Raw genomic sequence first — 483,329 nt, forward strand, 5'->3', positions numbered from 1 at the left:
CTTTCTGATGTGTTGTTCAGGAGCTTCAAAAACCAGCAACGCAATACTTCACTCAACCAATTTATTCAGACAGGTTCCTGAATAAATAAGCGGTAGAGTTATCACTAGAGACCTTTCATTAGGCGTTAACAAGTGTGCCAAGTGCTTAACAGACTGAGAACTTTGCAATGTCTGAGAGAAATGGAAATAGTAAAAAAGATAGGAGAGGTAGAAATTCCTGCAAATAATATTTGGGTGGACTCAGGAACAAACCCTTGTTCTGGGAACGTAGACTTGATGCCCAGTTCTTTACATAACTTCATACATTCAGAGGGTGAAAAATATTACTTTTTTTTTTTTAGTTATTTTTTTTTAATAAATTTATTTATTTTAGTTGGGGGCTAATTACTTTACAATATTGTAGTGGTTTTTGCCATACACTGACATGAATCAGCCATGGGTTTACTTGTGTTCCCCATCCTGAACCCCCCTCCCACCTCCCTCCCCATCCCATCCCTCTGGGTCATCCCATTGCCCCAGCCCTGAGCATTCATCTCATGCATTGAATCTGGAATGGTGTTCTGTTTCACATATGATAATATACATGTTTCAATGCTATTCTCCCAGGACGTCCCAGGCTTGCCTTCTCCCTCAGAGTCCATAAGCCTGTTCTATGCATCTGTGTCTCTTATTCTGTCTCGCATATAGGGTTATCGATGCCATCTTTCAAATTCCATATATATGCATTAGTATACTGTATTGGTGTTTTTCTTTCTGGCTTACTTCACTCTGTATAATGGGCTCCAGTTTCATCCATCTCAATAGAACTGATTCAAATGTATTCTTTTTAATGGCTGAGTAACATTCCATTGTGTATATGTACCACAGCTTCCTTATCCATTCGTCTGCTGATGGACATCTAGGTTGCTTCCACGTCCTGGCTATTGTAAACAGTGCTGCGATGAACATTGGGGTGCACATGTCTCTTTCAATTCTGGTTTCCTAAGTGTGTATGCCCAGCAGTGGGATTGCTGGGTCATATGGCAGTTCTATTCCCAGTTTTTTAAGGAATCTCCACACTGTTTTCCAAAATATTACTTTTTCTTTCATGTTGCTGTTTAGACACAGGCTGTCTCTTCTATGCAAGAAGCATTACTGCTTCTCTACCCATCTGTCCCCCAGAGGGGAACACAATGTTCTTAACCAAACAGTGCATACTTGTGTTCCAATTGTCTATGACAAAAGATCATATATTGACTAAGTCAAATTCATTGACAATTATTTATTTCATTATATTTTCCAATGAAAATACCCTGACTTTTGTAATAAGACAAATGTCTCTGGCATCACTATTACCTAAACAGAAAAGAAATAGTAACTACTAAAATCATCTTCCTAATATGTTATCTTTTATAAAATCCATTTAGAGATCAAAATGATACTGTATCCCCTCTATGTAAATATCTTAGGGAAGAGAATGGAAATTTGAAGCAATATGTTATGTGATGTAATGTCTTCAATGTTACTTTCGTAAAAGGAAGTAAAAACCAAGTTGTATTTAAAAAAAGAAACTACTTAACTGCCTACTTTGTAGTTGCTGTTGAGTAATTTCCCCTAATTGGTATTAGGCATATTAGAAATAGCATCCTCTTCCAACTGTGGACTTGAAGTTTTTTAATTGAAGTATAGTTCCTATACAATATTATATAAGTTTTTGCTGTTGTTCCATCACTAGGTCTATTTGTAACCTCATGGACTGTAGCACATCAGACTCCTCTGTCCTCCACAATCTGCTAAAGTTTGCTCAAACTTACGTCCATTGAGTCAGTGATGCTATCTAACCATCTCATCCTCTGTTGCCCCCTTCACCTTTCACCTTCAGTCTTTCCTAGCATCAGGGTCTTTTCAACGGGTCTGCCCTTCGCAGCAGGTGGCCAAAATATTGGAGCTTCAGTTTCGCATCAGTCCTTCCAGTGAATATCCAGGTTTGATGTCCTTTAGGATTGACTGGTTTGATCTCCTTGCAGTCCAAGGAACTGTCGAGTCTTCTCCAATGCCACAATTCAAAAGCATCAGTCCTTCGGCACTCAGCCTTCTTTATGGCGGTTCACAAGTTTTAAATGTTATACCCCATTTGCAGTTATTATAAAATATTGGCTGTATTCCCCATGTTTGACTTTTGTGATGCTAATGGAGAAGAACTAGGAAGTGTCTCCTCAGAATGATAATGAGCTACAACTCTTAAAAACAGCTGGGGATTGTTTTTGCCAGCTTTTCAGCATCATGATGATGTCGTGTGCCATGTCCATTTCTTTCTGTCCTCATCATGAGAAAATAGCAGGATAATTTTCAACACTGATTACATTCCTCACTAAGAAGTCAGTTAGGAAAAAAATGATCTCAAATAAATGTCCACCTCAGTAAAATGCTCCTGATAATTTTCCTTTGTATTAGTTTTTATGCTAAATATAGAGTCAGTAATTTAGAAATTTTGATTTCACCTTATTTTCCCAAATTTAAGGTTTCATTCATTCATGTTTGATCATTAAGCAAAAAAGTAGATCTACCACTCTTTAGACTTTGGCTGAGTACTTAGGCCACAAAATTGAGTCATATATAGTTTCTGCCTTTGAGGAGTTTTGTTTAGGTTTTTCTTGCAACAGTAATTGTTAGTATGCTGCAATATCAAATAATAATTAATGACTATAATGAATATAAGCTTTTCAGCTTTTTATTGTAATATGTTATATATATAATGAAAAGGAAAAATATGAAAGAATTATATAGGTTATTTAGAATAAGTTTCACAAAGTCTTAACATGGTCTTATTTCTTGAAAATTGCTCTAATAAAACCATAAGAGTTTTATGCAAAGATGTATGTAAAATAGTGACAATTGGTTAAAATGTTGATGAAATATCCTTACAGTGGACATAATTCAGCCTTAATGCTATAACACAGAAGTGCATTTGGCAACTTATAGATATACTTAGAAAATACATTAAGCAAATGAAAGGTGATTATACCACAATCCACTTTTTAAAATACATCAAAGTGATAACTATAGCTATCTCTGATGATGGTATTATAAGTAATTTTTTTCATTTTATTTTTTAATTTTTTTGTAATGAATACACGCAACATTTTAAAATTATATAAAAATAAGTGTCTTACACCAGCACCAGATATTCCAGGAATAAGAGCAAGAAGTAAAGACATCACAATGTTTCAACTGATAAATTACAAAAAAATTGCACCTCAGTCTGATGAGCCAGATACCAAAGATTCCCATGCTTTCAAAGCCACAAAACCATGTCTGAATCCTAAGTAAAGCAAAAATAATAGGGACATTAATGTGAGCTATCCTTTCAAACCAACTACCATATAATCCTGCAATCCCACTCCTGCACATATATCCAGAGAAAACCGTAATCTGAAAAGACACGTGCCTCAATGTTCATTGCAGCACTATTTACAATAGCCAACACACGGAAGTAACCTAAATGTCCATTGACAGAGAATGGATAAGGAAGAGTTAAGACACACACACACACACACACACACACACACACACTCACACACACACACACACACACACAATGGAATATTACTAAGCCATAAAAAAAGAATGAAATAATGCCATTTGTAGTAACATGGATGGACCTGAACATTATCATACTATCAAGTGAAGTAAGTCAGACACAGAAAGACAAATATTGTATAATATCGCTTATATGCAGAATCTAAAAATATGATACAAATGAACTTATTTACAAAATAGAAACAGTCTTACAGATATGGAAAACAAATTTTCTGAAGAGGAAAGATGGGGGAAGGGATAAATGAGGAATTTGGAAGTAATGTATTTACACTACTATATATAAAATAGATAAACAAGGACCTACTGTATAGCACAGGGGACTATACTCAATATTTTGTGATAACCTATATGGGAAAAGAATCTGAAAAAGAATATATATATACATGTAAAACTGAATCACTTTGTTTTACACCTGAAACTGACACAACATTGTAGATCAACTATACTTCAATAATATATAAAAAATAAAATAAATATCCATCAAAACCACAATACAAACTTTTTTACTATGAGTTTGATGAGAACTAGCCAACATGGAAGCTATTGGTCAGCATAAATCATGCACAGAAGTCAAGATGGGGTTGTATGAGTACAGATGTATTTGTAAAGACACTTTCCTATCTTACCTAATAGAAATAAAATTTATGAATGGTCATCCAGTTGAACATCAGAATTGCATTTCTATTGGTGATTTGTCTTAAGAAGTACTCCATAAGAACTCTTGCTACAAAACACCTTCATTATTGCATTTGAGAATGACATAGATCTCCACTCCAAGACCAGGATTTTCTGCCTTTAAGTCTTCTGTTCTTGCTTATCATTTTGCCAGAAATAATCCTGCTCCAAATTTTGCCTAGGGATAATCTTTCTGTTCTTCAAACTCAAGTCCATTTTGTTCATTTCTGTTATTCTCTGGTGTATGACCAAGCCTGGTACATAGTAAGAGCTAGATAAATATTTGATGAATGAATGAGTAATTGAAATGTTAAGTCTCTGTGGTTTTCACTTCACTGAAGTGGGCTTGGAATAAAATAAAGTATAAATAAAATATTTATCAAGTATGTTGATGAAGAGAAATGGCAGAAGTGTGAATCAGTTGAAGAAAATAATTTATATTAAAAAAGAAGTTTTCAAGGCTGTAATAATTGACAAATGTCTAACATGCTTGAATTTAATTGGTGTAACTGTATAGGACTATATTCATATCCAAATAGAACAACTATTTAAATTCTAGTTTTGAACTCTTTTGACTTAGCAGTAGTTTACATGAAACCAATACAGTTTTTTTCCTACATTAAAATGAATATGTGCCAAAAATATGATGAGAATAATAAAAAATCAAATATAATCCTATAATAAATGCATAATTTCCAGACATGAAGAAGATATCATATTTACTATGAACTGATGAGACTAACCTGAATAACTCTATTTCATCTTTAGAGCACAGTTACAAAAGCTACAGCAACCTGGAGAGCAAATGGATGGGTGATGGGCCTGGAAACCAAGTCACACAGAATTCTTAGATGAGTTCAGAGTATTCATGCTGGAGAGAAGAGTCAAGAGGACCTGATGGCTTCAATTATTACAGGAATTATCATGAAAGAGAGAAGGTCACAGAAATAGAAGTTAGGATCCAAGTTTAAGTGGGAACGTAAATGGTCAGAGTTGGCAGGTGGTAGACTAGGCACATCCTCCAGTGATTAGGGTTTCCTGAGGCTGAATGTATCCACATCTGTGATGAAAGACCATGTGGTATACATCGCAGTAATAAGAGCATGATATAAAAGATTTAAATAGATATTCTTAAAGTGATTTTCCTTACAAAGCTGAAATTCTAATTTAAGGTCTTAACGGTGAAATTTGCAGTGAGCTGCCAGAAAGACACTATCTTGTTTTGTTGCTGTTTAGTTGCTCAGTCATGTCCAACTCTTTGCGACCCCATGGACTGTAGCCCACCAGGCTCCTCTGTCCATGGGATTGCCCAGGCAAGAATATTGGAGTGGGTTGCCATTTCCTTCTCCAATTATATGGATTAGATCTCTCCAAGATCCGTGATCTTTCTTCTTCAAGCTCGCTTTCCGCAACAAGAAGACTTGCTGTGTGTGCTCAGTCACTTTGGTCATGTTCGACTCTGAGACCCAATGAACTGTAGCTGACCAGGCTCCTCTGTCTATGGGATTCCAGGCAAGAATACTCCTCCAAGGGATCCTCCCAACCCAGGGACTGAACCCGTGTCTCTTACCTCTCCTGCATTGGCAGGTGGGTTCTTTACCACTAGCGTCACCTGGGAGGCCCACTCGGAGGAGCTAATATATTAGAAATACTGTGAAGATTTTCTTAGCAGTTTATCTTTGTGCTATAATGTGGTAGCAAATGAAAAAGCATCCAACAATTCTTAGTTGACTGAAAGCCTCAAACAGTTAGTTAGGCTGCCAGAAACAGACTTAAGAATTAGATATGTCATATGAAGAATGAAAAAAGAGAGCAGTATAGGACATCAAAATTTGATCATTAAATCATGAAGAACAATAAGCTCAGCAAAGCTGTGTACTAAAAACCAGAGACAAGTGAAAACTGAGTTGATGTTTATCAAATAAATGGGCAAGAAAAGATGAAATTCTGAATGAATAGTTCCCTTCTAGCTACTGGTACATGACATGACAATCTCATTCTTTCTAAACCTGGGATTCCTAGTAAATATTATTTCCTATCTCTCAAGAACATACTAGACAACTCATTGGCACCAGTTTTTCTGAAGCTGATTAGCTAATTCCTCAACACGACTTTTAGCTGGAGCCTTCAGGTGGATGGGAACAAACAGTGATAACATAGAAGATATGAAACTTCAAGTTTTAATGTTTTTTAATAAACTCTTGAACACTAAGTTATCCCTGAATTTGAATCTCTTCTATCTCTTATTTATCATTCTATTATAAAAAAAAAACTTAAGTTTTGAGTTCAGATAAACTGAGACTGAGTCCTAGAAATTCTGTTAGCTAGACAGATGAATGACATTTCTCAAGTTATGTGCTTATTTATGAGAGTAGGTTTGAAATGATCTTATAAGGGAACATTTTGATTTTATTTTTTTAAGCTTATGTGTTTACACTCTAAGAGGGCAACTTGGAAGCAGACCAGTAAGCTCAAGTTTATAATACTTAACCTTAACTACTACTTTAAAAAATTGCAAGATATATAATTAGCAAAATTTGGTTACCATAAATCCTTAAATTGCATTTTAAAGCACTCTTTTAAACATTCTCTTAATGTGCCTAAAGAAATAACACATTTTAAAGCACCTTAATTAGCTGCCTATACCTATTGACATGGCTGGATTCCATAGTATTTTCTATTTTCATCTGTTCATGAAAATTTTTGCCTTTTATTGATTCTTGAATAACCTTTCTCCACAGACACCTAAGCAATAAAGTATACACCTCTAGCTTGAGATTAGTCCTTGAGAATCAATATTATTTTCAATAGTGTTTGGGGTACTATTTTTTTTTACCCTTCTATTTCATATATATTATGCACACTGGAGAAGTCTTTCCATATTTTGTCAGTGTATTGCAATTTATCATTTTTAATTTCTACTTAATAACATGTATCAAACATTCATCATGTACCTGGAACCAGGTTTAGCAATTTTGCTCTGAAGAAGCCACTTTAATATTGGTATTATGCACAGAGTTATCAGATTTAGCAAATCAAAACATAGGAGGCTTCATCAAACTTGAATTTCAGATGAACAACAAATAATTTCTTCATATATATGTATTCCATGCAATATTTGGCATCCTGTATTTTATCTGACAGCCCCTAATTATATTTCACATTGTATTATACAGCATTCCTCATGACTACATTGCTGGGTCAGGCCTAAAAGATATTCAGATCAATATAATATTCAGATTAATATTATAATGTTAATACTAACATAATATTGCCTTTCTTAGGTAAACTAGAAAATACAGCCATACCATCAATTCATGATGGTTTCTGAATTTGTTCAAAGCCACTGTATATGTACAATTAAACCTAAAGCATTATTAATTTTAACTATAGAACTTTATTATTGTACATGCTGCATTATGTTCTAAAAACAATAAGTCAAATATAGAATAAACTAGATTATGGGTGGAAAGAAAGAATGCAAACCAACTCAAGAAAGTAAACTCTTTGAAAGCACTTAAACTTATATTAGCAAGATTCATGTGGCTAGAAATATTGAATTAGTTTTTCTTTGCTTATTCCTTTTTTTTTTCATTTTTGTATTTATTTAACTTTATCTCTGAGAGATCATTACCCAGCAAAAATAAATTCTGATACTATATATAAAAAAACTAGATAAAAGTATACTTGTTTTTATGATCATGTGATTCAAAGTTCTATAATTTCCAAATTTTATTTACCTTTAAAGAAGTTATTTCCTTGAGTACTAGATGCTTTATATTTATATCAGGTAATTTCACCACTGTATTATCTGATGTTTTGCTGGTGTAAAGTGCTTATGGATTACCATTTTCCTAAACAAGAATGAATTATTCCTCAAATAAAGGTTGGCAAATGAGTCAAAATAATCATATCCTGTAGATTCACATAAAAATACTTGCTTGTCTGTCTTTAGAAATTGTCATATTACATGAAGGAGGACTCAAAGAGGAAGTCAAGAGAGCTTTAAAAATAATTCACAATGAAGTAATAATAACAATTGGCAACTGAAGAATGAACAGCAGGGTTTGTCTTATTCTTTATCATCTAATAAGTATGCACTCCAAATGGTTCATCACTCATTTAGATAGATTGATACTAGAGAGCAAGGTAGATGATTAATAGATAGTTAGCTGGAGCAAGCTATTTTAAAGCTCTAATTTAATCCGTAAAATGAACAAGAGCAATGATTGAAAACTGCTAGAAATATTTCCTTGATCACGAATTTGTATTCATTTTGAAGCTGGTTAACACTAAAAGAAACTGTGAACCCATGGATTCTTAGGAAATGCGACTCCTTTTCTTATGAGACTTTGTTGTTCAGTCTCTCAGTCATGTCTGACTCTTTGTGACCCCATGAACTGTAGCACGCCAGGCTTCCCTGTCCTTCACTCCTTGTCCTTGTCTCCCAGAGCTTGCTCAAACTCATGTCCATTGAGTCTGTGACGCCATCTAACCATCTCATCCTCTGTCATCCCCTTCTTCTCCTGCCTTCAATCTTTCCAAGCATCGTCGTCTTTTCTCATGAGTCAGTTTTCTTCGCATCAGGTGACCAAAGTATTGGAGCTTCAGTTTCAGCATCAGTCCTTCCAATGAATATTCAATGAATGCTCATGAGACTTGGCTTTCCTTAAATGGAAACTTCATTTCACTGTAAATCCTGAAGTGGTGTGAGTTTTCCTACTTTGGTAATTGGTTCATAAAATAAATCTCTTACATTCCCATGAAATTTAATTTTCTGTGTGTCAACTTTTGTCATAATCATGCAGAAACCTCTGATGTCACTTGTTCTGTGTGCTCATTAGCTTCAGTGACCCTTCAACTCTTTGTGGCCCCATGGACTGTAGCATACCAGGTTCATCTGTCCATGGGATTTTTCAGGCAAGAATACTGAAGTGGGTTGCCATTTCCTTCTCCAGCGGATCTTTCCGACCCAGCGATTGAACCCATGTCTCCTATGGTTCCTACACTGCAGGCAGAATCATTACCACTGATGTCACTTAGCATTGTGTAAAACAATCCCATACAGTTATCTTTGGCAATTGGAAATCTTGATGTCCAAACTTGGAAACAATTTTGGGCAAATACTTGATGAATGCTTTGCTATTCAAAATCACCTTATTCATTCAGGAGCCATGTCCGATTCTTTGTGACCCGATGGACTATAGACTGTCAGACTTCTCTGTCCGTGGGATTTTCCAGGCAAGAATACTGGACTGGGTTGCCATGCCCTCCTCCAGGGGATCTTCCTGACCCAGGGCTCGATCCATCGTCTCTTAGTTCTCCTGCATTGGCAGGTGGGTTCTTTAACACTAGCGCCACCTGGGAAGCCCCTCATTCAAGAAATCCAGGGCCCAGATGGAATTGGATATCAACATGTCCTCTTTATGCTTGAGATTTTTATTGAGTGTTTCATCAATCAAACTCAGGAAATAGATTTCAATAGTAGGCTATATATATCCAAAAACAAACAAATATAAATATATCTATGTTGAAAGAAATAACAAGATACCCTAATGATGCATTAAGGCTACCTGTTGAGAAATTTCCAAACCTCCACCATAAAAAAGATCCAACTAGACATCTAGACTGAAGGATAATTATTTTATAGCAATACAATTCTAATCATAATTACCTGGTTTCCATAGCACGTAATAATACATTAAACTAGTAATTTTAATAATTAAACATTAGAATTGATTATTATATTTTTAAAAAACAATGGGTGCCTTTTATTTTTAATTATTTTTGTTAATATACAAAAAGCTTTCAGGCTAAAAAGATACACATTCATGTATAATCTAGCACAAACACTCCCCAGGCTGGTTGTTCTTTCCCAACCTAACTGAAATGACAGATAAAGACTCACTTTTTATAGCCCACTGCTAATGTAGAAACATTTGAAAACTGGACAATATAAATGAGTATTATTAATATTTCTTCCAAAGAACTGAAAATTATGAATCTTACCTTACAAAAAAAGATGTTGTTTTACCAATGCAAAGGTTACTTTTATTTTAAAGGGTTACTTTTAAATAATAACCCAAGTAGGTAATGCTCTCTGTAAAGCAACAATCACATAAAAAAACTAATGCATTATTTAGAAGTAATTTTATTAGGTTTCAAACTATTGGGATTTCTTATGCTAAACTGATGTGATCGATTCCTAAATTTATCACAATGCAACAGAAAAACTTTACATATGATGTAAATTCTTTAGAATATACTAAGGCTTCCTTTGGGTTCCCCCAATGACTGAAGCAGTAAAGACTGCACCTGCCAATGCAGGAGACTCAAGAGACGTGGGTTCGATCCCTGGGTCGGAAGATCCCTTGTAGAAGGTAATGGCAACCTATTCCAGGATTCTTTCTTGCCTGGAAATCCCATGGACAGAGGAGCCTGGTAGGCTCCAGTCCATGGGGTCTTAAAGAGTCAGACATGACTTAGCAACTAAACAACAACAAATCTTTAAAAGGAAGAAGGCAGATGTAGTAGAATTATGTTTATGTTCTTATCTTTCAAAATAAGACATTAGTAGAGGCACTCACAGTGGTTATACAACGAGATAAAGGGTAAAGTGTTATAAAGATTCTCACTGGAAGAAGTAAAAATAAATTAGAAACCCTAAAAACAGCCATGTTCACCCTATTCTACATAAAACAAAACAGAAAAGAAAAAAAAAGTTCTGCGAGGAAATATAGAGTCTAGGAAACATCCTAAACAGAAAACAAGATTTTAAAATATTTACTGGTTATTTCAGTTTTATCAGAAATTTTAAGTGGAAGGTGAGGTAACCTATTAAAGATCCACCCCTGGTTGAATAAACCAAAGCAAGCTATTTATTCTATACAAGTAACACAACTAAAATTGTGTCTCAGAAAAATTAAAAGTAAAAGAATGAAAATATTAAATCAAGAAAGTGATAACAAAGTATTGAAATTGAAAAAACAGAATCAACCAATGTTGAATTCAAAACAGATAACCTGAAGTGAATCAAAGAAGGGCACTAAATCTATAAATTAATATAGATGGATTTTCCTCCTCTCTAAAATAGGGACTTTTCAGTTGAAAAGCAAGATATTACAAAATGTACTTAATTTTTAAAATATTCTTAAAAGGGTGTTTACCTTTTTTGTACTAATAAAAAGAAAAGAAGCTTTTTAATTATACAAATTTTTTGATACAGCATTTCTACATCCAGGACTCTGTCTTACAGAAATAAAAACTCCATTACTCAAGGATTTGTATGAAGCATTGTTTGCTGCAGCTGAGTTAGAAGGTTGAAAGTACAATGCATGTACGTCTAAAAGTGAATGGCTGCATAAATTATGGTGTATTCAAACTGTAAGCTACTAAGAATTGCTGAAAGCAATGGGCTATGTAAACTCTATCTGCAACTGTCCAAGTTGCAGATTGCTATATAATGTATGATTCTTACACATATACACAACACAGTACCCATACTCCATGAATGCTTGTTTCTGTTTGATTAATCATACAGCAATTTGTGAGCATATACATCAAACTGTTACAATTTTTTATTTCTGGTAGAGAGATTTTGCAGGTTTGGTTAAAAGATTTTATTTTTTTCCTAAAAGAATCTCAATCCTTTGATTTGTTATTAAAGGCAAGTATTACTCCAGCAGTTTAAAGTATAAAATCTTAAGACTTCAGAAAGAAAATTTAAAAATAATGTTTCCTGAATGACTTATTATTTAGTGTGAACATAGAGGCACTTCATGTTATTCTGAGAGCTTCCCCAGTGCCACTAACTGTAAAGAACCCACCTGCCAATACAGGAGATGAAAGAAATGTGGATTCGATCCCTGAGTTGGGCTGATCTGCTGGAGTAGGAAATGGCAAGTCACTCCAGCATTCTTGCTTGAAAAATTCCATGGACAGAGGAGCCTGGTGGGTTACAGTCCATGGGTTCACAAAGCGTCGGACACGACTGAGCACACTCACACAGACAATGTTATTCTAGATCAGGAAGTAGTGATCCGGTTCCACAGTACCATGTGAGTGTTTTTCTGTCTTCTAGGTTAAGGTTGGCGAACATTGTCTGTAAAAGGCCACTTGCAAGTATGTTAGGCTTACAATAATATTACTAATTAAGAAAAATATTATTTATTTAGCAAAATATTGACTCTGTTCCAACTCTTATGAAAGCAACCACAGGCAACAGGTAGACAAGTGACAGTGGCTGTGTCCCAGTACACTTTATTTGTGGACACTAAAATCTAAGCTTCATTACATTTTTATATACCACAGAATATTATTCTTTTTTGGTATCTTTTCAACTATGTAAAAGGGCAGAAACCATCCTTGACTTCCAAGTTTGTCCAAAACAAGTTTTGGACCATAATCTCCAACCCTTGTACTAGGCAGTGCCACTGGAAATGGAAATATACCTGCTGGAATTGGGTCCCACTGTCCAAACCAAAGCCTTTGGGACCCAGAAGAGTCCAGTGCAGAATGCACACAAGATGGGAGGTCATCACTCCCACATGGCATGATATGTGGGTCTAGAAAAATATTATCTCCCTACGTTCTTTCCTAGTAAAGTGAAAGTGAAGTTGCTCAGTCGTGTCTGACTCTTTGTGACCCCATGGACTGTAGCCTACCAGGCTTCTCCATCCATGGAATTTTCCAGGCAAGAGTACTGGAGTGGGTTGCCATTGCCTTCTCCAGGGGATCTTCCCGACCTAGCGATTGAATCTGGGTCTCCTGCATTGCAGCCAGACACTTTACCGTCTGAGCCACCAAGGAAGCCCTGTCGTGTCCTAGTAAAAGACATGATTACTTTTCCAGCTCTCCTTCTAGACTTAGAAGTCTCATTGTTCCCCCCCCCCAAAAAAAAAACAACTAGGATTTTAAAGGAGGGAAATGCATCAGGCTGTGCTCTCTCTTACTGTGTGGAATTGTGAAAATGATTTTCTCCTAACAGCTGTACCCAGAAAATGGAAATTGTAATGGGGTAGAAGAAAGGAGGAAAGCCACCTCTTAGATAATAGACCACTATTGAGAAAGGTTACGTGGACTCTGAGAGTACAGTGTTCACCAGGCAAGGAGAGACAGCACATGGGAGATGACGTGGACTCTGGAAATGTGAGAACAAATGAGATAGTGCAAATATATTAATAGTTGGCCCCTCTCCATCCCCAACTGTGACCAAAAGTCTGTTCTTTATGTCTGCATCTCTTTTGCTGCTCTGCAAATGGAATCATCAGTACAATCTTTCTAGATTCCATATATATGCGTTAATATACAGTATTTGTCTTTCCTTGTCTGACTTACTTCATTCTGTATAATAGGCTCTAGGTTCATCCACATCATTACAACTGACTCAAATGCATTCCTTCCTATAGCTGAATAAAACATATTTCATTGAATAAAACATATTACATATTTCATATTGTATTTCATATATACACCACAACTTCTTTATCCATTCATGTTAATGAATATCTAGGTTGTTTCCAAAGAATAGCAAGGAGACATAAGAAAGCCTTCCTCAGCAATCAGTGCAAAGAAATAGAGGAAAACAACAGATTGGGAAAGACTAGAGATCGCTTCAAGAAAATTAGAGATATCAAAGGAACATTTCATACAAAGATAGGCTCGATAAAGGACAGAAATGGTATGGACCTAACAGAAGCAGAAGATATTAAGAAGAGGTGGCAAGAATACACAGAAGAACTGTACAAGAAAGATCTTCACGACCCAGATAATCACGATGGTGTGATCACTCACCTAGAGCCAGACATCCTAGAATGTGAAGTCAAGTGTACCTTAGCAAGCATCACTATGAACAAAGCTAGTGGAGGTGATGGGATTCAAGTTGAGCTATTTCAAATCCTCAAAGGTGATGCTGTGAAAGTGCTGCACTCGATATGCCAGCAAATATGGAAAACTCAGCAGTGGCCACAGGACTGGAAAAGGTCAGTTTTCATTCCAATCCCAAAGAAAGGCAATGCAAAAGAATGCTCAAACTACTGCACAATTGCACTCATCTCACACCCTAGTAAAGCAATGCTCAAAATTCTCCAAGCCAGGCTTCAGCAATACGTGAACCATGAACTTCCAGATATTCAAGCTGGTTTTAGAAAAGGCAGAGGAACCAGAGATCAAATTGCCAACATCTGCTGGATCATCGAAAAAGCAAGAGAGTTCCAGAAAAACATCTATTTCTGCTTTATTGACTATACCAAAGCCTTTGACTGTGTGGATCACAATAAACTGTGGAAAATTCTGAAAGAGATGGGAATACCAGACCATCTGACCTGTCTCTTGAGAAACCTGTATGCAGGTCAGGAAGCAACAGTTAGAACTGGACATGGAACAACAGACTGGTTCCAAATAGGAAAAGGAGGACGTCAAGGCTGTATATTGTCACCCTGCTTATTTAACTTATATGCAGAGTACATCATGAGAAACGCTGGTCTGGAAGAAACACAAGCTGGAATCAAGATTGCTGGGAGAAATATCAATAACCTCAGATATGTAGATGACACCACCCTTATGGCAGAAAGTGAAGAAGAACTCAAGAGCCTCTTGATGAAAGTGAAAGAGGAGAGTGAAAAAGTTGGCTTAAACTCAACATTCAGAAAACTAAGATCATGGCATCTGGTCTCATCACTTCGTGGCACATGGATAGGGAAACAGTGGAAACAGTGGCTGACTTTATTTTGGGGGACTCCAAAATCACTGCAGATGGTGAGTGCAGCCATGAAATTAAAAGACGCTTAGTCCTTGAAAGGAAAGTTATGACCAACCCAGACAGCATATTAAAAAGCAGAGACATTACTTTGCCAAGAAAAGTCCGTCTAGTCAAGCCTATGGTTTTTCCAGTGGTCGCATATGGATGTGATAGTTGGACTATAAAGAAAGCTGAGCGCCAAAGAATTGATGCTTTTGAACTGTGGTGTTGGAGAAGACTCTTGAGAGTTCCTTGGATTGCAAGGAGGTCCAACCAGTTCATCTTAAAGGAGATTAGTACTGGGTGTTCATTGGGAAGACTGATGTTGAAGCTGAAACTCCAATACTTTGGCCACCTCATGCGAAGAGCTGACTCATTTGAAAAGACCCTGATGCTGGGAAAGATTGAGGGCAGGAGGAGAAGGGGACAACAGAGGATGAGATGGTTGGATGGCATCACTGACTCAATGGACATGAGTTTGGGTAAACTCCGGGAGCTGGTGATGGACAGGGAGGCCTGGCGTGCTGCAGTTCATGGTGTTGCAAAGGGTCAGACACGACTGAGCGACTGAACTGAACTGAAGCAACTGAGCACACACTTTCCTTTACACTGTCCCTCAAGATTACAAAGTGTCCAGTGTTCCACCACTTGGAATGCTGTTAGTTGCCAAGGCAAGGAAAAAGAAATATCCTGAAAATCTCACACCAGAAGTGATATGTATTATTTCTGCTCATGTGACATTAATCAGTACTAGTCAACTGTTCCTACCTAAGCATGATGAGATGGGAGATGCAGTCTCCCAAATGTCCAGGAATTCAAGGAGCATGCAATATTGGTTAGAATTAATAATCTATCATGCCTGGGTATTTCCCTTCTTAATAATATAAATCTACTTTCATGTTTCTAGTATTTGCTGTATATTTCATCTTACATTTACACTTTAATTAATTACTTTCCCAAATTATTTGCACAATGGCAGAATAAAAATAATATTTCTGTAACAAAATCAGGTAAATACTGGGGTATTGGGTCATGTCAGTCACATTTATATGGTGTTTGGTGAAACAAATGTATTATTTTCCTCATATTATTTATTAGAGAAACAAAGTGTTCAGTTATACTAAGAATGATCAGTTTCTATAAAACTTTCAAATGGTAGGTTTTCAGAAACATAAATGAAAATTTTAAACTTGTTTCTAAAACACACATTTTTAATATCAGATTTTGCTATAAGAGGCAGTTCCTGATCAAGGCTTTTACATGATAATAGTCCAAGTGCTTGATGCAATCATCAATAAAACTTTGTCCACAACAAGTTTATGTGAAAAATTAAATTACCACGGTAGAAATTATATTTTAAGATTTCAACAGCAGTTCTGTTTCTTTCTTGACAAATTAATGCTGAAATTGCTTATGAAAATATGAATGGAGTTTGAAAACCAATTCAACATTTTCAACTCAACTATTCCAAAAGTCTGATGAAGGTCTAATTTGCAAAATACTCATGCATTGTTAGAGCAATATTCTATAGCTAGCATAAACATCGTAAAAGAAACACGTCAGCCACAAAGTGATAAAAGTGGCCAATATATGTAAAAACATAAATTCAGAGATTAGGCCAAGTGAGAGTCGGTCCATAAAGAAGGCTGAGCACTGAAGAATTGATGTTTTTGAATTGTGGTGCTGGAGAAGACTCTTGAGAGTCCCTTGGACTGCAAGGAGATCCAATCAGTTAATCCTAAAGGAAATGGACCCTGAATATTCGTTGGAAGGACCGATGCTGAAGCGGAAGCTCTAATCCTTTGGCCACCTGATGCATAGAGCTGACTCATTAGAAAAGACCCTGATACTGAGAAAAATCGAAGACAGGAGGAGAAGGGGACAACAGAGAACAAGATGGTTGGATGGCATCACTGACTCAATGGACTTGAGTTTGAGCAAACTCCAGGAGATGGTTAAGGACAGAGAAGCCTGGCATGCTGCAGTCCATGGGGTCTCAAAAAGTTGGACACAGCTTAATAACTACAAAACAGCAAGAGCTCACAACCCACCAAGAGCCCCTGTCTAGCTCGATACAGCACACTGACAGCATGCATTAACACCTGGACTCCCAAGGCAACACTCCTACTAGCAGTTCACAGACCCCTGGATCCTGATGGGCAGCAACATACTCTGCAGCTGGCCACTAATGAGCCTGTCAAGGTGGTGGATGCTGACAGTGTGTGGTGGTGAAGTCATTAGTGCCAGAGGTTGCTCATCAGCGGCAGAGAACTTGAGTGTCTCACCTGTCTGCTCCAAGGAGCTCTGCAGGAGCTTCATGCAATGGCAGAGGCCACTGGCAATAAGATATGTTTGGCTATGCTCCATATGGTTGGACTCTTTTCAGCATGTCTTGGGCACCAATTAACTAGACTGAAACAGGAGGTCACAATGACATTCACTCAGTTTAACATACAAGAAATCTGAGGCACAGAAAGATCAAATGACTCATGTACAGTGACACAGATTGCTAAGTGAGGAGTTAGGATTTGAAACCAGGGCATCTGGCTCCATAATTGGCACTCCACATTCTAGAGATGTTCATTGATTTTTCTCAAGGCAAAACAAAAATGGCACAAATGAAAAGAATGGATATATTGTGTTGATAATAATGATCCTGCAGTTGATCTGCAGATTGTAAACATCTGCACTAAAAAAATTTAAAATGTCCTTTGGTAACACATCATTATTCTGGATCTTCCTTGATGAACAAAATGAACTGAGGAGACTAGATGCCTACTAGTTTAATATCTCAGAACAACACCATGAAACTGGTGATGGTTAAAGTTGTAGTTTGGAGAAAACTTAAATTTTTCAGTGTTTGAACATGGCATTAATTATAACAATAAAACTGTGTTGGATAGCTTTTATTTTTCAGGGTGAGGCAAGTAGAATTTAATTTATTTTTTTAAAATTTTAATTGGAGGCTAATTACTTTACCATATTGTGGTGGATTTTGCCATACATTCACATGAATCAGCCATGGGTGTACATGTGTTCCCCATCCTGACCCACCCTCCCACCTCCCTCCCTATCCCATCCCTCAAGGTCATCCCAGTGCACCAGCCCTGAGCACCCTGTCTCATGCATTGAACCTGAACTGGCAATCCATTTCATATATGATAATATACATGTTTCAATGCTATTGTCTCAAATCATCTCACCCTCACCTTCTCCCACATAGTCCAAAAGTCTTTTCTTTACATATGTGTCTCTTTTGCTGTCTCACATATAGGGTCATTGTTACCATCTTTCTAAATTCCATATATATGCGTTAATATATTGTATAGGTGTTTTTCTTTCTGACTTACTTCACTCTGTATAATAGGCTCCTGTTTCATCCACCTCATTAGAACTGATTCAAATGCATTCTTTTTAATAGCTGAGTAATATTCCGTTGTATATATGTACCACAGCTTTTTTATCCATTCGTCTGCTGATGGACATCTAGGTTGCTTCCATGTCCTGGCTATTGTAAACAGTGCTGCGATGAACATTGGGGTACATGTGTCTCTTGCAATTCTGGTTTCCTCGATGTGTATGCCCAGCAGTGAGATTGCTATGTCATATGGCAGTTCTGTGTCTAGTTTTTTAAGGAATCTCCACACTGTTCTCCAGAGTGATTATGCTAGTTTGCATTCCCGCCAACAGTGTAAGAAAGTTCCCTTTTTCTCTGCACCCTCTCCAGCATTTATTGTTTTTGTAGACTTTTTGGTAGCAGCCATTCTGACTGACGTGAGATGGTACCTCACTGTGATTTTGATTTGCACTTCTCTGATAATGAGTGATGTTGAGCATCTTTTCATATGTTTGTTAGCCATCTGTATGTCTTCTTTGGAGACATGTCTGTTTAGTTCTTTGGCTCATTTTTTGATTGGGTCGCTTATTTTTCTGGAATTGAGCTGCAGGAGTTACTTATATATTTTTGAGATTAATTCTTTGTCAGTTGCTTCATTTGCTATTATTTTCTCCCATTCTGAAGGCTGTCTTTTCACCTTGCTTATAGCTTCCTTCATTGAGCAAAAGCTTTTAAGTTTAATTAGGTCCCATTTGTTTATTTTTGCTTGTATTTCCACTAGCAAGTAGAATTTTAGTTGCCAGAATTGGTCATTCATTAAATTAGAACTTGACTAGGTACATTATTTTAGCAATACAATTTCCCTATTCTCTTGTTACAAAAAAAAAAAAAAGCCACATCTATACTAAGGAAATCACAGATCACTTGAAACCATGCCTTTCTGAGAACTATTATTCAAGCATATTCTCAACTGTCTTATCTAGATTTGGCTAGTTAATATGATTACTTAAACTCTATTGAAAGAGGTATTACTGTTGTTGTTCAGTCACAAAATCATGTCTGACTCCTTGCAATCCCATGGACTGCAGCATATCAGGCCTCTCTGTCCCTCACCATCACGTGGAGTTTGCCTGAGTTCATGTCCATTGCATCGGTGATGCTGTCCAGCCATCTCATCCTCTGACACCCTCTTCTACTTCTGCCCTCAGTCTTTCCCAGCATCAGGGACTTTTCCTGTTCGCACCAGATGACCAAAATACTGGAACTTCAGCTTCAGCATCAGTACTTCCAACGAATATTCAGGGTTGATTTCCATTAAGATTGACTGATTTGATCTCCTTGCTGTCCAAGGGACTCTCGCAAGTCTTCGCCAGCACAGTTAAAAGGCATCAGTTCTTCAGTGCTATGCCTTCTTTGTGGTTCAGCTCTCACAACTGTATGTGACCGCTGGAAAGATCATAGCCTTGACTATACAGACCTTTGTCAGCAGAGTAGTCTCTGCTTTCCAACACACTGTCTAGGTTTGTCATAGCTTTCCTGCCAAAAAGCAAACATCTGACTTCATGGGTAACTGTAGATTTCCTTAAAATCCATGATTACTTTATTGGAACTATACTAGCAGACTTAGATTAGTAAAAATAAATCTAGTAAACTTTTCTGACACCTACTGTTGTTGTTCAGTCACTAAGTAATGTTTGACACTTTGTGACCCCATGGACTGCAGCACGCCAGGCTTCCCCGTCTTTCACCATCTCCTGGAGTTTGCTCAAACGCATGTCCATCAAGTCAATGATGGCATCCAACCATCTCATCCTCTGTCCCTCCCTTCTCCTCCTGCCCTCAATCTTTCCCAGCATCAAGATCTTTCCTAATGAGTCGCCTCTTCTCAGGTGCCCACCAGCTTCAGCGTCGGTCCTTCTGATGAATATTCGTTTCCTTTAGGTACTTTAGAAATCAGAGAATCCACATGGCATTATCTTTCTAACGAAAGCAGATGTAACAACATTTTAATTTCAGTCCACTACCCCAAAAGTAAGAAAATATTACATAAGTTAAGCATAGATAGAGCTTCAACAAGATCCTGCAGGAAAATGTGTTACAAGCAATATTATTCTGATACAATGCTTGCTTTGTCCAGCTTGTTCATTTTTGTTATGATTTAGCTGCATAAATTGCAACTTACAGGAAAGAGGAAATGGCTTGTTATTTCGTTGTGTTTTCTGGGAGGTTATTTTATTCTTTTGGACTTCAAGTGCATAGAGTGTGGGCAATCAGCTATGGTTTATGGAACACTATCATACTTGCTTTTTTTAAATTTTTATATTTATTTGCATCTGCCTTAATTTTCCTTCCCATTATCTCCTTGTATCATCTCTAATAGCACCTCATCTTCATCCCAACCCACCTTATCACCATAAATTATGTAAATACAATTTACCAAATGGCTTAGGATTATTCAGCAATTTTTTCAACTTTTTATTTTTTGGCTGTGCCACATGGCATGTGGGATCTTAGTTCCCTGACCAGGAACTGAACCCCTGCCCCCTTCAGTGAAAGTGTAGACTCTTAACCACTGGGCCACCAAGGAAGTCCCTATTCAACTCTTTGTTACTTCAAAATTTTCATTCAAAATACTCTTGTGAGTCTCCGTCCTGTACCCTGCAGACACAGTAGTTTCCTTTTCCCTGTAGCTTAGTACTCCATCATTGGCGATATCACAGTTTACCTATCCAATCCCTGTGAGTGGACATTTAGATTGTTTCCCACTCTTTGATTTCACCAGCAATGATGCAAATTTCTTTGTGTATGTGTAGAATAATTTTTCTCAAGATCACATCTCAAGAAATAAAGTTGATGAGTTGTGACATATGTACAATCACAAATGCACTGAATGCAAATTGCCCTGGTGAATAGTTGACCTATTTCTATTTCAGAAGTGGAGAGAGATTCAGTTCTCCAAGATGACATCCCACCTTAATTTTGATGGTAAAGGTTGGCATTTCACTGTTTTGTTTTGTTTTTTAACTTTGCAATTTTTCCTCACTAGTGAGATCAAACAATCTTCACCATCTTTTAGGTTTTCATGTTTCTTTCTCCGAATGTAATTTATCTAGTAACTCCCTGCTTGGCTAATTAGAAGTTTTCCTGTTTTATTTTTTCTAAATAGAAATAATTTCTTGTATACTTAAGATTTTAATCCTTTTTAGTGGTATATTGTGCCAAGATCATCTCCAAGTCTATGCATATCTGTTAGGTTTGTCCCTGATGCTATGTATAACAGAAACCTTTGTGTTGTATTCAAAGACTGCAAATTTCCCCTTTACATTTATACTTTTTCACATTTTGTTTTTAAAGGTTTTATTGAGATCAACTTCCCTGGTGGCTCAGACGGTAAAGAATCTGCCTGCGATGCAGGAGACCCAGGATAGATCCCTGGGTCAGGAAGATCCGCTGGAGAAGGAAATGGCAACCCCCTCCAGTATTCTTGCCTGGAGAATTTCATGGACAGTTGGGATACAGTCCGTGGGGTTGCAGAGATGGACGTGACTAAGCACGTAACACATACAAACATTCAAAGACCCTGAACTTTGCCTTTATACTTATTCATTTTGCACATTTTGTTTTTTAAGGTTTTGTTGAGATCAAATATACATAGAGAACACAAATTTTGAGTGTGCAGTTTGATGATATTCATGAGCGCTTATACACGTGCAAACCCATTTTTTCTTTTCCCAGGCGAAACCTACTCCTCTACCTCATATTCCATATAGCAACCATTCCGTAGCCAGGTATTAGTTTTGTTTGCTTTTCAACTTCATACAAATAGAACCATACATTTCATACTCTTTTTGTCTAGTTTTGTTCACTCATCATTATGACAGTGAGATTCATCCATGTTGTTGTGGGTGGTAAGAGTTATATTTAGTATCTATGTGGTTATATGTAAATATATCTTAATGTATTTATCCATTCTACTGCTAATAAGCATTTAGGCTGTTTCCAGTTTGGGACTATTATCAATAAGCTATTACATATTATGCAAAGAATTTTGTACACGTCTTCAAGTGGGTATATAAACTTATTTTTCTTGAATATCTTTATGCAACCTATATTGTGTGTGTGCTTAGTTGCCTATATCACCTACATCCATAAGTATATATAAAATTCATGGCTCAAGGGTTGTGTATATATTTAGTATTAGCAGATATTGCAAAACCAATTTCCAAAGTGGTTGTCCCAATTTACACTCCAAAAAGCAGTATTCTTGTTGTTTAGTCACTAAGTCATGTCCAACTCTTTTGTGACCCCATGGACTGTAGCCCACCAGGCTCCTCTGTCCATGGGATTTCCCAGGCAAGAATACTGGAGTAGGTTGCCATTTCCTTCTCCAAGGAATCTTCCCAACTGGAGGTTAAATCTATGTCTCTTACATTGCAGATGAACTGTTTTACCACTGAGCTACCAGGAAAGCTCACAGAGCAATATATGAGAGTTCTAATTCCACCGCATGTCTACCCAGATTTTATACTGTTGGTCTGTTTAATTATAGCCATTTTTATGAATGTGAGGTACAATCACATTGTATTCATTCTTTTTTTTTTTTTTTTTTGCAATTTTTGACTTAATTTCTCTGACTTCTATATCAGTTCTTTTAAGGAGAACATTGCCTTGAGTATCACAACTAAGGTTATTGCATATGGACTATTATTACATCAGTTCAGTTTAGTTCAGTCGCTCAGTTGTAACCGACTCTTTGCGACCCCATGGATCGCAGCACACCAGGCCTCACTGTCCATCACCAACTCCCGGAGTCCACCCAAACCCATGTCCATCGAGTTGGTGATGCCATCCAATTATTACATACAGCATGGATAAATCAATTTCCTCATTGTTTAACAAATAACATGTCCAAACAAAGATAATAATTATTACCTATATTACTTTCAGCATTTCTGGATATGTAAAATTACTAATTCATGTATTCATTGGTGAATTATATCACTAGATTTCCTAGTGCTGAACCTTTGTTATATAACTAGAATAAAAGGCAGTTTATTGCACCATTAACTTGTTGTTCAATTCTGTTTGCTTAGAATCTGTTAAGACTATTTCTATCAGTCTACATATGTGAGCTTGAGTTACTTTTTTGTGCTATATTTTGTGGGCATTAAGATCAAGGTTGGGCTTCCCAGGTGGTTAAGTGGTAAAGAAACTGCCTACCAATGGAGGAAACACAGGAGACCTGGGTTCGATCCCTTGGCTCAGAAGATACCCCGGAGAAGGAAATGATAACCTTCTTCTGTATTCTTGCTTGGGAAATCCCATGGACAGAGGAACCTGATGGGCTACAGTCCAAGGTGTCGCAAACAGTCAGACAGGACTGAGCACACACACACAAGATCAAAGTTATGTTTGTTTCATACAATCAATTGGAAATACTTTGTTTCTCTTCTTTAGAACTGGTCAAATAATACTCATTAGATCATTCAAAGCAAAATAGAATTCTCTTTGCGTCTCTTTAGCCTGACGCTCTTTTCTGTAAGCAGTATTTTGACAGCAATTTCTATTTCCTCTGTGGCATTTGGCTTGCTTATGTTTTCTTAGAAGAGATGTAGTAAATGCTGAAATCATGAACTCTGATGCCAGAAGCCTGCAGTTAGAATACTGATTTCATTACTTCCTACCTGTGTACCCTTCAGTTCAGTTCAGTTCAGTCACTCAGTCGTGTCCAAATCTTTGTGACCCTGTGAACCACAGCACACCAGGCCTCCCTGTCCATCACCAACTCCCGAAGTCCACCCAAACCCATGTCCATCGAGTCGGTGATGCCATCCAACCATCTCATCCTCTGTCGTCCCCTTCTCCTCCTGCCCTCAATCTTTCCCAGCATCAGGGTCTTTTCTAATGAGTCAGTTCTTCACAACAGGTCGCCAAAGTATTGGAGTTTCAGCTTCAACATCAGTACTTCCATTGAACACCCAGGACTGATCTCCTTTAGGATGAACTTGTTGGACCTCCTTTCAGTCCAAGGGACTCTCAAGAGTCTTCTCCAACACCACAGTTCAAAAACATCAATTCTTTGGTGCTCAGCTTTCTTTATAATCCAACTCTCACATCCATACATGACCACTGGAAAAACCATAGTCCTTAGGCAAAGCATTTATCCTTCTGTGCCTCTATTTCTTCATTGAAGAATAGGAATGATAAAAAAAATAATAATGATGGTAATTCTACCCTCATATGGTTATTGTGAAGATTAAAAGAATTAATGTATGTAAAGCTCTCAGAATAGTGCTTGGCACAGGATAAACAGCACTTAGTACTATCATTTCCTCTCTTTTGGGGGCATTTGGTCAGTATACATTCTCGTAGAAAACGTATTTCATCAAATTAAAACACATCATATTGGCATCTCTTTTGCATCTGTAAATTTCCTCTGCAGTTTTTGTTGTTTCCTCATCATTTTTTAAATTCTTTGCTGTCAAATTCTCCTCTCTTATCCTTTATTGGTTTTGCTAACAATTATAGCAATCTTATGGTCTTGTTTCATTCCCTAAAATCCAACAACAAAATCTATTCATTATTTTCATTTTCAATTCATTATTTTTTGCTTTTACTCATATTTGATTCTTGCTTATTTTCTTTGGGTTTTTTTTATTTTTTCCACATTTTTAGGTTGCATTCTTAATTTTTTTCTTTTCACCTTTCTTGATTATTTACTTAAAGCTATTTTATTCCATCTATATAACAGATATGTAGTCTTTTCATTATTTTTAGGTGTGTAGATTCAGGTATGTATTCTTTTCACTGTTTTTAATTTGCAAATAGACTTCCTCTTTCACCAAACAATTCTTTGAGAGGTTTTATTTGTTGATTCTGTTTATCTATTGTCTCAATTTTCTTTTAATGGATATTTTCATATTCTTTAATTCTCAATGAGTAAATTAATTTCTATTGAATTTTGATTAGAAAATGTTCAAATGTCTTCTCTGTCTCTATAACTTGTTTTTCACTTTTTCTAGTGTCTTTTATGAACAAAGTGCTTAAACTTAATTTGGGGAAATTTTTCAAATGTTTTGTTTATTAATATTATGTTTTTTAAATTTTTGCCCAAAAGTTATACAGGCTCAGCCTTCATTTTCTCTATTTTTATTTTGCTTTTTACACTTAATGTTTTAATCTACCTGAAATCAATTCTTACGTGTGATATGAGGTCCAATTTCAATTTTTCCCATTTCTAACCTATTTTTACAACATAGTCAATTAAATTTTTCCTATTCTACAATTCTACTTCTCATATCTCTGTTTATATGTTTATCAATTTGTCTTTCCTTAGTCCAATACTACGCAAATATAACTATCATATCTACATAAAGGTTTTATGGTTGGTAGGGCAATTTTCTACCTATTATCTTTTTTTTTTTTTTTTTTACATAGGATCTTACTTTATTATTCTGAACACTTGGCCAATTTCACCACAAAAATTGAGTGGATTTTGAATTCTACAAGTTTCCATGTTTTTCCAATAAACTTTATGAGCAATTTGAATCTATCAATGAATGATGCAGTATTTGTTGTGTCCTCCTTATGTGTACAACATTATACTTGTTTCTTTTTATTTTTTTAACTGGAGGCTAATTACTTTATAATATTGTGGTGGTTTCTGCCATACATTCACATGAATCCCTATCATCTTAAATATCTTGCTAAATTTCACACACACTCACACACAGACAGACACACATATACACATTTAATCCCTATTGAAATTTTTGTTTTAATTATATTAATTGATCAATTTGGGGAGAATCAACATCTTATAGACTAATAGTATAATATTTTTCTCCATTTATTTTCTTGACAGTGTGCCAGAAAATGTTTACTTTTTTAGTATAAGATTTGTATATCCTTGTTAGACATAAATCTAGGTAACTTTTATGTTAGTTTTAAATGGTATATTAATTTACTTTCAAATTTATCTGCTGATGCTAGAAAAGCAGTGATATTTTATGTATTCATATTACATTCAGCTATACTAATGAATTCCTATTTCTTCTAATGGTTTCTGAGTATAACCTTTAAGTTTTACATGAAAAGAATAGAATATCTACAAATAAGTACATTTTTATTTCTTCCTTTTAAATCCTCATACCTTAATTCTATAATATTCTCTTACCTTACAGTAGTAACAGTAATTTTGTCTTATTATTGAAATAAAATAAGTTTTAAAAATGTTAAGTCATTCAGAATGCTTGCTTTTGGTTTATGTTACATATCATTTACCAAGTAAAGGAAGTCCTATTTTCTATTTTGATAATTATAAGTAGATGTTGAATTTCATCAAATGCTTTCCTTATGTGTATCAGTATGACCATACATCATTTTCTTTTTAATATGTTAATATCATTTCAGTTCAGTTCAGTCACTCAGCCATGTCCAACTATTTGTGACCCCATGTACTACAGCACACCAGGCCTCCCTGTCCATCACCAACTCCCGGAGTCCACCCAAACCTATGTCCATCGAGTCAGTGATGTCATCCAGCCATCTCATCCTCTGTTGTCCCCTTCTCCTCCCACCTTCAATCCTTTCCAGCATCAGGGTCTTTTCCAGTGAGTCAGTTCTTTACATCAGGTGGCCAAAGTATTGGAGTTTCAGCTTCAACATCAGTCCTTCCAATGAATATTCGGGACTGATTTCCTTTAGGATGGACTGGTTGGATTTCCTTGCAGTCCAAGGGATTCTCAAGAGTCTTCTCCAACACTGCAGTTCAAAAGCATCAATTCTTTGGTTCTCAGCTCTCTTTATAGTCCATCTCTAACATCCATACATGACTACTGGAAAAACCATAGCCTAGACTAGATGGACTTTGTTAGCAAAGTAATGTCTCCACTGTTTAATATGCTGTCTAAGTTGGTCATAACTTTTCTTCCAAGGAGTAAATGTCTTCTAATTTCATGACTGCAGTCACCATCTGCAGTGATTTTTGAGCCCCCCAAAATAAATTCTGTCACTGTTTCCACTGTTTCCCCATCTATATGCCATGGTATGGCATAAGCCCTCTCAGAGGAGGTTGCTATTAACCCCATCATAGAGCTGCCAGAACTGACAAAGGACTGGGAAATATACTCTTGGAGGGCACAAAAGAACCTTGTGAGCACCAGGACCCAGGAGAAAGGAGCAGTGACCCCACAAGAGACTGACCCAGACTTGCCTGGGAGTGTCAAGGAGTCTCCAGCGGAGGCATGGGGTCTGTGGTGGCCTGCTGCAGGGTCGGGGGCACTGAATGTAGCATTACATGCATGGGACCTTTTGAAGGAGGTCGCCATTATCTTCATCACCTCCACCATAGTTTGGCCCCAGGTAAATAGCAGGGAAGGAACACAGCTCCGCCCTTTAACAGAAAATCGTATTAAAGATTCACTGAGCATGGCCCCGCCCATCAGAACAAGACACAGTTTCCCCGTCAGTCAGTCTCTCCCATGAGGAAGCTTCCATAAGGCTCTTATCCTTCAGGGAAGACAGACTGAAAACCACAATCACAGAAAACTAACCAATCCGATCATATGGACCACAGCCTTGTCTAACTCAATGAAACTATGAGCCATACTGTGTAGGGCCAGCCAAGACAGATGGGTCATGGTGGAGAGTTCTGACAAAAAGTGGTCCACTGGAGAAGGGAATAACAAATCAATTCATTATTCTTGCCTTGAGGACCCCATGAACAGTAGGAAAAGGCAAAAAGATAGAACACTGATATGCTACTGGAGATCAGTGGAGAAATAACTTCAGAAAGAATGAAGGGATGGAGCCAAAGCAAAAACAACACCCAGTTGTGGATGTGACTGGTGATAGAAGCAAAGTCCGGTGCTGTAAAGAGCAATATTGCATAGGAACCTGGAATGTTAGGTTCATAAATCAAGGTAAATTGGAGGTGGTCAAAGAGGACATGGCAAGAGCAAATGTTGACATTCTAGGAATCAGCGAACTAAAATGGACTGGAATGGGTGAATTTAACTCAGATAACCATTATATCTACTACTGTGGGCAGGAATCCCTTAGAAGAAATGGAGTAGCCATCATAGTCAACAAAAGAGTCTGAAATGCAGTACTTGGATGCAATCTCAAAACGACAGAATGATCTCTGTTGGTTTCCAAGGCAAACCATTCAATATCACGGTAACCCAAGTCTATGCCCCAACCAGCAATGCTGAAGAAGCTGAAGTTGAACGGTTCTATGAACACCTACAAGACCTTCTAGAATTAACACCCAACAAAGATGTCCTTTTCATTATAGGGGACTGGAATGCAAAAGTAGGAAGTCAAGAAACACCTGGAGTAACAGGTAAATTTGGCCTGGGATAACAGAATGAAGCAGGGCAACGGCTAATAGAGTTTTGCCAAGAGAATGCACTAGTCATAGCAAACACCCTCTTCCAACAACGCAAGAGAAGACCCCACACATGGACATCACCGAAATCAGATTGATTATATTCTTTGCAGCCAAAGATGGAGAAGCTCTATACAGTCAGCAAAAACAAGACTGGGAGCAGACTGTGGCTCAGATCATGAACTCCTTATTGCCAAATTCAGACTTAAATTGAAGAAAGTAGGGAAACCCACTAGACCATTCAGGTGTGACCTAAATCAAATCCCTTACAATTATGTTAATATAGTAAAAGATATTTCTATAGACTTATGTCTTCCTAGGATAAATTCAATATGTTTGTGATTTTATTTGCAAACATCTTGCTAAGGAATTTGTATCTTGTTGAGTTAGTTAGGTCTGTAATTTTGTCTGATGTGAAAATCAAGTTTCTATTGGATTCAGATAATAAGTTAGGAGATACTTTCTCTTATTCTGTTCTTTAAAATAGTTTTTATAAGATTATAATACTCTGTTCCTCAAGAATTTATTAGAGTCAGACTGTAAGGCCATCTAGTGCAGTGCTCACCTTGGGAGAAAATTTTTAACTATAACGTGATTTTTATGAAGGTTGTAGAAGTAGTCATGCTATTTCTTTTTAATAAATTACAGTAAATTACATTTATGCCCATTTTATCTCCCTTATCTGATTCTATTTTGCCTAACAGTTTTCTTGCTGGAACTCTACAAAGATTTTCCTTTTTTCCAAAACAGCCAACTTTAGGTTTTGTTGAGACTATATCATCTTTGGTTTCTATTTTTATTAAGTTCCTACCATTACCTTTTTATATCCTTCTTTCACTTTTTAAAATTTTTGTTCTGTTTTTTGTTTTGTGTGTGTGTGTGTATGCATGAAGTTCTACTCTGTTAACACATTTCATTTGTATAATACAGTGTCATCAACTATAGTCACTGTGTTATACATTATTAGATCTTCAGACCTTATTCATCACACAGCTGAGAGTAGTTCTGTTCTTTTTCTAATTTCTTAGGTTGACTGCTTAGTTCATTCATTTTCAATCTTTCTTTTCTTCTAATACAAAATCTTTAACACTATCAATTTCCCTTTAAGTAGTACTTTTCTTACTTTTCACTAATTTGCTAGGTAGAATTTTGATTCTTTTTAAATTTCTGCTTTATTTTCCTTTTGCTCTTTCACTCTTAAGTTTATGTGTATATATAGAACATACATTGATAGCTGTTCTGTTGCTATTTAGTCGCTAAGTCTTGTCAATTCTTTGCAACCACGTGGACTGTAGCCCACCAGGCTCCTCTGTCCATGGGATTTCCCAGGCAAGAATACTGGAGTGGGTTGCTATTTCCTTCTCCAGAGGATCTTCCCAACCCAGGGATTTAACCCATGTTTCTGGTGTCTCCTGCATTGGCAGGCAGATTCTTTACCACTAAGCTGCAGAGAAAGACCCATAACATAACGTGTGTGTGTGTGTGTGTGTACATTTGACTGTGACTGTGTTTTGTTGTTATTGTTCTTATTCTGTTTTAATATAATTACACTGTAGTCGAGGAGCATTTTTTTGTATGTTTCAAAGTCATTTACTGAGACAGACTTTCAGGTCTGTACAGGATCAATTTCTGTAAGGCCTCATGCATATTTAGAAGATTGTGCATTCGCTAATAGCTAGGTCTAGCTTTATAACTGTGCTTTTCAAATCTTAGACCTGTTTTCCAAATGTTTCGTTTTCTTAGCTTCTCAATAATTGAGAAAACTTCCAAAATCCAGTATAATAATAAATTTGTCAGTATCTCCCAACAGGTCTCCAAATTTTTGCTTTAAATATTTCAAGACTATTGTATTTGACACATTATGTATTAGAATTACTCTGTCATTTTAGTGTACTGAGCTTTTTATCCTTAATTACTATCCCCTTTGTCTTTAATAATATGTTTTTTCTTAATGTCTATTCTCTGATAGCAGCATAGCTATCTTAGCTTTCTTTCAGATAGTGCTTGTACAAATTTTCTATATCTTTAAACTCCACCCATGTCCTTCCTGGAGAAGAGAGTGGCAACCCACTCCAGTATTCTTGCCTGGAGAATCCCATGGACAGAGGAGCCTGGTGGGCTACAGTCCATGGGGTCACAAAGAGTTGGACACAGCTGAAGCAGCTTAGCACACACATATCCTTAAGTTTTAGAGTGTCTCTTGTAAACCATATATAGCTAATTTTTTTTAACTTATTGTGTTTCATTTTATTTGAATTCACATGATTTTTTAATCAACAAGCTAATTCATAGATTATTAATATAATTACTAACTTACTTTAACTCACTACTACCATAATACGTTTAGCTATTTCTGCTATTTCTTCCTCTTCTTTTTTCTATTTTATTGCATTTTCTTCTTTGTTTCTTATATACAATTTTACTCACTCTTATATAATGAGAATATATACAACTGATTGTTGTACCTACTAAGCTTAACATCATCCAAATTGTATTTATTAGCCCTCAAAAACACTACAGGAACTTGGACTTCTTAAGTGTAGATCAATCTCCCCCACCTTACATGTGACTGTTGTTCTACATTCTAGTGCTCTCATATTGGTCCTAATAAGTTAGATATCATTATTGCTACTATTTTTTCAATGTATTTCTTTGCACACCATTCTTTCTTGCATCAGAAATTCCTTCCGAAATTATTTCTCTACTTCTGCAGATTAATCCTTTCTAATTTAATTAGACTCTCTTGCTGGTAGATGTTACTAATATTCATCAATGTCATTCCTTTCTCTGATACCACATGGTCCTTTTGCAATTAGGAGAGTCCTTTAACACTTCTTTGCTAAGGAAATGAAAAGCTCTTTCTCCCCCTCACACGTGCAAGTTCTGTGCCAACATGGAGTCAGAAGATGTAGTATATAAATTCCTAAGTAAAACATTTGGAAAGAACTACCCTGGAAAACCCTTGAAGCACCCTTGAACCCTTGTGGTTAAGAAATAAATTTTTAATGTTTTCGGCCACAGAGATTTAAGATGAATTTGAACCGGATCCTAACCTAGAGTTACTCTATCTAATGACACGTACTTTGTGGTGAACCAAATTTTTTGTTTATTTGAAAAAGTCTTTATTTCTTCTTTGTTATTTAAAATCAATTTTGTTGGGTTCATAAAGCAAAATTGTCAGATATTGTTTCTCTGAACTTCAATATACTGCTGATCTCTAGCTTACTTTTGTTTTCCTGTTGAGAAATCTACTAACTGTCCAAACTTTATTACTTGTGGGTGACTTGCTTTTTCTCTGATGGCTTTTAAGATTTCTCTCTTTATCTTTTATTTTCTGCAGTTTCATCAAAAATTTATATAAGTGTAAATTTCATTGTGTTTTTCCATACTGATGGGAGTTTTGCTTTCTTGGAAATCTGTGGATTTGTTTCTTTAATCTATCAAATACTCAGAGATTATTTCATCAAGCAGTTCTTTTTACATACTTTTTTCTATGCTCTTTTTCTGGAAGTCCACTTAAATGGCTAAATTTTCTCATTTCTTTTAAATCCCTATATCTTAAACTTTCTCACATTTTCCATCTACTTATCTCCCTAGGATGCATTCTAGTTAATTACCTCAGTAATACTTTTGAGTCAATGGGCATTAATTTGAGCAAACTCCAGGAGATAATGAAGGACAGGGAAGCCTGGCGATCTGCAGGCCATGGGGTGGCCAAGAGTCAATCACAACTGAGCAACTGAATAGCAACAACAAAAGCAATACCTTTGAGGACATTTATTCTGCGTGAACATCTTTGAATTATTTCAGCATTTTCTATTTCCAGATATTTTATTTGGTTCTTTTTTTCACATCTTTCTCTTTATTTTTCTGGTGTTTTTTGCTTGTTCATTTTTATGTCACTATTTATTTCTTTAAACATTCCACCCACAATTATATTGTTTTTTCTCTTTCAAGGATTTTTACTCTAAGAGGATTTGTCTGAATTCTTCTATACTGACAGTTCTATAATTTCTGGAGTCACAATTCTTTTCTCTCAGGAGATGGTTTAAAACTGACTTAGTCCCTAGTGTTACAAATGAATAGTCAACTGTCAAAACTATTTTTTTCCTTTGCAGAAAACGTTTTCTCTTTTGACTTTTATAAGAATTTTCTGTATCCTTAGAGTTAATAAATATCAGAATATGTTTGGAACAGTTCATTTTTCACCTTCCTACCAGGAATTTGATAAACTCTTTCCAGTTTACAAATGCAACTTCATCTTCAGCTAAGTTTTTTTTTTAAGTAACACATATTTTCATCTGTCTTTGTCTTTCCTTTCACAGTTATTCCCATAATAGTTTTTGGATCTATCAAGCAAATGTTTCATCTTTTCCCGCATAATTATTATTTCCATTTCTTTATGTTGCCTTTGAGATAATTTATGCTCTCTGACCTCAAAGGCTTTTAATTCTTGTCTCAACAGTGACAATATATTCTGTTAGTTCATCTACTGCATGGATTTATTTAGATAAGTGTAGTTTCTAACTCCAGAAAAATCTTTTAAATGCTAGGGCGGAGGGAGTGGGGGTGGTGGCTCCTAAAAATTTTTGTTGTTCAGTCACTATGTCGAACTCTTTGCGACCCATGTACTGCAGCACACTAGGCTTCCTTGTCCTTCACTATCCCAGAGCTTGCTCAAACTCGTGTCCATTGAGTCAGTGATGCCATCCAATCATCCCAACCTCCGTAGCCCCCTTCTCCACCTGCCCTCAATCTTCCCCAGCATCAGGGTCTTTTCCAATATACTCTCATATGCCAATGTCCCATTTGTTTTTTCATTGATAGCCATTTTTCCAGTTGTTGGGTCCCTTAGATGAGATGTATTATCTTTGCCCAATCATCACAGAAGCTGAGCCGCAATGTGCCTGTAATACAGAATGAGGCATGCTTCCTGACAATGCAGCTGGAAGAGGCCTTCCTTCTCTGCAGGATCTTGAACTCTACGGCCTCAAGGATGGGAATGACTGAGTACTCTTGCTGTTCTTCTGACCCTGTTAGTCACAGAGAGACCAAGCTCTACAGTGGGAAGTTATGTCCGTTCTGCTGCCTTCCAGGACTCATCTCAGAACTCCAGGCAAAGCATCAAAAACTATGTACAATTCTCTCTACAGAGACCCCCCAAAAGAGCCCTATTGTTTGTATCTAATTGTCCATAGGCCCACTGTTTCTGTATTTTTGCTTTGTTTTCTACTATTTGTCCCTCATTTAGCTGTTTTGGGGAGAGAGAGGAATATTTTAAGAGCCAGACTTATTCAGCCATCTAAAAATGGTATTTTTTTTTCTAGAAGCAGGTTTGTTATTGCTGTTTGTTTTCCCTATAAAGATTTTTTTTCCCCACGGCCCCCCAGATTGAAATTCTTTTAGTGTCCGTGTCCTCAGATATCGCTTCTCCAAGCACCTCAAGTGAGATTTTTTACAATTGCCAGGGTCACCATTTAGTACTTATGGCCCTTATAAAGTGTTAGTCACTCAGTCATGTCAGACTCTTTGCAACCCCCATGGACTGTACCCTGCCAGGCTCCTCTGTCCATGGAATTCTCTAGGCAAGAATACTGGAGTGGGTTGCCGTTTTCTACTCCAGGGGATCTTCCCACAGGGATCAAACCTGGGTCTCTTGCATTGCAGACAGATTCTTTACCATCTGAACCACCAGGGAAGCCCCTTATGGTTTTATGTGTATTAGACTGCTTTACTTTTGGAAATCTTAGGAAATCTTTGTTTATGTCCTGTGGCAGACAAAATGGAATTAGAGCCAGATGCTTCATGTCTTCTGAATAGAAAGAGAAAGAGAAGAAATACTTTCTCCTTCTGACAAATACTGCCTTGACTCTGTATGAGGTTGTTCATCCTGAGTAGCTTCTTCCTCTGTCTCCTGATCTCTAAACACCCTGGAAGAACTCTCCTCACAGTGAGAAGTTTACTCTTACTGTTATATGGTACCCGAGGTCCTCATCCGTGTGAAACATCAATAGATCAGAAAAATCCCCCAAAGTCCACCAGTCGTATATTTCAGGAGAAAGGTGAAACATTCTAAGAAAATTGAAGGGCAAGTTGATATCATGTAGTTTTGTTTCACAGACAAGGAAATGCAAAGTAGGAGTCTTTACCATTGTTTAATTCAGCTATAGTTATAATTCCAATCCCCAGTATTTATATTGAGAACCCAGGATATTCCTCTCCTATTCTATTCCATCTTAACAAAGATAGGCATCCTCAGACACCCACTCAGGGCTTCCCTCTAGGGTAAGAACATGTTCTTTCAGCTATCCTCCCAATAACTGGTGCCTGGCCAGGACCAGCCACACCAATTTATTACATACCTGAATAACTTCTGGTCTGAGTTTAACCCCAGCTTGTGAACATTCACCAGTCCTGTTTCCAAAAGTTCAATTAGTTGGACTAAGTAGTTTCTCTAGAAACACAGGGCTGAGAATATTCTGGGTGTTCTCACTGTTATATCAAATGCTTCATCCACAGAATGAAATATTTATCCCCCAGGGGAACCCGAGAAGGAAAGAACATGTCGAAATCGTCTGCCCATTATCACTTCTGAATGCTTTGGTTGCTCATTCCATTAGACGAACCAGTAACTCAAAGCCAGATGTTTTTTTTATCCCCAAGTGATAAGTCCTACATTTGATCTAAAATTACAAATACATGGCAGTGCAGAAAACGACAATTGGAAATAGGACAGAGGGTTTTATTTAACATCAGAGCACTTAGAGCATTTCTGAACTAGCCCCAGAAATCTATCTTCTATAAATATATTCTTTGTATCAGTATGTATTTCATGACGTATCAATGCTTACTGTTCTGACTAAAAAGACCACTTTCATACAGCTTTGGTATGACATAAAGGAAGTCATGGCTCAAAAATAAATTGTGACAATTTTTTTTTTTTGGCTCTGGGGGAGACAAATCACATTACCCTGTTACTTCTCCATGGCTTTCATCACCAGGTATTTTCTCTTTCTCCATTGGGTCTCAGGGTTTGTCCTTGTTGAGGCCCAGAGAAGGCCGCCCCAAAATGTGCCACCATGGCATATTGATTATTCTGAGCTATAGTTTTTTAAGAAATGGCCAACACAAGAGGGATACTCTGACCATCCTTTCTGCCTCCTTGAAAGCAGGAAATAAGTATTCTGTACCTAGAAGTAGAAGGACACCCTAAGCCAAAGATAGGAAATTCAGGCTAAGAAACCTGTATAAACGAACCTTGTTTCTTCTTTATTTTACTACCCCAAGCCAAACTCTGTTTAGATTCTTCATTAATTGGGCACCTAAAACCTAAGTTTTATTGTCCTCTCAATTCTTCAGAAAAATCTTCCTTCTTTGCCTGAAGAGTATAAAAACTGCCTTCTTTGGCCACTTCCTAGGTTTTATTTCTATGGGGCATCCATGTGCATGAATTAAAATCTGTTTATCTCTTATTCATCTGGCTGGTGTCAATGTTATTATTAGTCTAGCCACAAAAACTCAAGAGGGGTGGAGAGGGAAATTTCTCCCTGCCCAACATCTTCTCGATGGGATCTCTTCAGTCTGGTAACCAAGCTAATTACATGGTAAGGAAAGCTCCCAAAGTAAGTGACAGCCCTCTTAAAACTAGACCTGGAACTGTACGGCTTCACTTCTGTACACTTTATTGGTCATCATAAGTCAAAGGCCGGGCCATATTCATGATGGTGGGAGAGGACTACACAGAGTGGAAATTCTGAGAAACGTGGCCCATTTTGAGCCATCTTTGGAGACTACCTTCCACTTTCTCCAAAGTGATCCTTTTAAAAGATAAATCATATCCTGTATCTCTGCTCTCAATGCTGCAAAAATTTTCCGTGACTCTCAAAATAGATTTCAAAGTCCTTCACGTGGTCTACCTGATTCTCCCTAACCTTGCTCCTGGGTACCTCTCTAATGTTGTTTACTGCCACTTTCTGGAAATGCCAGACACAAGTGTACCGGTGTTCTAAATTATCTGCACAATTGTTTCCATGTTTTAATTCATCTTATATTTTTAGTCTCTAAAATACACATCCAGACAAAGTCACAGGTGAAAGACGAAGTGGAGAAGAACTTAGCATTGTTCCTACAGAACCAAGATTCTCAAAGAACATCATTTCTATTACCTTCTAGGGTTTTATTGTTTCTAAAGGCCATCACATTTGGCACATTTCCTGTACACTGCACTACCAGGCAAAGTGAGAATTTTTTTCCTCATTTTCAATTTAAGAACCTGTAGTGACTCGTCTAATGTTAAAGACATAGTAAGTGGTAGGGCCAGAACACAAACTCAACTACTCTAATTACTTGCTCAGGATTCTGATGACTTTCTCATAATAAAATTCAGTTAGGAGAAACTCTGAGATATCAGACTATCAGAAAAGAACAGATAAACTTCATTAATTTATACTTGCAGTGCTATCGTATCTCCTCAATTCAGTTAGTGGATAAAAATTGTATTGCAAGGTTCTCCTTGGCATTTTATGTTCTTTATTACAGACGATAACCAGAGACACATGGGCACAATTATAGTCTTCACTGTACTACTCTTTTTACCATGTGCTAGAGTGAGTTGAGGGCTTCCCTGGTGGCTCAGATGGTAAAGAATCTCTCTACAATGCAGGAGACCCAGATTCGATCCCTGGATGAGTTGGAGTTCTCCTGATTTTGGTGTTCATTAATTTATCCATACATTCACACCAGCTTTCTTTCTTTTGCACATTCAGCAATATCCTTAAGTGCTAGGCAACCCCTGTTTTACAATGTTTTTGTAACTGGTGCCACCATTGTCAAATAAGCAAAAGACGAAAAGTGGAGGGAGAGGGTTAGTCGCTCAGTCCTGTCTGACTCTTTGCAACCCTATGGACTGTAGCCCACCAGGTTCCTCTATCCATGAGATTCTCCAGGCAAGAATCCTGGAGTGGGTTACCATTTCCTACTCCAGGGAATCTTTTCCCAGGATCGAACCTGTGTCTGCTGCATTGCAAGCAGATTTTTTACCATCTGAACTGCCAGGGAAGCCTCAAATTAAAGATGGACTCTCCAAAAGAATTTGAAGTCCAGCTTAAAGAATGAGAAAAAAATTTATAGTAATGTAAGAACAAAGCAACAAATTTAGCCATAATGCAAAATACGAAAAATAAAAGTGGGTGTGTGAAAGACTTTAAAAGTTCGTTACCTCCTATAGGAAGATGTCAAATTATTACCGGTCCCAGGCATAGGCTGCTTCTCACACTATACCCAGGAACTGATGCTTCTCAACTGTTATTGGGAAAGCTGTTCCCTATGAAGATTAGAGGAACTTTGAATGTACATACCTTGAAGTACATATTTCAGAATATATACCTTTTGGATAATTTCTCAACAACTTACTTTATCTAAATATTTGCAATATGTTATCAATCTGGCTCACACTGGTGAAGTCTAGTTACAGAATAAACTTCAAATCTTGCCTCATTCTGCAAGCCAACATCATGCTCATGGTGTTCAACATTAAAGGTGAGAGAGAACAGTCCATGTATTTTTATCATTAGCTTCAGAAATCTAACAAGCCAGGCTGATTCACAGACAACCAGAGCAACCTCTCCTCAAAGCAGGTGGGGATGTGTCTATATATAAATGGAAGTTACAAGAAGAGAGTGGAGCATATTTCCAAAGGAGTACACTTATAGATGTCTCGGTCCATGGAGAGTCATGGAAATTGTCTATCCATTTTATGAGAAACAGCAGGGAAAAGTACCCCTGGTCTAAATAGCAGGAAGAATTGTGCTTCTACAGAAGAGCTAGTTACTGAACTTTGTGAAACACGTAGCAGCTTATGGTCCTTTTTTAGCAAGTATATAACATTTCATGGTTGTAATGATTAACTTTGTGTCATCTGGGCTGGGATACCATGCACAGTTTTGTGGTCAAACTCTATTCTGATTTCTGATTATTCTGTGACGGTTATGAATCAAAGGACTCTGAGTAAAGCAGATTGTCCTCTATAATGTGGGTGGGCCTCATTCAATCAGTTGAAGGACTGAATAGAAGGAAAATTTGACCTCCCCTGATCAAGAACGAATTCTGCCTACACATGGTCTTCAAACTTGAGAAACAGTATTGCTACTTCCTGGGTCTCCAGCTTGCCAACACCCCCCTACAGATTTTGGATTCACCAGCCTCCATAAGTATCTTGACCAATCCTTAAAATCAATATTAATTATTTATTATAAATATTTATTATATTTATTTATTCAGTACATACAACATGTCAGGCTCTGTATAAAGCAGTGAACAAAATAGACAAGGTCCCTTCCTTCACAAAATAATAGTTTAGACCTGGTTACACATGTGGCTAGGGACCACTTAAAACGTAGCTATTCCAAACTGAAATGTGATGTAAGTACAAAATACTTCAGTTCAGTCACTCAGTCATGTCTGACTCTTTGCAACCATGGACTGCAGCATGCCAGGCCTCCTTGTCCATCACCAACTGCCAGAGTTTACCCAAACTCATGTCCATTGAGTCGGTGATGCCATCCAACCATCTCATCCTCTGTAGTCCCCTTCTCCTCCCAGCTTCAATCTTTCCCAGAGTAAAGGTCTTTTCAAATGAATCAGCTTTTCACATCAGGTGTCCAATTTCAGCTTCAACATCAGTCCTTCAAATGGATATTCAAGACTGATTCCCTATAGGATGGACAAGTTGGATCTCCTTGCAGTCCAAGAGACTCTCAAGAGTCTTCTCCAACACCACAGTTCAAAAGCATCAATTCTTCTGCGTTCAGCTTTCTTTATAGTCCAACTCTCACATCCATACATGACCACTGGAAAAACCATAGCCTTGACAAGACAAACTTTATTGTCGAAGCAATGTCTCTGCTCTTTAATATGCTATCTAGGTTGGTCATAACTTTCCTTCCAAGGAGTAAATGTCTTTTAATTTTGTGGCTGCAGTCACCATCTGCAGTGATTTTGGAGCCCCCCCAAAATAAAGTCTCTCACTGTTTCCACTCTTTCTCCATCTGCTTCTCATGAACTGATGGGACCAGAAGCCATGATCTTAGTTTTCTGAATGTTGAGCTTTAGGCCAACTTTTCCACTTTCCTCTTTCACTTTCACCATGAGGCTCCTTAGTTCTTCTTCACTTTCTGCCATAAGGGTGGTGTCATCTGCATATCTGCAGTTATTGATATTTCTCCCAGCAATCTTGATTCCAGCTTCTGCTTTATCCAGCCCAGAATTTCTCAAAATGTACTCTGCATATAAGTTAAATAAGCAGGGTGACAATATACAGCCTTGACATACTCCTTTTCCTGTTTGGAAACAGTCTGTTGTTCCATGTCCAGTACTAACTGTTGCTTCCTGACCTACATACAGAGGTATGGTATCTGAGGCAGGTCAAGAGGCAGGTCAGGTGGTCTGGTATGCCCATCTCTTTCAGAATTTTCCACAGTTTATTGTGATCCACACAGTCAAAGGCTTTGGCATAGTTAATGAAGCAGAAATAGATGTTTTTCTGGAACTCTCCTGCTTTTTCGATGATCCACCGGATGTTGGCAATTTAATTTCTGGTTCCTCTGCCTTTTCTAAAACAAGCTTGAACATCTGGAATTTCATGGTTCATGTACTGTTGAAGCCTGTCTTGGAGAATTTTGAGCATTACTTTGCTAACGTGTGAGATGAGTGCAATTGTGCAGTAGTTTGAGCATTCTTTGGCATTGCCTTTCTTTGGTATTGGAATGAAAACTGACCTTTTCCAGTCCTGTGGCCACTGTTGAGTTTTCCAAATTTGCTGGCATACTGAGTACAGCACTTTCATAGCATCATCTTTTAGGATTTGAAATAGCTCAACCAGAATTCCATCACCTCCACTAGTTTTGTTCATAGTGATGCTTCCTAAGGCACACTTGACTTCACATTCCAAGATGTGTGATCACACTATTGTGATTATGTGGGTCATGAAGATCTTTTTTGTATAGTTCTTCTGTGTGCTCTTGCCACCTCTTCTTAATATCTTCTGCTACTGTTAGGTCCATACAATTTCTGTCCTTTATTGTGCCCATCTTTGCATGAAATATTCCCCTGGTATCTCTAATTTTCTTGAAGAGATCTATAGTCTTTCCCATTCTATTGTTTTCCTCTATTTCTTTGCACTAATCACTGAGGAAGGCTTTCTTATCTCTCCTTGCTATTCTTTGGAACTCTGTATTCAAATGGGTATATCTTTCCTTTTCTCCTTTGCTTTTCACTTCTCTTCTTTTCACAGCTATTTGTGAGGCCTCCTCAGACAACCATTTTGCTTTTTTGCATTTCTTTTTCTTGGGGATGATCTTGATCCCTGTCTCCTATACAATATCATGAACCTCTGTTCATAGTTCATCAGGCACTCTGTCTATCAGATCTAGTCCCTTAAATCTATTTCTCACTTCCACTGTATATTTGTAAGGGATTTGATTGAGGTCATACCTGAGTGGTCTAGTGGTTTTCCCTACTTTCTTCAATTTAAGTCTGAATTTGGCAATAAGCAGTTCATGATCTGAGCCACAGTCTGCTCCCGGTCTTGTTTTTGCTGACTGTATAGAGCTTCTCCATCTTTGGCTGCAAAGAATATAATCAATCTGATTTCGGTGATGTCCATGTGTGGGGTCTTCTCTTGTGTTGTTGGAAGAGGGTGTTTGCTATGACCAGTGCATTCTCTTGGCAAAACTCTATTAGCTTTTGCCCTGCTTCATTCTGTACTCTAAGGCCAAATTTTCCTGTTACTCCAGATGTTTCTTGACTTCCTACTTCTGCATTCCAGTCCCCTATCATGAAAAGGACATCTGTTTTGGGTGTTAGTTCTAGAAGATCTTGTAGATCTTCATAGAACCGTTCAAATTCAGCTTCTTCAGCATTACTGGTCAGGGCATAGACTTGGATTACTGTGATATTGAATGGTTTGCCTTGGAAACAGACATCATTCTGTCGTTTTTGAGATTACATCCAAGTACTGCATTTCAGACTCCTGTTGACCATGATGGCTACTTAATTTCTTCTAAGGGATTCTTGACCACTGTAATAGATATAATGGTCATCTGAGTTAAATTCACCCATTCCAGTCTATTTTAGTTCACTGATTCCTAAAATGTCGACGTTCACTCTTGCCATGTCTTGTTTGACCACTTCCAATTTGCCTTGATTCATGGACCTAACATTCCAGGTTCTTATGCCATATTGCTCTTTACAGCATTGGACCTTGCTTCCATCACCAGTCACATCCACAGCTGGGTGATGTTTTTGCTTTGGCTCCGTCCTTTCATTTTTCATTATTTCTCCACTGATCTCCAGTAGCATATTGGGCACCTATTGACCTGGGGAGTTCATCTTTCAGTGTCCTAACTTATTGCCTTTTCCTACTGTTCATGGGGTTCTCAAGACAAGAATACTGAAGTGGTTTGACATTCCCTTCTCCAGTGGACCACATTTTGTCAGAACTCTCCACCATGACCCAACTCAATGAAACTATGAGCCATGCCATGTAGGGCCACCCAAGATGGACGGGTCACGGTGGAGAGTTCTGACAAAATACTTACTGAATTTCAAATAATTAGTATGAAAACAAAGTTAAATATCTCAAAATGTTACACTGATTTTATGTTGAAAGATAATAGTTTGGAGATATTGGAGGAACAAAACATAGTTAAAATTTTAAATGAACTACCTGGTATAATCATTTATACACAGCTACACAGAGAAGGGCAACCCTGGCAGAAAGAGAGCAAGCAAAGGATGACACAAATTATCCTGAGATGTGGTCTCCACAAGTGAGATAGTACAGAAAAAAGAATCCTGGTACCAATGCATGCTGGGAATTTTAGCTTTATGTTCTATAATAATTCATAGTATAAAAAAATTAAGAACCCAAGAACAAGAATATTATGATGAGCATTTAAACCAGCTAAAACAGAAGAACTTCTAAATAAAATGAAATGCAAATATTGACTTTTTTCTCTTAAAGAGAATCTATATTTGGGAAATACATACATATATATATATATATATATAAATGCATACATATATATATACCCTTCTATACATATCGTATTTGTTCTGTTTCTCTGGAGACCCCTAATACAATGGTGCGCCTTTTGCATACTGTGCATTCTTTCCACTTTCACAGGCTTTCCTATCATTTTATGTTTCTTTAACTGATTTCTCATACCAAGTCTCATTTTAGTTTAACTAGAGACAAAGAAACACAGCCCCTGATAGCCAGGGGCCCATCTGGCATTCATAGCTAGGCCTTGGTGCTCTCTTTTTTGTTGTTGTTCAGTCACTAAGTCTTGTCCAACTCTACGACCCCACGACCTGCAGCATACCTGACTTCCCTGTCCTTAACCCTCCTGGAGTTTGTTCAAACTCGTGTCCATTGAGTCAGTGATGCTATCCAACCATCTCATCCTCTGTCGCCCCCTTCTCCTCTTGCCTTTAATCTTTCCCAGCATCAGAGTGTTTCCTAATGAGTTGGCTCTTTGCATCAGGTGGCCAAACTATTGGAACCTTAGCTTCAGCATCAGTCCCTTTAAAGAACATTCAGGGTTGATTTTCTTTAGGTTTGACTGGTTTGATCTCCTTGCAGTCCAAAGGACTCTCAAGAGTCTTCTCCAGCACCATAATTCAAAAAGATCAATTCTTCCGAGCTCAGCCTTCTTTATGGTCAAACTCTCACGTCTATACATGACTATTGGAAAAACCATAGCTTTGACTATATGGACCTTTGTCAGCAAAGTGATGCCTCCACTTTTCAATACACTGTCTAGGTTTGTTTGGTGCTCTCTTATGAAATGTCACTTTCAGAGAATGTCAATGTCACCCAAGGCCAATTGTGACTCTAATGGATCAAAACAAGGACAAGACCATAATCACGTCTGAATACAACAAAGATATTAACATTATCCAAACCACAAAAATCTAAATATCCCCCTATCTTGGCTGATAGGAATGACTACAATTTAGCCTCAGTGTGGTCTTTCCTCTTTTTAGATAAGATTTATTAGGACAGAATTACTCCCACACTCTAATAGCATCCAATTCAGAACAAAGTCGGCTTCCTCAATCCTACTAAAACTGACATACCCAAACCCTTTAAAAAATTATTTCTAAAACTCTTCTCCTGAGATGACTCAGATTTCTCAATGGTATACATTCTCTTTGCAGAAACAAATAATAAACCCAAATTGTTCAACCGTATGTCCAGTGGTCTTTGAATAGACAGCACTGACAACTTATTATAGATAATTTGTTGCCTTAAATTATTTCTGTATCAAATTAAGTTGGCTGCAATATTTAAGCAACAGCAAATACAAATTGTGAAAATTTAAAAGACCAATAAGAAAAACACCAATACAGTATACTAACACATAGATATGGAATTTAGAAAGATGGTAACAATAACTCAAAACGATAACAGCAAAAGAGACACAGATATATAGAACAGTCTTTTGGACTCCATGGGAGAGGGCGAGGATGGGATGATATGAGAGAATAGCAGTGAAGAATGTAAATTATCATATGTGAAACAAATCGCCATTCAAGATTGTGAACGAATTAAGAATTCATTTTTCCAGTTTCCAGTGGTTTTTCCAGTAGTCATGTATGGATGGGAGAGTTGGACTATAAAGAAAGCTGAGTGCTGATGGATTGATGCTTTTGAACTGTGGTGTTGGAGAAGACTCTTGAGAGTCCCTTGGACTGCAAGGAGATCCAACCAGTCCATCCTAAAGGAAATCAGTCCTGGGTGTTCATTGGAAGGACTAATGCTGAAGCTGAAACTTCAATATTTTGGCCACCTGATGCGAAGAACTGATTCATTGGAAAAGACCCTAATGCTGAGAAAGATTGAAAGCAGGAGGATAAGAGGATGACAGAGGATGAGATGATTGGATGGCATCACAGACTCAATGGACATGAGTTTGAGTAAGCTCCAGGAGTTGGTGATGGACAGGGAAGCCTGGCATGCTGCAGTTCATTGGGTCACAAAGAGTCAGACATGACTGAGGACTGAACTGAACTGAACTGAAGTTTAGAATGTCCAGGTTTCTAAAAATAGAGACATTAAGTAGACAGTTGAAAAACTAATTCTGGGAAGGAGATTGAAATGAAGATATAATCTTGGTAGCTGTTAGAATTAGGTCATATGTAAAGGCATGAGATGGGATAAATTAGTTAAGGAGAAAATGTAATCAGGGAAATTAAGATTTATCTTCAGGTGTGATAGCTCATATTATAGGCCAACGTGGGTGACTGAATCATGGGATGCTCAGATATCTGGTTAAACATTATTTCTGGGTGTGATTGTGAGGCAGTTTCCAGAAGAGATTAGTATTTGAATTGGTAGACTAAGTATATTGTCCTTCCCCGTCCACTGAGGACCTGAACAGAACCAAAAAGAGGAAGAAGAGTGTATTTGCCTTCCCCCTCTGTCTGACTATTTAGCTGGAGCATCTCCTGCCATTAACTCTTCTGAGGCCTTCTGACTCAGACTGGAATGTACACCACTGACTCTGTGGTTCTCAGGCCTTCAAACTATACCACTGGTCTTTCTGGGTCTCCAGATTGTAGATGATGGACCATGGGACTTTTCAATCTCCATAATCACTTGAACCAATAAGGTTGTCTGTTTGTTTAATGTGAAAAATGTTTTATCTCACTAGTAATGAAAGGTAATTTTACAAAATTTTGCTAGATTTGTAAATAATTTTAAAAATTGCAATAAAACAATAATTACAAAGGTTCTTAACAAAGGGTCAGAGAATGCACACTATAATGACCTGATCTGCACACCTGGTCTGATGTTACTGTTACAACTTCCAATAACTTTTTGATAAATATATGATAGATGATAGATAGATACAGAGATAGATTCAGAGATAGGTTCTGTTTCTCTGGAGAAGGCTAATTCACCAATGGACTCTAACATCATGATTTCAGACAGAAGAAGATAATCATACATGGGGAAGAAAAGAGAATGGAATGATATCATAAAAACCAAGAGAGGAAAATGTTTTAAGGATGATAATGGGAGTAGATTGAGGAAAGGCGTGTGTCAATTAGACCTAATTGTCAATGGCAACTTTGTGAAGAACACTTCTTTATGAAACATTAGAAATGACAGTGAGATGAAGTAGGTTGAAAAGAGAAAGTGTCACAAATAACTTGAAAAAAGTATTGCTGAAGGAAATCAATGAAGTGGGTGGTAAATAGAGGGAGATATGGTGTTAAGGAAGGAGTTTATAAACATATAGATGATAGATAGATATCCTTTCTCACTTTGCTTACTGAAGTAGATCCTGAATATTTGCCCTGATACAAATTTGAAGCACACAAATAATTTAGGGAAAGAAATCAAAGTTACCTACTATTATCAAAAGTGGTAGGGTTCATGGCAGTTCAGGTATGTGGAAAGCCACTCTATCAATATTTGTGCAAGCCAGCATATTTCAAAAACTTATGAGTATCAACACAGTTTTACAACACAACTATCCAACCAAAAATATATTTTCTGTCTAACAAGAAGAAATGGTTTTGACACAGATTCTTGTAAAATTGCAGCAATTTATATTATACATGTAGGTATGGAAAGCTTTCTTTCTCTGACTGTATAAAGCTAAATACTACAAGAGGTGGCAAGAATACCCAGAAGAACTGTACCAAAAAAAGATATTCACGACCCAGATAATCATGATGGTGTGATCACTCACCTAGAGCCAGACATCCTGGAATGTGAAGTCAAGTGGGCCTTAGAAAGCATCACTACGAACAAAGCTAGTGGAGGTGATGGAATTCCAGTTGAGCTATTTCAAATCCTCAAAGGTGATGCTGTGAAAGTGCTGCATTCGATATGCCAGCAAATCTGGAAAACTCAGCAGTGGCCACAGGACTGGAAAAGGTCAGTTTTCATTCCAATCCCAAAGAAAGGCAATGCCAAAGAATGCTCAAACTACCACACAGTTGCACTCATCTCACACGCTAGTAAAGTAATGCTCAAAATTCTCCAAGCCAGGCTTCATCAATACGTGAACCGTGAACTTCCAGATGTTCAAGCTGGTTTTAGAAAAGGCAGAGGAACCAGAGATCAAATTGCCAACACCCACTGGATCATCGCAAAAGCAAGAGAGTTCCAGAAAAACATCTATTTCTGCTTTATTGACTATGCCAAAGCCTTTGACTGTGTAGATCACAAACTGTGGAAAATTCTGAAAGAGATGGGCATACCAGACCACCTGACGTGCCTCTTCAGAAACCTGTATGCAGGTCAGGAAGCAACAGTTAGAACTGGACATGGAACAACAGACTGTTTCCAAATAGGAAAAGGAGTATGTCAAGGCTGTATATTGTCACCCTGCTTATTTAACTTATATGCAGAGTACATCATGAGAAATTCTGGGCTGGAAGAAACAAAAGCTGGAATCAAGATTGCTGGGAGAAATATCAATAACCTCAGATATGCGGCTGACACCACCCGTATGGCAGAAAGTGAAGAAGAACTCAAGAGCCTCTTGATGAAAGTGAAAGAGGAGAGTGAAAAAGTTGGCTTAAAGCTCAACATTCAGAAAACTAAGATCATGGCATCTGGTCCCATCACTTCATGGAAATAGATGGGGGAACAGTGGAAACTGTGTCAGACTTTATTTTGGGGGGCTCCAAAATCACTGCTGATGGTGATTGCAGCCATGAAATTAAAAGATGCTTCCTCCTTGGAAGGAAGGTTATGACCAACCTAGACAGCATATTTAAAAGCAGAGACATTACTTTGCCAACAAAGGTCCGTCTAGCCAAGGCTATGGTTTTTCCAGTGGTCATGTATGAATGTGAGAGTTGGACGGTGAAGAAAGCTGAGTGCTGAGGAATTGATACTTTTGAACTGTGGTGTTGGAGAAGACTCTTGAGAGTCCCTTGGACTGTAAGAAGATCCAACCAGTCCATCCTAAAGGAGGTCAGTCCTGAATATTCATTGGAAAGACTGATGCTGAAGCTGAAACTCCAATACTTTGGCCACCCGATGCGAAGAACTGACTCATTGGCAAAGACCCTAATGCTGGGAAGGATCGGGGGCAGGAGGAGAAGGGGACGTCAGAGGATGAGATGGTTAGATGGCATCACCGACTAGATGGACATGGGTTTGGGTAGACTCCGGGAGTTGGTGATGGACAGGGAGGCCTGGTGTGCTGCGATTCATGGGGTCGCAAAGAGTCGGACATGACTGAGCGACTGAACTGAACCAGACCTAAATCAGAGCTTTTGACCTTCAATGTAACTTCAAGATTTTCTGTTCCTGCAATTTTACTGCTGAATAGAGCCAAACTCACAGAATATTTCCAGCAAATATGAGAAAACTTCAGGTCTTTTCCCACAAATGGATGAGTTATGGATAGGTGAAGAGTGGGTAAATAGGCATAGATGATGAAATGAACAAAGCCCTGAGTTCCAAGAGAAATTTAGAGACAAGTCTATTTAATGTAAACATATGTACAGTTTAGGGGAAGAGACTATTTTTTAATTTAGCAGTTTCTGTCCAGCAATGTCAGGCATATTATATTCATTCTTACTGAACACAATGAGTTTGACCTTATAATTTAAATTTACAGATGAAGAAATTATATTTTATGGAAGTTAAACATCTTACCCAAACACATACACTCAGTATCAGAGCTAGGGTTTAGGTCCAGCTTTTCCAAGTCCAAAGCCAATGTTTCCAAAGACACAGCATAATGATCAGCAGTAGAAGGACATGGTTAGGAATGTAGGAGAGGAATCAGACAGCCTGAGCCCAACACCTTGTTCCACTCCATATTAATCTGTGAACTTGGGCAAGTTATTTCTCCTGCTCTATCTCAGTTTTCTCATTGTTAAAATGGGAACAATGGCAATATTTACCTCATAGGATTGTTATGAGAATTAAATGAATTTAAACAGTGTTTGGACCATATACCTCAGTAAGCAACAACCATTAGTACACTAATTTTAACAAGACCAGTTCTTCTCTATTTGGTAAGGTTACACTTTTATTGGACTTCCCTTGTAGCTCAGATGGTAAAGAAGCTGCCTGGCAGTGCAGGAGATCTGGGTTCGATCCCTGGGTTGAGAAGATCCCCTGGAGAAGGGAATGGCTACCCACTCCAGTATTCTTGCCTAGAGAATTCCATGGACATGGACAAAGGAGACTGATGGGCTATAGTCCATGGGATCATAAGGAGTCAAACACAACTGAGTAACTAGCACACAAGCCCTTTTGTCCAAAGTGTTCTTAGTAACTAGTGAGCAAAGATGCTACATAACCAAATCACCCTAAATCACTTTATCTGAACATAGACAATCAGAATTTTTATTTCAAAATTCTGACAAAATCATCTTTAGTGCATCATTTCTTTACTTATTTGCTCTTTGTTCAAGCTTTCCCTACCCCATCATCCAATAAGTCTTTGTTTACCCTTTTGTATGTAAAAAGAAAGACCGTGACTAAATCCAGTAGCACCAAAACTGGGAAAGCTTCCAGGTTCATTTGGAGAGTACTCCACAGAGCTTGGAGAAGTGTAATCTTTCACGATGTTGTTAAGCCTGCACAAAGTCTGCATTCTAAAAACTCTCTGGGAGAAGGGAACGCCAACAGGAGGAAGCGGCTGGGTCAGCACACTTCTCCATTCATCGCACAGTAATGACTTTGCCCACACTAATTGCCCCTTCCTCCTACAAATAAGAGAATTCAGATGAGTAGATGCAGCAGAACTAGTTGCTCTAAGATGATAGAAAAGGACTCCTTTTCTTTATATAATCATAGCCCTTTGTCCTTGGGATCGTGACCTGCAATAAATGTCATTCTAGGAGAAGGACTAGCCCTTACCTCCCATCAAAACCTTTCCCGGAAAGTTGGAGCACAGAACTCTTGTATTCTTTCATATTGTTGCAGAATAGCAGCAGAACAAGGCACATTACTGAAAAAGCGTGGTCCTACGGAGGTAAAGCTGATCTGTTTTGTTGTGAAAAGCTTTTCCCCTGAATTTACTGGAAAGGCAGGAGGAAGGGCTACTTAACACTGATCTTTTGACTATTATGCATTCTGCCTTGCTCCTGTAATGGAAGAGTGAGGACTGCAAACACAAAAATGTAATCAACAATATGAGGATAAAATGATGCTGGCATGTATGTGTGCATGTCCACATTTTCCTGGAGTGGCTATGGAAAATAAATGAGATCTATGCCAAAGTTATGACTTTATAGAAATTATTTCAGAGTTCTTATAAATCTTGTGGTTGTGGTTAAATTTTATTCTATATTTGGAAGTTTGATAAATGGAAGGAAATCCAAAGCTCCTAGCTATGGGAATTAAATATTTAGAAAAATGAAATTAAAGCAAAAGAGAAGAGAGAAAAACTTAACAGATGAAAAGTTTCACGAAGTGTTGTTTCCAATATAATTATAAATTACCTCATAACGATCTCTGTGTTTACCCACATGCATGTGTGTGTACATTCACGCATGGTCACATGCTGGGAGCCAGCTCACAAGATCCCACCCATGACAAAGTCATGAGGAGAAGACCTGACAAGCAAAGCAACTCAGGCCTCAGGGATTTCGAAAAGCTGCCTTGGCGCTCACCTTAAAGATGATATCTATCTTTCTGATGCTTGCTATAATAAACCTCTCCCTAATTTCTGTGATTCAGACAGAAGGCCTTCCCTGATCTTTTCCCAAACAGATCAATTTAAAACTTTAATCGACATGCCCCCCAAACGGTGGCACCCTATAAGATTATCCATGATAAAAAAAGAGTATTTTAATCTAAACTCCTCTTGCTAGCATATTAGTTTGTTTGATAAATATACCTGTGCCTTTGGAGCTAATGTGCATGACTGCTCCTCAACAATAAAGAGCATTGAAAGCCTGAACGCACAAAAAGCCCCAATGGGCACAGAATCCTTCGTGGGGGAAAACGCCTATTGGAAAACATAAGAAATTATTTTATGAAACTGTTATTCAGTCTACATTTACTTGCTATGTTTTTGCTCTTAACGTGTTTAGCCTGTATAATGAAAGTATAATAATTAAAGACTTATGTGAATAAAAGTCTAGCCTTAATACAAATAATAAGACAATTGTTAATTTAGCTGGTGATTCTTGCTAAGAACTGACCTTTGTGCTACATTGTTTCAGCTTGCTGTACCATGACTTTATGGGACCACATTCTTTTCTGTTAGGCTCAAGGCGTAAGATAGATTACAGAAAACAGGTTTTACTTTGAAACTTTGAGTTGATGAATTCTTTCGTTGTCATAATCTACTGTGCCTATATTCTTTAAAAAATGTAACTCTGGTATGTTCCATGCCTGATACAAGAATATGTTTAAAAGTGTTCTGGCTGATCAACCCTTATTAATAAAGAGTTACAAGATGTTAACAGGCCTCCAGGCCAGAATATGATGTAAACAAAATGAAACTTTGTTAAGGTATACAAATGGTATCCTGGTTTCAATAAGGGTCAAAAACTGCTGACCCATTGAGCTGATTTGGTATGACTCTACATTTTACATTTTCCTCTATGTACAACTGAAGATATAAAAGCTGCCTTGGAAAAAATAAAGTCAGGAGACACTAGGAGACACTGAGACTTGCTGTGTCTTCTCTTCCTTTCGCCGACGCCGTCCATCCTGAGGGAACCCCTGGACCAGCTGGAGCAGGACTCCGGCAGTCACACACACACAAAAATTAAGGCAAAGCAATTTGAATTAAAATAATATCCATGTTTCAATTCTCTGCATGCTACAAGAAAAAGTAAAAATGATTGTGACCACAATAACTTTTACAATTGTTTTAGTTTCCATTTCAATCACGTGTAGACTATTTTAGAACCAGTTTTCTTTTTAAGAAAAACCATTGGCAACCATTGGAATGAAGAACAAAATAAGCCCATTTATTTATTTTTTTTCGCAGATGGACTACTATTACAGATGGTGCTATTAAAATTATGTCAAAACAATGTTCACAGGGAAGTGGGATTTAACTTCAAATATTTTTAAAAGTTCATCAAGAAAGAAAAATAGTGCTACTTTGAGAATCAAGATAAGACAAACTCCAAATAATTTATGCAATATTTCAACTACCGACAAAATAATTTAACTTATTGAACTTGTTCTTCAAAATGGAAAAACTTAAATATCTCCTTCAACTCTTTTCATTATACCATGGAGTCTTCATCTCAGGAACACTGGTAAATGAGAGGAAAATTCTATCTTTAGCACCTATGGAATGGGAACTACTCAAAGATACCAACGGAACTAACTATTTAAAATTATTGCCTCAGTAAATGGTTTAATATGGCCTAAATAATAAAAATATAAGAGGTTAAGGTTTTTAAAGATGAGCTTGAGTATTTGGCAAACTTCTGAAATAATGTCAAGGAAGTAAAAGTCAATAGAAATAAACCTTTGTCTTCTAATTGCCGTCATGATAAGAATTTTCCATAACTTATAAATTATCGAATTATACTGCTCAAGTGGAAGCAGTAGGTAGATAACCAACCTTTGGTATAGTCCAGCAGTCGCAAACCTTTTTGGCATGCATTTTATTTCTATTACTAACTTTATTACGTCAGCTCCACCTCAGATCATCAGGTATTAAATCCTGGAGGTTGAAGATCCTTGGTTTAGACATCACAGGCTACATTGCTTTCCTTCCTCTGAGTTGTTGGGTAGATTAAGACTGAAATACAAATTTACAGAGCTTCTGTAAAGAGCTACTGTTGGCAGAATGGCATATATGATGACATCTGTTTTCAGAGCCCTTCTTGGATATCGTACTTCCAAACAGTTAAAGTGGCAAATAACGGCACATTCTAGCACCTACGAGCCAAGCTGAGAACTTATTAATATACTCAAAATCAGATTTTTAGTCAAAGTTGGTCTATGTTTTCAATTTCATTTCAATCAACTAAATTTTTTTCCTTAAACTTACTCATCCTCAGCAATGTTTGAAAATAAAAATAGGCTCTTTGAAATATTTTCCAGAAATACCTGAAATGTGAGTAAATTTGTTTAGCAATATTTATTGCTCAATATCTTCAATCATTTAGATCTTCAAAAGAGGGGAGGAGAGTTTCCAAGTGGGCATTATCCTTGTACTCTAAACATTTTGATTCCTGCTGTTTAAAGGCAGTCAAAAGTCCAGAGAAGATAAGAATAATGAAGAAAGTTATGTAACAAGTAACAACCAGTTGCAGTCAGAATACTTTCAAAGAATAGTGTATGAAATTCTAAGAACTGAGAGACAGCTATGTACATTTAATTTAAATCACCAGTACAAGTGTGTGAGAGAAAATAACTAGCTTGAAAAATTCTATTAGCAATGCCATTCAAGTGCCTAAAACAATGAATGCATGTTGGCAAAACATGAAAATAAATTTGCAAATTTATTCATATAACAAATGTTTATGTAGAACTTACTTTATGCCAGAAAAATTCATTTATGCCTTCATGAAATTAATATTAAATAGTGAAGGACATGGAAGCCTGGCATGCTACAGTCCATGGGGTTGCAAAGAGTCAGACATGACTTAGTGACTGAACAGCAACAAAGTCAAAAACACTACTTGCCCAAGTAAAATACATGTATTAGTGTGGATGGTGAGAAGTGCTAAATAAAGCTTAGCATTGAGTAGTAAAAATAAAGTTGCAATGCTGTGTCCGTTAGTTAACTATTACCACAATACTGCCACATTCAACAATAGGTGTTAGTTGCACGTGTGTCAACTATGCTGATGTCTGCTGGGGTTGGCTGGCTGCAGGATGATCAAGGTTGACCTCAGATGAGATTTGAGCCAACTCAGTTCTAATCCATGTGTTTCTCAGCCTATGGCAGACCAGTCCTAGCATGTTCTCAAGGCACTGGAAGGCATGTAAGGAACGAGTGCAGATAGCCAAGGCTTCCTGAGACCTAGACTCAAAACTGGCATATTGTCACCTCAAATTCTACTGGCTAAAGAGAGTCATATTACAGCACCTAGACTCAAAGAACAGTGTAGGTGACCCCATCCACTGAGAGAGAGAGCTGGAGAGTCAAGAGTAATAGATACAGAGAGGGGTAAAAATGGGGCCAATGGTGCATCAACAGTATGGAGGCTACTTGAAAAGAGTGGTCAAGAACGGGGTTGTACCCAGAGGGATGGGATGGGGAGGGAGGTGGAAGGGGGGTTCTGGAAGGGGAAAACATGTACATCCATGGTGGATTCATGTCAATGTATGGCAAAACAAATACAATATTGTAAAGTTAAAAAATAGAAAATAAATTAATTTAAAGAAAAAAAAAGAACGAGGTTGTTGACCTCTTTGATATAATTGATCAGATACCTTAAGGAGGTGAAGGGATGAGCCATTGGGACATTTATTAATAGAAGAAATAATTCAAGTGAAATGTCCATGAGGCAGGATGGAGAAAATGAGAGAAAGTGGTAGAATATGGGGTTACAGAGGTGGTGGAGGAAGGTGATTGGGACACAGATCCTTTAGGGCTTTGTAGGCCCTTGAAAGAACTTTGATTTTGCTCTAAGTAAGATGAGAAGCCATTTAAAGATTATGAGAAAAGGCAAAACATAATTTAATATTTAAGGTGTTCATTACAACTAACAAAATGTTGGGCAGGCTAGTGAATGTCATGAAAATTGAAAGATTAATTGAGACCCATATAAAAATATGTACTTATAGAAAATATGAGGATTTAATAAATGCTACATGTGGGATCCTATATACAAAACTGTGTGCATAATACCGTAAAGGAAATTTAATGGTTATTCAAGGTAAAGTGATTTACAACCTGCTTACACTGAATTTAGAAAATAGCCTAGCTAAGCAGAGACTTCACTGTAAGCTATGACCTTGGATGTATTACTGCTAGGCTCATTGAGCATAAAGGTCCTTTATGTACTGTGCACTTCTGAAAAGTTTTCTGGAGTTTTGAATTTTGAAAGTGAAGTAATTTTCCTATTACTATAATTTAAAATATGTAACCACATGCAAAAATGAGTTGAAATTCTCCCCCTGCCAAAAAAATTGTCATGAACAAGAAGGGAGTTTAACAGGTGAAAAAGTTAACATACAAATAGCAATATCATATGTATATATAAATATAATCAAATAGAAGATTTAATGGAAAAAGATCACACTTATAGCACCTAAAATAATAATAACAATAATATCTAGCCTAAACTTTAAGAAGACTATCCACACCTCTCTGAGGAAATCTATAAAATACCCTTAAATGTTGCCAAATAAATGCAAACAAATGAAAAGAAATTACTTGTAATTAATAGGAAAAATCAACATCATAAGTAGATCAGTTTTCCCTGAGGTAATTTAAAAATTTAATACCATACCACCAATAAAAACCATCATGTTTTTCTTTTCTAGAACTTGACAAGTTAAGCTGTAAAGCTCATTTGAAAAGACAAACAAATATAGACACTGGAAAAAAATGGGGGACTGACCAGTTTTATCATTTATTAAAATACACTGTGAATTCCCATAACAGTGCTGCATAAAAAGACAGACAAATGGAATAGAGTAAAACATTCAGGAAAAAACACAATTAAAATATAGAAAACAATAAAGGTGACATCTCAAGTCTGAGAAGAAGAACAAATTGTTAGTAAGTGGAATTATAATAACAGGATAGATACATGGAAAAAAAAGATTAAAATTATATCCGTTCCTTATACTATAAATGAGAATAAATTTAAGAGGTAAATTATATAAATAAAACATGTTATACTAGAAATAAATATGGTTAAATCCCTCTGTATTCTGGGAATCAGAAAATTTGACTACCTACTAGTCAAAGTCCAGAAGTAATATAGGAAAATATGAATAAACTTGAATATGGAAGATAAAAGGTACATTTTGCATAGCAAAAGATACCATGAGCAAAAAATAAAAAAGACAAATGACAAACAAGGGAAAATATTAACTAACGTGTTAATATTCTTAATATGTAAAGAGCTCCTAAAACAAACAAGGAAAAAAACTAATGGTCCCATTTTTTTTGTGAATAGAAAGCTGAACAGAGAACCCAAAGAAAACTAAAGGCAAATGTTCCAACTCTAAGGAAAGATGTTCAATCTCATTAAGAAGAGATATAAAAATTCAAACTACACTGGTATACTATTTCTCCTCTACTAGACTGACAAAAATCACAAAAGTTAAAACCATGTTCTGTTGTTAAATCAATGAAGAATCAGGCACCCTTATATATTTCTATTGTAGTTTAAAAATGTAAAATTCCCAAGGAGAGAAGTTTAATAATATCTGGCAAAATAGCATGCACTTACTTTTTGAACCAGCAATAACTCCAGGAATCTAAGACACACTGGGAAACAATGTGAAAACCTCAGGAATATTTATTGCACCAATATTTGTGATAGCAGAAGTCTTAAAACACAATGGACTTAATGGACTCAAATGTTCAGCTTTATATGTAAAACTGTTTGTAATTTTTAAAATGTAAGGAAAAGAAAATGTTTTTAAAAAATTATGGAGAAAACATTTTTTAAATGATTGTCTCTAAGTCAAGGAGAAAGAGAAAGGGGTGGTGGGTAGAAAATAGTTAAACTTCTGTAGAATGCACACGATTTTGTATACTTCACTTTAAGAATTTAAACTGTTGATAATACACATTTTAACGTTTTTAGAACTGAACTGAAAGAATTTATACAGAAAGTCATTTTCAAGTCTGTAGATTTGAACTCAACTTTTGTAACAGAACATTAGATTCTATTCTGCAGTCAATCATACCTGTCAGATAATCAGGCATGTGTGAAAGCAAACTACAGGTGGACTGTCCTGTCCCTGTGAGAGGTTCTCCATTATACAGCAAAGAAAACTGAGTCTGGTGGAGAGATTCTCGCAGTTGGAAACCAGGTTATCAGATAAAATTTTAAAAATACCTAATAAATAAAAGCCTCAATAGTTAATAACTGTATGAGAAAATAAAATTATTGCTAGAGTCTGTTCTCTTAATGACCATGATCTCAAGATTCAAATAGGACTGAAATTCCTTCATATTTTAGGCTTATGAATCACCTAAACTAGATGCATGGATGAATTGAAAGAGTCCATTGAGTTGGACTCACAGACACCCATCTTCAGTCTCTTAAAAGAATCAGACTTTTTATGGTTAATTCTATGATAGTAAATATTACATAATAATTTCAATAACTCTTCTTGCTAATCTCCAAGCCACATATAACAAAATCTAAAAAGCCAAATGGCAAAGGACAAATTCATATACAAGCAGTTCTGCAAAAATCCCTTTGGAGTTGATTCTTATATGTATATGGGATTCCCTGCTGGCTCAGACAGTAAAGAATCTGCCTGCAGTGCAGGAGACCTGAGTTCAATCCCTGGGTCAGGAAGGTCCCATGGAGAAGGGAATGGTTACCCACTACAGTATTCTTGCCTGGAGAATTTCGTGCACAGAGGAGACTGACAGACTATAGTCCATGGGGTTGCAAAGAGTCGGACACAACTGAGCAACTTGTGTGTGTGTGTGTGTGTGTGTGTGTGTGTGTATGTATATATACATAATTTACCAGAGGAGGAAATCCAGTATCAGGAAGCATGAGTAACTTTACTAAGTTTCTAAGTAACAAAGTCACTTCCTTAACTAAGGAAGTAAATAGCAGGCCCTAGATTTTGAGCTGTTTTCTGATTTATCCCAGATGTCTCTGTCTCAGAGGTCTTTCTCAGGTTATCAAGTTAAGGTAGCTGTGAAATTTTTATTTGTTTTATTTTTGACATGCAAATAAGGATATCTGTTTCATTTCTCTGGATGTTTATACATCAATACAGAGATCAAGAATAATATAGTAATAAAATGCATTTAGAATCTCATTAGTTTCGATACTAAATAACAAAAAAATCTGTAAACAAATACATAAAAAGTTCTTCTAATGTAACCTTGAATGTCCTTTTTCACTTCAACTTCAAGCCACTGTAATAGCTTCATGTGTAGTATTTACATTTGTATTTTTCATTAATAGTTGTTAATCATGTGTTTCATTAACAACCATGCTTCAAAAAAAATCAGGATCAAGATATTAAAATAAGTGTGGGATGATGGCAATTATATTAATAACTAACATGAAAGTCGCTCAGTCATGTCCAACTCTTTGTGATCCCATGGATTATACAGCCCATGGAATTCTCCAGGCCAGAATACTGGAGGGGATAGCCTTTCCCTTCTCTAAGGCATCTTCCTGACCCAGGGATCGAACCCAGTTCTCTCACATTGCAGATGGATTCTTTACCAGATGAGCCATAAGAGAAGCCTAAGAATACAGGAGTAGGTAGCCTATCCCTTCTCCAAGAGATCTTCCAGACCCAGAAATAGAACCAGAGTCTCCTGCATTGCAGGTGGATTCTTTACAAACTGAGCTGTCAGGGAAGCCAATGAATAACTAAAACTAATATATATTTGAAATTCAAGGAAGAGGGGAAACATTTAATATTTGCCTATGATCTAGCCTAGCTATTACTGAATGTGTTGCTTTGAAGTAAATATTTTTATGAAAGAATGTATGATATGGATTTTATAGCAATGGTAAATCTTGACTGATATGATAAATTTTTCTTTCTTTAAATAGAAAATGTAGGCTAAGAAGAAATATCAAAAAATGATAAACATTCCTCTTATACAAAAAACATGTGTGTGTACATATACATATGTATGTATGTATGTCTTTTGTTTTTTTTTTTTTCTTATTCATTTATTTATTTATTTAAGTTGGGGGCTAATTACTTTACAATATTGTAGTGGTTTTTGCCATACATTGACATGAATCAGCCATGGGTTTACATGTGTTCCCCATCCTGAACCCCCCTCCCACCTCCCTCCCCATCCCATCCCTCTGGGTTACTCCGTTGCCCCAGCCCTGAGCATTTGTCTCATGCATCGAACCTGGAATGGTGTTCTGTTTCACATATGATAATATACATGTTTCAATGCTATTCTCTCAGATCGTCCCACCCTCACCTTCTACCACAGAGTCCATAAGACTATTCTATGCATCTGTGTCTCTTATTCTGTCTCGCATATAGGGTTATTGTTACCATCTTTCAAATTCCACATATATGCATTAGTATACTGTATTGGCGTTTTTCTTTCTGGCTTACTTCAGTCTGTATAATGGGCTCCAGTTTCATCCATCTCAATAAAACTAATTCAAATGTATTCTTTTTAATGGCTGAGTAATATTCCATTGTGTATATGTACCACAGCTTCCTTATCCATTTGTCTGATGATGGACATCTAGGTTGCTTCCATGTCCTGGCTATTATAAACAGTGCTGCGATGAACATTGGGGTACACGCGTCTCTTTCAATTCTGGTTTCCTCAGTGTGTATACCCAGCAGTGGGATTGCTGGGTCATATGGCAGTTCTATTCCCAGTTTTTTAAGGAATCTCCACACTGTTCTCCATAGTGGCTGTACTAGTTTGCATTCCCACCAACAATGTAAGAGGGTTCCCTTTTCTCCACACCCTCTCCAGCATTTATTGCTTGTAGACTTTTGGATAGCAGCCATTCTGATGGGCGTGAAATGGTACCTCATTGTGGTTTTGATTTGCATTTCTCTAATAATGAGTGATGTTGAGCATCTTTTCATGTGTTTGTCAGCTATGTGTATGTCTTCTTTGGAGAAGTGTCTGTTTAGTTCTTTGGCCCGTTTTTTGATTGGGTCATTTACTTTTCTGGAATTGAGCTGGAGGAATTGCTTGCATATTTTTGAGATTAATTGTTTGTCTGTTGCTTCATTCGCTATTATTTTCTCCCATTCTGAAGGCTGTCTTTTCACCTTGTTTATAGTTTCCTTTGTTGTGCAAAAGCTTTTAAGTTTAATTAGGTTCCATTTGTTTATTTTTGCTTTTATTTCCAATATTCTGGGAGGTGGGTCATAGAGGATCCTGCTGTGATTTATATTGGAGAGTGTTCTGCCTATGTTTTCCTCTAGGAGCTTTATAGTTTCTGGTCTTATGTATGTCTTTTGCACACAGACAAAGCAAAAGGGAGACATTCCACTATGCAGTGATTGAGCGTGTCTTGAAGAATCTATATAAAGCTGGGAGAGTAAATAAAGTATACAAAATAGGAAGCACGCATAAAATGATGACAGAATCATCACTTTAAAGGATCTTGCTGGATTTGAATTATGAACTGTCTCTAATTAAATATAATTTTAAAATAAAAGAATTTATAGTGTTGCACTTTGATCCTTCTAAAAGTTATTAATTTATACAACAGGAAAAATATGACTCACCAAGGTAAGAGGTAAGCTTCTGTGGTCAAAAATAATCATATCTATCTTTTTAAATTCCAACACCTGGTCCAAAGTAGATCATTAAATATTTGTTGAACTAACTTGGATCATGTTCAAGAAATTTTGCCTATATTAGACCTAGAAGGAGATGAGAGTAATGTAACTTCAAAAATAAAAAGCAAATGGAGCTTCCAAAACCTGTGATGGTAGAAAAAGGGTTTATAATATTGTTCAGTGTTTATTGGTGAGGCTATCCTTAGAACACTGTTCTAAGAGCAGATTTACAAGCCATAATGTGACTAGAAAAGAGACTAATTTCCTGAAAGAACTCAAAGCTACATCTTTTTAAGACCCAGTCTAAGGAAGTTAATGGTTAATTTGCAGAAGAGACTACTCAGTTATTTTCAAATATATGATGTATAATCACAATGACTTATTTACTGAATCACTCAACTGGATTATGTATTTCATTTAATCCTGGTAAAAGTCATATGAGGTATTATCCATTTTTTTCCACTGATAAGAAAACTTTCACTCAGTCAGGTAAAGTAATGTATCCAAATTCCTACAGCTAAAAAGTTTAAGTTACAAATCTAAGTTTCACAAAATGATCTGACTTTAAGGCAAGGACTTATTATACTGTGCTTATTTGTCTTTCACATAAGTAAGTTTAGACTGATTCTGTGTGTCCTCAAAAGACTGAATAATGGCAGACAGATTTCAGCTGAATATGAGTGAATTAATATATTAGTTCATAGGAGAATATGTGGTGAAGTATTTTTATTAGTCTGTAGGAGGTCTCTGTAACATTTTATTGCTGAGATTATATCCTTCAACATAAAAAGGATAAAAATAATACTGAGCATTGGCAAAACCATCTGTGATTAGTGGAGTTTACCAGTGTTATGTTTTCAAGACAAGTGATAAAAATAATATTGAAATTAAATGTTCTTTCCAAGCTCCCTACCTCACCCTGATACCTGTTCACCAAAGATACAGCTTTCTACAACCAACTGGGGATCTTTAATGATAGTGTTAGTTGTTAAAAGATACATACACAAATATGCTCATGCACAGAAATGAGAATTACTTCAGAATTTGTGTTAACTTTACCAAAACAAAGACAAACAAAACAAAATCTATTTATAAAGTAGAAGCATTTGTGTATTTAAAAGTGAATTATCAAATTTTAAAGCATATCAATAACACCCAACCTTGTATGAGCCATTCCAGTTCCAGATGTCAATGTAGTTTTTCCTGGAATGTCTGCACTAGAATACACTGAAATAATGCAAATAGTTGGTTTTCACAGTCTTCTACTGAGAAGCACATGTAGGAAGGCTGGAGAAAAAAACAATAATTAATAACTCCAAACCTATGAGATTTATATATGGAATGTCACCCTTGTCTTCCCTTGACTTTTCTGGACGCCACAGCTCCCTGTGCCTCTTTGTCAGCAAGCTAGAAATTAGATGCACATAAAGCTTCTACTCCAGGAGAAATAAGGGAATATGAAGTAAAGGGAATAGATATCCTCTCTAAAAGTTTGTTTCTTATCTCTTTTTCAGAGAAGGAATCACTCTTGTTTCAGGCAGGGTTGAAGGGTTGGAAATTCTCCTTTAGTAATGAGACACATGGTGACTTTTTTCTGCAGACAGAAAAAGTCTGAGGCAAGGAGGGCTACAGAAGAGGATTCTGTGTACCCTGCCCCAGATGATTGCTTAGGCAGTAGGGATGGAAGAGCGTTAGGGTCTGAGATGTCAGGGTGGCGTCAGACCAGTGTCTTCTGTCATGTTACACCGAGAAAACGGTGCTGGAAAATGTGAGGTCGGTCCCCTTCCTTAAGCTTTGCATCCGCCAAAAACTCTCCGTTTGTCTCACTCTCAACCCCTTCCCTCCAACTCCCTTCCTTGTTCTGCCTGTCCTTAGAGGTGTTTGCACAGAAGAGTGCCGAGTGGGGAAACCAAGTCGTTGGATCGCTTTGCGCAAAATCCACTTCTCTCTCCTCCCTCGGCTCCAGCCTCCGGATCCCGCACAGCCCTCCCTCCTTCCGCCCGGCGGTGTGGGGCTGGAGCCCTGTCTGTGTACTTCTAAGGTGGGAGGGGGCTACAAACAGAGGATGTCAGATGCTTAGCTCTCTCCTTCTGCCTGACGCTCCTCTCTGGCTCCGCCGGGGTTGGTCGCTGTAAGAAATAACAGGAGCTGTGGCAGCGGCGAGACGAAGCTGTTCGCGCGTGGAACCCGAAAAGTCAGTGTGCTCGCGGTTACTCCCAACGTGGTCCCAGCCGGCGGTCAGCACCATGGACAGCGGCGCCGTCCCGATGAACGCCAGCAACTGCACTGACCCCTTCACACACCCTTCAGGTTGCTCCCCAGCACCTAGTCCTAGCTCCTGGGTCAACTTCTCCCACTTAGAAGGCAACCTGTCCGACCCATGCGGTCCGAACCGCACCGAGCTGGGCGGGAGCGACAGCCTGTGCCCTTCTGCCGGCAGCCCTTCCATGATCACGGCCATCATCATCATGGCCCTCTACTCCATCGTGTGTGTGGTGGGGCTCTTCGGAAACTTCCTGGTCATGTATGTGATTGTCAGGTAAGGAAGGCCACAGGGCTCTGGATATCGGTGGCTAATAGAGGCATAAAGGGTGTTGGGGGGGGAGGATGGAAAAAAAGGAGGCAAAACAGGGGAAAATGTAGAGGTGAAAGTAGACAGAGTGGTTGCTGCTTGAGTACAAAAGCCTACTTTTCTATTCTTCCCTCCATTAATAAAGAAAGAATCCAAAATTTCAGAAACAGAGAAGTTGCTTTGGTAAAGCTATAAAACTCTGGCAAAAAAAAAAAAAAAAAACCCACCCTCTATCTTACAGCTTGCTTATACTGAGCCAAAAGGGCTCTGGGGTCTTAAGCACAGTGTCCCATAGGCCCTTCCAAAGGAGCTGTGGAAACAATAATTTATGGAAAATAGAAGAGAAATTCTAGTTATTTTATCCTTATTGGAGGAGGGAGGAGAAGGGGCAGATTTCCTTCTCTGTTCTTTTCAGAGATGAACCTTGGCAACTTTCCTGCTCCTGCTGATTCCAGTGTATTTGCTGCACCATTGCTGCACCCTCCTCTTCCTCACTCATGGAGGAAGTTTTTCTGGTGTCTTTCCACAGCAAATGGTGCTGTTTTGCTGTAATGTAGCAGCTGTGTTGCCTAGACCGGTTTGCAGTTGGCAGCTACAGATTTGCTAGGGGAGTCACAAACTGAATCAGGAATAGGTCAGGTGGTTCGGAACTGTAGGACATGACTGTTTTTCAATGCCCGCAAAAGTTGAAAACAGTTAGAAGTGACCAAAAGCAGCATAATTCTGGATGATATACTATTACACAGGAAGTTGTAATGGTTGCTCTAGAAAAATTAAAAGGTGTCTTCATCCAATGAAATTATTTCAGAAGAGTTTGTGGCCCAGTTTCTATTTGTCCAGATGTTCCAGATTTATTTGGCAAAAAGTGTACAAGTTCAATATTAGCTGAGATTGATGTAGATTGTCTTAGTGTTGATGTGCCTATTCAAATCCTACATGTTAATATGGAGTGCTATATTTTAACTTTTGAGAAGTAGATACTTATTTTAACACTTTAAAATGGCTCCTGATTTAGGATTTTCTTCCTACTAGGGGTTCTATGGCACTTCCATGTTTAGCTGCAATATTGGCTTCATCTATTCATCAAGTATTGCAGGTTTCACTGGAGCTCTTAAATCATTTAACAATCATTTTCTCCATCATGCTTTCTTTATCAAGGTGGTGCAAGTTATTTATAATTGATTTTTTCTGCTTTTTATGACTGACTTCTTTAATTAATGATTGTTAGAGAGTAAAACTAATTTTCTTGATCTTTTGATGAAGAATCATATAAGTAGTTTCTCTGAGTAAAGAGCACCATCTATTGCAAAGAAAGCTAACAACAGAAGGAAAAATGCAGGAAGAGAATCAATGGAAGAATTTATTTTTAAACTATTTACTTTATGTAATTCAATACAAAGCTTCCTATCAAATATAAAAATTGTCATATTTTGCATTTATGATAATAAAAATAACAATTAAATCCCTGCCCCATGAAGGGAAAATTTCTCATTTCTCCTAAGAAAATTCATGGAATCAAAGTTTATAGGGCCAGAAGGGAACCTAGAGGTTTTCTAGGCTAGCAAAATGTGGCAAAAGAAATATAAATGATTTCTCCAAGGACAGGTAAGTTCATTGGTTCAATACCATGGAATTGCTCTTAGCCAATGTAATTTTCTGTTTATTAGAGTGGCTCATGATTTGAGTTAATTCAACTACAAGATTGACAGAGTAGGTTAGATAATAACATGGAAATAATAAATTAATCCAAATTTATGTCTGTAATCCTGGAGAATGAAGAATTAAAAGAAATTATAAAACCATCTTGAAATTCTGTCATCTAAAACATAATCATTTATGCTTTTATTACTTCTCTGGGTATTTTCCTTCCTTATTTTTCTCCTGTCTGGTTTATGCTTTTCTATAAAGCAGAGAGCCAATAGAGCAACAACTGGCTGTGGAATAAACAGATTAGCTTTATTCTAGTGCTAAAGATATGACTAGTTGGGTGATTTTGTTTTAAAGGTATTACCTCTGAACTTTTGATGACTTGGAAAAGGATGGTGACCTTGTCTCTTACTGAGAACATGATATTATGCTTTATTTTTCTGTGCTTTAAGTTCCAACCAGAATACAGTACTGTTTGAAAAGGCACCTCAAACACCCACCTGTGCAAGTCAGGTGTTTAATTCCAAGGTCAGGTAATCCTCTGGGAATATGACTGTAAAACAAAAAAATAGTTCAGTGACCAATGAAGTAATGAGATAAGCCTCTGCGGAGTGAAGGAACTATATCTATTTAGCTGAGAATATTTAACTAGACTATCTCCAAGCTATGATTATTTCACTATCTGTGATCAGCTCACAGATATTATTGCCTCTGTTAAAAAGATGAATATAATGCTGTATCTATTAAAGTTCTGAGATAAAATGCTTACTTCCTGCTATTATTCAGAATTCCACAAATACTTCTGAATTATTAAGTAGTTAGGGTTTTCTAACCAGATCAACATAACATTTATTAGAGTGTCTTATTACATTGACTAAACCGTGAGGCTCCAATGACAATGGCAGCAAAGTAACAACAAATATAACAGCAAAAATAACAACAAAGATACTGTGGATGCCTTGATTAGTTATTTTCTATCCTGTGTCTTCACTCTATTGTCATCATACCTTCATCAACAACATTATTAAATAATATAACTTAAGGATCATTCTTACAGTGTTGTTCTAAGAGGCATAAGGGAGAAAAAGAGATACTGTCATATGTCTAAAGTTTTAAAATCCAGATGTTAGATGATAGCATGTTATAACTATTCATTATCTGAAAGGCTTTTTGGTATTAAAGAAAAAAATTACTTGTGGGATAACTATATTATGAAAATTACCACAAATATTCTGGAAATGTTTGGTTATAAAATATTACAAAATATGGCTATCGCTTTTTTTTTTGAAGTAGAAAAGCATGGTTTTACTGTTTTGCCAGGCAAAGGGGGACAGAGAGGGCTTCTGCCCCACAAACTGTGTGGCGCCACATAGGAGGATTTGATGAGAGTTTTATAGCAACAGTTCAAAGGTCGGATTGCTGATAAGATTAGGACGTGTACAGGGCGTGTACTCCTTGAATTTGGGCTCCGGTGGTCTCCTGGTGTGAAGAATGCTGACATCTTCCACTTGTTGGGGTTTTTTCAATTTTTGTTTTTAATTTAAACTGTTTATTTTCTATTGGGATATAGCTGATTAACCGTATTGTGATAGGTGAACAGTGAAGGGATTCAGCCATACGTAGACGTGTATCCTTTCTTCCCCAGATTCCTCTCCCATCTAGGCTGACTGTGGCCATCATTTAAAATGGGATAGTAGTATATTATTGTCAAGAATGTTTTAAAGAAAAAAATCAATCAAAATAATGCACAGTTCCACACAGATCACAAGGCACATTGGAAGGTCTGGTCCACATCGTGACCATTTTAAGCCATATGCTGGTTTTTCCTCCTATTTTGTTTCATTTTTCTTCTTTTCCTCCTTTGTTGTTCTTTGTTCAGTCGCTAAGTCATGTCTGATTCTCTGCGATCCCATGGACCGCAGCACGCCAGGCTTTCCTGTCTTTCACTATCTCCTGGAGTTCATTTGAAGTCACGTCCATTGAACTGGTGATGCTATCCAGCATCCTCTGTCACCCTCTTCCTCTCCTGCCCTCAATCTTTCCCAGCATCAGGGTCTTTTCCAATGAGTTGGCTCTCTGCATCAGGTGGCCAAAGTATTGGAGCTTCAGCATCAGTCCTTCCAATGAATATTCAGGGTTGATTTCCTTTAGGATTGACTATTTTGATCTCCTTGCAGTCCAAGGGACTCTCAAGGGTCTCCTCCAGTACCACAGTTTGAAAGCATCAGTTATTCAGTGCTCAGCCTTCCTCCCCCCTTGGTTCCCTGAAATCCCTTTCCAAAATGATTTACCTTCACCCAAAATCTTGTCTCAGGCACTGCAAAGCTCATCATTTCTGTTATTGTATAACTGGCTGCTATGTAAATATTGATTAATAAATAGAGCTTTACAGACTCATTGAGCATAGGTTGTTTTTAACAATTAGAAATTCTAAAGAAAAATTCTACATAGCCCCAGTCAGGACTACCAAGGCAGTTTATAAACCAAGCTTTTCCTTTCAATTTTTTTCTGCCTCAGGATTCAGGAAATGTTTTAGTACATTTTGCTTAATTGATAGGGAGTAGGCAACAGCCATGGATAGTATTCGGTATACTTCTTGAGGTCAGGGTGTTGGTAGCAGTAGGATCTCTGATATGTAAAGAAAGTGAAGGCTCTCTGAAGAGACAACTACCATCTCTTTCTCCACTGATCCCTTGTTGTGTGATAACTGTAAGACTACTCATAACAGGTAAGCTCAAGCAAATGTCACGGTCCTTGAAAGTGAAGTGAAACAGCAGACACAAGAAGCATCATATATAAGAAACATCATTTAATGAGCTCGTCATAGCAACTCCTTTCTTTACCCATCCATTCTTGCTTCAGGCCACCTTATTTCCTTCCCTACCACTACCTCAGTCTAAGAGTCCTTGAACCAAGAAATAAATCCAAAGTCAAAGAGTTGCATGGAAGAAAAGTGCCAATAATGGTTCAACTTCAAACTCTTCAGTGCATAATAGTCCTCCTTCTGTAAAATGGGTTACTTAGGCTAACATCTAGTCTAATTGGTAACTTGTAGTACTAACATTTTCTATGGTAACTGCAAGGACTGTTTCTCCATAGTTTTTCCACCTCTACTATCTGGAGAAAAAAAGCTAGTCATCTACAGCATTAAATAATTTCGCATTCCATCTCACTTCCTTGGATTCTAAATGAGCTCAAATGGATTCTGTCAGAGAGAGAAAATGCTGAGCTGCCAGATGTTGTAGTGGTCGATTAAGACAACGAACAACACTGAAAGTCACCTTCAAGTCTTTCTTCACTTCCTGGGAGGGAATAAGCAAAAGGTTAAACAGGAAAGGTGCCACCTCCTCAGTGTTCCCTTTTCCCCACAGAGAGGCACCAGGTCGCAGGTATGAGCACAATGTGGAGAAGGGGAAAAGATGAGGTCATCATCTCACTGCACAAGGAGCCCCAAACCACAGGATACTCCCGTTTTATGGACCTAGGGGCCAGGATTCACAAGAAAGGATGGGGTAAAAGTGGGAAAGCTCAGAGTCAGAGTAAGAAGAATTTCTTCAAGGACCCCTGATAAAAAGGTCTCCAGAGAGACACCTGGGAAGAGTCTCACCAAAAGCACCAAGAGCTCCCTGGCCTCAAGAATTATGCTGAATACTATCCATGGCTGTTGCCCACTCCCTATCCATTAAGCAAAATGTCTTAAAGCCTTTCCTGAAGGTCTCCAAATGGAGGTGGTTGGGCTAAGGATGCAAATACACCCAAGAGCGTGGTTGGAAAGGGTGGGGGAGGGGCACAAGTCCTTGCCCGCAACTCCCTGGAGACTGTGTACTAAGTAGTGGTAGGAGGGATGCCTTCCCTCATGAAGCCTGCCAGGTAGAGCCTTTCTGATTGCCTGTGGTTGAGTCTCAAAGATCACACAGAAGATCCTGACCTGGACCCAGACTTCTCAGATTCAGCTTAAATTCTGATCTCTCTCTATCTCTTTTTCATTTTCTCTTTAATTTGTTCAGAAGTTATTTTAATATTTGCCTTCAGGAATTAATCACCCTCTGGATGTTGCATTGTAAAACATATCAGAGAGATTCTACAAAGTCTAACCAAGTAAACCTTTGTAAGCCTATGAGGAGGTCAGCTAAGGCTTTTACACAAGATGAAACATGCAACGGCATCTATAAAATGAGAAAGAGATCATTCTATTCTGGACATCAGTTTCTGTCCAGGCAAGAATATTTTCAAGTACGGTTTGCTTTTTCAATTCAACCGTGTATTAGTTTATCAGTTGGATATAAGTATGTGTCCTGAAGCGATTCAAATAGTAATCATTAAGATGTACTAATAAGTATTAGTATAATTTAATGTTGAATAAATTAAACCAAGCTGATCCACTCACTGTTTTCAAAAATGCTACATATCAATTTCTTTTATACTTTTTATTTGCTTTTTCTATTTTCCCTCATGACCTCAATACTTCTTTTTTCTATCAAAATTCTGCTTATTCTTCAAGTCCCAACAACTTAAAGCCATTCTACTTTGAAGCCTCTCAAAGTACTCTTACCACCAACTTCCCTGAAGTGTAATCCACAATAAATGCTACTATTGTGAAAAATCTGTACATTTTCTCATAAGTTTATCAAAATATCAGATGCTAATCCTTGAAAACTTGATCTACAGTTGTCGATCTCTCTGTCTTAGCCAAAAAGTTCAACATTTCAGACTTGAATAACAGGACTGCATGTCTTTAAAATACCGTGTAATTCAAAGTTTTCAGCACAGCAGATATGCCTCAGATTCTTCAAATATAAAGCCTAATTCAGACAATTCCTTCGATTTATTGCTTTGCTCATGCATATATAGCCTTTATGACTTGAGCTATGAAAACTGATCTGTGCCAATAGATTGATATCAGCAAATAATAAATTCAAATAAAACACATGTATCTACACATGAGCCCACAAACTTTGAATGGGAAATAGATTGTTAGCCTTATAATTTAACTACAGAAAGTAAAATTTTAAAGAGTGAAAAAATTAAAAGTTACTCTAGTCAATTCTCATCATTCATGGTAGTTTTTTTCCCCCCTGTGGATTCACTCTATCTACTGAATTAGAGGAGACTGAAGCTTTGCTTCTAGGGGAAATATAGGGGGAGGATCTTGTGAGCATACAGCTACATTTTCATCAACTAATCAATGCATAAGGTTCTGTTATGTGTGTTCCTGTTTAAAGGCATCTTATTTAATATATATTGTTGACTCATGGACTCTGAACTCATGACCAACACCTCTATAACATCTGCATGAAGCTTATCTAAGATGTCTACTTTCTCTGTTAGGCACCTCACAGTCATTTTGTATTTAGGACACTACATAGCACTTCAACACTACATCTGGGGCCATTTTTTACATTTTTATTTTATATTGGACTATAGCTGATTAACAATGATGTGTTAGTTTCATGTGTACAGCCAAGTGATTTAGCTATATGTATACCTATATCTGGGCTTCCCTGGTGCCTCAGTGGTATAGAATCCACCTGCAACATGGGAGACCTGGGTTCAATCCCCAGGTTGGGAAGATCCCCTGGAAGAAGGCATGGCAACCCACTCCAGTATTCTTGCCTGGAGAATCCCCATGGACAGAGGATCCTGGCAAGCTACAGTCCATAGGATTTCAAAGAGTTGGACATGACTGAGCAACTAAGTACAGCAAACACATACCTATATCTGGGGCTTCCCAGGTGGCGCTAGCAGTAAAGAGCTAGTCTGCCAATGCAGGAGACATAAGAGATGCGAGTTCTATCTTTGGATTGGGAAGATCCCCTAGAGGAGGGCATGACAATCCACTCAAGTATTCTTGCCTGGAGAATCCCATAGACAGAGGAGTCTGGTGGGCTACAGTCCATGGGGTCGTAAAGAGTCAGACACAACTGAAGCGACCTAGCACACAGCACACATACCTATATCTATTCTTTTTCCATTTCTTTTCCATATAGGTATTACAGAATATTGAGTTGAGCTCCCTATGTTATACAGTAAGTCCTTGTTCATTGTTTTCTATATAGTGTACTTGATATTTATATTCAACAAATTTTGGAGTAATTTTTAAGCCACAAAATTCTTACCCTAGTTTTCAATAGAAAGCTGAACTGCCTATGATTTAATGGCTCCAGATATGTGAATTAGCCTGGTCCCTGCACTCTGAGAACGGGGAGAATGCACCAGTGAAGTAGGGAGGCAATTCTGGAACCTAAAAAATCTACTTTATTCCAGGATGTTTTCATAAGCCAATGTTAAGTTTGGATTTAAATGATTCCAAGGTAAGAATTCACCTTATTTTACTATGTTTAGGTGTACACACAACTAACACCCATCAGATGAAGAGTGATGACCTTGCAGTCTAGACCAGGGGTGAAAAATGTTTACTGTAAAGGGCCAGAAAGTAAATGTATTGGCCTTTGTAGCCACATGGTCTCTGTCACAATTATTCTACTCTGCCACAGTAGCCCAAAAGTAGCCATAGACAAAATAAAAATACATGGTCATGACTGTGTTCCAATAAAACTTTATGTAGACACAGAAATGTAAATTTCCATATAATTTTTACATGCCTCAAAATATTACTTTTCTCAACCACTTAAAAATATAAAACTACCTATAAACTTATTTTTGTTTTTTGTTATTCTAACTAAAACAGATGTAAAAGGCAGACATGGAAAAATTTAGCTTCTAAAATGTTTTCTCATTATTAATAAAAAAAGAATTGATTTTCTAATAACATTTTTAGTAATTTTACCTAATATTTTAGTTGAATTTTGTGAAAATCCATACATTTGATTATCAGAAAATAATCGTGCCATATGTTCTTTTGTTGACTCATTTTGCAAGAATGAAATGATTCTTCTTTCAGTACAAAATAATGCAAACCTTTCTTTTGGGTTGCTTGAATCTCTAATGCAAATTATTCTAATAAGTGTTACCAAACTACTTCCTTATAGCAGCCTCAGATTAAAAACAACCAAGCCAATTATTAGACATATAAAAAATTAAAATACAAATTACAAATTTAAACCATTCTGGCAGAAAACCATTCTTAGCTGACAAATTTGCCCCACAAGCTGTCATTTGCCACACTCTGGTACAGATGTACTGAGTAGGATTTATAGTCTTGCAGTGGTCATAAAAAAGAGCATATCTTCTTCTTTGGAAAATTTGATTCCATTTTGTTATTTACTAAATGCAAACCAAGCATTTTGTTAAAATATCTAGTACCAACTTGCAGTGTTTTTCAAGAAAAGAAATATCAGTACAAAATGAAGTTTCATACAAATCAGCTGAGCCACAAGGGAAGCCCAAGAATACTGGAGTCGGTAACCTATCCCTTCTCTAGCAGATCTGCCCAGCCCAGGAATCAAACCGGGATCTCCTGCACTGCAGGCAGATTCTTTACCAACTGAGCTATCAGGGAAGCCCCATACAAATCAGAAAAGCGCTCATAGATTTTTTGGAAAGAGAATATCACTTTTTTATGACAGAGGATACTGCTTTTCTGAAATGGATGTTGAAGTTGGGTCAAAAAAGTAATCACACAGGACCATCTCCATTCACCCCAGTGGCCATCTTCAACTCCTAGTCTTCATCTGACCCAGACAATCTACAATATTCATTACCACTCTTGGCCAGGGATTAGGGAGTAAGTGCTTAGAAAATAGTGATTCGGAAAAATTTCCATCTATTTGATATGCTTTGTGGTTATCTTAAATCGGTGTGATTTTCTAGACCTTCTCAGCATTTTCATCTTCAGTCATTTGAAGCTTCCAGGAAAAACTGGAACTGTCACCTGTAAATTCACATTAGCTTCTTAGCAAATATGAAATCTGTCCTCAAAGACACCTGTACCTGCACACACATCCACCCCCATGCACACAGGTGGTGACTGGCAGCTTCAACTCCCTCCACCTCTTTAGGCATTTTGAGGCACAAAAAAGCTCATCACTTGGAATTTTTTCCTCTTCTTTCTGACTTACATAACTTAATCATTTTTTTAAAAATTTGTTTTTAGCAGTTTTCAAAAGTCTCTTTGAAAACGGTTATTGACTGTGTTTTAAAACTTAGACTGTCCAGCCAGATAAAGAGGACTAGGAGCTGCCTAGGTGTTCTGCAGCATCTGCAATCTTCTGGCTTCATGCCCTTGGTTTTGCTCAATTATTTCCTAAAATTCCCTGGAATCTCTTCCTTGTCTGATTTCACATCTTTAATTCAGCCCTCATTTGTACTCAAATGACTGCTTCTTTGATCACTTGTGCTCAGAGAAAACTTTCTGGAATGTACATGAATTCTTTAGATCAGCCGGGTGGCCACCAGGTACAAGTTGGCAAGGTGAGCCAAGTTAGGGAGCGTTCCAACTGGATGAGTAAGACAGTCTAGCTGAAGAATGCTACAGCTCCCAGAATTTCTTACATGAGATTTTTGGAGCTACATTCTAGCATGAAACCCAGGCAGGATAAAATGAATAATCAAATTTGAGTCTCCTTCGAGTTAACTCTTGGATCATCCGAGGTATTGCAGAAACCCTTGCAGCACACTTAGACACGAAGATCTCTCAGATCTTCTATTCCAGTGGTTCTCAATATTGATCTCACGTTAGAATCACCTATGAAGGATTATTTTTTTAAAAAATGATTTTACTTATTTATTTATGTATTCATTTTGGCTGCACTGGGTCTTTGTTGCAGCATGCAGACTTTCTCTAGTTATGGAGAGTCTTTGTTGCAGCATGCAGACTTTCTCTAGTTATGGAGAGCTGGGGTTACTCTTCCTTGCTGTGCATGGGCTTCTCACTGTGGTGATTTCTCTCATCACAGAGCACTGGTTTTAGGGTGCACAGGCTTCAGGAGTTGTGGCTCACAGACTTAGTTGCCCCGTGGCATGTGGGATCTTCATTCTCTGACTGAAAATTGAACCATGTTCCCTGCTTTGGCAGGTGGATTCTCAACCACTGGACCAGCAGGGAAATCTAGAATCACCTGGGAAGGCTTTTAAAAAAGAAAGAAAACCCGTTTCCACCTAAGACTAATTAAATTAGACACTCTGGGCATAGCTCCTGGGCATAGATAGGTCTAAAAGCTTTCCTGGTGAGTCTAATGAGTCTAGTGTACAGTCAAGATTGAGACACACAGATCTAGATCTCTATTTCATGGAAGAGAAAACAGTCCTGCTAGGCAAAGAGGTTTAAGAGATCTATCCATATGTTTGATTTCTCTGAATGTTAAGAAGCTGTTTATAGAATAAATAGTAAATTAAACTACCTCCCTGAAAAGCAAAAGCCCAGGACGTCTTAAAAAGCTCCCTGAAATTGACCAATCGGCTCCATTAATAGTAGGCGTTCTAGTGTGGACACAGTGCTAACTCTAAAACAAGGAGACTCGTGTTTGAATCTCTGCCTCTCACTAGTTATCAGAGCCACAGAGCTTCCCTGAGTCTCACTAGTTAACTTTACTAAAGGAATGGTAATCACATTCAACCTCACTTGGAGTTTATGTCCAAATTAGATAAGATATACGGAAATGTGCGGTAAATTCTAAAAGTGCTGTTTAAGAGTAAGGAGCTTAGCTATTTGCTTCCCTGGTGACTCAGGTGGTAAAAGAATATGCCTGCAACGTGGAAGACCTGGGTTTGATCCCTGGGCTGGGAAGATCCCCTGGAGGAGAGCATGGCAACCCACTCCAGTATTCTGGCCAGGAGAATTTCATGGACTGTATAGTCCACGGGGTCGCAAAGAGTCAGACAGGACTGAGCGACTTTCACTTTCACTTTCCCTCCCTCTGGGAATTTCTTCTCTTCCATCCCACTGGGTTCACAGCATCACCATGCAAGATCTCAACATTCACTCAGTATTCTTGCCTTCTCATAAATCAATCATATTATTACACTTTGAAATACAGCTTAGCCTTTTGGAATCACGATTTCTGCAGAGGCAAGGCAAGGCATTGCATGGGGTCCCTGTTGTCATTCTTTGATTCATTCCAATGCCCTGGATCACTTCAATATCATTTTGTTGGCATTAAGATGATGTGAACAGAATTCTAAGGACATTTAATCACAGTTTACTTGGCTCCCTATTGATTAGTCTCTCTATATTATATAAAAAGTTTGATAGAGAAAAAAGACACAAACCAATTATTTTTTGGAAAAAAATAGCTATTTTTAACTTAGATGTTTCACATTTAAACTGGTATTATAGTCAAAGTGTCTAAGGCAGAATCTAAGTCTAAATCTAAGTCTAAGTCATATGATGAAACTCTTTTTTACTCAGCAGAATAGTTTACTTGAATTAGAAAAAATAACTTATAATAGTGGTGTCCTCTGAATACAAGCTTTGAAAATTTAGAAATTCAAAATAACATCTTTATGAAAAGTCCTGGCTTCTGTTAGAGTCTGACTCACTAATCACAGTAAAATAAGTGAAAAAAATGGAACTCTTCATGGAGGATGCATTAATGATGGTACAGTGAGTCTGTGTGAATGTCTATTCCTAACACCTTCATAATGGATTTTTCCAGGACTTGCAAGTCAATGCCTGTCAACTTTTAAAATCAGAGCAGTAAATGCTGCAAATAAAGCAAGCACAAAGTAGAAAATAACATCTTTGAGATCTACAGTGTCCCTGAAAGCGGAGAGTATTCCAAGTATAGAAACTGTAGGGGAACAAGGAGATCAATGAAAGAAAAGGCCTTTGCTTCTGAGCAATTTTTCATTGAAACACTGGGTTTAGTGCCAGCGAAAGGTTGAGCATTTTGTGGGGGAGTATTAAATGCTAATTGAAAAACGCTGCTGGCAGTATAACCTGAATATCAGACCCTGATTGTGCCTGCCAAAAAGAACAAAGGAAATTATTGTCAACATTATAATTTCATACTTACTCAGTCCCCATCAGTTCTAAAGAGGAAATCACATGGGTTGAATGAAATTGAATATGAGCATGCTTCTGGTGATTTTGGTGATCCAAGGCCACTAAGAGGTGCTATTAAAAACAGGCAGTATTGAGATCCTTCCAACAGTCTTTCCTTCTGATGACAAAAGAAAGCTTATTTAACTACACTGCAAAATAAACAAAACATATAAAGCATATGCGTTTAGACAGGGAAAACATTGTAAACCAAACTAATACTAAAGAAGATGAATTTGAACACTACTGTTGAACACTACTTCATGTCTGTTGAACACTACTTCCAAAGCACCCTCTTAGAGGCTCCAAAATATACCATTGAGAAAAATAGACTGAGTTCCCATGCTCAGTCGCTCAGTCATGTCTGACTCTTTATAACCTCGTGGACTGTAGCCTGCCAGGCTCCTCTGTCCATGGGATTTTTCAGGCAAAAATACTGGAATGGTTGCCTCCTCCTGGGTATGGTTCCAACCCAGGGATTGAACCTATGTCTCCTGAATTGTCAGGGGAATACTTTAGTACTAAGCCACCTGGGAAGCCCAGTTCAGGTTCTACCTATCTCTAAAAGTACAGTGTAGTGAAGAAGAAAATTAAACCATTTCACCAGCTGATAAATGTCAAAGGTAGGACTATGGTAACTAATCCAGGGTTCTTCAATCATACTATCTGACAAACACTCTTCCCAAGGTTTATTGCAATTACTGTACTTTACCTTCCTCCATTACCAAGCCAGGCAAAGGGATAATTTTTAAGTCTTTATTTAATTTTCCAAATTTCATTAAACATATTATTTATATTTCAGAGATAACATAAAGAAAAGTGAGTGGAGCGGGCCTTGGTTAATTGTCATAGAACAGTGAAAGAGAATCCCATTGACTAGGATTTATAAGTATTTCTCAAAACAGATATTACAGACATTCCACAAGCATGAAGGATAATGCAATGGCAGAGTGGAGTCTGGAATGAATGGGATTTACAGGAAGAAAATCTCAAGAACCATTGCTGTAAGACATTCATCAGTGTGGCCCTGCATTGAAACAATGTCTGTTTTATTTCTGAACACCCTGTCATTCAGAAACACAGGCAACAGAGAGCTCAAGTTAGAAGTCAAGCTCAAATCTTTTGTTCTTTAAAATTGCTGTCCATTTTGTGGAATTTAGGGTACAAGTATCAAAGGAGAAATTGATGTCATCTTTTGAAAAAGGATCATTATTCTGAAAGTAAATAGAAGTTTTCAGTCTTTAAATAAATGTGTCACATTTCCATGAAAGACACTGGTACGTGAGTCAATGCCACAAAGCATATATTAAGACATATAGCCAAACCGATGATAATTTCCACGAGTGCTATTTTTTCAACACTTTAGAAACTCAAAATTAAGAGCATATGAATGAATGAATTAGCACGCCCTTCCTCACACCCTTACTTTAATTGCTTTTTAAAACACATTTTACAAAAAGGTATATGTCCTTTATCAGAAAATTTAGTCTCCTGGAACAATAATAGAATTCATGCTTTGATGTAGCTGAGATATTCTGCCCACACAGTTGCTTGAAGTTAAGTTGATATTTGAAAATAATATATTCTAGTCAACATTCTGGTCAAGATAGATGAAGATATGAAGTTAAACATATCAAAACATTGAGGGGAGGTCAAGGAAAATAGCTGTGATTTTAGAAAAATCTAGGCTATGATGCATCAGTTACCTTTAGCACACATGAGAAAACGCTCTAAAAAATTAATACAAGCAGAGCAAAATTAACACTTTTATAGCTATAAACATTTAACATCTGTCTTATCAGAGCACATAGTATCTGCTTCATTAAATTTGAAACTCATAAGAGGTATCATCATCATCATCACTTTAGCTAACATTTATTGAAAGTTACACTATACATTAGCTTTCATATCAATAATCTTTAAACATACTACTGAAATTTTTTTCATCTTTACATCAACTATTTAAGGAAGATACTGATATCTTTCAAGTTTTACAAATGAAGAGAGGAGATCTCAGAAAATTTAAGTAATAAGCCCAAATTTGCCAGTTAATAAATGATAGTACTAAGATCTGAAACAAGACCTATATGGCCCTGAAAAACTTAAGGTCTTTCAAAACTGTTATGTTTAGTTTCATCAAGCTAGTTTTTGAGGCCTCACTAGGATGACTGACTAGCCTATTATCTTACCTTACCTATCATACTTCCCAGAATGTTCCCTAATTGATAACCTCTTCATGACTTTTTCTTTATTGATATGCTGTGCCCCTGTTGAAATGAGAATAAAGAAAATAGGCAACTTGGCTTTTGAGAGGTCAAAATCTGGAGTTTTTCCTTTGTATTAAGCTGTGACATTTTGGATGGAACATATGTCTCTGGGATAACTGGATTCAGGTCTCTGAGTCTGCCCTTCAACCTGAAAAATAAAATAAAATCCATTAATTATTTGTGGAACTTCTAACTATAAAAACTCAATTGTGATATAAAGATACTCTTTTCCTTTATCCCCAGAAGCATCATTTTATGCTGTGAGCAGCATATGTTAACAATTCACATCAACAAACTGATCAGGAGACAGCCAGGGTGCCAATCTCAGTACTGTGAGCGACAGATCAAACTAGGCTTTTTGGATCTATTATTCAGCCAAACACCAGGCCATTTTCATATTTCCCTTTATTTCAGTGATCCCTTTTTACATTAAAAAAGAAAATACTGACATTTACAAAATTGCGAAATTGTAAGCTCCTTGAGGATGAGACTATCTTTTTTTTAACATTCTCCTATCCCTGAATTTAACAGAGTAACAAAGGGTAATAGGACATAATGGAGCTGAAATGTTTCAGTACATTGAATTATACTGATTATACTGTTATGTTAATGCCATGGTTATTTCAGCCCTCCGTGTTTCAGTATCCCATTTCTGGTTTGCCAAAATAAGAACTTTTAGAACATTGTTTCTCTGAGTGTTAATAGCTGAAAGAAACTTGGGATTTTTCAAAGTGAAATTCTTATAACGTGGGTAGTTTTTGTTTAACTGGGAAGCAAAAATATTTTCCATATTCAAGTTGAGACGAGAACCTGGGTCTGTGGACTCCTGGCCTTTTCCTTCTCCAACTTCACTGTCCCCAGGAATCCAAATGGGAGAGGGGCTATTGAGAGAAAAGAGAGACTGAGAAAAATTGGATCTGGAAGAATTTGAGAAGAATCAAGTGGTAAGAAAAGATATACTTTGACTGAAAGATTCTGCTAGATCATCTGTCTAATTAAATTCAAAGAAAAGCATCTTAGTCCATTCCTCTGTCTCTCTACTGAGCAAAACACCAGACGGACAAGCTAGGGGCTAGTCGACTGGAATTACTGCCAAATGAAAGTAACCAGGCATGTCAGTATTAACTGCAGAGAGCCTAAATAAGGTAAACAGATGTCTGAAGTACTGACAATTCTCCCTTCTCACACATGGCTCTTGCCTTTAATTCTTTCTTGGCTGCTCAGGTCCTTATGAAAAGATGTAGAAACCTATTTTATTCTACTTCTACAACCAAAGTTTTCCCATAGACTCCACTCTACTTCATTTCACCTTCCATGCTTTAGAAGCAGATTGAAGAACATGAATTATCCAAGGAGAGGACTAGGGCATGGAATTTTGCTTCTTGTATCAATAGGATAGACTGAACACTGACAAACGTTGTGAGAGGGATCGTCAATGGACAGATTTTTTTCTCCCTGAAAAACCAATGGATGTACGACTCCCCAGGAGAAGAAAGGAGATGACAGTAGCTATGATATTAGAACAACAGTAGTGAGGCTCTTCCCAGGACATGGAAGAAGAGAAATCATTAGATAATGTGAGAGTAAGAAATTCAGATCTATCTTAGTGTGGTGTCATGTGAGAGGTCACCCTAGGTGACTAAAGGGACTTTTCTGGCCTCTGCTATGGACAGATATTTAAAAGCACAAAATTTAGGCCAAGAAACGGGAGTCCTACTTCATAGAGCAGAAAATAAACTGGTAAAAAGGATAATTATCCACTATCAGTAAAATGAAATATGCCAGTAAGTTTAGAAAACTCAGCAGTGGCCAAAGGACTGGAATCCTGTCCTTCCAATCCCAAAGAAGGACACTGCCAAAGACTGTAAAAACTACTGCACAATTGTGCTCATCTCACACACTAGCAAAGTAATGCTCAAAATTCTCCAAGTTAGGCTTCAACAGTACATGAACTGAGAACTTCCAGATGTTCAAGCTGGATTTGGAAAAGGCAGAGGAAGCAGCAAATTGCCAACATTCGTTGGATGATAGAAAAAGCAAGAGAATTCAAGAAGGACATCTAGCTCTGCTTCACTGGCTATGCTAAAGCCTTTGACTGTGTTGACCATAACAAACCGTGGAAAATTCTTAGAAAGATGGGAATACCAGACCACCTTATGCACATCCTGAGAAACCTATATGCAGGACAAGAAGCAACAGTTAGAACTGGACATGGAAAAATGTTCTGGTTCCAAATTGGGAAAAGAGTGCGTCAAGGCTATATATTGTCACCCTGCTTATTTAACTTCTATGCAGAATACATCATGTGGAATGCCAGGCTGGATGAAGCACAAGCTGGAATCAAGATTGCTGGGAGAAATATCAATAACCTCAGATATGCAGATGACACCACCTTTATGGCAAAAAGTGAAGAGGAACTAAAGAGCCTCTTGATAAAGGTGAAAAGGAGAGTAAAAAAAACTGGCTTAAAACTCAACATTCAAAAAACAAAGATCATGGCATCCGGTCCCATTACTTCATGGGGAGACAATGGAAACAATGACAGACTATTTTCTTGAACTCCAAACTCACTGTAGATGGTGACTAAAGCCATGACATTAAAATATGCTTGCTCCTTGGGAAAAAAACTATGACAAACCTACTCAGCACATTAAAAAGCAGAGACTACTTTGCCAACAAGGTCCATCTATTCAAAGCTATGGTTTTTCCAGTAGTCATTTATGGATGTGAGAGTTAGACTATAAAGAAGGCTGAGCATCAAAGAATTGATGCTTTTGAACTGTGGTGTTGGAGAAGACTCTTGAGAGTCCCTTGGACTGAAAGGAGATCCAACCAGTCCATCCTAAAGGAGATCAGTCCTAGGTGTTCTTTGGAAGGACTGATGTTGAAGCTGAAACTCCAATACTTTGGCACCTGATGAGAAAGCTGACTCATTTGAAAAGACCCTGATGCTGAGAAAGATTGAGGGCAGGAGGAGAAGGGGACAACAAAGGATGAGATGGTTGGATAGCATCACCGACTCAGTGGACATGGGTTTGGGTGATCTCCGGGAGTTGGTGATGGACAGGGAGGCCTGGCATGCTGTGGTTCATGGGGTCGCAAAGAGTCGGACATGACTGAGAGACTGAACTGAACTATAATTGTTTCTGGGAAACAGACTAATTGGAAAATAACTAGATATACATTTATTTCTGGAAAATAAACAATAGACAGACTTACTTACAGTCAGTCTTCTACTAACTCCTTCCTGCCACAATCAGAGACAAAATCCTTGGCAACCTGAGCCAGGCATGTGACTCGAGAAGCAAATCGAATACTTCCCTGGGCACTCTACATGTGATGAAACAAATTGTTGAATAATTATAACTTTCCTGAAGCCTGAATACAGGTGAGATACTTCTTTCAACATTGCCACATCACCAGCTACTGTGCCATAATACCTCACATACTGCTTGGAAAACACTTGTTTCTGGTCTCTCACCATACTGAATGCCCCTCCAAGACATGTTTCAGTTGAGAACCACTGCCCAGCACAGTACTTGGCAAAAATAAAAAGGTGTTAAATAAGTGCATGTTTGACTCAATGCTGACACTTAGAGGGCTTTATGATGAAAACAGTTATTATGAAAATATGAATGTAGTTATGAAAATTAAAAACATGCTATAATGCTTGATATTCTATTTCATACATAAAGTCCAGTATAAGTATTAAGCCAGAAGAAATGTGAAATATATAACTTTGATCATAGAGTTAGAGTGTTAAACACGAAATGTTATCAAAGTTTGTCTCTACCTATTAAACTTATGGTGATTTGTATTTTACTTTTTATATTCCTCAGATTCTTTAAAAAAATGGATGTACAACGGTATAAGGAAAAACACAAAAAGTAAAAATAAAAGAGGAGAGATTTTCAAAAGTAATAGATAATCCTGAAAAGTGATAAAATATTCATTAAAGAGCTTTCTCACCAAAAGATAATTCAAGATCATGTTTGCAGTTTCCCTATTTAAAATACTGTTACATACATTAATCTGTGACTAAAAATGTTGTTAGTGCCAAGTGATTTTATTCCAAGTTGAAAGATAATTCTATATTGATTTAATAGCCCTTGTTGCACCACAAGCCTAAAATTTCAAATTTTAAAAATTAATGGGACTTATTTGCTTTGCCAAATAGCTAGTCTATTCATGAATCATATTTTCTCCTAACAAGTGCTGTTGAATTCTCCACAGGGGAAGGAAAAATACCAAAAATCTCTCTGCCTGAAGATACTTTTTAAATGATCTCAACACATTGTTTTTTGTTTCCTATAAAAATCCCAGGTCAACATGATAGTTAAATTATAAAGGATTATATACTTCTTGAGTGGAAAACAATTATTATAAATACATGATTTTACATAAGCCAAGATCTCCAGGCACTGATTACATTACCTTCATATTTCCTTCAATTGGTCCTAAAAGATTTTGGACAGCTACTGTTGCAGAAATTAATTGAATGCCAAAATATTTAGATATCAGCAGGTGCTATGACACATTAAAGAGGATAAATAGGGAATGCTCATCAACAGTTCTGACAAATGGAATTTTAAATTGAGTCTTCACGGATCTTAATTAAATCTCTGTGCAAAACTCAGGAGCAACGAGAACATTCTTATTTCAACTTCCTACACAGTATCCTAATGTATAATTCTCTCCAACATGTTGTGCTAATATTAAATGCAGTGAGTGGGTCTATCTACAGGAGACATACACACACTCCCAGTAAAAAATTCAAACGATCCAGGCATTTTACTTGTGTAGCAACAAGCACCCAAATATTTCAATTGTACGATGTTAAGCTTTTTTTTGTCCTTGACAACTGTTCTAAAGCTCAATTTCCTTTAAAATAAGGATAAGGGCTTCCCTGGTGGTCCAATGGTTAGGACTCCACACTTCCAATGCAGGGGCCCTGGGTTTGATCCCTGGTCAGGGAACTAGGATTCCACATGCCACATGGTGTGGCCAAAATTTTTTTAAAAGGTACAATTAAATTAACATTCTTTAAAAAGAAATTTCATTTAAAAAGTAAAGATAATGATCATAGTTGCTTTAGATACTAGTAAGATTTTTGTGAGCATCAGTTTACACAAAGGTATATATAAGTGTTTGTAAGCCTTACTGTATGTTATAAAAGTTATTATTTCTCACATAGAAAACATATCACATGGTACATACTGTGCAGTGTAATGTAACAAAGAGCATAAACTATAACAGATACATATTTAAATTCTGCCTCTGCCACAGTTATTCTTGAGAGTTATTTAAGCTTCATAAAAGTTGGCTTATTCATCGACAAAAGAAGAGATAATGTGCAACTTATAAGTCTGTTACAAAGATTAAGAAAATTCAAGTTTACTGCTTACAGCAATACCTAACCCAGACTAACCATTCAGTAAATACCGGCTATAATTATAATACTCAAAAAATAACATGTCACCCTCATAAGTTAATTTGTTTTAATGGTAATTTTTAGCGGTAATATAATCACCTCTTTACAGTCGTGAGAACTGAAGCTCAGCCACTTCCCCCAGGTCACAAGACATGGCACTCAGACCTGTTTGCTGTGCTTTGCTTAGTCACTCGGTCGTGTCTGACTCTGCCATCCCATGGACTGCAGCCCTCCAGGCTTCTCTACCCAGGGGATCCTCCAGGCAAGAATACTGGAGTGGGTTGCCTATCCTTTCTCCAGCAGACCTTCCCGACCCAGGAGTTGAACCAGGGTCTCCTGCATTGCAGGTGAATTCTTTACCAGCTGAGCTACCAGGGAAGACCCTCACACCTGTGTATCCTATTTCCAAATCCAATATTCTTTCTACTATGCTATGCTGAAGTTTCTTACTCCTAACGTGATTAAGAAGTCAAATTTGGAGAAAATGAACAAAATCAAGGTAGTTTTAGTTACTCACTCTTATGTAGATGCACAGTATTTAAATAGGGTTGGTCTTGCTCTTAAGATTAAGTAAACAATTGGTATGACTGGAGAATTGCCACAGATGTATAGTCTTACCTTTAAAGGTAAGACTTTTGTTTCTTAAGCTCCTGACACTTAAGATTTTAATTAAAAGAACATCAGATAGTCATTTTAGATTTTTTTTTCCTAAGTGGACCATTTTTAAAGTCTTCATTGAATTTCTTATGTATTGCTTCTTCTGCCGTCTATGGGGTCGCACAGCGTTGGACACGACTGAAGTGACTTAGCAGCAGCAGCAGCTTCTGTTTTACGTTTTCATTTTTTGGCCTCAAGGTATGTGGGAACTTAGGTCCCCAGTCAGGGATCATGCATTGCAAGGTGAAGTCTTAACCACTGGTCCTCCAGGGGAGCCCCAGATAATCATTTTCAAGTTCAAAATATCTCTGAAAAATATTGAAAAAAAACCTGAAAAATATAAACTAGATGACTACAGTTGGGCAAGTAGGTCTTTGCTTTGGGGACATCTAGACCTAAAGACGCGCACTGAACAGTCCTTGTAGGGATGGACTGCATCACAGGTGAGAGGAGTTAACCTGGGGCACACTGAGGATGCAGCTCACGGAGCAGTGCATGATCATAGCCTGAGAGAGGGGAGGAGCCCTGAAAAAAGGTGAGATAGTCTCCAATGTGAGCTCTCAAAGCCCCCAGGTCCACAAGAATGGATTCTGCCTGCTACAGATAGACACTGGGTAAATGTATTTGCCAAGAGTGCAAGGGTGCAGACAGCTGTTGTAGCTACCATGCCCTCCAAGTAGCCTGTAGCCCATCCAAGGACATCACTGGAAGATTCCCCCAATTGCTGATTGCTGTTGGCCTGCTGCTGCTCATCCCTCCTGATGCGAGCACACTCTACTATCAATGCTTACCAGCCAAAAGCCACTGGGAATATACCTAGAGGCAAATGAAGTGAGACTTATTAATTTTGCTGCGGCGAAATCACAGAGATTTTCATTTTTGTTTGGTTATTTAGAAGAGGATTCAAGAAAGCAGAGCTCTGCCTGGATAGGATGCTGTCCCAGAGCGAGAGGAGTTTGACACATGGGCATCAAAGGTTTGATTAATATAGGAGGCAGAATTAACAGAGTAGGGCTAGAGTTACCACTGACTAATAAGCAACTGTCACTTAATGTTAACCAGGAAAGGGAGATGCCTGCCTTTTTTATGGTTCTGAGTGATTTTGGTTTTATCTCTAACCAGGCATGATTATAGAATCCACCTGTTTTTGTCTTATTGCATCACAATCAATCATGAAGAGTTCTTCTCTGAGGTTGATATTCTGTAGAACTGTGTTCCACAAAGAAATATCACAACCCAGCTGTCAGCAACAACTAGACTTGCTTCCTGAAAGCTGTCAGGGGCTTCTTTTCTTTCTATCATTCAGCCTCACTACTTTCACATGTCATCTGCTCTTTTCCTTTGGCAATAGGGAAGGCGAAAAAAAAATGATGATCAATGAGGGAATGATAAAATGACACGGGATGAGAAGGTATAATTTATTTTTGATTTGTTCTTATGAAGTGGGGAATACTTTAAAAATATGAAATGAACAGGAATTTCAAATTTAAAGAAATTATATAGACGTGGGCTTTGGGGTCAGGAGAATTGATCCTGTCGTTCAGACAGACACGTTGCAGAGTACAGATTGAGTCTGTTCGCTATACTCCACGAGCTACAGAAAAACAACAAAACAGGTAATCCTAATACAATCCACACATACATTACCTAGCACGAAGATTTCATGTGCAAGCATTGCAAAAGGTTGAAATTTCTTCTCAAGTTCATAAATAGCATAGGATTTGCCTTTATTAAATACTCACAGTGAATACAAAGTAATCTTTCATTTTTAAGATGCCTGAGCACAGGCACAAGATTATACTTCTGGCCCCTGGACTCCAGAACACCTTTCAGAGATCTTTTTTTTTTTTTTTTTTAAGAACACAAGTTAAAAATCAATAAATCAGTGAAATAAATTTTTGAAAATTATAGATAAGTTCCCGGTAGGCAATATGAATGTTTAAACAGTCTTATTAGTGTCACTTCTACTTTCTCTGCTGTTTGAACCAGCTGAGAGATAGCACAAAATGCATCAGCAAGGAGAAAAGTCAGCTTTATTACTGAAAAATACTTAGCTGATGTGACATAGGTATGCAATAATAATGGCTTCTTAATTATAAACCCAGAATGAAATACACTATCCCACAGGCCTGACCCACTGGCAACCCTCCCATGTGGGGACCAGTCCCTTTACCATTTGGAACCTGGATCACTGGAATGTAACATGTGTTCCCTTTTAGCAGCTGAATCTCAGAAAGAGATAGGAAAAGTGCCAGAGCTGTACATAACCAACTCTTTATCCTAAACACATAAACTGGATAAGTTACTCCTTTTGAAAAGAGTAAATGATGAAACAGAGAGATCAGTAGTGTTAAGGGTTACTGATGATTTACTCTCAAATTACACATTCAGAGGAAAGTCACAAATGCTGAAAATGACCACATGAACAATAGAAATGTGATGGGAGAAGAGGAATTGTCATTTTTCATCCCAAGGATAAAGTTATGTTGAGCTGTTTTTTTTTGATACAGATCAAATACATTTTTTAGATAATCAAATAAAATAAGTATTTTTCAGCGTCTCCTACGTGCTGGGTTTGGAAGAGCTGCAAGACTCAAATTCTCCCGGAGGGATTCTCTGTGTGTTAGAGGGAGGCACATGGATGAGTGAACAGACCCGGGGAAACTCCAGTTCTATCACTTACGGGCTTTATAACTTTGAGTAAAGCATCTGATCTCCGAGGCTTAGTTTGCTCATCTGTAAAATGGGGATGATAAAGCGCCTCTCCCCTCAATGTTATAAATTTGCTTAGTGCAACGCCAGGCCAGTAGCCAGTATAAATGAATGTTACTCTTCTCATGTATAAGAAAAAGTTTAGAAGGATGTTAGCTCAAATGCTATCTCCGGATTATAGCATTCCATTTGTTTTCCTTTGTGCTTTCCTGTATTATTTATTTTTACAATAAGCAAGCACCACATTTTTTAAAAAATCAAAAATACATTCTGAAGAAAATCTATATTTTTAAATTATTAAAAGGAAATTTCAAAAATGTTTCAACAACCACATAATAAGAAAAGTCTTTATGAAAAATAGATGCAAAACACCTACATACACACACCATAAAGGAATTAAATTTGACAGTTTTAAGAAACAGAAAACCACGATGAATAAAATTAAACACTAGCAGCCTGAGAAAAAATATTTGCAGTATCCATTTTAATCTCTAACAAGTCAATAAGAAAAACATGACCCAAAAATTGGCAAAAAGTAAAAACAAATTAATACAGAAGGCAATAAAACTCATCAAGGAGTACATTAAATTATTTTCAACCTATAGAGTAATCATTAAAATTTTAATTAAAATGATAATGACACATTATATATCATTCATAAATTGGTAGATATTTTAAAGTTTTTTGACAACAATTTTGCCTTATCATTGTCTATAGGAAAGTAGAAAAATAATTTAATTTTTCTCTAGCTTCACTGATCAAACTTTATTTTTATTAAGACTATTAGAAAAACGTCTTCCCATGCTACAAGTTTATGTTGAAATTGTAATGTAAATTTTTAATATTGTTAAATTTGGGGAAATTTCTATCAAATTTCTTTCTTATATGAGCTATAAGATTTATAAGGTAATTAGGTATAAATGTGATTTAATATATTAGAATATATAAAATACATGAGTTCACATATAGACATACTCATACCTGTGGTACTGCTACAAACTTGTTCTTTCAGAAGCAAGAATTCTGATAAATTTTATTCAAACAGTTGACATCAATATTATAGTCTATGAATAAAAGCATTTTATGTTGTATAATCAAATATAATAATAACAGAAAAGAGCCATTTTATTGGATATTGATAAAAATCAAATCCCTCATTTACAAAAATGTGTCCTGTGATTGGAAGACTTTTCCATAGACTAGCTTCTGGCTCTGATATTTAAAATTCATTTCTTCCTCATTCACATCCTGAAGTATTGTATCATTACATAACACCTTCATACCCTCTTTCCTTCTTTCACTTCTTCTCTCCCTCTCTTCTTTTCTGTCCCTTTATGAAACTTTGTTCTCTGCCTTCAACATTCTTCACATTTTTTGTCATACGGAAAGGCAGTTTCATCCACTTGCATGATTGGAAACACCATCTAGAGCTTGATGACTTATACATAAATTGCCCAGCTGAACTGCAAACATATATTCAGGTATAATAATCATGTTTCTTTTGTTACACAACATAATACACTCAAAACTGAACTCTCTATCAAAACCAAATCTCCTTTTCTTCTTCTCCTTCTCTGTTAAATAATGATATTACTACCTATCCACTCTTGAATGCTGGAATTTGGGAGTTCTATTTCACCCTTCCTCCTTTAGTCCCTATTTCTAAAAATATAATTAGCTTTTGCCTTTCTAATTATCTCAACTCTCCATTCGTTACATCTTCTTCAATGACGTTATTGGTTATTTTGCTATTACCGAGTGTGATGATGGCGATGGTCGTGGTGTTTGTGGTGCGTAAGAAAGAATAAGCACACTTGGAGAATCATTGCACTTGAGAGCCTAGAGCAGATTACAAACGTCCCAAAAAAAGGCTGGAAATGTAGTGATGGAACTTGAGAGAGAGGTTGTAAGTCAACTACATGGAATTGATAGGTTTAAATCATGGATTGTAAGAGAGTAAAACAAAGGAAAAGGAGCAAACTTGGTTCTCCTTAAAAAAAAATATGGTTCTGTTACCACATTCAATATAATGAGAAAATATCTCAAAATTCCCAGTATACTCCCAGCATGGGCACCTTTGAAAAGAAGATTAAAAACCTTTGCATGCCTACCTTGCTTTAGTACATGGTGGCTGAGTATATCAGCAATGCACATCCAGAAATACACATGGCACACAATGCAGTTACTGGACAGAAGGTAATTTCAGTTTTAAATGGAGCCGAGGGAAGGACAGAGAAAAGGGCTCAAACATTTGTACATCTCTCTATGCTTCGTTCTTCCACCATAAAAGAAGGTGATCAAATGATGTGGTCCTCAAAGCCCCTCTCAGATCTCACATCTCATCATTCCATGACTTTCTATGACCAAAGTTCCTTTCAATTTGACAACCGAATGACAAGGTGAACAGAAATATTCCATGTTCACTTTTACTTCAAAAGCCATTGGTTCCTGTAAAAAATTTGTTTCATCTTACCGTAAAAAAATAAAAACCCAAGCTCTTTTTCCTGTATTCAATTTCATTTACTGGTGCCCATCTTGTTCTGGATTCTATGCTGAATGGATAATCTATTATGGTTTTAAATTTTTCTGTTCATGCTGTCTTTCATATTATACTTGCATTGAGTGGTTATATGCACAATATCATCACCAAAAATTTTATGTTTGTTGCACTCAGTGCAGTAGACAATAATTCTACTGATGGTCTACACTCTCTAAAAATGTATAATCTACAGCACATGCTTGAGCTTCTTCAAAAAGCAATTTTCTAATATTGACATTGATAGAATTGTTTTATTATATTTTGAAGTTTTCTTTGTTGTTCCTTCAATATTAAAGAAATGCCTAGGGATATATCATAATTTGATATTAGTGGTAACACATTTGATAATTTTTTATGTCCAAAACTTTCAGATTCTAAAATAAGAGAATTTCCTTTTCTCTTAGCCCTCTCAAATTTGAAAGCTAAAGTGTTTCTAAATTTTAAAAACCAGTCCTTTAGAATAAAAATAAAACATTATTATCTATGAAGCAAAGGCTGAGGTAGATGTTCTAATACTGTTTTTCAAGTAGTTTGGTCTAAAGAGATAAAAATCAATATTTCAGGAAATAAAAATCTAAAGTCACAGATAAGAATATTTCATTCAATGACGATGGTTTACACACATCAGAGGATTTAGCATCATAATATTTTTCTATAATACATCAATGTTATCTATCACAGAATATGGGAATCAAGAAAAACATGTTTTTTTCATATAAACTTTTGATGAGGTAAATGTGCTGGAGTAAAGTTTTCATAAATCAAAAACACAAAAAGCAGGAAATAAGCAGTTTCAAAAGGCATAATGCAAAAAATTATTAAACAGAGCCTCTTGGCCATAACGGAAGACTCTCCTTCCATTTTCTTTCCTCTGCACTGATGTGCCTCCCTGTTCTCTCCCAATCCTCCACCTCAGTTTCCCATTCCAACAAGAGGATTTGAAGAGCCTTTTAAAATGCATGCAATAAAATAAGAGAAATGAGAAAGAAAACAGGCAAATCGGAAGCCAAAAGAGAATGAAATGATGAGATTAGCCGAAGACTCAGTACAAAGGAAATATATTGGATTCTAGTGCCTTTAGAATTCTATGCAATTATTAAAAGGAGCCACACATTTTACTCTGATTTTTTCTAGCACCAAATGCAAAAATAAAGACAGGATCAGTTATTCATTTCACATTTTCAATTTATATAGTACATCCACTGCCTGAAGAAAGCAGATTTTTGTCGCTGTTCCATCTGAAGGCTATTTTTTCCTTGAATTGTCATTAATGGGACATAGAGTAGGAAGAAAGTAGGAATACAGAGAATAACAGTGAAAAAAAAGGTGTAGATAAAGAGAGAGCACCACTCAATCAAAAAGACCCATGGTTGTTACCCTCTGGTGATACAGGGGCAGAAAGAGGCAGTGTGTCTTTGTTTAATTTCCTGTAAACCTAGCTTGGTCTTCTCTTCTGAGGCAAATTAGCAAACAATAGTTACTTTCCTGCCTGCAGGGCTCAGAGATCTGAGAATACTCTTGCCTCCTTTTGCTAATATAAACTCATTGGAAATCTGGTCACTGAATTGGACATGGAAAAACAGACTGGTTCCAAATAGGAAAAGGAGTATGTCAGACTGTATATTGTCACCCTGCTTATTTAACTCATAAGCAGAGTACATCATGAGAAACGCTGGGTTGGAGGAAGCACAAGCTGGAATCAAGATTGCCGGGAGAAATATCAATAACCTCAGATATGCAGATGACACTACCCTTATGGCAGAAAGCAAAGAAGAACTAAAGGGCCTCTTGAAGAAAGTGAGAGAGGAGAGTGAAAAAGCTGGCTTAAAACTCAACGTTCAGAAAACTGAGATCATGGCATCAGGTCCCATTACTTCATGGGAAATAGATGGGGAAACAGTGGAAACAGTGGCTGACTTTATTTTTCTGGGCTCCAAAATCACTGCAGATGGTGACTGCAGCCATGAAATCAAAAGATGCTTGCTCCTTGGAAGAAAAGCTATGACCAACCTAGACAGCATGTTAAAAAGCAGAGACATTACTTTGCCAACAAAGGTCCGTCTAGTTAAGGCTATGGTTTTTCCAGTAGTCATGTATGGATGTGAGAGTTGGACTATAAAGAAAGCTGAGCGCAGAAGAATTGATGCTTTTGAACTGTGGTGTTGGAGAGGACTCTTGAGAGTCCCTTGGACTGCAAGGAGATCCAACCAGTCCATCCTAAAGGAGATCAGTCCTGGGTGTTCATTGGAAGGACTGATGTTAAAGCTGAAACTCCAATACTTTGGCCACCTCATGCGAAGAGCTGACTCATTGGAAAAGACCCTGATGCTGGGAAAGATTGAGGGCAGGAGGAGAAGAGGACAACAGAGGATGAGATGGTTGGATAACATCACCAACTCAATGGACATGGGTTTGGGTGGACTCAGGGAGCTGGTGATGGACAAGGAGGCCTGGCATGCTGCAGTTCACGGGGTCGCAAAGAGTCAGACATGACTGAGTGACTGAACTGAACTGAACTGAACGTAAGATCACTTGAAATAAATGTAAATGAAATGTTTTAGAATATTTTATAGTAAAGTGAGAAATCTCCTGTTTGCTCCACTAAGCTAGTGGAGAACTTAACAGAAAATAATAAACTAATATATGGTCTCTTTCTGTGTTAATGCCTGATGAAAGTGTATCATAGGTTTTGGTTGTTTTCAAACTTTCTCTCTCTCTCTCTCTCTCTCTCACACACACACACACACATACACACACACATTTGCCTGAGACAACAGAACAGTCTAGATAATAAAAGAGAGATTCAGGTGGATACTCGTGTGTCTACTTTCTTCTTCTAAATAATAATCTGAAATGTAGGACAAGTGACTTTATGTCATTGGATTTATGCAATTAATCATGAGTATCAAAAGATGACACTCTGAGGTTTTTTCTTCCATTAAAACTGTGAATTTTTCTATGTGAGAGTAAGTGGATATAAAAGTCATGACAGATGTGAAAAAGTATCCAAGCACAATGCTGAACATAGAAAAGGGGCTAATTGAATCCTTGCAGAGTTAGATAGCTTTCCTCTTCACAGATAAACAGCAAAAGAAAAAAAAAAGAAAAACTCCATTAGTCAAAAACATCAAAGGGCAGAAAATGAGCCCCCCAAAAGGTAAAAACATCCTATACATCCCAGTTGGTTCTATTGTGAACTCCTAAAATAGGTAGAGAGCAGTGTGAAGCACCTGATGGTACACAAAACTGACAAGATGGATTCTGGAATATGGGTGGGGTAGGTGTATGCTAAGAGTGTCTGATTCTTTGCGACCCCTTATGACCCCATGAACTGTAGCCCACCAGGCTCTTCTGTCCATGAGATTATATAGGCAAGTATACTGGAATGGGTTGCCATTTCCTCCTTCAGGGGATTTTCCAAACCCAGAAGTCAAACCTGCATCTCTTCTGTCTCCTGCATTGGCAGATGGATTCTTGACCACTGAGCCACCAGAAAAGTTCATCCTCTTTTCATGCATCCTTGATCTTTTTTGTTTCTGGACAAAGACAGGGTCATCACAACTCAAGAATTAAATCAAAAACACAATAGCATAACAAAAGGTTTACAAAGCCTGTCTCACTGCAAAAGTAATTAATTCAGGGTGCCTTCATTTCCCACATGTGGGTCAAAATTCCATGAGGTTTTGGTAAGTGGTAATCATTGGGGAAATAGCTTGAAGAATGGGATTGAAGATAAATAAGAATTATAGGCACAAACAAGGAAGGACATTTATAAACAAAAGATATGTATGGAGCACAGGAGAATAGGTGAGCTGCCCATGAAATGGGCTTCCTGATGCCCTTTCCCTAACATATCACCTGAAAGCTCCATAAAAATCACTCTGCTGGATCAATCATTGAAGGTTCTGAGAATTTTTTTAGATAGTTGTATGGCAATTCATTTGGATTCATATTGCGAATAAGCTACTAGGTCACTTAGAACAAAATTTCAAAAATACATACTAGGAAAATTTCTGTAGGATAACTAGGAAGGAGAAAAAAAGCTTGGCCCACTACCTAGAGGCAAAAGACCCAAATCAGTGACTATAGCAGGAATGATCAACATGAGCAAGGCCCTATAGTCCAGGGGAGACACTCTGGGAATATGTCACCTATCCCTCCCAGTTTGTTTTGTCCACTTAGCCACCAAATTCATCTGTGACCCAGTAAGAAGCAAAAGGCCCAAAGGATGGGTGAAGGATTGTGTGTTGACATCTAGGAGTTCGACTCAGACCCACCCAGGTAAACCAAACAGCAAAGGTGACCCTTCCTTTGGCTCCCTTCTTTGGCATGCTTGGTAACTCTGGTGTGTATACTCCTATAGCTTGTAGTGTGAGTCGAATCATTCATGTCACTTTCCAGGGGCAGTGTTCATACCACCACATAGAACAGAACAAAATGAAAAGCTCATGTTTGCTGGATAGCATGACCCCTTTTCTGATCAGATTCTCTCTTTAGATTGAAGCCTCTGAAGCTATACTGGAGGCAATTGGAATTCTCAGACCTTTAGTCTTGTATTATTCTTTCACATATTTTGGAAACTGCTGAACTCCTTTTTATATGTTGCTGTGATTCAAAGTGTGAGTAACTGAGATAAGAATACTGCCTATCTTTAGAGGAAGGATCTTTTGAATAAATGGAGAAAGTTAAACATCATTGTTCCCATAAGATGCCAACTGAAATAACTTTTATAGATAAATACTCACTTTTCCTTTTATGATGTGAGACCCTAATTTTGTTTCACAAAACATCTCATTCTAAAGGAGGAAAGGCTTTTTTAATGGAAATAATCATACATTAATAAGCATGTAGGGCTAAGATGAGCCTGAAGAAAAGGTTAGAAGTAGGATGAGTCATAAACTGACAGTAAAGAAACTGATTATTTAACATAAAACATTGTACTAAAGATAAGCTGTGGAATGTACGTCTACTGACTGAGACGGTGACTAATGCAGTCGAGCGTGCTATGGTATAGCTAGCAAGGTTTTGAGAGGTTGGTTTTTTTTTTTTCCTTTCTGCTTTGAAGGAGAAATTTCTTCTAATAAACAACATCAAAAAGTTTAAAACTTCTTGAGCATCAAGGTCAATTACTCAAACGTCTTAAAAGTCATATTTTTTTTCATTTTTGTTTCTTTACTTCAGAAGATTTGGATTGGGAAGATCCCCTGAAGAAGGGAATGGCAATTCCCTCCATTAATCTTGCCTGGAGAATCCATAGACAGAGGAGCCTGGCGGGCTACAGTCCATGGGGTCACAAAGAGTCAGACATGACTGAAGCGACTTAGCACACAATCAAATTGGTTTACCTCCTCGAGTTCAATGACTTTCTCCATCTTCTCCCTTTTACATCTTTTGAAACTTCTAAAGCAAGTCAAAAGGCCCCAAATCTGAAAATGGGTAGTGTTTCTGGCAGTAATGACACTTCTACAGTTATTTTGTTGTTGTTCAGTCACTAAGGCATGTCCGACTCCATGGACTGTAGCCCCGCAGGCTCCTCTGTCCATGGAATTCTGCAAGCAAGAGCACTGGATTGGTGGTCAGTTCCTTCTTCAGGGGATCTCCCCAACCCAGAGATCAAACCCATGTCTCCTGCATTGGCAGGCAGATTCTTTACTACTGAGCCACCTGGCAAGCCCACATATATATATACACTCTTGCACAATTACATTGCTCCATAGTTTTAGCTATATATCTGAAAATTTCTCTTCCTTACTTAGAATTAAATGTATTATTACCCTCTTTGTGGATACTTGACTGAGTGCTCCCTGAGTCTATTACACTTATCACAGTGCCTGGCACATTTTTTTTAAAAAGACCAATAAATCAGTATGGCAGCTATTATTATAACCATTTTACAGATAGCAAAACGGATAAGTAGAGAAATGATATACTTAGCCCATAGGCACATGATTATAAATGGCCAACCTAACACTCTGAAAGAGTTCCTTTATATCTAATCTCAGATGCATTCCACTAATCCTTGCGATTGTTTTTGCTTTGGTTTTAGGAGGGCTGTTTGGTTTTTGTCTTTTAGTTTTGAACTTTTTTACTACAAACTTCATTGCCTTTCACATTGATGGGGTTTTTTTCTGACTCTGCCACTGCTTTTCCCTCATCTGCTAGGTACACCAAAATGAAGACTGCCACCAACATCTATATTTTTAACCTTGCTCTGGCAGATGCCCTAGCAACCAGTACCCTGCCTTTCCAGAGTGTCAATTACCTGATGGGAACATGGCCGTTTGGAACCATCCTGTGCAAGATTGTGATCTCCATAGACTATTACAATATGTTCACCAGCATATTCACCCTCTGCACCATGAGCGTGGATCGCTACATCGCAGTCTGCCATCCTGTCAAGGCCCTGGATTTCCGCACCCCCCGTAATGCCAAGATTGTCAACATCTGCAACTGGATCCTCTCTTCAGCCATTGGTCTGCCTGTGATGTTCATGGCAACGACAAAGTACCGGCAAGGTGAGTGATGCTCTGGGCCTGGGGGACGGAAAGTGTACAGATAGATATGTTGGTGCCGTCATGAGCCAAGCAGAATTTACAGAGTGGCCCAGTGCTGTGAAAATAGGAATTTTCCCCTAAAATTTTAAGTCCAGTGAACATTTTAGAGAGAATATAAACCAAAATCTATTCATTCCTGATTCCTCTGCACTTGCTTCATCAAAACAATGGCAGCATAAGAACACAGATCTTTAAAGAGTAATTAGAGCTTAGACCCAAAGAACATTAGGTGGAGGCTTGTTTGAAAATGTCAAGTGACTGCCTACATGACAAGTGTATCTTTTTAGACCTCATTTCAGAATGATAAACCACCCATCAAAAAGAGGAGTTAAGGGCATTTCCTAGTGGTCCATTGCTTAGGACTTGGCACTTTCACTGTGGTACCATGGGTAGGGAAACTAAGATCCCACAAGCGCCTCAGGCAGCCAAAAAAAGAAAGAAAAAAAAGTGGGGAAGGTACCCAGTAGCTGGAAACTCCTATAGAGTCTGGACAGTGATTATATTTTCATGTCAACTTAGACTCCATAGAGAATCGAGCTCATGGTGAGAGATACACAGTGACATCAAAGTGGACAACCAAATGACATATTTGGAAAAAATCAACAGAGATCTGAGTTTTTTCCCATGAATTCTTTAAATCTTCCTTCCCCGATTTGTGTATCAATAGCCACAAGTTAACTCAGGTCAAGGCTATAAATTAGAAAGCAAAATGGCAATATTAATACCTGATGATAGCATTAAATGTTGCTGCTAATTCTTCCTTATAATTCTTTTTCTCTAGGTTCCATAGATTGTACACTAACATTCTCTCACCCAACGTGGTACTGGGAAAACCTGCTGAAAATCTGTGTTTTCATCTTTGCCTTCATCATGCCTATCCTCATCATTACAGTGTGTTATGGGCTGATGATTTTACGCCTCAAGAGCGTCCGCATGCTCTCTGGCTCAAAAGAAAAGGACAGGAACCTTCGAAGAATCACCAGGATGGTGCTGGTGGTTGTGGCTGTGTTCATTGTCTGCTGGACGCCCATTCACATCTACGTCATCATTAAAGCCTTGATCACAATCCCGGAAACTACTTTCCAGACCGTTTCCTGGCACTTCTGCATTGCTCTAGGTTATACCAACAGCTGTCTGAACCCCGTCCTTTATGCATTTCTGGATGAAAACTTCAAACGATGTTTCAGAGAGTTCTGTATCCCAACTTCCTCCACCATTGAGCAGCAAAACTCCACTCGAATTCGTCAGAACACCAGAGACCACCCCTCCACAGCCAATACGGTGGATAGGACTAACCATCAGGTATGCAGCTTTTAGGACTGGGTGTACCTCCTGAGGATGACATAAAAATTACAGGGCTTTTTTTAAAGTCCAAGATTAGAATACATTAGAAGTGGGCGAGTAACTCGGGGGTTGAGGTCAGTACGAGGAGGGAGGGAGGAGAGGAGGAAATTATGATCACTGTGGCCAAGGGACACTTCATTATATAAACTGCGCTCTGTGTATTTTGCACATAATCATTTAGATATAGAGACATTCCAATTAGAAATCCATAAATCTGCTAGAAATCTGTGTCTCTGCAGCCTTTTCATCTATGCAAGATTAATGATTTCAGCACATTGAAGAAGAGATCCTAATCTAGAATTCTGATTTCCCCTAATGTTAGGTGTTTCATGCATATCATTCCAACATCCTTGTCACTTCTGTTTTTAGCTTAATATAATGGTTTTATTTCTTGTTCACCAGAATACAGAGCCCAGCATAGGACACACTGCCTTCCTTCAGCTCACGGGTATTCCACCAGGAATAGATGGCCTTTATAATTGGTGGGCTTCCCTGATGGCTCAGATAGTAAAGAGTCTGTCTGCAATGCAGGAGACCCGGGTTTGACCCCTGGGTTGGAAAGATCCCCTGGAGAAGGAAATGGCAACCCCTCCAGTATGCTTGCCTGTAAAATCCAGACAGGAGAGTCTGGCGGGCTATAGTCCATGGGGTCACAAAGAGTCAGACAGGACTGAAGCGACTAACATGATGATGACGAAGATCAGCGTGGGGATGAGGAGAGAGAGAGAGAGAGACAGGGGAAGGAGCACAGCCTCTTACCTGCCTTAACCTTGACATAGCACATCTGATTTTCAACTACAATCCTTTGGCCCAAACTGGTCACAAAGCCCTAACCAAGGGCAAGGGAGGCAGGGAAATTTAGCAGGGGGTGTAGAATTAAGTGACCATTCACTCTGCCACAGAGCTTCCGTGGCATCTACCTCTCTCCCCAAGCAAAGTCCCTGTCACTTCTCTAAAGCCAGTCCTGCTCTGGTTCTGTGGTGGCAGAGAAAGCAGCAGCATTTTGCCCACTGTGGTAATGGGGGCGATGTTCCCAGTGTCACAGAAAAGGAGAAAAGAAAGTCAAATGGCCACCTTTACTTTGTTAAGTCATTGGCTTGTAAATTTCCATACCTGAACTCAAATCTATTGCTTCTTAGGACTAAATTAGTTTTTTATTTAATAAATAAATAATTAGTATTTATTAATACTAATTAATATTAGTATTAGTTATAAAAAATAGTTATAAACTAATATAAAATATTAGTTATAAACTAAATTAGTTTTATAACAGACTGTAGCCCACCAAGCTCCTCTGTCCCTAGGATTTCCCAGGCAAGAATATTGGAGTGGGTTTTCCATTTCCTCCTCCAGGGGATCCCTCTGAGCCAGGGATCAAACCCACGTCTCCTGCGTTGGCAGGTGGATTCTTTACCGCCAACCCACCTGGGAAGCCCAGTCAACATGCCCCTTGAGGTTAATATCATAAGGAGTGACTATTTCCTGGAAGATGTATCCCTACACATAAAAGAGTACAGATGGGTGCCTGCATGGAAGAGGCCAGATTTACACACAGCAGTATAATCACACAAGAAATCAAAAAAGAGAAAAGAGAAAAACATCTGTCTCTAAGCTACTATTGTCTGTTCAGCCTCCAGTTTCGAAAATTTGGCCTCTGACTTGTTAGGTAAATCAGTCACTTACTTATCAATGTAAGCAAGTAAATTTCCAAATAATGGTGCTGGCATCCCCCAAAGCATGGCTTATGTAATTTTATAACACAGAGCTCAAATTCAAACTCCCTATGAAAGTAAATCCTTATGTCAGAAGCTTAGGTAAAGTTTCTAGGATCAGGGAGCAGCCGTGGGAACAGATGGCTTCATAAAAATCACCCGGAAGCCAAATCAAGAGGTGAAAAGGAGAGCCTGACTTCCTTAAGATGCAGCTGCTTGTCTCTGCTTCCTCTTCTCCCACTACCGCCACCCAACCCACCCAATCCAGGCTCACCCTTCTAATTGACCGCAGGACTAATGCAATATGGCCCAGATGGATCTGCCATGGGGGCATTAATCCTCATACCCTCAATATTAAATCACGCTCAGATGATCCCAGGAACTGGCAAGCCCTAGGGAGCATGAGGTAATGATGGCAGACCCACTTCCAACCAAAGGGAAATGATTAACTTATTATGTCTCATGTCTAATTCCATTTCCGAAAGGAAAGCCAGAAAGAAATGTTTTCCTACTCTGCTCTTTTCTTTTTTTTTTCCTTCATCATCAGACCTCTAAGCCTGTTCCTTTTGCTAAGCAGTGCTCCTTCTCAGTAGCTATGGAAATCTTATGAATAACTTCAAGAGGGTAGGCATTTAAATAGACTTTTCTCTAAGGTGAAGATAATACATTAAAGAATACAACTTCAAACTCTCGGTCCTAAACTATGATTCAAATATTTCACATTGGAGAAATATATTTCCATTGAAGCAAGATGATGGCCGTTACAAAGGATTAGTTCTTTCTCCTTAAGCACCGGTTCATATCTTCCCTCTCCTTTGGAGTGTGGGTATTGGTCTTATACCCTGGACCACTGCCGGGGCTTCTTGTCATATCTGATCCTCTCAGCATCCTTCACTTGCTTTGCTCTCCTGGCAATACAGCTCCTGGCCTGTCTGCTGGAGCGTCTTTCCTGAGCTCACTATGAATGTCCCCCAGCTGTCCTGCCACTGCCCTTGAGTCCCCTCCAAATCCTGCATTTCCACATCAGTGTTGTCCTTGCACAGCCAGAGAGAGGAGAAAAGAAACTAATTAGGGAAGCTCTGTTCTGAGTAACTAAAAGGTTTGCCTTAAAAATACATCCAATTAGGGCTTATCTTCATTGCTGCCTCTATGAAGCAGCATCAGTGTCAGGTAACAGCAGAAGCACATTAGCCCCGGAGCTGCCTGCTTTCCCAAAATGCCCAGCTGGGAGAGCTGGACACAGAAGAGCCGCTGCTGGGGAAAGAGGAAAAGACACACTGACATATCTGAAAGTTAAGATAAATCAAAGATCCCTTTCACTAATCTCCACTGTAGTGTCATCATTAGAATCAAGACAGTTACACACATACATCTAGAACAATATATGAGCCTTTGATGATCACTTCAATAATATATCAAAAAGGTAAAATTATTTGAGGAAAAAACTGGAGACTTTATGGCTGTGTCTATGTGGGGTTAGTGGTTCAGAATCTGCTTGCCAACGAAGGAGGCACAGGCGACATGGGTTTGATCCCTTGGTCGGGAAGATCCCCTGGAGGAGGAAATGGCAATCCACTCCGGTATTCTTGCCTGGAAAATCCCATGGACAGAGGAGCCTGTCAGGCTACAGTCCATGAGGCCACAAAGAATCCGCCACAACTGAGCAATTGAACACAGAATACATGGGACATAGTTCATTAGTTTACAAATTCAGCATCTGACAGACAGAATTTGTTCTTTCTTTTTTTGTTCTTTTTTTAACTCATGAGCCATCACGTTATGAGACAAAGCTAATTGGATTCGTATTAACTTTTTAACTGTTTGTTTTAAATCTATACCATTGCAGATATTTATGTCCTGACTCTGTCTTGTGTTATTCTATCTATGTCACATCTCAAGCACATTAGTCAACTTCATATTCTGCAGATCAGAGATCCAATATCAAACCTTCCCAGGGTGTCTGTATTCTGACAACTGTATACTGAGACCATGTCCATACAACGCAAAGTCAAGTGGAGAGGTGGCAGTTATCAAGGTAATTCAAAAAGCCTTATAAGAAAGTTTTGTGCCCTGAATAAACTTTGAGTCATACTTATACTGATAGGTAAGGGCTACTTGGTCAGTTCTGGCTGCATAACAAATCATTCCAAAATTTATTGGCTGAAAGAAGCCATTTACTTAGTTTACAATTGTATTGATGAGTGATTTGGGCTGGGCTAAGATAGACAATTCTCCCCAGTCTTAGCTGGGCTGTCAGCCCGCTGATCTAGTGGCCATAGTGAGAATGGCTGGCTCTTCATGGATCCGCATCTTCTGTCATTCATGTTAGCCCAGGCGTGTTCCCACGGTGATCACAGGTTCCAGATTCAAACGATGGGAAAACAGACTCCACCTATTGATGTTCAGAGCTGCAGTCACATTGCAAAGGGATGTGGATGTAGGGAGGGAAGTCATTGTGGCCACATTTGATCACTATCCACAGTAGCACATGCTGCCTGGGACAGGCAAGTCATAGCTTCCTGACAGGACAAACCACATCTGCCTCACTCTTCCTTGTACCTCCAATATCTGAATATATGAAAGATCTCAGAGGGCTCTTGGTATTTTAAGAGATATGGAAGGGTCCAGAATGATTCTTTCCTTGGAACTGATTGCAAGCTAAAGGATCGTGTGACACCCTGACTTATTTCATACTTACCCTTCAATAAGAGGAAAATATTCCCAGGAGGGATTCTTCATTTTTTTCTCTCCAGCCTTTAGTCCTCTAATCCAGTTACACCTTTCAAAAATTTTCTTACACTTATGCTTGTCTTCTAATTTTAAATAAATGCTAGTGATGAGGAAATCAAGACCCAGACTCAGTGCCCTAAAGAGATCATGCCCTGGCTCATTGTGGGGGAAAAAAAAAAAGATACGCTCATATTCTTTTGTGCATTCCAGGGTCCAGCCTACTGCTCCACCGTAATGCATGATTTATGTTCAGCTTGTTGTCTTTATGTCTTCTAGATCTTTGTTAGGTAGACTTAGGCAAAGGTATTCATTTTCCATTTGCTGTCAGTGCAGTTTAATTTCTTTGTACATGTACCATCCTGTTGTTGTCCTCATTGGATTCTACTTGGTTTCAAAACACTTCCATCGTTTGCTCAAATCGGTCCAGGCCCAGCTCAGACCTGAGACATCGGCCACTACTGACCTGCCTTCCTGTGTGGTTTCCACTCCAATCACATTTTCAAATGAATTTTTGTTTTGACAAAAGATTAATTTTTAATGTATAACAATATATTGGAAAAGATAATTCTAATATACTACTGGATTATTATTAATATTCAGAGTTTGTATTAACTATAACTATAATATTAATAATAATGGTATCTTACTAATATGATAGCATGCAGATTAAAAAGTACTTTTATCATATCAGCTTCTAATAATAACCCTAATGGGTAAACATGAAAAAAATAAATGTTCAGGGAGAAATTATACAATATCAAACCATCAGTAAGAGGTAAAACTCAGACAGACATGTAGAATTATAATATTTCTTAACTTTTTATTTTGTGCTGGAGTATCAACAATGTTGTAATAGTCTCAGGTGGATAACAAAGGGACTCAGCCATACATATGCATTTATCCATTATCCCCCAAACTCCCCTCCCATCCAGCCTGCTACACAGCACTAAGCAGAGTTCCCTGTGCTATACCGCAGGTCCTTGCTGGTTATCCATTTTAAATACAGCAGTGTGTACATGTCCATCCCAAACTCCCTGACTATCCCTTCCCTTCCACCTTCCCCTCAGCGACCATAAGTTCATTCTCTGGGAGTCTTTTCCTGTTTTGTAAATGAGTCTGTTTGTATCATTTCTTTTTAGATAGAATTCTAATAGGAATCCAAAGCTTTCCTCTGTTATCCCACAAAACATCATTGTGCACTCAAATATTAGGGTATGGCCTCAAACAGAAGATTTAAAGCTTTACTATGAGCTCCAGAATAATTTGGGGGGAACTCTAAGAAAGATTGGTTCACTGAGTCAGGGTAGGGTCCAAAAATCTGAATGTTGAATAAAGCACTAAACTGAAAACTCCGAATTAAAATATGACTTTATCCAAACATTATCACAGTTACTGGTGTGTCTAACTTGAGTAACCCATTCAGTCAAGATGACTGGCACAGTGTTTTTCACCAAATGAATCTTGTGTTTAGCAAAATGATATAGATATCCTTTGACAAAGCCTTATCAATCAGTGAGTCCTATAGGAGAAAGTAATACAACAGTGATAAAGCTAATATTATGTTACTTCCTGCTAACTCCTCATTGATATGGCAAGCCCATTCCTAAACCCTTGGGTTACTATTTTTAAAATAGTTTCTTTACATTTTAATCAAAGCAGCAGGTTAAGAAATGACCTACTTTGCATTTGTATTAACTATAAAATTATATTATCCCTAGCTAAACTAAAAGTGGAAGCCTAATTTGTCAAATCAACTACATCATTCTCAAAAGTCGGCTCTCAATTTTTTTTACAAGATGTCTGTGGAGAGCCAATTTAAGATGGGAAAGTATTTCAATTCCATGACAAAAGCCCCCAAATGAGAATAGCTCACAAAATTACCACACTTGACTACATTAATGCATATTTTATGAATGGGGTTAAAGTGGCTATACTTGCAATTCTTTGATTTAAAAGGAAAACAGTTGCAGTTATGAGTGTATGTGTGTGAGAGAGAGAGCATACATGTGCATGATATAGTTGTACCTCTATGCATGTGTAGTACTAAAGTATATCTAAGTTTAAAATGAATACCACCTTTCATAAGTAGCAGAAGAAATAGTTATGTTTCTGTAAATTGCCCACAGTCTGGGAAAAGAAAATATTGTATACTTGGAAATATATTTATTCCCACAAAATATTTGGCTATTAGTAATAACTGACCTGAATAGACATTTCTCCAAAGAAGATATACGGATGGCCAACAGGCACATGGAAAGATGCTCAACACCACTAAGTATTAGAAAACTGCAAAGTAAAACTACAATGAGATATTATTTCACATAAATCAGAATGATCATCAAAGTCTGCAAACAATAAATGCTGGGGAAGACATGGAGAAAAAGGAACCCTCCTCCTACACTGCTGGTGAGAATGTAAATTGGTACAGCCACTATGGAGAACAGTACGAGGTTCCTTTAAAAAACTAAAACTAGAGTTCTCATATGATCCTGCAATCCCACTCCTGGGCACATATCCAGACAAACTCTAATTCAAAATATACATGCACTCCAATGTTTATTGCAGCACTATCTATAGTAACATAAAACATGGAAGTAATCTAAATGTACATTAAGAGATGAATGGATAAAGATGTGGTATATATATACAGTGGAATATCATTCAGCCACAAAATGGAAGAATTAAATTAACACCATTTGCAACAACATGGATGGACCTAGAGATGATCATACTAAGTAAAATAAGTCAGTAAGAGAAAGACAAATAGCATATATATCACTTACCTAAAAATGATACAAATGAAAGTGACAGTCGCTCAGTCGTGTCCAACTCTTTGCGACCCCATGGACTATATAGTCCATGGAATTCTTCAGGCAAGAATACTGGGTGGATAGCTTTTTCCTTCTCCAGAGGATCTTCCCAACCCAGGGATCGAACCCAGGTATCCTGCATTGCAGGCAGATTCTTCACCAGCTGAGCCACAGGGAATGTATTTACAAAACTGGAACAGATTCACAGACAGAGAAAACAAATGTATGGTTATCAAAGTGGATAACAGGAGACAGGAGACAAATTAGGAGTTTGGGAGTAACATATACCCACTACTATATGTAAAGTAGATAAATAACAAGATCTACTGTACAACACAGGGAACCATATTCAATATCCTGTAATAAGCTATAATGGAAAAGAATCTGGAAAAGAAATATGTGTGTATGCATATATAACTGAAACACTTTGCTGTACACTTGAAACTAACACAAAATTGTAAATTAACTATACTTCAGTTAAAAATGGCTAAAAAAAAAAGAAGAAGAAAACAGAATTACAATATTTGCTTTTGGATAAATTTAAATTTATCTAAAATAAGACCATTAGAAATAACATTTATTAACCAGTTTGTATCCAGTGTATGTTATTTAATCATATAAGGTGTGAATTATCTCTACAGTTGAGGAAATCAATGTTTAAGGAATTAACACACTCAAGGTCATAGGTAAAAAGTAGTGGCTGAGGAATGAATCCAGTTGAAGTTGATATTATAAACCTTTTAATTAACATACCCTACTCTCCTCCCAGTCTATTTTCCCCTTCACTCAGTGGTGGCTTTGAGAACTAGATTATAGCATTTATATACTGACAGTTTGAATGCCATAAGACTTTTATACAGGTTTGTTTAGATGTACTCATAGTGCATTTTTGTATATGTGTGTAAAAGTAAGCAGTCAAATGATGTTTAATGACTAGCATAGAGAATTAGAATTCAGTAGTGGGAATTTCATTTGACTCATTTGAAAAGACCCTGATGCCAGGAAAGATTGAAGGCAAGAGGAGAAGGGAACGACAGAGGATGAGATGGTTGAAAGGCATCACAGACTCAACGGACATGAGTTTGACTAAACTCCGGGAGTTGGTGATGGACTGCAGTTTGCTGCAGTCCATGGGGCTGCAAAGAGTCGGACACAACTGAGCAACTGAACTGAACTGAATGGGAATCTCTAATTTTCTAAGCCTAGAGACATAAGGATTCCCTTGCCACTGGCAGTCTTAAAAGTCCAAACATTTTGCCTGCATGAAAGGGGATGTTATAAAAATTCAAGTGTTAAGATTTGATATTTAGGGAATCAGAACAAATGACTCTTTCATAAGCTTTTTAGTTTTTACAAGTTCCACTGAGTTCTTACAGAACACTATTACAGTGAAATGTTAATATGTGGTCCATGAAAAAATAGGTTTTAGGCAAATATTCAGAAATGTTGCATATCTTATATCGGTCATGGGGACTGATACTGTGAATTAGCATTTTAAAGGCTCTGAAAAGCCCTATTGTGTGTTTATGTGTATGTGTGTGTGTTGCATTTAGTTATATATAGGTACTCACATCTTGTTTTTAAGCTAAACTTTTCAAACGTATCTGAATACAGTCTCAGTTTTTTTGTTTTTTTTTTTTTAATTGAGCTTCCCTGGTAGGTCAGCTGGTAAAGAATCCTGCAATGCGGGACTCCCCGGTTCAATTCCTGGGTCAGGAAGATCTGCTAGAGAAGGAATAGGCTACCCACTCCAGTATTCTTGAGCTTCCCTAGTGCCTCAGCTGGTAAAGAATCTGCCTACAGTGCGGGAGACCTGGGTTCGATCCCTGGGTTGGGAAGGTCCCCTGGAGAATGGAAAGGCTACCCACTCTAGTATTCTGGCCTGGAGAATCACATGGACTCTATAGTCCATGGGGTACTTAAGTTCTTGGACTTCCCTGAAGGTCAAACAGTAAAGAATCTGCCAGCAATGCAGGAGACCAGGGTTCAACCCCTGGGTCAGGAAGGTCCTCTGGAGAAGGGAATGGCAATCCACCGCAGTATTCTTGCCTGGAGAATCCCATGGACAGAGAAGCCTGGTGGGCTGCAGTCTATGGAGTCGCAAAGAGTTGGGCATGACAGAGAGAAAAACACAGGCATAATTGCATTACAATGTTGTGCTACTTTCTGCTGTACAACAAAATGAATTAGTTATATATATATATACACAGATCCCTTCCCTCTTGGACCTCTCTCTCCCACCCACTCCCCATACCACCCATCTAGATTGTCACAGATCACTGAGCTGAGCGCCTGTGCTACACAGAAGATTCCCACTCAGTTCAGTTCAGTTCAGTGCAGTCGCTCAGTCATGTCTGACTCTTTGCAACCCCATGGACTGCAGCACATCAGGCTTCCTTGTCCATCACCAACTCCCGGAGTTTATCCAAACTCATGTCCATTCAGTCGGTGATGCCATCCAACCATCTCATCCTCTGTCATCCGTTTCTCCTCCCACCTTCAATCTTTCCCAGCATCAGGGTCTCTTCCAATGAGTCAGTTCTTCGAATCAAGTGGCCAAAGGATTGGAGTTTCAGCTTCAACATCAGTCCTTCCAATGAATATTCAGGACTGATTTCCTTTAGGATGAACTGGTTGGATCTCCTTGCAGTCCAAGGGACTCTCAAGAGTCTTCTCCAACAACACAGTTCAAAAGCAACAATTCTTCAGTGCTCAGCTTTCTTTATAGTCCAACTCTCACATCCATATGTGACTACTGGAAAAACCATAGCTTTGACTAGACGGACCTTGGTTGGCAAAGTAATGCCTCTGCTTTTTAATATGCTGTCTAGGTTGGTCATAACTTTCCTTCCAAGGAGCAAGCATCTTTTAATTTCTTGGCTGCAGTCACCATCTGCAGTGATTTTGGAGCCCAAAAAAGTAAAGTCTGTCACTGTTTCCATTGTTTCCCTATCTATTTGCCATGAAGTGATGGGACAAGATGCCATGATCTTAGTTTTCCGAATACCGAGTTGTAAGCCAACTTTTTCACTCTCCTCTTTCACTTTCATCAAGAGGCTCTTTAGGTCTTCTTCACTTTCTGCCATAAGGGTGGTGTCATCTGTATATCCAAGGTTATTGATATTTCTCCTGGCAATCTTGATTCCAGCTTGTGCTTCATCCAGCTCAGCATTTCTCATGATGTCCTCTGCATATAAGTTAAATAAGCAGGGTGACAATATACAGCCTTGACGTACTCCTTTTCCTATTTGGAACCAGTCCAGTTCTAACTGTTGCTTCTTGACCTGCATTCAGATTTCTCAAGAGGCAGGTCAGGTGGTCTGATTTTCCCATCTCTTTAAGAATTTTGCACAGTTTGCTGTGATCCACACAGTCAAAGGCTTTGACATAGTCAATAAAGAAGAAGTAGATGCTTTTCTGAAATTCTCTTGCTTTTTTGATGATCCAGCAGATGTTGGAAATTTGATCTCTGGTTCCTCTGCCTTTTCTAAATCCAGCTTGAACATCTGGAAGTTCATAATTCATGTACTATTGAAGCCTGGCTTGGTGAATTTTGAGCATAACTTTGTTAGCGTGTAGCTATCTATTTCACACACAGAGTGTGTATATCTCGGTCCTAAACTCCCAATCGGTCCCGTCCTCCCCTTTCTTCCCTGTGTCCACATGTCTGTTTTCTGTGTCTGCATGTCTGTTGCTGCCCAGCAAACAGGTTCATATGTACCACGATTCTAGATTTCACATGTATGCATTAAGATATGATACTTGTTTTTCTCTTAAACATCTCATAGAATGGTTTCCCTAAGCACTTCAAAACGCCCACCATAGATGATTAGTTCCAGTTAGACACAAATCTGTTCCAAATTCAAAATTTTACTAGAATGAAAGGCAAGCTCTCATAATTCTAGGCATTAACCAGGATTCTAAAATTGATTATCAATCTCTTATTCTCTCTCATTCAAAACATATGGTCTAAATGCAAACAAGATAATGAAACTTTATACCTCTGAAAATAGAACAGGTTGCATTTTGTTTGGGTTCTCACTTTTGTTTTGTTTCATTTTGAAGTTTGTCACTTTCTGGTTACCATCCTAAAGGGGGAAGAAATCTACATAGCTTTGGGATATGTTTTCAGTGCTTTAAACTACACACTGCTAGTAAGAAGCCTTATAATTGACAAATTCTTTTGTTTTGAATGAAACATCTTTGAAGAAAATATTTTTCTTTTTTATTGGAGTATAATTGCTTTACAATGTTGTATTAGTTTCTGCTGACCAATGAACAGAATCGGCTATACCTATGCCTATATACTCTCCTTGGACTTCCCTCTCACCCCCATCCCTTCCCACCAATCTAGGTCTTCACAGAGAATCGAGCAGAGCTCCCTGTGCTATGCAGCAAGGTCCCACTAGAGAATAGGTTTCTTTTAAAAGTGATTTATATTTAACTGTGAAAACCATACCAAAGGTTAAATAATTACAATCCTCCTTGTGAAACAATACAAGATCAGAAACCAAAAAACCTGAGTTCCTGTCCAGCTGTGTGGGTCTAGCATCTCATGCTACTGGCTGCCTAGGGGACATCTTCTCAGACAGGACTTTCCTACCTTCTTTTGCTAGCCAATGAATCAGGCTCATTTCTGGTCTTGATTAGTTACCCTTGTTCAGGCTCTTGGGACTAGCTACTCCTAGTGAACAGCAAAAGAGGTAACCACCAAAGCTTCCTTTTACAAAAGAATTTATTATATTGAACAAAAATTCATATTAAAAGCAGAAAGAAGCATATGGCATATTTGAGTCTGGATTAGTAGTTCAGTGGTAAAGAATCAGCCTGCCAATGCAAGAGACATGGGTTTGATCCCAGGTCAGGAAGAGCCCCTGGAGAAGGAAATGGCAACCCACTCCAGTATTCTTGCCTAGGAAAGCCCATGGACAGAGGAACCTGTTGGGCTACAGTCCAAGGGGTCGCAAAGAGTTGGACATGACTTAGCAGTTAAACAGCAAGCTTTGAAATATCAGATTATTCCACCTCTCCTTGAATTCCCCCTTACTAAAGTATGACCCCTCGTTACACTCTACATTCCAAAGTGTCTGTTCCAGCAATGAAACTTGGAAGAGGGGATGAGTTCTCTACCACTTACATAAATGGAAATCTTTGCCGATGAGTCATCCACTCCCAAAGTTTCCTTGTGGACGGGTGGCTCTGTTTTTATGGATTCTGTAATGAATGAGATTTTGAAGTCTATGACTGACTGAAACATTGACCAGCTTCAGAAATACCCCAAGCCTGGTACTGGCTTCAACTGCAACTTTGGGTGCCATCAAGGATGGGAAGGAGAAAATAAAAGTGGAAGAGAGCGCTACAAAGAGTAAAATTAAAATATTAAAGGGGCTTTCCTCCACCAATACTCTTGGGCCTATCACTTCACCTCTCAAGACCTCTATTTCCTCCCAGAGATTAATAAAATGAGAAAAGGCAGTCTCTTAAAATCCTTCCAGGGATAGGAAGCACGTACCAATCTTTGTACCACTAGAGATTAAAAGTACCTCAAATAAGCTTCAGTTTGAACCTAAAAGCTTTTGGAAACTTTATTTTTCAAAGTAGGCTAAAAAATAGCTCAAGGGGATTTGCTAGTTGACTTTCTGGAGAACATAACAGTTTAAGAAGTTCTTTTAAAAACTGAAAAGCTGATGGTGGATTAAAATATTGTATCTATGTCAAATGTTAAATTTACTGAATTTATAACAGCACTGTGATTACGGTCAGGAAAGAAGCCTAGTCTTAGAAAATGTCAGGGAGTTGCAAGTTTTCAAAAGAGATATCTTAGCAACTAAGAAGGTCAGCTAGTTATGACTCTACGGCTGCATCTATCTGTGTGTGTTTGTACATGTACTAGATTTTCACACTTAAGAGCTGCCTTTAATAACACTAGGCATCATCAAGTAACTCAAGTCCAGCCAAACCCACACAAGTTCCTCTGATGTCACAGCACACAGACTAGGGTGATAAACCCTGCAGGAGGTCAGTTTAGCTATCAGAGCTGCTTCCTGTTCAATGGACCATGTGATTGCTTTGCCAGGCTGCAGCCTGGAATTTGGAGACAAAGAGAGCATAAACATTTTCCCCTCCCAGTAGCTCCAAAGCCTGAGCTATTCCTTCCCCAGTTGAAGTGGATAATGACAGTCCCAGGAAGGTTCCGAGGGACACTCCTCACGGAGGCTGCCTCCTCTTACAGAAATCTGTAGTTCAGAAAAGCCCCAGGGTGTCACTTGCTGCTTAGGTCTTCAGCCAAATTTGACAGGTTATCTGATTAACTTGCAGACAACAAAATGCATGCATAGATAAGGCACATATTGTCTCCAATAGCTGGATAGTGCTGTTAAGTGCTGGGCTACATTTGTGATAACAGAGAGTCATTCTGCAAAGAATATTTTCTTTACTGCCTCCAGAATTCACTTCTGAGTCATAGTCCATTCAAGATTTTGACAGCCTAGGTGCTTCATTCACCCTCTAAGAGCATAACCTTCCTCATTCCTTTGTCATCCATGGGTCTACAAGTTGCTCAGTCTGTTGATCAAAATGCTCCTGAGCTTGCTCCCTTTCCCTCTCATTAAGGATCTATATGTTGGTGCTCAATATAGGGACTTACTGTCCTCTAGATATTTCTACTTGTGACTTAAGACTGGATGTAGCTGTACTTTCCTCCCTAGTGGGGCTCAGAGCGCTCTCCTAGTCCCCTGGTCCATAGGAGACCAAGCGGCAACCATGGCACCACTTGGGCAGTTGGTTAGAGTTCACCACCGCTCAGCCTCCATCCATCCACTCAACTCCTGTTTATCAACAGATGGGACAGGGTGGCTCTGGTGGTTCAGTGGTACAGAATCTGCCTGCCCTTACAGGAGACTCAAGTTTGATCTCTGCATTGGGAAGACCTCCTGGAGAAAGGAATAGCACCCCACTCCAGTATTCTTGCCTGGAAAATCCCATGGACAGAGGAGCCTGGAGGACTACAGTCCACGGGGTCACAAAAGAGTCAGATATGACTCAGTGACTAAACAGCAGCAACAACAAAGGACAGGGTGGAGCGTTGACATCCTCTCTCTTCACCACATGGGCCAGAACATTTGCCACCTGCTCCCGAAGAGTTTCTTCACATCCTGAGATCTCTTCCATGAGCCCTTGTCTTTTCTCTTTTAAAACCTCATCATCCATCTTGACATACTGCTTGTTGCACCAGTTGGGGAAGAACCTCAGCCTCTTAGGAGAGGACAAGAAGTAACAAGACCCCAAAGGAGGAGATGACAGAGCGAGCAAGCAAGCAATCTGCCAAAAGTAGATAAAAATACTTAGGTAGTCATAGCACAATGAACAGTAGAAACTTTAGCTGTTGCGAAGGGTGATGTGATGGGACCAGATGGTGCCTGCACACACAGTGATTGTGTCACAGTTGAGGAACCAGAGCTAACGTCTCAGTCCCTTTGGTAACAAGCAATAAACCAGCCTCTTAGGAGCAAGCAGTCACACAGTGATCAACCCTGTGGTCAGCTCGACCTACTTAATCACCTATGCTACCACTGCAGAAACGGTTCCAGGTCAGTTAAGTCCTACCATCAGCAAGCATGAACAGGAGCACCCAGGGGTCATGGCAGACTCTGCCTCTCCCACAGCGATCCCATAGTGAGCTCTCTGTTCCTTACTCCTAGGAGATGCATCGTGAAATATTTAGGGATCAAATTTTAGCATCAAACGGTTCAGTAAGACAAAGTGTGTGTGTCTGTGTATGTGTGTGCCTGTATGTCTATGCATCTGTTGAAGGAGGAAAAAAACGAAGAGGAAGCAAGTGGTAAAGCAAATGGGTACAATGTTAACAGTAGGTGAATCTGGATAAAATGTGCACAAGTGTTCTTTGTATTAATACCAGTCTAATTCTTGTACTTTTCCTGAAGTGTGAAAGTTACCAAAATAAAGTTAAAGGGAAAAAAACTCATCTTTTTCCACTTACTATACAAACAACTCTTTTTTTTCTCAACGAAAGTAACCGGTATGACAGCAACAGCTATTTGTTCATCATAAAACTCGCTTCATGTCTGTGATCCTCCTCCCTTACTAGAAAATATCAAGCCACATTTTTGTGTGTGAACAAATGTCCTGTTAGTGCTCAGCAGATATGCTGGGTTTATGGTGGGGGTGGGGGTGGGGGTGAGAAAACCTCTGAACTGCAAATCAGTGGCTATTCGGAAAAAAAATCCACCGATTTAGCGAGTTTGGTGAAAAATAAAAGTTCTTCATCTAGAAAGAAAGAAGGTAAAAGGTACTACAAAGAGAGGTGTTGCTTTTCTTTTGAAATTCTGATCAAATCATGAATAATTTGAAGATAAGGAGGGAAGAGGATCAAGGACAGAGGGAAACAGAGTTTGGGTTAAACTATTTTTTTTTTCATGAAGCCATCATATCATATCTATTTTAGGACTAGTGTATAATTCTTATTCATCAGTGTATACAAGTGCAATAGCATATTCATAAAGACTCAAGAGATTAAATAATGTCTTGATATTTAGGAAAAACTCTGAGAGTTGCAGATGAAAGTATACATGAAAATTCTCAATGTATTTTCAGACACAGATGTCCAATAACTGTGTACTGCAACTCAACCTGAAATATTCACTGTCTTTCCACTTTCTCTTCTTTCAGCTAGAAAATCTGGAAGCAGAAACTGCTCCGTTACCCTAACTGGGTCTCATACCATTCAGACCCTCACTGAGCTTTGATGCCACCATCTATGTGGAAGCAGGTCACTGTAAGAACGCGTGGAAAGCTCTGGTTTCCTGGGAAAGTGCCTGTTCCTGCCCGAAGTAATCAAAACTCTTTCCTCTGTGGAAAGAGTTCCTCCACTCTGCACATGAGAGGGACATCCAAACTAAATCAAGCATTAGGGAGGAAAGAACTGAACTGCCCTGAGTCTGTGTGTACATAATCAGAGGAAGACGCCCCACGGGACTGAAACCAGCTGTGGTATGTGCATTAAGGCCATCATGGAAGATGGCCCTACTGTATGTAATATTCTGATTTCAAGCAAATATTTACAGCCTCATCAAAGGAAAACCATCACTTGTTAAATTCATCATAGTAATGTAATTTAAATGCTACCTCTGATCAAAGCACCTTATGTGAACATCCAAGACTTTCCCTGTCTGTAAGAGAATTAATTGTCCCATTTTTATCCTCTAATGTTAACCTCAAAATTATCTTTGGAGTTAAAATATAGCTTCCACCTTCATTTCATCACTTTATCCCCACAGGAAGTAAAGCCCTAAAATGGACTCTTTATTTCTCATAATTTCTTCTTACTAAATGTTCTCTTTACATCATACTTTCTCTCTCTTTTTTCTTTTTTAACTCTTCCCAGAATACTTACACCTTTTGAATCAACACGACAAAATGACAGCTGTTTTTTGATGATTTTCAGAACAGTTTAAACTCTTTAAGAAAATATGGATCCGGTAGGCTTAATCTCAAACTTGAAAGACTCAAAGGACAGTGGAGAAAAATGGGTGATCTACTTTTCACTTCTGTGTAGTTCCTTGGACATGATATATTAACAATGACCCCAGAATATTTTCCTGAAGATTATGTTTCTATAATGTCATCACCAATATGTTGGTCTTTTTGATCTTTGCTAAATGTCAAGATTTCCTTTGTAAAATGTCAATCTTCTAAGTAGCTTCTCTAAGACAATTCTCTTTGACAGGTTTTCTTTGGCATGAAATGCAGTTAGAGGTTTGGCAGTCCACCCATTTTATTTGATCTATACAGGCAATAGAGTTAGATGGTCCCTGCCAAAAAGCTCTCCACTTTGAACTGTTGTCTGCATTGATTAAATGAATCAAATACATCATAAGTTTTCTGAGAAGACATAGTAGAAAACAGGGTGCCAGCTTCCCTTGTAAGAATATTCCTGAGTCCACAGTCTGCCAATAGTCTCAACCTTACAATCTGTCTTCATCCTTCAATCTAACAAGGCACAAATACGCACCAGCTATCCAAGGGCAATGTTTAAGAAAGACAGCAGTCACAGATCGGGCTAAATGAATTTACTGTTTCGGATCCTATTGGCTATAGTTATGTGGCCATATGTGGATATGGCCTGTGAATCTGTTGGATGAGAAAAAAAAAAGATACAAGATGAGTATTTTAGTGTTTCCTTCTATGAAGTCTTCTATTTGCCTCTAATAATCTCCATTTCTCAAATATAATGTCCCAGTATGGATATGCAGAATTTTTTATTTTTTAGATTTTCAGATCAAAATAACCAAAATCGGGGCCTTAAAAAGTTTCAGAGTGGTGAATAAATGCATTTGTTGTATGTACATTATATACATATACACACTTGTAGAGCTTCCACAAGTAAAAGTGATAATTCAAATGAAACACCACAAATAAAGGAGAATGAAATATTGGTGAATTGGGGAGGAAAGTTCTTATTGTTAATGGGCCATAATAACAGGGGTTTTCTCAAGAGATGACATGACACTACTTTTTGCTCATGACTGTTTCTCAGTATTCATTATTTCTATCTAATGACCAGCTCTTAGTTAAGACACTCTAAAGTAAACAGCACATTAGTGGGTTTTTATATGTTTCATTCAAAACCATTTTTTTATTTTAAAGGAAACATTTCTTCTGTTCATTTTTTAAAAAAATTCATTGGACTTACGGTTGGTTTACAGTGTTAGTTTCAGGTGTACAGCAAAGTGAATCAGTTATACACATACATATATCTGCTCTTTTTTATCATAAATTTGCTAGAACTACCTTTGCAAATAGCGAAATAACAGCCCAGATCCAGCTGGATGAGCTAAAGCTTCTTATAAAATTTGAAGATAAAGAAAATGCAATGTTCTGCTTCGTTCCTTCTTTTATTCTTGTATTTCACTCTGTCCTTATGGACGGAATGTCTCCCTAGTTTGGCATTCTAGTAACGCAGACTCTAGATGTGAAGTGGAAGTTTGGCTTCTTCATCTGATTTCTTGCTGTGGAATTTCTCATCACCAGTAGGTAGTGGTCTTTCCTCTATGGTCTCTGCCTTCACTGTTATTTTGCTCCTGCATTCTCTCCCTGCCTATCAATAGAGAGGAAAGAAGAGGCAGATGAGACTCGGCTGGAGCAAAAGTGAGTCATTAGGACTTTACTGCCAATCTCCCTGCTGGATGCATGGGGTCCTCAGAAGGGGATTTGATCACACTTTTGTTTTAAACTTTTGCTGTAATATTCTAGACCCACCCTAACAATCGAATGATGTCAAACTTTTATTGAGTCTAGGGGAGAGGCTAAAAGTCTGGGCTTCTAGTTCATCTAGAGCCATGTCTGAAAACACACTGTGACATTTTTTGGCTTTGTGGCTTTGAGCAATATATTTCAGGTCTTTGACTTTAGCCTTCTCTTAAAATGTAGGGCCTATAGTAGTACCCTTATTGAGTTGTGTTCAGAATCAAGTGAGATAATGTATATAAAAAACTTGACCTATCATATAGCAAATGCTTCCTATGTGTAGTGAACACTATACATGAAATCATCTATCAATGTCAAAAAAGAAAAAGAGAGAGAGAGCTAGAGTTACTTGGTGAATTCGTTGGAAATCACCTCTAATCACCCTTGGCACAAAACCCTGAGAGGGACTTCTTTTGAGAAGGCAGGAAGTACCTCAAACAGAATTTATTGTGATGGAATGGTATCCCAACTGTGCCATGAGAAGAACGGGACTCTTAATTTGACCACGTGAAATACTTCTCAACATTGAAATAGACAGCTGACAGTTTTAAAGTAAATCCATCTAAAAAAAACAGCTTTGGTGAGAGTATATTCATTTTCTTAAATAATAAGACAGGTCTTGCTAAAACTGATACCCATTCACTTGCAAATTTCATTATTGAAAAAGCACACTTAGCTTATTTAATATTACCCCCTCCCCCAAAATGATGCTAACAGAGCTCAATTTCCAGCGTTATCATAGCCAACTCTTTATGTCCCAGGACCCAGGCAAAGGCTGAAATTCAGAAGCACAGATTCAAAATCTATTAGGGAAATGTAAGATACAAAGAAAGTACCTCTGAAAAGATTCTCTCTGATCATAGTTATCACAAAGATCCCCCAAAGCACTCAAAGTCCTTAAGTCAAATATATTTATATGTTCAAAAGTTAAAAGAAAATCTTCTTGATAAACGTTGGACTGTTTCATTCAAGATGCTTGGACATGATAAGATATGTGCTACATCTCTCATGTAATAGAGGGATTCCATTTATACAGACTTATGCTCTGTCTACTGGTAATTACCAAGGTGAGAATGGCTCACAAGTGACTCTTCCAGCTTCAGACACGAATACTGCAGAAGCTGATGCTATCCCTTGGGGTTTTCCAAACTTTAGAGCATTCTAACCAGAGCAAACTGAGAATAGGACATGGCAGCCTCAGCATCTTGACCTCTTTACATGTCACACATGCCCCTGTTCTGTGCAATTCCAGAGGTTGGTCATAATTAAAAACACTATCCTCTTCATAGAATATTCACCAACAGGAAAGGAGTGTCTTGGAGAATACTTATTGCCATTATAGAAGCAACAAAATTCTTCTCTAGGTTCTCAACATAATTCTTTTCTCATGAACCATATTGCTTGGGTTAGGGAAAGGGTGAGAACAAACATGAACCTTCATCAAAGCATAACAACTATTTTCTCCCTGGTGTGAGATGTTTTAGGATTCATAGTCACGGAACACAGCACCCAGATTATATTTAAGACCATTGTCATTAGGACCTTGGGCCTGAAGTGACAAGTTAATTAAAAGGCTTAACTTTGGGACATTCAGCCAGGAGCCAGTAGAATTTAATTAAAAATAATTCCAACCTGCAGTCATTGTTTTCCACTAAGATCAAAATATCAAGAATTTTAGGAAGTATATACATTACTCACTGTTCAAAATTAAGCAAAACCAAATGGACAAAGTTTAGCGTGCTACAGTGTGTGGCAAAAATCCAAGCTTTTATTATATAACAACATGCTGATTCTGAAAGGAGTCAAGTTCAGCTTAATTCAACCAATATTATTGTGTCATGGGTGCTTGGGTTATAAACAGAAGGACCATCAACACTAAAATTTTAAGATTACAAAAAATAGCTTGCAGGTGGATTGAAAATGAATCCTGTAACAACAAGGTACTTTTCAAGTAACATTGGATAGCTACATATGCATTTCAAAGGAATTTTAGGAGTTCAGAAATCTTTGAATTAAATCTATCAATCTTCAAAAGCATCTCTTGACTTATATGAAAAGATGATTCTAGACCCTGGGCACGTATTCAGAGAAAAGAACAGTTTTATGGGGTTTTCCCCATCATACATTTAACAGAAATTTGATAAGGTACTTTTCATCTCACTTTGCATTATCTGTCAGCTTGTAGCAAATGAGAACTCCATTAAAGTCACCTCTTGGAATTTCACTTAAACTTTACAAAATTAGAGAGAAATTGGAAGAGTTACTGTTTCTTCTGAACTTTGAGGGAAATTCAAGCTTGCATTTCATAGAAAAGTCATCTAGATGCTAATGCTTAGAGTTCTAAGATCTGCCATGTTTCAGACTCCAAGCCTAGAAAAAAATATTTCTACAGTCTTATGTGGTACAAGGCATTATCTCCTTTCTTCTCTCCCAAACTCCAGAAACTTAGCAAGTCTCTTTCCATTCATATCCAAGAGCTTCTCAGATACTTAAAGACAAAATAATACTCTATAGCAGTAGATTAAGACATTCCTAAAATGTACTACTAAGTGTGAGACAATGGGAAAGCTTTATTATTTATTTGGAATAAGTGAGTTAAGAATCAAGAAGAATCAATATGGGATAAAGCAGGAAGGAGAGAGTTTATTCATTTTTACCATAATCACTAGAATGAATTAGCATAACACCTCACTGCCACTCAGAGAAAGTAGTTGGCATTATTATCCTTTTTTTCTTTTTTTTTAGTTAATTTTTATTGGAGTATAGTTGCTTTAAAATGCTTTAGTTTCTACTATACAGCAAAATGAATCAGCTATATGTATACAGATACCCTCTCTTTTTCAGATAAAGAAGATGTGATACATACTTACAATGGGGTATTACTCAGCCATAAAAAGGAATGCAATGCATGTGAGTCAGTTCTAATGAGGTAGATGAACCTAGAACTTATACAGAGTGAAGTAAGTCAGAAAGAGAAAATTAAATATCATATATTAATGCTTATATATGGAATCTAGAAAGATGGTACTGATGAATCTATTTGCAGGGCAGCAGTGGAGACACAGACATAGAAAACAGACTTGTGGACATGGAGGGGAGGAGGAGAGGGTGGGATGAATGGGGAAATCAGCATGAAAACATGTATATTACCATATGTGAAATAGACAGCCAGTGGGAATTTGTTGTATCACTCAGAGAGCCCAAACCAGTGCTTTGTGACAACCTAGATGTGGGTTGGGTGAGAGCTAGGTGGGAGGTTCATGAGGGAGGGGACATATGTATACCTATGGTTGGTCCATGATGTATGGCAGAAACCAACACAATATTGTAAAGCAATTTTCTTCAATTAAAAATTTTATAAAGAAGTTGTGGTACATATACACAGTGGAATACTACTCAACTATAAAAAGGAAGGAAATTGGCTCATTTGTAGAGACGTGGATGGACCTAGGGACTGTCATACAGAGTGAAGTAAGCCAGAAAGAGAAAAGCAAATATCATATATTAACGCGTATATATGGAATCTAGAAAAATGATATTTTTTTTCTTTTGGCCATGCTGCACAGCCTGCAGGATCTTAATTCCCCAACCAGAGATCAAACCCAAGACCTTGGGGGTTAAAGCACTGAGTTTTAACCACTGGACCACCAGCGAAATCCCACAGTAGTACCCTTATGGAAACAAATTATCCCCAAAAAGTAGTCAGATATTTTATAGAGCTGGTAGCAATCTATTCAGAATTGCAAAGGGTCTATAGGATCCATCAGACCAGAAGCAAGACCTATTAAAAACACATTTGAGTGCAAGTAGTGTTTCAGGAAAAACTCTGTACTTGTGGCAATCGCACAAACAACCCTATGTTAATGTAAAAATTGCCAAATATGTATCAAAGCAGCCTCCAATTTTTCAATGGAAGTATAAATATGTTTATATTTTTCAGATGGTGTGTCCTCTTCAGTTTTGGTTTTGAAACAATGGTTCTTGACACTTTGGTTACATGTATATAAGCACATCTCATAAAAGGGGATAGTTTTCTCAGTAACTAAATTTGGCTCTTATCTGTACATCTCAATGATCACGCTTTTTAATGATTTGCTGTCACTCAAAGCTATGTTATGAATCAATATACTTTGCTCTTCACCCTACAATCATGTGCAGGAATCCTAACATGTGTCTTTTGTTCTGATGCCTTGGCCACGTGCATATTATTGTCTAAGCTTTCTGATAGCTAAAGACTTCCAAAAGAGAAGAGTTCCCATTCATAACGTGAATTTGAAACAAAAAGGTCAGTTAGGTGTTTCAGAATGCCTATTCCTCATTTGTTGACCCTTGGAGATGTTTTTGTTGGCTGGCTGGTTGGCTAGATGATGTGTGGGTTTTTGTTGCTGCTGTTCAAGATTTTTCAGGTCTCTTTGGAATGTTCGTCACCACGCAAATTCATGTGCCTTTATTATCCCTACTGAATGGATTTCCCTGTGTAATGACCAGTGTAGGAAGTTAGCATCACTGGAATAAAGTGGAAAACTGAGGCACACCTTTGCGGGTAGTTCGACATCCTGGTGGGGCCGCCTACATTCTTTTGCCAAACAACGGCTCCCTCTTCCTACATCATTTTGATTTTGGAACTGATCAGAATTCAATCTCCTATATCCTGTCTAGCACAAGAAACACATCAGCTGATTCTCCAGCTGCATCTCTGCAAGTGGTAAGCCTGATTTCTGCTCCAGCTTCCACAGGGGTCCATTCAGAAAAATAACAAAGTCTTCCTGCTACTCTCTCTGGCTGAGACAATTTGTTCCCATCTGCTCCCAGGCTCACCTGGCACTCTGACTCAGTGGGAAGCTGCTACTGATCACTGCTGCATTAATTCAAAACTCATTTGCTTTATGGAAATTCATGGCCCTTATTTCTCAAGGGAATGGAGAAAACCAATAGACCTCCTACCAGCCGGGTACTTTCCATGCGAGTGACTGCATCTATACAAATTAGGTTCAAATGACTTTATTTTCAAGATTTATAAACTCAATATTGCAAATAGTAGAACCTGGCGTATGGATCCACTTGCTTGTCTGTGAATCAATCATATAACTTCTGCGTAGACCAGGGCAAAATAACAGCAGTGAAAAAACGGGTTGATGTGAAAAACTGACCAATGATTTTGTTTGTTTGTTTGAATAAACTCAATCCATTTACTAGGCGGGGTGGGGAGTGTTCATCCTGATTACATGACTCCTTTTTCCCTTTTATCATGAAATCCTTCTTTGTCCAGGAATACACTAAATCTGATCATAATCAAGTACATATCAATCAGTAGGAAATTGGGAGATCAACTTAGTTACTTTTCATATTGATCCTAAAGATAGCTGAAGCAATCTTGCTAGTTGCTTTCTAACTAGCTGGTTTCTCATTTAGAAACAAGTGAAAAACTGAGCAATTAAAGACACCATGAGAAAAAAATAATCAAGTTGCCTTACACTTCCTACAGGGCTGAGGGACAGGAGAGGGGAAAGAATGCCTCATAACAGCCACGCTATCTCTGACATAAACTGAAAAACCAGGACTTCCTCTAGCTCTGTTTTTGCACAGGACACAGATATCTTTGTAAATAATAGGAAATTAATGTTTGGTTGGATCTATAACCTAAGTCAATTTGACTCTATTGTGTTAAAAGAGCATTGTCTGGCCTTTGTCTGTACTTTAAAACATTTGAAATCTAAGAAGTTTCATCTCAACATGAGAGAATGCTGGAGACTCCCACATACAAATATCATTTTGAGTTTGAGTGCCCTCTGTTTGAGAAAATTCATAATGGAAAAACTAAAACATCAATCATACTCTTAGATTGGATTTTCCTTCTCTCAAGAGCATCTACATTTATTTGAAAGATAGTTCTATGCCTATTCTCAAACATATTTATTTAGGTGATGGCCTGATAAACATATGACTTCCAGACTGTTAGGAATAGCTCTGCAGCCTCTTGAGGATCAGAGAACCCTGTGATTTTCAAAAATAGCTAGTTTGGATGAAATTTCTATTATCAATCAGGTCTGCTATATTATATAGTATCCTTCAAAATAACTTTCTCTGGCACACACATACACCAACACACACATACACTAACACACACACACATACCACACCATAGCAAAAAGAAGTCTTGGAAATTATATGGTAATTGTAATCAAAATAGAAAACTATCAATAAAATCAAATTTATCATAAATGTAGCTCCTTATTTGACACTCCAGAATCAAAAAATTACTTGTAAACTCAAAATGAATTTAGAAAATGCTTTCAACTACATATTCTCTATTTAAATCTTAATTTGAACTTTAAATGATGCTATGATCTCCATTCAGACCATCAATTTCAGTGAAAAGTGTGAATGGTCATAAATCCCGAATCCATAAAATTCAATGCTACTGTTTATAATTTAATACTCCCACCATAAAATCCTGGTCTATGAATATCAGAATATAAATTCCCATTAATTTAATGAGAAACAAACTAGGAATATAGGTATATGAATATGTATTTCCATTATATATCCCATTATAAATTTGAGTATATAAAGGGAATACATATATTGATATGCATGTGTCCTGTTGTATCCAACTCTTTGCAACCCCATGGACTGTAGCCCACCAGGCTCCTCTGTCCATGGGATTTCCCAGGCAAGAATATTGGAGTGGGTTAACATTTCCTCCTCCAGGGGATCTTCCTGATTCAGGAACCAAAACTGCATCTCTTATGTCTCCTGCATTGCAGGTGGATTCTTTGCCACTGAATCAACTGGGAAACCCATATATTGATATAAACATACCTATATATTTATATTGCCATATAAGTTCCCATTAACTTAATGGGAATTAAAGAAGAAATGCCAGCTTCTACTAACTCATCTTTCCCTCAGTAAAACATTTGCTGAACTTTTCATCTATTGACATAATTCTGAAAACTCAAAATGACAAGTTTTAATTTTGTTCTGTTATGGAAAAAAGAAACCATTTTGCAAGTGGAGCTCTAAAAGAAAAAAGAAATAGAAAAAGATGTTTTTATAAAAGTGTAAATCTAAACAGTAGGTGCTCTGACACTTGCTGAGAAATTTTTTGAAGCATTATTGACACATTTTTGCTTTTTAAACATAATTTCCATTAGACAAGAGAAGATGTACTGCATGCTTTCAATTATGTTGGAAATTCAGGTAACTAAAAAACACTCAGTTTATAAAGATGACCATCATGTTTCTGTGGAAAGAAAAATATTATAAGGGAATCTGTTTCATTAAATGAGATTCTCTATGGTTGATGCTTTACTCCCCAGCAACAGAAATGGTAGCAGAATTGTTACTTCCTATTTCTATAGCTTCAAGTCAAATTCCATCCATCAGTCTCACTCAAGTGGCTCCCACTCAGGGTCTGAGAGAAGAGCAGAATTGATCATTTTCCTTGAAAGTATTGGAGGTGAAAGAAAAGAAACTGATCTGCTGCTCTGCCTATGGATTAAGCCTCCCTGTAACATTAACTATTCAAAGAGCAAGTAGAGATGCCAACCAGTAACTAGAATAGTTCATGTTTTACAGATTTTGTATCCAAGTAAATGGAAGTTTAACCATGTCTTTCAAAATATAATATAAATCCATGGATTTAACAATGAATACAACAAGCTTCCTGTATTTATTTTTCAGATCTCCTGCTCCCCACACATACACACATCTGTCTTCACCACAATAAGACAAATGTATTGCCGGGTATCTGTACTTTACCTATGTGCCCCTGCCAGGGAAATAGAGACAAATGAATGCATTGTTGGTTATGGTAACACACAAAGAGGAACATTTAAAAAATATACGGCATTCTTTTCCTTTTGATCTAGAATACATATCTGTTTTGGTCTATATTGTGATTTTCTTGCATGTAAAATATGATTATATATGTGACCAATAAAGAAAATCTGATAATAAGAGAAAGATAGACTTTCCTCTTGTCTTTGTCATTCACACAGCATCACTGACCTGTTTAAAAAGAATATTCTCCAGGTAAATATTCCAACATATATAAGGAGCTTAAGAATCATACTGACAGATGACTTTGATACTGAATAAGCACTTCAAAATCAATGAAAGAAGTGGGCTTTTTCCTCTTTATGAATTATTTCTGTTTTTAGAACCAAAATGTACCTAATTCTAACTTCACGACTCCTTTAGCTAGAATCAATCAGTGCAAAGAGGGAAAAAAATCCTCTGTTGCAAAGTCCGTAGTTGAAAATAAGCATAACTATATTCATTGCTAGTCTATTTTTTAATGAAGTCAATATCTTAAGCAACTAAATCCTTTACAAGAACTAGACAGTTCAACGGGGTGAATTTAGAGGGTACTTTAATTTATTAAGTATAATTTTTTAATGTGGAAGCAATCTTGACATGAAAACACTTCATGATGAGGAAAAAGCTATTTCAAAATAACATTGGATCACTCTAGATTACATATTAAAATTAGTTTTAAACCTAGACCTTTTGAAAAAAAAAACCTTTGTCCAAATCCCAATATGTGCAAATACCTTCTCTGCATCATAGCAACTTCTCCATTCACAGCTCTGTTTTCTGCTCAACACCTCTGAATGGTGTTGCATTACCTAACAATTAAAGTCCAGGCCCTTTGACCCACTGTATAGCACATGGAACTCTGTTCAATGTTATGTGGCAACCCGAATGGGGGCAGGGGGTGGGTGTGGAATTTGGGGAGTATGGATACACGTACATGTATGGCTGAGTCCCTTTGCTGTTCACTTGAAACTATCACAACACTGTTAATCGGCTATACTCCAAAACAAAATTAAAAATTTATTTTAAAAATAAATTAACAAAGTCCAACCTCTTTGCATGATATCCAAGGGTCTTCATACTTTGTGTGAATATACCACAATGTATTCACTCATTCAGCTATTGATGGACAGTCAGGTTGTTTTCAGTCTGAGATGCTCATAAAGTTAGTATATACCTATCTTCTGGTGCACACATATATGCGTTTCTCCTGGGTAGGTAGTGGATGTTATTTAAGAAGAATATGCTTTTCTCAGTAGCCAGTGGCTGCTGCTGCTGCTGCTGCTGCTAAGTCGCTTCAGTCGTGTCCGACTCTGTGCGACCCCATAGATGGCAGCTCACCAGGCTCCTCCGTCCCTGGGATTCTCCAGGCAAGAACACTGGAGTGGGTTGCCATTTCCTTCTCCAATGCATGAAAGGGAAAAGCGAAAGGGAAGTCGCTCAGTCGTGTCCGACTCTTAGCGACCCCATGGACCGCAGCCTACCAGGCTCCTCCATCCATGGGATTTTCCAGGCAAGAGTACTGGAGTGGGGTGCCATTGCCTTCTCCGTAGCCAGTGGCAGTCATCAGAAATCTTTAAGTAAGGAAGTCAGATGATTAGATTTGTATTTTTTACATGACCAGGAAGCAGCATCCATACCCAACTCAAAATCCATTTAATTCTCAGACACCTATGTTAAAAGAAGGGTTATGTTCATACTCAGGTGCTGAGAAATGAGCTATTCATTCAGGCACCTAAAAGCAGAGAGGTTGTTTCCTGTGTAGGAGTAATGGATGAAAGTCCTCCCTATGTATTAAAGCAAACACAGCCAGCAACATGCTCCTTTCTGATGCACCAAAATTCAGTCCAAGTCTTGATCCAAGAGGTAGGAGAGATAGGCTATCCTCTCTGAACCACCACTTTATATCTGTAGGGGAGATGCAGAATTCTCTGGGATGTTGAGATAATAAGACCAGAAACAACAGCTCCAAGGCTTCAGTTGTGCCCGAATTACCCATCCTTGACTGCACATCATCCCTTCTCCTTTCTTAAAATTCCAGACTGAGGAGGGAAAAATACTCAGTGCTGAAAGTGCTAGAGAAATAATACATTCAAAAGCCACATTCTGTACAAGAAAATGTTCACAAAACAGCAGCTCGTTAAAAGATATTCAACCATGACTCGGGCTCCTTGCCCTCCAACTTCTCACCCAGATAGCAGGACCAGTCAGGCGATCTTGCAAAAGTACAGACAGCTCTCCCCCAGAAACTGACTGGCTGAGTAGCTTGTTTAAAAATCCATATGCACTGTCAGGTCAAGAGTCAAAGGAAAACACTCTCTGAGAAGAGGAAATGGGAATAGCAGTTAACTCACTTATCAAAAATCGATGGCAGAAACTACCTATCTAAATTAGATTTTAGGGACTTTCTGGTGGTCTGATGGCTATGACTCCACATTCCTCATGCCGGGGACCCAGGTTTGATCTCTGGTCAGGGAACTAAATCCCACATGACCCAACTGAAAAAACAACCTACATGCTGCAATGAGGACCCAGAGCAGCCAAATAAATAATATTTCTTAAATAAATAAATTAGATTTCATATTCAGAAGATCTTTTTACTTCTCACCCACCCACTCTAGGGTTATGGGACTTTTGGAGACAGTCTGGTGACCCAGTGAACCCTACCTAGATCACTTCTTTACATCAAATCTACTTTTCAGCTCTTGATAAACCTTTGTTCATTGCGTGTATCATGGAATTGATTGTAGATGTCTTTTGCAAAACCAAAATAGACCAGACTGACTAGAAGTCTATGAGAACAGATATTTTTCCTTATTAACTCTGTGTATCCATTCCTGGAGTTGCAAAGAGTCAACACAACTTAGCGGCTAAACAACAACAATCCATCCTAAGGAATATTGATAGAGTGGATCATTGTCCAAATTCAAGGTGAACTTTAGTTTACTTTTAAATTCTGTCTCCACCCTAGTGACAGGGTCCATGTCCAGTATATGAAAGGCTTGGACCAGTCACACTGTCCAACATTTCTGAGGCACCTGGGCCTCATATCCAGGCCTCTGGCACCTTTTGGCCCTGGCAGAGAGACATGGATGCTCTCAGACAATGAAACCAGGAGTTGGAGCTCCATTCAAACTTTTCTTAGTGCAGCCTGATACTGGAGCAGTGCCCAAGCCTCTCCACTGAAACTAGACTTGCCCTTTCTTAGAGGAAAATCAAAGCAGGCTTAGTAAAAACACCAAGAGAGAGAAATCGAAAGAGTCTGCAAGGAGATTCCCTAAGGAAGCATTAATACCATCATAATAAAAAGATTCAAGCTCACTGGACTTTCTGTAGTGTTGAGTATTTTCACTATTTTAGTTTACATATGGGAAGTGGAAAACCATTCTCTTTTGCCTCCTTAGGACCTGTAAAGACATAATTCAGCTGCACCCATTCAGAAAGCCTGAGTCATTATGGGTCCAGTTGGTCACATGGAAATCACCGAATGAATCTGTTGGGACCTGGCTATCCTCAAAGAGTGAGAAGCCATGTCAAAGGGACCACGTGCACAGTCTCACCTGTGTCACAGTCTGTGCTGTTTTCCTGAGATGCTGCTGCTCCTTCTCTCTATCACCACTCCTCCCACCTCCTCCATTCTCGTCTGCACCAAAGTTCCATTCTGAGGCTCATATTTCACATGAAAAGTACTCTGCCCAAGGCAGCAGGACAGAAGTAGAAATGAGAGAAAGCTTTATGGGAATTTGTGATATCCAGCTATCCTTGACTCTTCTAGTAAAACAATGGCATCAACGTTCAGCTGAATAATGCAGAAAGAGATACGAGATGCAGCCAAATGATTCTGCAGACTAAGCTCTGCTAAATCTCTCATGCTAACTTTATGCTCCCTCTATAGAATGGCTAGGGGACCTCATGTCCCACCCAAACCTTCAGCCCCTCAGCCCCTTCCCTGAGCCCTCTTGCCCCACTGGCCCAGAGTCCCTAGAGACAGTGGCCAAGCAGCATGTGGAATGGTGTCACAGGTAATTAAAATTTTGAGCTTTTGACCCACACTGACCAGGTTTAATCCCTCACCCCTTCTACTCACTTCAGTTCAGTTCATTCAGTCACTCGGTCGTGTCTGACTCTTTGTAGCCCCATGGACTGCAGCAGCCAGGCCTCTCTGTCCATCACCAACTCCCAGAACTAACTCAAACTCATGTCCATTGAGTCGGTGATGCCATCCAACCATCTCATCCTCTGTTGTCCCCTTCTCCTCCCTCCTTCAATCTTTCCCAACATCAAGACCTTTTCTAACGAGTCAGCTCTTTGCATCAGGTGGCCAAAGTGTTGGAGCTTCAGCTTCAGCATCAGTCATTCCAATGAATATTCAGGACTGATTTTCTTTAGGATGGACTGGTTGGATCTCCTTGCAGTCCAAGGGACTCTCAAGAGTCTTCTCCAACACCACAGTTCAAAAGCATCAATTCATCAATTCTACTCACTAGCATATTCTTAACCTCTTTCTGAGCCTGTTTCTGCCACTGCAAAATCATTAAGAATTGACATTAGGATTAAATTAGACAATATACAGAAAGCTTTCAGTAAAATAATAAAAAGGCACCATTATGTGGCTTTAGGTAGTGTTAATATTTTAAAGTGTCTTCGTATGGAAGTAATTCTCTTCTCAATTATTCATTTAAGTCGTCTATTTTCAAATAAAAAATACCAATGCCTGGGCCCTGCTCCAGATGAATTACATCAGTTAAGTGTCTGGGAGTGGGGCCTGACCATCAAGATGTTTTAAAAGTTCCCCAGGTAATTGTTTATAGTCCAACTCTAAAGAAAGCTGAGCACTTAAGAAATGATACTTTCGGACTGTGGTGTTGGACAAGACTCTCGAGAGTCCCTTGGACTGCAAGGAGATCCAACCAGTCCATCCTAAAGGAGATCAGTCCTGAATATTCATTGGAATGACTGATGCTGAAGCGGAAACTCCAATCCTTTGGCCACCTGATGCGAAGAACTGACTCATTCAAAAGACCCTGATGCTGGGAAAGATTAAAGGTGGGAGGAGAAGGGGACGACAGAGGATGAGATGGTTGGATGGCATCACCGACACAGTGGACATGAGTTTGAGCAAGCTCCAGGAGTTGGTGATGGACAAGGAAGCCTGACGTGCTGCAGTCCATGGGGTCGCAAAAGAGTCGGACACGACTGAGCAACTGAACTGAACTGAACAACTAAGTCTTACACACGTGCCTTCCAGGTTGAACACACAGAAAGGATGAGGAGCTCTGCCAGTGTGCTTGGAGGGCAGGAAGACAGCCAAGGTGGGCATCCTGGAATTGATGAGTCCTGCCTTATTTAGCAGTTATCAGAATCCTGCTGTATATTGTCACCCTGCTTATTTAACTTATATGCAGAGTATATCATGAGAAATGCTGGGCTGGAGGAAGCACAAGCTAGAATCAAGACTGCCGGGAGAAATATCAATAACCTCAGATATGCAGATGACATCAACCTTATGGCAGAAAGTGAAGAAGAACTAAAGAGCCTCTTGATGAAAATGAAAGAGGAGAGTGAAAAAGTTGGCTTAAAGCTCAACATTCAGAAAACTGAGATCATGGCATCTGGACCCATCACTTCATGGCAAATAGATGGGAAAACAGTGGCTGACTTTATTTTTTGGGGCTCCAAAATCACTGCAGATGGTGATTGCAGCCATGAAATTAAAAGACGCTTACTCCTTGGAAGGAAAGTTATGACCAACCTAGATAGCATATTAAAAAGCAGAGGCATTACTTTGCCAAGAAAAGTCCGTCTAGTCAAGGCTATGGTTTTCCCAGTAGTCACGTATCGATGTGAGAGTTGGACTATAAAGAAAGCTGAGCACCAAAGAATTGATGCTTTTGAACTGTGGTGTTGGAGAAGACTCTTGAGAGTTCCTTGGACTGCAAGAAGATCCAACCAGTCCATCCTAAAGGAGATCAGTCCTGGATGTTCATTGAAAGGACTGATGTTGAAGCAGAAACTCCAATCCTTTGGCCACCTCATGTGAAGAGTTGACTCATTGGAAGAGACCCTGATGCTGGGAAAGATTGAGGGCAGGAGGAGAAGGGGACGACAGAGGATGAGATGGTTGGATGGCATCACCAACTCAGTGGACATGGGTTTGGGTAGACTCCGGCAGCTGGTGATGGACAGGGAGGCCTGGCATGCTGCAGTTCATGAGGTCGCAAAGAGTTGGACACGACTGAGCAACTGAACTGAACTGAGAGTCATACAGAAAAGATGGGAAGAAGATCAGATGCATAACAGACACTGAAGAGGTTGGGAGCCAGGTTATGTTTCTCCCTTAAAGGATATAAAGAAAGAGTCCCCTTTATGATGCATCTCAAACTCACTGAGTTTTCCACTCTTACTTTAACTTACTTTCTCTTGCCTTTTACTTTTCTTTCAACCAGGAGCAAGCTACAAACCAGAAAATTCACAAAGAGTTGGACAGATGTAACGGGAAAGGACAGCAATCAAGACCAGTGGCCCCTTGAGTGGTCTCCTATCCCTTGTCAACTAAAAAAATGTAGTGACAATCTGAAAGTAGAGAGTTATGTTATTTGGTGGGAATGTTTAGGACTGTGAGTCCTGGAGACTGCACCTCAGAAGCTCTAAGAAAACTGCTCCAAGGTGGCAGGAGGAGAAATTAGGCTCTATACAAATTTGCGACGAAGAGAGTTGACAGTCTGAACATCACAGATCAGGTATTAAGTCAAGGAATTTAGCATTCTATGTATGGGAAGATGCAAGCCTCTGGGCTCACTGAATTCATCCCTCTCACATACACCTCAGCTATTTGGGGCCAGACCTGTTTTCTCGTTCACCTTGCTTCTTGCATTCCTCCAGCTCTTCAGCAATCACCGTGGTGGGTGGTAACATCCACTGGATCAGTTTGGGGAGCGCTTATTCACATTTGGAGGCCAGAAATCACTGATGGCTGTGATATTTTTTTGTTTATTGATACGGCAGGAGATTGCTTCCCAGGTGGCTCAGACAGTAAAGAATCTGCCTGCAATGCAGGAGATCTGGGTTCAATCCCTGGGTCGGGAAGATCTCCTGGAAAAAAAAAATGACAACCCCCTCCAGTACTGTTGCTTGGAGAATTTCACAGACAGAGGAGCCTGGTGGGCTACAGTCCATGGTGTGGCAAAGAGTTGGACACGGCTGAGGGTCTAACACATATAGAAGGAGATATTTTCATTTCACACCACCTTTACTCTGATCCTGTCCCCTCACTCTGATCTGGTCACTGTTAGAAAAAATCCCTACCATGGAGGGCAGGGTGTGCCCTGGGAACACCCTTTTTAAGTTTAGAGTTGTCCTGAAGGAAAGACAAGATGTTACCGTGGCTGTACGCATGCGTGCTTAGCTGCTTCATTCGTGTCCAACTCTGCGATCCTATGAACTGTAGCCCACCAGGCTCTTCTGTCCATGGGATTCTCCATGCAAGAATACTGGAGTGGGTGGCCATGCCCTCCTCCAGGCAGCTGGGTCTAATACAGCCATCAAACTGTTGTAGGCTAATACAGTTTCAGAGAAGTCAGACGTAAAGACACTGAAAGACCCAGTGGGTAGCCACTTAGATCAGCCCCTAATGCCTAGCTCACTGGAGATTTAATCAAAAGCTTTTCATTTTCTCCACTATTTGTGGAATGAAAAAACGTGATCTGCAGACTGAAATGGCCAGAAACAATGAACATTAACTCCACTGCCTACATGTTAAATGTCCTGGTAATGATATCCCCGCAAAAGTCACACTTGAACCCATCCTAACCCACAGGAAGTTGAAGAAATCAGTGTGCAGACTCTGGTAACAAGACTTCAGCTCTCAAAGGAAAACCAGCACAAGGGGCCTGCAACATTGATATGCAAGTCACTCGCAGGCTATGAGTCAGTTTCTTAAAGTAATTAGCAATTACCAGCATTTATTCAGTGAGCGGACTCCGGCAGACAGACAGTGACAGTCTGTCATTATCACAACAAAAGAACCACAGCATTTAGCCTCCCCAGAGGAAGTAGGATTTTTAAGAACTCCAACTTTCAAACTCACACTCTTCCCAGACCTATGATTTATTTCACCAACAACCTTAAAAATCATATAAAGTTCAGCTATTTATTTATGAGGAGCTGCCCACAGATGGGTCTCCCAAGAATCACATGCAGCCTCAGAAAGCTCTAAAAAACTACGGAACAGAGATTTAATAGGTCAGCTGCCAGGGGGGTGCCTCTCTGCACTACCCCCCAGTGACTACATTCCAGGAAAGGATGCCCTTTCTTCAAACTTCCTGCAGACCGCTTCCCCTGTGTCACACCCTCATAACTCAGTTCCTGCCCTGATGTGGGCAGGGAACTTATTATTTGTTACATTCTGATTGAGTTCAGTCGCTCAGTCGTGTCCAACTCTTTGCAACCCCATGGACTGCAGCACGCCAGGCCTCCCTGTTCATCTCCAGCTCTCCTCCTGCCTTCAGTCTTTTCCAGCATCAGGGTCTTTTCAAATGAGTCAGTTCTTCGAATCAGATGGCCAAAGGATTGGAGTTTCCGCTTCAACATCAGTCCTTCCAATGAACACCCAGGACTGATCTCCTTTAGGATGGACTGGTTGGATCTCCTTGCAGTCCAAGGGACTCTCAAGAGTCTTCTCCAACACCACAGTTCAAAAGCATCCATTTTTCAGTGCTCAGCTTTCTTTATAGCCCAACTCTCACATCCACACATGACTACTGGAAAAACCATGGCTTTGACTAGACGGATCCTTGTTGGCAAAGTAACGTCTCCGCTTTTTAAAATGCTGTCTAAGTTGGTCATAAGTTTTCTTTCAAGGAGCAAACGTCTTAAGAAAATCAAAAAGCATCCAAACTGGAGAGAAAAAGGTAAAATTGTCTCTGTTGGCAGTGACTCAATTTTATAGACAAAAAAATCCTAAAGAAGAAAATTCTGCCATTAGTGACAGCACAGACGAACTTGAAGGACATTAAACTAAGTGAAAGTAGCCAGGCACAGAAAGACAAATACTGCATGATCTCAATTATATTTGGAATCTGAAAAAGTCAAACTCATAGATGCAGAGATTAGGATGGCAGTTGCCAGGGGATAGGGAGTGGGGCAAATAGGGAAATGTCAGTCAAAGAACTCTAAAGCTCAGAATTTCTGGGCATCTAATATACACCTTTGAGATTGTAGTCAATATAATACTGTATTATATAATTGAAATTTTCTATGAGAGACCTTAAATGTTCTCACCACACAACACACAAAAAATTATAACTTTATGAGATGATGGATACATTCATTAGCTTGATCATGGTAATCATTTCACAACAAATGCATATATCAAAACTTCACATTGTATACCATAAATATATACCATTTTTATTTGTTAATTACATCTCAATAAAACTGGCAAAAAATTCCAGCAAGTTTTTCCATAGGTATAGTCAAGATTATTCTAAAATTTAGATGAAAAGACAAAAAGCTAGAATAGCTAATTTATTTTGAAAAAGAAAAGAAAGTAGGAGGAAGCAGTCTGCTAGAATTCAATTTTTATTTATATAGCTGCAGTAATCAAGACTGTGGGATACTGGCAGAGGGAGATGTACAGAGAGCAAATGAACAGAACTGAGAACTTAGAAATAGATCCACACAAACACAGCAAACTGATTTTTGACAAAGGTGCAAAAACTCAATGGAAGAAAGATAGCATTTTAAACAAGCGGTTCTGGAGCCGCTGGACATCCATAAGCAAAAATTAACCTCAATTTAAAAGGTTCATAAGCATCACACCTTGTATAACACGTATCATACTATTCTTGATAAAAAAAAAAAAAGGCTAATGATAAGGTCATATTAGGATCAGGCATTCTGCAAGGCAGATGTTTTTTTTTAACTTTTTACTTTATATATTGGAGTATTGCTCAGTCGCTCAGTCATATCCAATTCTTTGTGACCCCATGGACTGTAGCCCACTAGGCTCCTTTGTCCATGGAAATTCTCCAGGCAAGAATACTAGAGTGGGTTTCCATTTCCTTCTCTAGGGGATTTTTCCTACGCAGGGATGGAACCCATGTCTCTTGCATCTCCTATCGTGGCAGGCAGATTCTTTATCACTGAGTATAGGTGATTAACAATGTTGCATTAGTTTCACGTGTACAGCAAAGTGATTCAGTTATACATATACAAGTAACTCTTCATTTTCAAATCCTTTTCCCATTTAGGTTGTTACATAATATTGAGTTCCCTGTGCTATACAGTAGGCCCTTGTTGGTTATCCATTTAAAATACAGCAACGTGTACATGTCAATCTCAAATTCCCTAATTATCCCTCTCCCCTACCCTTCCCCCAGTAACCATTTTTAGAGAGATATTGGCTTAATTTGGATGTCTAGGTAAAGTGAGAAAGAAAATCTCACAGTCTAACCCTGATCAATAATTTGTAAAGACAGGTGATGACAAGAATAAATACTTAAGTTCCAATCAACGTTTGAAAGGTATGAAATGGAGCATTTTGTGCATAATGTAGAAAATCAAGATGTGTTGTGAGGTTGCTAATGAATGATTCTGACTTTCACTCGTGAATTAGATGATACTTAAAGTATACTAAGGTGGTGGGTTAGGCGTGTGAAGTAAAGAGCAGTTGCATTCTGGACTCATTCTCAGGGCTGATAAACTATTGAGCAAGAAGAAAAACAATATAGTCCTCACTATGCCATGCTTCCCAGGGTACCCTTACACAGCACAGAACAAAAAGGGCCCTACCATGTGAAAAAGTCAGGCAGAAAGGTGGACAGCTGTCTTAGATCAGGTTCCATAGAAGCATGACCAGAGACAGAGATTATTGTTGAAGTGATATAGAGAGGAGTGTCCTCAGAAGCGACTTGGGCAAACAGGGTAGGGAAGGAGAAGAAAGCTAATGAACAAAAAGAGGTCTGGATGTAAACCAGCTTTAATCTGCTCACAAGGGCTACTCTGAAGCACACATTGCACCATGGAGTTGGTCTCATCTTAATACAAGGGAAACAAATTTGCCCCCTTGTCAGTTCAGTTCAGTTGCTCAGTCGTGTCCAGCTCTTTGCGATCCCATGGACTGCAGCACGCCAGGCCTCCCTGTCCATCACCAGCTCCCGGAGTTTACTCAAACCCATGTTCATTGAGTCGGTGATGCCATCCAACCATCTCATCCTCTGTCGTCCCCTTCTCCTGCCTTCGATCCTTCCAGCATCAGGGTCTTTTCCAAGGAGTCAGTTCTTTGCATCAGGTGGCCAAAGGATTGGAATTTCAGCTTCAGCACCAGTCCTTCCAATGAATATCCAGGACTGATCTCCTTTAGGATGGACTGGTTGGATCTCTTTGCAGTCCAAGGGACTCTCAAGAATCTTCTCCGCCACCACAGTTCAAAAGCATCAATTCTTTGGTTCTCAGCTTTCTTTATAGTCCATCTCTCACATCCATACATGACTACTGGAAAAACCATAGTCTTGACTAGACGGACCTTTGTCGGGAAAGTAATGTCTCTGCTTTCTAATACGGTGTCTAGCTTGGTCATAACTTTTCCTCCAAGAAGCAAGCGTCTTCACAAGGGCTACTCTGAAGCACACATTGCACCATGGAGTTGGTCTTATCTTAGTACAAGGGAAACAAATATGTCCCCTTATAGATTAGTTGTTATTGGTCACTGGCTTCTGGGGGGGGAGTGGGGAAAAGGAAGCAAGAGAACAAGCTTCGGGAAGGCAGCTGCTATTCAGCCAAAGGCCCGTCTCTGGTGAAAGAGGCACTTGTGAGCTGTTAGCAGCTAATATTCACTGGGGTTTGACTCTGTCTGGATAAGGATCTGAAGAGTGTACCATCTACATTCAAAGGAGCCCTCCTTCTGAGCTCTTGGTTTTCATTGTCATATTAAGCTTGCTACATATCTGCACAGTCACAATTCTGAACAAACTCCCAAGAGGCAAGTTAGAGTGCTGAACTATAGCCCAGCTGTGTCATGCGTCCCAAGGCCTCCCATGACACTTCATCTCCCTCCTCCAGCACACATCCTAGACTCCCTTTCTTTGCATATCTACTACCTGATGCTCCAAACTTCATCTCTGAGTTCCTGGTCATCATACACTCCTCAGGCCAGTGACTGGTCTTGCCGTTTTATTGGGCAAGTTATAACCAGCCATGGAGTACCAAGAGATGCCCCTGTGGATTGTCTGAGTGCCAAACGTATTTTTCCCTCTTCCACTATGTACCCACAATCTTATCTCCTTGAAGTTTTCATAGTCAATAATCCCTGCCAGTATGGTAGAGCCTTTCAGGGCCTGCTGGTCTCCCAGCCTGAGGAGTTCTAAGTAACTAGGTTGTAGTGTTTGGTTTCTGGGGACTCTCATTGCCCCCTCCCCACCCCCTTGCAGAAGTAGGACCTGTAGATCCAGAGTCTGACCTTAGAAGAATGGAAAACAAATTCCCCAGCTGAATCTCTTGGAGTAACATTGAGTCAGCCAGTTCTATTTCCTGCCCCTTGTTTCCTGACCTATGTAATTTAGGGTACCATACAATGGCCACTGGCTCTTAAAAGTACACTATATTCTGAAGGGTGGTACTCCCTCTCATAATATATCTCCTACCAGTAGGTCTCTCAGCTGCCCCTTGAGGAGACTTTTCCAAAGCTCTTTCAAGCCAGCAGCCTCCTGAACATATAGAACATGATAGAAACACCAGGTCTCACAGTGCCCACTGCCTCAGTTCCTTGGCCATCCAGCGGGCTGCTCATTAAGGTCATGGTCTCAGTCTACTCAGATTGCTATGACAAAATACCATAAGCTAGGTGACTTGTCAGCAATAGAAATTCATTTCTCACAGTTCTGGAAGTTGGAGTCTGAGATCAGGGGGCCAGCAGGACAGGGTTCTGGCCACAGCCCTCTTCTGGGGTGCAGACTCCTGATTGCACCCTGTATCATCACATGGTGGAAAGAGAGTAAACTTATAAGGTCACAATTCCATTCATGAGGGTGCCATCCTCTTGACCTATGGCCTCCCAAACGCCTCACTTCTAAATACTATCACATTAGGGATGTGATTTCAACATATGAATTTTGGAGGGACACCAACATTCAGTCCATAACAGGGATGATATGCGGGATCATCCATCAGACATTCTGTGAGCCTTGGATGAATCCATATGTGGATCCTTGTCAGTCCCAGTCAGGGTGAAGTACCGCTTTTTCCCAGATGGAAGGGGTCCAACCTAATCAACTTGCCAACACATAGCTGCTCGGTCTCCTCAGAGCATGGCACCTTCTTGGGACCCAGCATTGGTTTTGTTTCTAGTGGGCAAGATGTTCAGCGGGAGCAATAGCTTTCACCCCTGGGGAGGAAGCACGTGGTTCGGGCCCGTGGTTAGTTTCCATCTTTGCCGCTGTGGTTTCTCTCCCCATGAGCCCATGTGCAAGCCCTGGGGCGGTTCATGACAGAGGCTAGCACACACCAGTTGGCTGACTCATCCTGTCCACTCGGTTGCTCAGTGCTTCTTCTGAAATGGGTGCTCTCTGATGGGATTAACTCAATACAAAGATCAGATCCTCACATCTTTTGCCAAAACCCACTCCCTAACCCAGGCCTCTTTGTCCTCAGTGTTACTGGGGCCATCTCTCTCTCGACAAAAAGTCGACGACCAGTGGCCTGGCCTGAAGCTCGGACTCCTGGGTGGTTTTCTACTCACCACTGGCTTTCAGCATGAGACTGTAGGACAGTTGAGAAGTTCATTTTTGACTCAAATTCACATATAAAGTCAACCCAATGATGATCTAGGTTTGGGCGGTTTCCTCTTTGGTCTGACAATGAGAACTCCCCAGGAGGACAATGTGTGAATCCAGGGAGCGCTGACTCTGTAACAGTGGTAAGTGGTGTAGTGTCTGATTCACTTGTTTATGCCATTTCTGGAGCCCTCTAAAGCTGTGGAAGCCCAATCTTGGCCATGCCACTTCCATTTTACAATGAATTACTTCTGGACCACTTGAAAGATACGTCTAATAGTACTCACCACTTGGTGATTAGTTCTGGCTGCAAAGCCAGCTGATATGTCATGGTTAGACACGCTACCATAGTTAGTATCCACCAGGGCTAAATAGCTTGCCAGAAAGTATTTTTTAATGGTGACTCATTCTATGTTGTAGATGGCATGGCCTTGGTCCAGAATCCCAGGGATCTGTGCCGTGACTCTAATGTTGGAGGCTGTCATAGACTGCCCGTTGTTTCCTTCTGTGTTGTCTCTATCTCTACCACCTACTGTGGGATCTGCCAAGTCATATAGTCCAAGCATGAAAAGGACTACTTACACTATAGGCTATTCTTACTGTAGCGCCCATTCTTGTTCTGGGCTCTAGAAGATTCCCATGTCAATGAATGAAGTCAGAACAATCTTCCCAAGTACAGGACATGCTGCCTTTAAAACTTGAACAGACCAAGCATAATGCTTCTTTCTTATAGTAGACATCTAAGCTTCCCAAGTGGCTCAGTGGTAAAGAATCCGCCTGCAATACAGGAGGCACAGGAGACAAGGGTTCAATCTCTGGGTCAGGAAGATCCCCTGAAGAAGGAAATGACAACCCACTCTAGTATTCATGCCTGGAATATCCTATGGACAAAGGAGCCTGATAGGCTACAGTCATTGGGTCGCAAAGAGTCGGACATGAGTGAGCACATACATACCCAAGGTACAATAACTTGTCCTTTGCATGAGATGTCCTAGCTTTTCCCAAGCAATTGGACCCCTAGATATTTCACATATTTAGCAAGACTTTGAGTCTTTGCTGGATCTCTCTCTCACTATCTGGAGTTCCTGTATCAAACCATAGTCTCTGAAGCACTTGCCCCTTCTTGCTCATCAAATTCTTACTGCTTGTTACATGATGTTGTCAATATGGTGAACCAATATGATTTTCTGTGGACTTAAATGGTCCAGGTCCCTTTTAACATGACATATAGCAAGAAAATTCATATAGTCCCGGGTCAAGACCATAAATGCATTTAGTCATCCATTCCATATAGATGTGAACTGAAGGATATTGAAGAGAATCCACTTCCCAGCCAAGGTCTATGTGCTTGTGGATGTAATCTGCTCTAGTAAAGAGACCACAGCAAACACTGCAGGTACAGAGGGTTATAATTTGGTTCAGTTAACAAGAATCCATCATAATTTGCCATGATCCTTCTTGGTTTATTAGGAGACAAACTTGTAAATCGAATAGGTATGAGTGGGCACCACCACTACCCCTGTACCTTAAAGTCCTTTAGGGGGGCACTCACCTCTGCTGTTTCCCTTGGATGCAATGTTGGTTTTCATTTACTGTCTATTCTGAAAGAGGTAGCTTCAAGGACTTCTGTTGTCCTTTCTTACTACAATACCTATTACTGGTCAAAAAACTGACATGAGAATAATTCCAGCTGCCAAATATAGCACTTCCAATTGTACATTTAGAAATTAGCAGGACTTCTCTGGAGGTCCAATGGTTAAGACTCCACACATTCACCGCAAAGGGTGCGGGTTCAATCCCTGTTCAGGAAACTAAGATCCCACATGTCACATGGTGCAGCCAAAAATTTTAAAGAAGAAATTAGAGGACATGGGCCATTTATCACTTGGCCTGTATATTTCCCTTCCTTCCCCTAACCCAGTGGCCATATTATTTGGAAGGGGTTCCTGGGAATCAGCAACAATTTGGACCCTATCAAATTTCCCTTGAAGGTATCTCTGCATACCGCTGTCTTCCCATGTATTTTGTGTCTGGAGACTCATTTTCTATTAGCAGTCTCCAAAGATCCATATGGTCAGCACCCGCCCCAGGCTGTCACTGTTGCCCATTGCACTAATTCTGACTACCTTGCTTGTGATTGCTAAGTGCTGCCATCTGGCCTTGGTATTTATTGGCCACAGCCACCCTGGTCAAGAATGAGGGGCATATATAATGTCCTGGCCTAAGTCCTCATTTGGCTGAGGACCATTTTCTGGAAAAGGGGGATGCTATTATCTGCAAATCCTGAGGCTTGAAAACTCTGGACAAGTGAAGGGGTCTGGGCCGGCTTCCACAGTGTCCACAACAATAATCTTTGGCACCAGGACAATAACTAGTGAAGCATCCAGGCACCCTGCTGGCCTGGGAGTTCTGTCCCTTCCCACACCACCTGCACCGGACAAAACTGCCAACACACACTCATCAGAGACTTCAGGGCAGGCAGAGTGCTTATGACTTCCTAAAGCACGAGGCTGGAAAAACAAGCAGACCAGCATCAAGGAATTACCTGTAAAGACAGGCTTGTTTGAGTTGTTCAAAGAGAAAAGACAAATATAGTACTCAGATGGTGATTTACCAGGGCTGAAATCAGTGGAAATTCTATGCCTCTTGGTACATTTGAACATCATCATGGACTCACTAGACTCTCTGGGACTCTTTCCTGTGAGAGCAAGCTGGGCCCTGGCACGGAGCAGTTCATAAACCTAAGATTTTGAGGCCTAAGTCACCTTCTGCTAAACGATATTCAATTCTCAAAAGCGACTTTCTAATATTTTGTCTCTAAATGCAGGTATTGTTAAAACTTGATCTAATGGTAAAACTCCTGTACCTGTCACACCTGAGTATGTGTCAGTTTAAAAGCTAGAAAATTTCCCCCCTTTCTCATAAAGATGGAATTATTAATACTTTTCCTAAAGTGAATATATTTTGATGAAACCAAATTCGTCACATGGTATGACAAAGGATTTCGTGCTTGTCATTAAAACTTAGACATTCTGAAATGTCTGGAAGATATCGATGGTTCAGGGGGAGTGAACAGGATATTTGAAATGGAGGTTTACAGTCAGCAGATTTACATGGTAGAATGATGGCCATGAATCTCTGGACCTGCAGATATGGTACAAAGAGGAGTTAAGCTTGGAAGTTGTATTCAGGTTGTTACAACAGAGAAGGTCGCTTGTATTAACCCAGGCGGGCTGAATGTGATCACAAGGGTCCTTAAAAGAGCCAGTCTGGAGAAGGTCTCTCACTAGAGAGACTAGGAGCAGAGAGATACAACATTGCCACCTTTGAAGATGGAGGAAGACATCCAAGAAGCAAAGAATGTGGGTGACCCGGAGAGAGCAAGGAAATATATTCTTCCTTGGAGGCTCCAGAAGGAACACAGTTCTTTTTTTTTTTTAATTTATTTTTGGCTGTGCAAGGGCTTTCTCTAGTTGCAGCACGCGGGCTTCTAATTGAGGTGCCTTCTCTTGTTGTGGCACATAGGCTTAGTTGCCCCTTGGCAAGTAGGATCCTCCCCGACCAGGGATAGAGCCTGTGTTCCCTGCATTGGCAGGTGGGTCCTTAACCACTAAACCGTCAGGGCAATCCGAGGAACACAATTCTGACAATACCTTGATTTTAGCTTACGGAAAAATGGGTATCAAATTTCTGAATCCACAAGTGGAGGAAAACACATTTTTAAGCTGCTAACACATTTTTAAGCTGCTACATTTGCAGCGGTACAGCAGCAACAGAAAACTAATGCAAGATTGTTCTGGAAATCAAGAACATGCTATATCGATGCCTTTGGATAATCCCTTTGGTCTAGAATAACTTTTACTGCTTCCGTGTGGGAGCCTAGACAGACTTGCTGGTGGCAGATGGAGGAAAAAGAGGATGAGACTCGGCATGGAAAGTGAAAATCTGGAGGGAGAGAGGAAAAAAAATAACACTTTGTGTATACAGCAGTCAAGGAGGTGTTAAGTTCAATGCAAACTAACCTCCTCTCATCAGTGGATCAGAATAAGGGCAATTTATGATGCTACTTCAATATTTTCATTGTCCCTTTTCCACGGAGATATCTTATGTGTTTTAAGGAGCTTATATGCTACTGGTTGTAATTTTTATAATCCGCAGATTTTTAAGATTCTCTAAACAAAACGTGGGTACATAATAATGATGAGGTAAATTGTGTGCATCAACAATTTTGAAAAGTATAAGTATCTCTGTATCGAGAAACCTGTCAGCTGAGGACCGCTGGAGAAGGCCACCTGAGTTACTGTTGAAATAGATTTTTCAATAAAATTCTTTCAGTGAAAAATAAAAAAAAAAAATCGTCTAGAAGCAATTATTTTGAAGATGCCACCAGAGGGCGCCCTAATCTTTGTAGACGATAAAAGCCCAGCCGCTCAATACTTCCCAGGGAACTTTTATTTTGACCAAGCAACATTGCAGGGCAGGAAACGAACACAAGCAGAACATTTCCACTGTTTCCCATGTCGTTTTACTAGACATATTTTCTCCTGTTTTTATTTTTATCTGACAAGTCATCCTCAAACACAGAAAGCAGGAGAAATGAGTCATGCCTCTTTTTTTCAGTTCGTTCCAAGAGGGGAGATGACCGAGTACAAGATTGAAGGTATCGTTTCGACAGTAGCATCTTGCCCGCAAACATCATGCAGTGCAACAAGTCACATCCCCATCATGCAAGGACGTTAAAATACACGGTGGAATAAAATCCTGGGCTTTATGATGAGATGTTAATCGTCTCCCTGGGGCATGCGTCCCCTTTTGGATTCAAGGTAAAGAAATATCAAAACAGGGCAGCGAAGTCTTCTCACAGCACGAGAAACAGAAGTATTATTCAAAACGTAGAATCCATTTCTTCGTTTTCTCTGTGGTCTGTGGTGATGTGTGCAAGGGTGAAAATGTGCAGAGAAGGCTTCCTGTCTCACAACACACAGAAAGGAGTTCGTTATCTTGTTCACTGAGACAGCAGCTCTGGGTGCTGGCGGAATGACTGATCCACCTCAGTCCATTTCCTATGAGTTGTGAAAATCTAGTTTCGGGGGCTTCCATTTTTGTAACATATTACAAAACCCTAGGTAGGCAGTCAGTCCACGTTTCTCTATTTCTCCTATATAAAAGTATACACTCCCCCCCAAAATTCGGATGCTGAAGCCAATTGGAAACCCCAATCAAATATCAAATATTAGACCAAAGATGAGATCCATCCTAAACCTTCATTTAGATGTGGCAGCTTTGCAACACAGAGTGACTATTGGGTGGCCCCCTTCTGCACCTAAATTACTCACTTGATCTTCTGTGGACTTCATCAAAATATTATGTTTCAACTGGAATATCATACAAAGAGGTATATGTCCATAAATTTATATTTGGCTGGAACTGGTACAGCGCCTCTCCTCAAAAGACTTGAAAGTGTCTGGTTCACCTCTGTGATGCTGCTTGTGATTTAGAGGCTGTCTGAGGAAATTAGCATAATTACATTAAAAAAAACTGAGAGGAACTTAAGGTACTAACCCTTAATCACTAAGCTCAGTGTCTGGCATCTCCTGACACATTTAAAAAGGAAAAATGAACAGATCTCTTTCATCCAAGAATCTCACATCTCCTACCAAGCAGTGTAATTTACAGAAGGAAGGAAAGGAAGCAGGATGGTAAGTTACACTCCAATCCGCAGCCAGCCCAGCTGCAGATCAGTATGGGAGGAACATGGAAAACTTTCAGGCCACGAGGAAGAGACTGTACTCAGGAACAGGGGCCCTCATGTTTCTGGTGGATGACCTCAGAAATGCCACCATGGCCCTGTGCCCACGGCAGTGCAAGGGCACGTACAGTCACGTTCACCTGCTGGGTCCCCACAGTCACTGCACAAGGCAGAGATGGAGGGAGACTCAAGCTCACGTCCTGGCCGCACCACGTGGGGGTCTCCCCAAGGCACCTCACTCCTTGGCCAGAAGGAGGAATGATAATCCACAGCCATCGCCAACATTACAGAGACCCCTCTGGAGGGAGAGGGAGAACCTGAAACACATCCATTTGCAAACTACTGCAAAGTGCTACTTAAACCTAAGGCACCACCGTTTCACCTGGACCTCTGACTCCAGCACAACCACTTTCCCAGGCTCACTTCCTGGAGTCTTCACAATAGTGTGCTTTGGAGTCTGTGTCCCAGGCTGTAGGCCTGGGAGGTGATACAGAGACTCTGACACAACTAAGGATTGCTCAAAGCAACAGACTTGTGCCATGTGAGAGACACGACTCAGCAGATCCTGCAGTGGGCCGATCAGTGAGAGCATGACATCACGCACCAGGCCAGCAGTAGGGGGGAGCAGCCCCCCGACCCACAACAACCCCAGAGAGGAGTCCGAGCCAGATCCTAGCCCGTGGCAGGTGCTGCGGGTTCAGACCCGGTTATGCTCAGAGCTTCTCCACTTCCTGAGTGGTCATGGTGGTGTGTGGCTCCGTAGCCCTTGACAACAGATCTCTTTTATCCAAGGATCTCACAGCTCCTAACAAGCAGTGTACTTTACAGAAGGAAGGAAAGGAAGCAGAATGATAAGTTACACTCTAATCCACAGCCAGCCCAGCAGCAGATCAGTATGGGAGGAACAGTAAACTTTGACAACAGCAATGGGTATAGGAATCTCCCCTTAGACCCACATGAAATGGCCCCAAATCCATTTCAGAGATGGTCCAGTCCTCAGGAATAAATCAGAAGTAATCCAATTTTCTCAGGATCCCTCAGATCAGAAAAAAAAAATGGCTTCATGCCCAGAGAGACTTTCCGGCATTACTTCTGAAGAACGTCACCCCCCTCTTCTCACTGCTCTCGCCCTCCTCTTCAACCACAGCTGAAGGTGGGAACTCAGAGCTGCTGCCCCCCCTACTTCCTAGCACAACAGAGCTCAGAGTGAACACATCCCCAGAAGGGAGTCACAAGTGAGCAGGTGAGTCTGGTCTAGAAGAGCTGGGCGCAAACTCCTGCAACTCAATTTTAACTTTCATGGGAGGTTCTGCACAGCAACTGTTTCAACTGACAGAGCAAAAACGTGTTGACTGACTTCACCTTGAAAAGTAATTGAAAGACTGGATTAAGTCATCTTAATCTATTTTGCCTTTAAATTGGAGTGGTACCAGTGGACTTGAAAAGGTCAGTTACATGTATATTAACGAAAAGTCACAGTAAAGCATTAGAATATATCTGCAAGCTGTTGAAGCACCTCCACCAGGGAAAACTGGTTTGACATTTACAGGGTGGTGCTGGAAACCAAAGAGAAATAAGGCAGAAGAACATATATCATAATATCCTTCCCTCCATGATTCTTTCAGCTTTTCTTTTTTTTTTTTCTTCTTTCAGCTTTTCTTACCACTTTGTTTCCACTGTGAACCCTAAACAATCCACCTTCTGATTACAGGAAGAATTTGACCTGTATGCAGGTCAAGAAGCAACAGCTAGAACCAGACGTGAAACAATGGACTGGTTCCAAATTGGGAAAGAAGTACATCAAGGGTGTATATTGTCACCCTGTTTATTTAACTTATATGCAGAGTACATCATGCGAAATGCCAAGCTGGATGAAGCACAAGCTGAAATCAAGATTGCCGGGAGAAATATCAATAACCTCAGATACGCAGATGACACCACCCTTACGGCAGAAAGTGAAGAAAAACTAAAGAGCCTCTTAATGAAAGTGAGAGAGGAGAGTGAAAAAGTTGGCTTAAAGCTCAACATTCAGAAAACTAAGATCATGGCATCTGGTCCCATCACTTCATGGCAAATAGATGGGGAAATGGGGAAACAATGGAAACAGGAAGAATTAGATGTGGCTAATTACAGGCAGAATCAATGATAATTTCTAGAGTAAAGAGGATGAAACACCAGCCTTCAAACCGGAAGCTGCAGGGTCCAGCCTGCAGACCTGAATGGCTCCTTCTCTCGGGGTCAACAGCTCCCTCCACCTGGGGCAACAGCACCTTAATGTTTACTGGGTCAAACTGACATGGCCTTTATCTCTCAGAAGTTTCTAGTATGACAATGTGCTTCTCGATTTTTGTTTTCCCCTTCTTAATGCTAAAGTTGTTTTTTGTTTACAAAGTATTAAGACTTCTTAGTAAAGCTTAGGGAAATTTTCAACAACTATTTCCATTTAGTTTGCAGATAAAATTCGGGGGGGGGGGAGGGGGGTTATTTCCATTTGAATGTCAAGCCACACACTCTGACACTACAAAGCCAAAGAGGCTGTGTTGACAATTTGCTCGAGGTCAGGCTGAACCAGGTCTCTGATGTGTTGTGGTTCTTCTTATGGAGAGAAGTGTTCATGGTGATTAGTGAGTGGAGACTTGCCTCTTGTTCCTCTAATATTATGAGTTTTCTTTAAGGGTATTAGTTTAATAGTCTTCAGAAGACTGCATTAGTTGTGCTTCATTTGGTTTAGGATGTGTGGGCATAAATGGCATAAACCTTAAAGCATATTTACTAGAAGGGATGATGTAAGAGGAAAGTCCTTTTCTGGTTAGGAGAATGGTTTACAACAGATAGAAACCTAAGCATTCTGGGGACAGAGACAGGAAGAGAGAGACAGAAGCAGAGAGAAAAGCCAGAAAAGAAAGATTATTATTAGCAATGCATGCCCTATATTTATCCCACAAGATTTCCTGAGCATTCCTCAGACATTATAGTGCAATATCATAACTCCAATGAATCCACAGTATTTCTATTTTTCTCAAGCAAAAAGTATATACTTTGAAATATATATTGAACAGAACATACCATAGTATGTAGCCTCTTTTAAGACACTAGTAATCTGAACTTCTATAAATATCCTTAAATAACAAACATATTATAGATAGCTATTCACATAGGACACAGAGACACATAAACATACAAAAATAAAACAATCATGTTTTAAGTCTTTTTTTTTTTGGAGTAAAGATACTAAAAATTTCAGACACCAGAATCACCTTGTCAATATTGATCCTGGGGAACATGGATATACATTTATTTATTTAATGGCTGTGTTGTGCTTTTTGTGGGATCTTAATTCCCCAACCAGAGATTGAACCTGGGCCCTCGCAATGAGAGCATGCAGTCCTAACCGCTGAACCACCAGGGAACTCCCTGGATGTACATTTATACCATGCATAGCTGCCACACCCAAGGGCTGTATTACTATGTCCTGGTTCAGAAAAGCTTAGGTCGGAATAGAGGTGTCCAAGTGTGATGAGAGAGTTGTCTTTAGCTGTTCTGTGGAAAGGAAACATGAATCAGATCCCCTACTCCAACCCGGATAAAGTGTGAAAATATTAAGCTGTCCTTTGAATGAGTGGAATATAGAACACGTCTCCTTCTTGAGCGTTCCGATACACCATTTGCTATGAAGCATTTCTCAACACGTGGGAAAGGCACCACCATTCTGGACCAAAGGCAAGGAATTGGGGTACCGCAATACCACATCTGTCCTGCTCCGGGTACTCTGTAGAAAGCATTCCTGCACTCAAAAGGTGATTTGGGGAACTCAGCTACCCAACCAGATGGAATATGTACATTCTTCTTTTGGAAAACGGAATATTTCTATGAAGAAGTATCCCTGGTCAAAAGTGATCTTTTGTCCATGGAATGCCTTCCTTCTCTTGAGAACGAGAAACAAGAAGATGTGGTTCTCATATCCCACCTAGAACCCAGCGTGGCCGGGGCTCCCAGAAGGAACACAGACACTGTTTTCTCAGCTGAACTCCATCCCTCCAGTCCAGATGGGAGCACTGGAATTGGTGAGGCAGTATCATCGTTTGTTTTCATCCCAACCGCATCCCTCCAGGAGGAGCTGGTGTTTCCAGGAACTGGGTTTCAGTTTTCCTTTACAAGGAAAAATGTTAAGCTATTGCACCGTCTTGAAGAGTTGCCTGAGGGGTAAGACAGGAGGGGAGAGAATCCTGGCTTGTTCTCAGATAGAATTTTCAAGGCGGGCAGAAGACGGTGGTTTCTGGGGGGAGCCTTCGGAGGCAGACGTGGGGGTTCGCCACTGCTGATGTTGTTGATAGATGTCCTGGATCAGCAGGGTGTTCATGACCTTCCACTCCCTATATTTTCTGGCTGTCAACTTCGGATCATCCAGCAGCTGGTTAATCATGGCCAGGTCGTGTTCTTTACACTGTCCAAGTAGGGAAATAAAAAGAGAGACAGAGAGAGGGGAGGGTGAGATATGGTAACTATCTTAACTTCAATAAACCATCTTCAGCCTTTTGCAAATAAATGCACATATACCTTGACCGTAAAATAGTCCAAGTGTTTTTACACACTAATATTCAGATCCCCACAACAATCCTAAGAGACATGGCAGGACTCCCGCCCACTCACATAGGCTAACCACAAAGAGGCAAACAGCCCACGCATGGCTTGGGGGGACAACTGGGCACAGAACCAAGGTCTCCCGTGTCACTGTTTCCTGATTAATCCAGCATTCCACACCACAGTCATATTTCTATCTCAGGGTGCGCTTTATTACTCCGGGAATGGATAACTGTAGAACCATGTTGTTGACCACCCAAACTTTACTAAGTAAAGTTGGGACACGGTACTTTTCCTAAGACATAAGACAGTACAAAATATCTCTTTTTTATTTTCTATTAAATTGTATTAATTTTAAATAGATTTCATACATTTATTTAATATATACAGACTAAATAGATAGGCTATCTTTTTATTCAACAAAGATATCATTAAACTTCCATCCAAACAATGTGTATTTCAAAGATGCCAATAGTCTATCCATATCATTTCACCCTGCCTCCTCTGCAACCAGTGACACACACTTCTGAAATGTCAGTCTCAGGTTAGGGGACTTTTCTGTAGACAAGGAATGGAATGAAACATAAGACGTATCAGTCTCCACATTCAAAAAAAAAAAAGATTTCTCAGCCTAACACCTTTATCGCAAATCTATTCCTGCTTCCTCCATCTCTGTGACCATAATCCCAATTTTGGATATAAAGTCTCACCTATCACCCTTAATCTGCTGCTAGAGCCTCCCAAGTGAGGTTCCTGCGTCCAGTCCCCACTTTGTATCCACCCTCTGTCCAACAGTCCAGGGGGTCCCCCTGAAATCCTGAGTCCTCTAATGGTTCCCCTTCTCGCCCACGTTTCCACGGACAAGAGCCCATTTGTTGATTCTCCACTTGCTTCTTCCTTGCCTCTCTAGGAGCACTGACGTAGGTTTTCTCCCCCACCCAATGCTGATTCACCACCCCAGGGCATGTCACACAGAGGACCTGCTTCACCCTTCTTTACCTAGTGGTCGCTAATTCCTAGAGTGATTTTCACATGGAACATTTCCCAATCTCTCTCTTTTTTTTTTAATGGATTTTACTACAGCTCCTAAATGTCCATTCACTTCAGGCATCATGCTCTCCAAAAAACTGAACCCCCAGATTGAACTGAGAAGCTTTTTTTTATGCTTGCATGCCTTCCAATGCTTGGAACCCTCTTAGAACTTACCACGTCACACTTAGATGCTCATGGGTCTGTCACGTCGTTTATTCTAAAGCTGCTTAAGGAAGGCGACAAGGAACATATTTTACTCATTCTTGTATTCCCTGTACCTCACTCAGGGCTGAGTGTCGGGTAGACATTCAGTTAAGAACTATCTCTGCTAGATCCGGGCAGGATGTGCCTAGGTAAACATTCACTACTGTGCTCACTGGTCAAAGTTCAAATTCATGACCACTGCCATTAAGCAGACTTTCACTACTATTCAGTAATTGCGTTTTCTCATCCCTTTTTTCTCCCACTCCCCTAAATGACTATCTCAGAGTTTCTCATTTCTGCTCAGATCTCCTCCCCAATCCTCCCCTGTAGCTGATGACCCTGCTCTTTATTTTTTTGAGGAAATGGAAACAATCAGAAGAGTATTTCTCCCAAGCTCCTATCGCCTTCTACTTACATCAGCACAAATACGTGGTGCCTCCCTTCCTGTTGGTTCGGGGGCGATATCTGTGCTTCCAGCAAAGACCCATCTCTCTACTTGTGAAAGCACGTCCTTTCGTGCGTTCAAGAAATTTGCTCCAGCAATTCTCACCCCTTTCCTGTGACTCATCAGTCTCCCATCTCCAGGTGATCATTCTCACTGGCGTTCTCATATGGTCTTATTTTGTCCATCATAAAAGCCCTTCCTTGACCCCCTTCCCCGTTCCCTTCTTCTCTGTTTGCAATGTCCTTGTGGCTGCTCTTTTAGACCCACTGGCACATGAATGTATTGCTTGTGCTTTACATTCAGCTTTAACTTATGCTTTATTTGGAGTGTTTTAATATATTTTCTTGTCTTCTTTTCCTATTTCTAAATTGACCAGAATAATATGGATTTCAAGGGAAAAGGTCCACACACATAGTAATCTGAGCAGTGAGATTTATCATTTTCAATCACAAAAGCAAGGGTGTGGTGATAGATGGAGGTTAAAATATACATTTGGGTTTCAGGAAGGAGAGAAGAACTGTGCAGAAGGAAAGTAACCAAAGAGGAATAACAAGGAGGTTGGCCAAGACCAAGAAACAGAGGAAAGAAAGGTTAGTAAGTTAAGTGGGTAACTAGGAAGGATTGCTAGAAAGTCAAGCAGAGCCAAGACAGTTTTCTCTCTGAGTCCAACATCAACACTTCAAAAAACAATCTTTCCCACCCTCAAAAATATGCTTCTATTCTCTAGTCTTACCATAGTACTATCATAAGTAGTCACTTAAGGAGCTTTATTTCGTTCTTAAGAAATCTTGACATCTGTTCAGAGAGTGATCCTAATAGGCTATTGAAGAAATTATTAATTAAGACCTTGGCAAATCAACAAAATTTGGAAAACTGATTTTTTCAAGGCAAAAATGAGTTCACCACCCCTCTAAAGGGGATAAAAGGTTTTCGGAAAGAATCTCTTCAACTTTGGGCTAACACTTCTCATATGGTTTCTAGCTCTAAATAATTCAAATTTCTTCCCATTCAGCTCAAGTCTGTGTTAGTTCCTTTATGGATAAAAGAAAACACTGTAGATAAGAATAGAGAGGAAGGAAATTAGCAAAACAACAAAACTCTGAGCTCCTTCCTAGGCTTGGCGACCCTGGTCAAGAGCATCAGGCAAAAGCCCTGCTTCTCCCCTGTAGAGCAAGAGGCTCACTGAATGCTTTGAACTACTTTTATGACATCCTCTGGTTTTCTGGCAGGCAGGCAGGGTCTGATAGGAGTTCTGAAAAATACCATCCTTTCGTTTTTTTACTCCAAATATTTAGTGCATGGCTTGTATCAAGACCTAAGCATTGGAAATGGATTCTACCAGAGCAGTTGGGCAAAGAAGGGTCTGTTCCTCTTCAGATACAAGTGAGGGTAGTTTTTGGAGAAAGTTTCAGTTGGACTCATTAATCGTCCCATTAATCATTCATTTAAAAATAAAGTCAGGCTTAGCCAAAAGTCAGGGGAGGTGGAGCTCTCAGAGACTCTTAAAGATCTAAAGATCTCTAGTGTGTGACACGATAGTTTGCTCAACTTCCTAAAAGAATTTCCATAAAGAGTAATCATTCCAATACAATCCCAGTGCAAGGATTTTTCTTTATTTCTGGAATGTGCCTACCACTACTATAAACATTATTATTAAAAGTTTCCTTGCTTCTGCATGAAACTCTGTTGTTTTTTTTTTTTTTACTTGTCCACACTCCAGCTTTGAAGTATTTTTTTAAATAAACATTTATATTGCAATGTAATATACACAGAGCAAAACATACACATAAAGTCTGTGCTTAATGAAATTATCACAAAAAGAACACATCGCTGTAACCACCGTCACAGTCAAGGAAAGACTCTTACCTGGCACTTCAAAAGCTTTACCATGCTCCTGCCTAGTTTATCGGAGAAGGCAATGGCACTCCACTCCAGTACTCTTGCCTGGAAAATCCCATGGACAGAGGAGCCTGGTGGGCTGCAGTCCATGGGGTCGCGAAGAGTCGGACACGACTGAGCAACTTCACTTTCACTTTTCACTTTCATGCATTGGAGAAGGAAATGGCAACTCACTCCAGTATTCTTGCCTGGAGAATCCCAGGGACAGGGGAGCCTGGTGGGCTGCCTTCTATGGGGTCGCACAGAGTCGGACACGACTGAAGTGACTTAGCAGCAGCAGCAGCAGCAGCCTAGTTTATATCCTCACCTTTTCCTCAAAGGTGACCACTATCCTGACAGCTTGAGTTTTAAAGACAGAACTCCCCTGGTAGTGGAGTGGTCAAGAATCCCCCTGACAATGCATGTACCAAATGATCATTCTCTAATGAAGGTTGATATGTTTTTTTCTTTTTTTCAACAAGGTCAATTGCCACGTCACCCTGCCCTCCGACCTCGTAGGAGGTTCACAGGAATATACAACGTGGAATATATCTCATCAGCCCCAGCCTAAGGGATTTGTGGAATGGCCTTCTTTCCAGTGATGTTCAGAGAGTGCAGCTGGGTGGGGCAGAGAGCCCCTGAAATGATCCAATGTTCCTTGCTCCCTGCTATTCATGCCCTTCTGTAAGTCTCCTTCTTGACTGTAGAGAGGCTGACCCAGCCACTTGCTTTTAATGAATAGAACACTGCAAATGCAATGTGATGTCTCTCCTGAGGCTGGGGTATGACCCACCCTGCTTGCTCACTCTCTGCACCTTACTCCCTCTGCAGGAAGTCAGCTTCTACTTTGGGAACTGCTCTATGAAAAGACCCACGTGGGAAGGAACTGGGGGTGGCCTCCAGCCCATAGACAGTGAACAAATGAACAACTGAGACCGTCAGTCCCACAGCCTGTAAGGAACTGAACTCGGCCGTGAAAGAGCTTGGAAGCACAGCTTCCCCCAGTGGAGGAATGTGGAGGGCCCCAGCTGGAGCCTGGATTCCAGCCTCATGAGCGACAGGGAAGCAGAAACACTGAACCAGGCCACACCCGAATTCCTGACTCCCAGAACTGTGAGACAATAAATGTCTAGTGCCTGGAGCTGGATGTTTGGGGGTATTTTGTTGCCTAATTAGTAAATAACTAACACTTGGGAAGAAAAGAAAAATCTGTTGGACTCATCAATTCTGTGGCCATACTGCGTGAAGAAGAAGAGGTCACAGAAAACCACAACTCGGTAAATATCGGGTTGGCCAAAAAAGTTTGTTCAGGTTTTTCAGTAACATATGAAAAACCCAATGAACTTTTTGGCCAACCCAGTACTACAGAATACAACATATCTGACTTTGAAATGAGTGCTAGTGATGTTTTTCCATCATTAAATGCTAGGGAAATTTCTCTACATTTGGGTTTTCTTCCTATAAATAAAATGCACCTTTGCCTTTTATTTTTCAGCCTCACTTTAGCAAGGCTTTTAGGGTGCTTAGGTTTTCTATGGATGAACAGAGACATCTGACTAAGAGTCACTCAGCCATCTTTTGTAGCTTTGTCTTTTTGCTTGCTGATATTTCTTCCCAGAAAGGGATTCACATTCATAAGATACAAAAGGATATGTACAAAACAGAATTAAATTTCAGGTCTGTCAAGGCTTTTCAGAATCTATAAATCTTCTGCTAATTCAGAACTATGTTACAAAGTCTCTGGCCTCCCCTTATTTGTGCTGTCGCCTAAATGTGAAAGCAGGATGCTCTTGCTACAAAGAACCCTTTCAGTTACACGAGGCCCTAGAAATAGCTCCAGTACATCCTGTACACTGCCCCTCATTCTCATGATGAAATCCGCTGCTACCAGGAAGTATCTCTTTCCCACTGCCCAGTTCTCGTGGTGTTTTCGGTAGCTCCAACAGCTTGAAGTTACCTAAATCTTTGCTGTCTCTAAAATATAGACATTTTCTCCTGGACATACTTAGAAGAATGGCATCCTTTAATGAATCAGGTGAAATCCCAAGATCTTATTAAATATTACTGTGTACTCCCACCAGCTGACTATCTCAGACTCTCTCTAACATTTATTATTCCAGGTAGAAGGGTACAAAAACAAATTACACATGATCCTTGCCATCTAGAAGCTTAATATTTGAAATTTTACACCAGAGTGAATGCAAAAATCAAGGCCTATTGTAAAAAACACATTCCCTAGGGCTTTAGGAATGTCAAGAGTCAACTCACCCTATAGTGACTGTATTGGCTTTACTGCCTTTCCCCACCCTCTGGCCACATGAACACACGGTGGTTAGCATGGATCGTTCCACAAAACTAGCATTTTCTCACCCCGCATCCACTGAGTTCATCCACAGTCTGGAATTTCTTACCTTTAACGTGCTATTCAAAGTTCGTATTTTGTGGAGTTTCTCATTTATGGATGGATTCTTGCACCGCTTGACAAAGGACTTTCTCAGCTCCTTTTTGGTTGAAGGTCGTCTGTCCCCAAGAGGAGACAGACTAGCTTGCTCTAATGATTTGTAGAGCTTCTCCATTTCATCGTCTTCAGATGCTTTTGTCTCTTCTATTAAAAAAAATAACAATACGCCCAGTTAATCAAGGACAGAACATTTGACACTGTGCTCCTAAAACAAGATCCTCCTGACACCTTCATCTTAGACTTCCAGTCTCCACAATGGTGAGACGTACATTTTTATTGTCTAAGCCACTCAGCCGGTGGCACTTTGTTGTGACCACCCACATTCCCTTCGAAGGCTCTAGGGCAGGATCTGTTCCAGGCCTCTCTGCCGGCTTTTGATGGCTCCTTGGCTTGTGGCAGCAGGACTGTTTTTCACTTGGTGTCTTACGGTATGCGTGCCTCTGTGTCCCAATCTCCCCTTTTATAGACACCAGTCATATTGATTAGGGGGACATCAATCTCTGATTTAGATGATACTTGGATGAGACTCAGAGGTGACTTAGAGTTTGAGACTTAGAGTTGATATTGAAATGCGTTCAGACTTTTGGAGATGTTGAGATGAATTCAGTTAGGACTTCAACACAGGGATTTTGGAAGGACAAAACTGAACCCATAATAGTACACCCTCTGTGCTGTGTGCTCAGCTGCATCCGACTCTTAGTGGTCCCGTGAACTGTAGCTCACCAGGATCCTCTGTCCATGGAATTTTACAGGCAAGAATACTGGATTGGGTTGCTACTTTCTTCTCTAGGGGATCTTCCCCACACAGGGCTCGAACCTGCATCTCTTGCATCTCCTGCATTGGCAGGCAAGTTCTTTACCACTTGCACTGCCTGGGAAGCACATACCCTGCAGCCTCCCAGAATTCATGTCCCTCTCCCAGGCAAAATACATTCATTCATCCTAACATCACCAAAAGTCTGAACCCATTCCAACATCAACTTTAACTCTCAAACTCTAAGTCAACTCTAAGTCTCGTCCAAATATCATCTAAATCAGAGATTGGTGGGACTCAGGGGAAGATTCATCCTAGGAAAAAAACTCCTCTCCATTTGTGAACGTGTGAAACCAAACAAGTTCTCTGCTTCTCAAATACAATGGTGGGAGAGGAAAACCTCTGCAAATCAATATACACCCTAAAGCATGAGAACCATTGTCCCGGGTCCCTTTTTAATGTCCTTCCTAGAACTGCCCTTTGAAAGAAGGCATCTGCCTGTGGTCTGTGGCTTTGAGCAGATAATAATCATTTCTCATGCCACACGCCCCCATTCTCTTCCTTAACCACGCCTCAGCAGACTCAGCTCAAATGCTTCCAGTGAAGTGACTCCACCCGGTCTCCAGGGGGACCCTATATATTTAGGCAGTCCCATTGTGCTGGCCACAGTCACTGATCTAGGATGCATGTGGGTCTCAGATCAGGCCCACGGGGCCAAAGAAACTCAATTCTGAGACTTTGGTTTGGAGTATTAGGGAATCAATCTCCCTGTATTCCTAAACTGCGTGATGTGATGATGTGACGTGGAAGATTCCAAGAATCATGCCAAGAGTCATGAAAATGGAGCCAATCCATAGGATACAACTGAGATATGGATCTTGGTGATACCGTTAGTGTCCTCTGAGCTCCTGGGAGCCAATCCATTGCCTTTGTTAAGATATTCTGGATGTTGTTTTCAGTCATGTGCAACTGAAAGAGTTTAAAAGATATAGAAATTTACTCAGAGAAAATCATCTCCTGCGCTTTAACTTCTTACTAAGAACTTCAGTCCTTTATTCACTTTGGTCTCTGAAAACAGTCTTGGGAATAAGACTTTTTTCTACCATGCAGTCCTTAGTTTTTTCTATGCATGCAGGAACCTATGCGATTTGGTTCCTGTCCTGAGAACAAGATTGATAGAGAATCATATAGAAAGCATGGCCTTAGGAGAACTAAAAAACAGTCTCTCCAAAGGGGATAAAAAATGATACAATAGTAGTCTAGGAGCATCAAAATTAAGCACACTCATTTCCTTCACAGTTTACTCTCGTAAGATTAAGTGTCTTTAGGCAATATTTTTTCCCACTTCTACTACCAGGAAGTCCATAAGCATGTACGGTACTCTTTCATAAAATGGAGAGCAAAGATGTTGGGCTAACTCTGCAATTAAACTATAACAATGGTTAATAAACTTCTTTGTTTTCTATCAAAACATTATCAAAAACAAGGGGGAATATTCAAAACTACATTTGAACACAGACTTTTTGGCTTAGTCCGGGAAGAAATCAAAAGTAGGCTTTTGTCAATAAGCACATGAAAAGATGCTCAATATAATTAGTCATTAGAGAAATGCAAATCAAAACCACAGTGAGATACTATTTCACACTCACCAGGATGGCTAAATTAAAAAAGACATAAGTGTGGAGAAACTGGAGCATTAAAATCTTTGGTGGGAATGTAAAATGGACCCACCACTTCAGGAAACTGGTAGTTTCTCAAAATTCTAACTGTAGAATTACCATGCGTGTGTGTGCTAAATCACTTCAGTCATGTCTGACTCTTTGCAACCCTATGGACTGTAGCCCACCAGGCTCTTCTGTCCACAGGATGTTCCAAGCAAGAATATTGGAATGGGTTGCCATGACTTCCTCCAGGGGATCTTCCCCACCCAGGGATCAAACCCATGACTCCTGTGTCTCCTGCATTGCAAACAGATTCTTTACTATGAGCCACCATATGACCCATCAATTCCATTTCTAGCTATGTAGTCAAGAAAATTAAAAACATATGCTAATACAAAACTTGTGCATGAATGTCATGAAAGATACAAACAAAAGGTGCAACAGCAGAAATAAATGTTCATCAATTGCTGCAATACAGTACATGCATGGAGTGGAGTTCAGTTCAGTTCACTCAGTCGTGTCCAACTCTTTGTGACCCCATGAACTGCAGCACGCCAGGCTTCCCTGTCCATCACCAACTCCTGTAGATTACTCAAACTCATGTCCATTGAGTCAGTGATGCCATCCAGCCATCTCATCCTCTGTCATCCCCTTCTCCTCCCACCTTCAATCTTTCCCAGCATCAGGGTCTTTTCAAATGAGTCAGTTCTTCGCAGCAGGTGGCCAAAGTATTGGAGTTTCAGCTTCAACATCAGTCCTTCCAATGAACACTCAGGCCTGATCTACTTTAGGACGGACTAATTGGATCTCCTTGCAGTCCAAGGGACTCTCAAGAGTCTTCTCCAACACCACAGCTCAAAAGCATCCATTCTTCGGTGCTCAGCTTTCTTTATAGTCCAACTCTCACATCCATACCCGACTACTGGAAAAACCATAGCCTTGACTAGATGGACCTCTGTTGGCAAAGTAATGTCTCTACTTTTTAATATGCTGTCTAAGTTGGTCATAACTTTTCGCCCAAGGAGCAAGCGCCTTTTAATTTCATGGCTGCAGTCACCATCTGCAGTGATTTTTGGAGCCCCAAAAAATAAAGTCTCTCACTGTTTCCACTGTTTCTCCATCTATTTGCCATGAAGTGATGGGACAAGATGCCAAGATCTTCATTTTCTGAATGTTGAGCTTTAAGCCAACTTTTTCACTCTCCTCTTTCACTTTCATCAAGGGGCTCTTTAGTTCTTCTTCACTTTCTGTCATAGGGTGGTGTCATCTGCATATCTGAGGTTATTGATACTTCTCCCGGCAATCTTGATTCCAGCTTGTGCTTCTTCCAGCCCAGCGTCTCTCATGATGTACTCTGCATATAAGTTAAATAAGCAGGGTGACAATATACAGCCTTGATGTACTCCTTTTCCTATTTGGAACCAGTCTGTTGTTCCATGTCCAGTTCTAACTGCTGCTTCCTGACCTGCATACAGGTTTCTCAAGAGGCAGGTCAGGTGATCATATATTCCCATCTCTTTCAGAATTTTCCAAAGTTTATTATGATCCACACAGTCAAAGGCTTTGGCATAATCAATAAAGCAGAAATAGATGTTTTTCTGGAACCCTCTGGCTTTTTCGATGATCTAACGGATGTTGGCAATTTGATTTCTGGTTCCTCTGCCTTTTCTAAAACCAGCTTGAACAACTGGAAGTTCACGGTTCACATATTGCTGAAGTTTGGTTTGGAGAATTTTGAGCATTACTTTACTAGGGTGTGAGATGAGTGCAATTGTGCGGTAGTTTGAGCATTCTTTGGCACTGCCTTTCTTTGGGATTGGAATGAAAACTGACCTTTTCCAGCCCTGTGGCCACTTCTGAGTTTTCCAAATTTGCTGGCATATTGAATGCAGCACTTTCACAACATCATCTTTTAGGATTTGAAATAGCTCAACTGGAATTCCATCACCTCCACTAGCTTTGTTCGTAGTGATGTTTCCTAAGGCCCACTTGACTTCACATTCCAGGATGTCTGGCTCTAGGTGAGTGATCACACCATTGTGATTATCTCGGATGTGAAAATCTTTTTTGTACAGTTCTTCTGTGTATTCTTGCCACCTCTTCTTAATATCTTCTGCTTCTGTTAGGTCCATACCATTTCTGTCCTTTATTGTGCCCATCTTTGCATGAAATGTTCCCTTGGTATCTCTAATTTTCTTGAAGAGTTCTCTAGTCTTTCCCATTCTATTGTTTTCCTCTATTTCTTTGCACTGGTCACTGAGGAAGGCTTTCTTATCTTTCCTTTCTATTCTTTGGAACTCTGCATTCAAGTGGGTATATCTTTCCTTTTCTCCTTTGCTTTTTGCTTTTCTTCTTTTCAGTTATTTGTAAGGCCTCCTCAGACAGTCATTTTGCTTTTTTGCATAGGAACCTGGAATATTAGGTCCATGAATCAAGGCATGGAATGGAGTATTAGTCATTAAAAGAAATGAAGTCCTGACACACACTAAAACACGGATGAACTGCGAAAAAATCTTTGAAGTAAAAGGAGCCAGTAACAAAAGGCACATATCGTATTGTACATTTATAATAAAATTTCCAGAATAAACAAATCTATAGAGACAGAAAGTAGATAAGTGGTTGCCCGGGGCTGAGGAGGGGACAAGCAGGAATGACAGCTAATGTGTATGGGGTTTTCCTTGTGTGGTGTGATCCACACCTCACATTGGATTGTGAAAGTGAAAGTGAAAGTTGGCTTCCTTGATAGCTCAGTTGGTAAAGAATCTGCCTACAATGCAGGAGAACCCAGTTCAATTCCTGGGTCAGGAAGATTCGCTGGAGAAGGGATAGGCTACCCACTCAGTATTCTTGGGCTTTCCTTGTGGCTTAGCTGGTAAAGAATCTGCCTACAATATGGGAGACCTGGGTTCGATCCCTGGGTTGGGAAGATCCCCTGGAGAAGGAAAAAGGTACCACTCCAGTATTCTGGCCTGGAGAATTCCACGGACTGTATAGTCCATGGGGTCAGAAAGAGTTGGACACGACTGAGCGACTTTCACTTTCAAGAATCCACCTGCCAATAAGGAGATGCAAGAGACACAGTTTCAGTCCCAGGGTCAGGAAGATCCCCGGGAAAAGGAAATGGCAGCCCACTCCAGTATTCTTGCCTGAAAAATTTCATGGACAGAGGAGTCTGGTGGGCTACAGTGCATGTGGTCGCAAAGAGTCAGACCAAGCCGAGAAACTGGACAGGCGTGCATACGTGAAATATATCTCATAAAGCTGTTAAAAAGTAGGCTTTAATAATATTATCATGATAATTGATGACACGTGCATAGGAAAAATACTAAACTTGGTACACTCCTGGAGTTAAGCTGGAGACATTAGAAAGTGTTAAGAAATTGAAAGTAAAAGACATCTGACTCTTAGAGGGTAACATTAGCATTGAGGACTCCATGAGTTTTCAGTCCCACAAGATCACTGTAATTTTATACGTCTTTTTTTTTACAGATAGGCAGGCAGGACTCTACTTCAAATAAAGTCTGGATATATAGCTTTTAGGGCTTCCCTGGTGGCTCAGACAGTAAAGAATCTGCCTGCAATGAAGGAGACCCGGGTTCAATCTCTGGATTGGGAAGATCCCCTGAAGAAGGGAATGGCCACCCACTCCAGTATTCTTGCCTGGAGAATTCCATGGATAGAGGAGCCTGGTGGGCTACATCCATGGAGTTGTGAAGAGTCGGACAGGACTGAGTGACTAGCACTTTCACTTACTTTTTTCACATAGCTTTTAATACTACAGTATTTTTAAAGTAATACATATTTAACAAACTTTAAGAAATTAGCAAAATAAGTATACAACAAAAATAAACAGAATAATTACTTTCTCTGTGTGCACAAAGATGCTCAGTTGTGCTACTAAAGATTGTGATAGAAAATAAAATTATTTTTGACTAGCACATTAATTTGTAATTATGTCAGAGTAAAATGATTATAAGATCTTATATCTAATTTGACCGACAGTAAATCAGCAAGGATGAAAACAAGCTTTAGTATCTTGGAATAACATGGCATAAAATACATTCCCTAAATGAAAAAGAAGATGGTTTATTTGGATAATCTTATATTATTTAATATATTTTTATGAATATATATTACCTTTAAATTAAAAAAAAATCACAGATTATCTCCCTCTCCCCCACACATTTCCTTCTCTAAATTAAACTTCAGGGCACTAGCCATAAGGATGTATGTGTGAGTGTCTGTGTGTGTGTGTAACTTGCTCCTCCTAGAAATAGTGGAACTTTCAAATTAATATGCAGGTAAAGTAGACCTTTTGTAATTACAAAAAGTTAATACAGTTTACCTAAAATATGACCAAACAGTGTTCAAAAAACAAACACTTTCTCATTGGGATTCACTTAGAAATTGGAGATAGTAGTAAAGAGTGAGTATATTCATAGAAAGTTTTCAGCTGCTGGAAAAATGGAGAAAAATGAATTGAAATTACCATTATGTTCTACCTCTCATCTCTTCGTCCCTCCTCAAAAGAAACCTGAGACTAGAAGACTGCATGTCTGACCTCTAATTACCTGATTCCAGAATCACTCACAAAGGGAAAGATGAGAAAATAATAAATGATGATGTTAAGAGTCAAGAAAATACCTTGATTGCTTTTTTTGCATAATAATCTGTGGGATACACAACATTTTACTAGATATTCAGAGGTAAGACCTGTGACCCAACCTTGTCCATGACCTAGATGGGGATTTTACACTATTTTACTATTGCTAATGGCTGGTGCCTAGGTCTTCACAGGACCATGAACAGAAGATCCAATAAAAATGGAGGCAGATGATAAGTAGGGGCATAGGACAAAAAAAGAGCCAAAGAGTACAAGCATATCAAACACAGCTTGCACCTAACCTCAAAGCAGAAATGAAAGTCTTTACTAGTCATTACATGAAGACTAGCAATGGTTGGCTAATCTTACAGGGCTACCCCCACACCTTTCAAAGGCTTTTCAATAAAGTTGCATTTGTTTAAATCTCCTTTTCATCTTTTCTTATGTAAATATTTTTCTAAATTCTAATTTCATATTAGAAAACACCAGATTAGTCCCTTATTTTACCAGATTATAAAAAGAGCAAACTAGCAAAAAATGATTGGCAGGAAAGGCATTTGGTCTCTCTCCCACTGTAAACAGAAGCCAAGTTCATTATCTTCACCTCCTTTGTCTTCTGTGGCAAAATAAAATGAATTTTGTCTGACAATCAAGTGTTTCCCATGCAATTGCTAGCCTTCCTCTCAAGCGCATATTTTAGTCTTCTTACATAAAATAACAGGACTTTAATTTCCTTCTTCCCATAAGGCACACTGTAGTCTATCTCATCAAGCCTCACAAGTTCCTTGCCGAGGAAGATGAAAACTATTTTTATGTTACAGATGAGAAAAAATGTGGAGATTCTTGAAAAACAGCACGCAATCTTTCCAAAATGTAAATCGGTATAAAATTAGGAACAAGAGTTCAGTTCCACGCTGTGCAGGCCTGTGCACTTCTGGATGAGTTTCCTCCAACTTTAATAAGCAATCACCTAGGGATCTTGTTAAAATGCAGCTTCTGATTCAGTCCAGGACAGCAGGCACTGAGATTTAAATTTTTAACGAGCTCCTCAGTGATGTCAGAATGGCTGGCCCCTGGACATGCTTTGAGTAGCAAGGCTGGGTTGCTTCCCAACAGCTAGTCACACAGAACCTGTCTCAGTCCATTGGAAGAGAAAGGGGCTGAAATTACAACCAGAAAGTTGGGACTCATCCAGAAAGCAGCATCTCTTTCTCTGCGCCATAGCTTAATTAAAAAAAAAAAAAATATCTGGCTTGCTCAAAGAAGGATCCCTGAATCCTTGCTCTAAAGCATCAGTATCTCATACATTGAATTGGTAGGAATTTGAGGTTAATGTTACAGACCCTTTACTTCAGTTAGACTCACTCAGAATGTCTGAAGGGGTCAGACATAAAACATTTTCCAAATTTAGGTTAATAATCTAATGATTTAGACTCAAGAAAGGGATGGTATTTTTTTTTTAACAAGATCTTTCTTATTGACATGAGCAAAAGATAAAACAACACTTTTAACTAATGGTTACTAGTTCCTTCCTTTCCAAGATGATGCCAAATGCAGGCACTCCTCTCTTGCCACCTCCCCCGTACTCAGCCTATTGTGTGCTTCTGACGGTACACACACGCTCCAGTAAGTCTGGAATTCGGTTGTTGAGAACACTGTATGAAGATTATCTCTTTAAATGCTGTACTGTCAACTTGGCCTCCCCCACCATCTTATTTTTGGTGCTTCCTTGTGCTTTCTAGACTGTGGGTTTTTTACTTTCTGTTCAGAACATAAAAGCCGACTTCAGGAGACAAGAGGGGAATTCACATGCCATCTGATATTTCATATAAGAATTTGAAAGGAAAACTTTTTGAGGTTGGAAAAATCTAAATGATCTCCCAAGGAAGATAGTCATTCCTAAATATGAAACACTTAAAAAGGTTTACATAGAAAACCATACTTCCTGTTTCATATGCAGTGTTCTAAGTACTTGACAAAAGAAAGACTATGAAAGTTACTTGTTACAAAGAGAAGATAAAACTACACAGTCATTTGGACATTCATACTTTAAGACTTTACAAATGTGATTCACTTTAGCACCTGACAAGCTTCCCTAGTGGCTCAGTGGTAAAGAATCTTGCTCCAAATGTAGATGTGGGTTCGAACCCTGGGTCAGGAAGATCCCCTGGAGAAGGAAATGGCAACCCACTCCAGTATTCTTGCCTGGAGAATCCCATGGACAGAGGAGCCTGGAAGGCTATAGTCCATGGGATTTCAAAGAGTTGGATGCAACTTAGTGACTAAACAATAGCAAGTGATGCAAAGAGATTAAAAGCATTTTACAGGCTTCCTCTAATTAATGACTCAACTCTGCATAATGACAGACAAATTTAATTTATGCAACTAAGATAAATCCGGACAACTTATCTTACTCATAAGGATACTACTAACCAAGAATATTAGCATAGTATAATTTTAGAGACAGATGGACTATTTATCTCTGCTGCTGTTGATGCTGGTGGAAACAGCTTTCATGTACTGAACTTTTAACCACGTAACAGGCACTGTTTTAACTACTATACCAACATTATCTTAATACCTTTGTAACAACTCTACAAGGAAGTATTATTACTCCTGATATAAAGGAGAGAATGTCAAGACACAGAAAGATTAAAAACTTTGACCAAATTCACAAAGAAACAAATCTAAGTTCTGACCCAAAGCTCATTGCCTTAAACAATATGCTTTATGCTATAAATATATCTGATACACTGTCTTTGAATGAAGTTCAAGGAAGAGGATTTCAAATCAGATAATGCATAGTCATCAAGATGGTAGCTGGAGAGACCAAGGCTCAGATCTCTGGCCCCTCTACTCTGTCTTCCGAGGGAAAAGTCCCCACCCAGAGCCTCTGCTTCTGAGGTGCCCAAGTTTTATACCTTAAATTCTGTTCTCACAGGGCACTTAATACTAGGAGAGGAAATTCATAAGCTGCTCAGCAACTTAAGATACAGGCTGGAGAATCAGATTCTCTGCTTGGGTGTTTGAACCGGGCACCTGGTGATAATGAACCAGTTCACATCAGGAGCTATCAGGGTAGGCTGGACCCCAAAGACAACAAAGGTATAAGGGCACAGAAATGGAGAATGCAAAGTTGGGGTCTAAAAAAATGATGGCAGGTAAAGGAAATTCTATAAGAAAAAAATCAAACAGATTGAGAAAAAGTCAGAGACAGCATCTGAGTATAAACCAAGTATAATCTTGTGTTCCTGTAACTCTGAGACTAATTTTACTTTGGTTTCTCATATTTCCTATATTTGATTTACCTTCTCTACCAGTCAGATATCTATTAATATTTTCTCATGGATATTTGATGTTTCTATTAAGCAAGATAACTCAGTACCCCTGTACTGTGTCATTGCTTTTATTGATAAGAATAAACCTAGTCCATTGGGCGATCTTTAGTGTTTGATGTTCTCTTGTTGTCTTACTATTGCCTGTGTGGCAGTGATTTCCAGAAATAACCTGACGTTGAGCTCATTACCCAAGATTCTAATAAGTAGCTTTACATTTTTAAAACAAATATTCCATTTGTGTTTTTGTTTTTTTTTTTTGTTTTTTTTTTGTTTTATAAATTTATTTATTTTAGTTGGGGGCTAATTACTTTACAATATTGTAATAGTTTTTGCCATACATTGACATGAATCAGCCATGGGTTTACATGTGTTCCCCTTCCTGGACCCCCCACCCACCTCCCTCCCCATCCCATCCCTCTGGGTCATCCCATTGCCCCGGCCCTGAGCCCTTGTCTCATGCATCGAACATGGAATGGTGTTCTGTTTCACATATGATAATATACATGTTTCAATGCTATTCTCCCAGAACGTCCCACCCTCACCTTCTCCCTCAGAGTCCATTTGTTTTTAAAACATATTCTTCCAATCATAAGAGCACCCTGGATTAGGTGAAATAGTTAATGCAGACAAAAAATTTCTACATCTGCTCATACTCTAAGCAGACAAAAAAACATCAGCATGCACATAAAACTGGTATTTGGTCAGGTTTTTGGTAATTGCTAAATTCTAAAATCTGGCTCATTTATGTCACTTTCCTGGGATGTCATGCATCCTCTAGTTATGTGTATATCTTCATTAAAAATGCATCCTATTCAAAATGATTCCCACGTCCAACCTTGTTGTACTTCTATTTGACAATTTATTTGCATAAATTGGATATTAGTCTTATTTCTGACTGAGGAGGACATGGCAACCCATTCAGTATTCTTGCCTGGAGAATCCCACGGACAGAGGAGCCTGGCAGGCTGCAGTTCATGGAGCCACAAAGAGTCAGACACAACTTAGCACACACACTTATTACTGATTATTCAGCTTGTCAGCATCCAGCGTATGGCCACTTCATTCATGGGGTAAGTATAACCGTCTCACACTGTCAACATAATATAAGTAGAAAAATGCAATGTGAGTCATCATCACACAGGCATGAGTCATGGGCCAAATAACCTTTCATAAAAGAAAGAAACAGGATAGAGTAAAACTGAACATAGATGAACATTCCATTAACCTCATCATCTCTTTCCCTGCTGCGCTTTGTGGAAAGACTCAGTGAAGATTATGAAGACCTCTGGATCTATCAGTGTGGAAAGGCAATAGGATGCAATTAACACCATGTATTGTTTAAATAGCTTACTCTGTGGAGGAAGATGTCTAAAAGGGTTTAACTGCAGTATAAAATTCTAGCAACTACAGTTTTAATTGCATACCAACTGTAAAATATTTCTCTCATTGTCTAAATAAAAAGAAGGCTATAATACATGCTGTTTGCTTATTTCTGGGCTCAGTTATTAACCTTTAAGAATCTTTTCTAGGATAAAAGCCTCTTTCTCCAGCAAACACATCTTGAGACTGGGACTTAATCTAAAATCCTAACTCCTATCATAGACTTTGTTCAGGGATTGAAACTTCAATCCTTGTCATATTAATAAAAGCATCCTGAACCATATTTCAGACACAGGAATTTTAGCACTTCTTTAACCTGCAGATAAAAAATAATAATTTTTAGAAGTCACAAAAATGAAAAGCTACCTTCTTTTCCAACACACAAACATATATGTAAAACACACACACAAATTCGCAACCTGATTACTCAACATGTCATCGCAAACGCAAGCAAAAACTGGGTTGCTGTTTCCATAGCAATGACTTTCTGTGGTTTAACTCTGCTGGGAATTTGACCAAATCCCCAGCAGAGGGGAAAAGCAACAGCAAACATTCTGTACCATATGGCAAATGCCAGCAAATCAATGAAGGGAAAAATAGTTTTATTTTCTCTTCCTTTCTACCCAAAGGAATACCTTTGTGTGGAGTTGTCTGAAGAAGCACACAGATTTCATTGGTCACTCTGCACCTAACTGAAAATGTTAAAATATCTGGTTTCTTCCTTTGGAAATTAAAAGATCTGTTGGTACTCAGCCAGGCTCTGCAGCATACGCATGCCCAGAATGACATTAGACACGGACAAGAACTGCAGGCATTGTCCTGTGACTATCAGATCTTTCGTCCTAAAGGAAAACTCAATCTGCAGAGTTACCTCTTGAGAATGAACGAGAATGGAATTTTACTCTCATTTGCTTCTGAAGCCATCCTCATCCTAGATGCTGGGTGTGTGTACATGTGTGCAAGTTTATTTGTGCACACATGAAACTGTTTAGTCCTACCAATGGTCCAATGATTAAAGTAAGAGTTGGTAACAGGAAAGAGTAAATAAGGTCCTTTTCATTATTTTCTTTAGTTCTGCCCATCCTGTATCTGAAAGGATCTTCTAAACATCAAGTTAGAGGCAATCTAGTTCAAGATGCTTAAATTCCCTCTTTAGTATATCTTCATAAGACCAAAAATTGTAATCAACACAAAATATGCAATTAATACACAATGAAAATGGTTGTCTCAGAAAGAGCAAACACCTTCATCAATGAGGAATGCATTACTTTCCAAGGAGCCTGTTCAATTTTGAACAATTCTCAATGTTAAAAATAAGTTTCTAATGTTGAATCAAAAATTATTTCCTTTTTACGTGAACCATTGGCCTCAAAATTTACATCAATTTCGAACCTCTACAGAGGTGCAAATGAAGCCCAGTATCTTCATATGACAGCACCTCCCCAAGCTGAAGCCAGCCTGAGTCTCCTGCCTTCTATCCTGTACAGTCCAATATTAACCCATCTCCCCTTACTCATCAGTGGTGCTGTTTCCATTCTCCCTCCTACCCGACCTCGTTCACCTCTAGAAGCAGGTTATTTTGGCAATAACTTTATTTACTAACATAAAGTAGATCATTAGCATTAATTAAGGGTACCCAACAAAATGCCATCAGATGGGAACTTCCCAGTGATTAAGACCCCAAACTTCCAGTGCAGGGAGTATGGGTTCGATCCCTAAAAGTGAAAGTGTTAGTTGCTCAGTCGTGTCTGACTCTTTGCAACCCCATGGACTGTAGCCCACCAGGCTCCTCTATCCATGGAATTTTCCAGGCAAGAATACTGAAGTGGGTTGTCATTCCCTTCTCCAGGGGATCTTCCCAACTCAGGGGTCAAATGCTGGTTTCCTGCATTGCAGGCAGATTCTTTAATGTCTGTGTCACAAGGGAAGTCAGGGAACTAAGATCCCACATGCCTCAGGAGCATGGCCAGAAAACTAAATAAATTAACAAAATAAAAGAGCCTGTCCTCAAGCTCTCCTGAAGATATCATGCCATCAGGGGCCCAGCAGGTAGTTCAACTGTGTGAAGCATCTTCAGATAAGGCCATAGGGAGTGGTGACAACTGTGGTGACTTGGAGAATGAGTTCCCAGTCTGAGAATTCAAATAAATGCTGTACACACACACACACACACACACACACACACACACCAAGGTCTGTAGAGTTCTAATCCTTGGCCTAACTTACTCTGATATTCTATGCTGTGCTAAGTCACTTCAGTCATGTCCAACTCTTTGTGATCCCATGGACTGTATGTAGCCCACCAGTCTCCTCTGTCCATGGAATTCTCCAGGGAAGAATACTGGAGTAGGGTACCTTTTCCTTTTCCAAAATTATTCTGATACCAAATATCAAATTAATAGGGTACATAGGAAAATTTGAGAACTTAAAGAACTGTCTGTGATAAAGCTGGGGGAGGGGGCGGAAGCAGTCATTTACACCATCAGATCACCATGGCTGGCGATCCTGGAAATTTAGCCAGTCAACTCATCATTCTCTCATTTTTAAGTATCTCCTATCAGGTAAGCTTGTTTGACAGTGGAATGAATAAGGCACAGACCATCAGGAACAATCCATCATGATTGAAAACTAATCATTGTTTTAAAGTTAGTCTGGATAAAAGATAAAGACCTATTACCATGGAGTATTAAGAAGTATTAGATAGCATCACCAACTCAATGGACATGAACTTGAGGAAACTCCGGGAGACAGCGGAGGACAGGGGAGCCTGGCGTGCTGTGGTCCAAGGGGTCGCAAAGAACCGGACACGACTTGGGAGACTGAACAACAACAACATTAAGAAGGCTCACGCTCTTCATTTCTATACTCCAGTAACTCTTTCTTTTGCTAAGACTTAAAACGATTTTTTTTTTCGTTTTTTTAATACATAAGCTGTACTCTCCTTTGGTTTTAAAGTTGTAGTGATGCCCTCCGAAGTACACGCAGATTGCCTCTTCCCGTTACCTACATGGGCAGGCTCCTCAGCAGCTGACTAGCTTAGGACCCAGCCCTTATCTGCGGTGATAGCTTAGGGAAGGTGGCTGCTCCACACATGTTTCAAACCAAGGAGGTAATGTCATCTACAAAATGCTGATCTAGTCACCACAAGCTCCAGAGCAGAGGACATGGGACCAAACCAAACAAAAAACAACCTATGGCTGATTCATGCTGAGGTTTGACAGAAAACAACAAAAATCTGTAAAGGAATTATCTTTCAAAAAAAATAATTAATTAAAACAAAAAACAAAGAAAATTCAAACTTTATCCCGGATTGGTGAAAAGATATCATTATTTGGTGAACATGTCTCATAGTTGCAAGCATTTGGTTAGTGACACCTACAGTGGGCTGCAGAAGGGAATGGCAACCCACTCCAGTATCCCTGCCTGGAGAATCCCATGGACAGAGGAGCTTGGCAGGCTACAGTCTACGGGGTTGCAAGAGTCAGACACAACTGAGTGACTAAGCACACACACAGTGGGCAATGAATGGCCTTGAAGCTGAAGATTTCCGCATGCAACGTCCTCTACAGAAGTAACCTCCGGACTTAGCCTCACTTGACTGTTTAATTATCGAATCATTCACGACTTTCAACATTCTTTCTACAATCCACATTAGCGTTCTACATCCACATACAAATACTCGTGCTCTGAAAAGAGTAAATAATTTTTTAGGGCTTCCCTGGTGGCTCAGTGGCAAAGAATCTGCCCACCAATGCAGGAGACACAGGTTCAATCCTTGGTCCAGAAGGATCCCACATGCCACGGAGTAACTCAGCTCATGTGCCACAGCTATTGAGTCTGTGCTCTGGAGCCCAGGAGCCACAACTGCTGAGCCCACATGACCCAGAGCCCATGCTCTGCAACAAGAAAAGCCACCGTATGGAGAAGCCCGCACACCGCAACTGGAGAGTAGCCTCAGCTCGCTGCAACTAGAGAAAGCAGCGCGCGTAGCAACAAAGACCCAGAATAGCCAAAAATAAAATAAATAAATAAATAAAATTATGTTAAAACAAATAATAATTTCTTGCTTTTACCTCTGTCTGTCATCTTTGATCCAGGAGGTTTGTCTGGGACAGTAAGATGGTCGAGGTTGCTACACAAGGAAGAAGTGTCATCACTCGACAGAGAGTTCAAAAATCCACTTTCTGATGCATCAGCGTTGTTCTCCAGGGCCCCAGGACCGTTTGCCTCTGAGGGGGCAGGTGGGAGCAACTGCACAGCACATGTCACAGACTGTCCCATATCTTCAGTGGCAGATGAGCCGCTAACCACGTCAATCCAGGACTGTCTTTCTCTTGATATGGAGGAAGACAAACTGCTGGGAGTCTTTTTTATGTTTTCCATGGAAGAGAAGGAACGTGATGTTTCACTCAATTTGGGTGAAGATGAAGATGCCTGCTGTGCAGCCTGTTTTTCACAAACAAAACCAAAAGAGAGTGAAATAAATCATGATTAAGTCAACATTCTCTACTTTTCAGTTTCAATGAAGGTATGCTATGCCAGTGTTTCAAAAAGGGACCAATAATAAAAGAGTTGAAAGAAAATTAGATGGTGTTTATACCTGTGTGATAGGCATGATGATGCCATTTTCCCAAATCAATTTGTATAATTTTGAATTTATGACTAGGATCTGAAAAGAACCTCCGCATCATGATTTACTCTGTTCTTCAACGCTCTCCAGATACTTTAAGATCCCTTTGGGGAATTCTTTGGAACACTGAAGGACACTTTGAGCAAAAAGTAGATTACAATCTATCACTGAATTTTCACTGCTTGGGCAAAAATTCCTAAGGAAGGTGATTAAAAGAAAGCAAAAGCTGGAGCCAAACAGGAAGCATAATAATATGAACTGAATGGAAGACCAGTGATGTAGACAAAACACATATATTTACACCCTCAAATATTTTTCAGATCTTCTTTAGCACATGACCAGTATCAGCTCATAACTACATAATCAGGTGAACTAATGTTAACTCATCCACTCTTCAATAATTTTAAAATGTCAATAAACTTTCTCCAAAAAAGACAAGAATACATATGCAGGGTCCTAATTCATTAAAGGAAACCAACAACTATGAGAAATGGGTTGATGATGTAGGATCTTCTGGAAGCAGCTGCTGACATACAATCCAAGGGTGAATGACAACCTTGGTAAAATTTTCACCAGTCTATCAATGCAACATCACCAATGTCCTCTCTTGGGAAGGACCTCATTTATTCTGACATTTTATCCTTATTAAATATTGGTGTTAAAATATATGCTTTCTTTTGGAAAATTGTAATGGTAGCTATTACCTTGTCTTTTGGGAGTTTTTTTAATGTTCTGCATAGTAAAATAAAGATTTGGCAACTAGATGCTGGTCCTCCATTTTTAGTTTTACTGGTCAACAAAAATCCAAAAGTCTAAACACCAGTGCTCTAGGGGTTACCCTATATCTCCAATGGCAGAGAAGATAGAGAAGTCTGCACTCTGGTTCCATTTCATTATGTCATCCAATAAGGTACTCCTGTCAATTTCAAGCATCCAGAACTCCAAGGAAGTGGAGGAAATGGTAGGGAGGAGACTGTTAGAGGGAAGAAGCCAAACAGCAAAGTAGGATCCTCTCCCAAAAGACTCAGAATGATTGCAACTAATTTAAGATAGTTGACTTTGTTCTAAATTAATATGTTCCCAAGAATTTTTCAGGTCCTAAGCTCTATGCTCTGATGGAAAAAGTCAGTAAATATCCAATGAATGCCTAGCTATCTGCAAGCCAGACATGGATCGTCAAATAAGCAATAAATCCACTTTTTAGCAGCATGTATTCGTCACTCAGTCATGTCTGACTCTTTGTAACCCTTTGGACTATGGTCTGCCAGGCTCCTCTGTACATGGGATTTTCCAAGCAAGAATAGTGTAATGAATTGTCATTTCTTCCTCCAGGAGATCTTCCTGACCTAGGGACGTTCAGAACCTGTGTCTCCGGTGTCTCCTGCATTGCAGGCAGATTCTTTAACCACTGAGCCATGGCACTAAAGCATCTAGCTAAGATACTAAGTAGTGAAAAAGGTGGCTTAAAATTCAACATTCAAAAAACTAAGATCATGGCATCTGGTCCCATCAGTTCATGGCAAATAGATGGGAAAACAATGGAAACAGTAACAGACTTTATTTTCTTGGGCTCCAAAATCACTGCAGATGGTGACTCTAGCCATGAAATTCAAAGATGCTTGCTCCTTGGAAGAAAAGCTATGACTAACCTAGACAGCAAGCAGAGACATTACTCTGGTAACAAAGATCCATCTAGTCAAAGCAATGGCTTTTCCAATAGTCATGTATGGATGTGAGAATTGGACCATAAAGAAAGCTGAGCACTGAAGAACTGATGCTTTTGAACTGTGGTGTTGGAGAAGACTCTTGAGATCCCCTTGGACTGCAAGGAGATCCAACCAGTCAATTCTGAAGGAAATCAATCCTGAATATTCATTGGAAGGACTGATGCTGAAGCTGAAGCTTCAATACTTTGGCCACCTGATGCAAACAACTGACTCATTGGAAAAGACCCTGATGCTGGGGAAGATTGACAGCAGAAGGAGAAGGGGACGACAGAGGATGAGATGGTTGGATGGCATCACCAACTTGATGGATGTGAGTTTGAGCAAGCTCCAGAAGTGGTGATGGACAGGGAAGCCTGGCATGCTTCAGTCCATGGGGCTGCAAAGAGTCAGACATGACTGAGTGACTGAACTGAACTACCTGAAGATACTAACTCATCACACATATCTTCCTAATAACAATATATTTGGCATGACTTGAAAATTTTCCTTTCGGGAATGTCAATGAGCTTTCAAACTGGCTGCCTTCAACCACTTAGACCACTTAGCTGGGAGATCCAAGATCTCTATTTCACTAAAAAAAACCCAACTCCCCCCCCACTAGTTATCTGAAGGAGCTAATACACCCCCTACCAAACTGTCCAAATAAACGCCAAGACTTGTTTACTCTTTAACAAGATCTACAGAATAAATATTAACAAAACTACCCATTCAGGCCCAGTCCTGACAAGGTCCCCTATTGTGAGCTATTTTAGTCAAACTTGGCTTCAGGGTGATCAGTTTCCTTTTCTGAAAAGAGACCAAGTATAAGCTTTTCCTGTTGCTCCCACTGATACTATTGTAATTTGATTATAGCAAAATGAGTTATTTGTGCAAAAAGCTGTTGCTGCAGCACTCTTCATAAGCCTTTTTGAACCTGAAAACTCTGCTTAAAGACTGAAGAAAGATATTTAATGAGCATCAGAAATTTCTAGGAAATGTACTCTCTTGTGGTACTCCTCAAACACACAGCAAATGCTTCCAATCCACTTTTTCCAGCACCATGTAGCATTTATAAAGTCGATTTTTGAACAGAGAAAAGAAGGGTGAGGGGCAAAAGGGAATAAGAAAAGAACTAGATGGAATGGTATTGTTTCCTTAACTTCTCTTTCTGTTTTCTCATTATTGGTGCATTCATATACACCAATAATGAGAAAACAGAAAGAGAAGTTAAGGAAACAATACCATTCACCATTGCAACAAAAAGAATAAAATACTTAGGAATATGTTTACCTAAAGAAACAAAAGACTTATATATAGAAAACTATAAAACACTGATGAAAGAAATCAAAGAGGATACAAACAGATGGAGAAATATACCATGTTCATGGATTGGAAGAATTAATATAGTGAAAATGAGTATACTACCCAAAGCAATCTATAGATTCGATGCAATCCCTATCAAGCTACCAACGGTATTTTTCACAGAACTAGAATAAATCATTTAACAATTTGTATGGAAATATAAGAAACCTCGAATAGCCAAAGCAATCTTGAGGAAGAAGAATGGAACTGGAGGAATCAACCTGCCTGACCTCAGGCTCTACTACAAAGCCACAGTCATCAAGACAGTATGGTACTGGCACAAAGATAGAAATATAGATCAATGGAACAAAATAGAAAGCCCAGAGATAAACCCACGCACCTACGGACACCTTATCTTTGACAAAGGAGGCAAGAATATACAATGGAGAAAAGACAATCTCTTTAACAAGTGGTGCTGGGAAAACTGGTCAACCACTTGTAAAAGAATGAAACTAGAACACTTTCTAACACCATACACAAAAATAAACTCAAAATGGATTAAAGATCTAAACGTAAGACCAGAAACTATAAAACTCCTAGAGGAAAACATAGGCAAAACACTCTCCGACATAAATCACAGCAGGATCCTCCATGACCCACCTCCCAGAATATTGGAAATAAAAGCAAAAATAAACAAATGGGACCTAATTAAACTTAAAAGCTTTTGCACAACAAAGGAAACTATAAGCAAGGTGAAAAGACAGCCTTCAGAATGGGAGAAAATAACAGCAAATGATGCAACAGACAAACAGTTAATCTCAAAAATATACAAGCAACTCCTGCAGCTGAATTCCAGAAAAATAAACGACCCAATCAAAAAATGGGCCAAAGAACTAAACAGACATTTCTCCAAAGAAGACATACAGATGGCTAACAAACACATGAAAAGATGCTCAACATCACTCATTATTAGAGAAATGCAAATCAAAACCACAATGAGGTACCCTTTCACGCCCGTCAGAATGGCTGCTATCCAAAAGTCTACAAGCAATAAATGCTGGAGAGGGTGTGGAGAAAAGGGAACCCTCTTACACTGTTGGTGGGAATGCAAACCAGTACAGCCACTATGGAGAACAGTGTGGAGATTCCTTGAAAAACTGGGAATAGAACTGCCATATGACCCAGCAATCCCACTGCTGGGCATACACACTGAGGAAACCAGAATTGAAAGAGACACGTGTACCCCAATGTTCATCGCAGCACTGTTTACAATAGCCAGGACATGGAAGCAACCTAGATGTCCATCAGCAGACGAACGGATAAGGAAGCTGTGGTACATATACACAATGGAATATTACTCAGCCATTAAAAAGAATACATTTGAATCAGTTCTGTTGAGATGGATGAAACTGGAGCCCATTATACAGAGTGAAGTAAGCCAGAAAGAAAAACACCAATACAGTATACCAATGCATATATGTGGAATTTGAAAGATGGTAACGATAACCCTATATGCGAGACAGAATAAGAGACACAGATGCATAGAACAGTCTTATGGACTCTGAGGGAGAAGGTGAGGGTGGGACGTTCTGAGAGAATAGCATTGAAACATGTATATTATCATATGTGAAACAGAACACCATTCCATGTTCGATGCATGAGACAAATGCTCAGGGCTGGGGCAACGGGATGACCCAGAGGGATGGGATGGGGAGGGAGGTGGGAGGGGGGTTCAGGATGGGGAACACATGTAAACCCATGGCTGATTCATGTCAGTGTATGACAAAAACCACCATAATATTGTAAAGCAATTAGCCCCCAACTAAAATAAATAAATTTATTAAAAAAATAAAAAGAAAAGAAAAGAACTAGAAAGAAGGACAAACAAATGAAAAAAAGATGATATGTACCAGGTCAGAGGGAGTTTTCATTCGAAAAAAGATTGACACAACTCTAAGGTTACCTGGAGTGCTGCCACAGAGAATCAATATAGGAATAAGCTTTGTAAACTCTGCGGTGCTACACTCTGTTCATTATTTCTACGACTCTCTAGCTACCCATAACTACAAGTCAAACAGAGAACTTTTAGCTCAGTGCCTTCCATGAACCATTCAAGTGTCCATCCAAGGGCTAGCTCCCCCAGGAAGCCTTCTCTGGTTGCCTCAGGGAGAGGCAGGAGTCTTTGCCTGGTTCTCCCATGCTTACTTCTATCATATCAGGTGGAATATAATTTTATTTGTCAACTATTACTGTAATTGCTGATCAATTTGTTCTCTTTTTTGGTGAGTTACTTGAAAGAAGGCTGTTTTTAATCATTTTTGAATCTCCATGTTTTGCATTTGTGCCTGACATTAATAAATTAGTAGTTGGTAATAAACTAAAAGGGCTTCCTAGCTGGCTCAACAGTAAAAAATTCGCCTGTCAATGCAGGAGACTCAAGAGATGCAGTTCAATCCCTGGGTCAGGAAGATCCCCTGGAGAAGGAAATGGCAACCACTCCAGTATTCTTTTCTGGGAAATCTCATGGACAGAAGAGCCTGGCAGGCCATAATCCATGCAGTCACAAAAGAGTCAGACATGACTTAGCGACCAAACAACAACATATAAACCAATGCTACAAACGCTGGTCTAGACAGCCAGCTATGTGTAAGAAAACTGCCCAGAGAAGTTCAGTCTCTTACTCAGGCTGCTGCTGCTGCTGCTGCTAAGTCGCTTCAGTCGTGTCCGACTCTGTGCGACCCCATAGACGGCAGCCCACCAGGCTCCTCTGTCCCTGGGATTCTCCAGGCAAGAATACTGGAGTGGGTTGCCATTTCCTTCTCCAGTGCATGAATGGGAAAAGTAAAAGTGAAGTCTCTCAGTCGTGTCCGACTCTTAGCGACCCCATGGACTGCAGCCTACCAGGCTCCTCCGTCCATGGGATCTTCCAGGCAAGAGCACTGGAGTGGGGTGTCATTGCCTTCTCCTCTTACTCAGGAGTGCCACGAAATTCTCTGTAAAGTTGCTATGGATGATTTATCCTAATCCCTGGATCCAGGGGTGACCATTACTGGTTGCAATGCAAATATTCCCACAAAATGTCTTCATAATCTCAAACAAAATTATTTTATTTATTATTGATTAATAATTGTATGCCATTTCACTTATTTGAGAACATTTGGGTTTTAAAATGTTATTTTTTAATGAGAAAATAAAGGACATTTTTAAAATCTTAGTTTTCATGAGGAAACTATGTACGTTATTAACTAAAATCATCAATACTGTTTTTCCTCATTTTCTGTATAAAACATTTTTAATCACTGAATAAGCTTAGTTAAAAAGCTGATTAGCTCTAAAATTCTTTTCTTTGAATTGCTTTTAAAGCACAAGCGTGACATGGCAAAAAAAGAGTTTAAAATGGCCACCAAAAGCCTGTAATTAGAAAGGAGTGAGTCAGCATACAAATCTTACGCAACATTAGTCAAAGTACATGAAAATACAAAAGCAATGCATGAATAATTTTAAATCCACTTATTTTTCAGCCAAAATTTTTTCATCCAATTTTTCATCCATACTATCTCCCTTGCAAACATTTCTATTATTATATATAGTACATGTAATGAAAGATCGTGTCCTTTAGTAAACAACTGTGCAAGAACTATCCTACTAAGATTAAATTTGAATTTCTACACCTGTTTTTACCCCTTTCTGTGTTTAATCTCTGACCTTTTCCTCTGCCACTGGCCAGTGAGCCACAATGTGCAGAGTTTGTTTCTACTTATTGTTTCTTTGATTTGTTTTAGTTGATTTTTCCCCCCTTTTGGATATAAAGGAACTGTACTTCTGAAAAGCATTAAAATATAAGAACTATGATGTTAAAATAATTTCCATGAGCTGCTTAAATCTGGGATGATAATATCTTCTCAGTTTCTTTCATATCTGATCCACCAACTGGTCTTGGAACTATGCTCAAAATCCAACCATTCCATCTCTCAACTACACCCAGACCCCAATCCTCACTTCTCACACTAGATGATTGCACACTTTTCCTTAGATTTCTTTGCTTCTGGACTTTCTCCCTATGTCACAGGTCTCTCGTACATGGTAGCCTGAGTGGTCCTTTTAAAATGAACATTGATCACATCACTCCTCTGCTCAAAACTCCCAAAGGCTGAGGAACTCAAAACATCTAAGTCCTTAATGGTCAGCAAAGTAATGTCTGTGCTTTTTAATGTGCTGTCTAGATTTGTCATAGTTTTCCTTCCAAGGAGCAAGCACCTTTTAATTTCATGGCTGCAGTCACCGTCTGCAGTGGTTTTGGAGCCCAAGAAAATAAAATCTGTCACTCCTTCCACTTTTTCCCCTTCTATCTGCCATGAAGTGATGGGATAGGACACCATGATCTTAGTTTTCTTAATGCTGAGTTTATATGATGATAGTCTTACCTAATGTTACAGTAGGAGCCCAGGGAATGCTTGTTTCAGTACAATTAGATGAAAGGATGGATGTGAGACCACTAAGTGAGGTCACTGAAATGCGAGCAGTGTTGAGAATGTTATTCCAAATGTCAATCAAATGTTATTCCTTAAAGTTCTAAGTTAAGCATTGTCTGGAAGACCACTAAGGCTAACATTATTTTTCTGAAGGAATGTATTAGAAATAGATAAATGTTGAACAGCTAGATTTTATGTTCCTTAGAAACAGAATGTGTTGCTGCTGCTCACATATATCCCAGGCAGATTTTGTTTTTGTTTTCTCTTGTTTCTGAAAAGCAGACATGTTAGACACTTGGTTAAAATAACACTTAAGCTTTTTATTTAAACAGATGAAATTTTTAAAATTATGGTAACGTTTGTACAGAGCAGGAGCAAACATTGTTTTGGCTGAATCTGGCATAGGCTAGCCATGACGAGCTATATAAGCTTAGGCCAGAAAACAAGACAAAATAAAAGCAAACCCCCAAACACCCAAACTTTTCCCAAGTTCTTATTTTCTTTTAAATTTAGGGGTAATGAACTTTCATTTTGGAATAATGAATTCATGAGTATAAAATAATTACTATTCTGGAAAATTATCTCAAAAATGATAAAATCTTGAATTAAAATTTTAATTCTATGTCCAATCATTTTGATTTCTATAAACAATAAGATTTCAGCACCAGACCAGTTTGGACTTGTGCTTCTAAGGGGTGAAACCATGTTTCACAAAGAGCATAAGGAATATTACAGGGTCTTTGAGTAAATAAGAGATTTATCTGTTCACGTTTATTCTTCCTGAGAAGGCACCACGGGATGGATTATGGAAAGGACATCCATTTATTTACAGAGAAATTAAAAATGGAGAGCTTTTTGGCAGGCTTAAGATAGATGGGACTCTCTAGGTTTCACTTTGGAAGATCCTTTGTGAAAATCACCACCATGATTTCTTGAAACCCACAAAAGAGCAAAAAAGGAACTGACCTCATTATATTTCAAACTCATTAATTTTATATGATACAAAGTGATTTAAAAGCTCAAAGATCATTAAAAATTTATTACAAATATTTTCTAGGTTTAATTTTTAAAAAGTGTTGTCTGGTAACTCGATCCTGTTTATATGCTTATTCAGGCTTCCCAGGCGGCTCAGTGGTAAAGAACCCACCTGCCAATGTAGGAGTTGTCAGAGACTAGAGTTCGGTCCCTGGGTTGGGAAGATTCCCTGGAGGAGGGTGTGGCAGTATTTTTGCCTGGAGAATTGCGTGAACAAAGGAGCCTGGTGGGCTACAGTCCATAGGGTTGCAAACAGTCAGACATGACTGAAGTGACTTTATCATGCATGTGCTTATTCATTCATTTAATATTTATTGAGACCCACTATCCTAAATAGCACTTGGACAGCAAAGAGGTTAAATCAGTCAATCTTAAAGGAAATCAACCCTGAATATTCATTGGAAGGACTGATGCTGAAGGTGAAGCTCCAATACTTCATCCACCTGATGAAAAGAGCCAACTCATTGGAAAAGATCCTGATGCTGGGAAACATTGAGGGCAAAAAGAGAAGGGGGCAGCAGAGGATGAGACAGTTAGATAGCATCACTGACTGAATGGACATGAATCTGAGCAAACTCTGGGAGATAATGAAGGACAGGGAAGCCTGCGTGCTGCAGTCCATGGGGTCACAAAGAGTCAAACACAACTTAGTGACTGAACAACAACAACAAATCATCATATAATGCAACTGAGCCATGATCCTTCATCTAAGATGACAATATGGTTGCTTTTACATTCACCAAGTAGAGTTCTAGACCCCTGAAAAAGCTCTTTGTAAATTCTAATACTTTGGCCACCTGATGCAAAGAGCTGACTCATTTGAAAAGACCTTGATGCTGGGAAAGATTGAGGGCAGGAGGAGAAGGGGATGACAGAGGATGAGATGGTTGGATAGCATCATCGACTCAATGGACATGAGTTTGAGTAAACTCTGGGAGTTGGTGAAGGACAGGGAGGCCTGGAGTGCTGCAGTCCATGGGGTTGCAAAGAGTCAGACAAGACTGAGCATCTGAACTGAACTGAACTGAACTGAACTGAGTTTGTGATATAGTTTGCCATTTATAAAACTGAAAATCACAATATTTTAGAACTAAAGTAATTCATATAAGATAGAGAAGGAGAAACATAGAAAGAGACATAGACAAAAAGAAACTAAACAAAAATATAGGCTTCTCCATTAAGCCAACAAGGCACATCTATTTCACTTTTACTAAATGCAAAAACTGACTTTAGAAGAGGATTCAGACTACACCAAGGGAAAGCTATGAATGTGTTAAGAAAGGCTATATTGTACGTCTAGTTCAAAATTGGTCTACATTTTACCATAGTCAATATTTAATTTTATTTATATCTTGCTTAACTTTGGCTAATCCTATTTAATAGAAATTTTAAATAAACATTCATTTAACAAATATTTATTTCTGGTCTTCGCTGCTGCTGCTGCTGCTAAGTTGCTTCGGTCATGTCCGACTCTATGCAACCCCATCAACGGCAGCCCACCAGGCTCCTCTGTCCCTGGGATTCTCCAGGCAAGAATACTGGAGTGGGTTGCCATTTCCTTCTCCAGTGGTCTTGACTGCTAGCCAAATAAACTAGAAATGTGACCATAACTCTCCACTGACAGCATATAAAAGCAGTAGAGCTCATTATTTAAATGATATTAACACTTTAACCCAGGAACTGGCAAAATGCAAATAAAGATTAAAAATCTTATCACACAAAACAGAAAATTCTGGCAGAAGAGTTCTGGTCGGCAAAGGAGATGCTGTAACCTATGAGAACTTATAGTTACTGGGATCTGTGGATGGATGACTGTCATGGTACAGTGGAAAAGGCATATACTATAAAGCTAAAGGGGGCTTCCCAGGTGGCGCTAGTGGTAAAAAATTCCCCTGCGAATGCTGGAGACGTAAGATACATGGTTTCCATCCCTGGGTCGGAAGATCCCCTGGAGAAGGAAATGGCAACCCACTCCAGTATCCTTGCCTGGAGAATTCTATGGACAGAGGAGCCTGGTGGGCTACAGTCCATGGTGTCACAAAGAGTCAGGCACGACTGAGTGACTAACACTTTCACTTTCACAGTCTTAATGTCCATCAATAACCTGGACTTACACTGGATGCTTCCAAAGCTTTGAATCAAACTTGGACTGCTCTCTAGTGAACATACCTCATCATTCTATAGGCAGATTTAATGCGCTAACCTCACTCCTGGCTTCCTGCTCTCTTTCTGATTCTAAATCTCTCTTCATGGTCTTGCCTTCATCCCCTTTACATTCATTTTACACCATTTCAGGCCTGCACCTAGGAAAGGCATTTTCAATTCTTTCTGAGAACAAGTAGGGTATAAAATGTTATAAAATAAATGTTATAAAATAAATCTTTGCAAGCATCAGCCTATTACCTAGAAGCCCTCTACATTAGCATGAATCCTCTGGGCACAATACATTTGTGGGTCACAAACAAATGCACCAAATTTGTCATACCAATGGGTTGCTATGGCACCCTGGGAATTGTACTTGCTCTTTGGCAATACCTTTACTTAGCCTGCTCTAAAAATGTATCAGTCAAGGTAATTTCTACCCAGTTGGAAGGAACGACAGCCACACGTTTGATCGATGAGCAACAGGCTAATTTGGTACCTACCGAAGGAGAGAGACTCTCCGCAGAGTGATGAAGGGGTGGTGACTGGACAGCTATTTCAGGATCTTCCTGTTCACTCTCACTGTAGCATTCTAGAACAAAAAGGAAAATGCTGAATGTTTCAACGCTGTCATCACTTATTCCATAATGCATGAGCAGAGGTTCTTCTCCATCTGGCTATTGTAATTCCAATCCAAATCAGAAAGCACTCATCTAGTGGGCTACCTGATACATAAGAGTTTCTCTCTGTTAGGGTTTCTGTCCTCAAACAGTGTCCACTAGGCAGAAAGAGGACTAATATAGCTCAGGGAAAATAAAACTAATTCCTCAAAAGAGGTGTGAGTCAAACACTAAGGGAGTTTAAAATCAGCAGTGATTAACTTTGAGCATAGAAATCTTAATGAGCTGAAAATAGCAGGATGCACACAGAGTAATGCGAGTCCCAGGCGCCAAGTATTCAGAGTTCCCTAAGGGACAGGGCGGAAAACAAAGCTGAAAGGTTGCTTGATGCCGTATCACAGAAGGCCTTACATAACAGGATAAGGAGGAGGGTTTTATGTAGTTATTTTTGTGCTCACAATCTATAAAATACTTCAAATACACCATGAGAATTTATTTTATGGAAAAGAGGACCAAGGAGATGGTTAGGACACTGATTTCACAGTATCATATTATACTTATTTATTCCAAAACAAGTTGCCATTTTTCCATTTCTAAATTTAAGATTTTATGATTTTGCTCTCCAAAGAAATAACTCCCTGCTTCTAACTCCTGCGTTTTATACGGTCTGAGAATTCCAGAAATAGTGTCAACTCTGTGACCCAGACACATAAAGACATTTTTCTTCTCAATATTAAGGAGCAACTGCATCATTAAGAAGAATTAGACTCCTGTAGCTTTTGAACACTGAAAGCTATAGGCTGAGCTAAAAAGATGGCCTTTGTCCCAGTCTGACATTCAGGCTCCTGGTGCAAACTTAGGCTAATTAGTCTTGGCACACACCTGGTGGAAATACTAAAATATCAGAGAGGAAACAATGGGCTGAAAGTCATCTGTCTAGATCATGACAAGATCACCCCGATGAGTAAGAATTCAGTAAGTGGGGCAATAAAACATTTGCATTGGCAATTGACTGCGATCTCCATGAAGCCTGCAGCGGCTAACGTGTGGGTGAAGTGTGAAAAGCATTCTTATAGCCAGCCTGGGAGGCTCTATTCCATGTTGGTGAGCCAGTGTGACTATGTCTGTCTCTACATATTTTCAGATAATCTTAAATAACAAAGTATGTTTCATTAGAACAAGGCTCTACATAGAGCTTGACATTGTATTTTCACCCTATTATAAGATGCTTGCTAAAGTTTCAGAAATTGAAAATACAACATACCTGCATCCTTCGAAGTGGATTCAGGATGGATTTCAGCTAATCCCAATTTGTTTAACCACCTAAAATTCAAACAGAAAATAGATGTTTGACCAGGGAGATTGGTCCCTCACCTATTCACCCTTACCCTAGACCCTAGAGGAAGGTCTTGAAATTAAGCCATAGTGCTATATCAGTGTAAATGTTTTCAGAAACAGCCTAAATATGTGTTATGGAAACCTAAGACCACTGGTTTCACACTACAGTCTGTATCGTAAGTAATATGGTAAGATATGAGGTGGCCCATTATACAGCTAGTTAAAGTGGGTAACTACGTTAGATATTCTAAATATACAAACAAATATATGCTTTGTAATTGCATATTTGAAATTCTTTTGCAACCATCAAGATGAATTTCATAACTTGATCTTTAAAGTTCTATATCTTTAATTCTTAAAATGAAAGCTTACTTCACAAAAAGTGAAGATGATCTATTTTTAAACCATGATCTTTATATCAATAAGGAAAAAGATCTGGCCAGAGTCTCACAGTTATTCCTAAGCTGGAGAAATTTTCAATTCCTTGAAAAATTTTATATAAGGTAAAATTGACAATGTCTCATCTTCCACTGACTTACCATGTTATTGGCAATGAATTTCAACTACACAACCATAACAAAAAAAGAACTAGACAAACCTGAGGGAATGCAAATGTGGCTTATGACTTTGGGCCAAGGGTTCAATTAGAAATTTATTTTAATACACAAATTTTTAAAAGACATAAAATGTATCTATTTCATATGTTCCTAGCTATATAACCTATTTAAAGGAAAAATATTATTTTGGGACAGTGATAATCTAAATGATCTATTTCCCATTTCTTTCTACTTTTCTTTATTTAAAAAAAAAATTCCATAATACATATTCATCTTTTTTTGAAATATAAGTAGCCTAAGTCAACTATCAACAAAATGACAATAATAATGCTATGCACTTATTGACTCACTTATGTTTTATTTTTGCTAGTCCAATAAAGCCTCATAAACTATCCAGCTACACCCCCACCAAAGCATAAACACTGCATATTCCCAAGTTTGCAACTGTCAACAAATTAGGAATCTTTACCCAGCACTCAACCTGCCATGGTCTAGATAATTTTTTAATAGGAAATACAAAGTAAATTTTATTTTAAAAATAAAACAGAACTTTCTATAAGAAGGAAGATGAGTTTCAGCCTCATTTAGGAAGTCCCCTTTTGTATCATGATAAACACATGTCTCTAATGGCCACTTAAAACTAGACCAACACCCAAGCCCAGATCATGCCAGAGGAACTGAAAAATGTTCATCAAGACTCGACCGCAAAATAAACAAAACAAAGAAATGGAAAATGACAAAAAAAAACTACAAATGGCTAATAAATATAGGGGAAATTTCTCAGCCTCAATAATATTTTAGAAAATGCATATTCAAGCATAAGCAAGTATTGTTCACCATGAGACTGGCAAAATTTTTAAATATTGCTAATTTCTAGATTTTAAGAGAAACAGTCTCATCCTTTGTTGAATTGACCCTGAAAAACTGGTACAGTCAATATTAAGCAGTTAATTTGATGATACTATTCAAAATATAAATATTCACTCCCCTTCACCAAATAATTCTAATTCTAAATATCTATCCTGCAAAACACATCTTCATGTATATAAGAAATGGGGAAGAATATTAATTCGACAGGCTTGCAATGACAAAAAAAAAAAATTGATACAATAGAATTGTCCATTAACAGAAAAATGGATGAACTGTGGTACCAATTCCATCAGTACCATGTTATAAAGAAACTAATAAAAAGACTGAGGTTGGGTGAGGGAGCCTTGTCATGACCTGGAAAAATCCTAACATACTGTTAAGTAAAACAAGCAAATACAAAACAAAGTGTTTATCCTGATTCAATGTGCTTTTTAAATTAATTTTTATTGTAATTGCTTTACAATGTTGTGTTGGTTTCTGCTGTATAGCAAAGTGAATCAGCTATACATAGACACATATCCCCTCTTTTTTTGTACTTCCTTCCCATTTAGGTCACCAGAGATCACTGAATAGAGTTCCCTGTACTATACAGTAGGTTCTCAATAGTTACCTACTTTATACATAGCAGTGTATACACGTCATTAATGTGTTTCTAAAACTATGTGTATGACTTGATTTGCAAAGAAAAGCATCAGAGAGGATATAGTCATATTGTGAAAAGTGGCTTAATCTTAGGGAGAGAAGTTAAATTGGGAAGTAAAGTTGGGGGAATGGGAGGTTTTTCATTTTACATACTTCTTGTAATATACAAGATTTTTTTACAAGAATATGTTTTACACATTACTCAAGTAAAACTCTTAAAAACACATTTTTAAAAACTGATCGGGCAAAGCACAATGAATTTAATGGCTAACTAATTCCTAGTTTATTCCTGATTTCATAATTTTACAATTGCATTTGACTCTCCCCCCAAAAAAAGCATCTCAAAGTGAAATAGACAAAATTCTTTTTTTTAACATATCAAGACAAAAAAATTGATGAATTGAGAATGCCTGAATCAAGAAAAGACATTCCTAAGTTCCTTTCCAGAAGTGAGCAGAACAAAAGAATACTGACAGTAAAGCAAAGATCCCTTTCAGCCCTCACTCAAAACTCTTCTCCCTTTAACTGACACCATCAGTTACTTGCTGGGAAAGATTGTTCAGAATCTTGTTTGTTTTCTTTCTAGAATCCACAGGTTTAGAGTACCTTCTTTGCTAAGAACTTTTTTTTTTTTAAACATCTAGGGAGTAGAAAACTTTCTATTTGTAGCTAAATAGATAGATGCAAAAAGACTTATATTTATATAAAAGAAGACGACAGATGTTTCCTGGGAGTTTGTTGTATGTTAACTTGCTGTGAATGTGCGCGTTGAAGAAGCACAAGTGTTAAGAAATTGATGTACAAAATGAGAACATTCTTCCCACAAATACTGCCTGAGAAAGGCAGCTACCACCAGCCTTTGTTCAGAAACCAACTTTTACATTACCCTTAATTATTCACCCCTGCACGTGTAAATTGAGGGTCCCTGCAGAACACACAGTGTTTCTTAAACTTAATTATCTTTTCCTTCATGAGAAACGTCACCACCCAAAAAGGCAGTTTCTCAAGGAGGGGAGCTTCTAAAACAGGCCCCGTCTCTCCAAATACCACCCTCTTGTTCCCCAGCACCTCTGCGTCTCACTAATATCCAGAGGCATTATGTCCTGGCTCCAGCAGGCCTCATCAGTAAGAAAGGAAGTTCTTCAGTGGCTACTGCAGAGCGAATCTTTAAACATCCTCTGCCTAGTCTTGTGAGAGAAGGAGGTTAACTAGCAATCCCAAAGGGATTCTGCATTGTTAGATATTAGAAAAAATCACCTTCAGAATAATAAAGCTTAATAATGATATTATAAATGAAAAATCATGATACATTCAGGCATAGACAAAATGAGCCATTTACTTACGAGTGGCCAGATAGACAATTTTTGTGTATATAAAGGTCACTGAGAGATTCAAAAATATGGGGCCAGGACACCTCACACTCAAATTTCAATTTATAATCTTATTTGTAAGCTGGAAAGATAAATGCTAAAATAATCTCAAGTAACACATATCTTCATAGTATAGAAAGGCCCTAAGACCTTGGCTTTGATAACCATGAAAGGCTTAGAAAGGCTTAGACTCACTAGTCAAATAGGCAGACTGTGTAGCTAATGCTCATATAACTGTATTCACCATTAGCGAGATCACTGCAAAGGGAAAATGTGAAAGTGAAGAATGGACCAGATATGTAATCAAAACTGGAGTAGTGGGTGAGCAAGAGCTAAATAACTCTGATGTGTGATTGAGAGAGCAAATTTGCCTGAAATAGAAGCGTTTCAGATAATCTTGTAAGGGTCTCACATTTTTACTGGTTTAAAATGTGTTTCACCACGTAAGTAGAGAAATTCTCTAGGTAACAAAAGACTCTGCAGTCATTATTTGCCTGGTCAAGTCAGTCTTACTCTCCCCTTGTTGGAGTGAACAGAACTACTTTGAAAGAACCAGCCCCGGGATGAACAGAAAGGATACAGACCGAAAGAAAGCTGGAGATTCAGTAAGTTCATGGGAGAAGCTAAGTACCGGCAGGAGCCTACAGGGGTAGGGAGAGGTGGCTGACGGGCAGCTCTATTTCACCCCCAGAAAGCTTAAAAAGGGCTTCCCGCATGGCTCCGACGGTAAGGAGTCCAACTGCAATGCCAGAGACCTGGGTTTAATCCCTGAGTCAGGAAGATTCACTGGAGAAGGGAATGGCTACCCACTTCAGTATTCTTGACTGGAGAATTCTGTGGACAGAGGAGCCTGGCAACAGTCCATGGGGTCACAAAGAGTCAGACAAGACTGAGCAACTAACACACACACACACACACACACAGCTTAGAAAGGACCACTTGGGACTGATGTATGGTTCGGCTCCAGACTGACACTCTCTGGGTAAGGCAGTTTTCCACACATCTTGACCTTGCTACTCTCCCATCAGGAAACTTCCATAAACCTCTTATCCTTTGCCATCAGAGGGCAGACAGACTGAAAACCACAATCGCAGAAAACTAACCAATCTGATCACATAGACCACAGCCTTGTCTAACTCAGTGAAACTATGAGCCATACCATTGTAGGGCCACCCAAGATGGACAGGTCATGGTGGAGAGTTCTGACAAAACATGGTCCACTGGAGAAGGGAATGGCAAACCACTTCAGTATTCTTGCCTTGAGAAACCCATGAACAGTATGAAAAGGCAAAAAGATAGGACACTGAAAGATGAACTCCCCAGGTCAGTAGGTGCCCAATATGCTACTGGAGATCAGTGGAGAAATAACTCCAGAAAGAATGCAGTCCATTCTAAAGGAAATCAGTCCTGAATATTCATTGGAAGGACTGATGCTGAAGCTGAAACTCCAATACTTTGCCACCTGATGGGAAGAATTGACTCATTTGAAAAGACCCTGATGCTGGGAAAGATTGAAGGCAGGAGGAGAAGGGGATGACAGAGGATGAGATGGTTGGATGGCATTACCGACTCAATGGACATGAGTTTGAGTAAGCTCTGGGAGTTGGTGATGGACAGGGAGGCCTGGCGTGCTGCAGTCCATGGGGTCGCAAAGAGTCAGACACGACTGCGCGACTGAACTGAACTGAACTGAACTGAACCTTGCTAATCAACAGGACTTAGAGTTACCAACGCAAATCAAAAAAGAAATAAAGAACTTTGACTGTCAAGTTTTTTATCTTCTCCTTTTGTATCGTTGTTCAGTCTTCTAAGTCATATCTGACTTTGTGTGACCCCGGGCTATAGCACACTAGGCTTCCTTGTTCTGCACGATCTCTCGGAGTTTGTTCAAACTTATGTCCATTGAGTCAGTGATGCTATCTAACCATCTCATCCTCCTTTTGTGTATCTGCTCCTATTTCTTTCAGATGCTTGAGAAAGCCAGAGGGAAAAGCTAAAATCAAAAGAGGATAGAAAAACTATTTCTCCCTTTGTCCAAATGAATAAAAGACTTGTTTGGAAGACTCCATTGTCAATATCTTGCTTTGTTATTTCTAACACAGGGTTTCCTAACTTTGTGCTAAAAAGCCATTCTGCCCTCATTTGAAGGTTTGTAATGGGAAGGTAAATGTAGGGAACAGGTGAGAATGATTCTAGTGACAAAGGGCTTCTGTGGGGATACAGAGTAAGGTGCTGTGTGTGTGTGTGTGTGTGTGTGTGTGTGTGTGTACTCTTGCACATGCATGCATGTTTAGTGAAAAGTAGTTTTTTTTCTTTAAGCCACTAGAGCAACAGGCCAAAGAGAAATTACACAGAGCTAATAGATAAAGTCATTATGTCTAAATAAATTAATAATATAATTAGATACAAAAACATAAATAGATTAAAAAATAGATTAAACCATAAGCTCTATGAATGGAGATATTAAAACTGTATTCTTCATTTTTAATGCCCAGGATCTATTACAAGGGAGTACATCATAGATAATCCATACACATATTTTTAATTAATTAACTGAAATCGATAAAACATTGACAATCCTGAGAATAGGACTTAATTAAACAGAATGCCTTCCAATGCCACAAGCACCTCAAATATATATAGTTTCATTCAAAGAAGACCCATTGGGATCACACTGTAATCTACACCAGCAGGAGATGTTGCAAGGCAGGCAATGCTCTACCAGGATATTTCACTTACTTAAGCCGAGCAAACAGGAAATGGAGTTAAGTGATATACATTTTTATATTAGAGGTACTCTGAACAAAGACGTTCTACAAAATGTTCAGGATAGAACATGGAGAGATGATAAACATGAGTCACCATGACAGTCACACGGCACATACGAAGTCCTGCAGAGATAGTTTCCATGTAGAATTGTGAAAGCTGTGGGACCTGTAACACAATTCTTTCAGGCTTTTCTCCCTGTGATGCTAATTCTCATCTTCACATTTTCTTACAATGTCTTCTGTCTATTCCTTTCTCAGTTTAGTGTCTGAGTGTTTCCCTTAGAAGAATCTTACTACTTCTTCCTAAATCAGCCATTTTGATCTGTGTAGTGCTCCAAAATGCTTCCAAATACTAGCAAAGAAAGCAGAAAGACTTTATAACCGCCAAGGAGATTAGGCCGTAAAGCAGCAGAAACAAATAAAACAATAACTGATATGCACATATGCTTAAAATTCAGACACTTAACCAAAATAATCTATTTCTATAAAGATTATATCGAGTGATTTTTCTCTACTTACAGGTTCATTTCCTGCACATTCTCAGCAGCGAAATAAAAGGTCTTGATCTGTGGATGACTGATCTTAAAAGCACTTGGAAGGGGAAAAGCACAGACACATGAGAAGTTAGAAATTAGTACAGTCAACAATGCAGTCAAAAGTAAAACAGTCAAATATACATATGGCAAGTTCATCTGCTTTCTTTGTTAATTTACAAAAGCAGAAATTTTAATTACATTAAATATCTATTGTCTAATCTCTATTACATGTAGGGAGCAGAGGGTGAATTCATCACGTCAGGACATTCAGACCAGGACTTAGTCTTGATTAATCAATAGTCTCTACTTAAAACATATGGACATATTCTTTTATTTTCAATTGCTGTTTGTTATAGAGACAATAAACTAAAATATAAAGTGGTAGATGTGCAACTTCAAAGTATCCAGATCAAGCAAAGTATTTAAATTCAGATACAATAACTGCATTTATAGAAAAATAATTAAGTATAAAATTTCTACACTGTGACAACACATCAAAAACATTAACCAAGCTATCCTCTATTGGTAAAGAAAAAAATACAAGGCAGATTTTTGAGTTTAAAAGAAAAGTATAAAACATTGAAGATAACAAAGTATTTCCTCTTTACCATTTAGACAGGAAGTCCTGCAGTGTGGACCAGAGTTTTCGTATATGACCAGTTTGGTCAAAACCACAAGAATCGACGCAACGTTGAGCATCACTAGGTACTTTTTGATGCAGCTACATCACAATGGCACAGACTTAAAGCTAACAACAGGTTAATTTTTTTTAAAAAAATAATCAGTTGCTGCCTCTAGAAACACAGGCGCATAGGGAACTGCCCTTTTCTAACAAAACAGGAAATGATGCCAAAGCAGAACAAAGAATAAGTAAAAGATGAAAAAGACACATAGGCAAAATGAAGATGGATCCTGTTATGGGAAGAGCACTGGACTGGGGGTCTGGAGAGTTGGTCTAGGCTGGGGACTCTGGCTCCTGTTGGTTATCAAATCTCTTAGACTTTAAGTATATCAGGGTGCAATTCCCAAGTCTAAGACAACTCAGAGAATTCAATTTCAGAATGCTACTGACAATTTCAGGAACTAAGAAAAAGAAACTGGTGTCATATCATATCCGCTGCTCTTGTGAGTCCTATTTAAGCAGCCATTCTCTTTACCAGGACACATCCTTGACATCTGATCACCCTGCCAGTCCTGGATGGCGGCTCTTTTCTCACTGGATCATGGACATGGTCATTAGCAGCAGGCCCTGCCAGGGCTCCGTGGGGTTTTAAAATCCATCTGCTTCACAAAGTGAAATTCCAGAAAACAAGCGGTTAAAAGCTTCTATTACTGTTTGGTGTACCAAACCATAAAGTCAAAATTTTTAGACATTTAAATATAATCATCATTAACTTCCAAATCACCATATCACCTGAGGAACTTATAAAAAAGCTGTTATCCTGGCCCCATTATTTTGTGGAAAATGGTAGACAACTTACTGCTTTTTCTTGCATTCAGACGCTTTCTCTACAGTGAAATCAGGCAGGTTAACAAATCCATCAGCTTTTTCTGCCTGAAATAAACACACACCACAAATAGGAATAAATGCATCGATCCCAGCAGTTCGTTTATTGAGATCATATGTTGAACAGAGACAGAATAAGTGAAATGGAGGAGGATCAAAAGATACTTCTCTGAATCAGCACTGGACTTCTCCCAGACGTACATTTTATAAGAGAAATTAATATTCTTCTGACAAAGCATCCAGAATCTTCTCTGAGAAGTAACATGACACAGTTTAGGGACAGCCAACGAGTGGCACAAATAGGACCTGCCCAACGCCTTCTTGTCTATCTTCCTAGAAAACATCAGAGCTAACTGATCAGAGCTCCACTTCCTCTTGAGCCCATAGCCATCTTTAGCATCTTTCTCATCCTGCTTCTCTAGTGAGCCACAAGTATCTAAGAAGGAACCTAATTAGCATCACAGACACAGTCATTAACAGCATGCTGTATTACATGTGAACAGAGGCCTGACTTTGGAATTAATTAAAATTGAGGTTCACATCATGGATCCACCACTTACTGGGTTGTTATAGGATTTAAATAAGCTCGGAAAAATAAAACACTTAACAGATACTCAACAAACATTTTCTCTCTCAAGTTCAGTAAGTTCCCAGAGGGTTAAATCACAGAGCCATTTCTTAGAAAATCTCAGTTCCATAATCAATTCCTCGAGTTCTTTCTATAAAGGAAAGAGTGCATAGGAAAATGATACTTTTAAGGACATAAAATGAATGCCACTTTTAAACACCATGTATATGCATGGCTGAGTTGCTCTGCTGTGCACCTGAAACTATCACAACATTGTTAATCGGTTATACCCCAATACAAAATAAAATGTTTTTTAAAAAACTGCGTGTCAGCTTTTCAAATATAAATATTAAAAATTTTCTCAACAAATAATAAAAGATGTTGGGCAGCTCAGCAACTTAACCTAATTTATTCCAACCATTATTTAAAATCTAGTGAGTTTTGCAGTGTACCTGATTCACTATGAAAGCTTTATATAAAAACTATGAGACTTCAAGATAAAAGATTAAAAAATACCAAAAATTTTACAGAGAATGTAATCATTGCTGTGCCTCTAAGAAATTTCTTAGTCTTTATGAATAAAATTTAACTGGACCACAGGAGGCTAGATTGCTTGTCACAGATAGAACTCAAATCTTCCATCTACACTAGTGTCTCTGAACGGAGAACTACAATCTACAACATTAAACATAAATGAGTCTGGGACTTCCCTGGCAGTCCAGTGGGTAAGACTCCAAGTTCCCAACGCAGGGGGCATGGGTCGGAGAACTGAGATTCCACATGCTGCACAGCATGGCCAGAGAAACAAGGCAAAACATGAATGAGTCAGTGGTTATTGGAGGATAAGTAAAAATTGGTTTCAAAAACACAATCTTAATTAAAGTCAGCTAGTTGTTAGGACAGCACCTTGGGTGTTCATAGCTCATGTTTTCATCTGTGCTTCTTTCCCTTATCACCAACTAGGGTATAACTTGCACTCTTTCTTCAGAAAAATTAAACTGTGACACTTCCAATCTTAGGTCTGTTCTCTCTGCTCTCTCCCACGTGCACCAACTTAAACAGACTCTTCACTCGAAGATCTTTCTTCTTATAAAACTCAAAACTCAATTCAAAGGGCACTTCCTTCTTTAAAAATTATATGTTTTTCCAATTCAACTTATTTATTTTGGGGTGGGCTATTTAATCACAGCCCATGGTGTTGCAAAGAGTTGGACACGACTGAGCGACTTCACTATCGCTATTTAATCACTGGATGATGGTTTCACCAATCCTATCTAAACAGAATGTAAAGCATTTGAAGAGATTCAATTTTCCCTACAATGCACAATGCTTTCGTGGACTCTAGTTAGCATTATATAAAAGTACAGTTTTTCATTTATTTAATTGAAGTGTGGTTGATTTATTTACAATATTGTGCTCATTTCTGCTGTATAGCTAAGTGATTCAGTTATATATATATATACATACATGTATTTTTTCTTTTTCACTATGGTTTATCACAGAATATTGAATATAGTTCCCTGTGCTATACAGTAGGATCTCGTTGTTTATCCATCCTATATAATAAAAGTTCGCATCTGCCATCCCAAACTCCCAATCCATCCCTCCTTCACGCATACTAAAAATTAGAGTTTTAAAAAAATTACATCAGGCTCCAGAAATTCCACTCTTATATACCCCAAAAGAAGTGAAAGCAGGTACTCAGATAAATACCTGCATGCTCACAGCAGCATTATGTCACAATAGCCAAAAAGTGGAAACAGTCTTAAGTGTCCATCAACAGAGAAACAGTGGCCTATCCATACAATGGAATATTATTCTGTCATAAAAAACAAAGAAAGTACTGATAAATACTCTAATGTGGATGAACTTTGAGAACACTATACAAAGGAAAAGAAGTGACACAAGAGACTATATACTGCATTATTTCATTTATATGAAATAGCCCAAACAGGTAAATCCATAGAAACAGAACACAGATTAGTGGTTGTCAGGGGCCATGGGGAGGAGGGGATAGGGAGCAACTGCTTAATGGGTATGAGTTTTCCTTTGGGTTGATGAAAATGTTTTAGAACTAGATAGAGGAAGTGGCTGCACATTGTGAGGATACTAAATACCACTGAATTACTCATTAAAGAATGGATAATCTCAAGTGAAGACTTCCTTGGTGGCTCAGAGATAAAGAATCCACCTGCCAATGCAGCAGATGTGGTTCAGTCCCTGGGTTGGGAAGATCCCCTGGAGAAGGAAATGGCAACCCACTCCAGTACTCTTGCCTGAAAAATTCCACAGACAGAGGAGCCTGGCAGGCAAAGAGTTGGACCTGACTTAGCAACTAAACAACAGTCTCATGTGGATTTTACCTCAATGAAAAAAATGCTATGTTGGGCTAGGGTATTTTAATGTAAATTCCTGCAATTACTTTGGAAAGAATAAAACAATTTATACTCACCATTTGTTTCTATTTCCTACCTTCATTGATTTCTACACCCACTAGTCCACAGAAAGGGTTGTTACCGAGAACCACAATGATTTTCATGTTGCTAAATTCCGTGTACCCTTTTTAGCCCTCACTTAATTGAACTCTGGAAACTGACACTGAAGCCCACTCCCTCCCTCTTGAAATGTCTCTTTTCTGACAATGCATTTCTGCAGCCTCCTCCTCTTCCCCACTTAACTGCTCCTTGCTTTCTTTCATAGGGTCTTCTTTCCCCGTCTGTTTCTTAAATGTCAGTATGCCCCAGATTTCTAAGTACAAACTCACTCTCTTCTCATTCCAATACCCTCCACAGGGGATCATACACACTCCCATGGCAGCATGTATAACCACATTTGTACACATGTATCCAAAACCTATATCCGCAAACTCCTTTCAATCCTAGTGCACCCATCCCAAGATCCAACTGCCTAATGTACCTATTCAATGAGTATTTCACAGGCTCCCTGTCACGGACCCAACATTTGTGTTCCCTCACATCCCAAATTCATATTTTGAAGCTCTAAACCCTAACATGATGGTATTCAAAGTGGGGTCTTGGTGAAGTAGTTTGGTTGAGATGAAGTAATAAGGGTGAAACCCCTATGATGGAATTAGTGCCCTTTTAAAAAGATGAAGACACCAGTGCTTTCCTGCTCCTCCCCATGCCTCCTCCACCTAAATATCTGGCAGGAAAGCAGCTGTCTTCCAATCAGAAAGAAACCTCTCATCTGATATGGAATCCACCAGAACTTGATCTTGGAATTCCCAGGCTCCAGAACTCTGACGAACAAGTGTTTGTTGTTTAAGCCATGCAGACTATGGTATTTTGCTATGTGGCAGCACAAACTGACTAAGATTCTCCCCGAGAGTGACAAATCCAAGACCAGTCTCATCATCTCACTCCTGAAAGCCTGCTCTCTGTCTCCTGTGTTCTCCTCTGAAGTGAATGATGTCACTTTCTATCCAGTTGTCCAAAAACAGGAAATACGGGAGACATTTTTGACACTTCAATCTCCTTTCAGCATCTGTGCGAGTAACCGCTAAGTTGTATCATTGCTGCATCTGCCACAGCTCTTCAAAGCATCTGTTACCCACACCTCCTTCAGACCACCGTTAACGTTCACCTGAATTACTGCAGAAGTCCTCTAAACCATTAGCCATTATCCCTCTCCATAGTGTCCAAATCACAATCACAGCAAATCTTCATTCCACAAACCTCTTCTTTCATTAAAATCCTGCATGGTTCCCAATTGCTCTTGGAGAAAGTCTAAGTGTTTAAAGTGAAGTTGCTCAGTCATGTCTGGCTCTTTGCAACCCCATGGACTGTAACCTACCAGGCTCCTCCGTCCATGGGATTTTCCAGGCAAGATTACTGGAGTGGGTTGCCATTTCCTTAAGTGTTTAAGCAGAGTATAAAAGGCCTTTGATGATTACGCCACGATTAATTATACAGTTTCATCTTCTCTGGAGAAGGGAATGGCTGGCTACCCACTTCAGTATTCTTGCCTGGAGAATCCCATGGACAGAGAAGCCTGGAGAGATACAGTCCATGGTATCACAGAGTCAGACTTGACTGAACAACTAACACTTTCACTTTTTCACTTTCACAATTATATAGTTTCATCTTCTCTAGTGTCCCTACCCCTTACTTAACCAAAAGTAAATGAAAAAATTAAAACACAGAAAAAATACTTCTATTGAGCTGAATCAGAATTGATACCCAATTTATAGCATTATTACTCTCTAGATAACTGCTATAAGTACAAGAAGCCCATCTTAAATGACAACAACACAAAAACCAATCAACAAAAAACTAAATATAGATACATGGAAGAGAAAAACTGTAAATCTTCATTTTGGTGGATTCCTTTCTGGCAAAACTGAAATGGCTGATATTCCTTCAAATAAGAGCCTAAATAAAAATGAGTAAAAGATACCTTAATATTTCCCCAGTAAATTTTTCTTCTATGAGCAAAGGCATTTCTCACTTTATGTTCAAACTGTATTCAAAATCACAAATAACTGTGTCAAAAATTGTCTTTGCTTATTTGACTTGCAAAAAATGCCTCAAAAATGACAATCACAGCGGGAAAACCCTGAGGAAATGACAGTTTTCTCCTCCTTTCCCTCCTCCCACCCCCTCAGATCCCTTGTTCCTTATTGCATTAACTGAAATAACTTTCTCAAATAGCATCCTTCCTCTTCAATCATTTCTAACTTTCTGAAAAGTTACTTGAAAGTTCTTCATTGGTACCTGCATTTTTCTCCCTGGATTCTAATGTAATAAAAATCTTGTTCTCTTACCAGAAGTATCACACCATTCTCTGGTCACTGTGCAAACTTGTCTTACCAGATCCAGACTTACATTCTGAAACAAGACACTGCTTTTCAGTTTGTGATATGATGGTCTACAATCTTAAATCTCACATATTCATCCTCCCACTTTTCTAGCAACTCTGATTTTGTTCAACTTAGTGACATTTCATCTGCAGTTGGTGTATTAGCAGCATGAAATACACGTGTATCAAAACTGTTCATGCTATACATTCATTTATTCAATGAACATTTACTGAGTACCTTTTCTTGTGTCAGGCACCGTGTCAGATATTTGGGCTTTATCAGTGAACAAAACAGACAGAGACATCTACTTTAAAGGAGAAAAGAGACAATAGCTCAACATATGAACACACAAATTACATAGCACACTCTAAGGAATAATTACTATAGAGAAAAGTAAAACTGATCTGGGTAAAGGGGTTCTGACTGCAAGCAGGGCGGGATGCCTTCTGTTCCTAGGCTTAAAAAGCCCTTCTTTCACTTCCCTAGATATGTCTCCACAAATCAACTTAGGTGTGACCTTCTCCAAAACTTTCCCTTGCTCCTCCAAGCCTAGAATTGGTGCCCTCTGCTTTGTGTCCCAACCCCCACAGTGGGCTTTGCTTGCCATACTTCTCTTTCTGTATTTAGTTGCTAAGGTATTCCTCTGTTTCTCCAGCAGAATGAGCACCTTGAGGGAAATAATTTTGTTGCTTACAGTTATATCATCAATTATTGAAATATGCTAAGGTGTTCAACACAAGTGAAATAAAGAAATGAGCTTTATGAATGAATGACATTTATGAACGAATGACAGATAGAAACATGGTCTTTTTCCTCAGTCAATAAAGTGCTAAAATGAGATGCAGAAGTCACTTTGGAAAAACATTTGGCAGTTTCTAAAAAATATAAACATATATTAACAATTACCATACAACTTAGCAATTTCATTCCTAGGTATCTACCCAAGAGAAATGGAAGCATATGCCCATGCAAAGATCTGCATGCAAACAGTTATAGCAGCACTATTCATAGCAGCCAAAAACTGGAAACAATCTAAATATTCATCAACTGGTAAAGAAATAGTGTGGTATATTCATACAACAGAATACTGTTTAGTGAACAACTGACATGAGCTCAAACATAGAAGAATCTTGAAAACATAATGCGAAGTAAAAGACAGACACAAGAAATCATGTAATACTGTATTATTCTTTTATATAAAATGTAGAGAAAAAGCAAATCTATCTATAAAGACAGAAAGTAGAATAGTGGTTGCCTGGAAGGGGAATGAAGATTGACTGTAAATAGGCATAAAAGATTTTATTGATGTGATGAAAATTATTTAAAGCTGATTTATTATGATGGCTTATCACTCAGTAAATTTACCAAAAATCATTGAGTTGTAAAGCTGAATAGTGTAATTTTATGATATGTAAAATATATCTCAATAAAGCTGTTTTTAAAAATATGAGATGCAGGAACAGTTTGGGGAGTAAAAAATAATGAATGAAATTTTTCCTGTTTGTCTATCAGTAAGACTTAAAAGAAGGTAAAATATGAGGTCTTTGACGACTCCGCTGATGACTCAATATGACTTGTTCAAACTTTAGACACAAAATTAGGTTAATATTTCTTATTTGCTTCAACTGTGGACTACAGGAATTTTAGAGTGAAAAATATTTTACATAGAATTTGCCACACTCAGACATATTTTTAAAATTAATTAAAATAGGATGTTAAGTTTTAATATCTAAATGCAAAATAAGTGTTCATTGCCATCAATAAAGTTTGACTTTTTCATACTACAAAACCTTACAAAATAGACAAAATCAGTTCTTAAGGACCTACTTATGTCAGAAAGGTAGAAGGGTAGACCTAGAAAAATAAGAGTGTTATAAATATATCCCAGAGACTAAGTAGGTCAAACAAGACTAAGCCAGAAACAAATGAAGTATAATATAGGAAACTATTATGTATTTCACGGTTAAAAATAAAGAGTATAATTATCTGTCTATTCTCAGTGGAACCCTATTTTCTTGATTCTAAGAAGCCTGATTTTACATTTCAATAATTCTGAAATGAAGAGGCACCTTAGAATCTATGTGTATTTTCCTTGTACCATTTCCCTCAAAATCCTGTTATTCAATAAAGTATAGGTCTTTAAGTAAATAGAATCTTAAATTCAAGGGAAAAATGGTTTAAAAAACAAAATATAGACTTCTTTGTAATATGATTTTGCAGTTATGCATGAACATGAATTTGACACTCTCGAAATCAGTTTAAATAAACTTCAGTGAAGTTACCCAATGAATATCAAAATCAGGAAATCTGCAAACCTTCAGTACTCCACATGAATCCGTGGTTTGCTCAGTTCTACCCCGAAACTCCCAGTATGTTGGAAACAAGCAAAGTCTAAACTCTAAGCAGAGCAGCTCACTCTCATGTCACTTTGGAACAGTTGTCACTAAATTTTAACGGCCTTCAATTTTCTTGTCTTGCAGTGTCTTTGTCTGATTTTGGTATCAGGGTAATGTTGACCTTGTAGAATGAGCTAGAAAGCATCCCTTCCTCTTTAATTTTTTGAAATACTTCGAGAAGGATTAAATCTTTTTTTAATGTTTGGCAGAATTCCCCTCTGAAGCCATCTGGTCCTGAAGTTTTATTTGTTGGGAGATTTTTGATTACTGATTCAATTTCAGTATCAAGAATTGGTCTATTTCAATTTTCTATTTCTTCCTAATTCAATCTTGTAAGACTGTACATTTCTAGGAATTAATCATTTCTTTTAGATTGTCCAATTTTTTGGCATAAAACTGTTTGTGGTATTCACTTGTGACTATATTTCTGTGACATTGGTTATAACTTCTCCTCTTTCATTTCTAATTTTGTTTAGTTGGTCTCACTCTCTTTTTTTCTTAATGAGTCTGGCTAAAGGTTTACCAGTTTTAAAAATATCTTTCTAAAAAACAACTCTTAGTTTCTTTCATTGATCTTTTTAACTATTTTTTTTTAGTCTCTATTTCCTCTCTAATCTTATTATTTCCTTCCTTTTGCTGACTTTGGGCTTTGTTCTTTTTCTAATTCCTTTAGATGGAAAGTTTAGATTGTTTACTTGAGATTTTTCTTATTTCCTAAGGTAGGCCTACATCACTAAAAACATCTCTTAGAACTGCTTTTGCTGCATCCCATAGATTTTGAAAAGTTGTATTTCTATTTGTCTCAAGGTATTTTCTGATTTCCTCTTTGATTTTCTCATTAACTCATTAGGCTTTTTGTAGCAAGTTTTTTAGTTTCCATGTGTTTGTGGTTTTTCCATTTTTGTTCCTGAAATTGACTTCTAGTTGCATACTACTATGGTTAAGAAAAAATATTTGAAATAATTTCAGTCTTTTGAAATTTACTGAAACTTATTTTGTAGCTTAGCATGTAATATATCCTGGACAGAGTTTCATGTGCACTTGAAAAGAATATGTGTTCTGCTGATCTTGATGGAATGTTCTGTGAATATCTATTAAGTCTATCTGACCTAATGTGTCTTTTGAGGCCACAATTTCCTTATTGATTTTCTGACTGGGTAATCTGTCCTTGATATAAGTAGGCTACTAACGTCCTCTTGCATCATTATATTACTATCAATGTCTTCCTCTATGTCTGTTAATATTTGCTTTATATATTTATATGTTTCTATAGTAGATACATTTATGTTTACAAATGATATATCCTCTTCTTGGATTGAATTGTTTATCATTATATAATGCCCTTCTTTGTCTTTTGTTTTAGAGTTTTAAGTCTACTTTGCCTCATATGAGTATTACTGCCTAGTTTTCTTGCCCACCAACATGACTGGATAAAGAGGATGTGGTATACATATACATAATGGAATGGAGTATCACTTAGCCATAAAAAAGAATTAAATTTTGACATTAGCAACAACATGAACAGACCTAGAGGATATTATGCTTAGTGGATTAAGTCAGATGGGAAGAGACAAATGCTGTATGTTTTCACTTATATGTGAAATCTAAAAACTAAAATGAATGAACAAATATAGCAAGGCAAAAACAGACTCACATACACAGAGAATAGACTGGTGGCTGCCAGTGGAGAGAGGGGTGGGGGAAAGAGAAAAATGGGTGAGGGGATTAAGAAGTACAAACTACCTGGTATAAAATAGATAAATTACAGGGATATATTGTACAGCCATGAAATTAAAAGATGCTTACTCCTTGGAAGGAAGGTTATGGCCAACCTAGATAGCATATTTAAAAGCAGAGACATTACTTTGCCAACAAAAGTCCGTCTAGTCAAGGCTATGGTTTTTCCAGTGGTCATGTATGGATGTGAGAGTTGGACGGTGAAGAAAGCTGAGCACCGAAGAATTGATGCTTTTGAACTGTGGTGTTGGAGACGACTCTTGAGAGTCCCTTGGACTGCAAGGAGATCCAATCAATCCATCCTAAAAGAGATCAATCCTGGGTGTTCATTGGAATGTCTGATGTTGAAGCTGAAATTCCAATACTTTGGGCACCTCATGCGAAGGGTTGACTCATTGGAAAAGACCCTAATGCTGGGTAGGATTGGGGGCAGGAGGAGAAGGGGACGACAGAGGATGAGATGGTTGGATGGCATCACCGACTCGATGGACATGGGTTTGGGTAGACTCCGGGAGTTGGTGATGGACAGAGAGGCCTGGCGTGCTGCAATTCATGGGGTCGCAAAGAGTCGGACACGACTGAGCGACTGAACTGAACTGATTGTACAGCACAGGGAATATAGCCAATATTTTATAACAACTTTATATGAACTCACACACTGTTGGTGGTAATGCAAAAATGGAAGCCATAGAAGGAAACTGAGCAGTAACTAGCAAAAACGTATTTATTTACTCTTTGACCCAGAAACCCTACTCCTGGGATCTGTCCTAAATATAAATACATTGAATGGCATATGAATTGCATCATTATTTGCAAGAACAAAAGACTGGAAAGAATCCAAATGTCTATCATCAGGGAACAGTTGAATAAAGTATGTACAGCATCCACATACAATGAATAACTAAGAAAAATGACATATATACATACAGAGCAATCTCCAGGACAAGTTAAGAGAAAAAGTAAGGTATAGCACAACAGATAAAGTATGCTAATTTTATGTAAGAAAAAAGAGATAGTATATGCTCGTGCCTACATACTTGTCTTTATTTGTAAAAAGAAATAGTAGAGAAAAAATTTAAAAACAAATGTAAAAGGAGGGAGGCAAAAGGGTAGAGGAACAGGGACAAAAGTAAGACTTGCTGCTGCTGCTGCTAAGTCGCTTTAGTCGTGTCCGACTCTGTGCGACCCCATAGACGGCAGCCCACCAGGCTCCCCCATCCCTGGGATTCTCCAGGCCTGGTTATAATTAGTTATATAGTTTTGACTTTGCAATTGGATAAATGATTTATATTTTTTAAAAAATGCAAACAAAAAAGAAGCAGTTCCCAAAATTAAAAACAAATAGAAACAAATGAACTTAATTGAATATAATGAACATGGTGACAGAACCCCACACAAATAATAACAGAGCACAGAATTTTGACTACAACATAGTGGAACACAGTATAAAAACTTTTAGTAGTGACATTATCCTTATTTTTAGGTGGTTTTAGAAGTTTTTCTTCCCCTCAAAAAATTCCTTGAAATATAAAGGAAGAGGGAGTGCAGTCAGCTTTTCTCTCTAGATGACAGACTATGTGATGCTGCTTTGTTCTGAAAAGTCAACTCAACTCCCTCTTCCTTTCAGGAAAGGAACTAGAAAGATTATACACCACAGCCGTCTCCAGTCTGCTAGTGTTATGTGGGCCTACAGGAAGACAGCTGACATTATTAGCACTGGGGTTTGATAAGCACTGCAAAAGAAGAAAGCAGTGAGAACCCTTGAAATCCTTTTGAGAAGTATCAGTCAGTTCAGTTCAGTCGCTCAGTCATGTCTGACTCTTTGCGACCCCATGGACTGCAGCACGCCAGGCCTCCCTGTCCATCACCAACTCCTGGAGTTTACCCAAACTCATGTCCATTGAGTCGGTGATGCCATCCAACCATCTCATCCTCTGTCATCCCCTTCTTCTCCCACCTTCAATCTTTCCCAGCATCAGAGTCTTTTCCAACAAGTCAGTTCTTCGCATCGGGTGGCCAAAGTATTGGAGTTTCAGCTTCAGTATCAGTCCTTCCAATGAATATTTAGGACTGATTTCCTTTAGGATGGACTGGTTGATCTCCTTGCAGTCCAAGGGACTCTCAAGAGTCTTCTCCAACACCACAGTTTAAAAGCATCAATTCTTCAGCGCTCAGCTTTCTTTATAGTCCAACTCTCACATCCATACATGACTACTGGAAAAACTAAAGCTTTGACTAGATGGACCTTTGTTGAGAAGTATAGTAATTATAATATTCTTGTGTAAAATCTAACTTTTGTTGAGTACTAAGCACATGACATCTAGGTAGTATTATCTTAGTCTTTAAAGAAAAATTCATCATATTCAAATGCCAGAATTTTAACCTAGACATGAAACTAGACTGGCATTCAGGACTTCCTTGGTGCTCTAGTGGCTAAGATCTGCACTCCTAATGCAGGGGATCTCAGTTCAATCCCTGACCAAGGAACTAGAGCCCATATGCCTGAACTAAGCATTCGAATGCCACAACTAAGACCCAGCGCAACCAAATAAATAGATAGGCATTGTACAACAGAAAAGTTATATGGTTCATTAAAGTGACAAAACTCAGACCAGAACCCAGAAGTCAGTTAAATAATTCTAGACAACAATTTCTTCGGTCTCAACCATAGATGAGATATCATAGAAGAGAATCTGCAGTTGACAAATGTCATAGAAGAAAGAATCCTGGACTTGAATCAGGCTATCTTGAAGCAAGCCACTTACTGTGTAATCCTAGGCAGAGCATTTAACCTCTTGGGTCAGCGAGGCTAATTAGAATTAATATGAATCTACATAATACTGTAAAGTTATCAGAGCTGTATAATTTTATACAGTTAAAATAAAATTTAAGATTTTATTATTAATGAGAAGAATTTGGAAAGAAAATAAGAGAAGGAATGACCCAAAAAAGACAAAGGTGAAGTAAAATAAGTTTTCCACTTTGCTCACTGTCAGCCGAGGCTTCCGAATAGCTCCTTCTAAGTCTAAACTGTCCTTATTTCCTCTGTCTCAGATTAATGGCTGTAGAAAAATATTTTAAATTCTTTGGAGAGCAATAATGCTAGCAAGCTCTCTGCATCCTTCATACAGTATCTGGGGTATGCTTTTATTTAAATGCTATTGCACTTGGGTTTATCTAGCACTGTACTTTGCATATAATGAGATTTTCATCCAAAGAGATTTTTTTTCTTATAAATGCTTAGAAATAGATGTCCTACATAGAAAACATTTGGCAAGTGTTCTTGACTAATCAACACAAACGCCTGATTTCCTACCGAACCCACAGATTGCGGCCATTCATTATAAAAATGGACTGAAGGTGGTGGTGATGATAATCAGGATGGTTCTGAAGAGGCTGGGGCTCCAACAAGGGGGAGAGAAAAGGGCTCAGAAGGAAGCTGACCACTTGCAGAGAATGCTGCTGGTGACCCAGCCACGTGACCACGTCCTGCTCACCCGGGGCATGCTGGCCAGACTGCACTGCCGGCCCTTGCATCTCTTTGTGGGAGGCTTCTCTGGCTGCCAGATTCCAGCTCCCCACCTGTACAGGGGTGCACTGCCCCCCAGGACAAGCCCTCAACCAAAGACTGATGCGACTTGGTGTATAAATATACCCGGGTCCCTGTCCCTTGGGAGGAAAACTCAGAGGTGTGTCTTTTTCACAGGCTCTCAGAGTTCCCCAGCAGAATTAAGCTTTAGTTGCCTACAGTCACGATCTGCATGCTCAAGAGAGCTTTATCAGCTAACTTTCCACCTTTTCTCACTTCCTCATTTCCTTTCCAAATATTCCCGGTATCACTTCCCAAATAAAGTACTTGCACCTAAATTCTCTCTCAGGGTCTGCTTCCAAGAAATCTACACCAAGATGCTATTCCTTTCACAGAAAGCGCTCCTACTAGTGGCTCCTGCTCACGAACAGCCCATCGGCTCTGCGCCTGAAGCCCTCTTCATGATTTCCTTTAAAAATCGCCCAAGGATATGACTCTTTCATTATCATATTAGGTCATATTTAAGTGGTGACCACGGGCTTCCTGGGTGGTGCAGTGGGAAAGAATCTGCCTGCACTGCAGGAGACGTAAGAGATGTGATTTGTTCCCTGCGTTGGGAAGATCCCCAGAGAAGGAAATGGCAACCCACTCCAGTATTCTTGCCTGGGAAATTCCATGGACAGAGGGGCTGGGGGGCTACAGTCTATGGGGTCTCAAAGAGTCAGATACAGTTTAGTGACCGAGCACACACACACACAAGTGACCGGCATCTCACTCTATGATCTGTAAATCAGCTCTCCTGGCTAGCCATGCTTACTTACATTCTTCCATTCTCTCCCTATGAAATCATAGTTTTAATGAAATTAAGTTACCAGTGAATTTTCTGGCAGTCTGACATACAAAGGTAGTCATTATCTTCTGAAATATCATTATCAGAGCAAGGTGGAAATTTTAACATAAAAGAATCTCCTATTATTGTTCTCTATAATATAAAATCCTCCCTACAGGGCACAAACGTTAGCACAGAAGGCCATTCGTGATCTTCCACATTCAGCTTCAACTCCCACCAGTCTTTTCAGTTCAGTTCAGGTCAGTTCAGTTCAGTCACTCAGTCGTGTCCGACTCTTTGCAACCCCATGAACCACAGCACGCCAGGCCTCTCTGTCCATCACCAACTCCTGGAGTTCACTCAAACCTATGTCCATCAAGTCGATGATGCCATCCAACCATCTCATCCTCTGTCGTCCCCTTCTCCTCCTGCCCTCAATCTTTCCCAACATCAGGGTCTTTTCCAGTGAGTCAGCTCTTCGCATCAGGTGGCCAAAGTATTGGAGTTTCAGCATCAGTCCTTCCAATGAACACCCAGGACTGATCTCCTTTACTAGTCTTTTAGAAGCCTTAAAACCCTAGAGACACTATTACCTCCACCTACTTAGAGTTGGTCTATTCAGCAGCATGATCAGGAAAAAAAGGGAAGAAAAAGCACTAAACAGGAAGGAAAATTTTTAAATGAACAGGAAGACAGTCGACTAAATGTCACTATTACAGAATAAGCTACGTGTCTTGTTTCCTAATAAAGTTCGTCTTCCATCCATGGCTAGAGCAGGAGTGAGGGAAGAATAAATAAAGGAACATCATTTAAGAAAATGAAGTCTGGTGTGTTTGCTTTCAATATTAGAAATTTTGGAGAAATAAGAAAAATAAGGTAGGTTGTTTCAAAATCACAGTTATTATGGCACATAATTGTGCCTTCATGCCATGCATATTAAATCTTCCAATACTCCAGAAACTTTAAAATCTCTTCAAACTGCTTTCAGGAGTTTCTTGAGTGCCATTAAGTTACTGCTCAGCCACAGCTTAAACAGACTCCACTGGGAAAAGACAGTTGTCCAAAGAAGATATATAAATGCCCAAAAGGCATACAAAAAGATACTCAAGGTAACAAACCATTGGGGAAATGCAAATCAAAAACCACAGTGAGACACTACCTCATACCTGCTAGTATGGCTGCTATCCAAAAACCAGAACAAACAAAAACCAGAAAATAGCAAACGGTGGTGAAGATGCGGAGAAAAGGGAATGCCTGTGCATCCCTGGTGGGAATGTAAAATGGCCACCATAAAAAAAAAAAAACAGTATGGCAGTTCCTCAAAGAATTAAAAATAGAATTATCATATGATCCAGCAATTTCACTTCTGGGTATGTAGCCCAAAGAATTGAAAGAAGGGTCTCAAAAAGACTTTTGTATACCCATATTCACAGCAGCATTATTTACTATCTCCAAAAGGTGTGTACAATCCAAGTGGCCATCAATAGATACGAACGGGTAAGTAAAATGTGGCCTACACACACAATGAGTTATTATTCAGTCTTAAAAAGGAAGAAAATTCTAACACATGCCACAGTGTGATGCAATGAACCTTGACGACACTATCTTTAGTGAAATAAGCCAGTCACAAAAGGACAAATACTGCATGATTCCAGTTGAATGGGGCACCAAGAATAGTCAAATTCATGAAGAAAGAAAGTAGAATGGTAGTTGCCAGAGGTGAAGGTAAGAAGGAATAGGAGTTATTGTTCAGTGAATATAGTACTGTGGTTTTATAAGATGGTAAGAGTTCTGGATACGGTTGTGCAATAATGTGAATGTACTTAATGCCACTGAACTGTACCCTTAAAAATGATTAAGATGGAAGATTGCATGTTATGTTTGAAGTACCACAATTTTCTAAAAATAAATTCCAGAAAATGTGGTCATACGCCTCTGAAAATCATTATTTGTCAGTGAAGGATGAGAATGCATTTGCCACAGTTAAGTTTCCTAAGATTCCAATAGGAAAATATCAGTGGTCAACATGCTGTTCATGAGACTGCCTTTTTCCCAGGGAATAGCCAGAGATTCACGTTCCAGTCTAACAGATAAAAAAGAAGGCCCAGAAAGGGTGGGGGGTTGGCCTAAGTTGATGAGTGGCTACGGCATCAGAGGAGCGCCCATCCTCCCGATTTTGAATCTAGGGACAACGTCAACTCTAAGATGTCATTTCCCTGTGTCCTTTTCATTTATTTGGGGGGGCGGGGAGAATGCTGTGCAGTATGTGGGATCTTAGTTCCCCTATCAGGGATCGAACCACACCCCTCACCCCCTGTATTGGAAGCACAGAGTCTTAACTTCTGAAACACCGCTGAAGTCCCTTTTGTCCTTTTTGAAGACATCGTTTCAAACATGTTCTAAATTCTGTCCCCTTTAAAAAATATTCTATATATATTTTTTTCACTTCCACTGCATAGCTTCCTTTCAAAATGTGCTTGAAACACGCTTTATGGAAAACCAAACACAGCAGCATGATGACAGATGAGTTTATCAGCTAGCTTGTCAGTAGAAGCATCTGGTCCCTTGGACCTTAAAAAGCTTGCTCCGCGGGGGACGATAAATCTTCAAATAATGACTTCTCAGGAAAATCCTCAAATCTAACCAAAAGTTCAGCTCATCCCATGGGTCACTTCTCATTCTATTGTTTGGAAAATGTGCACACAGCCCTCATCACTAAATCACATATTACCTAAGCTCTTACTCCAGGTTAGGAACTACTATGCTGAACAGTCCCCCCAGGGCCTCCTAGTTCACTTTCCTGTTTTATGGCTTAAAAATCACCCTTTACACTGGGTCAGTAGGAGTATTTTTAGAATCTCTAGCACAAGAGGCCATTGCCACCAAAACAAAAGCAAACATTTCTAATGTTTGAAAATCCTTAGCACAACTCTTCTGCATCCTAAAATCACAATGCTATACACATACATTTCATCTAAAGTGTACACAAATTTGCCATTATATGTATTCCTTTGATCTTTTATATATTGCCTTAAAATGCATTTAATCTTCTCACAACCACTCTGAATTACGTAGGGACGGTATTTTTGGTCAAAAGGTACTTACAAGAAAATGAATGCATACTGAGTTATATCACTGACCTAGGATGAGACAGCTTAGTATAAAAGGGCAGGACTATGGACCCTGTGACATTTGTCCTTCATGCCCATCCTGGCAAAACTCACCTTCCTGCCTGCTTGTTTAAAAGAATAACTGAGATACACACTCACATTCACCTATCAATATATTTATACGCATATCAATAACTATACAAATGCACATATATTAAACAAACTTGTGTGCTAAATTGCTTCAGTCATGTCTGACTCTTTGTGAGACCTCCAGGCTCCTCTAGCCATGGAATTATCTAGGCAAGAATACTGGAGTGGGCTGCTATTCCCTTCTCCAAGGGAAGTCTTCCTGACCCAGGGATCGAACCCACATCTTGTACATCTCCTGCATTGGCAGGTGGGTTCTTTACCACTAGCGCCACCCAAGAAGCCCATATTAAACATGCACTATAAATTAAACACATGTTGCTTTACATTCAACTTAGTATATGTGTGTTTGTAAATTCTATTTCCTGTTAGCTGTTTTAAAGAATTTTAAAAACCAAGATTTCTGATTTCAAATTCTATGCATTAATGAACTATAATATATCCATATGTAATACAGCCATTAGAAATGATGCTGTGGATATATATACACACATATAGTATATAGACATGAAAATATTTTTGCAATAATTTCTTAGTGACAAAATCAAGTTATGATCTCATGCATAGTGTAACTATTTTTGGAAAACACAGAAAAATGTTTGCAAACACATACACCAAAGTATTTGGAGTGATTGCATCAAGGTTATAGGATCATAATTCATTTAAATAAATAAATGATCTTAATTCACTTATTTCTTTCTGTTTCTCTTCATACCTGGCTGACATTTTAAACCATCATCTTAATTATTTAAGGCATTTTAAAAATTATTTAAATTTCCAAGAAGCAAGAAGCTGGATTCCACCCAAAAAAGATGAAGTAAAACAGAGAAAGGTTGTGGAAACACCAGCAGAAGCACTAGACACTGCCCACTAGAGGAGACAAGACAAGATAACCCTGATCTCCCGAGGGCATTCCACTCCCTGCTGTGAGCTGAGGGGACCATCCTCTGACAGCCCAACCTTGTCATGAACCCTGGGGTCCTCCGTCAAAGCAGCAGTGCCCAAACATAGTGGACCTGCCCTAAAAACAAGACAACACATAAAATATTTCACAGCCTTGGTGTTTCACAACTTCTTCGGCCAAGTTTGGAAAGAATTGAAAAGAAAATAATATTGGCAACATCAGCAACGGTTCCCACACTGTGTGAATTTAGCAACAAGAAGTCATAAAGGACAGCCTGCCTCAGTTGCAGACTGCCCTGGTCATAAAGCTATGGGTGTACACGTATCTGCTCTTTTTTTGGATTTCCTTCCCATTTAGGTCACCACAGAGCGTCAAGTAGAGTTTGCTGTGCTAAACAGCAGGTTCCCAGTAGTTATCAGTTTTATCCTAGTATCAATACTGTATATATGTCAATCCCAACTATACCTTCTAGCTGCTTCACTTTGCTATACAGTAGAAACTAGCACATTATAAAGCAACTACACTCCAGTAAAATTTTTAATAAATAAATAAATAAAGCCATGGGTGGGGAACCATTATTTTAGCAGTGCATCTGGGGGCCTATCAAGGAAAATAAATGTTAGGACACGGTGATAGTATCACAGACAAAAAATACATTAAACCAAAATCAAGCATCCATTTTAAAGATCTTTTCCACATACCTGAATTATCATGAGGAAAGGAAAAGAATTCAAAAAATCCTCAGTCATTCCTAAATTCAGGCTTTCAAGTGGTACCTAAACTGTCACGTTTTTCTCCTTTCACTCAAGTCATCCTCTTGAGGGTAACCACTCACTTCCAGCTGCTAAAAAATCTTTTGCCCTGTGTGGACCTGTCCACACATTTCACCTTCTCATTCTCCTTTCCCATATACACTCCAGGAACACGGGTTGGCAACAAGTGTATCCGTTTTACTTAAGTGGTTTGAACTGCCTTCACTGAAGAAGCATTGTTAAATATTGGAATTTTGTTTGGGATACTCTCAGAAGCTGGTTGTTGGCTAAAACAATGAATACAGAGATCAAACAAATTAGAAGCCCATAAAAGGGATCTTGTTTGGTAGAACTCCAGGAATAATCAGGTGTTCAATGTGCTTTGATTAATTGATTTATATAAATAATTGACAATTATGTATTGCGATAATTAAGTAATTGTATTTAAAAAAAATGATTGGTGCCTCTTCTGTGCCTACTGGTTCTAGGCTCCAGGGACACAATTTTGTGTTTTTTGGCATTTTTTTTTCACTTTCTGGGTGAGTCATTTACTCTATACAGTGATATCCCAAGACCAAGGTGGTTACCAGTATTCACAGAGGATAACTCTGAATGCTGAACACTGACTTCTTTTTTTTTTTCGGTTGCTCCATGCAGCATTGTTGTTCAGTCATGTCTGATTCTTTGTGACCCCATGGACTGCAGCACACTGGACAGCATATGGGATCATAGTTGCCTGACCAGGGATTGAACCCATGCCCTCTGCAGTGGAAGCCCGTAGTCTTAACCACTGGACTGCCAGGGAAGTCTATAGAGACACAGTTTAAACCAGAGAGATAAAAAATATGCCCTCAGGTGTTTCCATTATACTAGAGAAAAGGAAAAAAAAGAATATAATAAGCTCTGATTGCAGTATAAATTCTTACAGATTTTTTTTCAACCTACGCTAAACTTGTTCAGACATTTTCCCCAAAGTCTATGCTAATAAGTGATTACTAATAAAAGTTAAGAAAACGTCAACAACTCCTTCAAAGGAAGAAGTAACCCATTTCTTATTTTCTTATGGTGGAAAAAAAAAGTGCTCTATCTTTAGCGAAACTTTCAGAACAGTTTTCTCACAAAAAGAGAAATTCAGGCTTTCAAGTTACATTTTCTGCAAAGGTATATTCAGTTTAATCTAAAAACCATATTAGTCTTTTCTGTAGAGATTCTCATAAAACCGATTCCAAGAAAAATCCCTTCCAAACCTAAGATCTTCCAAAATTCACATGACCTGAATATACCGCTGAATACTGAAAACATCTGATATAGTCACGGTTACTTGAACCCGCAGACACGTGGAATCATTCAGGCAGTGAGGGGAAAGTCAGTCACATCTGAGCTGGCAGGTTGAATTCTCAAAGAACTGCAAGGTCTGTATAATAGGTTTACTGGAGTGGAGTGTGACTCCCCTGGTGGCTCAGACAGTAAAGCGTCTAACTACAATGCGGGAGACCCGGGTTCAATCCCTGGGTTGGGAAGATCCTCTGGAGAAGGAAAAGGCAATCCACTCCAGTATTCTTGCCTGAGAAATCCCATGGATGAAGGAGCCTTGTAGGCTACAGTCCACTGGGTCATAAAGAGTGAGACACGACTGAGCGACTTCACTTGAGTGGGTAGCCTCTCCCTTCTCTAGCAGCTCTTCCCAAACTGAGCTATCAGGGAAGCCCATTAAACCATATATTAATACACAAACCTCACCCATTTACCAAAAGTGTTTATGAAGTGAAGAGTTGGTGATTCACCTTTTTCTGTATGAGGCCCATAGGTCCCAGGGCTCCCCTGAATCACTGATGCAACAGCACAAAAGGCATCAATAAATGGTTACTCTACTACTAAAGAACATAGGTTTCCTAGTAATTTAATACAAAGAGTGTACAAAACTAAAATAAGCCAGAAAAGTCACTGACAATGAGCCTAAGTGAAACTTCACATTTTTACCGACAAACTTGTCCTTCCTTAATTTTCATATTATTTTCCTAGTCTCCCCAGGCTCTAAAACTTGGAGTCGTTTTAGCTTCAAATATTTTGTGTCCTACATCAAGCGCTTCACATACCTTCCCCTTGCTTACTGTGTGAGTGCACGCTAAGTTGCTTCAGTTGTGTCCGACTTTTTGTGACGCTATGGACTATATCCCTCCAGACTCCTCTGTCCATGGGGATCTCCAGGCAAGGATACTGGAGTGGGTTGCCATGCCCTCCTCCAAGAGATCTTTCCAACCCAGGGATCGAGCCCGCATCCCTTACATCTCCTACATTGGCAGGCTGGTTCTCTATGACTTCCGTTGGCTTCCCTTCTTTACGACTTCTGAGCTTCCCTTGTGGCTCATCTGGTAAAGGATCCGCCTGCAATGCAGGAGACCTGGGTTTGATTCCTGGGTTGGGAAGATCCCCTGGAGAAGGGAAAGGCTACCCACTCGAGTGATTCTGGCCTGGAGAATTCCATGGACTGTATAGCCCATGGGGTCTCAAAGAGCTGAACACGACTGAGCAACTTTCACTCACTTCTCGATGACTCGCGCCACCTGGGAAGCCCCACTTATTGTGTAGCGTGTCCTAAATTTTTAGTCTCCCCTCCAGTCTAGGAGTTCATGTTTCAACAACTGCATTTTGTCACCATCTCCTAACTGATCCTCTTAAAGCTCCTTTATTCTCCAATATAGCCCCTATATTGCCCCTATATCATCCTGTAGGACATATATATCATCCTATATTGTCCCTATATCATCAGGGCCCCTATATTGCTCCAATATAGGCCCTATATCATTTTCCCCAGACTGAAGATGAAGCCCAGTCTGGGGAAGATTAAAAGTGATGATGGTTTGGGGAGAGATTTTATTTTTAAAAGAGGGAAAAAAAAGAAAAGCTACTTGAAATAGAATATGGTTTTGGCTATGGCTTGACTCATGGGCTTTCAATGCTTTTTTCCCCTTTTGTTGAAAATAACATTTTCTTCTTCTTCTTCTTAATTTTTTTTTAAAGAAAACCATTGTATGTTTAATTTACCTTTTTTGTCTATTGGTCTCCTCTTCGTCATAACCCCCTCTTCCCCCTCCCCCCTTTTCCCAATGAAAGCCATGTTAAATTAATCACTGGATTGACTGCTTCACCTTTTTATTTTTAATAAAAAGCAATGTAAAGCAATGAGATTTGAGGTAAACACCATGAAAATTTTGCTTTTTGCTAAATTTGCAAAATTTTGCAAGTTGAACAGTAATCAAAAAATGTACAAGGTGTTAGTTAAAAGTTATGGCTTCTTTCTCTACCTGAATTTAAAAGAAAATCAGCTATCTAATACAAGTTTATATTCTGTACAAAAATTTGGAAGTCTAAGAAAATCATAACTTTCAACTTCCACTGATGGGGCAGGTAGGAGACAAAGATGAATTCTGAACTGCTATACTCATGTTCTTTACTGCGGGGCAGGGCAGGGAATTGAGGTGACCTTGTTTGGGGAGGTAGGTTTGTTTGTTAGTTTTTAGTTTCATCACTTGTTATCTCTAGGAGACTCAGAGCCAGTGATCCTTTTATTCTGCTACAGTCTTTAAAGAACTTTAAAAAAAAGCGAGGGCCACCAAAACTTAAATCTTTCTTGATTTCCTATTTCGTTCTCTAATGGTTCATGTTTATATATATATATATATATATATATATATATATATATAAAATGTTTCTTAAAAAAAATTTACCAAGGAGCCAAAGAAGAAACCCTAGAATTAAAATGGGGAGATCTATATATCACAGTGGATTTCTTCTCAAACTGACAATGCTTAGGTTTTAAGCAAAATAAAGTGCCAGTTAATGTGAAACTCAATCACAAAGACTTGAGATTTTTGCTTTATGAAAACAGAGAATTGAAATTCTTTTCTGCCATAACTGTGCATTCAGAGTTCATGAACCATGCTCTGTTTTTACTTAGGGACAGAATGTTTTCCTGTCAGACCCCATTCTTCCCATTTCTTGGTTGAACATGGTATGGAATGCATCTCTTGGCTTCCTGCTAGTGCAGAGGACACTCCTGCACAGCCCACTCACAGTGCCTACCAGCCCTGCTCTGACATGATTTCTCCTGGTTCTGTTCTTCACTTCATATCCTGTACTTGATGGGAGTATGTGACATGCTGCTCCGATTAGTGTTTGTCTTTATACTGGTGCCCTTGCTCACTGCCTATGTCGTTTACAGCAGCAGTTTAAGAGGCTCTGCAGGGCTGGAGAAGCCATGCATTCAGGAGGCCTGTGTGCAGCTGCTAACAGACCATGCCTTAGGAAGGTAGTCAGGAGACCGATCTGTAGGTTTGCTTCTCCACCTTCTGATACCATAAGCTAATGGGAAACAAGGTTAGGGAGTCTTGGTGTGCTAATGGGCTTACCAAGTAGCTAAGTGGGTAAAGAAACGGCCTACAATGCAAGAGATGCCAGGGAGATGCCAGAGAAATGGGCTTGATTCCTGGGCTGGGAAGATCCCCTGGAGGAGGACATGACAACCCACTCCAGTATTCTTGCCTGGAGAATCCCATGGACAGAGGAGCCTGGCAGGGTACAGTCCATAGGTCGCAAAGAGTCAGACACAACTGAAGCGACTGAGCACGGCACAGCATGTAGCCCCTATATTACTGTTTGGTTGGTATTTTCACAAGCCAATTTCATGACATCATCTGCAGACTCAAGAATCTGCAGTGGCTCCCTACTGCCTACTGACCAAATCCACATTCCTACCATGTGCATTTGGGGCCCCACATATTGATTCTGGCTCACCTCTAAACGGGGAGGTCATGTAGCCTGACTTCAGTATTGGTAGATCTTGTTCTGAATTCCAGTCCTGCCACTTACTCCTTAAGCAGGTTTGACCAAATTACTTAAATTCCCTGAGCTGTATTAAACGCCTTGAAAAATGGGAATAATAAACTCTATCTTGCCAGGGTTTATGAGAATTCAGTATAATGCCTAACACAATGGGTTGGCACAGCTCATTTATATTTTCATTCCTTTGTTCACATGAGCCTTCAGACTGGAATGCCCACCCTCCTACCCTCTGTCTTTAAAAAAACAAAAATAATAAAAACTGTCTTCCAAGGCTGATCTTAAGAAAGTCTTCTCCATGAAGACTTTCTAAATTCACTGCAATCCACAGGAATAATGTTTTTTTTGTTGGTGAAAATTATGTTTATCCAGTAAAGAAGGCTGGCCTCTTTGACCAAGGAGATCACACAGCTTTGGAAAATGATGAGATAAGGAAAAACACACCTTCCTAGATAGAAAGGGAGAAGAATCTTCCAGGAATAAAAGTTGCTTGGCAGAACTCTCCCACATTCAACCCAAAATATTTCCCTTTACCCCAAATTTTATAGAATTCATCTGTCTTGCTCACTCTCAGAGGCATTTTCTTCACCAATTTTTCCTCGATCATGTCATTTACACAGGTCTTTTTGCATCCACCAGTCTGTAAGCTCTTAATAGAGAGAAGAATTGCAGTCCCTCATTTGTTTGAAATTCTACATTTATAACATCTACATTTACTAGTTAGTCCAAATTATTTTTAAGTCCTCAATAAATATTGATGGGAGGATATGTAAATGGGTGGGTAGGTGGATGAACGGAAGGATAGATGATAAACTTTTCGTGTTTGGCTCATTTAGAAAGAGAATTTTAATATCCATTATCTGTAATTAATATTAAACTGTGCTTTGTAATTAAAGCCTAAATTGTTTAGGCAATGCCTCCAAGTTTTATACTAGCCTAATTCGTATGTTCCCTTGACAAATTCTGATAGCTCACATATGCTCTTAGATAAAGAAGATACGCCACCAAGATGATTAAATGCTCTGTGAGTAGAAATGTTTAAGAACCTCACTGATTTTAAGTGGGTTATACAACAAAATAATATATATAATATTTACCATATGATCAGTCTTGGGTATAAATAAAATCCACAACATATTTCTCAAGGAACTATGCAAACTTTTAATGAAGAATTCTCAGAAAAGAAAAATAAGTTATAGCAAAAGCTGAAAAAATATAAAATATATAAATATCTTATAAAAATATCTTATAAAATATAAGATACTTTTCACCAATGAGTAATCACATCTTAAGGACCTATCCTGTCACTATTTCGTAGCAAAATGCCTGAAAGAAAACAATAATTCAAAACTTTGTCTCTCCTCCTCCAGAGAGAAGATACTGATCCCAAACACCAGTCTTCAGATGTGCCTGGAATCCAGGTGAAATGCTAGAGTGGAGGGGCCTCCCTGGGAAGCCTTCCTTCTCTCTTTCAACATTTCTGCCCCAACCTGGTGATCTGGATCAATATAAACCCTTGTTTTCAGCCAGAGGCCATGGTTAGCAAGAATCTAATAAAATAAACTCTAGGAAGATGTTAGCAAAATGGGAGCAAGCAGCTGTGTGGGACCTATTTGGGACCATGGAACCCTTCTAGCAAATCTCATATTGGATCTTGCCCTGTATTTTTAAGAACGGACTTGACTAGGTGTGACTATTTTATTTTTAATAGAGGTAATTTTACTGGAAAATTATTTTCCATCAAAAGCCACTTTTACTCACCAGCCCATTTCTCAAAACCCCCACGGGTAAGGTAAATGGCGGTGATTCCTAAAACTTATTTATAAAATCAACAAATAAAACATGAATGCCTAGCAAGTGTCAGACACTGCCTAAGGTGCTCAAGATATACTCAGTCTTGCTCTACAGAGATTATTATCAGTTATGGAAAACAGCAAGACTAACAAGATGTGTGGGCTTCCCTGGTGGCTCAGACTGTAAAGAATCTGCCTGCAATATGGGAGACCGGGCTTCAATCCCTGGGTCAGGGAGATCCCCTGGAGGAGGGCATGGCAACCCACTCCAGTATTCTTGCCTGGAGAACCCCATGGACAGAGGAGCCTGGCGGGCTACAGTCCACAGGGTCACACGGAGTCAGACATGACTGAGCGACTAAACACACACAACAAGATGTACAAAAGAGGAAGATAAGTGTAATAAGTATTAAGTATAGGCTGCGGTGGGCACAGAAGAGGTGGCCTAATCTGGGTCAGAGGAAAGGTAAGGACAGTAAGGGGATCAGCTATTCAACCTAAAATTTGACTTAGAAGGAGGAGTAAGCTTGATGGGATTGAGTGGGAGCAAGACTTTAGGGGATCAGGACAAAGAGTTATCTGAGCCAATAAACAGCATATGCAAAGGCTTAAAGAGAGAGCTGGCATATATGCCATTAATAAAGAATTAAAATTAGTTCTGCAGTTGCAGCTTGGGTGGTAGTGTAGAGGGTAGGAGAATAAGATAGATTTAGGCCAGGAGATTATCAGGAGCCAGGAAATGAACTGGTACTTTAGGGACAAGGAGAGCACTTGTGTGGATTTCAATCCAGGATTTTAAACAGCCTGGATTTTTAAGGCTGTTCAACTTGAATATGGTTTTGTAAAACATGGCATAAATTCTTGTGTGCAGCATGAGAATCTATGCACATAAGATGGGGTGTGAAAAGCGATAGATGAATGTCTGGACTTGACCTTTCTCAAGAAAATCTGCGTAGCATTTTTTAAAGCAGCAAAGAGTGATGGAAGAAGGAAGTATACCATGTGTCGGTTACTAGGTAACGACAATAACAAAACCCTGAGAGAGGTGAGAGGGCTGTCTCCTCAGGCAGCCAGGGAACAAGAGCGACAAGCAGAGGGGTGCCCCGGCATCAGCTGGATTGCACATAAGCCCAGCCTCACATTTCACTTCTAGAGGTGCTCTTTCTGGGCCCCACTGAAGGCAGATAGTAGCAGAGTGGAACCACGTGGGACCAAGCTTATCCTTCCCCGCATGGAGTCAGGTCGGCCTAGGACAACAACCTGGGGCTGAGAAGTCTAAGGGGCTTAGGGGATCTGTTTTACCTCCTTTAGGACTTGGATCACCTGGAGAATTAGGGTGAGTTCCCTGAGTCTCAGCCTTCTCCTAACATTCAAAACCTGGTGACAACTGGTACTTCAGAGGGTATTTTGGAGGAGTTTTAAAAAAAGCACGTAGGAAAGGTACCTCGACTCTCCCCTGGCATTTGGCAGGCCTTTGATAAGAGGAGGCTCTGGCTATGAAACTATCAGCTTTGTTACCGTATGAAAAAGAATGGGGAACAGGGAAAGTAGAAGAAAAAGAAGTTTCTTCATAAGGCATAGATGCCTTGGGAGCTACTTTATTGAGTCTGAATTCCTTGAGTGGCCTAAAGTAAATAAATGTTCTCAGCCTGAGGGTATGTGTTTGGCTCTTACTTCACAGTTGATATTCACAGGGATGGCAGGACTATGACTCTTAATTAAGTATTCACTGAGTAGCCTTTTTTCCCCAAAACAAACATATAATTAAGATGTCAGGGTGTATGTGTGTGTGTGTGTGTGTGTATGTGTGTGTGTAGAGATGACTCCTCTATAATACAGAAGCATAGAATTAGGGAGCTGAAAGGGTTATTCTGTATATACCACTAGCTGAATAGGATAATTCTCTGGCCAGATAACAGTAAGTTTACCTCCATTCAATGTTGCTAATCTATTTCCACTCAAATTCATGATTTGCTCCCTGAGTATTGCTTTGTGGGTTTGTATGACAGCAGTTGAGGACAGCAGTGCTCAAGGGGGACTGATGGTCCCTCCTTTTCCTCTTTCTCATCAAGTCTCCATCAACAGTGTTGTTCCCTACGGAAGCATGAGATTCCTAATGCCTAAAATAGGTAATTCATTGCTCCCTTAAGAGAAACAAGCCAAATGAACTGATGAGGCCAAATAAGCCAACTCTGTAACTATGTGTGGTTCAGAGGGGACTTAATTCTATGAACACAAGAACAGCACCCAGTATATATTGGAGGAAAAATGCGATTGAATGAGGAAATTAATGCCAGGCTTATATCTGAGCTTTTTTACTTCCCACAGATGTGCCATGCTCCATCAGCACCCAATCCTCCCAACAGTCTCAGAAAATTCCTAAAGAGCTATTAAAAGGTAAATTAGTAAACCGTCTCATTTCATAAAAGATGCAGACTATAACTTGCCACAACTAGCCAAAAGCAAAAGCCTAAAATATTACAAATGAGAAGGAGAAAGTTACATTAACCCTAATTAACTAACCTTCTTTAAGAAGGAAGCTGTATTATTTACAATAGCCAAGATATGGAAACAAGCCAAATGTTCATTGATGGATGAGTAGATTAAAAGGATGTGAGGGTCGCAAAGAGTCGGACACAACTAAGTGACTGAACTGAACTGAGATATGTAAATAATAGAATATTATTCAGCTATAACAGGCTTCCCTGGTGGCTCAGATGATAAAGAATCTGCCTGTAATGCAAGAGACTTAGGCTCAATCTCTGGGTCAGGAAGATCCCCTGGAGGAGGGAATGGCTACCCACTCCAGTATTCTTACCTGGAGAATCCCATGGACAGAGGAGCCTGGCGGACTACAGTCCACAGGGTGGCAAAGAGTAGGACACGACTGAGCCACTAACACACAAACACACACACTTGTGACAACATGGATGGACCTTGAAGGCACTATGCTAAGTGAAATAAATAAGATAAAGATGAATACTGCATGCTCTCACCTTTATGTAGAATCTTTAAAAAAAGAAAGAAACAAACCCAAGCTCAGAGATACAGATAACAGGTTGGTGGCTGTCGAGGCGGAGATTGAGGGGTGATCAAAAGGGGTGAAGATACTAAAAGTACAAACTTTTAGTTATAAAGTAAATAAATCATAGGGATGTAATGTACAATACTGTGACTATAGTAAATAATACTGTATTGCATATTTGAAAGTTTAAAGTAAACAAATCTTAAACTTTCTCATCAAAAAAAAGAAAAGAAGGAAGCTGTATTTGTTTAGGAAAAACCCCGTAGGATAGAAGGCGAGAGCCCAGCCCAAGGGTGCCTTAATTTGGATAAAACCATTCCGTGCTAGGTGAGATGATGAATGTATCCAGGAGAGGAGAACAAAAGAGAGACAAAGGAGACAGTGGAGGACTACATATTCTGCAAGGTGGTTCTTACTTCTGAACCTCCCAAATCTTTGATAAAATTGCTAAAACTCAAAAATATATACTTTTATAAAACTCAGTGAAGAATTTTGTACCAGGTTTTGGGTGAAACCAAAGCAATAAACTTGGGAGCAGGAGACAGAGGAGGGGACATACAGAGAGAAGTACAAGAGGGGAGCTGATTCCAGGGGACTGGAATTGGATTTGAGTCCAGTTTAACCAAATCCTTACAGGACAGGTGCCTTGGGTTACATGGATACACAAGTTTTCGATTAGTGGCCAGTGAATGTAAATTTCTCAGCTGAAAATTTCACCTTCAAACTACACAAGGCACTTATTTTCCATTTATAAAGTTATTTGCTCTAAAGCTCTGTTGCTTGAGAGATGGGCATACACAAGACGTTTTAAAAGAATGGTGTCACATAAAAAGAACTGTTCTGGCTTGTGGTCAATTTTTAAATGATTTCCCCTTAAGAGATTAAAGGACATCCATTGCTGACCTTCACTCGACCAAAATGGGAAACTCAGGCTCTCCTGTGATCAGCATTTGGCTACTCGGGGTTATTGGACAGAGTTCTTTTGTGAAAGGTCTCTGCTCAATATTCAACAACATCATTGTTTTCAGAATGTCTCAAGCCAGGAAGGATCAGCACACTTTTTTTTTTTTAAATTTTGATCATCACACATTTTAACAATAACTTTATTTTCAGCCCTTTCCAACAGAAAACTCCCCTGCAAAACAGATCTCAAAGGTACACTGCCTATTACAGGATAAATTAGGCAACTTTCTTATCAAGACTTGTCCAAGGATCATTAGTTTAAAGCCATCAGTGTACATGCCAAAGAACAAGAGATGACAGTCACCAACACAACGTTGGCACACAGGTTAGAGGTTTCAAAACCAACCTCTGCCACTCCCTTTGAGAAGGTCAGAGGAAAAGAAGATAATGAAAGAGGAGAAATTAAAACAGCTTCTGTGGACAGAATCAGTTTATACCCTCAACTTTTCTTAAAGTTGAGACCCTTTTTTTAGTAGAGATCTTAGCAATGTCAAGTGTACATAGCAAGTGTCGTCCATGGAAATCCTGAAATGATTAGCATCTCTTATGGCAGAGTAACATTAACAGGCCCCGAAATCCTCCTCCAAGACGGGTATACATTGGGATGCTCCTCTCCAACCAAAGATTAGTCAAGCCAGATGGTTTTCTCCTCCAAAAACAACAGAAAAACCTACATATCCACAGAAACAGTTTCTAGAGCTTATTGGTTGATTTGCTCTATTCCAAGTCCCAGAAATTGAAATGATCTTTCCCATAGGGACCACCTGCTCCATCATGATCTCCGACCCACCCTTTGTTGAAGAGGGAAGAGGAGGAAGAGAGTGGACTCACCAGCTGATTGCTGTACCAGTACAGCGATGACCCCTTCAGGACCACCCAGAACTTTTTCCATTTGTTGCCTAGGAAAGTTCCTTTCTCCTTTTTCTTATAGAGCCACCCTTGGCAGTCAGCATGCCCCAGGTCTTTACACGATATCCTCCTTCGACTCATGCTGAAAAAACCTGCAAACGATTACATGAGAAAGTAGGTAATGTTGTATCCTGATTTATAAGACAGAGTAAAAGGGAACTGTACACTGTTTACCTTCAGGAAGTTGGATTTTTGTACCAAGATTTTTGCAAAGTGAATGTGAAAAATAAAGTAATTTATCGACTTTATTTTTAAACATTCATTTGGTGCTTAGAAGGGACAAGATCAAAGAAACAGTGAGACATATGCAGGTGTAAGTCTAAGAACATTCTTCAATGGAGTAAGTTGAAAACATGAAAATCATGATCTGGCAGGCACATCACTGCACTAACCAGCTTGTTTCAACAATAATAGCAGTAGTTATGCAAGAGATGGAAAAGGGTTAATGCCCACCTAGAAACACAGCCACTTGCCGACTCAGTGCCAGTCTTTGTAAGCTCTGTTGACATACCACGGGGGATTAATCCAAATGAACAGCAAGCCATCATTTCTTAAAATCGATCCAAAAACAGGAACCCCACATTAATCTGCCATCCACGTCCTGATATTAGCATTAAGACAGACAAAAATCGGATCCCAAAGAAGACATCCAGGGGAACACGACACTCACACACACAAACAGGGGATAAAGAAACAAAAGATCTAATTACCTTGAGTTTTCTTTCTCTGCTTCTGACGCAAGGGAACCTGCTGGAAACGCAGGAAGGAGAGAAAAGAGGAAATTTCTGATTGTGTTGTAACATTTGTAAAGAGAAAAGGAGGGAGGAGGTGGCAGTGTTTATGAGCAGGATGGAAGCTAAAAAAAAAAAAAACTCTCCAGGCAGAGCTAAAGGGGCGCTTACTAGCTGAGGCACAAAATGTGCTAATTAGAATCAATAGACATCGAGCTGCACCTGAAAAAAATACGTAACACAGCATTTATCACTAATGTTTCCTGTTTCCACCCACAGCCACCTTTCTCACTATCACTTTAGTTATGACAGGATAGCCCTCACTCAAGTTCTTAAAAATAATAAAAATATCTCCCCTTTTATTTTTTGTGAGAGAAGAAAAACTTATAGCATGCTTCATTTTGTGCCATTTCTAAAGAGCAGCAATTATTTAAATAAACCTGGAAGACAACCATTACAATCTCACAGGACTACAGGTTTACATCAGACTACTAAATTCATGGTCTTGCTACCTCCACGGGGTTGCATGTAAACCACATGAATTAAACACCCCAGAAAAAGAAGTTCCACAACCTCTTTTGGTGAGGTGTTAAGTACCTACCAACCCTCCTTATTGGGAAATTCTTATTTGCAGCCAGGTTTAATTTACATATTGTCTTATGGAAGATAAATTAATTACCAATTTCTATCTTATACTAGCTCTTCTAAGATTCAAATTAGAAAAAAAGATGCTATATCTGAAATACACATTTTTCACAGTACATTTTAAACAATTCATGTAAAATCATCAGACTATAAACAAAAATAGAAAAAAAAATGCTTTCAACTGGCTCTGTGTGTGTGTGATTTTTTTTCCTCCACGATATCTAAGCTGAATTCAGTCAGGGTTAAATGAGATAATCTTTTAAGTGGAGAATTTGAAAAAGAAAAATGTACATAATCGAAGAGGAGTTCTAAAAATTGGTATGCAATCCTATTACAAGATCTTACAAAGTTATTCTAGATGCACCTGGCTAATATCCTCTGTATCTAACTATTTCTCTAATAATTACAATGGTTCTATTACATGTTTGAAGAGGGAATATGACAGAGTGGAAGTAAGATGGGATTTTTAATACAGAGACCTGAAATCAACTTACAGTTGTTGTAACTAGTAGCTGTGTTACCCAAGGAAAAGTCAGTTTAGCACTCAAAACCAACTTCCTTCATTTGTAAAATCAAGATATTTGTAATTCCAATCCCATAAGTCTTATAAGTATTTAATATGATTGTATGCAAAAATGCACTAAAAACTAAAAACTCTTCATGTATGCACTGTAATATTATATGATTATAGATATAAACAAATACTTCATATCTAATAAACAAAATTTTCCTAATAAGTTTTAGGATAGGTAGGATTTATATTTCTCTCAGATATATTTCTCTCAATATTTAACTTCAATGATGAAGTTAAAGTGCTTAAACTATATTTCCTGAGAAACCTCATACTGACTTTTTATTTTCCAAATATTAGAATAAAATTTTATCCCTAAAGTAATAAATCATCCTTTTGAAAAATGAACATGACAAAGGCAATAATTGCCTAAATTTTAGGCAAGAAAACACATATTAGAGTCAAGACAGGCAACTAAAATTTAGGCATTTTTGACCAAGTTCTGGTCATTTCCACTTAATATCTCCCACACTGACCTGCATCCTGGTCTAAAATTTCCACTATTCTCTCAAACGTTCTTTCTCCTGGGGTTTTTTCTATATGCAATTATCTGAGTTCAGCGAAGCCCATTAACAAAATATTTTAGCCCAAATATATTGTTCAGATAATGTATCTTATTTGGATAGCTAGAACTTAGCTGAAAGCCAGGACTAAAAAAGAAGATACTAAGTCAATTTAGACAGTGGGAACAATTTAAGAGAATCTGGGGTCCAGGAGACCCCAGGAAGCTCTCAAGACAAATTAAGAGCCACAGAGGAGTAGGAAGAAAAGGGAATTGTAGACAGAGGCAGTCCTTGACCATTCTGGCCCATCTGAACAAGGTCAATCACATTAGCTTATACAAAAAGAACAGCTTAGAAAAGAAGAGAAAGTAGGAGAGGACGCTGTAGGATCCGTGAAGGGAGGCAGCCCACGCTCCGTCCCTCCTGACTGGGAGCCGGTGAATCTCCTCCATCCATCAGTTATGGGCTCCTAGGCTTCCCAGGTGACGCTGGTGGTAAAGGTATCTCCTGTTACCAACGCAGGAGACGAGACGTAAGAGACATCGGTTCAATCCCTGGGTTGGGAAGATTCACTGGAGGAGAAAATGGCAACTCGCTCCAGTATTCTTGCCTAGAAAATCGCATGGACAGAGGAGCCTAGTGGGCTACAGTCCATGGGGTCGCAAAGAGTCTAACACAACTCAAGAGACTCAGCACAGCACAGTTTGACAAGGTCTTTCCAGTTCTACCACACAAGCTGATGGCTGGTTCTAGAGAAAACCCTCTATCAAATTGCACACTCTGTCTCAACTTGGCCCCAAAACAGGCCTCGGTCTATGCTAGATTCTTGCACCTGGACTAATGAGAAATGGGGCTCTAGGCTGGACAATACCTCAAGCAGGGGGAGCACCCAAAACTGAGAGGACTTTATTCAGACTTAAAAAAAAAAAAAACGAGGGCAAGAAGTTTACTCATTGAGTCAGCCCTACGCCTCAGACAGAACTTTTCCTAGGGCAAATGATCATAAAATCTGTATAAGTGTTAAAACTGTTTCCCCCGACCAGAAGCAGAGCTGCATATTACAGGAACGATAAATTGGCGGGAATTGTATTTTCACTTGGTCGACATGAACTTGAAACCTAAATTGGTTTACATGAAAGAATGAAAACAATCTTGAGAAGTTTAGTAAGTTTGAGATATGTCTAACTCCTCACAACAGGAAGTGGAACCCACGAACTCGTCAGTTTCAAAAAGATTTCACATGTGGTTTATTCCACTAGATGAGCAAGAAAAAGCCAAGCAAACAGTGAGCATTTTATGAAACCATTTCTTTTTGATAGGGAATTATAATCATTATAACAAATGTGTGTGTAAGTATGCTCAGCCATGTCCGATTCTTTGTGACCCTGTAGACTGCAGCCCACCAGGCTCCTCAGCCCATGTGCTTTCCCCAGACAAGAAGACTGGAATGGGTTGCCATTTCCTGCTCCAGGTGATCTTTCTGACCCAGGAATTGAAACTGTGTCTCTTCATAACAAATATCTGAAGCCTAATAATGTATTTTTCTCACAAGATTTTCTTCCTTTTGGAATATTGTAGGTAAAACTTAAAATTCTGAATTTGCCCTAACTCAGCTCTAAAATTTGAGGAAATTTTTCTTTTAAATAAATATTTCCTTTTTATTGAAAAAGAGTATTTTTCTTTCACTTTTTAAGGGGGGTTAAAAAAATTCAGTTGGTCATTAATCACTCAAAAACACCATGCTGTATAAATATACAAAGGAACCAGTGTAAAATATACAAATGGACCTCCTCTGATATTGAATGATGATGTTCACATCCAAGTTAAGAGAATTATTATACTGATTTCTAATTTCTACAGCAATTAAATCTTAAAGGTACAATTTACCCGTGACATATTAAAATTCACCACAAAATAGTTTGTTATTACATCAAACTTCACAATGATCTCGTCTTAAAGTTATACGGTGATATGCTATGATGGGTCCTGATTTGTGGCATTTTCCCAAGTTCCATGGTATGAAACCTCACAGCACTGTCAATTTTAAGCTACCAATACTTTAAGTGGCCAGCAGCCTGAGCCGAAGGACACAAACAGCCTCAAAGCTCTAGCGTAGTATTAGTCACTCAGTCAGTCCGACTCTTTGTGACCCCATGTACAATAGCCCGCCAGTCTGCTCCATCCATGGGATCTTCCAGGCAAGAATACTGGAGTGGGTTGCCATTTCCTTCTCCATTAAACAAGCCACAAAAATTCCTAAATTTTTTAGGGTCATGCCACCTCCAGCTGATAAAGCCACTAGGGAGTTTCTCTACAGAACACCTTTGCCCCACCCCTCCAAAAAATCTCTCCTTTTTCCTGGCAAATTAAACTCAATTTTGTAAAGAGAATTTTAAAGCTTTAAATATTAAAATTTCACCTGTAAAAATACATGAAAAACTTGCTACTCTTTTTCAGAAGACTAGCTACCTTAAATATTACTAAGTTAATATGAAAATAAACCCTCTGGTAGTGAAAAATGAAGATAGATAAGAGACTTTATAACAACAATAGACAATAATTGAAAACAATGATAACCAAGAAGCATAAAGCTTATAGTTAGATAGTGTTTGCCATAGCCATGGTGAGTCTTTTCATAAATACTTGGACTGAATTGTCACAACATTTACAGCTTAGATGTTATTATAATGCACATGTTACTGAGAAGAAAATTTTTTAATTAATTTTTATTGGAGTATAATCGCTTTACAGTATCGCATTAGTCTCTTGCCATACAGCAAAGTGAATCAGTCACACATATACATACATCCCCTCTTTTTCAGATTTCCTTCCCACCATTTAGGTCAGAGGAGAAAACTGAAGTAAATTAAGGTTCAGTGTTTTGCCCAAAGTCACAAAAGGAAATGGTAAAATACATATATTTATTTCAAGAATAAAATTCACAAAGTAGTAACCTTTAAGGTATTTGCATTGGTTGTTGATGTTATATAAAGTAAGAGGACAGAAAAGCAAGGATTGGAGTTTGAGGGGAAGCTGGATGCAATGGCACTTTCTAGACTGAAGAGAAATTGGAGAAATAAAAGAACTAGGGAGAAGAGAAAGAAGAAAGAGAAGAAAAAGAAGGAGAGACAAGGAGAGGAGGGTGAGGAGGAGGAAGATAGAAGGTAGAAAGTGAGGGAGAGAAACGTGTCAAGGAAAGAGTGTCTAGCTTAATCAGTGGAATAGATGACAACAATATAGAGAACTCTGGTGTTGGAGAAGACTCTTGAGAGTTCCTTGGACTGCAAGGAGATCCAACCAGTCCATCCTAAAGGAAATCAGTCCTGAATGTTCACTGGAAGGACTGATGCTGAAGCTGAAACTCCAATACTTTGGCCACCTGATGCGAAGAGCTGACTCACTTGAAAAGATTCTGATGCTGGGAAAGATTGAGGGCAGGAGGAGAAGGGAACGACAGAGGATGAGATGGTTGGATGGCATCACCGACTCAATGCACATGAGTTTGAATAATCTCCGGGAGTCGATGATGGACAGGGAAGCCTAGTGTGCTGCAGTCCATGGGGTCGCAAAGAGTCGGACACGACTGAGCAACTGAACTGAACTGATAGAGAACGTGGCTTAAATAGAGAAATGGCAACCCACTCCAGTATTCTTGCCTGGAGAATCCTAACAGAGGAGCCTGGTGGGCTACAGTCCATAGGATCACACAGAGTCAAACACAACTGAAGTGACTTAACACAGCAGCATTTATAAACATATACATATATATCCATAGTAAACATATTGAGTTTGATGTACCTAAGACACATGGGAAAATAGCATATATAGTATTTAAGAGTCTAGAGACGTGGGAGAAGTCTGGAATAAAGACATAAAATTAGGAACCATCAGTGTACAAATAGTGGAAATCTTGAGTTTGGGTAAGATCACTCAGATGTGTAGGATGTCAAAGGATTGAAGTCAAAATCCAAAGGAAGACCAATACGTTTACACAGAACTAACAGGAATGCAGACTGTCAGGAGACAGAGCAGACCAGCAAAGGAAAACAAGAAAATCAGGAGAGAGGTTGTCGTGGAAGTCAGGGAGAGACTGAAGGGAGAGGTGAGCCAAAACCATCAAACACTCACCAGTGTAAAGGAGGGAGAAAAAATTAATAGAGACCTTGGCAAAACAGTTTCATCGTCATGTTGGCTAGAAAACAGATTTCAGTGGGTTGGAGAGGAATGGGAACTGAAGAAGTTAACACAGCACTAAGGACTAGTCTCTCCAGAATCTTGACTGAAAAAAGGAGACACGATAGTAAGAGGAGTCCTAGGGCCAAAAGACAGAGATTGATGCACATGGTTTCAAAACCATGCTCCTGTGCTTATAATCTCTCCTTCAGTAAACTACAGATAAACACTTGTTCACTGATAGTGAGATGTTGAAATTGAAAAGCCATTTAACTACACGATATCAAAAGTCTCAGCTGTTCATATTCTAACTCATTGAGTACTCATTTCTTACTTCCTCCTTTTCCTTCTTAGTTTTTACTTTATTTTTAAGGGAATGAAATATGAATACATGATATACAATTTCCCTTTTCCATTTCCCTCTCATTCACCCCAGGTTACACTAAACCAAATGTGATATTTATCGTTCCCATGCATTTTAGTATTTATAAGGAGCACTTAACAATACCATAAGCAATAGCATTAATGGAGGTGTTTAATTTTCAGTATTGTATTTTTGAGATTTTTTTCCATGTTGAGATAAGTCATTGTAGTACTAAGACAGCACGGCAGTCAATGAAAATGCCACAATTTATTTATCCACTCACATATTAACCCACATTCAATATATAATTGCGCACTGCCACAACGTCGTTGCAATTATCAATTTTGTATAACTTCCATTGTACAATATAATACACGTGGGCACATGTGTCCGTGGGCTAGCGTATTCACCTAGAGTAGATTGCACAGTCACAGGATATATGCATCCTTAATTTTTTGGATATCCCCCGATTGCTCTCAAAGTGTCCTACTTATAATCCTTCCTGCAATTAAGAAAGGGCTTCTCAGGTAGCACTAGCTGTAAAAAACCCACCTGCCAATGCAGAAGACGCAAGAGATGTGAGTTCGATTTCTGGGTTGAGAAAATTCCCTTGGAGAAGGGCATGGCAACTCACTCCAGTATTCTTGTCTGGAGACCCCATGAACAGAGGAGTCTGGGAGGCTATGGTCCATAGCGCTGCAGAGTCAGGTATGACTGAAGCGACTTAGTACGCATGCATGCGATATATAAAACTTTTTAATTCTCTACAACCTGCAATATGTTTTGGTCTTTTCTTTCAAAATTTCAGCCATCTTTCTACCTGTTTCTTTTTTTTTTTTTTTCAATTCTATCCCACTGTGTTTTGCTCTTAATTTTCTTTGTCTTAATTTTTCATCTATCTCTCTGTGCCATGCGTGTCCTATACAGGTTTTTCAATTTACAAATACTCATTTAGAAAGTATCCAATGTTGAATGTAAGTCATATACTAAGCTTTCTGTTTCAAAAATTATGTTTTCTTTTCTAATCCCTCTTAATATTTTCAAAACCCACTTGTGTTTTATACTTTTCCATTTGTGCCTGCTTTCTTTCAAAATGGTATAAAAGATTTGAGTTTCATACTTAAAAATTTTTGTCAGGCTTTGGAATTTTGCTTTTATGTAAAATAAAGTTAGACTTACAATTTTTATTTCATAGTCTACCTTTCTTAGCATTTTTCAAATCTGTTTTGGAGTTTAAGTTGGCAGAATTGTGAGTGGACGGGTTTTCACTCACAATGTTCTCTTTCTCTCTCAGTTTCCCTCTCTCCCCATCTCTCCCTGCTCTCCTTTCCCCCATTATGCCCACGGCTCCCTCTCTATCAGTTGGAGGTTGCTGCCACTTGATGTGGAATGAGGTTTACAATCACGTCCTGAAGCAGTCACGGAAAATCTTGCATATCCAGTTGCTGAGCTCGTTGGTGACCAGGTTTATTTCCTGATTTTGAGACGTGTCCCTGTTCCTCCCTTTCTAGACCCTCAGGTAGCTTGTGGAATTGTGTAACCTCCCAGGCAGTGGTGTGACGACTGTTTTTCTTTAGCCCCTTCTACAGTGAGGGAGCCGCCGTCAACCACAGTCATCAAGACATGAATGGAGCTCTCTCATACTTGGTGGAGCAATTTTCTACCCCTTCACTTGGACCAGAGGAAAACTACTTTCTGCCTCCAGATGAGGCGCCCATCAAGCCGTAGCTTCAGTCTTGCTGCCGCTTTTCACTTCTGATCCATAGAGATGAGCACTGTGTTTTTGAGCCTAACTGTGCTTTTCTTGTGTTCTACAGCTTTCTCTTCGTTTATCATTGAACTCTGTATTGACACTGCAGAGTGGAGTGTCTACATGTGAACCTGCAGGACATTGCTGAATGGAAACCAATCATTTCAAGTATAAGACTCCACCTTGAAATCACAATTTAAGTGACAAACAAGTCACTTCCCACAGTAGTTTCAATATACCACCAAGACTTCTGTCCAGTTCCTCTCCTGACACCCTAAACTTTTCTTTATCCTGCAGAAATTCCAGGCACTTTAACAACTACATACATTTGAATGCTTTATTCTCTTCCCCTATTTTTCATCTGCTTAACACTTACCCTTCCTTTCAGACCCAGGTCAAATGCCACCTTCACCGTGAAGCCCTCTCTGACTTTAGAAGGCAGTGAAGTCTTATAATAATCTTATATTCACTCAGGGTTATTTATCTGGAGTCACTGTAAGAATCGATTTCTGTCATTTCCCAAAGATCTTCATGGTAGGTACTATTTTTACCTTCCTTTTCACAAAGCAGGAACTTCATCTTGGCGTAGTAAGTAACCTCCCCTCAGATCACACCGAGCTGGCAATAGAGCCAACACTAGACCTAGCCATTCAGATTCCTAAGTCTGTTGTTTAACTCAGGGCTACTCTACTTCTTCTGTCTTTTTTATTCCACAATGGTTTGCTGATGCCTCTCCTCTCAAATGGGTATGATAACTTATCTGTTTACAAATCTGAGTGGCAACCCCATAGTGGTGACACAATCCATCCAGTGGTCCAAACCAGCAACTATGGTTAATCTCATATAGGCTTTCCTTCCATCCCACATAATTACTTAATCACTTCCTCTGTTAATGTCGCTTCTTAAAGTTTATCAAATTCCTTTATCAGCTCTATAGTTAAATGACAGCTCTGCTTAGATTGAATGATCGGCCATGACTTCAAGATAGAATTGGCATTCTTGAACACGCCATGACTTCAAAATCTAGCACCTAGCCCAATGCCTAATGCACAGGGAACACTGGATAAATATTTAGCAAAGGGTTAACTGTGTCTTATGTCAGCTTTTATTTCCTATAATGCCTTAATGATAGTGCCTGGTACAAGTGGAGATTTAACAAATATCTGGAAAGCCATCTAGTGTTTGATTACTCAGAGCTGAAAATACCTCCACGAACATCAGCAGAGAAAAGCAACATCAAAGTTGCTCTGCATTTTTCTCCCCACAGAGAGCCACATACATAAAGAAAAGCTCCTGGGATCAACTGACCTTAAGTTTGAACCCACCTGGAGAGATGACCCTGGATGTTTCTTTAAAGGTAAAATGGACTTGTGCTGGACAAACCTCTTGTTGCTGTTTAGTCGCTAAATCATGTCCTACTCTTGCAACCCCATGGACTGTAGCCCACCATGCTCCTCTGTCCGTGGGAGTTCCTAGGCAAGAATACTGGAGTGGGTTGCTATTTCTTTCTCCAGGGGATCTTCCTGACCCAGGGATCGAACCCATATCTCCTGCATTGGCAGGCAGGTTCTTTACCACTGAGGCACCAGGGAAGCTCAGAACAACAGGAGACTGAAGCAGACAAATCTCTACTTCAAGCTAAAATACTACTGCCTGAAAAACCACAGTAGCTTTCTTCGGCATCCTGTTTTAACCATATCCTCCAAAGACTAAGAATCTGGAGCCCAATAAACAGGAACGCATGGGGTGAAGAGGTGCTGGGAGGAGGGACACAAGTCTTCCAGAGGCAGCCCACAAGCCCCCACCTTGTCATCTGTTCCCCAGGCAGCTGTCATGTGCTTCTCCACTCCAAGTCCTACTTGGGACAGAAAATATGCACAGCAGCTTCCTGCCTTCAAAGCTGCACTGGCACTGCCAATTCAACATGGCATTCCATTGATGGAGCCTAAAAAGCAAGCCGCCAACATTTCAGCTCTTTCCCGTTGATCAAAAAGGTGGGAAAGAGATTCCTCAGTTCATCCCTGAATATTCCCACATCCCTGAGACACACACCACGGGCACAGAGATGGAGTGGGCGGGAGGGGCAGGGCAGGTTCCCGTGGGGACTGGAATCACGTGGGCGGCTGTTCCCACCACACAGTGCGCAGAAGGACTGGGCAATACACGTTCTGTGAACGATGTATGCAGAGCTTTTTTTGTAAAGCACACACATCAAGGACCAGTGTCTTGTTAGATTGCTGCACAGATGCAGTCCCAGCAACAGCAGAAAACCCAATGACCACAGTGCCAGAAGTGTCCATTCACATTCGGTGAGCTTGTCCTCATCAGCAGAAAGATTGAGCCAAGCAACTATGATTTCTATGCAGAGCCTTTCATTTCAAGAAAAAGTTTTCACTTGGCATTTTTTTTTCCAGGAAACATTTAGGGAAGGAAATTTATTTTAAACAATTTTTGAGAAAACACTGTCATAAAGTTTTGATCTAAGAGAACTGTGACATTTCTTCCCCACTAGAGCAATCCCCGAAAACAATTCTTGAAAGCTTTAGGTAAAAGAATTGTGTACAACGGTAAACGAGATATTGTGTCACATTCTCTCTGAGCCTTGTCATCCTTAAATTAAGGCTGCTTTCCTTCCTTAGCTAAAATGCTGTTACGAAAATCTGAGACTGGAGAACTTTCTTAATCAAGTCTTTAAGATTCATATGTTAGTCGTTATTATTTATTTATTTATTTTGATGAGAAACAAATCATAAAAGAAAACTAAGCATACTGATTTAGTGTATAATTCTGAATCACCACCGTATCATGCTGCTTGCTGTTGTTTAGTTGCTAAGTTGTGTCTGACCCTTTTGCAACCCCAAGGACTGTAGTCCACCAGGCCCCCTTGCCTATGGGATTTTCCGGGCAGGAATACTAAAGTGGGTTGCCATTTCCTTCTCCAGGTGATCTTCCTGACCCGGGGATCAAACTCGAGTCTCCTATGTCTACTGCATTGGCAGATGGATTCTTTTCCACCGAGCCACATGAAGAAGCACAGTATAATGTACGGAAAGCCGTATAAGAACTACACAATGGATGTTTAACGATTGTACCAAATATAATCATAATGGTGGAAATTTCCCCCAAATCTCTGACCCAGATCCTAAAGGTGATTATGCCAGTGCTTTCTTTCAGGTCACAATTTGGTAAATTATGGTTTTTGTTTATTCAATCATCCCTTACTGCACAGTCACTCAGTGCTGAGGACCAGCAATTCAGTGGCAAGAAAGTTTTAACATAGCTTCCAGGGAAACATAGAAGAAGAGAACCTAGCAAGGATAACAAGGTCTGCACCCCATCACAGTGCTTACCTAAAAGTGAGGAGTCAGGGCAGGCCCTCCAGATAAACACCTATGCATAAGAGGATGTGGTACAGTAATGCAGGTACAAGTCAGGGGGCATGGACCACAGAGGACGGCAGGGTTTGGGGTGGAGAAACCATGTTCAGAGGGGCCGAGTCACATCACGAAGGGCCTTGTAAATTATGCTGGAAAGTACAAAGTTCATCTGAAAGCCAATGGAAGCCATTGAACAGATGGAAAAAGATGAGTAGAAAAATCACATCTACGTGTAGGCAAATCCACCCTGGCTGTTGTTGGGCAGGTAGAGGTTAGTTGAGAGGTGGCGAGGAGACAAGTGCAGAGAGAGGCAAAGAGCCCAGTGAGCAGGGGGAGGGCAAGTGCTGTGAAGATGGGGAAATACTGGGCTGTTGTTACATCTTCTGGAAAAAAACCTGAATGGACTTTTTGGTCAACCCAATATTTAGGTGTTAAAACAGACGGAACTTAATGAGCTACTCCTTTTGATTCTGTATGAAGCTTTAGCTTTGAAAATCCTGCGACTTCCCTTCAGAGGAGAGAAAATCAGAGGCAAGAAAAGGATACTATCAGATAACAATTCAACAAAAAAAGAGCAGTGCTTTTTTACTGTGCACATAATAAAATCTCAAATGCGTAGAGTCTAGTTCTTGAACAGTTTTGTTAGCACTATTTACCATACCACTTCAATGATACCTATCATGTCGGGATCAATAAAAGTCCCTTAGAAGTATCGCCCTGCCCCACCAGGTGGTCGGCTCCCCCTCTAAGTACCCCAGCACCAAGCAGAGAGCTCAGTACACGCAGCTCAATACATGTTGGTTTAGTGGAAGTGAAGGGTAATTTGGGATGTCATTAGGTCAAATGTGTCAGGCCTACCAAAACTACCTAGCATAAAAATAGGTCTCTGGTGCTACATTTTATTTAGAGAACAAATGACAGCAGAAAATGGAACTAATTTTCTGAGTGGAAAGATAAAGTAGGGTAACCACTGAAAAGCAGCTGGAAGAAATGCTTGAGAGAGATGTTAAGCGTTCCCAGCCAGACACTGATGGCTGTGAGATAAAAATAACAGGTAAACTGACACACAAGGCGAGCTGAGCTGATTCAGTCTAGGAGTGGAGGATGATGGCTCATGAAATGAGAAAGACGCAAAAATAGTTCCCACCAAGAAGAACAGAATCCACTTGTGCCCAGAACCAAAGGGGAAGCAGGTAACAGCGGTAACAGCCCTAGATTGAGAGTTCCAGGATGATACATTAGTCCTTGGGTAATCATATCTGCCATCTTTGTTCAAAAATCCAAGGCTATACTTTTTTTTTTAAAGACATGGAGATTTTGACTTGTATCAACTCACCATTAAATCTCCAATTCCTAGGTAGTACAGTGGCTGATACATAATAAACTCAGGAGAAGTAATCAGTGAACATTAAATGAATGTTTCAATGAATCAATTGATTCATTTGAAGTCCTTAGGTGCTCTCATTATCTTAATTTCCATTTCCTCTTAAACATATAAGATGAACTTCTTCCAGCTGGAAGATTACATTTTTTTTTCATCAGAATTAAACCCTGTATTACCTTTATCAAGGATTCAACAGTTCTAATTCTTTTTTTCCATGCCATTTTCCCAAATAACACATACACATGCTTATAATCACATGCATTTTTTCTTTCTAAATTTCTCATAAACTTTGGACACTCTAAACCTGAGTCTCCCTGATTTTGTCTTTACAGATCTGTGACCTCTGTGTGCTTTTGCCCTTGACCATAAGACCCTCCTTTAATATCCTGTACACACAGCTTTATACCTAATCCTAGCAAAAATTTTCCATTGCAGTCCCATTTATTCTCTTAATTGTTCTTCCCTATCTTCACTGTGATTATTCACATTTTTATTATCAAACACACACCCATTCATGTGCAAAAAATCAGACTTCCCTCTTTCTGCAAGTTTTAGATAGTGAATTTCCTAGGTTGCATAAGCGACTATAATTTTCATTTTCATTTTTAGTTTTCTGCACCCTTGTCTCCCAAACTATCCACCATTTTCATCATTAGCAAGGATTCCCTCAATTAGAAGGAGCTTGCTCTCATTGCCTTCTCTCTCTCTGGAATATGAAATTGTTATCAAGCAGAGAATTAATATGCTGTCCTGCTTTTTAGTAAGGTGGCTCTTCCAGGAGCTGTCTAGTTCACTCAATTTCTCTATCGTTAGAATACAACCTGCCTTGACATCCATTTCTTAATGTGCATCAGGAAACCACTGTCCACGTTCCCTATTTGGCAGGAAGTCTATACTATATTTTCTCAACACCCCACTTCTGCTTCTGCTTTTGGCTCTACTCCAAAAACTGTCCTATGCATTCATCATGAAGTCATTAGATTTGCCAAAAGATGCAGGTTATCCAATCCCACACTGCACTGCATCCTCTTCTATTTGAAGCATCATGTTACTTATACCAACTTCTCTATTTTCCCTGCATAAACAACCAATAAAGGGGCTTCCCAGGTGGCACTAGTGGTAAAGAATCTGCCTGCCAATGCAGCAGACACAAGAGATGCAGGTTTGATCCCTGGGTCAGGAAGATCCCCTGGAGGAGGAAAAGGCAACCCACTCCAGTATTCTTGTCTGAAAAATTCCATGGGCAGAGGAGCCTGCTGGGCTACAGTCTGTGCATCCCCTTCCATCTGAAGTATCATGTTACATCAACATCTCTATTTTCCCTGCATGAGTTTCCTCATCTAACAGAGGGAACTTGCTCAACTGACTTACCTAATTTAGGCAAATTTATGGCTATAAAATTATTTTAAAAGGAACCTATAATTTTGGCATAATAATTAGCAGAATTATTCCCATAGAAGTTGCATGAGAGGTTACACTATACCAGAGTTAATTGAAAATAGAGACAAATTTATATACAGTGTGTCAAAATTGTGGTTATGTTTCTTGATATTTAAACAGCTAGGGGTCTTAAGCAAATGCTTGGTGATCATAAGAAACTGTCGAACTCTAACAAAGGGATCATTGAATTCTATTGTGTGTGTTAGTTGCTTAGTTGTGTCTGACTCTTTGTACAGACCCATGGACTGTAGCACGCCAGTCCTCTCTGTCCATGGAATACTCCAGGCAAGAATACTGGAGTGGTTTGCCATTTCCTTCTCCAGGGGATCTTCCCAACTCTTGGATCGAACCTAGGTCTCTTGCATTGCAGGCAAATGCTTTACCATCTAAGCTACTAGGGAAGCTCTTTCATTCCATTATGACTAATGAAATGGACACTAAGTAGCTAGTCAAACTTAAAATCAACCTAATTTTTTACTCATTCATCAAACTGACGATTAATACTTAAAGTCTGAGTATTCCAAAGAATACTTACAAGCTCATTGCCATCAGTAGCCATGTATGACGTCAGATTGGTAGAAACAAAAGCTAGAAGAGAAAAAGCATTTTCAGTTAAATGTTGGATTAAATCACTCTTGAAAGTGTATATCTTCTTGACAGGGAGAAAAGCATTTGTATTTTGATTGATGAATTTCACAATAAAAGCAATTCATTACAAGGCCTTTTAATTCAGAATAAGCCAATTGTTAAAAACTGAGTTCATAAAATAAGCCAGAATTTTAATTGTACATGTGTCAGTATTTCAAGTCTACAGCAAGATGTATTATATATATATTTTATCTACTTAGTATTGTACTATGGGCTTCCCTGGTGACTCAGCAATAAAGAATCCACCTACAATGCAGGAGACACAAGTTCCATTCCTGGGTCAGGAAGACCCCCGGGAGAAGAAAATGACAACCTATTTCAGTCTCTTGCCTGGGAAACCCCAAGGACAGAGGAGCCTGGCTACAGTCCATGGGGTGGCAAAGAGTCAGACATGACTGAGAGACTCAACAACAGCAATATTGTATCATACATAAGCGTACATTTTTGAAAAGTGAAAATATTTTCATCTTCATGATGAACAACATAATGTAAGATGTGGACATATCTGATCCATTACTATTGTTCTGATGGTATTAACTGAACAATTTCAAAAATGTAACCAATCCCTCAGCCTCAGAAATCTCAACTTTAATATGAAGATGAGCCCCCTTTGATGTATTGCACTTTGTAGTGGATTACCTGAAAAACAAGACACTCTGGTTTCAAGAAAAGAAGATGAAAACTAAAAGAAGAAAATCTCATATCCTCAGACTAAGAAAAAAAATCTCACATCTTCAGACATTGATAAGCGACAAACTTGTTAAACATCCTCAAGCCGCTGAAACTCTCTGCAAAGCAAAGAGCCTTTCACCTCTTCCTAGTGACAGATCCATACCCCATGTAACTTTATTTCTTATACCAATGGTTCCCAAATTCTGAAAAACGCATAACCCTTCTTTATATCAAAAATGCCATATTTATATTACATTGATATGAATAAAACATTTATTTGTAAAATGCCAAAGAGAAAAACCACAATAAAAAAAGACTGACCAATTTCCTTAATTTTTAACTCACTTGTTTAAAAAATACAGTAAAACATAAATGGAAAATCAAATCACAGGCTGGTGAAAACATTTGTAGTATTTATTTAATACATAAAAATCATAGCATAAAGAATTATCTTATTCACCAATAAGAAAATAATAAGTAGACTGGGAGATCAAGATGGTGTAATAGAAGGACGTGGAGCTCACGTCCTCCCACAAATACATCAAAAATACATCTACATGTGGAACAGTTCTCACAGAATACCCACTGAATGCTGGTTGAAGATCTCATAGAACCAACGCTGCAAGAAAGACCACCACATAACTGGGTAGGATGAAAGGACAAAAGAATGAAGCTTGAGATGGACCTGAGTTATGAAAGCTTCTCTCACTCTGGGACCCCTCAACCAGATACGGAGTTTCAGGGGCTCAGAGGGGACGCAGCGGCCAGCCTGCAGAAGCAGGACAGAGAGAAATGCGCACAGAAGGTCCTGGCCACCTCACTGCGTGCCCCAGCCTGAGAGGCATACCTGGTGGAGGGCATGGCAGAAGCTGGTTGCTGGTACAAGGGACTTCAGCAGACAGACCCAAGGAGAAGAGTTGGTTTGGAGGCAGAAACAATCCCAAGGGCCTCAAGAACGGTCCAGGCCACTGGAGGTGTGTTTAAGATAAATGGGAAGCCTATGTGTCAATGCATGTGCAAAGGGAGTGGCACTGCCCCACCAGAGCAGCTTCCTCAGCTTGCTCACAGAGGGTGCAGCTCCACTCTACAAGCTCTGGGCACACACAAGCACGTGTGGGTGGCCCACACGCAGTGTGGGGCTGAAATCTGAACTGATTCCTGGTGGGTGCGTGACTTTCACAGAAGATTCACGCCACTGGCAGCTTCCTGAGCACAGCACCGGAAGGACTTCTGAGCTGACTGCCGGCTTTTCCTTTGCTGAGGTGGGGCAGAGGGCAGTTTCAGCAGCAGTGCGCTTTCTGAGCACACCAGGGTGACAGGGAATATCACAGAAAGCATGTCCCAGTGCTAGCTCTGGCGGAAGAATACTCACGGGCTCCTTTACCAGCAGAAGGTCGCCAGCCCTGCCTACCTCACACCGCAGCTTAGAACCAGATCTGAGAGCTTCTGCTCCAACAGCTGCAGAACAGGCCCCACCCTTGACAGAGCTATGACAACCACAGAGCAAAGAGGAGACCCTTCCAACAACCAGTGCAGCCTCTGGTCACCACAACATAACCTTCGCCCCCTAAAAAGGGGTACTGGCTAGCACACCCCCAGAGAACGATGTGGCAGGTATCCATATCAAAAGCAGCCCTGGCATCAAGTAGACTCATATAGAATGTTCCCACATAAAAACAGCCCTTCGGGACCACAACAGATAACTGTTTCTCCTAAACTGAGTCACAGAAATATAACTAAAATGAAGGAGCAGAGAAACTATTCAGCAATAAAAGAACAAGAGAAGTCACCTGAAAGACCAAATAATGAAACAGGCTTTTTCAGTTTACTAGATCCTGAGTTCAAAAAGGAAGTAATACAAATCCTGAAGAAATTAAGAAAAATTATTGCTACAGACAGGAGTCACCGTAACAAGGAACTAGAAACTATAAACAGGAGCCAATTAAAATTAGACAACTCAAATTGCCAAGATGAAAACTGAGCTAAAGGCAATAAATAGCAAACTAAACAATACCAAACAAAAAAGTAACCCAGAAACTACCCAATCAGAAGAGAAAACAGATAGAAAAATGAAAAAACAGAAGGCAACATATGAGACCTATGAGATAATATAAAGCATGCCAATCTACACATAATAAGGCTACCAGAAGGAAAAAAAAGAGAAAAGGGGATCAAAAATGTATTTGAAGAAATTACAGCTGAAAACTTCCCAGACCTAAAGAAGAAAACATCCAAATACAGGGAGAAAAGAAAAGAAAAGTCAGAAAGAGGAAGTAAAAAAGCAATCTCTTTGAAAATCATGTCAAAAAAATAAAATACCTTGAAATAAACCTGATCAAGGAGATGAAAGACTTATACACTAAGAACTATAAAGCATTGATAAAGGAAACTGAAGCTGATTCAAAGAAATGGAAAGATACCCCATGCTCTTGAATTGGAAGTATTAATATTATTAAAATGACCATACCACCCAAAGCAATCTACAGATTCAATGCAATCCCTATAAATAACCCACGACATTTTTCACAGAATTAAAACAAACAATCCTAAAATTTATATGGAACCACAAAATACACAGAATTGCCAAAGCAATCCTGAAGAAAAATTACAAGAAGCAAGACTCTCCCAGACTTCAGACAATACTACAAAACTACAGTAATCAAAATAGCATGGTAATGACATGAAAACAGACATATGGGTCAATGAAACAGAATAGAGAGTCTAGAAACAGACCCACAGACCTATGGTTGATTAATCTTTGAGAAGAGAAGCAAGAGTATACAATGGAGAAAAGACAGTCTCTTCAGTAGGTGTTGTTGGGGAAATCTTGACAGCTGCATGTAAATCAATGAAGTCAGAACACTCCCTCACACCCTACACAAAACTGAACTCAAAATGAATTAAAGACTTAAATATAAGGCTAGAAACTATAAAGCTCTTAGAGGAAAACATAGGCAATACACAGTTTGCCATAAATCACAGCAAGATCCTCTTTGACCCACCTTCTAGAGTAATAGAAATAAAAACAAAAATAAAAAAAATGGGACCTAATTAAACATGAAAGCTTCTGCAAAGGAAACAATAAACAGGATTAAAAGACAACCCTCAGAATGGGAGGATATAATTGAGAATGAAACAACTGACAAAAGATTAACCTCCAGAATATATAAATAGCCCATACAGTTCAATGTCAGGAAAACAAAAAGCCCAATTAAAAAATGTACAGAAGACCTAAACAGACATTTCTCCAAAGAAGACATACAATAAACACATGAAAAGATGCTCAACACTGCTAATTATTAGAGAAATGCAAATCAAAATTACAATGAGGTATCACTTCACACCAGTCAAAATAGCCATCATCAAAAAATCTACAAACAATAAATGCTGGAGAGGCTATGGATAAAAGGGAACCCTCCTACACTGTTGGTGGGAATGTAAACTGATATAGCCATTATGGAGAACAGTACAGAGAGTCCCTAAAAAACTAGGAAAACAATCGACCAGCAACCCCTCTACTGGGCTCTGAAAAAAAACTGAAAAAAACAGAGTTCTGAAAGACACATGTAGCCCAGTGTTCACTGCAGCACTATGTACAACAGCTAGGACATGGAAGCAATCTAGACATCCACAGACAGATAAATGGGTAGAGAATATGTGGTACATATTTACAACGGAATATTACACAGCCATTAAAAAACAAATTTGAATCAGTTCTAGTGAGGTGGATGAACCTAGAGCCTGTTATACAGAATGAAGTAAGCCAGAATGAGAAAAACAAATATCATATATTAATGCATGTATATGGAATCTAGAAAAATGGTGTTGATGAACCTATTTGCAGGGAAGGAATGAAGATGCAAATGTAGAGAATGGACTTGTGGGCACAGTTGGGGAGGGAGAGAGTGGGATGCATGGAGAAAGTAGCATCAACAAATACGCTATCATGTGTAAAATGGATAGTTGGTGAGAAGTTGCTAACACAGGGATCCCAGTCTGGTGCTCTGTGATGACTTAGGGGTGGGATGGGGTAGGGGAGGGAAGCTCAAGAGGGAAGGGATATATGTATAACTATGGCTGATTTTCATTGTCATATGGCAGAAATCAACAAAACACTGTAAAAATTAAAAAATAAAAAAGACTTAAATACAAAACATGACATCATAAAACTCCTAGAAGAGAACATAGGAAGAACGTTCTCTGTCATAAATTGTAGCAATGTCTTCTCAGGTCAGTCTCCCAAGACAAAAGAAATAAAAATAAAAATAAACAAATGGGCCTAATCAAACTTAAAAGTTTTTGCACAGCAAAGGAAATCATAAACAAAACAAAAAGACAGCCTACGGAATGGGAGAAAATATTTGCGAATGATGCAACTGACAAGGGATTAATTTCCAAAATATGCAAACAGCTCATACAGCTCAATATCAAAGAAAACAAAAAAGGAAGAAGAACCAACCCAACCAAAAAATGGGCAGAAGACCTAGTCATAAATAGACATCTCTCCAAAGAAGACATACAAATGGCCAGAAGGCACATGAAAAGACACTTAACATTGCTAATTATTAGAGAAATGCAAATCAAAACTACAACACAGTATCACCTCACACCAGTCAGAGTAACTGTCATCAAAAATTCTACAAATTGTAAATGCTGGAGAGGATGTGGAGAAAAGGGAACCCTCCTACACTGTTGGTGGGAATGTAAATTGGTGCAGCCACTACAGAGAATAGTATGGAGATTTCTTTAAAAACTAAAAACAGTTACCATATGATACAGCAATCCCACTCCTGGGTCTATATCCAGAAAAGATGAAAACTCTAACTCAAAAAGATACACGCACCAGACAAGAAAGCAAGCTAAGTGCCCATGGACATGTGAGTGAATAATGATATGTATGCAGTGGAATATTATTCAGCAATAAAAAAGAATGAAACAATGCCATTTGCAGTAACATGTGTGAACCTAGAGATTATCATACTAAGTGAAATAAGTCAGAGAAAGACAAATATCATATCATTTCAGTTACACACAAAATCTTTAACAATGATACAAATGAACTTATTTACAAAATAGAAACAGACTCACAGATAGACAGAAAACAAAACTATGATTACCAAAGGGGGAAGGGGAGGGATAATTAGGAGTTTCATATTAATAGATACACACTACAGTATCCAAAATGCCAGGATGGATGAAGCACAAATGAAATGCCGGGCTGGATGAAGCACAAGCTGGAATCAAGATTGCCAAGAGAAATATCAATAACTTCAGATATGCAGATGACACCACCCTTATGGCAGAAAGTGAAGAAGAACTAAAGAGCCTCTTGATGAAAGGAAAGAGGAGAGTGAAAAAGTTGGCTTAAAACTCAACATTCAAAAAACGAAGATCATGGCATCCGGTCCCATCACTTCATGGCAAATAGATGAGGAAACAATGGAAACAGTGACAGACGACAGATTTTATTTTCTGGGGCTCCAAAATCACTGCAGATGGTGATTGCAGCCATGAAATTCAAAGACATTTGCTCCTTGGAAGAAAAGCTATGACCAACCTAGACAGCATATTAAAAAGCAGAGACATTACTTTGTCAACAAAGGTCTGTCTAGTCAAAGCTATGGTTTTTCCAGTAGTCATGTATAGATGTGAGAGTTGGACTATAAAGAAAACTGAGCACTGAAGAATTGATGCTTTTGAACTGTAGTGTTGGAGAAGATTCTTGAGAGTTCCTTGGACTGCAAGGAGATTCAACCAGTCAATCCTAAAGGAAATCAGTTCTGAATATTCATTGGAAGGACTAATGTTGAGGCTGAAATTCCAATCCTTTGGCCACCTGATGCAAAGAACTGACTCATTGGAAAAGACCCTCATGCCGGGAAAGATTAAAGGCAGGAGGAGAAGGGGACAACAGAGGATGAGACAGTTGGATAGCATCACTGACTCGATGGACATGAGTTTGAGCAATCTCCAACAGCTAGTTATGGACAGGGAGTCCTGGTGTGCTGCAGTCCATGGGGTCGCAAAGAGTCAGACACGACCAAGCAACTGAACTGAACAGTATACAAGACAGATAAATAACAAAGTTCTACTGTAGAGCACAGGGCACTATATTCAATACCTTATAATAACCTATAATGGAAAAGAATCTGAAAAACTATGTAAAATGTATATATACATATACATACATATTATGTAAAACTGAATCACTTTGCTGTACACCAAAAACTACCACAGCAGTCACCTATACTTCAATAAAAATATTAACAATTTTATAAAACAAAATAATCAGCAAACAAGTAAGATACCAAGTGAAGGAAAATTCAAAACATAAAAATACAAATGACTAACACTGGCCACCTAATGCAAAGAGCCAACTCATTGGAAAAGACTTTGAGGCTGGGAAAGATTGAGAAGGAGAGGGAAGCGGCAGAGGGTGAGATGGTCAGATAGCATCGCTGACTCAGTGGGCATGAATTTCAACAAATTCAAGGAGATGGTGAAGGACAGAGGAGCCTGGTGTGCTGCAGTCCATGAGGTTGCAAACAGTCAAACACGACTTAGCAACTAAACAACCACAATATTCAGTCTCACTAGTAATGAAATAAGCTCAAAGTAAAACAACAGCCTAACTCCATTTTTAATCTTTGAGACCGGCATACACACAAAAAATTGTTAGAGGTTAAGTTTGGTGGGGGGTGTTGAAAAGAAAAATTTGTTGTTGGGATGTCCAATTATACCTTTGCTTGTCAAGATGATGTTGATGACAATGGTGACATTCACAATGACTGCTGACATTTGCTGAATCTTTATCATCTGCCATCAACTATGGGCTTCCCAGGTGGCATGAGTGGTAAAGAACCCACCTGCCAATGCAGGAGACACAGGAGACTCAGGTTTGATCCCTGGTGTGAGAAGATCCCCTGGAGGGCATGGCAACCCACTCCAGTATTCTTGCCTGAAGAATCCCATGGACAGAGGAGCCTGGTGGGCTCCTCCTCCAGTCCATGGGGTCGCAGGGGTCAGACACGACTGAAGCAACTGAGCACCATACCAAACAAGCGAAGAGTTTGACAATATATTCTTAATGAAAAAGTAGGGAAAATATGTGCAGTGGAACTTCACTCACTTTTTATTGTAAAAATATAGGTTTATATGATACAACTCACACATCAGTGCCTTGGAGGGAAAAGTCTGAAGAAATCTACAGCAAAATATGTATACTGGGACTTTCCTGGTAGCCCAGTGGTTAAGAATCAATTCCTTAAACATGTTTCTATCCATTTCAGAACCTTTGTACATGCTCTTCAACATTCAGGTCAATTCTCATTTAGTCAAGAAAGCTTTCCACTACATTTATTAGAGATCAGTATCTTTTCATATATTCTCATAGCTCCTTATCTTTTATTCATAGAAGGTCTCACAACTGTACAGAATTATTAATTTTGCAATTACTTTGCTAACATCTGACTCCCACTATAGTAACTTACCTGAGGGCAACAGGCACTCTCTTACCTTGTCTATCTGTTTACTGCTCTGTACCCAGTCTTTGTATACTGGTTGACTGAATAGACTTTTGTTGAGTAAGTGAATTTAAAATACAAAAAATAAAAGCTCTAAACTACAGATGAGTTTCCATAAAGAAAACCTATGAAGTTCAATTTTTTCTCATTTAGTGGAATAGTACTGTCATGAATAGCCCATGAGAAATCTCCCTCCCAATCTGCAGAAGGTGGAAGTGAGACTGTGTGATGTCAAACCTCCCTGAGTCAAAGAGCAAATGGGTAGAAATAATATGCAATCACTGGTGCAAGGAGCATAGATGAGGGGATGTGCCTTTATGGAGGCTACATGAGTGTTGACTTATGTAGTTCACTTAGTGGTTTTGGAATTTTGGTGCTATATTTCCTGAGGTTGTTGACATATGTGAAATCTAAAATGTCACCAAAATGATTCAAAGTGGGGCAGAAGAATTGCCAAAACAACCTAAGCTTAATCTAGTTTCTCCTCTTCCATACAAAGCACACAGCCATACTTTAGAAGAATTAGAAAGTGGAATGATATTTATGAAGACTCATGGAAATACACTTGCTTACTGTCTGGACAAAAAGAACCAGCTCAGCTAATGATGTTATAGTGTACATGGTATCTCTAAAAAATAGGTAGCACCAAGATTCGATAAAAATATTTATAAAGCACACAATAAAATTAGCTTGTGGAAAATACTAATAATGCTGGCAAAAGTGATTTGGAAGTAATAATTTTTCCATAGTCCCAACCTTTCTGAGAATATTAGCTTGAGGAAGGTGCCTATGAGTGAAAGAGTTAAAGGAAGAAGTAGAAAAATCTATTTTAAGTCTCTTAATCATTAAAAGTGGTTGTTTATATAAAACTCCTAGAGGAAAACATAGGCAAAACACTCTCCAACATAAATCACAGCAGGATCCTCTATGACCCACCTCCCAGAATATTGGAAATAAAAGCAAAAATAAACAAATGGGACCTAATTAAACTTAAAAGCTTTTGCACAACAAAGGAAACTATAAGCAAGGTGAAAAAGATAGCCCTTGGAATGGGAGAAAATAGTAGCAAATGAAGCAACGGACAAACAATTAATCTCAAAAATATACAAGCAACTCCTGCAGCTCAATTCCAGAAAAATAAACGACCCAATCAAAAAGTGGGCCAAAGAACTAAACAGACACTTCTCCAAAGAAGACCTACAGATGGCTAACAAACACATGAAAAGATGCTCAACATCACTCATTATCAGAGAAATGCAAATCAAAACCACAATGAGGTACCATTGCACGCCCGTCAGAATGGCTGCTATCCAAAAGACTACAAGCAATAAATGCTGGAGAGGGTGTGGAGAAAAGGGAACCCTCTTACACTGTTGGTGGGAATGCAAACTAGTACAGCCACTATGGAGAACAGTGTGGAGATTCCTCAAAAAACTGGAAATAGAACTGCCATATGACCCAGCAATACCACTGCTGGGCATACACACTGAGGAAACCAGAATTGAAAGAGACACGTGTACCCCAGTGTTCATCGCAGCACTGTTTACAATAGCCAGGACACGGAAGCAGCCTAGATGCCCATCAGCAGATGAATGGATAAGGAAGCTGTGGTACATATACACAATGGAATATTACCCAGCCATTAAAAAGAGTACATTCAAATCAGTTCTAATGAGGTGGATGAAACTGGAGCCTATTATACAGAATGAAGTAAGCCAGAAAGAAAAACACCAATACAGTATATTAACACATATATATGGTATTTAGTCAATCGGTAAAGATAACCCTGTATGCGAGACATCAAAAGAGACACAGATAAATAGAACAGTATTATGGACTCTATGGGAGAGGGCGAGGGTGGGATGATATGGGAGAATGGCATGGAAGCATGTAAATTATCATATGTGAAACAAATCACCAGTCCAGGTTCAATGCATGATACAGGGTGCTTGGGGCTGGTGCACTGGGATGACCCGGAGGGTTGGGATGGGGAGGGAGGTGGAAGGGGGGCTCTGGAAGGGGAAAACATGTACACCCATGGTGGATTCATGTCAATGTATGGCAAAACAAATACAATATTGTAAAGTTAAAAAATTTAAAAAAAAAAGTGGTTGTTTGATAGATTACCATGCAATATTTGGCATATTCTTGGAAGAAGTTCAAAAAGTACTCAATTCCCACCTATTTATTTATATGAGAACTAGTTTTAAGTGCTCACATACATAAAAAACAATAATAGGACTAAAACTGGTTCTGAACTCAAATACTAGAAATAAATAATACTCATGGGTATTGTTACATACCCAACAGTTTGGCCTCCTGATGCAAAGAGTCGACTCATTAGAAAAGACCCTAATGCTGGGAAAGATTGAAGGCAGGAGGAGAAGGGGACAACAGAGGACGAGATGGTTGGATGACATCACTGACTCAATGGACGTGAGTTTAAGCAAGCTGTGGGAGATGGTGATGGATGGCAAAAGCCTGGAGTGCTGCAGTCCATGGTGTTGCAAATAGTCGGACATGACTGAGCAACTGAACAACAAAATTGTTACATAATTAGAAAGAAAGTTTCATCTGTGTCATTAAACACTGCATCTTCAATAAAAACATTTACCTCTTGTATTAATCATTATTTGTCAAGATGTGTAACATATTCATATTTTTGTTAAGTTACAAACCAATAATAATTATAATGACTCACTCCAAATGAAATAATTTATGGTTTAAAGAATTATGCACTTCAAAATTTTTTAATAAATTTCATTTTAAATATATGCAATATATTGTTGAAATGTATTACAGGATTATTAATAAGTTTTAAGATAAAAATGTTTTATAATTGTACAAAAATCCATGGAGCATTGGAATAAAAATATGAGTTCTAGGGGGAAAAATGTGCTATGTAAAATCTAAAACTCCAAAGATTCCTTTAAAAAAATAATTAAACATATCAAATTTCTGTTTATATTGAATAAGTTATATTTAAAGAGAATATAACAGTTTTCGGGCTTTCCCAGTGGCAGAAGCCATAGGAGACGTGGGTTTGATTCCAGGTCAGGGAGATCTCCTGGAGAAGGGCACGGCAATCCACTCCCATATGCCTGCTTGGAAAATCCCATGGACAGGGGAGTCTGGCAGTCTATAGTCCATAGGGTTTCAAAGGGTCAGACGTGATTGACGTGACTTAGCATGCACGTATAACCTTTTTTCACTATCAAGATTTATAATATGCCACAAATTACATCTTTTGCAACTATTTAAACGTATGATAAAAACTCTAGGTGACAACTTAAAATGTGAGGGAGTACGTAGGGTTTCCATATTATTTTATAGATATACAACCAAAAAAAATGTTTTAAAATCACTGCACGCACATGGTTTAGGGCCAAACAGATCTCACTCCACCACTTAAATGTGGAAACTTAAAAAAAATCACCTAATTTCTCTAAATAGTAAGAGCTTCATCCATTAAACAGAAATGACAATAACCAGCTGATAGGATTTTGTTAGAATTAAGTGAAATATCATATGGGAGACACGTGGATGCTCAACAAGAGACAGCAATTACCTAGAATGGGTGCAATTACCCAGAAATAGCTTTGTTATAGAAAACTATTCTTCCTAATGGAGTTAGCACACAACTAAAGGGTTTGAACAAGTTAGATAACAGGTTTCATCAAATAAAATAGCTTTCCCACTTCAAGGTTGAATAAACTCCCTAACCTACTCTCCTAGACACATTTTTGGTACCTTATTTCAGAGTTTAAGGAAATAGTTTTCTCAGTCATATCTGAGACAATTACCTTCTTTAAAGAACAATTCCTTAACACAATACCACATGCTGCTGCTCCTGCTGCTAAGTCGCTTCAGTCGTGCCCGACTCTGTGCGACCCCATAGACGGCAGCCCACCAGGCTCCCCCGTCCCTGGGATTCTCCAGGCAAGAACACTGGAGTGGGCTGCCATTTCCTTCTCCAAGGCATGAAAGTGAAAAGTGAAAGTGAAGTCGCTCAGTCATGTCCGACCCTTAGCGACCCCATGGACTGCAGCCTACCAGGCTCCTCCGTCCATGGGAGTTTCCAGGCAAGAGTACTGGAGTGGGGTGCCATTGCCTTCTCCCAGTACCACATGAGAATTAGCAAAAGCACTAAAGTCATTACTGTTTTTTAAGTCAGTGAGATGAAATCAAATAAAATATTTTTATTTCTGATAAGTCCTGTAATTGAAAAGTGGAAATATATTTCAGTACAATTCCAAAGATGAGATTGTTCCTAAATTTATTACTGGTTTTCTGGACTGAATGTTTGTGTCCCTGCAAAATCCATATGTTGACATCTAATTCCAAGCGTGATAGTATTTGGAGGTGGGGACTTTGGGAGGTAATTAGGTCATGATGCAGTATGGGGGAGCCCTCATAAGTGAAATTGCCCTCATTAGAAGGGACCAGACTCACTCTCTCCCGTTATGTAGCTACAAAAAGAATCAGCAGTCTGCAACCCAGAAGAGAGCTCGTACCTGAACCTGACCAAGCTGACACCATGTTCTTGGACTTCCAGCCTCCAGAACTGTGAGAAGTGAATTTCTATTGTTGATAAGCCCCCTTGTTTACAATATTTTGTTACAGCAGCCCAGGCTAACTAAGACGCTGATGAAGAATCATTCCTTTTTGTTTTATCCTAACAAAATAAAACTTCATTCTAGCAATTTATTTAGAAACTTTTTGGTACGCTAGTTAAGTAGAAATATGTATTCTGGTCCCATATCATTTTAAAACCAGAAAATAAATTAAGAATATCAATACACAACAAATGCACTATTCATAAAGCAGCCAGTTGATAATTAGCATTTTTTTAACTTAAAAAAAATTCACTAAAGGCAGTTATAGTTTCCATTGATCCAAAAGTAACTGTCTTAATTATAATCTTTGGGATGATGAAGTAAAACAAGTACCATGCCTACCCTTTTAAAGAAGACAATTTATTATGATCTCAAGATAATTTTCCGTTTGAAAGAAACTATGGGCTAGGCTTATTCTCTTTTTCATGGAGCCTTAAGTGAAAAACAACATAATGAACAAAAAGTTTAAAAGCCAACAGATTCATTCACAACAGGCTTATCCTTTAAAATTACAGTGTTAGCATTCAACAAGACACTCTCAGAACAGTAAATGGATTTACAGACAATCCGAGAGCATAGGCAAACAATGTGCATTATTCTTAATCCAAAAACTAGAGCTCTTCGGAAACAGAAAATGCTGGTCACCCTAAAGGCAGAACTCTCAATCATCAAAAAGCATGGAAAATGTGTGACAACAAAGTACACACTTAACTAGCAACGAAACCAGCCTGTAAGCATCTTCTGTTAAGTGACTGTCCATCATAGCAACACCATGGGAGCAGGAGAGAAAATGCATCTTTGCTCAGATAAAAAAGTGAAGGACATGAATCAGTCCATTAGCTTTACTCCTTAGCAGGACATCTCTTATTAAGGCAGAGTAGGAGAGAAGGGAGCAAAATTCAAGATGCCCCCCTCACACCCCCCCAACAGGAGCATGCATGCAGGGATGTATTGGGTGAGTTCATCTGTGGTTATTACTTTGTCCAGGAAATTTACCAAAGGGAAAAATTTATTCAAATTATTTCAAACTTTTTCCTGTTAGTTTTATTGTCATTCTGTCCAATCCATCTCTCCTATAAGTTTTAGAAGTCTTATTCTTCTTCTTTCATTTATTTTCTCTTTTTTTGTCTTTAACTCTGCCACTCATTTCACTGCATTTCTTTTCTGCGGTCTCTCCACTTTGAGGATAATCTGACAGATGGTTTTAAGAGTCGCAGCTTTTTTTAAAGAAACTATAATTAAAATTATTTTATTTTCAACACCACTGAAATGCTGTGATCCATCGTCTGGGGAGATTGGCAGCCCTCATCTTTTCTTCTCCATCCTGCCTTCCCACATAAGCTTTCAGCCCTGACAATCACGATTTAGACATAAAAATACACAAATCTAAGAGGGAAAAGCCCTTCTTTCAGCCAATAATGTCAATCTCTATCCCCAAATGATCATTTTTACCATCGTAACAAGGAGGTGGCAAACTCTAAGCGACGAAGAACAATCCCTCTTCTACCTCTTGGAGGAACCTACACCAACCCAGAAGGCTGCTGGCCGTCCCCCTCCCCGCCCCCGCTTTGTGAGGCACAAAGCTCTCTTACATCTTTGACCTCAGATGTATAGGTCCTTTTGCAGCTTCCAGAACCCGAAAGACTCACAGATTATGATCTGCAACCCAGCATGCCCTAGGGCTCTGGCAAGTGACTGGAGCCCTGCCAATCCCCCTCCAGGTGTAGCCAGTGCTGCCCACGTATGCCCTGTGCCCATTGCTCTCAACAAGGCACTTCCCCTTTAGCAGCTAGTGGGGTCAACCAGATGCCCAGAGACCAGTGGGACTCATCCCTATGGAATCGATTCTGTTCTTGTGACTGTCTTAAATTCTATGATGCTAGCCCAGATTAACCCCACCAGCCCTCCAGAATTGGGCTAGCACACTGATTTTTGGCTCTTCAAATTATGTATAAAGGCAGGGGCCCTGCAAAATATACTTTCACCCACCCCCTCAACATACACACACACAAATATACACACCGTAGTAGCAACTTCATGCACCAATGCAGATAAAGTCTGCAAAGTACCTGCCTCCTCTCCTATACCAGTGACAGAAGGAAGGACCTTGTAGGAGTCAGTCATTCTAGCATTCAAACTAGCTGTGTGCTTAGGCTGGATTTACAAGATCTGTGATGGAAACCCAAGGAACCTCCTCAATGGTCTGACTAGCCCCAGTATGCTCCATCAATTAAGAACAGGGCTTCCAGGCCTATGACAAGGCCACAGGAACCACTGGTACCCCTTCTCACAAAGTATCAGTTATTAGGTCCACTACAGGGTGTTCCGAAATACACCCTGTTTGTCCACAATGGCAGCTCCTAGTAATAACACCTGATCCCTAAATTCACTTCACTCCAGCCTGTACGGGGTGAGAGTAGATGCTGTATGCTAAGATGGGCCAGACAAGAATGGCAAATGATCACCCTTCCCTTTCTACAATCTGCAGCCCTAAATTTATCCACATGACTTACAGGCATATTTTCTCTCTCTGGAAGAGAGTACATGTTTCTGACTGTAACATTCAGGCTGTGTTTACACTGCTCTGAGGCAACCTGTCAGCTTAATCAAGCTTTACCCAACAACCTTCCATTCAACCCTCTTTCCACAAAAGTAAGCATAACTCCATGCAGCAGTGCCCTCTGCTGTGGGACCATTGCAGGCTAGAAAGAAGCTAGAAAAATTATTACAAAAGCTGCCTGCTGTTTGTACCCATTGCTCTGGAGTTGGACAAAAATTCCTCTTTTGTTTGGCTGATTCTTTCTTGGGAAATATTGTTTCGATGGGACTTAGGATTTTGCAAAATAGTGCATGAGGCCCAATCCAAAAGCAGAGGTCATGATCATAAGGAGCTAACCTGCTGTGCATCAAAATAGGAAAGGCTGCCTTAACCAAGGGGCTTCCAGGGTGGCACTAGTGGTAAAGAACCCACCTGCCAATGCAGGAGGAGGTGGTAAGAGATGCAGGTTCGATCCCTGGGTCAGAAAGATGTCCTGGATGAGGAAATGGCACCTTACTCCAGTAATCTTGCCTGGGAAACCCCATGCACAGAGGATCCTGGTGGGTTACAGTTCATGGGGTCGCAAAGAGTCGGACACAACTGAGCATCTGAGCACAGGTACAGCCTTTATCAAAAGAAAAAAGGCGACTTCTCTTAGATACAGTGACACTCGGCAGGATTCTCAACAATTGTTTGCAGTCTTCACATCAACTCAGTAAAGTAACATTACCTACACTTTTACAAATAAAGAAACTGATATACAGGGCACGTAGAGTGGCTACTTCACATAGCTAGTAAGTCATAAAGTCAAAATTAGAATTCAAGTCTTCAGACTCCCAGCTTGGGGTCCTTTGGATATTAGCAATGCTGCCTCTTATAATAAACTTTGCTTTTTCAACTTCTCCTTCACAGCATGCTTAATTTTTCTGCAAACAGTAAATCTCATCACATTCTTAGAGAATAAATTGAGTGCCATAATTCTTGTAGACACTCCAGGCCAGGCATACAGTAGGCACCTAATAAATATCTGTTGACTTATTCTGACCCTCCCTCTACTTTAGGACAAGTTAGAGTAAACTTAAACAATTTACCAAATTTGAACAATTCAGAGAAGCTTTATGTGACTCACCACAATTGACATCTTTTACTCAAAGGGCTGACCTTTCCAGGTGGCTCAGCGGTAAAGAATTCACCTGCTAATGCAGGAGACATAAGAGACATGGGTTCAATCCCGGGGTCGGGAAGATCCTCTGAAGGAGGAAATGGCAACCCACTCCAGTATTCTTGCCTGGAGAATCCCATGGAGAGAGGAGCCTGGTGGGCTACAGTCCATGGGGTTGCAAAGAGTCAGATATGAGTGAGCGATTAAGCATGCACTCAAAGGGCTACAGATCAGCTGCCACGGGGTGATTTTGAAGGATCTGATCAGCAAGGAATATAGTACCTAGAAAGAGACATCAGAGACTCAAATGCAGTTTGTTTTCAAATTAAGCACCCTTGCTAAGACTTCATTCATAAATAATGTAGGGCTCACTTCCTGGTTGCAGTCCTAAATATCTGTATCAGTCTCTCAACAACTTTGATGCAAGTACCTGAATTTTGTGTCTGCTGACAAATTCTTGGTTAATGTCTCCAAAATTTTTAAACAAGTATTAGAGTTCTTGCCAAGATGCATTTCTATTTATTATCTAAGAAGAGCTGTTAAATTATTAAACCCATTCTTGTGTGTGTGTGTGTGTGTGTGTGTGTGTGTGTGTGTGTGTGCGCGCGCGCATGCTCAGTCACTCAGCCATGTCTCTTTGTGACCCCATGGACTTTTGCCCAACAGGCTCCTCTGTCCATGGGATTTCCGAGGCAAGAATACTGGAGTGGGTGGCCATTTCCTCCTCCAGAGGATTTTCCCAACCAGGATTGAACCCGAATCTCCTGTGTCTCCTGCATTGCAGGCAGATTCTTTGCCTGCTGAGCCAAAAGCCATTCTTAAATACCCCCAAGTTCAGACGTTTGTTGACACAATCCATGTACTGTTGCCTTCAGAACTAGATTAGCTGTCTCTGGAATCATAATACATATGCAAAGAGACACCTAGTGGACAAACAGATACGTACACTATTGAGCTTGAGACCAGAGACAGAGTGAAAGATCATTCTGACTCCCTAATTTAACATGCTTTAGACTTCAGTTTAGCAGTTTTTAAAACTACTGGAATCATAAAGCTGGATATCTAAGTTTTACAAAATATTACTTTATGTTCATTTCTACAGGAAATTTTTGCTCTTCTATTGTTTTTTTTTTACTTAGACTATCATCGACATAAAGTCCTGAGAAATAACACAAAAATGAGAGGAGAATGAAATTGACCATCCATTTGTGTTTCTCCGAACACGTGTGCTTATTTTTGGTTTCCACCTCTTCACAGACCTTATGTATGAGATTTTCCATTGCCTTTGGGTTGTTTTATTCTTGCTTTTAATTAAGTAAAGCTTTCTTTTTTTTTTTTCCAGCCAGTTTCCTGTGGTCTGCCCGCTCTCTTCATTTCGTACTCCCTTCTCACCCACACCTCACCTACACACAGTTTTATACCCGTCTTCTCACATTCAACTTATATATGCACCTGCAACCCTCCCACTGCCCTAGATAATTTTAACCTCAAAAGTAAAAGTCTTGTCATCACAAGAAAGCAAGGAATTATTTATCTATTCCTGACCCCATTTTACTGAAATTTGGTTATGTCCAATGTTTAGAAGAGAAATGTTTTATTAATTAAATAGATAAGTTAAATTTCAATGTGTATGAATGCCTGGACTCCAACTTATAGAATTTTAGCTCTGAAAGAGAAACGCTTGTTCTTGAGGAAACCAGACAACATTGAAACCAGACAACATTTACAAAGTCCACTCACTCTGAGACTGCCGTACCAGGAAAAGCCAAGTCATGTGGAGTCCCAGGAGAACAAAGTGCCAGGAGATGCCAAGAACACAGATGTGTGGTTGAAAAAGTGGTCTTGGAAGTGGGTCCTCCGGTCCCAACCACCCCAGCTGAAACCACATGAAACATATGAACAGCCAAGCCAAGCAAGTTCAGTTCAGTTCAGTCATTCAGTCGTGTCTGACTCTTTGCAACCCTATAGACTGTATCATGGGGTCCCGGCGGCAGCCAGGAGGAGCTACCCCGTGCCCGAGGTTGGGGTGGCGGCTGAGAGGAGCTACCGTGCATCTGAGGTAAGGGGCAGCGGCTGCGCTTTGTTGGAAACAGTGGAAACAGTGTCAGACTTTATTTTTTTGGGCTCCAAAATCACGGCAGATGGTGATTGCAGCCATGAAATTAAAAGATGCTTACTCCTTGGAAGGAAAGTTATGACCAACCTAGATAGCATATTAAAAAGCAGAGACATTACTTTGCCAACAAAGGTCCGTCTAGTCAAGGCTATGGTTTTTCCAGTAGTCATGTATGGATGTGAGAGTTGGACTGTGAAGAAAGCTGAGTGCCAAGGAATTGATGCTTTTGAACTGTGGTGTTGGAGAAGACTCTAGAGAGTCCCTTGGACTGCAAGGAGATCCAACCAGTCCATCCTAAAGGAGATCAGTCCTGGGTGTTCATTGGAAGGACTGATGTTGAAGCTGAAACTCCAATACTTTGGCCACCTCATGTGAAGAACTGACTCACTGGAAAAGACCCTAACGCTGGGAAGGATTGGGGGCAGGAGGAGAAGGGGACGACAGAGGATGAGATGGCTGGATGGCATCACCGACTCGATGGACATGGGTTTGGGTGGACTCAGGGAGTTGGTGATGGACAAGGAGGCCTAGTGTGCTGCGATTCATGGGGTCGCAAAGAGTCGGACATGACTGAGCGACTGAACTGAACTGAAGACTGCAGCATGCCAGGCTTCCCAAGCCAAGCCAAGCCAAGCCAAGCCCTTCCCAAATTCTGTCATGGGCAAACCAATGAGGTCCTCTACCATTTTCAATAAGCTCTTTCCTCCACAGTGTATTTGATGGCAAAATCTTGAACCTTTTCTTGGATATTAGGACTATACCAAAGATTCTCAACATTTTATCAGAAGTGCTCATTAAAAATAGTAAGAATTACAATAATTAAAAAATAAGAAATTAAGATCGCCTATTTTCAGAAAATATGATTTTACACATTGTTGTTGAACAACAACAATGATTTTACACATGGGAAAGAATCAACACAAATTATTTAAACTAAAAGTGGACAGAGAAGGCTTGCTAGATACCAGCCCAGTATGTAAAAACCAATAACTTTTCTACATTCCAGCAACAAATAGCATGAAAATAAAATTTGTAAGAAGATATGCATATAGCAACATCATTAAATCCCAAATCTCTTGGAATGAATCTGACAAAAGACATGGAATACTTCTATAAGGAAATCTATAAAACACTAATGGAAGAAATTTAAGAAGATCTAAAGAAATGGAAGGCTAGGTTATGTTCATTAATTAGAGAACTCAATTGTAAAGATGACTATGGTTAGTGCTTTTTCTTTCCTGTTAGTTTTATTATCTTACAGCCATAGGATATTATTTCACCTTTTATTTTAAAATTTTTGTTGTTTTGTCTTTCATTTTGGATCTATAATCTACTTGCAACTGATTTTTGATTCTGGTTAGTTTCATTTTTCAAATTAATAACTAATTGTCTCAGCATCATTTATTGAAAATACTGTCATTTTCTCGCTGGGTCTAATCATAAAGGAGAAACTTCGTAAGTTGGAACCCTAAAACTAAGAATTTTCATTTTCCAAAAGACAACATTATGGACTGTAAAAGCAAGAAAATGAATGAGAAAAGATATGTGCAGTATATATAACCTATACAAGGCTATATTCCAGAATGCATAAAGAACTCTTATAGGAGTCAGAAACACACAGAAAACGCCAAAAGAAAAATGAAAAAAGTCTAAAGAGGCATTTATTTCACAAAGGAGGATATCAATTAATAAATATGTGTATGAGAAGTTGCTAAGCCTCATTAACAATCAGTGACATAAAAGGCAAACCTGTAAAGAAATATCATTAAACATCCATCAAAATCATGAAATTTTAGAAGACCGACAATAGCAAGTAGGTTGTAGAGCCAATGAAAACAATCAAACAACTGCTGCTGGAAGTGTAAACGATTGTTTTGGAAAACTGCTTGCAAAAATCTGCTAAAGCTAACCAGTATAGCCTATGACCCATAAATTTTATTCTTAAGTATACCTGCATCAGATATGCATGCACACATACACTGAAAACATATATAAGAATGTTTCTAGCAGCTTTATTGATAATAACAAAATGTTTTTAAAAATCCAAATGTCTATCAACAGGGAAGTGGATAAATAAATTGTGGATTAGTCACACAATGGAATACTACTTAGCAATAAAAAGGGGGAACTCATCTCACAATCTTGTAATGAGAGAAAAGAAATCATGTATCAAAGAAAATAAATGGTATGATTCTGTTTATACAAAATAATAAAACTGGCAAAACTAGACCTCAGTGTTTAGCAAAGTACACTTGGGTCATAAAATTATACAAAAATGCAAGGAAGTATGGATCACAAATGACAGGAAAGTGGTTGCCTTTAAGGGAAGGCAGGGATTATTTATTAGAAGGGGCACAAAAGGTGTCCTGGGGTCCCAAGAGTATCCTTTCTTGATTCAAGTAGTAGTTACAAGAATTTTTTCTGTGTGATAAATCGTCAAGCTATTCAAATTAGTTTTGTGTACTCTTCTCTATTAATATTATTTTAGTATGTTTTACTTCAAAATAAAATTTAAGAAGTAAGATTTAGCAATATGTTATCTAAAAAGGATATGAAATGTTAAATTAAAAGAAACAGATATCTAAGCAAACATAAACTAAAAGAAAGCTGTGATGACAATTTTAATATCTGAAAATATAAAATTCATGATAAATATATACATCTATAACAAAAAATAAGATTAGAAAATATAACCTGTATAAAGAGATAAATACATTGTCTTCAGTTCAGTTCAGTTCAGTTCAGTTGCTCAGTCGTGTCCAACTCTTTGCGACCCCACGAATCGCAGCACGCCAGGCCTCCCTGTCCATCACCAACTCCCGGAGTCTACCCAAACCCATGTCCATCGAGTCAGTGATGCCATCCAACCATCTCATCCTCTGTCGTCCCCTTCTCCTCCTGCCCCCAATCCTTCCCAGCGTTAGGGTCTTTTCCAATGAGTCAGTTCTTTGCATGAGGTGGCCAAAGTATTGGAGTTTCAGCTTCAACATCAGTCCTTCCAATGAACACCCAGGACTGATCTCCTTTAGGATGGACTGGTTGTTATTTCCTTGCTGTGTTCATTTCCAAGGCAAACTATTCAATATCACGGTAATCCAAGTCTATGCCCTGACCAGTAATGCTGAAGAAGCTGAACTTGAACGGTTCTATGAAGACTTACAAGACCTTTTAGAACTAACACCCAAAAAAGATGTCCTTTTCATTATAGGAGACTGGAATGCAAAAGTAGGAAGTCAGGAAACACCTGGCATAACAGGCAAATTTGGCCTTGGAGTACCGAATGAAGCAGGGCAAAGGCTAATATAGAGTTTTGCCAAGAGAACACACTGGTCATAGCAAACATCCTCTTCCAACAACACAAGAGAAGACTCTACACATGGACATCACCAGATAGTCAACACCGAAATCAGACTGATTATATTTTTTGCAGCCAAAGATGGAGAAGCTCTATACAGTCAGCAAAAACAAGATCGGGAGCAGACTGAGGCTCAGATCATGAACTGCTTATTGCCAAATTCAGACTTAAATTGAAGAAAGTAGGGAAAACCACTAGACCATTCAGGTATGACCTAAATCAAATCCCTCTAGATTATACATTGTCTTAAGAAACCACAACTCAGAACTGGGAAGAGAAATATATAACTTAACAATTATATATATAAGTTATAGATAACTTAACAAAAATAAAATGTCGTAGTTTATTGACATTAAACTATGTCAGTAGTTTAAGCAGACAATAAATAAACAGAAATGTAGATGACACAAATTAGTAAATTTATATACACAAAACTCTATACTCGAGAAACAAAGGATAAATTCTCATTTTCAGAATACACAGTATTTGTCAATAATTGGCAAAAGTACTACATTACAAAGAAGTTTTGATAAACTTCACAAAGTCACTTTAACACAGACTATGTTCTCTGGTTCTCTGGTTCCAAATAGGAAAAGGAGTATGTCAAGGCCGTATATTGTCACCCTGCTTATTTAACTTATATGCAGAGTACATCATGAGAAACGCTGGGCTGGAAGAAACACAAGCTGGAATCAAGATTGCCGGGAGAAATTTCAATAACCTCAGATATGGAGATGACACCACTTATGGCAGAAAGTGAAGAAGAACTAAAGAGCCTCTTGATGAAAGTGAAAGAGGAGAGTGAAAAAGTTGACTTAAAGCTCAACGTTCAGAAAACTAAGATCATGGCATCTGGTCCCATTACTTCATAAGAAATAGATGGGGAAACAGTGGAAACAGTGTCAGACTTTATTTTTGGGGGCTTCAAAATCACTGCTGATGGTGATTGCAGCCATGAAATTAAAAGACGCTTACTCTGTGGAAGGAAGGTTATGGCCAACCTAGATAGCATATTTAAAAGCAGAGACACTACTTTGCCAACAAAGGTCCATCTAGTCAAGGCTATGGTTTTTCCAGTGGTCATGTATGGATGTGAGAGTTGGACGGTGAAGAAAGCTGAGTGCCGAGGAATTGATGCTTTTAAACTGTGGTGTTGGAGAAGACTCTTGAGAGTCCCTTGGACTGCAAGGAGATCCAATCAATCCATCCTAAAGGAGATCAGTCCTGGGTGTTCACTGGAAGGACTGATGTTGAAGCTGAATCTCCAATCCTTTGGCCACCTCATGCGAAGAGTTGACTCACTGGAAAAGACCCTAATGCTGGGAAGGATTGGGGACAGGAGGAGAAGGGGATGACAGAGGATGAGATGGTTGGATGGCATCACTGACTCGATGGACATGGGTTTGGGTAGACTCCAGGAGTTGGTGATGGACAGGGAGGCCTGGCGTGCTGCAATTCATGGGGTAGCAAAGAGTCAGACACGACTGAGCAACTGAACTGAACTGAACTGATGTTCTCTGACTGTAATGCATTAATTATAGAAATTAAGAATGAAAACTTTAGCCCCTGGTGGTAGCTCAGATGGTAAAGAATCTGCCTGTAATGTGGAGACCTGGGTTCGATCCCTGGGATGAGAAGATTCCCTGGAGTAGGAAATGGTAACCCACTCCAGTATTCTTGCCTGGAGAATTTTCTGGACTGAGGAGCCTGGCAGGCTATAGTCCATGGGGTTGCAAAGAGTCGGACATGACTGAGAGACTAATGCCACTAACTAATAATGAAAACATAGCTTTAAAAAGTCTGTATATCTGGAAACTAAATCTTGCATTACTAAAAAAAAAACTGGATAATCAACAAGGACTTGTGTATAGCACAGGGAACTCCACTCAATATTCTAGGATACAATAACTTATACAGGAAAAGAATCTGAAAAAGAATGGATATGTGTAAATGTATACAACTGAACTACTTTGCTGTACTCCTGAAACTAACACAACACTGTAAATTAACTATACCCCAATATAAATATAAAAATTAAATTTTAAAAATATTCTAAAATTTTAATGGATTAAAAAGAAAATGGGAAATAATTAGAATTTATCACCATTGAAAACACTACATACCAAAAGTCTTAGGAAACACAGCTAAAGCATTTTTCAAAGGAAAATTTATACCTTAAATTCATTTATCAAAACACAAGAGGAATAAAAATAGATTAAGAGCTTAACAAAGAAACTACAAAAATAGCAAAATAACAAACCCAAGGAGGAAGTAGTAAAAATAAAGGCAGAAATCAATAAAATAGAAAAATATAGAGAAGATTAATAAAACACAAAGCTAAGCTAATTCTTTAAACAAAAATTAGTAAAGTAGAAATTCAACAAGACTGACAAGGGGGAAAAATTAGATGCAAATAAAAACTTCTGAGTTATAGCTCTTAACCTACCAACTATTCAGCCTGAAATTGTCAACATCAAAAAATTTCACTCAAATGCAGATAAATAATTAAGAAAAAACCTAATATAGAGATATTACTCAGCTATCCATCTTTGAATCTGCTTTCATGAAAGAAATAAAATATTCTTTGCCAAAGTCTAGCATTTTTTCACACATTGATCAATGGGAGTAAAAATATAATTGAAAATGAAATAAATTATTCATAAAATCAAAGAAAATTATTTTCCCTATAATTTTTTCCAGGAAAAATTCCCTAACATTTAAAAACTAATTATATCATGTAAAATTCAAAATCAAGCAAATTGGAAAATTACCATCTAGTTTCAGATCTGCTGCTTTCTTCTACCTATTAATCTCAGGCCCTTTAAATACAGGCCCCCATTTCTCAAATTCTTCACTAGAAGGATCGTTTAGTGACTACTTATTAATTTTTGCCTGGCCAGCTCCTTTTACTTCAAGAAATTGCCTCTCCCCCTTCGTTGTGGCTCTGTTAATCTTATGGCTCCACATTCCCACACAGGAGCAAGTATATGGCTTAGGTTTGCCAACCATTCATTCATTCAGCAGATAGGTAATGGCTGATCACATGCCAGGCAGTTTAACAGACTGAAGATACAATATTGAACACAACAGATAAAACCTCCTGCCCTCATGGAATCTACAAACATGGAAGTAGACAAACAACAAGATAAGTAAGTAAAACAAATGGTATATTAGGTGGAGATAAATGGGGAAAAATAAAATAGGGAGTATTATAGAGGGTTGTGATTTTTAAATAGATGGATAGAAATGAACTCACTAAATAGCTAACATTTGGGTAAAGACCTGAAAGACGTAAAGAAACAGCCAACGGCTACTCTAGGGTGAAGCAGCCCAGGTTTAGGGAATGGTCAATGCAGTGGCCCCAGGTTGGGACTGGGTGTGTGTCTGGCCTGTTGAGGCATAACAAGGAGTCCAGCAGTGTCGGCTGAGTAAGCAATGGAAGGAGAACGCAGCAGATGAAGTCAGAGGGGTCGTGGAAGGTCAGAGCATGCAGATCTTGGTGGTCATTTTTTTTATTTGCATTAGGAATGATCATTTTTATTGTAAAGTCAAAGAGAAATTTGAATTGAGAATTATGTAAATTATGTAAATTACATAAATCTAGTAGGTGTGAGAACTGGGTCTGAACTAAGGCCATACATAGTGACAAAGACCAACTGATTCTCCTTTGTTAGCATCACTGATAGAAATTGATCTCTTCCATTCTCACTACTTCAAAGTGTAGTTCAGCCCATCATCACCTGGCCTGGACCACTTTAGTTGATTCCTCTTATCTTGGTTCCTATGTTTCCATTTCATCTTCAATCCTGCTAACAGATAAACCTTTCTAAGATCTGATCATGTTACTTGTCAATTACAAACCCTTCCAAGGCTTCTTATCAACTCTATGACATGGTACAAATCTGTCAGTGTGGCCCTGTGTAAGCTGCATCCTGCATCTCTCTTGTATCATCTTTTAGATCTTGGTGGTCTTTCAAGTGATGGTTGAAGACTCTAGCTTTCTAGTTGAAGAGAAGCAGGCAAGTATTGCAGGGTTTTGATCTGACAAACACATTAGCAGCTCTGGCTGTAACATTGAAGGAGGCTGAAGGGAGCGAGAATATAAACTGAGGAACTAGTTAAGAGTTCCCTGAGGTCATCCCTGGAAGATGCAAGAATGTCTTGAGCCCAAACAGGAGCAGTAGAGGTGGTAAGAAGTAGATGGACCCAAATACTTAACCTCTTTGACACAATGACCAATTCAGAAAGGAGTACATGAACCAACTCAAGATAATCAGGAAATTCTTCCAGGAGTATTAGGATAAGATTTGTCCTTTTTTTCTTGGGATTTTAGTCATAATGCAACACTAACCTGGAGTTAACTGTGGCCATCTTGGTTACCTGGTAGAGAGACTAGAGAACGAAACCAAAATGGCGTGAAGCGGAGCACAAAGAGGGGAAAAAACTCTTCCTCTGCCACAAAATGCTGAATCACACACACTTCCAAAGGTGTGCCCTTGAATCTTGTAGTTTAGCTGCTAAGTTGTGCCTGACTCTTTGCGACCCTATGGACTGCAGACCGACAGGCTCCTCTGTCCACGGGTTTTCCCAGGCAGGAATACTGGAGTGGGCTGCATTTCCTTCTCCAGGGGTCTTCCCAACCCAGGGATCAAACCTGCATCTCCTGCACTAGAAGGTGGATTCTTTACCATTGAGCCACCAGGGACATGTCATGAAATTTCAGAATTCTGAAGAGATACAGAAAATTCTTAAAGTTTATAGACAAGATAAAAAGGTATTATCTACACAGAAACAAAATAAGAATGACAACAGTTTTCCCATATGCAACATGGGATGTCAAAGATATTGGAGCTTTGCCTTGAAAATTCTAAACGAAAATACATTTTCTCCATAAAATTCAATATCTAGTCAAACACACAGTCAATCATGAGGTCAAAATACCTTCTCAGACATGTTTATTCTCCATGTACCCTATATAAAAGTATTGCTTGGTAAAATACTCTAATAAAAGGAGAAAACCATGATATTAAGATATAGGGAAAGTTGAATAATGGGAAAAAATTATGAAAGCCAATCCATTAAAACTGTTCTTAGTTTCATATTACTAGCTTGATATCCCATGAATTGATTTTGCAACAAACCTCTGTGTTTAGAGTTACATTTAATTTCAAGTAATGGTTTTACTTAGAAGAAATAATAGATATTATTAACAATACAAATAGAGTCTATAGACATCTAAACATTTGAGGGCCATTTTTTTCCATTGTTGATTACATCTATACCCTAATTCCTTGCCAGCAATACTTGCTTTATTTTCCCCAACCTGAAGTCAGCAAGTAAAAAAACATGAAATTAATTTTAAAAGATTAAAATCGCTCACCAAAGGAAAGCATATTAAAATATAAAGAATTAGAGAGGTGACGGAGTTAGAAAGTTGTTTCATATAGGTGTCGAATACAAGGATTTCCAGCAAAATTCATCAAAGAAGAAATGACTGGTGCTCGCTGTAACTGGTTTTTCTCTCCCCGCTGGCCCCCAAGAAGACTTCCAGCCTCATGTGGTGAGGAGTGGCCATGTGCCTAGTTCTGGGCAACAGTGGAGGTGATGTGCAACACCTCCCATCTGGAGACGAGTGTGAATCCGCCACGTGCTCTCTTCTGCTGTCACGGCAAACCCTGCAGCCACCCACTGCCATGCTGATGCCACAAGGGGTGGGGCTTCACCAGCTTGCATCCTTGAGTGACTGTGTGGAGTAGAGGGGCCCTCCCCTTCTCATGTCATCTAGTACTGAATATATAGTGTAAATAAGAAATCAAAGTTTCTTGTGTAAAGCGGCTGAGCCTTCAGAGTTAATCTGCTACCACGGCACAGCCTAGCGTGGCCTGATAAGGGTTATTTTGCCTTTCTAATCATTAACAAAAGACTTTTCTAATTTACTTACGTTAGGTGTAAATTTTTCTCTTGGAAAGTAAACTGACATATACCCAAGGTAGTTAATCCCTTTTTTGAACACATTAGTGGAAGGTGTTTGATTAAGAAAGACATTGACATTTCTACTGAGGACCATAAACTCAGAGGAAAATGTCTGAAATAAGAACTGTTTTGCTTCCTGAGTAAGCTTATTTCTCTCCTCCCCCCTTTTCCTCACTCTCTACAAACAATAAATGCAGAACATTTTCTGGGAAAATGCCCCCTTAACTTGTGCAAGTAACCTCAAAAGATTTCAAAATATTCAGCTAATACCTACCAGTTTTAGAATCAGATTCTGTCCCTTAGAAAGCTATGGTCATATCCTGAACCAAAATTTAAGAAAGCACAAATATCATTAGCCAGTTAAAATAACAGCCCCATGTTAACCTGCCGTCTCAATAATTTGAAGAGGCTGCAGATTCTGTTTCAAAGAACAACATCTATGTAAGTAATTTCTCAGCAAGCCACTCCTCTCTTTGTAATTTAGCCCCTATCCCTGTTCACACTGGAACGCATGCATGCATGCGACGTCGCTTCAGTTGTCCCCAACTCTCTGTGACCATATGGACTGTAGCCCTCCAGGTTCCTCTGTCCATGGGATTCTTCAAGCAAGAATACTTTGGATTGCCATGCCCTCCTCCAGGGTCAAAATGGTATATTTTGTGTAAAAGAATTACAAGTCTTCAAGAAGAAAGAAACATATGTGGTAACTACTCCTTCACTGCCAGAACAGATTTTTAACATAGAGTCTATTTTAAAATAAGTCAAGAAATCCTTGGAGTCTAAGTTGTTTTTCCATTAGAAGTCTGAGACTTGGCCCTACATATTTCTGTTCTGAAAAAACTCTATTGACATTCTGAATCACCTGGAAACGTAAATTAACATTGAGTAGGTCTTAGAACATAATATTCATAGACAAGAGCAAAAAAAAAAAAAAAGAACAGGAGAAAATACATTTGTGTTCAAAATATAGTCACACAAAACTTCACAATATTCACTGCCCAGCAAGAATATGTCAAAATGATTAGAAAAGCATTCTGTACTTAAAAACTCTGTGAAGACTACTGGTAGGAAAGTCAAATGGTACAGTTGTTGTGGAAAACAATACAGTGGTGCCTTAAAAAATTAAAAATAGAATGACCATACTATTCATCAATTTGACTTCCGGGTATGTTGTCACAAGAATTGAAAGCAGAATCTCAAAGAAATATTTGTACATCCACGTTTGTAAGAGCATTATCCACAATAGCTCAAAACATGGATGCAACCAAAAAGCAGATGAATGGATAAGCAAAATACACACAATGGAATATTATTCAGTGTTAAAAAGGAAGGAAATTCTGCAAAATGCTACAACATAAATGAACCCTGAGGACGTTATGTTATGAGGAATAAGCCAGTCACAAAAAGGCAAACACTGTATGATTCCATTTATATGAAATATTTAGAGTAATCGAAACCATGAGACAGGAAGTATAATGTTTGTTGCCAGGGGCTGGTGGGAGGGAAAAGGGGAGAGTTATTATTTAATGGGCATAAAGTTTCAGCTCTACAAGATGAAAAGGGCTATGGGAAATGGTGGTAATTTATATGTGGGCATCTAGTTGCTAATAAAATAGATTCTTCACATAATTATAGTTTTATGGTATTTGATAGTTAGGGTACGTTCCTGCCCACTAAAGGGATCAAACAAGATAATTCCGTAAATAAACTGCTTTACTAAACAGCTCTCTTACTGAAAAGTAATCACTATCAAGAATCCATTTTCAGGTCCTCAGGAAAATCCAGAGGACCAAATACAACTGGTTACTTATTAATTCTATTAGCTTCTCTCTGCATTAATTCTACCATAGGGATAAATATACCTAGGCTATTACAATTTGGTTCACAAATTAGAATAACAAAGTGGAGTCCAGGCTGTTCAAGTCACAAATATCACTAAGAGAAAGAATTAGCTCTGAAGAGTTCTCAATTACATACCAAAAAGCTATGAGGGTCCTTGTTCCAGTTCTGTTGCTTCAGATCTGTTCAAGAAAAAGTCAAGAAAGTGGTCATCAGATTTCTGTCAGGACAACTGCATGGGAGGAGGTCAAAGTCCTACCACATCAATCCCAAGAAAAGGCAACAAAATAGCAACTTTCTAATCATAACAACAACCACCATAACTTTGTTTTCTATGTCTGTGAGATTATTTCTGGTTTGTAAGTAAGTTTATTTGTATCATATTTTATATTCCACATATAAGTAATATCATACGATATTTGCCTTTCTCTGTCTTCCCTTAATATGATAATATCTAGTCCATCACTACAGTAAAAAGTCCTCTATTTTCAAGTCAAACACAACCAGACATCTTCTTTTCCTCTTCTACAGCCTGCACTGCACATGGTTCACACTTTGTGGCTTAAATTTCTAGTTTTGTTATTTTAAACTGCAAGGTAATGTGATGTTATGTTTTACCTAAATATTTTCCAAGTACAATGATTTGAAATTATAACAGCTCACCAGAAACAATGTAGAAGTAGATGAATGTGAGCTGTATTGAATGCCAAGTCACTGGCTTCTGTTCATGTTTGTATTTAACGCACCTAGCAGTAAGCCAGCCATCTTTCTCCCCACAAGACTTGATGTCACTTCTTTCCGCTTTTCAAAGCAGTGAAAACAGCATTGTTTCACGCTGTGGTAATCAGCATTTGTACAAGAACTTCTTAGTGTTGATATATTAAATTCGTTGTAAAATTTTTCTTTTTACTCTTGGACCTCACAATCCTGGTATTGTTTGGTTGAAGGCCAACTCAAGAAAAGTTGGGGTATCAGTGCATGTAACTTGCTCAGAGCCAGAAGAATGAATCTGTAAGTAGACATTCCAGCCAGAAAGAGCACAAACAGGTTTTCCCATCAAGAGCACTCATGGGCTTAAAAGCCAGACAAGTTTTGTAGTAATACTGAAATTTATAAAGTAATACCACCCATGTCTAGGTAAATGTGACTGCAGATGCTTATCTGGGTGGTATTTGGACTCAGATGTACTTTGAGTTTAGGAAGATCTTAAAGAAATTGGGTGCTATTTTCCACTGGTTAAAACCACTTCACCACCTCCAGAAAGCCTCACACTGAGAGGACAGATTAAGATCCATTTACTCTTCCACCCAGGCACAATTTCTCTGACACTCAATGCTTTGAATATCTCATTTCAAAAGAAAAGAGTAATTTCAAATGCCTGAATAATGAGTACAATATTTCACCCTTATCCAGTGCTCAGTGTCATAAGGAAGCAGAGACAGAATCCTGAAAATACCCAAAGAAGGAACAAAATTCTCCTTTCAACTTCCACAGAATGCTGCAATTGTAACATCATTTTCTTTTTGAGTTGGCATATCATGCACCCCCTCAAAGAAAAATCTATATCTTAGCCTTAGGAAAAGCATTATTCTTATCCTTCATTTGAATTCATTATGTAGGTCAAATACAGTAAAGAAAGCTGCATTTGAAGACCATGCCTTGAATATATAAATTGCAGCCAGACAGAAAGAGTGGATGAAAAATGTTTCAGCAGTGAAGTCTTTAATAGAACATGTACCATTCATTTTCCCCCCACCAATTCTCAACAGACTCCCATTGTCTTCAAACAACAATAAGAGAGGCTGTCTGCAGTTAATTTAATCATTGTCATTTCCTAAGAAATAAGGACTGATGTCTATTGAAAATTATTCCAATTATGTCTTTGAAAATGAGTTCAAAACTGTTAAAATGACTGCTTTCAATACTATATTAACCTCTACCAAATGTTATTAGTTATTCTCAAAATCTTCTTAGAGAAAAAGAAAATGACATTAATGCCTAACTTTTTTATTCAGTAAAAATTCAAACTGGAGATGCCACAATCATTTTAAAAATTTTGCTCAAATCTGATCTACTTAAGGATTAATCTAACCCTTTTCTATGACATCCCAAGAAGCAATTTCTCTGATTAAAAACAAAAACATGGCCAAAATCCATTTTATTGTACCAAATAAAATCAATGCTCTGCAATCACTTGAAAATAAGTAGAAGATAAGCAGAGAGAAGGCATCTCACAAAAAGAACAATGAAGCAATGATGAAAATCACAGTGTCTATGTGTGCTGAGTCGCTTCAGTCGTGTCCAACTCTTTGCAACCCTATAGGCTGTAGCCACTCAGGCTCCTCTGTCCATGGATTCTCCAGGTAAGAATACTGGAATGGGTTGCCATGCCCTCCTCCAGGGGATCTTCCCGACCCAGGGATCAAACCCACATCTCTTACATCTCCTGCATTGGCAGGCAGGTTCTTTACCACTAGCGCCACCTGGGAAGCCCGAAAATCATAATAGCCAACATTTATTAAGCCCTGATTATTATTTCATTTGTGTTTATGCGAGATGCTGTACATGCATTCATCATGTAGTTTGCACAACAACTCTGCAAAGTTGATCCTGTTTTTATTCCCATTTTACAGATGAAGACAAATGTCCTGAAATGTGCAGCTCTGGCCAGGCTGGCGTCCACTACTCTGTGGACAGCTGCCACCCCAATACTCATAGGTGGCTCCCTGTGCTACCCTGAACCCCTAACAACCCCACCCACATATCTGTTTTTAATCAGTACTTTGATGAGGGCTCTCCATACAGACACACGCTTTCTATTGACCATACTTCTCTCTCTCCAGAACCCAGATACCCTGGAAGAGGGATTGTGTGGGGAGGTGTAGAGAACAGGGAGAATCCAGGTCAGTGACCTCTGCACCCACACTCCTGTCTCCTCTCATGAGGCCAAACTTCCCTCATCTCAGCTTTTTCCAGGCACCCAGGGCTCTCTCTCCCCATTACGTTCCTTAGAAACACCCATGAGTACAGATTCATTTGTGTCCACTTCCTGCGCCTAGAAAAACTCACCTTCTATACCTCTCCCTGACCAAAGTATGTATTCCATATAAAATGCTGGCTCATGAATATCAGCATCAGTGTTTTAGAGTGAAGACAAAGGAACATTAAAGCAGGAGAGGCTGTGGGCTCCCTCTAGTCCAGCTGCTTTTGGAAGCTTTCTGTCCATCACTCAAGTCTGCCGGGTCTAAACCAAAACTGCAGATAAGTTCAGCCCCTCTTTCCCAGGGCTCTTGGACCCCATGCATTGCCCCTGGACATGCCTCTGAGTCCTTTCTGAAGCTGCTCAGCTGTTCATCAGACGCTCTGTGCCAGCCAGGAGTGACCCTGCTGTGACATGCCCACGTGCATGAGCGGTTGGTTGGCTGCAGCCGAACTTCACCACTTGTGTTGGCCAGTTCTCATCCTGACGTGGTTCAAGAGACTGTGTTCCATGAAGGAAATAAAGTTCATGACTTTCGGACTTTTCTGGGCTTGGATATGCTGTGAACTCTGGGTACACTTGATGAGAATGAAAGGAAGCACAAGGAGAAAGAAAAGAAAGGGGAAGAGAGCGATTTGGACCGTGAGTTACTGCAGGTCTTGGACCAGCCAGAGAGCAGCAGGGGGCCAGGCATGGGAGGTCAGGGAAACAAGCTGCCACAGAAGAGGATCTAAAGAACACAGACAGACACGAACACAAGAGTCACTTCTCAGCTTTGCCATTCCCTATTCTGCTCCTCCCAGAGGCTGAAATCACACCTTTTACCTGTGTCCGCCCTCCCTTAAGTTCCAACATGCAAGCGTGCGTGCTAAGTCGCTTCAGTCACGTCCGATTCTGTACGACCCTATGGACGGTAGCCCACCAGGCTCCTCTGTCCATGGGATTCTCCAGGCAAGAGTACTAGAGTAGATGGCCATGCCCTTCACCAGGGGATCTTCCCAACCCAGGGATTGAACTGCGTCTCTTACGTCTCCTGCAGGCGGGTTCTTTACCACTAGCACCAAAGTTCCAACACACACCCTAGAAACTCGTATGAGCACAGCTTCACTTACGTCAACTTCCTGAACTAGGAAGATTCCCCTTCTGTACTTCTCCCTGAACACAACGGGTATTCTGCATAAAATTCTGGTTCATGAATAACAGCATCAGTGGTTTACAGTGAAGATGAAGGAACATTAAAGTAGGAGAGGCTATCAGGACCTTCCCACCTACACCCTTCCCCACTCACCTGCTGATGGTGGGTAGGAGGGTGGATGAATGAGATGCAAAAGCCAAATGCAGATTACACAAGAAGCTTTCCCCTCCTCTTTCCTGCTGGTCTAAAGTCACTACATTTCTAGTTGCTTGGCCCTTCTTGCAAGAGCAGGCTCCAGATTCACCACCCCTACCAACAGCATGGACTTCCCCAGTGGCTCAGCCCTAAAGAATCCACCTGCAGTGGTGGGTGGGGAAGATCCCCTGGAGGAGGGCATGGCAACACACTCCAGTATTCTTGCCTGGAGAATCCCACAGACAGAGAAACCTGGTGGGCTACAGTCCATAGGGTCACACAGAGTCAGACGCGACTGAAATGACTGAGCGTGCATGCCCACACCAAGAGCATGGGCTTCCCTGGTGGCTCAGTGGTAAAGAATCCACCTGCCAATGCAGTAGATGAGGGTTCCATCCCTAGTCAGGAAGATGCCCTGCAGAAAGAAATGGCAACCCACTCCAGTACTTCTGCCTGGGAAATCCCATGGACAGAGAAGCCTGGTGGGCTATAGTCCGTGAGGTCACAAAAGAGTCAGACCACAACTTAGCAACGAAACAACAACCACGAGCATATTTTTAAACCTGAAGTTGGTAGGCACGTCTGACATGGTGCCTGTTATTGAGTGTTCGAAGGAACAAAGTATCTTCAGGACCTTTGTCCACCATGTCCTTGTTCCAAGATGGCTCTGCCAATAACCACAGCATCAATTCCACTTTTTATGTTTTTGATAGTAAAATACATATATTTGCATTGTTTTAAGTTTAAAATGCAAAAGAAAAACATTAACAAAAGAAAACAAAAATCATCCATGAGCCCAACTCCAGAGATACCCTATTCTTAACTTGTTGTGTGTTCCTGCTCCGTTTTCTTCTATTCATTTGGAAAATTTGGAATGTAACAAGGGATGTTCTATACATACAGCTTTGTGTCTACAAAGCCTCAACTCAGAGCTCAGTACAAATGGGGATTAGAGCTAACATTTGCGCTACTTGACAAGTCACATTTAGATCCTTTAATCACAGCAGAGGCCCTGGCATTCCACTAACTTTATCAGGCATGTATGAGATTTTGGACAGCACCCTAATGAGCCGTAATGCTCTGAAGAGCATTCTTTTCTTATCTTGGTTGTTGAGCAGGAGGTCCTAGGGTGCAGAACAATGTAAAAGTCCACGGACATTTTCAGCGTTTGAAACCAGCACATAAAGCACTGAAGTGCTTTTGAGAACAAGACCAATAACTTATAAGGTTCAATGATTGGTGCCATATCAAGTATTCATTGTTTAACATTTCTGTGTTCTTTGGGGGGGAAAAGCTACATTATGATGGAAAGCAAAGATTGTTTCACTCAAAATTCACTGAAAAACGTCAGATTCAGGATCAACTGGTTCTGTGTTAGACAACTATGGAAACTATAGAAAAATTGTCTTAGAAAAACTGTTGAGGACATATTAGAAATCATACTATGATGATATTTCACATACATATCACTTTGATTTAACAATTTCTTAAACTGTCCCCAAAATGCCTTTTTAGAGTTGGTTTGTAAAGAACATCTTAATAACAAACTAAATTTAGGCCAACAGCCTAACTCTAACTTCCCAAACATTTCATGAGTTATTATAGTCAATTATATCATCTCCAATCAAGAGGACATTTTAATTTGTTCATACAAGAAACTGATTGTACCCAGTTAACTCAACTGAAGAAAAAAAAAAAAAAGTGATGCAAGCCCAAAGAAAGCAAAGGAAATGGAGAGCAACCTTTCTGTAAAGAGTGAAGAACATCTTTTCTCCTTTCAATAGAAAATGAGTAATTCCTACTAAGGTTACCAGCATCGTCAGGAGGAGAAAAGTTTTCCTCGTCTTTCTGTCTTGGCTGTCTTAAGCTTGAACTCTAAGGACACTTACTAGAAGGTTCTATGGAGGTGTTACAAAAATGGCCACAGCAATATATTGACAGCCCTTGGAGTAGGCGGAGAGTTGTTCACTGTTCATTTCAGAATTGTGTCTGACTCTTTGTGACCCTATGGATTGTAGCCTGCCAGGTCCATGGGATTTCTTAGGCAAGAATACTGGAGCACGTTGCCATTTCCTTCTCCAGGGGATCTTCCTGACCCAGAGATTGAACCTGGGTTTCATGCATTGCAGGAGAATTCTTTACCACTGAGCCGCCTGGGAGAGAGGAGAGCAAAAAACTCTCATGAGACTGAGCTGTGACTTACGAGTTCAGAGAGCAGGCAAACAGAGAGGGATATACTTGTTTTGTTGTTACTGGAATATATATGTTGCTTGCACTCTCTTCTTTGTACAATTAGGTTACTGCCAGCTGTTCAGTGTGGTAATAACTTCCAGTAACAGTCTGTTTTCCACTGGCCAACTCACCTGGCACAGTCACAGGATGGCTCAGGACCAGAGATCATATCATAGTGTAAATAGGTCTCTCTGTGTCTCTCTGTGTCTATGGCGAGTGAAGGGAAACGGGGTTTCAAATAAACCTGAAGCAAGTTTGGGGAAACTCTTTCTAAATTTTAAAGCTCACGGTCGAACAAAACAGGAGAGAGAAGCCCTAAAATTTTACATTATCAGCAATAAGCTGTGAAGCCCAAAGAATTTTTTTTTGAACAATCAGTAAAAATGAAAAACAATTCCAATCAGCTTATGCCAGACAGACTGGATTATCTTTCTATGCTATCTAGAGAAAAATGACTCTAAAATCACTATCGTGTGAAGAGGCCACCAAAGAACACGCAGCTAAACATGTAGGGGCAAAGTATTTCAGAGATCTGTCAGGCAGTTAGTTTTTAAATGACCTTAATTTTCTGACTAATGTGCTGTTTCTGGTATTTTGTCTGTTTTTTAAAATGTGAAATTTACTGTCATTTCTGACATGTCTTTTCAATACCGAGTTTCTTAGAACTTTTTCTTTGTAAGTCTGTATTATATCTGCACCTTGTTTAGCTCCAATTTCTCACATTACAGCCTGGTCTCAGTTGGGCTATGGTAATGATGGGGGGAAGGGGTTAAAGACGGAGTTGAGGATTATGTCCGTATTTGGGTCGTCCTCTCCTGGGACCATGAAATGGTGGTAGCCAGAGATTTGTGATGTTCTCCAAGGAACATGAGAATCTTGGGCACAAAACTTGAGGCTGTGGGAGCCAGACATCCCTCCAACCTTGAAATATTAGCATTGTATTTTGTTAAATGTGCCTGCAGCTTTCCTGTTCTCCAAGTTACTGAAGCATTTGTTTAATCTGCAGCATGGAATAGCTGCATTCCCATGCTTGCCAAGAGCATTTAATCCAACTGGCTGTTTCTCAATCCATGTCAAATGCTCAGTTACAGTAAACAATATTTATATAATATGTCTAAAGGCCTATCTATTACTCTATATTGCAGAGTTATTTCTTAGAGTGCTGAGACTTCAGGAGGTCTGTGATTCCCTAAAATTGTATACAGAATTTAATGTGTGTCTGCATTTATAGCTTTCATCAGAGTCTCAAATTGGTCTATGACACATGAAAGTTAGTAATCATTAATCTACATTTCAAGTGCCACCAAGGAGGTGATACCAAAAATAAATAAATAACAATACTTCATACCTTCAAAATGTTAAAAAAAATTTTACACTAGAAAGTTTAAAATCCATTACTAAAGTAAGCTGGGCCAGCAGAAACATGTCATTGGCTTACATGAGAAATTATAAGAGCCCAATAAAACAAAGGAAGTTTTCAAATGTACTGTTAATTTCATCCCTCAGTGTATCATTGCTATGAACTGAATCGCGTCCCCCCACCTCCACATTCAAATGTTGACGTCTAACCTCCAGTGTGAAGGTTATTTGGAGATGGGCCTTTCAGAGCTCATAAGGATGGAAACCTCATGATGGGATTAGTGCCCTTAGGAAAGAATGTAAAAGAGAGCAATCACTCTCTCTCCACCCTGCAAGGACACAGCAAGAAGGTGGCCGTCTGCAAGCCGGGAAGAGAGTCTGCACCAGAGCCCAGCCAAGCTGTCACCTTGACATGGAACTTGCCAGCCTTCAGAACTGTGAGGAATACGTCTGTCATTTAAGCCACCCAGTCTAGGGTATTTTGCTACAGCAGCTCAAGCTAAGACAGTGAGTATGAGGCAAAGCTGACAGAAGAATTGTTCTTTCGTTTTAGTAGAGAGAGAGCTGGGCATCTCAGGAGATGTGATCATGAATCTATAGCTAATTGCTTCTTACCCTTTATATTAAAGATTAAACTTAGAATCAAATTTGCCATTGTACATTGCCATTGTAGTAAAGGTCCAGAACCTTCCCACACACACTTTGTGTATTAACTTTACGTCAAGACACCATTTACATTTCATACCATTCTTTTCCTTTTTCTCATCCACTAACTTGCCGTTTTATTATAGTTTGCTGTATGAATCTCTGCAAGGTGCCTCAAATGGTTTCAAAAACAAGTCAGGTTATAAGTAAGAATATAAATGAGGGCTTCTCTGGTGGTCCAGTGGTTAAGAATTCACCTGCCAAAGCAGAGGACACAGGTTGGATCAGGGAAGAATCTTTCCAGGTCAGGGAAGATTTCACATGCTGTGGGGTAACGGAGGCCGCATGCCACAACTACTGAGCCTGTGCTCTAGAGCCCAGAAGCCACAACTGCTGAAGCCTGTCCACTCTAGGGCCCGTGCTCCGCAACAAGAGAAACCCCGACAATGAGGAGCCCATGTAACACAATTAGAGAGTAGCCCCCACTCGCTGCAACTAGAGAAAGCCCTCACGCACCAACAAACACCCAGCACAGCCAAAAATAAATAAGATTAAAAACAAAATGAACCAAAAAAAGAATATAAATGAATAAATGAATGACATTTCCATTTTAAAATTAAAAATATAAATGTTCATAACTGCTTTGGAAATTATATGCAAATATTTCTTTGAAGAAACTATCTCAGCCATGCTCATAATTCCATGAGAATGATTTTCCTCTTCTAAGGGCCCTTAGTTTGAGGCTCATGGACCTTCTAAGGGTTCTGTGAACAGAACTCTGGGATTCTATACACTTAAATGGGGAAAACATACCTTCTGTTTCACTGAATTCTAACTGAAATTTAACAGTTCCTTCAAATATAAACACTGACAACAAACCACAGAAGTATTAACAGTGTCTGTGATTTTGTTTCCCATAGAAACCACAGGTGTTCTTGTCTCCAGCTTGCTTATTGCAGCTCTCTCCAAATATCACTTATGCTCCTCACCACCATTCAAATGTCACCAGACTTGCTGCTGGATTGTTATTTCATGCATTAATATAGAGGCACACATATTACTATATCACATATTTTTATTATTATATTTTTACATAACTGGTTTCTTTGTAATCCTTGTATTTTGTCTTATGCATTTAAAACCATTATTCTGAATAAGGGTCCATGTGTGTGAAGTGTGAAAGTCGCTCAGCAGTGTCTGACTCTTTGCAACTCCATGGACTGTAGCCTGCCAGGCTCCTCTGTCCATGGAATCTTCCAGGCCAGAATACTGGAGTGGGTAGCCCTTCCCTTCTCCAGGGGATCTTCCCAACCCAGGGATAGAACCCAGGTCTCCCACACTGCAGGTGGATTCTTTACCATCTGAGCCACCAGGGAAGCCCAAAATACTTTACCACTGTGCCACCCGGAATATCCCAGGTGAAGGGTCCATAGGTGTCTTCCAATTGCCATGGGTGTCCAGGGCATAGAAGAAATCAAAACTCTGATACACACAAATTGTTTAGGCAGCATTTTACAAAGTGTTTGCAAATATTTTACTGAGAGCTATACTATGCCTAGGAAATAGTGGTTTCTCTTAATTGGAGAACTAAGGCATCTTCTTTTAAATAAAAGGGAATATTAGAAGCTTCACGAGTCTCACAGACATCTTGACATTAAAGGTCACCATCAGCCCCGACATAATAAATCCATTTCTTAAGTCTGTACTTATAACTTCTGAAAAGACATTTAACAGCTTTGTGAAACTTTGGGTCAGCATTTCTCTGACAGAAAGAGAAAAAAACTGACATTTAAAACATCTCTTAAGAATCAGTACTGTGTGAAGACTCATTATACACTTGGCAAATTATCTAAGCCCCTCCCTTTTTTTTTCCCTTGTGAGTCAGCCTTCTTTTGAATTTTTATCAGATACTTTGGCACTTTTAGCACAACTAGAGTAGGACAAGAATAAGGAACTAAAACAAAAGGTTGTCAGTATGATTGCTCAACACACACTTGAAAATTAGTTACTGCTGTGACATTGTGTGAGTGTGTATACATGTGGTGACACCACTCCACAAAGGCCATGGGCAAGGGGCTTTGTTCCTACTTTCCAATTTCATTGGTGGAAGATCAGGAGAGGGACAAGGACTGACTGGGGATATTTACTCTCATCCCCCATGGACAGAGGAGCCTAGTGGACTGCTGTCCATGGGATTGCACAGAGTCAGACACAACTGAAGCCACTTAGCATGCATGCATGCATTGGAGGAGGAAATGGCAACCCACTCCAGTATTCTTGCCTGGAGAATCCCGGGGACAGAGGGGCCTGGTGGGTTGCCATCTATGGGGTCGCACAGAGTCGGACACGACTGAAGCGACTTAGCAGCAGCAGCAGCAGCCACTACTCCATGTGGTAACTACAGCGATAAGTGGGAAGTGAGGCAGCATGGTGGGTCCCTGCCAAGGTGGAGTTTATCCTCTCAGTCTCTCTTTCTTTCAGGCCAACAGGAGGTTATTAACGTTGGGCCACCTGCCCCTATGCCAGTGAAAGCTGTAGCTGGAAATCAAAGTTCATAGTTAAATGATAAGGTACTAGCTCCTCTCAGTATACATCACTTTGCATAGCTAGTAAGTTTTCAGATGGCTGATTTCTTACCTTTTAAGCAATGACACTTTTTTTCATGTTAGTTATTTTACACAACTGAATGTATTATGAATGCACTATATACCTCTTATGCACTTAGAAAAGTAGCCTGTAGTTTAATCTTCTATTAATGACTCTGGGTCAACATTAAAAATATCTGCTTTCTTCAGTCTTGAGAAAGAAGAATGGAGTTGGAGGAATCAACCTTCCTGACTTCAGACTATACTACAAAGCTACAGTCATCAAGACAGTATGGTACTGGCACAAAAACAGAAATATAGACCAATGGAACAAGACAGAGAGCCCAGAGATAAACCCATGCACCTGCGGGTACCTTACTTTTGACAAAGGAGGCAAGAATATATGATGGGGCAAAAACAGCTCTTCAATAAGTGGTGCTGGGGAAACTGGACAGCTACATGTAAACTAATGAAATTATAACACTTCCTTAATGCCATACACTCATTATCAATTAAAGACCTAAATGTAAGACCAGAAACTATAAAACTCCTAGAGGAAAACATAGGCAGAACACTCAAAGATATAAATCAAAGGAAGATCCTCTATGACCCAGTTCCTAGAGTAATAGAAATAAAAATGAAAATAAACAAGTGGAACTAATTAAACTTAAAAGCTTTTGCACAGCAAAGGAAACTACAAAGAAGGTGAAAAGACAACACTCAGAATGGGAGAAAATCATAGCAAAGGAAACAACTGACAAAGAATTAAATTCCAAAATATACTAGCCACTCATACAACTCAATATCAGAAAAACAAACAACCCAATCAAAAAGTGGGAGAAAGACTTAAACAAGCATTTCTCCAAAGAAGATGTACAGATGTCTAACAAACATGAAAAGATGCTCAACATCGCTCATTATTAGAGAAATGCAAATCAAAACTACAGTGAGATACCACATCACACCAGTCACAATGGCCATCATCAAAAAGTCTACAAACAATAAATGCTGGAGAAGGTGTGGAGAAAAGGGAACCCTCTTGCATTGTTGGTGGGAATGCAAATTGATACAGCTATTATAGAAGATGGTATGGAGATTCATTAAAAAACTAGGAATAAAACCACCATATGACCCAACAATCCCACTCCTAGGCATATACCCTGAGGAAGCCAAAATTGAAAAAGACACATGTACCCCAATGTTCACTGCAGCACTATTTACAATAGCTAGGACATGGAAACAACCCAAATGTCCATCACCAGAGGAATGGATAAAGAAGTTGTGGTACATATACACAATGGAATGCTATTCAGCCAGTGGTCAGTTCTAATGAGGTAGATGAACCTAAAGCCTATTACACAGAGTGCAGTAAGTCAGAAAGAGAAAGATAAATATCATATACTAATGCATATATATGGAATCTAGAAAGATGGCACTGATGAATTTATTTGCAGGGCAGCAATGGAGAAACAGACATAGAGAACAGACTTATGAACATGGGGAGAGGGGAGGAGAGGGTGAGGTGTATGGAGAGAGTAACATGGAAACGTACATTACCATATGTAAAATAGCCAAAGGGAATTTGCCCTATGACTCAGGAACTCAAACAGCGGCTCTGTAACAATCCAGAGGGGTGGGGTGGGGAGGGAGATGGGAAGGAAGTTCAAGAGGGAGGGGACATATATACACCTATGGCTGATTAGGGTCAATATTTAACAGAAAATAACAAAATTCTGTAAAACAATATCCTTCAATTAAAAAATAAATTAAAATTTTAAAAAAAAATCTGCTTTCTTGCATGGGCATATTAAAAGGTGTGACTTAACAATGCCACCTGCCCTGTCAGTAAACAAAGGATGCTGCAGCCATCAAGCCATCACATTGCTGCCTCCGCTACAGGGCGCTCTGAGGGAACTCAGCATGGAAACAGCAACTGCTACAGCTGCCCCCAGTGGTGTGGGAGATGAAACGCTGGATGAAAAAGCACAGGATACTGGCCCTAGATAGCTGAGGTGCACATCAAAGGAATATTTCAGTGAGCCCAGACTCCTGCATCTCCCCATACATAGAAAAGCACTAAATTCATTAACTTGAGATACCTGGTTTTCTTTAACTCTCAGTAGTCTTTTGATGGTCCAATTACCTAGTCTTTGTTGTAAAAAACTCCTATATATCCTGGCTCCCCCTTTGTCTCTTAGGAGCAGTCCCTCAGAGTGATCTGAGAGTCCTGTCCCCTGGGCTTGAAGTCCTCAGAATGTCCACTGAATGAAACATAATTCTCAATTTTTAGGGGGTTAATTTTTTTTCAGTCAACAAAGGGGAATTCCTAGGATCCATTGAGGGTCTTTGACCATAATTTGAATTGATGCTGAGATCTCTGAATTCTTATAGCTGCTTTTTATATTGTTTTTATATTTTTGTCTAATTCTTTCACGTCAGACATTATTTCTCCCTGTTTCCAATAGTACCAATGAAAAATTTCTTGTATGTTCCAATAGATTTGGAAAGCAGATATGCAATAAGAAAGAGATTGAGGGCTTCAGGTCATTTTGAATGGAATAAAAACTATAGTGCATGGGCTTTATTATTTGTTGTTTATGATATCTATTTGAGTATTCACAGTTCTACTGATTTGCTGATTTCTGCTGAATGCTGAATGTATGAGGTTTTGGTATAGATAATTTCCAAATAAATGAGATTCATCTACACTTGGTTTTCAGTGTCAAACATTCAGAGAGGCCACCTTGCTCTCATAGGCATATCTATATACCAGCTCAAAGAAATGCTTATCACAGGTTTTGGCTGATAGCAAGCCTCTGTCATTGAGTTAAACATCTCCTGCATCTAGTTACTGAAATATTTCCAGACCTTGACTGCACAAACTGTGGGTCCTGCTGTCAGAAATCTCTGAGTCACACATGTATTTTCACAGAGGCAGCAAAACTCAGTCTTCCCACTTCCTCTTTCACCCATGCTTAATTTGTCTCATTTAGTTGTAACCACCCCACATGGTAGAAGGACTGTGGACACACACTGAAATCCTGCTTCTGCTTCCAACTAGCTGTGTGGGACTTTGCGGAAACTAATGTTCTGATCATGTCTCAATTTCTTCATCTATTAAGTGATTATAATTTAGGACCTGGGGCATTTGAGAAGACAAAGTGACACAATTCCCATGAATTTGCCCAGTTGGTCTCAGGCACTTAGTTGATGATTAATGATGGTTTCCCCTCTTTTCCCACATTCCTTTATGTTTCTATTTGTTGACTCTGCAATACCCAACTATATAGATCGCCTTCAAAACATACAGTTATCATCTGGAGTCAGCGCTGACCAACAGCCCAACAGCTTTAGTCATTCTGCATAAGTCCCCACAGGGTTTAGATGCAGCTGTGTGGCAGCACTGTCACATTGCCTTAGGAGCATATTCAAGTCCATATCCAAGTCTGTCAGCCCTCAGCCCAGGTTTTTACTGATGAAAAGGTCTGCACTGTATTTATCTTTTCCTTCCCCCCTCTCAGCCCATCACCTAGGAATTTGTGCATGCTAAGTCGCTTCAGACGTGTCTGACTCTTTGCGACCCTGTGAACCACAGCCCACCAGGCTTCTCGGTCCATGGGATTCTCTGGGCAAGAATACTGGAGTGGGTTTCTGTGCCCTCCTCCAGGGGACCTTCCAAACACAGGAATCAAACCTACAGCTCTTACGTCTGTCTCCACTGGCAGGCAGGTTTACCAGTAACACCACTGGGAGCAAACACTGAACAAATTAAAAAAAAAAAAAGAACCATTTTGATACTTGAATGAGGTACTTCTTACATTAGGGCTTCCTGGCAGAGTAAGTCATTGGAACAGAAGCCAGAGATCCTGAAAAACAAGAGGCCAGGATGATCAGATCCATACACAGCCACCTACCGATGGCTCTCTGCTGACCTCCCAGTACCACCAATGGCTATAATATTAACCTGCGAACTCTCCCACCTATCTTCAAACTGGAAAAGGAAAAAAAATCCTCATTTGCATTTCTAGACAGAGGCAGTCTGTCTATGCCTAAAATAGTCTTTTGTTTTAAGTCATGAGAAAATTAACGAGAAGGCTGGTACTTCCGGGCTGTCTACTCAGCCCTTTCCATCTCGACACTGACCTAGACAGATGTCTTTCTTGGGAGAAAAAACCAGTTGCCCCTCAAGAGCTTGGTTCACCACCCTTGCTTCTCATTTTCTTGGGCTGCCTTGTCCTTCACCTACTACACCCACTCCTTAGTAATTCCTACCATACACGCTTCACCAAGCATTTTTCCATCTCCACAATCATCACCAGGCCCGTCTATCTTATTCTTCTCCCTGTATTTCTACCTTCTTCCTCTTTCTGCATCTATCCATCTTACACATAGGTATTAGAACGAGCTTTCACAAAAATTACATCTCACTAATTTTAAAAGAAATGAATAATAGTTCTCTATCACTAGCTTTTCCTTTCAACCAGTGAAACTACCTTCAACTTCCTTCTTCTCTGGTTCTACCCACTCGGGTATCTGATTCTAGGAAGCTCTCCATGACAGTCAAATTAACCTCATCAGTGCTTGTTTTCTCATTATTTAATAATGCTTCAGTATACATGGTGACTTTTGTCTAGAATCCCCTCCCATGCCTTCTCATCCAAACTCATTTCCTTAAATTCCTTAAAAATGTAACATTTTAGAGTTTAAAGAAATGACCTTGGGCTAGAGCCCAACAGTGCAATGCAATCCCCTTATTTCTTTGCAGTCAAGAAACCAAGACCAGAGACGATCTGTGACATCCTTCTGCAGAAAGATCTCAGCATCCACACCCTTACCCTACAGCTGCTCTCAGGAAAGCAGGTACATGGCAACGAAGAGGCAGAGGGATGAACACTCAGGAACACCTCCCAGTTCCAATTCTCAGCCCTGACTCTCACAATGAAAACATTTTATGAAGGACAAATCTGAAACTCAGGAAGGGCAAACACTGGGTTGGCTAAAGAGTTTATCTGAGTTTTCCAAAAAATGTTATAGGAACCCCCAAACTAACTTTTTGGCCAACCCAATAACTTATTTGCTCAAAGTCATGTAGATAGTCAATGCCAGACTCAGTTCTCAGACCTCAGTATGTGTACCCCCAAATCTCACTTTATTTCTCTCTCTCCCTGCTCCCTCCACCTGTACACACTATATACAACCCACATTTGTGATTCTTCCCTTCTGTGTATGATCCATCATATAGGTGGTTCTATTAGTTTACTAGGGATGTCACAATAGAATACCACAGACTGGGAGGCTTAAACTACAGAAGTTTATTTTCTCAGGGTTGTTGAGGCTGAAGTGTAAGATCAAGATGTCACAGTTAGTTTAGGATTCACATTAACATTCCCACTTCAACTTAATTACCTCTTGAATGGCCCTATCTCTAAATACGGTCACACTCTGAGGCTCTAGGGGCTAGGTCTATAACATATGAATTCGGAGAGAACACCATTCTGTCCATAACAGGAGTCCAGAACTGTACCTTCTACTTCTGTTATCCTTAATCTCACTCCCCCACCAAGTAATCTCTTTCACCAAATTATGATAAGAGTAACACAAATTAGTATTTAGCAAGGTTTAGACTCTTTCGCAGATCTAAATTTAAAGTGAGAAAAACCTAGAAAAGTATTCACCATGTCTTTATTGCTATCTACATTCTGCCTTTTGCTTCAAACATTCATTAAAAACAGTGAGTAATAATTAATGTCTTCTAACAGCATTAAGCCCATCTATGCGCTAAGTACTACACTCATAGTGCATATACACTCATCACATACTGAGTTACTCTTCCCAAATTGCCCCTCTCACATGCACCCACTGACAAATATTACAACCAGCAAATAAAGAATTCTTGTAAGAATCCTACTGTTGAAAAGAAGAAAGGCACAGAGTTTCTTTGAAAACTGCCACTTAAGTGTAAATAGTTCTATAGAAGCTTCAGCAATTCTTAGGGGGAGAGGGAGAAAAATAAAAGACAGTGAATTGCAGAAAGAAATAAGAAAAAGATGAGAAGGGGCCAAAATCTATGAGGCACATGCTTATATTCCTGTCTGAAATATTTTAATGAGGACTTCAAATTTTTAATTTTACCACTTAATTCATCTTTTTTACCAAACTTATTCAGAAGTCAGCATTCCTTTCCAAAGCAGTTTTTATATACAACAAAGAATAAAGTATACTTCATATTAACTTCAGACTCCCTCAGAAAAGACATTAGTAAAAGAACTATAAATATACCAGCCCCTACTGCAATACAATGGAACGGTAATAGGCACTTATAATTTCCATAAAGCAGTAATACTTCTGAAGGTTCTAATTTGTTGCTAGTTTTACAGGAGAAGAATATTTTTCAACTTAAGATCAGTTACAATATTTGTAACTTAGGAACACGGGGCAGTCCATTAAAAATGAGTCACACACACCCAGTTCCTAACGGTGCCACCTACGGCAAGCCTGTCCACCACGGTGTCAACCAGCTCAAGTTTGCACGAAGCCTGCAGTCGGTTGCGGAGGAGCGTGCTGGCCGCCACTGTGGGGCCCTGAGAGTCCTGAATTCCTACTGGGTTGGTGAAGATTCTACATACAAATTCTTTGAGGTTATCCTCATTGATCCATCCCATAAAGCTACCAGAAGAAACCCTGACACCCAGTGGATCACCAAACCAGTCCACAAGCACAGAGAGATGCGGGGGCTGACGTCCGCAGGCAGAAAGAGCTGCGGCCTGGGCAAGGGCCGCAAGTTCCACCACACTATCGGTGGCTGTCGCTGTGCAGCTTGGAAAAGGCGCAATACTCTCCAGCTCCACCGCTATCGCTAATATAAGTAACGTTTGTAAAGTTCTTACCTGATAAAAAATTTAGGACGTTAAAAAAAAAAAATGAGTTACACAGTCTTCATAGTTCCCATTTCTCAAGTGTAAACAAGTACAATTATTTTTTTAAAAAAACAAGGAACTCCTTTACAAGTATGACAAGTCATCTTAGATGAGGAAAGTTCTGCAATAGGACATATGGGGAAGAAGGTTAATGCATGCTAAAACATTACTGTCTCTTCCAAATAATACGATTTACCAAAAAAAGAAAACTTAACCTTTATTAAACATTATGTATCTAGTGCTAGCTCCTTTCCATTTCCCCAAAATGTCTCTCAGATAGAGCTCTTCTCTGAGCTCTCTGCGTTAAACTACCCAGGACTCCAAATACCTCACAAATTTGTATTTATTTTGTGTGATCAACATTAATGTCTGCTCTACAGATATCAGTACGGAGGTCCCTCAGAAAACTAGAAATAGAACTACCGTATGAACCAGCAATTCCCCTTCTGGGTATTTATCCAAAAGAAATGAAAACATTAACTTGATAAAATACCTGCACCTCCATGTTCACTGCAGTATTCTTTACAATAGCCAAGACATGGAAACAACCTTCATGTCTACTGATGGATGAACGGATAAAGAAAACATGGTATACAGCTGTCCATCAGTATCCGAGGGGAACTGGTTCCAGGACCAGCCGAGGGAGGATATCAAAATCCCCAGATGTTCAAGTCTCCTAGTTAACTCTCTGTATACACCTCTCAGGTTCAACCAACCTTGGATCATGTAGTATTACATGTACTTATGGGAAAAAATCTGCACATTAAGTGGACTTGTGCAGCTAAACCCATGTTGTTTAAGGATCAACTGTGTGTGCATATGTGTGTGTGTGTGTATACACCCACACAACAGAATACTACTCAGCCATAAAAAAGAAAATTCTGCCATTTATGACAGCATGGATGGACTTAAACAGCATTTTGCCAAGTGAAATAAGTGAGAGAAAGAAAAATATTACGTGTTCTCACTCACACGTGGACTATTAAAAGAAACTCATTAAAAAAAACCCTCACAGATACAGAGAACATATTGGTGGTTGCCAGAGGTGAGGGAAGGAAGGGGAAGAGGGCAGCGAAGGCAGCACCAGTGGGAAGAGGGGGGAATGGGTGAAGGTGACCAAAAGGTACAAACCTCCATTTGTAACAAATTGTGATGTACTCATATGATAGAATAGGCAGCAACAAATGGAAATGAACTATTACCGATACATAAAACAGCAAAAATTAATCCCACACATAATAATACTGTGATGAACAAAAGAAGCCAGATTCCTAAGAGAACATGTCATTCGATGCCATTGACAAGAAGTTCTGGAACAGACAATACTAATCTACTGAGAAAGAAATCAGAGCCATGGTTGTCTCTGGGGAGAGAAGAAGATGCGGGATTGACTGTCTTGGAGCACAAGGGAAATACTCCGCATCTTGGTAACAGTGTGGGTTACATGAAAACATGCATCTGTTAAAACTCACAGAACTCTAACCCTTCTGAGCTGCACATTTCACTACATGGGGATGATACTTCCATCAAATAACCTAAAGCTCAGGAGATAATTAGACAATATTATTTTGATGAAATGAAAATTAAACCTGAAAACAAATAAAGTAATAAATTGGGGCAAATTCAGGGACTGCCCTGGCGGTCCAGTGGTTAAGACTTTTCTTTTCACTGTAGCGGGTTTGGGTTCAATCCCTGGTCAGGGAGCTAATAATATCCCACAAGCCTCACAGCCAAGAAACCAAAACATAAAACAGAAACAAGATAGTAACAACTGCAATAAAGACTTTAACATGGTCCACATTCAAAAAAAAAAAAAAATCCTTAGGGCTTCCCTGGTGGCTCAGTGATAAAGAATCCACCTGCCAATGCAAGAAACATGGGTTCAACCACTGATCCGTGAGGATCCCACATGCCACAGAGCGACTGAGCTCATGTGCCACAACTACTGAAGCCCGTGTGCTCGACAACCTGAGCTCCACCACGAGAGGTCACTGCAGTGAGAAGCCCAAGCACCACGACGAGAGAAGTAGCCCCTGCCCACGGCAACAAGAGAAGGCCGGAGCAGCAACGAAGCCCCAGCACAGCCAAAAATAAAAATAAATAAAATTATATTTTTTCATCTTAAAAAAATAAACAAAATTGGGCAAATTCATTTCACTCTTCCACTCCAAGGAGTGTAAACTCACCCACTCATTATGGGTGCAATGGAAGCCGCAATTCTGTTTTCATTTCTACTTTTCTATACAACATGCTTCTGAAATCAGTAATTACCTACCCCTGCCCCATTCTGGCCCATAAACCAAAGCCAACTTCATCATCCAGAACCTACAGAAATATGGAGATCTGTTCCAACAGATCCACTAGCTGTGTTAGCAGAACTCTCTGTCTCCAACAGAGTGCCTTCCAGGTAGACTGTCAGGGAAAAGGCTGAATCTATGATTTCTGCCTTATACACTGACTTTAGAAACTAACAGAGGATAAGCTATAAGTCCATAGTAATTTTTCCCATGTGAGTTAGTAAGTAATATACTCTAGATTCAAATACATAACTGAATTCCAATCATATGATTCTTAGCACTCTGGTTATAATTAAATGTACTGCCTGTAGTTGAAGTATTTTAAAATTCTCCCTAATCCTTTCTCTTCCCTCCCCCTCCCAAAACAACATGAACTATTTATAAAACTTTCTGTCTCTTCATTTGGTTTTACTTATCTGGACTCCTAAGCCATGCATGGTAAATTTCAGACCTATAATTTGTGGCTTCCTGCTTCCAAGATTTCTCCAGAGTCATTCTCATGTGACTGTTTTTCTAGTTAAATATTTACACATATACACGGGGTACACAGGCAGTTCCTATTTGACATGATTTAACAGCATCTACATCTGTTTCTCATCATAACATGACTGGAAAATGTGCCTGCTAAACATTTTTTAATATATTTGTGCAAAACATTGTTTCTAATCTCATCTTGAGACATTTCTGCATAAAGAAAACAGAAAAAAGATGTCCTGTCTCTGATTTCTTAATTCCCTTCCTCTGGCTTCAGGGTCCTCTCTTGCTACCAGTCATTACGTCCCAAGCTTAATCAAAGTCTGCATCATATCTTTTTTTATCAGTGAGTGAGAAGCACAAAATTAAGTTGAGATATGAAGGCAAAAATATCTTATTTAAGTTAAAAAGCCTCCCAAACAACAACTGGCTTCAGTGCTAACCCCAAGATTAGCAAGACTTCATCTGAATAAAGCCACTGATGATTCAAACGTGTCTGAAGCCTGTTTCATGTTCCTAGTCCACAACTTCAAGCATGAGTTTTCCAAATTAAAAAAAAAAAAAAAAGGCGAGAGAAAATTCTTGGCTTTCAAGAGGTAATCATTCCTAGGTCCCCCAAATTTCAAATCACAACACAAACATGTCTTCTAATTCTTCCCTGCTTTATTTTGAAAAGTCAAACATATTTTAAGTTCATACACTTTTCCAGAAATATAAGACACAGTTAAATCATGAGCGTATACTCTTTAGAACACTAAGTTAGAATAAATTGATCCTATCTGAGTATCATTCTATTGTTTTGGGTTTTAACCCAGAAATATTTCTCACTTTTATTCATGTATTATCATAAGCAATAACAAAGCAAAATAAAAAAGAATGAAAACAAAAACTCTTGAGTGCATTATAAATCCTGGAAGCAAACCTCAGTTCATATGTAGTCAAGAAGCAAAAATAAAAAGAATAACTGTTTTCGACGATTTGGGACTTATATTTCCGAATTGTGTCTAACTAAAGATCTTGATTTTTTTTTCTTTTCTTTTCCCTGATTGCCTTTTGGCCATTTCATAGCTCCTTTCACTCTGGAAAGAAAGTGACTGAATAAAAAAAAAGGAGATTTAAAAAAAAGAGAGAGATGAGACTAAAATGAGTATAATTGATCTCAACAGGCCTGAGGAAAAGCTTTATTTTCAAAAAGCCTGGAACATCCAGCTTAATAAAGCTTTTGGTGCATCTGAGAATTTAAATAATCCTTAATATTCTTAATTCCTGTCACACTGATTAAAAAGCCTAACAGTAGACATACTATTTTTAGACATTCTGTTAAGAAATAATATGAAAAGTTGCTCAAATCCAGAAATCACACTGTATACTCAGAGAAGCACCTCTTTAGGATATATTTCCTCAAACAAACAAATATATATATTTACATAGTATATGTTAATAAAATAATACATGTAAAACACATATATATAAGTGTTAGCTTTGGTTTGCCATTCTGACACTTTAAATAGCTATGCTAGCTTTAGAACAAGGTAAATAATTACTATATGTGAATAAATAAAACCTACAGATGATCCAACATTTTTATCCATGAACTTTCATTACATACTAGATAAATATTTTAGGAAAAAAGATACTACATACATTTAACTTTTTTTAACTTTTGGAGAATTAAAACATAATGAGGATCAAAACGACCCAAGAAGCCTTTTAAAACCTTCCAGGAAGTAGAGAAGGGAATATTTCCCAACTCTTTTAAAGAAGCCAGAAGAACTCGGATATGAGAAACTAACAGAGACATTATAAGAAAACAAAATTGTAGACCAATACTCCTCATGAACATAGATGTAAAAATTATTAATAAAATACTGACAAGTTGAATTCAGTTACATATAGAAAGTATATTATATTATGACTATGAGAAGTTTATCCCAGGCTTAACAATTGAAAAGCAATCAATATATATCACCATATAAACAGAATAATGGGAGAAAATCTCATGATCATCTCAATAGATGCAGAAAGTGTATGTACCAAAAACTCAGGCTCACATTGTGAAAAGATCAAGAACAAGGTGAGGGCAGAAACACTCTCATCACTTCTATTCACCATTGTACTCAAGAAGCTACCCAGCGCAATGGGGCAAGAAAAAATTTTAAACAAATTCTACAGAATGGAAGGGAAGAAGAAAAACTCTTCATTTGCGGATGGCATGAACATTTTGAAAGGAAATCCTATGGAAATTAAAACAAACAAAAAAGCTCTTAGAACTAACTGAATTAGCAACAGGTGGGATAGAAGGTAAATATAAAGTATAAATTTCTTATCTATGTTCTAACGATAAAAACTGGAAATGGGAATAAATTATAAACTAATACCATTTATAATAGCATCAAAAAATACAAAATGGGGGGGAGATTGGTTCAAGTCAGCAGAGTAGAAGGACGTGCACTCAAAATAGGGATAAATCTAACAAAAGATGTGAAAGCCTTAACAATAAAATGCAAAAAATATTGCGAGGAGAGTTAAAGATCTAAAGAAATGGAAAGATATTCTTTATCCAAGAGTCAGAAGACTCAATATTGTTAAGACATTAATTCTCCTTGAACTGATCTATCAATTCAAATCAAACCCAATCAAAATTCCAGCAGAATTTTTTTAACTCATAAACTGACTCTATTATTTTTATTAAACACAAAGGAGCTAAAATAGACAAAACAACTTTATAACAATAACAACAACGAGTTACACACCTAATTCTGGATTCGTCATAAAGCTAAAGTAATCAGAACAGTATAGTCTGACATGAAGAGAGGCAAATAGATCAATGGAAAAAAAGCAAAAAGTCCAAAAATAAATCTACAAATATATGGTCAATTGATTTTTGATAAAACTGCATAAGCAGCTCAGCAGAGAAAGCATAATCTTTTCAACAAATGGTGATGGAACAATTGAATATCTAGGTGCATAAAAGAAAAAAAACCCATATTTGATTCATATCTTTCTCTGTATACAAAATTGACTCAAAGTGAATCACAGACATAAATCTAAAACCTGAAAGTATAAAATTTGTAGAGGAAAAGATAGGAGATTTTATTAAAATAACTTCTATTTCTTGAAAGACATTTTTAAGAGAATAAAATGACAAACTATATGTGATGAAATGTTCACATCCAGACTATTTAAAGATCTCTCAAAACTCAAGAAAACAATCGAATTTAAAAAATGGGCAAAAGATGTGAACAGAAACTTCACAAAAGAAGACAGATGTCAACTAAGCATTTGAAAAGATGTTCAGTGCTGTTACTCATTAGGGAAATGAAAATTAGAAACACAGTGTTGCCCCTACATACCTAATAGAATGGCTAAAATTAAAAATATTGATCTCACTAGGCCTCGATATAGAAATGGAGCAAACAAAATGGTCATACATTACTGGTGAGAATATAAAATGGTCCAATCACTTTGGAAAACCAGTAGTTTCTTAAAAAGTTAAACATACACCAACTACAACTCAGCCATTCTACTCCTGGATATTTATCCAAGAGAAATGAAAGCATATGTATGTTCAAAGATATGTACACAAATGTATATAGCAGCTTTATTTGAAATAGCCAAACACCGGAAACAACCTAAATATACATCAATAAGTAAATAGATAAACAAAATTGTGGTATACCCATTCAATGAAATATTGAAAGTAAACAGTGAAAGTGTTGGTTGCCCAGTCGTGTCTGACTCTTTGCAGCTCCATGGACTGTAGCCCACCAGCCTCCTCTGTCCATGGGGATTCTCCAGGCAGGAATACTGAAGTGGGTAGCCATTCCCTTCTCCAGGGGATCTTCCTGACCCAGGGTTTGAACCCAGGTCTCCTGACTTGCAGGCAGATTCTTTACCGTCTGAGGCATCAGGGAAGACCACAATGGAATATTGTACCATTGTAAAAATAAATAAAATTGAATATCAATATATAGTAATAAGAGCAATGTCTCAAAATAAGTCAAACATAAAAGATACATAAAATTCTAGAAAATACAAAATAATCTATAATACAAAGCAGATCAGTGGTTACCTGAGGAAGTGGAAAATAAGGAAGGGCTGGTGAGAGGGATTATATTTCCTTGATTGTGATGATAGCTTCATTGGTGTCGATATATGTTAAAACTTATCAAACTGCACACTTTAAATTGTGTCATTTATTAAACATCAATCACACCTCAATAAAGGGCTTCCCAGGTAAAACAGTGGTAAGAATCTGCCTGCCAACACAGGAGACACAAGAGATGCAAGTTCAATCCCTGCAACAGGAAGATCCCCTGGAGAAGGAAATGGCAACCCACTCCGGTATTCTTGCCTGGAGAGTCCCGTGGACAGAGGAGCCTGGTGGGCTACAGTCCAGAGGGCCTCCAAGAGTCAGATGCAACTGAGCGACTGAGCACAGCACAGCACACGTACCTCAATAAAGCTGTTTTTTTTTCTAACATCAGCAGCAGCAGCAGCAGTATGAAATGAGTGTCCATAAATTTAAGAAATGGAAAGAAGTCCAGTGTAGCTAGGAACAGAATGAGTGAGAGGGAATTAAAAGGTAAAATCAGAGGTAAGCGGGGCCAGACCACATGTGTCTTTATAGGCTCAGTCTGTGTGAAATACATTCAAATGGAGGATTATAAACAGAGCAGTAACATGATCTCACTTATGTGAAATGCTCCTTGAGCCTTTTCCAGGGTATAATATAGTTGGAATCATATAGCATGTAATCTCAGATTGGCTTCTTTCACTTAGTAAAATTCACTTTAAGAATCCTCAATGTCTTTTCATGGCTTGATAGCTCATTTCTTTTCAGCACCAAATAATATTCCATTATCTGGATGAGCCACAGTTTATGCATCCATTCCTCTGTTAAAGATATCTTAGTTGATTCCAAGTTTTGGCAATTGTGAATAAGGTTGCTATAAACATGTATTCAGGTTTTTATATGGATATAAGTTTTCAACTCCTTCGGGTAAAATCCAAGGAGTGCAACTGAGGGATAATATAGTAAGAATATTTTAGTTTAGTAAAAAACTGACAAGCTGACTTCCAAAAATGGCTGTACATATTTTGCATTCTCATTGGCAATGTATGAGAATTCCTATTGCTCCACATCCTCACAGGCATTTGGTGGTGGCAGTGTTTTTGGATTTTGACCATTCAGACGGATGTGTAGACATATCTCGTTTTAATTTGCATTTCCCTAACAAGATACGATGTTGAGTATCTTCATACACATTTGTCATCTGTATCTTTGGTAAGGTATATGTTCAGATATTTTGTTCATTTTTTAATCACACTGTTTTCTACTTGTTGAATTTTAAGAATTCCTTGTATATTTTGGGTTGCAGTACTTTATCAGATATGCCTTTTGCAAATATTTTCCCCAAGTCTGTAGCTTGTCTTATTCTCTGACAATGATTATATTTTAATGTAACTCATTTGATACTGATTATGCCTTCGGTCCACTAAATCTAGCTAGGTGTATATAGAAAAATGAAAAAGATAAAAATCAAAATATTACCAGAAACACAAAATAACAAAATATGCTAAGATGTACTGTTTTCTAAGAAATAGCTTCTATTCATATATATAGTGAAGAAAGATCAGAAACCCAGTTAGACTCTTAGAAAACCAGTGCAATTTGTTAGTAAGTCAGACTTTTCAAGTAATTGTAGGCATCCTCAGAATCATGAAGCACAAAGTAACAGAAAGATAGAAAGCATGGAAACGGAATTATAAAATACTGTTTGATATTTTCTTCCCTGAAATCATCCTTTTGGCATTTAAAAATTATGAAAAATTTTCCCAATTTCTTCCTAATGAACATGATTGTTTTGTTTTATTTTCTTGGGGAAAATGCAGGAAATCAGTTTAAATAAACATCTTTGTTAATTCTTATTTATGTAGCTGAAATTGTTAGAGAAAAGAAATAAACATTTCCAGTCTTAGATATGGTCTGTCCGACTCTTTGCGACCCCATGGACTATAGCCTACCAGGTTCCCCCGTCCATGGGATTTTCCAGGCAAGAATACTGGAGGGGGCTGCCATTTCCTTCTCCAGGGGATCTTCCTGACCCAGGAATCGAACCTGGGTCTCCCACATTGTAGGCAGACGCTTTACTGTCTGAGCCACCAGGGAAGTCTAGATATGGTCAGTAATGTCAAAATCCTGCTTATCAGGTCATCTTCCTCACTGTTCACCATATACTTTTATATGTTGGGCATTTTCCATAATAGTAATGTTAATTTTTAAAAAATAAATGTTTGGGACTTCTCTGGTGGCTCAGATAGTAAAGAATATACCTACAGTGCAGGAGACCTGGGTTTGATCCCTGGGTCATGAAGATCCCTGGAGAAAGGAATGGCTACCCGGTCCAGTATTCTTGCCTGGAGAATCCCATGGACAGGGGAGCCTGGAGGGTTCAAGTCCATGGGGTCACAAAGTCCACATGCTAAAATTTAGCAATATGGCTTAGTCAACTGACTAGCTGTGTGGAAACATCTTAAAAAGCTGTTTCACCAATGTAACTTGCAGGTAAATAAAAATTTTGAATGCATACAATAAAATAACATAAGGATTAAAAGTAGGGATAGGAGAATTTATTTCCTTCTGGAGATGAGAAAGCTTTTCTAAACAATACACAAAACCCAGATTCCAAACAGATTAGTGAATGTAATGACATAAAAGTTTTTTTCTGCACAGAAAAAAATACCATGCAAAGTCAAAAGACAAATGATCAACTGGGAAAAATATTTCAAAACATATGACAATGAGCTCATTTTCTTAATGTAAAAAGACTTCTTACAAATCAGTTATAAAAGACCACTAAACCAGGAGAAAAATTATAAAAGAACTTAGAGGCGGTTCATAGAAAACAAACACGAAAGGTTTGCAACAAATGAAAAGACAGTCAACCTCAATCATAAAGAAATGAAAATCAAAAGGGAAATGTTCTATGAATGCTCATTTATCGGAAAGCAATTCTTAAAATATACGTCATTAAGAGTATTTAAGTGAAAAAAATTTAAGATGTAGCACGATCTATATAGTACACCTCTACCTGTGTTAAATAACTAAACACATTATCTACATGCATATCTATATATACACATATATGCATTATGCTTAAATATATTCCATATGTATTGAAATACATCTGTATGTTCTATATGCATAGAATATTCTAGAAGAACATTGTATAAAGTGGTAACAGTGGTTGCTTTTATAATGGAAGCCTGGAAATCTTGTGTGAATAGTAAATATGATTTTCCATCCTGTGTGCTTTATATAAAGACTAAATTTTTAAATGGATGTCTGTATTACCTTTTCAATGAAAAATAACTAGTTGATTAAAAAAAAGCTAAATTAATACATTCAACAGATATTTCTTTGTGTCAATCACTGTTGAAATGCTAAGAATATAGGTGATGAAAAACCAACATAAATCTCTGTCCCCAGCTCTAACATGCTCCCAAGGGGAAAACCATAGAAGTCTCTAATGCATTCTGTTCAGGCTAGTTATTTTTTGACAGCAACTTCACAAATGTTTTCTTTGGATATGTGCCCTTCTCAATGTAAGGGAATAGATTGAGTCTTACATACAATAGTAACTGTAGAAACGCATTCTGTGGAACTGACACAATTGTCATCATAATTTGGATAGGCTTTGTCAAGTTAGAAGAAGTGATACATGATTCATACCTCCATGTGTATTTATACCATTTTATAACTTCACTGTCCTTGCAGCAAAACATTTCTAACCTCTATGCCTTTGTTTTACAATTTATCTATTGAGAGTTTAGAAGCCTCTCACTCCCTTATTGCTTATTGTTCATTATTTTAGAATTCAAACCTAAATTATGTCCTGAAGGTTCAGGACATAAACCACCCCAAAGACTTTACCTGTCTTTCATACACAGAAAATTTTCACCAGTGGCCTAAGTTTTCATGCCCATTGCATCTCTATGTCTTTTTCTCTAGATATAGAACAACTATGCCAACAAAATATAAAATTATAGCTGTTAAGGATTTGCTTCACTTATTAAAAATGTATATTTTAGTTAAAGGATGGAGTGAGCTAAAGACCAATATTCTAAAATACAGTGGATGAGCACAAGGCCTGCTCAGTGTTTGGTCATAAAGGGATTTCTTGGCCAATAAACTGGAAAAAGCTGCTTATTAAGTTTCCCCACAATTAAAAATTTTCCCCATGTTGGAGATTAACAGCACCTGTTAGCATATTAGTCCCCTAAAAAAATTCTTCAAGGAAGAAGTGTGCTTAACTGTGAGCCCCTGTTTCTTTCTTCCTTCGCTATGCTAATTAATAGATTTCCTGCCATCATAGGAAATGATCATCTGTGCTCAAAGCAGGGCAAGTTTCCATTTTTAGTCTCTCGGCAAACTCTAGGGTACTTCCTGGCCCTACTCTGAAAGTCATGTTGTCATATTTCTTATTAGCTCACAGCTAACTTCCAGCTTCCATTGGTAAGAATTACAGCATAACATACCTCTGTCACAAGGAGCTCACTCTTGGTCCCCTGGCAAGAAGAAAGTGAAGACTGAACATGTGTGTGTTTAAAACAACTGAAATTCAATACTACCTACCAGATTATTTCCTCATAAGGATAATCCTCTCTGAGAGAACACAGCAATAACCAATAACAACAAATGCAATATCCATTTTTTTTAAGCATGGAACAAAAGAGATGCAGTTCAAACCACTTCCTCAAAACAAAATAGGATGGGAAACAACCTTCCTGTTAACAGAATACCAATGGGACTTTTAAAATTACAGCCTCTCTTTTAGCTAACACTTTGCCAAAGAAAGTTTCATTGCATGAAATGTTAAAACGAATCCAAGAATTTTCTCTTACAAGTATGTTCAGACATGGATCCAAGCCTTCCAAAGTTCTGATAGTTCTTGACTTTTATTGCTACGCCTTGCTTTCAAAGCTTCCTGGACCAAAACAGTCTACTAGCTAAAGGTGAACCTTAATAAAAGAATTCTTTGTTTCCATTTTTTTTCAAAGGTGATGTTGTCACCAAGAAAATCCTGCTGCTGCTGCTGCTGCTAAGTCACTTCAGTCGTGTCCGACTCTATGCGACCCCATAGACGGCAGCCCACCAGGCTCCGCCATCCCTGGGATTCTCCAGGCAAGAACACTGGAGTGGGTTGCCATTTCCTTCTCCAGTGCATGAAAGGGAAAAGTGAAAGTGAAGTCACTCAGTCGTATCCTACTCTTAGCGACCCCATGGACTGTAGCCTACCAGGCTCCTCCATCCATGGGATTTTCCAGGCAAGAGTACTGGAGTGGGATGCCATTGCCTTCTCCTACAATTTCCTTAATTCACATGCGAGACAAACATGGGCTTCCCAGGTGGTGCTAGTGGTAAAGAACCTGCCTGCCAGTGCAGGAGACATAAGAGAAGCTGGTTTGATCCTTGGGTCGGGAAGATCCCCTGGAGGAGAAAATGGCAACCCACTCCACTTGGAGAATCCCATGGAGGGCTACAGTCCCTAGGGTGGCAAAGAGTCGGACATGACTGAAGCAACCTAGCAAGCACGAAGGACATACATGACTGAAAAATCAGGGACCATGACATTTTCATACTTTATGAGACAGACATTCGACCTAACATTTGATAACTTTTTACGAGGCAAATTCACCTTCTGGTGAAAGCCTGTGAGTGACAAATATTTATCTGAGAATCTAAGGTTATCAAGAAGCTAAAACTGGTCATTTTGTTCAAGAGTGTACTTAAGAACTTTTCTATTTAAAAAAATACCTTGAAAACTTTGGAAAGATTTCTCTCCTTTGGCAAATAGAACTGGAGACTCAAGTATTTTGTCTCCAGTTCTGCTTGAATTCCCACGTCTTCTCTGCCAGCTGGGTGCCCTCCCCCAGCCCCATCTGCGCAGCTTTCTAAATCACTGGGGAAATGACCAGGCACAAAGTCAGCACAAATACCCTCCAAGCCCAACAGAAGGTGCCACTTAATGAGAGAGCCTGAAGAGAGAAGGGGAGATTGGGTAGGGGCTCTGTTTAAAAAAAAAAACAAAACAAAGCACATTACAAGGTAAAGAAAAATTATCAGTAAAGATCTGTGTAATCAGGAGGTTTCCCCAAAACCTTACAACATCTCCATGTTCAGCTGATCTTGAAGCAGGTCTGGGGGGGGGGGGTGCCCTGGAGGGGATCGTGGTTGGAGAGACTTGAAATAAATTTCTTCTAGTGAAAAAGCGAGCATTAGCTGCTGCCTTGTGGAAATACAGGCTTGTCTCTTATCCAAAGTGCCCAAACCCAGACCGACTTCCTTTTCTGACGGCCTTTGGAGTGTTACTGAAACTCAAGTCGTGGGTTAGCTCCTCAAATAAGCCAGTTGGTTTAGATGTCTTATCAGTCACAGACTCAATCTTAGGGCCTTGTACAGGCAAAGCCTTGACAGAGATGAGTATTAGGAGAGAGGAAGGATGAAATGAAGGAAATCTACCATCTTCACACACACAAGACAATACCGCATTATACTGAAAGACAATTTAAATCAGAAAAAAAGCTGAACAAATCTTCAAGAATAAATGCTGCAGTCTTTGTTGCCGGGCAGTTGACATTTAGAGGGTCTAGACTAAGTGTTTATCAGCTTGAAGCTATGGAAGAGATGAGCCAAGTTTGGCAACCAAAACTAGCTCCCAGTTGGAACCGGCTAATTCACACAATGGCATTGTAACTCATAACAATTGAAAGACTTTTCCTTTCCAAGAATGTGTTCATGTTAACCCAGATTTAACAGTGGAGAGTCTGGGAGTCAGGAAATCCAGGCAGTGAACTGAGCATTACCTCTAACGAGCTGCTCACACTTGAGAAATCACAAAAGCTCTTTGGACCTCCGTTCCCTATCCATAAAGTGATAATGGAGACCAAATGGAGTCCACAGTCCCTCTGAGCTAAAATAGGTTTGGTGTCTGATTCTGTGCAGTAGGCCCTAACATCAGGCCTCCAACACAGGTAGGTAGAGGCCTTCTGAAACATCCAATATGAGCTAAGAATACTTGCTCAATGGGATGACCCAGGCTAGGACACAGTGAGGAGCAGAAGATAATTAGGCTTGAATTCAAACTTTACCTAGATGATAAATCAGTAGAGACAGCTGACTGATAAAAGGCAATAGGATGCTCCAGAGGCCGAAACCTCCTGTAAGAAGCAGCAGACTAGACTAGAGCCTCAGTTCAGTTACCACTGGTAAAATGACCTTGGACAAGTCACTGCACCATTCTGAGCCTCAGTTTCCTCCATGGGTCCATTACTATCTGCCCTGCACACAGACAGCACAAAGTTGATCCAAGAAAATGTGCACAAGCATCCTTGGGTGATTGTAAAGACATCATAGCTCAGAGGTTCCACATGAATAGGCATTTAGGATTTAAAAGGAGGTCTCCTTCTCCAAAAATAAAATAAAACCAAACAAAAAGGTAGAAGAACATCTTTTGAGTAAACAGCTTCCAACCTGCCCACTTATAAAATATGGACACTGAAATGTCAATAGGTAAAACTTCAGTGACTCAGACGGTAAAGAATCTGCCTGCAATGCAGGAGACTGGGGTTTGATCTCTGGGTCAGGAAGATCCCCTGGGGATGGGAATGCAGCTAACCACTCCAGCAGTCTTGCCTGGAGAATTCCATGGACAGAGGAGGCTGGTGGGCTACAGTCCATGGGGTCACAAAGAAGTCAGACACGACTGAGTGACTATCTCACTTTCACTTCACTTCACTTTCTTTAGGCTCTCCAAGAGAACAGGGAGCAGACTTTTCATTGGAAATGACGGCATGATAAAAAGATTGCTAAATCCAAGTCTTTGTCATACTGACTCAAAGCCCCAGACCACGCAAGACATTCAAGGAAGCAAAAAAGTCAGAGAATCTCTGCTTTACACCAGGAAGCAGGACACATGCTGAGAGGCAAGGCAACCTATAGGGTTCAGCAGAGGGATTAGGCCAATATGCCCGGCTAATCATGAAAAAGAGGCACAGAAACCTGGGAGTAAGGGTAAAGAAAAAAGATCGGGGCACAGCCTAGGTTTCCTGGGGGCTACTGACTGGGTGAACAGGTAGGGGAAAAGAAGACAGTTTTTCTTGCCGGAATAACTAGGAAGAGAAGTATTAGACAACGAAGCTAACTTGACCTAGGAAATATCAATACAAGTGCGATTCGACAAAGCAAAACTAACCTCTAAATGAGGGGGAAAGAGAGCTTAATGATATTTTAAAAACTATACCCAATCAAGTTTATTTGTTTTGATCAACTCTCCATGAGTTCTCAAAAGACTATAAGGAGAATAGCCAGAGAATATTGAGCATTCAATTCTAAACACATATAATGTAATAGGAATATGATTTTAATATGTCAGAGTACAGTTGTATCTCTTTTTTTTCAAATACACACACATATAAAGAAAAAGGACAAAGTATTGAAATTTTTGCACCAAAGTGTTAACTATGTTTAGTTCAATATGGTAGGAAAATGGGAAATATTTATCTTTTCCTCATTTATGTGCATTCTGGCAATCAACATGCATTATATGTGTGCTAAAAAAAAAAATATTTTTAAAAACAAGCAGTAAATAGCATGACAGCTGATAATATAAATTTAGTATGAAGTTAAATGCAAAGTATTTGCCTAAAGAGATCTTTTTATACTCTCCTGTTATCTAATTTGGTATTTACAAATATTTTTTCTCAAGAACTTCTTCTGGCCTTATAAAAAATCGAAACCATGAAAGAAGACTATTCAAACACACCTCAAAATCCTCCCTGCCTAACTTTTAATGTCTATTTTTTTCCCCTTTTCAATCTGAATGCTTAGACGCAAAGAGCTTATCTCTTTGTCCCAAGCCTCCTCGGCTGTAATCTGGAAATGTCTTTAGAAATGAGATATTCCTCAGCATTCGGGCAAACCGGTAACAAGCACTCCTGACATTATATTCTTCACCCAAATAAGCATCCTCTGGCCTAAATGGAGTTAGATTACATAAACTCCCAGCCCGGGGATGAGAGAAGAGGGCAAGAAGCACAAATCAGCGTTATCTAAAAATAAGAAATCTTGTGGCATCCTTTTCCCTCTTCCCCCAAGGCAGCCATATGTTAAATTCTGGTGCCAGAATCAAAGGTTGGGCTTTGTTGGGGTTGGGCTCCTGACTATATCATTTTCTGCGTGACCTTAAGCCAAGTTCTTAAACTGTCTGAGCCTGTTTCTTCATCAGGTGAAGGGGAGGTAGCACTTTCTAGAGTGATTTGATTGAGAAAATTAGACAATGAATATACAGCCTTTAACACCTTCCGTGGGAGGCAGCAAGTAGACAGTACACGTTAACTCAGTGATAACAGTAGTGCCAACTACACATGACACACAGCGGAGGATGTGGAAACTAATGCAGCCAGCGTGAGAAACTACAGTTGGAAACAAGGAGCCCTCACGAACCCTATTTCCTGGCTTCACTCGAAAGCTCACCTCAGTGGTGCTCACTGTCCAGGAAGTTCTAAACACTGTAGAGGAGACCCTCACTGGCCAGGGGCTTCCATCCATCGGCAAGAGGCCCAGGTCCATGGTAAGAAACATGAGGCAGTGCTCAGTATCTGAACTCCATCCGGGATTGAGAGGAGAATCTTGCTAACCTGCACCCAACGTAGAGCACAGAGGAGTGAGCGTTTAATGCAAAGTGGAAACGAGCCCATGTCTAGGACTCAGCTGCTCCCAGGAACACCAAACTGAAAAGCAAGTCCCTTCCGAAGGAATAGCCCAGCCTTGCTTGCTCTGCTCACTTACTCCGCTAAGTGGTCTGGGGTCTCTCTCCTCTTGCTGGCGATAGCTGGGGGTCTGATGCTCTTTTCAAGGCAACTGATCTGTACATCACTCTGGAATGCTGGTGAGCGCCCACAAAATAAATTGTGCTCTAGTGCCTACCTCCAACCCTGCTCAACAGTTCCCTCTAAGTCCCTGTTGCCTACGCAAAACGGCTCCAGTTGGTTAATCAAGTTGAAAATTCAAATCCAGGGAGCTCGGTGGCTTGTGTTCCAGGGTGAAATGTAGCTCGAGCTGGAAAATCTTGGCCAAGTTTCACCAAGAGAGGTCAAGTTCAGAGCCTTCTCTTTGACAGAATAGCTGTAGCTGAATCTAACCGAGGAAAGGTAATGTTAATTCACATGATAATAAGGGAACTTAAAAGCTGATCGTGTCTGTTCTCTTACAATAAAACCCCTGGCAAACATGAGATATCCAAAAGGTTCTTGGTGAATGTTAAATATTCAAACATGGCCTTTTCATCATATTATATGATTAATATTTACATTCACGAGTGAGAACAATACTTTGCCTATTTTATCAGGATCATAAGAGAGGCATGGATTCACGGTTCAACAAGGAATCAGCAAATAAGGCCTTTGGCATAATTTGCCTTAGGCTTTTAATAGGTAGAAAGAACAAAGTTGTTAAAACTGACCTGTACTTCAAGTGAATTAATAAAATGTTCCTGCCACAACCATTAGTTTGCTAAACTCGCAGAAGTTTCAAGAAACTGATGAAGTAACGTATAGTCATCAGACCAGAAAAACTAGTGCAAACATCCCCCATATGGTTTTATACTCTGACTTATCCAAACAGAATGATCATAAACAAGTAGCTTTGTAACCATAAAAAGCATGGTTTTCATGTTCCCAGCCATTTTCTCAGATTTTTAAAAGAATTAAAGGTTTCCTCCTTAAAACGTCACTTAATACAAGTATAGACAAGTGTCTTCTGGGTGAGAAGTGACACCTTACACCGAATTATATTCTGTGGGAGTGGATAATGTTAAATTGAGACTCCTGGGAAGAATTTTGAGTCAGCTCCATTTCTTTCCTTTTTACTGAGAGGTCTTGTATTTTCCTATTTTAGATATGTTTGGTATCGATATAAAAATTTGTCTATAAATGGTTAAATGTTCTATTCCTATGTAATATTAGAGATTAGTACACCAGACTCCTAAGGAAGTATTTCCCTTCATGAAAGTCAGGGAAAAAAAGGAAATTCTAATTTGTTCACTGTGAAAGAATCTAACCAGTCACAAATTTCCATTGAGCATTTTGAAAGAAATTACCTAAAATTAATAACAAGTCTAAAGAAAGTTGATTATTAATAAATTAAGAGGAGAAACAAAAAGATATTTTTAGTTGTGAATAAATTAAATGAACTAGCCAACCTACAGTAATGTTTTCCTGCTATAAGAATGTTGTGCTGCTAGGGATAATTATGGTAATAGGGATTAGGGTAATTTAAACTGGACTGACTGAAAAGAGGAAGTAAGAGATTCTTAAGTTGCAGAAAAACCCAAGAATATACTTGAAATCCTGGCTATTTATGCTGCCATTAAAACAGCTATACAGATACCAAACTAACTTTATGTATCAAAGGGATCAACAATCATAGGTGAAACAACTAAAATAGCCCAACATCGATGACTTGGGAGGTCTCTGTTAGCTATATGTTTAGATTGAAGCCTTGAGTTTTTATGTTTGGACCAAAGCACTATCACATTGCATGATTTTCCAGTTCAGAATATTTGAACTTTTCTTTCACTGTACAGCTTGAGGAAGTAAACATCCTCCCAAACAGACACTCATGTTCCATATCTATTAGATGACCGCATCAGTATACTAATCTGGAATTCCCAACTAGACTCAACTTGTGAAAGGAGGGTCTTTTACAGATTTCACATTAGCCTAATTTCCATTTTGTTAATGTGTCCCATTGTTCACTGTCTGTATTCATTCCCATTGAATGATGAAGTGGATCTACTGTTTGAGGCCCAGTGCCACCAGTTAAAGTCAGAGAAATGAATCATGCTGGATTTGGTCCCTAGAAGCACTTGCCAGCAATTAGATGAGTTTATGACTCTCTTTACTCCCTTTAGTTTCCTAGGGCTATAGTAACAAAAGACCACAAGCTGAGTGGCTTAAAACAACAGAAACTTACTCTCTAGTAACCCTGGAGACCAGATGTCTGAAATCAAGGTGTCATCAAGGCCATGCTCACCATAAAACCCACAGGGGAGAATTCCTCCACACCTTCCCCTAGGCATCTGGAGGGCTGGCCATTCCTTGGTGACCACTGGCTTGCAGCTACATCACTTGGCTCTCTGTCTCCCTCATCACATGGCTTTCTCCCTGGCTACCTCCGGCTTCACAAGGCTTTCTTCTTACAGGGACATCAGTCTGCTTGGATCAGGGCTCCTTTCATTATGACTTTAAATTAATCACATCCATAACTCCTCCATTTCCAAATATGACCACACTCTGAAGTACTGGAGGTTAGAACTTTAGCAGATTTTTTTCTTGGGGGAGGAGGCACAGTTTAACTCATAACACCCCCTACTACCTTTCATCCAATCCTCTTTTGCCTGTAAAGCTATTGTATACCAACTGAGTCTCTACATGGTAAGAAAATAAAATCTGAGCCAAGACAGAAGGCCCCATTGGTTTATGATGTTTTCACTTTCTTCAAAGCATTTCCATTTAATTGCATTTGGTCCACACAACAAAACAGACTGGATAGGTATTTTTATCTCAGGTTTTATGGATGAGAAAACTGAAGTGGAGAGATGTTAAAGGCCTTGCTTGGCAGCACACAACCTTTATACTGCCACAGGCAGAATACTCAGGCCTCCTAACCTCTTCATCTGTGCTCTTCCCACTTATAAGCAGGGTCTAACATGTAGCATCATCACTATGTGTGCACTGACACTCAAAAAAGAAACTGGATGTTTTCAAATTAAATAGGACATTGTTACAAAAGGGCAACAGGAGGGACCCTTACGATGGTCAAGTGTTATGTCTCTTGACGAAGGTCACAGACTATCCAAGGATGGTTCTGAAAGTCATGAACCCCGCTGGCTCTCCAGACCCCTTTGGTTCCAGTTGGTTGAGAAGTACTCCCTACATAATCCTTTAGGTCAGTCACATTAAACTGTGGAAAATTCTGAAAGAGATGGGAATACCAGACCACCTGATCTGCCTCTTGAGAAACCTGTATGCAGGTCAGGAAGCAATAGTTAGAACTGGACATGGAACGACAGACTGGTTCCAAGTAGGAAAAGGAGTACGTCAAGGCTATATATTGTCACCCTGCTTATTTAACTTATATTCAGAGTACATCATAAGAAACGCTGGGCTGGAGGAAGCACAAGCTGGAATCAAGACTGCTGGGAGAAATATCAATAACCTCAGATATGCAGATGACACCACCCTTATGACAGAAAGTGAAGATGAACTAAAAAGCCTCTTGATGAAAGTGAGAGAAGAGAGTGGAAAAAGTTGGCTTAAAGCTCAACATTCAGAAAACTAAGATCATGGCATCTGGTCCCATCATTTCATGGGAAATGGATGGGGAAACAGTGGAAACAGTGTCAGACTTTATTTTTTGGGGCTCCAAAATCACGGCAGATGGTGACTGCAGCCATGAAATTAAAAGACGCTTACTCCTTGGAAGGAAAGTTTTGAGCAACCTAGACAGCATATTAAAAAGCAGAGACGTTACTTTGCCAACAAAGGTCCATCTAGTCAAGGCTATGGTTTTTCCAGTAGTCATGTATGGATGTTAGAGTTGGACTGTGAAGAAAGCTGAGCACCAAGGAATTGATGCTTTTGAACTGTGGTGTTGGAGAGACTCTTGAGAGTCCCTTGGACTGCAAGGAGATCCAACCAGTCCATCCTAAAGGAGATCAGTCCTGGGTGTTCATTGGAAGGACTGATGTTGAAGCTGAAACTCCAATACTTTGGCCACCTCATGCAAAGGTTTGACTCATTGGAAAAGATCCTGATGCTGGGAAGGATTGGGGGCAGGAGGAGAAGGGGACAAGAGAGGATGAGATGGCTGGATGGCATCACCAACTTGATGGACATGAGTTTGGGTAAACTCCGGGAGTTGGTGATGGACAGGGAGGCCTGGCGTGCTGCGATTCATGGGGTCGCAAAGAGCCTGACACGACTGAGCAACTGAACTGAACTGAGCTGAACTGAATGGCAACCCACTCCAGTATTCTTGCCTGGAGAATCCCATGGACATAAGACCCTCGAGGGCTACTGTCCATGGGGTCACAAGAGTCGGACACGACTTAGCAACTAAACACCACCACCAAGAAGTAGCTACATTGACAACCACATACGTGCAGTCAGGTCAGGACACAGGGAGTCCCCCCACCAAAAAGAAAAATTCCTTTCTATTAATTCTTCAACCAAGAAATAGAAAGGAATGTCACTTAAGGAGATTTCAAAGTAGGAAGTGAATCTGCTCATACTTCCCCTTGGTCTCCCAATTCTTGGCCTCAGTTCACTATCTTATATAAGAAAATATTGAATGCAAATGAAATCAATGCAATGTCATGTACATTGGTAACTAGGCCACAGGCTCAGAAATGCGCAAAGATCTGGGCTTGAATCCTGTCTCTGTCCCTGCCTAGCAGAGTGCTTTTAGGGTATTTTAACTCTTGAAGCTTCAACTTCGTGGACATAACAGCAGTGCTATTAGCATTTCCCAGGACTGATTTGAAAAGAGATTGCTTTGACAATTGTTCATGTGAAAATAAATGTGTTGATTACAGTGTCTTGTTCAATAATATCTTTGGTTTGTATTCAATGCTCCACACATGAACATTCAGTAAATCCATCTGTTCCAAAGTCTACCATGTTGCTACTTCTAGTTCAATTTGCATTGCATACTGACTGGGTTACCTGGTTTTTACAACTGGGCAGAAGGTTCTCTGCCTGTTTGGTTTAATTCTCTCATCCCTAATCTAAATTTCCGTTTTCACTGAAGAACTGGCCATTTTTCATTCAGAATTTTTTTAAGAGTTCTTTCATACTCTAGCAATTTGGAGATGAGTTTAAACTGGTTAACTTTTCACCTTTCAATGCCTTCTATTTCAACTCCCGTATCAGTTTAAGAAACCTATTTTTTGCTCACATTTGTTCATTTTTTTGCCTCTTTGTATGCCAATAATCTCTCACTTGATCATTTCTAATACAAGGACAGGAGATTTGTTCCAGTGCCTATAAGCCAAAGTAAATGATTTTGGTTAAGTCTCTGATAAGGGCCTCCTCCACAGTGACTGGCCAGTACTGAGTGGGATGGCCAAGATCCTAACAAGAAATATTTGTTACTCTACAAAAATATTTTTCTGATCTCTCCCCAGGTATACCAAGATGAAAAAGACAAGTCAATATTCTCTTAAAAACTAGTTACTCTTACGACAGCAGATGTAAACTTAATTTAGAACTATCCAACTGACTGTTGAACTTGCTAGAATGTCACCCAATACAGTTTCAGAGGCAGTTATAAATCATCTAGAGAAAATAGCCTTTTTTCATGTGATTCTAGGAACCAAGTAGACCAGCCAGCCCCAGAGGGGATCTGGTTCACTATTCTCACTTTAGAGCTGTCACACAATTTTGCACTAGACTTAATCTCAAAGGGGATTCCCCATGAAGATTAAATAATATAAATCATGTCATTTCAACTGCAGTGAACCACAAACTTTAGCACGCTATAACTAAAAACTACTTAGTGGAAGATTAAGAGAGTTAAAATTTTGTTGATTTTTTTAACTCCACATTTATTTTGTTTTCAGATTATTAAGGTAGTCTCAATATGCTTCACTAATGAAAAATTTGAAAAAAAAATAGGAAAGCTTGAAGACAAATAAAACTATCAGAGCTATAAACCAAATTGATGGTGGAGGTGTAGTCGCTAAGTCGTGTCCGACTCTTGCAACCCTGTGGACTGTAGCCCCGCCAGGCTTCTCTGATCATGGGATTCTCCAGGCAAGAATACTGGAGTGGGTTGGCATTTCCTTCTCCAGGGGATCTTCCTGACCCAGGAATTGAACCCGGGTCTCCTGCATTGCAGGCAGGTTCTTTATCGACTAAGCTATGAGGGAAGCCCATAAACCAAATTAATTATATGTTAATGTATTAACATATTTACCTCAGTCTTGCTTCTCTGCAGTGTTTTACTTAGCTTAATGTTGTTTCTTCTTTTTATTAACTTATCGTTAGTATATCACAATATTTCATAAACATCATTTTATTGATGGTCTTTTTAATACACTATCATGTACTTAACAATCTTGAAAACTAGGCATATAACATTTATTTTTAATCCATAATTTGAATCATGCTTATTCTATGGAATTTAGAAAACAGCAAAAAATTAAGAAAAGATAAATTGGTGATTAAATTTGTAAGTGTGATCACAGGGTTTTAAAAACTGAAGAAAATATGTTGTCAACTGCCACTTGGTAAAGATCTATGAGACGGCAGGCACTGTGCAACTGTATTCTAATCCTTACATGACAGCACAAAAAGGTCATTTTATTATAATCATCACTTTGAAGGTTCAGAGGTCATAGAGCTGGTAAGTGGCGGATACAGACTTTGAACAGATGTATCTAATCCCCAAACTGCTTCCCAACTACATCACACTACCCCTCATCATCACCTCCACTTCACTACTTCTCCCACCACCACCTCCATCACCACCACTATCATCTCTACCATCACATCTATGGATCTTTCCCATCACCTTCACCAACACCTCTCTTCATTATCACCACTTTCAACACCATTTCCATCACCAGCTCTACCATATCCTCCACCATTCCCTCCACCACCACCTCTAGTATCCACCACCACTCCCACCATCTCCACCACCACCTCCACCATCTCCACCATCACCTCCACCATCTCCACCACCACCCCCACCATCTCCGCCACCGCCCCCACCATCTCCGCCACCGCCCCCACCATCTCCGCCACCGCCCCCACCATCTCCGCCACCGCCCCCACCATCTCCGCCACCGCCTCCAGGATCTCCGCCACCGCCCCCACCATCTCCGCCACCGCCTCCAGGATCTCCGCCACCGCCTCCACCATCTCCGCCACCGCCTCCAGGATCTCCGCCACCACCTCCACCATCTCCACCACCACCTCCACCATCTCCACCACCACCTCCACCACCTCCACCATCTCCACCATCTCCGCCACCACCTCCAGGATCTCCACCACCACCTCCACCATCTCCACCATCACCTCCAGGATCTCCGCCACCACCTCCACCATCTCCGCCACCACCCCCACCATCTCCGCCATCACCTCCACCATCTCCACCACCGCCTCCAGGATCCCCGCCACCACCTCCACCATCTCCACCATCACCTGCACCATCTCCACCATCACCTCCAGGATCTCTGCCACCACCCCCACCATCTCCGCCACCACCCCCACCATCTCCGCCATCACCTCCACCATCTCCACCACCGCCTCCAGGATCCCCGCCACCACCTCCACCATCTCCACCATCACCTCCACCATCTCCACCATCACCTCCAGGATCTCCACCACCACCTCCAGGATCTCCACCACCACCTCCACCATCTCCACCACCACCTCCACCATCTCCACCATCACCCCCACCATCTCCGCCACCACCTCCACCATCTCCACCATCACCTCCACCATCTCCGCCACCACCTCCACCATCTCCACCATCACCTCCACCATCTCCACCATCACCTCCAGGATCTCCGCCACCACCTCCACCATCTCCACCATCACCTCCAGGATCTCCGCCACCACCTCCACCATCTCCACCACCACCTCCAGGATCTCCGCCACCACCTCCACCATCTCCACCACCACCTCCAGGATCTCCGCCACCACCTCCACCATCTCCACCACCACCTCCACCATCTCCACCACCACCTCCACCACCGCCTCCAGGATCTCTGCCACCACCTCCACCATCTCCGCCACGTCCACCATCACCACTTTCAGCACACATTTCCATCATCAGCTCTACCACCTCCTTCATCATCACCACGTCTACCACCACCTCCACCATCACCTCGCAGAACAGCTCAAACTCTACATCACCACCACCTTTACCACCACCACTTCCACCCCTCCTCCACTTCCACCCACACCATCATAATGCCACTCTTAAGGTTTCTTATCATCTCTTTTCTATATACCCTTTCTTCTCTTCCCACCTTCATATTCTCCTCTCCTGCTTCACTCTGACCTTTTCCAACCTGGACTTCCTTATGTGCCTGAGTCATAGAGATAAGGCAGACACTGCCGGACCACACTCGTTTTATGAACAATCCCAATCATTCATTCATTCATCCCACAAACACTGACTGAGAGTATGACAGGCACTGCTCTGAGCACTGAAGAGTCCAGTAATTCTTCCATTTGTAGCATTTTCTTCAATACCAAAGAGCTTATAGGATTTTCTTCACTTTCACACACCATTTACCCCATTAAACTTGCTTGGGTTCCCAACTCATTCTGCCTGGCCTCCACAGCAGATGGAAAGCAGAAGTGAAGCACTCAAAAAGCATACACAAGTAAAAAGGAAAGTCTCAGGCAATAGTCATGAAGTAACTTCTTATCACTCATTGCCACAGCAAGCCACCACAGGAAAGAACTTCCTATTTCCATACGGCTTAATGCCGCTTGCCTGTAAGAGTTCACACATGGACTCTCTTCATAAAAGACACTTGATATATAAAGAGAGGAGAGAGATATTTAAAAATAAAGAATGAGTACACCAATAAATATACAAGCTGAAGTCCTTTTTCTTCTCACTTGCACGATGTGAGCAGAAGGAAACCTATGTTCTTTCTGTTTCTATTTCCAAGTCAGATTTTAATTAGCCATAGAGGAATCCGAGTCTGTGTATGACTATACAATGCCTAAGACAGTACTAAGAACACACAGGCCCCTACACACTAATAAATTCCAGTACTACAGTCAGCAATGCCTGGGTGGCTTATAATCCTGTCTCTTACGATTAAATTTCTTTCATACATTCACAAGCAAAGAAAACCAAACGTTCCAGACATCCTGGGTAAAAACCTCTGAACCAGCATTACCTAAGTTCCCATTTTCAGAGATATCTTATCAAGCCTGTGACTTTTTATCTAAAAGTAAAATCCCCTCCAGCGGTGTGCATACAAAGGAGGATTCTCTACAAAGAACACACCTTCTTAAAAGAGGGTGGCCACAGTGTTTTTCCCAGATGAATTCCTCAGGACCCACACACAGGCTGAACTGTGTTTTTCTAAATCAAACCCGTGGTCTGCAGTCCCAGCAGTTATCAATACAGCATCCACTACAGAAATAGAGGAAAGGAGAGTTCACAGTTCTCTCCTTCAAAACTCTAACAGAGTTAGTGTCTGTAGCACTGGACTTCCCAACAGCAAGTTTATGAAGAGCTGAGCAAACATGACATCCCAAGAGTCACATCTTACTCACAGCTCACTATTTTAAAGAGAGTGCCAGAGTATCCATTGCTTCACCACCTTGAGATGCCAAGAAATTACTTTATACGTCAGCCAAGGAGTGGTTTTACTTACATGCAATAAAAGGAGAGTAAATCCAAGCACCAGCTCTTTATCCCTGAATTCAGAAAATTCATAATACTCTGACGTCAAGGTTGAGGATTCCACCATATGCGGCCACAGCTCAGGCGGCTCCACAGGGCGACCATTAGAAGCTGGCCAGAGAATAAAGCTCTTTCGAAAGAAGAGGAAGTGTCATCTCTACTTCCCCAATCTCGTTGTTCTTCCTTCTTATTGTTAATAAGCCTTCCTTGATTCCAAAACCCAGGACACAATTCATGTAAATTAGTTACGTCCCCTCTGGCAGACTCCATTGATCACTAAACACTATGTTCATTTCCAGGACACACGGTGGGAAACAGTACATGGTTTTGCATTCTCATTTTGGAGGCAAAGATGTTTATTTGCAGGTGAGGGTGGGGTGGGGTGGGGTGAGGTCATCTGCAGAGCTGTTCCCGGTGTGTTTAGTTAAAATGCCGCTTTTTTTATCATCAACCTCTTTTAGCTCAATGTTCTTTTGCATTTCCCTTCTTTCTCATCTCCTAGTGTTCATATTACTCCTAAATAGATGACACAGATAAATGTGCAAAAAGTATCTTATGTTAAAAATAAGTCAGCCTGCCTTTCTCTTGTAGCATAATTAATAGATTCTCTAACTTTAAAACTTTTCTTTCACATGCTCGAAAAGGAAAATGACAGGGGAAAATTACAGAGACCTGAACTCACCACCAGTAAATGCCTGCCCTCCAACTTCTCTTTTTCAATACCAGCATCTTGTCTCCTTATACCTTCTTGAGGAAAGAACATAATCTCATTGTACTTATGGTCCACTTTCAACGAAAAGGAATCAAATCATTAGAAACAGGCTCATGACCGTGCAGTTTCCCAAAATGTGGTCACTAGATCATTAGCACATGTATTAGTCATCTATCGCTGTAGAGGCTGAAAACAACAGACACCTATTACTTCTTAGTTTCTGAGTGCCAGGAATCGGAACCCAGCTCAGCTGGAGTCTCCACAAGGTTACAGCCAAGGAGTCAGTAACCATCTCAAGGAAAGGAAACGCCTTCAATCTCACCCACATGGCTGTTGGTAGGATTCAGTTTCTCAAGGGCAGTAGGATTGATGACCTCCATTCAGTGCCAGCTGTTACCCCGTGGGTCTCCCTTCAGTCAGTTCAGGACATGGCAGCTGGCCTCATCAGAGCAAATAAGTGAGAGTGAAAGAGAATGAGAGTGAGGAGTCCGGCTCCTGTTAAATCCGCATGTGTCCTCTTTGAGACCGGATCACAGGTAATTATGAAGGCTCTCCCTGGAAGGCTTCACAGAGATCCTGCCCGCCCCCCACCGGACTTGGTGACTGCAGGACACCCCAGCATCTGAGGGGAGTTGCGGTCAAGGCCCCAGGCCCCCGTCAGTCCTGCTCTGTGGCCTGTTTACATTCCAGAGGCATTTTACCTGAGGCCTCACTCAGGGCAGGGTCCTCTTCTGGGGCCTCTGCTAGAGGCCTCCTTATGAAGGGAGGTAGGGAAATCCCCATTATTCAGTTAGGATCCGTCTATTCCTGGCCCTCCTCCCACATACCTACAGGCACCTCAGGGGCCATAAAACTGCCGAGTCTTTTCTTTGGGGATGGCAAACGGCTGGGGAAACAATGGAAACAGTGACAGAGTTTATTTTCTTGGGCTCCAAGATCACGGTGGACAGTGACTGCAGCCCTCAAATTAAAAGACCCTTGCTTCTTGGAAGAAAAGTTATGACAAACCAAGATGGCATATTAAAAAGCAGACACATTACTTTGCCAACAAAAGTCCATCTAGTCAAAGCCATGGTTTTTCCAGTGGTCATGTATGGATGTGAGAGTTGGACCATAAAGAAGGCTGAGCACCGAAGAATTGATGCTTCTGAACTGTGGTGTTGGAGAAGACTCTTGAGAGTCCCTTGGACTGCAAGGAAATCAAACTAGGCAATCCTAAAGGAGATCAGTCCTGAATATTCACTGGAAGGACTGATGCTGAAGCTGAAGTTCCTATACTTTGGCCACCTGATGCAAAGAACTGACTCAATGGAAAAGACTCTGATGCTGGCAAAGATTGAAGGCAGGAGGAGAAGGGGACGATAGAAGATGAGATGGTTGGATGGCATCACTGACTCAGTAGACATGAGTCTGAGCAAACTCCTGGAAATGGTGAAGGACAGGGAAGCCTGGCATGCTGCAGTCCATGGGGTTGCAAAGAGTCTGACACACCTGAGCAAGTGAACCACAGCAACAGTGAGACAATTCCCACACCAGTCCCAACCCTCCACTGTGCCCCTTCCTAAACCTTCCTCCAGTTGTAGACTCGCCTGTGCCTTCACAGTGAGTGACCTTTCCTTTGTGGCTTGTTACTCCAACCCCTGACAACTCAGCTCTCCCTTGCCCAGCTCAGTGGACCTCCTGACAGAAAGCGAGTGTGAGCAAGACAGAAGTCACAATCTTCAGTAACTTTATCTCAGAAGTGATATCCTAATACTTTTCTCACATTCTGCTTGTTAGAAGCTAAATTCTTGATCCAATCTACACTCTAGGAGGCAGAACTCTATAAAGCATGCATTCCAGGAGGTGGGGCTCACACAGGTTTATTTAGATAAAGTATACAAAATTGTATCCAAACTGAAGTTGTTCCTGTCCATCCAAATATTAACAAAAGGGAAGACTCACCTAAAGATATAATCCTCAGTATAGTCATACCAGTAAGAGAAAATCTGAGACTTTCATCCAGGCAGTAAATCAGCCTGTAGCCCACTCCAGTCATTACCAAGATTACACTGCTCAGACCTGGACACCTAATGATCTCCATCATTCCATCTCCAAGAAACAAAGTACCACATAAGAAAATCCTAAATGACACTATAAAACTAGTTTAGAATCTGGAAGGTGGCTGAAGCAATTTCATTAAAAAAAAAAAGTATAACTTTTTACCTAATCACAGGCATGAGAAAACCTCAACACAAGCCCAGAGTTGGACCTTTCTGTAAGTTTATATAGGTTTATATAGTCACCTTAATCATTTGTCCTATTAGGATCAGAACTCCCTGACACCTGGCCCTTCTCCTCTTAAGGGTCAATGAATCTGCTCCTTCCAAGGATGACAAGGCAGAGTTTAATTGCATGGAGCCCACACCAACCCCGCCAGACACAAAAGCAGGTCACTCCCTCCATCTTCCTTTGTGAACATGAACTACTTAGACCAGGTCAAACAGAGGGACTGTTTCCTGGTGCACAACCACTTGGGATGAGGAAAGAAGGGTCATTCTGGGTGGAGAAGTAAATAAGTCTAAGACCTAAATTGACTTTGGATCTTCCTAATGTAAAGAGGTGCTGATAACAGCTGACAGAGACCAGCGTCACTGGATTTGCAGCTTAACTGTCAGTAGATTAAGGGCAACATTCTCAAAAGCAAAGTGGAAATCCTCTGTAGGCATGGTTTGTGTCTCTGTTTTTTCAGAAGTTATTTAATTTATAGATTAAACATAGTCTGCATTCCAACACCCCCCATTCCTCACCATCCAATGTCAATAAAAACTACATGTAAGTGTTGAGGGAACAAAGAAAGAGAATATATAACCAAGTTACTACCTCATTCAAAGCTTTGCCTTTGAGGAATAAATAATCGTTTGAAAACTAGTTCAGTTTCTGGTCTCAGACATCCTTTCATTTCTTTATATTAATTTCATGGGATGATAAAAATTAAATCAAATCTGTGAGGAGTGACAGAATTATAAGAAGATGCTGTACATTTTGACCAGGGATACAGTGAAAGTTCTGCCAGTGGCTTCTTGCTTTAGCAACATCTGTTTCTAGGCAGTTCTGCCTCGTCTTTTCCCTGTGCTGAGTTGTCCTCTAGTGCTCTGCATTCGCTCGTCTTTTCCCTGTGCTGAGTTGTCCTCTAGTGCTCTGCATTCGGCAATAGCAATGCAAAAGTAATAGATGGCATGAAAAGTATTCAGTGGCATCAGTAGCAGGGCCTTGTTTCTCATCAGGCTTTAAATGCCATCTTCAAAGACATCCTCAAAGGGCATGTAATTTACAACTGTGGGGCCAGGATTGGAGCCACTGAAATCCTCCAAGCATAATCACCTGATTTATAGAAGTGGAATCCTCCTCTAGTCCTTCCAGTTCAAGATGGGCTTACCACAGATTTCCTTTTTTTTTTTTTTACCCTTTTCCCTCCTTCCCAAGACTCCATTAAAATGATAGGAAAAGTAGAAAAAACATATAAGCCCACAATGCTACTTCTGCAGAAGCAAAAATGGGGGAAGAGCATTACAACTTGAGAGATCTCAATAAATTTCTGGAAGATGGGATGACGGAGGAGGGGGAAGAGATGAAGGAGGGCTGGGGAGTCACAGAATTCCATCGGTGAGTAGGACGCCATGGTGGGGACAAGGGCCATCTGTGATGCAGAATGCCTGAGAGGACCGAAACTCAAAAAGCCAAGAGGAGGCGGAACATCTAAGTAAGCAAGGAGGAAGAAAATCGGAAGATTCATTGAAAGTCTCTAAGAACCCAGCCTTCTCCCATACCTCTATGCCAAACACCTCTATAGGCCCAGCCTTTACACAGCAAGCACACACAATCCTGCAGGCAGCATTTCACTCTTCCCTGAGCAATATCATGAGGGATTATTCTTTAAAAAAATGTAAAATTATACAGAGAATACAGACAATTATGTGCATATGGGTGCTTCAGAGGGAAACCACCACATTCTGGAATGACAGTGTCACTCAAGACAGCTAGGGCATAACATATCTCCTTTTTGGGTAAACAAGAAATGTAAAAAAGAAGGGAAAATGACCTTCTAATCGGTATCCTTACAGATATTTATGAAGATGGTGTATCCATAAAAAAATAACAGGCTGTTAAGAAAGATAAATAATCTGAGGACAAGATAGAACCCTTAGATATTATAAATATGACTGCAAAATAAAGATTTTAATGGAAGGCTTGGATGATAAATTCAAGTAAATCTTTCAGGAAATGTTACTCAATGACTTCATCAAAGAAATAGCATGAAAGATTTCCCTTAAGTGAGGTTCAAGAGTATTTGTATTAAAAAGTCTCATCGAGGGCCCAGGAGAAAGAGTTTCAACTTACAGTCAAATTCCCAAACACCAAAGACAAAGAAAAAAATCCTAAAATCTCCCAAATAGAAAAAAACAAGTCACTTCCACAGAAACTAGAAACAGAAGGGTTCCAGACTTCTTTGGAAGTAGAACTCAGGGTTAGAAGGCAAGTGAGTAAAACCTCTGCAGGATCTTAATCTTATACTATTTTCATTCAATCACACAATCAGCAAACATCTTGGCACACCATTCCAAGGGTTACAGCAGGGATTGAATGATAGGAGAACCCTGCCCTCAGGATCCTTCCAATCAGGATGGTGTGCTCTCTACACAAAATCAGCCACATCCACCCTGGATGCAAGGGGAGTGTAGGGGAGAATGGAGACATGTATATGTATGGCTGAGTCCCTTTGCTGTCCACCTAAAATGATCACAACATTGTTAACTGGCTATACTCCAACACAAAATAAAAAGTTAAAGTTAAAAAAATAAGCCACATCTAATGTGTTAGGTAGTAATAAATGCTAAGAAGGGAAAAAAAAAATAAAGCAGGGTAAGAAATTTAAAAAAAAAGCAGAGACATTACTTTGCTGACAAAGGTCCATCTAGTCAAAGCTATAGTTCTTCCAGTAGTCATGTATGGATGTGAGAGCTGGACCATAAAGAAAGCTGAGAACCAAAGAACTGATGTTTTTGAACTGTGGTGTTGGAGAAGACTCATGAGAGTCCCTTGGATTGCAAGGAGATCCAACCAGTCCATCCTAAAAGAAATTGTCCTGAATATTCATTGGAAGGACTGATGCTGAAGCTAGCTGAAGCTCCAATACTTTGGCCACCTGATGCAAAGAACTGACTCATTGGAAGAGACCCTGATGCTGGCAAAGATTGAAGGCAGGAGGAAAAAGGGACAACAGAGGATGAGATGGTTGGATGGCATCACTGACTCAGTGGACATGAGTTTGAGCGAACTCCAGGAGTTGGTGATGGACAGGGAAGCCTGGCGTGCTGCAGTCCATGGGGTCGCAAAGAGTCAGACACGACTGAGAGACTGAACTGAACTGAAAAAATACATGGAGTACAAGGAGAGAATCAGGCTAAAAATTAGATGAGGTGTCCAGGGAAGGACTCACAAAGAAGGTGACCTCTGGGTAAAGATCTGAAAGAAGTGGAGTGAGCCAGCAGACATCTGAAGAAAGAGAGCGACTGGAAGAGGGAAGAGCAGATGCAGAAGTCCAGAGACCCCGAAGCCTGAGTGATGACGGGCAAGAGGAATAGCAGGGAGATGAGTCTGACCAGAGTAGAGGAAAAGCATTCAGGAAAATGAAGTAAGGCCATACAGAGTTACGGTTTGGTTACATGGTGTCACAGTGAGAACCTGGGTTTTGACTCTGACCACCTAAACTAGCAGTCAGTCAGTAAGCTTTGTCTGTAAAGGGTTAATTAGTAAATATTTAAGTAGTAAATGGCTGCAGATCACTATTCACCTCTGCTGCAGCCTGAAGGCAGCCATAGACCACATGTCAATGAATAAACAAGACTGTGTTAGAATAAAACTTTATTTATCGTCACCAGAATTTGAATCGCATATCATTTTCATATGCCACAAAATATTCTTCTTCCTTTGGGTTTTTTTTCCATTCATTTAAGAATGTCAAATACTATCCTAACTTCTGAGCTGTACAAAAACCAGACAGCAGCTATGTTTGGCCCATGGACAGAAGCTTGTTGATCCTGAACTAAGCTATCAATTAAGTGTGAAGGCAGAACGTGCTTATTTTCAGACCCAGAAAAGGTGACTCAGAAAGATGACCTCCTACAACCCTTTCCTAGGAAGTTCTTTGGTGATGTAGCCTGGCAAATGGGGGGAATAAACCAGACAACGAAGAAGCAGAATCCAGGGAAGAGAAGACCAAGCTTAGGAATGGAGTGAAAAGAAGCAATGAAGTACCTGACGTAGAGACTGAAGCATGGGGGAAATGTCTTCAAAAGCAAACTTTCTGGGAGAAAAAAATGGAATCACAGATTGTGGTACTATCCTTGAAAATATGGAGTAAGCTAAGGGTCAGTAGAGAATTGAAAATACAAATTGAAAAAGTAATTAGAATACATCAAAAATAAAAAACAGTGAAAGAACTGAATGTTGATTACTCTATATAATTTGGCTGTAAAGTAAGCAATACTTATATAGTCATGACAATGCTATACTCACAGCAGATTTCCAACATTGAGAATAAAGGTATGGAGAAAATATAAAATTAGGAAAGAGAGTAAATAAGCCTTGATAATATAAAAGTTAAAACATGCTAGGCTATACAAAACAACAGCCACTAACTATTGAAATATAATTTTGGTTAACTAAGATGAAATAAATTTAAAACTCCAGTTCCTCGGTCACACTAGCTGCATTTCAAGTGCTCAAGATGACTTGTGGCCAGTGGCTACCACACTGGACAGCATAAGTATGGAACATCTCCACTAATGCAGAAAATTCCACTGGAGAATTTGGAAAGTGGAAAGAGAGCTTTGAAGTGCTAACTATGTGAGGAGTCAGGAGATGCTATACAGGCATCATTACAAAGTGTAAGCATATTGTTCAAAAAGGTCACCCAAGTTACAGCAGAAACTAACACAATATTAATTTTATTCCGTGAAAAAAAGTGGATGAACCTAGAGCCTATTATACAGAGTGAAGTAAGTCAGAAAGAGAAAAACAAATATCGTATTATTAACGCATATATATGGAATCTAGAAACATGGTACTGATGAATCTATTTGCAGGACAGCAATGGAGACGCAGACAGCGAGAACAGACTTATGGACAAGGGTGGGGGAGGAAAAAGAGGGTGAGATGAATGGAGAGGGTATCATGGAAGCTTATACACCACCATATGTAAAACAGATAGCCAGTGGAAATTTGCTGTATGACTCAGGGAACTCAAACTGGGGCTCTGTAACAACCTACAGGAGTGGGAAAGCGTAGGAGGTGGGAGGGAGGTTCAAGAAGGAGGGGACACACATCTATGACTAATTCATGTTGATGTATGGCAGAAATCAAGCCAACATTGTAAAACAATTAAGCTTCAATTAAAAATAAACAATTTTTTTTTTAAATGTATCTAAAATGCACACACCAAAAAAAGGAGCGGGGGGAAGTCACCCAAGTAACCAACACTAAAGCACTGAAAATGGAGATTGTATTATCATGGAATGAGGAAGGTGCTGAGGATGGTGTTCTCAAGTGAGCCAAACCCTCACCTCTTGTCCTCTGAGGTCAAAAGGTAACATCTGAAATGACATCAACAACAACAAAAAGACCGTGCACACTGGTGTAAAGAAATCACAAGAAGAATTAAAAACAAAAGAGCTAAGTGGGAAGCCTGTCATCGGGTTGGAGTGGAGAGGGCTGAAACAGAGGGAAAGTGCTTGTCCCTTAGCTCCCCTTGACTGATCACTCAGCCAGACCTAGCTACCATCCTTCAAGGTTTAGCCCCGGAGTCATTTGCTCAGGGAAGCATTCCCCATCCTTCAGACTGAGCTTTTCCCTCCTCGTTGCTCTCACAGCATTCTGTACAAAATCTCGAATTATGCTTGATTATCATTATATTTATAAGCACATGTGACATGTGTCTTCTCAAGTCCTGGTCCTTAGAAAGGCCCAAGTTCTTGGTTTAATGCTTTAACATCCCCCTTTCACAATTCTCAATAATCCATGGACAAGGGTTCCCATGTTCTTGCTTTGAACTGGGACCTGCTAACTATGCAGCTGCCCTGTTTGGAAGTTTCCCTCCTAACTGGACTGTCAGCTCTTTGAAAGCAGGGGTGGATTGTTTTTTAAATTTGTATCCCCATAAACTAGCATAAGGCCCTCAGTAAATCACCATTCTCATAACTGATATTTATGCATATTTTACTTGTGAGGGCTATAATTTTATACTCTAAGATCCAAGAACATAATCTATCTTTCAGGAAAGCTGTGATTTCTAGTATGCCAGGGGTCACCCTAACACCATCCATAAAGCATCTCTGACTCTTTCTCGGGTGGCTGAAATGCCATAATTACAGCTTTATTCCTTTCTTTTTAAGACGTTTCCTTCACTTTACTGTCGATCCCTCTGGGAGGGCAGCCTTTAAGCTCCACTAGTGAGCCTAAAACCAATATGAATTTGTTAGATCCTTTCAGTTCAGACAGAAACAACCCTATTCCAAAAGCAGGCAAATCATTTCAAGATCACACTTTGAACACAACCCTCAGCTGTGTTACTGATTTAGGACCATGTTGGTAAAACATATATATACAAATAACTCAGCTTCCTGAACCTCTGCATATCAGTGCATATCAGTGAAGTGAAAATGTTAGTGTGATACATGAAAATAGATCAATATTCAAGATTCCAAAAAAAAACCCCATCCATCCAAAACATATGACATCATCTCTAATTTCTGCCTGACCTGAAATATTTTTTCAACCTTTTCCACTAATAACCCTTACTTTATTTATTATTTATTACTATTACATACTATTCAAGATTGAAGGCAGAAGGAGAATGGGGCAGCAGAGGATGACATGGTTAGATAGCATCTCTGACTCAATGGAGATGAATTTGAGAAAACTCCAGGAGACAGTGAAGGACAGGGGAGCCTGGCATGCTGCAGTCCATGGGGTTGCAAAGAGTCGGACACAGCTTAGAGACTGAACAACAGCAGCAAACGGTATCTGACTCTTTGTGACCCTAGCCCACAAGGCTCCTCTGCCCATGGAATTCTCCAGGCAGGAATACTGGAGCGTGTTGCCATTTCCTTCTCCAAGGGATCTTCCCAACCCAGGGATGGAACCCAAGTCTGCAGTGTCTCCTGCATTGCTAGGCGGATTCTTTACCACTGGGCCACCTGGGAAGCCCAGTTTATGAACAGATATTCATAGAGATGAATAGTATATTTTTACCTGAGTCTAGAAACAAAGTATTTTTGGCATGGCTTTAATATACATTAAAGTATCATTACTTCCGAATGTATCCTATAAATCTCTTTTGTTTAAAAGTTTATAAAGAACAAGTTACCATTTCAGAAAATCACAATAGCACTGGAAGGCCTGCTTATGGAATCAGTCTTGTGTACACTTGTATTAGTAGCCATTAGGTTACACTGATTTGACATAAGGATGAGGATACGGTGAGTTAGGTGTTCTTCAAAAGCCAAATATCCTTTCAAATATCAACGATACTCAGTTGAATATCTTACTTAAATAAAAAATTACTCCTTATAAATCAGGCTAAGGGTCTGACTATTTCATTTGTTTTCCTAATGTGATTAAGTCTGAGCATTTATATATTAAAATATAAATTATTTTATTATAAACTACTTTTACTTCCTCCTTATATCTCACTGAGGACATTATGAGTTAACAGAGAGCTTATTGTGTGCCATACGATATTAAGAGCTGAACATATGACTCACTTGTGATCCTCACAATAACCCCTTGAGATGGGTATTCTTACCCCCATCTCAGAGAGGAGAAACTAAGGCACAGAGAGGTCAGGTAACTTCCCCACAGTCCCATGGCAGAGGTGGGATTTGAACCTGGGCAAGCTGGCTCTAGGCCTCCTGCCCTTAGTCAAATTACTGTACTGCATTGTATCGTATTGTTTGTTTGTTTAAGTTTAAAGGTAAGTAGGGGTTTCCTGGTGGCTCAGATGGTAAAGAATCTGCTTGCAATGCAGGTGACCTGGGTTTGATCCCTGGGTGGGGAAGATACCCTGGAGAAGGGAATGGCAACCCACTCCAGTATTTTTGCCTAGAGAATTCCAAGGACAGAGGAGCCTGGCAGGCCACAGTCCATGGGGTCACAAAGAGTCGAACACTACTGAGAGACTAACACAGACACAGGATATTTTTTTAAGCTTATAAGTAGGCTATATCATTTATGAATCTCATTCCAAGCTAGTAAAGGGGACATTTCCACATATTTTATCAAGAAAAGGAAAAAATTGAGCTGGATAAGGAGGAGAACCAGTGGCATAGTTGAGAACTGAAGCTGATGAGAAAGAAAAGTAACACGAAATATAAGTGGAAGTACAGCTGGGACTGGGCACGGCTCACCTGCCAAGCCAAGGGGTGTGGGATGAGTTGTGTAGAAGGATCCCAATCCCCTTGAATATAAAGCACCCTGTATATAATCTAATTTCCTAATATTCTATTATTTTTCTCTGAAGAAATCTTCTCCTTATTAAAATAAGGAAGATTTTGAAAGGCATGGATGTTTTTAACTATAAACCCCAATGTACAATGCCTGGTATCTGATGATCAAGTAATGTTGGTTGAATTATTTATATGTTCCAGTATTAAGGACTGAATGTAAAAGCTTGGTGCTTGGCCTCTCTCTTTCTCTCCCTTCCAGTCCTCAGTCACTTGTTTAGTAGGAAAATCAACAGCTCCAACCTGATTCCTTTGGAATCTTCCTCTTAACCAGCAAAGATCCCCATATCAGTCTCACCTAATGGGTTGTTTTATCAGCTTTCAGAAACCCCTATGCTTATGAATTAAAAGCTTAAAATAACCATTCCCTGTTTCAGTGAATGAGTTGATAAATGGGGCAACTTTAGCCTTTTAGCAAGCTGCTGACAAATCCCATAGAGTCTGCAATGCTGTTGGTTGAGAACCTTGTAAACCATCTTTGAATCAAGCAGTAATCAATAGGAAGAAGGCCATGCCCAGGTGGGACACAACATCTCAGCCACACTTACCTTACTCAGCCTTGAGGACAGGACAAAGTCAATATTCTGTAGGTGAGGCCAGGGCCCACCTCAGGCACACAGGCCTGGTTAGCGAATCAGGCCTTTGACAAGTGAGGGTCGCATCTCTCAGCCACAAATGCTTCTCCCAAACGACTTCTTCTAACACTCCTGAGCACTCTTTACCCATCTCCTACGTTTCCAGCCATTATTGTGGCTCAGAGGCTCAGCTCCACTGGATCTTCCATGCCATGTATGAGTGCCAACCAGCAGCAGACAGTTTGGAGCCTGCAAGGATGGATAGTGGTGGAGGCAGGGTAAGAGACTCTAAAAAAGATGATCAAAGAATTGGACATACAAACAATGGGGTAGGTGCTGGAAATATTTTTAAATATATATCTGCAGCAAGATTTCTAGTATACATTGTTTGTTGAATTTTCAAGATGTTACCAGCAACTAGAGACAGTATAGAATGAAGACAGAAGTGTTAAAGAACAAAGATCCGTCTAGACATAGGACTTACTGATAGTTTCTTCAAAACCTACAAGTCCAAAAATTCATGGCACAGTAAACTGAAGTACTTCTATGATAATAATTCACTATACACTATAAATTCCTAGAAACCAAGGCCAGTATCTTCTTCACTGATATATCTCACAATGCTCAGCATGCAGCAGACCCTCCATGAATATTTGTTGAAAAAATGAAGGAAAGATGGACAAAGTAAAGAAACAATGTAAGTGGATGTGTCAGTTTCCCATTGCTCTTTTTTTAATTTTTTCATGTGTTCTATTTTTAAAGTCTTCATTGAATTTATTACACTATTGCTTCTCTTTTATGTTCTGGTTTTCTGACCTGGAGACATGTTGCGGACCCATGAACTGTAGCCCACCAGGCTCCTCTGCCCATGGAATTTTCCAGGCAAGAATACTGGAGTGGGTTGCCATTTCCTACTCCAGGGGATCTTCCAGACTCAGGGATTGAACCCTAGTCTCTTGCATCTCCTGCACTGGCAGGAGGATTCTTGACCACTAATGCCACCTGGGAAGCCCCTTTTAAAGTCTTATTGAATTTATTACAATACTGCTTCTGTTTTATGTTCTGATTTTTTGGCCCCGAGGCATGTGGGATCTTACTTCCCTAACCAGGGATCGACCCCACACCCCCTGCATTAGAAAGCAAAGTCTTAATCACTGGACCACCAGGGAAGTCCCTCCCATTGCTTTTGTAACAAATCACCGGAAACTCAGGGACTTAAAGCATCATAGCCCTATTACTGTCCTACAGTTGTGAAAGCCACAGGTTCCGGATGGTCTGTCAGGGCTGGACTCCTTCTGGAAGCTCTAAGGAGAGCCGCTTCTTTGCTTTTTCCACCTCTAAAGGCTGCCTTCACTTTTGGCCCACTGTCCCCATATCACTCCAACCTCCGCTTCTGATGTCAAATCACCTCTTGCTCTGACCTTCCAACCTCTCTCTTGTAAGGACCCTGTGACTGCACCAGGCCCACTAGGATAATCCAAAATAATCTCGCCATCTCAAGATCCTTAACTTAATCATGTCTGCAATGTCCCTTTGCCAGGTGAAATAACATATTCATAGACTGCTTCCCAGGTATGCTAGTGGTAAAGAACCTGCCTGCCAATGCAGGAGACATAAAATGATATGTGCATTTGACCCCTGGGTCAGGGAGATCTCCTCCCTGGAGCAGGGAATGGCAACCCACTCCAGTATTCTTGCCTGGAGAATCCCACGGACCTCTAGAGAAGCCTGGCGGACTACAGTTCATAGTGTCTCAAAGAGTTGGACATGACTGAAGCAACTTAGCACACACTAGGATTAGAACGTGGACTTCCCTGGGTGACTCAGACGGTAAAGAATCCTCGGGTTCGATTCCTGAGTCAGGAAGGAAATGACAACTCCAGTATTTTCCAGCCTGGGAAATCCCATGGACAGAGGAGCCTGGTGGGCTATAGTCCATGGGGTCGCAAAGAGTCGGACATCACTTAGCAACTTAACAACAACAACAACAAGCCAAAGCGAGAGAGGCATTAGACTTTTTTTTTCCAGATCCCTATCTATCCTCAGGAGTAAATCACCAAATTTTATCATTTTAATCTTCTTCCAACTCTGCCAGCCACCTCATTCCACCTGCAGGTCTTGTCCTCGGCAGATCTTCGATACCTTTTCGACCAACCCCCTCACCTCTAACGGATCTCGCCAAGTTATCCTCCCTGATTCGAGTAACCCCTTAAAGACACACATCTGTCCCTCCCCACGAGTTGCATATAACACCAAAAAAATATTTGCTGGAATAGTTGTTGAACATAACTGGTGCTAATAGGTACTGATTTGAAAAAAAAAAAAAAATTCTTCAAAAACCAGATCCTATCATCTAGAATCTGCCGCTGCTTTATTATTTTGATTGTTTTAATTGGATTTCACATGTTTCGTTCTGTAAGGAAGCCTGTTACTGACCCATTAGTTCATATGTAATTCATGAGTGGATACTGCATATTTATAACATTAGATTTCCACGATCCAGATGAATCACAGGAGTCTGTGATCCACTCCTCAGGCAGGTCTGATCACTGCCACCATGTGGCAAATGCTGTCATTGAATCAGCGAGCCAGACACAAGAGCCTCTCCTTCTTCCCATTAAGCCTTTGAAGCATAAGCAAGGTCGTGAAATATGTCTCAGACCTTCACTGGTCCAGTGATGAGCTGAGACTTAGAACAGCAATTTGTGGGATTTTTATATCATAGCAGGAAAAAAGAAGTAAAAATTCTTGTGAGTGTCACCATAGAAATCAGTTCTTGCCTTCTATTTTCCACATTCAGCCTTGCAAAACACAGTAATACCTCGTTTTCTTGATATTAAAGGGAATATGACAATCTAGAAGGTTATTTTCAAGGTAACTCAAGTTTGTGTCTTCAAGAATTATTTTGACAATTTAACCGCCTATAATGTTCTAACTTCCCTGTGACAGAAGTTAGAATAACATGCTGTGTCTGTTTCCCTGGGTGTAGCCATGAAAGGCCAGTCACTGCCTTGAGGGCTGGCTCCTGCTATTGTTATTGTTCAGTTGCCCAGTTGTGTCCGACTCTTTGTGATCCCATGGACTTCAGCACGTCAGGCTCCTCTCCCAGAGTTTGCTTCACCATCTCCCAGAGTTTGCTCAGATTCATGACCAGTGAGTCAGTGATGCCATTCAACCATCTCATCCTCTGTCACCCTCTTCTCCTCCTGCCCTCAATTTTTCCCAGCATCAGGATCTTTTCCAGTGAGTCAGCTCTTTGAATCAAGTGGCCAAATATTGCAGGTTCAGCTTCAGCAACAGTCCTTCCGATGAATATTCAGGGTTGACTTCCTTTAGGATTGACTGGTTGGATCTCCTTACAGACCAAGGGACTCTCAAGAGTCTTCTCCAGCACCACAGTTCAAAAGTGTCAGCTCTTTGGGGTTCAGCCTTCTTTATGATCCAACTCTCACATCCATACATGACTACTGGAAAAACCATAGCTTTGACTATATGGACCTTTGTTGGCCAAGTGATGTCTCTGCTTTTTAATATACTGTCTAGGTTTGTTGTAGCTTTCCTTCCAAGAGGCAAGCGTCTTTTATTTTCATGCCTGTAACACTGTAAATTCACCAACGTCCAGGATCAGGCCCATCATTACAACAAAGAAACTCCACTTTGTGCTTGCCTTGGGGTTTTCCTGGACACAAGGATGCTGATTCATCTTAACCAAGTCACACACAAAAACCTGAAAGCACATTTATGTATTTGTTTGAGAAAAGAAATGCAACACATGACTTTAACCTAATTATTCTTTTCTGTACCTATAACAGGGGTTGGGATTCAGGGCAGGAGGAAAGAAGAGGGGGACCCATGAATGCCCCCTAACAGAGAGAAGCAGGGAGCTGGGTTCCAAAGGCATTTTTCCTCCTATTCTAGTTCCCGTAGCTTAGCAATCTGTTCCCCTTTTCCTGAGATAAATTACAAGAATCTCTGATCCTTGAAAACAAAAGAATAAGCTAAAAATAGTATCAATATTAAACTCAAAAGTCATTAGTGGTGATGTCTTGGTTTGCTTTTTTATGTTTGTTTTTAAGTTTGGAGCACTGATCATTTTTTATCATTGTTTTGCTATTTATCTCTAGAACTACCACAAATTAATAACTAGATTGTAAGATGTACAGTTTACGCTATGTAAAATAGATTTGTATTATCCACGTTTATTATTACCATATATGTCCCATGAATGCTTTTAAAAAGGTCAATTCTTTAAACTGTAAATAATTTACATCTATTAATTCAACTTTCAAATTATGTCATGCTTTTTAAACCCATATTTACTTTGTCTGCTTGATCTGTCAAAGACTGAGGGACATTTGTTAACATTGATAACATTGGGCATTTGTCAATTTCTTCTTATATATCCAGTAGATGTTGTATATGTTTCAGGCTCATGTACTTGGGCTGACATAGGTTTTTGAGTATTATGTCTTCCTTGTAGACTGTATCTTTCATCTAAAATGACATTCTGTCTTACCTAATCGTTTGCCTTGAAATTTATCTTATCTGAAATTAATATTGTCATTTCCCATTTTCTTGGGTCTTTCTGTTTTCTAATCTTTGCCCACCTTTTTTTTTTTCCCCTTGCACCTCTAAGTAATTTCATTTTTGGTGTTTTTTGTTGTTCATAGGATATTGTCTGATACTTTGTAGAAACATACTTTAAGACTTTGTGTCCGCTTGTGTTTCTCAAAACTGCTGTATCTACTCTTCTGTCAGCTTGTTTTATGCTTTCTGCTCCTTTGTGTTTCATTAATGGTCCAGGGCCCAGGGCTAGAGCGCATGACTAGGCCTAAGCCAATCTGAGACTTCCTCGTGACCTGAGCAGGTCCAATCAGCCAGCTTCCAGCATTTGTACAGGAGTTCTTGGAAAGAGAATCTCTTTCATGCTGAACTTAAGTTTGTCAAGATGTGAGATTACAGTCACTATGGCCACCTTGCTGGACTGAGAATGGAGCCAACACAATAGAAAAACAGTTGAAAGGTAGAAAGAAATGAGTGCCAGAGGTTTCGTTCAAACACCCAAATTCAGTTATACTTGAGGAAAGCTCTACCTCTAGGTTCTTCCTTCAACAGAATTTTTCTGCAAAGACAGAAATGTTTCATGATTTATACTGTCCAGGATGAAAACCACTAGCCCCACCTTGACTATTCCACACCAGGAACTGAGATCCTACAGGCTGCAAGACCAGAAGAAACGAAGAAGAAGCATCTTGACCACATTCACAGAATTGGTGGCAATGCCCGGTGTCCTAGAATCTCTTACTGTGGTCTGAATATATGAGCTGAGAGAGAAAGTCAAAGTGTTAGTCACTCAGTCGTGTCCGACTCTTTGTGACCCCATGGACTACATGTAGCCCACCAGGCTCCTCTGTCCGTGGAATTCTCCAGGAAAGAATACTGGAGTGGGTGGCCACTCCCTTCTCCAGGGGATCTTCCCAACCCAGGGATAGAACTCTGGTCTCCTGCACTGGAGATTCTTTACCCATCTGAGTCACCAAGAATTTTGCAAGCTGAGCTATGCAGTCATTAATTAACAAGGCGGCACTGAGGAACTAAAAATTAAGATTCTGTATTTGATGTATGGACTTCTGACCTTTCTCTTCTGTTTTTTCCTTGGTTGTGGCCACTGGCATCAATCTAAACAACAGTCTTTAGAGGGAAATTATCTCTAATTATGACAAATATAAACAAATTGGTCTTATTATGTTTTCCTCTATAAAGCTGATGTGCCAACTGTTTTTTAAGATATGGTTAGGAATCCTGTTCAGAAAACCTTAAATGACTCTGATTCCTACTTTATATCAAATACTTCTTCTGACATTTAAAATTACAGGATGGAAAATATGATTCTTAAAAAGAAGAGTTCTGGAATAGCCCCTCTAAGCTACTTAGAAGTATCTGATACAAAGAACTGCTAATACATACAGATGGGCCTAGTATCAGAATCACAACATGGTTCATTTTCTTTTTTATACAGGCACTGTTCATTATTTTTTGCCTTTGCCTTTCTCTTGTTTGGGTCTATTTAGAGATTTTTTAAAAATATCTACAATAATATTGTGGTATATTTAAATTATAATTCTTGGTAAAATGCCATCCCTCAATTATGTTTGAAACACAGCTATTAACTCAGGGAATTTCAGGAAATTTCTGAAGCCCAAAATATTCACTTACAACTTCTCAATCATTATGCTGTTACTGCCTTTCCCTCTCTCTTTCTCTCTCTGCTCAGTCGTGTCCGACTCTCTGTGACCCTTTGGATTGCAGTCCACCAGGCCCCTCTGTCCATGGGATTCTCCAAGCAAGAATACTGGAGTGAGTTGCCATGCCCTCTTCCAGGGAATCTTCCCGACCCATGGATTGAACCGGTGTCTTCTGCGTCTCCTGCGCTGCAGGCAGATTCCTTACCGCAATATGTTCTGAACACATTGTTAACAGCCAGGAAATCTAGGTAGCCACAAACATTGAAACAAGCTAAAATATAGCTGAGTCTTTTTTTTTTTTTGACGTGGCATTTCTGATTTAAATTTCTGCAGACCCAAGTAAAGTAGAGAAGATTTTCACATGTTGATTATAATTGGGGGAAAAAATTGAACATCAGAGCCAAACCAGTAACATTTAGGACTCACGCTACGACAGCCAGAGAACAGAGAAGCATGAGAAACCCCAGAGACTGGATGTTGAAAAGACTATTCTCCCCTATAAGTTGGGCAAAAAAACACCCAGGGCTTAACATCATTCAACTCTCAAGTCAGCGATTTCTACAATGAAAATTTTCATAGCAAAGTTCCACCATTTATCATCAGCATCCTAGCTATGGGGCAGATCTAACCCTGTTTCCTACAGAGCTGACTGTGGCTCTAAGCTCTGCTGGAGACAGAGGTGGCAGCTCACTCCAGTATTCTTGCCTGGAGAATCCCAGGGACAGACGAGCCCGGCAGGCTGTAGTCCATAAGGTCGCAAAGAGTTGGACATGGCTGAAATGACTTAGCTCGCATGCACGCTAAGCTCTGCATTTCAAGGAGAAAAGAATTTCAGGGCATCTTCCTGCAGGCTCACTGTTCTTAGCCTTGCATGACTCCCCGGGCTGTGCTGCTCTGATATCCTTCCAGACAGCAAGCAGGGACAGAGAAGGAACCAAACGCGTGACTAAGCTCACAAAACACATCCCAAGCACCACTACTGAGCCAAAGACAGAACTCCAGTTCCCATCAAAGGCTGCGCAAGCCCCCCGGATCTGAGCGGCCAACAGCAGACAGCCCTCCTGCAGGGTGGTCCAAGCATCTCTCTCTGGCATCTGCACATTTTGCTCCTGGCGGGAATTTACAGAGAAACCCTTGCAGGCACTGGGGGAAGGAAAACCAAGCCAGAAAATTCTGGCTCTGTTTGAAAAACTGAGTCCAAACTAAGATTATAACTATAAGAGCTGTGACTGGCAGCAAAGTGCATCTAAGAGTAAGTTAACATGTTGACTGTGGAATTCAAGGTCACATCTGTAAGTGACACATCAGTTTTTAAAATTACGAGCATGGGAAAAAATGCTGCTGGGATCATTTTTGACCCAGAGAAAGAAGCTTGAGGAGAAATGGGTCTACGGCCATACCACCGTGAACGTGCCGGATCTCATCTGATCTCAGAAGCTAAGCAGGGTAGGTCCTGGTTAGTATTTGGATGGAAGAAGAAATGGTGTCAGAGATTAACTTATCAGCCGTGATAGCGTTTTGTAAATAAACTTAAAATTTTATATTAAGATGATAACATGTGCTTGCGTGCTAAGTGGCTTCTGTTGTGTCCACTCTTTGCGACCATGTGGACTGTAGCCCGCCAGGCTCCTCTGTCCATGGGGGTTCTCCAGGCAAGAATACTGGAGTGGGTTGCCATGCCCTCCTCCAGGGGATCTTCCCGATCCAGGAGATCGAACCTGTGTCTCCTGGGGCTCCTGCACTGCGGGGGGATTCTTTACAGCTGAGCCACCAGGGAAGCCCCAAGGTGATAATACAGGTGGTTTTATTATATTAATATGATTGTCCTTACCAAAAATTAAGAAATAAAACACATCCAGATAGAGCAATCTTATATATACACGAAACTATATAATGCAACAGTTCCAGTATGTCTAAACTTCTGTTACTATGTTTTAATTAGATGACACCAGACGTGCAATAACATGGCGCAAATGACAGTTACCAAAGTGCAATTGCATAAACTTCACTGCTAAGCCTTCAGCCCCCTAATCACTATGTAACTAGCAGGCGCACACCAAGACCAGTGACCTCAATTCTACCACAGTCTATCAGTGAGGGTCACTGTGCATCTGTTATTCAGGTCACATAGAGCCAGCAAAGTGTGTACCAAAATGGACAGTGAAATGTGCAAACGTTAAACTGCAGCAAAGAAATAAGAAGGAATAAGGCTGGAAGTCAATTTCCAACCAAATGCAGAGTTAGAGAAGAGCTGATCGTAGGAACATGGATGCAGCCTTGGCTACTGAGACTCCAGACATGCAACAGAGGATTAAGGAAGATGAAGTTAGTCACATGAGTGAGGGACGTGGTTGAGACACAAAACAGGGAAGCAAAGTGATGTGGGCAAACAAACAATGTCACTTTAAAGAACTCTGAGAGATATTCCTCATTAAAACTCAAAGGATAAAATGTTGAGAGCTGATTCATATTTTAAAAGGAGTATGACTATTCTTTAAGATGGAGAAAAGATCCAAAGAAGGCAAGCCATACAAACTATTCTTGACATAGCTTTTACAAAGAAATAAAATATTTTCATTCTCAATCTTTCTAACATTTGAAATTACTGGGTACTAAATATATATATATATACACACATATATACATATATGTATATATACATCAATTTTACTATTTTTTTCATTTCCCTATAGTCCCAGGGAAGCCACAGGACTTCCCTGGTGCTCAGATGGTAAAGAATCTGCCTACAATGCAGGAGACCCAGGTTCAGTCTCTGGGTTGGGAAGATCCCCTGGAGAAGGGAATGGCAACCCACTCCAGTATTCTTGCCTGGAGAATCCCAGGACAGAGGAGTCAGGCGGGCTACAGTCCACGAGGTCGCAAAGAGTCGGACATGATTGAGTAATCAAACAACAACAACAATATGTTCATAACTGACAGAAAGGGAGCATTTGATGTTCTAACAAGAAAATTTGAGAGTTCACAGAAGAATTATAACTTTGCCCCTTGATTATTAAAATCACTTTGCAAGGTGTCGGTTTGCAAGATCGTACCTATGGTCCTGCACAAAGCAAGAACTGGCTACACTATTTTAAATGGGAAAGTAAATTGCTCTTTTTGCCCAAGGCATTGATATGCATGCTCTCGATGAGAAGTCCGAAGGCAACGTCACCTCCTGCCTACCTTGCGTTGCCACATGTTCTCCCCAAAAAGAAAAAAATAAATGCTCAGCAGCATCATCCTTCCTCCAGATCAACACACTGTTAGAGTGAAAACTCAATGTTCTTTTTCGGGGATCATCATCTTTACTTCACATATAAAGAAAACTATTTCAGTAACCACCCCTGGGTGATCATCTGCTATTCAAAGACAGATTGCTAAAACTTGGGGTGCCCCCCACCTCAAGCATCTTTCCCCATAACAATCTGAATATACCTGGAACGTAGTTGCCATCTTCATGCCTGTTCTCAGCCTCAAAATAAAGGATGTGCACGAATTTCTCCCTTCAGTCTAGTCTCACATATTGCATTTTCACATATTCTGTTTCTATGCTGAATGCCAGCTACTCACTCAAATACCTCGCTCTTTGATGGCCCAGAGAGTCACAGAGTCATTTCCCCTCTAGAATGGCTGCCCTACCCGCACTGTCCGACTGCCTAACTCAGAGACCTGTCTGTTTATCTTTACAGCCTTAGTCTCTGCCACAGCCTAGCCAATAGTACGTGCCCAGTAAAATCCATTTTGAATAAATGAATGGATGACTGAGTCCTCGAGTCTCACCTCAGAAAACATCTCCTCTGAGAAGGCTTCTCACTTCCTCCACCAAGTGGACCATGGCCCAGCCCCTTCGTTGCCTCTGCAGCTCGTACTTCTGTATCTTTATTCTCATCAACACTTTGTCATCAAAAGTGAGTTAAAATCATTGCCCTTAAAAAAAAAAAAAAAAAAAAAAAACCACCTCTCCTGCGTCCTCAATATCTCAGATAAAGTTCAAACTCCTTAGTTGACATTCTTTGTTTATTTCATTCTTTCACTCAACAAGGATGTTATCAGTCATTGGATGTGTCGAGAACAGGTTAAGAGTGCTCTTCTCAGATTCAACTGTTTGAACTAGCTGACAGATACACAAACAAATAATTATGGCCCATTTCAGGGAGTGCAGTGTCAGAGATATGCCCAGTGTATTTTGAAAACAGAGGGAGGGACATCTAATCCATCTTGAGAATGAATGGGAAGGACATGTTTTTCCCTGAGAAGCAAATGCTTCTTCAGTTCAGTTCAATTCAGTCACTCAGTCGTGTCTCTTTGCGACCCCATGGACTGCAGCATGCCAGGCTTCCCTGTCCATCACCAACTTTCAGAGCTTGCTCAGACTGATGCCATCCAACCGTCACATCCTCTGTCACCCCCTTCTCCTCCTGCCTTCAATCTTGCCCAGCATCAGGGTCTTTTCCAATGAGTCAGTTCTTTGTATCAGTGACCAAAGTACTGGAGCTTCAGCTCCAGTGAATATTCACTGGACTGATTTCCTTTAGGATTGACTGGTTTGATCTCCTTGCAGTCCAAGGGACTCTCTAGAGTCTTCTCCAACACCACAGATCAAAAGCATCAATTCTTCGGTGCTCAACTTTCTTGATAGTCCAACTCTCACATCCATACATGACTACTGGTAAAACCATAGCTTTGACTAGATGGACCTTTGTCAGCAGAGTAATGTCTATGCTTTTTAATATGCTGTCTAGGTTGGTCATAGCTTTTCTTCCAAGGAGCAAGCATCTTTTAATTTCAAGGCTTCATTCACCATCTGCAGTGATTTTGGAGCCCAAAAAAATAAAGTCTGTCACTGTTTCCACTGTTTCTCCATCTATTTGCCATGAAGTCATGGGACCAGATGCCATGATCTTAGTTTTCTGAATGTTGAGTTTTAAGCCAACTTTTTCACTCTCCTCTTTCACTTTCATCAAGAGGCTCTTTGGTTCTTCTTCACTTTCTGCCATAAGGGTGGTGTCATCTGCATATCTGAGGTTTTTGATGTTTCTCCTGGCAATCTTGATTCCTGCCTGTGCTTCATCCAATCCAGCATTTCATATAATGTACTCTGCATATAAGTTAAATAAGCAGGATGACAGTAGACAGCCTTGACATACTCCTTTTCCAATCTGGAACCAGTCTGTTGTTCCATGTCCAGTTCTAACTGTTGCTTCTTGGCCTACAAACAGGTTTCTCAGGAGGCAGGTAAGTTGGTCTGGTACTCCCATCTCTTTAAGAATTTTCCACAATCTGTTGTGATCCACACAGTCAAAGGCTTTGGTATAGTCAATAAAGCAAAAGTAGATGTTTTTCTGGAACTCTCTTGCTTTTTCAATGATCCAACAGATGTTGGCAATTTGATCTCAGGTTCCTCTGCCTTTTCTAAATCTGGCTTGAACATCTGGAAGTTCTCGGTTCACGTACTTTTGAAGCCTGGCTTGGAGAATTTTGAGCATTACTTTACTAGCATGTGAGATGAGTGCAATTGTGTGTTAGTTTGAGCATTCTTTGGCATTGCCTTTCTTTGGGATTGGAATGAATACTGACCTTTTCCAGTCCTGCGGTTCTTGTTTGTGGGGACAGGTAAGGGAGGCATTTTATTTTGTTTAAATAAAAATGCTACACATATATATGTGCAAACTCTAGGTAACTAATGATGTAAATGCAAACATAATCCATGCTGCAATTTAAAACCTAGACTATCACAATATCCTTGAAGCTACCTGTGTGCTCTTGCTTGATCCTCTCTCCTTTCTTTCCTTCAGGCCTCTGCCAAAGAGGGTGTATGCTTGCACTTGCTAAGAGCTGAGTGATGACTTGGGGCCACTTTTGCCTCCTCAGAGTCCTACTGGGTGTGACTCTGTGTTATACAGACAAGGCTTAAGCTCCACATGTCAGGACTGATGTAAGAGTTTGCCCTCAGGAACACTTCCCTGTCCATTCTCCTCATTCTGAGTGCACACATTCTTACAAATATTCCAGCACCTTATAAAATATCTTCATGGTGATGAATGCAAGATTTATTTGTAGTGAAGCAAGAAGTTTCTTCGTAGTAGCTAGGAGCCCAAACTGTTATGAGTGGAAGTCTGTGGTTTCATAATTCTAGCCTCTGATCTTGCAATGGAATCTCCCTTCCTGGCTATATTCTAAGGACAGATTACAACAAATGCTATTTCAAATGCTACTACCTCTTAAGAGCATTATTATCGATGACAGTTTCGAATAGTTGGTAGTAGTTACCGGAAATTCTGTCTTGAAGGAGTTTGGATTGTTTTTTCTAAACCCCTCAGGAATGCATGTTCAATTTCTACTGTGAGTAGGCATGCAATGATTGATAGACATCCCAGCAAGAATTTAGCCTTGACAGCCTCAGTTCCGACCTCTGCATTTTTCAGATGAATGTATGTTGGTTGGTATTTCACTTTTCGAGGATTAGTCTTTGATTACCTAAATCTACCTTCAGAGCCCAAGTTACTAATGAGATTGTAAGAATTTAAAAACCAAATGTCTTCTCTCCCTGTGCTGTGCTTAGTTGCTCAGTCACGTCCAACTCTGTGTGACCCCACGGACTGTAGCCCGCCAGGCTCCTCTGTCCATGGGGATTCTCCAGGCAAGAATATTGGAGTGGGTTTGCTGTGCCCTCCTCTAGAGGATTCCAACCCAGGGATCGAACCTAGGTTTTCCACAATGCAGGTGGATTGTTTACCATCTGAGCCAGCAAGGAAGCCCAAGAATACTAGAGTGTACTGGGGTGGGTAGGCTATCCCTTCTCTGGGGGATCTTCCAGACCCAAGAATTCCAGACCCAGGAGACCCAGGGTCTCCTGCATTGCAGGTGGAGTCTTTACTAGCTGAGCTACCAGGGAAGCCCCTTCTCTCCCTACCCCATTTCTTATCTCATCCTTCACTCACTCAAGCCCTGCTGTAACTCATGCACTGCTTACAAAGCAGGCTTCTCAAACTCAAGAGCCTTGCATTCCCTTGATTTTTAAAATCCTAGTAAAAATTATGCAGTGAAGAAACACTTTTTATCTGAACTTGTGCCTCATCTCAGGTCCTATTCTCATTATTCTTAATGACTAATTCTAATTTCTAGCTAATAATCATCACTTGGTATCTGTTATCCATTGCTGTAGAACAAATCCTCTAAAATTTAAGAGTTTGGAAAAAGCAATAAACATTTATTTTCTCATCCCGTTTATATTAGTCAGAAATTTGGGGATGAGCAGTTGAGGGACTCCAGATCTCGTTTGGGGTTACTGTCACAGTGTCAGCTGGGGCTGCGGTCATCTGAAGACTTGACTGGTCAGAGGATCCACCTCCTAACTGGCCCGCTCACATGGCTGGTGAGTCAGTGCTGAGTGCTGCTGGGAATCTCGGTTTCTCAGCACGTGGTCCTCTCTGTAACAGGACTGCTTGAGTATCCTCACAACATGGCAGCTGGCTTCCCCCAGGTTGAGTGGTCCAAGAGAGAAGAAGGTGGAAGCCTCCGCATCTCCAGTGACCTACCTCAAAAACCACATGCTGTCCTTTCCACAGTATCACTATTGCTATCACAGGTCCTCTCTTTTCAGGGTGGGAGGAAATTACACATGGGGTTCAACACTTGGTGATGGAGATCACTGGAGGTCTCCCTTAGGCTGCCTACCAAGCCTGGCAGCCTATTTTTCCTATGAAAGGGATTTAAAGCCAAAGACCCCCAAAACCTGAAGCTTGCTAATTTGTAAACTACTCCAGTATGCTGAATAAAGAGCAGAAAGTAAGCTGTTACATTCTCTGAGCAAAAGATGATGACTTCACATTTTTGCAAGAAACCTCATAGCTTTGGGGCTTATCTTATCCCCTACATCTTTCTGAGATTCCAGAAATGAAATTACATTTCATGAGTAAAGACTGAGGAGCAGCCAAGTTGATAAGAAACAATAGGATCATGGCAGAAAGTTGTTATTGGAAGGTTCCTAAGTATGTCTCTTGAGAGTTTTGGGGGTTTAGTTATTTTTCCACAGAATAATAAGCTCCATTCAATGAAAAAAAACCAGTCTTGCCCTTCTACTTCTGACAGTAACCGTAATTGTGGAATCATGGCCGACTCCACTTCTTTGTCTTGTTTTGCTTTCAGGAATGCTTGATAGGCTAGCACCTGCAGGGCTTTTGGAATTTCCTTGGCATCTTCTAAGGAGGTGGGAAGTCCTAAACCTAATTATAAAACAATGTTAGCCTTGTCACTGCTCCATTAGCAAGCCAGAAATCTGACAAAGTTCAACAAAGCAGTGGTTATAAAATATTTACATAAAACTTCAATTGCCAAACCCATCAAGAAGCGGTGGATCTTTCCACAAGGCACATCAACATCACTAATATCTTCTGAGCCCCTCCTCCTCCTGAATAATCAGATTCAAGAGATGTGTATGAAGCTACCACCAGAATGTGCCAGACAATTTTCTAGAATTCCAGGAGATAATAAGAAAGCTAAGACTTGCCTGCCCTTCAGGAGCCAACACATCATAGCTCAGTGTGGGAAACCCCTTTGACCTCGTGATGTGTTTTCATGATGTCCCCTCCCTTATCAACTTGTAAGAAGACATAAAATCTGGCGATATGGGAATTCAAGGGCTCCTCTGCCTTGCTCTTGTATTCTATGCGCCGCACCCCCCCCATGCCCCTCACTTTTCCTGGGAACAGCACACTTGGAGAGGGCTGGCTCTAGGAATATTTTTCCCTCCAAATTTTAGATGTTTGGAATTTGATTTTGTTTAAATCTTCCCCAAATCTGCTCAACATCTATTTTGAGCCTGTTCGGGCATTACTTTCAGATTTTAGACTTTTCATCCTGCCAGTGTTGTGGTTTTATGATATAACAGCATCCAGAAGCAAGTCTCAGCCCCCAGTGATTTACACAGGAAGGTGGGTCCAGGGCTCCACCCCAGTCTTGTCTGCAAGGAACACTGTCCAAGTGACAGAGAATGACAATCTTCCAGGGAAAGGAGAGTATGAGTGGCAGGAACAATGTCTTTCCAAATAGACTCTTTAGGTGGCACAGTGGAAAAGAATCTGCCTGCCAATGCAGGAGATGCAGGAGACACAGGTTCAATCCCTGGGTTGGGAAGACCCCTTGGAGGATGAAACATCAAATAAACTCTTCAGGGTACATACACCCTAGGAACTTTCTTCTTTTCTTGAGGAAGGAAAATAATCCTACCCCATCCAAACTAAAGATTCACTCAAACGCTTAATCTTGTTTATATGCATCTACTTCCTTCCATTTATCTAGCTCTCAGAATTCTTTGAAAAGAAAAATGCACAATGCAAAAGCAGCTAGGTTTATGGAACAGAGCTCTGCGTCTTTTCCATCTTGCAATATCTAAATTTCTTAAAGACAACATCTTCCTTCTTTGAAATATAATTGACATTTACCTTTATATTAGTTTCAGGTGTACAACATGAGTCAGTATTTGTATGTATTTTGAAATCATCACCACAGTAAGTCTAATTAACACTCATCACCAACATAATTACATTTTTTTCTCGAGAACTTTTTTGGGGTGCTCAAGAACTTCCCTGGTGGCTCAGATGGTAAAGCATCTGCCTGCAATGCGGGAGACCCAGGTTTGATCGCTGGGTCAGAAAGATTCCCTGGAGAAGAAAATGGCGACCCACTTCAGTATTCTTGCTTGGAAAATTCCATGGATGGAGGAGCCTGGTAGGCTACAGTCCATGGGGTCACAAAGAGTCAGACATGACTTCACTCTCTCTCTCAAGAACTTTTAAGCTGTACATTCTTAGCAACTTTTAAATATGCAGTATAAGATTACTAACTATAGCTGTCATTAAATTCCAAGACTTATGTATTTTATAACTGGAAACTTGTGCCTTTTGATTCCCTTCACCCATTTTGCTCACCCTCAACCCTCCACCTCTGGGAACCACTGAATCTGTTCTCTGCATTTATGAGCTTGAGTATTTGCCAAATACATCTTGCTGCATTGCAGACTAGCAATCCCCAAACCTTCCAATTTAAAAGTACATACCGTCATGATTGTTAAGTCGCTCAGTTGTGTCCAACTCTTTGTGGCCCCATGGACTGCAGCAAGCCAGGCTTCCCTGTTCATCACCATCTCCTGGAGTTTGCTCAAACTCATGTCCATTGAGTTGATGATGCCATCCAAACATCTCATCCTCGGCCGCTTCCATCTTTTGCCTTCAATCTTTCCCAGTACCAGGGTCACAAAGATTCATACGAAATTATTAGCATTCCGCCCTCCTGTGTCTCTCCTCCCTAACAAAGAGCACATGTTTCAGATATCATCCTTCCACCTGTTTGTCCCCAGGATCAAACATGGTAACAGCCGTCCCCCGAGGTCCAAAGTCAAGTTTCCCCTGGGGAGCGCTTCACTTTTGAAATTGGACTAAGTCACTAAAACCTAAAATTTAAAAAGGGGAAAAAAAAAGTCTCCTAACAAATAGGGCAATTATCAAAACATGGGGAGTAAGGTACTTTTTGAATGACTAAAAATGTGTTTAGCCCTGTAGAACTGCCCTGTGACTTGTTGGATGCTTTCTGCTTGTCCCTTCAGATCTACCCTGCACTCCCTCGAACCTCCCACCAATGCCAAGTGCCAAGGAAGCTGCTCTCCACGGGCCACTCCATCACTGGGGCTCTTCAGCCCTTTGGCTTCTGTTTGGGTCCTGCCAATCAGGGGGGAACTGACAGAAGGAGGAAATGGTCAGGATTCATATTCTCCCCTCCCTCTCTCTCCCCGCCCACCTCCTCTGCACTGGCAGTGACCTTCTACCAAAGATCATGGCTCCTGATGAGTAACCCCCACTCCAGCTGCCACATTCTCCCTGGGTTCCGGGGACCTCCTCCTCCCCTAACCCTCCATCCTCTTGCTGATTCTGGGATGCTTCACCACCCCTTCTGGAATCTCTGCATCTACTGGCACTTCTGCAAATAACCTGTTCATGAGACTCTTGCCTGTGACCCTTTCGAGGGTGCCATCTGTTTCCTGCAATGACCATGACCAGCACTGGGCATGAATGACTTTTTTAGCCTTCATATCAATACATCAAGCAGTCCACTCTCTTCCAAAGGAGAGTAAGTTAGAAAATAATAAGCCAACCACAGGGTGCACAACTTTACATAACTCACGAAATAACGAAGGCATTGCTGCAAAGAAAATTAAAGAAAGCTGTTTCACTGTGTACATTACTAATCGAGGCAGTAGGAAAGGAATGTTAAGAAAAGTAGGAATGTTTGCCATGTTCAGGGTCCGTGATAACCATGGATTGTTGCCTGTTGAAGGCACGTGAGTAATTCACAACAGACTTGAACATGCAACAATTCTTCCATTTTTAATGAAACATAAGAACCTGGCAAGCAGTGGAAATTAGAAACATATGTATTCAATTACTTTATTAGGCCTTATTTAATGAGAAATATTTTCTATAATCAAATGTATTGTACATTCTTTTTTTAACATTGACTGGATGGGGGGTTTAGGAGAGAATCGATGCACGTATATGTATGGCTGAGTCCCTTTGCTGTTCACCAGAAACTACCACAACATTGTCAACTGGCTACATCCCAATAATAAAAATTTAAACTTTGGGAAAAAATAAAATAATAAAATTAAATGAAAAAAAGAAATAATAGCTCATGAATAAAACTGGTCAGAGACGTAATAGTTGAGTTTTTACTGGATATTTGACACTTTTTGTCCCCTAAATAGGTTTAAATTAGCTTTTTAAAATAAACAACTAATATCCTGGATGTAAGGAAAAATAAGGGATTCTCAGAATTGAAAAGCAGCTGCTATTCTCTTTTGAACAGAAAAACACACATACTCAGAAACACAGGATTGAATTAAGCATCATTTAGCCTTCGATTCTTTGTACATCATCATTACCATCATTAGTACATGCCTGTCCTTTTACACGGAGAGGGCAATGGCACCCCACTCTGGTACTCTTGCCTGGAAAATCCCATGGACGGAGGAGCCTGGTAGGCTACAGTCCATGGAGTCACTGAGAGTCAGACGACTGAGCACCTTCACTTTCACTTTTCCCTTTCACACACTGGAGAAGGCAATGGCAACCCACTCCAGTATTCTTGCCTGGAGAATCCCAGGGACGGCGGAGCCTGGTGGGCTGCTGTCTATGGGGTCGCACAGAGTCGGACACGACTGAAGCGACTTAGCAGCAGCAGCAGCAGCAGCAGTCCTTTTACATTTTAAATTTTATTTTAAAAATAATAAAATGAATACCTACAGACCCACTCCTAACCAAGGACTAGAATATGACTGATGAGTCACAAATCCAACCCAGCTGGGCTTCTGGAGTGCCCTGTCCAGGGCCAGTCAGGCCAGGGGGTCTCCTTAACCATCGACCATGGTCAACCGGGCCAACCTCCTGCATATCCAGCTATTCTTGCCCTTTGTGGACTCAGGTGAAAGGCTATGTTGCATGGCATGGGTGCTGGCATTTTGAGCAGTCACTAAAGAGAAGTAGGTGACACAACAAAAAAGTACACAGGCTTCCCACAGGCTGCCCTGACCCAGAAGATAAGTCCCCCCTTCATCCTCCCCCCTTGGAGATTCCAGATGAGCCTCACTGAGTGGAACACCGTTGCCTGGAGACCTGCTGTGTGTCTTCTGGGCTAATCTGAGAAGTGACTGTGGGTATCTCTTTGTGTTTCAGTCTGCTCAGGATGCCTTAACAAAGTCCCACAGACTGGGCAACTTACGCAGCAGGAATTTACTGTCTCACAGTTCTGGAGCCCAGGAGTCTGAGATCAGGGTGTCAGCAGGTTTGTTTTTTACTGAGGTCTCACCCCTTGGCTTGTAGACGGCCGTCTCCTCCCCGTGTCTTCACGTGGTCCTTTCTCTGTGCATGTACATGTCTGTGTCCAAATTCCCTCTTATAAGGACACAACACTGATGGACCCAAGTAGGGTCCATCCTACTTGGACCCTAACAGAGTAAGACCTTATTGCTTCTTTGAAGATCTGACCCCCAAATCTAGTTCTGTTCTAACATACTGGGGTTAGGACTTCAATACATGAATTTGTGGGGGACACAATTCAGCCCATAACACTGTGTTGCTTCACATCTTCTGCCTCCCTTACTTTTCTTCTCACTCCAGTTGCCCTGAGCTTTAACTCCCAAATAAAGCATCAAGACTTTCATCCTTGACTCCAGTGAGAGACGAGTTAATATGAGAATTCATTACATACGTCCTCCTGTGGGTTCCTTCCTTTCCTATGCTCTTGCCACCCCACAAGAGATAACCAACAACCCGATCTGAGTGTTTTCATCCCGTCTTTTCTCTCTTCCCTTATATGTTATTTCTAAATAATATTTTCTTTGGTGTTGCCTGACTTAGAAGGTGATAAAGAGTGTTACACTATATGCTGCATTCTGGTACTTACTTTTCCCATTCAACATTCAGTTCAGTTCAGTTGCTCAGTTTTGTCCGACTCTTTGCGACCCCATGAATCGCAGCACGCCAGGCCTCCCTGTCCATCACCAACTTCCAGAGTTTACCCAAACCCATGTCCATTGAGTCAGTGATGCCATCCAAACATCTCATCCTCTGTCGTCCCCTTCTCCTCCTGCCCCCAATCCTTCCCAGCATTACATTGATAAAATTCATCTCTTTGATGTTAACAGCTACCATTCATTCATTTTCACTGGCTGCAGACTGTCCCATTTTAAGAATAAGCCATAGTATAAACATTTTCTGCTAATGTACATCAGCTCATGATTGTGCAAAGGCAGAAGGCCAAGCAAGCACAAACAGGCCTTTTAGAGACCACGTGCTGAGGACCCTCAGAAAAAGCAGCAGAAGGAATGCGGGTCCTGCTGTCAGTTTCATAGAGAGCAGCAGTCAGAGGTCCGACAGAGCCCAGCTTCGGTCTCTGGAAGAGAGTTCTTAGGCCTGTGAGGCTTTCAAGCTGCAACTTTAAGGAAGCAGCAGGCCCTCCCCTGGCGTGATCAGGGTGCAGGATTGCAGCTGAGCCACAGAGTTACTCCCTTACCATCAATGGTCAGGAAACAACCAGCCCTTCATTCCCCTGGTAGACCCAGGTAAGTAGGTTCTAAACCTTGCACATGATCAGATTTTACTGCCCTAAATGACAGGTCATAGTTAGCTTCTATGGAGCTCTGCAGGAGCTCACCTCCTTTACTGGGATAAGAGCTTATAAGGAATCAATCTTTGACCTGTTAGTATTTATGTCTTCTGCATGCACGTTTAGTCGCTCAGTCATGTCTCTTTTGCAACCCAACTCCATGGACTGTAGGCTCTCTGTCCGCCAGGCTCTCTGTTCCTGAGATTCTCCAGATAAGAACACTGGAGTAGGTTGCCACTCCCTCCTCCAAGGGATCTTCCCAACCCAGGGATCGAACCCAGGTCTCTGGAGTCTCTTGCACTGGCAAGTAGATTCTTTACCACTGAGCCACCTGGGAAGCCTATTTACATCTCAGGTAGTTACCATTTTATTCTCTAGCACATATTCGCAGGAGTGAAACTGCTAGATCAGACGGTATGAACACTCACTGCTAATTCAACCTCGTACCAGCAATGATCCTCTGAGTACATCCACAGATCCCCTAGTATTTCTCAGTTACTTCATTTGTGATAATCAGTTAGATATGGAAGACTATCTCCCTGCGGTTTCGATTTAGACTTCCCTGATGACTAATGAGCAGCTTTTCATGTGCATATGGATGATTTGTGGGTTTTTGTGTGAAATGTTTTTTGCTCATGTTTGTACTGATTTGTCTTTCTGTAATCAATTTGTAAGGATTATTTATATACTCTAGACTAATATTTAAGCTTTGTTATCTTCCCTCAATTTTTTATTTATTTTTGGCCAAGTTGTGTGGCATGTGGAATCTTAGTCCCCTGACCAGGGATCAAATCTGCAGCCCCTGCATTGGAAGGACAGGGCCTTAACCACTGGACCTCCGGGGAAGTCTCAATGTTGTCTTTTATAGTTGGCCTTTTTATTGTCTTGTATAAGAAACTCTTCCCTATGTCAATGTCATAAAAATATATAAACCTAAAAATGATGTGTGGGCCAAAGAATAAATAACAGAAATTTTAAATTAGTTAGAATTCAATGATAATGAAAACACTACATACCAAACCTTGTAAAATATAGCAAAAGTAATGCTTCAAAGGAAATTTATAGCCTTGAGTGTTAACATTAGACAAGAAAAATCATATATTAATGAACTAAGTATCCAACTTAGGGAACATGGCAGAGAGCATTAGTTTTCACCAATATCCCTTTCCAAACCTCCCTTATAGTAAGGTGGCCATTACTGTCGTTTCTAGGCCAAGATGGTTAACTACTCAATTTCACTTTCTCATGTCTCATACCCCAGTCTACCAGATGGATGATGCCAGGGAAAGCTTGAAGCCTCAAGTTGGAAAAACCAGAGACAGAAGTGTGGCCTGAGTCCCTGAGTCACTGGTTGGAGCAGGGTCATAGTAGAGTGTTTTCCATCCTGGAACACCCACTGTGGACTTTGCATGTGAGAAAATGTAAACCCTTGGTGTGTTAAGTCACTAAGATATTGGGGGTTATAGAATGAATCTAAAACAAGAAGTTAAAAAAGAAACACACACACATAGAAAAAACCCAAAGGAAATGGAAGGAGAAAATAAAAAAGCAAAGAGCAATGAAATGGGAAACAAAGAATCAGCAGACTCAGCAGAGGTACAACTGTTCTTTCCTGAGCCTTAGAAAAACCATCAGGTAATTAACTGCCCAACCCTGGCCCTGGACCCCTTGTCAAACGTGTTTTTATCTCTCCACCCTATTTGAAAGAACACGCTGAGAGCCAACATATATGAAACTGAATGGGTTGGAGTATTTGTTTCTTGTTCTTCCAACTGGCAAATAAATGTGCTATATTTTCTCAATGTGCAAAGAAAAAGTTGAGGTGGACTGAGCATACACAGCAAATCCAAGGAACAGGGGTGGCCAGGGTTTGAACTGCACCAAGAAAACACAAAGGAAAAATAGCAGAAAAAGAGGCCAAAAGTAGAGAGTGAAGGTACGAAAAAGGGCAAGAGGAAGAAAGGCAAGCAGAGCAGGGAGCAGGGTTTCCTGGGGTGCTCAGGGCAAGGGCTCCCCACCTAACAAGAGACACAAGCAGAGTAGGTACTGTCATTTGAGCGCACAAACTATTTTCCACTGCCAAGAAGAGGATGCAATCCCACTTCTCACATAATAAGCATAGCCCACATTTTCAGCTAATTCAATAAGAGCACTTTTGATCAAAGGGAAGAAAAGAAAAGTGAAAGTGAAAGTCGCTCACTTGTGTCTGACTCTTTGCAACCCCACAGACAGTCCATGGAATTCTCCAGGCCAGAATACTGGAGTGGGTAGCCTTTCCCTTCTCCAGGGGATCTTCCCAACTGAAAGTCCATAGCCGTATTCCTCAGCATAAGCAGCCCTCCAGAGGCCCAGGAATCAGCACCATCACTAATTTTGATCTGGAAAGGAGTTTATTTTATCATCTGATACTTCTTCCTTTTTAACTTTATTGTTGGTCTTTGAGCTACATCCTAGTGGAATGTTGGAGAAGGCAATGGCAACCCACTCCAGTACTCTTGCCTGGAAAATCCCATGGACGGAAGAGGCTGGTAGGCTACAGTCCATGGGGTCGCGAAGAATCAGACACGACTGAGAGACTTCACTTTCACTTTTCACTTTCCTGCATTGGAGAAGGAAATGGCAACCCACTCCAGTGTTCTTGCCTGGAGAATCCCAGGGACGGGGGAGCCCGGTGGGCTGCCGTCTATGGGGTCGCACAGAGTCGGACACGACTGAAGCGACTTAGCAGCAGCAGCAGCTAGTGGAATGTCTCCTGCTACCTGTCATCTGTTTGGAGAGTCAGATTCCGGAGGGGAGCAGATTTTCTGCTTGTCTTCATATGTCAACAAAATAGAATTCCACAGGCTCAGGTGAGTCCTGCGTAGCCTCAAGCAGAGGACATCATTTTAAAGCTAGACTTTCAGGTCTCAGACGGTATAGGCAGCATTGCTGGTTGTCTCTAAAACACAGCAACAATATCAGTAATTCTATCACTGAATCTCTTAGGATGAAATTCTAAACAGAATTTCACTGTCTTGTCAACAGCTTTAGTATTTATACACTTGATTTTCTCAGGTCTAAACTAGTCTCCTTCGACCAAACCTCACACAACTGAATTTGTCCTCCATCTTGCCTAAATTTCTAGGAAGGTCCTTTTGCCCCAAATCTCCACTACTAATTTTCCTATAGTTAATTTGAAACTGCCTGTACAATTCTTAAATGAGTCCTCTGTAGACTTCTGCAAGTGCTTACATTCTCAGTAGTTACTGTAATCCTGTAAGCAAAGGAGCTATTGTTGACAGCCTAGGTTTATTCTTCCTATAAATATGATGAAGTTCTGACACCTGATATAATGTTTTCCTTTGGAATGAGAGCTTATATCATGAAATTCTATATGTAGTAGTATGCAAAAAAATCTTAATATAAAATCTTTTTTCTCACTTAAAACTTTAATATTTTTTTAAATTTCTTCCCAACTGTACAGTCATTAATTTTACCATCTAGTTACTTCACTAATATTGACTCTACCTACCACGTGAGTTAAAGAGACCCTGCTTTAGAAAGGTTCATAATCCAAGCTGGAGAGCCAAACATTTAACAGGAGGAGTCAGTGCTACAGAAAAACAGCAGACACCAGTGAATTCTGTCCAGAGCAAGTTCAAGGAGGGCCTCATAGCAATGACCTTGGGGAATCACCTTGGGAGCTGGACCTAAAAGGACGAGTCCACTCTCAGGTTGAAAACCCAGAAGTAAGTGCTAAGTCAGGGGTTTCAGGAATAGCATTAACTACAATTAGCTAGTTGTTAATTAACACAAACAAAAGCTTACACCCTGATCATTTGTATTTTATGTTATCTAAAGAGTATCATTCAATTAATATCCATGATGCCCTCTGGGCGTGGTGGGTTCGATGACATTCCTTCCTTGAGGAAAAATCTGAAAAAAAGCAGTAGCACTTTCAAGTAAAATACAGTATTCTAAACAAGATTGGCTTAAATATTTTTCTATTTATTAAACTGTCACAAGAGCTAAAAAGAGGAGTAAATATTGAAAGGTCTGGGTTAATTTCTTTTCTTCTCCAAAAATCATGTTCCAGGGTTTTTGTTCTGTTTTGTTTTGTGTGCTTTTTTGCTTGTGTGTTAATTGCTCATCTGAGCTAAATAGCCATAGCCAACCCTTGCTTATCTTTGGCACTGCCATGAGCATTATAATGTAAAATGCCAGTTTAATCATTCACTCATAATAGACTCCCTTCTTCCCAGGAATTAAACAGATTATTTCCTAGGAAATAAACAGATGAGTAAGGTCAAATTTGAGGGTCATCTTTGGGTGTTCAGGGTAATGGGGATAAGAGATCTACAGAGACAGACAGTTACTACAAAATGTAACTGTAACACAGGACACAGAACAGAATTGAGTTTTGCTAGAAAGTAAAAAGAAGAAACAAACATGATCTCTGATCTTGGGGCATCTGTAATCTACTAGATTAAATCAAACTGACTGCTGGCTATGTAGGTTTTTATTCTAATATGGCCAAATAGTCACGATTCATATGATTCTGCTTAACAGATGAGTGAGACAAACACAAGGATGGGCAGGAATGGAGCTGCTACGTCTGTATTAGCTGAACATCTCTTGGTCTGTGTGCTCACTGATACATTCCATGCGTCCAGATGGTTGAAAGGCAAAATGCAAAAAAAAAAGAAAAGAAAGTCAAGCCTAACAACCATTTTCTAGTTCCCCTTGACCCTCTCAAGCAATCTCTTTCCCTATTTCTCCCTGGACCTACCAGAGCATTAGTTGGGAGTAGCACGTGAGGACAATCCTTTTCACCTCCTACAAAGGCAACACAATCTCTTAGTTTTATATGTAGGAAAGAGTCCTTTTTCATGAGCATTTCCAACATAGAAACCATTCCACATGATTCCCTTTTTTTCTTCTAATTATATGAAACACAGAAATAAATTTAGGGGTACCACTTTAAACCAGGGATGGGAGGCAAAAGTCATTCAGTCAACTAGGAGATGGGGAAATGCTCAGATTTCCTTTATTTCATACATTATTCTGTTGAAGAAAGTTGGGGGGGGGGTGCGGTTAAAGAGAAAATATGCTGATAAATCAAGCCAATATTAAAATAATACTCTACTATTCAGAGTGCATCCGATCATAAACTTTTATCATTTCTGAGTTTTGACTCATCCAAAACTTCTAAATAATTGAGATCTGTACCACTAAAAGCCACATTTCCAGGCTGCAGACTACACAGCAGCCATCTAACAGTGTGGCCATAGCATAATTTTGCTGGTTATGGACAAAAGCCTATTGATCAGCTCTGAATGCCTTATTTACTAGAGGTTAGGACGGAGCAAGGAACTTCCCAGGTGGTTCAGTGGTAAAGATTCCACCTATCAATGCAGGGGACGGGTTCAATTTCTGGGTCTGGAAGATCCTCTGGAGAAGGAAATGGCATCCCACTCCAGTATTCTTGCATGGAAAATTCCACGGACAGAGGAGCCTGGTAGGCTACAGTCCACAGGGTCGAAAAGAGTCAGACATGACTGAGCATGCACGCAAGATGGAGCAAACATTGCTACTCAAGTGTTCCAACACGAGTCGACATCTGCTAAGTGCTGGGTGCTGGAGGATCCAACAGGCCTAAGAACATTATCTCATTTAATTCCCGTAAGCCTATGAATGAGATTCTATTTTTATCCCCACTTCATAGATAACTGAGGAGCAGAGAGATAAATAACTTGTTTCATGTCACAGAGTTTGTAAATGCTACAGTGAGACAGCTGGATTCTCTAACTTCAAAAGCTGAGCCTTCAACTGCTTCTAACTACTGGATGCCAACTTCCAAAGGTCAGCAACTTCTAAATTAACACTAATTCTTGAAATCTCTCCATTCTTACCCTGGCATGACCTCAGCTGAAAGGACAGAGGTATAGATGAGTAAGAAAACAGAACCCCACACTCACAAAATTAAAATGGACCATTTCTTACTTCAGACACAATATTACTTTATATTAAAAATTCATTTTTAAAGTCCTTCCTGTTTTCTTAGGATAAATCAAAATGTTCACATGGAGATATGTCAAAATGTTGAACGATCATCCTCAAACCCAGTCTTCGTCATCCAAAAATAAAAGTTAAATGGGAAATCCCTTTCAGTGGGTCTAGGCAATGAAAGAACAAGGGAAAAAATATGATTTTTTTTGTCCTTTGATGTTTTCTTTCCTTTTAATCATTCCTCTGCAAACATTTGAGCATTTACAATGCTCCTGGCAAGGGGAGAGAAAATGATGAGACTATCAATATCCCTGGATTTGAGGGGGAGGTGGAGTCCTTCTTCTTTTTAAAACAGCTTTGACGTTGATTTCTTAATTTTCTCCTACAGCTTCAGTTTCACAACTTTTCAGAGAAACGAGAAGCTTGGGAAAGGAGAGCATGTGTAATATTAAGCTGCAAGGATGACATGAAGACCTCAGGCTGGGAATTGCCTTTCTCTGCACAGTGACTCCAGGGCAGGCGGATCCAGGAAAGAATGAGGGTTAGCACCCTATTCTGCAGTTGGTTCCTCACGTGTTTTATCCCGTGGGCTGCTGTAAACTGGCATCCCGTGAACAGTAAAGGTTTGACTTAGAAGATGTGCTTCATAAACCCTGCCACGGAGTTTCACCACACACTGAGGAACGACCAGGTTACATCCAGAATCTAGACCTTAAAAGCCCAACACCAGATGCATTTCTCTGTAAGGGGAGCCCCAAAAGTTCTGAAATACTGTCCGTGACAGACTGTTGACAAAGTGACATTATTTTGCTGCTTATAGACAACTCTTACCTCTTCTCTTTCCAAAATCAATAGGTCATAGGACATTGTTTCAGGACTTTCATAGTAGGAAACAATTCTCTTAGAAGAAACAAGAAAAAATTCTCTCTCTCTCTCTCACACACACACACACATATACACACAGGGTTTGGGACAGGCCTCAGGTTCCTAAAACTAGAGAAATACATGACCCTCCAGTAAATTCAGATTTGATGTAATCACTTTTTCCTTTACTTCTGTTTGCCAAACCTCAGTCACACACCAGAACACTTCTAGCAACACTTCTGGCCAAAAATAAATAAAATCCCTAAGTCAAAACTCAGCATTTGAGAAATTTCCAGAGAATTATAAAGTAATTTTTACAACAGAAGATTAATATTTTTTTTTCTAATCTCAAATTCTACAGTTTATAAAATCTATTTTATGAGTCCCTTTGTGAAATGAAAGTCGCTAAGTTGTGTCTGACTCTTGCGACGCCATGGACTGTAGCCCGCCAGACTTCTCTGTTCATGGGATTCTCCAGGCAAGAAGACTGGAGTGGGTTGTCATTTCTTTCTCCAGGGGATCTTCCCTACCCAGGAATCTAACCCGAGTCTCCTGCATTGCAGGCAGATTCTTTACCAACTGAGCTATGAGGAAAGCCCTATGAGTCCCTTTAGGTATCAAGCAAACTTGCATTAAGGTCCTCCCGGGCTTTGATTCATCACGCAAGGTCTTCCACATATTTGAAGAAACATCAGAAACGTCAGCTTTGTATGATCTTTACCGTCCGAGCCATCAGGGAAGCCCTGCTTTGCGAACTCTTTACGCCAGTTTTTCATCAGCAGATTTTTAAATACTCACCTTGCGGGTGATTAGCATGGGCATGTTTTCAAAAATAACACAAGCAGGAGGGCCTTGGGTCCTGCAGGATCCCAGCCGGCGTCACGGTGCAGAAACTTAAGTGCCACAGCAGAAGCTGCTGAAGGAGACGGACTTCCCTGAACTGTGAGGTCAAGGATCACAACCTCCACGAGCTGCGTGTGTCACGGCGATATCTCTGCAGCGGCCCAAAGACTACAGGCTCCAAACCGCCCGGCGGTGCGGTGCGCGAGCTTTGCACGGCGCCTGCGCAACCCTCGGGCGCCTGACCCATTGCGCATGCGTCTGCTCCCGGGCTTCGTGCCCGCGCGGGTCGCTGGAACCCTGCAATATCCTCACAGCCTCGACCCTCTGCCCTGCCCAGCGTGCTCCTCAGGCTGAGCGTGGCACAAGCACCTCCAGGCCGCCGTGGCATTCCTGAAGCAGGGCCACCTGTGCGTGGACCCCCGTGCGGTCACCGACCCTTGTTGCGCGCAGCCTGGGGGACTTCGCGTCCCCTGGGCTGACGCGTGCGACACGTGCTGGAAAATAATGACGACCTCCATCCGGAAGCTTAGCCGGTCTTCCCTCTCCAGACCTACAGGTTACAGATGGAGAAGCTGAGCCCCGAAGCCTGAGGTTCTGTGACAGCGCTCTCCTCGAAAAAGGGGATGTCAGCCAGTGGTCGAGTCTGAACAACTTGGCTCCTCAGCTACAGGTCACACACAGAGCCAAAGGGTACACCCCTTTCCCACGAAATTTTCTTAGCCTTTGGCGATTGGTAATTAAATGACTGCCATAAGAGACAATGGGAAGCGGTTTTGTGCTGCCCTGGGGAATTGTTACATTCTTACAGCAAACACTGTAGTGTGAAAGCCAGGACTATGGAGGTGGGGGGTGGGGGGTGGGGGGTGGGGGGTGGGGGTGGGGCAGGGCATAAGCGGTCCCCCATTTCCTTGTAGCAGGACAGTTTGGTTTAATTTATTTAACTCGACTTCTTGCTCTTGTTCATGATTAAGCTGTGTACAGACAGCAGGAGACGTGGGTTCGATCCCTGTTTGGGAAGATCCCCTGGAGAAGGAAATGGCTACCCATTCCAATATTTCCTGCCTAGAGAATTCCATGGACACTGGAGCCCGCCAGGGCTACAGTCCATGGGGTCGCAGTCAGACACGACTGAGTGACTTAACACTCTCTGCAAGTACTAACCACATATTCAACAGGTGGAAACAGCCACATTAGGCCTGCATGGCCATTCCATTTATGCCTGTGGTGGCAAAAAAGCAACATGCTCAAGTGTCAGAGATTTACTTACACCAGCTCTTTAGGGGGATGAAAAGGGAAGTGTAAATACCCCTTAAGAGTTCTCTAATGGCTAATAAGCTGAAAGTTGGGAATATTGATGGTCTTCAGGCCAGGAGGCAACTGCTTTACTTTCAAGGAGGAAAAACAAAATGATAATAACCCCCACAAAACAGATACATTCAGTTTGGTGGAGAGAGAAGTAGAGATAGAAAGTCCCCATCTTAGGACTTCGGGGAACAGTCTAAGAAACACCAATCTAGTACAGCTACTTGAGTTGGGCACTGAAAATTCACTTGAGGATGGTCATTTGATCACAAAGGGCATTTAGTCCACAGCAAAGGGGCTGACCTCCAGCTAAGACCTCCACAGCCATTGAACTCATAACTCAGGGGATCTAAAGCTCCCCTAAAGCTGAAGAGTGAAAGGAAGAGTTGTCCCCTGCCCCCACTGTATGGGCTTAAAGCCAGCCAAGCCAACATACAAAGGCCAGGCCTGGTGCTCCCCCTTTTCCATAGTCCTCCTAGTCATCAGTGCCCTATTACCAGACCACCCCGCCCCCACTCTGCCCTTATACTGTATTGTCAAGCACCCCGTGAATCACACATTCCAAGCCTCCTCTTCCCTCCATTTGCCAAACCCCTTGTCTCCCCCATGAAACAACTACATATTCACTGCAGTTCCTTAGGGGGTTGGCTGACCCCAAAACAGCCTGACTGAATTCATTCACACAAATACACAAGTGGTTGCCAATTCCCTGAAGCTCACCAACTCCTTCAATCGCACAGAAGCATTTTAAAAGGAAGATGTTTGCTAACCCCAGGGAATCTCCGATTTCAGGCCGTTCAGCAAAGTAGACAATTCAAGACAAATAACAGCTTTGTCCAGGGGTACTGCTCAGAAAATTCCCCAAATGTAAACTTCACACATGCCCCCACAGGGTCCCCATTTCTAATCCATAAAATTCTAAAATTGCTTCAGAGGGTTTATTTTTTTATTTTTTAACAGTAGTGCCCACGGTGGCAACAGCCATGGTGGTCACTGGTAAACCTGAAAACATCTTGAACACTTTTTCATTAGCTTCATGTAGGACACAAAACAGAAATATACCAATTATATGTGACTAAGAGTAAGAAAAATATACAACTATATTTAAAACACTTAAATTAACAAGATAGTACTTTTCCATTCTAACAAAGTATCATACATTCAGTTTAAACAAGAGTTAATACACAGACACACTTTTCCAAAATACCATATGCTAGTTGAAAATGAGTGACCGTGAGATTTTTCCAAGAGGTTTCTAATTAGCAAAATGTGTACAGTTTTGAAGAACTGTCCATTCTTTTCTGGAAGATAGTCACTGAACGGGTTAAAATGCAAACTGATGTCTCTCATAAACCTAAGTATGCTTGTTTCATTTTTCTGAATGAGACTTTGGCTGTCAGCAAGTCTTATAGCTTCTTTTCCCTTAAAGACAATAATATACAACATCAACAACGACACCCCTCACAAATAAGCATAAACTTCTTTGTGTGTAGTAAGCCCTATCTTAATGTTTTCACATGTTTCTGTATTAACTGACCGACTGATTGTTATGCAAACGGTGTTAAGCAAGTGTAACAGGCCTACATTTATACCTCTGCTTTGAAAGAGCATCAGATGCTGCCCACATGTTATTTCAAGGTCAAGGCTGCTACAAGTACACATGTGGTATATATAGCTTGAAAAATCAAAACAAAACTGTTTTCTCCACTGGCTTTTTCAGGTGAAGAGGTTGGACCAAAACCCAACACATCTGTGTGACAGCGGCCACCAATCGTAGTTCCACCCTCAAAACGAACAATGGCCCAGTTCTCTGTAATGATCATACCATTCCTGGCCAAGGCTCTGCTTTAGAGAGTGTGTCTCTGTGTTCGACTCTTAAGGAAGCAAAAAAAATGTGGGGGGGTGGGGTGGCGCAGACTCTCTCCATTTCTCTCCTTTGGCTGCCACAAGTCAGCATCTGATCTAAGATTCTCTGGATTTATTCCCATCCAATGACTTCAAAATTCCAAGAAGTGCAATATACAACTTTCCAAAAAAAAAAACCCACGAAATCGCGTAAGATCGCTACATAATACTGTGGATGAAAATCAGAACAAGATTGCCAACGGAGGAAATAAGGCACTTGGTAGCAGGAGTCCAGGAGGCCCCAGAGAGCGCGGGGCTCAATGAGTCAACAGTTTCAGGCGAGTCAACCAGCTGACCAGCAGGGACGGTTCTGGAGACGAGGACTTGGGGCCTGAGGAGCCGGCTTTCTTTTTGGTCCCTTCTTCCGGGAACGGAATCGTGGCGCTGCTGTGGAGATCTGAACTGATGTAGCACCTGCTGCCTCGGATGTAGTCTGCACCTCGGACCAGCTGCCTCTCGGTCGCAGGCCTTGAGAAGCGGTACGTGGGCGAGGAGCTTTCTTCGAGGATGGGAGGGATACGCTCGTTACTGAAATACCGGCAGAGGGCATCCTCACCTATCAGATAAAGACCACAAGCGGTCCATTAAAATACCCATCATCCGCACAACCGCTGCTCAGACTTGCCCTGCTTCTGAAAGAGGCACCGCACGCTGCCTTCCACTCACAGATGGGCTACCATGTCCCCAGGACGGCGGGCCCACACCACAGGATTTTGAGAAAGCAAAAATGGAAGACATCCACACTTCAGGATGCTTTTCTATCTGAGAGGTAACACGGGGGCAGAGAAGAATCAGCAAGCCTGCCCTTTTTAATCAGGGTAGGATTTTCATAATTTCACTTGAAATCAAAAAACAAAGAAAATCTTGTAATGCCACTCCTTCCATATCTGTGCTTGTTCAGTGCCTGCACCCTGGAGCACCGATCCTTGGAACCATGGTTCTTGCCTAGCAGCATCCCTCAGGGGCATTCAGGAAGGTGAGGTGCCTTGGCTTGTCTCCCTGACTGCAGGGCAGGCAATCTTCCACCTTTAATGAGTGGGGTTCAAAGATTCTACTGCTCTGCAAGGCTTGGGACATTTCTGGAGAAGGAAGAATGATCCTACCTTAAAAGTCAGGCCCCCTGGGATGGGGAGCACGGCGGGGGAGGTAAGAAATCAAATAGAAATGTAAAAGACAGGGCACCCTGGCAGCATGCAGCTTTCTTTTGATCAAGAAATTCCACTTCTAAAAATGTACGAAGATTGGGACTTCCCTGGTTAAGACTCTGCTCTTCTACTGCAGGGGTCACAGGTTCAATCCCTGGTTAGGGAACTAAGATCCCACATGCTATGAGGTTCGGCCAAAAAAAAAGCATAGGAAGACTTATGTACAAGGTGTTTCTTGAAGCAGTATTTACAATTGAGAGGAAAAAAACAGAAATAACCTAAATATCCAACTATAGCAGACTGAGTAAGTGGTTCAGATGGTAAAGAATCCGCCTGCAATGCAGGAGATGCAAGTTCGATCCCTGGGTCAGGAAGATCCCCTGGAGAGGGAATTGGTAACCTACTTCAGTATTCTTGCCTGGGAAATCCCATGGACAGAGAGAGGAGACTAGTGGGCTACAGTCCATGGTGTCATAGAAGAATTGCACGTGACTTTGCAAATAACCACCCCCATCGCCATAAGGACTTCCCTGGTGGCTGAGATGGTAAAGTGTCTGCCTACAACGCAGGAGACCCGGGTTCAATCCCTGGGTCAGGAAGATCTCCTGGAGAAGGAAATGGCAACCCACTCCAGTATTCTTACCTGGAAAATCCCATGGACAGAGGAGCCTGGTGGGCTACAGTCCATGGGGTCGCAAAGAGTCAGACACTATTGAGCGACTACACTGATGATTGCCATAAGACAGATTACTAACACAACTATTACAAAAAACGCAAGTGTTTCTCTTACAGAGTATTTCTGAACATCTATCTACTCCATTTTGCATATTTTTCCTAAGTGTATAATATGTAAATATGGGAACAATTAGAAGATATACAAAACACGCAGAGTGATTATTTCTAGGTTGGGGAAGCAGATTACAGATAAGTTTTCTTATATTTTCTATTTGTTTTGCTTTTGTAATCAAAGGGGGAAAAAGTTACTTTTAAAAAAGTACCCATTGTCAAGAAGTCCTGTTTTGTAGGAGTCTATTCATATGAAATGCCTTGAGTAGGTAAATCAACAGATAGAAAGTAGATTTTTGGTTGCCAGGAGCTGAAGGAGGTGGGAATGAGGAATGACTGCTTACAGGGTTTTCTTGTTGAGGTGACAGAATATTCTGGAATTAGTACAACTCTATGAATATACTGAAACCCACTGAATTGTACATTTTAACAGGGTGTGCTTTATGGTATGTGACTTGTCTCTCCAAAAAAAGGTGGTGTTTTGTTTTGTTCTGTTGAAGTGTCCATTATTTTATGCAGATAACTTTCCTTCTAAAATGATAACACCAGGAAAATGTGGAAGGTGGGATAGAGGTCAAGTATCTTTCCATTTTCCCAACCTCACACTCCCCACCCCTACATCCCGTATCTCAAATATGAAAGGACTACATCTGGAGCTTCAAAGGCTAAAAAGACGGGCAAGGAGGCTGTGGACATTTTAAATCTAAACAAAGGACTGCCCTGCCCCCTGCTGTCTGCTCCACAGATTTTTTCACGTCAGCTAAGGGTGTCTTGGACCTTAGATGGCGTCTTCTCCCTTTTTCCAATTTAGTATCATCCAGGTGATTCAGCTACTTAGGTGACAAACTTTACCAAGTCCCAGGGAAATGTCAGGGGTTAAGCACTTCGGCAGTTGAGACACCAGAATTTATTCCTTCTTTCTTTTACTATCTCAGGCCTACTGCTGTCTTATCTTTTCAACAGCTCTCTGTTTCAGTACTGCAAAATCAATGTTAGGATGTCTTGACAATCAAATGTAATCTGGGTCAACATTTCCCTCAGGACAAGCATCATCATTAGTAACTTGGATAAGAGGGTAAATTAAACACAAGTTTCTTTTCCAATAGTAATTATTCTCTAATACAAGAAGGACGGGGAAGAAAAAAAGCTATGCCTGTCCATCAAAAATCAGACAGACTCCAATAATCAAAAGCTCAAAATTGAGGATGGGATTGTTTAATGAATAAGGTATTTCTACTTGTTTAGAAATTGGACCATCGACGTCTACAGCCTGTATAAAGCACACGATACTAATTAGGAGATTTACAAGCACTGACTAGGATTCACCGACTCAGTGAACATGAGTTTGAGCAAACTCCCAGAGACCGTGAAGGACAGTGAAGCCTGGTGAGCTGCTGTCCGTGGGGTTGCACAGAGTCAGACATGACTGAGCGGCTGAACAACAACTAAGACATAGGTAGAACCTTAGAGGCCTTCAGCAGCCCTGATGTCGTAGATGAGATGATATTTGTGGTCACTGAGCGCACGTAGGAAGAGGCCTGAGATGAAGGCCTGGGCTTTATGTTTGGTGCTTTTCAGTTTGCTTAAACTTACTTTTCCTCCCATGACCTCGAGGTCTAGCAAAAGGGTCCACGATGCCCATCCAGCTCGCGTCCGCAGGCATCGACAAAGGCCGGGGCTTGCCTACAGAGGAAGGGGAAGAGAAAGGAGAAGTTGAGAGTTTCTGGACTTTAGAGAACCCTCTATTTAGAACTAGACCGTCCCCCACCCCAATACCACACTCACTGCAGAGTAAGCAAAAGCTAGTTTAAAATAAGGAAAAAGTGTTTTAAAGCGTTGTGTTTCCTCAGCACGCCATGAGGACAGAGGTGTGCTGAACTTGAGTCTGTGGGTCCCCAGAGCAAAGCAACTGCAAGTTGAAATGCAGGCACTGAAAGTTAAAACTGTAACATGATCTCACCCCACTGGGCTTGGATGCCAGGCGGTGTGATGACTCAACAAGCCTTGGCTTTGGAGAGATGAATAAAGGTCTCATACTTAGAATTTCATTGAGGTTTATGTTTTCCTCAGATTACCCTTCAAGTCTGCCAAATTCATCCAACAGTTCCAAATAAGGAAGGGGGCGGGGAGGAGAAACAAACTCTCAGCAGCGTACCATAAGATGGCGTTTTCTCTCTCATTTTTGCGGGCAGAATATTGGTTTCCACGGAATAGCCAGGCAGCTGATCAGAATCCGCAATGGTGAATCTCCGTCTCCGGCTTTCCTGATCCAGGAAGGAATTGGGGGACTCGGAACCCTTAGGACCAGGCTGTGGCTGTTTACATTTACTGAATCTGTAAACAGAACCCCCATTCTCTTCCCTGCAGGATGGAAGGCAATAATTAAGTTGCTTACGAAGATCCTCTCAAACAAAAGAATTATAAGAGACATACTATTGCCAGCACATGGAAGACAACTTAAATTCTCCTTTTCCTCTGGAGGAAAAAGCAATACTTTTTCAAGCACAACTGCTTCTCAAATACATAGAGATCCTAATAAATGAAAGTAAATATCATGATCCTACTAAATAAAGGGAAATGAGACTTTTTTATATATACAGTTTAAATGATACAAATATACCTTTGAAAAGCTAGCTTCGGTTTCCCTGTACACCTATCCTATAGTAGAACGGAATCTCCTATTTACTACAGGCACCACAAGTGAAGATATGACCAAACCTTTTTTCTCATGCCAAGATTAGTATCTTTGCCAAGATCAAGCAAAGAAGACACTTGAAGTATAATGGCAGTTGTTAGATTTGAAAATGATGTCAAAAAATACAAAGGGGCCTTTATAGTGACCAATGGAAACTGTCTATTTTCTGAACTAAGTACAGAAACCAGCAAAAATTGGACCACCGCCTGCAACTTAATTCTTTCTGAATGTCAGCTTATACTAAGACTTATAAAATTAATTTTAGTTGAGTCCAAGTTACCAGCTGGTTAACTTTTTGCATTTAGTAAATTCTGTTAGGGGATCATTGCAAAACTGCTATATAAATACAGAGTCCACTAACTCCAAACAGTCTAAAGATCAGCCTGGCCTACTGGTATTCCCAGTGAGTCTGCTACCTGTACCTCCCCTCCTCCACTGCCACCAGGAATCTGCCTCCCTCTATACTTTTAAACCTGGCATACAACTTCCCCATTCGCAATGCTTTCCTGACTCACCACTTGTTCTCTGTGACCATTTGCATGTTTCATTCCTAATAAAATATACTTTATTAATGGTGTCTTTCAATATGTATGTGTCCCCTCATGTCTTCTCCCAAATACATTAAGAGCCCCAGTTCCCTCTTGCCCTTACTATATGCATACTCTTTTTCTTGCCATGGCTCTTGTGACCCCCTCACTGAAACTCAGGCAAGAATATTCAGGATTAGGGGTGTCAGGGTGATCCTACAGTTGCTGATAAAACAGTCCACATGCCGGTCATCAGTGAGACCCTCTGCTCTCCACACGCAGAAGCAACAGCTCCTTACAGTTTTAAACACACTTAAGATCCCGCTGGATCATGGAAAAAGCAAGAGAGTTCCAGGAAAACATCTATTTCTGCTTTATTGACTATGCCAAAGCCTTTGACTGTGTGTATCCCAATAAACTGTGGAAAATTCTGAAAGAGATGGGAATACCAGGCCACCTGACCTGCCTCTTGAGAAACCTGTATGCAGGTCAGGAAACAACAATTAGAACTGGACATGGAACAACAGACTGGTTCCAAATAGGAAAAAGAGTACGTCAAGGCTGTATATTGTCACCCTGCTTATTTAACTTATATGCAGAGTACATCATGAGAAACACTCGGCTGGGTGAAGCACAAGCTGGAATCAAGATTGCCGGGAGAAATATCAATAACCTCAGATATGCAGATGACACCACCCTTATGGCAGAAAGTGAAGAAGAACTAAAGAGCCTCTTAAGAGGAGAGTGAAAAAGTTGGCTTAAAGCTCAACATTCAGAAAACTAAGATCATGGCATCTGGTCCCATCACTTCATGGCAAATAGATGGGGAAACAGTGGAAACAGTGGCAGACTTTATTTTGGGGGGCTCCAAAATCACTGCAGATGGTGATTGCAGCCATGAAATTAAAAGACGCTTACTCCTTGGAAAGAGAGTTATGACTAACCTAGACAGCATATTAAAAAGCATAGACATTACTTTGCCAACAAAGGTCCATCTAGTCAAGGCTATGGTTTTTCCAGTAGTCATGTATGGATGTGAGAGTTGGACTATAAAGAGGGCTGAGTGCTGAAGAATTGATGTTTTCAACTGTGGTGTTGGAGAAGACTCTTGAGAGTCCCTTGGACTGCAAGGAGATCCAACCAGTCCATCCTAAGGGAAACTGGTCCTGGGTGTTCATTGGAAGGACTGATGTTGAAGCTAAAACTCCAGCATTTTGGCCATCTCATGCGAAGACCTGACTCATTTGAAAAGACCCTGATATTGGGAAAGATTGAAGGTGGGAAGAGAAGGGGGCAACAGAGGATGAGATGGTTGGATGGCATCACCAACTCAATGGACATGAGTTTGGGTAAACTCCGGGAGCTGGTGATGGACAGGGAGGCCTGGCGTGCTGCAGTTCATGGGGTTGCAAAGAGTCGGACACGACTGAGCGACTGAACTGAAGATCCCTCAACCACAGGAACTCTGGTCTGTGAATACAGGGAAGAGTCTTATCTACCAATCAGAATGCCCTGATCACTGAGGTCACTGCTCCACCAGATGTAATAAGTTCTGGGCAAACCAAGACTCAAGGAGAAGGAAAATGATGTTACTTCTTTTTTGTGCCCAGGAAAGAAACACAGTGGATGCAAAGAATTCAGCTTAAAACAAAAACAAACAAAAAACTCCAACATAAAGTGAAACATCACTGCAAGTTCAGTCCAAACTTTGTCTTATGAAATATTACAGCATGATTACGTATTTCTCAATTTATTCTTGAACAGTTGACTAAGACACTGGCAGTTCTCTAGGGACAAGAGCTACATCTGTTTTGCATAAGATGGTAAATCAGGCCCAACTCTCAGGAAACGTATGTTGAATAAATGAGCCAGATTCTCTAGTTTTACCAGCATGTGTAAATATGTCAAATGGTATAAATAAGCCTGTATTTCATACCTCAATCACCCCCTACATAATATCTAGCATGACCATCCTCGCTTCACCATAAACATTTAAAATAGCCTATAAGACAGCAATGATCTTTAAGAATTCATAATAGATACATACACATAAACACATATGGATGCGCAAATACAGCCCATTCACACCTGTTTTCACATTTTTTAACTCCTATGAAGAACACGTATCTCTCTCAGCTAGATAAAACTAACTTTGATCTCGCAGAAATATTTATTATCTTCCTCACCAGAGATAAGTTTACCATGTAGTTAATGAAACTTCAGCTTTGCGGAACCCCCAAACAGCCCATTCTGATGCCCAGTGAAGAACGAAAATGACATGACCCAAAAGCACATGGTTTAAGGAGCCCCCTCCGCCCCATCAAACTGTCTGGCTTCAAGGTCCATAAAACTGCATCTATCCCTACACTTCCCCTTTAAGAATTACACGTCCTTCCCCCAGTTTTACTGAGATATAATTGACATATAACGTTGTATTCATTTCAGACGAGCAACGCAATGATTTATGTATATATTGCAAAATGATCACCACAATAAGCTTAGGTAACATCCATCACCCCACACAGTGACTAATTTCTTCCTTCTCCTGTTAAGAACTTTTAAGAGGTAGTCCCTTTGTAACTTTCAAAATACACAACACAGTATTGTTAACAACAGTCACCATGCTGTTGACCCCAACAGTCCATTCCCAGGACTCAGCCTGTAACTGGAAGTCTGTACTTCTCTGAACCCCTTCACCCATTCCTGACGCCCACACTCAGGTTGATGCTTTCTGACAGCAGATTCAAGCCTCAGCCTCCTCTTGAGATGCTCGTGGTCTTCCCACCAGCAGCAGCATCCCCAGTCCTAGGATATGAGCACACCACGAAAATGGGCACAGACTTACCGGGGCGAGTAGGGAACAGCTGGTGGAGGAGGAATATAAAGATCCAGGAGGGCTGGCTTCTCCTTCTTCAGCGAGGCATCCATCGTGCTGTCTGGGGACTGGGTGGTCGTGGTGGGAGGCGAGGTCTGAAAGGCAGCAAGTGTAAAAGCATGGAGGTTAACTTGGAGATCGTTCTCCCCAAAACCAACACCAGCCTCTAGGTAAACAGGGTCCTAGGTCCTTTGTGTGTTTGCAGTTACTAGCAACATTCAACATATATTCTTCTTTGAGACACTCACAATGTCTTGGTTTTTTAATGTGGTTGATTTACAATGTTGTCTTCGTCTCAGGTGGACAGCAAAGTGATTCAGTTATGCATATGTATTTATGTGTAACTGAATATATATATTTTTTTTTTTCAGATTCTTTTCCATTATAGGCTATTACAAATATTGAATATCGTTCCCTGTGTGCTACACAGTAGGTCCTCGTTGGTTATTTTATGTATATCAGTGTGTACATATTAATCTCAAGTTACTAATTTATCCCTCCCACCATTCCCCCTTTGGTGACCATAAATTCATTTTCTGCCTGTGAGTTTATGTCCTGTAAATAAGTTCATTTGTATCATTTTTTAGACTCCAGATTTAAGTGATATCATAGGATATTTGTCTGACTTACTTCACTTAGTATGATAATCTCTAGGTCCATCCATGTTGCTGCAAATGACATTAGTTTATTCTTTTCTATGACTAATATTCCATGGTATGTATAAACCACTTACCACGAGTTTTGAAAGGCTAGATGCATTGTGAGAATCAGAGGCCTGGGAGTCGGGTGACCAGGAGGTTAGAATTCTAGCTCTGAGCAAAGCACCTAAACTCCCAATCCTCAGCTTCCTCCTCTGAAAAGCAATCATATTGACAGTACCTCCCCGAGCATCATCCCCACATCCCAGGTGTCGATGCCTAAGACACAGGCTGTGAGCTCTCTGCACCAAGGAACGGATCCACATCTCAGCCTGACCATCTTGGACAACGTCTGAAGACACAGGGCCCAGACCCAGGCTCTCCACAAAGTAGAAGGAAACAGGGGCATTTCCATAGAACAGGTATTTCCCAAAACTCCAACACTGATCATTGCTTCTAAATCAATAACCTTCGTTTATCAGGATGATGGCCTAAAAACAGAGCAATGAACACCTTTCTAGTAACAACATTAAAGATATGGACAAGAACTAGAGATGCTCCCTCCCAGCAGAGGTGGGCACCCAGGCATACAGGCCCCTGAAAAACAATGCAGGGATCAGAGCCCAGGATGGGGGCTGTGAAAGTGTACGGAGTACTGGTCTACCAGAGTTCTTGTTCTGAGAAAATCCTGGACTCAGCACCAGGATACTAAGCTGTAAAACAGCCTCTGAATTTTTTTTAAAGAGTATTTATTTACGTATTTATTTTTGGCTGCATCAAGTCTTAGCCGAGGCACAAGGGATCTTTGCTGCAGTGCACAGGCTTCTCTCTAGCTGTGCTCATGGACAGGCTCCAGAGCATGTGGGTTCTGTAGGTTGTGGCACATAGGCTCTTGAGTTGGGAGAAGGAAATGGCAACCCACTCCGGTATTCTTGCCTGGGAAATCCCATGGACAGAGGGGCCCGGTGGGCTAAGGTCCATGGGGTTCCAAAGAGTTAGAGGTGACTTAGCGATTAAATTGGAGAAGGAAATGGCAACCAACTCCAGTGTTCTTGCCCGGAGAATCCCAGGGATGGGGGAGCCTGGTGGACTGCCGTCTATGGGGTCGCACAGAGTCAGACACGACTGAAACAACTTAGCAGCAACAGCAGCAGGCTCTTGAGTTGGGGACTTAGTTTTCCTGTGGCATGTGGGATCTTAGTTTCCCAACCAGGGATCAAACCTGGGTCCCCTGTACTGGAAGGCAGATTCTCAACCCCTAGACCACCAGGGAAGTCCCCAGCCTCTGTATTTTGATGGCTGTTCTCTAGCTGGGTTGGAAGTGAAGCTACATGTTTCATTCTTCATCTTCATCTCTCCCCACAAACTGCACAGTAGTGGAACTTGACAGGAAGGTAGACAAAGGAAAAAGGAAGCATGTCCCTTCTTAAGTGAATTTCCAGAGGTCAAGGAATTAACTCTAGCCTATACTTAGAAATAATGTTCGCTTTCCTTCTGAACACATCCACCTGATTTTTCCTCTGTCATTTCAAACTCAGTGATGATCAGAAGACCTGCCATCTCTGCCTCCTAGATGGTTCTTTTCTGACTGTCTGATTTCTGTCACTGGTATCACCACCCAAGGTCATTGCCACATTTCACATCTGCTTCTCGCTTTCCCTGCCTGCCTACCCCTAACCCAAAGGCTTTTCTAAAGGTCACTATGAATAATAGAAGTGAGATTTAGAAATACTAACTACATGTCTGAGGTCCCAGAGCTAGATGAGGCAGAGATTGGATTTGAATGCAAGGAGTTCAGTTCTGGAGCCCCTTCCTCTGTTTTGTGAGTCCTCTTGATACTTCTTCCAAAAGATCTCTTGAGTTAGTCTTTCACAGAATCACCCCTGTCCCAGCCTCACCCAGAACCCAGGTGGCTCAGTGGTAAAGAGCCTCCTGTCAATGCAGGAGACGAAGATTCTATTCCTGGGTCAGGAAGAAACCTGGAGAAGGAAATCACAACCCACTCCAGTATTCTTGTTTGGCAAATCCATGGACAGAGGAGCCTGGTGGGCTACAGTCCACGGGGGTTGCAAAAGAGTCAAACGTGACTAAGCAACTGAAAAACAAAAACAACAAAAGACCTGTAACACCTCCCACCTGCTGTTTCAAGTTTAGATAGTGTCATGGGCTAAACTGTGTCCCCTGAACCCCTAGTAGCTCAGAACGTGACTGTACTTGCAGTCTTTAAAGATATGCTTAATTTAAAATAAGGTCACATGAGTGGGCCCTAATCCAGTCTGACTGGTATCCCTGTAAGAAGAAGTGAATAGGACACATACATACAGAGCAAGCTCCAATACTCTGGCCACTAAATGAGAAAAGCCAACTCACTGGAAATGACCCTCATGCTGGGAAAGACTGAGGGCAGGAGGAGAAGGGGGCAATAGAGGATGAGATGGTTAGATGGCATCATTGACTCAATGGACATGAGTTTGAGCAAATTCTGGGAGACAGTAAAGGACAGGGAAGCCTGGAGTGCTGCAGTCCATGGGGTCACAAAGAGTCAGGCACGACTTAGCGACTGAACAATAACAACATACAGAGCAAAGACCACGTGAAGACACAAGGAGAAGATGGTCATCTGCAGGACAAGGAAAGAGACATCAGAAGAAGCCAACCTTGATCTCAGACTGCCAGCCCCCAGACTTCTGAAGGAATACACTTTCATTTCAGTGACCCAGGCGCTGGTACTTTGTTATGGCGGCCCTAGCAAACCAACCCAGATATTAGTGTAAAATCCAACTGTCAACCTGTTGACATCACCTGCGGGATGAGGTCCGTGCTCCTTAGCCTAGAACTCTATACCCACCTGTCCAGCCCAGCCCACTGGTCCAGCTTCCTCTCCCACCCTCTGCCCGAGAGTCTGGTCTACTTATTCGTGCAAGAGAGCTATGATGTTCACCCCGAGCCCCTTTGGTCAGCCAGTGAACCCAGCTGCTTCGAGTGTCTGTTGCTAAAAGATCACGGTCACCCCCTGCTCCGTAGAATTGCCCTCAGCCAACAGCAGACACCCCTGAGTACAGCTGCCAGAGCCTGTGTTGTGTGGTTACACCTGGGTAACAGCCCAAGACTAGACTCTACCTGAGATAGCACCCTGTGGCTTCCCCTCCTTCGTCTGCCTCCACCCCTCCCTGACAAGTTTTACGGGAATCACATGCCCTAAATCATTTCACAAGAACGTCTGCCACCCTCTCTGCCTCCAGGAAACCCTATCTGGGCACCACCTGCCCTGATGGCAGTGTATCCTCCCTCGGTGGCTGTGTGAACAGCGTTCATCTACTCCACAAAGAGCCTCCCATCTGCCTATGAAATCCCACCGAGTTTTCCAGGCTCCCACCTCCTCGAGAAGAAGCGCTTTTGCTCACCTGTCCGTGCCCACCGCCCCTTCCTCAGAACCCAACATTCACCCCCCTGCACCAAGGAGCTGGCAGAGCTGGCTGGCGGGAAGCCCTCCATCAACTATCGATGGTAAAGTAAGACCTCTTCTGTGTCAAGTAACACATTCTGAGAATTCCAGAAGTATTGAAAGACGGTACCCTGTATACTGAGTGATGCAAACAGAACAACAGGGACGCCTGGCGTGCTGCAGCCCATGGGGTCGCAAAGAGTCAGACACAACTGAGCAACTGAACTGAACCGAAGCAAACAGAAGCTGCTAGAGACTGATTGATACGTTCCCTTATTATTTAAGAAGTGGCTTTAATTATGTGCCCCTCCTGGCTCCACTCTCCATATCCTGTTCTTTACTTTTATGCGTCCCCCGCTCCCCTCAGGAACACTCGCAGACAGATTCCAAGTGCTCTGTGCATCACGAAACATCCATTGACAGCGTGAGATACTGCCGCTCCTTCCATTTGAAGATGGACAGTAAAATCACAGAGAGTTACACATAAGTGGCAATCTCAATCTTATAAAAGAGTTTTAAAGTGTGCTCCTTTTCTTTCACGGTTTAGGAATTAAACACAAAGAACCGATGATATAAGGAGAGGGTTGGTGGGGCGCATGCCCATCCAAGTGTAAGCAGTAAGGAGTGCATTGTCTGTCGAGCATTCAAATAATAAAACTAAAAGCCAGTCTGCTTTTTATTATCATCCAAGACTACTAAATCTAAACAAAGGAGTGACAGATCTCCTTGCCTGGTGGGTTGGTCTCACAGTCCCTACCCCTGCCTTGATAAACCGCTGTTGGGGACTCTACCCAAGGCGGTCTCTCTCAGATCAGTGTTCAAACTGGATTCCTTTCTGGGAGTGTGTGTTTGAAACGAGAGAAGGAACTGTCTGCAGTGATGACAGACACTCGCCGCAAGTGGCTACCCAGCACCTGAAATGTGGCCGGTGAGACAGAGAAACTGAAGCTTTCATTTTAATTATTGAAACAGTCACAGGCGGCTAGTGGATGCCATATTAGTCAGCGCAAATCCAGCAAGTCTATTTTCATGTAAGTAGGATTATAGGATGGACTTCCCAGGTGGCACAGTGGTAAAGAATCTACCTGCCAACCCAGGAGATGAGGGTTCAGTCCCTGGGTCAGGAAGATCCCCTGAAGCAGAAAATGGCAACCTGCTCCTTCCTGCCTGGGAAATCCAACGGACAGAGGAGCCTGGAAGTTACAGTCTATGGAGTCGCAAAGAGTCGGACATGACTGAGCGACTGAACACCTGTACGTATGGGATTATAGAATAATTATCCGTACACAGATAATCCATACACTCCCAAAACCAATCAAACGGTAATCTTTTTTTTTTCTCAGACAACTCAGATATTATACATTGCTCCTGCACCAATGTCAAAGGAAGGCTTCAACCAGTAACAGTACCTGCACGAGGGGCGGCTTCCAACGTAGGTTCTTCAGGGGGGCAGGAGTGAAGTTGAAGGAACTCGTGGGGCGCTTCTTGAGCAGTAACACAACTCCCGTAGGATTCTCTCTCAACTTTCTCACCAAATTTTTTAGCTGCCATCCCACCTTCAAAGACAGACAATGAGGAGAGGAGACTTACTCATGAATAATGAAAACTCAAGCCTATTTGAATTCAAGGAATTCAAATTTCCTTGAATTCATCTCAAGGAAATCAGTTATGAGCAAACAGGCAGATACAAATCTGTTCATTCTAGCACTGCTTAAAATTATGGAAAGCTGGATATAAACTGCAAATTTTTAAAATGCAAGCAAAATGGTTTAGAAGTTCTAGAAGGGGAAGATGAAATCTGAAGCTTCAACGAACAAACTCACCACAGTTTGCTGATTAACCTGAATGACTTCATCGCCAGCATGAATCTTCTGAGATCTGTCTGCAGGAGACTGTTAGAAACAAACAGAGAGACACCTGTCTTATTTTTTAAGCCTCCTATTTCTTTCTGCTTCTATTTCATCTCCCTTCTTCTACACAAAACAAGCAATGGGAATACAGTTTTCTCAAGAACGGTTACACAGTGTGCTTGAGTCTCCTGAAACGACACAGCCTGTAGAACTTGGCACTTGAATACTCCTGTTATCTCCAATGGTTTGTTACAACAGATAATCTGTCAGTAGGAACAGCCAAGGTTCATCTAACCTACCGTGAAGAGTGGGAGGCACTGTCCATGCAACAGGCTGATCAAAGCCACTGACTCATCTAAAAAGTACCTTCCCTATATTCCTGTCAAAATTAATCTTGTAAAAGCTGACCAACTGCTTCACATGTAAAGATGGTCACTGTAACTGTCATATAATTGTTTTTTATGTGATTATTAAAACTAAATCTTTCTTTTACTCAAACTTGTTTTACATGTTATCATCACACTGCTAAAACAGAAAGATAGTGAAGACAGACGATATTTAGAGAAAATTTTAATTTTTTTGTCTTCAGGTTGAATTCTAAATGGATGTGTTTTCACAGTATCAAAACAAAGTCCAGACTTTGCGTGCTTCAAATAATAGTTTGCTACAAATTTGCAAATATCTGTATAGATATATATACATCCACATATGTGTGTATAGGCAGATAAATAAATGTAATCTATTTGTCAAATATTTTCTCATAGTTTCTTGTTCATTTAATCAAACTGTAACTCAATGTTTAAGATATTTCATACAATTTTAAAATATGTTTAAAAAATTCTGCCAACAAACTTTACAGATACCATTAGGCTTATTTTATGGAGTTTTGAGGAAATTGACATTCAGTGGTAAATAACTCAGTTATGGACACACAGTAAGTAAAAGATGCAGAATATAACTTTATGCTTGTTAGGTGGTTTTTAACATGAAAGTAATACCTTAAAATTTTTCCCCTGATAAATTGTAACTATATGTTGAAGTATTATTTCATCTTAAAGGGAACCTGTGTCATAATTTCTTCTCAACTTTTTTTCTCTCATTAATACATTTAACAGACTAAACATTTTGACACAGAATTTGAAAAGTAGTTTAGAATAAGTGTAATGTCTAATCCTACCTAGAAATATAGGTTTATTATTATTATTTAATTGCAAAAGCAATAAATTCATGGAATAAAATAAAACAGAATTAAGTAAAAAAAAAAAAGATACTTCATATGATCAAAGAGAAGGAAAGGATGAAACTTTGATTTCAAATTACAATCAACTGTTATCTAAGCCAGAATGTTTTATTTTGTGACTTATGTAACTGAATCGTCAAGCAATTTACAACCATCCTTTAAAAATAGCACCTTTGAACACAGCGATGGGGGGAGCAACTAAACTCAAGACACCCTTGCTGAACTTTCTCACTCAGCTGTTGTGATAGGCTCAGCAAGAAATGAACAAGGCAAAAAAAAATGAGAGAGTAGCATTAAACTGTAGAAACAGTCTCTTGGATTCACCTGGGTCAACACACGGCACAGGTAACTATGCCAGCTACTTTTGAAAACATTTAACTTGCCACCATAACTACCAGCAGTGCCTCGCCTGAGAGACCAGCATCATGGGTACCACAGGGAGATGTTCTGTCTCCAATCCCCTGCTCCTGAGGCACTACTTAAACAAACAAATGTGGCAATGCTCCTTTCTTGCCCCTGGTGTCAGATGCCGAACCCATGGTTACAGGTCAACTTTGGCAAGTCTGATCATAATCAGTCCAGTTCTAGTTCATCTTTCCGGGCTTGGGATTCATCTAAGGTAAGCTTCACTTTCTAAAAGATAGCCTTGAAGCCAGAAAGTCCCTGTTTACAGATAAGCAATCTTAAAAAAACAAAAAAAAACAAGCCCCAATGTCCTGAACTGACTTCCATTCCCAAGGATCTTCACATATTCATTTCTCCAATGTCCTACCGAGTGATTAAGCATTGCGCTTGGCAGAACACCGGTCAAGAGAGAGCCTGATACCAGAATTCTCCCTAGGGCAGTCGCTCTTGATGATCTTCACCATGTGCCGGACTCCTGAAAAATGATGCTTGATCTGGCTTACTGCAGAAGAATGATGCCCTGGAGAAGAATGCATCCATTCTTCAGAGGCTCATTTACTTCCCAACTCATGTCAGAAGTGGTGAAGAGGAGTAGGGCTAAGATCCATCAAGACTTCTGTCAAGGTCTTGAGCAACATCAAAAAAAGGAGATAGAGAATCACCAGATCCTGTTTGTCTGATCTTGGAATGATCCTGACTTCTCAGGTAACCTCAAAAAAAAAAAAAAAAAAATGGACTAAAGGCCTGAGATGACCTGCTGGCCTCGCTTCAGCCAGAGTCCAAGACAGAGGAGTGTGGAGACAATTCACATGAGAAAGAAGTTGGTGAATTCTGTCCACTCTCACCCTCCAACGCTAGGCTTTTATAAAAACATTCTGACTCTAAAGTCATAGCAACCTTCAGCGAGAGACAGAAAGCTGTCCTGGAGCTGGCATTTTCTACTGGCATTTAACATTTAAGTGTAAAACATCCAGCACTAAGTATAAAATATTCAGATCAAGTCTTTGAGAAGTGGGCTCTTATCTAACTTCCCACTGTCATCGACAAGAATTTCAGAGTATGTAGCATATTCCAGACAATGAATATAAGGTGACTGCAAGAAGAGGGATATTTTCTAGCAGATTACCAGATGGAAGACCAGTTTCCCCTTCTTTGATCTCGAACAAGAAGGAAACCATTTCTCTCAAGGATGACTTAGGTACCATCTTGTGTAGAAGCACTAGGATTGACCACATTCAGGTAAAGAGTCTGGTAGGAATTCTACGGAATGTATCAGTTGACATTTGATTTGATTCAAAGGCAGTTTTCTTTAGCTCTCCCATCCTTAAAAGTGACAGTGCATGGGGGGAAGCAGGCCAGGGATGAGGTAGACAGTGAAAGGAAGTAATATTACAGTGTTCTATATGTTTATCCAAGATTGAAATTGGTTCAAAGCCCTGATTGAGTCTGGAACTGCACAAGTCTGGGTTGTTAATGCAATCACCAAATTACTGGATGCAAAACTTCAACTGTTTAAAAGCTAAAATAGGACTTTCCTGGTGGCGCAGTGAATAAAAATCTGCCTGCCAATACAAGGGACATAGGTTCGATTCCTGGTCCGGGAAGATTCCACAACTAAGCCTGAGTGTGGCAACTGCTGAAGCCCGCACGCCTAGAGCCCTGCTCTGCAACAAGAGAAGCCACCGAAATGAGAAGCTGGAGCAGCCAGCGAAGCGTAGCCCCACTCACCATGACTAGAGAAAGCCCGTGCAAAGCAACAAAGACCCAACGCAGCCAAAAACGAAATAAATAAAATGTAAAAACTGAAATGACATTCTCCATCCCTCTGAATCTATCCAACTTCAGAACAATGCACTGAGTGGTACATGAGTATGTTCATGTCATGGTTCAGCTAAATACACAAAGTCTCTGACAAGGATAAGGGAGGAACATTTGTTGTGATTTTTTTTTTTTTTCGCACCGCCCCCAGCCTACAAGGAGAGGATCCTGTGCCATTTTTGCCTCTTGGGTGCCATGGTATAAAAATTCCCAGTGGTCTGAGTGCTCTCACTGTAGTTCAACAAACAATGCTTAAAGACACTACCAGCTTCCACTCATTTGTCTGCCAGAACCACACAACTTATTTGTAATTCATTGAATGCCTTAGGCAGTGTCATTTTCTTTCTTATTATAAAAATCAAATGTGTCACAAACCCTCATCAAAGATCATGCCATTTTATTTTATCAACAGACCTAGCAGCTGAAGCTCAAACTTTGACCATGTTTCCACCAGATAAGAAAAGTATTTCCCTGGTGGTTCAGTGGTAAAGAATCCGCCTGCCAGTGCAGGAGACCCAGGTTCGATCCCCAGGTCAGGAAGATCCCCTGGAGAAGGAAATAGCAACCCACTCCAATATGCTTGCCTGGAGAATTCCATGGACAGAGAAGCCTGGGGGGCTACAGTCCATGGGGTCGCAAAGAGTCCGACATGACTCAGCGACTGAAATACAACGACGAAGAAAAGTAGTCACCAAGTTTCTTGCGTCTTGAATTACATCCTCTTGTCTTATTTGATTAAATAGCAATTAATTCCATAGATACATGCTACTTTTACACAGATGCAGAGAAGTTTTTCAGACATTTCAAGCTCTGTATCAATGTCATTCAAAAGCTAGCCTTATTGTAGGTTGCGTAAAGAAAGCATTCAATTAGCTCTACTTTAAAATTCAAAATGTTTGAGGAGCTAAGGAAAAATCTTTTATGTAGCAGAATTTTCTAAAGGATGATAACAGAGTACAAGTTCCTCACAACAGAAATGGCCCTGCTTTTTCTATTCAAATGATTAAGGGGAAAAAAAACTAAATTTCAGTATCATGCAAATATTATGAAATACAACTCTATAAAAAGAAACTTCGTCATGCAAAAACCCGAAAATAGTTGCTCTGGTGACACACATAAATTCCACTTTTTAAAAAAACACTATATTTAACACATATGGTCACCAATTCCAGCTCTTATAAGAGTGATTCTCAACAACAAAGAGATCACTGCTTTTGTATTTATGAGTTAACACTTCCAAGAGTGCAAAAATAAATAAATAAATAAACACAGGATGGCAAAAGCTGGGCAAGGTGTGTGAACGAGAGCAATAAAGGACAATTTAAATAATACATTGATGACAGCTGGTGATGAGCAGCACACTAGCAACAGAAATAAACAAAACAGGCGCCCACACTCCCTTACAGATAATAGAACAACATACACATATTTAAATGAAAAGTACAGGGACACTGTCTAATCTGTTTGAAGGTACAATAGCTTTTACATTAAATGGATATGCACTTACATTTTCTGTGGTTCCAGTAATCACGTGCAATCCGTCATAGGTCGATTTGATGTACATACCCTAGAGTGAGTCACAAACATATTAACTCATTACTCTAACATTTAGGAACAGAGCCACAAGTGAGACTTAGACTTAACAAAAGATTAAAGGCAGTCACTTCAGAACACCCCTCATTTTTCAGCCTCCTGAAACACTGTAAAACAAGATCCAAAGAGCGGTGAAGGGGAACTAACCAAATACTAGTGAAAGAAATCAGAAACAAGATCTCTTTGATATTATAATTTGTGTACCAGGCACACAGAACTTTGCTCTAAGTCTAAGGACTCAGAAGGAATGTTCTCAGATCTGCTGAATGAATGAGGCCGTTCAAACAAGGCCGGTACTCTCCCGACCATCTCTCTGTGTAGTGACACAATATATTCACTTAATTTGGTCTTAGCAGTCACTGCACGGTGACTTACTCAAGCCACGAACAACCAAACCAGGATATAAGAGCAGAGACTGTTCAGTAACACAATATAAGAAATAAATTAGAAACAAGCATTCCTGCATTTTAAGGGAGGCATAAATATTAATACACTCCATCCTCAAATGCCCAATGGGCAAACTCAGAGGTGAATGCATAGCCTGGAAAAAATATCTCTGCAGTTTGAGGCACTATGAATTATTTTAAAAAATGTTTATTAAACTTTTATAAGATGGGGAAAGAGAAAAAGGTAGAGAGAGCAAAGAGTCGTTGCTCACGCTGGTACCAATGCTGTAATAACACAGATCCTCCTCAGAAGTCATTTTGACCGTAAACTTGCCCTGCTCAGCAATCTACAAGCCTCTGGGGATGAGTATCTCATTCAACACTAACGCCTTCACGTTTCTGCCCATCCTCTCTGTTCCTGTCACTTTCACTATCAGAGTTATCAGCTTCCTTCTACATGGTATTCCTCTTCACAGAGCTTTACTTGGATAACTTTCCGTTTGGAATGGCAGCCCCACTTCTGCCCACGCGGGCACTGCTCCACTTCAATATGTGAACAAGCCCACCTCCAGGAGGTCTTACATGTTTACTTCGGTATAAGCCATCACTTACTTTGAAGTGGAGCAATCTCAGTATATACATTTCTCCTTACCAAGAATGTGGACCTAGGTGCTGATCTAGGTATCTACCTGTAGGTATTCTCAGGGCCTGTTATTACAGAGCTCATACATTACTTCTAAAACATTTCTGAACTTTTTTAAAAGGATCATTTCTTTCAACCCGTCTCTCTTCTCACCTAAAGCCTAAGTGCTAATAGAGACTTCACAGCAGATGTTGTTTCCTACCCAGAGACCATCTTTCCTTTGTGGAAATGTGCTCTATCTCCTTGTATTGCTAAGATCTAAAAATAAAACTGTTAAGACAATTCCTCAAGATACGAGTTTACAGTTTTAAAACTGTATTTATTTCTATACTTTGAAGACACTTTGATATAAAACATATCAACAGTTCAAGACAGCAAATTCTTAACTACATAATGGAAATCAGTCTAACTCTACCATTCAGAATTCTAGTGAAAGCAATACGGAATTATTGTTTTTAAAAAAACACAGCAACCTTAATAAACGATGACGCTATCCAAAAATAAACAAATGCTCTTAGAAGTCTTACCAAACCTTCCCCAGGTTTAATGTTTGGTAGGTGAACTTCTTCCAGACACGCACACTGGCTCATTACAGGATCCGTGGCAGATCGGATGGTCTTGTCGCAGATGCCATTTAAAACCTTGACCTAGAGTTGGAGAGGCAAATAGAGAAGGTCAATCATTAACCAAGTTTATCTCCGGCTGAATTTTTTTTAAAAAATGCACTTCACCAATCATCTTTAGCTCTGGTCATGATAACACTGTGATAATACCACCCACTGAACACGTGGCTTGTGGCTTCCATATTTGCAATGTGTAGAATAGTGCCATTATTCCAGCTTTGCTTAAAAAGTGCAGCTTTTAGATTAACTTATTTACAACTGCTGAACTGCACAGGCTGGGCAGAAACCCCCTTTCAGCAGCTAAAGAGAATCACGTATTCCCAGCCATCTCTGTGGTTTTTTAAGAATGGCTCACATTCTCTGCATACCAAATCCTGACAATGTAAAAAAAAATTATTTTGTCCTGCACCTTTTTTAAGAAATGCATTTCATATATTAAAATAGTTTTATGGACTTCCCTGGCAGTCCACTGGTTAAAACTGCGCTTCCAACGCGGGGGGTGTGGGTTCGGTCCCTGGTCAGGAACTAAGATCCCACATGTCACCGAAGTGGTACAGCCAAAATATTAAGTAAGTAAATAAATAAAATTAAAGCCATTTTCATTTTAGAGAAAAAATAAGCAGAAATTACAGAGTTCCATATACTTTCTTTTCCATCTCAACAGTTTCTAACATAGCTATATCATTATAATGGTTAATAATAAGATACTATTAACATCTTGCATTAGTATGGTACATTTGTTACAACTGGTCAACCAACAGTGACACATTATTATTAACTAAGTTCCATAGTTTACATTAGAATTCACTCTTTATGGTGGAGAGTTCTACAGGTCTTGACAAATGCACAATGTCATATATTCACCATCACAGTGTCACTGCCCTAAAAATTCCCTCAGTTCCACCCACCTGTCTGTCCCTCCTCTCCAACTATGAGCCCCTAGCAATCACTGATCTTTTTACTTTCTCCATAGTTTTGCTTTTTCCAAAATCTCACGTGGTTAGAATCATACAGTATACAGATTTTGGATTTTCAGATTGGCTTCTTTCACTTAGCTATATGCATTTAAGGGGCCTCCATATATTTTTATCGCTTGACAGCTCATTTCTTTTTATTGCTGAATAATATTCCATTGTCTGGATGTACCAGGTTGTTTATCCAGTCACATATTGAAGGACACCTTGGCTACTTCCAAGTTTTGGCAGTTTTGATTAAAGTGGCTATAACATTCCATGCAGCTTTTTGTGAATATAAGTTTCTTTCATTTGGGTAAACACCTAGGTGGATAACTGCTGGTTTGCAGGGTAAGAGTATGTTTAGTTTTGTAAGGAAACAAACTGCCACAACGTTTTCCAGTGTGGCTGTACCATTTTGCATTCCCACCAGCAATGAACGCGAGTTCCCACTGCTCTACATTTGGGGTCATCATGTGTTAGATTTTAGTTCCCCTATTAAGTGTGTAGTGGTACCTCATTGTTATTTTAATTTGAAATTCCTTAGTGAAATATGATGCTGAATATCTTTTCATGTACTTACCTGCCGACTGTATATCTTTTAGCATGAGGTGTTCGTTTGGATCTTTCACTTGCTTTTTAATTAGGTTGTTTGCTTTCTTATTATTGAGTTTTAAGAGTTAAGAGTTCTTTGTGCGTTCTGAATATAAGTTCTTTATCTGATGTGTGTTCTGAGAACAACTTGTGCCTTGTCTTTTCATTTTCTTAACAGTGCATTGATGGAGCAGAGATATTAATTTTAATGCAGTCTACCTTACCCATTTTTCTCTCATGGATCACCCTTTTTTATTTTTTCACTCCTGAGTTTCCCAGTGGACTCAAACATCCAGATGTGCTCTCTAGCTGGGATTGGCTCCATCCTTCATTAGTAAAAAGAATCAACAAGTTGATCTATCCACAATCCAAGTCATTCTTTTTTTTCTTCCAAGCAGACTATTCTAATCTTATTTGTTTTTATTTATTTACTCATTTATTTATATTTTGGTTGTGCTGGGTCTTTGTTGTTGCATGAGTTGGACCTTTCTCTAGTTGCAGTGAGAGGGGGTTGGCTCTGTAGTTGCATTGCGAAGGCTTGTAATTGTAGTGATTTCTCTTGCTGCAGAGCATGGGCTCTGGGGTACGCAGGCTTCAGTACTTGCAGCACATGGGCTCAGTAGTGTCGGTTCCTGGACTCTAGAGTACAGGCTCAGTAGTGTGGTGTGTGGGCTTACTTGCTCCATGGCAGGCGGGATCTTCTCGGAAAAGTGATAGATCCGAAGTCCCCGGTGTTGGCAGGTGGATTCTTATCCACCGCACCACCAGGGAAGCCCATGGATCACACTTTTCACATCATATCTAAAAACTCATCGTCAAACCCAAGGGCAGCAAGATTTTCTCCTGTTATTTCTAGGCATTTTATAGTTTCACATTTTACATTTAGGTCTGTGAGCTTTTCAGTGATGATTCACATTCTCGGAACACCACTGACCAGATAAAATTACTGTAGAGACATGAGGATCCCTATTAAGTGGTCTCCATGTAGAAGTCATAGTGGCTACGTGTGGTTATTTCTCCCAATCAGATTCATCTAACCTTTCAAAATTAAATAACCAAAGAAATCAGGAAATTCTAAAGAGTGATTTTTTTCCTTCTAAGGGGGAAGAATCCAAGAAGTGACACTTTTTGCATGCCTCCAATGTGTTTAACCTCCCTATTTATGGAAAATATATTTATAGTGGTTTCATTGCTAAATTCCTCAACATCAGTAGGAGGAAGGCCTTATCAAAAGACCACAGGCTGGCTTATGTCAAAAGGAGGAAGTGATGATGAATAGTTACAAAATACTCTTTAAACAGCCACAGTACATCCCCCTTCCATCATAAGATTTTTGCCAAGATTTTTTTAATTAAAAAAAAAAGTGAAATTTGCACATCAGTTTAATCCTGAGAGCTGAGAGTTAGCTATCTAAATATAATTATACCTTGAAGAAGGGTTGGGGGGAGCAAACCAGAGACCCCAATACACCCAATTTAGTTGGTCTTGTTGTTAAATAACTTGTATTCTTGCCTTTCTACCTAAATTAATAGACTCATATCCCAAACGTCAATATTTCAAAGCATATCCTGAAATACCAAGCCACAATACATTAACTTTAATTAATGTGAGTCCTACTGTTTTGGGAAAGGAATTTTACAGTAACTTTTAGAAGGTATACTTACTACAGCCAAAACTTTATCCTCCATTTCTGCTACAAGGCAATCCTAAAGGAAGAAAGAAGAAAATTAAAACTATAAGAGATAAAAATTTTCAGACACAATTGGCTTAGCTTGCTAGCTATTTCCTGGGACCCAAGGAGGTCCCTAACATACACACCCCCGACCCTGAAGCCTGCGGTCCTGGACCACCTGGAAGAGTAGACTTCATTCAAAAAGAGGGCAGAGCAAGAAAGGAGCTGACTTAGACTCCTCCTAAGACTCTACTGTCTCCAGATCCAGGATGCTAATCATCCAAGGAACCCATCTGACCAATTATTTAATCAGAAAGCCTATAGAAATCACTGAACTAAACTTTATCCACTGTCCAGACTGTACAGAGAATAGGAAGCCAGAAGTCAGAGTCCAAGAAAGTTGATAATGGTTCTCAAATGTGACCCCAGGCTGAGCTAGCACTGGGCCAACAAGCCAGGAGTCTTTAGTTCTGGGCCTGCCCATAAGAATAGCTTTCAAATAAGGGTTTGAGTAAACTTAGCCACAAAGTTTATTTTAAGCACCACTGAGATTAAATCAGATATTTCAGTCCTTAACGGATGAAAGGGGTTCAACAAAATGTTCATTAACACGCTGCCAAAAAAGTGGTCTTGAAGTATGCTATTGGTAACATTAAATAATGGGCCGGAATGCAAAGCATTGTTTACTCAGCTTAAGAACAAAAGACTCAGAACCCTATGAACCCAGCTAGCTGATTATAGGAATCACCATTGTCCTGACTGAAAGCAACCAAAGTGAAACTGACAATGTGAAACTCTCAGTTAACCTTCTAGAACAGTATCTACAGCAGAAGAGTTCAAGCTACACAGCACTGTGCATGCCGAAGAAGAGGGAGACCAACTAGATTCCTGAGAGTTTATCTGGCATCACTGCCTGCCAGTGCAGGCGACATAAGAGAGGGTGGTTCGCTCCCCAGGTCTGGATGATCCCCCGGAGAAAGAAATGGCAACCCACTCCAGTATTCTTGCCCCATGGACAGAGGAGCCTGGCAGGTTACAGTCCATTGAGTTGCAAAGAGTCAGACACGACTGAAGCAGTTTAGCACACGGCATGCACTAAGTATAATCCCAAACTGGAGCGCCCTAAGGAAAATTCAAAGTATTTCGTGTACAGGAAGGATACTCATCAACTCTGTTGGAATGATCAAAGATTTTTGCTTCAGTCAAAATGTCATTTTAGGTCATCTTTTTTCTGCCAGTGGGGGTAGGGGTTAAAATGTATGGCATTCTACCCTATGATTTTATAATCAGATTTTAGTGCTTTCTGAAAAATTTTTTTAATTTTCTCTACTAGATAAAAATGTTGGAAATAACAGTCACTCTACTGCTCCCAAAATTTACACTGACTCTCAGGAAAAGAGCAGCCTAGTAAGAAAATACTCAAAAAAAGAAATTTAGGAGCATAATTTTGCACATGCGAGTCTGATGTAAATTCAAACTCCAAGAGCAGCTTCTATAAAATATGAGTGATGACAACCCAAAAATGTGCTTTGCCTCCTCCATCTCGTGCATAAAAGTAAACCATCAAATATCCTGATGACCCCTCCCCTAATTCAAACCATCTGAAGGACAGAAATATTAAGTAAATGTCAACTTGAGCAAAACAGAATATTTATAACGTCTTGTTCTGGAAATAAAACTAATGGTTTGTGTCTATGATTTTTCATTTTGTATGTGTGTATGCGCAGTTGTGTCTGACTCTTTGCAACTCTATTGACTGTAACCCCACCAGGCTCCCCTGTCCACGAGATTCTCCAGGCAAGAACACTGGAGTGGGTTACCATGTCCTCCTTGAAGGGATCTTCCCGACCTAGGGATTGAATCCGCGAGTCTTACATCTCCTGCAATGGCAGGCGGGTTCTTTACCACTGGCACCACCTGGGTAGCCCAGCATTACAAATCCCCAAATAACAGCAGGACGATCATTCTGGTGAGGCAATCACCCACAGGCAGAGAGCTCCTCTCCATACACCAGGGCCCAGGCGTCAAGGTGCATGTGTGACCTCGTGGTTCTTCACATTTGATTCTTTGACAGATCCAAGGAGCCACTAAGAAAGAAAACGGGCTCCTTGTGGTGATGGAGCCAAGTTGGGTGAGGGGTGCTCCTGCCTCCCCGAACCATCCAAGGCAGCGTGTGAAAGGGTGCGCTTTTTACCTTCTGCCCTCGTGAACGTGTGTTCCCATACCCATTCCTACTGGGAGGAAGCAGCTGCAGGCCTGACTTCATGCTATTTGGCATGAAGGCAACGGAATGGAAAAAAGAAGCGCTGGAACCAAGTCAGGCCCTCGGGACCCCAACAGCAGGACTGAGGTCTGTCACATCCCTTGTGCACGTGGATGAGCCGAGCCCCAGTCAAGGACAGCATCCGCTCCCCTCCCTCCTTATTCTCCCTTCTTATTGACTGAGGAGCCTTGGAAGATGGGTTTAACCTCTCCACACCTGAGCCTCCTCCTCTGCAAAGCCAGGAGGATATTAGCTATCTCAGAGAATTGTTGAAAATTAAATGTGATAAGACACGTCAAGCGGGGTAGTCCACCGCTGAGACCCAACCAATTAATGGCCCAATAAATGGTCCTCTGGCTCTCCCTTCTCTGGGGATGGTGTTCTCTCCTTCTCCATTTCCTGGGCTCTCTAGGGCCCATTCCCCCCATTTCGTTCTACACTGGGACCCAGCATCTGCCACTGCCACTTTGCCCCTCACCATCACAATGCCAGTGTTCATGTCCTCGCGAAGAGGAAAGAAAGAAGACAGAGGTCAGAAGGCCTTCCCACCACAGGAGGCTTCCCCTGAAATACAACCTGAAAACTGGATGGAAGGTCTATCCGTGGAGTCAGGTGGGGCGGCTGGGGACTCCAGCCCAAGCAGGCTTAAAAGAAGTGTGCAATAGAACTGAATCACTTTGCTACACACCTGAAACTAACATGACATGATAAATCAACTGCACTTCAGTTAAAAAAAGAAAAGAAAAAAATTAATGAATACACACACGCAAAAGAAGTGTGCCGTTTCCTTGCAGGGGAAAAAAACCAACAATCCTCCATCCTTCCAATCAGGAGAGACACACATGGTCATCAGAGGGAAGGATGCAGAGAAAGTAACAAGAAAGAGGACAGGAAAGAGGCAGCATGTGGAACAGAGAAAGAAGAAAAGGCACAAACAAACGCCTCTCTTCAGAGACAGGGACACCAAAATAAAGACTCCAGGAGAACATGTTTCTTGTCACTAGAAATAATAGAGAACTAGCTTTTACTCCTTCAATTCCCCAGGAAAAAAAAAAAAAAAAAAGCAATAAATGGAAAAGGCAGGCTTCTTCCTAAAGAGTCAAAAGATTCTCTGCCAAGAAGTTCTGAGAAAAACTGCACGTCCCCCAGTTGTGAGAGGGTGTGAAATTCCTGGCAAGGTGAGCCTTGTGGCTGCCATGACACCTCCCATGGAAAAAGACAGTCCACACATCCTTCAACTGTGCACGCAAATTTTACCACTTGCCAAAGCACCTATGTGCTCTAATCACTACAGAAAACACATGTTCCTCACGAGCTAAACACGTTTTTTCAACCCAAGTTCATAAAATGACATTCCCATATATATTTTATACATTTCCAGTCTTAATCCGTAACAATTGTTCAAATTTCAATAAGCTAGAAAATACCAGAAATACTAACAAATGTGTTAACTTCGTCTCCTTCTTAAGCCAACAAGTTTGGTTCCAGAAAACTGGTACCAGAAAAGACTTTTATATTTCCTACTATAGGTTACTATTTCTTAAGTAGGCACTGTGCTTTTCATATATCTTCTTTAATATTCATAATCTTTTTGAGGTAGGTTTACTATGTTTTAAATATTTTATATTTCTCTTCTAGATCCATTCTTACATGAATAAATAAACATGATCACAGACATGCTTTTTTGTAAATGACAAAATGTTTTCTTTTCTTTAGCTTGACTCCTACGTTCTCTCCCCACTTTTCTCCCTGCCAAAGTAAACCCAACTTTTCTTCCAAATTTCCCGCTGTATTTAGATATTCCTTTGTATATAGATTTTTGGATGTATCCGTGTATTCCAAATACACATATATTTTAAAATGTGTCTTCATATTACACTTTCTTCCTCCTTTTTTCTTATTTCACAATAAACTGTAGAAATTGAAGCAAATCATCTGGTAAGGTAATTGTTAGTATCCCCAATTAACAGATGGGAAAATTGAGGCTCATAAGTGAATTGTCCAAAGTCCAGGGCTAATTAAAGGTAGAGGTAGAATTTGAACCCACAGCTGTCTATCTCTGAAGCATATGCTCAATGATACCAATGGGAAAACAAAAGATGAACACAAACAACAACAAACAACAACAATACCCCCAATGTCCCTTAAGTCTGGGTTAAATTTTTCCTGATAAGAAGTAAATTCTCACCAGCTTCTTTGTCAAAAGCATTATCTCATTCATTTCAACACACATTTAGAAAGCACCAACAATCACGGACCAGGCGTCATGCTGCCCCAGTAAACAAGGGCAAGTGCAATGAGTGGGCACCCTTCTGAATAGGATCTGTACCCCTGGGCACCCTCAACCAGAAATGCCAGGACGTGGTGGCTACATAATGAATGCAGCACGACTGGTATCAGACTTTTTGTCAAAATTACTTTATACACCACAGAGAGCTGAAACTCAGCATCTCTTTATTGCTCTGGGCACTTTTCTAAAAACATGGCCTCAAAAGCATATGATGAAGTCACACATGCCTCAAGTTCAAGAGCTGCTCAGGACTGGACCTGAAACAACAGCCAAACTTCACTCTTCATGTTCCAGGAACAGACAGAAAACACATGGCTTTTCAGAACTGCATCTATTTTATGGCATGGTTAGAACTGAGGAAAGGATGTTCTTCACTCTGCCAAATCAGCAGTGGAAACAAACGTGCAATCTCAGAATATTTGAACCAAGTGGGACGTGAAAAAAGAACAAGCTCTTCCTTACATTTTTATGGCTTCAACTCAGTTCAAAAATAATTTTATAAGAGTCTGCTATGTGCCAGTTAATATCTTCCTGGACTTCACTAAGATTTGAAAGTCTGGCCAATGAGTGGTGCATGAAATTGATAGGTCACTTCCAAACCAGAACATCTGTCAGTGTGAAAATCACCCTGGTTCTCTGTCCCTCTGCCGTGGGGACAAACAACACCAGATTCTGTCAGCCTACGTCCTGAAGTGAGGAGAGCTGAAGCAGATCTCCCAGCTGATCCATATACACGTAGGCAACCCAGGAATAAGTTGCTGAGGTTTGGGGGATGTTTGTTACTGCATCACCACTGAGCTCATCCTGACTGGTAAATCCAACCACCACAGGTCAAAACGAAAAGAAAATTAAGCAGCAGATATAATAACATACTTTGAACAAAGATTATGGTGAAATGTTGTTACTCCAGAATTTCTATTTTTAAAAAATTTAGTGTTCTAACATTTTAGAGAAAGCACAGGATTATTAGGGCAACTATTTTAAAACAGAAGAAGGCAATCTTTGATGTAAAGGCCACTGGTCATTTTTCACAGAAACTATCTGTATAACACATCTGATTTAAAGCCTTTCATCTCTCCCTAGCTCTGATGAGGGGGGAGAAGAAGGAGAGAAAGACAGACTGGTACTTCATACCTGAATGTAAATCCTTTGAAGAAAAGAGAAAAGGAAAAAACTTTTAGAAAGCAACAGTGATGCACTGACCTTCTGGACTGTAGTGGTCAGGTCCAAGCAAAGCTGAATAATTTTATTCTTCGTCACTGAGAAATCAGTGATCCCTGTAAATGGAGCCCTAGAAAGCAATAAAAATTCTCTTTTAAAAAAAAAAAAGTGAAGAAGCTGAAGCCACCAGGATCCCACACCATGTATTAACAAGCACAATACGCAACAGGCCAGTTTAAATTGTTATGTAAGTTTCCTCTCAAGTAACACACAAAATAGAAATCTGAATAGAAAAGAGACAGAGAAGTTCTAGATTAAAACACATCCAAAAGTGAGCCAAGAGAATGAACATCCCTTCAAAAGTCAACTAATAGCATTCATGTAACCAGATAATCAGCAATGTTTAACCTCAGAAAAATTCAAGTCTTCTCTAACCTGAGGTTAATCTGTTCCTGCTATTCACCTTCTCTAGAACTTCCAAAGGGACCCTAAAATGGACCACTGACCCCGAACTCCTGAACTATGGCAAGGGCAATGGTTCATTTTCCTCAGGCAAAGTACAGACTTCTATGTGTCTCAGACCTCCTTTCATAGGACAGTAAAGCACACCCATCACTTACCTGTCTAGCCAAGCTAATAAGGCCTTGGCAGCACCTATGAGCTCCACTACAGAAGTCAGGAACTCATTGGGGGGTTTGTGGGAGGTGTTCCCATCATAAGCTGGACTTTTCCTCCTGCTACTTATGTAATTCTGTAAATTGTGGGAGGACGCTCGCAGTTTCAAAACCAAGTTCTTCATATTGTCAGTTTCAAGGCCATAATTCTGGAAAACAAAATCAAAGGGAAAAATTCAAGACAATCAACAATGTCCAAACTCTCATAATAACTCAAAACCCACTGAGTCACTTGAATAACTCCTATGTAAGCCACAAAACCCTACATGATTTACCCACAGTATTGATCTCACCCACATGAGCCACACCAGCCTTCCCTCCGTTCCTTCCATAGCCTACTCTTACCTCAGGGACTTTGTTCTCGATAGTTTCCCTTCCCAAAATGCTTCTCCCACAAATTTTGGCATGGACAGTTCTTTCTTATCATTTCCATCCTGTGTGTTCAGTTGCTTAGTCGTATCCGACTCTTTGAAACCCCATGGACTGTAGCCTGCCAGGCTCCTCTGTCCATGGGATTCCCAGGCAAGAATACTGGAGTGAGTTGTCATTTCCTTCTCCAGGGAATCTTCCAGACCCAGGGATAGAACCTACATCTCCCAAGCATCTCCTGCACTGCAGGCAGACTCTTTACCACTGAACCACCAGGGAAGGCCATTTACATCCTAATTAGCCCAAATATGCCCTCCTCTTCAAAGCTTCCAGGATCATCTAGAGCAAGTTCTCAATCTGGATGCTACTGACACTTAAAATCTAATAATTCTCTGTTTGGATGGACTAAGGTGGGATTCCTATAGCCTTAGAATGTTTAGCTGGCCTCCACTTGTTAAAATCAGTAGTATCCCTTCCCCAGTTGTGACAAACAAAAATGTCTCCAGACATTGCCAAGTTTCTCCTGAGGTCACTCTCTAGTCCATCACCTCTCCGTCATCTCTGGACCACCTTGTTCACTGTCTTCCTCACTCGGATGCATGGCCCGCCAGAGCTCAGCTCTGCATACACCCCTCACAATTGCACTTCCAGGACAGCAGACGTAAAGCAGTCATTGAGTAGACGAATTTCCATCAAATGAAACTCATGGAGAAACAGAGCAGCACTGTCTAAACATCAGTTCACCTGAAAGGTCATTTCTGTCCTGTGAGCTTCTAATCTCTGTTCCTTCCGAACAATGTTCAACCTACATGGGTGCTTTTAAAAAATTCATTTCGTATGACAATATTGCCCTAGACTACTCCTTCCCCTGCAAGGAGATCAAATCAGTCCATCCTAAAGGAAATCAACCCTGACTATTCATTGGAAGGACTGTTGCTGAAACTGAAGCTCCAATACTTTGGCCACATGATGCAAAGAGCCGACTCACTGGAATCTGATGCTGGGAAAGATTGAAGGCAAAAGGAGAAGGGGACAGCAGAGGATGAGATGGTTGGATAGCATCACCAACTCAATAGATATGAATCTGAGCAAACTCCTGGAGACAGTGACGGACAGGAAAGCCTGGCATGCTGTAGTCCATGGAGTCACAAAGAGTCGGATAAGACTTAGTGACTGAACAACTCCCTTCCAGATAAAGAACAAATCCCAAGAAACAACATGAAATTTGAGACAACTTTAGGGGGCAGGGATGAATTTCAGTATTCCATGTACATGTCCTAAGCTGGTGTTTCATCACTTTTTAACAAAAATAAATAAATAAGTATCCCTGGGGTATATTAAACTATGTCAATAGCATCCCAAAGCAAGAATGTGGTACCATGTAAAATTTGGTCATAATATATGGCCAACACTATTGAACATGTTATGCCAGAAACTGGGCTAAGTGCTTGGCAAACATTATCGCAGGCAAACAGCTTATGAAGGTGGAAGTGGTGTTACCTATATTCTGCAGGTAAGCAGACTGTGGCACAGGGACGTTAAATAAATTCCCCGAAGTTACACAGCTAATCTGTGGAGGCAGTAGGATCTAACCAAGGCGATCTGCATCAAGGGTACAAGCTTTGGATCCAAAAGCCATATAACCCCCCTTCCACATCCCCTTCCAAGAAAGGGCAAAGTGATGAGACAGAAAACAGGATGGATACTGGACAAGGAGAAAGAAGAATGGCCAGTCATCCTAGATCCAGCCCAAACTTAAACCCCTCTAAGTTCTATCCTGACCCGCTCCATTCCCTTTGATGTGTTAGAAGCTTCCTTTATAGGCTTCAGCCATCTGGAACCTCACCTTTCTGGAAGGCCAGCAGAGTTTCTTTGGATCTAATTGCTGCTTTTGTCCCCCTTGCATCTAGCCTGTCCTTTAGCGCCTCCTTTGTTACAGCCTTCATTTCTTTTTTTTCCCTTTCTTTCTTATTTTTTAAATTATGATAACATTTACAGGAGACTTGGAAAACACAGAACAAAGTTACATATAGTTCCTCTATATATTATGATTATATTTTAAGTAGTAAAATAAGTTTTTTTTAGTTGGAGTTTCAATTTCAAACTTTCAAAAATTAATAGAATGAATATACAGAAAAGTAGAAGGATATAGTAGACCTGAAAACCACCATGAACCCATTCAACATAATTAAGATTTATACAATTTTCACACAATGGTAGGATACATATTCTATTCTAGTTCCCATAGACTATAACCTAGGAGACAGACACAGGAACATATCCAGGGACATAAAACAAGGTACAAAACTTTCATGGTCTAAAGGTGTTGAAATTATACAGTTTTTTTCCTCTTACAGCCCCCATTTCTAATGTCTCAGGGAGGGGTGAGCAATGTCCCCAGGTCAAGATAAATATACCAGGGAGTCTGTGAGAACTTTTTCTTTTGGCAAGATGAACAATGGTAAATAGTAACAATAACAACGAAAGACAATACCCTGAATGAAAACATTTCCAACTTTAATTAGATTTTATGTGAAGTTTAAATGTATGTGGCATCTTACTTCTTAATAAAAATGTTAAAAAAAATTTTAATTTAGATAGAGAGAATTCCCTAGTGGTCCAGTAATTAGGACTCCAAGCCCCCACTATAGGGAGCATGGGCTCAATCCCCGGTCAGGGAACTAAGGTAAGATTCTGCATGCCATACAGTGCAGCCAAAAAAAAAAAAGAAAGAAAGAATTTAGATAGAAAAAAATTAAGAACAAATATAAAGGCAAGAACTCTTCAGCTGCATTAACTGAAAACTCTTTGCAAGTTTTTACAAAAATCTAAATTTCATAACAAAAAATGAGTCTTCTGTATCAACAAGAACGTTCCATCTAAACTTTACATTCATCCATTCTTTTTTTTCACTGTCATTTTCTGGAAACCAAAACATGGCATTGTTCTTCAATAGAGAAGACAGAAATAAAAAGATGGATTTTCACTATGGCTTTTTAAATTCAGAGAATCAAAGGCTCACAACTGAAAGGATAAATAGCCACCTGACACAGCCTGTTTGAGGGACTTGTGACTGTGATGAAAGGGAACTGTCCCCTTATCCAGTTAATTACTCAGCCTGCCAACTTATGGCAGCAGCTCTGAACTAAGAGCAGGAAGCTCGGCTTTCTACAGCCAGTGTCACCGTGAATTACTTGGAACTTTTATTACTTTTATTACTTTTATTACAGCATTTATTTCTTGAATTCAAAGAGGATTAAATGCACTTTAGTGTTACAGGAAATTTTAAACCTCAATCTTCTATAAACCAACCACTTTTAATATTAAAATAAAGGAGGAATGTAGCTTGTTAACTGGTTCTTTTCATTTCCACTGAGATGAAAATTTTTTTTCATTTCCCACAAATCATGGGACTAGAAGGATGAACAGATGTAGCTATGACAGTGTATAATTCTATTTTTAAGGTACTTTAGAGATTTTAATAGGCTTTATTAAGGTATACTTTATGATCCATAATATTTACTAATCTTAAATGCACAACGCAGTCACTTTTAACAAATGTATGTTGTCACATAAGCACCATCACAATGACAATTATAGAACACTTGCATCACCCCCAAACATCCTTCATACCACTTCACAGTCACTTTCCCTAATGGCTCGTCCCCAACAACTTCTGATATTCTTTCTGTCACTATAGTTTTGGTTTTTCTACATAGATTATGATTTTAAAAAGCAGTAAAGAAGGAACAAAGGAAGAAAGGAAAATTCTCTTCCCTTCCACCCCATTCCACAATAAGAAGACAAGAAACATATTATATTAGTTCCAAAGAAGCTCTACTGTAGAAACATAATCAGGAAAGGATTATTGACTTAAGTGCCCCACAATGAAAGAGAGTAAATGAATAATTTCCCAGACCAGATTTGATCATTTTCACTAATCTTTTCCCTAATGTCTGTCTCCTTCAGAAACTGCTTAATTGAAGATAAGGCATCAAGAAGGTACAAACTAAGAAATGAAATGAATCTCCAAAAATGTAGTCATGTACTAGAAACTTTCCACCAAGATCCCACTTCATTAGAAGTTAGCCATCAGGGGTCATTTCCTGGTCTGGCCAGAGAAGCAATAGATGAGGCAGGGGGAAGAGGCAGTCCACTCTTCTGGTGTCATTAATTGCACACATTTTAGCTAAGGACAAATCTTACTCATCTTCTCTGCTCCTTTCTTTTCCTATTCATAAGCAAGACCAAGGTAAACACAAACGGCCAGCAAAGATTCCTCTTCTTGCGTGATTTCTCCCACAAAAAGGATATTTGGTGGGTGGCAGGCGGTAATTCCCTGGTGGTCCAGTGGTTAAGAATCCGCTTTGCAATGCAGGGGACACAGGTTCAATCCCTGGTTGGGGAACTAGCCTCCCACGTGTCTCAGAGCAATTAATTAAGCCCACTCTCCACAACTAGAGTCCATGCACCCCAGTGAAAGATCCCACATGACACACAAGGATCCTGCATCCTGCAACTAAGACCCCTTGCACCAAATAAATGAATACATATTGAAACTTTTAAAAATTGTTTTAAACTGTTTCCTGAATGGTAAATGATGACTAATGGGTCATCTCTGGGGTACACAAGTGCACAGAAGCACCCTGGGCAGGTAGACACATCACAGGTATTTCGTTTTAAGCACTTATGTAGATGGCATCACTTGATACGTGTATGAATTCCAACTCTGTTCACTTTCCTCAGCCTACTCCAACCTTAAAAACACATCTGTCCCTGCCTTGGTCTTCAGGAAACTAGGGTCTGGTTGATCTGGCAAAGAAAATGGGTTTTACAATTATATTAGTACTTTTTTACTTTCCATCCCACCCTAGAGACAAATGCTATCCAACAGAATCTTCTGCAATGATGAAAATGGTCTCCGGCTGTACTGTCCAAATATGGTAGCCACTGGCCACAAGTAGGTACTGAGCACTTGGAATGTAGCTGTGTGACTGAGGAGCTGAGTTTCACTATTTCATTTTAATTCATTTTCATTTAAATGGTCACATGTAGCAGCTACTGGAAAAAGCAGTTGTACAGCCTGTCCCAGTCACCCTCTGCCCCAGATAGAGGGAGAAAAACTGGATTCTGAACTCAATCCCGAGAAGTGGTCTTGGTTCTGCCTCGGAAAACAAGCCGCTCTCCTAAGCCACTCTAGCCAGCCAAGGCCAGTGTTCACAAAAGGGAGTTCTCCTTGTTCTGTATCCAGAACCAGCTCTTTGCGGCCCATGTACTCACTGGTTTGGGGATCTTAATAGCGGTTCCTTACTTAAGGTTCCTATAGATTCTATCTGCCCTTTTCTTTCCAAAACTTTCCAGTGGTTTTGTTTTTTCCTCCCTCTCTTGCTTCTAATTCTACTCATTTCCTGTCCATCATAAAATCAACATCCACTAAACTGTTTACATAGAAATGTCTCTCATAATACCAGGGACAATTGCAAATACATATTAACTGTCCAGGGGATGGATTGTTCAAGGCAAAAAAGTTATTTAAATATACACTTCTTAAATATACACGTATTTAAATATACAAAGATCTATATGGTATAAATGGATTAAGCACAGTATTGCTATAATAAACAGATGTATTGTAACAAGAATATTTTAAAAAGAGATTATAGCCAGGCTAAAGATATTTTACTGAATGCTCAAAAACCCTCCCCGACTCAAAAAAGGCACATTCATTTAAGACCCTTCCATGACCCTCCTGTCAAATGCACTCACTGGCACTCTGCTACACGAAACATGCCCAGAAAGAGTCTGAGGTCAAAACTTTGTCTACAAAGGAAATTAGAAGGAAATTGTAGGAGATAAAACACAGCTTTAGGTTCTGGCATTTCTCCAGCTTTGTCCACTTTAGTCTAATATTTTAAGAGGTAGAGAAGAGGGGGAGAAGCAGAGAGGCAGCTGTTATGTTAATTATCCCGCTTGACGTCCACAGCGTGCCTGCAGTCCATCCTGCCTCCTCCCCTTCCATCTTGTGATTTCAAAGTAATTTACCTGCCCTCCAAGCCCTACCGCAAAGCCAAAGAGATGGTCTGAAACAGCAGAAAAAGACCAAAAAGCAATATTCCCAGAAAGCGCAACAAGAGTAAACTCAAACATGTCTTACTGTATGAAACACGTTAAGTTTTAATCATAAACAGGACTCGGACATCTTCTGGGCAGCGCAAAACACTCACATGTTAGTACACAGCTAAATGCTGGTTCTGCTGCCTTACTCCGTGGGGCAGGGAGGAAGTCTCCCCTACCCCGAACCCCCGCCCCCATCCCTCTGACCTCTCTTTGCCCAGATACACATGATCCTGTGTGACGGGCAGCTGTGTCTAAAAGCTCGCACCAGGCTCTAGAGAAGCAGACTGGCACGCTAGTAGGGAGGATGGACACCCTGATCAAGCTGCTCAGCACTGCCCTGGGGCCATGGCAGCTTCCAGAGCCAAGCCAGAAGGCCATGTAGCAGCTGGACCCATCCAGGAAGAACCAGGCTACTTTCCCCAGGGACTGAAGTCAAGGACAATCTACCTGGTACTCCTGACACAGCCCCACGCATGAAGCTCCAAGGTGTGAGGACCACAGGGGGCCCCACCCTGGGGTGGATTGACTCCCTGATTGATGGATGATAGAGGGGTCACTGGCTGAAGGAGGGAGGCTGGGGCCCATCTCCTACCAAGGCCCCAAACAGGAAATTGATCACCCCTGTCCCATATGCCCTCAGCAAAAACCTCACTCTGCTGCTAGAGAGTGTAGGCTTTCACATCTAGGGGAGTGTCACTGCACAAATGGGGAAAACAGACACCACGGTCTCCCTGGAGGCCACAGAGCCAAGAGTGTGCAGCAGAGCCTGGATTAAAATGCGAAACCCTGCCTCCCAGGCCAGCGCTCACACCACTTGGCCACAGCGTCTCCCTGGCGGCAGCTCATTCATCAACCACAATTTCCCCCATTACTTTCCTAAACAAGAGTAGGACATCTCAGAGCAGAAGACAAGGCTCTGCCCATTTTAAGAAGAACACGCACAATGCAGCAAGTGTTATGTAATCAACGGGATGCAGACCGCCAATGGCAAGCAATCGGGAGCACATTTTTTCCCACCATTCTCAGTGATGTAATTGTATATGCCCTTGGCTCAGGTTCACAGCAGAGCAGTCTGAATGCTGCCGACTTTGTCCAAAGCAAGACAGTTAAGGAAATGGCATCCTTTGCGTGGCACCACAATTGACGTGGATTCCACCCTATGCCAACCAGTTTATAAACACAATGCCCTCCGAGGTGGTTTCAGCCCACATCTAAAAGGGCTATCAATACTCCCCACACGGCCACAGATGCAATGAAGAGTCAGAACCTGGCCAGATTCAACTCACTCATGTTCAAGCCAAACTCAGTCAACTGTGCAATGTAACTAACTTCACATTTTTTTTCCCCATTCAGCTGCCATTTTACAGGCTGAATATTTTAAGCACCAGCATCAGTTATTGAAATATCACAAATATCTGTAAAATATAAAAATGACTTTTACATAACAAAAACAGACCAAAAAAATCAGAACCCATTTGTCATTTCAATAGAGAAGATGACATGTTCATTCAGGACCATCTTCATCTTTTTATTCTTTATAAAAGATAGGAAAATAAAATGAATACAGAATTTTTTCCATAAAAAGAAAACTTTTTCTGTGAAGGCCAAGAGAGCAAATATTTTCAGCTTTAAGGGGCTACGCAGTCCCTGAAACAACTACCCAACTCTGCCACAGTAACATAAAAGTAGTCACAGATAACACTTAAATGAATGGGCATGGCTGTGTTCCAATAAAACTTTATTTACAAAAACAGACAGCAGGCCAGATTGAACAAGGTGCAGGCTATTGTTTACCAGCTCTACCTAGAAAATGATTTCTTTTCTTCCCTTCTGATACTATCTTCAGCTCATGCTCTACTTCAGAGGATCATTAAGAAAATGATGACAAGCAAGAGAGCAAAACCAAGGAGATTTAAAAGGTGAGGTTCTTAAAAAAACATCATCGCAGTACAGATCACCTTTTCCTGAACTAACCAGTGCACAGAGAAGGTCGACAGCTTCCAGCACAAGTTCCTGGTGTCCAATGCGTGTGACACCCAGCTCCTCAAGATCCTGGTGAGAAATCTGTAGCAGCTGCTCTCCGTTAATCTTCTCTCGTTCAAACTTGTGGACATACTGCTGCAGGCAATCATCTAACCCTACCAAGAAAGCAAAAGAGTCCATTATTGTCATTTTGTTCCCTTACTCCAAAAAATGCCCACATTTAAATCAACCTCAGGAATCACCAATTATGCTGCACTATCTGATTGTCCACACAGTCAAGTGTGTTCTCATCTTCTTAAACAAATTTTAAATCTAAATTTTAAATTTAAATCACAGCTTAAATTTTCAGATGGATCCCACACAATTTTGACAGTTACCTTTCCATTCCCTTTCAGCTAGAAGAATAAACACTAACCCCTGGTGGCTTGAAATGCTAGTTATCTGCGCTACACACACATTTGTCTGTTGGGTAAGCAGTCTTTCTCTGGAACATCAGCCCTCTCCCAGCCCATGTGATTCCAGTGGACATGCCAATGAAGATGCTCTGCCTCAGTGATTGGCCACACTATTCTATCCACCAGCCAGTAACAGGTTCAGGGATGCCCATGTGATTCAAGCAGAGCCAATCAAAATCTTCCCTGATATTTGAACGAACAAAGACAAAGTTTCCTTCTTCTTTTCCAATTACAAGTCATAAAGATACAGTCTTGGGGATTCTGTGAGTCATTTTTCTGATTTGTTTTTTTTTTTAAATAAATCCATTTGAGACAATGAAGATGTCCCAGTAATATCCTACATGTCCCTGGATCTAATCCTGTTTAAAGATACTTCTAACCCCAGAATATTTTTACTTATATCAAAATGAATTTCCATTTTAGCTTAAGCTTATCTGTGTTGAATTTCTGTCCCTTGCAACTGAAAAGTTTTGATGAATACAGAATCCAGAGGAGAGGGTATCAGGAGTGGAACCAGACAAAGACAATGTTCAATGGGTTCGCTTATGGGAATTTTTCCAGGTCAAATGCTACTGCCAACAGTGCTGTATTTTAATATTCTTATACAATGATTAAATTAGGTAAGCCTAATAGAACTTGGGATCCTTTATTCCTGTTTAGAGAGCTCTCTGGTCAACATGTTTAATGGTTTTACTAGAAGATTTTACACTAAATCAGTTTATCTATTTAAGCCTAATAATAAAAGCCACCTCAGTGTTTTAAAAGACTAGATTTATATAAATTCAATCCCACACAGAGGATGAAAACTCAATCTAAGTGGAACAAAGTATGTGGACGCTGCTGTCCCCTCCCCCCTAAACACACACACGCTCCGTTTAGCCCGAAAGCTCTCCATGGGGGTTCTCTGAACCAGGAAAGTAGACATAGGTCCGGCCCTTACTTTTGTCAATACTAGAGTCCATGAATCTCAAAATCTAGAGTCCATTTAGCAATCAAAACGTGTTAAATGATATCTCTGCCCCACTATTTCGAAAGTGGCAAAAACGTTCACCATTTGCCTCCTGATACGATGTAGAAAGAGAAACAGTGTTCTCCTAATCATTTGGGACTATCAAATACCTGAAGAAGAGATTAAGAAAAAATTAATTTTATGGTAACAAGTTACTATGGTAACTAGTGGTAACTAGTTACTATGGTAACTAGTCAGAACTAACCCGTCCTCCCTGAAGAGACATCTGTCTAGCAGAGGGGTTCTGTCACACAGCAGCGAGGCTGTGGCACCGATAGAAACCCATCTCCACTTTGACGGCCTCGAGCCACGGGTGGCCTCCATCACATGTGAGTCAAGCAGGCAGTGGAGGCCACACCAGCCAACAGGTATGGGGGGTGACCGTCCAGGGTACCCAGGGCGGTCTGCAAGGGGACCGAGTCTATCTATCTGCAGGACACAACAGTGATTGATAGTCCAAGAGACAAGGAGAGCCTCCTTACAACTCTATTCCCATTTCACAGATGACTAAATCAAGGCTCGTGGAAGTTATGTAACTTGTCCACAGTTACATAGCTGGTACAATGCCAAGAGAACGATTTCGTTGGCCATTTTCTTCAGCCCAACATAGAAGAAAAGAGCTCAAATTCAAATCAAGGTTTGTTGACAGAAGCCCCGATCCTTTTGCATTCTACCCAGCAAACATGGACTATAAAAATTCCTCTCAAAGCTTCTCCTAAATAAGGAGCAAGGTCTAATTACAGTTATTAAAACAGAATCATGAAACCTAGGGGTCCTGAGAAGGTACTTCACATTTCATTGACCCCCAAAACTGGCAAAGTATGCACAAAAGACTAATCACTGTGAATTTTACCCTAAATTACTTAGCCAGTTTTAAGCCAGATTGATTCAATATCCTACACCCTCCCCTCCTTCAGAATGTCCTCTTTCCTTGCCTGCTCTTAAGCTTTAAAAGGAATTTTTGGTTTAATTTGTCATAAAGGTTTAAGACAATTATATTAAACATTTAAGCCCTGTTACAGCTGAATCAATCTTCCCAAGATTCATATATTGAAGTTCTAATCGGCAGTACCTCAGAACATTACTGAACTTGGAGGTAATGTTTTTAAAGAGTTGATTAAGCCAAACGAGGTCATATGGGTGAGCCCAAACCCAGTGTGAAGAAGGAAATGGAAACCGACTCCAGTATTCTTGCCTGGACAATCCCATGAACAGATGAGCCTGGTGGGCTACAGTTCACGAGGTCACAAAGAGTCGGACACGACTGAGCACACAAACCCAGTACGACTGGTGTTCTTACAAGAAAAGGAGACATACATACCCAGAGAGGAGCATGTGAAGACATACAGGGGAAGGTCTCTACAAGCCAGGAAGAGAGGCCTCAGAAGAAACCATCTCTGTGAATACTATGATCTCAGACTTCCAGCCTCCAGAATTTGGAGAAATCAAATTCCTGTTGTTTCAGCCTCCCAGTCTGTGGTGCTTTGTTATGACAGCTCTAACAAACCAGCACAAACCCAATGATACTTTACTTCATGTTCATCCACATGTGATAAACTTTTTCCTAAAATAAACAAGGCCCAATCACCAACAGAATTACGATTCACGTTTACTGTGCCAAGCAAGTTCTTTGCTCAAAATATGAGAATAAGACCGACTCACATTACTTTTCATGTGCAGAATAAACTAGTCCATTACACTTAAAGAGAAGGACCCATGCACCATAAGTGTTCATAAAACTTCATCCCTTAATAAGTAGAAATAAAGATGAGGCCAGATTTCTCTTTTAACTGTGAAAATTTTCACTGAAGAAACAGGATTTCAGAAATAGCTTCAGAGCATTAAGGAAATATTTTGGACACAAAGAAGGCTGATATGGGAGATGTAAAGACGTTTCTGGAGAGGACAAGAGAGAAGTGAAGAAAACAGCAGAACATTTGCCTGTGAAAGGCCTAGAATCTCCTTGAAGATTCGGAGGACTATAAATGATTGGACCTCAACTAATCAAAAGATCCCCAAGATGTAGTAGAATTACCAAGTAGAAACACCACGTGGTTACCTACCCAAATACAGAATCTAGAGTGACTTAAAGACTCCCCACTGTGGAAGCAATCTAAATGCCCATCAAAAGACAAATGGATAAAGATGTGATACACACACACACACACACACACACACACACAATGGAATATTACTTGGCCATAAGAAAGAATGAAATAATGTCCATTTGCAGCAACATGGATGAACTTAGAGATACTCAGTGAAGTAAGTCAGACAAAAGCAAATAAATGATATCACTTATATGTGGAATCAAAAAAAATGATACAATGAACTTTGAAACAGACTCATGAAGAAAACAAACTTACAGTTACCAAAGGGGAAGGGATCAATTATGAATTTGGGATTAATAGATAAACAGTACTATAAATAAATAACCAAGAAGGACCTACTGTATAGCACAGGGAACTATATTCAATATCTTATAATAACCTACAATGGAAAAGACTCTGGAAAGGAATAGAAATATACATATATATGTATAACTGAATCACTTTCCTGCACACTCGAGACTAACACACCATTGTAAACCAACTATACTTCAATAAGAAATTTTAAAAATAAAAAGACTTTCCCCTCAAGGGACACATATATTGAATATGCTATGTTTTAAATAGTATTGTCTCCAGTTTTATTATCCCAATACATCATGGCCTATTGTTCAGTTATCCTATTGTTTAGAATACAATTAAACATTCACAAATAGCCAAATCAAACTATTATGCGGTCCCACAAAGGAGGGGGAAATCCCCAATTTAAAATAAACTGGTTTTAGAATTTGTAATACACCTTGCACTTTAACTTGTCAAATGTATCTCTTTACCAGTTCTTTGCTTCAAGGAGCTTACAGAAAGTCTAGCAGGGCTGAAAGAAAGACATAATTACACAAAATTAGATTAAAGACATTCCATTTATACAAATTAAATTAAACACACAATTCAATGTGAGAAGAACCACGAAGGAAAAGGATAGAGAGTTCCCACAGCATGGAAACTGCAGGGAGAGACACCCAGACTCCCTGCCCTATCCTTAAACCTGAAAATAATCCTACACTTTCAAAGACATCCCAAAGGCAAAAAGGGAAAAAACAAACATCTCATGGTTTTTAAAAATACTATTCTCTGATCTATATCAGAGAGCCAAGAGGGCCGCGGTGAAGAGCAGGAGTCCTGTCTCACTCCACTGCCTGGTAACTGGGTGCCTGGGGCAGGTTACCCAGTTGGCTCACTTGTAAAACAGAGATAATAACACTACCTACCGCCCAACTCTAACCTTCAGGAATAACTGTTCTTTGTCACCCCATTTTGTCAAGGTTTGTTGGCCTTAACGTTAAAGCTAGTTGATACAAGTGGTTTAAGTATAGCAGTCCAAGTTTAGGCAGTAACACCATGTTTGAAACACAGGGTGCACTCAGTTTTAGCTCAGTTAAAGGATTGAGGAATCCTTTTTTGCTCTATCAGACAAGCCCTTGACCCACTGGCCTTTCTTAATGAGTCAAAAGAACAACCAGTATCTCTAGGAAGGAGAACGGAGTCTGTTACTGACCACGGTGTTTGGCCTCCTTCATCAACAGAACTTGATAACAGGTCAGACAAGAAATTCAGGAAAGGCTTTATTGGGACCCCGGTTGCAGCAAGGGGAGCAAAATCAAGTACTAGGTCCCCGTGCTCCCTCCCTGAGGGGGGCAAGCTGGTTCCTTATATGGGAGTGAGGGTAGGGGTGGGTCCAGGTGTGGTTTGAAGGGGAGGCTTAGGTGGTTTGCCCACCACTTTGGTGCTGCTGTGTGCTGGGGGCAAGTGCAATACCCTGCTTTTGCTCCCAGCTCTTCACAGAAGCGGCAGCTGGAGTTTTTGGTCTTTTTGTATCTTACTGTCCATAACGCGCCCCAGTTGGGCGTGCACATGGTTATTTTTGTCCCTTATAGTTTCTTTGTATTTTGTTGCTCCAGGAGATGTGTGTCCAGGTGCAAGCACTGTAGCAAAGGGTCCCCGGTCCCAGCCTGTCTCAGCCCCAGGGAAAGCCTGAGGCAAAGGGCACAGCCAGCCTTCGCACCTGCCGAGGCCCCTCATGGAAGCACAGCTCCTCCCTCTCCACATGGAAGAAGCCAGTTTCCTCCCAAGCCAGCCTCTTTCTCCCCTATCAGAATATCCTGCATCTGCTTTGAGGAGAGAAACTACAGCCATGACTTCCCTTTTTCGGCTCAAGATCCTCTGTCTTCCCCTACTGATCTGACAAGGATGAAAAGCAGAATGAACTGCACACGGAAGGTAACACAAGCCCAAGCTAACTATTACAAGGGGTGAACTGATGCTTTTAATCTAATCATGACCAGATCTAAGAGAAATACAGTATCACATCTCATGTTAATGAAGAATCACACATTAAACAGGTATTTGCTTTGTGATTTAAAAAAAAAAAATTTCCTACCCCTTTGGAAATGCCTATTTCTTATATTTACTTATATTTCCCAGGTGGTGCTAGCGGTAAAGAATCCACCTGCCAATGCGGGAGACGAGGGTTTCATCCCTGAGTCGGAAGATCCCCTGGAGGATGGCATGGCAACCCACTTCAGATTTCTAGCCTGGAATAGCCCCATGGACAGAGGAGCCTGATTGGCTACAGTCCATAGGGTCACAAAGAGTTGGATATGACTGAAGGGACTCAGCACATTTCTTATAATGAAGGCAAAAGGAGAAGGCGGAGGGAAAGGATGAGGTGGTTAGATAGCATTACTGACTCAATGGACATGAATCTGAGCAAGCTCTGGGAGATAGTGGAGGACGGAGGGGCTGGCGTGCTACAGTCCATGTGGTCACAAAGAGACACAACATAGCAACTGAACAATAAATTTCTTATATTAGGTTTCGCAATATGCATGCTAGTCCAGCAGAATGTGTACATTACTTACAGTTAAGTGTCCATGTATTGTTGGTGTGTGCCCTGGGAAAGCACCATCAAAAATCTGAAAGCTACAGGGGCTTTCCAGGCGGGCCAGGGGTGCTTCCACTGCAGGGGGCACAGGTCAATTCCTGGCTGGGGAACCTAAGACCCTGCATACTCTGAATTGTGACAAAAAAGAAAAAACAAAAAATCTGAAAGCTACAGAGCTCTACAGTGATGCCTCCCAAATTCTTTTAACTAATCTCAAACTCAACACACTTCAAACCTGAACTCATCTTTCTCATCAAGCCTGCCTCTCCCCCATTTTCATCATTTCGGTCAATGACTCCAAGACTTACAGAGTTGTCCAAGCTAGAAAGTGGGACCCCTCCCCCTCCTCCTCCAGATTCTTCATCCCCAGGACTTCCAGTTTTCAGGCCTTTGAGTTCTCGCCACCTCAATGTTGAGTGCCCCTCCATCTTATCTTATGTCACAGCTGCCTGGGTTTCTACACACATGTAGAAACTGGTTGCCACATTCAGTCCCTTCTTCCCCTTAGTTCAGCCTCCACAATCCCACCTGAGCAAAAACCATCCTCTGCTTAACAGATCCAAATCTGCGAGCTTAGCAGGGCATTCCAAGACTTTCAGGAGTCGTCCTCTTCCCAACACCCCTACAATCCCACTTTTCTATAACATTCCTCCTTCTCCTGATGATGGAGAAAACACCTGAGTTTCTCTCAAAGGAACAAAGGTGTAACTCAGAGACTGGCAAATGCAACTGACGGGCCAAATCCGGCCCACTGCCCAGTTTGGGAGGTAAAGTTTCATGGGAACACAGCCACACTCTTTTGTTTACATATTGTCTCTGGCTGCTTTCGAGATACAATAACAGAGCTGAGTAGTTGAGACAGAGACCAAATGCCTCCAAGGCCTAAAATATTGACTATCTGGCCCTTGACAGAAAAGGTGCGCCAAGCCTTGGTATAAACAACAGCAGCAACGAGTAGTTCAGAGGGATGATAACTCCGCCAACTGGAAAAAGAGAGACTGGGAAAGAGGTGACTGATTCTTTTCTTTTTGTATTTTTAGAAGAATCACTTGATATAATTACACCGAGTTAAAAAGCAGGGGAAAAAAATGTTATCTCCCTTCCTCTCACCCCAAAAAAGTCCTGAACATGTTTTAGGAGACCCTTTACAATTTTTTTTTAATAATTTTATTTTTATTTATTTATCTGGCTGCACCAGATCTTAGCTGTGGCACGGGGAATCTTCAGTCCTCACTGCAGCATGTGGGATCTAGCTCCCTGACCTAGAGATCAGGACTCCCTGCATTGGGAGCATGAAGTCTTAACCACTGGACCACCAGGGAAGTCCAGACCCCTTACAATTTCTATCCACTTTATATACAACAAAATTCACCCCTTTTCAGTGTACAGCCATGTAACGACACCTCGATCATGATGTGAACACTTCTATTACCCCAAACAGTTCCCCTGGGCCCTTTTGCTGGGTCAGTTCTTTCTCCATGGCCCCTGGTAACCAATGCCTTGCTTTCTAATGAAGAGAACCTGATTTCTCAGCCTGGCTTTGGTCCCTGTCCTGCCATGCACAACACTAGCAAAATCACCTATTTCCAGTTATTGGGCCCCTCATGTGAATTAACAGACTTCCATTAAGACTGATACCCACATACACTTTTTACTCACTTCTTTGATTTTCTCAGTCATCCTGCCAGGCTTCTGGTTAAATAAAATTTGAAGAAAGAGGACCAGAACTAAACATAATGCCTGAAAAGAGGGTTAAAAGAACTCTCAGGGGTGGGAGGGAGGTTCAGGTAGGAGGGGATATGTGTATATATATGGCTGATTCACCCTGTTGTACAGCAGAAACTAATACAACATTGTAAACCAATTATCCTCCAATTAAAAATAAACTAAAAAAATACTAAATTTTTAAAAAGCTCTCTCGGTACTTTTCAGATCTAAAAGTCTACACTTCTCCACTTAGTACCGATACCTGTATTTACAGTTGCAGAGTATAAAGAAGGACATAAATTGCTCAGAAACTAGAATCTCAAACCTCCTTAGAGCCAAAGACAATTATCAAAATGAATGAACTTGGTCTTGAGAAAAACTCCATCAGGGTTTCTAGAGCTGTAAGCATACGAAGTCATGGCCAAGGCTACTGCCACCTTCAAAGCAGAAGCTTCTTGAAATCCAAACATATCCAAAGATGCAGCCACAGGGATACTAGAAGCTCAACTGCGAACCAACAAAGCCTCTTCACTCTGTTCATGGGATGGAGCAGCTTACTTTGAGGAGGAGGGACACTCTGCTGACTATCTGGGGTAGGGAGGAGGGGGGCGGGTACCAAGCTGAAAAAATAGAAATACTGAAGACAAAATAAGTCTGTACTTTCCTGTTTACAATAGCTAGGGCATGGAAGCAACCTAGATGTCCATCGGCAGACAAATAGATTAGAAAGTTGTGGTACATATACATAATGGAATATTACTCAGCTATTAAAAAGGACACATTTGAGTCAGTTCTAATGAGGTGGATGAAATTGGAGCCTATTATACAGAGTGAAGTAAGTCAGTAAGAAAAACACCAGTACAGTACATTAATGCATATATATGGAATTTAGAAAGATGGTAAAGATGACCCTATATGCGAGACAGCAAAAGAGACACAGATGTAAAGAACAGACTTTTGGACTCTGTTGGGACTCTTTAAGACTTCTCTGTGGGAGAAGGTGAGGGTGTCATGATTTAAGACAATAGCATTGAAACATGTATATTACCATATGTGAAACAGATCACCAGTCCAAGTTCAACAGGTGAAATAGGGGACTCAAACCCAGTACACTGGGACCACCCAGAGGGATGGGATGGGGAGGGAAGTGGGAAGGGGGTTCAGGACAGGGGGACACATGTACACCCGTGGCTGATTCATGTAGATGTATGTCAAAAGCCACAATATTGTAAAGTAATTAGCCTCCAAATAAAATAAATTAATTAATTTTTTTTTAAGTCTGTGCTTTTAAAAATTTAGGGGAAGCTGGTCCACACATTATGGAAGAGCTGCAAAAAATGTAGCTTTGATGTCTTACAGAGAAGCAACCAAAATAAGTACTTTGTTTCTAAAGCAAACTCAATTTTCTTGCTAGTAACCAACGTCTTCTAAGACTTACATCACTCCGAGAACATCAGAACATGGAACCAAAAAGCCAGCCAACTCCTTGGGTTTTACTATATACGTGGAAGATTTATGACTGAAACAAAACTTGGAAATAGCAAATATATCCATGCCAGGATAATTTAAGAAAGTGAAAATAGGAGTTCAAGGATTCAAGTTACCCAGAAAACAACAGTCAGATGAGCTGCCCTCATTTGAGGTTTATGAACTAGGAAGGAATGCAACTCAACTGACGATTTTAACCAGGAAACTCTGGCTTCCAAGATGCAGGTCTGGCAACTCCTCCCCTGCCCCCACCCCTACCCAGACTCTGCACAACTTTTGATGCTGTGCAAGGGCAGCCTGCTTGCCCCCAGCATCCTGAGCTCGACCTCAAAGGGGAGAAGTGCCCAGAGTGGGGACAGGGGAAAGGACAGAAGTTACTGTTGTCTGAAACCATCGTTTGGGGAAGATATTTATACTGCTCTAAATCACTGAAAAAGCACTGACATGCGAATCAGAGTCAACCAAAGAACTGATGGTCTAAAGGGATGATGAAAATTCAGACTATAATAACATCTCTGATGGCTCAGCATTGCATTCCCCTTCCCTTGCCCCCAACCCCCAAAAGTATGATAAACTTGAAAGGTAACACCGAGGGCAGGGAAGAAATTCAACAGTGATGTAGATGTCTGCGACTGTGTGTGTACGGACATACACATACAAATAACCATTGTTATTAAACAAAGACGGCAAGCCAAGTTTTCAGATGCTAAAAACAAAAACAAAATTGTGAAGATGAACACAAAGCAAGCCACAATACTCTGGGGTAAAAGAAATGTGAACTTTCCAAGCCTGGTGTTGTAATTCAGTAACCAAACCACCATATCCAATTCTGGAACCGTGGACCAAGAGGGGAGGGAGGGGAGCAACACGTGAAAGATGAGGAAAGAATTTACTGTCCTTTGCCCAGTAAATCATACTCTCCACCACCCCCAGCACAGTTTATTTTTCTAAAACTATAAATTAGATTTGGTTTGAAACCAAACATTGGCTAAAACTATTGTCACTGGCATGCTTACCCTGAACCCGGGGAAGAGTTGACCAGTTTCCTGGACACACAGCAAGTTTAAGTTCACAGCACTGCTGACGAGCCACTCACGAGTGTGGACCAGGTGGTGGCCACAGTAGCAACCTGGAAGCTTCACCCACTGCTTGAGTGTCAATACCAGCCAGGAGCAAGCTCTACCTTGAGGAGATGGACATGCAACACAATCACCTTCAGTTTGCCAATGAGTCCATTGAGATTTCCATGCAAAAACTGCAATCTATCCAACCCTCTGGGCTTCCCAGGTGGTGCAGTGGTAAAGAATCTGCCAGCCAATGCAGGAGACACAGGAGACATGGGTTCGATCCCTGGGTCACGAAGACCCCCTGGAGGAGGAAATGGCAACCCACTCTAGTATTCTTGCCTGGAGAGTCCCATGGACAGAGGAGCCTGGTGGACTATAGTCCATAGGGCTGCAAAGAGTTGGACACAACTGAGCAACTGAGCGCGCACACACACACACACACACACACACACACACACACACGTAAGCCATATGAAAGGACAGCAGCGAAGCCTGTATGAGTTCGGAAGACCTGAAGGTTTTGTTACCCTCCAGAGTTCTTGGCCTCCTTAATCAAGAGAAATCGATCAGAGGTCAGGCAAGAAATTCAGGCAAGGCTGTATCCGGAGCCCTGCTGCAGCAAGGGGAGTGAGAAAGAGCAACAGGGTGAGGATAGGGGTGTGTCCAGGGATCCGGCTGGAAGGATGACGAGTGGCTTGACCACCCCTTAGGTGGTGTTGAGGGCAGGGGGCATATGCAGTATCTGCTTTTGTTCTTGACCCCCTACTTTCACTCTGGGCTCTTCAAAGGGGGCAGCTGGGTTTCTTGGTCTCTTTGTATCTTCTTGTCCATAATTCGACCCAACTGCTCATGCATGCAGCTATTTTTAGTCCCACACAGTTTCTCTGTATTCTCTTGCTGGAGAAGAGGTGTGTCCATATGCAAACACTGCAGCAAGGGGTCCCAGGTTCCAGCCTGTCTCAGTTTGATGCAAGAAGCTGACAATATCAGCAGCTGATGAAACGGATGTTCACATACAAGGAGAGTGGAGAAAGGCCCGCACAGCTGCTAAGTTGGTGACAGATGCCTAGGACATGGAGCAGGTTTGTCAGGCAGCATCTTTTTTTATTTTTTTAATAACAGCTTTATTGAACTATGATGTACAGAACCTACAATTCGCCTATATAGACTGCACAATTCAATGAGTTCTGGTATATTCTGCAACCATAACCACAACCAAATTTACATTTTCAACCCTACCCCCCCCAAAAAAAATTCTGGACCCCTAAAGTAGTCACTGCCCATTTCAACACCCCACCCCCACCAGTAGGCCAAACGAACCTACTTTCTGTCTCTCTGGGTTTGCCTGGCTATTTCACATAATGGAGTCTAGATACTGCACATAAATCAGGTCATATAACATATGTTTTTTAGTGATTGACATCTTTCATGTAGATTAACATTCTCAAGACTCATTAAAACCTTCTCAACACACAGTTTAAATGTTACTCCCTTGCTCCAAGTCCTCTGGCTCCCACGGCACCTGGGATAAAATCTGTAGCCAGCAAAGTCCAGACTGGTCTGTCTGGGTCCTGCCCCATCCTCCCTAGATCGCCCTGCTCGACACAGAGGATATCTGGTCCTTTCGACCTCAACACCTGTCCCCATGATGCTCCTTTAACCTGGAATGTTCATTCCTCCCCATCCCTCATCTCAGCTCAGATATCACATTACAGGGAGACCCCAGGAGGGAAAGGAGCCCCATCACCACTGTTCTTCACTGTATGTCCTGTTTGCTTCCTTCCTAGGACTCAGCAAGCCTGTGAGCATCTCTTTGTTCATTAGTCTACATTCGTCTCTCTCTCTAAAACATGGGGCCCGGGCATGCCTCTGTTGACGACCCACCTGAGGCCTCATGTGCTGCCTGGCACAAAGGAGATTCAGATACTGGCTGGATAAAGGAGGAAAAAGAAAAGAAATCCCGGCTGAGGTTGAAGACCCCAACTCCGAAGGGGTGAATAGGGAAGGCGGTAGGACCCCACCTCCCTCCATCTGTCATACTCGTCTGAGTAACCCTGTCTGGCTCTCATCTCCTCATCTTTCTTTCTGGAACCCCCTGAGACCAGAGCTGTGGATATTCCTGGTGGGAAAATCAACAGAGAAGGTCCAAGCCTTTGCAGCTATGGTGTGGCAGAGGAAGAATCTTCTGGGTTCTTCCATACAAAATCCCCACAAGTTTTCCATATTGTGGCTTGAGAAAATGTACACTCTGGTTTCCTGAAGGATTTAAGGATTTCTTCTCGTTCTCCAGAAAAATCCCGATTTTTACTACTCTCTGGTAAAACATGAAATGTCCCACGTCCTGTACTACTGAGTGACACTGATCTCATAAGTCGTCAGCTTGCAAAGTCACTTTTATGTCGTGCAGAGTGAAGAGCATGCAGGCCTGCAGCTCCAGTTCTTAGGAGCTCTGTGACCTCAAGCAGATCATGTCACCCATCCTTCAACGTGCAAAGGCAGGGGCTGGAAAGCTGACCCTATGGTCAGAAAAGCACTACATTTCTACAATTCTGTAGTCTTTTGTTTTTGTCCTCACTGCATAGCTTACGGGATCTTAGTTCCCCAACTCGGGATCGAACCCAAGCCCACAGCAGTGTAAACACCAAGTTCTAACCACTGGACTGCCAGAGAATTCCCATACAATTCTGTAATCTTGGGGCTTCCCTGGTGGCTCAGACAGTGAGGAATCTGCCTGCAGTGCAGGGGACCCAGGCTCGATCCCTGGGTCAGGAAGATCCCCTGGAGAAGGTAATGGCTACCCATTCCAGTATTCTTGCCTGGAGAATTCCATGGACAGAGGAGCCTGGGAGGCTACAGTCCATGGAGTTTCATGGATCTTAGGTCACCAGTTTCTTGTTCCCATCCTCAAATTCGTAAAACACCACCATCATCCAACGTCCTGTAAAAAGAAAGGGCAAGGGCTCAAATACCAAAGCCAGTCATTCAGTCACTCAGTCGTGTCCAACTCTTTGCAACCCCATGGACTGCAGCATGTCAGGCCTCCCTGTCCATCACCAACTCCCGGAGTTTACTCAAATTCATGTCCTCTGAGTTGGTGATGCCATCCAACCAACCCATCCTCTGTCATCCCCTTCTTCTTCTGCCTTCCATCTTTCCCAGCAACAAGATCTTTTCAAATGAGTCAGCTCTTTGCATCAGGTGGCCAAAGTACTGCAGTTTCAGCTTCAACATCAGTCCTTCCAATGAACATTCAGGACTGATTTCCTTTAGGATGGACTGGTTGGATCTCCTTGCTGTCCAAGGGACTCTGAAGAGTCTTCTCCAACACCACAGTTCAAAATCATCAATTCTTCGGCGCTCAGCTTTCTTTATAGTCCAACTCTCACATCCATACATGACTACAGCTCCCATCCAAAGGACAGGTAGTTAGCACTATTAATACACAGTAACTAACATGGGGAAAAGTGTACTTTTTCATACCTTGTAAGATCATAATGGGCTTCCCTAATAGCTTAGCTGGTAAAGAATCCACCTCCAATGCAGGAGACCCCGGTTTGATTCCTGGGTCGGGAAGATCCCCTGGAGAAGGGAATGGCAACCCACTCCAGTATTCTTGCCTAGAGAATTCCATGGACTGTATGTATAGTCCATGGGGTGGCAAAGGTCGGACATGACTGAGCAACTTTCACTTCCACTTTCATAAGATCATACGAGCCAGAATGAAGGTGGGACTGTCAAGTGTATACTCTTTGCTTTTGTATTGTATATAATTTAACGACTGGCTTTGTGCTGGCTCAGCGAAGACTGACTCAGGACGCAGTGCAACCCACCTCCCTGGATCCACTCCCTGCTCATGAAGCCTGGCCAGCAGTGCCCACTGTTGATGTCTCATTTCCTAACAACACTCTAAGACACAGGTGAGACAAATTGTACTTTTATCCTAGGAAATTTTAAGTCTTTTCTAGCTCTCCCATTTTTTAAAGTAACTCTGGAAACCGGCCTTTTAGGCCAGAGATGACCGTAAGAGGGTAGCAATACACCAATAAAAAAGACTGCCTTTAAAGAATTAAATATCTGTAGGATTCACCAAACTCTCTCTACACCCATATTTCCCAGATAACTTTTCAAAACCTTGAACTTAAGAAAAGGCAAGCTATCTCTTTCTGAGATCAAATAAAAATAGGGAAGATCAGGCAGTATACTTCAAGTTTTCTGCATGCCATTAGCATCCCAGAAAAAGACAAAGGCAAAGAGAGTAAATACAACAAAAACAAAGAGAGAGAACGGGAAAATGAGAAGTAGCTGTCAGTGTAGGGCAACACTTAACTGATATCCTAAGGGCAACAGAGAAAAAAAAAAAAAGATATGCACCCCAGTGTTCATAGCAGCACTGTTTACAAAAGCCAAGACATAGAAATAACCTAAATGTCCATCAACAGAGGAATGGGTAAGGAGATATGGCATACATATACAACGGAATATTACTCAGCCATAAAAAAGAATAAAATAATGCCATTTGCAGCAACATGGGTGGATGTAGAAATTATCATACTAAGTGAAGTAAATCAGACAGAACAACACAAATATCATATGATATCACTTACACGTGGACTCTAAAAAAGTGATACAGAGCACCGGGTTGAGCCCCCTGTGCTATACAGCAACTTCCCATTAGCCGTTTATTTTACATATGATAATGTATATGTTTACATATGTTTACATATGATAATGTATATGTATATGTAATGTATATGTATATGCTACGCTCTCCTTCCCCTGCTGTGTCCAAAGTCTGTCGTCTATGTCTGCGTCTCTATTCCTGCCCTGCAAGTAGGTTCATCAGCACCGTTTTTCTAGATTCCAGCGTGACAACCTAGAGCAGTGGGATGGGGGTGCGGGGTGGAGGAAAGGTTCAAGAGAGAGGGGACGTACATACACTTAAGGCTGATTCACCCTGTTGTATGGAAGAAGCCAACACAATACTGTAAAGCAATTATTCTCCAATTAAAAATAATTTTTTTAAAAAGTGATACAAATGAACTGATTTACAAAACAGAAATAGACTCCCAGACATAAAAATCAAATTTACGGTTACCAAGGGGGAAAGGTAGGTGGGGAGGGATAAATTAAGATTAACAGATACACACAACTATGTATAAAACAGATAAACAGCAAGGACCTACTGTATAGCACAGGGAACTATATTCAGTATCTTGTAATAACCAATAATGGGAAAGAATTTGGAAAAGAATAGAAGTTTATTTATATATGTATAACCGAATCACTTCTCTGCACACCTGAAACTAACACAACATTGTAAATTGACTATATTCCAATTTAAAAAGTCAGCCAAGTAAATCACGGGGGCGGGGTGGGGAGCCTGTGTATGTTGCGCTTTCTAAGCAGAGAACAGCTCAGTTCACCGGGCTCCTGTATGGACTTGCATTTAGCACAGAAACAAAAATGAAGAGAAGCACCTGCCCTCCAGAAGCACGGGCAAGCATGAGCAAGGATGGTGCAAAAACTGGAAAAGAGCACAAAACTGGAGGGCTCTACCGCAGTCTAGGACCCAGGCTCTGCTCTTGGGGCAAGACTGGAGAACTCCCAGGAAGAAACCCTAGTGGGGGAAGAAGAGGAAGAGGGAGAAAGATCCTGAGCTGTTGTCCTGCACTTGTATTTTTTAACAACACGAAAAAAATGTAAGGTGCTGCTCTATGAACAAGAGTTAACTGCAAAGAGAACAAGCAGGACAGGGAGGCAGCAGGCAGGTTCAGTAAGTTCCCTACATACAAACGAGCTCCATTCCAAGAGCACATTTGTAAGCCAACATAATTAGCCAAGGAAGCCAAGTAACACAATTGTCTGTATAGTACTGCACTCTAACAGGTTTATATACTAAATAATACATAAAGAACAAACAACCAGAAAAAAATAAAGAAGACATATTTAATCTTACAGTCCAGCACCTTAAAGCGTACAGTAGTTCAGTACAACAGCTGGCATACAGTGGCTGGCATTGAGTGAACAGGCCAGAAGAGTTACTGCCTGGAGGAGAGACAGGAGCAGGGAGATGGTAGAGCTGAAGGAGAGCAAGTTGCAATTTCGCTCACGCCCAACACTGATGGCACAGGTTCTGGTTCCTTGCTGGATTCAATTCTATCTACCCCATTGAAAACACAATCAGGTGATGTCTCGGGAGCCCTGTACCCAGTCACTGTTGTCATTGTTGTACTGTGCAGTAGAGTACACAAAAGCACAACCACTTGTAGAGGATGTACACATGTGACAATGTTTGCCAGACACATGATCTAACTTACATGATTGAACATGCCAACTCACGTTCGCATCTTTGACAGTTTGCAACTTGAAGGTGCATATATAGGGGACCTGGGCTTTCCTGGTGGCTCAGACAGTAAGAATCCGCCTCCAGTGTGGGAGACCTGGATTCAATCCCTGGGTTGGGAAGGTCTCCTGGAGGAGGGCATGGCAACCCACTCCAGTATTCAGTATTCTTGCCTGGAGAATCTCCATGGACAAAGGTACCTGGCAGGCTACAGTCCATGGGGTCGCAAAGAGTCAGACATGACTGGGAAACTAAGCGCACACACACACACACACACACTCACACACACACACTCTCACACACACACACACTCTCAGGGGACGTACTGTACTGGAAAGTAAAGAGAGGGGTGGAAGAGGAACTGCAGATTCGATGGCTACTCTGTTTCCACTGAGAGCCCCCCAAAAGCCTTAACAATCATCATGGAGACCAGACCTTAAAGACAACAACGGCTACTGAAATCCTTTTCAGGGGACCCTCCTACTTCATCCTCCCCAAATCCCACCGCACCACCACCACCCACTGCCCGTAAGCTCACACCATTTGACTCCAATCACCTCTATCCTTTCATCAGCCTGTTTCTTATTTTAGAAAAGCATGGTACTACCAACAAAACATGGGCTTCCCTGGTGGCTCAGATGGTAAAGAATCTGCCTGCAATACAAGAGACCCGGGTTTGATGCCTGGGTCGGAAAGATATCTTGGAGAAGGGAATGGCACCCCACTCCAGTATTCCTGCCTGGAGAATTTCATGAACAGAGGCGCCTCATGGGCTGAGGTCACAAAGAGTTGGATACAACTGAGTGACTAACACACACATACACACACACCCCAACAAAACACAAGCTTTCTGCTCGTAAGTCCTGAAAGAGTGACATTTTCCTCAGAACAATGAGTTCATTCTATCTGAGCCAACTTCGATCTATTCATTTAGCATCAACTATTCGCTGCCTGGGGCTTCCCTGGTGGCTCAGATGGTAAAGAATCTCCCTGAAATGTGGGAGACCTGGGTTCAATCCCTGGGTTGGGAAGATCCCCTGGAGGAGGGCATGGCAACCCACTCCAGTATCCTTGCGTGGAGAATCCCCATGGACAGAGGAGCCTGGAGGGCTACAGTCAATGGGGTTGCAAAGAGTTGGACTCGGTTGAGCGACTAAACACAGCATAGCACATTCACTAGCACTCATGTGTAGAGGGTTTGCACATGCCTTCAGCGTGCAGGGGTTTTGGCGGGGGCGGGGGGTATAGTCTCATGAAATATATGGTCAACAGGTGGTCCTGATGAGGGCCAGCAACTGGAGATGCCACCTTCTTCCAGTCATTATGACAACTGTTCAGTCACCCAGGCAAAAACCACAGGTCAGATTCCTAAGAGGGAACCACTTCAAGTGATTTCATAAAAGGCTTATGCCTGATGGGAAAATCACAGCTCCAGATTATCTTTCTATTGAAAACATATTTAATTTGAAATTGATTTTTATAATTGTTTATTATTTATTCATTTATGCTATATAACATACCATGTGTGTATATCTATAACTACACATGTAGATACATGCACATAAGTGACATTATACATATAGATACACACACATACATATACATGCGTGTGCATGCTCAGTCACTTCAGCCGTGTGCGACTCTTTTCGAGTTTGTATGTATGTGTATACTTCTGTCATTTTCTACTTTTTGGCAGTATAGATATACACACAGTATATCTGGCAGTATAGATATATCCAAGACCAGAACAGTGGTCTGTCTCAGAACAGTGGCTTAAGTCTCAGAATTTGGTTCCTAGAAGAGCATAGGAAATGCTGAGGGTCTACACTACACTGGATGTTCTATAGTCTCCTGACAGATCTTTACCCAGCTGACTTTCTCAGGTCCTTCTGGTCTCAACCTGATGTCATCATTCAGAGAGGTCCTCTCTGACCACCTAATCTTTAAAAGTCCATCGACATGTCCCAGTCACTTCTATCTCACCATCTTATTTTCTTCTGAAGACATTGCTCTGACAGTGCCTGCTTTACTAGCTAATGGCCTCCTTCAGTCTCCTCTCTCTAAACCATCTAAATCATAAGAGTCGGAGTCCTTATCTGTCTTATCACCTGCATGACTCCACCTCCGAGAACATCTTTGCTCCTACGAGGCACTCAGTAACTGTCACGTGAATGAAGACTGCCTGGATCCACATGCTCCAAACAAAACATGAGGAAAGAACGAAGAGACAAAACGCAGCAGGCACAGAGTCAGACAACCTGGCTTAAAATCCAGCTTGACTCTTCTATGTGTCCAGGGCCAAATATTTAACTTTTAGACTTCAGTTTCCTTAGCTTTGAACTAGTACAACAAGCAGTATTGAGCTTGAGAGTACTTTGTAAGTTATGAATTATTCTATCATTGTTATGACAGACATCTTGAGTGAATATTTATGATGGCGCCAATGAAAAGCTTCATGAGAACACATCTGTAAATGAGCTACTCTAGCAAGAGCGAACTTTTCTCAGCTTCGGAATTAATCATATTTTAATAAAAAATTTTAAAAGTGTAAAATTCAGTGATATTTAGTCTATTCAAAAGGTTGTGTGACCACCATCTAATTTGAGGACATTTCCATCACCCAAAAAGAAAATCCCATACACACTGGCAACCACTCTCCACCCTCCCTCTACCCAACTCCTGCAATCACTAATCTATGCTCTGCCTCTATGGATGTGCCTTTTCTGGACAGTTCTTATAAACAGAACCCTACAAGATGTAGCCTTCTGTGTCTGGCTTATTTCACTTAGCACGTTTCCAAGGTTCATCCATGTTGCAGCATGCATCAATACTTCATTCCTTTTTATGGTTGAATAATATCCCATGGTATGGATATACTATATCTTTGACTGATTCAGCAGTTGATGGACAGACGTATGGGTTGTTTCTACTTTTGGGCCATAATGAATAATGCTGTCATGAGCATTCATGCACAGGTGTCTACCTGAACATATGCTTTCAAATCTCTTGAGTATATACCTACTACTACTACTAAGTCACTTCAGTCGTGTCCGACTCTGTGCAACCCCACAGACGGCAGCCCACCAGGCTCTGCCGTCCCTGGGATTCTCCAGGCAAGAACACTGGAGTGGGTTGCCATTGCTTTTCCAATGCGTGAAAGTGAAAGCGAGTATATACCTCGGAGTGGAATTATTGAGTCACACCACAACTCTGTATTTTAACTTTTTGAGAAACTGCCAAAGGAATTGCACCATTTTTCATTGTTACTCTGAATTTATGACGGTTTTAGTTTCTCCATATCTTCACCAACACTTACTATTATCCATCTTGTTTTAGAGTCATACTAGTCAGTGTGGTGTAATATTTTATTGTGGTATCAGATTTTAACATCCAAATGATTAATAGGTCCTCCAAAATAGAATACATATGCCAGATAGCAGGAAAAACCCCAGATGACACCAAAGCAGTGTTCCCTAACTTCAGTCATTCAAGAACCACCTTAATGATTTTGTCAACCCTGGGTGCCATTTCTACTATTACATACTTCATTTTTTTAAAAATCAGTTCACTTTTCACTTCATTTTTGAAAAAGTCTGTAAATCACTACTATAAATTAGTATCACGTGCCATAAGCAGAAAGTATCATAAACATTATAATGAAAACAAAAGCAAAGTTAGCTAGCTATGAATCCCTGAGGGCTTGCATCTTAAGAGAACTTGCAAGGAACGGGTGTTGAAGAAAGGTTAGCTACAAAGACAGTTCCCTCGACCTGTCAGACTCTAAAATCATCTCTAAGACTATCATGGGCTCCTCACTTTGGAAAAGTCTACTGCAACTTTTCAGGAAATACCTTTCCTGAAAGAGGTCAGGAAATGAGTCCCATCACGATGATGAGATTGGAGGGTGTTAAAGGACGGCTCCCTAACAGCTGTCATATTTCGGAAGCCTGTTACACTTGGTTGAGGGCTGTCCCTTCTCTGTGTTAACAAACTTCATTCAAATTTCCAATAAGATGGCCCACACTCCAGCTGCAAGCACCTGGCCCTCCAAGTTCCAACAAAAACAACTTTCCGAGCAAACAGACGTAATGCGAATTAAACTAAAGAGCATCTGCCCCTGGGCAGACAAGTCCAGACAGCGCGACCCGTAATGTGACAAAGTGCCTGGATGAGCCTGACTGACGGCACTGGCCCCGAGTGCAATGAAAACACAACACCTGATTGTGCTCAGGTACACTCAGTCTCCCTCTCCCGGCCCGACACATGCACTATTTATGCACAAGTGAGATAAAAACAGTCAGTGACAGCATATTCAGGCACCTCCAGGTTTGAAAACTAATTATCATCCATCATTATCCAAGCTTCTCAGGACACTAAATTGCATCTTACTTTAAGAAGAAGAAGCACTCCATCTGAAGGTTTCCTTTGCCTCTTTGGGTACTCCGACCCACCCCTCAGATCTCAGTTCAAACATCTCTTCCAGTGGGAATATTTTCTTGGCCCTCAATACTGAATCCCCCTAGCATGCATCTCCCAGCACCTTCGCTTGCCCCTCATGACACATCTCGCTTTATCATTTAATATTGGCATGCTGGTGTCTGTCTCCCCAGCAGGACGAGCTCCAAGAGAACAAGAAGCAGGTTGATTTTGTCCATCATTATTCCCGCAACAGTTTGGCCAGTTCTTGGCACAAAGGAGGTGTTCAAGGATTATTTGCTGAATGAATGAATTCAAACAATGTCAAAATTTTGTTATACAGTACAAGGCTTGCCTTTGTTTACAAATATAAGGGGGAAAAGTAGAAGCAGTGATAGATTTTATTTTCTTCGGCTCCCAAATTACTGCAGACAGTGAGTGGAGCCATGAAATTAAGACACTTGCTTCTTGGAAGGAAAGTCAGGACAAACCTTGACAGTGTATTAAAAACCAGAAACATCACTTTGCCAACAAAGGCCTGTATAGTCAAAGCTATGGTTTTTCCATTAGTCATGTATGGATATGAGAGTTGGACTATAAAGAAAGCTGAGCACCAAAGAATTGATACTTTTGAGCTGTGGTTGGTGCTGGTGAAGACTCTTGAGAATCCCTTGGACTGCAAGGAGATCCAACCAGTCAATCCTAAAGGAAATTGGTCCTGAATATTCATTAGAAGGACTGATGCTGAAGCTGAAGCTCCAATACTTTGGCCAACTGATGCAAAGAGTTGACTTACTGGAAAAGACACTGATGCTGGGGAAGACTGAAGGCAAAAGGATAAGAGGGTGGCAGAGGATGAGATGGTTCGATAGCATCACTGACTCAATGGACATGAGTTTGAGCAAACTCTTGGAGATACTGAATGACAGGTAAACCTGGTGGGCTGTAGTCCATAGGGTCGCAAAGAATTGGACACATCTTACTGACTGAACAACAACAATGTTTACAATGATCATCAAAACTATGTTTCAAAGAGACCAAAGGGCACAGGACAGATGTTCTTCAACTTCCTAGCATTTCCTGCTACTGGACTGCAATCCAGTTCTTTCCATACAATAGAAGCCTCTCTTTCTTTCACGTAACTTCCAAACAATGAAATTTGGACTTGAGTCGATCAGTGAGCCTTTATGGGGGCCTGTTGGTCAGTGGTGGGGGAGCTGGCGACCAGGGAGGGAAAAAAAATGCACAAAAACTAAAATTTACTGAATGCTTACAATGTGTCACATACTGTTTCTTTCATCTAAAAAAAAAAAATCCTTTTGATCACATGAGACAACTGAGACTTGTAAAATGTAGTAACTTGCTCAGCTAATAAATAGGTCAAAAAGAAGCAAGTGTCTGGTTCTCTGTGAGCTGAAGAAGTTACGTAAGTGCCAGATAGATGATGCAAGCTGTGTGTGTGCTCACTCGCTCAGTCGTGTCTGACTCTTTGAGACCCCACAGACTGTAGCCCACTAGACTCCTCTGTCCGTGGGATTTTCCAGGCAAGAATACTGGAGTGAGCTGCCATTTCCTCCTCCAGGGGATTTTCTCAACCCAAGGATTGAACCCACATCTCCTGCATTGGCAGGCAGATTCTTGACCACTGCACCACCTGGGAAGCCCAATGCAAGTTGAAAAAGGGCTGAAAGAACAGACAAAAATGAGCTGAAAGAGGCAGAGGAGGGCATTATGATACAACTGCTTATAAGAGCTAATATATATGGACCCTTTTCCATATGCCAGGCACACAACTAAAGTATCTGACACACATTACTTCACTGGTCCATCATATCAGCTTTATGAGGTGGCATTATTATTATTCCCCTTTTATGGAGTACAACTGTGGCTTCAGAGAAGTGATCCAAACAAGGTGAGCCAGTGGGTAAATTGTCTGAGAGCTGAACCCGGTTGTACGAGTTCATGTCAGAGCACTAACCCCTTCCTAAACCTCCTACCATGATACTGGGAGAGAACGGCGTGAACTAGGGCCCAGAGGAGGAAGGAGGAAGTCATGCAGTGAGTGCGTTCAGTGGTGTCTACTACATGTCAGGACATGGCACAGAGCAGAGATGAATCACATGGATCCTGCTCCCTAGGAGTTTATATGGAAGGACGACAGTCACGTCTCAAAAGTGTAGGGTCTGGAGCCAAGTTACCTGGGTTCAAACACTGACTAAGTTGTGCAAAGTTGGGGGCTGAAATAAAGAAAATTGTCTAAGTCCTTAATACATACCTGGCTCACAAGCAGCATAAATCAATGTAAGCTATTATTCCTCTAAGAGCTAATGAAAAGCAAAATTAGATGGAAAAGGTATGGATACACCAAAGGACTGTGGAAGGACAGAGGTGTTCAATGGAATCTAAAGGATGCAAGCTGGACAGACTGACCAACGTCAGAAAGCTTCTGAGGAATCCATTCGTGACGCGATGTGAGCCTAGCACAGATGGAGACGGTAACATTGCGAGAGAAAGACGTTAACTTCGCTATAAATGTCATGAGGGGGCTTACCTAGTGGTCCAGTGGCTAAGACTCCCATGCTCCCAATGCAGGGGGCCTGGGTTCAATCCCTGGCTGGGGGGCTAGATCCCACATGCTCCAATTTAAAAAGTTCACAAGCTGCAGCTAAGAACCAATGCAGCCAAATAAATAAATATTTTTTGAAAAGAAGAAGAAATGTCACATGAAAGGCAAAAATTAACCAAAGATGACGCCAAGGGTTTGAGCTGGGTTAACTGTAAGAATTCAAACTCTACGGAGAAGGGGACAACAGAGGACAAGATGGTTGGATGGCATCACCGACTCAATGGACATGAGCTTGAGCAAACTCTGGGAGACTGTAAAGGACAGGGAAGCCTGGCGTGCTGCCGTCCATAGGGTCACAAAGAGTTGGCCACGACTGAGCGACTGAACAAGCAGATTAAAAAAAGGAAAAAAATCCCAGCCACAGAAAAGGGCAAATGGGAAAGATCTGCTATGAGAGAGGAGACGTTTAGAAGATGAGGTAATGCATGTTGTCCCGCACCTACTGAGTTGATTGCACCTACAGGGGAGTCAGCAAGTGGACACAGCCTGTGGGCATCAGGAAGCCACAGCTCAGGGCCCCGAGGAAGGGCTAGCCCAAGGAAATGACCAGTGACTGAGCACATACTGTGTTTCTGTGGTACACGGTCAAATATAAGGCTTGTACTCTTCTGAAGAGTCCACAGATCCATCTTATTATCTCCCTTCCTCTTACAGGGAAGCTGATATTACAGGGATGAAGAAAACTGCTGAAGGTGACACAGCTGGAGAGTCATAGAACTGGTCTTGGGACCAGTTCATCCAACTCCAGAACCCATTGTCTTTCCACTGGGAGGCTCAAAGACAGAAGCCTTCTTCTTGAGCAGAACAGGGTCATGACACACACCTGGCCCTTCGGCGCCCCTCCCCTCCCCATACTAGCCCTCTCATCCTCTTGGCCAGCCCTCCCGCTCCTGTGATTCAGCAATAGCACTCAAATCATCAAGATCCAGCAATAGCCCTCACGAGAGAATGGATACATGTATATGTGTACCTTCCTGACCACCTGAAATTATCATAAGGTTGTAATCAGCTATGTCGTTGTTCAGTCGCTACGTTGTGTCCGACTCTTTGTGACCCCATGGACTGAAGCACGCCAGGCTTCCCTGTCTTTCACTATCTCCTGGAATTTTCTATACTTCTATATAAAATAACAAGTAAAGAAAATAAGAAAACCCTCCCACTCCATTCAGTTTTCATGAACCGCTCCCTCTGCACCATGGACTTGATCACCTCCCTCCGACTCCTGTGGCCCTTGCTGTTAACGCCACCCTCCAGGCCTGTGCAGACAAGCTTTAATTAGGTATGCTGATCTGGTCGCTATGCACCACCCTGCTGATGGACACGGCCAATCGGCTGCCGAGCCTCATCCGGGGCTCTTTCTTCCCCTCGGCTCCAGCTGAGTTGTCTTGTCAACCTTTGGAGACACATCTCTTGTTCAGCCCTGGTCTTTCTAGTGGTACACCACACTGCTGCGTCCCCTTTCAACGTCCAAGCGCTGAACTTGTTTCTCCTCCACTACTTGCTCTTCCAAACTAGGATTTTAATATCTAGGAAGAAGGCACTTCCTGTGTTGTTGTGTTGTTCGCAGTGCCTTATGTATGGTAGATGCCCAGGAAGTCATCAGAGGTGATGACAACCTTTAGTACAGAAACACTTCCAGTGACCTCATCTCACACCTTCGACCTAAAGGAAGCAATGGGGTCTCTGGACAAACACTATAAGAGACTTGGGGATTTTTCTTTCCCTTTGCAAACCCAGTGTCATCATTGACAGTGGAAGAGATAATATTATAATCATTTTTTTTCAGATACAGATTATTTGTTAGGAAAACTTGAAAAATAAAAAATGAGTCCTCTTTCTTTGAAATGTTAAAGCTATGATAAAGTCAGGACTTCCCTGGCTGTCCAGTGGTTAAAACTCTGCATTTTCAATGCAGGGGACACAGGTTCAATCCCCAGTCAGGGAACTAAGATCCCACATGCCTTGTGGCATGGCCAAAAAATAAAAATAAATGAATAAAATAAAATAGATAAGCAATAAGCATTGAGTATATATCACAGGGAACTATATATTTTTTTAAGGATATGAGAAAGTCTATTCAATAAAATCCACTCACTTGATCTACCCAGGTCTTCTCAGACAGAGCCCCACCCACAGCCTATTTACCCTCATTTTACAAAGCAAATAAGCTATCTTGTTTCCCAGGCTTCAAGAGGAAGGTTGAATTAATTCAAGAAAGGCACACATGGGTATGCTGCTGGGAGCACCCACTATCTAAAAACCAAGGACAATAACTTTGAAAACCTGGCATTCTGGAGTCATTTGTCAGGACAGTCACAAATGGCCAATACATTGCTGTCATTCAGTCACTAAGTCATGTCTGACTCTTTGCAACCCCATGGACTGTGGTATGCCAGGCCTTTCTGTCCCTCACTATCTCCCAGAGTTTGCCTAAGTTCATGTCTATCGAGTCGTTGAGGACATCCAACCATCTCATCCTCTGTTGTCCCCTTCTCCTCCTGCCTTCAATCTTTCCCAGCATCAGGGTCTTTTCCAGTGAGTCAGTTCTTCACATCAGGTGGCCAAAGTATTGGAGCTTCAGCTCCAGCATCAGTCCTTCCAATGAATATTCAGCCAATCAATTACCATTACAATGGTAATCATGTGCCTCAATCATTGTGCAAAATTTTTTCTTTCCCAAGAAAGGAATGCTGAATACACTCTGCTTATGAACACAAGAAAGTAAGTAATTTTAGGAAATTTTTCATCCAAAGTTGAAGAAAAAAATAAAAAATATCCAGGTCTTAAAGTGATGAAGTTCTGTTACCAGGAAAAGTTATATATGGGGAACTGTTCACTCCTTCCTCAAGTCCAGTCAACAGGATGATACATCATATTAATGCTCTCAGAAGAACTGCAGAATGTCCTTTCTTATCTTGTTTTTTAACTTTTCAGACAATCTAACTGCAAGACACAAATAGCTATGAGGTCAGCTGTCTTGAAACTATTAAACCTATTTTTACATAAAGAATCCATTTCATATTAAAGCATTCAAGGCATTTCAAAGAAAGATAATTCATTAAGATTTCTCAAATCTATCATGGAAGTATAAATAAATGAAATAAATGATTATCATATTCTGATATCAACCTATTTTTATTTTTATTTTTATTTATTTGGCTGCCCCAGGAGATTAGTTGTGGCATGTATGATCTAGTTCCCTGACCAGGGATCGAACCCAGGCCCCCTGCATTGGGAGCCTGGAGTCTTAGTCACTGGACCACCAGGGAAGCCCTCAAACCTATTTGTACACAAAGAATTCATTTTATATCAAAGCACTGAATGCATTTCAAAGAAAGATAATTCACTAAAGTATCAATAAAGAAAGTTATTATCATACTACTGTGATTATTATCATATTATTGTGATTAAAGTGATTATCATTATCATATTATGACATCAGGACATCTATCAGAATGTTCAGGCAGCTACTGGGTTGTAAAGGAGGGAAAAGAAAATCTTGGAGCTTCTCTGTAACGTTTAGTCAAGTTTCAAAACATCTGCTATAGAATGAGATCAATACTGTGGGTGTTAAGTCACTTCAGTTGTGTCCAACTGTTTGCGATCCCAGGGACTGTAGCCCGCCAGGCTCTGTCCATGGGCTCTCCAGGCAAGAATACTAGAGTGGGTTGTCATTTCCTCCTTCAGGGGATCTTCCCGACTCAGGGATCGAACCCACGTCTCTTAAGTTTCCTGCACTGGCAGGTGAGTTCCTTACCACTATCGCCACCAATTGATAATTAACCAGGGCAGCAAAGCTGGGCCCCATCCAAGGTAGCTGAGGAGCAGGATCACGGCTTCCTTCCCTTGCCCTCCGTATGCACCAAGGCACTTCCTTCCTCACCTGTCATCAGCTGGACGTGACATTCACATCGCTCTTCCCAACACCCCAGTGTACTCACGTGACCCCACCCCACTCAGTTAGCATCTTCAACGGTTCTCCAGCACTCAGAGGATGAAGTCCAAACTCTGTCCAAACTCACTGGTGTCCGGCATTGGGGACACAGCCATCCACACAGAAGGAAGCCCCTGACTCCTGGGGTCTCCATTTGAACAACGGGGCACAGGCAACAAACACATCAGCCTATGACAGGTCACGGGTAAGAGCTGGGAAGAAGGCAGGGAAAGGAAATAAGAACTGTACTAATCAGGGAAGGCCTCTTACATGAGGGGAACCAAGTCCAGAAGGCAAAAGCATGACCTTGTGACCTACAAAGGCCTCTGGAAGTAAGCCCCCGGGCTTCCTGACTCGGCTCCTCCCCTGCCTGCTGCCTCTGGCATCCAGCAGCTCAGGCCTCCCAGAGCTGGGGTTCCTTCTCCTAACACACCCTGCTGCTTCATACATTCACACTTTCACATTTGCTCTCCTTCTGCCTGCAATGCCTCCCACACTCCTATCTGATCTGGCAAATTCTTCCCAATCTTCTGAGATTCACCTGAAGCTTCCCTTCCTTTATGAGGTGTCTCTGGACACCAGCCACCCACCACCTCCCATCCCCGTAGAGTTCACCACTCCTAACTTCCTGCCATCTGGACGAGGTATTCTGACTCCTGAGTAAAAGGGGCTTCCCTGATGGCTCAGTCAGTAAAGAATCCACCTGTAATTCAGGAGGCACGGGTTTGATCCCTGGGTGGGGAAGATCCCCTGGAGAAGGGAATGTCAACCCACTCCAGTATTCTTGCCTGGAGAATCCCACGGACAGAGGAGCCTGGTGGGCTACAGTCCATGGGGTCGCAAGAGTCAGACGCGACTTGGCAACAAAACTGCCACCACCACCACTTAAAGGCCAAAGTGACACTCATCCTTACACTCCCAGCACCTGGCCCTTCAAGACAGCGGTACCTTAGGGACTCAGTGAATGAATGAATGAAATGTATGTCTTCCTTTTACACTGTCATCTTTAAAAAGGTTTGCCCGTGAGCAAAGCATAAACCCACCAATACCCTTTTATTTAAAACTCTCTTTGTAAAACTGACTTATTTTTTCCCCTGAAAGCTGCATGCTTTAAAAGTCTTTGGGGGGTTTTCCTCCCATAAAATGATCTTGACACCTCGCCATGCGTCATGGCACATGAAGCAGTTATAAATCTGCAGTTGGAAAAACAGTCTGCTGTGAAGGAAGCACCCCTATTTGCCAAGACACTTTACAAGGATTGCTAACGATGCAATGAGAATGTGGTGTTGGACCCAATGAAAGCAGCTAATCCTCTGTTGCATAGCCTGGAATCCTTCTCACAAAACTTTCTTTTTCAGGAGGATCAAAACACACTCTTTTTCTGTTTTTTTCTCTTTGTACAACTAAACTCTGGACCCATAACAACTCAGCCTACACCTTCCGCATCCTCATGGTACCCAAGCAGTTGAAGGAGAATGCAAAGAAAAACACAAAAAACAGCAGAGACCAAGACACAAGACATATTGGTTTTGATAAAGACAGATTTCAGGGTAAAAAAGCTTCTTCCATCAGTGCAGATTTCTCTACCACTATTTTAGCTTCCACTTTGTTTTCAGGGCTGGGCATATCAGAGTTTTAGAAAGGAGGGCCTCCTGTTTTGGGGTAAGGATGCTGGATCCAAAGCCAGATCGCACGAAGACCAGCCTAAGCCACACTGCCAGCTGTCCCGCTCAAGCCCAGACTGGAATTCTGAAACTGAAGACCCTTTAAAAATAACAATGGAAAACAACTCAGAGGCTCTATCCCAACTCAAGCACAGAAGAAAGAGGGAGAAGAAATCGTTTCCATATTTCACATAAACACAGATCTGACTTCGGCCGTGAGGAATGCATGAGTCAAACCAGGGCTGACAGTGATCACCACACAAATCAAGCCCCCTGTGAAAGATTAATAGGAAGATGTGCATCTCAGAACTGCGACGGCTTTGTGAAACAGTCGTGTTTACGTATTGCAAAATGGCTTTTTAAATAACCAAGTGTCCTTTTTCTGTGGAACTTAAACGTCTGTGGTCTAGAGGAAGCACCTGGAAGAGACTTCCAAATGTAAAATTTGTGCCAAAGTCATAATTTGAGATTGTGTGCTTGCAACTTACTGTAACTCTATATGGCAGTCCCCCAAGCCCCCACATGCCTTCACACTGTGGTTAAAATTAGTTCTTCCCTTGAACAGACCTGGGGTTTACTGCACTGCAGCGGTCAGGCTGGGGGAGGGGCAGAGGGAGACAGATGGCAGGATGGCTGCAACTCCAGGAGGGTGACTTTTAAAGAAGCAAACTTCCTTTTTGTTGACTGTAAACCACAGAGAGTTATCCCTGATGAATGAGAACCAAGCACCAGAATGTCCAGGGCTGGGGCCATCTCATTTAAGGACAGGGGAACATGAAAGACAAAGAAAGAAATCACAAGTTCCATTTCTGGATCTTTCTGTATTCCATAACGTGAGCTGGGCACCCACTCCCAGGGTCTGATTCACCCTCAGAAGAACCCTATAATGTATTATTATCTCCATTTTTTTTCTTCTCTCTTTTTAATTGGAGGAAAGTTGCTTTACAATGTTATGTTGGTTTCTGCCGTACTACAGACCACTCGCAGTCATAATTATACATATAATCAGTTATAAATATATATATATATATCCTCTCCCTTTTGAACCTCCTCCCCTCCCCCCATCCCACCCCTCTAGGTCATCACAGAGCAACCTAGATGTCCATCAACAGATGAATGGATAAGAAGATGTGGTACATATATGCAATGGAACATTGCAGGAGTGCATGCTCAGTTGCTTCAGTCGTATCCAACTCTTTGCGACCCTATGGACCGTAGCCCACCAGGCTCCTCTGTCCATGGGATTCTCCAGGCAAGAATGCTGGAGTGCGTTGCCATGCCCTCCTCCAGAGGAATCCTCCCAACCAGGGATTGAAACTGCATCTCCTGCGGCTCCTGCATTGCAAGCAGACTCTTTACTGCTGAGCCACTGCGGAAGCCCCACAATGGAATGCTACTCGGCCACAAAAAAGGAGTGAATTTGAGGCAGTTGTAGTGAGGTAGATGAACCTAGAGCCTCTTCTACAGAGTGAAGTAAGTCAGAAAGAGAAAAGCAAATATATATTGAACGCATATATATGGAATCTAGAAAAATGATGCTGATGAACCTATTTTCAGGGAAGCAATGGAGACGCAGATGAAGAGAATGGACTTATTACCCCCATTTAAAATACATATATTTATTTATTTAATTTTGGCTGCATCAGATCTTAGTTGCGATGGGCTTCTCTCTGGTTGAGGCTCCCAGGCTCAGTAGCTTAGTCATTCTGAGACCTGTGGTATCTTAGGTCCTTGACCAGGGATCGAACCTGTGTCCCCTGCAGTGGAAGGCGGATTCTTAACCACTGGACCGCCAGGGAAGTCCTTATTAGCCCCACTGGCAGATGCAGAAGCACGCTCTGAAGGGCTCCACGTGTAGGGTTATCCCCCCAAGAAGCACTGGAGTGAGAACTCCACACAGGGTTTTCTGTTCCACCCGACACTGGCTCTGCCTTCTCCCTCCCTGCAGTGTGACCACCCCCGGCAAGCACTGCCCTCAAGTGTGGGAGCATCACAAGAGCAGGATGCATCCAGGGAAACAGAGCTGTCTCCCTGACTGGTCCTTCATGTGATCAAACTGGCTGATGCTTCATTAAGCAAAGGAAGGCAGTGGGTGACAAAGAACAATGTGTGAACCTGGCCCTCTCATCCACTGTGACATGATACCACCGAGCTCTAACGAGCAATTTCACAGCCGACGGAATACCACGTTCCTAACCTCTTTATCTCCTACCAACCCCAATTTCCTTGAAAGCCAGAGTAAAATTGTTAACTGCACATGTGCTGTTACAACTAGAAATTAAGATTTCTTTATAAAGCCACCACATGGCCCCACATGGTCAAGAAATGTGCAGGTCATTGTAGTGCTTATTTGATAATAGCTAATTCCAGTAAAAGATCTAAGTAACTTTCCCATGAAAGTCCATCTTTCCTCTAGAATGACCCTTTAAGGCAGCAACCGGCCACATGAAACATGAGAGCCTGATGCTGTCAAGAAAACAGGTGAGGAAAATAGGCACCCATTGCCATGCATCCTCTGTAATACATCAGCGTCTTGGACTTTGTGATTTTACACGTGCCCATGTTGTTATTTTTACAAGAGGCCTGATGACCATGTTCTTGTCACTTTCAAAGCACTGAAGAAAAAGAATGACAGCAGGTGGCTGACAAATTGTCAAGCCGAGAAGGCGTCTTCCCCCTTTGTCTAAACAACATGCACAGAGGTCATAACGACAGCATTCCAACAGCTCCTGGGACAATTGCTGCTGTACTTTGGGGAACAGCCACAAATGCCCACAGTCTGCTTGGGTTTGGCAAGCTCAAATGAGCAATTTTAGCAAGAGGTCATCAACTGCTTCCCATGATGTCAGCAGCCCATGAATGTATCACAACAATGACTGGTCCCATTTCCCCTTCCAAAGCTTTCCCTCTCATCAATTCTGGGTCCCAGTTCTCTGGGTTATAATTCAAAGTTCCCTTGTCCCTTGGGTCAACTTCTCTTAAATAAGCTCTGCAAAATTATGAAGCAAACTTTGAGGAAAGATTCAAGTCCCACATTCTCTTGATGAAGTCAGAGATCTCAAAGACTGTGTATGGACCATCTCTCACTTTAATATGGTTCTGGCAAGAAAAGACTAATTGTGTGCTTGAAACCAAGCTGGTGTCACAGTAATAAACTCCCACAGCAGGAGATCAGTTCTCCCATCAGGCTGACCCAAGATATTTTGCCAGGTGCCAACCCGTCTGCCATAAAACATCCTGAATCCTTGTTAGGCACCAACATGGATAAGCCACCACAACCTCCGGTTCCTAAGAGACACCCAGATATCTGCCACCATTACCAAATTCCTGACAAAGTTAATTAAGTTTGATTGTATAAAAAAATTACTTCTAAAATGGATTATCTAAATAGAGTGATAGGCCTTTAAGACAGTATGAAATGTGAAAAAAAGAAAACTATGGATCAGATTCAAACTATGGATCAGATTCAAACTATATGTAAATCCATTTATATAAATGAAAATAATTATACATGAACCTGTACAAATACGTATGTAAACGTCTAGGAAGGATTCTAGAAGGTGCTCACACCCAACTCTGATAAAGGAAAAGGGTTTAACACAAAGGTGGAAATTAGATATACTTTAGTGTGTGAGCTTAGTCGCTCAGCTGTATCCGACTCTTTGTGACCCCCTGCACTGTAGCCCGCCAGGCTCCTCTGTCTATGGGATTTCCCAGGCAAGAATACTGGAGTGGGTAGCCATTCCCTTCTCCAGGGGATCTTCCAACCCAGGGATGGAACCCAGGTCTCCTGCATTGCAGGTGGATTCTTTACCATCTGAGCCACCAGGGAAACCCTAATTATCAAGAGTCAGCTTGTTTAAATTTTTTTACAATGAAACATTTCTGTGTTATTGGACGAATAAAAATAAAAGCTGCAGGCAACAGAAAGACAATGGGGGGAGGGGGGTAAATAGACGAAAACAAGCCACATTCTACAGCTCCCAGTGTTTAATCAGAGAGGACTTCGCATGAATATTCTCGTGATGACGACGCTGCTCCATGAGGTTGCATTTCTGGCTGCCACATTAGGAGCAGCTGTTTCCTATCATTCGTTATCTGTTTCCTCCAAAGCCATGAAAACTGAAACCAGGCAGTGGTGTCTGGTTCCAGAAGCTGAACATGTAAACCTGCATCCACACCTTCACCCAACGGTATCTTGGAGGAAGGGCAGGAAGGCTCTGGACAGAACCTGCTGCCTTTCTGAGTCCAAAGCCAAGGACTATTCCTGAACCTTCTTCCCTGATGACATCTGAGCCACAGAGCCCCCAGGGACCTGGCAGTCCACACTCATCACCGCCTCTCCCGGTCACACCAACCGTCCTGTTCAAAGACCTATTCATGTTCTTTAGCCCAAAAGGAAACTGAGAGTCACTGATGAACTTTCCATATCTCTCTCCATTCTGAAACAGACTGGAGGAAGTGAACAATGTGAGTAGCACCTAGAGACGTCTGCAGGCGGCCGTGATCCCACCCCTGAGTTCATCCTCCAGCGCCGCCAACGGACTGCTGTTTAGTTTCCCAAAATCTTCACCTAGAAGACTCCACCCTCAACCTCCATATCCTTTAAAACCTTCACAAACAACTGTCCCCTAAACATACACACATTCTCTGCTCCTCTGTACAGCTTCTAGACCTGTAAACACGTCCATCACTGAATGCACTGCACCATATGTATAATAATCAGTATTGCCACCTCCCAGCTAGACGGAAAGCTCCTCCCCACTGGACCCCCTATAAGTCCACACTCAGCCTGCATCACAGATGGTTAACCAGGCTCACTGCCCTCGACTGCAATACAGACGGGCAAGTGATGTTCCACACCGCTGCTGGTGGGTGGGACCTACAAGGCTATCAATTTAATAGAATTTGTGGGTAGAGGGCAATTAGGGTAAGGTTGCGGAAATACTATAACCAGAAACGTCCAGAACTGGGAATCCGGAGAATTCCCTTTCTAGTGTAGGTCCTGCCGTTACATCTTAGCCATGGGACTCTCTGGGCCACAGTTTCTTTAGCTTTAAAATGAAACAATCTATTTATTCAAAAGAACATGTATTTGGACTGCATGACCTATGGTTATTGCCAACCCTCAAGATTAGACAGCAGTGGGGAAAAAAAAAACATGAAAATCAGAGTGCTGGAACCACGGTAGTATGTGTACGTGCTAAGTCACTTCAGTTGAGTCCGACTCTTTGAGATTCTATGGACTGTAGCCCTCCGGCCTCCTCTGTCCATGGGATTTCCCAGGCAAAAATACTGGAGTGGGTTACCATACCCTCCTCCAGGGGCTCTTCCTGACCCAGGGATCGAACCTGCGTCTTCTGAGGCTCCAGCATTACAGGCGGATTTTTTACCATTAAGCCACCAGGGAAGCCAGCTAGAACCATAGCCTCAGGAGAACAATACCCTTTTCTTTATATTCCCAGCTTTCCTGGTGGCTAAGGAGTTAAGAATCCACCTGCCAGTGCAGGAGACGCAGGAGATGCGGGTTCAATCCCTGGGTTGGAAAGATACCCTAGAGAAGGAAATGGCAACCCACTCCAGTATTCTTGCCTGGGAAAATTACGCGGACAGAGGAGCCTTGAGAGCTGCAGTCCATGGGGTTGAAAAATCAGACACGATTGAGCGACTGAACACATATGTTCTCAAGGGGGAAAGGGCCTGATACAGATTTATCTGGTTTTAAGAGAACTTGTCTACACTCATCACTGCTGAAACCCTGTTCTGGAAGCAGGTACACACGGACTAAAACAAAAAAACACTCACTCCATCCACTCAAAGATGCCTTACAGAAAGTACTCTACCCATAGATAGGCAAGTCAGGTCAACTCTAAGCTTTCTCTTTAGCCCCCCTGTGCCTCCCTAAGAAACATCAGGGATGAGTCTTGCCCATAAGTCCAGGTCTGCTCCAGCACTAATGGCATGGTCCACTTCACTCCAAGTACCTACCTGCAAAGATGCCTCTTTGAGATCCATGGGGACCATTCTTCCTCCCTCTGCACAGGTAACCCTAAAAATCCTTTGAAAAGTTTGCAACTTTCTGTGGTTCTCAAATTGAGGGAATCAACCCTGGGGACTAAAGAACACAAGTAATCACCATGCTGACAGCTATTCCCACAGTGCTTACAGGAGCACGTCTTACGAAACAACTTCTTGGCTCCCAAGAAGAAACCGGGCTGGTTTCCTTAATTGGGGCTTGGCGAGACGGAGCACCTTCCGTGTGGGGCTAATGGACGGTAGTTGCTGACAGAAGACGATTAGTCAGTGGGATACACATTACGGCAGGGACACACCCAGGGATCACTGTCACACTCCCCGGTTATCAAATGCCACAGCAGGGCAAGAAACGGAGTAAGTCCTGGACATTAATGGTGATAAAACAGAAAATACAAACAGAAGGGCCTGTCGCCGGCGACAGCCTTTCTTCTGACTTTTGTGACTGTATCCTACAGATTGCTATCGGAAGCTCTTAAGCCTCCGAACACAACTTTAGAGGAATAACTAGGGAGAAAGATTCAGAAATCACCCTATCTTCAAGTTTCAGAGGCAGAACTGGCATCTCCCATTTTCAGCGCCACCCGATATCGACACACTCCCTAAAGGGTGTGTGGGTCAGTCTCCCTCTTCACTATTCTCCTCACTGAGTTGTAATTTACCATTTGTTAAAGGCAGAGTATGTGTACGCTTCAGTCGTGTCCGACTCTTTGCAACCCCATGGACCGTAGCCCGCGAGGCTCCTCTGTCCATGGGATTCTCCAGGCAAGAACACTGGAATGGGTTGCCATTTCCTCCTCCAAGGGATCTTCCCAATTCAGGGACTGAATCTGAGTCTCCTGCGGCTCCTGCATTGCAGGCGGATTCTTTACCACTGAGCCACAGGGGAATTCTCTCAGAAAGCTGAAAAATGTTTTCTGCAGGATATCCCTGAAATGTATGTAATAAAACAAGGGTTGGAGTTTTTTTAAGCACTGACTATATGCCATATAGTTTATTTTACCATTTATTGTGGGAAATACTTTACCAGCATTATCTCACTGAATCCTCAGCATAAACCCTAAGAGTTTGCTCTACTCAAATGAGCAAATGTGATCCCAAATTTAAAAATAAGTTAGTTGAAGGACCTCCCAGGTGGTCCCAGTGATGCAGATTCCGAGCTCCCAATGCAGGGGACGTGGGTTCAATGCCTGGTCTGGGAATTAAGATTCCACATGCCACGTGGCGTGGCCACGAAACTAAAACAAATTAAAAACTTAAAAATAAAAGTAAGCTAGCTGACTAAATAAGGCATAGAAACTGGTGAACATCACACATCTAGTAAGTGACTGGTAGAGGATCCAAATGTAAGCAGCCCTCCCTGGCCTTAACCACTATGTACCACTGGAGCAGCCACAAGTGATGAGAAATGGCCCGAACACAAACACACGAATTTAGACAATCATAACAGACAGAAAAGAGGGAGGCTATGAATGGATACACTAATACATTTTCTCTCCAGGCCAACTCCTTAAAACAGTTATTCCTCTACCGCAGGCAATTAACTACAGAGTAAACACATTCCATCGACAGCTATGATTTTTAAAAGCTGACTCCAACTTTGTTAGGTTTTACCTTCTCCCCCATCAAGTGCTGACCAAAGGGCTTTATTGCACAGGCAGGCTCTCATTTGAGTAGAACAAACACCATGCCTGACCACCTCAAGTGCAAATGTTAATCCTGTCATGGGGCTTTGGAATGAAACTGTGTTGTTATATTTTAAAAGAGAAAAAGAGTATTAACTGCATGCAACAAAAAACAAAACAACTCTACTCCTTACATCTCACTGCAACAATGTCACTTTCATTATACTTTTGGATCTATAAAAAGCAAACAAAACCAACAATCATAATATCAAGATCTATGTATGAAGTCTGCTTTTATAAGAAAAATAGCCTAGCAACGTTTTTATAACATTATAGTTATCACCTATCACTTCTCCATTGGATCTTCCCGATCCAGGAATCGAACCGGGATCTCCTGCATTGCAGGCAGACTCTTTACCAACTGAGCTACCAGGGAAGCAGAGTTATCACCAAGGATGATAATTACCTTCATGGCCATGGTTTAGTCACTAAGTCACGTCCAACTCTTTGCCACCCGGAGCCCACCAGGCACCTCTGTCCATGGGATTTCCCAGGGAAGAATACTGGAGTGGATTGCCATTTCCTTCTCCAGAGGATCTTCCTGACCCAGGGGTTGAACTCGCATCTCCTGCACTGCAGGCAGATTCTTTACAGCTGAGCCACCTGGGAAGCCCAATTACTTTCCTTAATGCTTAAAATTCTCCAAGCCAGGCTTCAGCAATATGTGAACCGTGAACTTCCAGGTGTTCAAGCTGGTTTTAGAAAAGGCAGAGGAACCATAGATCAAATTGCCAACATCCGCTAGATCAAAAAAGCAAGAGAGTTCCAGAAAAACATCTATTTCTGCTTTATTGACTATGCCAAAGCCTTTGACTGTGTGGATCACAATAAACTGTGGAAAATTCTGAAAGAGATGGGAATACCAGACCACCTGACCTGCCTCTTGAAAAACCTGTATGCAGGTCAGGAAGCAACAGTTAAAACTGGACATGGAACAACAGACTGGTTCCAAATAGGAAAAGGAGTACGTCAAGGCTGTATATTTTCACCCTGCTTATTTAACTTATATGCAGAGTACATCATGAGAAACGCTGGGCTGGAAGAAGCACAAGCTGGAATCAAGATTGCCGGGAGAAATATCAATAACCTCAGATATGCAGATGACACCACCCTTATGGCAGAAAGCAAAGAAGAACTAAAGAGGCTCTTGATGAAAGTGAAAGAGGAGAGTGAAAAGTTGGCTTAAAGCTCAACATTCAGAAAACTAAGATCATGGCATCTGGTCCCATCACGTCACGGCAGATAGATGGGGAAACAGTGGAAACAGTGTCAGACTTTATTTTTTGGGGCTCCAAAATCACTGCTGATGGTGATTGCAGCCATGAAGTTAAAAGACGCTTACTTCTTGGAAGGAAAGTTATGAGCAACCTAGACAGCATATTAAAAAGCAGAGACATTATTTTGTCAACAAAGGTCCATCTAGTCAAGGCTATGGTTTTTCCGGTAGTCATGTATGGATGTGAGAGTTGGACAGTGAAGAAAGCTGAGCGCCAAAAAATTGATGCTTTTGAACTGTAGTGTTGGAGAAGACTCTTGAGAGTCCCTTAGACTGCAAGGAGATCCAACCAGTCCATCCTAAAGGAGATCAGTCCTGGGTGTTCATTGGAAGGACTGGTGTTGAAGCTGAAACTCCAATACTTTGGCCACCTGATGCGAAGAGCTGACTCATTGGAAAAGACCCTGATGCTGGGAAGGATTGGGGGCAGGAGGAGAAGGGGACGGCAGAGGATGAGATGGCTGGATGGCATCACCGACTCAATAGACATGGGTTTGGGTGGACTCAGGGAGTTGGTGATGGACAGGGAGGCCTGGCATGCTGTGGTTCATGGTGTCGCAAAGAGTCAGACATGACTGAGCAACTGAACTGAACCCATAAAACCGTTTTTAGATATTCTGATGACAATTATGTCATTACAAAAGATTGATTTCACTGCATTTACCACTTCCAGGAAGCCTACCACAGCTACTTTTAATAAGACAGCTTTTTCTTAGTTCCTTTGCATTCTCCGTGAATTTCTATGGTTGCTTCTAGGCATCTGTACTTTTCTTTTGTCATTAGTCATAAATATTCCTTTTCTCCTTGATTCATTATAACATGGTTTCAGAAGCTGGAATTTCTATAGCAGAACTGGGACATTATATACTATCTAAACTTAATTAGTTTTATAGCAGAAAATAGGGAAAAGGTATCAATATACATGCTACCTTAATAAGATAGTTTTTTAATTTTTATTTTATATTAAAGTGTAAGTGATTAACAATGTTGTGTTAGTTTCAGGTGTTTAACAAAGCGATTCAGTTATGCATATATAAGTATCTGTTCTTTTTCAAATTCTTTTCCCATTTAGGTTATTACAAAATATTGAGCGGAGTTCTAGTGATATACAATAGCTAATAAAATACTTTTGCAATATCCATTCTAAGGCTTTTTTTTAAAGATGAAGGAGAAACAGCAACACCTTCAGTGATGCAAAAAGAACTGACATTACAGAACTTCCAATTGCTAAAACATATAGAGAACAATGTGAAATTGATTACAGTAAAAGCTATAAAGATCTTCCAAGAGATCCCATACTCAGAAATCACGGGGAAGCTGGGAGGGAGGATAGAAGCAGAAAAACTGGCTGGGGTTTTTAAGTGGTAACTATTAAAAACTAAAATTTTACCTTGTTAAATTATTTTTAAAACCACATTCCACTGAATGATCACTGTGGACTGTTGAAGATGGAAGCTTTCCCAGAACTGGGTATATGTTTAACCCTGGGAATGATGTGGCAACATCCACCACCCAGAACAATCTGGGAAACAATGCAGGGCAAGAGGAAGGGCAGCCACACCCTGCAGAGGTGGGTCCCCATTTGTTGTTTTTCATCCTACCATAATCAAGTCCCATTAGTTTTAAGTATAATCTGCGTGTTCTTCCAGAGTTCAGGACCTCAGAAATGAATACCCATGCAGCCGCTTCTGGTAGAGCCAGTGTGATTCATCTGGGCTTGCGTCTGAAATGTTCGTAGTGTGTACTGTTAAGATTTCAGTTATCAACTGCACCAAACCAAAACTGGAAATGGGAGTAGGGGACAGCATTTCTAACATGCTCCAGCATACTTTTGGGTTGCAGGGATGGGGAGACTTTCAAACCCTTGGATGATGATATTTATGACCACTTCTTTTTTTTCAAGGTTTTACTTAAAAAAAAAAAAAAACTTTTTATTTTATATTGGACTATAATCGAAAAACAGTGTAATGCTTCAGGTGTGTGTGTGCATGCTAAGTCACTTAAGTTGTATCCGACTCTTTGCAACCCCATGGACTGTAGCCCGCCAGGCTCCTCTGTCCATGGGATTCTCCAGGCAAGAATACTAGAGTGGGTTGTATGCCCTCCTCCAGGGGATCCTCCTGACCCAGGGATTGAACCCACGTCTCTGGCACCTTCTGCAATGGCAGGCAGGTTTTTTACTACTAGTGCCACCTGGGAAGCCCTAAGTTTCAGGTGCTCAGCACAGCAAGTCATCCATACATACACAAGTATCCATTTCCCCCAAACTCCCCTCCCATCCAGGCGGTCACATTTATCACCACTTCTAGAGCGTAAATTCCTACAAATACTCCGCTATTGCTTTAGCTCACCCACTAGAGTGAAAACTCTGACTCACATAAAGACTACATTATACTCAGAGCTAGGACAGGTCGTTAATCATTAATCAGCCACGGGCAGCAGACTGCAGGTGATAACACACTGAACACCCACAGCTCAAGGTGTGACCTCCAGGCCACACCCCCTTAGCCTCACTTCCTCCGGCTCCCCGGCCCCCTCCTCCTACGCAGCCGCCTTTCCCCTCCAATTCTTGCCACCTCCTCCCCTCTCCCGCTGCTTGGCAGCCCACACTCCGATCTCATTTTTCAATCCAGTCAATGTTTTAGTAACTTCTTTTTTTTAATGAAGAGTTATGTTCCCTTGTGCTATAAAAGTCTGGTCAATTTCACATTTACAGATCAAAGGAAGTAAATACGCAGGAAGTCAAGTTAATTTTTGCACAGAGCCTTTAACTGCTATTTCTCCTTGAGATTCAAGGGTTTCCCGTACATTTCGTGTGTGCTCAGTCATGTCTGACTCTCTGCGACCCCGTGGACTGTAGCCCGCCAGGCTTCTCTGCCTATGGGATTTTCCAGGCAAGAATACTAGAGTAGGCTGCCATTCCCTCCTCCAGGGCATTTTTCTGACCCAGGGATCGAAGCCACATCTCCTGCATTGCAAGCAGATTCTTTACAACTGAGCCACTAGGGAAGCCCTTCCCCTACTGTAGTGAGAACAATTCACTCCAGGTCTGAAACCCAGTAGAACACTATGTTCCCTAACAGACAGGCAAGTGCCTCCCTAACAGAATCCTGAATAAAATAACATTTAGGACCCTGAATAAGTACATATGCTTATAAGAATAGCTACATGTATATGTGTGAGGATAGATATATAAATATCTATATCTATCTATGTATTACATATGTATACACACATTTGTTGTTGTTCAGTCGCTCAGTCATGTCCAACTCTTTGCGACCCCATGGACTGCAGGACACCAGGCTTCCCTGTCCTTCATCATCTCTTGGAACTGACTCAAATATGTCCATCGAGTCGGTGATGCCACCCAACCATCTCATCCTCTGTCGTCCCCTTCTCCCACTTTCAATCTTTCCCAGCATCAGGGTCTTTTCTAACGAGTTGGCTCCTCGCATCAGGTGGCCAAAGGACTAGAGCTTCAGCTTCAGCACCGGTCCTTCCAAAGAATATTCAGGATTGATTTCCTTTAGGATTGGCTGGTTTGATCTCCTTGCAGTCCAAGGGACTCTCAAGAGTCTTCTCCAACAGCACAGTTTGAAAGCATCAACTCTTTGGCGCTCAGCTTTCTTTATGGTCCAACTCTCACATCCACGCATGACTACTGGAAAAACCATAGCCTTGACTAGACGGACCTTTGTCGGCAAAGTAATCTCTCTGCTCTCTAATATGCTGTCTAGGTTTGCCATAGCTTTTCTTTCAAGGAGCAAGCGTCATTCACTTTCATGGCTGCAGTCACCATCTGCAGTGATTTGGACCTCAAGAAAATAAACTCTGTCACAGTTCCCATTGTTTCCCCATCTACTTGACATACTTCCTCCCAAAGGAAAGCCACTCAAAGACATAAAGTCCTCCATTGACTTCCACCTGCTCAGAAGCATAAACAGGTCCCTGGTGACGCAGCCCCCTCCACACACACCACTCCTCCAGGCTCATCTCTCTCCACACCACCTCTGGACAGACCCAGCACAATCCAGTTCTTTCAGCTGCGAGTAAATGCCATGTCTCTCTGGTCGCCCAGCTTTGTCGCAAATCTTCTCTTTCCCCTCCTCTCTTTCCCCTCCTCCTTCCTCTAGGCCTAGCTACCTTCTGTTCATCCTACAGATCTGGACTTGGATGTAGTTTCCTCCAAGAGCCCTCCATGCTGTGCCCATTCAAACACTCGATTACTCCTCTGCACTCCTAGGATGCCCTGGAGCTGGTGTCTATGGGCTTGCCTGTAAACTCCACTCAACAGAAGGTGCCAAAGACACAGGGACCCTATCACTGCACCTACTAGAGACAAAGGGTAGGTGCTTGATGAATGTTTGATGATTTACATTTAAAGTTGACTGGTTTATCTCTATTTGCACCAGTTTTCCTGCTAACAAATGGCTTCCACCTCTGGGCTGTAATAAACATCGTTTACAACATGATTTCACTGCATTCAAAACATTTCATATAAATCTTATATGAAGGTGAATATCAGCAACATGGGATTCTTCTGAGGTTTGGGGTCCATCCATAACAAATCTTTTCTACCTAAGTGGGTAAACTATGGAATAACACAAAACCCAGAGAGAAAGCCATTTACTCTCATTTCAAAAAATATATATATACATATGGAAAAACATGGAGCAGAGAGGGATTCCCAGGAGGTACAGTGGTAAAGAATCCACCTGCCAACGCAGGTGACACAAGAGACACGGGTTCCATCCCTAGGGAGGAGGAGATCCCCTGGAGGAGGAAATGGCTACCCACTCCAGTCTTCTTGTCTGGAAAATTCCATAGACAAGAGAAGCCTGGCGGGCTACAGTCCATGGGGCCACAAAGAGTCGGACACAACTGAGCACGCATGAAGCAGAGAGAGAGTTTCTGTGGAATAACTCTTCTCTATAGAAGCCACTGGTCCATAGTCATTCAGGTAATGAATAGCTTTGTTAGTATTAAAAGTTAAGAGACTCCATAATCTACGGTGTTCTGTTACCGAGTTCAGGGAGGGCGAAACATGTCCCAATTCATCAAATATCTAGTTACCAAGCAGTCATCTATTCCAAAAGATGGTTACAGATTTTAAACAATTAAAATGCATTCAGCCCTTAAGTCATACTGAGACTAAAACAGTGCTGCGTTCATTCGGGAAGTCGCTTTAACACTGCGTGGTCTCTCGGGATATCAATGCCTCTTCTCCCATTTGCTCTTGAGTTTATTCAGACTTTTGCATCCATCAGCCCACCAAAACTGTCAAGTTCATCAATATCTTCCACACACTAAATACACTGGTCAACTTTCAGTCTCCACTTATTGGCCCACCAGCAGTACTGGGCCCAGCTGATCACTCTTTCTTGTACATCACCTCCCCTTGAAATGTCCTTCTATTTACCGGCAGCGACTTGCTGGTTGTTCAACTCTGCCAGACTTGTAAAGGTGCAGATACCCCAGACCTCTTCTCTTGTCTCCTTCTGCCCACTCATTGGGTGATATCATCCAGCCTCAGAGATTTTAATACCACGTATACCCCTGCTGCTGCTGCTGCTGCTAAGTCACTTCAGTCATGTCTGACTCTGTGCGACCCCATAGACGGCAGCCTACCAGGCTCCTCTGTCCCTGGGATTCTCCAGGCAAGAACACTGGAGTGGGTTGCCATTTCCTTTTCCAATGCATCAGTTCAGTTCAGTTCAGTTCAGTCCAGTCACTCAGTCGTGTCCAACTCTTTGAGACCCCATGGACTGCAGCACTCCAGCCCTCCCTGTCCATCACCAACTCCCAGAGCCTACCCAAACTCATGTCTATTGAATTGATGATGCCATCCAACCATCTCTTCCTCTGTCGTCCCCTTCTCCTGCCCTCAATCTTTCCCAACATCAGGGTCTTTTCAAATGAGTCAGCTCTTCACATCAGGTGGCCAAAGTATTGGAATTTCAGCTTCAACATCAGTCCTTCCAATGAACACCAAGGACTGATCTCCTTTAGGGTAGACATGCTAAGTTGCTTCAGTCATGTCCAACTCTGTGCTACCCCATAGACGGCAGCCCACCAGGCTCCTCTGTCCACAGGATTCTCGAGGCAAGAATACTGGAGTGAGTTGCCATTTCCTTCTCCAACGTATACTCCAGTGGTCAGCAAATGTCTTTCTAGTCCCAAGCTCCCCCATTAATGCACACACACTCATCCAACCACCAGCTTCACTCAGCAAACCAGTAAGCACTGGACATTTCAAATCCAGGTATTCTCCTAACCACCTCCTCCCACACTCCCCTACCTCTCTGTGGATGGCAACTCTGTCCTTCCAACTCCCCAGACCAAAACATCATGGGTATTCTCTCACACCACCACTCGATTTCTTGGTAAACCCAGGGGCCTTTCAGAACACCCAGGATATGGCCACCTCTCGCAGAGGGACCACAGCTGCCACCTGGTCCCAGCGTCATCTTTCAGATGATTATTGCCCCAGTATTTTAGTATTATTTAGTATTTTTAGTATTATTATTATTTTGGGGCCACGCTAGGTCTTTGCTGCTGCACGGGCTTTTCTCTAGTTGCAGAGAGTAGGGGCTACTCTCTGGCTGCGGTGAGACGGCTTCTCATTGCAGCGGCATCTCTTGTCGCAGAGCACGGGCTCCAGGGTGAATGGGCTTTAAGAGCTGTGGCTCCCGGGGTCCAGAGCACAGGCTCAATAGTTGTGGTGCACAAGCTTAGTTGCTCCACGGCATGTGGGATCTTCCCAGACCAGGGATGGAACCTGTGTCTCCTGTAATGGCAGGCGGATTCTTTATCACTGATCCACTAGGGAAGCCCACTCCAGTGTTTTAACCAGCTCCCTGATCCCCCACGCTTGCTCACTTCTGTCCACTCAACACAGCAACCATTGTAACCTTAAAACATACATCTGATATCCCTCTTTGGCTCCAAACCCTCCAAAGGCTCCTCAAACGCCAAATTAAAGCCAAAGCATACATAACGATCCCTATGGCTCTGCACGATGCGGGCCCCCCTCTCCTCTGACCTCATCTCCTGCCGCTCTCTTCTTGGCTCCCTCTGCTCGAGACACCCTGGCCTCCCTGCTCCCTCCACATGCCAGGACCTGGCCCGTCTCAGAGCATCTTCCCTCTGCCAAGAACATTCTTTCACCTGTTTAGCCAAGTTGCCCACCAAAAGCTTTCCCCTGGTCATCCAGCGAACGCTGTATCCCCGACTTCCCTCTGCATCCACCTATGGCCCTGGCCCACAACCTGTACCACACCCACATGCTACGAGTATTACTTTCTGTCTGTCTGCCCCATTAGAACATCAGCTCCGGGAAGACAGGAACTACCCTCTCTTCCTTTCACTGCTGGACCCTCAGCTCTCAGAACAGCACCTGTTCAGGGTAGGCACTCGATACAAATCAGCTGAATGACTGCCCGGTGACTAGCTGCCCTCACCAAGCCTGGTGCAAGCGCCAGCTAACAGGGCACTCTAGTTAACAGATGGAAAAGTTAAATGCAAAGGAGTTAGGGTTATATTTCTCTTAACATGCCCTAGCGACACTACTTCATCCAAAACTTCATTTCCAGAGCTATACTTAATGTGAAAGACATGTGCCATTATTTCAGAATATCAGGTAGGGCAGTTAGTATTTAAAAGTCACAGTTGAGAAATGAGCAGATTTTAAGAGAAATGTCAGGCATACAGAATACCAGGCAAGATGTTGTAAGAAAGATCGCCTATCGTTTTATGCTGGTGTTAGTCGCTCAGTCGTGTCCAACTCTTTGTGATCCCACGGACTGTAACCCGCTAGGCTTCTCTGTCCAGAAGGATTCTCCAGGCAAGAATACTAGAGTGGGTTGCCATTCCCTTCTCTGGGAGATCTTCCCAACCCAGGAATCAAACCTGGGTCTCCCACATTGCAGGCAGATTCTTTACCGTCTGAGCCACCAGGGAAGCCCCATCGTATTATAGTGATTCCTGTTAAGTAAAGAACCTATTAGCTTTACCTGAAACTCACAGAAAAGATCGTATCTACTTCTAAGGGTTGGTAAAGCCAATGACGAATAAGAAAACAGGTCATGTCACGCCTGTGGAGGACAGACCTGTCATCCCCTTGAGTGCCAGGCCCTGGACAAGACCTACACACCCTTGGCGCTCTTCCAGCCGTTGTAATGCAAAGGAGCCACTAATCTCAGGGAACCGGCTCCTCAACCCACACAGGAACGGCAGCCAGAAACGCTGATTTCATTAAGTGTTGAACAAGGCTGAAGGGATGACTCTAAGATGCATTTTTTGCACTGAGCACTGACTGTGTATCTCCACTGACATGCTGCCCTGTAGGACTCTAATCTTCTCTACTTCACTTCATGTGCCATGTCTTAGACTGCGCCGTACCGAAATAATTCAGGGTGTCAAATTCATGTGTATTGCATCATTTCACACTGAAGGTGGAGGACCTAAATTTCCGCTAACACTCTCCTATTTTAACACATCCCGTGTGCCAATCTGCATGATATTTACACCTCATTAAAACATGAGACGATCAGAGTGCCGTCGTGAGAGAGGGCACTGTGTTTTCTGGAGTGTTTGAATTGTGCGAGATGCTGGTCCCGTGCAAAAGATGTCTCCTCTACAAATCGGAACGGCTTTTGACGGTGGTACCTGTAAGGTGCGCTCACTCCCAAACCGGCAGAGCAGCTCTTCCCAGATTTCCACAGACTCCAGTGGCACTGCCATGCTAAGGCAGGGAGACACAAATGGTCCCCTTCTCTCCAGCCCCACGAGCAGACCCTGCCAAGGCTTCAGGACCACTCGTGGGCCATGCCTCTCTCAGCAGCCCTTCCTCCCACCCCCCTCAAGACCCCTGCTCTTACACAGGCCTCTTTAACGCTCTCCAAGAGGCCAGCTCAAATACCTCCTGGAGCGGGTCTCAGACTCCAAACACTCCTCCGTCCAAAGGCTCCCCCCAACATCCCACAGTTCTGCCAGCAATATGCCTCCTTTTAAACCCCTGTTTTACTTCTCCATTATCCACTGAATTAAGAACAAACTTCCTAAAGGCCAGTGGCTCTCAAACTGTCGTTTATAGCTGGTCTTTTTGTTCCTCGCACAAAGCAGAGGCACTGGTACCAAAAAGGAAATCTACATATTTTTTCATTTTAAATTTTCAAAAAGAATAAATAGTAGAAATAAACACTTAATGAAAGTTTAACAAAAGATGACCCATAATGAATATGTGTATGTATATATATAAATACAGCCTGTATACTTACATTTATGTGTGTGTGTTTATACACGCATATATATGCTGCTCATTTACAAATGGACTGTTTATTTACAAAGCAAGCTGGAAAGCTGAAATATCCTGAAATCTTTGTCGTGAAGTTTTGTGGATTGCATTTCGGGGTGAGCACTACCCCAGTTTAAGCACTAACCCTACTGCTTTTCCTGTTTGTCTCCCAATTCAGGGCACCAGGAAGACAGAAAGACCGTGAGTAAACTGGTAACTTTTCAAACATGACCACAAAAGCCAGTAGAGAAGTTAGGAGCAACTGCCTTATTTCAGGGCATATGCTTTATTTTATACATAAAATCTTACTGTACAAACAGAAACACTTCCTGTCAGGCACCAATACCACAAACCCAGTGGCAAACTAAACTCAATCAAGAGAAGCCAAATTCCTGTTTTCACACTGAAGAGTAACTACTCAATGGTCTGCTGGGTTCATCAAGGCATTGGTATTTCTGGCTTAATAATACTTGTAGGGAATTACATATTACAATACTAGAAATGAGAGAATTAGTTAAGTAGTAAAATGAGGTTAAAGATAACAGATTTTTAAAATAATTAATGGATTGCTATGTAGCTACGTGTATTCACATCTTATACATCTGTTTCTCACTAAGGCAATTAACATCTGACCAAAACTGTCCACAGGCTTCCCAGATGGCTCAGTGGTAAAGAATCCACCTGTCAATGGAGGAGACAGGTTCAATCCCTGGGTAGGGAAGACCTCCTGGAGTAGAAAATGGCAACCCATTTCAGTATTCTTGTATGGAAAATTCCATAGACAGAGGGGCCTGGAGGGCTATAGTCCATGGGGTCACAAAAGAGTCCGACACAACTGAGTGACTGAGTATGCACACACAGCTGTCTACAGGGGAATCAACACACTAGCCCATAGACATGTTATGTTTGGCCTACACCAAAAAAAAATCTGTTGACAGATTCCTAAAAATCAGAAAATGACACAAATAAAGCCAGACAGCCAGCTTCATTCGAAAACAAAAAGAACAACCAAAAAAAAATCAGAAGATTCTGGAAACTGCAGGTTCACGGTCAGCAGAGACTGAGTAGCACATGTATCTTTGGGTTTGCCACAGTCTCCACCACTCCCTATTGCTCACTTGCCCCCACATTTCAATTTCTGACATTGCCTCCAGGCCCCTGTAGGCATCTAAGTCTGCAACTCTTGTTGCAAGCCTCAGCATCACCCCTGGTCCTCAGTGTTCACTGCTGTAGCAGCTTTTTACTTCTGGATTCTCTTGGCCTTTGTCAACTGCAGGAGGGGGCTCTGAAACTCCACCTGCACTGACTCATGTCCGTGGATTAAAACAAAAGAGCTTTTCACCTTGGATTGCAACATGTTTGCCACTGTTTTCTGCTTTTTCTTTCCCTCCCTGCCCTTTACAACTGCATGGCTTGTTTAAAGCCAGAGCACTCAATGAAAGAGAACAACTATCCTCTCTCCCTCAAAGTGGAATGGGGGAGGAGATGTCACATTCTGCTCCTGCCTGAGAACCAGGCCTGGAAATCCCACACAAAAACCTAAACAGGTGCTGCCTGACCGTAAAACAGTGCCCTCATTCTGTGTTTTCCTGGGGCTGAACACTCACCCGGGTGAGGTACACAACCAAAGGATCCCCTGGGCCTGGGGTGGTGCAACTGGCTAGGAGCCCAGAGGTGCAAAGGCTTTAACCCTTCCCTGCCCACTCTGTGGAAAGGATGTTTACAAACCTTGTTGCATTGATGCACCTACCAAAATACGTAACAACTGTCCCTACTAGAAAAGTTCTCCTTTCTAATCAACCATTATGTACTAGCTGAAAACCAACTGACAAGAATTATGGAGGATGGTCTGACATACATCATCTATGGTTCCACATGAGTGGTACACATTGGTGGTTCTCAAATTTTAGCCGGCACCAGAGTCACTGACGGATTGGTTAAAACAGAGCTTCCTGCATCCTACCCCAGAGTTTCTGAATCTGTGGGTCTCGGATAGGACCTGAGAATTTACAGGTCTAAGCTCTGATGTTGAAAAGGGAAGGCGAATGGATAAGCAACCAGGCCCTACTATATAGCCCTGGAAATTATACTCAATATCCTGTGATAAATCTGAATGGAAAAGCATATGAAAAAATGTGTATATACATATACCTGAGTCATTCTGCTGTACAGCAGAAATTAAATACAACATTGCAAATCAACTATACTTCACTAAATTTTTTTTAAAAACCTACGCTCAATTAAATTAAAACAGGATCCAGCTTTTAAATATACACACTTGTTTAAAACAAACAGTAGATTACAGTTTGGAAACACTAAAAAAAAAAAAAAAAAAAGAAAGTTCAAGAGCAGTGGTGACAAGACATTGAGCCACATTATGCTTACTTCTTGTAAATGTCAGGAACCAGGGACAACTGTCACATATTTACAGGTGTTCATTACGTTTCCCATGGCAACCCACTCCAGTACTCTTGCCTGGAAAATCCCATGGATGGAGGAGCCTGGTAGGCTGCAGTCCATGGGGTCGCGAAGAGTCGGACACAACTGAGCGACTTCACTTTCACTTTTCACTTTCGTGCATTGGAGAAGAAAATGGCAACCCACTCCAGTGTTCTTGCCTGGAGAATCCCAGGGATGGCGGAGCCTCGTGGGCTGCCATCTATGGGGTCGCACAGAGTTGGACATGACTGAAGCGACTTAGCAGCAGCAGCATTACGTTTCCGAACTAAGCGGACCAGCGGTAAAGACTCTGCCGGCCAATGCCCTGGAGTAGTCAATGGCAACCCGTTCCAGTACTTTTGCCTGGGAAATCCCATGGACAGAGAAGCCTGGTGGGCAACAGTCCACGGGGTCGCAAAGAGTCGGATATGACCGAGTGACTAAGCACATAGTAAGAATTAGTGTTTCTCCACCTCCAAAAAGAGTCTTTCTTTACATATCAGCTGTAGATGAGATTCTTAAACCTGGCTGAGGGGTTCAGTTAAGTCGCTCAGTCAAGTCTGACTCTTCGCGACCCCATGGATCATAGCATGCCAGGCCTCTCTGTCCATCACCAACTCCCAGAGTTTCCTCAAACTCATTTCCATTGAGTCGGTGATGCCATCCAACCATCTCATCCTCTGTCATTCCCTTCTCCTCCAGGCTTCCACCTTTCCCAGCATCAGTGTCTTTTCCAGTGAGTCAGTTCTTCGCATCAGGTGGCCAAAGTATTGGCATTGCAGCTTCAGCATCAGTCCTTCCAATGAATATTCAGGACTGATTTCCTTTAGGATGGACTGGCTGGATCTCCTTGCAGTCCAAGGGACTCTCAAGAGTTTTCTCCAACACCACAGTTCAAAAGCATCAGTTTTTCAGCGCTCAGCTTCTTTATAGTCCAGCTCTCACATCCATACATGACTACTGGAAAAACCATAGCCTTGACTAGATGGACCTTTGTTGGCAAAGTAATGTCTCTGCTTTTTAATATGCTGTTTAGGTTGGTCATAACTTTCCTTCCAAGGAGCAAGGGTCTTTAATTTCATGGCTCTAGTCAACATCTACAGTGATTTTGGAGCCCAAAAAGATAAAGCCTCTCACTGTTTCCCCATCTATTTGCCATGAAGTGATGGGACCAGATGCCATGATCTTAGTTTTCTGAATGTTGAGTTTTAAGCCAACTTTTTCACTCTTCTCTTTCACTTTCATCAAGAGGCTCTTTAGTTCCTCTTCACTTTCTGCCATAAGGGTGGCATATCTGAGGTTACTGATATTTCTCCCAGCAATCTTGATTCCAGTTTGTGCTTCTTCCAGCCCAGCATTTCTCATGATGTACTCTGCATATAAGTTAAATAAGCAGGGTGACAATATACAGCCTTGACGTACTCCTTTTCCTATTTGGAACCAGTCTGTTGTTCCATGTCCAGTTCTAACTGTTGCTTCCTGACCTGCACACAGATTTCTCAAGAGGCAGGTCAGGTGGTCTGGTATTCCCATCTCTTTAAGAATTTTCCACAGTTTATTGTGATCCACACAGTCAAAGGCTTTGGCATAGTCAATAAGGCAGAAATAGATGTTTTTCTGGAAATCTCTTGCTTTTTTGATGATCCAGCAGATGTTGGCAATTTGATCTCTGGTTCCTCTGCCTTTTCTAAATCCAGCTTGAACATCTGGAAGTTCATGGTTCACGTACTGTTGATGTCTGGCTTGGAGAATTTTGAGCGTTACTTTGCTAGCGTGTGAGATGAGTACAATTGTGTGGTAGTTTGAGCAACAGTATGAAAAGGCCTAGGGGTGCTTGTAACCAAGTCACTTCATACCATCTGCCTCTGGATGTCTTACTAGCAAGGACTATTTGTGTTTTTTTATTTAATACTTACTACCAACAATTTTAGCTTTTAGTGTAGACAGTCATTTTCATAAACTCTACTCACAGCTGTGTCATCTGCTCATAGTTGGAATCCATGCTAAGATGATGCTAACAATATCAATGGTGCTTTGTGAAGTCTGGTCCCACTCCACACAGTAAGCTAGTTTTTCTGTTTCAAAGATCATGGTCCAGATAGACTCTTGACTTGATTCTCTCCAAGACATGGTAATATAAAATTACTCTGAGAACACTAAAGTCTGTTCAATTAACATAGGTTAAAGTTAGAAACACATAAACACACACTCACTCACTCACGTACACACACATCCACTCCTAAAGCCCAAACCACTGAATTTCCCCTCTGCTGCAAATCTCTGAAAATAGGAAATAGAATATTTCCCTTCACTAAAAGGTCTTCCTCAGGAAGGCATGATTCATACGGTCATGCTCACCGCCTTTTCTGACTGATGACACAAAGCGCGGAGTTTCCTCTAAAAGCCTGAGAGATACTCTCCTTAAAGGGGTGGGGCTGATATCAGGTGTGTGAGGTAAAGCTTCTAGATTATTCTAACGTAAACCTGTGGTGCTGTGCTAGGCCGCTTCAGTCGGGTCCAACTCATGGTGACGCTACGGACCGTAGCCCGCCAGGCTCCTCTGTCCATGGGATTCTCCAGGCAAGAATACTGGAGTGCGTTGCCATTCCCTTCTCCGGGGGATCTTCCCAACACAGAGAGGGAAACTGCATCTCTTATGTATCCTGCACTGGCAGGTGGGTTCTTTACCATTAGTGCCACCTGGGAAGCCCCAGTATAGACTTGTGCTGTGCTGTGCTTAGGCGCTCAGTCATGTCCAATTCTGTGTGACCCCCATGGACTGTAGTCCACCAGGCTCCTCTGTCCATGGGATTCTCCAGGCAAGAATACTGGAGTGGGTTGCCATTTCCTTCTCCAGGGGATCTCCCAACCCAGGGATCAAACCTGGGTCTCCCGCAGTACAGGCAGATTTTTTACCATCTAAGCCACCAGAGAAGCCCATGAATACTGGAGTGGGTAGCCTATTCCTTGTCCAGGAGATCTTCCTGACCCAGGAATCGAACTGGGGTCTCCTGCATTGCAGGCAGATTCTTTACAGCTGAGCTACCAGGGAAGCCCCAATATAAACCTACTGACCTTCAATTCTCTCCCACTCCTTCCCTGTTGAGAAGTGATGCATTGTGGTTTTTTAAAAAAAATGTGTTCAACTCTCACCTGTTGAAAATTTCTCAAAATATCATCTGCTCCATCAAAAATATGGTGATTCGATTTTCTAAAGTAAAATTATGATAGCCTTTTAGCAGAGCAAAAATATTTTCAATTAGATCTATTGACTGGCTCCTTTGACTCACGTATTTTCAAGTTTTCATACAAAAAGCTTTCTGATTTTTACAACCTACTGAATTCTAAGGAACTGTTTTGCTCTAATAAACACAACTGCCTCTGCCCTCCTGATCCCAGGTTAAAAACGGTTCAATCAGTCATTTGATGTCAAAGAAAACAAACTAGGCTAAGTTCACTTTCACAAAAACCCTATTCATAGATGAATAAACAGCCTCAGAAACTGTAGCTCCCAGCAAAATGTGCCAGAAGAGAACAATGACGTGAACAAAGCATGTGAACGCAGAAAGAAGGGTTGCACCCTCCCTTTTAAATGACAAGAGAGTAATCAGGATGAGGGGAGGGGAGGGGGACCTCTTAACCCTGGCAGAGAAAGGGAAAAAAAGAATCTACATCCCAGCTTCAAAGATAATTTTTAAATTATCCAGATGCGATGTTACCAGTGAACCAACTGTACCTAGAGCTTGGCTTCTCAGATGCTGGAGTCACCAATACCTTCATCCAAGATAGCAATACCGTCATCTCCAGAATATCGCAGTGCATTCCAGCAGGGCTCCCTAAACTCTTTTCTGCCTCGAGAATCCAAATCAGATCATGTCACTCCCCTGCCTTCCATAGTAACTAGAAAATATCACAAATGCCTAAGACCTGTAAGACCTTCCATGATCTGACCACTGTGTCTCTCTCTCACCCCAACCCCATCCAGCACAGCCCCATGTCCTTGCTCTTCATGACTCCACCGTGCTTCCATTCCTCAAAGGCTCCGAGCTCATTTGCACCTCAGGGCCTTTGCACTGGCTGTGCCTCAGCCTACAATGGTCCTCCCCCTAATTTTCCAGTGACTGGTTCCTTCTTGCCTCTCATACCCAAGTATCGTCTTCTCAGAGGGAGATACCATCCAAAGAAGCTTCCCAATCAGTCATGCTCCTTCACCTCTCTGCTTCACTCTCTTCTCGGCACTGATCACGACTGGATGTTTTCTTGTTCATCTGCTTTCTTTTTTGGTGGTGGTTTTGTTATCGCTGTTTGTCATCCCTACTTCTACCCCATTAAAGCGGGCACCCAGCTGGACCCCTGCACCTAAAACACAGATGGATCTCCAGCACCTGGAACTGCAGGTGCTAAGTTCCACAATGCCTGGAACTTAGTGGGTCCTCAGCAATCAGCTACTGAATGAACAAAATTCTCTTTTTACTCAGCATGGAATTTGACATCAAGGAAAGCTCTCTCCAAGACAGCCACGATTAAACCTTTCCATGGTACCACCTTCCTACAGGACATATGCTCAATTGTTCAGTCATGACCAACTCTTTGCAACCCCTTGGATTGTAGCCCACCAGGCTCATCTGTCCATGGGATTTTCCACACAAGAATACTGGAGTGGGTTGCCACTTCCTCCTCCAAGGGATCTTCCTCACCCAGGGATCGAACCCAGACCTCCTGCGTCCCTGCATTGGCAGGTAGATTCTTTACCACTAAGCCACCTGGGAAGCCCCCTACAGGACACACAAGGTCCCCAAAGGAAGTGAAAGAAAAGTGCTCAAGGAAATAACGAGGAGAAGGCAGAGAATGAAGTTAACTCACCACCCATCTATCAACACAGAGGAGGATGGAACTGTCATAAATTATTAGTAAATGTCAAAGATGACCATCAGTCACAACAGAATAAAATATTTAAGCAATAATAACTCAATTATAGTACATATTAACTTGGAGTTATTATGAATTAATCAATAACGAATTTGTGAACACACATATGCCATACATCATGCAAAATGCTTTCTTCACGTTACGTCTTTTAATTCTAACAAAAATACTGTGAGTTAATTAGCAGTCCCATTTCACAGATGAGAAAACTCAGGCAAGCTTTGGGAAGATAAGATACTTACCAAAGTTTTCAAATCAGTTCAGTTCAGTTCAGTCGCTCAGTCGTGTCCAACTCTTTGCGACCCCATGAATTGCAGCATGCCAGGCCTCTCTGTCCATCACCAACTCCCAGAGTCTACCCAAACCCATGTCCATCGAGTCGGTGATGCCATCCAACCATCTCATCCTGTCATCCCCTTCTCCTCCTGCCCCCAATCCTACCCAGCATTAGGGTCTTTTCCAATGAGTCAACTCTTCGCATGAGGTGGCCAAAGGATTGGAGTTTCAGCTTCAACATCAGTCCTTCCAACAAACACCCAGGATTCATCTCCTTTAGGATGGATTGATTGGATCTCCTTGCAGTCCAAGGGACTCTCAAGAGTCTTCTCCAACACCACAGTTCAAAAGCATCAATTCTGCGGCGCTCAGCTTTCTTCACCATCCAACTCTCACATCCATACATGACCACTGGAAAAACCATAGCCTTGACTAGACGGATTTTTGTTGGCAAAGTAATGTCTCTGCTTTTAAATATGCTATCTAGGTTGGCCATAACCTTCCTTCCAAGGAGTAAGCGTCTTTTAATTTCATGGCTGCAATCACCATCAGCAGTTACTGTCAAATACAGAATCTGAGTCCAGCTCTATTTTATTCCAAACCATGCATATTATTCACCAGGCCTGATCTCTCCCACAGTAGTTACAATGAAAAAGCTGTGAAGAATCAAAGGCAAACAGGAAATGAAGCCATAAAAACCACAGGTGCTGTTGAAGAAAGTTAAATGTATGGATGGATGGATGGATGTGGTTCCATCAGATAGAAATGTTAATTGTAGCAGACAAAAAAAACCTACCATATGATACTCAAAATAAAATAAAAATCAGATTAAGAGAGTCAAAAAGTGAAATGATTCATTCCATTACGGAGCTGCATTCTGAAACAATACAACACAGTCAACAAACTACAATAAAAATAAGTAACTGGCAACAAGTGTCTCAAATGCTAAAAGGTCAGGTCCAAAATATGTAGGGTTCTGCTCAAGCTGTGAAATAAAAAAAGAAAGAAGGGAAGAGAAAGAAAAGGAATGTATCACGTGAGTGGAAATCCTGAAGGGATCCTCAGGAAATACAAAAGTCAGAAGTTCTCTGAAGTTGCCCCTCCCATCACTTGTTGATGGAGAGAGAATGAAAAGCACCACCTTGACCAGAGGAGGCACAGGGGCTGCACAGAACAAGAGAGCAAGAAGTCTGTGGGGTCTGGCCTTCTGACCCGGGACAACTCATCTCATGTCCGAAGCCTCTCTCCTCAACTATGGTGGAGGTACACCTTCACTGTGCCCCTCTGGGGCTTGTGAAAATGTCAGATGAGCACAAATATGGAAGAGCTCGGGTAAATAAAACCTGCTTTAAAGCACAACTAATGGCTAAATCAGAGGTGAAAACCCCAGAAACCTCACGAAACGAGAGCAAAGAGGAAAAGGACGTGAGAACACGGACGTCCTGGAGCTGGAACACAACAGGCCGGGAATGGACAAACATCGAGGTGGTGACATAGAAGCAGCGAGACAGAAAAAAGAAGCACCTACAGCTTTTCGCAATGATGTGAACGCAAAAGGGAGGCATGCAGGTGCGGCGTGAACAATCTCCACCATCACAGAGCTGAGACGCCCGGCCTCGATGTGCTTCCAAATTTTGAGAACTGCTCTGAAATGACAGTCAGTGTCATTTTCCAGCAACAAAGAAGTCTCCATTCAAAATCATCTAAGTTTGGTGAACGTGGTGCAGTCACAGATGGTACGGCCCAGTGATTGGCCAAAAGGCCATCTCATCCTCCTGAGTCCACCTGAGGATTTTTTTTTTTATGGTATAAAGATTACAAAATTATTTATTTTGTCTCCCCTAATATGCCAAATGTTCTGCTAAACTGTGAGTTTTGAGATCTTGGGAAATATTCATGTATACTGCTAGAAGAGAAATTAGTAAATAAATAAAAATAACAATGGATAAGCAAAGAAAATCAAGTAAGAACTGTTGTCTTATTTGAATATAAAATCAACCAGTTGCTAGAAAACCCAGAAAAGACATTGACTGAGGGTCCAAAGGCTAACAAACTCCTTGGGATTGGTGTCCAACTCTGAGTCCCCATAGTTTCCTTGATGCCTAGCATAATGTCTGCCTAAATATAGGCACTTGGTAATTGATAATGAATTATAAATGAACCATTAAAAAAGAAAAATAATGATTTAAAGAATGAAATCTTTGCTGAATCTTGGACCTAGCAATAAATAAACATGCCAATTTTAATAAATAACATTTTTCTCAACATTGGTTTTTGTCTTTAATACATTTATGATATAACATATATTTGTTTACCTGTTAAAAATGGAATAATCTGTTTAATAGATGGAATTTTTTTATAGAATAGAAATCATGCCATTTAAAAAAAATAACATAACTACTACTCAGCACAATGTCTTGCATTGTTGTTGTTGTTTAGTATTATGTTGTGTCAGACTCTTTGTGACCTCATGGACTTCAACACGCCAGGCTTCCCTGTCCTTCACTATCTCCCAGAGTTTGCTCAAACTCATGTCCATCAAGTCAGTGATGCCATCCAATAATCTCATCCTCTGTTGCCCTTTTCCCTTTCTGTCCTCACTCTTTCCCAGTATCAGGGTCTTTTCCAGTGGTCAGCTCTTTGCATCAGGTGGCCATAGTATTGGAGCTTCAGCTTCAGCATCAGTCCTTCCAATGAATATTCAGGGTTGATTTCCTTTAGTATTGACTGTTTGGATCTCTTTGCTGTCCAAGGAACTCTCAAGAGTCTTCTCTAGCACCACAGTTTAAAGCATCAATTCTTCGGCACTCAGCCTTCTTTATGGTCAAACTGTCACATCCGTACATGACTACTGGAAAAACCATAGCTTTGACTATATGTACCTTTGTCAGCAAAGTGATTCCTCTACTTTTTAATATGCTGTCTAGGTTTGTCATAACTTTTCTACTAAGGAAGATGCATCTTTTAATTTTGTGGCTGCAATCACTGTCTGCAGCATTGTGCTGCTGCTGCTGCTGCTAAGTTGCTTCAGTCGTGTCCAACTCTGTGCAACCCCATAGATGGCAGCCCACCAGGCTCCCCCATCCCTGGGATTCTCCAGGCAAGAACACTGGAGTGGGTTGCCATTTCCTCCTCCAATGCATGAAAGTGAAAAGTGAAAGTGAAGTCGCTCAGTCATGTCCAACTCTTAGTGACCCCATGGACTGCAGCCCACCAGGCTCCTCCATCCATGGGATTTTCCAGGCAAGAGTGCTGAAGTGGGGTGCCACTGCCTTCTCCGCACCACCTGAGGATCTTAAGAGCACACTTCAACCATATACACCCACAGCCACCCCCTGATGCCCTTCCTACTACTTATCTTTAAAAAAAAATTAGGAAAAAAATGTTGTTATGAGAACGCTTCACGTCCCAAGAAATATGGAAGAAAGCTCAAGAGAAATATCTCATTCAGTTTGCTGAGAAGCACCTGATGTTGTTGCTAGGTGGCGCTTATAAACATAAACACACACCCTAAGATTGCTTTTCTGCTTTAATTAGTGGCCAAGTCAAGCACCCTGAAGTTAAGTGTCATCCCTGGGGAACTTAAATAAAACAGATGGAGCCCATGTCTGATCAGACAGCGGGACATACCAGCAAAGGGAGAAAACGCATTTGCAGCAGCTACTAGAACAGTTCTCGAGCTGCACTGAGCACACGGATCACCAGGGCATCTTGTTAAAATGCAAATTCTGAGTCAGCAGGCTTGTAGCTTCTGAATCTCTAACAAGCTCCCGGGTGATGTGGGTGCCACGAGTCTTGGACTAGGCGCCAGACAGGGGTCCACAGTCTAAAACAAGAGCCAGTCCTAACGCCATGTTCACTGGAAGTCCAGTTACTGCAAGAAAAGAGTTGAGAAAATACCCAAAGAGGGCGCATGACGTTGGCGAGAAGCCCCTATTATCACACGGCAAACCAAGAATCTTCCTGATTAGTGATGTTGAGCATGTTTTCATATTCTTGTTGGGCATCTGTGTGTGTCTTGTCACTTTTTATTATTTTTGCACTTTAGTATTTTCAAAAGAAATTTGCCTAAGATGGATTAATAGTCTTTCATATGCTTTTTTCTAACTTTTTTTTTTTTTTTTTTTTACTTTACAATATTGTAATAGTTTTTGCCATACATTGACATGAATCAGCCATGGGTTTACATGTGTTCCCCTTCCTGGACCCCCCACCCACCTCCCTCCCCATCCCATCCCTCTGGGTCATCCCATTGCCCCGGCCCTGAGCCCTTGTCTCATGCATCGAACATGGAATGGTGTTCTGTTTCATATATGATAATATACATGTTTCAATGCTATTCTCCCAGAACGTCCCACCCTCACCTTCTCCCTCAGAGTCCATAAAATTGTTCTATGCATCTGTGTCTCTTATTCTGTCTCGCATATAGGGTTATCGTTACCATCTTTCAAATTCCATATATATGCATTAGTATACTGTATTGTTGTTTTTCTTTCTGGCTTACTTCACTCTGTATAATGGGCTCCAGTTTCATCCATCTCAGTTTAAGTTTACTCTTCTTAATTAAGCTTTAGCTACACCTGGAATTTACTTTGCACATAGGATGCAACAGTATTGTTATGAGTATGAAATGTAGAGAATTTAATAAAATATCAACTTAGAAAAAGCTGGGGGCTTTTGGGGGGAGCAGGGGTCAGGAAACAAGAACCTTCTTGACCAGCTACAAGTCCCCCCCGCCGGATCCTCTGAGTGCTTGGCAGAGAAATCTCCACGGCACCGACTGGTGTCCCTGAATGGTAAAAATCAACCTTTTGACAGACAAGACTGCTCTGAGAGAAAAATTTATGTCCTGGAGCTATAGGACAAAAGAGGAGAGGAAGCAATAAAAACAAGAAGTAGTAATATAAGAGCTTACATAAGCTCATACAGGCAGAGGAGATACCAGGATACAAACTCAGAGTCTGATTCCACAGCCCCTACTCTCACCTGTAAGTTCCAATACCTGGTATAAGCCACAGAAGTAATGAAATAATGGAGCAGAGAAAGGCATTTAGAGCATCACTGCCTATCAGCATGGGACCAAATACTCCCTCTCTCTGCTTTAGTTTCTTTGTCTTTACTATGGGCTAATAAAGGTACATACACTTCTTTGGATTTTCTGAGAATGAAATGAGGAAGCCTAAGTGAAATACGTGGCCCACTGCCTGATATATAATAAATGCTTCAGTGAATGTTTTTCTATTATTATGATTAAGAAAACTCTTTGGCTGGAGTCCAGGAGATAGTACTGGCAAGAAATTGGAATAAAGCAAAGAGTTCTTGACCCATGGCCAAATGGTAGACCTACAGCTGCCAAAAGAAAAGGGCCTTCCTTTTTCAGCGACCCTAGAGGCTAAAGGAAGAAGAACCAGCTAACTGGAATCAGGATGACAAAGAGCCTGGGATCCTGATGGCACCACGAAGCCCCCATGAAGTCCTAAATTCCCTATCCCCAGACTTCTTTTACAAGGAAAAACCAAAATTCATTTGGCTAGTCCACCAAAAACTGGTTTTCTGTTACACACAGCTGACCTTTTTCTTGCCTGGTACATGTTGTAAAAGCTCGTTTGCTTTGCAAAATCCTTTACCAAATGATTTGGAAGGCACGGTGCCATGAAACGATGAATTGATATGACTTACAAATAACTTGCCTGACGCATACAGAATAGGGAGAATAAGACACATACAGCAGATGACTCTTCTGCACTAACACACGATAGAGAACTCATCGTGGGGCTTCAATGGTCTCCTCATCAATGTGGTAAAGATGCTGCCAGTCCTCTAGGGGTGACCCTGGGAAGAACCTCCTGAGAAGATGGAAGGAAACAAAGCCAACCCGTCTGTGGTCAAACACTTCTCAGCTGTGTGCCAGTGGTCAGGGTACTTAAGTTGTCTGTGCCTCGGTGTTCTCTATTGCAAAATGGAAATGACAGCTCCTGCCTCAAAGGCTGCTTACGTATTTAAGTGAGCTAACACATGTACAATAATGCTTCAGTTCAGTTCAGTTCAGTCGCTCAGTCGTGTCCGACTCTTTGCGACGCCATGAATCTCAGCACACCAGGCCTTCCTGTCCATCATCAACTCCCGGAGTCTACCCAAACCCATGTCCATCGAGTCGGTGATGTCATCCAGCCATCTCATCCTCTGTTGTCCCCTTCTCCTCCTGCCCCTAATCCTTCCCAGCATTAGGGTCTTTTCCAATGAGTCAGCTCTTCGCATCAGGTGGCCAAAGTATTGGAGTTTCAGCTTCAACATCAGTCCTTCCAATGAATATCCAGGACTGAGCTCCTTTAGGATGGACTGGTTGGATCTTCTTGCACTCCAAGGGACTCTCAAGAGTCTTCTCCAACACCACGGTTCAAAAGCATCAGTTCTTCGGCGCTCAGCTTTCTTCACCGTCCAACTCTCACATCCATACATGACTACTGGAAAAAACCATAGCCTTGACTAGATGGACTTTTGGCAAAGTAATGTCTCTGCTTTTTAATATGCTATCTAGTTTGGTCATAACTTTCCTTCCAAGTAGTAAGCATCTTTTAATTTCATGGCTGCAATCACCATCTGCAGTGATTTTGGAGCCCCAAAAAATAAAGTCTGACACTGTTTCCACTGTTTTTCCATCTATTTGCCATGAAGTGATGGGACCAGATGCCATGATCTTAGTTTTCTGAATGTTGAGCTTTAAGCCAACTTTTTCACTCCCCTCTTTCACTTTCATCAAGAGGCTCTTTAGTTCTTCTTTGCTTTCTCCCATAAGGGTGGTGTCATCTGCATATCTGAGGTTATTGATATTTCTCCCAGCAATCTCGATTTCAGCTTGTGTTTCTTCCAGCCCAGCGTTTCTCATGATGTACTCTGCATGTAAGTTAAACAAGCAGGGTGACAATATACAGCCTTGACATACTTCTTTTCCTATTTGGAACCAGTCTGTTGTTCCATGTCCAGTTCTAACTGTTGCTTCCTGACTTGCATACAGGTTTCTCAAGAGACAGGTCAGATGGTCTGGTATTCCCATCTCTTTCAGAATTTTCCACAGTTTATTGTCATCCACACAGTCAAAAGCTTTGGCATAGTCAATAAACCAGAAATAGATGTTTTTCTGGAACTCTCTTGCTTTTTCGATGATCCAGCGGATGTTGGCAATTTGATCTCTGGTTCCTCTGCCTTTTCTAAAACCAGTTTGAACATCTGGAAGTTCATGGATCATGCATTGCTGAAGCCTGGCTTGGAGAATTTTGAGCATTACTTTACTAGCCTGTGAGATGAGTGCAATTGTGCAGTAGTTCCAGCATTCTTTGGCATTATCTTTCTTTGGGATTGGAATGAAAACTGACCTTTCCCAGTCCTGTGGCCACTGCTGAGTTTTCCAGATTTGCTGGCATATTGAGTGCAGCACTTTCACAGCATCACCTTTGAGGATTTGAAATAGCTCAACTGGAATTCCATCACCTCCACTAGCTTTGTTGGTAGTGATGCTTTCTAAGGCCCACTTGACTTCACATTCCAGGATGTCTGGCTCTAGGTGAGTGATCACACCATCATGATTATCTGGGTCATGAACATCTTTTTTGTACAGTTCTTCTGTGTATTCTTGCCACCTCTTCTTAATATCTTCTGCATCTGTTAGGTCCATACCATTTCTGTCCTTTATCGAGCCCATCTTTGCATGAAATGTTCCCTTGGTACCTCTAATTTTCTTGAAGAGATCTCTAGTCTTTCCCATTCTGTTGTTTTCCTCTATTTCTTTGCATTGATTGCTGAGGCTTTCTTATCCCTCCTTGCTATTCTTTGGAACTCTGCATTCAGATGGGAATATCTTTCCTTTTCTCCTTTGCTTTTCGCTTCTCTTCTTTTCCCAGCTATTTGTAAGGCCTCCTCAGACAGCCATTTTGCTTTTTGGCATTTCTTTTCCATAGGGATGGTCTTGATCCCTGTCTCCTGTACAATGTCATGAACCTCTAGATCTGCACTAACACTCACTGAGGATCTACTAATATTCTGGTACAGTTTCCCTGGTGGCTCAGAAAGTAGAGAATCTGCCTGCAATGCAGAAGACCCAGGTTTGATCCCTGGGTTGGGAAGATCCCCTGGAGAAGGGAATGGTAACCCACTTCAATATTCTTGCCTGGAGAATTCCATGGACAGAAGAGCTTGGCGGACTACAGTCCATGGGTGTGCAAAGAGTCAGACATGACTGAGCGACTAACACTTTCATTTCATTTCACTTTACTACTAATATTACAACACTGGTGGTGGTAGTGCTAGTGATTAACAAATAAAAATAGTAACAATAATAAAAACCAGATGAATTACTTCATTCTGTAGACATCAACCTTTTTCCTAATGTATGCATCTGCCTAACAGTAACATCAGCATGAAAGCAAGCTGTAGATTGTGGTTGGATTTAGACAGTTTTAAATCTAAGGCTTTCTCCAGTGCTCACCATCACCGCTGCCACACTCATGCGATGCCAAGAGTGGTAAAGTCTACACGAAGAGCTGCTTATCAGTAGAATGTATTTATAAAATGGGGGTTGGGTAGAAAGGTTAACAAAGACAGCTAAAAATAGTCCTATAAGCAAACAAGTTTCCATAAGCCAACAGTTCATTAAAAAGTCAATACTTTCACATCATGACTCTTGAGAAATATTCTAGTAATGTGTCACGCAATTTGGGAGAATGTAGCCTCTTGTCTAAGAGTTGGCTACACACTTGCTCTTTTTATCTTTTCTAGATTCTAACAGGAAAAGTATCTGGGTCATTCTATGGGGCTGCACCTAAGGGTCTAAAGGGCACAAGCATTTTGTATAAAGTTGCCACGTAGCAACCACAGGTATGTAACCTAATCAGCACCCAATGCTCCAGACATCAAGATACTGAAAACTGAACCACCCATAACTGCTCTTGCAGGCCAATAGGAAACTTTCTCTTGGTGAAAGCAGTCTCAACCAAGTCACAACGTCAAAGCAGCAGGATTCCTAAAGCAGTTTAATCTGCTCTGCCTTTTAAATGCTAAACAAGCATGATAGATTGTGAACTGACACTTCTCTCCCAATCCCAAGAGGGACTAAAAAAAAAAAAGACAAAAATCTTGAGGGTGTGAAGACCTCACTCCAAAATCCCCCTGTGTGCCTGTCACTGCTTTTCTGGTTGTACATTATCAGGTAGGCTGGCAACTGCTCAGGAAAGCCAAAGAGTGCTAAGTTTAACCCTTTCTTTCACTCCGGTGCACTACTGTCCACGGAAATACAATGAGAGCTGCACAAGTCAGCCGCTTGTGTAACTTTACATTTTTCAGGAGCCACCTTTCAGGAGGTAAAAATTCACAGGTGAAATTAACTTTAGTAATAAACTTTATTTACCCCCAATGTCAAAATACTATCATTTCGACATGTAATGAGTATTAAAAAAAAACTAGTAATGAGATAGCTTAAATGCTGTTTTTCACCCTAATGTATATTTCACGCTTACAGCACAGGGCAATTCGGACCAGCCATATGTCAAGAGCCCAAGGCCCATGAGTGACTGCTGGATACCGTATTAGACAGAGCAGCTCTCCAGATCAAAAACTGATGTCATCAATTTTTTAGGTTGCTTCTACGATGGACACGATGGTAAAATAGATCAACCAACTCAGACCAGGCAAGTCCCTAGACAAGGGACAAGTAGTATCTTGGATGGGGGAACACATCCCATTTCAAAAGAGCATCTGGGTCTCTACAGATTTTATGTTTTATATCAAGCACAGACATTGTTAGCTACAGGTTCTTCCACATAGAAGTATTTGGTGTTTTCATCTTCGTTTTAAGTAAGAGCCCCCCAAATTTTGGTCCCTGGACAAACCTCTTCTCAGGAGAGAGTGTATCCTGTCCCTTCTCCCAGAATGAATGGTCAGTTATGCCCCTCACTGACACCCCACATCTCCCCCACGTCTGGGACACCCCATTGCACATGGTCTGTGTGTACTCGGCAGGCAGGAGAAATGAGATGCAGAGATGACCGATGTTGGGGATGCTGCAGTCATGGGTGAGACAGTTAGAAAGATGACCTGATCTTACCCGCGTTACCTACCTCTCGGGCTTACGGATGACCAAGGGCAATAACAGAGACAGAGCTCTTAGCCAACTGTAAAGCGCTACACAATTCTAGTTATTATTATTGAGAAAGGACACCATGCCTCACCTGAAAGAGCAGATAGAAGAAAGAAAACAAAATAGTAACTTGACACAGAGAGATGCTGAGCTGGGCAGGGGGTGCGCAACCCACGAAAACACGAGTTGTTTTTGGCGGACTCGTTCTCTTGACAGGGTTCAAAGAGGCTTGAGGAACCTCTATCACTTTTGCTTCGAAATCGTGGGAGGTACTTAACAGTAAGAGTGACAGCTCAGAGTGCAAGCCCCCAGCCTCGGCCACCACCCGCGGCCTCTCCTCGTCCCCAAAGACGGCCTAACTCAGGATAATGGTTCCAAGCAGACTTCTTCCCAGGGTTTAAATGTGGCCTTAGACTGCGGCGCCAGCGGGGGGTACTGGCGCCTTCCCGGAGCAAAAGTCACCGAGTCCCGGGGAGTCTGGCTCCAGGCTTCTCGCCGGCGCGAATGCCTCAGTGTTGGCTCCGGTGCTGCCCTGTCTCCTTCTCCAACAAAAACACAGAGGCTCGCCGGGCCGCCGGAGTCTCCCTGTACCTGTCCAACCGCCTCTTCACGCGGCGAACTGCTCTGGGCAGGCGGCGTTTTTACGAGGTCCGAGGGGAGTCACCCACACAAAGGCGCCTTGTGCCTCTGCGCTCCCAGGTGGGCGGACGGTCCGCCGGGCACCGCACCCGGGCAGGGCAGGGCGGGCGCCCCGGCCCGACATCCGCGCCCCCAACCCTCGTCCTCCATTCAGAGGCCACCCGTATCCCCCGGGTTTAAAGATGAGGCTCCCCTCGGCTGGCCACAACCCGCACCCTCGAAAGCGGGCACCAGAGCAACAGGCGCAGAGAAGTTTGTAGGCTCACCGCGCTGCGCTCTCTAAGCTTCTTGCCTGCAGAAGGGGCTGAGCGCCCCCACCCCCGATCCCAGCTCCCCGCCGGCCCGATCCCCCGGGCTGGAGACGCCGGGGGACCTCCAGGCTCGCTCACCTCTAGTCCAGTCCACCACTTGCTTGGGGCTCCACTTGGTCACGGGTTCCATGGTGGAGGGCCGAGCACCCAGCAGGGCTGGAGTCGGCGGTGAAGTCCTGCTGCCCGCGCCCGCTGCCCCCTCCCGGGAGGGCGCGCCCCGCGGCCGGTCCCCGCGCCCGAGCGCCCTGTCAAGGCTGCATGGCCGCCGCCGTCAGCGGGGCATCCCAGCGCGGCGCGGCCCGGGCGGCGCGGCCCGCTCCCCGGCGCACGGGACAGCGGCGCGGCTCGTCCTCCGGCTGCCACCGTCCAGCTGCAGCTCCTCCTCCTCGTCCCCAGCGGCCGCCGCCGCCGCCGGGACCTCAGACACAGCTGCCGCTCCTAGGCGACGGCCGCTGCGGGGACGTGGAGCAGGGAGTCCAGATCCCCCCGGCCTCGGCTCCGAGCGCGGGACCTTTCCGCCGCCCCTCTGCGCCCCCCGGGCCGGCACCGCTGCCCCCGGTTCTCGGGCCGCGCGCTCGGCTCCCCGTCCAGCTCCTCCTCTGGGCGGCTGAGCTCTCCGGGATCCCCGGTCCTCATGCGCCGGCGTCCCGAGCCTTCCCGCCCGCAGGTCCCACCTCCTCCGCCTCCCGGGAGGGCCGCACCGCGGCTGGGAGGAGCGCAGAGCCCGCGCGCTCGGGTTACAAAGTTCCAGCTCCCGGCTGCGAGTGCGGAATAAAAGAGGGGGCGGGGCCAGACACCCGGCGAAACTCGCGGGAGAGGGCGGGGCCGCCCCGGTCGGCCGACTCCGGTTACTTTCGCCCTGGAAACCTGCGTTCGCTCACCCGGAGTGGTCCCCGCCGACATTCATTTTCAGGGGGCGCACTGTAGATGCCCGTGCATCCTGGAGAGCCCGTTGGGCTTGGGGGAGGCCAGGGTCCTATTTAGTACCAGTTCAGTTTGTCTGGCTGTGAGCAGCAATACACTAAAAAATAATAAAGTCAAAAACTAAAGTTGAGATCTGCGTGTTTAAGTGTTTTGTGTCAATATTGCTCTGAGATCCAGACCTCCTCCTTTCACATTTCTTTAGGGAAGATTATTTTATTTATAGCTTGGATGACACTGTGGCAATTTAACTCACTGCTCTTCTGTAAATTTATTGAAGTATGGTTGATCTACCATGTGTTAATTTCTGCTGTGTGAAGCCGTGGTAAAGAACGTGCCTGCCAATACAGGAGACACAGGAGACTCTGGTTCGATTCCTGCGTGGGGAAGATTCCCTGGAGGAGAAAATGGCAACCCACTCCAGCATTCTTGCCTGAAAAACTCCACGGACAGAGGAGCCTCTCTGGGTACAGTCCATGGGGTTGCAAAGAGTTGGGCATTACTGAGCACGCACACGCACGCAGTTCCTACTGTCCAGCAAAGTGATTCAATTATACGTGTATTTATGTACCTTCTTTTTCATATTCTTTTCCACTATGGTTTACCCCAGGACGTTGAATATAGTTCCCTGTACTATACATTCAATTCAGTTCAGTCGCTCAGTCAGTCGTGTCCGACTCTTTGCGACCCCATGAATCACAGCACGCCAGGCCTCCCTGTCCATCACCAACTCCCGGAGTCCACACAAACCCATGTCAATCGAGTCAGTGATGCCATCTAGCCATCTCATCCTCTGTCGTCCCCTTCTCCTCCTGCCCCCAATCCTTCCCAGCATCAGAGTCTTTTCCAATGAGTCAACTCTTCTCATGAGGTGGCCAAAGTATTGGAGTTTCAGCTTCAACATCAGTACTTCCAATGAATACCCAGGACTGAGCTTCTTTAGGATGGACTGGTTGGATCTCCTGGCAGTCCAAGGGACTCTCAAGAGTCTTCTCCAATACCACAGTTCAAAAGCATCAATTCTGCGGCGCTCAGCTTTCTTCACCGTCCAACTCTCACATCCATACATGACTACCAGAAAAACCGTAGCCTTGACTAGACAGACCTTTGTTGACAAAGTAATGTCTCTGTTTTTTGATATGCTATCTAGGTTGGTCATAACTTTCCTTCCAAGGAGTAAGCATCTTTTAATTTCATGGCTGCAATCACCATCTGCAGTGATTTTGGAGCCCAAAAAAATAAAGTCTGACACTGTTTCCACTGTTTCCCCATCTATTTCCCATGAAGTGATGGGATCAGATGCCATGATCTTAGTTTTCTGAATGTTGAGCTTTAAGCCAACTTTTTCACTCTCCTCTCTCACTTTCATCAAGGGGCTCTTTAGTTCTTCTTCACTTTCTGCCATAAGGGTGGTGTCATCTGCATATCTGAGGTTATTGATATTTCTCCCGGCAATCTTGATTCCAGCTTGTGTTTCTTCCAGCCCAGCATTTCTCATGATGTACTCTTCATAGAAGTTAAATAAGCAGGGTGACAATATACAGCCTTGACGTACTCCTTTTCCTACTTGGAACCAGTCTGTTGCTCCATGTCCAGTTCTAACTGTTGCTTCCTGACCTGCATACAGGTTTCTCAAGAGACAGGTCAGATGGTCTGGTATTCCCATCTCTTTAAGAATTTTCCACAGTTTATTGTGATCCACACAGTCAAAGGCTTTGGCATAGTCAATAAAGCAGAAATAGATGTTTTTCTGGAACTCTCTTGCTTTTTCGATGATCCAGTGGATGTTGGCAATTTGATCTCTGGTTCCTCTGCCTTTTCTAAAACCAGCTTGAACATCTGGAATTTCACGGTTCAGGTTATTTCTGAAGCCTGGCTTGTACTATACACTAGACTCTTGGTTATCCATTCTATATATAATAGTTTGCATCTGCTAATACCAAATTCCCAATCTATTCCTCTTCCACCTCCTTCCACCTTGGCAACCACAAGTCTATGTCTGTAACTCACTGCTCTTTTAACACTGTTACAATATTTAAACTTTGCAACTAAAATAAATCATAAAAAACTGGTAGCGTTTAGCATTCTATATTGCTGTATTGTAATACATTTGCAAAGCGAGCTAATGCTCATTTGAATTAGTCATCAATCGTGAAGGGAAAGTTGTTAGCCAACTCTTAAAACAATAATAAAAAAAAAAGTCCTATGCATAGTTTCAGCGACTAACAGAGGGCCCTTTTACTTTTGGGGACTTAGTCTGAAGCCAGAGTTAATCCGGAACTGGGAGGAAATCCTAAATTCGAATATCTACCTCTCCTCCCTCAAGTCCCACTGCACCGCCCCCCACACCAACCCCAGTCCCTGTGTCCTCTACTTCCCTCTCACAGAGATTCTTTGGTACTTAGTGATTCTTACCTTCAATTGCATTATTTATTTATGTCTTTCCCTTGGAGACTGGTAACTCCTGGGGGGCAGAACTTACCTGATATTAAATAGAGCTTTTCTCCTCTCCCTCTTCCTACCACTTGGCTGGTAGCACCTAGCAGGAGTCAAAGGTGTGGCTGGTGTTTATCCATTCACTTAATATGTATCTGTGGATGCCTCCTGAGTGCCAGAGAACTAGAGATGAATCAATTTGTGTTAGTAGTTACTACCATAATTTAGTTGATAAACACAAGAGAAGCAAAATAAGCAAACCTGTAAGCAAATTAATCTGTAAAGATCCAGGCTCCTCCCCCAATCCAAAGCAATGTTTTCCAGAATGACAGAAAAAAAAGTAATAAAGTAAGCTTCTCCAGTCTACTTTATCTCACAATTTATAATCCTTTTGATTATCATTTTTACCCATCACATTGTTGTTTTTTTTTTTAATTCTTTTCAGAACATTCAAAATTACTTAATATTCTCTGCACATATAATTGTCTCATGGATATATCTTATGTTATCTTTCATCTTAAGAGATCCCAAACCATTCTTCAAAAGGCTGCCTGGGAAGTATTAAACTTGGTTTGCATTAAGCATTCTTATCTGTGACATGACCTCATTGCAAAGTCATTGGTTAAGTAAATTATCCAAGCTGTTAATGATCTTGTCTGTCAGTCAACTCCATTTGGTCTGAACTTCACACCGTAGTCATGCAGTTATCTTCCTAAATATGCTGAGTTTCCTATCAGATATTTCAAGTAGGAAAGTCCTCCAACTTTTTTTTGTTTTGTCTTTTTAATTCTCACAAGGGCTGCCCTAATTATCCAAATTCTTCTGATCAGTTACATTAACTCTGCCTACAGTAGGAAAGCTGATATTTGGCTTTCTTTTAAGGAGCCCTATCTGTAACTTAGAGATCAATTTTGATAGGATAAATGTTCAGAAACCTCACCTTTTGAAATCAGACTTGCAGAAATTGGTGACACTTTTCTAGCACAAAAGAAAAGTGCTCAGTTCAGTTTAGTTCAGTTCAGTTGCTCAGTCGTGTCCGACTCTTTGCGACCCCATGAATCACAGCACACCAGGCCTCCCTGTCCATCACCAACTCCCGGAGTCTACCCAAACCCATGTCCATCGAGTCAGTGATGCCATCCAGCCATCTCATCCTCTGTCATCCCCTTCTCCTCCTGCCCCCAATCCTTCCAAGCATTAGGGTCTTTTTCAATGAGTCAACTCTTCGCATGAGGTGGCCAAAGTATTGGAGTTTCAGCTTCAACATCAGTACTTCCAATGAACACCCAGGACTGTTCTCCTTTAGGATGGACTGGTTGGATCTCCTGGCAGTCCAAGGGACTCTCAAGAGTCTTCTCCAACACCACAGTTCAAAAGCATCAATTCTTCAGTGCTCAGCTTTCTTCACTGTCCAACTCTCACATCTATACATGACTACCGGAAAAACCATAGCTTTGACTAGACAGACCTTTGTTGACAAAGTAATGTCTCTGCTTTTTAATATGCTATCTAGGTTGCTCATAATTTTCCTTCCAAGGAGTAAGCGTCTTTTAATTTCATGGCTGCAATCACCATCTGCAGTGATTTTGGAGCCCAAAAAAATAAAGTCTGACACTGTTTCCACTGTTTCCCCATCCATTTCCCATGAAGTGATGGGACGAGATGCCATGATCTTAGTTTTCTGAATGTTGAGCTTTAAGCCAACTTTTTCACTCTCCTCTCTCACTTTCATCAAGGGGCTCTTTAGTTCTTCTTCACTTTCTGCCATAAGGGTGGTGTCATCTGCATATCTGAGGTTACTGATATTTCTCCCGGCAATCTTGATTCCAGCTTGTGTTTCTTCCAGCCTAGCGTTTCTCATGATGTACTCTGCATAGAAGTTAAATAAGCAGGGTGACAATATACAGCCTTGACGTACTCCTTTTCCTATTTGGAACCAGTCTGTTGTTCCATGTCCAGTTCCAACTGTTGCTTCCTGACCTGCATACAGGTTTCTCAAGAGGCAGGTCAGATGGTCTGGTAGTCCCATCTCTTTCAGAATTTTCCACAGTTTATTGTGATCCACACAATCAAAGGCTTTGGCATAGTCAATAAACCAGAAATAGTTTTTCTGGAACTCTCTTGCTTTTTCGATGATCCAGCGGATGTTGGCAATTTGATCTCTGGTTCCTCTGCCTTTTCTAAAACCAGCTTGAACATCTGGAAGTTCACGGTTCATGCATTGCTGAATCCTGGCTTGGAGAATTTTGAGCATTACTTTACTAGCATGTGAGATGAGTGCAATTGTGCGGTAGTTTGAGCATTCTTTGGCATTGCCTTTCTTTGGGATTGGAATGAAAACTGACCTTTCCCAGTCCTGTGGCCACTGCTGAGTTTTCCAGATTTGCTGGCACATTGAGTGCAGCACTTTCACAGCATCATCTTTCAGGATTTGAAAAAGCTCAACTGGAATTCCTTCACCTCCACTAAGAGAAGTGCTGACACTGTTAAATCCTCTTTTCCAGGACTTAGAGCTGTATTTTGGAAGAATTGCTACATGAGGCCATACTCAGAAAAAAAGTTCTTTATGTGCAACTGTTAAATTAGCCATCAGGCGAGCTTGCTATAGACCAAGAAGAAACAATCAGTCCTACACATTCCCGCACGAATTTATGCTATTTTTCCTTCTAGCTCTCAAGCTGCCAAGAGTCCAGAAAGGAACCAAATGCCATTTGTACTAGTTTCTCTTACAGTTTCCATTTAACTTTGTGAGACTCATTATCTCTGAACATAAAAATATAATGCCAAGAGTTTCAGATCCAGTGATTTCTGTTTCAAATATAAGTTCCAGCTTGATAATAATAGACAAAAGCTTAGGCTGAAAAAATACTTTTGTTTGTCATAATAAAACTTAAAAATAAAACTACCATTAAACAAACCAAGTAAAAACATTTCTTTATATTTTTTTAAAGTAAGGTATAGTTGATTTACAATGTTTCAGGGGTACAGCAAAGTGATTCAATTGTATACACATATATATGTATCTATATATTCTTTTTCAGATTCTTTTCCATTTTAGCTTATTACAAGATATTGAATATAATCCCCTGTGCTATACAGTCGGTCCTTGTTGTTTATCCATTTTATATATAGTAGTATGTATCTATTAATCTAGTCCTAATTTATGCCTCTCCCCACCCCTCTTTCCCTTTGGATAACCATAGTTTGTTTTCTATGTCTCTGAGTCTCTTCTGTTTTGTAAATAAGTTAATTTGTGTCATTCTTTTAGATTCCACATATTAGTGATATGATGTGGTATGTTTCTTTCTCTGTCTGATTTACTTCACTTAGTATGATAATCTCTAGGTCTGTCTACCTTGCTATAAATGGCATTATTTCATTCTTTTTTATGGCTGTGCAATATTTATTGTACATATATACCACATCTTCTTTGTCCATTCATCTGTCAATGGACATTTATGTGGCTTCCGTGTCTTGGCTATCATAAATACTGCTGCTAAGAACATTGGGGTGCATATATCTTTCCTATATATGTTTTTCTCTTTTCTGGATATATGCCCAGGAATAGGATTGCTGGATCCCACTGGTAACTCTATTTTAGTTTTTCAGGGACTCTCCATATTGTTCTCCATAGCAAACCAAGTAAACTTTTAACATTAGAAATAAAACACAGATTTGAGAATCATAAACACACTACGCCACAATTTCACAAAAATCTCTAAAGTCTTAACAGGAAGGACATAAAAGTAATTGTTTACTTACTATTTTGTGTTTTCCTAATTTGACTTTGGGATAACAGAGATATTTTATAATATCATTTTACATCAAATAGAAATATAAATCCAAGTGCTCAGACTATAATTAAGCAGCTTTAATGAACTTTGAGTTCATTAAAGAAGTTCGCTCTTTCATATATAGCTACAATCGCACACTGAAGAGGAAAATTTCTAGTTGTAACCTATCAGAATATTTAAATTCTTCAGCCTCTGCTATTCAGCACACCCAAGTTTTCACTAAAGGCACGTTTATGCCTTCCATTTAGGATCCTTAGACATTTGAGCCTGTAACAGGACCTTATTCCTTAATTTTCCACAACCAGGCCTTGTATTCAGAAATACTCTAGTCATTGGGGATGGAGAAAAGGTAGAAAGAAAAGGAACACATTAGAAAAGCAGGAAGTGTTTCAGTCTACTTCAGCATCAAAAGGGAAAGAATGAAAATTAATACCAATCAGTGTTTTCCTGGAGGGAATCAGATGATTCCATAGGATTTTAAGAGCACTCCCAAAGGTCTAATAGAACAGGAAAACTCACACTTGCTGCCAAAAAGTCAGCAAAATGGTTGTTAATCCCCACAACCAGCTCACAAATGCTAGCAACAGTAATTGTTTTACAGTAATCATTTTACAGTATGCATGCCACTCTGGGGGAAAAAAAAAAGAAGCTCCCAGATCAAATCTCTTTTTCCATTTGAGTGCCATATAAGTTTTGCTTTGAGTTACAAAGGAATGGGGTTGTGTTTGTTCATTTTTCATGTTCTTTCCCTTCTCCTGGGATTAGTCCCAGTGAAAGAGCTGGGATGGGGTGGGGGCTGATACCAGAAGCTAAAGGAACCTCAGTTTAAGGGCCAACAGAAAGCCCTTTGCTGGTCGAGCTTGTGGTGCCTGGGTCCTAGGAAATCCTTGGTGCTGGCAGGAAAGAAACAAAGGAAGGACCCGCATAACACCAGAGAGGCCTCACCTTTGTCCTGCTCCAAATAATGTACCCTGTGGATGCCAGCCAGGTGGAGCAAGAGATGAGAACAGGAGAAATACGATACTGGCCTCATCTGCGAGGACCCAGGCAACACGGTCAGGAGGCCAGGTTTGCACCTGCATCACCTCTGCTTCCAAAGCCACCTCCTCCCCACTTGTGCCCATGTCCTGTGGTTAAATAACCTCGTCTCTACTAAGGTGCTGTCCCAGGATGGTCTTATTCTTAGAGAATCCATATCTTGAAGGGAAATTCTTTGAGATCCCAACTGACTTTATCACCCCAGTCCTGAAGCAGTCTATAAGCCACCCTGTAACCTTGAGCAAGCCAGCTTCTTTGGGCTTATGCATTGAAGATTTAGGTCTAAAGGAACTTTGGGAATCCTTCTAGCTTCTAAATTCTCTTCTCAGACTTTCCTGATGGCCCAGGGGTTAAGACTCCACCTACCCATGCGGGGAACCTGGGTTTGATCCCTGTTCTAGGAACTAAGATCCCACTTGCCGTGGGACAACTAAACCTGTGCACCACAGCAGAGAAGCTCCCATGCCGCAATGAAGAGCCAGCCCAGAGGAAGGGGTGAGGGACCCCTGGACCAACCAATGCCCGCATGCCCCTGCCTGCCTGGGTGCAGCGCCTACGTCCCGCCGCCGTCACCACCATGCCCAAGAGAAAGGCTGAGAGTAATGCTAAAGGAGATTAAAGCCAAGCTGAAAGACGAACCACAGAGAAGATCTGCAAGGTTATCTGCTAAACCTGTTCCTCCGAAGCCAGAACCCAAGCCTGCAAAGGCCCCTGCAAAGGAGGGAGAGAAGGGACCCAAAGGGAAAAGGAGGAAAGCTGATGCTAGCAGGGATGAGAATAATCCTGCGGAAGATGGAGATGCTAAAACAGACCAGGCACAGAAAGCTGAAGGTGATGGAGATGCCAAGTGAAGTGTGTGCATTTTTGCAAACTGTGTACTTCTGGTGACTGTACAGCTGGAAATACTATCTTTTTATGAAGTTGTATAAAAATGCAGGATTTTTTAAAGCTATGTTGTTAGCACGAAGAACACTTCATTGTTGTTTTGGGAGGAGGGGAAGGATACATGTCACTAATGGAGCATCTGCAAAGCTGGGTTGACATGTGGGGAGAAACATCTCTCCCATCTAGCTTTGAGAGACTTCTTCTTGATTCCCAGGAAGGAGGGATTCCCTGATGTCAACACACATTAGCCACCTCGGCACAAATGCCTTGTGGTATGGAAAAGCTAAAGTTAGCTTTTATGTCCTCTTCTCGCTCTCTATTTCAGCATAGACTTGGCTCCCCTAACCCCAGAGACCTGTCGGAACCTGACTCCCCCAAAATTGGTTGCCAGTATGTCAGGCAATTTGGACTTTCCAGTGTCAGCACTGAGATGGCATTCCTCGAAAGAGCAGTGGTTCCTTTTTTAGACTGTGGCTCCTCGGATTGATACCTCCCCCATTTTCATTCCCATGTCCTGAAAGGCAGGGTCAGCTTGTGAAAAGCTGTTAAACAACATGCGAAAAGTGAACTGTCACCCTTTACTCTAAACTTTTCCTGTTCAGGGCATCGCATGAAGACTTCATTGGGTTTTATAGTGGCTTTCTGATTTTGGTGGTCCATTGAAAAGGGGAGTTTGAAAGTTGTATACTGTTAACGATTGCCCGTGTCCTGCCTGAAATACCATGATTGTTTATGAAAAGTATCTTTAATAGAGCTAGATACAGTTTGGCTTGGGGAAAAAAAAGGCCCAGCACAGACAAAAATTTTTTTTAAAAAAATTTTGTTTAAATCATCAAAATTCTCTTTCCTAATGCTGCAGTATCAATTAGTTGGGCGGATGAGAGGGAGGGCAGTTTGGCCTGAGGAACCTGACACCCTGCTTCCTGGTGTCTATAAATCTGAAGGACTCATCATGATTGTGTAAACTGACTTGCTGACACTGAGTTTCAAAATAAGATACGGAGTAGTGATAAGAGGAGAAAACAGAGGAGATTCAGTATTCTGTACATTGTTTATAGATTTTAACTCAGAGTGGAGACACGAAAGTGAAAGAGGAGAGTGAAAAATTTGGCTTAAAACTCAACATTCAGAAAACTAAGATCACGACATCCAGTCTCATCACTTCATGGCCAATAGATGGGGAAACAATGGAAACAATGAGAGACTTTATGTTTAGGGGCTCCAAAATCACTGCAGATGGTGATTACAGCCATGAAATTAAAAGACGCTTGCTTCTTGGAAGAAGACCTATGACCAACCTAGATAGCATATTAAAAAGCAGAGACATTACTTGGCCAACAAAGGTCCGTCTAGTCAAGGCTATGGTTTTTCCAGTGGTCATGTATGGATGTGAGAGTTGGACCATAAAGAAAGCTGAGTGCCGAAGAGTTGATGCTTTTCTGTGGTGTTGGAGAAGACTCTTGAGAGTCCCTTGGACTGCAAGGAGATCCAACCAGTCCATCCTAAAGGAGATCAGTCCTGAATATTCATTGGAAGGATTGATGCTGAAGCTGAAATTCCAATACTTTGGCAACCTAATGTGAAGAACTGACTCACTAGAAAAGACCCTGATGCTGGGAAAGATTGAAGGTGGGAGAAGAAGGGGATGACAGAGGAGGAATTGGTTAGATAGCATCACCAATTCAATGGACATGAGTTTGAGTAAGCTCTAGGAATTGGTGATGGACAGGGAAGCCTGGCATGCTGCAGTCCATAGAGTCTCAAATAGTCGGACACAACTGAGCGACTGAACTGACTGACTGGAGATATGTCATTTGTCAGGATGAAGTTTGTGAGAACCTACCAATAATGTAATGATACAAATCATTCTTTTGTTGTTAAACCGAGGGTCTCACTTGTGCCAGTATCAAAATAAAATAAATAAATTATTAAATACACAGAAAAGTACTTACTACTATCAGATGCCCACTCTGGCCCCACCTTGAGGGTCTGGTTCCCCAAGAAATAAATGTCACCTGTTGTGAAGGGAGGTACCCCAGTTTCATTTAGGACCCAAACCGCTGTCTTACTTCCACCCTGTTCACCCTGTCTTCTTCCCAGCCCAGGAGGTCCCACAGGCAAACTCTGTTTGAATTATGATTTCAACCGGTTTTTTTTTTTTTAACAATTCCTTTTCTATTTAATTCTGTGGCTCTTGTTTCTTTTTCTTTCTCCCCCTCAGATGAAAACATATCCACACAATAACCTCTAATTAGGTTACTATTTTATAAAACATAAAAATCCAAAAATCAGTGGTTTGGTTTCTTCAGAAAAAAAATAACATACTGGAAGTTTCTAGAACTAGCTCTGACCACATCTCTTCACCAAGTAATGATTCACAAAATCATTCCATCTCTCTGGGGTCAGAACCAAACTCTCTACAAATTCTCTCCCAGCTCTGTGTCATCATAAATTTAACCATTGCAACACTGTATAACGTTATTTAAAAACAAAAGTACTACATCTGAGGATTGCTTCATCCAATGCAAAAGAACCCCTGGATCCAAGTCTGGTTTTATTCAGCGCTTGGTTTTTTTTTTTTTCCAAGGAAACATCTTACCTGAGTGAGAACTTGGGGTTCTTTTTTTTGCGGGGATGCCAAGTCTTGGTTAACCTGCACGGGCTTTTTCTAGCTGTGGTGCATGGGCTTTTCGTTGTGATGGCTTCTCTTGTTGTGAAGCATGGGCTCTAGGCATGCAAGCTTCAGTAGTTGTGGCTCATGGGGTCTAGAGCTCAAGCTCGGTAGTTGTGGCATACGGGCTTGGTTGCTCCACAGCACGTGGGATCTTAGATCCCAGACCAGGATTCCAACTGGTGTCCCCTGCATTGCAAGGCAGATTCTTAACTACTGGACCACCCGGGGAGCCCCCCCCCAACCTTATTATTGTTCTTCATTTTGCTCTCAGGGCTTCCCAGGTGGCGAAAGTGGTAAAGAACCCGCCTGGCAATGCAGGAGAGGTCAGAGGTGCAGTTTCGATTCCTGGGTCAGGAAGATCCCCTGCAGGAGGGCATGGCCACCCACTCCAGTATTCTTGTCTGAAAAATCCCATGGACAGAGGAGCCTGAAGGGCTACAGTCCATAGGGTTGCAAAGAGTCGGACACGACTAAAGTGACTTAGCATGCACGCATGTGTAAAATAGTATGTTTTTCTGACACAACGAGCTTCCATCCTTCTCTTCAATTGGGAATCTCTCAGATATTCAAGACAATAAACTCCCACCAACACAGGGGGAGAAATCGTGCCTCTTCTGTTCCCCCTTTCCTCAGCACCTGACTCCATCAGCAGCTTCTTCTATTTGGGGCAGGATCTAGGAGTAGGGATGAAATCTTCACATAAATGATAAGGTCTGAAATTTGATCATCTTTTATCTGTTTTTCTCCTCCTGATGACGCTTGTTTCTGCCGTTATTCGTTGTAAAAGTGGGAAGAATTCAAAGAATGGTGCTATTTTCAGTTACTAATTAATCCACTAAGAAACTTAAGAACATTCTTCCCTTCTGAGAAAAGGAGCCCTTATACAGTTGACAAAAGTCTTTTATCTTTAAAGGTCCAAAGGCTAAATCATTGTCCATCTCCAACAGAGCTGCTGTACTTTTAAAGACTCACTAAAGACTTCCCATGGAAGACTGCCCAAAGGGGAAGTCCAGTCACAGAGAAAAGTTAAGCTTGATGAATTCCAAATTTATCATTTCAACTCATTAAGAGATAAGCCCTGGAACTGTCGCCACACATGGGCCACAAAGGGGTGCCTCTCATCCGTTCCAATCAAATATACAAATATTATAGCCACGTAGCCAGAGAATTACCCACATTTCTCTACGTGTTATTTACATCTTCTGAGCAACCATACACAATCTCTCACCAGGTTTCTAAGCTAAAGTGTAGTTGACCACAATTTTAAATTGTCATCTCATGGTACAACATTTATGGTCAGACAAGTTTATGTGAGTTCCACATAGCAGCTATGTTTCCATAGACTTTATTTTTTTTAATTAATCAATTAATTTGTTTATTTTTGGCTGTGCCGGGTCTTTGCGACTACATGAGGCCTTTCTCTAGTTGCGGCAATCAGGGGCTACTCTCTTGTTGTAGAGCACGGGCTCTTGACGTTCGGGTTTCAGTAGTTGGGGCGCACAGGTTTAGTTCCTCCGAGGCATGGCATGTGGGGCCTTCCCAGACCAGGGATCAAACCTGTGTCCCCTGCACTGACAGGCAGATTCTTATCCACTGTGCTAGGGAAGTCCATGTTTCATAGACTTTAGATGCCCCACCAAAAGTAACTTATTTGAAAACCACAGGGGATTTTAATTTACTCCTAAGCCATGCAACTCCAGTCTTCCAGTCATTTAGACAAATCATGTGCAATACAAATGTGGAATAATATAAGTAACCTTAAATTCATCAACTAATTTCAGAAATGAAAACAAAATCTCAAGTATTTTCATCTATGGAACCCTAGACAGTGTTGACAGCATAGTAACAAAACAGCCTAAACAGTAAGAAAAAGGTAAAGTTCAGGAAACCTAAATTTTCAATGATTTTTTTGTCTAAAAATGATAGTAATAAACAATTTTTTAAAACCAACAGATGCAAAATAAGGCACAACAAGGCATTATATACTAACAATGTATATTTAAAAAGGCATAATTCATCGTGGAATAGCTCTGTAACATATTTAATTTGCTTAATTTGCTCTTCAATGTATCTAAGTAATTATGGTGGTTTTTTAAAAGTATACAAATTCTTTAATATTACCCCTTTAAATGGTAGACCCTAATTCCCCCCTCCTTGAGTGAGTGACTCTCTTCTAACAGAATATGGTAGAGGTGATGATATGTTATTTTGAGAGCATGGCTTAAAGGACGCGTGGCTTCTGCCTCTTCCTCTCAGATTAGCCTCAGTGGGGGAAGTCAGCCTCCGTGTTGCGACGACCCCCAAGCCCTGCAGAGGGGCCACGTGGTCAGGAAGTGAGGTCAGCAGCCAAAGACCAGCACCAACTTGCCAGCCCTGGGAGCTTCCTTGGAAGGAGTCCTTCACGCCCAATACACCTTCAGATAACTCCAGTCTTGGTCAGCATCTTTATCGTGACCGCAAGAGAGACCCTGGGCTGAACCACTACCTAAGCTAGTCCTGAATCCTGACTCATGGAAAGTGGGTTAGATAACCTCTAAATTAAGCAGCTAAATTTAGGGTTAAGCTCTGTAACAATAGATAACTAATATAGAATATTTGAACCATTTCTACATAGACTTCTTTCACATATACAATATGTCACTATCTCAAACATTATTAATTTACCCATTCTCAAACCCCTCTCAACAGAATATAAGCTGCATGAAAGCAGAAAATTTCTATCTTGTGCTGTGCATTTACAGTGAAAAACACTGCATGGCACAGAGTGGGTACTCAATATATATTTCTTGAGGGCACAATTCATTTGATGAATTTGTCATAATCTCTATCAGATGAAGAGTGCAAGATTTAAAAAAAAAAATGTTTTCAACTGCTGTTGAAACAGCAGTTCATCAGTAGTTAATTAAACTGCGGGCTTCCCAGTTTAGTTAGGGAAGGTGGTGCAGTGGTAGAGAATCTGCTTGCCAATGAAGCAGACACAGGAGACGTGGGTTCGATCCCTGGGTCAGAAAGATCCTTGGAGGAGGGCATGGCAACCCACTCCAGCATTCTTGCCTGGAAAATTCCATGGACAGAGGAGCCTGGTGAGGTACAGCCCAGGGGGTCTCAGAGAGTCAGACACGACTGAGCACAGAGCGCGCGCACACACACACACACACACAAACTAAATAAACATCAGCAAAGGTGCTAAATGGTAATAATATTTATACTAAATGTGGAATAACCTTTCTAATGTTCAGATAATTTTTATTTTATAGGCATAATATCTGTGAAATCTATTTGTTGACAAAAGGAACAGGCTCAACTGGAGATAAATTCTATAATCTTTCCACATAGTGTTAACCAACAAATAAGTACGAGAAGAGAGTTTAATAAAGAAACAAACAAAAACCAAAATAGTAACACACATGCGCACCACACCCTAGAATCTAGGGTGGGAGAATGGACTAAAAGTTCTCTAAGTCATGTGATTAACTCTATTGATAACTTGAAAAGGCTGTAACTTGAGGAAATGTAACATGAGTACAATGTGGTAAGTCTTCTCAGAACCAAAATAAATGATATAGTGTTCATTTCCAACAATTACAAAGCAGCTGCTTTCCTGTGTTTACTACTGACTCAGATAGGCCATTGGTTTTCTCCATTTCAGCAGCTTTCCTATTTGCATCTAAAGAGCCATCTAGCCAATCTAATTATTTTCCACTCCTGTCCAGCTAAATCTTTCTCTATTAAATTAACTCTTTATTAAAGTTGTACAATTTCTCTGTGCTCTTCCATGGCACTCATTGTGGCATTTTACTTTTTTTATACTCACTAGACATAAAAGAAATATCAATAACTTCAGATATGCAGATGACACCATCCTTATGGCAGAAAGTGAAGAAGAACTAAAAAGCCTCTTGATGAAAGTGAGAGAGGAGAGTGAAAAAGTTGGCTTAAAGCTCAGCATTCAGAAAACTAAGATCATGGCATCTGGTCCCATCACTTCATGGCAAATAGATGGAAAAACAGTGGAAACAGTGTCAGACTTTATTTTGGGGGGCTCCAAAATCACTGCAAATGGTGATTGCAGCCATGAAATTAAAAGACACTTACTCCTTGGAAGAAAAGTTATGACCAACCTAGATAGCATATTAAAAAGCAGAGACATTACTTTGTCAACAAAGGTCTGTCTAGTCAAGGCTATGGTTTTTCCAGTAGTCATGTATGGATGTGAGAGTTGGACTATAAACAAAGCTGAACGCCGAAGAATTGATGCTTTTGAACTGTGGTGTTGGAGAAGACTCTTGAGCGTCCCTTGGACTGCAAGGAGATCCAACCAGTCCATCCTAAAGGAGATCAGTCCTGGGTGTTCATGGGAAGGACTGGTGTTGAAGCTGAAACTCCAATACTTTGGCCACCTCATGAGAAGATTTGACTCATTGGAAAAGACCCTGATGCTGGGAAGGATTGGGGGCAGGAGGAGAAGGGGACGACAGAGGATGAGATGGCTGGATGGCATCACCGACTTGATGGACATGAGTTTGGGTGAACTCTGGGAGTTGGTGATGGACAGGGAGGCCTGGCGTGCTACCGTTCATGGGGTCTCAAAGAGTCGGATATGACTAAGCGACTGAACTGAACTGAACTGAGAAATCCTCTTTAAGATAAATAAGCCACATATAGTCACCATTTTTTAGGTCATCTGGTATTGGCAAAAAGAAATGGATTTGAAGTCTGAAGACTGGTATGTTCAAGTACACAAGTGACTGGGCTCTGTCACTAATTAGCTGTGTGACCCTGATAAAACCTTTACCTCTCTGCCTTTATTGACAATAGGAATCTATCATAAGAGAACCACCCCAACGATTAAATGTTAAAGGTGCTTCATAAACTATAAAGCACTGCACAAACATCAGTCATCTCTTGCACTGGAAGCTCCAGAGCCTGGCATGAGAGAGACCTGACATAGAGCTAGAATTCAAAATTCACAGATCTAAATGAGTAACTGAGGAGCTGTGTGACCTCAGGCAACAAAAATCTGTTCTCCTCCTCTACTTCCTCCTCCTCCTCCTTTGATATCACTGTCACCCTTGTTCACTGGACTACAGTCATACTGTCCTTTTTCCTGTCCTCCTAAACAGCAAGCTTACTCCTGCCTCAGGGCCTTTGCACCTGCTGTTTCCTCTGCCTGGATCCCTCTTCCCCAGCTCTTTACATGGCCATTCCACTCTCATCAGTCAGGTCTTAAGCCAAATGTCATTTCTTTAGAAGCTTTCTCTTACCACCCTGACTAATGTTCCTCTCCTATCATTCACCCAATATATATTCCTGTTTTATTTTCTCTACCTGTTGACTTATTACACTCTCCTCATAGAATAAAAAACACTCTACTAGAGAAAAAAATACATAAACGTTTCAGGAGAAAACTTTAATGCCAGGTCTTGTATGAGTTGTTTGAGCTAAAACCAAATTGTCTTACACATCTTGAAATAAGCAATCTTAGAAAATAAAGAAACAGAGAAAAATGATAGCACACAAGTCAATTAGTGACAAAAGTGACTAAATCGTGAGATTTCTCCTTAAATAGAAAAATAACAATTGATTCTTTATTAATTATTGGTGCCAGAGGAAATAATTAAAATTGTTTTATGATCTTGTGTTGGGAAGAAGAGGGAGTGAGTTGAGGGGTGGGGTGTGTAGGTAACCAGAGTGGTTCCTGGATGGGTCTGGTCAGGAGACAACCACATCTCTCTGTTGGTCAGTTATTCTGGAAATGCAAACACCAATAAACATCGTGAGCCAGGTGGCAACAGCTCTCAGATAATCATAATATTAGGGGGAAGGAAAATCACGGTAAAGACAGAATAAGATGATAAAATGCAACATCACAAGTAATCTGACGTATGAACACTACTATCTATACGTAGCTCATGGACAGAGGAACCTGGCAGGTTACTATCCACGGGGTCGCAAAGAGTCGGACACAGCTGAGCACACGCGTGCGCGCACGCACACACACACACACACACAGACACACACATACATCCATAAGATAGGTAACTATTAAGGACCCATTGTATAGCACAGGGAGCTCCACTCAACACTCTGTAATGACCTATATGGAAAAAGACTCTAAAAAAAAGTGGATGTATGTTAATGTATAGCTGATTCACTTTGCTATACAGTAGAAAGCAACACACTGTAAACCAACTATATTCCAATAATAATTTTTTAAAGTAGCCCAAACTTGGCCTCCATCGCGTTCCTCCCCCACACCATGAGTGCTGTCTTTCTTACTCACCATCCACTTTCCCAGGTGGCACTGCTCAGCCTCTCGTGTGCCAGGGCCTGTATTGGCTTGGGCATCCAGCAGTCAACCAAACAAACAAAAATCTCTGTATTCTTGGGGCTTTCTCTTTAATGTGGAGGAAACAAACTAGATAAAATACATAGGAAAAAAAATATGTCTATATAGGACAATTCAATGTTATTTTTTTAAACAAATATCTTTCAATGAAATTTTAAAATGGGATGCAGGGGAAGTCTGTGATATTGACCTATGTAATTACCCTTCCCACAGAATTATCCTTCCCAAAGAACTAAGAACTTCAGTGTCTGTGTCCCAGCTGTCCTCGTCATGGGTTAAGGGCTGCTCCCAGGGGAGTGTTAGTTCCCTGGCACAGAGCAGGCTCCTTTAGCCAGAGAGAGCCTTCTGGCCAAGGGTGGTAGATGCTGACGGTAGCTCAGAGACCCAGCTTGCTCTGGAATGGCGAAGGTCAGAGGAAAAGGTGGGGCAGAGTTTGGTACAGTTTATAATTACATATGCTACATTATAGAGTGCGTTGCTCACAGGCACATCACCCACTGGGCCCCTCTGTATAGGGGACCTTCCTCTGCTAAGAGGACCTGGCCACATGGAACCCATAGACCCCTCTGGGCCATGCTGCACAGAATCCCAGGATTCCTGTCAGGGTAAATTATATCCTTCAAACAAAAAGCATGATGGGAGTCCTAGCCCCCAGTACCACAGAGTGTGCTCTTATTTGGAGACTGGGTCTTAACAAAGATAGGTTAAAATGATGTCATTAGATATTTACATGTTTGTTTTATTTGTTTGTTTGGCCGTGTTGTGTGGCATGCAGGATCTTAGTTCCCTTACCAGGGATTGAGCCCATGCCCTTGCAATGGAAGCACCAAGTCTTAGCTACCAGACGACCAGGGAAATACCAAAATGACATCCTTAGACTGGACCCTACTCTAATATGACTGGTGCTCTTATTTTTTAAAAAAAAAGGAAATTTGAGTACACAAGCAACCCCAAGTAGAGCAGAGATAATGCGAAGACACCCAGGGACGAGATGGCCATCTACAAGCCAGGAGGAGAGGACTCCGACCCCTCAGAAGGAACCAATTTTGCCAACATCCTGATTCAGACTCCCAGCCTCCAGAACTTGGAGGCAATAAGTTTGTGTTGTTAAGCCACCCAGTACCCAACGTACCCAAATGGTACTTTGTTATACAGCCTCTTAGTTTAGGAAAATGTGTGAAAGTCGCTCAGTCGTGTCCGACTCTTTGCGACCCCATGCGCTATACAGTCCGTGGAATTCTCCAGGCCAGAACGCTGGAGTGAGTAGCCTTTCCCTTCTCCGGGGGATCTTCCCAACCCAGGGATCGAACCCAGGTCCCCCGCATTGCAGGCGGATTCTTTACCAGCTGAGCCACAAAGGAAGCCCTTAGGAAAATAATACTGCCCCAACAGACCCAAGTCTGCGGTCAGTGTCTGTGCGAAGCTCTTCCTCAAGTCCAACTTCCCAAGTGTGGAGAGGCTGCCAGTGAGCTCCATCAAGTTCTAAGGGGGGCTATGTGTGCTGCTGCTGCTGCTAATTCACTTCAGTCGTGTCCGACTCTGTGCGACCCCATAGACGGCAGCCCACCAGGCTCCCCCATCCTGGGATTCTCCAGGCAAGAACAGTGGAGTGGGTTGCCACGTCCTTCTCCAATGCACAAAAGTGAAAAGTGAAAGTGAAGTCGCTCAGTCGTGTCTGACTCCTAGTGACCCCATGGACTGTAGCCTACCAGGCTCCTCCGTCCATGGGATTCTCCAGGCAAGAGTACTGGAGTGGGGTGCCATTGGCTATGTGTAGGGGGTGGAGATAAAGTTTGGGTATCCCCACGCTCACAGCATTCGCATGTAGGTGGCAGTGAAACAAAGCCAGTGCTCAGAGATTCCCCAAGCACTGTTCGATTTCAGCCCTTTCTTTTCAAGGGATCTAATCACAAAACTCAATTCAAATTATAATTCTGTTCTCAATATTAATTATTATCTGTAATTTAAGAGCAATGGACAAAGGCAGAAACCATAATAGAAACATTTAGGCTAAATAGGATCTGTTATGGGTTGAAACGTGTCTGCCTAAAAGATACATTGAAGTCCTAACCGCTGGTACCTTGAATGTGACTTTATTTGGGAACAGGGTCTTTGCAGATGTCATCGAGTTAAGATGAGGTCATTAGGGCGGGCTCTAATTCTATATGACTGTGGTCCTTAAAAGGTAAGAAGACACAAAGAGACAGAGACATACACCAGGAAGAAGATCATGGAACAGCGGAGCTAGAGGTTAGAGTGACACAGATAGAAGCTAAGGAACTCAAGGACTACCAGCAGACATCAGAAGCTAGAAGAGGCAAGGAAGGATTCTCCCCTACAGGTTCCAGAGAGAGCATGGCCCTGCCACACTTTGATTTCGGACTTCCAGCCTAAGAGCAAAGTAAGGCAATACATTTCTATTTTAAGCCACTCAGCAGTTGTGGCGGTTTAGTCACTAAGCCTTATCCGACTCTTTGCAGCCCTGTGGACTGTAGCCCGCCAGGCTCCTCTGTCCGTGGGATTTCCCACACATGAATGCTGGAATGGGTTGTCATTTCCTTCTCCAAGGGACCTTCTCGACCCAGGAATTGAATCCAGGTCTCCTGCGTTGCAGGCAGATTCTTTACCCACTGAGTTAGAACTTCGTACTTTTGTTTCAGCAGCCCTAGTAAATTAACAGAGGACTCTTTCGTGGGTCATCATTTTACCTAAGAGGAAATGGCAAGCCAGCGAAATGAAAAGATTTGCCAAAGCTCCCACAGCACAAGCAAGACTAGAACCCAGAGTTTCTGACTCTTTTTCTAGTCTTGCATGAACTTCCTGCCTCCAATTCAAGCATAAGAATTCATTCATTCACTAACTTCACAAATATTTATTAAGCACCTACCAGCTGACAGCCATTAATATAGACAAAGACATACACTGGTCCAGAAAAAGTTTTTTTTCCCCATGCTGTGTTTAGAAGCCCTGGAGAAAATCGATGACGATTAATAGGGATAATAATCTTAATTTAAAAAATTACAAGAAAGTGTAGCAAATATAAAAATTCAGTATTCTGGTAAGGGAAACAAAAAATGAAAGAATGAAAACAAAAAATTAACAATAATAAAATATTTTCACAAAATGAAAAAATTGAAGAAGGAAATTAAGTCCAATATTCTTGCACCCATTTTGCTGAAAATTAAGTTAGACTATACTGTTATAAATTTACAAAGACAAGACCAGCAGTCTTCAACAGGAGGTGATTTTCACCCTCAGAGGCCATTTGGCAAAATCCAGAGATAGTTGTGACCATCGTGGCTAAGGGGGTGCTATTGGCATGCAGCAGATTGGACCAAGGAAGATGCTAAACACCTGACAAAACGCAGAACAGCCCCCGACAACACTGAATTTATTATCCACTCAACATGTCAATGGTGCTCAGCCTGAGAAACTGAACTAGAGTAAATAAAGGCTATTTTCTTAGCTATACTCCTTAAGTTTACCACCACCTCTTTATTGAAAAGGACTTAAAGATTGATATCTGAACCCATTATAAATTCATAAGAATTTAAGAAACGTCTATAGAAAAAGTATATATTTCTCATTCATACTCAGTAAATCCTTCTGTCTTCTCAATAATTTCATAGCTATTATTTTATACAGATATCTGGACTGGGTGAACTCACAAAAGTTGCTACCAAGATTCTGGCAAAATCTAATAAGCAGCACCCTTTATAGAGTGCTGTCTCAACCAAAGCCATCTCTGCTAGGGGGCAACATGTATTTCACTTGTATCAGGAATCTGCTTCTCACATAAATCTGTACATTATTGAGATAGGCATGTTCAGATTTGTTAGGCACCAAGAACTAGCAGATGAAGCTTAGACACTTGTGAAGTGACCATCAAGGAGCCAACCCCCCAAAAATGTGATGTGAGTCATGCAGAAAATAATCATATAGATATTAGGTTAACTAGGAATGCATTAATGCGGCACAGGAATGAACATACACGGAGGGACTTCCCTGGTGGTCCAGAGTCCCCTTTGCAATGCAAGGAGGCAGGTTCGACCCCCGGTTAGGGAACTAAGACCCCACATGCTCTGGAGCAACTAAGCTTGGGCACTGCAACTACTGAGCCTGCTTGCCACAACTAGAAGGTTTATGCATCACAACAAAGATTTTGCATGCCACAACTAAGACCCAATGCAGCCAAATAAATACATAGATTTTTTTTTTTTAAATAAAGAACATATACTGAATCAAAATCAGAGGAGTGGGAACTTAGAAATTTAGCCTAGTTGAGCAGATTAATCAGGAAATAAAAAATTTACTAAAACCAAATGACTCCAAATCCCATATAAGAATGACAGGGCAGAATGAAGCACATTCAAGCATAACACTGGCAAAAGGCCAGTTCAGACTGCTTGACCTAGAGCTAGAGATTCTGCTACAGAGTTAAGTAAGACTGGATCGATGCACCAGACCCAGTTTAAGTGTGACAAAGGACAGGAGTGAGACATAAGATGTATGGTTATGCACGAACAATGTCAAGCATGACGATAAGAAGATGTAGTCAAAATTGATAGAATAATCTAGAATTTTAAAAATAATTTTTCATTTCTTTATTTTTGTTTTTGTCTATGCTGGGTCTTTGTTGCTGGGTAGGCTTTTCTCTAGTTTCGGTGAGTGAGGGCTACTTTCTAATTGTGGTGTGAGGGCTTCTGTTATTGTGGAGCATGGGATCCAGGGCTCATGGGCTCAGTAGTTGCAGTTCAAGAGCTCCAGAGTACAGATTCAACAGGTATGACACCCAGGCTTAGCTGCTCCGCAGCACGTGGGATCTTCTTGGACCAAGGATCAAACCCTAGTTTCCCACATTGGCAGGCAGATTCTTTACCACTGAGCCACCAGGGAAGCCCAATCTGGACTTTTTAACAAGTCTTCAATGAGCTGATCATGATTGCAATTACATCATCATATTATCTAATGAAACTTCAGAATCACCCAATAAAAGGAAAATTAAAGAATGATTAGCAACTTTCAAAATAAGCCTTTGATTCATTAACTGATGATGATTATGATTAGAAATAAGTAAAACATATGCTTTGATGGGCCAAGAATAAGATATTATTTTTACTTTCTCATTTAATACTCACAGTAGTCTTATGAGGTAGATACTAGCAGTAACTTCAACTCACAGGTTAAAAAAATTGGTAAGAAACAGGTCAAGTAATTAGGTCAAAGTTGTGTGGGCTTCCCTGGTAGCTCAAATGGTTAAGAATCTGCCTGTAATACAGGAGACCAGAGTTTGATCCCTGGGTTAGGAAGATACCCTGGAGGAGGAAATGGCAACCCACTCCAATATTCTTGCCTGGAAAATCCCATAGACAGAGGAGCCTGGTGAGCTACTGTCCATGGGGTCTCAAAGAGTCAGATGTGGCTGAGTGACTAACACTTACACTTTCACACTTTGTGTGGGTAATAAGTGCCAGACTAAGGTTCTAAGTTGAAGGAGATCAAACCAGTCAATCCTAAAGGAAATCAGTCCTGAATATTCATTGGAAGGACTGATGCTGAAGCTGAAACTCCCAGACTTTGGCCACCTGATGCAAAAAACTGACTCATTTGGAAAGACCCTGATGCTGGGAAAGATTGAAGGCAGGAGGAGAAGGGGGTGACAGAGGATGAGATGGTTGGATGGCATCACCATCTCAATGGACATGAGTTTGAGCAAACTCTGGGAGTTGGTGATGGACAGGGAGGCCTGGCGTGCTGTAGTCTATGGGGTTGCAAAGAGTCAGGCATGACTGAGTGACTGAACTGAACTGAACTGAAGGTGCTAAGTTAAATCTTTCTGATTCTTAAGATTTTTTTGTTTTTTTCCTTTTCTTATTAGCTACATGTTTTAATTGAGAAACTAATACATGCATCTGGTTATAAAATGGTGGGGACTTCCTTGGTGGGCCAGTGGTAAAGACTCTGTGCTTTTACTGCAGGGCACACAGATTCAATCCCTGGTCAGGGAACAAAGATCTTCTCATGCCACACTGCATGAACAAAAATAAAAATTAATAAAAAATAAATCATGAACCATAAATAGGAGGTTTGTGTGTGCGCAGTCATGTTCAACTCTTTGAAACGGCATGGACTGTAGCCTACCAGG

The 483,329-nt window shown here is 40.6% G+C and overlaps 4 protein-coding genes, 3 long non-coding RNA genes and 1 pseudogene across 39 annotated transcripts; 5 read left to right on the top strand and 3 right to left on the bottom strand.

The window, feature by feature from the left end:
• Positions 1-62,361: 62,361 nt before the first annotated feature.
• Positions 62,362-113,361, top strand: OPRM1 (opioid receptor mu 1). 5 transcript variants are annotated; one of them, XR_014065523.1, is made up of 5 exons: positions 84,857-85,054; positions 95,057-95,409; positions 96,230-96,750; positions 100,404-100,539; positions 112,733-113,361. XR_014065523.1 is itself a non-coding variant. In XM_081530345.1 (4 exons), exons 1-4 carry the CDS (start codon positions 62,377-62,379, stop codon positions 112,769-112,771), a joined length of 1,206 nt encoding a protein of 401 aa, XP_081386471.1. In that variant the 5' UTR covers positions 62,362-62,376; the 3' UTR covers positions 112,772-113,361. The 5 variants fall into 5 exon arrangements, 2 of the variants coding, with proteins under 2 accessions (XP_081386471.1, XP_081386472.1); XR_014065525.1 differs by having other exon boundaries at positions 100,431-100,539; XR_014065524.1 differs by lacking the exon at positions 84,857-85,054 and adding an exon at positions 93,485-93,513.
• LOC145521607 (uncharacterized) lies at positions 64,636-84,782 on the bottom strand. The gene is made up of 4 exons (XR_014065531.1): positions 84,435-84,782; positions 77,483-77,703; positions 75,263-75,440; positions 64,636-64,902 (listed from the first exon to the last, which is right to left on the bottom strand). It is a non-coding gene; the product is annotated as an uncharacterized LOC145521607 (long non-coding RNA).
• A 32,465-nt stretch (positions 113,362-145,826) lies between the features above and the next one.
• IPCEF1 (interaction protein for cytohesin exchange factors 1) lies at positions 145,827-350,627 on the bottom strand. Of its 19 annotated transcripts, none has more exons than XM_081530334.1 (14): positions 350,384-350,627; positions 338,634-338,810; positions 322,305-322,580; positions 266,320-266,363; positions 236,274-236,326; positions 221,511-221,550; positions 220,723-220,892; positions 190,455-190,528; positions 188,957-189,028; positions 182,157-182,215; positions 180,776-180,864; positions 169,059-169,431; positions 153,200-153,393; positions 145,827-147,092 (listed from the first exon to the last, which is right to left on the bottom strand). In XM_081530334.1, exons 5-14 carry the CDS (start codon positions 236,295-236,297, stop codon positions 146,886-146,888), a joined length of 1,302 nt encoding a protein of 433 aa, XP_081386460.1. In that variant the 5' UTR covers positions 236,298-236,326; positions 266,320-266,363; positions 322,305-322,580; positions 338,634-338,810; positions 350,384-350,627; the 3' UTR covers positions 145,827-146,885. The 19 variants fall into 19 exon arrangements, with proteins under 19 accessions (XP_081386460.1, XP_081386470.1, XP_081386459.1 ...); XM_081530344.1 differs by lacking the exons at positions 266,320-266,363; positions 322,305-322,580 and adding exons at positions 252,169-252,361; positions 254,639-254,774 and having other exon boundaries at positions 221,511-221,547; positions 338,634-338,881; XM_081530333.1 differs by lacking the exons at positions 266,320-266,363; positions 322,305-322,580 and adding exons at positions 252,169-252,361; positions 254,639-254,774 and having other exon boundaries at positions 338,634-338,881.
• LOC145521606 (uncharacterized) lies at positions 186,580-187,732 on the top strand. Its single transcript, XR_014065530.1, has 2 exons — positions 186,580-186,651; positions 187,637-187,732. It is a non-coding gene; the product is annotated as an uncharacterized LOC145521606 (long non-coding RNA).
• Positions 341,246-351,189, top strand: LOC145521605 (uncharacterized). Its single transcript, XR_014065529.1, has 4 exons — positions 341,246-341,410; positions 348,482-348,574; positions 349,110-349,262; positions 350,149-351,189. It is a non-coding gene; the product is annotated as an uncharacterized LOC145521605 (long non-coding RNA).
• A 1,469-nt stretch (positions 351,190-352,658) lies between these two features.
• Positions 352,659-459,774, bottom strand: CNKSR3 (CNKSR family member 3). Of its 8 annotated transcripts, none has more exons than XM_081530322.1 (14): positions 459,166-459,774; positions 403,045-403,211; positions 392,372-392,535; positions 383,858-384,060; positions 383,280-383,367; positions 377,516-377,557; positions 374,209-374,328; positions 372,567-372,626; positions 367,570-367,638; positions 367,156-367,302; positions 361,634-361,758; positions 357,722-357,927; positions 357,160-357,249; positions 352,659-354,191 (listed from the first exon to the last, which is right to left on the bottom strand). In XM_081530322.1, the coding sequence occupies exons 4-14, from the start codon at positions 384,034-384,036 to the stop codon at positions 353,893-353,895; spliced, it is 1,425 nt and encodes a 474-aa protein (XP_081386448.1). In that variant the 5' UTR covers positions 384,037-384,060; positions 392,372-392,535; positions 403,045-403,211; positions 459,166-459,774; the 3' UTR covers positions 352,659-353,892. The 8 variants fall into 8 exon arrangements, with proteins under 8 accessions (XP_081386448.1, XP_081386449.1, XP_081386446.1 ...); XM_081530323.1 differs by lacking the exons at positions 403,045-403,211; positions 459,166-459,774 and adding exons at positions 396,692-396,766; positions 397,448-397,579; XM_081530320.1 differs by lacking the exon at positions 403,045-403,211 and having other exon boundaries at positions 352,659-354,103.
• LOC145521603 (uncharacterized) lies at positions 394,037-400,722 on the top strand. Of its 4 annotated transcripts, XM_081530347.1 has the most exons (5): positions 394,073-394,212; positions 394,348-394,481; positions 397,363-397,488; positions 397,851-398,169; positions 399,746-400,722. In XM_081530347.1, the coding sequence occupies exons 2-5, from the start codon at positions 394,408-394,410 to the stop codon at positions 399,848-399,850; spliced, it is 624 nt and encodes a 207-aa protein (XP_081386473.1). In that variant the 5' UTR covers positions 394,073-394,212; positions 394,348-394,407; the 3' UTR covers positions 399,851-400,722. The 4 variants fall into 4 exon arrangements, 1 of the variants encoding a protein (XP_081386473.1); XR_014065527.1 differs by lacking the exon at positions 397,363-397,488 and having other exon boundaries at positions 394,037-394,212; positions 399,746-399,842; XR_014065526.1 differs by lacking the exons at positions 397,363-397,488; positions 399,746-400,722 and adding an exon at positions 398,374-398,775 and having other exon boundaries at positions 397,851-398,291.
• Positions 459,775-467,853: 8,079 nt separating the features above from the next.
• On the top strand, positions 467,854-468,127 carry LOC145520216 (non-histone chromosomal protein HMG-17 pseudogene; annotated as a pseudogene).
• The last annotated feature ends 15,202 nt before the right edge of the window (positions 468,128-483,329 follow it).

Source organism: Giraffa tippelskirchi, chromosome 9 (genome assembly GCF_054371585.1).
Source record: "Giraffa tippelskirchi isolate mGirTip1 chromosome 9, T2T-mGirTip1v1.2.pri, whole genome shotgun sequence".
In the NCBI taxonomy this organism is placed as follows: domain Eukaryota; kingdom Metazoa; phylum Chordata; class Mammalia; order Artiodactyla; family Giraffidae; genus Giraffa; species Giraffa tippelskirchi.

Excerpts from the sequence above, each read along its gene's own strand:
- IPCEF1 (XM_081530326.1), bottom strand. The coding sequence starts at position 221,778 with ATGCTGTGTTACGTATTTTTTTCAGGTGCAGCTCGATGTCTATTGATT. Across the intron at positions 190,529-220,722 it reads ACTGGTACAGCAATCAGCTG|GCAGAAAAAGCTGATGGATT; the intron begins GTGAGTCCACTC and ends TGTTTATTTCAG. Across the intron at positions 169,432-180,775 it reads CGGAGAGTCTCTCTCCTTCG|GCTGCACAGCAGGCATCTTC; the intron begins GTAGGTACCAAA and ends TGTGAAAAACAG.
- LOC145521603 (XM_081530347.1), top strand. The coding sequence starts at position 394,408 with ATGCCAAGAGAACGATTTCGTTGGCCATTTTCTTCAGCCCAACATAGA. Across the intron at positions 394,482-397,362 it reads GAGCTCAAATTCAAATCAAG|ACAAGCCCTTGACCCACTGG; the intron begins GTTTGTTGACAG and ends TTGCTCTATCAG. Across the intron at positions 398,170-399,745 it reads GAATGAACTGCACACGGAAG|AAAAGGTGCGCCAAGCCTTG; the intron begins GTAACACAAGCC and ends GGCCCTTGACAG.
- OPRM1 (XM_081530345.1), top strand. The coding sequence starts at position 62,377 with ATGGACAGCGGCGCCGTCCCGATGAACGCCAGCAACTGCACTGACCCC. Across the intron at positions 95,410-96,229 it reads AACGACAAAGTACCGGCAAG|GTTCCATAGATTGTACACTA; the intron begins GTGAGTGATGCT and ends CTTTTTCTCTAG. Across the intron at positions 96,751-112,732 it reads TGGATAGGACTAACCATCAG|CTAGAAAATCTGGAAGCAGA; the intron begins GTATGCAGCTTT and ends CTCTTCTTTCAG.
- CNKSR3 (XM_081530318.1), bottom strand. The coding sequence starts at position 459,217 with ATGGAACCCGTGACCAAGTGGAGCCCCAAGCAAGTGGTGGACTGGACT. Across the intron at positions 383,368-383,857 it reads TTATTAGCTTGGCTAGACAG|GGCTCCATTTACAGGGATCA; the intron begins GTAAGTGATGGG and ends ATTGCTTTCTAG. Across the intron at positions 357,250-357,721 it reads AGAGAAAACGCCATCTTATG|GCAAGCCCCGGCCTTTGTCG; the intron begins GTACGCTGCTGA and ends CTTCCTCTGTAG.